Source organism: Oryzias latipes, chromosome 12 (assembly GCF_053564925.1).
Source record: "Oryzias latipes strain Hd-rR chromosome 12, Olatipes_Hd-rR_3.1".
Lineage (NCBI taxonomy): Eukaryota > Metazoa > Chordata > Actinopteri > Beloniformes > Adrianichthyidae > Oryzias > Oryzias latipes.
The window spans coordinates 31063453-31625266 of NC_136248.1; the positions used below are offsets into that span (position 1 = coordinate 31063453).

At 44.0% G+C, this 561814-nt stretch overlaps 33 protein-coding genes and 5 long non-coding RNA genes across 104 annotated transcripts; 12 read left to right on the forward strand and 26 right to left on the reverse strand.

Moving 5' to 3' along the window:
• Positions 1-1230: 1230 nt before the first annotated feature.
• hapln1b (hyaluronan and proteoglycan link protein 1b) lies at positions 1231-22071 on the forward strand. Of its 4 annotated transcripts, none has more exons than XM_023960801.2 (6): positions 1231-1467; positions 13637-13771; positions 17625-17788; positions 17880-18078; positions 19557-19859; positions 20093-22071. In XM_023960801.2, the coding sequence occupies exons 2-6, from the start codon at positions 13666-13668 to the stop codon at positions 20380-20382; spliced, it is 1062 nt and encodes a 353-aa protein (XP_023816569.1). In that variant the 5' UTR covers positions 1231-1467; positions 13637-13665; the 3' UTR covers positions 20383-22071. The 4 variants fall into 4 exon arrangements, with proteins under 4 accessions (XP_023816569.1, XP_023816571.1, XP_078812224.1 ...); XM_023960803.2 differs by having other exon boundaries at positions 1305-1467; positions 17628-17788; XM_078956098.1 differs by lacking the exon at positions 1231-1467 and adding an exon at positions 13293-13317.
• Positions 22072-25610: 3539 nt separating this feature from the next.
• Positions 25611-37318, forward strand: pargl (poly (ADP-ribose) glycohydrolase, like). Of its 2 annotated transcripts, none has more exons than XM_011481412.4 (16): positions 25611-25993; positions 26855-27204; positions 27291-27377; positions 29597-29704; positions 29783-29854; positions 29928-30014; positions 31373-31533; positions 31599-31690; positions 31755-31824; positions 32412-32487; positions 32556-32703; positions 33920-33998; positions 34066-34174; positions 34974-35073; positions 35917-36045; positions 36795-37318. In XM_011481412.4, exons 1-16 carry the CDS (start codon positions 25987-25989, stop codon positions 36893-36895), a joined length of 1776 nt encoding a protein of 591 aa, XP_011479714.1. In that variant the 5' UTR covers positions 25611-25986; the 3' UTR covers positions 36896-37318. The 2 variants fall into 2 exon arrangements, with proteins under 2 accessions (XP_011479714.1, XP_004074659.2); XM_004074611.5 differs by having other exon boundaries at positions 25706-25993; positions 31758-31824.
• On the reverse strand, positions 37211-60080 carry ogdhb (oxoglutarate dehydrogenase b). 3 transcript variants are annotated; one of them, XM_078956090.1, is made up of 23 exons: positions 59832-60080; positions 58300-58677; positions 53627-53815; positions 52013-52106; positions 48028-48134; positions 47665-47819; positions 47446-47592; positions 47280-47370; positions 46347-46526; positions 46142-46270; positions 44987-45166; positions 44673-44825; positions 44267-44369; positions 43958-44086; positions 43736-43886; positions 43481-43608; positions 42374-42552; positions 42182-42253; positions 41883-42008; positions 41730-41802; positions 41487-41650; positions 40084-40238; positions 37211-39825 (listed from the first exon to the last, which is right to left on the reverse strand). In XM_078956090.1, the coding sequence occupies exons 2-23, from the start codon at positions 58522-58524 to the stop codon at positions 39705-39707; spliced, it is 3051 nt and encodes a 1016-aa protein (XP_078812216.1). In that variant the 5' UTR covers positions 58525-58677; positions 59832-60080; the 3' UTR covers positions 37211-39704. The 3 variants fall into 3 exon arrangements, with proteins under 3 accessions (XP_078812216.1, XP_004074658.1, XP_020563072.1); XM_004074610.5 differs by lacking the exon at positions 59832-60080 and adding an exon at positions 59498-59701; XM_020707413.3 differs by lacking the exons at positions 58300-58677; positions 59832-60080 and adding an exon at positions 57307-57539.
• A 2165-nt stretch (positions 60081-62245) lies between these two features.
• camk2b2 (calcium/calmodulin-dependent protein kinase (CaM kinase) II beta 2) lies at positions 62246-98172 on the reverse strand. 8 transcript variants are annotated; one of them, XM_023960480.2, is made up of 21 exons: positions 97923-98172; positions 92263-92357; positions 91185-91244; positions 89120-89174; positions 88757-88822; positions 85493-85565; positions 83079-83181; positions 81507-81590; positions 81336-81430; positions 81134-81256; positions 78912-78995; positions 77981-78023; positions 74605-74676; positions 73856-73890; positions 69404-69472; positions 67899-67943; positions 67497-67545; positions 65462-65537; positions 64967-65061; positions 64650-64886; positions 62246-63847 (listed from the first exon to the last, which is right to left on the reverse strand). In XM_023960480.2, the coding sequence occupies exons 1-20, from the start codon at positions 97982-97984 to the stop codon at positions 64651-64653; spliced, it is 1620 nt and encodes a 539-aa protein (XP_023816248.1). In that variant the 5' UTR covers positions 97985-98172; the 3' UTR covers positions 62246-63847; position 64650. The 8 variants fall into 8 exon arrangements, with proteins under 8 accessions (XP_023816248.1, XP_023816246.1, XP_078812217.1 ...); XM_023960478.2 differs by having other exon boundaries at positions 73856-73893; XM_078956091.1 differs by lacking the exon at positions 85493-85565 and adding an exon at positions 85998-86070.
• Positions 98173-99557: 1385 nt separating this feature from the next.
• On the reverse strand, positions 99558-103568 carry nudcd3 (NudC domain containing 3). The gene is made up of 6 exons (XM_004074464.5): positions 103237-103568; positions 102582-102865; positions 102380-102512; positions 102171-102314; positions 101900-102088; positions 99558-99995 (listed from the first exon to the last, which is right to left on the reverse strand). Exons 1-6 carry the CDS (start codon positions 103432-103434, stop codon positions 99885-99887), a joined length of 1059 nt encoding a protein of 352 aa, XP_004074512.1. The 5' UTR covers positions 103435-103568; the 3' UTR covers positions 99558-99884.
• Positions 103569-103839: 271 nt separating this feature from the next.
• On the forward strand, positions 103840-106464 carry mrps24 (mitochondrial ribosomal protein S24). The gene is made up of 4 exons (XM_004074463.5): positions 103840-104015; positions 105330-105395; positions 105475-105586; positions 105965-106464. The coding sequence occupies exons 1-4, from the start codon at positions 103980-103982 to the stop codon at positions 106246-106248; spliced, it is 498 nt and encodes a 165-aa protein (XP_004074511.1). The 5' UTR covers positions 103840-103979; the 3' UTR covers positions 106249-106464.
• Positions 106465-107016: 552 nt separating this feature from the next.
• gnsb (glucosamine (N-acetyl)-6-sulfatase (Sanfilippo disease IIID), b) lies at positions 107017-117437 on the reverse strand. Of its 3 annotated transcripts, none has more exons than XM_004074462.5 (13): positions 117064-117437; positions 114850-114909; positions 114329-114532; positions 112456-112521; positions 112279-112377; positions 111220-111387; positions 111072-111154; positions 110355-110473; positions 109790-109893; positions 109618-109719; positions 109434-109544; positions 108022-108132; positions 107017-107956 (listed from the first exon to the last, which is right to left on the reverse strand). In XM_004074462.5, exons 1-13 carry the CDS (start codon positions 117226-117228, stop codon positions 107807-107809), a joined length of 1542 nt encoding a protein of 513 aa, XP_004074510.1. In that variant the 5' UTR covers positions 117229-117437; the 3' UTR covers positions 107017-107806. The 3 variants fall into 3 exon arrangements, with proteins under 3 accessions (XP_004074510.1, XP_078812220.1, XP_020563071.1); XM_078956094.1 differs by lacking the exon at positions 117064-117437 and adding an exon at positions 116598-116686; XM_020707412.3 differs by lacking the exon at positions 117064-117437 and adding an exon at positions 116258-116565.
• A 2302-nt stretch (positions 117438-119739) lies between these two features.
• On the forward strand, positions 119740-132232 carry polm (polymerase (DNA directed), mu). Of its 13 annotated transcripts, none has more exons than XR_013659443.1 (13): positions 119740-120125; positions 121371-121542; positions 122771-122869; positions 122941-123111; positions 123183-123254; positions 123318-123438; positions 123927-124059; positions 126167-126269; positions 126406-126633; positions 127017-127100; positions 127818-127947; positions 131913-131957; positions 132093-132231. XR_013659443.1 is itself a non-coding variant. In XM_078956106.1 (12 exons), exons 1-11 carry the CDS (start codon positions 119935-119937, stop codon positions 127902-127904), a joined length of 1461 nt encoding a protein of 486 aa, XP_078812232.1. In that variant the 5' UTR covers positions 119740-119934; the 3' UTR covers positions 127905-127947; positions 132096-132232. The 13 variants fall into 13 exon arrangements, 10 of the variants coding, with proteins under 10 accessions (XP_078812232.1, XP_078812234.1, XP_078812235.1 ...); XR_013659444.1 differs by having other exon boundaries at positions 132096-132231; XR_013659445.1 differs by lacking the exons at positions 131913-131957; positions 132093-132231 and adding an exon at positions 128543-129211 and having other exon boundaries at positions 125249-126269.
• An 81-nt stretch (positions 132233-132313) lies between these two features.
• ved (ventrally expressed dharma/bozozok antagonist) lies at positions 132314-134876 on the forward strand. The gene is made up of 3 exons (XM_023960524.2): positions 132314-132876; positions 133726-133979; positions 134068-134876. Exons 1-3 carry the CDS (start codon positions 132618-132620, stop codon positions 134395-134397), a joined length of 843 nt encoding a protein of 280 aa, XP_023816292.1. The 5' UTR covers positions 132314-132617; the 3' UTR covers positions 134398-134876.
• Positions 134877-135480: 604 nt separating this feature from the next.
• purbb (purine-rich element binding protein Bb) lies at positions 135481-138297 on the forward strand. Its single transcript, XM_004074460.5, has one exon. It carries the CDS (start codon positions 136327-136329, stop codon positions 137410-137412), a length of 1086 nt encoding a protein of 361 aa, XP_004074508.2. The 5' UTR covers positions 135481-136326; the 3' UTR covers positions 137413-138297.
• Positions 138298-144950: 6653 nt separating this feature from the next.
• il1b (interleukin 1, beta) lies at positions 144951-151708 on the reverse strand. The gene is made up of 6 exons (XM_023961088.2): positions 151526-151708; positions 148910-148946; positions 148625-148814; positions 147091-147270; positions 146879-147012; positions 144951-145573 (listed from the first exon to the last, which is right to left on the reverse strand). The coding sequence occupies exons 1-6, from the start codon at positions 151564-151566 to the stop codon at positions 145343-145345; spliced, it is 813 nt and encodes a 270-aa protein (XP_023816856.1). The 5' UTR covers positions 151567-151708; the 3' UTR covers positions 144951-145342.
• A 9305-nt stretch (positions 151709-161013) lies between these two features.
• Positions 161014-178716, reverse strand: cnnm3 (cyclin and CBS domain divalent metal cation transport mediator 3). 2 transcript variants are annotated; one of them, XM_023960525.2, is made up of 11 exons: positions 177407-178716; positions 176999-177333; positions 174925-175101; positions 173721-173878; positions 170412-170555; positions 170184-170342; positions 169935-170104; positions 169513-169609; positions 169061-169191; positions 166393-166519; positions 161014-165036 (listed from the first exon to the last, which is right to left on the reverse strand). In XM_023960525.2, the coding sequence occupies exons 1-11, from the start codon at positions 178064-178066 to the stop codon at positions 164987-164989; spliced, it is 2208 nt and encodes a 735-aa protein (XP_023816293.1). In that variant the 5' UTR covers positions 178067-178716; the 3' UTR covers positions 161014-164986. The 2 variants fall into 2 exon arrangements, with proteins under 2 accessions (XP_023816293.1, XP_078812229.1); XM_078956103.1 differs by having other exon boundaries at positions 161014-166241.
• A 3467-nt stretch (positions 178717-182183) lies between these two features.
• Positions 182184-184626, forward strand: neu3b (sialidase-3-like). 2 transcript variants are annotated; one of them, XM_011481384.4, is made up of 3 exons: positions 182184-182315; positions 183141-183371; positions 183451-184626. In XM_011481384.4, exons 2-3 carry the CDS (start codon positions 183147-183149, stop codon positions 184393-184395), a joined length of 1170 nt encoding a protein of 389 aa, XP_011479686.1. In that variant the 5' UTR covers positions 182184-182315; positions 183141-183146; the 3' UTR covers positions 184396-184626. The 2 variants fall into 2 exon arrangements, with proteins under 2 accessions (XP_011479686.1, NP_001265813.1); NM_001278884.1 differs by lacking the exon at positions 182184-182315 and having other exon boundaries at positions 183147-183371; positions 183451-184395.
• A 6834-nt stretch (positions 184627-191460) lies between these two features.
• On the reverse strand, positions 191461-211991 carry cnnm4a (cyclin and CBS domain divalent metal cation transport mediator 4a). 5 transcript variants are annotated; one of them, XM_023960622.2, is made up of 8 exons: positions 210486-211985; positions 206864-207007; positions 206010-206138; positions 205764-205933; positions 201191-201287; positions 196366-196455; positions 193236-193411; positions 191461-192584 (listed from the first exon to the last, which is right to left on the reverse strand). In XM_023960622.2, exons 1-8 carry the CDS (start codon positions 211924-211926, stop codon positions 192075-192077), a joined length of 2757 nt encoding a protein of 918 aa, XP_023816390.1. In that variant the 5' UTR covers positions 211927-211985; the 3' UTR covers positions 191461-192074. The 5 variants fall into 5 exon arrangements, with proteins under 5 accessions (XP_023816390.1, XP_023816391.1, XP_023816392.1 ...); XM_023960624.2 differs by having other exon boundaries at positions 192246-192584; positions 193246-193411; positions 210486-211991; XM_023960623.2 differs by lacking the exon at positions 196366-196455 and having other exon boundaries at positions 210486-211981.
• A 9073-nt stretch (positions 211992-221064) lies between these two features.
• sec14l7 (SEC14-like lipid binding 7) lies at positions 221065-230100 on the reverse strand. Its single transcript, XM_023960621.2, has 12 exons — positions 229822-230100; positions 228396-228471; positions 225586-225629; positions 224437-224499; positions 224067-224255; positions 223880-223975; positions 223751-223811; positions 223597-223680; positions 223407-223513; positions 223200-223339; positions 222406-222575; positions 221065-222110 (listed from the first exon to the last, which is right to left on the reverse strand). The coding sequence occupies exons 1-12, from the start codon at positions 229873-229875 to the stop codon at positions 221986-221988; spliced, it is 1209 nt and encodes a 402-aa protein (XP_023816389.1). The 5' UTR covers positions 229876-230100; the 3' UTR covers positions 221065-221985.
• Positions 230101-230206: 106 nt separating this feature from the next.
• Positions 230207-254043, reverse strand: zfyve16 (zinc finger, FYVE domain containing 16). Of its 3 annotated transcripts, XM_023960619.2 has the most exons (20): positions 253846-254036; positions 250680-250786; positions 250442-250509; positions 248896-249034; positions 244735-246587; positions 243094-243190; positions 239303-239479; positions 239106-239236; positions 238819-239023; positions 238425-238547; positions 238196-238351; positions 237900-238124; positions 237049-237131; positions 236599-236703; positions 235536-235686; positions 235378-235458; positions 235145-235307; positions 234868-234973; positions 234616-234792; positions 230207-233038 (listed from the first exon to the last, which is right to left on the reverse strand). In XM_023960619.2, the coding sequence occupies exons 4-20, from the start codon at positions 248963-248965 to the stop codon at positions 232880-232882; spliced, it is 4062 nt and encodes a 1353-aa protein (XP_023816387.1). In that variant the 5' UTR covers positions 248966-249034; positions 250442-250509; positions 250680-250786; positions 253846-254036; the 3' UTR covers positions 230207-232879. The 3 variants fall into 3 exon arrangements, with proteins under 3 accessions (XP_023816387.1, XP_023816386.1, XP_023816388.1); XM_023960618.2 differs by lacking the exon at positions 250442-250509 and having other exon boundaries at positions 253846-254043; XM_023960620.2 differs by lacking the exons at positions 250442-250509; positions 250680-250786 and having other exon boundaries at positions 253846-253987.
• On the forward strand, positions 253551-262469 carry ube2l3a (ubiquitin-conjugating enzyme E2L 3a). The gene is made up of 5 exons (XM_023960390.2): positions 253551-253747; positions 256366-256517; positions 260722-260817; positions 261558-261744; positions 261829-262469. Exons 2-5 carry the CDS (start codon positions 256491-256493, stop codon positions 261981-261983), a joined length of 465 nt encoding a protein of 154 aa, XP_023816158.1. The 5' UTR covers positions 253551-253747; positions 256366-256490; the 3' UTR covers positions 261984-262469.
• Positions 262470-263477: 1008 nt separating this feature from the next.
• ckmt2a (creatine kinase, mitochondrial 2a (sarcomeric)) lies at positions 263478-272254 on the reverse strand. The gene is made up of 10 exons (XM_023960389.2): positions 272116-272254; positions 269579-269760; positions 268640-268838; positions 267013-267108; positions 266711-266932; positions 266131-266216; positions 265896-266019; positions 264009-264143; positions 263791-263916; positions 263478-263709 (listed from the first exon to the last, which is right to left on the reverse strand). The coding sequence occupies exons 2-10, from the start codon at positions 269725-269727 to the stop codon at positions 263593-263595; spliced, it is 1254 nt and encodes a 417-aa protein (XP_023816157.1). The 5' UTR covers positions 269728-269760; positions 272116-272254; the 3' UTR covers positions 263478-263592.
• Positions 272255-272267: 13 nt separating this feature from the next.
• Positions 272268-325781, reverse strand: rasgrf2a (Ras protein-specific guanine nucleotide-releasing factor 2a). 10 transcript variants are annotated; one of them, XM_078956111.1, is made up of 31 exons: positions 325639-325780; positions 316850-316889; positions 312539-312610; positions 298526-298632; positions 297120-297267; positions 296841-296930; positions 296512-296765; positions 294683-294762; positions 294266-294459; positions 289450-289559; positions 289159-289277; positions 288925-289088; positions 288112-288178; positions 287905-288041; positions 287733-287815; positions 286693-286941; positions 286513-286605; positions 285937-286445; positions 284532-284657; positions 284372-284455; positions 283584-283690; positions 279843-279955; positions 279690-279750; positions 279580-279609; positions 279339-279442; positions 278366-278450; positions 276175-276372; positions 276018-276097; positions 275828-275945; positions 274935-275003; positions 273431-274865 (listed from the first exon to the last, which is right to left on the reverse strand). In XM_078956111.1, the coding sequence occupies exons 5-31, from the start codon at positions 297231-297233 to the stop codon at positions 274770-274772; spliced, it is 3534 nt and encodes a 1177-aa protein (XP_078812237.1). In that variant the 5' UTR covers positions 297234-297267; positions 298526-298632; positions 312539-312610; positions 316850-316889; positions 325639-325780; the 3' UTR covers positions 273431-274769. The 10 variants fall into 10 exon arrangements, with proteins under 10 accessions (XP_023816153.1, XP_078812237.1, XP_078812238.1 ...); XM_078956112.1 differs by having other exon boundaries at positions 316850-316923; positions 325639-325763; XM_078956113.1 differs by lacking the exon at positions 312539-312610 and having other exon boundaries at positions 288112-288175; positions 325639-325781.
• Positions 284633-285006, forward strand: LOC144996523 (uncharacterized). The gene is made up of 2 exons (XR_013659446.1): positions 284633-284769; positions 284864-285006. It is a non-coding gene; the product is annotated as an uncharacterized LOC144996523 (long non-coding RNA).
• Positions 320129-325098, reverse strand: LOC144996324 (uncharacterized). 2 transcript variants are annotated; one of them, XR_013659321.1, is made up of 7 exons: positions 324696-325098; positions 323630-323712; positions 323250-323326; positions 322793-322904; positions 321231-321258; positions 320995-321114; positions 320129-320565 (listed from the first exon to the last, which is right to left on the reverse strand). It is a non-coding gene; the product is annotated as an uncharacterized LOC144996324 (long non-coding RNA). The 2 variants fall into 2 exon arrangements; XR_013659320.1 differs by lacking the exons at positions 321231-321258; positions 322793-322904; positions 323250-323326; positions 323630-323712; positions 324696-325098 and having other exon boundaries at positions 320995-321224.
• A 5226-nt stretch (positions 325782-331007) lies between the features above and the next one.
• ankrd34ba (ankyrin repeat domain 34Ba) lies at positions 331008-363167 on the forward strand. Of its 4 annotated transcripts, none has more exons than XM_078955709.1 (5): positions 331008-331772; positions 332351-332432; positions 332508-332605; positions 359395-359497; positions 361139-363167. In XM_078955709.1, the coding sequence occupies exon 5, from the start codon at positions 361171-361173 to the stop codon at positions 362701-362703; it is 1533 nt and encodes a 510-aa protein (XP_078811835.1). In that variant the 5' UTR covers positions 331008-331772; positions 332351-332432; positions 332508-332605; positions 359395-359497; positions 361139-361170; the 3' UTR covers positions 362704-363167. The 4 variants fall into 4 exon arrangements, with proteins under 4 accessions (XP_078811835.1, XP_078811837.1, XP_078811836.1 ...); XM_078955711.1 differs by having other exon boundaries at positions 331008-331723; XM_078955710.1 differs by lacking the exon at positions 331008-331772 and having other exon boundaries at positions 332292-332432.
• Positions 342179-344204, reverse strand: LOC144996305 (uncharacterized). Its single transcript, XR_013659303.1, has 4 exons — positions 344088-344204; positions 343927-344015; positions 342691-342836; positions 342179-342311 (listed from the first exon to the last, which is right to left on the reverse strand). It is a non-coding gene; the product is annotated as an uncharacterized LOC144996305 (long non-coding RNA).
• Positions 345970-358419, reverse strand: LOC110014314 (uncharacterized). 3 transcript variants are annotated; one of them, XM_078955713.1, is made up of 10 exons: positions 358328-358419; positions 357705-357810; positions 357492-357563; positions 347621-347708; positions 347009-347505; positions 346844-346926; positions 346634-346718; positions 346440-346556; positions 346272-346358; positions 345970-346129 (listed from the first exon to the last, which is right to left on the reverse strand). In XM_078955713.1, the coding sequence occupies exons 2-5, from the start codon at positions 357752-357754 to the stop codon at positions 347386-347388; spliced, it is 330 nt and encodes a 109-aa protein (XP_078811839.1). In that variant the 5' UTR covers positions 357755-357810; positions 358328-358419; the 3' UTR covers positions 345970-346129; positions 346272-346358; positions 346440-346556; positions 346634-346718; positions 346844-346926; positions 347009-347385. The 3 variants fall into 3 exon arrangements, with proteins under 3 accessions (XP_078811839.1, XP_078811838.1, XP_078811840.1); XM_078955712.1 differs by lacking the exon at positions 346440-346556; XM_078955714.1 differs by lacking the exons at positions 346272-346358; positions 346440-346556.
• LOC144981317 (uncharacterized) lies at positions 348038-348418 on the reverse strand. The gene is made up of 3 exons (XR_013659305.1): positions 348309-348418; positions 348173-348234; positions 348038-348078 (listed from the first exon to the last, which is right to left on the reverse strand). It is a non-coding gene; the product is annotated as an uncharacterized LOC144981317 (long non-coding RNA).
• LOC144996306 (uncharacterized) lies at positions 355254-355636 on the reverse strand. Its single transcript, XR_013659304.1, has 3 exons — positions 355525-355636; positions 355389-355450; positions 355254-355294 (listed from the first exon to the last, which is right to left on the reverse strand). It is a non-coding gene; the product is annotated as an uncharacterized LOC144996306 (long non-coding RNA).
• Positions 363168-365374: 2207 nt separating the features above from the next.
• On the reverse strand, positions 365375-374711 carry oclna (occludin a). Its single transcript, XM_004074457.5, has 9 exons — positions 374519-374711; positions 374208-374283; positions 373008-373647; positions 372759-372926; positions 367851-367978; positions 367151-367333; positions 366889-367060; positions 366093-366134; positions 365375-365914 (listed from the first exon to the last, which is right to left on the reverse strand). The coding sequence occupies exons 2-9, from the start codon at positions 374255-374257 to the stop codon at positions 365816-365818; spliced, it is 1482 nt and encodes a 493-aa protein (XP_004074505.1). The 5' UTR covers positions 374258-374283; positions 374519-374711; the 3' UTR covers positions 365375-365815.
• Positions 374712-375449: 738 nt separating this feature from the next.
• marveld2a (MARVEL domain containing 2a) lies at positions 375450-391287 on the reverse strand. 9 transcript variants are annotated; one of them, XM_011481402.4, is made up of 9 exons: positions 391129-391280; positions 389292-389348; positions 386146-387090; positions 383663-383883; positions 382453-382485; positions 382203-382366; positions 381453-381624; positions 378857-378907; positions 375450-376544 (listed from the first exon to the last, which is right to left on the reverse strand). In XM_011481402.4, the coding sequence occupies exons 3-9, from the start codon at positions 387071-387073 to the stop codon at positions 376425-376427; spliced, it is 1689 nt and encodes a 562-aa protein (XP_011479704.1). In that variant the 5' UTR covers positions 387074-387090; positions 389292-389348; positions 391129-391280; the 3' UTR covers positions 375450-376424. The 9 variants fall into 9 exon arrangements, with proteins under 9 accessions (XP_011479704.1, XP_011479702.1, XP_011479703.1 ...); XM_011481400.4 differs by having other exon boundaries at positions 389259-389348; positions 391129-391268; XM_011481401.4 differs by having other exon boundaries at positions 390746-391137.
• A 630-nt stretch (positions 391288-391917) lies between these two features.
• pi4kaa (phosphatidylinositol 4-kinase, catalytic, alpha a) lies at positions 391918-426543 on the reverse strand. Of its 2 annotated transcripts, none has more exons than XM_011481396.4 (54): positions 426316-426543; positions 424177-424293; positions 424017-424110; positions 423837-423925; positions 423481-423553; positions 423140-423402; positions 422915-422981; positions 421776-421924; positions 421636-421701; positions 421470-421566; positions 421211-421402; positions 419726-419826; positions 418905-419034; positions 418706-418835; positions 414098-414193; positions 413838-414021; positions 413643-413743; positions 410580-410748; positions 410441-410491; positions 410258-410366; positions 409929-410065; positions 409719-409852; positions 409551-409633; positions 409417-409487; positions 408193-408317; positions 408025-408106; positions 407855-407938; positions 407618-407707; positions 407409-407528; positions 406876-406968; positions 406597-406753; positions 406393-406520; positions 406164-406322; positions 405942-406093; positions 405229-405336; positions 405027-405154; positions 404197-404352; positions 403332-403411; positions 403044-403243; positions 401624-401711; positions 401375-401542; positions 400297-400350; positions 400105-400225; positions 398270-398399; positions 398131-398201; positions 397300-397372; positions 397039-397219; positions 396857-396961; positions 396503-396628; positions 394948-395068; positions 394702-394861; positions 394430-394519; positions 393736-393819; positions 391918-393645 (listed from the first exon to the last, which is right to left on the reverse strand). In XM_011481396.4, exons 1-54 carry the CDS (start codon positions 426412-426414, stop codon positions 393594-393596), a joined length of 6288 nt encoding a protein of 2095 aa, XP_011479698.2. In that variant the 5' UTR covers positions 426415-426543; the 3' UTR covers positions 391918-393593. The 2 variants fall into 2 exon arrangements, with proteins under 2 accessions (XP_011479698.2, XP_020563066.2); XM_020707407.3 differs by having other exon boundaries at positions 404934-405154.
• A 769-nt stretch (positions 426544-427312) lies between these two features.
• On the reverse strand, positions 427313-440232 carry slc25a1b (slc25a1 solute carrier family 25 member 1b). The gene is made up of 9 exons (XM_023960855.2): positions 439928-440232; positions 435996-436103; positions 435131-435230; positions 433678-433816; positions 431063-431147; positions 430806-430910; positions 430609-430724; positions 430456-430529; positions 427313-428414 (listed from the first exon to the last, which is right to left on the reverse strand). The coding sequence occupies exons 1-9, from the start codon at positions 440037-440039 to the stop codon at positions 428300-428302; spliced, it is 954 nt and encodes a 317-aa protein (XP_023816623.1). The 5' UTR covers positions 440040-440232; the 3' UTR covers positions 427313-428299.
• Positions 440233-441752: 1520 nt separating this feature from the next.
• zgc:56235 (Voltage-dependent anion-selective channel protein 2-like) lies at positions 441753-450353 on the forward strand. Of its 2 annotated transcripts, XM_004074453.4 has the most exons (9): positions 441753-441886; positions 443296-443366; positions 443970-444019; positions 446494-446646; positions 446723-446775; positions 446856-447077; positions 447450-447600; positions 447679-447736; positions 449656-450353. In XM_004074453.4, exons 2-9 carry the CDS (start codon positions 443300-443302, stop codon positions 449745-449747), a joined length of 846 nt encoding a protein of 281 aa, XP_004074501.1. In that variant the 5' UTR covers positions 441753-441886; positions 443296-443299; the 3' UTR covers positions 449748-450353. The 2 variants fall into 2 exon arrangements, with proteins under 2 accessions (XP_004074501.1, XP_078812245.1); XM_078956119.1 differs by lacking the exons at positions 441753-441886; positions 443296-443366; positions 443970-444019 and adding an exon at positions 444094-444226.
• A 1298-nt stretch (positions 450354-451651) lies between these two features.
• On the reverse strand, positions 451652-457794 carry tor4aa (torsin family 4, member Aa). Its single transcript, XM_004074452.5, has 3 exons — positions 457541-457794; positions 454566-455027; positions 451652-453139 (listed from the first exon to the last, which is right to left on the reverse strand). The coding sequence occupies exons 2-3, from the start codon at positions 455025-455027 to the stop codon at positions 452306-452308; spliced, it is 1296 nt and encodes a 431-aa protein (XP_004074500.1). The 5' UTR covers positions 457541-457794; the 3' UTR covers positions 451652-452305.
• A 3937-nt stretch (positions 457795-461731) lies between these two features.
• Positions 461732-477887, reverse strand: brap (BRCA1 associated protein). 2 transcript variants are annotated; one of them, XM_023960852.2, is made up of 13 exons: positions 477510-477887; positions 477173-477334; positions 475585-475792; positions 474011-474200; positions 473818-473931; positions 472316-472464; positions 472043-472118; positions 471830-471968; positions 468840-468949; positions 468679-468768; positions 468506-468609; positions 468129-468268; positions 461732-462288 (listed from the first exon to the last, which is right to left on the reverse strand). In XM_023960852.2, the coding sequence occupies exons 1-13, from the start codon at positions 477586-477588 to the stop codon at positions 462071-462073; spliced, it is 1779 nt and encodes a 592-aa protein (XP_023816620.1). In that variant the 5' UTR covers positions 477589-477887; the 3' UTR covers positions 461732-462070. The 2 variants fall into 2 exon arrangements, with proteins under 2 accessions (XP_023816620.1, XP_023816621.1); XM_023960853.2 differs by having other exon boundaries at positions 468129-468317.
• Positions 477888-482987: 5100 nt separating this feature from the next.
• On the reverse strand, positions 482988-498663 carry naa25 (N-alpha-acetyltransferase 25, NatB auxiliary subunit). Of its 2 annotated transcripts, none has more exons than XM_011493769.4 (24): positions 498524-498663; positions 496107-496192; positions 494498-494636; positions 494301-494419; positions 494154-494228; positions 493973-494080; positions 492766-492844; positions 492571-492682; positions 492059-492148; positions 491817-491989; positions 491635-491747; positions 491356-491563; positions 491190-491279; positions 490940-491120; positions 487166-487265; positions 486932-487083; positions 486728-486853; positions 486416-486659; positions 486031-486154; positions 485889-485954; positions 485727-485824; positions 485538-485648; positions 485319-485459; positions 482988-484718 (listed from the first exon to the last, which is right to left on the reverse strand). In XM_011493769.4, the coding sequence occupies exons 1-24, from the start codon at positions 498579-498581 to the stop codon at positions 484596-484598; spliced, it is 2916 nt and encodes a 971-aa protein (XP_011492071.1). In that variant the 5' UTR covers positions 498582-498663; the 3' UTR covers positions 482988-484595. The 2 variants fall into 2 exon arrangements, with proteins under 2 accessions (XP_011492071.1, XP_078812240.1); XM_078956114.1 differs by lacking the exon at positions 498524-498663 and adding an exon at positions 497837-497878.
• Positions 498664-505664: 7001 nt separating this feature from the next.
• pitpnb (phosphatidylinositol transfer protein, beta) lies at positions 505665-520384 on the reverse strand. Of its 2 annotated transcripts, XM_004074451.5 has the most exons (12): positions 520255-520384; positions 516084-516114; positions 514750-514895; positions 514034-514125; positions 513903-513910; positions 511859-511933; positions 511458-511541; positions 510133-510210; positions 509954-510058; positions 509747-509869; positions 509330-509415; positions 505665-507461 (listed from the first exon to the last, which is right to left on the reverse strand). In XM_004074451.5, the coding sequence occupies exons 1-11, from the start codon at positions 520272-520274 to the stop codon at positions 509368-509370; spliced, it is 810 nt and encodes a 269-aa protein (XP_004074499.1). In that variant the 5' UTR covers positions 520275-520384; the 3' UTR covers positions 505665-507461; positions 509330-509367. The 2 variants fall into 2 exon arrangements, with proteins under 2 accessions (XP_004074499.1, XP_020563062.1); XM_020707403.3 differs by lacking the exon at positions 509330-509415 and having other exon boundaries at positions 507262-507461.
• A 3968-nt stretch (positions 520385-524352) lies between these two features.
• On the reverse strand, positions 524353-526139 carry LOC111948302 (transmembrane emp24 domain-containing protein 2). Of its 2 annotated transcripts, XM_023960608.2 has the most exons (4): positions 525924-526139; positions 525823-525840; positions 525503-525610; positions 524353-525426 (listed from the first exon to the last, which is right to left on the reverse strand). In XM_023960608.2, exons 1-4 carry the CDS (start codon positions 526111-526113, stop codon positions 525302-525304), a joined length of 441 nt encoding a protein of 146 aa, XP_023816376.1. In that variant the 5' UTR covers positions 526114-526139; the 3' UTR covers positions 524353-525301. The 2 variants fall into 2 exon arrangements, with proteins under 2 accessions (XP_023816376.1, XP_023816377.1); XM_023960609.2 differs by lacking the exon at positions 525823-525840 and having other exon boundaries at positions 525924-526137.
• Positions 526140-530606: 4467 nt separating this feature from the next.
• tmed2 (transmembrane p24 trafficking protein 2) lies at positions 530607-534723 on the reverse strand. 2 transcript variants are annotated; one of them, XM_020707400.3, is made up of 5 exons: positions 534345-534688; positions 532176-532368; positions 532075-532092; positions 531755-531862; positions 530607-531678 (listed from the first exon to the last, which is right to left on the reverse strand). In XM_020707400.3, exons 1-5 carry the CDS (start codon positions 534522-534524, stop codon positions 531554-531556), a joined length of 624 nt encoding a protein of 207 aa, XP_020563059.1. In that variant the 5' UTR covers positions 534525-534688; the 3' UTR covers positions 530607-531553. The 2 variants fall into 2 exon arrangements, with proteins under 2 accessions (XP_020563059.1, XP_020563060.1); XM_020707401.3 differs by lacking the exon at positions 532075-532092 and having other exon boundaries at positions 534345-534723.
• A 1205-nt stretch (positions 534724-535928) lies between these two features.
• ptpn11a (protein tyrosine phosphatase non-receptor type 11a) lies at positions 535929-556514 on the forward strand. Of its 2 annotated transcripts, XM_023960606.2 has the most exons (16): positions 535929-536423; positions 540181-540303; positions 543364-543558; positions 543629-543821; positions 546012-546131; positions 546654-546767; positions 548576-548672; positions 548749-548828; positions 548910-549068; positions 551196-551327; positions 551400-551554; positions 551627-551694; positions 553541-553692; positions 553770-553888; positions 553961-554066; positions 554958-556514. In XM_023960606.2, the coding sequence occupies exons 1-15, from the start codon at positions 536410-536412 to the stop codon at positions 554028-554030; spliced, it is 1791 nt and encodes a 596-aa protein (XP_023816374.1). In that variant the 5' UTR covers positions 535929-536409; the 3' UTR covers positions 554031-554066; positions 554958-556514. The 2 variants fall into 2 exon arrangements, with proteins under 2 accessions (XP_023816374.1, XP_078812246.1); XM_078956120.1 differs by lacking the exon at positions 546012-546131 and having other exon boundaries at positions 536072-536423.
• Positions 556515-561814: the final 5300 nt, after the last annotated feature.

Genomic DNA, 561814 nt, shown 5'->3' on the forward strand with positions numbered 1-561814 from the left:
CACCTTGTGTACAGGAGTATTTCTGTTTACATTAAGCGCCATCTAATGTCAGGGAATGAAATTGCATGTTCACTCGGCTCATCGTCAGCGAAAATCGCCTGGGTGTGAACACAAAAAACGTGGCGAAAAACGCTGGCGAGTAACGCCTGGCGAATATTCGTCCCGGTGTGTACGGGCCTTTAAGGTCCACAGAAGGAACCAGGTGACAGACATTGTTTTCAGTCAGTCTCTAATGTCTTCTTCTTATCAAACCCTCAGGAGCTCCCTCAGGTGTCCCTCCTCCGTCCTTCCTCCTCATGTGTTCCTTTTCCCTCCTCCTCTCTCCTCTTATTCCTCAGGTGTTCCTCCTCCATCCTCCTGCTCCTCAGGTGTTCCTCCTCCCTCCTCCTGCTCCTCAGGTGTTCCTCCTCCCTCCTCCTGCTCCTCAGGTGTTCCTCCTCCCTCCTCCTGCTCCTCAGGTGTTCCTCCTCCCTCCTCCTGCTCATCAGGTGTACCTCCTCCATCCTCCTGCTCCTCAGGTCTTCTTCCTCCCTCCTCCTGCTCCTCAGGTCTTCCTCCTCCCTCCTCCTGCTCCTCAGTTGTACCTCCTCCCTCCTCCTGCTCCTCAGGTGTTCCTCCTCCCTCCTCCTGCTCCTCAGGTGTTCCTCCTCCCTCCTCCTGCTCCTCAGGTGTTCCTCCTCCCTCCTCCTGCTCCTCAGGTGTTCCTCCTCCCTCCTCCTGCTCCTCAGGTCTTCTTCCTCCCTCCTCCTGCTCCTCAGGTGTTCCTCCTCCATCCTCCTGCTCCTCAGGTGTTCCTCCTCCCTCCTCCTGCTCCTCAGGTGTTCCTCCTCCCTCCTCCTCCATCCTCAGGTGTTCCTCCTCCATCCTCCTGCTCCTCAGGTGTTCCTCCTCCCTCCTCCTGCTCATCAGGTGTACCTCCTCCATCCTCCTGCTCCTCAGGTCTTCTTCCTCCCTCCTCCTGCTCCTCAGGTCTTCCTCCTCCCTCCTCCTGCTCATCAGGTGTACCTCCTCCATCCTCCTGCTCCTCAGGTGTACCTCCTCCATCCTCCTGCTCCTCAGGTGTTCCTCCTCCCTCCTCCTGCTCCTCAGGTGTTCCTCCTCCCTCCTCCTGCTCCTCAGTTGTACCTCCTCCCTCCTCCTGCTCCTCAGGTGTTCCTCCTCCCTCCTCCTGCTCCTCAGGTGTTCCTCCTCCCGCTCCTGCGCGCTGAGCTGAGGAGCAGCGTGGTTGTCCTCGTTCCACAGTCGTGAAGGTGCTGCTAATCTGATCCCAAACTCTCCTCCCTCCTCCCCCTCTGTCACCCCTGCGTGTGACATCGCAGCACCCCGGAGCCCCATTGGACCCGGGGAGGGCGCAGGGGCGCGCGCGCGCCGCCCGCCGCCGCTCATTTGCGCGCGCGGACGTTGCTGCGCCTCAGTTGACTTGGAACCGCGCAGAGTTTGACTTCCAGCCGCAAAGTGCAGCTCGAGGTAAGAAGCTTTGCTTTTTCTCTCTGCCTGATGAAGTTTTTTAAAGACTTTACGGAGAAACAGTTTGAAGAAAAGATTCTTTGTCGAGAAAATGGAGAAAAAGATAAATAAAGATTCCCGGGAGTTTTAGGAGGTTTGTGCTGAAACGGAGGAAAACGCAGAAAGTGACACAGATCTGTCAGAACAAAGAGCCTGCATGCTGATAATCAAAAACGACAGTTAACTCAGGACTGAGCCAAGCATCTCGACCTCCTCCTGACGCTCCTTCTGGTTGATGGAGGAGGAGGACTTCAAACGGCCTTTCCGCCTGTTTGAATCTGAAGTTTTTCATAACTTTGGCTGCTGCGTTCGTACTTGGACGGGAAGGGGGGGGGGGGGGGGGGCTGTAGTGCAGAACATAACCCGGGTTAAAGCGTTCCTTTGGGCTGTCCATCATCTTATCACCGCAGGAACTGGAGCTCAGAAACAGGACCTTCTGGAGGAAACTCCAAAGGTGTCCATTTACTACAGAAGACCTTCCTGGGGGGAGAAGGGTTTCCATTACACCAACTTTATTATTATTCCTTTAAAGACAAAATATGCCAGAATTGTTATTAACTACACCGAAATCGCAGAGACTGCTCTTCCAATCATATCAGGTTTGTCCAGTAGGGGGCGATGATGAAAACTATTAAAAAAACGATTTAAAGATAAAATATCTCTATTAACAAGCGTGTCTTCTGCAGAGAAGATTTCTAAAAGTGAACATCTCCAACCACTCCATGCTACTGGATAGACTCTCTTTGGGATCTTCAGTTAAAATGGGCGGGGCTCTGGGAATTGTAGTTCTTAGAGGATTTAAAAAGCAAAACCTTCAAACCAAACTTAACTGAATACATTAAACCAAACAGAAACCAGCAGAAGCTTCAAAGTATTTCTCTGAAAATGATCGTTCCTGCATGACGGTGGGTTAGAAGAACCATAAGAGTAAAAAACACAAAAGAATAAAGTCATCAAAAGTTAAGGAAAAAAAATCCAAAATTTTAAGAAATTAACGTTGTAAAATTGTGAGGGAAAAAAAAGTCAATTTATGAGACTAAAGTCATCGTGCCTCATTTAAAAGTTGTGATTTTATAAGGAAAAAGTCCTACTTTTTCTCAAATAAAGTTGTAAAGCACACCCCCCCCCCCAAATACCCTGATTTCTATATTTTGTCTGCAACAGAAACAAACTGGATTGTCTTTGTTGAAACATTTTAAAAGTTAAACATAATCCTTTGTCTCTCAGAAAATTCCTTTTTTTTGTAAAATTACAACTTTTAAAGCAAAAATGAACAACTACAGTTCTATTCTTGTAAATTGTTTAAAAATTGTTCTTTTTTCCTAAATTTAAACTAAAATTAATTTTTTTGTGATCGTATGTTTTTTTTCCTCATAAAATTCTTTTAACATTTTAAATCTTTTTTCTCATTTATTTCATAACTTTATTCTTGTAAATAATTGCCTTATTTCATCGTTTTATTCTTAAAAAAATCGAAATTCTGTGATTTTAATCATGTAAAATTCTTTGTATTTTCTTATAATTAGAGGTTGTTCTCGTCGTATATTGTTGACTTTATTCTCATTTTCATATTTCCGCTCCTCTTTTGTGAAACATTTGGAGTCAAAGCAGAAAACCAGGACGTTTTGATGCTTTTAGAATCTTCTCAGCCCAATGAAACACACAGACGAACCTCAGCAGACTTAAAGACCTGCTCAGTGTCCCAGTGGGTCAGCGTCCAGCCTTGGCCTTTATAAATTGTCAGTTCCAGTCAGGTTGAACAAGACATTATCTATTGCTGAAAGTGTTCATAATGAGCGGATAAAAAGTGATGAAATAGTTTTAAAGAGGAAGGTGCTGTAAAGGGCAGGTTGTGCAGACTCGGGGATTGTGGGATGGATTTGCGGCGGTGGCGGCAGTGGCGGCGGTGGCGGCAGTGGCGGCAGTGGCGGCGGTGGCGGCGGTGGCCGCTTCGCTCCATTAGGAAATCACAACAAACATGAGTGTTGATCTTTTTCCAGCTCCTGACGTCACAGCCTCTCAGCTCCTGATGGTCACTAATGATGATTACCTCCACGGCAAAACTATGGAGGCTTTCATTCACTCTAAGTTTCTGGGGGTGGGGGGGGTTTAACCTCATCCATCCTTCCTCATTGATTTTTAATTTCTGAACCATGACGTCCCGCCTGGTCGGCTGTTTGAGGAAACATAACGATCGTCATCAGACTCACTTTCACTTAAAGGACTGGGGGAGGGGGAGGGGGGTTCCTCAGGCTGAGGCGTCACAAGCTCGCCGTCATTTTTGTGAGACTTGTCATAGCTGTGGTCGACCACGGCTGTGAAGAAAGAGGCAAAGAGATTTAAGGCTGAGAGCAGAGGGGCTGAGTGCAAAACCCCCCCTCTACAACCCCTCTCTGTGTGCTGGACCCCACCCTCGCCCCTGCACCCACCCATAACTCAAACACTTACAGTGTGTGCAGGCGAATGAAAAGGGGGGTGTAGCTCAGTGGGTGTGTCTGTGGAAACCAGGAAACAACACCTTAAACCAGGTTGAATGTTTGGCTCATTGTTTGCTTTGGAAAACGACTCACCTCTGCCATCTGCTGGACGGAGTCGCCCACAGTCTGTCAGTCACAACACATTAAAGGGGTCTATGTCACGCAAAATCAACGTTTGAGCTTTTAAGTGTATTATAACGTTAATTCCTTACCAGAAAACACCCAAAACTGTATTTTGATCCGTTCATTTCTGAGTATTCCTCTGAGCACCAGCCCCTCCCAACCCAGGAAAACCAGTGGGTCACATTGTGACATCACAAAGTGAGGAACCGCCCCTTCCAGGAAGAGTCTGCACTGCCAGCTCCGCCCCCAGGCTAACAAACCCCCACTTTCTCTGTGGAGCTAGCGGTGATTGGCTAAACGCTTTTATTTTCTATGCACGGTATGAAAATACGTCTTTGCAAAAGTTCAGATGTTGTTTAGTTTGTGGGAGAAACGCTGACTCTAGGATGACGTCGTGAAATGGGCGGCACCCACAAGGAGAGAAAGGCGGAGCCTCAGAGATCGAGTTCTCTTGCTTCCTGGTGGGAAAATGAGCTGTGAAAATAACTCATATTTCATTTAAAAGTTTTCTTTAGTGTACCAAAGGTAATATATTATCATATATGTGGAAATAGTTTACTCTGAAAGGCTAAAAAAAAAGCAGGATAGAGGCCTTTTAAATCGAGACGCCAAATCCGGGATCTCTGACGCTTCCCCGTCTTTGAGCACCGTCCCTTGATGTCCAGATGTTCTCAGCTTCATTGTGAAAAAAGACATTTGATCATCAGCAAACCTGGAGACTTTTCTTCATCTATCATTTGTCTGCCAAACCTAAGCCACAGCATCAACCTCTGTGACCCCAAACCTCTTTGGGAACTAAATCTTCCTGAAGTCCAGTCTGAAAATCCCACTCCGATCATCTTTTGATCTATTTTCAAAGTGCTATCAGAGGTCTTTTCATTATGATGATGCCGTTTTTGGCCAAAACCAAGGACTTAGTTTTTTTGCAGTAGGGCAGGAGTTTATTAAAAAATCACCGAGCGGAACTGTTGGTGCCCCCCTTCCCCTCTCTGTTGCTGAGAGCTCTTTGTTTACAGCCCCTCACACCACCAACCTAACATCAGTGGATCAACAAAAATGGCAGCAACATCATAGCTATCCATCCGTACAGTTCAGATCCAGATTCCAGCTCAGACGAGGAAAACACAGACGTTCGTGGATCTATTTGTCTCTAAAGATGCATCAGAAAGGGGCGGAGCTAACAGCATTTTTTTCATCTGCTCCTTACTCACCATATGAATAGAGAAAAAATCTGTTTTAATCCTAATTCTCCTTATTTATGCCCTCGTCGGAAAAATGCCAGAAGAACATGCTAAAAACACAATTTTTTGTGGGAGTGGGTCTTTACCTGCACTGACTCTCCATCCACCTGTGGGGTCCAGAAGGGCTGAGCTTCCAGCCTTCCTGCAAACAATGAGAAGATTTACAACCTCCCCAGTATTTGTTCTTGCTCCAGAATCTCGGGAAGAACCAACAAGCAGACTCTGTTGTGTCTCTTTCTCGGATCATTGTTTTCCCCGTGGATCCGTCAGCAGATCTCTGCACGTCTAAACCGGTCCATTCATCCAATTTAACTAGAAGGTTTATCCAGGTAAAGGAAAAACGGACACTTCAGAAATGTCAGCATTCCAGCTGTGAGGATCAGGGTTCATGGCATCACACTTTCTGAATGTGAGAAACACAAAACTGTCACGTGTCAGTCTAAAGACCACGCCTTTTCTGTAGCTACCCCTACACACACACACACACACACACACACACACACACACACACACACGCACACACTGCTGCAGGTTGGAGGGAAACTGCCCCTATGTTTGCCTCTGCTGTAAAGTGGGACTGTTTGTTGGGAGTAAATGGAGACGTAATTGTGTTACAACCCAACTAGTGGTCACCCGGCGAACTGATCTGGCTCCAGTTATTTTCATTTTGCAAATGTCCTGGAAAAAGGAAGTGGATGATTGTCCGCAAAAGCTAATGAGGAACCCTGAGTCTCGCCGCTTTGGCGCTTACACCATCATTAGGTCCATCGCGGGCCGTCAAAGATAGATAACCAGAAAAAGAAAGTATTTTTTTAAAATTCCGTCAGCGAATAATCGTGATTGACATGCAGAACGGCCAATTGAACATCCTCCGGTCCATCTGTCACTGCTGCTCGCTGGGTCCCCAGCGGAGGATCACTCCGGCTTCCAGGGGCGGTACTGAGGCCTGGGTCGGAGACGGAGACGCCCCCTCTGACCCCCGCCGCCCTGCCACGGCGCCTGGTTCCCGCCCGGGGGATCAGAGCCCGCTAAGGCAGCAGGGGCTCAGCCGTGGTTAGAATGATGATGACGATGAATTCAAAGTAAGAAACTAGCTGAAAAGTCACTAAGACTTTTCAAAATAAAAGAATTTTCGATTCACGTCTTTTATACAAAGTAAATTAACATTTAGTTGTGTTTTACAGTGATGTTATTGAAAAATGACCGCAAATGTAGAAGTTATTTTAATGAAACTTGTACTGACTGTACGTTTGTTTTTATGGAAGTGGCTGGAAACAGCTTTTGTCTCCACTGTTCAGTTTGCGCTCAAACCAGAAAAGTGGGGGTCAAACCAGCAGGAAGCAGCGCCGACTCAGCGGCATCCCCCCGCTTGAATGCCTCGCAGGTCAGGAAAAAACAAAACCTCTGACAAGCAGCTTCCCAATCCAGCCGCACAGCAGCCGAACATCTCCCAGAGTGCTTTGTGCTCTCAAAGATGGAGACGGCGTCTGCACTGCAGCAGCTGCTGATGGCGGGAGCAAGTCAGCTGTGCTCCCGTGGCATTTTTCTGACGATGGAGGACATTTATAAAGAAAATGAAGATTAAAACAGCATCTCAGAGGATTTCTTCATTCAAATCGTTGTGAATCAGGAGCCGTTTGACAAAAGATCGTATTTGTGACATAGAAAATACGCTTTAGCGGGCAACGAGCTTCTAGCTCCGCCCCATTCCAACCATCTGCAGGGGGTTTGGTCGGCTCTGCGCCAGAGTTTCAGCCAAACAAAGCGATGAGGTGAGGACGGCGTGTGACGTCATCCGTGCGTCCAGATAAGGCCTTTTTTTGGTCCCGCGGTGGTGTGAGCCGCTCTGCAGCATGTCAGACGTCGACGCAGAGACACAGCGATGGAAGCCACATGTGGGTCTCTGGAGCTCCTGGCGTTTCTCCCCGGGCCTGAGGAGCCGCTCCACACGGGGTCGGAGGCCCTCGCGCCTCCCCTCAGATGAGGTCATCTCCAAACCGCTTGTGGGGAAAAGCTCTTCTGCTAGTTCAGCGAGCCGTCTTTGTGACGAGTCCTGCTATCAAAATGCAGACATCCTCGCTGGGACTAAGAAGGAAGCAGGCAGCGCCGAGAGGAGGCAAGACTACCAAAACAAAAGCTTTCATTTGGAAGGCTGAGGTGAGGTGATAAAGTAAAAGAAGAAGAAACAAATCCACAGTTTGGCACGGTTTGCGTTTTTTCCTTAACAAACCAAAATGAGTGAGAAAACTGCTTTCAAAGCTTGTTGAGAGCCGGAAGCTCCTGTGTGACCTGCAGGTCAGGTGGGAGTCACCTCTGACCTGAGCCGAACTCTGACCTTTTGGTGCCTGAGAGCGAGTCCGCCCGTCAGAAGCATCTGACTTCCGCATCCGAGCAAATCGCACAAAATCTCGACACGAAACTCGGAAACTTCAACTTTTAAAAGAAGAACCTCTGCAGGGGTTAAAAAGGCCTCTGAGGCTCTGAGAGTGTTTATCGTCAGTGAAAGGATTGTTTTACGTTTGGCTGGACAGAATAAACTACAGCCCAGATCCTGATGCTCCACTTTAATAGACTCGTTCTTTCCTCGTTAAACCTGAATCCTGGAATCGCTGCTTCTCAGCTGCCAAACACTGACTGACACCAACCTGCCTCAGTTTTCCTCCCGGCGGAGGTAAACAGGAAACAGAAAAGCTGGGCTTTGCGAGGCCGGAGCGCAGCCACAAGCTGCCGTGCAGAAGCCACAGATGTTTGGACAGCAGCAGGAAACCCAAAGACATATTTAGACGTTCAATTAGTTTCACTGCGACTCTGTGGGAAAGGATTCAGTAACACGTTGGTGAACAGAGAAAATCATTTGGCTTTTAAGATAAAGAAAAATACTAAAAGTGGTGAAATTTGTGAGAAGAGGACAAAAAGAGAAACGAGATCCAGCTCCAAGTTTTGCTCTTAATGAGGGGCTCGGTTTTAAATTTCCTTTGGCTAAAAGAAACAGAACTGTAAACTTCCAATATTTGTCTTGTTTTAAATTATTCAGAAGAACCAAAAAGGGCGTTAATTTAATAAACGTGACTGGAAACGTCAGATACAAACCGGTTCCTTCATGTTTCTGCAGACGGGGGCTGCTGATGTTTCAAAATAAGAGCTTACCCAACGAGAGAACCGCTTTACTGTCTACCTGCTCGACCACAGAAACCGATGAAGCTGCCTACAAATGCAAGTGTGGGAAAAGCCCGCGGTATCCCGATAGGGATCACAGCAGGGCTGCTGGAGCCTATCCCCAACTACTGTCGGGTGAAGGTGGAGGTCACAGGTCGCCTGTCCGTCGGAGGACCTTTTTGTCGATTCCTTTACTGCTCAAACAAAAATGGGAACAATTGAATCAATAAAGCGTCAAAATGAAACAAACCTGAAGACCTTCAACTCGGTTTGTCGTCAGCAGACATTTCCTGCATGGATCATTCCATAAAAGGGCGGGAAAAAGTAAATTCAAGTTTGTTTGCTTTTTTGTCGACCCGCCTGATAAACATAACACCACGCGCCTAGACATGTATGTAGTTAAATAAAAACAGCTGGTTTAAAATAGTAGTAATGAATTAAATCTGAAGACACAAAAAGCTGTTTGACTCCATTTTTAAAATAAATCGCTGGGACATTTCTGAAACCAGCCTCCAGTGGTCGACCCGACAAAGGAGCCTGATGTTGGCGAAAAGGCGTTTCATTGGCGGATGTCAGGTCTGATGTTTGCTTTGGTGCCTCACACACACACACACACACACACACACGTGAACACACAGGTCCTTTCAGAGTCTCTTCCACCACGCAGAGGCTGATTGTGTGTAAATGCTTGCATTGGCGCCGGCTCCTTCTCAGAATGGTTACTTAACAAAGTTCCAGCTGTCGGGTCGGGGAGGGGTCCCGCTGCTCGCTGTGGGACAACACATGACTTCACTCCCAGCTCGTTTGACCTGAAGGGTAAACACTTTTCACTGACGTTATAAACGTCTGGAGGCTAAAATTAAGTCTTGAGGTCATTAAGTGACTCTATCTTATGTTGCCTGGACGGAACGGACCGTTAAACCAGAACCCGACCCCGTTTTCCAGCTGGACCTGCTCTGCTTGCACTTAATTACCTGGATCAGGTGGATCAGGTCAATCAGAATCTCTCATCTGAGTCTGACTGAGTCTGAGAGACTGTTCTTCACTTTAACCGTTGTGCTATCTTAGATGACCCCCCCCCTTCCATTGACGTGTTCTCCCTACCATGACAAAGGTGGATAAAGGTGGAAAGATTTCATGTAATCCATGGACACCAGTGAAGATCACAAATCATTGAAGAAAAAAGGTTCAGAGCACTGTCTAGTGGGTCTAGATGACCCAACTCCCAATGTCAAAGTGCCTAGGATAGCACAAGGGTTAAAAATGCACACATTATTAAAAGACATTGGAGTAAATATTGCAATATAATATATTTCACATTTGTTTTCTTTACAGAAATTCAAAATTCCCCAGATTTAAAGAAACAGAAGAGGCAAAAAAGTTGAGAGTTGCACGTCACAAATTCATAAAAAAATGTTTTTAAAAATGGCGCCTTTTCGAACATAAACACTCACCTGAGCACAGGTGTTAGCTCACCTTTGCAATAATAGTTTGCATGATTGAATGAATGAAATATTTCACACTAGTTGGTTTTAAGGCATAAGTATGCGTGTGTGAACACTATCTGTTTTGTGTACATGTCGACAGGTGGACATTTTTGCAGCTAGCAGGTGTGTTGATAACATTTGAGTGTGTGTGTGAACAGGCCCCGCCCTTTTTGTACTACATTTGAACCTTACCATAATGATAAACAACCAGTAAACTTGTTGCTCTATGCTGCTTCATGGTCTTACCCCCCTTCCCCTCCTATTATCACCCTCCTACCCCCCCCCCCCCCCTCTCTCTAACGTCCCTCTCTCTTCTTCCCCTCTTTCCTTTTCCGTCCGGTCCAACACCAAAGATTTTCAAACATGATTGAAATTAATAAAGTTTGGCCTCAATTACAAAAGGGGTTTATTCAGACATACCTTTGGTTTGTCTGAAGATTAATAACCCCTCTTGTTAAAGTAAAATATGTCCAACACAAGAGGCCCTCAGCTCTCATCTGCCTGCCTAGCTGTTGGACAGGACAAGTTAAAAAAAAAAATGGCGCCTTTCTCTGTTTTTTTTTTTCATTTAAATTTGTAGAAGGGACTAAATGCAATTTTTATAAAAACATATATGGATGGGTTATTTTTTTATTAATCCACCTGGAAGCAGGTGAGGAAGGGCTGTAAAACAGTCCTGGAGGAGGAGGAGGAGCAGAACCTTCATTCTATGTGAGGACAGACGAGGAAGACACAGACACACACCTGGCCTTGTTTACCATCCACACAGGTGGAAGCAGAGGAACGTTCCCACCGTTACGGTCTGCTGAACGCAGGAAATGACTCAGTGGATGTTAAAAGACTAATGCGCACTTTAAGTACGGAAGCAATTCTGTAGCATAATTAAAAATAAAAGTCAATACTTCAAAATGATTTTATTTTTTACTTAAAAACGTGTATTCTGTGTCATAATTAAAATGAAAATGCAAAGAGGGGATTTTCATTTTCACATCCACCCTGCGAACATTGTCGCATTATTCAATTTGCATAAGCATTTCTAGAGGGGAGGCGGGGCGATGATGTCAGTGTTATCTCCATCTCCATATCTGGGCTAGAACCAGCCTACAGTGATGAGCCAGAACTCCCAATCAGACGTTTCGTTTTTGCATTTACGCTGTTAGTGGAAGTGTCCCCTTGTTCCATCGTTTGAGCTCAGGTGGTCTAAATAACCTGAACCAATAAAATAAAAAACATACTGTTTTGTTAGCATTTTGTGTGGACAAATTACTATTAGTATTAGACTATTTAGTATCTTCAATTCCTACCACTAATTTGTGCTCACAGAATACTAGTTTTAATCACAGAATACTAATTATTTGCACAGAATGGTAATTTGTGTGCACAAAAGGTTAATTCGTGTCCACTTAATGCTAATTTGTGACCAAAAAATCCTAATTGTGTGCACAAAGCTCATTTGTTTGCACAAAATAATATAGTATTGTAACGACCCAGCTGGTACGTCACTTTTGCGGGGAAGCAAGAGCCAAGCTGCTGATTAACTGGCTAAGTTTTAGATTAGATTAAATTAGATTCAACTTTATTGTCACTGCACATGTAGGTACAAGGCAACGAAATGCAGTTGGAGTTGTCTGTCTGTGGAGAGCTGTCTGTGCTCCATACGCCACACGACCCCGGACAGTCTCAGAGAGGAAGAAACAGGCAACACACCACGAACAGCCTAACAGCATGGGGATCACTTGTGTTCCCAGCCCTCTCACTCATGGTTTTCACATCAAGATTCCCCACTTCCCATTAGTCTTATGGGCTGAAGGCGGGGCTAACCCCCAGGTCGCTACAGTATTTTATAATTTGTTCCCACAATATACTATTTGTGTGCATGAAGTACAAATTTTTCTGCACAAAATGCTAACTTTGTTTGCGCCAAATGCTCATTTTGTGTGCGCCAAATGCTAATTTGTACACACAAAATGCTAATGTGTTCACACAAAATGCAAAAGTGTTTGCACAAAATTACAAGTTATTAGCACAAAATTCTAATTTGCTGATACAAATTTTTAATTTGCGGGAATAATTTAAAAAACCTTTTCTTGTACGTCATGTCCAGGGCTCCGTAAGGCGCTCTGCATCAAATCGGCTGAATCTCAGAACGAGGCTGAAACTCACTAAAGTCACCAACTGCTCATGGAGCTGAAACTTCAGTCCTCTGCATCATTTCTGCTGCTTCTGCCCCCCCCCCCCATCTTCATGTGGTCTCATCACATGTTCCTGTTCCGCCCTGTCATGTACACGGACTAAAGGATGTCACCTTTCTCATAAGGAAAGAGAACCCCCCCCCCCCCCCACACACACACACACAGTGATGCAGTCGCTCTGCCACCCCCCTTGTTGTGTTAATCGTTTTCATGGAGGGAGGGGTAACAAGTGATGCGTGCTGCACTTATTCTGCTGACTCCTCCTGGCAAACGAGGAAGAGCATCAGCAGTTTGGGACGAAGTCGATGAAGACTACGGGGGGGTGCATCAGAAGTAGATGTGTTATAGGAACATTACTTAAAAACAATTCGTTAAGCACTGCTTGATCTAAAAAGTAATCTAGTAAATCAAGTACTTAGTAATTAAAAAGTAACTTAATTACTCTATAAACATCGTTTCATGTCAATACTTGATAGAAAGCCAATGAACTGAAATTAGTTAAAAAATACATTTTTAGTATAACAACAAAAACATTTTCTAAACTTTAACTTTTGTAATAAAAGTAAACAGTTAAAGATTAAAAAGAGAGTTTGACTTTTTTACGAGATAAAACAGAAATTCCAAAAAGTGTGTTTCCATCTCAGTCAGCTGGTTGGTCTACATCTGCATGTATGTTCTTCAGACAGTTAGAATTTAAAATGCTCTCGAAGCTATGAACACTTCCAGCTCTCCGTCTGAACACTGGCCGTCTGCAGGTGTGGGTCCCGGGTGACCCGGACGGAGTTTCAAGGTTGTCCACTGCTGGGCCCGTAGAGGGGCTCTTCTTTTTCCTGTGGTCGTCCTGCGGAGACACGTCAGAGTGAATACGTCTACAACACGTAAGGGTCGAGTTCCAGAGAGGTCAAGCTCAGACATGAAGGTCCCGTGTTCTGCATCCGTATCCACTGATAAGGCCTGCTTTGCTTTGCTGGGATGAAGCCCAGGATGGGGGGGGGCTGTTTCCTTTCTGTCCTCACAGAGACAGAGTGTGTGTGTGTGTGTGTGGGGGGGGGTGACGCTGCAGACCGCCGCTCTGTCTGTAAAGTTGAGAGGTGCTGGAGGGAACGTGACACTGCACAGTACGTACACAATTCTGGTTAGTTTTTTTTTCTTTTTTTGGGGGGGGGAGGGCACATCCTGCCTGTGCATGGGGGTGGGGGTGAGGGGTTCTTCATGTGCTGAGTCAACTTTGGTTTCCCCGTCCTCTGTGTTTGCGTGGAACACGTTCAGAGTGGAAGGCAGGCGGCGCCGTGCACTCCAGTGGTAATGACAGCGTCCTCCGGGGGGGGGGGGGGGGGGGGGGGGGGGGCAGCACTGCAGATGGAAATGCAGCTGCACGGTGCGACTGCAGGGATACTTTCAGCTGCATGTCCCGGACGATAACCCCTCCCTGCATGTGTGGTGTGTCTCTGCAGCGATCGGAGCCCCGCCGTGGTGAGCCGAGATGATTCCTGCGCTCATCTGTGCTTTGGTCTCAGTCAGCGTGGCAGAGAATGCTTTAGACGTTCTGTACCCGGACCTGGAGTTCTCCAGAACCATCTATGTCACAGGTGAGCTGCCCTCTGCGCTCCCGAATCAGCGGAGATCTTGCTGTGTTCTGTTGGTGACCCTGACTCTGGAGGGTTTCTCCTTCCTCATTCATTTCCATCCTGCTGGAAAGATGTCAAACAACTGCTCAGGCGGGAGAACGGCGGTGCGGACCAATCAGAAGCTGCATGGAGGAGCATTAAACATCACTGAGGAAAAGCTTTCCACATTTCCATGAACATGACTGAGCGTTCCTCGGTTCTTCTAGCATGAGGCCGTCGTAATGACTTTAACCCCGGAGAACCCACGGGGTCAAATTATTTTCCTTTGGCTGCTGTTTTGGTTCAAAATGAAGTAAAAAAAAAGTTTAAAGGAACTCTAAAAGCCAAGGAGAAAGATGTTGTTGGATTATCCAGGGTTAAAAGCCTCATTGATAGTCTGGGAGTCTCCTGAAGATGCTTCTGCTCTTTGATTTTTACCTGATCAAAGAAAACAGTCATTTAAAATAACGAGGAAACATTTTCAAATGGATTTTGTTTAATCAAGAATAAAATAAGAAGTAACTCCTACAAATATCAATGAAATGTCCAAAACTGTGTTTTATCTGATTGAAAGATTATAATGTATAAACTAAATGAAATATTTAAGAGCTTAACTTTAATATTTAATATCTGAATACAGTAATAGCTGGATAATTAATCACTTAAATGTTCTTATCCCATGGTCCGGGTGATTGGTTGCCAGGTGCAGATTAAAAAGTAATAATCCACAGGGATAATGCATACATAAAAAAGGAGTTCCGGTCACATAGCCTAAATGTTCTGTATCACTCCGCTGGAATCTTTAAAATAACCTTTATCTTCATATTCTGGACAAAAACAAGCGGTAAGAGCTGAACTTTCTCTCTGAGCTGATGCTTTATTTAACACATCATGATCATCAGCATAGATATATCGCTTTGCCGGATCAGCCGTTACCATGACAACGAGCTGCATCACGCATCAAATAGTCTGCGAGAGCAACGGCCCTCCGCTCCGCGTGGGATGGCTCAGGCTTCCACTTCATCCGTTAATTCGTGACGATGGACACCTGGTCGGGCGCATTATCCCTGACGTAATTATCTTTAAAAGCGGTTTAAAATACTAACCCATGAAAACAAACAACTGCTTTAAACTTGAACTACTTCAGTAATACCTTCAAAAATATGTTAAACTGTGATTTCTACATGAAAGAAGAACAAAACCTCACTTTTCTACTGTTCTTTCAAAAACCATTTCATCTCCAGCAGTCGAAACGAAGTCCAGTAAATTTATTTGAAATATTTTTCATCAGACGTAAATGTAAACACAATAAAATGGTCCAAAAGGAACCGAAACAAAAACAGAATCCAATGGATGTTCTAAGGCTTGGTTTGAATAAAGCTTCTTCAAACGTGTTTTAGACAAGATGCAAAAACCGTTTTGGGGGACTTAACTAAAAGCAGCCATTTTTAACCAAGATAACCAACAGAAGATGGCTTTGCAGGTTTACACGTGAGACCTCGCGGATCAGAGAAAACAAACAGGAAAACCATGACAGCAGCTGCAGACCCTCATCCTCAGGAGAAGAATTAGTTCAAAGAAATTAAAAACTCCCCCCTGAAACGGCCCATCAGCTCCGAACAACGGATCGATGGGCCATTAGCCGCTGGGCTCAACCTGGACGCGTGCTTACACAGCAGCTGGAGGGAAGACGAGCCAAGCCAGCAGAAGAATCGTCTGTGGTACCATCCTCCTGACAGACTGGCCGCTCCACCACGCTCCCCAACTGTGGACCGCTCAAAAGAAGCAGCTTCGTCGGCCACCACAAACTAGACGACAAACTCGACCAGAAAATAACCACAAACCGCAAAGAACTTCCACCGAGACGAGCAAAAAGAGATGAGGGACAGAAAGATAACATTATGTCCTAACATTCCACAATGGAACGTTAGTGCAGCCGTAACAAGAAAGAAATTGAAGCTATGAAGAATAAAGTCCAAATCTTCTAAACAGAAGTCAATGTTTCTGTTACTGAGAATCTCCATTCCGAGCGAGGTCCCAAAAGGTTGTCGTACGAGAGAAGCCGTGTGGTTCTGAAAACAATGAGGCATACTTCCAAACACCCAGAATTCTGTCGGTTCTCACAGAGAACGTGACCCTCAACCAACAAACCTTTTCAAACTCAAACACTAAAAGACTAAACCAAACCTGAGTGAATTCACAAAAACTTCCCACCTCAACCTAAAGTTCCAAAACAGTCTTACCTGAAGTTACACAGACTTATGAGACACGCGTGATGGTATCGCACAGTGTCCGTACGCCACACTCCAGTCCAGGGGTGGCCAAACTACGACCCAGGGGCCATTTGCATTATTAAAATCTGGCCCGCCAAACTGGAATAAATTTTAACAAGAATCCTAACTAAAGGGTATATCCTGCTTTTCTTAAGCCTTTCAGAGTAAACTATATCCATAAATATGATAATATATTACCTTTGGCACACTAAAAAATTATACATTTGATGAAATATTAAGTTATTTTCACAGCTCATTTTCCTACGCGGAAGTAAGATGACTCGATCTCTGAGGCTCCGCCTTTCGCTCCTTGTGGGTGCCGCCCATTTCATGACGTCATCCTAGCGTCGGTCTCGGCCGCGTGTCGGCGTTTCGCCCACGAAAACAAACAATATCCGAACTTTTGCAAAGATGGATGTGCACATTGTGGATAGAAAAGGAAAGTGTTTAGTCGATCACCACTAGCTCCACTGAGAAAGTGTGTGTGTGTATTAGCCTGGGGCAGAACTGGCAGTGCAAACTCTTCCTGGAAGGGGCGGTTCCTCATTTTGTGATGTCATAATGTGAGAACCCAGTTGGGTTTAAGACTTCACTCAGTTGGTGGAGTAGCACTTCTCTAGAAGGATATCTCAGCATCTCATTCAAGCCCTGATGACAACACAAGGAACCTGTGATACCACCGTGGTGTTTCATGGCTGAACCCCCTGGAAGCTTCACACAGTTTTAACGGCGGCTTGCTTGTGGCATCACTGCCTGAGAGGCGCTCCAAGCGTTTTTATCCTACTCCTTAAATCCGTATCCTCTAAAGTTACGTGACTCTTTGGTTTGCTTTCACACCGAACACAAAGGCCAGCAAACACCAGTCTTCCATATTTACAGACAAAATCATTTCTGAAACCTGGACATGAGCAAAAAAAACAAGAAATGCTAAACAAAAACATTTTAGCTAACAGAGCTTTTCCGAGAAGTGGGTTTGAAGGAGGCAAAGTCCCTGACACGGATTCTGGGTTCACGCCGGACCCATAGTCTGTTGGTTTGTCTGTGCTTGAACCTGATTAAGCGTGCTGAGGCTGGGCCAAAGGTGAAAGGTGGTTCAGATATCGGTTCAGAGGACTCTGGCGCCGTAGAGGTGGGAATGATTTTCCAAAATTGAACTTAACCTGTCTTATGAATCCATGAAAGCATCTGGGTGTGGAACCAAATGATGTGCTCTAAAGACAGACCATAGAAAAATTAAGGGATACACTCTGAGCTCTAGAAGATCTTTCCTTCTTTATCTCCTTCTTTTTCATTTCCTTTTCAATCTTTTTTTGGTGGAGGGTAAACAAACAAAAATAAGGTAATACTGCCACCTACTGGATAGAAGGAACATCTGCTCTCAGGTCCAGATTGTTATGGATATTGTGAGTGCTGGGCCAGTAGGACCAGGACAACACGTGTGCTGTAGCGGTGTCAGGTCCAGTTGTCTCGAATCAGCAGGTTCTGACCTGAAGGCGAGACCTGTGGGCTCTAGAAATGTTTGAAGCTGCAGTTCTTTCACAGATTCCATCTTTGTTTTTCAGAAGATGGCCCTCGCCTCACATTGGTGGCAGAACAATCCAAGGTGGTTTCAAGGAGAGGCGGAAACGTGACTCTACCCTGCAAGATCCAGAGGGACCAATCACTGGCACCCAGTCGCAAGATGAGGATTAAATGGACCAAACTAACCTCTGACTACCTAAAAGAAGTATCCAGTTACATCTTTCAGAATCTGAAATGTGCTAAGCTTACGGTAAATATTCTAAAACTGTTCTTTTCCTGCCTTCACCCTCTTGTAGGAGGACGTCTTTGTTGCTATGGATTACAATAAAAAGAGTTTTGGGAGTTACCATGGACGGGTGCACCTTCAAAGCTCCTCTCCGATGGAATGTTCCCTGGTCATCACAGACATTACCCTGGAGGATTATGGGAAATATAAGTGTGAAGTCATTGATGGGCTGGAGGATGGAACGGTGGTGGTTTCCCTGGACCTTGAAGGTAAGACTTGTAAGAACAGACCATAAAACACACGAGGAGGAGTAAAATTGCGGATGTGCAGCATGTCAGTAGTCAGAACTTCCTCTACCCCTCTGGTCACCGGCGGGAACCATTTCCGGAGTACTGAATGAACTACATCTCCCACAACCCCCAGTGCACATGCCACACACCTGACTTTCATTTGCAATCACTCACGGCATACCTTTTTTTTTTTTTATCACAGCATACTTAAGCACTGTACTGAGGCTCACTCAGTGTGAAGTATTGTTTGTGCCACTCTGCCTGCATTACCGAGCGTTTTATCTGTATCTTATCTTCTGATTTCCTGACCCTGTATTGTCTCTGACTCTGTTTGCCTTCCTTCTGTCCCGAATCTCTCCTGGATCCTGACTATTCCTGTTTCTTCTCTGATGCTCCCATGCTCGTTTTTGACCCCTGCCTGCCTGATTCGGATTTAGCTTTGTTGACTTTTAGCTGAGCCAATAAACCTGCTGCAATTGGAACCAGCTGTCTACCCCCTTACGTGTGACACTCTGAATGGCGTAGACCATTTACTGGGGTCAAAAAAATGAAGAATGAAGCCAGTGTCCAGTTAAAGAAATGTCCAGTTAAAGAAAATGTATATTACTGTAATTTGCAAACTAACAAAAAAGTAAAAACGTAATTTTACATGCAATGAAAGCAGAATTACAAAATTAACTTCCATTAAGTTACTCGGATCCTGTCTTTTTCTTCTTCTGTTCCTTTCAGCTTTTTCCTTCAGGGGTCGACACAGCAAATCAGCTTCCTCCATCTAACCCTGTCTTCTGCATCCTATTCTCTAACACCAGCTACCTTCATGTCTTCCTGCACTGCATCCAGAAACCTCCTCTTTGGTCTTCCTCTAGAGTCTAGACCTCTTGCCTTGCAGCTCTAGACTCAGCATTCTTCTACCAATAGATTCACAGTCTCTAGGCCCAACAACATGGATGCTCTCACCACAGTTTTCTATACCTTTCCCTTTCATTTGAGCTGTAACTCTATCACTTTTCTCCGCTCTGCATGCACTCACACTCTCCATTCCTCTGGACTGTTGACTCTAGATCCTTCAAATCCTCAACCTTCTTTCTGCACTCTTCTACCTGTAACCTCAGTCTTTCACTTGGGTTCCTTTCATTCACACACATAAACTCTGTCTTGCTGCTGCTAGTCTTTATTCCTCTTGGGGGGCAAACTTCCAAAAAGAAAAGAAAACGAAAAATCAGTGCAAAACATTTCACTTCCACAACCACACCTTCCTGACTCATTGGGCTAGGTATTGATACACTTGCAGAACCGCTGTCTTACTCTAGCCTCAACCTGTGACATCCAGGACAACGTGGGGTTGCGTGTCTTGCCCGAGGACACTTTGGTCTCAGCTTTGGCTCAGAGGATGGGCTCGTCTCAGGGCAGAAGCTGATTCTTCATAGCTCTTCTCTGCTTCCACCCCCTGCCTGCAGGTGTTATCTTCCCTTACTTTCCACGGTTGGGTCGCTACAACCTCAACTTCTACGACGCAGAGCGGGCGTGCCGAGATCAAGACGCCGTCGTGGCATCCTTCGACCAGCTGTATGACGCATGGCGGGGGGGCATGGACTGGTGTAATGCTGGCTGGCTGAGTGATGGCACTGTGCAGTATCCCATCACCACCCCCAGGGAACCCTGTGGGGGCAAAGACACGACCCCTGGCATCCGTAACTATGGTCTAAGAGACAAGGACAAGGGCCACTACGATGTCTTCTGCTTCACCTCCTACCACAAAGGTAAGGACCAAACCATTTACCCCATTTAAGAAGGGGGCAGGCTTTACACCCTTTGGGTTTGTTGGACCCAAAGGGTGTGGAAATCTTTGCATGTCTAGACCTGATCTTACAGAGTTTCAATTGAGAAACTCGAGTTAGACACACAGGATGACTGTCACGCAATTTCTTAAATCTTCTTGGCTCAAGAAAGCATTTTAGTTCCCATCAGCCTCCTTTCCTTTCCTACTCTTCAGGTCGCTTCTACTACCTGATCCATCCATCCAAGCTGACCTACGATGAAGCAGTGAGAGCTTGTCAAAAAGATGGCGCTCAGATTGCCAAGGTTGGCCAGATGTTTGCTGCCTGGAAGTTGCTGGGTTACGACCGCTGCGACGCAGGCTGGTTGGCAGACGGTAGTGTACGTTATCCGATTTCCCGCCCCCGGAGGCGCTGCAGTCCCACAGAAGCGGCGGTGAGGTTTCACGGCTTCCCTGACAAGAAGCACAAGCTGTACGGAGTCTACTGCTTCAAGGGCAACAACTGAGGGACACAGAGCTTTCTGCAAGCAGCTGCATACAGTTCACAAGCATGCACAACACATCTAAGGAACACACCAGGGGAGCTGAAACAACAGAAAAAAAGAGGAACTGACACGTCCAATCCAACTGTGATGCTTTAGTTCATAGAAAAATGATGCCAGCTGACTCATGTCGTTTTTTAATCTGGGACATGATCCTCTTGAAGGACAGTTTACACCCATATCATTATTTAATCAAAGCCTTGTAGAGGGTTTGTCATAACCACAGCGATCCTGACATCCAGAAATGGACTAGAAAACTGTGAACGGCTCATACCTGACTGTTGGATAAAACTTTGGCCACTTGTTGTGCTTAGAATACACGCCTAAAGTTTGTTTGCTTCGCCATTCCTCGCTGTCCGATCTGAACAAGGTGCTCCAACTGGTACTTTGTACTTCACCTACAGTCCAGTATTTGATGTTTTTGTACAAGTCTTTTGGACCAAACATAAGAGTCACAGCAAAGTGAACTAGAAACAGGAAGTGTACGTCTTTTCTGTAGGAAGTGGTTATCTAGAACATGTATTACTGTTAATGCATTTGTGTTTTCATATGTTTTGGAAAGATGGACTCTTTATTTTGTCTTTTAGATGAAAATATCCAAGATTATTTTAGTTGCATTAAACACAATTAGGCCGAATCCGAATTGCTTCCCAACCTCTACGGCTTCTCCCTATCCCTACATTTTTCCCTCCAAGTGGAGAGACATGGAAAGAAATAGGGTCTTCAATTCCGGATGTTACTACCGCTCAATGACATCATCTCCCGCTGAGTTAGGGTTAGCTGCTAGCGCTCTAAAAATACACAACAACATCATTTTATAACGTTAAAAAGTCATGCTAAAATAAAGACTCAATACTTGCATTTAAATGTAAACTTCTCCACGCCACAGATCACCCTACTGGTGGAGGGTTAGCCAGCCATAAGTCACTAAAGCTCCTCCGTAAAAAAAAAAAACTTTGGGATACCACTACAGCTTCAAATGCCCCTTCGATTGGAGCAAAAGGGAGGAGCCAGAGGGGTAGGGGAGGAATTCAGATTTGGCCTTAGAGTAGCGACAAAGTAACTTACAATCAACATCTAAAAAGTGAGAAAATATACCAAGCGGCAGAAAATAAAAAAGCATGAATAAAAAAAACTCACCAATTCTCTATTAAATCACTTCTACAATGAAATCTGTGGCTGTGTATCTGCTTGGCTTGGGTTTCAGAGCACGTCTAGCTTGGGTAGAATAGATAGAAAAAAATATGAATTATTGTAAAGTAAAAAAAAACTGATTTGTTTTTTTAAATGCAAATAATGTAATCTTAACCGTAGAATAAATTGAGCCAGGTTGCCATAAAGCTACTTTAATGCCTGGCTAACACAAAATGAATGAAAAATGTGTTCATTTTTTCAGTTTTATGATTCTGTAACTCACAATTCATACATTAGAGTGAAAAGTTGGCTTTAAGTTAGAGCAAAAAAATGAAAAGTGTTGTTGTCCTTGTTTAAAATCTACAGGGCTCCATAGAAAATAAAAACAGATTGGAGCTGCAGAAAAAGTTAAATTGTAGGAAGAAAAACTCATTTGGGGTTCTGAACTGGATCCATGTACTTTTTGGCATTTCAAAATTCCCCTTAAATAAATAAAACCAAAAAAACAACAAAACAAAAGTATTTCTTTTCTCTGTTTCATTGTGTTTGTCGATATAAAGAAACCAAAATAGAAAACCAGTATTTACGTTTATACTGTGCTTAGCAGCCGGGTAAATAAATTACCTGTTCAGATGCATCTTTTTCTTCTTTGTCAGTGTTAAAAATCTTTAAGGAGAGTTAATAAAAAAAATTGGTTATGACCTAACCAAAATTACAATTTTTCCAACAGGTGTCATTCTCCAAGAAGATCAGATAAATACGGTCTATAGAGGAAGCGTTAAACCAAATCCCAGAGAAAAACCTTCTTGTGACTGATCTTGAACAGAGGTCAGGTCTGAGGAATGCATGCACACTTCAACACGACTCTGCAGCAGCCGGCTAGACGTGCTGTCCGGCCTTAGAGCTCACTGCTCAAGCACCTCCACATGTTGATCAACCACAGCCTGCTAGAAAAGGACAAAATGCAAAACCTTTTCGTGCCAACGTTCCATGTTCTTCCATGTAAGGAAGTCCGCCGGTGCAGAGTGGACTCACTGAAGCTGGTCTGCCAGGGTTCAAGTGTTCGCCACCTGCTTTTACAGTCCAAAAACACACATGTCAAATGCTTGAAAGTATTTCGATGCATTTCCATGAACAGCATCCTGCAGCTGCAGACTAACAGCTGGGAGGAATCGTGTCCTGCTGTGCAACTACACCTTTTCTTTGTAAAAAAGAAAATGTTAGAAGACAGTTATTGTTTTGACGTAACCATGCAAAGTTTCAATAACTATAGTGAGCTACCTTTACACTGACTATTAAATTGCGCAAATAGGATTGGCAATGATAAATTCGCCTCATGGAAACACAACAGCTTAAAAAAAAAACAACAGCATTTTTTGGAAAAAAAAGTTAGTTGTTGGAGGAAGTGGTTTTTTGAGGCGTTTCGAAAAAGACACGTTTCCCAAAACTGCAACGGAAACACGTTAAATTTTTCAAGTTAAATGAGTCACATGACCAACAACCGGATGACGATGCGCCCCTTGGTCGCTGCACAGTGGGCACCACCAAAGTTGCGTGTGTCGTGTGGAAGCTCCTCTGGAAACCACCATTTCCCAAAATGGCTTCATCCGTAGCCCCTCCCACGTGTACGGAGCTCGCGCTCCACGGCTGACGTCTCCTTTGATCGATGATGATGAGCACAAGCGCCGTGGCGGAAATCTGAACGTATCTGCTGTCAATCAAAGTATTGATCAGATCCGTCACCGTGTTTCTGAATGACTTATCACATCAGCTGGTTTGTGTTTATTCACATAATTATCATTTAATGGAAACTGTCTAATTGTCAAATAGTGTTTTTTTTGGACACTTCCAGAGTTTTGATCAAGTTTTGCACATACGTGAGATGGAAACTATTGTTGGAACTTTTTTTTAATCTCAATTGTTTCTCAAAGACTTTCCCGAATGTTAAATCTTTGAATGTCACTTCAGAGACAAAAAAGTGGTGCAGCATATTTTTATCTGACATTTTCATGAGCCATTAAAAAAGTTAGTTTTTCCCCAAAAAACTTTACCAGATCATTAAAAAAAAGTTTTTTTCAAAAACAACAAAGCAAATATTGTTTATACCAGCAGCAGTAAAACGAATATTAAGCAAGACAAAAGAAACAAAAAACTATCCAGAAACCACGACTCTGCCTCTTCAAATAATAAAAACTTTTAGGAAAACACATGACAGCACATGAACTCGTATCTATGTGCCAAACATAACAAAAGGCAGTGAGGTTGATAGTAGCTGGAGCCAGGCTTCAGTTGACTTTAGGACGTCTGTCTGCAGGAACCGTCATGGCCGCTTGTGGTGGGAAGTACCACAGATGACAGAATGTGATGTCAAACGTTACACGGAACTGCAGAGAAGTACTACTTCTGACAAAGTAGTTTGTGCAGAGAAACAGTTATTGGGGAAAACAAGCGTTTAACTCCAGTGCGTACCACCTCAACTGAAAAAGTACAGCGGCTTCTGGACAGGTAAATGGCGAGAACCGGGGGTGCTCATGAAAAACAGATTTTTAAGTGAATCAGACAATTATTTTGAAGTAAATGGATACATTGAGATGAATATGTGAGATGACAACATGATTAAAAGATTCTCCGTCATTTTGCCTTCACCGACTTGTTGAGTTGGATCCGTGGTCATACTTGTCATGTGCCGACAACCCAAACCGTTGCGTGTCCATTCTGGTCTATGTTCTTTTTTAAGGGACTGATCTTGAGCCAGTCCAGAAAAAAAATCACGTTAGCAGCTAAATCCACCGTGAGGAGTCTGGTACTGAACGCTCACACCTTTCTGAAGATGAGGAGGAAGAAAGACTCCACACCTGGCGCTCAGGTTTTTTTTTCCTTATCTTTATGACAAACATTTATGCTATGGATAGGACCAACCAGGTCTCCCCGGAGCAAGAGAGCATGACAGCCCAGGCCCCTGGTCCGTGGGCAGGGCTGGGGAAGCGGATGCTCGGATCCCACGGGCGGGAACCATGGACCTGGCAGCGGGCGCCGTGGCAGGACTGCTGGGACGCGGGCCAGTTGGTCAGACTGAAGCTCAGAACCCAACCAAAAACACAGAGTGTGGGTTTGAGTCCCGTCCTCCACTTTCTGACTCACAAACCAAGTCAAGAAAAAGGAGGCGGAGTCTAATGAAAGTCCAAACTTTACACGCCTGAAAAATATCCGATGACAAAGTTTTAAACGAGTTTCCATCAGCCGACCCCGGTGGACATGCAGTTCTCAATTCCAGCTTCACAAAATATCGTGAATATGGCAAAAACCAATCAGATTATGGGGATGAAACTTCTGGACAAACAGGATGAAGATCTTTTGTTGTTTTATAAAAAGAAATCGGAACCAAGAAAGTTAGCATTTGCTAACGTGAAACCGAAAATGACTGATCTGAGATTTGTTTGCTAGGAATCGGATAGAATCCCTCTCTCTATATATATTTATATCAATATCTATATATATATACATTCATATACATACAATTTTTAAAACGCCCCTCTCACCCTCCGCAGGTGGTTTCTCCTCCAAGCTCAGGTCTTCTACCAGAGGCCTGGGAGCCTTGGGGTGAAAAGAAATCAAGGAAAATTTGTCGTCTACAACTTGATGAACTGCTTGAAATTGAATTTATAATCTAACCCATAGACACCATAGAGCTAGGTTTGAAGAAAAGTATAATTTATTGACTAATATAAGTCACACATTCAGGCAAAAATAGTTTTATCTCTAGTATCAAAGCTTTATGGATAAATGTAAAGAACTAGTTATGCAGTAACGATGTGTGCCTTTGTTACATTATTAAATAAAATTAGTGCTTCATGAACAAACTCGTATAGAGAGGTTGGAGTGAATCCAGACTCTTCCGTTTGGGTCACAGACAGACAGCAGGACGAACCAACAGTTCGCTGTTAAATGACCGCATTAGTTATAATTATAATAATTATAAAAACTCCAAACATAAAGAAGAAACCGGAAGTGTTCTGATAACAGCAGATCTGGAAAAGCTGGTGCTGAGACGAAAGCACGTTTGCTTGTCAGTCAACAGGTGTGAGGTCACCTGGTGGCTTCCCGCCAGAGGAGCGGCTGCAGAAGCGCGACACCCAGCGGAGCTCAGCAGAACGACGCTCACAGGCTGTGCGCGCTCCCGCGGACGCCCCATTCCTCTCCGACGACAGAATTTGACGCAGTTTCACAAAAACATGAAGGCTCAACGATCCAGGACCTGATGGACTCTGAGCTGAAGATCGGGGCATTTCCTGACAGCGTCCCACGGCTAAGCGGAAGTGCGCAGGCGCAGCAGACTGAAAGAGAAAGTGAAGTTTTCGTCACGGACCTCCGTGTACATCCATTAAAACAGCCCCACGAACACGCGGGATTTAAGCTCAGTCCCGCCGGTCTGTGATGGAAGGTGAGTTTAAAAACATCCACTTGATCCGAAATGAAATGTAATTTCCTCTGACGTCCAGAAACAGCCTTTTAGTCAGAAACGCGCGAGGGGTTTTCCTGATCAAAGACTTTAGTTTTGAGTTTTCTGAAAGCATAAGGCGGGAAAAAAGAGGCTTTTAGATCTATTTTACCTGATTTATTATGAGTGGATTTGATCTTTGAACTAGAACAGAGTAGAATAGAATAGAATAGAAAGTAGTAGAGTAGAATAGAAACAAGTAGAATAACGTAGAACATAATTGTATAGAGTAAAATAGAATATGATGGAATAGAATAGAATTTAAAAGAGTAGAATAGAACGTAGTAGAATAGAATAGTGTGGTGATGGTCAGAGGGGTCGTAGGTGCGTACTGGAAGCCACGCCCCCCTCAGTCTGCCCCACGGCAGCTGTGGCTACATCAGTAGTTACCATCACCAAGAGTGCATGAATAGTGGAGATCCACTGGAGACACTTTGAGCGTCTCTGTTGGGGAGTCTGGAAGTCTGCATGTGTAGCACTTGTGTCAAACTTAATTTCTAAGTGGGTTACACATGGAAATCATGTGGTTGTCAGAGCAACAACAAGCCCCTCCCTCATGATGGATTTGTCTCCATGCCATAGACCTCCTGTTTGCATTATGAAACCAGACACGAGCCTCTCCTTCCCAAAAACGGGCCCAGTGTCTGACACCAGAACCTCAAAGCGGGCCGACACTCGGCTTCTGGAAGGAGAACCGGGGCAGGACACCGCCACGTTAGCCCCCCCCAACACCCCCCAGTCCTGCCTGACTATGATTTCTGAACACTTTGTCTGATGAGCTGCTCTCGTTGTGAATCTCCACAGAGATGCGGAAAGGAAACCGTCGAAATGACAGCCACAACGTGTCTCTCGCCCTCCAACACGACCCCCCTGAAAGCAACAATGTGAAACCCAAGCCAGGTGACCACAGAGGGTCAGACTCCGCCCACAAGGACAAGAAACAAAACGTCCTGGAGCTGGCCGGGTTTGGCGGGGATGAGGGCCGGACAAACTCCGGCGAGCACGCCGGCGGACAGATGGATGACAGATGGAGGATGGAAGAGGAGGAGCGTCCTTCATCGTGCTGTAAGCTGGACGACCTGAAGAGACTCTCAGATTGCGAGGAGAACCTGGGTCTGATCCGATTTGATGGGACGCACGCCGTCCTGGTGGATGTGAGGCGCCTTCACCTGTCCTTACCTGAGCAGCGTCGAGAGGCGCTCCGCCTTCACGTCAGCTCACTGCTCTGCTTGTCTTCCAGGTGGAGCAGTTATATAACTGTCAGCGCATAGTTCCTGCGAAAGGAAAGGTGGCTTGGGACGATAACCACGTGAAGATGCCACACGCTGTAAGGGAAACCGTGACGCCACGTCCACACCGCCCTCGGCAACGCGCGTCTACGCAACCACTTCAGATGAAAAGTCTATGTGAACATGTATACATGCGTGTTTTGGGGTTCCGTATTCATGGGACACTGCACATTTTTAAGAGAGTGGCCTCGTGGTAGAGTGTGCGCCCTGTGACTGGAAGGTCGTGAGTTCAAATCCACGCCGAGTCATACCAAAGACTAAATATGGGACCTGATGCCCCCCTGCTTCACAGTCAGCATTAAGGGGTTTGATTTGGGGGTTAAACCACCAAATGGTTCCCGAGCGCGGCTGTGTCTGCAGCTCACCGCTGCCCCAGGGGATGGTAACTCATCGGAATATTGCACGTCCATGTGTTGAAGTGTCTTTGGGCAAGACACTGAACCCCACCTCGCGCCTGGTGGAAGGTTGGCAGCAGTGTTCAGCAGCGGAGCCGCCATCAGTGTGTGAATGTGTGTGACTGTAAAGGAAGGTAGAAACATGCTTTACAAACATACACTGTTTACCATTGACCTAGGTTTGTGACAGATAATGGGACTTTAACTTTAAGTCCATTTTCTGGCCCTGCGTCCAAACGCACGGCCATGGGACGTTGAAAACGTAACCATTTCAATGCTGACTAATCGGGGATTTGGATTTGGAAGTGAGAAATGGATGGCGCCCTTTTTCATTCACCGAACCTTTTGAATATTGATCATGGAGGTGAAATTAAGACCTGTGGTTTGCGTCCGGCCAGAATTCTCTGATCTGTTTCATTGTTGTGCATTGTCGGACAGATCGACGTTTGGATCGTAGGAATAGAATTCGTGAATCGGTACACCCCTAGTTTCCTTTCAAACTGCTCATTGAAGGTTTTCATTCGTTAGGAATCTGTGAGGGTATTTGAATGACTCCCAAACATTTGGACTCTTCTGGGATCTGTTTTTTTGTTTTTGTTGTCTTCATTGTGACGTCTTTGCTGCATAAAATGATTGATGGTGATGCAGAAACTGAACGCAGTTTGATGAAACCATCAGAGGAAACGTTTTTTTTACTACATCAGCACTTTTTTAGCACTTTTTATTTTGATTTGATTTGAAATGGTTTATGTCAAGCAATCAAATAAGAATATAACACAAAAACATTACAATCATCAGTTATACATTCATACAAACGAGTGTCAAACTTAGGATAACTAGACATAAATTAAATATTGCTTGAAAGGGAGTTGAAGGAAGTGAACTTCTATGACCCACCCCTTTTCTACCATAACCATTTAATTACATGATTTATCATTATCCGGTTCCTAACTTTTATCAGACAGAATTAAGAATCATTAGTTATCAATAAATCACATGACAAAGATGAATTACTTAAATTATTATGTAAAAAATAGTTAGAAATCAACATAAATGCAGATGAGTTTTCCAAAATATATGCAGATTATGTTAAGTATAAAAATCCTTTATATAAATAAAAATTAATACCATATCAGTCAAATAGGCATATCACTGTTTGAAAATCTTCTTAGCATAAATTGATCAAGTATCAAAAGTTAAAAAATGTGCAAATTATGTTTTATTAGGAAAAATCATGAATCCATTTTTGGAGCAAGTGAAGTAATATCATTAGAAATGAATCCATTTAACCATCTTCAATAACTGATTAAGATTTTTTTATTTAAATAATAAGGCAATGCTGTGAAATAAAATCAAAAAGGGTCCATAATCTATCAAATGACGAAGGATGGTCATTCGACCAACTTTTAAAGCCAAAGTTAAAGTACCACTAGCTGTCACACTTACCTAGGTGTGCGACATTTGTTCTCCACATTTGACCCCTCCCCTGGGGGAGCGGTGAGCTGCAGACACAGCTGTGCTCAGGAACCATTTGGTGGTTTAAATCCGCAGTATAACTCAAGTGTGTCGAGCAGGGAGGCATTGAGTCCCATTTTTAGAGTCTTTGGTATGACTCGGCCTGGATTTGAACTTACAACCTTCCAGTCACAGGGCGGACACTCTACCACTGAGCACAGTTTAGTCAAATGATCTCATCTGAGCAGAACAATCTCAAGTCTGACCAGTGAACTTTTTTGAATCGTTTTAATGCCTGATGGGAGCTACGGATGCAAAGAGGCCAATTGTATGCTAAAAACTGTTTGATTGGGATGAAGGTGTTTGTGGTCCTGAAAAAAACACTCTAAAGCTGTGTCCCGTTGTAGACGAGGAATCAAATGGGGCCAAACAAGGGTCCTCCCAAATGGAAGCAGATCTCTGAGTGCCTGTTTGCTCTCGCCAGTCGGACAGAGGCGAGCGCCAAAGACGTGGAGGTATGTTTGTGTCACTTAACCAAAAAAATGCACATTTTTATGAACTACTGACCCCCTCCCTGACAAAACTCTGCCCAGAAAGCCATCCTCCACTTCAACCCCAAGTACCGGAGTGTGTGGACGTTTGATGCGCTCCTCTCCTTTGTTAAGGTCAGAGTTCGCCTGAAAAAACACGATGAAGCTTTTTGTTTTTTATGCTGAAATCTTCATCTTTGCCTTTCAGTCGACACCTTCCTCAGAAAACGACCTTAACAAACTGTTTGCCAAGATCGCCGCTTTGGCCTTGAAGCTACCGGAAGAAGTTCAGAAGGTATGACCAGGAACCACCCGCCATGGTTTTTCCTCTGAGTCTGTCGATTTAGTTTTCCATGGAAACGACCACGGCATGAAACTGCTCCAAAAAAGGACGTCAAGTCAACTGTAAAACTGACTAAAAGCCAACAGCTGGTCACTCGGGTTAATGTCATGTCAAGCCTCAGTCCCACCTGATCTCATGGCTGGATAGGGGATAACTGCAGCAAAATGCTAAGGTTGTAGACAGCTTAGTGAACTCGTAGAGAGAAAATGTTCACAGACATTTTTTTTCTATGGGCGACGGGTCGCACAGAACCCGCCTTCGCCCAACAGTAGCCAGGACGGGCTCCAGCAACCCCGCAGCCTCAGCAGGTCAACAAAATAGATGGAAGTTCAGGACAAAAACAATGTGTCTTCTACCCACTGATCAGTTTACTGAAAACGTCACGTACCCAAAGCCGAGTCCCTGATTGGTAGATGCGATGCGGCGACCTAGCCAAAGTTTCGATATATGACCTCTGGTCGCGCCACTGAAATCGCGCTACAGGACTTCAGATCGCGTCTGTACCATTGATTTAACATTAAAACTGGCCGCCTCTGTCGTGCGAATCACGTTCAGTGTGAATGCAGCTCAAGGACACCGTTTGACAGCATCACCTGTGCGTGTAACTTCCATGATCCTTACGAATACTTCTTGATGAACTTTGCACACGCACAACAATGGTACGTTCCATTTTCATGACACCTTGAGGCGGCCATATGTGCATGTGACTAAGGCCTGACTTTGGAAAGTTTTTTACGTTTTTTTCGTTTACATACTACAGGAAAGTTCCTACAGTGTTTGGGATTTATTGCCATCTAGTGGTCAGATTTCAGAAGTGCAGTCAAACATTTCTGTAGAAACAGAATTATAGTTACTTCGTCAGGAAATGTTCAAGAAAATCTTATGGTTTAACTAGAAAATGTCAATTTTTCTCCAGAATATTTAAAGGGATTTTAACCTTTTGAATTCCTGAACGTTCTCTCTTCTGTTTGTTAAAACTATCAAAACAGAACAGAAAGCGCATCTAAATTTCTGCTTATGCTGCTGAAAACCAAATTTTTTCCTTTTTTTTCTTGTGGAGACATTGAAAACCATTTCAAGCTGAGTTAGAATTTAGAAAAATGACGATTTAATATTTTACCAAAAAGAAACAGGACATCCGCATCAGCCGTCTCACTCCTGTGGCAAACAGTTTGGTTCATTACTGACATCTTGTGGTTGCTGTGGTGCATTACATCCTAAAAAAGATAAAGCTTCTTTTTCATTTGAAAGCCCTGGAGTATTAAAACCCTGTTGCTCACCCCTTTCCGGCGATGTTTTGGTGTCATCAGGCCATCCCACTGCTGCAGCGAGGACGCTCTGCATCCATTACCCTGTCTCATGTTCAGATCTCCTGCCTGCTGGCCAACGCTTTTTTCTGTACCTTTCCTCACCGCAACGCCTCCAAACCCTCCGCAGAGTACCACAGCTACCCCTCCATCAACTTCTCCAGGTGAGGAAATCGCTGTATCACCGTTCCCACGTGCGTCCCACCTGCTCACGCGTTCTCTCGTGCAGTTTGTTCGGAAAGCCGTCACATCGCAAAATCCAGAAGCTGAAGGCCATCATGCATTACTTTAGGGTGGTGACGGATGAGGGGGCAGACAAAGGTAGGCGTGGGCCTTCTGTCTTTGTGACAAAAATCAGAAAAAAATGTGTTTATGTTGAACTCAGCAGGAACCAACGGCCTGGTGACGTTTGAGAGACGATGCCTCAGAGACGAAGATAAGCCCTGCTGGGAAAGGTGATCCTGTCTTTGCTACACGTTCCAAAAGTAAATGCTCAGGATCTGAATGCAGATCGTCGCCCAATCAGCTGCTCCAGACAAGAAAGATGGCGAAAGAAAAAACTGATAGAAAATCTCCCACTCCGACAGAAAATAATAATATTAAGAATTAAAGCTGCCATCGTCGTAGTGTGACTCACAGGGGCTAAAAAGTTGTTTTTATTTTAAATAACGCCTTTTCTGTTGGAATATCTCCATAGCAACCATTTAAGTTTTTGGTTGCCTGGTGGTGACAAACACATCTATGTAACTTTTAGCAGAATTGAGTAAAGTCCATTTTTGGATTTCCTTGGCAACCAAAGTTTTTTGTTAACCTAACATGTTCTTTTCAAATGTTATATCGTTTTGTTCAGCTTGAGCTAACGATTCGTGGATTATATTTTTAAGATATTCCAATCAAAATTGTGCGAGCAACAGGGGAACGTAACTCTTTCCAGCTAACGTTAAAAATCTATTTTTCAAGTCGCCTCCCAATGAACTTCGAGAAGTTAGGAGGCGATATATCAAAATCCTGCTTTCTGTTCTCTGAGTCGTTGGTTCTACAGCTGCAGGGAGCCGCTGAGAAAACTCCACGTCACGTCCGAGGGCAACATCGAGGACCAAGGGGCCGACCTCCTCCAGGTGAGGAGCTCAGATCCCGGGCTCCCGAGTGCCCGGCGAGGCCTGAACCTGTCCATGTGCACCCACAGGTGGACTTTGCCGCTAAGGTGGTCGGTGGGGGGGTTCTGGACTCAGGTCTGGTCCAGGAGGAGATCCTGTTTCTTTTACATCCTGAGCTAATCGTTTCGCGGCTTTTCACGCAGGAGCTCGCAGACAACGAGTGTCTGATCGTCAAAGGTGAGACTCCAAGTTTTTGTTGGTGACTTTCAGAACCGTTTATTCAGATCCGAGACGAGTCCATGATTTGAAGAATTAGGTCAGAAAAAAAAAATGACATCAAATCCAACAGATTGAAGAAACTCTGACAGGATCCAGTCTGAGGATTGGCTTCAGTTCTAGCACCCGGTGGAGAATCTTCCACCTTCTTCAAACCTTCGGTCCAGATTGTGACCCCCTCTGAGATCCTTCAGCGGTTCTCAGACACACCTGACACCTGAGCCGGTTCCTCTGTGGTTCCTCCTCTTTCCTGGTCTCAGTCCTGCAGGTTCTCTTTCACCTAAGTTTCACCCAAGTCCAGCTGGTAGAACCGCCGTTCCCGAGGTCAGAGTGTGTGGAGTTCGTAGGTCAGGTGATGTTCTGGCTTCTGGTGGGAGTCAAACAGGAAGTCCTGGTCAGTGTTAGAGGGGGGGTCCTGTTCTCCTCCAGCTTCCAACCTCTGAGTAGATCAATAAGGTGATCAGCTGTCTTTGGTGTTTTCCGCCTGATGTGTCCGTCCACTGTACTGATGTAGAGAGATCAGGTCTTCCACTTCCTGAGTTTGATTTGATCCCAACGATCCTCCAGAAAAGGACGGCAGGACTCTCCTGAAACGTCCCTGTTGACCTCAAACCCAGAACAGAAAGAACCAGAATCCTCCACAAACAGCTAGAAGATCCTTGGAAGAACAAAAACGATCTCTGGATGAACCTTGAAGCTACTTTGACGCTACATCGTACTGTACGCTCAGGCCACCACTTCCATCGAAAAGTCTTTGCAAGCATTTGGAAATACACACTTGGGGTTTCTGAGCTCTCCTTACGTTGAATGTACGTAAAACGTTTTTAAAAGCAGCAGAACAGGACCTGTGAAAAATCTTTGAAGATTTTAGTAAAATAGAAATAAAAGGCTTCTCAATTATCATTTTGACAAAATTAAAAGTTGATTAGTTTCATTAATAATCCCAAAATCTGAGTTTACATTTAGAAAATATTTTCATCTGCGAAAATAAAAAAAGTTATAACTGAAAATAAAACTAAATCAAATTTAAGGAGGTAAAAATGCTGACTCAGCATTTTCAGTACCAATTTCAGTAAGAATGACTCGTCTGTTTACTGACTCTGCTGACAGAAAATCATCTTTTCTCGGGTTCAGAGTGACTTTGATGAGGATCAGAGGCTTTTTGTTTTGTTCTCAGGTATGCAGCGGTTCAGCTTGTACGAGGGTTACAGTGACGCCTTCCAGTGGGCGGGGCCTTATGACAGCAGGGTGGAACGGTCAGAGCAGTCTGCTTTACTGGTCAGTGGAGGTTTGTGGGGTTCTGACCCGTTCAGGTCTCTGCAGGGATGAGTGGAGACGGCTGAAGAGGCGGATCGTCGCCATCGACGCGCTGCACTTCAGAGACCCCAAGCAGCAGTTCCACATGAACGCCATCGAGCGGGAACTGAACAAGGTGAGGCTGTGGGTGAGAGCTGGAACCGTGCATGTGTGCCGCACATGAAGCTCGTGTGCACATGTGTGACATCTGTGTGAGTATACAAACCCTGTGTACATGTACGACCCCAGTGAACATGCCCCAACCACCTCGTAAGTGTGCAACCTTGATGTAAGTGTGCGACCTTGATGTAAGTGTACAACCTTGATGTAAGTGTGCAACCTCGATGTAAGTGTGCAACCTCGATGTAAGTGTACGACCTTGATGTAAGTGCACAACCTCAAAGTAAGTGTGCAACCTCGATGTAAGTGTGCAACCTCGATGTAAGTCTACAACCTCGATGTAAGTGTGGGACTTCAATGTAAGTGTGCGACCTCGATGTAGGTCTACAACCTCGATGTAAGTCTACAACTTCGATGTAAGTCTACAACCTCGATGTAAGTGTACAGCCTCGATGTAAGTCTACAACCTCGATGTAAGTCTACAACCTCGATGTAAGTCTACAACCTCGATGTAAGTCTACAACCTCGATGTAAGTCTACAACTTCGATGTAAGTCTACAACCTCGATGTAAGTGTACAGCCTCGATGTAAGTCTACAACCTCGATGTAAGTGTGCGACCTTGATGTAAGTGTGTGACCTCGATGTAAGTGTACGACCTTGATGTAAGTGCACAACCTCAAAGTAAGTGTGCGACCTCGATGTAACTGTGCGCATGTGCATGTTTCAGGGCTCTAAGGTCATATGGGGTCTTATGTGAGACCGCATTGTACAAGTGAGACGTTTGGGTTCACTTACTTTTCTATTCTTCCTGTAGGCGTACTGCGGGTTCAAATGCTCCGGTAAGCACCAGGAGCCCGACATCGCTACGGGGAAATGGGGCTGCGGAGCTTTCAATGGGGACCCACAACTCAAAGGTTGGAGAACAACAATCAATATTTACTTTACTCAGAAACAAACAGTCTGGGTTTCTCGAAAACCATTCCAAGTTTTCCCTTTGAGGATCTAATTTGAGTCCAGAAGTGGAAATCTAACTGTTGACATCAATGGGACATTGGTTGTGTCCGAATTCCATTACTATTCAAAACTACCCGTTTTGTTGAGCTGTCCAAAGTCTATTTTCCTGGAAATTTCCCATAAGTCTCTGCGAAAAACCAGAGCGGATCGATGCTCACTAGCAAATATAGACCAATATAGACAATGCATTGCTTTCAAACAATTTTTCTTGTGAAAAAAATGTATTTGAATTTATTTTTGTAAACCATTGAAGTTTCATCATCAGAACTGTTACAAAACAGTGGTTTTCTAAAAAATAATCTCCGTAAAATGTTTGCACTTGATAGATTTTTACTTATGGAAATTGGTGATGTCATCGTTGGTATCAATAAATTTTAAAGTAGTGAGCCTAGTATCCAGATTGCTTTTAACCCTTGTGCTATCTTAGATGACCCCCCCTTCCATTGACGTGTTCCCCCTACCATGACAAAGGTGGATAAAGGTGGAAAGATTTCATGTAATCCATGGACACCAGTGAAGATCACAAATCATTGAAGGAAAAAGGTTCAGAGCACTGTCTAGTGGGTCTAGATGACCCCACTCCCAATGTTAAAGTGCCTAGGATAGCACAAGGGTTAAAATCCTGGACACCGGATAGTTCCACACTATATGTTTTGTTTAGTAGTTATGGAGGAAATGCCACTGGATCAAAGCAGAACCCCGTTCAGGTCCAGTTTGTTCTGTTTGTGTTCTGGCTCGCTCAGCTGTGATCCAGCTGATGGCGGCGGCGAAGGCCGGCAGAGGTTTGGCTTTCTTCACCTTCAAAGACCAAAAGCTGGAAAGTGAGCTGCGGGACGTCTACCACCTGCTGGTCTCTAAGGGGTGCACAGTTGGTGAGAACCTTTTTTTTAAAGCATCGAAGACAAAGATGACGGAGAAAACCTGGATTTAAACACAACCACACCTGCAGAAAAGACTGTTTTCTTTACTAAACAGAAACCAAAATGAAGTCTTTTGATCTCAATCCACCAAAGATTTCAAAAGAAAATCTGTGTTCTGCTGGAAAAAATAAATAAATAAATAAACAAATTCCCTTACTTTTGGAGGCGGAGCTTCTCTGTGATGCAGCGCCGATTACCTTAACCAGCATTGAAGATGAACAAACATCTAATTTGGGATCTACCCAAAAATTGGATTATTGTTCTCGTCTTACTGATGTTATTTTATTTAATTTAATTGTTTCTACCGTTTGTGTTGGACTGTGACATTTTCTCTGAAGGATTTTGTCAAGGTCATCATTAAAAAAAAAAGTTAGTGAGTAAAAAATAAAGAACGTCGTCAGTTTAAAATGAAGTCAAACTTTTGTGGGGGGAGGGGCTTAAGCATGTAAACACAGGGGGTCTAAATCAGAACCCTGGGGTACTCCACAAGTTGTTCCACATTCGTAGTGACAAAATGACAGGAGATTTTTAATATTCAAACTAATTGAACCCACTGATCTGATGCACTTAGTGCAGCGCTCAGCCTGAGGTCAAAGGTCAACTTTAAACCAGAGAGCGTCCTTCAAAATTCTGTCATTTTTCAGCTTAGAACAGGTACAAAAAAGGTCAGTTTTAATTACTAACTTGATTTTTTTCTACAGGTGGCCTGTACAAACTTCTGCAGAGCTACTGTGCAGAGGTGAGACGACACAAACATGAAGATCTGTTTGACTTCATCAGGAAATCCGGGAGCAAACTGTGACGACGGCTGCGCTCACTCATGAAGGAACGCCGTCACGTCAAAGAAGGAAGCTCTGAGCTAAACTTTACGCTCTTTGTTCTGTCTTTTAATTCTCACGCGTTAAGAAGATCCTCTTTGAGGATCCAGGAGCAGATGGAGCTGCTGTTCTGATCTGTTATGAAACACGGACGTTTCTGATTAGAGAATCTGCAGAAGAAACAGGGAAAATTCTGGGAAACATCTGTGATTGATTGATTTGGTCTGAATGTGACCGGAAAGTTCATCGTAATAAACAAACATCTCTGATGTTCTGAAGTCTTCAAAGAAACATTGCACTAAATCCATGAATTTTAATGAAGGTTTTTCCACATTTGAACTGGTCTGATCAGCTGCTTTTCCTGATTCTTTATTAGCTACAAAGAATAAAACAGAACTAAATAAATACATCGTTTCCTGAAAGGCTCTTTTCTGTTCAAATTCAGATCCTAGGAAGATGAAGGAATGTTCAAAATACATTTTCTTAAAAAAAAAAAAAAGATGCAAGGAAACATTTCTGAAGATTGCAAACATAGATTTGAGGCAGTGGTTCCCAAACTGGGGGGCGCGGCGGTGTTGCAGGAGGGGCGCGGTGGAGTTTAGAAACAAAGGATTTGTATGTTTGTGTCAGTGTGGGGGGACTCGAAAATATTCTAATCTTTAGAAAGAGGGGCCCTGCAGAAAATGTTTGGGAACCACTGATTTAAGGAGCCATTCTCCAGCAAGGACCGAGAAAATCACATTTCTGATTTGAAACTGCTGAAGCTCATTTTACAGCCAGAGTTCTGCCTCGTTCTTCACAGCATCAAACATCTTCTGGGATTTTTCTGTCCAACATCCAGTTTTTGGTGACGTTTGGGAAGAGAGACAAATGTTTGAAGCAACTTCAACCCTTCGACAAAAACCAACAGTTTCTCCTCCATCCTTCAATTCCTGATGATTCCAAACCAATGAATCACTAAAGATTCAGCCAGAAATGGAAAAAAGACCAAAAGAATTTAAGAGAAAAAGGTTGAAATTTTAAGAGAATAAAGTAGTAGAATTATAAGAATAAAAGTCTACAATTATAGAAAAAATTTTCTTTACGAGAAAAAAATCGCAAATTTATACTTCTAAAAGTCACAATTTTATAAGGAAAAGGTCATTTTTTTAAAAGACAATCAAACAGGATTTGTTTATTTTATGTTATAGAATGCTTAACAATGTCATTAATTCTGCTTTATTTTTTTGTAAATGTAAAAATTTAACTTAGAAAAAACATCAATTTCCTTATGCTGACTTTTTTTTCTTGTAGATTTGTATGTTTATTTTTCTTTCCTGGCGGCAGAAGCTAAATTGTTATGAGGTCAAGTCAGGATCAGCATAAAGTGTATAAAAAATCAGAATGTAAATTTGAAAAAATCTATTTTTTAAAAAGGAAAAATAGAAATTTCAAATAAAGAAATGAAATAAACCTAAAACTGTTATCAAATAAAAGATGTTTATTAGTAACAGCTGCTGGTTTGTATTTTGGTTTTGTCGTTTCTCTTTCTCTTCTAAGGGTGGGCGGATCGATCTGAGGTGAAGTATTGATACTGGATCAATACTTTCATTGCCGGTTTTCTTAATATGTACAGTAGCTTTAATGTACTTACGGGGTTCATGCCAGCTTAGCCTCCAGCTGTTTCCAGTGTTGCCAGAATGGGCAAAAACCAGCCCAATTTGAGTGAAAAGTGCCCAATCTGGCAACACTGTTGTCTGTGTAAACAGCGCCCCCTGCTGCTGGTCACCTTGCCCCTCCCCTCTCTGCTTTACCAGGCAGCCACATATTTGCACCAATGGCAGGATGTTTGTTGTGTTCTGTGCATTTTTGGATTTAGCAGCATTTAAACCACCAAACGGTTCCTGAGCGGCTTTGTCTGCAGCTCACCGCCCCCCCAGGGGTCAAAGTTCAACTAAAGGCACTTTAACTTTACTTCAGTACACTGTTGCTTTTGTTTACTTTTTTTTATTAGTCACCTTGTTATTTTATTTCTGCACTCAATTTTTTTTCAATATCTCTTTGTGGTGCTGTTTATATTTTTGTTAAATTGTAGCAGCTTTTTTGGATAGTTAAACTTTTTTTTGCTGAAAGTCTCTGTCCGGGTTTTTTATACACTTATTGTACAAAAAAATCAGTGTATTTCCAAACATTTTATATAATCAAACATTTCCAGAAAAAGTATCCATATCGATATTGGCAATACCGGCCCTGTAAATATTTGGTATCGGTTCAAAACCCAAATTTTCTGTATCGCTCAACCCCATCCTCTTCACTTTCAGTTTTCTATTTACAGTTTGAGCTCAGACTGTAACTTCAGGGTTGGTCATAATCATATTTGGGGGCGGGGCTTTGCGTCTCTTGGCTACCAGGACATGATTGACATCAGGTGACAGAGATCATGATGACATCATCATAGGAGGAAAGTAAAAACAAATAAAAATGTGAAAATACAAAATACCATTATTTAAAAACATTTATTTTAAAATTTAGTCACAAATTTAGGTTTATAATTTTTTAATTAAAGGTTTAGTATTTGTTAATTAAAATTTTTGCTTCTTTCCAAAAAAAAGTTCCACTTTTTTTTTTTTAAATGCACAATCTGGTTTTTCATTTACTTTAATCTGATCTTGACTTGACTCCATTAATTAAACATCATTTTTTACTAAAAACCTTTCCTTCATTTAAACTGCAGGAGATCTTGAAGCTAACAAGCTAAAGCTAAAGTTGTGCGTTTTGTCTAAAGATCGAAGATCAGTCGCCGCAGACGTGAGGTCATACTCTCCCAGAAAAGACGTGGAGGTCGAGCGCGGTGTCCAGCAGGCGCTGCAGCTCGCAGACGTGAGCCTGCTTGTTTCCGGTGGCCGGAGCAGCTGCGGGTTCACGACCCGCATACCTGCAGGCAGACGAGCAAGGCATTTCAGAGCACGTCCACCGTTGACTGTAAAAACAGCGGACAGCTAAACCCCTCCCTTCTCTTGTTCCCAAATAGGATGTACCGTCGCTTCCTGATACGGGTCAACATGGCGGCACCCGTATCAGAAGCAATGGTGAGGGATTTGGCCTGATTTCGCAAGAGCTAGAGGTAAGGCATCTGATTTGTCCATTGTTTATACAGTCCACCGCTGCAGCTGCCGGCTGCGTTCAGCCTTACCAGATGGGACGACTGTAGCCGACGGTGGTCTGGAGGCGGGGCTTGACGTAGTCATAGTAACCCTGGTTCTTGTGTTCTTCCTGACACCAGACCAGCTCAGCATTCGGGAAACGATCCGTCTCTGATTTCACCAGATCGAAGGGGAACGGGGAAAGCTGAGAAAAGAAAAAAGTAAAAATGCCTCAGAGACCAAACTGTTGTTCCTTCAGGTACGAAACACAGAAAACCTGAGAAAAATAAATGGCAGACGTCATCAAACATCAATATTTTTGTGATTAATACTCAGGAATTATGACAGAAACAGGAAACTCGTCATCAAATTAACACAGAGAGAACTGGCGCCCCCTTCAGACCCATTGTTGCATTTTTGGAGCTTGAATTCATTTCAGAAACCTAAATGTGTTTCGCAGATGACACCGCCATTAACCACCTTTTCCTGACACACTCTGACACAATATTCCTCACATGTGAAATGTTTAGTTGGTAAGACTTAAGGTAAAATTCAGTTTGAGGAAGAGACACAAAAACCTGCCCACACAATTATTCACCCGCAGACATTAAAGACGATGTATGGTTGATATCGACATCCACCTTTATGAAAACCTAAAAATGTCCGGCCTGTGGAGCCGCACCGTAAAAGTCCTAAATCAAGAAAAATCTATTTAAAAAAAAAAACTTTTAAGTGTTTTGTAATGATATTTCATCAAGGAAAACAACCCCATGGATGATGTCATGAAAAGGGCGACACCCACAAGGAGCAAAAGGCGGAGCCTCAGAGATCGAGTCGAAAATAACTCATATTTCATAAAAAAAGGCTCTTTAGTGTGACAGAGGTAATATATTATCATCTTTATGGATAAAGTTTACTCTGAAAGACTTGAGAAAAGCAAGAAATAGACCCTTTAAGGGGAGCACAGGTGTGTCTTTCAGTTCCCTCGAGGCACCTATAGTCACCTCAAGGGACGTTGTGAAAATGGAACGTACCATTGTGCATGTGGTAAGATTTTCATGAAGTATTTGTAAGGATAATGGAAGTTAAACACAGTTTTGTCGTCCAGCTGATGCTGCATGTGGTGTCCTTATGCCACACTCTAGTCTGTTCTTTCAACATACCCTGCTCTGACATGTTCTGATTGACTAGAATCACTATATCTGGAAATCTCACGTGTTCTATAGGTGTTCACTACGATCCGTCGACCGCAGCATGCCCATAGAAAAAATGTGCATCAAAAAACATTTTATTTAGCAGTTGATATTTTGTGTAGGTCAGCTGCGTGTCACACAGACAGCCCGTATCAACCCGTAAGGACAGTTGGAACGAAGGCTTAAACAGACTTTATGGAATACTGGGGGCTACCTGGAGCCTTACAGCAAGTCCCGCCCACGGTTCATGTTCACCGCACCTGCTCGATTCGTATGACGGCTATGTCGCCGTCCAAGCCTCTGTTCCTGCGTTCCCGAGTCAGTTCGTAGTAAACCTTTCCAGTGCAGAGCACCACTCTCTTCACGCTCTCCGGCCTGGCGCCTGCAGGCCCGTTGTCCACGATGATGCGCTGGAAGTGCGTCCCTGCAGAGCCGGTTCAAACTCCAACGTGAAACCAGACTTTTCCACAGATCAAAGGGGATTTGTCTCTTTCAGTTCTCACCCGGCAGCATGTCGTCAAAGCTGGACTTGGCCTCAGGGTGGCGCAGCAGCGACTTTGGCGTAAAAATCACCAACTGTTGTGTCAGAGATGAAGAACATGGCTGTTGGAGCTGAAGGGGTTCTTCTCGGCTCTCAGTCGCTGCCTTCCACTCACCGGCTTCCTGAAGGACAGCAGCATCTGCCTGCGCAGAACATGGAAGTAGTTCGCAGGAGTCGAGCAGTTCACCACGATCCAGTTACAGTCGTACAGCTGATGCTCCGCAAAGTCTTCCGAAGGTTTCTGGGTAAATTAAACAGAATCAGAACCAACACTGCTGCTGCTTCAGTCAACAGTGATGGGAAGGAGCTGTCGTCATTTATCCAAACTCTTTGGTTTATGAACTAAACCAAAGACCGTTTCAAATCAAAGTCAAGAAAAAATGATGTAAAAAGCTTCAGAAAAGGCAAACTGACAGGGAAAACATCTGGGTCATCATTGCACATCTGCAGAAACCTCTCAGGCCGGCCAGACGAGTGTTCTGGACCCTGAAATGAGGTGGAAATAAACAGTCTTTGAATAACCCCTGCCTTTGTCTCCCCTTTGTCTCCCTCTAGTGGTCGACTGTGAAACACAACAGAACAGAAATAAACAGCCGGAGCGCCTACCATCCCCTCCAAACCATGTGGAAGCAGAAGAACGATCCCGTTCTGCCTGACCCACTTGGCCTGACCCGAGCTGATGAACTGGTCGATGATGCACTGGGCTGTGTTGTTAAAGTCTCCAAACTGGGCCTCCCACAGAACCAGCGCGTTGGGGCTGGCCATGGCAAAGCCGAGTTCAAAACCTGCACAGAACGGGTCGACTCAGAGCTGGGGGCGCAAACCTCCGGACGATGATCGCGACTCTAAAAAATAATCACTCGAGATGTTTTCTTCATTCCGTTCGATTAACGCTGTTGGATACATTAACCCTTGTGCTATCCCACGCACTTTAACGTTGGGAGTGGGGTCATCTAGACCCACTAGACAGAGCTCTGAACCTTCAATGATTTGTGATCTTCACTGGTGTCCATGGATTACATGAAATCTTTCCACCTTCATCCACCTTTGTCATGGTAGGGAGAACACGTCAATTTGAGGATTGGGTCATCTGGACCCTATAGGATATAGAGGTAAGATCTTAAGCCCAAGACAGAACCCGACCCGGCCTGAAATCCGGGTCGGGTCGGGGACTAAAATGACAAGCATTACGTTCTGGTCGGGCTTTTCTCTCGCTGACTTTTTTAATAAATATATTTTAATAAAAATGTATACTAAAACGATGTGTGGATACTAAACTAACGAATACTATATATGCTATATAACTACTACTTAACAGGAAGCGCAGACGCTGGGCTGCAGTATTTCTCCGTGTAATTAAGCGAGTGCGCATCAAGATCTCTCTTTCACTCTCTTTGTCTGGCCTCTTATTCTGTGTTCCAGTGTTATTTCTTTGTGCAAATGTATTTATCATGATCATAAAAATATGTAGATTATTTTAACCTTAAGAAATCTTGCGTTTTTTTTCTGCCAAAAATACTATGGGATTAATTGAAATTTCGGGTTTGCTTCGAGCTCGGGCCTGCAAATCAAGTTAATTGGTCGGGCTGGGTTGGGCTTTAATGCCCGCAGCCCTGGGTCGGGTCGGGTTGGATTTTTTAGGCCCAATCTTACCTCTAACAGGATAGCACAAGGGTTAAAGCTGACATGCACCCCTAAACGCGTGCACCTCACCTAGCACGCTGTACTCGGACAGGGGGCTGTTGCAGACAGTGTAAGAAGCCTGGTCGGGGCTGATAAAGTTCATCGGGATGCAGATCCTCTTGTCCACGTTCTGGTCGTGAAGGACGTGGTGCCGGTGGCTGTGGAGCAAAGACGACCAGGGCTTCAAAGGTAACACAGGTAAACACAGGTGCAGGTGGCGCCTGAGGATGTCACGTGCACGTGCCATAACCTGCACTACCGAGAACAACCAGCAGGGCTGACTACCTGAATGTGCCTCTCTCCACATCCTGCCCACTGAGGCGCACATGGACCCCCTGTTTGAGCAAAGAGCCGAATGCCATGTACTCAGCCAGAGCCCAGTCGCACACCCGCTGGGCCACCATGATGGAACGCCCCTTCAGAATTCGGCTCAGGCCTGCAGCGAGACCACAGCTGGAGTCAGAGGAGCGAGACAGGGTCTCACAAACTGAGGAGAACGGAGAGCACCTCCATGTATGGTGAAATCTTCCATAGGGACGGAGGCGGCGATGCTTCCGATGTGGTTAAGCTCGTCTTCGCTAATACCAGTCGAAGGGCAGCTCATAGTTTTGGGCTGACCATCCAGTGTGAAAAAATCTAAGGACACCGAAATGACACAGAAATAGTACAAACAAGGGACTTTCTTTATCTAAAACCAACCACTTGAAGATGTTTTCAGTCAAAACAAAAGTAATGGTTTTGAAAACCACAAGATTTTCCCTAAAAACTTTTAAAAGTCAACCAAACCTATCATTTTTCCAGGACTAAACGTCTCACCTGGCCATGGAGAGTCAAGCCAGTGCTTGATGTGCAGAATCTTCTCATCTTTGGAGTGAGCGTAGGCGTCCTCACAGATTTTGTCGTACGCTGCAATTTGTTCCTGAAGGCAACAATTCAGGTTAAAGTGAAAAGGAGAAAAAGACCATCTGGACGTCACATTCTGGTCTCACATTCCAGTTCCCTGAAGAAGATAGACCATAGCAACCATTCCATTTTTTTCATGTCAGAAGATGATAAGTATCTGTGGTAAGATGTTCATCTCTAACTCAAAGTACATTTTACAGTTTTCCTAGGCAACCTTTGTTTATCCTTCGCTCTCTGACATTTTTTTTTTGTTTTGTTTTTTTTTTCTCTGACAATTTTAATCAGAAAGACGGACACGAGGTCGTCCAGAGCAGCTCACCTCATACTCTTGTGTCGTCACGACACCTTCAGTAATGAGTTTCTCAGCAAACTTCTGCAGGACTCCTTTCTGCTTCTTGATCTGCTTGTACATGAGCGGCTGGGTGAACATGGGCTCGTCCATCTCGTTATGTCCGTTCCGTCTGTAACACACCTGGAGACAGACGCAGGGATTCGACAGAAATTAGTCAAACCTTTTGTTTTAAATGGGTTTAGTTTTTAAGCAGGAACGAAATATTCTGAGTCACAGCTAAGTTGATGTAAAATTCCTCAGTAAAGAAAACTGAAAGACAAACCAAACCTGCTCGTATTTACCAGATCTACCACCACATCTTTGTGGAAGGTGTTCCTCCAGTCGGCCGCCACGCCGCACACATACATCACAGCTTCTGGGTCGTCCCCGTTGACGTGAAAGATGGGGGCGTTGACCACCCGAGCGATATCTGTGGGGTACGGAGACGAACGAGCCATCCTGGGGTCTGTGGTAAAACCGATCTGAGAGGGCAACAGACACAACGGGATGTGACCAACCAATCGTTACCGACGCTACAACCAGTCCTGCATCGAAGTGCAGACTTTGGTGCTTCGTTTTGGACTTGTCAATCACTTTTACTCTTTTACTTTTGATGGACAATGCTACCCAATCACTTTACCTTTCCAGTGGTTGTGGGTAGGCTCACATAAGAATAGGTGGGCGGAGCTTCAGTCAAAATGTTTGTCTGTACTACACAGCAAAATGTTCTATTGTTTAGGCACTGGAAGCATTTCCAGGCACCAGATATAATCCAAAAGATACCCAACCCAAACTGTCACAAGTGCCTCCATAGTGTTCCAATGTAAAACAGACCAACATAAAGATTTACTGTGGTTCTGACAGCGTTCTACTTCTCGTAATCACCAATTTAATACGGAATTCAAAACCTATTTTAGACTCGAGTCCTTCTTATTATTAAGACAGAAGTCAGAATCTTTGAAACTTGACCAAAGCCATTTAATAGGAGCCTGCAGCTCATCCAAAGCGCCAACATGTGACATGGAGGGGGATCCCGACCATACGTCCGAGTCGGGGTGAGAATGTGTTAGGTGGACAGGTGCTGACCTGGAATGGCCCCCACGGTGTGGCCAAACCTTTGTCGGAGAGGTTTGTTCCACCCATTTACCGTTTAAATGTACAGATTGGGGAGAGTTTGTGTGACAGTTCAATCAAGATAAAGACGGTTCTGAGCAAAAGCAAGTTTTTAGCATTTAGAGAACCCTCCCGGTAGTGAATTCTACAGATCTCTAGAGTAAATGTTGGTTTGATGAAACCTGGTGAGACCTGCCCATCTGAAACAGACTTGTCTTAATTTCCTGAACCTTGTTAACATCATAAGTCAGCACTGTTAGAACAAAGGTAGAACAAGAGCGTGCAGGACAAAGATGGGCTTCTGGGTAATCGGCTTTGGGGGGCTTGTGTTTCAATCAGAGTACCTGGTTGTTGACCACCACATGGACGGTCCCATGGGTGGTGTACGATGGTAGATCCGACAGGTGAAAGGTCTCATACACGACCCCCTGACCTGCAAATGCAGCGTCACCGTGAAGAAGAATCGGCATCACCTGCAGAGTCAGAAAAACATCTCCAGACCACAACCTTCTCTGTATCTGCAGTTCAGAACATGGAGGGTCTCCCAACCTTTTTGCCCTCGGAGTCTCCAGAGTAGAACTGTTCGGCCTTGGTCTTCCCCTGAACCACGGGGTCCACGGCCTCCAGGTGGGACGGGTTTGCCATGAGAGAGATTGTGATCTGCTTGTCGCTGACCCGGTTCATCCGCTTGTGATACATCCCCAGGTGATATTTCACATCGCCAGAACCCTAAAAGGAGACAAAAAACAAAAATGTTACTTTGGAAAAAAGAATTTTTACAAATTCTTTCTGTAGGACATTTTACAGGTTCCTGGAAACATCAGCAACTGAGCCGAGCAGAGTGGGTTCAAGAAATACAGTTTAAAGTCACACTGCAGATGGGTTTGGTCCTTTAGTTCATTCATCTTCAAATCTATTTTGTCCCTTTCAGGGTCACTGGGCTGCTGGAGCCTATCCTGGCCACTTGTGGGCGAAGGCAGGGGACATCCTCTGCCTACTCTGTCGCAGGGCCACAAACACACACCAATTCACAGTACTGTGAGTACTGACTCCTTACTGACAGCACAAATTCTGTAAGTGCCTGTAGGACGTCCAGACGAAACTACACTCTGATTGGCTAAATTCCTCCTTTCTAACATTCAGGCTGCAGCGAGGAGCGTGCACGTGTCACATGAACAGTACTAACAGGCTCCTCGTTCAGTCTGCAGGATTTGAGGCGCTAAAAAAATGACTTACGTGTTGTATAAATGTTCACTACGACATGTCGTCTGCAGTTTGAACGTAGAGAAAAAGGAACATTTTCTCTCTACTGGTTCACTGAGTGGTCTACCACCTTGATATTTCCTGTGCATTACCTGCACGCCCCGTACAGGTTTGTCCCCTTTTCCCCTGCAGACAGCTCGTACCCACCCTTAAGGACAACTGGGACTAAAGCGTTCCTACGATGTTTTCTGTTCACGTGACTTTAGGGGACGTCCAAACCTCGTCTGCAGCCTCCAACTTTGAGTCAAACTGGCAGAAGATTTGGTCCAGATCCTTCCGGACCACATTAGCCAAGACATTCAGTCGACCTCTGAAAGCACAAAAGTTCCTCTTCTTCAGGAATCGGTCTGCGTTCATGCAAAAGTCTTCAGGTGCTCACGCTGACCTGTGGGGCATCCCCATGATCACGCTCTCCACCCCGTTCTGACTGGACCTGTCGATGATGGTCTTCAGAGCCGGGATGAGGGACTCACAGCCCTCCAGGCCGAAGCGTTTCTCTGAAGACCACTTCCTCTGGAGAAACTCCTCAAACCTGTGAGCAGTTGGAGGGGTTAAAACTCCCCAAAACTTGCACCTCTACCTGCCTTCAGGTTCCTGAACCGACCTGGTGGATCGGATCATTCTGGCCAGCAGAGTCCTCTTCTCCTCCACCGTGAACTGCATGATTCCCGGGGTCTCAAACCTCTGCCTGATCCACTGGCACTGCTCCACGTCATTGATGAACATGAACTCCACTCCGATGTGCTGGCAGTACGCCATCTAGAGGACAGACAGAGAGGGCAGTTTGAAGCCTTCCTGCTCCGTTCCATGAAGGTCACTTGCACAAAACGGCTCTTCCTCATGTCTAAGAGCAAAGTCTCAGAACCTGTACACAGATCCATTTCCAAAAACAAGCCACGCTTTTTACATGTTCTCTAACTAACATCAAACTTTTATGAGAAGAACTTTGTCTTTGGAAGCATTTTACCTCGAGACGGCGGATGATCTCTCTGAGAGTCAAAACGCTCTCCTTCCCACCAATGAAAGTGGTTTTGGGAATCCGGAACATTCGGTCCATGCTGCTGGAATCCAGTCCTTTTCAGTGGCAGAGGGCGGGAAAAACCACAGCAAACCACCGACTTTTAACATTCATGACTTTCTTAAAGACCGTGCCACACCGCCACTACGTATATTTTGAGCATTTTCCACGTATGAAATTTTGGTTGTTTGTGAACCATGATTGATCTACGTCATTCATAGGTGCGTCCATCGAGGGTTTAGGCCGATACATGAATTCGGTTTTGAGCTGTTCACATTTTTTTGGTCGGATGAGAATTACGCAGTTTATGCGCCTTTTACGTAGTTTAAACACAATTATTATGTAAAACATACACAACTGTGCGTGATTTGCATACACAAATTTGTGTCTGTCATTGACCGTTCCACGTTTGTCTAACAGACTTTTCATGCATGAACCACCGAAGTATAACTTTTAAATTGAGCATACGCCGCACATTGCGTTAAAATTACGTAATTGACGAACGAATCACTAATGAACTACCGATAAACAGCACATTAATCACATACGTTTCATGTTCTACGTTGGTTTACGTGTTCTTTGCGTGGTTTATTTGTACTTCTTCCGTTGTTTTAACGTGGTTCATTTGTGATTCATCTGTGAAAATTTCAACTAAAAACCACAACTTTACTCACTTTTTCCTTGTGTTACCACATTTCTATCTGTGCAATATGCACAAAACGTAAGTAGCAGCTTTGTGACACGGCCATTAAGGCAAATAAAAAGACAAGAAAACATCCCAGCCACCAGATCAAAGCGTGTTTATTAATCACTTTAGAGTTTCTGATGTTAAAAAATACAAACTAGAGACTCCTAAAACCTGTTGCTGATTAAAAAGAATCTAGTTTAAGTTCAAGTTTTAGTTTATTCTGCATTAAAGAGCATTTAGACGTGACATAACATCAATCTGGCATAGAAAAAAAGACTGAAGGGAAAGAGCATTTAGGGACTATATTCCTGTAATCCCTACTTTCCTTTCACATTCACCCCCAAAGCTCCGTTAGTTTAATCCATGAGATTAAAGCTTCCTCTGAAAAACTGTAGCCACATTCCCGATGAGAAAAGAATTATCTCACGGCAGACTTTTCCGATTTATGATATTCCTACGATTATATAGACATTTTACTACTTACTCAGAAAAATTGTAAAAAGTTGTTTCTTTTTTTCCGGCATATTTTAATCTATACAGAAAATTTGTCACAAAAAATGGCAGGAAATATTTCCCTTAAACCTAATTAATTTTAATCAAACATGTGATCTCTAGGTGGCGCTGTTTGCAAGAAAATCACTTTTTTCTTGTGAAAGCTGGGGGGCAGAGGGTGAAGATAAAATGATTTGGATGCAATCTGCATTTTGGCCACTAGTGGCCACTAAATACCCAGAAATCAGATCATTGCTTTTGAATGTTAATCTGCTTCTCAGTGTCATTTTACTCCTGCATTTGGTTTATTCAGTAAAATTCCCTTCTTCTTTTACTTTTTGAGAAAGTTTTGCTTTTTACCCGTTCTAGCTCTACTCACATTAACTGCTTTCAGGTTCGGTAAGATGAGTCTTTATTTTTCCCTCACAGGACATTTCCCTGGCGCAGCACAACAGTTAACAGCAGCTGCGTTTCCATGTTTTCATTAAGTCTGAAATTATGCAAATTGAATTTGCGACAACAAATTCGCTGAATGGAAACACGGCAATTAAAAAACAACAACTCGCATTTATCGAAAAAAGGTTTTTGCTCTTGGAAGAGGTGGTTTTTGACACGTATCGAAATGGACGCGTTTCCCAAAACTGCAATGGAAACACTTTGAGTTAAATAAGTCACATGACCGACAACCGGATGGCGAAGCGCTCCTTGGTAGGTACTGGCGGCCTTGGTCGCTGCAAACCAGTGGCGTGTTGAGCGTGTCATGTGGAAGTGTTGGATCCACAGCTACTCTGTAAAACCAAAAATGGCTTCATCCGTAGCCCCTACCTACCACATATAAGGAGCTTGCCGGTCTATGGCCTGAAGAAGGCGCCGATGTCTCCTTTTAAAAATGATGATGAGCGCTGGTGCCGTGGAGGAAATGTGAATGTATCTGCTGTCAATCAAAGTAATGTTCACATCCGTCGCCGTGTTTCTGAATAAATGATTGTTGGTTTGTGTTTATTCGCATAATTGTCATTTAATAGAAACAGTATCATTGTGAAATTGTGTTTTTTTTTACATTTCTAGAGTTTTAATAAAGTTCTGAGCCTAATGGAAATGTAGCTAGTGGGAACAAATGAACACAATCTAAAAACGGGTTAACTCTCATATCTACACAATCAGACAGGAAAACGGTGTTCAGTCGTGAATCAAATGTTGCTCAGGAGGCTGCGGTTCAAATCCCAGCTGGGACCTCTCCGTGTGGAGTTTGCATGTTCCTTCTGTGCATGTGTGGCTTTTCTCCGGCCTCCTCCCACCCCCCAAAAACAGGCTTCATTCATTAACTGATTGTGTGTGATTGTGTGACCCTGTGACCCCTAAAGGCACGAAGCAGGTTAAGAAAATGAATGGATGGAATTTAACCAGATTACAGGCCTCAATTGTCGGGTTTTTTCAAATTTGTTGAAGTTTATTTAAAGAGAAAATTTTGTGGCCTTTAATCCAAACACAGACTTTAAGTGAAAAAAAACATTTTAACCAAAAAACAGACTATAAAAAGAAGCAGGTTTCTTTGTGAAATGTATTTAACCTACAGGTCACTAACTTTAAGAGTATCAGAGATTACTGTACGTTAAAATATTAAATGTTTCAAACAAAGATATTTTTTCGCTGTTCGGATCTTTCAGCAGAATGTAGATAAAAGTTTACAGAGCTCCAAGATCCCGATTTCAGAGATCATATGATCCCACACAGGTTTATGTCAGGCACCTGAGCAAACAGCTGGAGGCGTCGCCCCCTCCGCTGTGAAGATGCTCTGCAGTCCGAGAACATCAAACTCTGAGGCTCCAGCAGGAACCCGCCCACCTCAGCAGGAAAACAGGCGATAAAGCCGCCTTATCTCGCCGTCCGTCCGTACAGAACGTTCCCAAAGCTTTAGGCAAATGTTCCTCGAGAGACTTTCACCGCTGAAAAGCAGCCACTTGACTTTTACTCACACCTGACCTCTGACCCTTTATTGACTTCCCAACAAACAACAGAATCTGCTGATAAAGAACTGACTGACGAGGTTTCAGTTCCCTACAAGGAAAGTCCAGCGTTTGGTAACAGGTGAAGCGTGAAATCAGACGCCGAACTTTAGTGTCAGAAAAGAGCACACAAGCCGGAGTGTCACTCTTAGGTAAAACTTCATCATCAGAAACCTCCAAGAATCTATCATGAATCGTTCTTAAAATCCTTTGATTTTCTCATGAACCAACAGTAGGAATTCTGGTCCTGTTTACTGATATGGAGCTGATAGACTGTGGAACAGAGCACTTAAAAGTCTGTTTACATGTTTTAGTACGACATCATACGATAAAGCTGCGTGATGGCTTGTTGGGGCATTCTGGGTAGTGTAGTCAGAAGCCTGGCAGAGTGATACGTACTGGGCTTCAACATAACGACGGGAAAAACTGAGAGTATTGTTGGTATTTTATGTGTTACAACTGAACAAAGTACTGCGTTATTGTCAATAAAGTTTTATCTGCTTTAAACGTCCCAGATCTGAGGCTCTCGACTCTGCTGAATTTTTGCTCCAATCATCAACTTTGATCGCGGTCTTGTTTGGTAGAAATATACATTTTCTCCTAAACTTCACCTCAGGTTTGTAAGTTCATCTTTAGATAAATATCTATTGATTTTTCCTCTTCATCATCAATTCTTCTGTAAAAAAAACTAATAGCAGAGAAGAGAATGCAGAACAAAGAGAAGAAAAAGAAGATTTCTTTTCCTCACCGACGTTCTGGAGGCCAATGGGACACGGCGTGTCGTCAAAATCCACACAGCTGATGCCCAGAGGGTCCAGCTGGGCCATGTGGTGCCCTCGTACCTTCAGACGAGGCAGCGATGTAAACCATGACGGTCTAGATTTCTACATTTTCACTGCCTTCCCTCCAAGAACAAACTGGCAATCAAAACTTTTTGTTCTTGCAGGAGCCGCATAAAACTCCTAAATTCAGTTCCTTTAGATGTTAGAAATAAAACGTGGTGTGAAGAACAGTTTCACCGTAGATGGATCCTCGGGTTGGTCACATGACCCAACGCGCTAACTGCTTAGAGATGTTCCAAGGTGTGGATCCATTGACTGTAAACAGAGTGGCTGTAACATCACCCATAGGAAATGTCTTACCACCGTCTTCAGAGAAATCCGTCGCTGTTTCTCCATTTGGAGCCAGACAACCGTGATTTGTCTGAATCGTCTGAGTCAACGTTTCCAGGGCAACCCCGCTCACCGATCAGGATTAAGTTTGTTGGAAGTCCACACCCCTTCCACCGAAAGCAGCTTGGGAGTATCTGTCAATCAAATGTTCGATGCGATGTTCTCTATTGAAGTCGATGGGATTTTGGCTTCTTGGAGCCACTGGGTACATCCTGTTTGGAACGCCGGGGGGAGGGGTCACTCAGTCCAGTTCCTACGGACAGTCAATGGTTCCATCGAAGAGTCGGCTGGACTCAAGAGTTAAAGATACACCAAGTCCAGTTGGGTTTTGATAAAGTTTCAACACCTTTTAGACTCTGACTCCTCCCACATGACCTGTTACCAGCGACAGTAAAACCGTACTGTACATGAGATCTGGAGGTCCAATCTCATAGACGTCTATAGAGAAACAAACAGCTGTTACTCAGTCGTTCTATTGGTCAGAAGAACCATTCTGGATTTTTTTCATGATATTTTTTCTGTAGTTCAAGTTATTCAAGTCAAAAACTGACCAATCAGTAGCCTCATTAAAAGTGGGTGGAGCCTGCTGGCCCCCAAACTTTAAAATGTTTGATTGACAGATTGAAACTCACTCCTGAATGCCAAGAGTGGTTGCCATAGAAACGCTGACTCAGAATAATTGGACTACTCGCTGCTTACTTTTTTTTTTTTTTTTTTTTTTTTTACAGTTTACATGTTTTGCAGACCGCATGTTTTTTACACTTTTGCAGCTGTATTTATTTAATATTTATTTCTTTATTTAATAAGAATCTCATTTTTGATAATAATTTTTCATAATAATTTTAGTAATATTTTTAATTATCTAATATAAATGTAATTCGTGATGTCCTTTATTGATGTTATATTATATAGATTATATCTGAATGTCGTGTTGCTGCCACAGATAAATGAAATTTCCCCATTGTGGGATTAATAAAGTCATCTATCTATCTAACGTCATCTGAATCCGACATATTGGTGTCAGAATTAAACCTTTCTCTATGGGTGACGTCAGCCAACTCAGTCCAGTCCTCATATACAGTTGATGGACTGAATTAATTTCTTGTTCCGTTCTGTTCACCTTTGGGGGTAAAATACGCCCCAGAAGGGGACGAGTTACGCGAACCTCACACACAGGGCTGCGTTTGTACCTGGTAGGCTCGGATCAGGGACTGCACTGCCAGATGATCCTCCACCAGCTTCTCCACACTGGGCTGAGCCCCCACCAGCGGCTGCACAGCGAACTGCCCCTCAGAGGACCCACTCATGGATGGGGGGCTCTGGTAGGTCACACCCATTGAAGATCCAGCGGTAGCGTTCTGGAAATATACATCCCAGGACTGTGGAAAGAGGAGGACATTGATGAAGAAGACTCACACCAAGGTCCTTCCAACCAGACCCCTACAGGCTCCCAAGGTCCAAGTGGTTCATAATTAGGAGCATGAACTGTTCTCACCTCATGACTTAGCAAAGGATCAGCAGATCTGATTGTTTAAAATCAACCAACAAGTATGGTGTTTGCTTCAATTGGACATCTGAGGCCAACACCCATCCTCAAAACTGTTTCACTTTAAGACTGTCCAGAAATTTCTTTTTTACTTTTTCACCAGATTGAGTTTATTTTGATTTAAAGTCACATTCGAAGTGGAACAGGAACAGGAAGTTCCTTTCGCCTTCAGGGTTATGGCTAAAATCAACGGTAATGGCGTATACAGCTGTTTACCATCAGTGTGAGACTGTGACGCTGCCAAACACTGGCGTCAACCTGCCAACAAAGCAGTGATGTCATCAACTCTCAGGTCAGGCGGGCTTTGGCTTTTCTCCGAAGTTAGAAGGACTTTTTTCCATTTATGACAACTTTAAACTATTTACCAAAAACCAACAAAAAGCCTGGATGAGCAGAACAACTCCCATAATGCACTGCTTACTTTGCAGGGCCGTTACTATTGAGTGTATCTGAGAACTGGAGTGAGTGAGTGAGTGAGTGAGTGTGACGTAATACGTAGGAAATGGTTTGATTCCGGCTCCAACCAAATTAAATAAATTCAGTCGCCGTTTTTTACCAATACAGATGCGGCCGTTTTGGAGCCACACGTCGTCAGTGAGCAGCGATTGGTCCAACTTAATTTGAGTCTCTATGGCACATGTGTCAAACTCAAGGCCCGCGGCCCAAATGTGGCCCGCCATGCGATTTTATGTGGCCCGCAAGAGAATAAGTAAGGGTTAATGGCCGACGAAGTGTGCATTATCACGGTTGCTTCTGCGAAGTGCGTTAAAAAGTGATAATGCACACTTCGAAGGCCATTAACCCGCTTATACCATGGTCACTTACAAAATAAATAAATAGTAACAAGTTTTAGTCCTTAATTCTTGTTTTTTTTCCCGATTTGGATTGCTTTTCTCACAAAAAGCGGACTATTTGTTACGTGGTGCAATAGTCCGTGTCGCGCCGCACCATCGCACCAAGCATCAGTTCAGAGAGAAGGTTCACCCCTTACCGCTTTTGTCCAGATGATGAAGCTAAAGGTTGTTTTAAAGAAGCCAGCGCAGCGATACAAAACATTTAAGCTAGGTGACCGGAACTTCTTTTTTCACCGTGCGGTTATCCTGTGGTATATCACGCTTTAATGCACACTCAACAGCCAATCAGAATCGAGTATTCACCCAGACCGTGGTATAAACGTTTTTAATTTCTTGAAATAAAAATAAAAAATTGGTGTGTATTTATTCATATCTAGAGGGAATCTGACTTGAAATATCGGATTGGGCAACTTTACATTAGGACTTCAACACTGTCCATATAACCTAACCTGATAGAAACAAATGTAAAAGGATTTATGCTAGATTAACAAGCAAACCTATGTTTTCTATGCAACTGTAGTTGTCATTTTAAAAAGTTATAATAAATAATGAGTTAATTAACATTAAGTAGTAGTTACATTTATTTTTCATTACATTTAGTTACATGTATAAGTTATATCTGGCCCTTTGAGGACAACCACTTTGCTGATGTGGCCCTCAGTGAAAATGGGATTGACACCCCTGCTCTATGGCAACCCCTCTCACCAATCAGAAGTGAGCTTGTTGGAAGGCCACGCCCCTACCACGAAATATGTCAAACGTTTAGAACACTCTACGTGGGCCCCAGCAGGCTCCGCCTACTTTTATTGAGGACTCTGATTGGCAGTGTGGCCAGATAGAGCCATGGTTTTCCAGCCCAAGAGTTGTCTAAAAACCACCAGGTCCCACAAAAAAAACAGCCAAAATTTGATGATTAATTAGCTGTAATTATTCATCCTTTATTTGTAACTTCCCATTTTGAAACTACCACTTCGTAACATTTTTTAATGACATTACATCCACAATTTTGGTGCTAGTCAGAGTAAAATGTAAATAGTGGAGCTTCAATAACTCCACAGGAGATCAAATGCGAGCTTGCGTGCCCCCTCCCTCCTTTTTTTGTTAAACATTAAGAACAATAAAAAAAAAAGAAATTGATAGGAGAAAACAAAAACTTATTAGTAACTTATCATGATCAAAACAGTTTACTGATGGGGAATTTAAGTGAATTCAAAGCAAATGTCCTGTGAAACGTAATAAAGAGCGGTTTGTGTGAATGTAATTATTTTAAGTAGTGTTTTGTTAAAACATTCAAAACTAAATCAAATATCACATGAGATTACTCCAGAAACTACAGTAGTTGATGTTTTCCTCATTTTGTGCAACACAACAGTAGAAATCCACCGTTTCTACATTCACGAACAAATGATCGATTGTTTCCTTATCAGAAAAATCTCCGCTGTTTTCTCCCCTTCATGTCTTTTCAGTGCAGCTTTATGTCAGATCTGAACACTAAATTAGCGTCAGACAAACGTGAAATATATTCACTATAAAACGGAAAAGGAGGACATGTCATAACAAATGTCAACAATGTGTTTTAAAAAAAGCATTTCATCATCAGCATACGCCGAGTTAACTAAAGGCACGAATTCTACTCAGTTTACAGGGTTGTGAGGGCGAGTGTGAGGCCGCGCTCCACGTGCTGCTACACCTCGCAGCCCTCGCCATAACTCAACAAAAAATACGCAAAATGCACAGATATCACGTAAAAACGGGGACTAAAAGATACATCTCAATTGCATGTATAGACAGATTAGTGGACCCACATTTATGTTGTTGTGAGTTGCTCATGATGGCAGGGATGATGACGTGTGTGGTGCTGCCTCACGTCCACACCTTCCTGATTGAAAAGTGTTTTGGCGAGGGATAAAACCCGCCCAAATTACCCGCAAATTCAGAACCAAAACCCCCCAATTGGGCGGGAAACTGCCCGATCTGGCAACACTGCTGATTGGTCAGTTTATAACTTGAAAAAATATCAAGAAGATGTTAAAAAAAAAAAAAGGATCAGAGCCAGAATGTTTGTTCTGACCAATAGAATGACTAAGTCTCAGCTGTTTGTTTGGGATTTCCTGTTTGGCTACATCTCATTTACAGTCATTGGTCTTTACAATATTAAAAATGACTGTTTGCATTCATCAACTTGGATCTCCATCAGAGAACCCTCTTACTTCTATCCTCCTTTTTTCTTACAGCTAACGGTTCTGCTTTTCTGCGTTTTCCACGTCCTACACAGATGTTTGAGGCTTGTGCTTCCGTTTTTACGAGTTTAAATGCCAAGAAGCAGCTTGAACAAAAAGCACATCGATGTCTGCTCTGTTGGAGACCGTTCGGACTTTTCCTTTGCTCTCAAGTTCTCATCCGACCACGGAGCGTACATGTTATCCCCCCACGTAAAGCCCCCCTGCCGGCCCCGGTGACCCACACTCACCCTCTGATTGGCTGCTGCAACGGTCCGCCTTTGCCGCTTACAGCCTGGTTTGAGATTTCTATCGGCTCATTTCCTAAAACCTGACAAGCGAGCTGAAACATGATTCCATGATTTCATAACATCAGCTGCGGAACCAAGACAGGAAAGAGAAATGATGGAAGAACGTGTTCAGAAAGAAGGTCGTGACAGCCGCCACTGATGTGACACTGAAAGAGCTCCGTTTGGTTAACGGCAGAGGTCAAAGTTCAACCCTGAACAAACACATCTGCGAATGTAAACACGCACACCAGCTTCCAGAGATACATGCACTGTTACTCCGGTTCAGCTGTGGCCCAGAGAGGGTCAGAGCAACCGTCAGGCGACCTCTGCAGCCAACGAAAGCAACGTTAACCTCTTACAAGCGGCGTCGAATCACGTTCAAGCGGCCTCGTTCAATGAAAGGTCTATGCGAACGGGCGCAGGCTTCTGCGATCGCACATCACTGAGTATGTTTTTCAGTCACTGAGTACGTTTTTCAGTGCGGTCGCGGGTTCTACGTCCGATTCAGGCGTTCACTGAACGCCGCTGAAAGTTGAACTTCTTCACGCTGAATCCCGGCCAGGCGGCACTGCGGCCAATCGGATTTGACAGTGGCATGCTTGTGGCGTCCTTTTCAAAATACGGACGTACCAACAACTGCAAATATGATGACGAAGGAGAAATTAAAAATCACATTTTGACACAAACATTTCAAAGAGAGTACACACAAAAAAAGGAACATTTCCAAAAGCTTTCTGATCCCGTGCAGCACGTGACTGTGAGAACATTTCCCACACCGTCTAAAGAGTTTGTTTGCGTACACTTTAGCCCACAAACGTTTTTCCATAACCGGTGGGTCAAGTCTAGAAGGCCAGGACGAGTGCAGAGGTCACCGAGGTGTAAAGGTGAGTAGCGGATACTGTCATTGTGTCCCTTCTGGTGCCTCTGAAGGGCATCAAACACACCTCACAGTACCTTGTGAACACTCCTGGGGTCTTCCAGCCACGCCGCGTACATTTCCTCCACATAGTTGGAGCCGGTTCCATTAAAGGACGGCTCTGGAGCCGCCGTCGTCTTCAGGAACCTCGCGGATGGAGGCGTTCCTTCCAGTCCCGCCAATCGGCCGGGCGACGCGCTCTGGATCGCCTGCGCCGCCGTCAAAGGCCGAAGCCGTAAAACTGTTGTTCTCAGGTGATGCATGGCTGCAGGGCGGCCTCACAGCTCCAGCCTCCCGTTTGCCCCCCAGGTCCAGGAATGCAGCACCTCCCTGGACCTCCTCCAAGGCCTCAGAGTTCTTCTTGTTCTTGTCAGAAGAGGCGGATCCAGAAATCCTGCGTCTTCTCTCCACGGTTCCTTAAATGTAAACAAAGCTCAATGAAAACAACATTTAGAGGAGATTTCTTTCTGGGCTTTAGTTCCACTTTTTATTTAAACGGTTTGTGATTCACAAAGCAGACAGAAAGACAGCAGGAGGTTCCACGTCCGTTAGTTTCAGCCTGAATGGAACCAGCTCTGATGAGAACATCCTGAAGAAATAGTCTGACAACAGCGACAGGAACCGGCAAAGGTTCCCGTCAGCTGGTCATTCAAAAAAGAGGGGGTGGGGGTCTAAAATAGGTCCGGATTTGGGTGGATGATCCAGAACCGGAGCTGCTGGTTCCAGAATATTCCAGTAATCCAGCAGAAATGAAGATTACGGTCAGTGATTCCGCTTTAGCAGCATAAAACTGGATTGGACCACTGAACCGGTTTGAAGGTCGGGTTCAGATGCGTCCACACTCTCTTCACGACTGGAGCCAAAGGAACAGCATCCATAGGGGGAGGAGTCACAGGAGCTGTTCGGACCACACCCCATCACTTCCGTTTTCTTCTGATTAAAAGCTTGATCGGGTTCTGACGTCACGAAGACATGACAGGTGACATGAAAGTCTTCTTTTGGAAGAAAACATTCAGAACTGCGGATCTAAGTCCAGATGTGTCTTTACTTTAAACTTCTTCACGTTTTTCAAACCCGAACTAAACTTCTGACCTTTGACCTTCATTTGATTCAGCTGTGGTCAAACTCGCTCGAGCGCACGCGCGACTTCAGCGCCGGCAGGAGAGCGCTCACGTGCGCAGGTGATGAAGACCCCCCTCCACCCGTCCCCGCTTGCGCTCTCCTTAGCCCTCTTACCTGTCGCACGCGCCCTCCTCCTCCGCTGCCCGGCGGATAAATGAAGCGTCCTGAGCGCGCGCGCGCGTGCGGCGTTGTTCCGGAAGCGCGCGCCTGCTGCGCGAGACCTGTCAAATCGCAACGCGTGACGCTGCTGTGACGTTTTTCCAATTACTGACAGTTACAGCCGCGACTTTTCATAAAGCTTTAAGTTTTTTTTGTATTGATGTTTAAAGTAAACAAACAGTAAATGGACCGAACGTCACGTGACTGCAGAGGACAAAGAACACAGGAGAGCTAAACCAGAACTTCTGGACTTCAGAAAAAACCGTCTGGAAGTTTTCCAGGTCATTACCTGATGTCCATCACTCTAGGAACCGCCCACAACAGAGCAATAAAGGTGACCTTTGACCGAGTCCAGGTCATCAAGCCTCATTTCTGTTTCCGTTTGAGACATTCAGGAAGCAAAAGTGACTCCATGACGTCAGGAACACTCAAGGCCAAGAAAAGGTCAGTGAGGCTCAGGAGAACTTTGACCAGAGAGCACAAACAGCTCTTCTGTCCATGTCCTGACCTTCTGACCTCCGTCCTCCTCAGAGCCTGCTGTTCTTCTGGAGCAAACGTTTCCACTCTGAAACGTCTTCCAATCCTGTTGGATTAAAAAAGGATTCCAGGGATTAATTACTCGGGGGGGAGAGATCTTCCAGCTGAAGCAGATGCTGGGATTTGCTGCTGTTTGAAGCTTTTCTGATGGTCTTTTGATGGCGGTGGAGGAGAAATGAAGGAACCCTTCCAGGAACAGGAACTGTTCATTTCTGCAGCACACGTGTCAGCAGTGAACATGGACACACAGCAGGACGACACAAAGACTCACAACTGTCAGTTTATTTGTTCACGCCGGGCTTTTGTCTCAATGCTCATCAATGACTGAAGAATAAAAAATAAACCCCAGCCTTCCTCATGAGGAGAAACGGAGAAGCCAGCAGATCCAGCAGTGTCTTCTGATCTGCAGCCTTGACTTTTTTTTGTGCATTAAATTACTTTTTTTTCAAGAGTGTTTCATTTCTCTTTACCCTTTATTTCAATTCTTTGCGTTGCTGAATTTTCAAAAAACAAATCCTTTTTCATAACCAATTTTCATCCTTTATCATTTTTTTCTATTTCTTTTTCAATAGGTGCAGCGTATTTTTTTGTCGGGATTGATCCATTTTGTGGTTTCTCACATGTGGTTCACTTCATTTAGAATATGCAGGGGCGGAGCTAGAGCGTTTTATATGGGGGCCGTGAGGGGGCAGAAGACTTTGGATGGCCATTATTATTGCTGTTTATTTCATTTAAAATGGCTGCTTTTGTTATTTTTGCAGCATAAATAAACTTGTAATGATGAGTTCTTAGTCTTTGTCAATAATGATAAAATTGGGAGGGGCAAGTGTGAGGGAAAGCTGTAGCTCCGCCCCTGATGTAATGACCATTCATCATCGTTTATCCTCATTTGAGTTTTTTTTTACCTCAAATTTACATTTTAAGAATTATATTGGGTTTTTTTCTGCTTTTCCCCCCATAATTCATAACTTTTAAAGGCTAATAATTTAGAAGCACTACGACATGGTGCTTTTATTTTTATAATTATAAACAATATTCCCAATAATGATGCTTGTAAATGATGTTCAAAAGTGACGTTATTTAAACCAAATTGATGACAAAAGAAACAAACTAAGTTGATTAACCAGAAATGTTGACCGGCTGAGCAATAACGGAAAAAAACAAATCAAAGAAGCAAACAGAAAGTTGTTTTTTTGGAAACAAAGTGGAGAATTCCAGCCGCTGGAGCTCCTCGTGTTTATTCTGCTGCAGTTTCATTCCTAGAAGCTCACTGATGTGTGGCGTCTGCAGCGGCCGAGTCGTCCTGGGGGAGAAGGAACCGACTTACCGGGAAATGTGTTGCAGAACTTTGTTTCAGGACGGAAGAACGGAGCCGGGTTCTCAGGAACGCCGCCCTGTACGAGAGGAGGGTCATTGCTCACGGAGGGGAGGGATTTTTGGACGGGATACTGAAACCTAACAGCTGTGGTCCAGCTTTTTGATTCCCAAATCCAACTTGAAGGGATTTTTGACAGTTTGAAGACGTTGATCCACTTCTACATTTGATTGGATTGGTTTATATCTCAAATAAAGATGTTTTTCTGGGAGCATCTTTAAAGTTGTAAAGACCCACTCCAAGGAAAAACTGTTCTTGTGGCATTTTTTTCTGAAAATTAAGGTTAAAATTGCACTTTGGAGTATTTTTTTCTAGATTCAAACTGTCGTGAAATCAGTGGCCGATGAAAGAATTCTGTTTGAATAACCTCCCTGCTGCGCTGAAACAGAGAGCTCTCAGCAACGAGGAGAGGAAAGGGGGGCGGGGTTGCTCTGCGCCAGCAGTCCCGCCCAAAACTCAGAGGTGAATTTCTTGTGAACTTCTGCCGCTCTGCAGAAACTATGACCTAGGAAACGACACAGGTTCTCATCATTTGACTAAAAACGGCATCATCATAAATAAACACTTAGAAAACAGATCTAAAAATGATTGGAGTGGGACTTTGAAGGTTTTTCAAGTTTGATTGGTCATTTCAGGGAAATGTTTATCGTTTGACCCGTCCAGGTTAGAGAAAGAAATGAATGCAATTAGGTTCCACAAAGGTTCCCCAAATGTTACAGAATCTCTTAGGATATTTGAAAGTAGTTTATATGTATTTATGCAACTTTCTAATAAAAAAAAACCCAAAACACTTTGGTGACAGAATGTCTGTTTATTCTTAGTCGATTCTTTCCCGCCTCCAGGTGAACCGTGCACTTCTGCTTCACATTAGATTCTTTTAAAAGGTCACTAAATGTTTCACATGAGTGTTTTCAACTTTCAAAACTGACAAGAACAAAAGGAAACGATCTCAGAACCTGTTGGGGACTATTTTGAGATCCCTTATCTGGATGTGATCAAAACTCCGTCTCAGTTCCAGCCGTGCGCCGTCAAACAGGTTCATCACGGGGCAGACTTGTTTTGGGACGATCAAGCCCCCTTTAAGCCCCACCCCCAAAAATGAATCAAACTAGTATTCCCACGTTTGTAATTATATCAAATCCTTGCCGTTAGACCAAACGGAGACACGCCGGGAACCTTTTTGGAGCTTGTGAACCTTGGTATTACTTTTAGCATGGCTTTGTTTGTCGACAAACTCTGTTTGGGTCAATTAAACACTTTGGACTCAAAGAAATACCTAATTTCATCACAGCAAATGGTTTCTTTTAAGCCCCAACTGTTTGAGGCTCCGCCCCTAAAAGCTTCCAGCTGTTTTGATAAGACTTTATTTATTGAGTAAGCTGATTGGTCTAGAAGAGCTGCAGCCAGTCAGCCGGCGTCCTGAATGATGATGTCATTCTGCAAAGGGACGAAGAGCCACACGGCTGCTTCCACTCTGTATTGTTTCACATCAGCGTTCGCTTTGGAGAAGAGCAGACATCCAGGCAGTTTTCTAGTTTACAGATGAAACATCACAACAGGAGTCTGAAAAGCCACTGATTCACCAAAAGAAAAAGAAAAAAAAAAGTCGGTCATGAAACCGCCCAACTGGTCACTACACCGTAATCGTATAAACACAAGAAGAGCGTCGGCGTGGAAACGACGGAGATCCAACGGCACAAAACATCCAACTCAGCAACACGTTAAACTGGAATGTCATGCAAGTAAATACCAGCAAGGAGGAACTGGGAAAGCACAGAAACCAAACCGCAGCCGCCGTGTCAGCAGGGGGGGGGTCGGCAAAGCTCGCACAGAGAATCAGAACATGCTGCATGGTTGGGGGGTCTGAGGGCGGGAGGGGTAGCTACACTCCAGAGAGAGGGGAAAACAGCCCGCCGGGGTTTTCCTGCGTCCGTCCTCACTCGCAGCAACGTCGTGCAGAGAAACAGGAATATTCACATTCAGAACACAGGGGGGGCTCATGCCCGCCGTTAAGAAAACAACAGCTGAAGGAGCAACCGCAGCCAGAACAACACCGGGACCAGGGAGCTAACACTCTATATCTGACGGGGGGGGGCAGACCCGCGGACGAGCGTCGACCAGGTCTGAAGGAGAGACGCCGCCTGAAAGAGTTCCCTCGCCCTGGCGCCGGCGTCTGCTCCGACCACAGAGAGAGAAGAGCCAGGTGGGTGTCCAGAGTGCTGGGAGGGGGGCGGGGGCAGGCGACAGCAATCCCAAAATCCGTACACCCACCCTCCATCCATCCATCCACCCGCGCCTCTCTCTCAGCGCAAGCTCCGCCTCTTAGATCAGACTTTTCCAAACCTTCACTGCGCCTCCTCCTCCTCCTCCTCCTCCTCCTCCTTATACTGCTCCTGGAAGGTAAGTTACAATGGGGGGGGGGGGGGGGGGGGTCAGACAGGATTCAGATTCATTAAAACACTCAGATTTATTGCATCAATACTTGGGATCTACTGGACCTAGTGGACATTTAGCAAACTGCATCAATTTTTAGACTATTTAATTCTACGGAAGCACTTACATTCACTAAAAATACATTTCAGTTTTTTTAATTGTAAATATTTTAAAACATTTTGTTTATTTAAAATATTTTTTGTGGAGTTTTTTAAAACTATTTTTAACCCTGGAGAACCCACTGGATCACATTTGGGCCTCACTTTTCTTTTGTTTTTGTTTGTTTTTTAAACGTAATTGTTTGTCTTATTTTTTCTTAAATAGTTTTCTTTTTTTTCTGCACATCCCTGAAGAGAATATCTGTTGGTTTCTTCCAGGTTAAAATATTTTTAAACAGGGTTGAGGTTCATTTTTATTTTTTCCAAAACAACTTTTTTCCTGCATTTCATTTCAGAATTTAAGAACTATAAACTCGAGCAAGAAAACTGATCGGACCTCTCAGACAAAAGGCTCCGCCCACTGAGCTCACGTGTTAGTCTGCTTGTGAAGCTGCAGGGACCATCCATGGTCGTTTAAATTACCATGAAAAAACAAAAGGATAATTTAAAAATATTTAAAAATATTCTTCTTATTTAGGACAAAGTTTAAATTTTAGACTTGTATAGTTTTCTGTCTTGAAGTCGGCGTGTGAAAGGACCAGCCTTCACGGTAACGTGTCAGACGTTGCGTGAGCTGATCGGAGCGTTCTGCATGCGGCGGTACCTCAGCCCTGCAGCGGCGCCGCCGGGGCGCCCGAGCAGTGGAAGTGGACGTTCTGCCACCGGCTTTCCCTGCGGTGCCAAACCCTCGTCTCCTCCGATTGGCTGGAGCGCGGGCGGCCCTGACCGTCCACGAACTGCGTCAGGCGGATGTAGGCGATGCAGGCGGCGTCCTCCCCGATCATGTGCACGTGGGGGTTGAGGATGGTGGTGTGGATGGGTTTGCTGTTCTTGGACAGGACTGGCGGCACAGAGAAACGGCCCGTGAGCTCGCAGCCTTTTCACGCAGACGAACGGAGCGAGAGGAAACGGAAACGTTACGGTTGTCGAAGTAGAATCGGTGGAAGTCCATCCCCTCCACCAGGTTCCCCAGACCCTCGGGTTCAAACGAGGTGAGGCCGGGGTCGCAGATCTTCCTGAAAGACAAGCAGGAGAGAGCGGGAAAGCGTCAGCCGCCGCTGCTTTCAGGTCTTCCATCGATCTCCACTTCGGTCTGTCTGGTAATAATTTCCTGAAGTCCGGATTCCTAATCGGATTTGAAGTCTGATTGCTTTTGATCTGCTCATCGCTGTGCAAATGGCTTTCTACCACTTTAACCCCCCCAAGCATTCTTCTTAATTATTTGGAGAGTGGATTGGGGGGGGGCAGCGGATGAAACAATGATGGTGATTACTCTTTAATCTTTTAATGCAACACATTTGTACGTCCATCAGATTGTTTGTTCGGGCGGCGGCGGGCGGCGCCGCTGCCTCCTTGGCCGGCCGGCCGGACGGCTCCAGCCTGCGCCGTGAATGTAGGGAAAGGGGGCGGACTCACGCGTAGGCCTCAAAGTCTCCGTTGTTCACCGCTTCGATCAGCTGCTCCGTGATCTTGATGATCTCCTGCTTGCGAGCTGCGGAGAGGAAACAGGGAGAAGGTCAGAGGTCAGCAGCAGGGAGACACGGAGGAGAGCCCGGCTTTGGACCGCAGCGGGCGGACGTACCCCCCATGGTGCGTTCGGGCGCTGCGTCCATCTCCAGGCGCCCTCCATCACATCCCAGCTGAGCTCATGGCTCTATTCTTGTCGGAGCTCTTCAGATGGGATTTTCTGCCCTCCTCCCGCCGCCGCCTCCCGCCGCGAGTGGAGGGCTTAACTCGCTCAGATCGCTTCTTTCCCTCCCTCCCTCTCTCTCTCTCTCTCTCATTCTGTTTTTTTTTGGTCTCCTCCTCTAAGCTGTGTTTTACGGTGAGTCAGTGAAAGCATCATCACTTCATCTTCCGAGCTGGTTGAAGACGTGGCGAGCTCTGGACAGTCGGTCCAGGTTCTACCGGTTCACAGGAGAACTATCTGAATGACGAGAACGCTAAGCTGCTTAGAGCAAAGGAAAGCATCCCTCTGGGAGGTCTGGATCTGGTCTGATCCAGAAGAGCTTTCCTCTCAGGGTCCTCTTGGTTCTGCAGGAGTGAAAGTCCACCTGAGGTCTGCTCCACCTGAGAACGGGGGTCTCTGTTCTCCTGCAGGTGAACTCTGGTGCGGTTCACGTCGGGGTGAACGCAGAGAGGAGGAAAGCAAAACTAGAGAAGCAGGAACCATGACGATAGGGCCTCTAAATGAGCCGCTGCTGGAACCGTCTGTCCTGATCTTTGGTTCTCCAGAGCGCCGATGTGAATCCAAACCAAACCGGAAAAGGGGCGGGGCCTTTTTTTAAAATTGTTCCTGCCTATTTGAACCAAATTTGTAGAATCGTTTTGTTGTAAAACCAATATAAAGTTGTGGAGATCCAAAACTATTATGGGATATGACCCCACCCACAACAACTCCATCCTATTGTAATTCCCAGCTATGACACCAGGTGGAGCTTTTCATTTAAGCCAAACTGCTTTTGCAGAAAAAAAGGAACATCACGAGATTTAGAGAAAAACCTCACAAATTCATGACTTTTTCTCGTAAAAAATAAAAAAGAAATATTAGGAGATTTAAATATGGAGCCCTTAAAGGGCCATTGAAGTAAAAAAAAAAAAAACTCACCACACTAACATGTGCGCACCAGTTAGTTGTTTTATTTTTCAACTTAAATTTATGACATTTTTCTTGTAAGTTTATGATTTTTTTCTCATTAATTTATTTATTTCTAAACTAAAATATTTTTGAGAAAAATTAATTAATTTACAATTTTAAAACAGGATAATTTACAAGAAAAAAGTCATTAATTAAGCCAAAAAATATTTTTTGGTTCGTTTGTAAACTGGCCGCAATACTCCGTCGTACAGAATGAATTTACACATAGAAAAAACATGAGGTGACTGCAAGTCTGCATCAAAGTGACAGAGCTTGTGGCCCCGCCCATTTCAGTCTTGATTAATCACGATTTAAATGAAGAAATATGTCCTCCATCGCAACAAAAACGCCACAAGAACATGTTAAAACCACCGTTTTCATGGGAGCGACTCGTTAAAGCTCTGCATTCTTTGACATCTGTGATGTTTTCACTGTTTTCACGTCCCCTGAATAAACCGTTCCCCTTAATTTGGAATTCCAGCCTCTGCTAAGCCGAAATATTGTAATGTTTAAAGCTGATTATCAACAGGAAGAGCAGTTTTTCTCTTCTGACCTTCAGTCTGCTGGTTTGCAAACACAGTAAATAACAAGGAAAGCTGGTTCCATATGTCTCGTGTTTCCAAATTAAGGAAACCACAGAGAAAATCCTGCAGGAGTTGAGCTTTTGAAAAGCTGACAGTAATCTGCCGTGATGTCACACTTCTTCTCAATCTGTAATGTCTTATCTCATTTGTTCGTTCAGACGGTTCTGCTCCTGTGGCCCAAACCGCCGACCCTTTGAATGGAAAAATAAGAAAGAGAAGACTGCCGTACCTTTCACGTCTTCGTCCTCAATCGTGGTGTTGCTGCTGTCAGAGGAGCCCTGCAGACCACAGAACAAGAGGATGAAGGCCACAGACGTTACGTCGGCACACAACGGCACGGGAACATGCTCTAGAACGAGACAAAGCTCCAACACCAATCCCACAACACGGCTATGTCTGCGCAAAGGTCAAAATGTTAAAAAATACACGGCTGAACTTCCGGGACCGGTCCACAGGTGGCGCAGTTTCGGTTTTCAGCCCGACTCTGGCTGATTCACGGACGTGAAGACTCACTGACTGTCATGCACACAAACGCCGAGAGCGAAAACCAGGAGAATCCAGGAAACAAGACGACGATGACTGATGAAGAGGAGGACAAAGGATGAAGGTGGAGGAAGACAAGAGGATGTACCTTAATCCCATCTGCTGGATTATGGATAACTGTAGTCTGAGGCTCCTGGAGGAAGAATGAAGAGAAAGAGAGTAGTGTTTACGCTGAAGGGATGAAGGTCAGAGGTCAAAGTAGGGTCAGATGTGAGGAAGAGGAGGAGACAGTTCAACTTGAGTAAACACACACAGGACTTCCAGAAGGATGAAGACTGAAGAAAACATCTGTGAAGATGATCTGCAGAAATTTTCAGAGAATGTTTTACCGCATTAATAACCTTTAAAAAATGAAAAGAAGCTTTTCTAAAAAAACAGACAGATATTTGTTCTATTTTTATGGTTTTCTATCAAACAAAATTCAATTTAAGCTGAAGCTTTTCAGAAAACTGTTGAGTTTCAACTTTCAAACGGATGAGAACAAGAACAAAACAGAGAGGTGAACAAGAGACGCAAAGATAAGAGAGATGGAAAAATGTTAAAGAAAATAAAGAAAAATGATAAAGATTTAAAAGTAAAAAAGACAGTCAATTCAAGGAAATTAAAGATGAGCCAAAAATCACAAACGTAAAAAAAGAAACAACTGTCAAAAGGTTTGGTCAAAATACAAAATTTCTAAAAGAAATAGATTTGAAAAGGAAAAGCAGAAAATAAGAGAAAAGCAAAAAAGGTGAAATGAAATGTTTTTACTAAAAGCCTTTGAAAAGAAGAAAAGACGACTTGAAGAAGACAGCGGTCCAAACACGTCACTAACACCTCCAACACAAACATGTGCACGCAGACGCACACACAGATACAGACATATGGACATGCAGACAGACGGAGATACACGCAGACGCACGCATGCACATGCAGATGTGCAGACACATGTAGACACATACATACGTAGACACACACGCAGACATAAGCAGACACACATACAAAAAGACACGTGCAGACATATGCAAAAACACACATAGAAACATGTGCAGATGCACACGTACATACAGACATATGCACACACGCAGGCGCACAGGCATACGCAGACACATAGACACACGCAGACACAGACATGCGCAGAAACATAGACATACGCAGACACATAGACATGCGCAGACACACAGACATAGGCAGGCGCACAGACATACACAGACATACACAGACATACACAGGCGCACAGACATACGCAGACACACAGACATACACAGGCGCACAGACATACGCAGACACACAGACATACGCAGGCGCACAGACATACGCAGACACACAGACATACGCAGACATACACAGACATACGCAGGCGCACAGACATACACAGGCGCACAGACATACGCAGACACACAGACATACGCAGGCGCACAGACATACGCAGACACACAGACATACGCAGACATACACAGACATGCGCAAACGCATAGACATACGCAGACACATGTAAATACAGACACACGTACGCAGACACAAAGACATACGCAGACATATTCAGACAGACATGTGCAGACACACGTACATACAGTCATATACAGACATGCGCAGACACATACGGCTTCATACCAGTGCAGCCGAGGGGACGTTGCCCTTGGGACTGGTCACTATGCTGTTCCTGGTGCTGTTTGTCTGCGGCTGTGAGGGAAACACAAATACTGCATTAAAGACTGGAGGAAGCAGCGCCATCTGCTGGCCCCAAAGCCAACAAACGGAACCAGAATGTTTAAAATGTTCAGAGAAAAATGTAACATGTTTGTTCTGCGTATGAACCCTAATCACACTAAACTCCCCTAAAGGGAAACGCTTCACTAACATAGAGGCTGAATTTGATTCTAGAGGCGGCTCATCAGCGGGAGTCAGGATGGATCATCATTTAAGAAAACTGTTCGGCTAAAATAAGAGCAGCTTTGATTTGAAACACATAGCTTTTATGTGGAAAAGGTCCAGTTATTCAACACTTTATGAGGCTTTGTGAAGCTCCATAAAGCTCAGAGGAGACTGATCCTGCTGTGATTGTCAGGGGGGGCGGGGTTTATCAGGCAGCAGGTGGAAATAGCTTAAGGGGTGAATATGAAGATGTCAAAGGATCCATTGAGTAAAACATATAAAACTGAAGGCATCCGCTCTAAATGGTAGAAATCCAACAAATAAATTAAACATGAAAGCTGAAAATCTACAACATTGCTGCCACATTGATGGTATTTGTTTTCCGTCACGCCTCCCTTCCTTCTAAAAACAGGAACCATCACTTCTCCTCCGTTTCTCAGGCAGCTTCTCATCGTCACGACCGACCTGTTTAAAGCTTCTGATCATGATTGATTGGCTTTTTTTTTCTTCCCTGACAAGTTCTGCATTCATACCGGACTTGGGACAGGCACATGAAAGCACTGAACTGCGCCCTCCTGTGGTTGCTTTAAAAATAACAACAAACTTATTTTTTTTATTTGGATAAAAAGATGGTCATAAACCTAACAGTGAGACTAGAAATCTGGATTAAACTAAGATTAAAAGAATATTTATGTCTGCGACCGACAGGTTTCTACAAATCTGGAAACGTTCCTTCAAGTCCTGCTTTTTTGCTCTGCTACGATGCCTCCAGCGCCACCATGTGACGTCACGGTGCAGCCGAGGCAAGGCTGTGATTGCGTAATAAGGGATTAATCATCTGGAGGGAAATAATCTGAGATTATCACCACGCCACCCGAGAGGACAGGAGACAGGAAGAAGATGCAGATGTAAAAAGAGGAGGATGGATGGGTTTGACTTAAAGAAAAAAAGTTGTCTAAAGACACAAACTGTAGAGCTTCAATAAAAGTCCTACAATCTCGTTTTTCGTCCTAAATCAAAAGCGTGAGTAGCCATTAAAAAAAGATGCGACGTGTTACGCTCTTTGATATTTGTGTCCATAAAGAGTAGCCTGATGTTTGACGAGAAGGAGCGCAAAAGGAAAACAGGAAGTTGTGGGTTTATTAATGATAACTATTTCACACCTTTTGACCCCCCCCCCCCCCCGCACATTTAACTCTGTTAATCCCAGCAGGTTAGACAGCCCAAGAGGTTTGTGTTACGGTGTTTCCACGTTTATTGCATGAGTTGTGTTCTAAAAAAACACCTGCGAAAGGGGAAATTTTCATAATAAAGTATTCATCTTTATTTTTTACAATTATTCTAGATGTTTTAAGGCAGTACAGCTCCTCACTACACACCGATCTACGTTTCTCCGACAGAAACAAACATTTTCACACTTTTCTCTCTTGTTTAAACTCTCAAAGTTCAAACCTTCATAGAAAAACGTTATTGAATAAAACAAAGATCTGATCACAGTTTATATAGATTTAGGAAACTGTATGTATTCTGTACAGAAGACACAACATGGGGGAGAGGGATGGACAATCAGCCTATGGCCAATCAGGATGCAGAACACAATGCACTGTAAAAAATGTAAAACTAAAAGAGTTGTACTGAAAAAAAGAAGGGCGTTATACAAAGGGAACACCGTATGAAGCTTTTTTTTTTTTTTTTTTTGGTTGTTGTTGGTACAGGATGTGGCATCACCTATTTTACCAAACAGGCGGGACAATTCAGTGGTAACCTGTCACTCAACTGAACACACCCCCTTATTAAGCACTTTGTAAAAAGTAAACATAAAATTGAGAAAAGTTTGACAGAACTTTGTCAGTCGTCAGATGTCAGAATTCAGACTCTAAAGCACATTCGCCTTTTCTTTTTTTTCTAGAGCTTTCTAAATCTACAATTCCAAAATCCAGAGCCCTAGAAACTTCCCAGAAGTCTCTGCATTGGGTTTGCGCTATTTTTGAGAAAAAAAAGTGTTTAAATGTATTTTTTAATAAAACCAACAACGTTTTCATGATCAGAAAACAGCGGATTATTCGTCAAATGTTTGTTTTTTACCCTGTGAAATCTGTGACGTCATATTTGTGTTTAAAAAAAAATGAGTGAGCGTGGTGTCCGAATTGCTTTTAAAATCCCGGGCGCTCGATAGTCTGGCACTAAATAGTTTTTTAGTAGTTAGGGAGGGAATTTGAACACAGCCGTAGAAGTTTAAGCACAGAAGTGCTGGAGCCAAACGTTAAAAATGTTCATTTAACGCTTCAAGTTGGACTATTCTACACTGAAGTAAACGGGGAGTGACTTCTTTAGGTAACCTGCTCCCAGTGGAGGCTTGGGGAATTCATTTGGTTTCACACCGGCTTCACCGCGGAAGCTACAGTGCAGCTTCTTCTTCCTCTACAGTACAGAGCTGTTGGTTTTCCATGTTGGTGCCTCAGAAGATCAGACTACAACTGCATCCACAACAGTTGGTCCATTAATCCACACAAGGTCATAAAGTGTCAGTTTGTGACAGATTTACTTCAGGTAATAAAAACTTCTGTAACAAACAAGTCTGTGAGAAACAGAATCTGATTGTTTTAGGAGCAAAATGCTTAGTTTTTGTTCTATTTATCGTTTCAGACCTAACTCAGCTTCTTTTTTATTTTTTTGGAGAGCTTGCTGTGACTGATAACCATTTTCTCTCCATGCTCTGGTGCATAAATGCGTCCATTTATGCAGCCAACCAGCTCCTGTCATGTGGAATTGTGGTCCAGTCTTTGGGGGAAATGAGAAACCTCCGGATAAGTTGTTGTTTGATTGAGTCTAGAGTCTGTTTTACTGTGGAGTCTGCAGCAGGATGGATGAAACTGTTGGGCGGTTTTAATCAACGCTCCACACCGACATGTGCACAAACGGCGACACACTGCAGAGCAGCAATAAGGCCGCAGATGGAGCCACTGCAGAGACAGCGTCTCTCTGCTGTCTTCCGGAGGGAAGCAGCTAATGAGCTTTGCTCCGACACTATGATTGGAAACTCGGGTGAAAAATGTCTGCATCAGTTTAACACTAGGCGAGAGAAAAAAACTTTACACTGCAAAAACAACCCTCAAAAATAAGTAAAAAATTCTTACAACTTTTCTTTAAAAAAGCACCAAAATAAATGCCATTGGGGTCAGAAATACGGTCCCACTAAGAATTCTCATTTTAATAATTTAATGACATCATTAAGACACGTTTTCTCAAACTAAGATCATTTTGCTGTTGAAAAACTTTCCAGATAAGATAATTTTTCTTGCAAGACAGAAAATAAGACAATGTTTTACTCTATTAAGATTCCATTTTTGCAGTGAGCTGCTGGGAAAAATCCAAGGAATGAAAAGAAACATGAAGCTCTTCAGAATACTTCAGTTTTTAAACGGTCTTTTTGTCCTTTCATGTTTGCTAAAACTGAGCTGAAACAACACTGAACATTTCTGTGAAAAAGAAAAAAATTCTACATTTTGAGAGGAGTACTAAAAAAAGCCCCACCCAGTGACTTCCAGATTGAAGCAGGTTAAACAAGTAAAGCAGTGGCACTAAGTAACCACCAGGAGGCTTGACACACCAGCAGGTCTCCTTCCATTCACTCTAATGACAGTTTATTACTATATTTACTTTAAAATAAAAGATAAATAAAATATATTTTTTATTTTAACTTATTTTTTATCTTAAATAAAAACTATTTCTTCAAAATAAATGTTTTCTATATTCAGGTACCATATTTCTTTAAATGTCACAATCAGCAAAAAATTGAAATTTTTCCTTTTTTCAGTTTTTTTAAATCTACTAGTATAAAATCTAACAAAATAAAGAAAAAAACATAAAATACTTTCTGAATAAACCTCTTTTAAAGCAATTTAATATTTTGATAAGTTTTTAAATAAATATAAGCGTTTGATTTACTTAGAAATACATTTTTCAACATTTATTATTCTAACAAACAGAAAAAAAAGAGTTTGAAATGATGAAAATGTAACAATAATAAACAAAAGTTATGAACATAAAGCCAATAACTATTTAGTAAAGAATCCACCTTTACAGTCAATGAGGTGAAACCGAAGGCGTTTGGTGGATTCCCACCAGCTCTGATGGTCATGATGAAGGTGAAATGGTGGGTGGGGGCGTGTGTGTGCGGGGGGGGCTCACCTTGACGTCGGCCTTCTTGTTGAGGAGACTCTTGGCTGCTGCAGAGAGGCAGAAGGACACCCCCTCAGACGGCAGACTACACATCATACACCTTTGGGAGCGGCTCGGCTCCCAGATCTTCTCACGTGGAACGAGCTCTGCGGTTTCAAAACTAGCCCCGCCCCCTCCCTGCGTACCGCCCCCCGCCCCCCTTCACCTGAATGGAGAGGAAACCTTCTGTTAGCCCCGGCAAGAGTATTTGAAAAGCCCCCCAGGCGCCGACTCACACTTTAAAAAACCTCTGGAGGCTGATCCACAGCGTTAGATAAGCAGAGGGCGTGGGGGGTGGGGGGTGTTAGTAACTCTTGATATAATCCAGACTAACGCACAGATGAGCAGAAGGGCACAGAATGACAGGGATTAGGACTAGGAGCAGGGGGGGCACAGGGATGCAGGTGTGTGATGATGGGTTTGGTTAATCTGGGGAGTCGGCTGGATTATCGGAGCTCATTGACGGCTGGATTGACGAGTTTCATGCAGAGAATAAGAAGACAAACTGCTCCTCCCGTTTAACCCACACACTCCTAAACAGATGTTTGACCCCACGACGACAAACGAGGAGTAAATCTCCCCTCTGCTCCTCAGTGAGGATGCTTACCTTAGCAGACGTTTGAGGAGCATTGAAGGCAGGAAGAGACGGAGGAGGAGAAAGAGTTTAAAGGGAGTGGAGAGGACAGATGAATGGCCTGTGATCAGTGAGGCGGGGTTACCTTGCTCCACGATGCCGCCGGTGGTTCCCGCCACGGCGCTGACAGAGGCGGGGGCTGTGGTCTGCCGGCCGACTGAAACACAGAGCAGCACAGAGCTGGAGACGTCTTCACGTCTACTCTGGAGGATCGGCGGCAGAGCTACGTTTGATCGAACACTGCAGCAGCTAGGAAGGCCAATCAGATCTGCTTTACGTCTGACGCCGATTGAAAACATTTACCACTTTAACGACCTTTAAATGAAGGTCATTTTCCCACCGAAGCATCTAAACCTGCTTGTTTTGACGTGACGTACTACAGTAACTCCACAAAAAACCCTTTCATGCTGCAAAACGCGCCTTAATTTTAGCATTAAGAGGAATACTACGGTCTATAGAATACTATGGTCTATAGAATACCATGGTCTATAGAATACTATGGTCTATGGAATACTATGGTCTATGGAATACTATGGTCTATGGAATACTATGGTTTATGGAACACTATGGTCTATAGAATACTATGGTCTATAGAATACTATGGTCTATGGAATACTGTGGTCTATGGAATACTATGGTCTATAGCAGGGGTCGGGAACCTTTTTGGCCAAGAGAGCCATAAACGCCACATATTTTTAAATGTAATTTCGAAAGAGCCATACAATAATGTAGTGTCCATTTCCTTTTTTTTTTTTTTGTTTTTGTTTTTAAGTTGTTCTGTAGTAGTGTCCATTTCCCACACTGAGGCACGGAGACTTAACCTCTTTTAAGGTTCTTTATTCTGGTTAATGTAGACCGCAACGAACGCCGTACAATTAATTCAGCAGCTCCTGAATCTCTCCCGCTGAGACGAGAGCGCTTCTCCCAACTTTATATTCGCTCCTGCCGCGTCAGCCCTCCCATTTGCCTTATTCGGCCCATAGCTGAACCCCATTGGTCCAAACTACCTAACAACAGCCTGAGCGACAGAACTGAGAGCCAATCAGATCTCTGCTTGATGCGTTTAATGACCTCCAGAACTTTTAACGCGGCCCAACAGCCAAGTTAAACTCAGACCGCAACAATATGTTTAAAACTAAATATACAAATGAATGTGTGCATTTGATTTAATTTCAACATTTTAAAGTACAATAAGTCTGTGGATTCTTTTTAATAACATCGTTATGCTGTTGCTAATAAATGATGAGTATTTCTCGTGGTAGTTTTGCTGATTGTCTAGTCTGGTTGATAGGTGGTGAGTTTCTGCTTCATGCAGGCGTTGAGACTTTAAACGTGATCTTAGGTTAGTATGAATGTTCTGTAGATGTGAGACAGACGGCTCACATGCAGACATGGAGACAAACACACACTCTCACGCTGCAGTGAGTGACGGGCAGCGGGTTTTACGTTTTTACAATCCCTGCGCGGTTCACCTTACTGGCCGTGCCCACACACACACACACACACACCCTCGTCTTTCTTCCTCACACATCCCGTCCCCGCAACTGCACGCTCTTTCTCAGAGACAGGAGCGCGCAGTTTTAGGCACGGCGATTCACAGGATTCCGGCTGGTACAAACTCTGTGAAATAATAAATAATAGTAAAGTGATAGTGCTGGCGCAGAATTTTCTCTCCAAGCACCGCTACTACTGCGCGCCTCTGGCATCGCATCGCGCCAGACAAGGACTGGTCTAATGAAAAAAAAAAAAGTATAATTAAAGATTTGTCTGCGAGCCACATGTGACCATCAAAAGAGCCATATATGGCTCGCGAGCCATAGGTTCCCGACCCCTGGTCTATAGAATACTATGATCTATGGAATACTATGGTCTATGGCAGGGGTGGGCTATTCCAGGACTCGAGGGCCGGTGTATCTGCATGATTTCCAGATAGTCTTGCCCTACTCATGGCTGATTACCTGGTTCAGGTTTGTCCAGCCAATCAGAACATGCCAGAGCAGGGTATGTTGGAAAACAGGAATGCGACCCTCAGTGCCCACCTCTAGTCTATGGAATACTATGGTCTATGGAATACTATGGTTTATGGAATACTATGGTCTATGGAAAACTATGGTCTATGGCAGAAGTGGGCTAGTCCAGGCCTCGAGGGCGGGTGTGTATGCATGAATTCCAGATAGTCTTGCCCTACTCATGGCTGATTACCTGGTTCAGGTTGGTCCAGCCAATCAGAACATGCCAGAGCAGGGTATGTTGGAAAACAGGAATGCGGCCCTCAGTGCCCACCTCTAGTCTATGGAATACTATGGTCTATGGAATACTATGGTCTATGGAATACTATGGTCTATAGAATACTATGGTCTATGGAATACTATGGTCTATGGAATACTATGGTCTATGGAATACTATGGTCTATGGAATACTATGGTTTATGGAACACTATGGTCTATAGAATACTATGGTCTATAGAATACTATGGTCTATAGAATACTATGATCTATGGAATACTATGGTCTATGGAATACTATGGTCTATAGAATACTATGGTCTATGGAATACTATGGTCTATGGAATACTATGGTCTATAGAATACTATGGTCTATAGAATACTATGATCTATGGAATACTATGGTCTATGAAATACTATGGTCTATGGAATACTATGGTCTATGGAATACTATGGTCTATCGCTGTTTCACACTATACCTTTCTTGTTCAGTACATTGTGTTATGTGTCCTGATTGGCTGTAGATTACTGTCAATCAACCGTCTCTGTGCCGTGTCTCCTGAACAGAATCCATTCATTTTGCCAGCGTAACACAAACCTTTTTTCTATGAAGGTTTGAACTTTGAGAGTTTAAAGGTTCAATGTCCTGCTTTTCTTAAGGCTTTCAGACTAAACTATATCCATGAATTTGATCATTTATCCCCTTTGGTACACTATTATTTTCGTTATTTTCGTTATTTCGAAGTTATTTTCACAGCTTGTTTTCCCACCAGGAAGTAAGAGGACTCGATCTCTGAGGCCCCGCCTTTCTCTCCGCGTGGCTACCGCCCATTTGATGACATCATCCTAGAGTCGGCTTCAGCAGCGCGTCTGCATTTCTCCCACGAAAACAAACAACATCTGAACTTTTCCAAAGATGGATGTTCATACTGCGTTTAGCCGATCACCGCTAGCTCCACACAGAAAGTGAGCATGTTTGTTAGCCTGGGGGTGGAGCTGACAGCTCCTCACTTTGTGATGTCACAATGTGAGAACCCACTCGTTTAGGTGGATTGGGAGGGGCTGGTGCTCAGAAATGAGGTTTTTAGAGGAATACCCAAAAATGAATGGATCAGAATACCACTTTGGGGTAGTTTTGGTGAGGAATGAACATTATAACACACTTAAAAGCTCCAAAAGTTGATTTTGCATAATATAGGCCCTTTAATGAGCTTCTTTCTCTTCTTCATCTTCTTACCTGAGAAATTCCTGGAGACGAGCATGGTGGTCAAAATGGCTCCCTGAGGAGGAGTAGGAGAAACATAAACAGGACTTCTGAATACAACACAGCTGTTAGTAAAAAAAAAAACATTAACATCAAACATTACTGTCAATAACTACCAATTTAAACAGAACTAAAATGATCCAAACGACTGATTTTAGAAGTTAAATGATCGTAACACTGTTTGGTGTTCAGACTCTAAAAAGTTATTTTATTCTTTTTTTTCCCGTGAAAACAAAAAGTTGTGTTTGAATTACAAAGAAATCCAGAACACTGCTGGATAGTACTGCACGTTTTAGTCCTTTAGGAAGTTTAGGGGGAAATAAACACATCGAGTTTAATATTAGCGGTAGTCTAGCTTGATTAGCTATTTTAGCTGACAGCAGCGTCATGCTAGTTTGCGTAGCAAATTTTGCTAATTGCCAACCGTGGCTTATATTTTCTTTTTTTCGGGTTTTCCTTTTGTTCCAAAACCAACAATTTGAGCAACAACCCCATATAACATTGTTTGGCAAATTTAGTCATGTTGTTGACTAAATACAAGAAAAACTGGTGAAAATGTAGTTAAACTTTTTTATAGATTAATTAGCGATGCAAAGCCTGTGAGCTAATTTAGCAAATTAAATTGCATTAAGTTATCTTATTTGGCTCATTTTTATGACTCTTAAGAAAATCTAGCAATTAGCCTTTTTTATTAGCATTAGCATATTATGCTAGCATATAATGGAAATGTTGACGTTCCTGCAGTTTAAGCTAATAAGGTTGTGTCTGCATTTAAATGTGTTGGCTCAGACGTGTTAAAACTCGTCTTGAATAACCCTTCATAACACAAGATCATGGCGGGAATGAAAGAACAAGCGGCATGTCAACCAACGATCAGCTGACGGGGAGTGCGGCTGGGCTGTACCTTCAGTTTCCGCCTGGCGTTGAACTTCTTCAGACACTCGACGGTCTCCTGCCTGTGCATCATGGAGGCCACGGTGGAGCGTTGCTGCAAGGCACAAAGGCAGAAGCTGAAAGTCAAAGGTCACAGAGGAGCAGATCGTACAGGTTTCTGTGGGCAGCAGCTGTGGAGGAAACTCAGCTTTACATCCATGTGTCGACGTTTCTGAGGAAATGACATCTCCTGAGAAAAAACGCACTAAGATAGAATAAAACGACTTCTTTGGAGCAAACTTTATAATAATCAACAAAGGAAAAGTAATTAGTCCAATTTACTCTTAATAAAGTCAGATTTAGCTATGAAGCTAAATTTTCTGCTGTTAGTTTGTGATTTGTTGGGTCATTGACAATGTTGTGTTCTTTTGCATTCATTTATAGTTTAAAATTCTTTAAATTAATTGTTTTTTAAGCTTCTTCTTAATCTTATTTCAAACTCATCACTGAGCAGTTTTAACATTTTTAAAACATATTCAGCGTTTAAAACAACCTCCAAACTTATCCATAGGTAATAAAAAATAACATTTTAACATTTGATTTGTGTTTCCGTGAGCGTTTAAAGGATCTTATTAAGCATTTTTAGCATCAATTCAAGTGTTTTTGAAGACAGTTTTTTTCCTTTTATTTTGCACTTGCCTTTCACCTGCTCAGTGACCAAGGGGGTAGAGTGTCCGGCCATATATGATGGACTTGAATCAATGGTCATTTTAGACCAAAACCTCTATAGAATTGTGATTTCGTAGCTCCTTCCTTGACACTAAGCATCACAGGTCAGACTGGAAGGATTTCAACGCGACTAGGACATGTCCAAAGTGTGGCATACAGGCCAAACGCAGCCATTTTAATTCAGTCTTTCAAAAATGCATTAAATGTAAACGGCAGCCCTGATTAGGAACGGGTACCACGGGTACTCTTTGCCAGGTTGGTACCGGTACTGACGCATGTGATACTACTATTCAGTTTTGGCGTCCAACTCTAACCAATCATATTACCTCTTCATCAATAGTGGGCGGGGCCATATAGGAATGGCTGAAGGTGTGAGGGTGGGCGGAGCTGGAGTCAAAATGCCGAAGCGAACTTTAATTCATGGATCCAAAAATATGCATTGACTTTAGTGTTTAGGCATCGGTAGGGTAATATCCATCCCTAGCACTGATGGCAGAATCAGAGAGAACATGCATAAAAAAAAGACTTTTAGATATTTTTAACTAGAAGGTGGTCGCAGCGCTGCAACCAGACTCCTGCTTCACCAAATTTGGTTGGCCGCCGATCGTCGTTGGCAGAGCGGCTCTCGAACGGAGTTGTGATTTTTCAAACGAAGAATTGATTTCCTTTCAAGAAACAAAAGTTGAGTTTACAAACCTTATTTTTAAACTTTGCATTTTCTTTTCATTCCAGAAGCAGGGACATCGCTCCAAACGTTTCCATGGCAACTGATAATCATAACACTCAGCGTCTCGAAAATAGAAACAAGCAACATTTAAGCAGAATCCCAGCCTTTGGGCTGCATCACCCAGCTGCTGCACTGCCAAGCTTTGAAACGAATCTGTGAAATAATGGAAATCCACTTTTCATCCTTCAGCTTTTGCACTTTTTTCATCATTCGGCTTTTTTTTGTTTGGAGAGTCAAATCTGTTTCCGTATTTTTGCCATAACGTTCATGTTCTTAAGCTTTGTTTCGGCTCCTCGGACGTTTCTTTTCTTATTTTTTTACTTTTCAAACGTTTTACTCATTTTCTTTTAGGAATCTCTCTCTTTTTCCATATTCATCCAAACTAAAACTTTATGTAATTGTTTTTGCATCATTTTTGTCGTTTTTTTTCTCTCTTATCTATCACTGGAAATGTGCCGACGGACTCCTCTTTATCCAGAAAAGGATGAAGAGCAGAGCAATGACTCATCATATTCTCTCAATGAGTCATTGTTTAATTGTGGCTCGGTTTTATTACAGCCTTTTAGATTTAATCTGACATATTATAATTTGCATTTTCTAATATAGTTTTCAGCCATAAATCTTTTTTATTTTTTATTTTAGTTTCTTTTGGGTTTTATTTGAACTCCTTTAGACAATTTAATGGTTGATTTTATGCAATGTTTTGCTTTTAAACATTGTATTTTGAGATCCCACCGACTTTCTAGGATTATTTTGCAGAAACGGCCGGTGTTTGATCCGCTGTGTGCTGGACTTACGCAGACCCATGGGTGCTTCAGGGCCTCCTGAGCTGTGATCCTCTTGACTGGGTTGATAGTCAGCATCTGGTTGATCAGATTTTTCGCCTCCGGGGTCACCGTGTCCCACTCTGGGGAGGGAAACTAAAGCGCGCCCACGTTTGCATCACAAACAGAAGACGGTTTGATGTAAAGTGACAGAGAAGCCGAGGCTGAGGCTCACGTCGTACGCTCCGGCTTTGATCTGCTGGTAGAGCTTGTGCTGGTCTTCGTCCCAGAACGGAGGGTACCCAACCAAAAGGATGTAAAGGATCACTCCTACAGGCAAACACACAGTCTGGGTCTGAGCCACAGCCAGCCATGAGGAGGCGGCGGCGGCGGCGCAGAGACGTACCGCATGCCCAGATGTCAACAGGTTTGCCGTACGCCTCCTTCCTCAGCACCTCTGGGGATAAATATCCAGGAGTTCCTGCAAAACCTGTAGGCAAAAATGACACCACCTTCAGCTGCAGTTCAGCATTTTGTTGAGAGGAGCTTCATCTCAAAGTCCCGCTCCGATCATCTACTGATCCATTTTCAGGGCGTTTCCAGTGGTCTTTGAATTAAGATGATGCTGTTTTTAGCCCAAATCTACTAAACCTCGGTCGTTTTCTGGGACCTAGTCTCTGCAGAGCGGCGGAAGTTCATTAGAAATTCACCTCTCTCCCGCTAGCTTGCAGCCCCTCACAATACCAACCTCAAGGCCGTATCATACAGCCGCTACAAACTTTTAGCGCTTATTGCACGGATGAAAATTGGTCGTACGTGAATCTACGTGGAAAAAATGAGAAAAGTTGTGGTTTGTACGTGAAATTTTCCGATGTGTCACGAATGAACCACACTAAAACCATGGAAGAAGTACGAATAAACAACGCAAAGAGCACGGAAACCAACGTAGAACATGAAGCGTGTGATTATTGTGCTGTTCATGTGTAATTTATTAGTGATTCGTGCTTTAATAACGTAATTTTAACCTGACATGTGCGCCTCATACGCAACATAAAAGTTATACATCGGGGATTCATGCGTGAAAAGTCTGTTAGAAATACGTGGAACGGTTGTGGAAAGTCACAAATTGGCATATTTATCTTGCAAAAACATGTACAACATGTAAAAATTAATATATGCGTATAAATTATGTAATATATTCGTAAACTGCGTAATTCTTGACCAAATAACATTTTTTAACAGCTCAAAACCGAATTCACGTCAGCAGAAACCCTCGACGGACATCTGAGCACATCAATGAACCCAAGAAACACTTATAAAGTGCACGTAGTGGCTGCGTGACACAGACTAAATATTAGCAGTGCAACAAAAATGGCAGCAATATTGTAGCTGTACAGTTTAGATCCAGATTCCAGCTCAGCCCAGGAAAACAAAGACGTTCGGGGATCCGGTGGATGATCAGAATGGAGCAGGGAGCTTTTAGCCCCGCCCAAAGTGGGTCTTTACTTTTAACAGAGAAGAACTCATGTGTCTACAGCAAAGAACATGCATTACTATAATGATACATAGTTTTTGATGACAAATTTGTGTTGTGAGACAATGAGCTGCTCACATTAAAGACCCACCAGGAAAATGGTGTTTTTGGACTTTAAGGACTTAAAATAGAGCAACAACTGCTGTGCACAAGTTTACTACAGTAAGATTATAGTAAAAAAAAAAAAGGTTTTTGCCAAATGTAGTCATTTATGATAAAAAAGACGTTTTCTATTTAGTAATGTCAGTTTTAACCACAGCAAGAGAAAGATGAGTATCCATAAGTTCCATTTTAAAGGTAAACTATTAAATCCAGTCTTTTTATTGCAGTAAGTTTCCATTCATGCTTTTGTCTTTGGTTTAGTGGATAAAGATGACAGTTTTTTTTTCCATGTAGATAGACCTGGATGCGGTTCAGAAGAACCATTTTCTTTGTGGGACTCACCAAACCAAGCCTGCTGGTCTCCCTGGACCTCAATGGCGAGTCCAAAGTCGGCCAGTTTTACGGCGGCGTTCTTACACTTGCTGGCCAGCAGCAGGTTCTCCGGCTGCAGGTGGAGAAAAACGCCACAGGACCGTGTCAGGACTGTCCACCAGGGGGCAGCGCTGCCCAGGTTAAGTGAAAGTAACCTCCAGACTGTTCCAACAGCCCAAAATAAACAAAACAACAACAACAACCGGCTAGAAGAACACTTTAGCTCAGAATCTATTTTTACTTTGCGCTGTGGAAAAAAAAAAAGAAAAAAGTTTTCCTGACTCAAGTTTGACTTTTTTTCAAAGTGGAAATTTGGTTTTATTGAAAATGTTTACTGCATCTACTGGGGGGGGGTGTCAAACTCATTTTGGTTGAGGGGCCACATTCAACCCATCTGTCCTTAAGTGGGCCGGACCAGTAACATAAAAACAAAATAACCTGTTTTATTCTCATTTAGAAAAAATTGCCTCGACCATCATGGTAGCCTAATCAATTATATTTACACATTCATTCACAGAGGCCAATGGATCTAAATAAAATGCATTTCACTTTAAAAAAAAAAAAAGTTTATTCAATTTAATACAGACTGAATATTTAGCATCTGACACTAAAACAATCCCGATAATAATGGGGGGAAAAATGATGCAGGCTCCCTAAATGTAAGTAAAGTAAGCACCTTTTGTAAAATCCATCATTTAAATGTTTCTCCTTAAATCTCCCCTTAAACATCAGTTGTGAATCAGTGTTAACTTTTCAAGTCTTGTCAGCGATTCTCAAACGGATGCAGGTGTTTCTCAAATCAGCAGAGGATTGTTCTTGCAGCACATTTGCTTCAACACTGTTGGAGTTCGTCGCCTGACTTACATTGTTGTTGTAATTTGCGATAAACTGTCTGAGCAAACTCTAAACTTTATTCAAATTATAAACCATTCGGTGCATGCACGACACTTTCAGCACATGCATGTTTAAATTCAGGCTCACTGTCGTGCACAGACATGCGGACTCAATGCTTTCTCTGCACTTACCAGCCATCAAACACCTAGAACAAGAAAGTTCACAACTATGGAAAAAAACATCTGCAAAGTTTAGCTGTTGGCTTGTCTAGGTTAGCAACTAGGATGCTAGAGCTAACAAGGAATCTGGTTACACATAAAGTAGGAGGTGATGAGTTCATGCTGGAGTCAAACAGGGAGACAAATGTATTGAAGACCAGGTTTAGATACAGAACTGAGCTAAAAGCTCATTTTCTTCTTGTTAGGATTAAAACTGCACTTTAACAGTTTTAGGTGGAGGGATGAGGCCTCCTCTCTGTGATAGCCCATAGATAGACGGTTAAAAAAAGAAACATATCATCAGCATAAAAGAGACTCTGATTTGACTCCCAGGTTTCCCCCCTGAACATTTGTTTCCAAAACAAAATGAAGAAAAGTTGCTTTTTGCTAAATCACAAAGGTTTTTTTGTTGTTGATTCATTTTGGTTTATGGAAGAATTACTTTTAAAAGGAAAAGAACTCAGTGATGGAATGAAAGGAAAACTTCTGTACACAAACAGAGAAAGAACGAAAGGTTTTAGTGCAAAACTTTACCTAAAACATTCATTTTTTGGTCAAACCGTGGATTTGGAACATTTTTTAATTTAACCCTTTAACATCTGAGTCGTCATCGGCGACGGCAAATAACACAAGCTCTTCACTGCCGTATCGTTAAGCACAATCAACGCCATTCTGATGCTTCTTTGATGTTAAAATGTTACTTATTGGAGCAAAGCCGCTGTTGGAGTTACGTTATTTGCCGAGTTACGGTAACTCAAAGAATGTCAAGACTGGAACTTCAGCTGTTTAAGGGTTATCGCTGTAATGGGAAATGTGTTTGTTTTTTTGCCAGTAGAGGGCACTATAGACACAAACAGCCGACAGGAGGAGGTGAACGAAAGATAATAAAGGACAAAAAAGGGTCTTTGCTTTGTTAAATATAAGCCAAATGTAGTTTGTGTAATAACAAACTGGAAATATATTTAACCTCAATTATTTATCAAGTGTTTTTTAACATATTTAGCCAGATGAAAATAAAAACTTCTAGTCCCAAATCCAATCATCTTTGGATCTATTTTCAAAGCAGTGGTCTTTCAATTACAATGATCCTCTTTTTAGCCAAAATCTGTCGTTTTCTTGGACGTAGTTTCTGCAGAGCGGCAGGAGTTCATCAGAAATGCTGGTTTATTTTCCAGTCAACATGCATTTGTTTGAGCAATGATGCTGACCTTTTCCTTTTTATAGACTTCTTAAAGTTCTCTCCTGACGAATCTGCAGAGTTTTGTGTCGTTGTTTGTGAAGAAAACATTGATAACAAACAAACAAACAGGTGCAGCCCTGCCGGTGACTCACCTTCAGGTCTCTGTGGACCACCCCCATCTGATGGCAGTGGAGCACGGCCTCCAGAATCTGCTGGATGCAATGACTGCATGCGGACAGCAGGGGGAGCAGGTTAGTCCAAACGCATTCAACCCCCAGACGGTCGGTTCATGCAGAGGCAGCAGAAGTGTTTCTCACACCGCCACTCACTCACTCACTCAGAATAGTTTCAGCCTCACAGAAAAAAACTGTCTGTGGAGGGAAGAGGAGGACGAGGAGGAAGAGGAGGAGGCGCCGCTTCTTCTGTTTTCAGGAAAAAGCTGGACATGGGAGGGGGTGACTCTGAGGCAGTGGCCCCCCCTCTAACCGTTCCAGTTTACCAAAACCTCAAACACAAAAGCTGAAGACGAGCGGACTCAGGAGGACGCAGACAGACAGACAGACAGACAGACAGACAGACAGCAGGCACAAGCAGGAGCTCAAAAATCCAGCAGGAGACACAGGCATGTGAATGCAACACGGGGAAACAGAAACACACCTTCAGGTCTCTGTGCACTATCTGATGCTGGTGAGTGTAAGACACACTGTCTAGTATCTGATGGATACAGTGACTGCGGAGACAAAACCACAGCGGGACACAGAAGATCAACACGGCATCATGGGAAGGGGGAGGAAGATGGGGGGGGGGGGGGGGGGTGCTCTTACACAGGTTTGTGCTGCGTTTAAACCCGGCCTGGAAAACACAAATTCCAGCGACCACTTCCGATGTAACGTTAATGTAAACGCGCGTAAAAAACACGTTCAAAACTAGCGATCACGCAAGACTCTTAAAACGGTTGAACTTCGACCAATAAGGGACTCAGATTTGGGAGTGACATATGGACGGCGTCTTTATTAGTCATCATGGAGAAGAAATTAATAATTAATATTCTATGACACCAAGTCTTTTTGTAGCTAGCGCCGGTATTGGGTAGCAGCAGTCCAGTTTGCTAAAAGCGCGTCTCCTTTAGTCATTGAAGGGATCATGGAGGGATTCCCAAAGATCACAGGTGTCCAATGAAGAGAAGCCTCCCGACGCACAGAGATTCCTTCAGTTTTTCTACAATCTGGTCTTTTACAGAACCTCCGTGGTCACATTTTGTTTCTTAAGTATTTTTGTACAAACTACTGGATTTCATTGTTGATTTATATTTAATTGTGAAAAATCCTCATTTTTTTCATGTTTTTTCTTTTTTGTAGTTCAAGTTATTCAAGTAATAAACGGTGGTAGGGGTGTAACCTTCCAAAAAGCTCACTCCTTGGTGGGAGTGGTTTTTATAGAAACGATGGCTCAGACCGGCTTGGACCAATCACTGCTTGCTGAGTTCGTCTGGCTCCAACATGGCGGCGTCCGTATCGCAAAAAAAAAGGCGATTGATTAGACTTCATTTGGTTGAAGCTGTTTTCTATGGACGATGTCATACTCGCTCAGTCCAGTTTCCGTAGATAGTCAATGATTTGAGCATAGTGAACAGGCCACGCCCACCCACACACAAACACACAAAACTGATGCACAACAAAGTCAACACAGAAAAAACACACAGAGTGAAAGCAAGCAGGTAACACAGACAGTTTTTAACAATACATCTGCTAAATAAAGCAGCTAAAATGTTAAAACCGTTCCACCTTTTGTCTCTTTTACTTCAAATTTCTCAAATAGAGTCTTTTTTTCGTTGCTGGAACACAGTATCATTTATTCAGGAGGATTTCAATAACAGGTCGAATTCTGAAGCCGTCTTTCTTTCATGAAGGAAAATGAAGAGGCCTGAAAAGTTCAACCCTCGTGTTTCCAAAAAAGGATCTGGAGCCGCTCGTTCTGTGAATGCCAGAGCGGGAAAAAGGCTTTTCCCGGAGCGCTCCGTGCCCGCATCTGGCCTCAATGTGTTGCAACGGAAACGGAGCGCTGCGTCCTTTTTTACTCGGAACGGTTCCAGACATCCTCTTTGGCAAACGAAGCTTTGCGTAAAAATGGGCTTTGTTGGCAGGAAGACGGCGTCCTTAAACCTTCGCCATCTTCCCGGTAAAAGAGGAGGATCCAGCTTGTTGTGAAGCTGTGAGGGAAGTGAAGGCAATGAAGCGTTAAAAGCGAATGATCGTCAGAATATCGACGATTCCGTCACAGAGCGCCATTTGTTCAGACGTCCTGCTTTACTGCGGTTTTGTCTGGATGCTCCGATTTGACCCTGTTCCCGCCGAAACACGCCTTGACGCTAACGTATCTGAAGACCGTGACGTCCAGAGGAGGAGAAAAAACAAACGGGAAGCTGCTGATTTATAGTGACAGGCCAGGAGAGTAAAATACACACAATTTAAAACTATAGATTCATCCACAAAGACTCCATCAACGCTTTAAAATGAGTCATTTCTGCTGAACTGACGGACGTTCAAAGGAAACTACAGTCATGACTTTCTTTAAGTAAGAGAGGATTATGATGTAAACAATGTCTTGAATAAAAAAACCTAAATTATTCACGATTGGACCTAATTATGGTTGGAAAGCATTAAATAAAAACATTTATATATCGAATCTTAACCGCAGAGAACCCACTGGGTCAAATATGGCCGCTGTTTTGTTTTTTGTTGTTGGTTTTACTCATTTATTTCTAATTTCTCAACATTTTTATACTTCATAAATGTCCTCTGTCATCAGAAAAATGTTACAAAAACACAAAAAAGCAGGATTTTCCTCGGAGTGGGTCTCCAGGTTTTTGATTCTTGATTAACATTTTGTTACTTTGGACCTTCAAGCAGAACCGAACCGAGACAGCTCCTGGAGCAGAAGTCTTGGTCGAGCCTCGTGTTCCCACCTGCGTTCTGAACCTGAAGGCTGAATCTGAGCGCGCTCACCAAACTGCAGAGGATCCAACAGGACGCCGTCTCAACGTTTGGGATTAGAATACAAATCTGTTTGCTCGTTTTCCGCCTCTTTCCTTTTATTTTCCCGTCCCCTGGTTTTTTCTCCTCTCCTGCTTTCACAAACCGCCTCCACCGTCAAATTGATTTAAGTCTACCTCCTGAGGGGCTTACAGCGTGGGTGTGTGGGCATTTTTTTTCCCTCTGTGGGAAAAGCTCCTCAGCCCTGATTTGGCTCTCAGAAGAGCCTGCAGAGGTGTGGTGTGTTGGAGCTGAGGGTCTGCAGGTCCAGGAAGGAGAAAACGTGTCAGATTTGCCCTAATGAGGGGCGGCGAGCTCTGGGCTGCAGATCTGCAGGAACGTGGAAGGGGGGGGGGGGGGGGAGTGTGGGGGGGGTCTTTTTACCTGGCGTCTGCTTCGCTGTAGTATTCTCTTGCCACGATGTCCTCAAAGAGCTCCCCCCCTGTCACTCTGAGGAGAGACGGACGACAGCATTGTGACTGTGCACACACACAAACGCACACAAACGCACACACGGACAGGAGGGGGATGTCCTCATTAGGGGGAAGCCCCGGCTGCAGGATTCTCTCCTACCAGGTTGCTATGGAGACTGGCTCCGTTGCGGGGGAGTGTTGCTGTGGGTGCGCTAATGTAGGAGCTGCAAGCAGGAAGGGGTGGGGGCCATGTTATGCAATAGAGGGGGGGGGGGGCTGCTCGGGAAGAGATGAAGTGAGGATGGAAGAGGGAAGGAAGGAGGAAGAAACTCACAGGTCAAAGATGAGATAGTGGAATCCTTCCTCGGAGATGCTGTCGTGCAGGCGGACTGAAAGAGACATGAGAGGGTTTCAGCAGCGACCCGCCGCCGCCGCCGCCTGAAAAAGCTGATGAGGCTGTTCTGCCCGCACCAGGCCGCAGAGGCCGGCGGCTTTTTCTGACGTCAGGCTGACAGATTTGCTGCTTCTGTGTCACGCAGAGCGGCTGCAACTTGTCACTGAGTGACACCTACCAAGCCCAAATCTGTCAGCGCTGCGAACGCCGAGCGCTCAGGGTTGTCGCAGTCTGCTCCTCTCAGAGGACGGACACGCCAGGCGTCTGCAGCAGCTCTGCTCGCAGCTTCTGAGCTAAAAGTGGAAGACAGTCTTCCCTTAAGGGTCCAATTCCTCTGATACTTCCTTCCTTTGCAGGTTTGGACAACATTAGAGGAACCAACATGGCGTTTTCTAACACAGCACTTTCCAAACTTAATCAAGGCCCAAAGCGCTTTACGGACGCAGTCTCGTTAGCCACGCACGCATTCACGCGCTGATGGTGGCGCCGCTGCCTAAGGCCCGGTTTATATTTTACAGCGATGTAACACCCTTCCGGTCGCTAGAAGGGAATTTCTCCATTCACAAACTGGCTTGCGATTGGTCGCAGTACAATCACGTCCGAATGGCGAGATTTTAAAATAGATAAAAGTGGCACTTTTTTTCAGCATTCCCAAAGATGATGACGTTGACGAGGAAGTCGGCTCCCAAGACGCTGTCGGCATACATCCTGGCAGGGATACAGAACGCTGGAGACGAACGCGCCGGGCTTGAAAAGGACGAACGCCACTTGAGGTGATTGACGATCGCCAATATGAAGTATAAACCGGGCGTCACGCCACCGACCATCGACATGGGGTTCAGTGTCCACCAAAGGACCCTTCGACACATGCAAGCTTCTGATTGGAGGTCGAACGCTCTACCTCTGCACCACGGCTGCCCCACCAATCAATGGGCCAACGGAGGCAGTGTTGATGTAAGCGCTAAACACGTCACTTCCTTTGGATTCTCCACTGCAATGATGTCATCAGTGTGAGCGGCTGCGTGGTTCAACATGACATGTTTAGCTGTGCATGTCAGGGTTAGGGTCAGTTCTTCACATGCGTTCACTTGGAATGTGTCCGAATCAGTTTGGACACATTCCCTATGCACTACATAGTGCACTACAGTGCGTTCGCCATTTTGTATTGCTGTCCGGATCTACAATTGCAAATTCCTAGAAATTTCCCTGATTTCTCTGCGAAAAACCAGTGTCCATCGATGCTCACTAGATCGGCGACCATAGACCACAATGCATTGCGTCGGAACAATTTTTACCAAAAAAAATTATTTAAATGTAATTTTTCAATAAACCATCAACTTTTTCATCTTCAGAAGACAGTGGACTCATAAATAATCATCACAAAAGGCTCATTTTAATTTGAAATCGATGACGTCATATAAACCGTAGAGAGCTTGGTGTCTGAATTGCTTTTCAAATTCATTGCTCTACATGTTAGCACTATGTAGTTTTTTTAGTAGTTAGACGTTAGGGTGGGACTTCGGACACAACCTTGGCCTGAAATGGAACCAGCAGGTTTAACCCTTTAACTGCTCCAGTGTTGACGTTGTTCTTTCGACCACCGTAACTCTTCACCTGTTTAATTATTAACGTAATTCCAAAACTTAGCGAAGCAAAGTGTTTGCACAATCAACGTAAACCAGCTGATTCTGACACAAAGAAAATCCGTTTTGCAGCCCATAACAGTACAAAGCCGCTTTTCTCCAAATTCAATGGAATTACGTAAATTACGTAAACTGCAATAGGATGGAAATATAAATTAAAGTATAAATGAATCAATATTATCAAATATTATGAATAAAGTAGATCTAATCTAATAGATGAAAGTGTAGCGGTCCTCCTGGTGGTGGCGCCATTGTCTTTACACGCTAAGTAGCCTTTAACAGCGAGGGGCTTGAGCTAGCATGTCGGGGCTCCGTTCATGCCATCAGTGGGGTATTTGGGGGGGATTGCAGGTTTTGCTCACCAATGTTGGGGTGTTTGAGGAGCCTGCAGATCCTGGCTTCTCTCTCCAGCTTCTGATGGTCTGCAAGACAAATTGGACAGAAGATTTTCCCGAAGCAGCTTAAGAAATGAAAGCTTTTCTGCCCTGATTTTTCCTCTGGGAAAGAGAAACCGTGAAATTCCGGCTCTGACTTTTAAAGGTTGTGGAAGAGGACGAACAGGACAGATGCAGGAGCTCACACACAACAGCCTGAAGGTTCCAGATGCTCATCATCCCTCCAACCTCAGCAGAACGGTCCTTTTTATTATAAACTAGTGAGGATGTTCTCACCTAAATCCCAAAGCCGGATCCAGAGTGGATTCTTCCATCTTAGTTATTTCACATCCTAACCCAGAGACTTGGAAAATAGTAAAAGAGTTTTTGCTGCTGCAGGGAGGTTTGACCACATCCTCACAGCACAAAAACAGAAAGAACTGATGCTTTCTGCAGTCGGGTTTGAGGAAGGTGAAGGCCTTTTGAATGACTGACAGGGAAAAAGGAAGAATAAACACCAAAGGTTTGAATGCAGGAAAGGCGCGATCGAACAAATATAAAGAAAAGTGAAGCAGAGGAGATGAGTGGAGGAGCAGAGGCTCCTGCTTTCATTAGAGCGACAGCTGGTCCAGCCTGCGGTTCAAACCGACACGTCTGAGTCAGTCGTCAGGAACAAACTTCCTCCTGTCAGAGCAGCTGCTGGGATCCAGAGCTCACCGCCAGGCCGTCCTCGCCTGTGAGCGGCAAAAACGCCGCAGAGATTCTATTCTGAGGCGTTTCCTCAGTATTTGATCAGCCGAAGACCGAGAATCACATCTGGACTGACAGGGTCTTCATTTCTGCACCTCAAGGGGTTTTTAAGGAGACAAACTCGTCATGTTCCTTTCTTTGGGTCGGTTAAAGGACAAAGTGATCGTTTTGATGATCCAGACTGAATCCCCGGCTTTGATGAACAGACGCGAAGCCTTCACACGCTCGCCTCTAGCAGGCGCTAAGATATGCTAACGGCGCTTCAGAGACTTCTGAGAACACGTCAGAACATCCGACGCCGGCTGCGACCCCTCACCTCTGGCCGACAGCTTTTTGGTGTTGATGATTTTGGCGGCGTACTCCTGACCCGTGCAGAGTTTGACACATCGCCGCACCACTGAGAAGGCCCCCCTGAGAGGAGAGAGGAGAAGACGAAGGCAAAGAGTGTCAGTGGCTGGAAAAGCTCGGTCAGCAGGAACACGGACGTCTGAGCGGGGGAGGCGGGACTCCAGCTCTTCCTGAAGTCAAAGCGTCAAACCCAGCAGTCATCGTTAGCCTGAAAACGCCAAACGCTTGGTTAGCAACCACCAACACAACAACAACAGCCAATCAGACAACTCCAAACCTCAAGAGCCAGACGTCCAGACGAGTCTTTTCAGGGCCAAAACCATCGAGTCCATCTGCAAACCTTTACTGAATGGGGTCCAGATGACCCCACCCTTACATTGAAGTGTTCTCCCTACCATGACAAAGGTGGATAAAGGTGGAAAGATTTCATGTAATCCATGGACACCAGTGAAGATCACAAATCATTGAAGAAAAAAGGTTCAGAGCACTGTCTAGTGGGTCTAGATGACCCAACTCCCAATGTTAAAGTGCCTAGGATAGCACAAGGGATAACGGATGGGATTAAATGATCCTCCAGAATCACCTGGATTAGTCATTAAAAACATGAAATTCCACAACCATAAAACCTGCTGCTGAACCGCTGGGAAGGACGTCCGATCGGATGCAAACTTTCCAATTCTCCTGGCAACCTTTTTTTCGTAACCACGCCCACAACGCTAACATAACACACAGAAAACGGATGCACTTTTCTTAATTCCATTTTAATAATTAACTAATTATTGATTGATTTATTGATTTAAAGTCAAGAAGGTAAATATATAAAAGTTACTGACTCATGCTGACTTTGCCCCAATATGCAACGCTTCAGGTTACTAGCGTAAAGCGTTGCATGAAGGTGCAAAGGCGCTTTTATGAACTGACGTTTGCACATTTGCCCGCTCTAGAGTGACGTCAGTGGGCATTTGTTGTAACTGCAGGCAGAGAATTTTTTGTTAGCCCCGCCCATCTCTTTAGGTCATTACAAGGCTTCAGATGAATGCCAAAACAAACCAGAGAGTCTTGTGACCACGTTTGTCTTTACATTTGTCAAACGCGTCACAGAAGGGCGCCATGTTTTAAGAAACCGCAGAAGTTTTTCTTTGTTCTGGAGGTTTGATGAAAGAACATCTGCTTTTCAATGTTTTGTGTGAATGCAGATCATAAAAACAAGAAAAATGGCATTTCTTAACCAGCTGCTTTTTGTTAGATATCTGTCTTACTGGTAAATAGTGAACTTTTATTTATTTATTTTTTACCTTGTTGCACTGAAATATATTTGACTGATGAGTTTTAAAGTTATTCATTACTGTTTTCTTTATGTGGACATTATAAATACATGAAACAGTCCAAAAGTATTTCTACATTAAAAACGACAACAATGATTAGCAAGGTGAAGTTTTCACGTCACTTCCGCTATTAACGGTTTTCCCTTTCCGTTAGCAGCAGCTCGCTTTCGTTCTTCTGCTGTCGTGTTTTGATCTCACCGGCAAGGACTCAGCCGTTTGCTCCGTGATTTGCTGTTGTGTTCCATTGTTTGTTCATTTGTTCTGGGATTTGTTGTTGTTGTATCTTAAATGTAAGCGTGTCTCGCCGCTCTCGGCCACCGTATTTAGCAGTAGAAACCAAACACAAAACCCTGAGAATCACAGTTGTCGTAACTTTGGAATGCGGCGTTCTCATTCAGCGATGGCGCCAGAGGAAGCTCGCCCCTCGGTGACCAAACCCCCGAGCACTGAGCAGAGGAACCACGACTTGAAAGAAGTCCGATCTTACGGGTTAAAGCGGCCTCGTGCTGAACTATCTGTGAACAAATCCTAAACCTGGAATCATCTAGAATCTGACTGAAAGGAAACGTTCAAAGAAGCGTTTTGGTTCTTCGGTTTCACTTCAATGAGCAACATCAAACCGAAACATAAGAGAATGGAGGACTTTAATGGTCTGCTGTGCGGTGGAGTTTTAAACAGCACCGTTGCTCATCACAGCCTGCAGAGACAGACAGAAATAACCGCCTCTGTCATTCCTCACTGCTAATTTTGTCCTACCTCGGTGTTGTTACACAATGAAGCCCTCACACTCCCCTCAGAGCCCCCGCTTTTCACCAGCTCTCCAGCTCGCATGCATCACGAGGATCCCGGCGCTCGCTGAAACCCTACAGCATCACAGCGCCAACGCTGCTGGTTACCTGCAGGGCAGGTGGGAGACGGGAGATTTGGGGCCAAAACCTGGATTAGTTCAGCTCAGGGTCTGATATCTGCTTCCTTCTGCCTCTTTTGAACCCAAACGCAAAGAAGTAAAAGAAGTAGAGTGAATTCTTTATGTCTTTAAATACTTTTAGGATTTTTTTGGGTCAAATTCACGAGATTTTAACAATGGAGATGAAGTTAAAAACGCTCAGTTCCAAGGTATGGTGGTGGAGGCATCATGGTTTAGGATTTCTTAGACGTACATTAACATTAAAAGCTATTTATATTTATTGCAACAGAGTTATGAGGATTCTGGTAAACTAATCACACCAGAACTGTCGCCTCAGTGTTGACGTCCTTTAAATTAGGAAAACTCTTAAAGCATTTTTCCAACAGATTCTGAGAAAAAGCAGCTGTAAAGTTCTTAAAGTTTCTTTCTCCGCTCCAGAATGCGCTGGAATTGCATGAACGGCGAAAAACGGTTGAAGAGTTGCAGTAATTTAAAGAACGTCACTGGGGCTAAAGCTCCCGTGCTGAAGACATAAACAACGATCCGCCTGTCGATCTCACGCTGCGGTCCTCGTGAACAAAACCCCAAGATGTTTAAACTCCTCCCCCTGGGGCAAGGACACGACACGCTTTGTGAGATGGCAAACTACCCCTTTTTTTGAGAGCTTGGCGTTGATTGGCGTCACCGGGGCCCCACTCTGGAGCCGGCCTGGGGTTGGGGCTCGCTGCCGGGCGCCTGGTGACTGTGGCTCTTCCAACGAGCCCCGGTTGGGCTCAGCCTCAAGGGGCAATGTGGGACCACTCTCCCATGACCCCACCACCCGTAGGAGACCTCAAAAGGGGCTTGTTCCATGTGGTTTGGGTGACGGTCAAAGGCGGGGGCCTCTGTGCCCCAAACCCAGTCATGGACGTTGGATTTACCGGTTACAAACACAATAAAATTCAAAGTGTCTGTATTTTTAACTGACTTATTAGGTTATTCTATTATCAGACACGGTTGTGGTTGATGGTTGACGGATGTCTTCCGTCTTCGTCGGTAGTCGTCGTTGGACATCCGTCGAAAGATGTCAGGTATGTGAAAAAAAAACAGGACCGTGTCTGATAACAGAAAAACCTAAAACGTCATGAAAAATGTGTGCTGTAGAAGTGTTCTCTACGAGCTGTCGCCCGCAGGAAAAAATGTGCCCTGAGCGGTCTACGGACCACCCTGCATGACCCGCACAGGTTTGACATATTCCTCCCACAGACAGCCCGTTTTGATCAGGTCACTGATCAATAATTTTCACCCGTTTCTCAATTTTCCTATTGCCCTCAACGGCCGACGACGCTCTCTGTTACACCAAAGTCTGTTTAGAGGCGTGTAACCTTTACGTGTATTCAAAATTAAAGGATCACATTTTAACATTCAGGATGGAAGTGAACATCTTTTCCTCAAAGCTCACATGTATGTGTGACCCATATTCAGCAGTGTGTGGGAGGGGCTGAGTCACCAGCTGGTTGTGAAGAGTAAAAGTAATATGTGATCAAATATCCATAAATATATTTGCATCAACAGTTGCTTCTGGCACAGAGTTTCTCTGGGTCTGAAAGCTCATTTAATTTAGAAAAAAAAAGTAACTTGGTTTGAAATTTTTTCGATGTGCGGGGTTGTCGGTGTGAAACCGGTGCTGAACATTTTCCAGTAAATAAGGGGATTGGGGTTTGGCAAGCGTCAAAGAAACAGCACACATTCAGAAATGTTGTTGACGTGTTCCAAATCAATGATGTGCTTATCTTTAGCTGTCGCAGAGGCAGCGTGCTAACATGCTAACATTAGCTTGCTAATGCCTAATTAGTTAGCTGCCTGTTTCCTTTATTAATACTTTAAGAATCACAGAGCACTCATGTGAACCCTTACAACCAATGAGGAATCACATTTGTTTCAGTCCGGAAACGATAAACGTTACACTTGGAGAGCAGATCAGTCCGTGACGATGCGTTCACCGATTCACATTAGCTTCTTTGACTTTGACCTCAAATCGAAAACGTCTGCGCCCAGATTAAGCTTCAAGATGAAGAAAACGTCTTCTTCAGAAACGTAGAACCTCTCCTTGAACTGAGATTACTGGACCAAAACTAAATTCACAAGAATTTCAAGAAATTTCAAGAAATTCTCAAGAATTTCTCAGGTACGAGTGAAGCATGCTGGGTAAAGTTAGGTTATTGGGTTCTGGAGGAGTTATTGTCTTTAAAATTTGTTTTAGGAATAAAAAAGAAATATCTAAAACTAAACTGAAGATAAACAAACAAACATAACAAATTAACCCAACAAATTATGTTTTTTCTTTAACACTTTCCAATTTTTTTTAATGCCAACTGTTTGTTTTTTTGTCTGTTTATCTTTAAATGCTTGAAAACAAAAAGTTATAATAGAAGAATTTTAATTTTTTATTAGGTTTGGAATTAAAAAACTTTGGTAAATCTGGCATGTGTGACTTAAAAGGTGGTTTGAGAGGCCCAACGTTGGTTTAGCCCCAGGCTCTTAAAATGTTTTGAGCACCCCTGGTAAAGTCCTAATTAGTTGCTTGAGTCTGATAAAGAAAGCAGAAAAGGAAAATCCAAACCTTCCCGGTGTGTTGGAACCACAGAGCTTCACAAATACGTCTATACGGTTCCGTTTGAGCCTTTTTATGTTCCGTCTTTGAAGGGGAACACTAAGAAACGACTTTTAGAGTCAGCTTAAGCAAATCCATTTCTTACAAGTGTGAATTTTTTTCATCTAACTTAAGGAAAAACTGGACATTTGATTCCAAAGTGAGCTGCTGATGTTCTCTGAAATGCCAGACATCCAGTGGGTCTTCGGCAGGAGACCTTCTCCGCTCCGGGAGCAGAGATTTCTCTCCTGACGCCACATTAGTCGGGATTTTGGTGTCTCTGCGTCGGAATTAGAGACCGGCTGCAGCCTCTCAGGCGGATCTTTTGTCTTCAACTTCTCACTTTGCATTTTTGATGTCACAGAGGAACCAAACTGGATTGAGAGGATCTACGCCGCTGCTCCTGCAAAGCTGTGGAATGAATGTTCCTGTGAGGCAGACATTGCAGGGATCCTCTCTTCCCACGCACAACCTGCATGGCAGAGACACTTCCAACCTCACCTCCTCAGCCTGCTCCGTTTGTCTGCATCCTCTGAGGAGGAGGAGGGCAACATGAACCAACTCTATCCCACTTCAATCACGGGACACCTCCTCACTCAGAGCAGCTCCCTCCAGATGAACCCCCAAACAGTCCCTCCGCTCCTCCTCCTCCCCGCGTAAACCCCCACAGAATGCAGTCAGGAGCGCAGTTCCTGCAGGAGCCTCGCGCGCTCACAGAGAGGAGCGCGCGAGGCTCCTGCTCCTCCTGCAGGAGCCTGACTTACTTGCCGAGCTCCTCGTACAGCTGGTACTCGTCCGTGAAGCGGGTGCAGGTGGTGCTGGCCATGGTGCGACGCTGCTCGGGCGGCTGTGCGCGCGTGCCTGTGCTGCTGCGGACCTCGGGCTGTAGTCTCCGCCCACTTCTTCACACCTCCGGAGTGGCTCCGACGCAGCCGCGGCTCAGGTCCCGGCTCGGGAGGCGCACGCGCTCATTAAATAGCGCGAGCGCAGCGATGACGTGATGCTGAGGAGGAGAGAAAAAAGCGACGAAACATTCCGGAGGGAAAAAAGTTTAAAAGGGCAAAAACATTCATTTGACTTTTCACTCATTTGTATTTATTTCTTTATTTTATTATCAATTTCACAGCAGAGAAACACATTTACAGAAAAAATGATTTATTTTAGACATTTCTATAAAAAAACAAAAATTATATTTTTAATGATTGGGCCTGTTTTAGAGCAAACCTGTAATAAAAGTACATTATAATTATTTAAATGGGTTTAAAGCATCAAATTGTCATAAAAAATAATTATTTATAAAAATTCAATGGTGACATTTTACATCACTTACATGTAAAGGGATGGAAAAATGTTTAATTTACTTGGAAATAACAATTTCCACACAGAAAACACAAATAAATACAGAAAAATGTCAAAAGTTCACTGGACTTGAAGTATCATAGCAGCTTTGAGTCAGGAAACTTTAAGATTTTCTGTTTTTGGTTAAAAAAAAAGACTAAATGACATTATTTTACTTTAGTAGATTCTACTAAAAATGCCTTTATGTTGCTGTAGCATCAAACCATTACAGGAGCCCAGAATTGAACCTGATTTTAGGGCTGAGTCTGGAAACGTACAACAACTTCAACAACAAATCTTAAATGAAAATAGTCTTTACAAAAGCCTTCAAAACGGGTTCAAAGTTTACCTCCAATTGGTTTGATGCGCCGACAAACCAACAAATTTATGCTGCAATCATAGACGGTGAATATTTTACGTGCATTAAAAGTCCAGAGATTGTTTTTCTCATTAGCTGCCAAACCACGTGACCCGACGAGATGAAAACGAAATGCCAAAATATTAACTGCAAACCATTTTACTTATAGAAACACAGCAGAATAAAGAAGATCCTGCAAACACAACTTGGGAAAATATTTCATTGTAATTTATTTTCTTTTGCAAGAAAAGATGGAGGTGGACATCTGCAGGGACGTCTTCATCAACGGCTGCAGAGATCCTGCAAACCAACCATCAATAAATAAAACATGAATAAACCGTAAATCAAACTAATGATTCCAAACATTTGGAACGTTATCAATAACCATTCAGCTCACCTGTTCAGCTGCGTTTAGTCGGTCTGCTGCTGCCTTCACTTCCACTTTAATCTTGAAAAGTCGTACATTTAGGAGATTTGAAATTGTAAATGTACAAATTTAAATCTCCTAATGTTACTTTTCTTTTTGGCACCAATCCTCTGCCGTAAACGGAGACGTTTCAAACAGCTCAGTTTTTACTTTCTTTATTTTAAAGTATGGAAGATGGGCGCACTCACTCAGTCCAGTTCTCAGATACAGTCAGTGGTTCCGACCCGTTTGGACATCTGTAAAGCTAACAGCCTCACTGATAAAATATGACAAGTGTTTCAGTTTTGAATTAAGAAACTTTATTTGTCACTTCTCTTCAACAGAGCGTCTCATCTTTTGGACGAAGGAACCTCGTTTGATCCTTTCCTCATGTTGAATTTCACCCAATCGTCTCAGAAACGCAGGACCAGAACCGGTTTGGGTGAAAACTGGACCAGAACCGTAACAAACACACAGGCACTGAAAACGTCTTAAATATAAAGCAAACGATGAAGAACCGCTGAGTCCTCCTCCATCCATAGGCGTTAAGCTGCACCTCCTCGTCACAGCCGGTCGGGTCCGTGGATGGAACCCGTTTTGTCCTGGACAGTCCCGGCGGGCGTCTCAGAACTGCACGGCGCTGGGCGGGATGTCGAACATGGACGGGTCGAACTGCTGGCCTCTGAAAGGTGAGCCCTCCGCATCCCAGCCCTTCTTCAGCATGTCGTGGACTTTCTGTGGACAAACGAGGAGGAATGAAACCAACACGTCTGCAGACGGAAGGGTGGGACCGGTTCTGGATCCGGTCCAAACTCTGGCAGCGGTGTCCTGAAGGAGCTGCAGCAGAACATCACCCCTCTTGGATCCTGCCTTTTGTTTGAATGGAACATTTTTGTTTTATCACTAAAAATTGCTTAAAATCAGATGGATGGACCGAAAACCCCTCCGGACCCAAAGAACACGGAGCCTTTTCTAAAGGTTCATGTCTAGCTGCTACATTTCCTGCTAAAATAATTATAAATACAATTAATCATAATAAATATAATTTCAACTTAATAATAGATCAAATCTTTTTTGTGTTTCATTCCTCCTCAAGTCTTTTCTTAAGATCCGTTTCAGATGTTTTAATCCCTGGATCAGCAGATTAAATGTCTGGATGTTTAAACTTGATCATTTTTGCTCTGAAGGAGACTTCAGCTCAGCGCTGCCCCCGTGTGGAAAACAAGTGAATTACAGTTTTGTTGTGTGCTGAAAAACACAAAACAACTTTCTTTAAATAACTTCTGAAATTCAAATTATTTCTGTTTTTCCCCTCAATTTTCAGAAATGCACAAAGAAGCAGCTTTTACTCTTTGATTGGTGTCTGTGGATTTCACAGAGTGACCACTAGGGGACGTTTTGAACACGAGTCAGTTTTGACACATTTTCACATAAAAACTTTTCAAAGTTTCCAAGAAATAAAACAACAAAATCTTAAAATCCTTAACCTCCATTGTGTTACAGAATGCGTTCACTTTTCCACATTTACAGAAATCTTCAATCCTGATCAGATCTTTGTTTTCTTTCTATAAAACTAAACTTCTTTTTCTACGAATGTTTGAATTTTGTCAGTTTGAAGGAGAGAAAAGTGTGAAAATGTTTGTCTGAGAAAAGTCTAGAAAGTGAGTTTTAAAACATCCGTCCCGTAGTTTTAGAACGTTTACGATAAACGAGGGAACACGATTACAAGTCATAATCGTGTGCTAATGGGGGTGTGGTCTGTTGATTGACAGGCGACTTGCAGCAGAACACCTCTACCGGCATTACAACAGTTGTCGAGCCGTGTGTGTCGCTTATGCATTAATTCTGCTTTTGTTTACTGATGTTGATTGTTGTTGATTTCCTGAGGAACATGGCGCTCTGTCAGAATGTCAATTTTTGTAACAAGTTGAAAAAACGGTTGGGTTTATGGTAAATACGTTACTATAGCATGTCTGTGTTATTACAAAAGTTGGGATTTAGCGTAGTCAGGGTGACGTTTTATTTTACCAGTAACAGTTTTACGTGTCCCAAACATGGTTGGCAGTTTTTAACTATGCTTACGTGGCTAACATGACTAACGCGGCTAATGTGGCTAACGCAGGTAACGCGGCCAATGGGGCTAACGTGGTTAATGTGGTTAACACGGCTGATGTGGCTAACTCAGATAATGTGGCTAATGCGGCTAACATGGCAAACATAGCTTACGTAGCTAACGCGGCATACGTTGCCAATGCGGCTGACATGACTAAGCTGGCTTACGCTGCTAATGTGGCTAACATGGCAAACGTGGCTTATGCGGCTAAAGTGGCTTAAACAGCAATAACACGCGTTGTGTAATACAACTAAGGTCCAGAATGTCTTTCGTCTCACATGATGCACCGGTTGTTTAATGCGTCTTATTTACTACGTAACTTTGGAAATAACGTTTTTAATTTTGTTCCTACGCTCTTATATTTAGCTAGTTTAGCATCTTTCTACCTTAGTGCCCATGAGCCTTTTTTTAAACGATCCTCGCGTTTCTATTCCGTGAGTTCTTCTGTTGGGCTCAGCACCGATTGGCTGTTCCGATGAAAGCGTTGATCTAAAGTCCCGCCCCTCGCGCCCAGCTGCTTCCTCACCATTTCGTGGCTCTGCGGTTTGCCCTGCAGCTTCTGGTGGTAGTCGAACGTCAGCCTGTCCAGGACGGCGTGTTCCTCCTCGTCCACCGTCGCCATGGAGCGCTCGCGGTTGATCCGGTTGATGTCGATCTCCTCCTCCCCCTTCAGCACCGCGTTCCACCAGGTCTCGGAGGTCTTGCTGAGCGACAGCTGCGAGTCACAAACACCCACATGAGCCCGGAGAGAGCGCTCTTTCCTGGTGAACAGGGCCCGGTTCTGTCCCGGTTCTCACCACGACACACTTCCCGGGCTCCAGGCTCCACAGGGAGTTCTCCGTGTTGATCTTGTGCGTGAATTCCCCCTCCATCAGAGTTCTCTCCTCGCCGCCGTCCTTCGTGGACACTCTGATGCCGCTGGGCTGCAGACTGACGCTGACCTGCAGACACGCCCCCGTCAGCGCCGGATTGCCGACCTCCTGGCGGCGCAGCGGCTCGGACTCACCTGTCGGCCTCTCACCACCGTCTTCGGCACGAAGACCCGGACCTCCACGTCCGTGTAGTCCTGAGACCAGCTGTAGTTCTCCCTCTGTGCTCCGTTGTAGCTGTCGGGGTTGGCCTGAAACATGTCCTGGTTCCTGAAAAACAAACCCGTCAGGAGGCGGGCCCGTCCAGGAAGCTCCTCCTCCTCTGCGCCGGATGCTCACCCTTCTCCCGCCGCCGCCGCTTCATCTCCTTGAGACGACGGAGCTCCTCTGCCGCTGGGGGCCGCAGCCTCACCGGCAGCAGCCGCAGCGTCTGGAGCCTCGCTGGCGGCGCTCTCCGGTTGTGGCGCCTCCACGCTGCTCCTCTCCTCTGCCTTTGGGGGCTCAGAGGAGACCTGCAGCTCCTGGACTGCAGGAGGAACGCCGCGGCTCTCCTCCGCGTTCTGCAGCTGGCTCAGCGCCCTCTGCCGGTCCTGATCCGCCATCTGCTCGAACAGCCTAAACGTCTGCGGACAAAAGAAAGTCTGCCGTGGGATCCAGAAACCAGTTGGAGCTCAGAAGGAGTTTGGAGAACCAGAGGCACTGGTTCCACTGAAACCAGCTCAGTAGAAAGAGGCGTCTGGGGTTTTGAGCGGCAGGAGAGATGACGGGGCCCCTGCAGTCAGGTTTGCCCAGGGCCCCTAAACATTTTTTAAACGGTCCTGAAACACGCTGGGGATGTGTTTTTAGAGTGTAGATATTATTATCTGTGGCGCATCTCTACAAGAACCCAAACCAGAACACGAATCTAAACAAGATCTGAAACTTTGGTTCGTTCGCGGCAAACGCTCGGAAGGAAGGCACGCGCCACGCCGCGAGCGCCTTTACAAAACTTCACCTTCAGCACCATCTTCTCTGCGACTCCAGGAGGGAAGCCCATCCTGTCGTCGGGACCGGACAGCAGTCGATAAAAGTCCGTCTTTCTGTACAAAAACCCAAAGTAGACCCTCAGGAAGTCCTGAATGTTTCCGACGTGTTGCAGGATCCCCAGCAGAGCGTTGTCGTACATTTCCGTCATCTCCAGCGGCGACGCCATCGCGGCTGCGAGCGCGAGCCCTTTTCCGAAATGACCCGAGTGACCAAAACCACGAACGACAGTGTATAAATGAGGCCGGTTTGTTTTGTCTCTCTGATTACGGTTGTCTTTTTCCAGAACAATGACGCAGTTTCCGGTACCACCATGTCAAAATAAGAGCACACCAGTCGTTTTGTTTGTTTTTTTAGCTTGCTTTTCGTCGAAATCATCTTGAAGCAAGCTAATTTACAAATTAGAGAGCCCACTTAAATATGCACCAATTTAATTTTATTTATTCATTGAAATCAAGCGCAAAACAACAACAACAAAATACTGTAAAAAATGATTTATTTCCGTTCCAGCTACATAAACGCTCCCTAAGAAACAACATAAAAACAAACGGTCATAAAAACATAAAAAGGGCTGTTTTGATCGACACTTTTAGTTTGGAAGTTGTTTTTAATATAAAGCATGCGTTTTTGTTGTTCTTTTTAAATAAAAACGTTGTTATAAAACAACATAGATTAAGGACAATAGTAGTTCCGCTTCAGACGGTACAAGAAAACATGGCCGCGTCCTTCAGCTGCGGCGGGAGGCTGCTGGTGAGACAACAAAATGAACATTTATTAACATCTAAGACATTTTATTTTATCGAAAACGTCTTTTCTTAAAAATAATGATGACGTCTCAGAAACGATGATATTCTGGTTACGAACGAGAAGCTTTTCTGTGAGAAATGTTGGCCTGCCGAGAACGAAGAGACGATTAACTTCTTTAAAGACTTTTTCCCCCCATAAATCAATGCGTGTCTGTAATCCAAGTGAGCTAAAGCCACGATTTAATCCGGAAAGGTTTTCAGCATTTGAAGAAAACCCATTGGTTTCAGGATCCACCGACAGAGGGCGCTGCATTCAAATGACACTAAATCTATCTAAAGATCTCGTTTCAGTTAATAACCTCTCAGTGTTTCTCAACATTTGGAAGTAGAGCAGACCTGCATGTGAGGATCTGAGGGCTCTAAGAGGTTCAAAAAAGTATTTTGGATCCATTTAGACATTTATAAACGAAGGAACTAGTTTTAAATCAACTCTGAAAGCTGATGGGTTGATTTAAAAATCAGACGTGTTTCTCCTTCTTTCTTGAACAACAAGCTGAAGTTTATTTCTGTCTTAAAGACTCGACAACAGGTAGTTTTAGATGGAACGGAGGCAAAAACTTCTGCACTGATGGCTCAGATTAGGTCCAGATCTGTTCGTCCAGACTTTCATATGAACTTTCATTCATATGTTTGTATCTGAGAGTGAAAAGTCATCATTGGTTCTTCAACTCCCAAACTAAAGACCATTATTCCATTTCTCTGCGAGCTCTAATAGTTCACCTTTCAAATCAGAAATAAAACCAAAGGAAAGTCAAATGGTTAGCATTTTCCAAAATGACAGCTTTCTGATGGTTTTATTTCCATGGCAACCTTTTTGTTTTTTGGTCACCTGAGGACGCTCGCCACAATAACGCAGTCCAAAACCTACACACTTTACTTCCATCATTTTCCTTCCAAGTCGCTTCCCAATGATGCTTGGATCGAAATCCCTCGGAGGAGTTTCAATTTGTTGGCGGCCTCTTCACGGGGTCAAAGGTTAACCAAACATCGGTTGTGTTTTTAGACTTACTGGTGTGTGAAATGTTGTGAAGATCACTCGAACAGTCGTTTTCTTTTCCCATTCGGTGGGAAAAGGTTAAAGAAAAATCCCACTTTGCCACAAAGGTCATAGTTCCTGTGGCCATCCCATAATGATTTCAAAACTTTCACTTTGCCCTCAATTCACTTTCTTGGGTCTGGACTGCTGCCAGACAGAATTATTGGAGTGAAATGTTTCATACAAACCCATTTCCTGGGCTCTTCTTCTCGTCTTTTCCAGACCGCCGTCGCTCGGTCCGGCTCGCCTTTAAGCAGAGGCCTCCATGTGACCGCCGCCTGCTGCAAGGTCCGCCCCCTCCCCTCATCAAGTCTTCACCTGGCTGATGCTCACCTCTAAAACTCTTTCCGCACGTTTCTCTGCGCAGAATCGAGCCGCTCGGATCCGGGTGGGGAAAGGAGACAAGCCGCTGACCTACGAGCAGGCGCATCCGCCGCATCAGATCGGCCACCGCAAAGGATGGCTGTCGCAGCACAGCAGTGAGCTCATCCGTCCTTTCTGAGCAAAGCGGCGTTTGTCAAATGACGGGAGTCATCAAAGTATTACCAACAGTCCAAAAGAAGTCCAAAAGTAGCATTTCTGTCTTGGTTTCATCGGACAGTAAATCCTTTGAAAGTGTTTTATTACAGATACTAAAGATTGAAATTTACAACCAAAAGGAAAGAAAAAATGAAAAAACAATCCTTTTATATATATTCAATAACAAAAACACAAAACATCAATATGAAAGCTGCCTGTGCAAATGTTCAGACATGAAATTCTGGATAATACGCCCCCAATAGAACTGTGAGGTTCCGGTACTTACTGCAGCTCAGCATGAAAAGCTCAGCGACTTTTCCCTCCTTGCTGCTTCCCAGGTAACCTGAAAGGAGAGGAGGGGGCGGCCGACCGCACCGTGGAGGACGTCTTCCTCCGCAGGTTCATGTTCGGGACCTTCCACGGCTGCCTGGCCAACGAGGTCGTCATCAAAAGGCGCGGCAACCTGCTGGTGGTCTGCGCGCTCATGCTGCAGAAGATGCCGCCGCAGAAGTTCTACTTCCTGATCGGCTACTCCGAGTCGCTGCTGTCGCACTTTTACAAATGTCCCGTCAAGTTGGAGCTGCAGACCCTGCAGGAGAAGGCGGTGTACAAGTACCTCTGATGGGACTGCGGGGTACTGGTGTGTACGTAGCAGTACTACCGTTCCTGCCGAGCTTCTGTGAAGTAACCGTTATGTAAAAAGTACGGAAGATGGGCTGGAACGTACCACAAAATGTTCTAACTAAATTTGATGGGGTTTGATGAAAAAAGCCTCAGTTCCTGTTCGTTATTGTTTGTTTTTAAATAAAGATTCAGTTGTTGCAGGTGTCAAACACAATCTGAGCTGTCAGTTATCTCAAATTTAAAGAATCGGAGCTGTCGTAGATGTCAATAGTCTGAGCTGTCGCAGTTCCCTTAAATACAAAGATCCAGAGCTGTCGCAGGTATCAAACACAGTTTGAGCTGTCACAGTCATCTCAAACTTAAAGGTTCAAAAGGGGTCAACACAAGGAGTCAGAGCCGTGTCTCCAACCCAAATACTTTGATTAGTTTCCTAAAGTCAGAAAAGGGAAAATGTGAGTCAGAGGGGGTTGTAATCTATGAAACCCAACTGAGATGAAACTGAGACTCAAACTCTGGGCGAGTTCACAGATTTGACTAAATAAAGCTGTTCGGTACAGAACTAACATTTGGTTTGATTCTGCCCTTTAAAATGCGTTTTTATTCAGTTTGTCTAATAGACCTATTAAAACAAAAACTTGCCTTTATGCATCAGCTTTGACAGCACTGTTACTTTTTATGGACCAAAATAAAATTAAAAAATATTCCTAACTCTTTCCTGCAGTACCAGCTGCGACCACAGGAGGAGCCGTCCCAAACTTTCCACAGATTCACGCTTTAATACACACTTTTATTTGCATTTCGTTTGCATAAAAGTGCAAATTTATTCACATTTAAGGCACATGCACACGTGTCTGTGCAAATCCGAGGCACACTGGATTAAAGTGATCAGTTCACGGTCCTCACATCTTCTGGATGATCTGCCAGGAAAAGCTTCATGTACAACTTTTATAATCAAAGTACAAACCAGGAGCAGAGTCTTTGAAAGTGCATCACAAAAACACTCACAGCTTTTTAAAATAACAACTTCCTCAATGAACCCTTTTTCAAAGATCATTTTTCATTTCCCATATGTTTCTAATAACATTGAGGTGAAAAGCTGCTGATAGACAACCGGCTCCAGAATCAAGAAGTTCTCAGATCTAAATAGATCTAAACAAGCGAAAAATTCAGGACAAAAGAAAAGAAATCAATTTAAAAAATGATCACATTAGGACAGCAGCTTCAGCTTTGGATAAAAATAAGATCTGAAAATGTACATATTTGCACTTTTGTGTATAAAATATGACAACTGATTTGACAAAAAAAAAAAAAAAATCATACCAAGAAAAAAAACAAACTGAAAGGAGGATTCAATCTGAAGCTAAGACAGACTTTGGACACAAAGGGAGCAAAAAGAAGACAAACATCAACTCCAATCCGGTTCTAAACTTTGGAGCGAAGATAGGCGATCTGGACGCCGTTCCCAGGATGGATGCTAAGCTAACTGCTCTCTGAAGCGTTCACTCTTTCCCTTCTGAACCCGTCAGAACATCTGTAGACTCCGCCTCTCCGCCGGGTCACTTCACGTCGCGGCAGCTGTCGCCCACGCAGGACTGAAGCTTGATGAGCCGCTGGTTCATGGTCTGCAGGACTGCCGGGTCCACCTTCTTCACGATGTTCTCCAGCTGGTGCGGGTCCGACGTCAGGTTGTAGAACTCTACGAAGGACTGAGGAGAACCACAGATGCATGACGGAACCTCGGCACAGACAAGCTGCCGGAGCGCGGCGGTACCTCGCTGTCTGCGAACTCGCAGTACTGCATGTTCTGCTTGCCGTCCAGCGTCCGGACGCAGGCGTACGTGTTGTTGCAGGCGTCTTCGCAGACGCAGTCCGGGAAACATTCCTGCACAGAACCGTCATTTCGTCATCTTCAGAAAGTTCAGGGATGAAAACAAAAGAAACCATTTGGTTTCCAAACGCATCTCTTATGATCCATCATTTGAAAGAAAAAAAAAAAAACCTGAGGCCCACCAACATCCATCGCCTCCCAACTCCTCCCCCAAGGCGACCAAAACATTAACTGGTTGCTATGGAGATCAGACCAACAGAAAGCCGACATTTTGAAAAAAGTGTGAATTTGTCCTGTGCAGGTCTGACCAGCAAAGGGGGAGGAGCCTGAAGCAGTCGCTCGGTCAATGAAGTCAGGTCAAGCATGGGGGGCAAAGGTGAGGGCAGGTAGCTCCTGCGGGTGATAAGACGCTGCTCGCTGATTTCATTTTGCTTTATCAATATTTTCTTTTGTACTATTTTTGTTTTAAATGTTTTTAATGTTTGACTGCAGTCGTGTTACGGCTCTGTATACATAAATGGGATTTGATGACAGACTGATCTTAAAAAATATCTGATGTTTAAGTTTAAGGCCGTCTTTGTGGTAAACAAAACGTTAGTTTTTCTTTTACTGTGAGCGTTACCGACCTCTAGAATAACCAGCTATTGTTCAGTTTAAAGTACTTCTTTTGTCAAAGTTCTCTTTTGAAACTTCCTGTAAGTAAAATTATTTTTGGAAGTGTTCATTTAAAAAAAAAATAAAAGTACTGAAATAGATAAAAAAGCCAACAGATGACGGAAATTGTCTAAATTTTTCTAGACATCAACAGTCAAAGTGGATCCAGACTTTGGACTCTGCTGTGATTCAATCATCTCTATTAATCAGATTTTCTTTCATCACTGAGACCAGATGACAGTAAAGTGACTCGTCAGAGAATTCTGGTCTGCAGGTCTTGGCAGGTCTGTGTTCGGTGAACGCGTCAAAGAAGAACTTCACTTCCTGTTCCGTTCAGACCGTCTGCGAGTCTGTTCTTGGTAAACTTGGCACCAGCGGTGTTAGCATTAGCGATGCTAATTCGCCAGTCAAACGGCCGCCGCTCTGTGAGGAGGAAACCTGTTTGGAGCGGCGTGATTTGATCCGCTCCAGGCTGCAGGAGGAGCAACGCTTCTCACTTCATCTGAACCGAGTCAACAGAGTGACAGGTTAGAGTTTTGGACCTGGTCTGCTCCTAAACGTTTCCCTAGAAACAACAACCTTTAAGAAACCCCATAAACCGTCAAAGCTGCAGCCGGGTAACCCTTTTTTTTTTTTTTTTTTTCTTTTTCGGTCCATTGCCTTAACAGTTTTTGTCTAATGTGAGCTGTTGGACTTCTTACAGAAACTCCAGGCCCCATTTTGGGACAGTAAGGATCCGGTGTCGGTTGGCATTCTCCGGTGTATTCCACGAGGAAGAACGGACGCGCCGTTCCGTTGCGCAGAGACGGCGCCTGAACAAACACGTCAGGTTAGGAAAGGCATTCCAGAGGAGAAGATGAATCTGCGTGTGAGGAAGCAGCTGACCATCTGGGACAGGAAGGACTGTCCGTCCATGTTCACGGTGGACAGGTTCACCCCCGCTATGTCCAGAATGGTGGGGCCCAGGTCGATGTGCAGAACCGGAGCCTGAGAAAAACAGAAAAACGTGAAGCTTCAACGAAAAAGAACCTAAAAACATGACGCAACGCCTTCCGACCTGCAGGGTCTGGTTTGGTTTGATGCCCGGACCGCGGACCAGGAGCGGGACCCTGATGTCGAAATCGTACAGCTGTCTTTTATCGATGGGCAGCGAGAACTGACCTGGAATCAGAGGATGACGGATGGGGAGTTTGACTTTAGGCTTTTCTACATCCAGCAAACATAAAGAAGAACAAACCTTCAGATGACTAAACTGGAAAACTAAACGCATCATTTCAGCTCCGACAGAACATTGGACATCATCATCTGCATAATGTCAGACTTTCGATTTTTCTTGGAGAACTGTGTCAGCTTGTTTGTGAAGAAGCTCGAGTGTCTTAGAATCTTGGTCTACATTTAGATTATTAGGAAAATCACATAGTCTAAATAAACTTTAAATGCCCAGAACAAAATTACTGCAAGGCTCTCCAGGGTTCATACATTTTCATCCAAATTTTCTCAAAATTGTAAGAACAAGGGCAGAAGTTCTAGTTTTATTTGAACCAAAAGTTTCATGCTGAAGGGCTTCAGGTTGTGTTTATTTGGTCAAACTGATGAAGAAAAACTCCTGACGTGGGTTGGACCTGTGTGGTAGCCGTTGTCCGAGGTGTAGAAGATGTAAGTGTCGTTCAGCTCTTTGACGCTCTCCAGCTTCTTCACCAGCTTCTCCACCATGTCGTCCACGGACAGCAGCGTCTGCCACCTGCAGGCAGGAAGCTTCCATTACAGCTTCTATTACATAAGAAACTCAAAGTCCCGAGAAAGGAGACTTTTGGAGATGATGTTGTTTAGCGATGGGGCGATATAATAGAATTATATATAATATATATAATAATTTTCCCGCCGATACAGATAACCGCCAGCCGACAGGAGAGCGGGGATTGATCCGCCATCCCTTCGGTTGTTGGACGACCTGCTCTACCGCCTGAGCCCCATTGTTACGGGGCGGCACTATTATTATTATTATTAGAAACAACATGTATATCTATCAAAACTAACATTTACCTGACTATGACTGGAAACATAAGCTTCCCAATCTATTAGGAACATGTATACGACCAATACCGATACTGACACCAATATGTCCCCCATCCCAACCAAAAGCTGTCTAAAGGGAATTCCAAAACTTTTGCATCACCGATTCTAAAGCTTCAGAAAGCACAAGAACCCTGAAAACTTTCAGGGTTTATCCGCATCAAACTTTGTTGTTTTTTTACCCAACTTTTCTTCTAAAAAGATTGAATAATTATCTCCAATCTGATCGAATCCCTGACAGGATGTGCTTGTGCAGCTGTTTTTACCTTCTCCTGTACGCGTCGTCCAGGTACACGAGCGAGCTGTTGCTCATGGGGTTGGGCGGCTGGCGCAGCAGCCAGTGTTTGTCCTGAAACAGGCAGATCCGTCAGAATCACCTGAAGCTGAGGGACGGCGGCCGTTTGACAGACGTACCTTCCCGGGTTTGTCGAAGCTGCCGTCTCGAGGCGCTTTGACGTTGCTGAACTCTTTGCCGTACTGAGGCGCCGCCGTCCAGGGAGAGTGAGGAGCGGGAGGAGACAACATGATGAAGAACGGATGCTGAGGACTCCGGTCGTCCAGGAAGTGAAGGGAGCGGTTCAGCTGCATCCACAGGAAAGCTGAAGGTTAACTCACTGTTCGAGAACAAGTTCCTTCAAGACAGCGCTTTGATCTGTTTTCAAAGCGTTCTCAGTGGTCTTTAATGATGATGACGTCCTAGAAAACTATAGTTTCTGAAGAGAGGCAGGAGGTCGTTAGATATTCACCTCTGAGTTGTGGGCGGGACCACTGGTGCAGATCAACCCCGCCCCTACTTCCAGTCATCCACCTATTTACACTAACGTTAGCTTACGGTGCAACAAAATGGCAGCAACATCAAAGCCATCCATCCGTCCAGTTCTGATCCAGATTCCAGCTCAGACCAGGAAAACAGAGACCTTCATGGATCTGTTGGTCTGCAGGTGGATGACCAGAAAGGGGGCGGAGCAAGGAGCTTTTCGGCGTAGTTTATCACAATCTTTCTTAAACGGCATTTCTTTTGTCTGCTCCTGATTCACAACAATCTGAATACAGAAATACTCAGAAGTGCAATTTTCTTTATAAATGTCCATCATAAGAACATGAGAGTGGGTCTACTGGTGTTTGCAGAGATGAAGCTGTTCTGGTTCCAAGAAAATCAGTGAGTTTCTTCTGCTGCGACACAGCAGTTCAGGTTTCGTAAACTCATTTAAAGCTGATTAAGAGGAAAGCTGGTTCGGCTGGTTTGACTGACAGACTCCTGGGATGAGGAAGGAATGCTTCAGCAGTCATCACATGATGGAAAAACTTTAAAACGCCGTTTCACAGGTTTATGGTTCAATCATCCATCCTGCTGACAGTCAGGAACCTCCCTCAGCTGCTGCTTAGAGGAGAACAGAGTTCCCTCTTCCTATAAATGTTACACAACTGCCCCTTGTGACTTTTGACTGCATGCAATCCTGCAGAGTGACTCACAATGAGGTCAGTCAGGTAGTCTTTCTCGTAGTTGTCCCCGTGCTTCTCCTCTTTCCCGTTGACAGACAGGGTGTAGTTGTAGTATTGAGAGTTCCCGACCTGTACGCCACACAGCAGAGGGTCAGGAGGACAAAGATGCGGGAAAATGTCCGTTTGCATTCGTGACGCGGGGCTCACCAACGCGTTCCACTGATCCCAGCCGGGTGGAATGTGGGCGACGCCTCCTGCATCCTTTCCCCCGTACTGTGGAACCAAAAACACTTGGGTCACGTCCAAACAGCTCTGGAAGAATGCCGTCAGCGCTGGTGAGGAGGAAACGCCATGCGACCAGAACGCAGTCCACCAATTCAACCACGGCCAGAACAAAAACCACAAATGCGCTTTTATTTGGCAGCAAGGTCATTGTAATGTCCTGGGCAATGCACTTTTATTATTTATAGTCGTGAGTTTTTACCATTCGTTGTTTTCTAATCTATTCCATCAAAACTAAATGGAGAAACTTCTCTTCAGCGATTGTTCCAATGCTTCTAATCCACATTAGCAATGATACTGAGTAAATGTTAGCTAGCTAAACTCGACTAGTGGTCCACAACCGAAAACTCTGTTCGTTGCTATGGTAACCTACACTGGTCCCAACAACTGGCTGCATCTGAGAACTGAAGCAACTGAGCATCATCCACATAAAATCAACTGGTATCCGCGATACAGATGTCGCCATGTTGGAGCCAGTCATCAGTAAGCTGGAAATTGTTCAGAGTTGGTCTGAGTCAATGTTTCTACGGCAACCTCTCTGCCAATCAGGACTGATCTTGTTGAAAGGCCACACAAATGGCCTTCAGTTCTGGCTTTTTCCAGCAGCTGCAAAACGATGTCAGAACTCCCTCACTCCCTGCTGTTTACTGCACTATATGGGCCATTTTTTTGGGATATCCGCATTTATAATTCCAAAAGTCCAGTCCCCTGGAAATTTCCCAGTTGTCTCTGCTATAAAAAAAGCAATGTGCACATGTTCGCTAGATTGGCAAACATATAGACCACAATGCACTGTGTTTGAACAGTTAGTCATTTAAAAAAAATTGTTGTTTTTTTTATAAATCATCCAAGATTCCATCATTTGAACACAATGGATTCATGGAGTCTACGAAAATGTTCATATTTTTTAGGCTTTTACTTTGGAAAATGTCATATTTGCTGTTTAAAAAAAATTAATAAATACATTAAAAAAAAATTTGTGTAGCGTGTGTCGTAGCGCTGCGACAAGTGCCGTCCAAATTCAACCACTCCTTCAAATACGGCAAACGAATGCGGCCTTATATTTCCAGATTTCAAGGATTGGTCTGGTGTATCCTTCAATGCTGTCCGTATCCCAAGATGCATTGCAGCCGAACCCGGAGATTTTCAGACGACAATGGCGGACCGTGAAGCGGGAACCCGAGTTGGAGATACTTACACCCATTTATAATGACACCTCCAAGATGAAAGGTGGGATCAGATAAGGCAGGAAAACTTTGAGCTCCATGCCCGGTTCACTACTCCTCTCTGTTCGGGACTCACGGTTGCTAGGCAACAGGATATTCGCCGATGTAACGGCTAGAATTATCTAAAGGCCAGACTCGTCCAAAGTCACAGCCGTTCACATCCTGCCTAACCGCTTGACGAAGGACCCGGCCAACGTCAACCGGGAAGACCGCGGCCATTGAAGGACGCAGCCCTCGAGTTTGGACACACCCACCATCAAAAATAAGAGTGCTAGCATGCTAACATCATCTAACCAGCTCTTAAAGTGAGAAAAACAGCCTCCAGGTGGGCGCTAACATCACCTGTATTACCTCATCTTCACCTGTCAGCTCTCATTCCCTGCATGAATGCTGCAGCCCTTTTCAGGAACTGAAAGTCCCGGTGGTTGAGCTTTCCCTTGTATTGAAGGCTAAACTGGTTTTGGGTGGTTCGTGTTGGGTAGGAGCAGCCGAGTCTTTCAGGAAATGAGTTTCGACATGTTGGCGTCTCCGTGATGCACAAACAGAAAGCAGGAAAAGTCCAAAGCTCCCACCTGGTTCAGATACTTCCCAGCGAAGAACGTCTGGTATCCCAGCTTGTTGAGGTAGACGGGGAAGGCCCCCGATTCGGGGCCCTTCTGCCACAGAAGGCTGGAGCAGTTCCCGGACAGGGAGTTGTTCCGCACCCCGTGGTTGTGGGGGTAACGGCCGCTCAGAATGCTGCTCCTGCTGGGGCAGCACAGCGGCGTGACGGTGAACTGGGGAGGAAACGAGAGGGGGCAGAGGACGAAAGACGAATGTGACAAAGGTCATGTGATCCGCCATGCACGACCTTTTACAAAAAAAATACTTCCCATGTTTTATAGTGCAAAAAAAAAACAAGCAAAGATTGATCTACGAACGAAAAACTTCTGAATAAAACCACACAAAAAACTTCCTGCTCAGACTTATTTGCAGAAAATGTGTTTGTTTTTTTATGAAAGTAAAAGCATCTGTAGGCAGCACTAAAACTTCAAACTATGTCCCCAAATAAAAGTTAACAGTCCTTTTAGTCCAAAGAGGAAAAAATCCTTACAGCATTTACAAAGGTTGCTCCCGTTTCTCCTATCAGGGCTTTGGTTTTCTTCATCGGATTCTGTAGAAATGAAACCAGAAACATCAAAACGTCAAATAATTAACATTCCTGCCTGAGAGATAAAGAGAACAGCAAAAACCACAACGTCAACAGAAAAATAATAGATAAAACCATGCAACCTGAACTTCAGATTCCACAACCCACCAATAAGGATTCACTTTTCCCATTTATAAATGTGTTTTTATTAAATAAAGCCACAAATAATTATTTTTCATCCCCGAATGATCAAAAACTTCACTAAAAGTCGTCTAAATGAGCAGAACCCTTACATTTTTCACAACAAAGACGTTGCAGACGTTTGCAACATTGTCATGGTAACTGTTCAAACTTCCAGGCAATGCAGGCGCCAAAATAAAAGCTTCCATGGAAATAAGAAAATAAAAGAAATCAAAACTAATAGTGAGGCGCCATGTGAGAGGAGGAAGTGTGACACCCACGTTTGTAAACTCGTCTGACAGAATCACATCTGCAGATTGGATCATTCTAAATCTGAAATGAATCCCCACGTTTATAAAAATGGTTTAAGAAGAGCTTCAATTTACATTCTGAGAACAGGAACCCACTTTAGGTTAACGCTGTAGTTTGCCCCCCCCCCCCCCCCCCCCCCCCCCCTGGTTAATGCATTCATCTCTTCTCCGTGACTCCTACAAGACAACAGAGTGTTGGACGAACCAGTGTCCTGGATTTTGGCGTAATTCGGACACATGCTCACTACATTTAATTTTCATTTTACAAAGTAAAAGCCTAAATCAAAAAATAACAGCACGCGTTGGTTAACCTAAAAAACGATCCAATTTACGGCAGCTCTACCTTTATGGAGATTGAATTTCAGAATAAAATGTTTTTGCTTTTTTCTTTTGGTCATTTTGGCTTCATGTGAAGCTGAAAACGTTTAACTCCAGCTGTGAAACTGAACACTAAAACGGGGCTGCTTCACCCTTTTTAGGGACATTTACTGAAGGTCGCACAACTTGTAAATCCATCCATCAGCAGGGGTTTACAATAGAGTCCAACGCCTTGTTTGTTAAATAAATCGTCAACGTTTTCTTCATCAGGACACGGCGAATTCAGAAACGTTTGTAAAACGCTCGCATGCGCTTTAGCCGAATTCCCCCCCTACTAAAAACACATCTAGTGCGGGACGATGCAGCGCCCCGGATTTTAAAAGCGTTCGGACGCCACACTCACCACAACAAACAGAAACATGACGTCATCAACATTGAATCACTGCGTTCATCTTACAACTAATATTCATGAATCCATTCTGTTGTGATGATAAAAATGTTGAAACAAAAAAATAAAATAAAAAGTTTCCAAAAAAACACAATGCATTGTGGTCTATATTCACCAAGATAGTGGTTTTTCGCAGACACTTCTGGATTGTGGAATTGTAGATGTGGACACCACTACGAAATGGAGAATGCACTATATAGCCAGTAGTGAAGGAATTCGCACACAGCCATTGGCTACATTTGCACTTTGACGTCATATTTGCGGTTCAAGAAAACAAAAATAGTAGTGAGCACGGTGCCACTAAACAGTCTGTCAGGATATAGTTCTTCAGTGGTTCTGGGGAGAATCCGGACCTAGCCTTGGATCCATGGATGACCTCCTTTAGAAACTGCTCTTTGGAATCCAGGTTAGACAAACTTCTGCCTGTAAAACCTCAAAAGAATCCTCATAAATACCTAAACAGCAGAAAATGGTCGATGATTTCTTAGCCGTAGAGAAGCAGTAACTTTTACACGGGGCTGTAATCTGTAATCTGTGATCTTCCAGATGGTGTTCTGACGTTCTTAGATTGTTTGGGACATGCAGGAACCATTTCCAAACTGGAGGTCCGGTTCTACATAATGAGGGTTGTCACCATGGCAACCACAGCTGCTGGCTGGAGCCACGTGCTGGAAAGGGATGAAGAAGAGTTTGGTTCTTCCTCCTGAGGTTCTAAAGCCGGAGTAAAGAGCAGAACCAGCTGTTTTTTCAGCCCGCATCCAAACGCATGATCAAATGTACCGCCACCCAAAGGTGTGAGAAGAGAATTTCCAATAAAGTATTTTTGCAGAGAACTAATTCACTGTTTATTCACACTTTGCAGAACCAGTCATTCTATGATTATGTCGTCTGTCTGCGCATTTTCCGGGTTGTTTCACTCACCATTCCCCCCAGCTGGACATCCTGATCGTCGACGAGCACGAGGACGACGTTGCTCGCTCGTGCGCTCCCGGCACACCTGACGCAGCAGGTGAGCAGCACCGCGAGCAGCGCGAGGGCGGAGGGGAGTCCCCCCCGCGCCGGAGCTCCTCTCATCGGTCCCTCCATGTGGAGCCTGACGGTTCCCGGGCTGCCGCTGCCGCCGCCCTTTAAACCCAACCCGGTTTCGATTCGTGCCTCGAGGCGCGTGGGCAGCTGGATGAGCCGCGTGCGCTGCCTGAACCGACGGGACAGCACGAGCCTCAAAGTTTGAGGAAGTGGAGACAGTCGGCGGTCATATGATCAAACCGGGGGCGGATCCGCGACGTCCAACCGGAGCACAAACGACAAAAAGGAAACTATTTCTGCTCCAAAAAACAGAAGTGAACCTTTAAAAAACAAGAGGAAAAGATTTTTAGTCTAAACCTGCAACCAGACAAAGAAAACATTGAAATTATTGCTTTTTATCCTCACGTGTTTTAAGAAAATAACTTTTAGACAAACAATCTGCTTAGAAAGTAAACAGGGAAGCACAATGTTTAATTTAAATCCGTTTTTATAGACTTTGTCTAAAGTGCTGTTTTTCTAAAAAAAAAAAAAAAGAAAAAGTCATACCAACAATTTTTTGCATTAAAAATTGTTATTTTACACAACAGCATCAATAACTGCTTTATATTTCAATATTTTGGCAAAGATTCTTTCTAACATCTGTAAGTTCCTCCAAAGATCACTGCAGGCTTTTTTAAATTCATACAAACCAAGTTAGGGTGAGCAAACATTTGACAAAATAAAATAGAATACAACAAAATAAATTAAAGGTAAGGAAAAGGCAAGACGGCAAGGCAACAATTTAGAATAACAATAATTGGATATATTTTGATAAATTACTAGTTTTCTTGTTTTTGTTTGAAATGCTTTTAAGACAATTTAAATAATCAGAAAAATAAATCAAACAGATACTAAACAAAGGCCATGTGTTTTGTCCATTTCCATAAATAATGAAGAAGAAGAAAATTCCAGGTTCGGGTCAAACTCCCATAAAACTGGAACTGTTTGGAGAAAGATCTTAAATTAGTTAAAATTGTTTAAAAAAAGGAAGTAAATTATTTTATATATATATATACATAATATAAAAACTAGTTTCAAAGAAATTGTTTTTTGATGTTTTAAAGTAGAAAAAAATGAAGTTTTAAAGCAAATAAACGTCATAACATTAATAAGTTAAACCTACAACAAACCTATACGCATGTTCTGGTTTGAAATCCTTTCTCTTTTCTTTTTTAATAGAACCTATATTTATAACAACTATAAAATGATTAATTGCTTTTTTCATGAAAGTTTTGCTCTTGTTGGACAGAAAAAGTTAGAAAAAATAAGAAAATAAAAAGTTTTGCTTTTCTTAAGAAAGTTTCTGATGGGCAGCCGGTTTGTCCAATGGTTGGACCCAATTGAGGTTTAAATTTAGCATTGCCACTCGTCACCAAGGGTGATTGGTCCAAAGTTTCTATGGCAACTATTCTCACCGATCAAGAGTGAGCTTGTTGGAAGGCCACACCCCTACCACTAGAAAGCAGGCTAGGGAGAATCTCTCAATCAAATGCTTGAAACAGTTGATATGAGACCACAGTTGTGTCCGAATTCCCACCCTAACCCCAAACTACTAAAAAACGATATAGTGGCTCTATCCAGTGCCCTAAATTTTTAAAAACAATTCGGACACCACGCTCACTACTTTTTGTTTTTTTCTTTTTAAAAGGTTGATATGACGTCATCGATTTCACAAAGTTAAAATCTAATTAATAGGAGCGTTTTGCAACGATTATTTATGAGTCCACTGAAAATAAAAACGTTGATGGTTTATTTAAAAATTACATTTAAATACATTTTTGGGCAAAAACTGTTCTGACACAATGCATTGTGGTCTATATTCGCCAGTCTAGTGAGCATTGATGCACACTGGTTTTTCCCAGAGACTTCTGGGAAATTTCTAGGGCACTTGATTTGGGAATTGTAGATGCAGACAGTACTAGAAAATGGCGAACACACTATATGGTACACTAGTGAGAAGGGAAGGAATTCGAACACAGCCCACTACTTTTTTTGAGGCATTTGATGTGTTAGTTTATATCTTGAAAATATGAGGATTATCACGTTTTAAAAAGGTATCAGATCCAGAATGGTTCTTCTGACCAATAGAATGACTGAGTAACAGCTTTTTATGTCTCTATCTTAGCTTCTAATAGCCACTTCCTGTTTGGAGTGCCAGGGGGAGGAGTCACTCAGTCCAGATATCATATGCAGTCAATTACAGAACTAATCCAGAGATGATTAGTTCTGTAACCATTTTGTCCGTTCTTACCTTCCATACATACAATCACCAATGTCTCCATACAAACCTACTTTGGTTAAGACACAGTAAAAAAAACAAAAAAAACAGAAGTAAGCTGCTTCAAAACAACTTTTTTAAAGAATTAAATTGTCACCTTCAAGTAAATAAAGCAAACACACAAATATTTATTTTTATTCCAGTCACTAACTGAAGTTGACAGATGTACATAAAAAATTAAAAAGATGGAGTTTTGTCCCTAACGGCCCTCCATACCAACCGCGGTCTTTGTTTCCAGTCGGAACTATTTTGGCGACCCACTTCGGTGCCGGCGCCGCAGCACAGCTGCATCCGGTCGCGCGCCTCTGCAAAAGTTTGCTGACATGTTAAACCCACAAACGGATTCCGGGGCGCCGCGGCGCCGCACGTCGTTGACTTAACAGTTGTGTTTTACGTGCGAAGTAAGTTCTAAGTTGTTTTTGTTTTTTTACGTTGGTCCCCGATGCACCATGGTGCCGTTAAAGCGGAGGAAACTTTCTGACACCGGGAAGTCTGGTACTAACACCAGCGGGGGAACCGAACCGAGCAAGTTCCCGCGGGTGGTTCTGTTCCTGCTGGAGAGGAAGATGGGAGCCAGCAGACGAGCTTTCCTATCGCAGCTCGCGCGAAAGAAAGGGTTCCAGGTGGAAGAGCTGCTCAGGTGATACCGGTTCCGGTCGGGGTGGAGACGCGGAACACTTTACCGAAGAAATTGGGTCCGAATTTGCTGTTTCTGTTCGATGAAAGCAAACTCGCTGGGACGTTCAGAAATGAAGCTATGTACGGAATCTCATTAGGGTCAAAATTCATCATTGACAGCAGAGTAACAGGAAGAAAATCTTAATTTTTTATTTTTAGGCTTAAAATATAGACATTATGTTACGTTTGTAAATTACGACGGGGTTTTAGGGCCAGTTTACAAAAAATGTTTTTTTTTTAATTACGACTGTTAAGTCGTAAATTTACGAGTCTTTTTTTCTTCATAAATTCACGACCTAAAATCTCATAATTCTTTTTTTTTTTTGGTGGCCCTAAAACTCCGTCTTAGTAAATAACACACAGCAAGCTAAATTTCTTTTAAAATTATGGAAATAAAAGCAAATAATAAGTTTTCTTTATTAAATGAGTGTAAACCTGCTCATTCCTGTTGAAACCAGGACAGAAAAAATGTGGTTTTGGAAAACTGAGCTTCAATTCAAGATGTCTGAGTAGATCTCATTTAGCAAAGTTGACCTCCTTTTAGGCGGTGGAGCACATTATTAGAAACTGGTTTAAATGCAAATTAAGTCTGATAGAATCAGAGTTTGGTTCATTTTTCTGATTTCACATTTTTATCAGATAAATATTAAAATCAAAATGCAATTCAATTATGTCATTTAATTATGTTCACTGACTGTTCCATCTATTACAAACAACATGTTAGTCTTGAAAAATGTTATAAAAATATTTTTTAAAAAGTTCCAAAATTCTCCAAAACAATCACCAGAACCAGAATAAACTGAAGACTCTCATTCCTCCGCCTTTGCTGGGATAGGCTCCAGCAACCCAGAGACCCAGACGGAGGTCGAGCAGGTTTGGAGAATGGACGGACGTCTCACGGTTACTTTAGTGAGACGGTAGACGGTTTTTAGGAATATTGTTGCAAAGATTTCAGTATTTTTTTGATATTGTCTGATCACAGCTGTGAACTTGTGGTTTTTGCTTTCGCTCAGCAGTCTGACAGCTGAAGAGATCCAGTCATGTTGGTTTAGTTTATTTTACAAATCAGCCCAATTTAAAACGGATAGATTGAGGTTTCTTTCTCAGACTCAAACGTCTGCTGCACAAACATAGTTTGGTCTCAAATGGAGCGTTGTGAATAAGTAGTTGCTCCGTTTTTTTCTGTTCCGTTTGTTTTACTTCTCAGTGAAAAAGTCACACACGTGGTTTGTGAGAACGTCTCCGGTGAAGACGGCCGGGCGTGGCTGAGGTCGCAGGGCGGAAGCCGACCACCGCCTCACCTGCTGGACGTCAGCTGGTTCACGGACAGCATGCGGGCGGGTCGGCCGGTGGAGGTTCTGGACCGACACCAACTGCAGGTTTTTGATCAGATTCAGGGGATTCTCTGATGATTCCTTAAATAATAAAAACATCTCCCACTTTTATTTGTATCCTGCAAACTCCTTAAACCTTCCTTCTGTAGTATTGAAAATACTTCACTTTAGCATCAGTTCAGCATGAAGGGAGATGGCTTTTTAAATTCAGACGGTTTTTATGAAAAGGCTTTGTCTTTGCTGCAGTTCATTGGTTTTGCCAGCAGAGGGAGCAGTCTGCACTGATGCAGTACCAGAGCCTCAGTAGAAGAAGAAAAATAAAAACTAAAGTCCTAAAATTCTAAAGAAAAAGTCATAATTCTTCCTAGAAAAGTGATAAATAAATATCAGAAAAAAAAGTCAACATTTTCTGGAAATAAAGTCGCACAATTATGAGAAAAAAATTCAAACAATTTGCAAGAATAAAGTTAAATCATTAAAAATGTTGTAAAATTATGATTATAAGAAAAATAAAGATGAAGATGCACAATTATCAGAAAAAATACAACAAAATTAAGAGAAACAGGTCAAAATTTGGTTTAAAAGGTTATTTTATGCGGAAAAAGTCGTCCTCTTTTAGAAATAAAATGTTACGTTTAGCCTTAAAATCAAACATTACATATGTTATATATATTACAAACATTCTAAACGTTTCATTTATGTCACAGAAAATTCAACAAAATGGGACGGACACCAAGCTACTGAAGAATCTCATGGAATCTGATTACACTTTTTGTAAATGAACAATTATTTGTCATAAAATTATTTTTAAAAGCAGCGAAAAAATACATTTGTAAAAATCAAAAATTTTAAATAAATTCTTTTGAATGTTAATTTTTTTTTAAAATGGTTTCTAACTTTATTCTTATTTATTTCTTACTTTTAATGTGACCCTATGATACGTCATCATAGTTCCAGTTTTTGTGGCTTAAAAAATACTTAAGGTGAAATTTATATATTCTTTTATGCAAAAAGAGATATTTGACAGCTTCATTCTGATCATAAAACAAGCCCGCATTCTCATCCCTCCACCTCCGTGCTTGGCAGTGGTGTTTCTGCTAAGGAGGCCGTTTTGTGTTAATAAAGATTGAAAGTTTCAAAGGAGACTTTCTGATGTTCTGACCGCCTGGTCCGGCGGGTAACACGCTGAGGCCTGCAGAGTCTGAGATGAAACAAACCCTCAGAACTTGGTTGGATGACCACGCAGAACCCAAACGTCTCCCTCTGTCCTCAGGAGCTGCAGGCCGGAGAACCGGAGGTGGAGGTGTTCTCTGTGCCGAGTTATGCCTGTCAGAGGAGAACCTCGCTGGAGAATCACAACGCGCCTCTCACGGTACCCCCCAGCACTAAACCAGGTCCGTCCTCTGACTGAAAGCCTCACTGTGACATCACTTCCTGTCAAAGGATGCCTTGTCGCTGTTGGCTGAGAATGCAGAGCTCAATGATGAGGAGGGGCGAGGGGTAGCGTTCCGCCGGGCCGCCGCCTTGCTGAAGACCCTCCCCTCGGCGGTGATGAGTGCGTCGCAGCTCCGCGGGCTGCCCTGCCTGGGGGAGCACTCCCTCAGGGTCATCAAAGTTAGTGGGGGCCCCTCACGCAGCTCTCGGCCCCTCAGACGCCGTCCAACGTTTCCTCTCGGATCTTTCAGGAGATCCTGGAGACGGGAACGTCGACCGAGGTGGAGTCCACCAAAGGGTCGGAGCGCTTCAAAGCCCTGAAGGTACGACCTTTAACCTCCAGCAGGTCGCAGCTTGTCCCGAGGGTCACCTCTGCTGCTCGGCAGGTGCTGACGGGGATTTTTGGAGTCGGAGCCAAAACAGCTGATCGATGGATCCGGGAGGGGATCCATGACCTTCATCAGCTCCGAGCGTCCGGACAAGTCCTCAACCGAGCCCAGAGAGCGGGTCAGTGCTGAGAAGGGAACCGATCCATATGTGGACAAACCTTAAAAAAGAAAATCCGAAAAACAGCTTTTGATTTCTTTAACCATAAAAATGTTTTCTGGTCGTGAATGAAGCCGAGTGTGGCTCTTTTTTTTGCTGCACTGTACTCGTCACTGATCGTAGTCGCTGAATTAGAATCTGTTGAATCTGTGAAGTTCAGACAAACTTTTGCTTTGGCACTTTGCCTGAAGGTCTGCCCACCCATATGGCCACACCCCTTCTTATATGAGTCCGCCCACAATCGCCAGAAAGGTAAAATGATTGGCTCGAATTGCACAGCAATACTGACTAGAATACAAGTGATTGACAAGTCAGAAATGAAGCATCAAAACCCCTGATTTTAAACGGTACCAGTAGAACTGTGTACTTCGGGACTGGTAGTAGTGTTTACGTCGGTACTTGTAGTACTGACAGAATCTGCACTTTTCTCTCCTTCGACGGCGTTCCAGGGCTGCAGCACTACGCAGACATCAACCAGCCGGTCACGCGGGCAGAGGCGGACGCCATCGAGGCGATCGTGGAGAAAGCCGTCTCCTCCGTGTTACGAGGAGCTCAGATCGTTCTGACCGGAGGATTCAGGAGGTGAGGGAGGTGGCATGGCCCCAAACACAGAACGAGCAGGAAGGGCTTGAAACTGGTGGAACCGGAACCATCAGAACCTAAACGGACATCGATGTTGGTCTAAGCCAGTGTTTTTCAACCTTTTCTGAGCCGCGGCACACTTTAAGCTTAAAAAAAATCCCGCGGCACACCAGCATCCAAAAATGGAAAAAAAAGGAGAAACTCATAGTCTGTATTTATCTACAGCCCCTCCCTCCACAATCTCACATGCATTTTTGTGATAATTGTTGCAGAAAAAGCTGGAAACTGCAGCTGTTTTTTTTCTCTAAAAGATTCAATAAAAGTTAAGTTAGAAGATTTAAAAACAGTTTGATGTGTGTTCGTTGGTTTCAAGACGTTTAACGACAGATCTCCTTGTGCCCTGTCACTCTCACAACCCAATGCATCATGGGAGATGTAGTGCATCAAACGGCCGGAGATCGGTTTTCGGAGCTTCATTGTTTTGTTCACTTTTTCCACGGTCTGATACCGGATTCTGTGGAAAGCTACACCGCTAAAGACGAGCTTTAGCTGGTATTTCTGTTAGAACTGAGCGACTTTACGAGCTAAATCGAGACAAGGAAGTGAAGACTTTAACCACTTCTGATTGGGCAGACTGATGACATGTGATTAAGCCTTCAAGAATGATTGGTGGAGACAGTTAAAGGGACCGGACATTTCCCAAACACAGCCGGAGCTGCAGCTGAATCGCGCTGCCGTCATTCTTATCAAAATGTCTTTAATAAAATAAAATAAACGCAAAGAAAAAGTATTTTACGATCTTTTATATTCCTAAATCCTCAGTGTTTTATCAGGGCCTGTTTGGATGAACACAGAGCTGAAATCCTGGAGATGGGAAATGTTTTCAGATCAGTTAATGAGGGCAATTTTCCACGGCACACTTGACCATCTCCCACGGCACACTAGTGTGCCGCGGCACACTGGTTGAAAAACACTGGTCTAAGCAACGTCAACAGATCCAAAAGGAGCAAACTTTGAATTAGACCCTAAGGACTGATGATAAAACACTCTGGTCTCTGAAGAACCTTCAAGCTGATTTAAAAAAAGAACAGAACTTTAGGCAGGCGTTAAAATGTTCCACAGAATTGTTTGAAAAAGAAAGTTCTGGAAAATAATGAAGGAGCCTTCAAACTATGGATGATTTCTGCAGCCGGTCTTCTGCTGCACCCGTCTCCGGTCTGGAGGTGTCCTGTCCAGATGTTTCTGCTCCTTCCACAGATGTTCTTCAGGATCTGGATCAGGACTCACAGAAGAACCCTTCAGAACAGACCAGTGTTTGTGTTCTAGACCGTTCTCCACCTGAGAGGCCCATGAAGACTGAGACCAGATGTTCTGACACCAGGCAGAACATCTGGCTCCAGAATGAGTGAAGCAGCCCAGACCATAAGCGAGCCTCCTCCGTGTTTCACAGCAGAGACAGTCTTCTTCTCTCTGCCTCTGTGACTTTGATTTTTAGGTTCTTTAGAGTCCCACCCCAATCCCACCCTAATCCAAACCCAATCCCACCCTAATCCCACCCTAATCCCACCCCAATCCCACCCTAATCCCCCCCTAATCACACACTAATCCAAACCCAATCCCACCCCAATCGCACCCCAATCGCACCTTAATCCCACCCCAATCCCACCCTAATCCAAACCCAATCCCACCCTAATCCCACCCCAATCGCACCCCAATCACACCTTAATCCCACCCCAATCCCACCTTAATCCCACCCCAATCCCACCCTAATCCCACCCCAATCCCACCTGTCTGATTATTTCCATCTTTCGTTGGAAAATCTACATTTTAGTTCAAACTATTTATCGATTCTGATCAACAACAAACCAAAATCTGCTTCTCGTGTTTATTGTTTGACTTTTAGTTAAGAAAAAAAACTTTATTATTCTAGTTTCCTGATATTTTCATCCAGATGGAGATCTGTCACGTCTGCGTTCTTTGACACTGACACTGACTAGCATGTCGGTGTTTGGTTTCCTCCAGCTCTGCTCTCGTAGCAGCAGCTGCTTCTCCATCTCTTCTGCTCTGGATCCATGTTTGTGTTGGTCAACAGCTGCTGCTGTTGCAGGGGGAAGCCGAGCGGCCACGACGTGGACTTCCTGATAACTCACCCGGAGGAGGGCAGAGAGGAGGGACTCATGCCTAAGGTGGTCTCCTGGTTGGAAGCGGAGGTAAGTCTTCATCCTCTTCGTTGCTGCTTGTTGCTTCTGTGAACCTGATGGGTTCCATGGAAAGTCTTCCTCACTCTGAGTGTCTGCAGAGGCACACAAAATCCATCAGAAGCTATTTCCTCTTTCTTCTCTCCAGGGTTTCATTTTGTATCAGAAAACTACCAGGAATTCCTACCTGGAGTCCAAAGATGGTCCTGGTCGCCCCCCATCCAACATGGACCGCTTTGAGAGATGTCTGTCCATCTTCAAGCTGCCCGGAGCAGCAGAGACCCCCCAGAGAGCGTGGAGAGCCGTGAGGGTGGACCTGGTGGTTTCTCCCATCAGCCAGTTCGCCTTCGCCCTGCTGGGCTGGACGGGATCCAAGGTGAGCTTCAGGCCTGACCTCAGGTGTTACAGATCTTCTGACGGATCTCCTGTGAGGCAAAGCTTGATGTTTGATTTCTGTGGTTCTCAGAACCACGTCATCGGCAAACAGTCGAGCATGAGCCGACTTGATGAGATCTTTCATCCATTACAACCTGAAACACTTTTGTGCCGCAGATTAAAAAGGATTATTTTTTCAGGCGTATTCACTGACAGACTCTAGAGTAGTTCTACGCTGTGTATTTCTATGTTATCAGAGGTTCTTCAAGACAACAGTTTTAGCTTTAAGCCAATTTAATTCATTTGCTTTATTATAATGTATGAAAAAGAAGAAAAAAAACACGCCAGGTTCTCCTCCTTTTCTGATCTTCATGTTTTTTCCAGTTATTTGAGAGGGAACTCCGGCGGTGGGCGGGGCATGAGAGGGGCATGTCCTTGAGCAGCCACGCCCTCTACGACAACAAGCAGGTAAATGAGGGGGGCGGCTAAACAGAGTGTGGAGTTCATTGTCTGTATCTGTGATCTGGACTGAGTGAGTGCGACGTCATCTGCAAGCTGTGATTGGTCCGCGTCGGCCGGAGTTTCTATGGCAACCACCCTCACCATTCAGGAGTGAGCTTGACGGGAGGCCACACCCCTACCACTTGAGGGTACACAATCTGTCAAAGGTTTGGAACGTTGACCATAGGGGCCAGCAGGCTCCGCCTACTTTTAATGAGGCAGCTGATTGGTCAGTTCAGAACTGCAATAACTTGGATCATTAAGATTAACGCCCGTCGCTGTCGCAGAACTAGCAACCGTGTCTAATATCACATTTCATTCAACATGGAGGTTTTTTTTTCCCAGCTTGAAAAATACTTATCAGTTTTTTTAAGTAGCATTTTTTTCTTTTTCCGTTTCCATAGCAACTGTGCATGGATGGAGTTGACCCGACAAAATGTTTGCTTTAAAGGTTTTTCTGAACATTAAAAAACAAAATCTGGGATTAAATCCTTATAATCTTTCCTTTACTTGGATTAAATTTAGAAGGATTTAAAAATAAATGTCTGCGTTGATTATAAACCCACGGTGGAAGCTCCTCAGACGTGGAGTCGGATCATCTGAAAGCGTTTCTCGTCTCGTGTGGTTAAAAAAAGCCCACCTGGGCTCCCTTGGCAGCACGTGTCAGGTGTGCCTCTCCTACAGGGCGCGTACCTGAGAGCCGCATCAGAGGAGGAGATATTCGCCCATCTGGGTCTGGAGTTCGTCCCCCCCTCGGAGAGGAACGCCTGAAGGCCTGCTTGGACCTCCCCGGACCGTAATCTGCCCCTTTCAGGTACCAAATGGAAAGTCCCAGCCGGGAAAGGGGGTGTGGCCTCCTGCTCAGGCGCAGCCTTTGCTGTGCGTTTGAAACCTGGCGGCTTCTCTCTCAGGATGAGGAGCGGCGAGCCAACAGCGGGTTTTTACGGGTTTGAGGTGCAGCTTAGTGAAGCGTTTGATGAAGTCCTGCTTCGTCTGATTGGAGCCGTCAGTCTGCGGCGGCGCGTGGCGAGGAAAAAAACGTTTCAGTCACGGTTTTATCCAGTTCAGATTAAAAAAAAAAAAAGATGCAAATCACATTTTTGTTTTTAAAGCAAAAACGGCTAAAAATCAAGCGTTTATTTCAGTTTTTAGTGGCTTCTGAAGCACAAATACAGACAATCTTATGTCTTAAATGTAAATATTTTTTATTCTGCCTCTGCTGGAATGATGAGATCTGCTTCTGCGACCACAGAGACGATCCAAGGACCACAAACGTGGTTTCACCTGTCAAAATAAAAGCCCCAAAACAGACAGTTTTATGTTGGGCTGCGGTGTCGGCAGAAGCTTGAGAGCGTTTGGCGCCCTGCAGAACAAACCCGGCGCTCTGAAATCCACCCACATTTCTCCAGGAGGAGTGGCAGCGCCTCCCCGTCCAGCAGGCCCGCCCCCGCGGGGCCCCCCATCAAAGCCCCCGGGAGCCTTTGATGAGCTTGATAGGGATCAATGGGACAGGGGAAGAGGCCTTAACTGAGCGTGTTACAGACGGGGCGGGCAACCGCTGGAGACGGCCGGCAGTGGAGATCAATGATGATGAGGCGTCATCAGCGCCTTGATCTGCATGAGGAATCCATTCGGCATCAAAGGGCCACATCCTGAGTCGTTGTGCCGTCTTCACCTCTGCAGATGCTGCTTGTGGAGACGCCGCCGTCCGGCCGGCGCTGCCTCCAACCGTCTAAAGTTCAGGAGGATCTGGACTTCAGGCTCCGTGTGTTAAAACATCCACCAAAACGCTGCAGAAACTTCTGCTGCTAAAATGTCCATTTTCTTCTTTTTGGTCAAACTTTTACTTTATTTGTTCATTAAGTTAAAAGACGCAACAATTTAAAATGTTACATGAAACAAAAATATTTAAATATTTTAAATATTTTGACAGCAGAAGTTAAGAAGGTTTGGATGAGTTCATTTGACTGTTAACAGTTTTAACTTTCACTTTTTTATTTAATGTTAAATGCTTGAAAACTTCAACATTTTCTACGATTTTTTTTTTAAATAAATGTTGCTAAAACTCAATTTAAAAACCATTTCTGTGTTTGTCATCAATGACACAATTTGTTTGTTTCTTATTTATTTATTTTTGCCAGCAGGCCAAAACCCATTAATAGTTGAAATCAGACTAAAGTCGTTAAAAATGCAGAATTTTCAAATAAAAATACCTGATAAATTTAATAAAGCATTAAATGGAATAAAATAAAAACAGACCTTTAATATATGTTTATGGACAAGATTTAAAATAAAAATAAAAATAATTTATTTCTTTAATGATGTAATGTGTTTCAGTTTTTAGTAGATGTTGTAAAAATCTGACAAATGTTTTTTATAATTGTTTCCCAAATGATTTAATTAATTACTGCTTAAATCCAATTCGTTATGACTTTAATGTACAATTATCTGTAAACCTGTAATATTTTTTGGGAAATAGGAATTTTTGGCTCCAATGTAAAAAAAAATCCAAATTAAAGGTCTACTTTTTTTTTTTTTTTTTACCAACGGTAATAATCAGATTTTATAAAATCCAAATAATTTGTAGATTTCTTTGGAATAAACAGAGAGCAGCTTTATTGGGGTTTTCTGCAGAGTTTCTGTCAGATTAACGTGGATTTTCTGAGCTGAGCTGCTGGTCTCTCTGTTGGGACGTGTGTCCCTGTGGTCTCCCTGGGGGGGGGGGGGGGTCTCCATAACAGAGAAGCAAACAGCCTCATTAGAGATGAAAGGGGCTGAATGGAGCCAATCAAAGAGGAGGGGTGGGGTTCTCCTCAGACGGGAGCTGGGGGCCAAGGAGGAGGCGTCACTGCTGATCAGGAGCATCAACACGCTTATGTACACACATTAATACACACACATGCACACACACACACACACACACTCCTCGCATGCTGGAGTCCGTTCCCTTCAAGCTGCTGAGAAAGGATTTTTAGTCAGTTCTGTTCTGTCCGGATCCAGAACCGGGCCGCTAGTTAGTGACCCCTGATGTAGAAGCAGGTGAGGTCACTGACCTGCAGAGGAACCATCACACTAAAGTCTTCAAAGTTGGACATTTTCCTGTGTTGAAGTGTCTTTGAGCCAAGCGCTGAACCCCACACTTCTCCTGGTGGTTCCAGGTTGGCGCCTGGAGGCCGCAGGGCCGCCATCAAGGTGTGAATGTGTCCGTTTACGGCTGGACCCAGAACCTTTGGCCATCATCCATCTGTCCCATTCTAGACTTGATGGGTTCAAATTCTGAGCCCGTTTTCCAGCAGAAGACTTCAACTGATCCGGATCTTAAATCAAATCCACCTTTTGGTTCTAAATTGTTTGGAGAAAACTAAATGAAAAAAGTTAAAACTGGAATCAGTTTGGAGTTGAATGTTTGAAAAATCAGTTTTAAACCAAAAATATGAGAATTGATCTAAAGGTGTTAAAAACATAAAAGCTCTGGACCCGGTTCTGGTGTTCTGGTTGGAATTCCATTTGCTTTCAAACAATAGAGCGTTTGATAAACCGGTTCGGTCTCGGTTCCGGTCTCGTCGTGTTTTTTAAGAAAGTCCGGCGCGCGCACACCGCTCGTGCGAGTGCCCCCCCCCCCCCCCCCCCCCCCCCCCCCCCCCGGTCATTATCTTATCAATGCAGAGCCGTGATTGACGCGATCATCCCGCGCGGTTTGATCCTCGCGGCATTTGCACACAGAACGGCGCCTGCGCGCCGCCTCCTTCCTCCCGGGCCCACGCGGGCTGCGCTCTTCATCTTCATCCTCTTCCTCACGTCTGCCGTCCTCGCGCTGCTTTACTCTCATTGATCAGTTTGGTTCATTAACCAATTCTAAATCAAAGTGCGAAGAAAATCCACCTTAGACGTTTTATTTATTTAAGTTTAAAGTCTTTTCAAAATAAAGGTTCTTGTTGTTTGAACTGCAGTTACAGGGGCGCATCTGTCATTTTTGGGGGCTTGGGCAGCCACCCCCCTTCCCCATTTCTGTCTCCCTTTAAGGGGAAATTTTAATTTTTCATAAAGCTACTTTTTAACACGTTTACAAAATCTAAGATATGCTTTTGATGTTCAGTTGCCTAAGTTTAAGGCCAGCTAATTTTCATAATATCTTAGTATTTTTCTGCTTCTATTTAACCGGTTTTATACTAAGTTACAGCACATCAATAGTCAGCTTTTATTTGATGTGTTTTCATTTGGTTTTTGACTAATTTTCAGTTATTTTGTATACATCCTATGTATTACATTTAGGTTGTTTTTGAATCATTTTTTTATCATATTCTTATTTAAACTATATCTAAAGATAACAAAAATCTCTTCTGAGGTTATTACATCATAGGAAGCTGGTGTTACATTTCTTTACTGTGCTCAGCACCCTGAGGATTCTGTTTATATACGTTTTTTTATTTAAGCTTTGATTGAAACTTTGTTTAGCATGGAGCTTTTTAATAATTAATAAATAAAAAAACAACTTTAACAGATATGTTATCCTATAGTTTTTATTTTTTTCTACATTTTTGACCCTCCAACGTTTCAATTGTATTTTTTCTTTCTGCTTGGTTTTGTATTTTGGAATCTATTGATTGTTTTAAAGCTCTTTGAAGTGTTCTGCAACAGGAAAAGTGCTTTATAAGTAAAATTAAGTTTGAATTGAGTGCAGATTTATAATTGTGTTAATAAATAAATAATCCTAATGATCTTAATTATCATTGTTCAGCATCCGTTCAGCTGGTTGATCATGTTTTTCCTTTTTTTCAGCTAAAATGATCGCAGTCATCAGATCAACAGCAGACCAGGACGAAGGTGTTTTTTACTCTTCATCACTGAGATCAACCATGTTCATCTTCCTGCCGTTTTATTTTCGGTTCCACCTGAAACAGAAACTGGAGTTCAGGTTTCAGTTTGCGGCGTTTAGCTCCTCGTCTTCCTCTTCATCAGCAGAGCCTTTCATTCCTGACGTGTGAAGATGGTCGTCACACTTCACCTTTAATCTGGATGATCCCGGATTAGCCGTCGTCTGCATATGAAGCCGCTCGCTCTGCCGCCTATCAAGCTGGAGGCTCCGCCCCCCCTGGAGCCGCCGTGGATCATCTTTCCTCCCCGTCTGACAGAAGCAGGACCTTCAGCATCAGCTGAACGTGGGGGGTGTCATTCACAGAAACCGCTGAGCATCATGGGAAGGATCCGAGTGGAGATGATGTGGATTTGGAGAGGCGCCCCCGCCCACGTGGACATTCCTGCAGACCTGTTTATGGTGGGGATGGTGCGGTGGAGACGGGTCGGGCTCGGTCTATTATCTGTTTTGGGGGCAGGAAGGGTGGGGGGTGGGGGGCAGACTCTCTGGAGCCTCGTCCTAACAGCCTCATTGAGACTGAATGGGACGTCTTAATTACTCCAGTTGTGAAAACTAAAGGAGGGAGGAAGGATGTGAGCTTTGATCTTCGGGGGGGGGGGCAGGTTTAAATGCAGACAGGCTGGGGGGGGGTCGGCCACATACCTATAGAGTGTCGGTCCGAGCTGAACCAGAGGAGTCCAGCCATGAGGAGACACTTCTCCATTGAGTGGATGGCTCAGAGCAGCCGACCCGCCACGCCGCCGCCGCCGCCCCCCGGGTCCGACCACAGACCAGCGACCTGCGGGACGCACGCAGAGAGTCTGCCGGGTTTCTACCGCAGACTGGAGCCGAGGAGTTCACCTGGACAGGAGCAGAAGAGCCCGCCAGGTAAGACGACAAGCAGAGATCCTGCCAGAAGCTGGTTCTGCTGTGGTTCTGCTGCTGGTTCTGCTGTGGTTCTGCTGCTGGTTCTGCTGTGGTTCTGCTGTGGTTCTGCTGTGGTTCTGCTGTGGTTCTGCTGTGGTTCTGCTGCTCAGTGAGGCTCACGCCTAAAACTGCTTCCAGAATGAGTTCAGGTTCTGCTGGACGTTCCTCGTGGAGCGTCCTGAAGTGACCTGGAGCTTAAACTGAAATAAAGTTGAAGGAACTTTTCTAAACTTTTCTAAAATCAAGATTTTACTGTTTTACTCCTAAACTCTACTGGTTGAAGCTAATTGAGACGGCTATAGTTGGAATATTGAGCAATATAAATAAAGTAAAAGTTAATCAAACTGGAAACACAAGAACGAGTCTCTTTTGGGCTTTTAAAATTAATTTGACTTTTTTAATTGGTTCATTCATTTTTAGTGGCAGCCAAAAAATTATTAAATGGATAAAAATGGATTTTGGTTTGTTTTTAAACTCAAAAAACTAAAGTGGCCTAATTTGACCCTGTGTGTTCTCCAGGGTTAAACAAAAATCCTTTAATGCTTCTCATAATTCCTATTTTTATCCAGTAAATGTTGCTTTTATTTAATTTCTTGTCATTTCTTTCAAAAATGTCTTTTTCTGATTATTTATGTTCTTTTAACTGCCAGAATTTGAAGGTATATTTGTAGATAAAATGTAGAATAACGTTTCTGGTTTTCCTGAAGTCGATGCTCAGATTCTTCTTCCTCTCGTCTGTTTGTTTCCGTCCTGAAGGATCCGTTTGTGTCGCTTTGAGCTGCGGGTTTCACACGTTTCTGCTGCTTTCAGGCCCTGAAGCGGATCTCAGCGCCGAGGAGGAGACGTCCGGCTACGAGAGCGAAGGGAGCCGCTCCCGTTCCCCTTCGGCCCACGCCAAACCTGCCCCCTCCCTGCCGGCGTCGCCGCCCGCTGGCCGGAGGCCCCGCACGGCCTTCACCGCGGAGCAGATCGACGTCCTGGAGCGGGCCTTCAAGAAGAACGCCTACCTGGGAACGCAGGACAAGGCGGAGCTCTGCAGGAAGCTCCGCCTCTCAGACAAACAGGTAAGCTGTGACCTCACAGCTGATGGAGCTGCCATGGTTTCCTGTGGAGATGCTTGGAAGAATTTCTGTCCGTCTTTTCTCCTCTCAGATCAGAAACTGGTTCCAGAACCGGCGGATGAAGCTGAAGCGCTCGGTTCAGGACGCCCTGGCGCACGCCTGCCAGGCCAGCGCCGCCTCGCAGTTCCTGCACCGCCCCGAGCTGCAAGCCTACAGGCCCGGGCCCTACGCCAGACTCCCCCCGGCGGACGCCGCCCCCTACAGCCCCCCTACCAGCCTGCACTACGGCTGCCCGCTGACCAGCACCTCCGCTCTGTCCCTGGACTCCTTCTACCAGCTAAACGGCCTCCCCGGGGTCCTGCTGCCCCCCGCTTCCGCTCCCCTGTGGGGGTCGTATCCCACTTACCCCCCGTACTACTGAGCCGCCTTTGGGCCAAACGGGATGGAGTGCAATACCGCCAAAAATCTGACGTCTGTCATGAAATAAGAAGCTCAGAGGATTACTTTGGTTTACTCGAGTACTCGTCTGCGTGCATTACTCTGAAGTTACCAGCTGAAGCTTTTCTGCTCAGACAGATGTTGCAGTTTTCCTTCATTTCCATCCCCAACAATAAGCAGAAACGATCCGTGACGATGTGATGAAGGTGACATTTAAACGGCTTTGGAGGCAAAAGTCTCCGTTCCGTTTTCCTCAAAGCTCTTTCCAAACATGTTTTTCTTTGTTCTGCAGCATCTTCAGCTGCTTTGGGCCATTTTCCTCTTTTCTATTTGTGTAAAAATTAACTTAAAATGAAAGAAAAAAGATCAGAATTCTGCAGGCTGGGACATTTGTTTATGGTGTATTAAAGATGTCATTTCAAATACTTTTGGGAATAAATAAAAAAATAATAAACATTTAAACTCAGGGCGTCAACATTTTGCTTTTTTTTCTGTCAGAAGGAGCTGCAGTTTTACTTCATCCTAAACTTCCTTATATTTATGTGACTGTTACGCAAAATAGAAACCATTATTTTTTGTTTATTTTTCTATTGTGTTTTCTAAGCATGAAGTTGTTTTTTGTGTAAAACAAGACGCCCTGAAGATCATCCTGCTGCTGCAAACGTTAACACAAAACCAAAAAGGTATTTTCTATCATTGTAACTACTTCCTGTTGCCGTTAGCCAAAATATAAAAAAGGTTTTAAATGCTTAATGATAGAAAAAGTACAGAAAGTATGTTTGGAAATACATCAAACTCTACATCTGCTAGCATTATGAGATAAAATGTGCGTTCCACTTTCCCCAAAGATTATCACAGCTTTGACTGGAGTGGAGCTCCGTGTGCTGAAACCTTTACATTCAACGGTCGATCAGAGTCTCCGGTGGAAAAACTATTATTATACTGACAAAAAAATCCTGTCTTGATATCAATTATGACTCAATCATCAATTACTTAAATTCAAAATGGTATTAAAGTTCTAACAAGATCAGCATTCATAATCTGGAACGAAGAATTAGAGTAAATTTGAATTTATTTCACAAAAACTGAGAATTTTATTTATTTCAAGCACGTAAAAATGATAACAGACAAATTTAAATGATACATGTATCATCTATAGATAAGCACAGACATGTATGTACACATAATGTACTTTATTATAAATGCAGTTATTTTATTGATACACTTTTTTTAAATAAACAACAGTTTAAAAAGGGGAGTGGGAGAAAGAAAAAATTTATTTATTCCCACTCCTAGGTTTTATACAAATGAATCCATGTGTATCACTATTTTCTTTTCTGTCCATTATTCATTCATGTCATTGACCACAAATACACCATAACCTACATCAAAACCTATTACACGAATTACATGTTAGTAGTCTTTATACTTGGATTACTTAACCTTTCCTGTTTAGAGCATTTTCTCTTTATATTTACTTTTAAAACAGTTTATATCCAAACCTGGTCAGATCTGACGCAGCTCTGCTGCCCCCCTGTGGAGCTGAGAGGAACCGAAGAAATCTTGGATTATTCGTCATGGGAGCTAAACTGCCATCTGTCGACTCAGCGAGGTACTGCAACAACAAAGTACATTTAAACGCTCAAAATGTGTTTCGACATTTTTAAAGTATTAATATGTGTGACCAATTTTATTCCATTTTTAATGTTACAAGTTTTTTTTATGTTTTTTTTTACCGAACAATACAAGTTACTTTAAAATGAGTAACTATTGATAAACCACTGTTTGAAACTAAATATTTCAATAAACTACAAATAAAAAATAAAACTATTTAAAATTTTATGTAACAAGAGTAAGGTTAAATAAGAAATTGGATTGAAAATACGCAACGAATCTGGGTGTGAGCCAATGGATGAAGAGAGATTTTATCTATGGGCGTGGCTGGAAAAGCCCGAGGGCCAATGAGAAGGCCGTCACTGTGTGGAGCTGCGGAAAGGCCAACCGCGCTGACCAATCACAGGGCTCCCTGAAGGGCACCCGTCTCCGCGTGAGTGAGAGCTGGTCGGGCGGGCAGGGAGAGGGGGGCACAAGCCGAATGGTGGAGCTGAAGATGGCGGATGGCGACAGCGGGAGTGAGCGCGGAGGAAGCAGCGGCGGCGGCGGCTTCCAGCACCTCCAGCGGGACCAGGAGACGCAGGAACTGGCGTCCAAGCGCCTCGACATCCAGAACAAGCGGTTCTACCTGGACGTGAAGCAGAACAGCAAAGGCAGGTTCATCAAGATCGCCGAGGTCGGGGCCGGGGGCTCCAAAAGTCGCTTGACCCTCTCGCTGTCAGTCGCGGCGGAGTTCCGGGACTACCTCGGGGATTTTATCGAGCACTACGCCCAGTTGGGGCCTAGCAGCCCGGAGCAGATAGCCCAGGCCACCGCGGGGGAGGACGGCGGGCCCCGGCGGGCTCTGAAGAGCGAGTTTCTGGTCCGGGAGAACCGCAAGTACTACCTGGACTTGAAGGAGAACCAGCGGGGGAGGTTCCTGCGGATCCGGCAGACGGCCAACCGCGGACCGGGCTTCGGGGTCGGGGGCCCGATGGGCGGCATGGTCTCCGGCCAGACCATCGCCCTCCCGGCGCAGGGCTTGATAGAGTTCCGGGACGCCCTGGCGAAGCTCATAGACGACTACGGGGGGGACGACGACGAGCTGACGGGGGGCTCCGCGGCGGGGGGGCCCGCGGAGCTGCCGGAGGGCACCTCCATCACGGTGGACTCCAAGCGCTTCTTCTTCGACGTGGGCTCCAACAAATACGGCGTGTTCCTGCGGGTGAGCGAGGTGAAGCCGAGCTACAGGAACTCCATCACCATCCCCCTCAAAGCCTGGAGCAAGTTCGGAGGCGCCTTCTGCAGGTACGCCGAGGAGATGAAGGAGATCCAGGAGCGCCAGCGGGACAAGATGTACGAGAGGAGGGACGAGTCCGAGGGCGACGACCCGGACGACGAATGAGGCGCGCGGGAGGACGGACGGACGGGCGGGCGGGCGCGCGCGCCGCTCCATGACAGAAACCGTGCATGACGATTCGTGCTGTAATAGCCTTCTACAGTATTGTGGCGTAAACAGTAAGTGTGCAGGGAATTATCGGTGTTTTAGGGTTGGAGTGGTTGTGTGAATCCCTGAAAGTGAAACGTGTTAACATGACGTGTGTCAAAAAAAAAGAGTCATGATTTATTTTTCTCAAGAAAAAAAAGTAAAGACGTAAAGGAGGAGAGTTTCGGGGTTTCCGGCTCACTTTGAGCATCCAGGTAGTTTTGCAGGCAGGGTCTCTGCAGCAGCTCAGCGGGAGGAGTGCTGCCCCCTAGTGGACGCTGGGATCAGCAGCCCTGAGCTGTCAGTGCAGCATCTGCAGGCCATTCATCAGAAAAGATTACCCCAAATGTCTGAGGATTAGCTGTAAGCCCAAACAGGAAGACCGGACCCAGTTCAGATCAGCAGAGAGGGATTCTGGCCGGTTTCTGGAGAATCCGGCGCCGCTGCGGTGGGGGACCAGACCCCCGTCTTACCAAGAGGACGGCACATGAGGGACTAAAACAGCTCCAAGGGTCCAAACGGCGGTCAGTCGGCCGAAGAACGCCGCCTCCTGAGTTTTTCCAATCGGCTTCAAAGCGCCGGACAGAACCAGACTAACACACTGTCAGATCTGGGACAGAAACTCGTTCATGGATTTTTTTTTAATTGTTTGTTTGTTTTCCAAAAGAGAACTATATTAAAACAAAGTTCTAATTATAAAAAAAAGTATTATCAGACCAGCAAAAGATATTTTCAAATACTTATAAATTGTTATTGTCTAAAGAAGATCTAAGACTGCAAATAAAACAAAGTTACTTTCTTAAAGGACATTTTCTGCTTCTTTCCTGATCTTCTCCTCTACCTGAAGCTCCAATGGGTCCCTGAGGTCCGGGGTCTCGTCCTCCATGTTGAATCTCTGCTGTTGTTTTTCGGAGAAAGGTCGACGTTTTCTGCTCTCGGTGGTTGGTGACGTGTCAGCTGGACTGAAGGGGTTGTTCTTCGGTTTCGCTGAAGGTTCCTCGGCCTGGATCGTGCGACGTAGCGTAGTGCTTGTATTTTTTCCAAGTTTTGTCGCAGACTTTCGGTGACGTCCTCCAAAGTTAGCCCTTTAACATCAGAGATGTTGCCAGCGACACCGAAATAACACGGTGTAAATAACATGTTTAGGCGATCTATGTTGATCAGCAGATTCTGAATTCCGCTGGAGTTTTGCTAACAGTGTTTTTATGTTAGCATTTTTATGTTTATGCGATAAATGATTAATCTGTTTCAGAGGATCTTTTAGGCCCCGCCTCCGTGTGTCTAAGGAACAAGCAGTAGTTGTATTCTGGGTCGGTTGGATTCCAAAATTGGCTTTTGGAGACAAAAGTGAAGATTTTTTTAATACAAGGATTTTTTTTTTGTGGGAGTTTTGAAGTGTTCGGATGTTGGCGAACGCCTGAAGCCTGTCGAGTAGAGCTGCACGATATGAGGAAAACTCGATATAACTCGCGGTACATTAATAAATAGCAAAACAGTTTAATATAAATAAGAGTCGGCATCACTAAAAATAAACTCCAAATGACCCTAGGAGGTCAACATCTAACATAAAAGGAGTCCATCCGATTGGATTGGATTTATTTGATGCGTTAAATACTTCAAGCTGCCATACGACAGTTTTAGCACATTTAAGGTAACCATGTGTTGCAATTTTCTCCATCCTTTGTGATATGTGTATATTACAGCTTGATACCGCGACATTTGCGTCTCTTAGTTCTGTTGTTTCATCTCATGGTTTAAGGTTAAATTTGCTGAAAATTGGTTTTTTCTTTAAGCTTTGCTGTGTCCGAAACGGGAAATCCTTCCTTATTTTCCTGTAGAGGTGCGTTTGTGACGGAAAAACTGGTCTTAGGAAGAGCGGGTTCTTCCTGAAGGGCCTCAGCTTTCTACGGCGTCTGGTTCGTTCGAGGGGGGAGGGGTGTAATCCGACTCCCGCGTTCTGACTTCTCGGGGTAAATTTGGCACGCAGGGGAGTGCTGATGGGGCACGCCGGCTATTTTAATGCGGGAGGCCTCCGCAGACGCGGCATTCCTGCTGGAAGAGTCAGCTGCGGCACGAGGACGCCTGCGCTGCAGGCGGACAAAGAGCCACTCAGCTGCATGGCTGCTGAGCTGTGCTCCACGCCGCGTCCACCGGATCCTCCCGTGGAAACACGAGCCGCCGCGTGCAGACGGGTATCACCTGTGCACCCGGAGACGGCTTGTGTTTCAGCAGAACTTCTCCAATCTGCCAAAGTGCTCGGTCAGCAGTTTGACCTGAAGATTTCTGAGCATAAATCTAAAACAGATTTAAGATCTGTGGTCAAAAGAGCGGGAAAAATGCCACGCAGGTGAGGAACCAACTGGAATCAGGTGTGAAGGTTCGATGCCGGCCTTTCAGGGTCAAAGGGCATGCGGCCCTAAAGCTCTGAGCAAAACTGTAGAACATGAAAGTTGTGATGGAGCAGCTCATGCAGACTTAAAAACAACAGAAAACAGTTTGGATCGTCCTGTCAGAACCGGATCAGAACATCGACAGAGAACGTCATTGATAAGAGCTTTGATGCTAAAATCCCAATAGAAAAAACAATTTAGGATAAAAGGTTAGTTTTCTGTATGTTTTTGCGACATTCTAGGATTTAATCTTTATTGAATGAACTGTTTTCAACCTAAATTTCTAGATTTTTGATTGTTTTTCTTTCTCAGAAAAATCTTTTCATTATTTTCTGCTGATTGTGTCAAAGTGTAAGGCTTCCATTTGTAGTGTCAAGGAGCCCCAGAAAAGAGGAAAAATAGAAAAATTACTTTCAAATGTCATTAAATGAAAACTCTTTAAAAATTCACAATGACGCCGATCAATAAGCAGACGTGATTGTAAACTGAAAGAAGATTAATAAATGGCAAAACAATGAAAAACAGAACTGCTAAAAAGAAAAGATGAAACACAAAAGCAAGCGGTGAATAAGCTGATTAATGCATGAGACAGAACTGGAAATTTAACACAAATAAAAGTTAAAAAGCTGAAAAATCCTTTGTCAAACCAAAGGAGGCAAATGAGAATTGAATCTAAAGATCATACTTTTCTGTCCAAATACGACGTTTAATCGATGCGACTAAAACACCTGAAAACAATGAAAGGAGCTTAAAAAATGAATTTTAATTATGAAAACAATTTGATGGGCTGAAAGACGCTCTGATGAAAATGTTCTTGTTTTCTGAAGATGGAGGACATTTATGAAGGAAATAAACCATATAACTGCATTTCTGACTGTTTATTCTAACCAATCAGGAGCAGAAGAAAAATGCTGCTTGAAAAAGTTCGTATTTGTGACGTCGAAACTACGCCGGGCGGAGCCACAGTCAACCCCCCCCCCCACACGACTACATCCATGAACGTCTTTGTTCTCGTCTGATCTGGAATCTGGATCTAAACCGTACGGCCAGATAGCTCCAATGTTGCTCACTATTTTTGTTCAACCGCTAATGTTAGCTTGGAGTTGTGAGAGGCTATAAAACCATGTAAACAGAGAGCTCTCAGCAACAGAAAGGAGGAGGGGTGGGGTTGCTCCGCCCCAACAACACATGTTTTTAGATTTTGGCTAAATACGGCGTAAACATAATTAACAGACCTCTGGGAATAAAGTTAATAAATAAAAGATAATAAATACAATAATTCAATTAATAAAAAAAGGCAGAAAAACTAAATAGAAGAATGCAAATCTGTCTTCTTCCAAAACCCACCCCTGTTCCCTGACAGCAATAATGTATGCAAGCATGCATGTCGAAAGTGGCGCTAATGCAGCCTGTGAGTGCAGTAATGCCTCAGCAGCACCAGGACCCCCCCCCAAGTGCCTGACCCTCAGCTCCACGCTGAGTCCTGCAGCGGAGGAGGAGGACTCTGGACGAGCATTTGAAGGGAGTCTCCATCAGAGCTGCAGCAGGAGGTGGAAAGAGCGTCGGAGGGAGCCATGTTTGCAGGGCAGCAGTGGCGTTTGCACGCAATCCCGCTGCAAAGCTGGGCTGCTGGCTCTATATTTAGCTGCTGTTGCCATGTGCTGCCGTGAGCATGCACGGCTGCAGCACGTGCACTAGAGGTTCACTGCTGGTCCTGCACATGTGAGCGACCAGTTCAGTCATTGGTTCCAGCTTCACTTTGGTCATTAGACCCAGAAAAGGCTTGTGCGTTCTCAACGTTAACGCTCAAAGTGCACGCTCACGGTGCAACAAGGATTTTCCATGAAACTTTCTGAGAAATAAACCATTTTAGATTCAATTAAGCAGAAAAAATAATGAAATGTTGGAGCAGAAATGCAGGTATAAAATCAAAAACCTGAATTCTTAACTGAAGGCAGAAAATCAATAGATCAGAGCAGAAAAGAACCCCCCCCCCCCCCCCCCCCCTTCTGTCAAATAATCGGCTTTGCACGTCAGTGCCTGAACGCAGCATCAGAGACAGATGAAAACCAGCCTGATGTGTCGCCATGCAAACCTGTGATGGGGGGTCCAATGAGGGGGGAGTTCGCTTCCAGCCAGCAGCCGCTGATTGGCTGAGATTCTTTAAGTCTTCTTTGGTCAAATGTAAAGACCGGCTGACAGTTACAGATGACGGAAAGTCAGATTTGTGTGTGGATATGTGTTGGTATTAATGACCTTGTAAGGACAATTTGCATTACACACACCATGAACGGAGGACACTCATCTTTGTGGGGACATTTGAATAGCTTTTAAATGAGCTATTTCTTGGTTAGGATTCATTTTGTAATGAAAATAAATGTAATTATAAAAAGGCAATGAAAGATTTCAAAAAGCTGCATAAATGTATGTGGGCCATAAAAACGTTAAAGCTGAACTCTGACTAAATATAGCAGAAAAATTAACAATTATGAAGGTCAAACAGGTGATTAAAAAAACTTAAATTGTTATTCTTATTACATTTTTTTTTACTTGAACAAAAATGAAATAACAAAATTTGGCTTGTGTTAATGTTGTATACAAGCTCATTATGTAAAAAATAACTTTAAGGCCATGTCACACAGCCACTATGTATATTTTGCACTTATCGCACAAATGAAAATCGGTCACTCAGTCACTAATATATGTGGAAAAAGTTGAAAAGTTGTGGTCTTCACGTGAAGTTTTCACAGATGTATCACGAAAAAACCATGATGAAAACTTGTAAGAAGTACGAATAAATTACGCAAAAAACACGTAAATTAACGTAGAACATGAACTTCGCGTGATCATTGCCCTGTTTATATGCAATTCATCAGTGATTTGAGCGTCAATTACATAATTTGAATGTGATATGTGCATATGGGATATAAAGGTTATACATCTGTGGTTCATGCATGAAAGTTCTATTAGACATACTTTCCACAAATTTCCACAAATTTGTGGAAAGACACAAATTTGTGTATGCATCTCATAAAAATCATGCACAATTGTGTAAGATTTATGTAATAACTGTATATTAACTACAGGAAATACACATAAACTGTGTAATTCTAAACTGACCCAAAACTTTGGAACAGCTCAAGACGAAATTCTCGTAATGACCCGTCAGCCAAAACCCTCGACCGACATCTGCGCACATTTACAAATGTCGAATGCAAAAAATATTTATGAATTGCTACTATCATGCATGGATCACAAAAGACGGAAATAACAAATGTTGAATATCCGCAAAATGTACATAGTGGATGTGTGACAGGATGAGATTAATTGTTTTTCTTCTAAATGTTTGAATTTCTGCAAATGTCTCTGTTATTGATCTGTAATTTAGGAAAGTTTTTCAAATTTAGAATAATGTTAATGGTAATAATACAGAAAGAAAGATGTACATACATTAAAACAAGCAAATGTGTACACACAGTCATCTATATAAAATATTTATATGCATGTCAATATGAAGCCCCTATTACCCATTCCATTACTTGCCCGGGAAGTTGAAACTGTTGCAGTTCCCCCACAGGCCACTAGGCGCTGGTTTCAGAAAGGAGCAATTTTCCTAAGACCCTCATTATCCAACCATGTAGCTAAAGTAACACTTTGTATATTCTTGTTCCTGTGTTTTTTTTTTTTGTTTATTGTTTATTTGTTTAAAGAAAACTATATACACTTCAGGACAAAATTATTAGCCCCTGTATGAAACTTTTATTTTTCACATCTATCTCCCATGTGCTGTTAAATAAAGGAAAGGATTTTTAACACTACAACAACTCCAAGCTGGTATCCAGGGAAAAGGAAACACAATTAACTATTAGCATCAGGGGGGTAATAATTTTGATAATTTCTGGTGGTTTTTCATTTTTGTGAAATTATTCTGCCAATGAAAATAGTGCAAGCATCCAAAATAAAGCTAAGATTTTAGAGATAAAAAACTAAGTGAAACATTATTCGAGTGCACTTCACTGTTTCGGTCTTTCTATTATCACAAAAAAGACTTTATTTTTAATGAATTAATTCTCTTATTTCTTTTAGCTAGTTTGTGACACATTTAGTCTTTTGTTATCTGGACATTAAAAAAAGCACTAGGTGAGGCCTGCAGTTCCTCAAGGGAGAGGGCGCTGGTGATCCCAGAGAATGTGACACCGCAGTTTAAGAATAATAGAATTAATGGCAGCAAGTCAAGGACAGCCATTCAGTTATTCTTTAATACTGTTTAGTATCATTTTGTAGATGGAGGATTTCGGGTCGAAACTCAGGAACTCATGGAGACACTTCTCTGGCAGTGTTCTCCATGGAGACAGAGAGATGTTTAAAACGGAAGAAAGAAAACGAAGACATCTACAAACAGGTTCTCCATGTGTTTCTTCCGAAGGAGCGCCGCACAGAGTCAAAGTAAGTCAATAACAACTATTGGTAATTTTTTTTTCAGTGCTACAGTTTTCAAACGGAAGAAAAATGGCTAAATGAAATTTTAAACAACACACTTTAACAACTTTTTTTTCCCGTTACTATAACAGCATGACAAAACATATGTGAGAAAATAGGACCTACAGACTGTAAAATGAAATAAAAGAGTTTGAACCTCACAGAGAAGTGACCAAACACAGGCAGATAATAATAACACTTTAAGACAGTTCTTCATCTCGCTGCTTTAACCCTTGTTCTATCTTAGATGACCCCACCCTTCCATTGAGGTGTTCTCCCTACATGAAAAAGCTGGATAAAGGTGGAAAGATTTCATGTAATCCATGGACACCAGTGAAGATCACAAATCATTGAAGAAAAAAGGTTCAGAGCACTGTCTAGTGGGTCTAGATGACCCCACTCCCAATGTTAAAGTGCCTAGGATAGCACAAGGGTTACATTAGGACATTTTGGATGGGTTTATCTACAAGTTACTGAAAATCTAAAGAATAAATAATTACAACAAGCTGATTCCAATACTAGTAACAACGTAATATTTTTGTTACGTGTTACTCCCAAACCTTATAATGTGCACAAACAGACATCCAGTTTATCGATAGATTATGTTTATTGATATTGTTTCAGTGCACATTTCACACATTTCTTTCTGTAAAAATGTAACAAAAGCAAACACAAAAAAGTTTTCACCCAAAAAAATAAGTAGAATTTTTTAGAAAAACATTTTTTTTGTACATAAAAAAACAAAGATTTTAAAGGAATATCCTATTACACGTTTTTCCAACAAGAAATGCAGGCTTTTGCTCTAAACAGTAAAAAAGTAGTCTCTGACTTTGATGATGATCAAACAAATTGGCCAATCACACGCCAGCAGCTTAAACTTCTAGATACGTAAAGAAGAAAAACTTTCAAAGAGGCCAAAAGTTTTGGTCCAGATGGCTACTGGGTCCATCCGAGAGGTGACTTAATGAATTCAACCAACTCTATAACTTTCTCAGTTGGCATCCTTTAAAGTACGGGTTGCAGCCGTCTCCGTCGTCCTCACACATCTCCACCAAGGGCTCGGTGTCCTCAGGCGAAGTCTTGATGAACCACCCGCAGTACTTTACAGACTCAAAGCTCCACTGGCTCTTTCCTGTGATCTTTTTGAAGAAAAGGAATCGGTCCATGTCCTCATCCTTCTTGATCTCCTTCAGCTTCTCCTCACAGCACTCCTGAAAGGAACACAGTTTGGTCTTTCAGTTTGTCTGGAGAAGATCTTCAGAATATATATATATATATATATATATATATATATATATATATATATATATATATATATATATATATATATATATATATATATATATATATATATATATATATATATATATACATATGCACACACATACATACATACATATATATATACATATGTATATATGTATATATATATATATGTGTGTGTATATATTTATACATATGTATATGTATATATATATGTATTTATGTGCGTATGCATATAAATATGTACATATGTGTGTGTGATGCTGACACATTCAAAACATATATTGATAGTAAGAAAATACTATACAGTAAACCCTTGTTTTTCGCGGTGGTTACGTTCCAAAAAGAACCCGTGATAGGCAAAATCCGTGAAGTAGAATCCTTTTTTTTTTTTTTTACAATTATTATACAATTAAATACTCTATTATACATTGAAAAGAAAGAATAAACCATTTTACAGGCTCAAGCATTTGTTTCACAAATAAAAGTACTTTAGAAACGTTTTTTTTCAACAAATAACTTCTGTACTGTACTGTCAAATAATAATTTTAATCATCAATGTGAACAGAAAGCTTAAAATTGCAGAGATTAACCCCGCCCACCGTGACCCAAGTAATTGGATTAGACGGGAGAAAATTTAAAATGATTATGAAAAAAATACAAAGTACAGTTGGACAAATAGTGACTCAGGTGTATTTCACTGCTCTACAGACTGAGCCGCTGCATCCTGACTCCGCTCTGCAGTGTTTTCTTCTTTTGAAGCCCGCGGTGCAGCTGCGTTTGTTCGGGAGAAGAACATAGTGATAGGCAGTTGTTGTCGCTCTTTTTTCTATGGGTTTTAGAGAAACTCGAAATTGCTAGAGAATTTGCACGTCTGTAATTTAAATTTGGCAAGCTGTTTTACGTACGTGTACATATTAAACTGCAACGTTATTGACGCACAGGTAGAGAAGAAGCGGAGTGACTTTTTAGCCAATCAGAATGCAGAACACAATGCACGATGCAAATCCGTAAAGTAGCGAAACCGTGAAAAGTAAACCGCGTTATATCAAGGGATCACTGTACTATAGTACATAATATATGATAGATATGATTCATTATAAAAGAAATAATTTAGTTTTTAACAAACATTTCTTATTTTGAAATCCATCTAGTTAATTAATTCCATTTTTTCTGATATTAATTCAAATTCTCACAAACAGAAATAAAACGATTGAATTATTATTTTAAATCTGTGTGGACGTTGGTCTCACCTCCAGGTTGAGGATCACCTCCTTGTCTGTCTTTGTGCAGGACAGGTGCAGGTTTTTGGTGATCGACAGCAGGACCGTCATCCCACTGTTGTTGCTGCAGGAGGTGGGGTTGTACCTCGACATGGTGAAGTTTACTGAGGAGACGCAGACACCGTGACGATGTTTACAAAGCCGACATTCTGGTCCAGGTCTGAGGGGGGCCGGTGCCTTACCTTTAAGATGGCAGTATCCCGCCTTTAGAGTGATGGCCTTCAGTTTCATCTCCTCTGAGAAGTGAACAATGTGTCTCTGACTCATGTCCGACAGCTTGAACTCCGTCCTGCTGCCCGTTCTGGTGAAAGAGACCCTCCTCTCGCCAGAGGAGACGTTTTCGTCTTTACAGACAACAGTTTCTGTGAAAAGAAGAAGAAAAAATAGTGAGGAGAAAAGAAAGACGTATCTTCTCTCTTCATTGAAGATGTAACTCCAAACGCTAAGTTTTAACTTCTCCATCATTTCCCAGCAGATTTGACTGGAAAGCTGTCAAAGGTGCTCCTTTCCCAGGATGCACCACAGCATAACCAACTGCCCCCCATCGCTTTGCAATCGTATGATTGATTTTATATAATTGAGCTAAATTTTGCTAGAGTTTAAAAGAATAAAACTATGTGTCTAATGCTGAATTCACATCAAACCCGATTCAAGCGTCAAAGTCGCTGCTCGCTTTTTTTTTAATTCATTCATTTACTTGATGTGTGTGTGAGGAGCTCCTGTCCAAAGCATCAGACACCTTTGTCTGAATGTTTGTTGGAAGACAGACGAGGTTAGGAAATCAAATCTGGGTTCATAAGGTCATTCGGATTCTCCCAGTGCGGTTCACCATCTACTGCAGGAGCTGCATCTGAATGGAGGCCTTTTCAGCGGAACTTCTGTCCCTCTGTGACCCAGTTTGAAGACTTGCTGTCCCACATTGGCCAGAAGAGGGCAGAAATACGAAAAATAAACTCAGACAATCTTTTTATTGTTGTCTCAATGCAAATAATTACAATTATCTTAAAGTTTAGGAGGAAAACAATCAGATTCTTCTCCGAGTTGGCTTTGGACTCCACCCACTGATTACATCATCAACACGTCAAGCTGAGTTCCTGATTGGTTGAAGTCTTTGCCAAAGTTCAGATATATGAACTCTGGAAACATGGTGTTGTGTTCAAAATGCACCGCACAACCTCTGATCACGTCTGTACATTGACATTACATTGAAATTGGACGCTCTCGCCGCATAAATTGCGATGGTTGGGAATGGAAAAATTCCTGCGACTTTTTCTGTTTTTTTTTGTTTTGTATTCGTTCACTTCATTAGAGAAACTCTCGACTGATGCTTAATTAAACGTCTTTGCTTCAGTTTAGACGAACTGTCTGGTTTTGCGCTGAACAGATTCGAGGGTTTGTTTAAATCAAAGGTTGACCTTTCTCTGAGCAGAAAGAGAAAGAGCCAAAACTTTAGTGAAAAAAAAGACATCTGCAAACACCCACCTCTAAGACGGAATCATCTTTATCATGTTGAAATACATAGAAAAATCACAAACAGAAGAGAACGGCTGAACGATCCTTTTTAGTGCGTTCCCTGAAGTCAGCATGAGAAACCTCCCAATGTGCTAAACATGCGTTTCTACATGTTCACAGTTGAAGGGAATAGAGCCGTTGTTGACGTTTTTCTGTTGGAGCTTCTTGTCATTCAATACTTCCCTTTGTGAGGTTCTTCCTCACCTTTCACCACGTGCTCCATGACGGTGCTACAGATCCCGTCACCTTGCAGGTCACTGCTGCCTTCAGATGGAGGCATTTGCATCTTGTTGATGGTCATCACCAGGTTCACCATTTTCTTCAATGTCCTCCTGTTGTAGGAAACTATCAGGTCCAGGTTGTCCTCCAGCTCAAAGACCTTTTCCTTCTCGTCCTGCACATCAAAGCAAACAAATGTAAACGTTCACATTGTGAACAATCTGGTTTTAAACGTCACTAGATTTCAACAAATGTGTTGATAAATCCTACCGCCATGTCAAAGCAGAAAGAGTCGGATTCTGGCTCGCTGGAACAAAAAAGAATAATTAAGAAATTATTCTACGTATTAGTACTGACAAAAAAAGCTAAACTGTTGCTTATTTGTCATTTAGCAGAAAAATAACGCTATCAGACACACATATACAACAGACATCAGACTGATGAAGCCGCTTGGATGAGCGGGGAAATATTTCAAGAAAGATAATGCCACGACTCAACTTCCAGACCCTTATTATCCAAATTGATATCATGTAAAATCATTAAGTGTTTGACATTATTATCACATTTCTTTTACTTTATTTATTTGTACCAGACATAAAAATTGCGAAAGCGTAAAAAGTTCAAGTTCAGAATCAAGGTCTTCCTCCAATTATTTGACTCTAGAAATGACATTTTCCCTTTTAGACACCAGGGGGCGACATTTTGCTGTTTAGGACAAGGACCCTGTTGAAGACAGTAAAGAAAAGGACAAATACTCAAGTTGGCTTCCCGTGACAAATTTAACGGATAATTTAAGAAAAAAAATGTACTAGAATGTTCAGTAATTCAGAAAACAATAATAATTAAAATAAATAAAATATTTTCCCCAAGATTCAGATTCAGTTGGGTTCATAAACAAAATTGAGTGTCATAATATAACTTTAATATTATTAACCTGTCCAGCGTGTCCCCCGCCTTCACCCACGAGTGGCGGGGATAGGCTCCAGCAACCCCGTGACCCCACAAAAGGGATAAAACGGGTTTAGAAGATGAATGAATGGATGAACAAACGAATGAATTATTTTAAGCCAACATAACGTGTTTTTGACGTTTTTAAACATTTTTACTGCATCATTTTTTAAAATCATTTTATTCTTTTAAACCTGGCAGTCAATATTTTATGGATTGTATACACGTGGATCTATGAATGCTGTTGGAATTTGACGACTGCATCCTCCTGGAGCTAACAGGCTTGAACCTAATGATGCACAACGAGCTAACAGGCCGGAGCCTGCGACATCCACCTTTTTCTAAAGCACCTTTTGACTCAAGTAAATTACACTGAATTGCTTATGGCTGGTGATGTAACCCACAATGCATTAAACATGAAGGTCTCAATTTGTTACTGTCTAAATTTGTTACTGTCCACAGGGGGGTGCCACTGGGCTCAGTTCTGGGCCCCCTACTATTTATTTTGTACATTAATGAGTTGGGTGAAAATGTCTCGGATGCTAATCTACATCTTTATGCTGATGACACAGTAATTTACTGTTATGGATCATCTCGTGCTCAGGCCATTAAAACTTTGCAGAAAGCTTTTGTTGTTGTACAGCACTCACTTTTTCAGTTAAAATTGGTTCTCAATGCTGACAAGACAAAACTAATGTTGTTTTCAAACTCAAAGAAGGCCCCTGAAACAATTCTAATGGTGTCTGCCTTGGATGGAAATGTTTTAGAGTTGGTTCATGAGTACAAGTACCTTGGTGTCTGGATTGACGACTCCCTCATCTTTACAACTCCTTTTGCTTTGAATATGCTACAGAAAGACTGGAAACTAACTGAACTGGTATATTTAAATGTTTTTAAGAACAAGCTCAAAGCATCAGAGACTGAAACAATGATGTGCAACTGCTTTTTATGATGTCTGTGGTTTTAATAATGTTTGTTTTTGTGTATTTTTTGTATTGAAATGTGCTGCCTCTTGGCCAGGACTCCCTTGGAAAAGAGGTTTTTAATCTCAATGGGACTTTCCTGGTTAAATAAAGGCTAAATAAAAAATACATTTTTTTAACACATTAAAAAAATACTTAACCTTGGAGAACCCAACAACAATTTTCTTGCTTTTAAAGTTAATTAAACAAACTTTGTCAGGCTAAAAGAAACAAGACATTAAAGTTCAATCGTGAGGTAATCCTAAAGCGTTCACTAAGATACATACAAGTCATGAACACATTCATTATTATTGATCGTGTGTATGTATATTTGTATGTGTGCATATTTGTATACATAAAAAAGGTTTGTACTTAAATCTATTAATCTGTGCATCATTCATTCATTTGTTTTTGGATTAAAAACAAGAAAATAAAAATGGAAAAAACACTCGTGTGGTTTTTAACTGAACTTTCTTGAAATGGCCTATTTCCTTCTCGGGCTGAGGATGACAGCTCGCATTTTCTGATGCACGTGTGACCACAGAGTTCAGGCTGTCGCTCTTGTTTTCCCACAAACATCACCTTCAGTTGTAAAGTTAGTCAAGCATTTTTTCCATCCACTGATTTTTTTGATGAACATCCTTTTTACTAAGAGCTAAATATTATTTTAGCTAATATTACATATTAGTAGTATTCTGAAAAGAAAATAATGTAAACAAATGAGTTTCACAAATTATTTACTACAAAAACATTTTTTATCATCAGTTTGGCTACAATTACTAATTAATGCTGCTGTTTTGATCATGACTATGAAATAAGTATGGAAATATATAGCATGATTTGAGAGTACGGGGTGTGTTACCTATAATCTCTGTTCAAAGTTGGAAAATGTGATTTGATGGTCCAGTTTTTGTGTGGAGATGTTCTCATGCAGCTCTTGTAATGTAAAAAAACAACAACAATAATTTCAACTCACCTGTCCAGCGCTTGAGACAAGTCAAAGTCGTTCAAAGACATTCTTCCTGGAGAAACAGCCAACCGATGCCAGGAGACAGAGGCAGATGTGGTTCTCACTGACAGGCGCTGTAACCTTTAGCATGTGTCACTTCCTGTTTTATGTCACCAGTGGACTTTTTCCCCTCTGACAACAAATCACAACCCCACCTCTAACCAGAGTAAACGGAAAAGAAAGAAGAGCTTTGATAAATCTAATCTCTGAGATTTTATTATCCTGACTTCTTTATGTCAAGTCAATTACATCAACTAACCAGTATAAGGATGTTGATGTAATGACTTAACCCTGGAGAACCCACAGGGTCAAATTTGACCACAGTTTCTTTATATTTCAATTTTTAGTTCTCTATTTTTTTATTTATTTTTTTGCTGCTGTCAATTGCTGCTACCCAAAATGAACAAACAGTTAAAAAGTTGTCAATTTACCAGTAAAAGCCCAGAGAAACATTGTTCTTGGGCTTTCCAGGGTCAAGAGGCTACAGGTGTGGAACCCGGCTGACACGGTGGAAGATTTTTATTGGTTGTTGGAGCAAAACAAATTAGATCACTAGAATTTCATCTAGACAAAGAGTAAAAAACAAAACTCAATCCAGCCATGAATTTATTTTTTCAGAAAAACTTAGTTTAATGTCAAGGTGTACATTTTGGGGGATTCTGTTCCCCAAGGCTCTGTTCCAGGACTTTTATCTTTTTACATATACAGGTGCAAAAATAAAACTTATTTTTTCTTTTTTGCTAATTTTGTTGTAAAAAAAACAAAACAGATCAATTCAATTCATACAACCTAAAAATGTCCTTTGACCCAGAAGAAGTAAAAAGACATTTTCTTCTCCCATTTTGAAGTTAATTTGATTTCTCTTCATTTGGTTGTGTTATTTGTTTATTTTTTGGTAGCAGGGATTAACAGGAGCCAAAAAATTAAAAATAGAAAAATTAAAATTAAAAACAGAAATAAAAAAAAAAAACAGAAACACCGGTCAAATGTGACCCTGTGGGTTCTCAAGAGTTGAAAGTAATGAAAAAAATATACAGCTATTGGAAAACTGGTTTCCCATTACAATAAATCCATGTTCCACTCTCCAGAGTTATTGAAATATGTCTAAATTCTTGCAAAAGCATATTAGGCATTACGTTCAATCAGTCAACAATAAAGGACTAACATAAAAAAGCTCTTTTTTATGGAGGAGTGGGGAGGTGAAGAACAAACAGGAGCCGAAAGTCTATTTTAGAACAAGGTGTAACCCTTGTGCTATCCTAGGCACTTTAACATTGGGAGTGGGGTCATCTAGCCCTTGTGCTATCTTAGATGACCCCCCCCTTCCATTGACGTGTTCTCCCTACCATGACAAAGGTGGATAAAGGTGGAAAGATTTCCTGTAATCCATGGACACCATTAAAGATCACAAATCATTGAAGAAAAAAGGTTCAGAGCACTGTCTAGTGGGTCTAGATGACCCAACTCCCAACGTTAAAGTGCCTAAGATAGAACAAGGGTTACACCCACAAGGGTTAACTATATTTTTTCTGTAGCTCAAGTTACTCAAGTTATAAACTGACCAATCAGATCCCCAGATAAAAGTAGGTGGAGCCTTCAGGCCTCAAAAGATTTGACAGATTTTGGAAATAAGCCGTTTTCTGTGGAGGATGTCACATTCGTTCAGTCCAGTTCCTGACACAGTCCAAAAAAAAAAACATTTATACACAATAAAACAGCCATAAATGCAAGACAATGTCATGGAAAAGTAAATCTATTTAATTTCGAACATTGTCTCTTTTCCTCCCCCTCCGAAAACTGGAAAATGGTTTATTCCAGTTGGCTGGTGTATTTATTGGGCCCGTTTCCTGTGGAGTCTTTAGGATCAGTCAAACCTGCAGACCAGCAGCTCGCTCAGCTTTGAAAACTAAAAAGTGAGTATAATAAAAAGCTGAAATGTACAGAAGCAGCGACTTTTGAGTTTCTTTCAGGAAAAAATGAAAATATGATGAAAAGGTTTAAAGAGGCTGTGTGGAATTCATGAAAGGAAATGGATGAAATGCTTCAACAGCAGCCTGTGCCCTCGCCGCTCCGCTCCTTCCTGTGGTTTTCTGAATAAGAGCGTTTGCAGCTGTTTTCATGCTGCAACACCAAACGTGTTTATTTACCACAAACATTCAGAAACAGCAGCAGAAAATGGCAGATACTGAACACCTGGAGCGCCATGCGTGTGGTCATCATGGCTGCTCGTCCAAATCTAAACAATCAGAACTTTATTGATTAAAAAAAAGTTTTCAGAACAAAGTCGGTCATTTTAAAAGGAATTTCTGGTACCAAAATGAAACTTTTCCAAAAAACTGTCAGAAACTAAACATTTTCTTTGTTTTTATCTCAAATTTTAGAACATTTGGTTTTGTTTACCTGCAGTTTTTTCTCACAGTGTGAAACATGTCTTCCAGGTAACCCTTGTGCTATCCTAGGTACTTTAACATTGGGAGTGGGGTCATCTGGACCCACTAGACAGTGCCTGAACCTTTTTTTCAGAAAACAGCTGAAGCTACGGCTAAATCGCGGTACCGTCATTCTTATCAAAGTGTCTTTAATAGAATCAAATAAACAAAAAGAAAACAGTATTTCATGATCTTTCATATTCCTAACTTCTCAGTGTTTCTTCAGGGCCTGTTTGGATGAACACAGAGCTGAGATCCTGGACCTTCTCAACCTTCTCACTGAAGCGCATAACCCCTCTACACTACAGCCGTACCGGCCCATGCTGTGAAAACCCCACAGAAAACCCCCACCTCCACAGAAGGAGGTTGGGGGGGGGTGCTACTGCTTGCCATCGTCGCTGTGACAAATCTTTAGCTTCAACTCAAAGTAAATCAAATCCAAAGACAGAATAAATGAAAGAACCTTTTCTGAGCCACACTTTCATCTGCTGACTGATCATATCTGAGGATGAACCAACATTTGGGTTTTCGGGCTTTTTCCCTTCCTGACGAAGACCACAGAAGAAAACCAACCTACATGCCTTTTGCCACATCCATCTCTGATTCGCTCACATGAAAACTTCCATCAGATAAACCAACAAAATCATTTTGTGATGATGGTCATCAACAAAACAACAAATATACCACAATTGTAGAATTTGTTCTTAGAGTAAACTTACAGTGTTGCAACTTACATTGACTAATTTTCAAGTGTGAAAGCGGGTCATTTTCGACCCAAACACATAACAAGAGTCAAGTGATAATTGAGTTTAACCCTTGTGCTATCCTAGGCACTTTAACATTGGGAGTTGGGTCATCTAGACCCACTAGACAGTGCTCTGAACCTTTTTTTTCAATGATTTGTGATCTTCACTGGTGTCCATGGATTACATGAAATCTTTCCACTTTTATCCACCTTTGTCATGGTAGGGAGAACACGTCAATGGAAGGGGGGGGGGTCATCTGAGATAGCAAAAGGGTTCAAAATAACAAGACATTTACCACATCTTTTACCCCACTCCCAATGTTAAAGTGCCCAGGATAGCACAAGGGTTAACTATGAATGTCCCCAGATAAAAACAGGGTTGTGTCATGAAGAATCTCTGCCAAACCAGCCGTACGACTCAGTGAAAGCGGATTTGCTGTGGTTATGGGTTGGGTTTTTTTACAGTAACTCTTGGTTTCGTTCTGTTCTTCCTTCACTTTGTTCCTCTGACTTCTGCTCCTATTTTTGTGTTATCCCTACCATTCCTCCCCTTCACCTTGGGGAGTTACCTGCTCTTTTAGGTGATGTCAAACAGCCATTACGTACATTTTGTACATATTTCAGTCAGACAACTCTTGCAGTAAGAAATATTTTTATTTCACATACTTAATCTTCACATTCTTTAATTTGGCATTCACATCTTTTCATTTGGCATAGGGCTCCGTTCTATTCCATGAGATAATTTTTCCACCCTTTACCCTTTCGGGTAACAAAAACCCCCTAACAGAGCCCACAGGTGGAAGCCGGGGAGGAGGGAGGGGCGAAGAATGAGCGCTGAAGTTAAGAAAGAGAATGAACAACTGCGCACCTGGGCTTAAATAGGACGCTGAGCAGGTGAGTTAATTGAGTGAACCGCCCTAGGGGAGTAACCTGTAAAAACACTGCAGAGTGTGCCTGCCTGAAATGTGACGGGTCGCTTATTACACATTATGAAAATCGGTCGTGCACGAGTATATAGCAGCAGTGGCTCAGGTGGTTGAGCAGGTCATCCAAAGATCGAAGGGTCGGCGGTTCGATCCCTGCTCCCCCCAGCCAACTGTCGTTGTGTCCTTGGGCAAGACACTTCACCCTCCTTGCCTCCAGTGTGGCTCCACTGGTGTGTGAATGTGCATGAATGTCCCGGTGATGGTCAGAGGGGCCGTAGGCGCGAACTGGCAGCCACGCCTCTGTCAGTCTGCCCCAGGGCAGCTGTGGCTACAACCGTAGCTCACCATCACCAAGTATGAATGAGGAGTGAATGAATAATGGACACACTGTAAGCGCTATGAGCGTCTGGAAAAGCGCGGATAAATCTAATCCATTATTAACAAAGCTGGATAAAGGTGGAAAGATTTCATGTAATCCATGGACACCAGTGAAGATCACAAATCATTGAAAAAAAAGGTTCAGAGCACTGTCTAGTGGGTCTAGATGACCCAACTCCCAATGTTAAAGTGCCTAGGATAGCACAAGGGTTAAACTCAATTATCACTTGACTCTTGTTATGTGTTTGGGTCGAAAATGACCCGCTTTCACACTTGAAAATTAGTCAATGTAAGTTGCAACACTGTAAGTTTACTCTAAGAACAAATTCTACAATTGTGGTATATTTGTTGTTTTGTTGATGACCATCATCACAAAATGATTTTGTTGGTTTATCTGATGGAAGTTTTCATGTGAGCGAATCAGAGATGGATGTGGCAAAAGGCATGTAGGTTGGTTTTCTTCTGTGGTCTTCGTCAGGAAGGGAAAAAGCCCGAAAACCCAAATGTTGGTTCATCCTCAGATATGATCAGTCAGCAGATGAAAGTGTGGCTCAGAAAAGGTTCTTTCATTTATTCTGTCTTTGGATTTGATTTACTTTGAGTTGAAGCTAAAGATTTGTCACAGCGACGATGGCAAGCAGTAGCACCCCCCCCCCCCACAACCTCCTTCTGTGGAGGTGGGGGTTTTCTGTGGGGTTTCCACAACATGGGCCGGTACGGCTGTAGTGTAGAGGGGTTATGCGCTTCAGTGAGAAGGTTGAATCTGTGGAGGTCAACAGGGTTCCATAATATGAATGTGATCTTTTCCTTATGCATGTAACCCTTGTGCTATCCTAGGCACTTTAACATTGGGAGTTGGGTCATCTAGACCCACTAGACAGTGCTCTGAACCTTTTTTCTTCAATGATTTGTGAACCTCACTGGTGTCCATGGATTACATGAAATCTTTCCACCTTTATCCACCTTTTTCATGGTAGGGAGAACACGTCAATGCAAGGGGGGGGGGGGTCATCTAAGATAGCACAAGGGCTAGAAGAAGTCAAACGTTAAACCAAAGGTATTCATGATATTTTTTCTTATAAAAGTGTATAAGCAAACGTTTCTTTCTGACAGTAATCGGACTCCATAGTCTGAGCAGAAACTTTCTCACTGAACTCATTATCCGCCAAATTCTCCTGAGCACAGAGGAAAACAGTCATCTTTGGTTTCATTGTATAAATAAAAGTGCTTTGATTTATCACATCAGGGTTTGTGTTGCAGCTCAGATAACACAAAGGCAACACGACAAAATACACAAACAACTGAACCAGGGAGAGGCTGTAGTGCTGAAAGGAGGAAGAAGTTTCTAAAAACTTTGTTCTCAATTCCTCCTTGAATTTTTATTTGTTTTTTAACTTTTTATCACATTAACAAGTTTCCTTTCAGTTCCCGGATCTGAAAGAGTGAAAGTCACGTCTAGAACGGAGACGTGGAATTGAAACAGGAACTCTGCAGACTTCATGGAGGTTTGCTGCCATGATCTGGACTCAAACTCCATTCTGGTTTCAAACTGAAATGTTTAGAACTTCCTTCAAGAAAATCTGTTGAGCTGAAAATTTTTTCAATCTGAAGTTGCGACTGAGCGTCATTTCGTTCTCGTCAATTCTTCGTTAGCTGCGTTTCCATCACACAAATGCGCAAAACTTTATCCAAATTCTAGAAATGTTGAAAAAGCACAATTTCACTATCACACTGTTTCCATTGAAGCCTCATTGTGCAAATAAACACAAACCAAATAAACACAAACCGACTGACGCGATAAGTCCTTCAGGAACACGGAGACTGATGTAAGCAATACTTTGATTGACAGCAGATCCATTCACATTTCTGCCATAGTACCAGCGCTCATCCTCATCATCGATCAAACGAGACGTCGGCGTCTTCTTCAGGCCGTGGAGAGGTGAATGACAGCAAAGCCCAACATCATCGTCTCGTGACGATTCCATTGTTTATTTTTTAGCCGTCCCCGTTTGGCTGTTAATGGAAGGGGGGGGTCATCTAAGATAGCACAAGGGCTAAGTTGAAGTTCTTTTCTTGAATTTGCCTTAACCCTTTAACACCTGAGACGACGTTGGTGACCCCTAAGTAGCAAACGCTCTTCGGTGGGTTACACCAGTGTTTTTCAACCAGTGTGCCGCGGCACACTAGTGTGCCGCGGCACACTAGTGTGCCGTGGGAGATGGTCAAGTGTGCCGTGGGAAATTCCCCTCATTCACTGATCTAAAAACATTTCCCATCTCCAGGATTTCAGCTCTCTGTTCATCCAAACAGGCCCTGATAAAACACTGAGGATTTAAGAATATAAAAGATCGTAAAATACTTTTTCTTTGCGTTTATTTTATTAAAGACATTTTGATAAGAATAACGGTACAATACCGCGATTCAGCTGCAGCTCCGGCTGTATTTTGGAAAAGTCCTGTCGCTTTTAACTGTCTCCACCAATCATTGTAGGGGGGCTTAATCACATGTCATCAGTCTGACCAATCAGAAGTGGTTAAAGTCTTCACTTCCTTGTCCCGATTTAGCTCATAAAGTCGCTCAGTTCTAACAAAAATACCAGCTAAAGCTCGTCTTTAGCGGTGTAGCTTTCCACAGAATCCGGTATCAGACCGTGGAAAAAGTGAACAAAACAATGAAGCTCAGAGACACGATCTCCGGCCGTTTTATGCACTACATCTCCCATGAGGCATTGGGTTGTGAGAGGGACAGGGCACAAGGAGATCTGTCGTTAGACGTCTTGAAACCAACGAACACACATCAAACTATTTTTAGATACTCTAACTTAACTTTTATTGCATCTTTTAGAAAAAAAACAGCTGCAGTTTCCAGCTTTTTCTGCAACAATTTTCTCAAAAATGCATGTGAGATTGTGGAGGGGCTGTAGATCAATACAGACTATGAGTTTCTCCTTGTTTTTTTTTACTTGTATTTTACTTGAGCCGCTCTCACAGACCAGTTCTCAGCGCCATGCAGACCCCTCTGGTCTAGGGTCCACCACCAGTTCTAGCCCCGACCCTGGTCCCGGGTCAGTAGGGAGCCGGTGGGGTACTGGTAAGAGCAGGAAACTGAAATCCCTGTGTCCTCCTCATGTTTTCAGCCAGTCAGAACCTGACGGGGGTAGGTATGCAGAGACAAGCCCCCCGCCCAACCCAAATCATCTAGACTGGCACATGGAGGAACCGCCGGTTTCATAGGTCCTGGTTCTGCTTTTAGGTGGGCGTCTTGAGCCAGGCGTGTGGCTGGTCTGTAGCTTGGCGAGGAAACGGCACTTCCTCTTATGGATGCCATCATCGGTGCTTCTGCAGCTCACGTGTGGTTTCCACGCCGAAACAGGTCTCTGCGGTTTGTTTCATCACCGTGGGAATTTCAGTCCTTTTTTCATCCGCTGTGTGAAATCTGGTGTGAGGGTTGGACTAGGGTTGTGCCGATGGACGATATCATCGTCCATCGTGATGGGTGACTGACATCCCGATGGAGAGACCACCATCGTGATGCCACGCCCCCGCCACGTTGCGCGTCGACACCATAAGCCGCGGTTACATGTACAAAATATCCTGATGGGATCAATGGTCGGATTAGAATCCAACCGTGTAGATGGGCCCAGAAAAATGTTTTCAGAATATAAAAACGTTCACTAAGGTCACAATTTCGGTCGGAATAAATCATTCGCACACGCGCAGTATTCGCACATGCGCAGTTTGAAAACCGGAAGAGGATACAACTTCCGCCGAGCGGCTTTTTTTCCAAACTTTATTGAAGGTAACAATTCAATACAAAACGATAACAGCGCCGAGCGACTATATACATTGACATGTCAGCTCGGTAAAATACGAGACGATCTTCTAAACGTGCTTTTAATAATGTTACGGTTATTATGAAACACCTGTTCGCTCATCATTTGAATTTTAATCCGTGTGGTCAGTGCTTTTTCTGAACGAAGCCAGGATTAGCAGTATGCTAACACGGGCTAACAACATTAGCTTTGGAGCTGCGGGACGGATCGCAGTCTTAAATCTCCCACACATACCGCTCATGTACCCCCCCCCCCCCCTTCCCATCAAACATAAAGCTGTAAATCCGCCCTCCGCCGGTCCACTTCGCTAGTTAAGTGCGGGAGCGGACTACTTCTTTTCTATTTTGCTTGTTACTTTTTCTGTTAAAGTCACTTCCCTCAGTTTATACTGGATCATCGCAGATTAACCATTAGTTGGGAAATAAAATGAAAAAAGCAAAATAACGAATAGCAGTTATATAAGAACGAAAAATGTAAAAATACCCCCCCCCCCCCCCCCGACGATGTCATCGTCCATCCCGATGGTTGACAGCAAACATCGTCAACGGCCAAATTAGGGGACATCGCCCAACCCTAGGTTGGACCGAGATAATGAACCAGGAAACAACGTGGCGGCTTTTGCCGTGACCCTGAATGAAGGTCCTGGATCTAAAGTGATTCCATAAGACGAGACGATTAAGCTTTTGAGGAAAAACCATCGCCGTGACGATAGATGGTCGAGACAAAAGCACGTTTAGTTAGTACCTTAGTAACAACTAGGATGTGGCGTAAGGACGCCGTATGACATCATCGACTATATGTCATACGTGCGTGGAACTTCCATTATCCTTACCAATGCTTCACGATAAACTTACCAATCACAACAATGGTAACGAGCTTTATGAGAACGGTGAGACTCACCTGCGCTCCTCGTCAGAAGCAGCCCCTCCCCTCTCCAACCCCCCTACACAACCCAAAAACCTGCAGAATGCTTGTAGAGCAAAAACATTCACGAACATTTTTTACTCTACGGGCTCACCGAGCCGTCTACGACTATTGCAGCCCGTAGCGCCGTCCATTACTGATTCATAGGTGAACGGCAAAATAATCTCCTTTAACGGCTAATTTGGTGGTTAATGTGTGAGGCACAAACACACGACAAAACCTTTACAACAGGATCAAGTTTATTTCCTAAGAAACCTCAGTGTCCCCAAACCCACCAGCATTTGGAAAAACGTCCAGATAAAACAGAGTCTATACAAATGTAACCCGGAAAGTCGGAACGGATGAAACGCTCTCGGTAACAGCGGCAAACAGGAAAGTAGGATCTACACCGCGTCCTCCAACCTAAACATTTCTATATTAGCACACAGTTTAAGTGGAAATGTTGGGATTATCTTTTTACATTCAGATACCAAAGACATTAATGTAGTACGACAATATTCAATAAAATACTTTCTTAAGAATCAGACAAACAAAACTGGAAGATGCATTTCAATATGTGAGCATTCAGACAGATAGGAAATAAATACGAGAGCAGAAATGTGACATCGACACACTTTTGATGGGTTTTATACGTGTACCCACTTCCTCTATGATGAGGAAAAGCTAACAAAGGCCTTTCACTTTGGAGAACTACCATGACCGTGAACGTAAATAAAAGAAAAAAGGAAAACGTGTTTTTAAAGTCCAAAGATGTCAGGTCTGCTCCAGGACAATCCAAGTTCTACTGACACCAAACAGGAGCGGAAACTAAAACCGTTTGGTCGATTTTACAGACATCCACTGGAATGTTATTGAGGACATCATAAGCCTGGAGTCTCAACCAACAAACGCGTGAAAAGTCCACAATTCAAACGGCGTTCTGAGCTGCTGTGAAAGCGCCGGTGTTGCAGATGGACGGCGTGTTGGGAAAACGTCTGAAACATGGGAGCTGTGCACCAGCGGACCACCTTACAGGCTAAAAACTGTTGTAAACTTGAAACAAAACACTATAAATCTGAAAGTGCTACCAAATGAAACACCTTTAAAGGACAGTATTGTTTACCTCGTTTTTTCATTTTAAGCTCAATTTACACTTCCAGTTCAGGCTTCTTGCTTTTGGCGTTGATCCTGAGTTTACATGGGGGCGGGGCTTTGAGGACATTGGCTACCGGAGCGTGATCGGGTGACAGAGGTTACGGTTAACAATTCTGTAATTCTGCAGAGGATATGATGTCACCATAAGCTTTTCATTCCAAACATTTGGAAATATGTTGAATTTATTTGTGAAAATCCCCCAACTGGACACAAACTGGAACCCAGAGGGGCGTGTGGCGTGGAAAAGATGAAAAGGAAAAAACGTCCACTCTCATTCTGGACACAACAGGAAGTGGATTTTTGTCGTCCACCATCGTCATCATCTTCCTCACCCTGCACTAAAATCCCACTGAAGCAGACCTGAAACCCCCGTCTGTCCCGTTACACGACGGCGGGACGTTTTCTGATAGATCCCTCGTTTACACACAGGAGACGTTTGTGCGAACGACGGATGACACGCCAAGACGGACGTGGAGCCAAAAGCGAAGGTCGCCACGATCAGGAACAGGTCACAAAGAAGAGCTGAACCTGAAACATGTCGTCCCGCAGCGCTGTGGCGCCCTCTGCTGGACCGAAATGACCTCTTCCTGTTAAGAAGACTCGGTGGGGGGTGGGGCCATTGTTTGGCCAACACCTGCACTGTTGCTACCGGCAACAGCTTCCAACACCTGCAGGCCAATGATGACGCCGCATTTTAGACTTTGAACTGCTGAAATGGAAATTTCAGTGGAGATTTAAGAAGAAAAAAAAAGACGTTTCACGCATTAACGCAGGAATGACTGAGGAAGAACGATGAAGATGAAGGCAGAAAAAGCCGTCAGGAAGGACGGCTACAACCTCCACTGATGAAGGAATGTAAAGAGATTTGAAAAAAAAGGGAAATAAAAAAATTAAAAAGAAATGTCACAGGATAATATTTTCTTTGAAATCAATCATATTTAGAGCAGCTAAAGAAAGTCCAGATTTGTTGGGATTAATGATAAATAAAGTTACATTAATATTCACTAGAAAAGGTAACATTTGGTAGTTCATTTAATTTCTAAGACCATTAACCCCTCGAAGCGTCAGCATAAGTGTGTTTTTTCTGGAAATAAATTAAGCTAAAAGAGATTCACCTTTAAAAAGACATCTGTGATGATTTCAGGTTTTAGTGAGCTTTAAGGTAATCACGTTTTCTGTCCTGCATGGGAATCAAACCTTTGCTTAACGCAAAACAGACAGGAGCTCATTACACTCATGCCCTTTTTGGTTTGACCTTTGACCCAGTTTGGAAGTCACGTAAGGATTTAAACCCCCAACTTTAGCTACCCCTACAATGTTGAAGCCCCTTTAAGTTTGGATTTAGGTCCATTTGGCTTGAATGACAATTTTAGAGGCATTTCTGACAGACGGCGGAGGACCGCTGTACGCCTGCGACGCAGCTGTAAGCCAGCGAGGGGCGAACCTCCAAGCTTTAAAAACGGCCTAAGGGTGCACAAATTTAATGTGCAAAGTGTTTTCAACCACCTTAGATGTTGGTGTCTGAAGTGGACGGTTGGTTGGAACACACACAAACACACACACACACACACATGACTTTGGCACACAATGAAGAACGACAAAGCAACCTGTTTGGTGCTGAGACGGAAACTGGAATAAAGGCACCAAGAACACAAAACGGATATGAAAGTGAACCTCATGGCAACTTCTGCAAAAACCATCATTGCAACACGTTTCTGTTTCTCTGGGTGGACAAGTAAGTGAACCCCGTCCTCCAATATAAAGGAAAAGGTCACAAAGGAAGTGTTCATAAAAAGTCCTCTGACTCGGAGACAAATATTCCATCAGGAGGCACGGATTAGTGTTCAATCCAGACAGGATCTGGCTTTTCAACCAGAAGAACCGTCGGCTTTAGTTCAGATGGTCTGAAATCTCCATCATTAAAGACCACATAGAAGAAAAACTAGAAGCTTTGAAGACAATAAAAAGGAATTTTTCATATTTGATATGAAAACAACGTAAAAAACAATAAAATGTTGGCCAGTGTAGTTTGGTCAGATTTCTCGGCTCCTTTTTAAAAATCTTATCCTTTACAAACACGTCCAAAAACTCATTCTAGCCTGTTGCATGTGGTTTAAGACTCCGCCCCTCACCTCACGTCCCCATAGCAACCAACCAACTGTAAAGTCTGTGGATTCATATTTTCTTTAACCCTTTAACACCAGAGCCGTCACCACGCTCCTTAAACACGTGCAACTCTTCCAGCGTTTACGCAGTTAACAGATTCTAGTAGTAATGCGTTTATGGTATTGGTGGAAAGTCGACTTTTTTTTTCACATGAAGAACGTCAACACCGGAGCGAAAGCTTTGGTGTTAAAGGTTTAACCCACAAAAACGAGCTCGTTGGTCACGACACGGCGTGGGAATAACGGATCAGCGGATTACCGTGGACCACGTAAACGCTTCACTACCGCTGAGGGACGCATGACGGCACAGAACCGCTTCAGAATCTGCCCGGAAACACGTTAGCCGCACGACACGGAAGTCGAACCAACGGAAACACTGGAGCTAAACCGCCGGTGCTACGGGGTCAACCCAGAGGGGGGTCGTCCAACGGTGATGGCACTTTCATTCGTAGAAACAAAGCGGGTTTCTTTGGACAGAACTCAGAGATCTCGTTAAATAATCAACAAAAATGTAAGTCTCTAAAGGTTATGGACGCTAAATCCAATCTGGTTATTATATTGACAGTTCAGTTACTGTTTCCACCAGAGTTACATCTGTCAGGGAGCTATTGGATGAAGATAAGATCACATTTATTAGCAAATAATATTTTTTTAAAAGATTCACATAGCTCCTCTCCTTCGCTACATTTATACAGACATTTACATAACAGGAATAAACCTAAACACTGCATGGAAATCCATGAAAGGAATGAAAATGGAGATGAAAAGTGAGCAGCGGGTCTAGTAGAGAAAGTCCCTCTCACTCCAGTCTTGTCCTACGTTCCAGCCATGGATGATTGATCAATTCAAAATATACTTTATCTTCTTAAATTAGCAGAGGACAGTTTGGACTGCATTACCCATGAGGCTCCTCTTCTGTGGAGCTCTCCTGGGCTCGGCTGCCACCTGTGGGACCCGACCAATGAGAGGTGAGTGAGGGATGACATCACCACAGGAATGAAACACACAGGCGGACATGGGGTGGGAGTTTAGTGGTTTGGAGGGGGCGGGGTTAAAGGGACCAAACAGACATGAGAAGCGTAAAGCAGGTTTGGTTTTCATCCTGCAGCTTTTCCCGAGCTTCTGTTCATCCTTTCTTCTGCCGTCCTGATTTTCGATCAAACGCACGTTTTATTTGGTTCAAATCTTCAGTAAAGCAGCTTCCCGCCATCTTATGGGAGGTTAATGAGGACGTAGAGCAGCACTTTTCTGACTTTTGTGCTTAAAGTCCAAGTTTTCCAGGACTTAACGACAACAACAGGGGGCGGGGGGGGATTCGAGGCCTGGACTGGGGGACTATAATGGATTCTTCCAATTAAAGCATTTCATTTATTGCTTCTTTCATTTAAACGTTTTTGTAAAAGCTGCTTTACTTTCACTGCAATGAATACATCGTAAAAAAAATGATAGAAAATGTTTTCAAGACGTTTTTTAAGGAACTTCTTTTGCTTTTGTTTGTTTTTGGAAAAGCAGATTTTTATGCTTAGACGCTCTTCTTAATATCCGTTGATTCAACCTTTTATCTGTTATCTCAGCAGTTCTCCATTACGCTGTCTGCAGCGCCACCATGAGGCGCCGTGAGGCAGCGCCACGTGGGGTTTATTGCTTTAAATATTCTTGTTCAAACGGTCAAACTGGAACCCGTTTGTTGAGGTTCTGGTGAATCGGCTGAAGGTCAGGAGGACGTTTCCTGCGCCACAGAAGACCACGTGCTTTTGTTGGGACAGACGGCGTTTGGCGTCCGTCTTTGTTCTCCGAACATTCCTTCCTGTTGTCTGTCGGATTGTCAAGTCATTTTTTTGTATCTGTAAATCTCAAAAGTAGAGCTCCGGTGTGAACGCGGAACGTCTTTAACGCGGCGGCGAACGGATGAGGATGAAAGCGATGAACAGATTGTGGCCTGACGGCGTCTCGGAGGAGGTGGGATGGTTTAAGGAGGGGCAGACACACACCCGCCGGCTCACACGAGCACATAAGGAGCACTGCTTTGGTAAGTGGGAGGAGTCCTGGGGGGGGGGCGTGGGTCCTGTCGGAGCTCATTTACCTCATGCAAAACAAAAGCACTCAACGGTAGTCAATGGTATCAAAAAAAGAAAAGTTTACAGGAAACTCTGGACGGGCCAGAGGCGAGAGGAGGCACGGCGGGAGGTAGAAGAAAGAGAAAGAGAAAATTAAATCAGTTCAGCTGAAGGCAAACAGGAAAGCACATTCCAACAGACACGGCGCCGCTCGGGGGTCACACGGCGCTTCGAGCACGGCTACCTTGTGCGGCGTTCCTGTCGTTCAGCAGCTTCATCTGACTGTTGGGCAGGATCTTGATCTCGGGGGGGTCTGGACTCTGGCCGACTTGGGACGCCCTGAGGGCGTTCAGGTACTGCAGGCGTGTCACCTGCAGCGGGAGGAGGCGCTTTAGAATTTTCACGGAAAAGGGGTGGTACCTGAACGGGCGCCAACGGCGCTTTGGATTCTTCTGAAACTAAAGTTCATCATGGCGGACATGAGAGGAGCGCTAACGGCTGACGTTAAGAGACGTCTTTCTGTGTGGCGTCACATGATCCGCAGCCCCCTAACTGTACACTCTCAGAGATATGTGTGTGTGTGTGTGTGTGTGTGTGGGTGTGTGCGTGTGTGTGTGTGTGTGTGTGTATGTATGTATGTATGTATGTATGTATGTATGTATGTATGTATGTATGTATGTATGTATGTATGTATGTATGTATGTATGTATGTATGTATGTATGTATATATATATATATATATATATATATATATATATACATATACACAGTAAACCCTTGTTTTTCGCGGGGGTTACGTTCCAAAAAGAACCCGTGATAGGCAAAATCCGTGAAGTAGAAACCTCTATTTTCTTTCAATTATTATACAATTAAATACTCTATTATACATTGAAAAGAAAGAATAAACCATTTTACAGGCTCAAGCATTTGTTTCACAAATAAAAGTACTTTAGAGACGTTTTTTTTCAACAAATAACTCTGTACTGTACTGTCAAATAATAATTTTAATCATCAATGTGAACAGTCAGAAGGCTTCAAATCGCGGAGATTAGCCCCGCCCACCGCGACCCGAAGAATTGGATTAAACGAGAGAAAGTTTAAAAAACAATTATGAAAAAAATACAAAGTACAGTTGGACAAATAGTGACTCAGGTGTATTTCACTGCTCTACAGACTGAGCCGCTGCATCCTGACTCCGCTCTGCAGTGTTTTCTTTTTCTGAAGCCCGCGATGCAGCTGTGTTTGTTCGGGAGAAGAACATAGTGATAGGCAGTTGTTGTTGCTCTTTTTTCTATGGGTTTTAGAGAAACTCGAAATTGCAAGAGAATTTGCACGTACGTGCTGTTAATTTGGCAAGCTGTTTTACGTACGTGTACATATTAAACTGCAGCGTTATTGACGCACAGGTAGAGAAGAAGCGGAGTGACTTTTTAGCCAATCAGAATGCAGAACACAATGCACGATGCAAATCCGTGAAGTAGCGAAACCGTGAAAAGTAAAACGCGTTATAGCGAGGGATCACTGTATATATATTTATTTATACCACGGTACGGGTGAATTCTTGATTCTGATTGGCTGCTGGGTGTGCATTGAAAAGTGATAATGCACGTCTAAAAAGTAGTTCTGGTCACATCACCTAAATGTTCTGTCTTCTTTAAAACAAACGTTATCTTCATCGTCTGGACAAAAACAAGCGGTAAGAGGAGAACTTTCTCTCTGATCTGATGCTTTATTTAACACATCGTGATCATCAGCATAGATATAACGCTTTTCTTTGCCGCTGCAGTCCAAGTCCGTACAGGCTTTGCCGGCAAAGGGTGGATGATTATTTATTTCTTTTGTAAGTGACCATGGTATAAGCGGCTTCATGGCCAACGACGTGTGCATTATTAGAAATTAATTTCTAATTTCCAATTTCTAATAATGCACACGTTGTTGGCCATTTAATGCTTACGTAAACCATGTCACTTAGAAACCTCATTGACTCCTCTCCTCTGCCCTTCCAGCCTGGTCACATGACAAGTTCAATAAGAAAAAAAAACACCTTTTCAAAATTTGGCCTATGTGTTTCTTAGAAAGATCGGCTAAAGTTTTTATTTTTTTAACCACGCCCACATTCCAAATAAATTCATTTCATATGTCATAACAGTCCGTTCAAGGATTCATGTGTTACATTTGCTAAAAAGAAATGTGCTAGCAGTGGTGGTTAGCCACTTCTGTGAGCTCGCCAGGCTAGCAGGCTTAAAAATCTACAAACCTTAAATCCAGCAGTTTAGCTTCCCAACGACGCTCCAGGGCTCACAAGGCAAGAGCTCAAAATCGGTCGTTGACGTTCAAATTTGTAGCAGGTACTAATGGTCACTTTTTGGAAAATTCACGATGGCGGCTTCTAGACGCAAGTTAACTTAGGTCAACGTAGACTGGTTGCAGACGTCACCTGGTTGAATGTCTGAAATTCTGAGAAAATCGCCAAAACAAAAGTTTTTCTTGACATTGTATAAAAATGTGAAAATCGCCAAATTTTGCACTTTGCTGGAGAAAAAAAAAAACTCTGCCGAGCCTTAAATCCTTAGGCCATCCCATAATAATTCTAAAAAAATTTCTTTGGATATCCCAAACACGCCTCTTTTGATTATATTCGTGAATTTTGAAATTCTTTTTGAACCCCATAAGAAATTTTGGCCCCGTTCATTTTTTGACGGTTTCTCCTGCTGTGATGTCATCATTTGGGGGCGGAGTTGTTTGCGATCTCCAGAATGAATTGGGTTTTCTTCTGTGAAACAGCCTTTTCAGTGAAACCGTGAACAGGAGCATCAAACATCTGTGGTCCGAAGAAACGCCTTTCACTTCTGGTTGGTTGACTCCCATTAAAGCAGACCTGAAGACGGAAAGGTGAAAGGTCGTTCACTGACCCGGATGAGCTGCAGGTCGGTCAGCGCGCGGACGGTGTAGTCAGGACAGTAGCTGGACGGGCTGGTGGCCTCCCCAGAATCAAAGGGGTCTCTGGGAGAGCTCCGCTGGGTCGATACCGGAGACTGGTGCACTGCAATCAAACGGTCTCCGTTAGTCCTCATGTACAAGGAGAAGCTACAAAGAAAACTTCCAGCTGTGATCGGGGGCGGGCTAAATGCTACTACGACTACCTATGCTTTTATTTTGAAAATATTAAAGGGGGGTTGCTGCTTAAGGATGTCGGCCGCCTTCAGAGCCCAGCTGTTGGACTTCTGCTCCATTTCCTGCTGTAACATGTCAGCATCCGGATTCAGGAAGCAAGTTACAACATTTTAAAAATGATTTTAAAGATCATAGGAGGATTGAAGAAGATGAAAGAAGAAAGAATTTTATGTTTAGTTCCCGCCCTCACCTGAGGATGGCAGCGTCAGGGCAGAGACGCCGTAGTACGTAAATGCCCCGTTTTCAAACTTTAGCCCCTCTTTGCCGATTTCCACTTCAACGCGACCCTGAAAGAAAAGACAGAAAACCCTTTTATTTAATTCTTACAAACATTTTTTTTCTCTTTAGCTCCTAAATCAAAAAAACGTTTTTTTCAATGAAAACAAATCTGTTTTGTTGTATTTGCAATTGTTTTTAGTGTCTTTTCTGTGTTTTTCTATTTTAAAGCAAGTTGCCTCTAAAACGGAACAAAAGACATGAAAATGACATTTAAGACACTCAGCTAAAGTCTGATAAATCGTCTCAACATTTGCCATAAAAACCTTTTTTTTGTGGTTTTTCACCATGTCCGGTTATTTCCAGTGCAGGGCGCCCCCTGCAGGCGGTACGTACCTGCAGCAGCAGGATGAAGTAGTCCACCGGCTGGTTGCGGGTGTACAGGTAGTGGCTGGGGCTCAGCCGGTTGTTGGCTTCGAAGTGCACCTCTTGGTTGACACTGGGGTGGCGCAGGAGGTGGAACAGAACCTTCTCGGACACCCGGGCCGGGCTGAAGTGCTCCACCTCTGTAGGGCCAGAGGTCACTCTCAGCATCTTCATGCAGCTTAAATGTACACACAGAGTCGGGGATGGCGGTCAACACACCTCTGGACAGGAAGCGGTGCGTGGCGAGCAGCAGCTGTGGCGAGGTGTGGATTTTGGATTCTCCCTCTGGGGGCCTGAAGAGAGAAAACTCCTCGCCGGAGCTGCGAGGCTCCAGAGAAATCTCCAGGGGCGGGAGGGGCCGCTTCAGCTTCCTGTCCACTGTGGGACGACACGCAGGTGTGAACAACCGTGGCGGGACACGGACAGAACACGCTCACAAACACTCACGGTAGCCGTCGGACTCGTCCAGGATCTCCGACTTGATGATCTCCTCGATGACGTCCTCCAGCGTGACCAATCCCAGCACCTCGTAGAACGGGTCCCCCTCCCCCTCGTTGTTCACCTTCTGGACGATGGCCATGTGGGAGTTTCCTGAGTGAACAAATGACCCGTACAGAAAACCTTCCTACGTATGGTTTTCATTCGAAACTTCCCACTTTTACAGTTCTCCTCAAAAACGGGATCTAGGAGCCGGACCGAGTCCCTCCACACTCGTTCCACAACCCCCACCCCCCATCTGAAAACGCTGAAGCCCTGGCGTGCAGCTCTACAGGTGAATAAGTCTTTAGTTTAGTTACCACTGGAAGGATTTTAATGGATTCAATATGGCCGCCGTCCTAAAGGGAATGGACCATAGCAACCATCCGACTTATTTCTTGTCCAGAGCTAATAGACGCGGAAATTCATTTTCTATGCTGCAGCAACAAAGTTACATTTGACTGGATCCCTAGCTATGGAAGCAATTCTGTAGCATTAATAAAAAGCAAAGTCAAAACCAGAAATGCTTTTTCATTTTCAAAATGAAGCTGCATTTTTTGACTCAAAAATAAAATGAAAAAGTAATCCACCAAAATGCTTTTTCATTTCCTTCCTCAACACAGCTTATTCTGTCACTTAAATAAAATTAAAATTAAAATGGTATTTGACATTTCATTTTCAAGACGTTCTCTGGTAAATGTGTAGCAAAATTCATTTAGAAATGTCTAATTTGACAATTAAAATGGATTAATAGAAATGCTTTTTAATTTTCAAAATGAAGCTGCATTAAATGACTCAAAATTCAAATGAAAAAGCAATATTTCAAAATGCTTTTTCATTTTATACTTAAAACCGCTTATTCTGTGTCATAATTAAAACGAAAATGCAAAGAGGGGATTGCATTTGCATTTTAACATCCACCCTGGGAAACTTGTAGCAATATTCATTTCTTAAAAGCATTAGCAGAGGGGAGGCGGGGCGATGACGTCACTGCTTTCTCCGTGTGTACGGCCGCTGTCGCTGAGAGACCTGGTGTGTCTGTGTTCGCGTTGAGATCACCTAAAACCGGGTCCTGTTCACAAACCGCTGGACCTGGACTGCTCAAACCTGGATTCCTGGATCTTAATGCGAGAAATGCAGCAGAATGTTCCTTTATCTCCCTCGCGAATCAGAAGCTGTGAATCGCAACCCAACTTCTTCAGCGTCGTCTGACCGCACGGATTTAAAAACATATGATCGAGCAGAGCAGGCCCTTAATAATAATCATGACAGTAATAAAAGCACATTATGAAGATAGTCTCCTGCAGCTTCGCGCTGAGTGATGCTGCTATGTAGTCCTGAGAAGCTGTGGAAACTCATCAGAAGTTCACAACCAACTCAAAGCCGTCTTCTCTGCCACTAACACAGTCTGCTCCTGGTGCGTGTGTGTGTCAGCGGCCGTACACACGGAGAAAGCAGTGACGTCATCGCCCCGCCTCCCCTCTGCTAATGCATTTAAGAAATGAATATTGCTACAAGTTTCCCAGGGTGGATGTTAAAATGCAAATGCAATCCCCTCTTTGCATTTTCGTTTTAATTATGACACAGAATAAGCGGTTTTAAGTATAAAATGAAAAAGCATTTTGAAATATTGCTTTTTCATTTGAATTTTGAGTCATTTAATGCAGCTTCATTTTGAAAATTAAAAAGCATTTCTATTAATCCATTTTAAATGTCAAATTAGACATTTCTAAATGAATTTTGCTACACATTTACCAGAGAACGTCTTGAAAATGAAATGTCAAATACCATTTTAATTTTAATTTTATTTAAGTGACAGAATAAGCTGTGTTGAGGAAGGAAAAGAAAAAGCATTTTGGTGGATTACTTTTTCATTATATTTTTGAGTCAAAAAATGCAGCTTCATTTTGAAAATGAAAAAGCATTTCTGGTTTTGACTTTGCTTTTTATTAATGCTACAGAATCGCTTCCATACCTAGCAACCACCATTCATACATGCGCTTTTAACAATAAAACTGAACTTGAACCATCAACTGTCCATGGGATGGAGTGACCCCTCCCCCTGGCGTTCCTAACAGGAAGTGGCTCCAAGATAGAATTCCATGGAATTCTATAGAGAAATAAACAGCTGTTCCTCAGTCGTTCTATTGGTCAGAAGAAACATTCTGGATCTGATACCTTCTTTTAACATCATATTGATTTTGTCCTTAATTTTAAAATATTTTATCTATAGTTCAAGTTATTCAAGTTATAAACTGACCAATCAGATGCCTCAATAAAAGTAGGCGGAGCCTGCTGCCCCCCACGTCCTATGCCCGTTTTTAAGTAGCGTGTGGCATTCCAACACCCCTGACTGGTGTTAGTGGTTGCCATAGAAACGACGACTCAGATCAACTCGGACCAATCACTGCTCACGGACGCCGTTTGACCTCAACATGGCACCGTTTGTATTGCGGAAAAGCAGTTCTGGTTCTGTGTAAGGCCAACACACAAAAACTGGACTACGGTTTGGGTTTTCAATGTTGCAGGTCTGCAAGTGTTACACTTTTCCACAAGAGGGCGCTCTGCACAAAAGTCAGAGGTCATCTCTGAAACTGAGGGGTTTTATTCCCCACCATTTTTCCCCAAAGGAAAACTTTTCCCCTCTTGCAAGTTCATTTTTGCCCCGTTGCTATGGTGACGCCTCAACTGAAAGGCCAAGACCACTCTTGGCTGATAATTCTAATGTCAACGTATTTTAATCATCAATTCATCACGGAAATTGACAAGAAGAATAAAAAAGGTGAAATGTTGCCATGGAAACCATGGAAAGTTTATGTTTAGACTCTGTGTAAACACATCAAAGTGTTTTCTGGATCAGACGAAGGCGTGGTCGGAAGGAACATCAGTCACGACAAACTGAACTCAATCAACACAAATCTGCTGCCAACTGTAAACATCATCCTTGTGGAGTTAACGATGTGGGCGGGGCTAGTGTATGTCCGATTCCTAAGGAACGCCGCTTGTTAATAAAAATAGGTGATAGATATCTGAATCAGCGCCAGACGTGGAAATGTTTGGTTGCTATGGACTCTTGCGTGGCGCAGAGGCGGCCATTTTGGTCCGACTCATCTGTGGTTCTTGTGTCTACTGTCCAAACCTCTTCACTGGTCTCCACTGAAAGGGAGGCAAGCGGTTCCAGAGGAAACATCTCAACTTTCTTTCAGGAGGATCATCAACCACGAGGCGGACATGGAAGGACCTCCTGCCGGTTCCAGCTTCAGCAGCTCCATCGCTCACCTTTCTTGAACTCCTCCAGCATGGCGTCCAATTTAGTGTCGTTGAAGACGAAGTGCAGCGGGTGATTGTAGAACTTGGTGATGGTTGTCATGGGCGTGCAGTCATCCGGGTCCACCAGCGCCAAGTCTTTAACATACAGAATCTCCACAATGTTGGACCTGCAGGACAGGAGGGTTGGAAAAGAGCCGGTTCTTCAGACGGTCCAGAGTCACGGATGTTCCTTCAACAGAGGTTAGAACAGACAAGCAGCAGAAGCTTCATCTTCTCTGAGGCTCTGGTTCATGATGGAAGTTGAGAAGAAGCTTTTGGGTTTTTCAACCTTTGGATTTTTTAGTTTGATATTGTGACCCGGGTCGACCCGGTTGAAAAGTTACAGAAGAAAAAACATCAGAGTTCAAACAGTAACAGGGTCCAGATTAAAGTTCAACTGAGACTTTTCCATCATGTTCTCCTCAGAGCCGCCAGAACACGAGTCCTTCTCCAGGTCTGATAGACGGCACCGAGTCAAAACCTGCATTCATCCACTGATGTTCCAACGAAATATCAATTATTTGGAGATTTGTGTTGTTAGAAGAGAAAACTTTGACCATAAAAAAAGGGAAGTGGGGTGTTTTAGATAAAAAGGTGGAGGTGTAGAGGAAAAACTAATCTCCACCTAATTTTCAATCCGTTCATCCATCCATCCATCCATCTCCATACCAACTAAACAACCTGAGTTGCTTTTTCTGGAAGAGGAGCAGATCTACTCAAGCTCCTCCAGAAGACTGGAGCTCCACCGCCTGTCTCTAGGGGAGGACCAGGCCTTCTCTGAAGCTCCTTTCTGCCTCCTCCGCCTGTGATCGGAACCGTAACCCACAGCTGGTGGTCATCAGTGAGGGTGGAACCGAGGCTGATGGGTTAAACGGAGCTCTGTCTTAGTGATCTAGAAGTGACAGCGGTTCTTGTTTTGGACTGTTGTCTGAACAACATCTTTAGAAGTTAGCCGGCGCCATCAACACTTCATCACGCCGAGGAGTTCTAACTAAAGACTGAAGAACTGAGAAACCCGGGAATGTGTAATCCAGTAACCCATGAGAAATGGATCAAACAAGGCTCAGACCCGGAGTTTTAAACTCCTTCTGGGTGCCGTGAGAGGTCCTTTCCAACGCCGTTTTAGTCTTCTGACCGTTTAAAACCTGATTTTGGATGAAGGTGAAGCTCCCACCTCTCCTCCTCGTAGATGGGCACCCGGGTGTAGCCGCTCTGCATGATCTCCGACATGGTGGAGAAGTCCAGGACGGCCGAGCTGGGCAGCATGAAGCAGTCCTTCAGCGGCGTCAGGATGTCCTCCACCGTCTTGGTGCGCAGCATCCCGTGGCTGAACTCCTCCTTCACGAACTCGCTGCACACAGAGCATTTCAACCACAGACTCCGTCACGTCAGGAGCCTCAGGGAGACTCCGGCTCCTCTAGATCAGAGTTTTTCAACCTTTTTTGAGCCACGGCACACTTTAACCTGGACAAAAATCCCGCGGAACACCAGCATCCAAAAATTGGAAGAAAAAAAAAGGAGAAACTCATAGTCTGTATTGATCTACAGCCCCTCCATGATCTCACTCACATTTTTGTGATAATTGTGGCAGAAAAAGATAGAAGCTGCAGCTGTTTTTTCTAAAAGATGTAATAAAAGTGAAGTTAAAAGAAAACTGTTGGATGTGTTCGTTGTGGTTACAAGACGTTAAGAGGAGAGACTCATTGTGCGCTGAGACGCTGTCACTTTAACCCAATGCATCATGGGAGATGTAGTAATGGAAGACAGATTCTCGTCTCTGAGCTTCATGGTGTTGTTCACTTGTTCCACGGTCTGACACTGGATTCTGTGGAAAGCTACACCACTAAAGACGAACTTTAGCTGGTATTTTAGTTGGAACTGAGAGACGTTATGAGCAGAATCTGAACAAGGAAGTGAAGACTTTAACCACTTCTGATTGGTCAGACTGATGACGTGTGATTAAGCCTCCAAGAATGATTGGTGGAGACAGTTAAAGGGGCGGGACTTTTCAGAAAACAGCTGACGCTACGGCTAAATCGCAGTACCATCATTCTTATCAAAATGTCTTCAATAGAATCAAATAAGCACAGAGAAAAAAGTATTTTATGATCTTTCGTATTCCTAACTACTCAGTGTTTTATCAGGGTTTTTTGGATGAACACAGAGCTGATATCCTGGAGATGGGAAATGTTTTTAGATCAGCGAATGGGTCATTTCCCATGACACACTAGTGTGCCGCGGCACACCGGTTGAAAAACACTGCTCTAGAGTGTTCCCAGTTTCCTGATCGGATCTGGAGCGCCAAGCATGAAACCGATGGCGTGGAGCACACCTTCAGGCGAGATGCACCCCCAAAGAGGTTCACAGGAATGCCAAAAGATCTCACAATCCTGAAGATGTGAAAAGTCATCAGCAGAGAACTTCTCTGAGGACATCGGTTCCGTTCTGAAGGATCTGGGTTCCATCAGAACCGAAGACACCGTCTGAAGTGGATCCAGATTCTGCTGAAGATCCCAGAGGAGCTGGAATTAAATGTACAGCTCTGTCTTTTCTCTGAAACAGTTCCAGATTTTCCTGCTGCTTCTAGAATGTACTCAACTAAAATGAAGGCGGAGCATCGGTTATTAAGCTCCTCCTCTGTGGAAGCCACTTCTGTCTTCAGGACTAGACCTAAACTATCTTTAAGGCTGCATTCAAACTAGAAACTTTCCCGTTTCGAACCAAAGCTTGTAAAGAAAACCACATGACTAAAGATCTCTTCAGTCATTGGTCAGGAATTTTGAAGGCGGGGCAAAGCAACTACAGACAGAAATGATGGCCGTCCTGTTCTTTGCAGTCTTGTCAGGACAGTTCACCGATTCAAACTTTACAACTTGAACGTCTGTATCAAGGTCAGGTTGAACCCTTTTTGCTGTGGTACGATGGAGGCGTGCTGCACGGTGGTTACTATGGAGACGTCGGGAATGAAGGTTCACTGATTCATGTTCATGACATATAGAAAAACAGCGAGAAGTAATGTGGATCACGTTAAAAGATGTTCTAATCCAAACCGCATTTCAATGAGTTGCTGTGTCTCATCGTCATGGTTACTACGTTCTTATGATGTTTTTTTGGCCTCCAACTCCAGTGCCGATAACGGTTCTGGTTTTGCTGGAGGGTCACCCCTCCTCACGGTCGCCCAGAGCGTCCTGATCAGCGGCCGGGTGACCTGGTCTCAGAATTCGGACCTCAAATGGGATCCGGTTTACCTGTAGGGGTCGTTGACGCTGGTACGGACCATCTCCAAGACCCGCTCGCTGATGCAGTTGGTGCTGATGTCCCTCTGCAGGCCCAGGTCCAGGATCAGCCCCAGGGGGCAGGACAGAGGGCAGGTGAGCACCATGCACACCTGGGCCAGCCAGGTCAGGCCGGGCGCCAGCTGGAAACCGTACCCCGAGCAGAGGATGTGAGGGGCCAGCTCGGCCAGGAGGAAGATGAGGAAGCCCCCGGTGAAGGCGGCGGAGGCGATGCAGCCCAGAGCCCGGTACAGCAGCACCCCCACAACCGAGTGTCCCAGCACGCACAGGAACAGCAGCGAGCACGCCTGCGCAGAAGAGGCGGGTTGAGCGAAGGCCAACAGACCAGCATCTTCCTCACCAACCCCCACACACACTCACCAGGAAGTTCCCCCTCCTCCGGACCGGCTCCAGCCGCTTGGCGGCCCGCTTCTCCTCCTCGGAGCCGCAGCTGTGCAGCACGTACAACTCCACAGGGTCGAGCCCCAGCAGGCTGAGGTGCAGCGTCCTCAGCAGCGCGCAGAGCAGAAGCAGCAGCGCGACGAGCAGCGCCAGACCCCACGGCGGTATGGAACCCGCGGCCGCGCCGGGGATCACCCGCAGTCTGTCCGGGGTCACGGACGCCCACGTCTCCCCGCTGCGCGCGCACAGGTGGTAGAAGGTGTCCCCGCCCGCGGGGATACTCCGGTTCGCCGTGACCGTCAGGACCCCGCTGTGGACCTCGTCCTGGCTGAACTCCTCCGTCACCCTGAAGGCGGACTCCAGCCGGCTGCTGTCGGAACCGCACGGGTCCTCGGCGGTTCCGAACCCCGCCGCGAACGCGACCAACGTCCCGTTTCCATTCAGGTTGGCCCCGAAGAGGCGAAGCTGGAACGAAGCTCCTTCAGGCACCGAGATGATCCGGTCTTTGATGCTCACCGCTCCCGTGGGGTCTTCCACCCGCAGCCCCAGAATGTGGGGGTCCTCGCCGCCGCAGGTGCCGCGCCTGACCCCGCAGAACCACAGCATCAACAGAAACCGTTGAGCCAGGCTGGCCACCATATTGGAATGGGTCAACACGGCCCTGTGCGAATCACGTGACTTCAACTTCAAAGCGGCCCGCCCATCTCAGCAGTGAAACTGAGCGGCGCAGCGGCCATGTTGGCTCCGGTAGCTGTGCTTCGGTGGGGGAACGGCGTCCATTTTGGATCTGGATTCGCAATGTTTTTGTTTTGGAAAGCCCTCCCCCCCGCCCACCCTGTGACGTAGCAGAAGCTCCCATCCATCTGTGTTCGACAAAAACAAGCCTCCGCTGCGGACGCCTCCTCCAGCCAATCAGAGCGCGAAGAAGCCGGACAGGGAAGGGGCGGGAAGTGTGGGCGGGAGAAGAGCCCTCGCGCTTGCTGAGACTCAGCGCTTGCTAAACCGTGAAGAACATTTTTGACACGTCCGAACACGCGGGCCTCTGCTCTCTGTCTACGCAAAGAAGCTCAGCCAAAGTCACCTCACTCTCTGCCTCAGCTTTCTCTACAAGTTATAACCAAAAATGTATCAGAAAGTGTTTTTTCCTCCACTATTCCACGCTTTCTAGTCGAGATTCAAATGTAACTTTATTTATAGGGGCCTTTCAAGTTGTACATCAACTTAAAGTGCTTTACTTAATAATTAATCAACAATCCACCACACATCCACATTAATAAACAAAAACGATAAAAGCAGTCCATGAAATTGATTGAAGTCCCACTCTGGTCAATTTCTGATCTATTGTAAAATGTTCCCAGTGGTCATTTAATTGTGATTATGCTGTATATAGCAAACAAATCTGTGGTTTTCTAGGACATAGTTTCTGCAGAGCGGCAGGAGTTCATTAGAAATTCACTTCTGAGTTGTGGGCGGGGCTGTTGGCAAGAAGGAACCCTGCCTCCTTCCCCTCCCTGTACCTGAGAGCTCTCGGATTACACACTCCTATAACCCATCCTACCAGCAACCCAACAGCTGTGCAACCAAAATGCAGAGCAATATTGGAGCCAGTTTTGATCCAGATGCCAGCAAGAAAAGCCGAGACCCACATAGAATTATTTGTCTGCATCAGAATGGGGCGGAGCAGGGAACTTGTGGCCCCACCCAGCGTATTTTCTATGTCACAGATAGTATCTGTATCTCTATACTATACTATCTACCTACATTTTTCCGCCTGCTCCTGATTTACAATGATTTGAAGAAAGAAATACAGTTTTGAGCTAAATTTTCTTTATCCATGCCCTCCATCATCGGAAAAGAACACGATTAAAACGCCATAAACACAATTTCATCAGAATGGGTCTTTAAAAATCTAAAACAAACTTAAATGGCGTAACTTATATGCCGCATTGCCATCTCCTCAAGGCCCAAGGAGCCTTAAAGTCACATTCCCATTCACCCATTGATAGCAGCTCCGCTGTCGAACAATGGTGCCAACCTACGACCACCAGCAGGAACGTATGGTTTAGTGTCTTCCCCAGGGACACTGATGATGGGCGGTCAGGGTGGGACCTGAACCTGCGATCAGAGGTAGACCGCTCTACATCTGCACCCAGTAGCGGTTTTAAGTATGGGCAATTGCCCGGAGCGCAAATTTAACCCTTGTGCTATCCTAGATAATGCCATTATTTATTAACTATTGGAGACATTTTATTACGTGTCTTTATTTTCCATATAAAATGTATTTTTTACGTCTGCCTGTGGTTTAGTTGGTGTCAGTATTTAATATAAAGACAGAACGTAATGCAGACAGCAAAAAAGCTGCACTTTTTGAGATGATAAAGAAACAACGGATCAGTTGTTTATTATTAGCTTTGAGGTGTTTTGGAGGATTTTTACTGTTGGTGTTGCACAGAATTAGGAAAATATCAAATATTTTTGAAGTAATCCCACTGATGAGTTCTATGATTTAGTTTGTAGTGTTTTATAAGACTTAAAAATGATATTCCCAATTACAGGTTTTTAGAAAAAATCAAATTCCTCTGATCCTTTTCATAAAGACACACAGGACGTCACATCACCCACCAAGCAGAAATGAACTCATTGCTAAAAATGATGCCAGGAGTCCAGCTCTAAAAAAAATGGACAAAAGAGCAAAGAAAACGGAATAAATGGATTTGTTATTTCTTCTTATTAATATTTCCAGGCTTTGTTTGTTTTTTTCTGCAGAATTTTCCTATTTGTATAATTTTGATTGAATATATCTTTATGGGGAGCAAAATATTATACGTTACATAAGTTTTAACTTGATTTATTCTGGATTGATTGATATGCCTGTTTTTATTTATATTCAAAAAGATACATTTTAAATAATATAATAAATAAAAAATAGAATATAATAAATAAACTTGCAGTTCCTCATAAATAGGAGGCGGTGCCCTCCTGTTTATGAGGAACAGCAAGTTTGTTATTTATTCCATGTGTTGATTACACTAAATAAGAAGAGCAGGGGGGTATTCCATAAGGCCCGTTTAAACTACCCTGACTTTAACCCTGAACTCTGGCTGAAATCCGCCTGAACTTGCTTACCCTGGGTATGTCGGTTCCAAAAGACCGGATATGAGTTGGCATAATTACGCTCCACTTGGTAACCCTGGGTTAATGCACGTGCACAGCAGGTACATAAAGACATTCTCAATGGATCGCAGATTTCCAGAGTCACCATGGAAACGCCTGAAGAAAAAAAGAGAGCGCTATACTTCAGTGAGACGGAGTCTGAGATTTAAATGACGGCGTATGAAGATTATACGACCATCAAAAAGTAATACGGCTGCATCATCAGCAAAAGAAAGTAAACACGTACGTTTCCGATCTTATTTTCAATTACATTGTGATGTATGTGTATATATATATATAGATATATATCTGTATAGATATATATCTATATATATATATAGAGAGAGAGAGAGAGAGATACAACTTATAAAACTTCTTGAAGTTTGAGAAGGATGTAGATATTCTCATTTTTAAAACATTAAAATGAATGATTCGATGTGGATTTGCAATATGACACATGTATTCACATTTCATGACTCTGACTTGAACTTAAGATGTTGCAACATTTATTGACACCAAGGCTGCTGAATATCCTCATCCTCCTCTTCCTTCACTCTCACTCATGGTGCAGAAAGAATTATACATAGTAGGACAAAGAACTAGACAAAAAACAGTAAAACAGCTAAACAACTAAACACATTTGGTCAAAAACCCACACTTAAACCCAAATCCGTCCAGACAGGCAAAGGGAATGGTATCCCACAATGCCTTGCGGCGCCGATCTAACAGCAGCACCAAAGTTACACCTACTTAATTGAATTCATTTGAATCAAAGTAAAATAAATGTCTGAGAACTACGTGTTATTTTTAAGCCGACTTAACTAAAAAAAAAAAAAAAAATGATTTATCTTAACTGAAGCAAATAATTAAGTTAGATCAATGTAAATAGTTTATTTTTCCAACATCCATATATGGTCTTATCACCCTCTCCTGGTGGAAAAATTATTATCTGAGCTTCTTCATCCACTAAATCATCTTCAAATGGACACGCCATGCTGCTTCACCTCTCTGAAAACAAACTAACCTTCAACTAAACCTGCTCCAGACCAGGTTATGTTCAGAGCATGAGTTGCTATGGCAACCGAAAGCTGAGTTTATCCGCTTCCTTAGCCTCAAACTTGCCGTGGTAACTCACACACCCTGCTTTCTGGATTACCCCCCTGGAGTCCGTGCAGAGATTTTAGAATTGGTGTATTGTTTCAATTTAGAAGAAGTTAAAGGGATTTGAGCTGTAAAATAAAAAAGAGAGAGACAAAGTAAATGAAAAAATAAAAATGTTTTTTTTTTAGATTCAGCCGAATTTCTTTCATTCCCACAAAAAAAGTTTCCTGATCCTGCAGAAATTCAATAAAAACTGTCAAAACAGGGGATTTTCTATTTAATCAGCTAAATTTACCATTAAAACAAGTTGTTTTTTTTAAAAAAAAAAAAAAAGCTCTAAACATACAAATATGTTGAACAAATGTAACAAAAATGAATTAAAGAAAAAGAAAACTGTGTTGTTTTTTTCCCCATGAACACAAACAGAAAATGGGAGAAAAACAAGATCCTGTGATGCGTTTTGCTCCATTAATATTTATATATCTGGATATGTCATTAGAGCTGCGTCAGACAGCAGGTTAATCAACAGTCGGCTGCAGTAAAGCTGTCAGGCATGACCTCCCACTCCACCCAGTAACCCCACCTGCAGGAGTTTGCTTCTGCCGATCATTTGCTGAGCGGCCGCCATCCGTGGGTGAGTGTGTGTGCAGACTCTCTGTGTTCTGTCTTTCATTTGTCCAAGTGCAGCGATGAAGTCACTTTCAGTCATTCACTTTACAGATTAACAGACTTTCTTCACTAAGAGGATGCGTCAAAGCTTAAAATGTATGAAAATAGCAGGATTGATTCATTTTCTCTCATTTAATAAATAAATTATGTTCATTTAGGAGCTGTTGTAAAATAATTTTTAAAAGTTTTTTTGTATGAACAAACTTCTCTAAAACACAAAACAGGAAATAAAACGTTAAGGTTGAAAGCTTTTTTATTTCGTTACCTTTTTAGTGACATGTGTGAATAGATTAAAAATATCACCCTGAAAATGAATTTTTATTTATTCATTTACTTAATTTATTTATTTTAATAAGTTAATTTTTTGCATTTAGGTCCAGAGAAAGTCCTTAAAATAAATAAATAGAAATATATTTATAGTGGCAATTTTACATTTTGCTACGAAATGTACTTTAAATCATTTTTTGTCATAGTAATCTGTCTGTTTTTTTAACAGAATAACTTCTATCTAGTAGGATAATCGATACTTCAAAATAATATAAACGGCTTTTTAAAAAGACGCAAACGTTTGTCATAAAACAGAGGAGGTTGTGTTTTATGGAGCCACCCTCTTTATCCGACTGATACCGCTCAGACTTTGTGGGTCCTCGCTCTCATTTATCAGTAATTAGGAAACTCGTTAAGGCTGCTGACTTGTCTCCACCTCACCGCCATAAAGCCTCCTCCCTGACTGACGAGCGGTTTGCGCTGATTATCCTCAAACAGGAAGTTCATGTTTTTTGACTTTCAGAGGATCATGGCCAACGCGGCGCATGATAAAGGGCGGACAACCGTCTTTTACTCCAACAAAGAACAGAAGGAGGTGTACAGGATCCCTTCGCTCCTCTACGACGGAGACAGAGGCGTCCTGATGGTTTTCGCTGAGAGGCGCCAAACGTCCAACGACGCCAGCACGGAGGAGCTGGTCATGAAAACCGGACGTCTGCTCCAACAGGAAGCGCCTCCTTTGATGAGCGTGGAGGTGGTTGTCCGTTTCAATGTCTGACTAATCGCACATTTGTGTAAAACTTTTTAACTCTGCCCCGTGTTTGTCCTTTCAGTGGTCAGAGGCTAAAACGGTGGTGGACAAGACGCGTCTGGGTGGTTATCGTCCCATGAACCCCTGTCCCGTCTACGAAAGGAACAGCAAAACGCTTTTTTTGGTTTTCATCAGCGTGGAAGGAACCACGACAGAATCCTGGCAGAGGTTCTGGGGCATCAACAAGGCCCGTCTCTGCTACGTCACCACCAAGGATGGCGGCCAAACCTGGAGCGACGTCACCAATTTGACGGAGAAGCTGCCCCAGATTAAGAAGTGGGCCACGTTCGCCGTTGGGCCGGGCCACGGCGTTCAGGCGGAGAGCGGCAGGTTGATCGTTCCCGCTTACGCCTACGGCTCCTGCTGCCCTTCGTGCTTCTGCATAGCGTGTTTCTGCGCGGTTCCTCGAGCGCTGAGCCTCTACAGCGATGATCAGGGGCGCACCTGGCAGTTCGGTCAGCCGTTAGAAACCATATCCATCGAGTGTGAAATGGCAGAGGTCTCCGATGATGGCGGAAACCGCTACGTCTACTGCAACGCTCGCACTCAGGGCGGCTTTCGGGTGGAGGCCCTCAGCGACGGCGGTGGAGATGACTTTGTCACCCTTCCGACTGCTGACAAGCTGGTGGAGACGGGCGGGGGCTGTCAGGGGAGCGTGGTTTCCTTTCCAGCACAGGTGGATGGGGGGGACCCGGGTCAGGAACCCCGCTGGCTGCTGTACTCCCACCCGAGCAGCAAAGACCGGCGGACCGATCTGGGCATCTACCTGAACAAGTCACCCAAGGACCCGAACAGCTGGAGCAGCCCCTGGATCATCAACCAGGGCCCCAGTGGGTACTCGGACCTGGCCTACATCGACGGGGGCCGGTTTGCCTGTCTGATGGAGCGCGGGACAGAATCGGTGGTTGAGCAGATAGCCTGCGGCATTTTCAGCTACTATCAAATCAAGAAAGGTCTTGAAGAGTAAATACTTTTGTTGCTCAACAAAATAATCTGATGATCGTCTCTGAAGAAGCTCCTGCACCTCCTCACTGCACCTCCTTCACCCAGCTTACTTTTCCAAACGTTTTCCTGAGTCCTGCTTCTTCAGCTTGTTTCTCCTCCAGACACACCAGGTTTATAGCACCTCCTCCCTTTGATAAGTCCACCTGCCTTCCCTCTGAGTGAACCGTACCAGAGTTCACCTGCAGGAGAACACACACCCTTCTTCTCAGAGTCCAGGTGAACTTTCACCCCTCCAGAACCAAATCAGACATGGATCAGACCAGAACCCAACATGGATCAGACCAGAGCCAACATGAATCAGAACCAAACATGGACAAGAACCAAACATGGATCAGAACCAAACATGGATCAGACCAGAACCAAACACATTGGTGTGAATTTTGTTGAGGACTTTTTAATAAAAAGTCAAATTTAGAGCAAATCTAAAGAAGTGGAACTGAAAAAAAGCTCAAAGATTAAAGGTGAAACTTCTGACCAATATAATAAATAAAGAACCAAAAAGCCAAATTTGTCTGTTTTTCCATTATTCTTCCTGGTCAGACATTTTTTTTAACTCAGTTTTCCATTGAACAAAGACTTGTACCGATATTCTTGTGGGACAAAGTCGACTCGGGCGAAGAAACAAATGAAACCAACCAATGATGTGAAGAATGTCATCTGTGTCTGAGAACAGAAGCGTGTGACGTCATCCCTCGATAACGGTTTACGTCCGTCCCTGAACAAAAGAAGTCAATTCAGTCGCCTCGATGGAGCAAGACGTCGTCAGCAAGCAGTGATTGGTCTGGATTTCTACGGCAACCACTCTCACCAATCAGGAGTGAGCTTGTTGGAAGGCAACACTCCTACCCCTTGAAAGTGAGCTGCACAAAATCTGTCAAAAGTGTTGAACGTTGGGGTCAGTAGGCTCCATCTACTTTGAATCAAGGCATCTGATTGGCCAGTTTATAACATGAATAATTTGAAATAAAGAAAATTATAAAATATTGAAGATTATAAAAAACATGTAAAGAACAATGTGTCAGAGCCAGAATGGTTCTTTTGATGAATTAAATGACGGAGTAACAGCTGTTTATTTCTCTGTAGAAGTCTGTGGGATTTTGACTTATTGGAGCCACTTCCTGTTTGGAGGAGTCACTCAGTCCAGTTTCCTATACAGTCAATGATTTCAACTCCGAAAGACCCGTTCTGGTTTGTTATAAACCTGTCTAAAGGGAAACAGACCCGCTCGTTCATTCGTTGAACTCCTTGAAAACAGTCATGCGGTTGAAGCTGGAACCCAGACGAGTTCTAGAGGAGATTTTTAGAAAAAACAGATTTTCTGAACCTTTGGTCGACTCTGTTCTGCTGCTGAAATCACCAAACTTTTCTCCATCAGTTGATGAGCAGGTTTGACAGATTTTCGGCACTGAAATAGATCTCAGGTTTATTCATTTCATGATTTTATCCTTTCAGTAAATGCACAAAAATCAGTACAGTATTCTTTAAATGACATAATTCATGTAAGGAAAGGTTTCTTGAAAGTGTAATGATGCAGGGAGGACAAGTGAAGGAACATCTGGATATTAAAATCTGCAAAACCATCATCAGAAAAACGATTGCGACGGTTCAGATCGGAAATAAATCTGAACATCAACACTGAAACTTCATTGAACCCTGGCTTCTTCAGGAGCAGACTCTTCCTGTTGGTCTACAGAAGCTGAGGGACGTGATTGGCTCTGAAGCTGGAGGAAAACTCCGCCTCCAGCAGAGAAGCTTCAACCTTCGTCCAGCTCCAATCATCCATCGGAACGGCTCTGCAGGGCTTCCTGATAAGCTGAGCTCTGCTTCAAAGCACTCAGCAGATCCAAGTCGGAGGAATTTCAATACTTTCAACCAGCAGGAGGGCAGCTCAGGTGAGGGGAGGCCAAAGAAAATCCAGAAACTTCCACAGAGAGAGAAAATAAAAGCTTCGGTCATCGTGTGAAAACCAAAAAACCTGTGGATCCAAGTCAATGATTAAAAGAGGTCAACTCTGTGAAATGTTTATTGCTATGCAATTCCTTCAATCAAAGGAAATAAAACAAGATCATATCTCTTTATAAATAGATCTACACGTCTTTCATTTACAGAGTATTTACAGTCATAAAAGACAAACAGCAGTCAGGAGCCGAACACCGCGTCTCCTCCGGGCGACAAAACCCCAGAGGAGCTGCAAGTTCCAGCTGGAAGCCCGATTCACAGATCCAATAAATACATCAATAAATACAACGTTTTCAATAAATACACCTCACTATGCAAGGATTCACATTTTCAATCATCAAACTGGTCGCCATGGAGACGACCATCAGAAACCAGCAGCTACATGAGAGCTAAGGACCAGCAGGCAGAGAGTAAGGCTACCAAAGATCTGCCTTTCCAGTGCAGGTTCCACGCTCTGCTCCGAGAACGTGCAGAAAATAAACGGCAGCTGCAGACGGAGCGGACATTTGTGGGTCACGTCAGGATGAGCGGACAAAGAGAAGGAAAAACCAGGCGGTGAATTACAGAAAATATGTCGAATTTTAGAAAACACTTTTGAAACTCTTGAAAGAAAAATTGAGAAAAAACAAAATCTAAATTAAAACTGTAGACAGAGGACTGAAAGTGAAAAGGAACAAACAACAGATGAAAATGTAAAACTGCAGCTGTTACTAATAAACATTTTTACTTGGTAACAGTTTTAATTTTTTGTTTAGTATTTCCTCACATTTATATATCTTTTCAAAACGTATTTTTTCTTTAAAATTTCGATATTTCTTTAAAGTTAATAATCTGTAATTTTGAGTTTTTTTTCAATTGTACAAATTTTTTGTCGTATTTTAATTTTTTGAAGTTTAATATTTTGTTTTTTAGTTTAGGAATTTTTTATATCCACAATTTTTGTTCAATGTCACTTTTTTTTACAGTTTAATTGATTTTTTAAATTAATTTATTTTTTCTAATGTACACTTTTTTTCTAATTGACAATTATTTTTTCTTCAAATTTATATATATTTAATTGATTTTAACTTTGTTTTTCTTGTCAAACTAACATTTTTTCACTCCCAAGTTTTCTGGATTTTCTTTCAGGTTTACAATGTTTGCTTTCAAACTTTCATTTTCTTTCTTTTTTTTTTAATTTACAGCCTGGTTTTTCTTTTCACTTTTTTGCTGATGCTTATTCATCCCCATAGACGTTCTCTATGAATGGATTTTCCATTTCAGCTGTTGTGAACTAAGAAAATACGAGCAGCTTGGGTAGGGGCCCCTAGCCACGTGGCCCCTACCCATGTGGGGCCTCTAGCCATGTGGGGCCCCCAGCCGTGTGGGGCCCCTAGCCGTGTGGGTCTCGATCTCAGTTTCAGTGCTGTTTCAGGTTAAGGACCAATCGAGATTCAAACATGACCGGCTTCATGGATCACTGCTACACATCAGACATGTTTGCTAAAGCTTTAGTAGAAACCTTAGATTCCATAGGAACTGTACTCAGCACAAGTTACTTCTGTATCACACTGATAAATATTTTTTCTCGTCGTTTTAATTTGCTTGCCATATTTGCGCTGTTGACCCGGGACCAGAGTCACAAATGTTGTTTCACCTTTGTGGTGAAATGACAATGAATAACTCTTGAATCTTTGTACAGTTAGCTTCATGCTACCTTTAGCATGCTACCTTTAGCATGGCGGTAAGCGTGTGATTTAGCAACATCCATCTGCAGCTTCCAACTGATTTTGCTGAGTCGCCTAAATAGATTGTTAAATAAAATGTTTTAACTGTGAAAGTTATTTAAAACGTTACGCGCCGTGTGACGAGCTGCTGCATATGCAGGCTTCTGCGGCGCCACCAAGGAGAAACCTGGTCGGACAGGCACACGGAGACGCTTCGTCTTGTAAACAAAGTTTTTCAAAGATCTTTGTAATCATTCTTTTGAAAACTGAACAGGTTCACTGTGCTGCAAAACTTTGTCAAAACTGCTCGGTTAACTTTCAGTTAAACTTTATAAAAGACATGGAAAACTGTCACTGTTTGATCAACTGGACTCACAATATTAAGTCACCAATTAGCAAAGTGCTACTGGGAACTTCCTGGTTAACCAGCACTCTGGAAATCCACTCACAAATGTTAAATAAACTCTGAAAATATCTTTCTTTACAATAACTGGTCATTTGCAGTAGCTTATGTAGCTGTCTCTTAAAATATACATCTGTCACCATCTTCAATAAAATAATTCCCCTTCACATTGCAGCGTATGTGGGAATCAACGAGGTAACATCTTCAGACTCCCACAGAGCCCGAGGAGTCCCGCCACTTTGGGTTGATTTTGATCATTTAAGTCCATTTAACCACAAACAAGTTAATCCTCAAGTTCCAAGAGAAAAGCATATTTACATAAATGTTGAAGACATTTCATTTTTACCAAGAATATTAACAGAACCCTGCTTGGAATTTCATACGTAAACCAGGAGAGGAAATAAACTTTTCATCACTGTATCCATTTAATTTGAGCGTTTTCTCCCTCTCAAAAAATTAATAACTTCTTCAATATTTCTCAAGATTAAATATTAAAAACCTACATTTTGGTCTCCAGAGATTACTTGACTTCTAATGTGAGCATAAGAGGTAAATATTCATCACCAAAAATTCAATGTATGAAATAACGGACAAAAACATTCAAAATGAAACTACTTTTTTTTTGGAATAACAGAAAATAAATTTATATTTTAAAAAAAATCACTAAGAAATATTTATAATAGATAATAGTATGAACCCTCTGACTATATTCTACTTATCCTTTTCTACGGAGGGCTGTTATTTTTATATTCCACGTAAGTTTTTTAACAAAGGATAAAGGCAGATTTTCACTTAGATATTCCCAATATATACTTAAATACAGTACTTAATTAGAAAGTATACAAAAAATATTATATTTATAATTTTTTATATATATGTATAAATAAAATTATGGTGCAGGTTTGTTCTTGGGATGTTAGCTCTAAGGCTAGCATGCTTCCTTCTTAGCTGAAGTAACAAAAATGTTCGCCACAACCCAATTACTGTGTGTGTGTGTATATATATATATATGTGTATATACATGTATATACATACACACATGATTTATGTTCCCTTTCGCTTGCCATAAATTAAGCTAGAAAGGAAGCATGCTAACATTAGCTAGCATCACAACAGTAAATCTGTGCTATTATTTTACACCTCAGCGTGAATTCTATTTATTATTGGATACTTTTTAGGATCAAACTACAATAATCTACTCTAATGTGCTTCTATATTGAAGATTTCCAAATAAAGTTTACTTTATTCTATAATAGCAACCAAGAGACGAAAAAAGTTAGCCGAGGCCATGTCGCCGTGTGGGGAAAAAAAAGTGTCTGTCACATCCAGTTTGTGCACATCGTCAGCTTGACCTTGAACCTTAAATTAACGATTTAAAAACAGGAGCTTTGGCCAAATAACAGCTGATAATTTCCTAGGGATTTCAGGATTCTGCAATTTACCGAGTGGAGCGGACACCCGCAAAACTGCAGTGTCCTCCATAATAATGTTTAACACAAAGAAAAGGTGCGTTACAATTATCCGTTTCAACTCATTATTAAATAAAGGACACAAGAAATGCCTAAGCATAAAAGAACTAGAGGTTACAGAATTTGGCTATTTAAATTGTGTCCCTCATTCCTGAAAAACAAAACAAAAAAAGGTTTTGGTCTGATGTTAAATGCATCCCTCATAGATAAAATAAAAAACATACATCAAAAGCTCCCACTGAAGAGTTTTTCGTTGTTGTTTTGAAGAAAACTCATTTCACATTTCTAATACTCGCTAAACCTGCAGATTCAGTTTGGTATCACTTCTAACCTGTCTCCATGTGTCAGTAGCACAGTGTCGCAGTAATCTAAGGTCCAGTTTGATGGCCTTTCGTCTCTGCTCCACGCTCCTCGCCATGAGAGGAAACGCCGCGTGGAAGACTCGAGAAAGAGCACCCGTGCGTCCTGTCGGACAAACACCGCTTGTTTTTAAGAAATAAAAGAAAACAAATATATATAAAAAAACAACTGCATTCAAAGACACATTACTCAACATAAATGTTCACATTGCACTCTTGAAAAATAAAATATTGGAAAACATATTTCCTTCTGGAGGTAGGTCAGGACAACCAGCACGACTCAAACGTCGATGCAGTTCCCTCATAATGCTGCCTTCAACCCCACATCACCAGTGCTGCAGGTTCTCGTCCCTCCAGTCCAAACTCAACCACTAGCATTAGAAAAAAATGAATACAGGAAATATCTGAATTATTTACATTTTCTGGAATTAATGAAGAACTGAGCTTTTTTTAAAGCCATTGAAACCTTTCATAATCATCCTGTTTGGTCTTCGAGTGTAAAAATGGCTTTGCATGCTGCTTGACATCAACTGTCAGCAACAGGCAGAATTATCCGTTAATCCTGAGTTGTCATATAATCCAGACCGTACCCGGCTGCACCTGTCTCTGCCTTTTTCATTTTTATAAAAGTAAAAATATCAACACAGTCGATTGAATTATAAAACTGTCAGCAGTTTCAATGCATCTATTTCACAAAGCTATTTATTCAGCACCACGGTTTGTTTTGAAATGATCTGATGTGGACCATCGGGCTCCGCCTCCAAACTCTTGTCTCCGCCCATTTTCTGATAACATTCCAAATTCAGGATTAGAACTGAATTGGGTTTCCTGAAATCTAAGAGCAGTCGTTTGGACTGAAGCGGCTTCACAAACCTGCAGCCCCAGTGATGCGTTCGGTTCCACGTGGCATTCCTGAAGCCACAGTGAGTCTGGTCCGTTTGCTGGTTTGTGAATGTGTCCAACTGTGAGGCCTCGGTTCTGAAGAACACACAATCTCTGACAAAAAGAGACCTACCTGAACGCATTCTTACAGTAAATTAAACCATTGTGGTTTACTTTATAACTTTGGAAGTTTCGCTCTTTGGACAAAAGAAGAAAAAAAAAAGAAAAGAAAAAAAAAAAGTCTCAAACTTTTCAACTGCAAAACTGTTTTTCCTGTAAAACTCACATCATTTAAATAATGAATACAGTTTTTTGTTCCTGCTGTGGTTTTGATGCATCGTCTTCCAAAATGCATTGGAGGTGAAAGAAACTGCGCTTGTTGCTTAAAACGTATAAATTGTTTTTCAGCTCAATTCTTTGCGAGCTCCTCGACATATAAACGATTCTTGTTTTCCAAATGCACATGTCTAGCAGGAACAGTTTTACATGTTAATTTCACACGGTGAAAAGTAGATTAATGCTAAACATGCAGGATGCAGTACTGCATATGACCACAGAGGGCAGCGTTTTGGTTGGATTTGAATTTAAAATGTCTATATTCTGGCTTGACGACATAAACTGAATTCCATTCAGCTCTGTGTTTTTTGCAGAGGGAGAAAGAGGAGGGGCCATTTTCAAGAGGAGCTTAGACCTCCACCAGCCCCACCGCCAGTGGGTGGAGTTTCTCGTCTGCACTTTGTCTCAGCTCCTATTATCGTGTTTGTATTTGTGTTGGTTTGGAAGCATGCAGGACAGACTGGGTGATGGTCTCTGGTCCTTCGCGTCCCTCAGAAAAAATTCGGGATTACACAGGAGGCGTTTTGCTAGATGGTACTCTCTGTGTGGGCGTGACCGATGGAGTGGATGTGTTGGTGTGGTTGGGTGTAGCTGGGCTGACGGGGGCCTGCACAGTTGTGCTGCTCACTGAGCAGAGTGGTGGTCTCTCCTGCAGTGTTTTCCGGCCCCTCAGAGGGCGGGGAGAGCTGGGAGACGGTTAGAGTTGGACTTGGAGCAGAAGATGCTGACTTTGCCAAAGAGGGGGAGGTCTGGGAGAGGGGACTGTGGTTGTTGGAAATGGGCGTGGTTTGGGGCTGGCTTGGGGAGCGGCTGGAGGAGCTTTGGGTGGAGCGACTGTTTGGTGGCGTTGGCTGCGAGTTGGATGACTGGTGCTTTACAGGAGGCGTGGCCAGAGGCAGCGGAGTGCTCAACCCGGGCGGCGTGACGGGAGGCAAAGAGAGGGATGTGTCCAGCCTTGTGCGGCTGCCCTCCGGAGACTGAGGCATGCTGTCCAGGCGGGACGCCAGGAGGCCATTCTGATAGTGAGCCCGTATGACCTGAGGAGGGGCGGAGACAAGCAAACAATCCCAACGTCCGTTCAGCACAAGCAGCAAAACAAACTCATAACTTTGTCTCCTTTAAATGTAGAAAACAGAAGTAAAATGATAACAAACAATAGTATGTATGTAAAGTTTTACGCTGATGATACTCTCCTGTTTTTAATAAAGTTATTATGGGGGTCACTTTCTAAAAAAAAAAAAAAGTAGGATTACGGATATTTTAAGGCTGTAAAACTCCTTTTTTAACCACTTTCAAGACTTTTCTCAGACAGAAGTGAATCATTGTAAGAAATAAGGTTTAATACTTTGCAGACTTTGTCTAATTTTTGACTGTAAACAAGGGACAACCATATAAGAAGCCAACAGAGTATTTTCCGATTTTGGAGAACATCTCCCCCTAAGAAGGAGAAACTTCCAGCAGAACATGACGTGAAATAAATCTGAGGGTGACATGAGGATTAATGAGGATTAATCATTTCATGTTACTAATCCTTTACATTGTAGTATTTAAATCTGAAGCAATAATTGACTAAAAGGTTTTGAATAACTATTAACCAAAGCATTTATGAATTTGACTCCAGACTGATCTGACCAGTCAGGGTAAGGTTCTGGAATCTTGTCCAGAATTGGTTTGTTGAACGCAGGTACCTTCACATACTGAAGGTCAGTGAGGGCTCGAACGCTGAAGTCCGGGATGTACTGGAAGGGGGTTCCCGGTATCTGGGGCTGGCTCCCGCTGATGGAGCCGCTCTCCTGAGCACGCTCTGTGCAGCTCAGAGAAGCGGAGCGGTTCAAGTTCCCTCCGTGTGACGGAGAACGAAACTCTGAGGAACGGCAAGAAAGCAAAGTCAGGAAAACACAAACAGGAAAAGAACTGTTCAAATGAAACCAGATGAGGAAAAAAAACAAGGAAAGTGCAGATGTAGAGAGAAAAGTGATGAAGGCCACGGCAACACAAACACAAAAAGCATCAGCGTCACACAACGGCTGATGGTGCAGACATGGTCTGCCATGCGATGAGGCAGTTTGAAACTTCTCTTGGTTGCACCAGATCCACCCATCCTCAGAGGATGGACCTCTCCGGTTGGCTGATGAAAGTCACGGTTTTCCGTCTGGAGGGTTGGGGAGTGTCCATGATTAGGGATCAGGGGACGAGATCATGGGGGCAGATGAAGGAGAAGGCTTTGGCCTGAAGGAATAGTTCACCATTTTTAAGGACATATGCTGGCTCACTTGGTTTTATCATTGCAGGCCACATGTGAACTTTCAAAACTGAACCAGGACTTTTCCTGTTAGGTTCATGCCCAGCTGATCCCCTTGGCTTTTGAGGAAGGTGCACAAACTTATTTAAAAGGGTCAAAAACGGATGACAAAAAACATCCTGCCGCTACACTGAGACAAAAAAGGGTGACCAACATACATGCAGACGGTTTGAAGTCTTAAAGTGATTTTATGTGAATGCAAAATTATTTTGGTTCTTTGAAGCATGTTTATAATCGAAAGTTCCAATAAAATATAAAAAAACTGAAAACATCAGAAAAGAGTCATTTTTCTGATGTGCTAGCATGCTAGCATTAGCATTAGAATGGTGGCATTAGCATGCTTATGATAGGATTAGTCTGCTACTAGCATTAGCACAGTAGTATTAGAATGCTGATCCTAGCATTAGTGCATGATAGCTTCATAAGCGTACTAGCATTAGTTCGCTAATGTTAGCATAGCGTGGTCCTCTGGTACTAATATAATATCTATAGAACATCTGTTCGCTAAAAGCATTAGCGTGTTAATGCTAGCTTTAGAACGCTAATAGCTTTAGCATGCTAATGCTAACATTAGCATATGAAATTGACAAGATAATCTAAATGTTAAATCGCTGACGAGGTCCTGACGGACAGAACTCCATGTGGGTTCTTTCGGGATCAACCTGAGCTGGGACTGTTAGCGGCAGAAAGGGGATTTCTCAAAACCACAGTCAGATCTCACTTGACCTAACTTGGGATTATTCAATTTAAAATTACTTTTAGTTTCTCAAAACCACTAAAGACATTTTTAGATTTCAGATCACCACATGTGTTCAGATCCTTTGAGGTGTCTGAAAGCGACATTCAGAGGAGAACGGACACTGGAAAAGGGGCAACGCGCTCAACCACGTCTGTCTCCACACTCCAATTTACTGATCGTTCTGATCGCGGTCACGATAACTCTGTGCAGGTCACAATGCCTCAACGCTTTGACGTCAACTATGTAACCTCCCCTCCCCTACACGTGTGAGCCGGCCTGGAGCAGCTCCACAGACTTTTTCCATGTTTGGTTGAGTCTACTTTGGATTAGATGTTCTTCCTCTTCTTCTTCTCCTCTACCGATATAACTTGACCCTCACATCCCTTCCTCTGTTCTGTTTCTCAGTTTGCTGCAACGCTCTTCTGTCTGAAGCCGGTTTTCAGCTTTATATTTATTATCAAGTGATCAGCACAAACAGGGTCAATATACAGTCCACAGGATTTGGGGCTTTCAAACCCGCTTTGAACAAACCCTCCTCACAGAAATGATGTGACAAGAAGAGGACGCAGTCACAGATTTTATTATACCACAAGAAAAATAAAAAAAAGATTTCATCAAAGATGTTGGCAGATTCAGTCCCGCCGCCCTGGACACGCCAGATCTAGATAACCAGGGTGGGGACTGGTTACTCCTTGATTGGGAGACCGCTGTTAGTTACTGCAGAACATGGGGGCGCCCTCTGATGTTTCTGTGTGCCAGTCCCAAGTCCAGGTTAATATAGAGGGTCAGGTAAGGAAAAGCCAGGCCAAGTCACATGTGCACATCGTGATGCCTTCAGGGCCCTCATGTCATTCTCACGGAGACCAAAAGAGCACATTCAGTAAAATGTGGAACTATTCAGTTAACCAGAGACCCAGGCTCAGATTCACCACGCCCTTCTCCAGGTAAAGACCGACATGAGGCATCTGTCCTGGGATCAGTGGTTAAATGAGGAGGCAGTTTGTGAGGGTCAGGAAGCACAGGGTGCTGTGTCATCAGCAGAGTCCCATCCAGCAAGTTCTCACTTACACTGCAGTACCTAAAGGAGACAGCGGGGGGCAGCTTTTCTCGTTAGTCAAGTGTGGATCACAATTAAAAAAATGTATTTTTTGTTTTTTAATGAGTTTTTACAAATTTTAAACGTGAAATTAATTATTAATTTTCTTTAACCCTTTAACATCAGAGCTGTCACCGGTGACGGCAAAATAATAAATTCTATTTGACTCACCGTAACTCTTCAACTTTTTACACAATTAACGTAAACCAGCGGGCTTACATTAATTGTGTAATTTGATTTTTTGTCATGAAGACAAACATAATTTTACGTTCCTATTTTTAATTGTAAAATAATGTAACACTTAAATTTTGACTGTGTTTGACTGCTACTGTGCTTAGCGAACAGCCAAGTGTCATGTACTTTAAAATATAGATTTTAAGTGGTTTATAGTTAATTGAATTGTAAAACAAATAATTAAAATGTTTTTTACCAATTGTTTCTAAAGAATGTTTATTTTCTAATAGATATCGTCATTTATGAGGCGGTTTGTATTTGCTCCAAACTGTTTTTTCATTAGTTAAAATCTCAGATTGGATCGGAAATGTGTCTGTTTCTGTGTAAACGTGGGACTCGCTGGAACAGGACTTCAAGATGAAAGAAAAGAAAATGAAGGAGAAAATATTGTGGGGGGAAAATAGACCCTGCCCCCCTGTCCTCTCACCTATGTGAGAGTTTATTTACCTGGAAAACGAGAGAAAAGAGAAAACCTCTTTAGAGAGAGGCGTCGTGGAGGGGGGGACGTCACTGACGGGGACAGGGGGGGGGTGACGGCTGAGAGAGAGGGGGGGGGGGCAAAAAAAAGTCAGCTGATTATTATTGATCGTCTTTTCATTGATTTGTTTTCCTTTTTTTAAAAACCAGAGGCACGAAATCGGTTTCTACTTTCAACATAGACTGTATATGTGAACTGGACTGAGTGGCCCCTCCCCCATGGCGTTCAAACAGGAAGTTACAATAAAATCCCATAGACTCCTATAGAGAAATAAACAGATTCTTCAGTCATTCTATTGGTCAGAATATCTGTTCTGGCTTTGATACCTTTTTTTTAAATACATGTTTCTATTTTTTATGATATTTTCTCAGTAGTTCAAATTATAAACTGACCAATCAGATGCCTCAATAAAAGTAGGTGGAGCCTGCTGGCCCCCACGTCTAGGTGTAACCTGCTTTCAGGTGGTAGGAGCTTAGGCCTTCCAGCAAGATCACTCCTGATTGGTGAAAGTGGTTGGTTGCCATAGAAACGTCGACTCGGACCGATCGCTGCTTATTGATGACGTCCGGCTCCAACATGGCGGCATATGTGTCGCCAAAAGAAAGCAACTGAATTGACTTTATTTGGTTGGAGCTAGAAGTAAAACCATTTTCTATGGGGGGCGAGGGGGTCGCTCAGTCCAGTTCTCGCATACAGTCATTGGTTTTTACCTCAGAGACACCAAGAAAGCAGGACAACTACAGATTTCAATAGCAAGAAACTTTGACTTCTTATCGTCACCAAAGAAGCTGAACGATTCAGATTACAAGAAAAACTGAGGAGTGGATGAGTCAGTTGACGACATAAGAAGCAGAGTTCAATCAAATGTATCATTAGAAAAGGTGACACCAGCCCAGAACCACCTCCACCCACACCTCCACCTCTCACAAACACAAGCTAATCTGTCAGAAAACAACAATCACAACAAGGGAGAAATCCACAGATGACCCAGAGGAACGTCCGTCTGCACGACTCAGATGAGGAAACAGAAATGAAAGTGAACAAGGAGGCAGAAGTTCTCCAGAACAGACTTCAGATATTATTTTAAATATCTAAGCTTTCATCTGCATTTGGTTTATCTTTAGTGAGGAGTGAAAGAGCCTCCTGGAGGAGGTGAAATGTCCTACATGATGAAAGACAAACATCAGGTGAATGAATTGGACCCGCTCCCTTGGTGGAATAAGAATCTGCACAGACTTCAGTACAAATATTTTCTTTTTTTGACTCCCAAACCGTCTGTTAAAAATGAAAGATTTAAAGTGGATTTGCCACCCCCCTAAGTGGCTTTGCCGTCCCTTTTGACCCCACCCCCCCTTATTGGCATAACCCTTCACTCTCCCCCTACTTCACCTAGTCCCCTAGTCAGAGCTGCACGGGATAAATTAATTAAAAAAAAACATTTTGTGTGGTTTTATTTACATAGCAACCATTTGATTTTTTGGTCACCTGGGGGTGACAAACAGGTCGATGTCATTTTTAGGAGAATCTGAAAAAGAACAATTTTGGATTTCCATAGCAACAGAGGTTTTTTAGGCCAATCATGCATTCCTAATATACTCATATTGTACGTCATGTCGTTTGGTTGATATAAAGCCAACGATCCATGTATTACATTTTCACCATATTCCGGTAAAAAATGTGTGAGAAACAGGGGAACGCCACTTTTTGCAAGCTCGCCATGCAAAAGCCGTAAAAAATCTACAGAACATTAAAACCGACACCTTTTCCCCAGTGCTTGCTAAAATTTTTAGAAGGTGAAAGTAAAGCTAAAGGTATTTTCTTTTTTTTTTAATTCAAGAAGGCGGCCTCTCCCTGAGGTCAAAGGTCAACAGAACTCAGGTTGTGGTTGTAGACTTTTTCAAACTAAAGTTTTCTTTTCCTATATTGTTGGAAAATGTTAAAAATCCCTGAATTTTACAATCTTTTCCTTATGGGGGGGAGGGGCTTTAATGCTGTTGCCGAGTCATCACAGCAACAGCAGACAAACTGCTGAGTCGCATTTTTAGATGCTGCTGTGGAGTCAGGACAGCGTTTCTGTCAGCTTTTAATCTGGAAAAAAGAATGATGCAGCTCCAAAATAAAAGCATGTTGCTGAGAATTAATAGCTTTTATATTTTAGACCAGGGGACCCCAATTCCAGGCCTTGAGGGCCGGTGTCCTACATGTTTTCCAACCATCCTGCCATTGAGGCTCCTCATTGGCTGAACACACCTGATCCAGTTAATCAGCAGCAAATCAGGCAGGGTTTCTGAAAAACCAGCAGGACACCGGCCCTCCAGGCCTGGATTTGGTGACCCCTGTCACCAAATCCCTGACCCCTGACCCCTGACAATCAGGTTTGCAAAAGTTACAATATTTTGTTTGTTGTGGAAGTGGCGCCACCTTTTGTGGTAGGCACCTCATTGCAGTACATTTTAAACTTTAAAAAAAATAGGTTTTAAAAAAAATAGCTACATCCAAAAACATTTCTTTATCTAAATTGAGGTCATTTCTTCCTCGATTCTTCTGTCATGTTTCTTTTTATTTGAATTTCAACTGAACCTTTTTCATTTCATGTTTCATGCCACTAAATAAGCCAAAGAGGAGAAGTTTCATAGTGGAAAGATACTTTAAAGTTTGTTTGTTATTTTTAAATTTCAAAATGGCTCAGTTTGACCCAGAAGATAGCAGGAGAGTTAAACCATTTTAGATTTGTTGTTTTTATTCTTCAAGACTTCTTTTTTCAAATGCAATTATTTTTAAAAGGATCTCCAGATTAAGATTAACAATAAAATATTTGATAACGAATTCAAACTGATTCTCTTTTCTCCTGGTTTGAACGTTTCCTTTGATTCGGGAGCAGATCTCAATGGTCGGATTAAGCGGCCATCACACAAATCCACTCAGCGGCCTGCCTGGTCACCGGAGGCGAAACGGTTAACCAATCTGGAAACTCCACCGGAGAATCTGCCAGAGGTCAACTCAAGCCTCCATCTTCCAGCAAACTTTGTTTAAAAAATTCACTTCTTTCTTTGCTCAGAGGAACAAAAGCAAAGATGCAGCACCAAACTCAGAAGTCTGACCATTTCCCAGAGTGCTTCACTCTGACCGGACCTGTAGGAACAGGAAGCTGCGCGGGAATCGAACCCGTTCGGCTGCTTCCTCTCAGTTCACCGGCAGACGTTCCTGAGGACACTAAGAGCTTCCAAATTTGGACTAAGCCTCTTGGCTTTTGTCCTGACGGTTTGACCGGCAGCTGACTGACGCAGCGCTTCGTCGAAGAGCGTCAGCAGCTCGGAGGAAGCCAGGCGCACTAATCCTTTCAGAATAAAAGTACCTCATGAGCTCAAACACAAAAAACAAAACCAAGACTCGTCCAGGAGGTCAAGAAAGAAGCAGAAGAAAGAAGTGCAGGCCTCACAAAAGGTCAAGGGTCATGAAGACGGATACATATGACAAATGGGTGGGGCAAACCAGAAAACAACACACCCCCAAATCCACAGGAAACTGAGGACATTTTCTGAACAACGTTGCCCTCCAACGCTGAGCGGCAACGACTCCGAGAGCGACCAGGAGCCTCAAAGACGCATGGTGCGTGTTTTCACGCTGCCGTCTCCGTCCTGACACGACCTGAGGGACGTTCGATTATCCACGTTCATGAAAAACGACTCTCATAAGCAGCTTTGATCGGCCAATCAGGAGACAGGGACGGAGAAAGAAAACGATGCGGTGGTGATCACGCTCTGCTGGAACCAGGAAGACTTTTCTGACCTGGATCTCATCACGTGTGTGCACGTGCCTCACTCACGGATGTGCAACTCCAGGCCTCCAGGGCCACAGTGTCTGCATGATTTCCAGATATCCGAGCTGATGACCGATTACCTGGTCCAGGTGTGTCCAGCCGAATGGAACATGCCAGGGTGGGGGACGTTGGGCCCTGGAGTTGCCCATTCCTGGGTTAAACGCTAACACACTTTTTTCTGGACTTCCAGAACTCGAGGCTGAAAAACTTTTTCAGATCAGAATTTTTAGACCAACGGTCCTAAATTGGCTCCGGATCCAATCAGGTGCTCGCACATCCTCTTTGAATCTTTCCGTTTTTAAGACCCCCTCATGGCGTGAGGCCAACAGGACCTCCTTCATCGCCTCCTCGGCAGCAGAAGGCGGAGCCTCACAACAGGGGGCGGAGCCTCAGAGCAGCACATTTGTTAGCATGTCTGACCCTGTCAGAGGCTCTTAAACGTCTCTGAAAGGAACAAAGAGGGCGGAGTCACCGCATCCACACCTCCAAAACTAAACAGAGGATCAGTAAGACTCCTGCAGCACCCCGGTGTCATGGCGCACAGCAGGCGTCTGAGGCGCCAGGAAATCCCCCCAAAAGATCCGCATGGAACCAGCGAAGGAACCAAAAGCCGGAGCTTCCCTCCGGCGCCGGTCGGTTTGATCAAAGTGCCGAACAGCTCATGAACACACCTGATACCTGGATGTTCAGCTGCCCCACAAACAAACGCTCGGTTCAGAGAGGAACTGTGGTGTTCTGGTCCATGTGGACCAGAAGTTCTGCTGCACCGCGACATGTTGGAGCCGGTTCCCTTAACCTTCATCCTCACAGTAATCCCTGATGGTCTGCATGGAATTATATCCCATAATATTATTTCCCGGAAGGTTTTCCTGCAGTAACAGGTGAATTTCCAGAACCTCAACGTTCAACCAAGAGTCCAGCAGGAAGAGGAAGCCGGGGGAGCGTGCACGTGGTCGTGTCGTGTGTCTTCTCACCCAGCGACGGCGTGCTCAGCGCCATGACTCCGTAGTAAGAGAACGGACCCGTTTCAAATTTCATGTTCTCGTTTCCAGCCTCCACCTCAACCCGACCCTGAAAAACACAAAACATTTTCTGTCAGGTTCACACGTCCCACAGTGAAGGAGGAAGAGGAGGGAGGAAGAGGATGGAGGAAGAGGAGGGAGGAAGAGGAGGGAGGAAGAGGAGGGAGGAGTCATGCAGCAGTTTCATTTCTAAAGCTCACTTTCTGCTTCAACTACTGTTAGGATGAAAACCTGGAAAACAGTTTGACCCGATTAGCCGTGGAGTTCTGCAGGGCTCCATCACAGGACCCTGTGTTTTTAAACCATCTGGCTGGGAGTTTGGTCATCTCAGTCACTCACCGGTCTTCTGACCTAAACGAATCCCTGAACCTTTTTCCTTAAAGTCCATCACACCTTTCTACGCTGACCTTCAGTTAAAGCCTGAGATTCCAGCCGCGTGTCCTGTGGTCGGTCACACAATCACTTCGCCATCCCATAAATAATACATTCTGAGAGTGGCGCTCCAGAGGAGGGATCAGTGTCTCCTTACCTCCAGCACCGGCGTGTAGTAACCCTCCACCACGCTGTCTGAGGACTGTCATTGACAACGTGAGCTCCGTTTAAGTCTCAGTCCCAGCGGTCAGCAGGGAGCCAGAACTCACACCTCAGCTGGAGCGAGGCGTAAGGACGCTCAGGTTGCGTCTCTGCAGACACTTTATCTACACCTCAGGTGTTATCATCTTCATCATCGTGAACTTCTCTCATTTTTTCCCCCTCCCTATCCCCCCTTTAACCTTTGACCTCCTAGTTGGTCACCCCATCCCCCGCTTTCAGACACCTGCTGCACTCAATCTACAAGAAAATAATGCAGTTTGAGAAAGATTGTATTTCTGACATAGAAATGATGCTGGGCGGGGCCACAAGCTCCGTGCTCCGCCCCCTTCTGATGCAGACAAACAGATCCGTGAACGCCCTCGTTTCCCTGGTCTGATCTGGAATCTGGATCTAGACTGGATAGCTACAATATTACTGCCGTTTTTGGGGTGTGAGGGGCTGTAAGCTAGCAGGAGACTGTGTAAACAAAGAGATGATGGGAAATGAGCACAGGCTCACTACCACCCACAACTCAGAGGAGAATTTCTGACAAAATCCTGCCACTCTGCAGAAACTATGTCCCAGAAAACGACACAGGTTTAGATTTTGGCTAAAAATAGCGTCATCATAATGAAAAGACTTTGAAAATAGATCAAAAGATGATCAAAGTGGATCTTTAAGTAACTTCTGTCTCTGATGTTTTCAGAAGAGACCGCCCCCTGCCCTGATTGGCTGACGCGGACCCTCCCACAAGCACATCTGTAAATGCCCACGAGGGTCTGGGATGTTAAAAACAACGAGTTGGTGTTCAGACAGGAAAGTGACACAAAACCTGTTTTAGTTGGAAAAACACAGAGCTAGCTAGTTTACACCAGAAACAAACGTAAAATGGATTCAATGACAGATGTGGACGATTGATTAGTGATTCCTTCTAGGAGCTACTTTGATTAGTAATTATTCAGAGTGGGTTTGATTGGCTGATGCGTAGACTTTTACTGTACTTCCTGACACCAAGTCGCCCGTTTTTGGAGCGATGTTCTCCGGTCAAAGCCCTCGTCCCATCCAGGCTTCATCTCACCGATCAGAACCCTATAAAGATATTGATCCAGCGTATCTACAGGCAAAAGTTCAGGGTTCAAACTCGTCTTTTGTCTAGAATCGCTACACATGGATTGAATTACTTTGTTTTTATTCTTTTTTTCAGCAAACAATACAATACCAAAAAAAAAAAACCAAAGAAAACTAAACAAACAAACAAAAACCCTGCAGATTTTACAATTAAATGTTTAAGTTGAGGTTGATTTGTCTATATACCGTTGAAATAATCAATAAATGATTGTCATCTTTCATAAGAAAGGTGTTCTTGCTGTCTCAGTGAAACTTTAATATTTTCTAAATTTAAATATTGCATTATGTTTCTTACCAAATGAAGATGTGTTGGGGGAAATTTCTTTTCCAATTAAATAGGATTAGATGCCTAATCAATAGGGTAACTTAAGACATATTTGTGTTTACTGATTAAACATATTCCAGCAGTTGGAACGCCGAATAATCTATTGGGTCCAATGGGAGTTTAACCTTAAATATTAGAGACAATTTTTCAAATATTTCTGTCCAATAGGGAATGATTCTGTTGCAGTCCCAAATGTCCACAACGTTCACATGAAGGGTCCACTCCGGGGAACATTCTGGATCATTTTTTCCTGGACAGGTGCAGCCTGTGAAGCATTTTGAACTGGATGAAGCCACGTCTGCTGCTGAGCCTTTATCCACTGTTGAGTCCAAACTCCAGGCTTCTTTCAGACGATCCAATGTAGCCGTGCATTTAATATTTGAATGATTATGATATATTGTAGAAATAGAGTTCTTTTTCAATGGACCTTTTGAGTAAAATCTTATCCATAACATCTTCCTCTGGTTGACTGGGGAAGGAGGGAAAAATTGCCCTAATAAGGTCGCCAATCTGCAAATATTTGAAAAAGTCTTTGTTATCAATGTTACATTTTTGTTTTAATTGGTCAAATGTAGAGAAGGTCTTATTTATGAACAAATCTGCAGCTAAGTGGATTCCTTTAGAGCCCCATTGTTTAAATGCATCGTGTGACAGTAATTTGTTAGCTTGGTTGTCGGTAAATGGCATTTGTACTGAACAAAAATTCCATTTAAAATATTTTCATATCTGGGACCAAATTTTAAGGGAGTGAGATACTATTTTGTTCTGGCAGTTTAAACGTAGAAAGATCTGATGTAGAATATAGCAGCGACTTTACTGTATTGGGGAAGAAAGCTTGATTTCCCAACCGTTCCCAGTCAGGTCCGGTTCTTCCGTCCCAGACGGACATACATCGAATATTACAGGACCAATAATACAGATTAACTACAAAACTTTTTTAATTCTGGCCGTTTTTTTTGTTCCAAATAAATGATGAAATTATTTTTAAAAACAACTTGTTGTGAATTATGATCGGGATGCTTTGGAAAAGAAATACATATTTTAGCAATACATTCATTCTAACTATCTTTATACGACCAGATGTGTAGATTACTTAGTCGCTTAAATTGTTTGTCTGTTTATTGATAGAGGTTTAAAAAATTGTTTAAAAAGTCCAGATATATTTTTTGTTATGTTAATTCCAAGGTATCTAAAGTTATTTGAAACATCAAAAGGAAAAGATGTCAGTATATTCAAGTTTGTACTGCTGAAATCTATGGGAAACAATATGCTCTTTGACATTTTAATCTTGTATCCTGATATGTCGCCAACTTGAACAAATGATGTTTGTTTGTACTGACGCGTTGGGATCAGCATAAAGTAACTTTATCATAGAGATATACTTAGGGCCAAAGCCAAACAAGACAGGGTTGAAAAGAGGGAATCCCATTCAACCCTGTCAAATGCTTTTTCTGCGTTCGATGAGAGTAACACCTCCAGCCCTTTGTTTTTAGGGCTACAGGTGTAAATTATGTTAAACAACCTTCTGATATTAAAAAAACATTTGTCTATCTTTAATAAATCTAGTTTGGTCTGGAGACACAACAGTTGGAAGAACGGTTTCCAAAAGTCTAGCTAGTATTTTATTGTCTACATTTAAAATCATCATACGTACAATTATACGTGGAAAAAGTGAGAAAAGTTGTGGTTCATTATACGACTTATTCACAGATGAACTAGACGCGTTAAACCACGGAAGAGGGAGGTAGAAATGAACCACACAGAGAACACGTAAGCCTGCGCTTCACTGATCTATTTGGACATTTGGAGCACCGAGCAGAAACGACATGGCATCAGCACCATGGTCAGCTCCCGCCACGGGCCCCGGCAACTCTACTGACCCGCATCAAGGGGGGTCCCCGCCGAGGCACCCGACCCCCTGCCTGGACGAGCCAGATAGGGGGAGCGGGAGACCCCCACTCCCAACAGACAGGTGGGAAGTGAAAGACCGGCTGATTTATATTCCCGTTACAAAATACGGCAATCCTGCATGAACCGCGACTGATTATTGTCCTGTTTATTTGGAGATTCATTGGAGATTCATGTGTCAATGACGTCATTTGAACACGGTATGTGCGCTGTACATGCGATATAAAAGGTATAACATCGGTGGTTTGTGCGTGAAACGCCTGTTAGACACGCGTGGAACGGCCGTAGAAAGACACAAAAGTCACACACAACTATGAAGGACTTACGAAATAATAAAACTACATAAAATACGCCTAAATCGCGTAACCGACTAAAAATTTTAACGGCTGAAAACTGAATTCACGTGAAGACCTGCCGGCTAAAACTCTCCATGGACATCTGACGAACAATGAAGGCGTGAATCACGACAGACTGACATTTCATACGTGTGACACGCCCTCCAGCTGAGGTTCTGCTGTGTTCTGGTGGGCTCACACAGGGAGTCCTGCTGAGCAGTGACATCACGAGCTGAAGGCAGCGGGACGTTCTCACCTGCAGGATGAGGATGAAATAGTCCACCGGTTTGCCTCGCTGGTACAGGAAGTGCTGCGGCGACCGCTTGTCGCTTTCGTTGAACTTCAGCTCCTGGATCACGTCGGGGTGACGGAGGATCCGCAGCAAGACCTTCTCCTTGATCTGGAACGGGCTGAACAGGTTCACCTCTGACGGAGTCACAGGGAGACAGTAATCAGATTACTTTCCTTTGGAATATGAGGTTTGTTGGCGCCAGTCGCCCACCCGTGGCCAGGAAACGATGCGCCGCCAGCATGAGCTGAGGAGAGATCTTCAACTTGATGTCGTGTTTGAAGGCGGAGAAGTCGCGCTTGTTCTTGTTGGAGTCCACCTTCTTGTTGTTTCTGTTGTCCGCTGCAGAAAACACAGGTGGGCGGGGCTTATCAGTCACATGAAATCCGGTTTTCTATAATGAACCAAACTCAGTTCTGCTGCTCATTAAAAGGATTCCTGGAATCAAGACACAGAATTTTCCAAAAAAGGAAGGATTTATTTTCAAGAATAAAATGTAACTAAATCATTTTGTTCCGTCTTTGGTTCCATAGTTATGTTATATATTCATCTAAACATACAGTAAATGTAGCAGTAATTGTAATTAATATTTTTTAAGGATCCTTAATTGATTTACTTTAATGTATTACTACATTTTTCCTGTTTTACCCAATTTTTTAAATTGTGTTTTTTCTATTGTAAAGCTTTTTTGTTTTTCATTTTTAAGTTTTATTTCTTTATATATGATTGAGAACAATGTTTTCACAAAATTGATCAGTTTACTTACAAGAAGCAACATCTGTTTGTTTTTTGTAAAACTGAAGTAAAAGATTTAGTAAAATATTTCACCAAACTCATTTCGTTTTGGAGTTAGACGTCTTAAACTGAACTAATATTTGATGAAATGTTTCCAGAACCACCAATGAAATCAACTCACGACTTGAATTTCCTCAAATCTTTTTGCGACTTTCGGCAGAGACGGTCACCACGAACGCTTCGTTGGTTTTTCGGTTTCGTTTCTACAGATTTTTCTCCAAAATCCCACCAAACCTTCTTGAATGAGAAAACAGACTCCAGCTCCGACTCACTGTACAGGTCGGACTCGTCCAGGATCTCCGACTTGATGATCTCCTCGATGACGTCCTCCAGCGTGACCAATCCCAGCACCTCGTAGAACGGGTCCCCCTCCCCCTCGTTGTTCACCTTCTGGACGATGGCCAGGTGGGATTTACCTGAGGAAGACGAGAGGTCAAATTCAAAACGTCCTGCTGTCTGCGATGGGGGCGGGGCTTTGCCACAGCTCCACCCTTCCCTCACCGCCTTCATCAAATCCCCCCCCCCCCCGTGTGGATATCATTTAACTGTTTTTAAGGGGACTCTAATGCAGCCCAGACGGCGCTAAGAGCTTTGGAATAAGACCAGACGGAGGAGCTGCCAGACGGAGATAAAGAAAGGAGATAATGAGGCGGGGGGCGGGGCTTAAACACATCCCTGCCCTCACAACCTGCGGCGGCCTGAAGAATGTGAAAACCATGCCCACTTTCTTCTGACAGCTGGAACACAAACAAAGGATGAAAAGGTCCCAAAATAGAATGTAGATGCAAAAACAGTTTGGATTCAACCAAAGCAGAAAATGTTTTAGTTCTTTTCACGTCCTTGATGCTCCACAGAGACGGAGAAAACGCATCATCGATCAGATCAGATCAGATCCGTTTGATCAGTTTTAACACCTTCATGATTTAGAGAGAAGCTGCTGGGGTCAGATCAGACCCAGACGGAGGTCTTTGGCATCAACTGGACTCGTCGTGTTTGGAGGAACAGGAATGCAGCCGATGACCCCAAGAACCCCATCCCCACTGTCGAGCATGGAGGTGGAAACATTATGGTTTGGGGAGGGGGGGGTCTGCACAGGGCTACTTCACCATTGGGATGGGAGGATGGGCGCAGCCATGTAACATCACATCCTGAGTGAGAACCTCCGAAAAGCAAACAGATGTGTAGAAATTCAAAGGTGGATTCTGTTGTCAAATGAACCGACCGTGATGGTGACGGACGGACCACCTGTGTTTAAGTGGGAACGCCTACAAAACATTCTCCTGTAACTGGAGTAACATCTCCAAGCAGGTAAACTTCTAAAGTCTTCATATGATTTTACACCAACTATGAAGCACGATGGAGGAAGGTGAGTGATGTGGGCTTTGCTTTACTGCCAGGAATCAACAAAACAGCTGTGAAGAAGGACAGAAGTCCGTCTGTAGGAACCAAAGTCCTCTGCTCCTGACGCCGCCGCTTCTAAACGGTTCCTGCAGCTCCAGATGACTTCAGAGAAGCTGGCCACGCCCACAACGACCAGCTGAGAGTGAAGAACCACGCTGAAACACGTCAAAGTCAGAACCAACATCTGCACGACATTCGTTAGCGTCTCCATGTCTGTTGTGGTGATCCTTCCAACCTGAAGGATGAGATGCCGAGTCAGCAGCTGACGACTGAAACGGCCCACGAGGGTCAGAATGACCCTGTTGCCGGGCAGAATACACAGCTGATCAAACTGTGTGATGTCATCATCTCTAGACCCTTTCATGTGTGGAACCCATTTTAGTCCCAGATTCTGAACTTCATGAAACTCAAACTGTGATTATTAAAAACTTTTTAAAAGTGGAGCATAAGGGAGAGACGTCCAAGTCTGCTGAGTCCTAAACCAACGGATGAATGTTCTAAACCGAAGTTCTTAGATCAGAAAGCAATTTTTGTTTTTAGGTTGTGAAGGTCTTTTCCAATGAGCCAGATGTTAACTAAACCAAGATGTAGGAACCTCATGAGGGTGCAGAACACTTTGATGTTAGACACAGCTGAAAGACTTCAGGAGGTTCTACGTACCAAGAAATGGAGAGAGGAACCAGAGATGAACCCCAGAAGAACCAAACAAGAACCACAGAAGAACCAGAGATGAACCAAAGAAGAACCAAAGAAGACAAATTGCTTTCTTCTTCTGTTTGATGATTCGCCATGGCAGTGATGACATCATCAGGTGAGGAGGTTCCTGCAGTAATCTCCGTCACACAGCAGTTGATTCACAGATTATTCAAATGAGGGGCGGGGGTGGGGGGTGGGGTCATCTGCAGCAGTCGTCAGATTACATCCATCACTGATGCAGCCAATGATGCGCTGACGGTGTCCTGCTGCAACCCGGCGGCACTGAATTCCCGCCGAGTCAGCAGGAATCCACGCTGAGTCATGCTACTGACCTCAATGTCAGGATCTCACATTAAAAAAGAAATAAAATCAGCATTTATTAGTCGATGAAACAAAAGCATCGTAAAATAGCTGAAGCTGAAAAGTAATTTCAACAAAATGATCCATAAGGTTTGGTACCGGAATGCACCGAACCGCAAGAACCAGAACACATCAACTGCATAGATGTTGTCCTGGATACCTGATGGGGGTCTGGTGGTGAATGGTGGTAGTAGTATGGTGGTATGGTGGTGTGGTGGTGGTAGTATGGTGGTGAATGGTGGTGGCAGTATGGTGGTATGGTGGTGGTAGTATGGTGGTGGTAGTATGGTGGTGTGGTGGTGGTAGTATGGTGGTGGTAGTATGGTGGTATGGTGGTGGTAGTATGGTGGTATGGTGGTGGTAGTATGGTGGTGTGGTGGTGGTAGTATGGTGGTATGGTGGTGGTAGTATGGTGGTATGGTGGTGGTAGTATGGTGGTCTGGTGGTGGTAGTATGGTGGTGTGGTGGTGGTAGTATGGTGGTATGGTGGTGGTAGTATGGTGGTGTGGTGGTGGTAGTATGGTGGTATGGTGGTGGTAGTATGGTGGTATGGTGGTGGTAGTATGGTGGTATGGTGGTGGTAGTATGGTGGTGTGGTGGTGGTAGTATGGTGGTATGGTGGTGGTAGTATGGTGGTATGGTGGTGGTAGTATGGTGGTGTGGTGGTGGTAGTATGGTAGTGTGGTGGTGGTAGTATGGTGGTATGGTGGTGGTAGTATGGTGGTATGGTGGTGGTATTATGGTGGTGTGGTGGTGGTAGTATGGTGGTATGGTGGTGGTAGTCTGGTGGTGTGGTGGTGGTAGTATGGTGGTGTGGTGGTGGTAGTATGGTGGTGTGGTGGTGGTAGTATGGTGGTGTGGTGGTGGTAGTATGGTGGTGTGGTGGTGGTAGTATGGTGGTGTGGTGGTGGTAGTATGGTGGTGTGGTGGTGGTAGTATGGTGGTCTGGTGGTGGTAGTATGGTGGTCTGGTGGTGGTAGTATGGTGGTATGGCAGTAATAATAATAATAATAATGGATTGGATTTTTTTGCGCTTTTCCAGACGCTCAAAGCGCTTACATTGTGTCCATTATTCATTCACTCCTCATTCATTCTTGGTGATGGTAGCTATGGTTGTAGCCACAGCTGCCCTGGGGCAAACTGACAGAGGCGTGGGTGCCAGTTCGCGCCTACGGCCCCTCTGACCATCACCGGGATTATTCATACACACACCAGTGGAGCTACACTGGAGGCAAGGAGGGTGAAGTGTCTTGCCCAAGGACACAGCGACATTTTGGCTGGTGGGAGTGGGAATCGAACCGCCGACCCTTCGATCATTGGACGACCCGCTCAACCGCCTGAGCCACTGTGGCAGTATGGTGGTGTGGTGGTAGTAGTATGGTGGTCTGGCAGTGGCAGTATGGTGGTGGTAGTATGGTGGAGTGGTGGCAGACTGACCTTTCTTGAACTCCTCCAGCATGGCGTCCAGCTTGGTGTCGTGGAACACGAAGTGCACCGGGTGGTTGTAGAACTTGGTGATGGTCTTCAGGTTGGTGCAGTCGTCCGGGTCCACGAAGGCCAGGTCCTTGACGTAGAGGATGTCCACGATGTTGGTGCGCTCCTCGTCGTACACGGGGATGCGCGTGTAGCCGCTCTCCATGATCTCGGACATGGTGTTGAAGTCCAGCACGGCGTCCGCCTGGATCATGAAGCAGTTGGCCAGCGGCGTCATGACGTCCTCCACGGTCTTGGAGCGCAGCTCCAGCGCCCCCTGGATCATGTTGAGCTCCTCCTTGTCCAGGTCGTTGTAGGGCTCCGTCACCCTCAGCATCCCCACCAGCTTCTCCCGGTTGTAGACGGTTCCGATCTCCTGGCCCAGCAGAACGTCCAGCAGCTTGCTGACGGGGAAGGACAGCGGGAAGGTGAGCAGCATGAAGAACTTGGTGACCATGATGGTGTTGGCCCCCACGGCCAGCCCGTGGCGGGAGCACAGCGCCTGGGGGACGATCTCCCCAAAGATGACGATGCCGACGGTGGAGGCGACCACGGCGCCCAGCCCGGAGCCGATCAGGTCGTCCAGGAGGATGGTGAGGGTGGTGTTGACCAGCACGTTCCCCAGCAGCAGCGAGCACAGCAGGTAGTTGCCTTTGCTGCGGATGGGCTCGATCTTGCGCGCGTACCGCTTCTCCTTGTCGGTGCCGCAGCTCTGGACGATGCGCAGCTCCATGGGGTCCAGCGCCATCAGGCCCAGGTTCAGCCCGCTGAACATGCCGGACAGCACCAGCAGGCCGCAGATCAGGATGACCTGCAGCCACAGCGGCAGCATCGACTTCTTCTCCTCCAGCACCAGCACCCTGCCGTCGCTGCCCCCCAGCAGCTCCCAGCGGCCGCCGTCCGCGCTGGGGGTGCACAGCGCGTACTCCTTCTGCGCCTCGCTCTTGCGCAGCGCCTTGACGTGCACGCGCAGCACCCCCGTGGTGCCGCGGCCGCTCACGTTCATGAAGCTCCCGACCACGATGTCCTTGGTGAAGTCCGCGCAGGTTCTGTCCTGGGTGTCCGTCATGCCGCTGCCCCCCCGGGCCGCCTCCTCCGCCTCCGCCTCCGCCCCTCCGCCGCTGTCCACGATCTCCGTGAAGCGGATCTGCGTCCACGCGCCCGCGTGGAGCTGCACGCCGTAGAAGCGGAGCTGCACGGAGCTGTGCTCGGTCACCTGGATGACGCCGTCCTCAGTGGTGCTGGCCGGCTTGTCGCTGCGCTCGAACCGCATCCCGAGCACTTGCGTCCCGCCGCCGGAACCGGGCGCGGCCGCCGCGGTCTCCGCGCGCCCGCCGGCCGCGCCCCACAGGCAGACGATGACGGTCAGAGCGTACCCGTGCTGCCCGCTCCATTCTGCCGCCATGTTTGTTTCTCTGCGCCCTGCCAGCTGACGTCACCTTCTCACGTCCGAGCGGCTCCGCCCCCTTCGGCCCCTAGCCGCGCGCACACCCCCTCCCGTTAGCACCGCCCACCTCACAGCCGCAGGTGAAGTGAGGCACGCGGCTCTGCGGCGGCGGGCACGCGCGTGCGCACAACCACCACACCTCTCTGCTGCGAGGTTCTGCGGCACGCGGCGGGATGCACGCGGTCCCTCATCCAGCTGTTATGTAAACAAAGCCTCTGGAGCAGGAAGGGACATGCGTACTGCAGTCAGGAGGATGATAAAGATTGTTTCCATTAAGGTCTTTTTTTTTAACCGCTCCTGAGGTTCGTGACGTCATGAAGCCAATCATGTGCGGGCTGGTCCTGCAGCGGCCCTCGGCGGTCACGCAGGTTCACCCTGATGGTCCGCAGAGGAAAGCGGTGTCCCGCAAAACGGAAAACCCAAAACTCACTGCAAAAAAAAAAAAAAAAAAAAAACTCGAAATGTATCAGAAATATCCAGAACATAAAGATCTTTGAGTTTTGGAACAAATGAATTTCTTCCTGAGCCGCTCAGTGGTGCAGTGGGTAGCGCTCTTGTCTCACAGCGATTCAAGTCCCGGCTGGGGGCCCTGAACCAGAACACCAATGGGGGCCTTTCTTGTGTGGAGTTAGCGTGTTCTCCCTGCGCATGCGTGGGTTTTCTCCGGCTTCCTCCCATCGTCCAAAAACATGCTTCATAGGTTCATAGGTTCCTCTAAATTGCCCCTAAGTGTGATGTGTGTGATGTGAGAGTGCATGGGTGTGTGATTGTGGCCCTGCGACAGACTGGAGACCTGTCCAGGACGTCCCCCCCCTTTGTCGGGATTGGCTCCAGCAGCCCCGTGACCCCGACAGGGACAAGAACGATGAGACATGACTCCTCTGGTGTTCTAACATTCTTGTTCATTTATTCAAAAGTGCATCAAAACCGCAGCAGCTTCATCTGGGTTGCAGAGAGCTCCGCCTCCAGGAGGCTGCAGCCAAACCAAGGCCACAACTCTTCCACTTGAAAGGACTGGAGCCAGGTCAGTTCACCAACGAGCCACTAGGAGGCCTCTAAAATAAGATCCCCATTTTCTAAAACTATTCAGTTGTTATTTTCTTCTCTTTGGTCACAGATAAACCTGGACTTTAGTTTGAAATCAATACCTAAAAGGGGACGGAGTCTTTTGATTGATAGAATATTCCATTAGGATCAAATTTATGGCACGAAACAGTCGTCAGTCAGATACGGTAATAAAAATTAGGAGCTTAACGCTTAACTGGTCTTCACTTGCTGGTTTCCTGACATATTTGTGTTTAGAACATTAAAGCTGTGAGGAAAAAGGACATTTTTTGCCAGAATTCTTTGTATTTTTCTCTGGTTTTCTGTCCTAAATTCTTGTATTAAAAAGGAACATTTTACAGAATATTTCCCACAAAAACTCCCCCCATGAGAAACAGTCAAAGTTTCTGCTTTATTACAGCAATTATAATGAAAGAAATGCAGCCAGATTTTTACCAGATTAAAAGCTCTCAGAGGAAACATTGGAGAACAGCAAAAAACAAGAACAGCAGACATTCCATGAAAGAAAACAACCAAACAAAACTCCACATGACCATTTTAGACGTCAGGTCACTTTTCCCGCTCTCTCACTGCTTTTCTGCTACTGAGCAGCGTCCTGCACCTACAGCAGTGTGATTTTACCAGGAAGAGGGCAGTTCTGCTCCAGTCCAGATGTAATATTTTACCAGTTTGAAGCTCTGACCTTTTCAACTAATGTAGTACTTTCAAGTTTGAGTAAAAGCTGTGAAAAGAGAGAATCCAGCTCTGAAAGGTGTTGTGGGTGGCTCTCAAAAGAGCCGTTGTGGGTCAGTCCTTGGAGGACAGAAACAGGATTGTTGAGCTGCCATGGGTCTGCTCCCTCTGCAGGAAAGTGGATCATGAAGGACTCTCTCAGCTGGAGAGCGTCTCTGCTGGCAGCAACCTTTCTGATCCCGTGCAGCGGCTGGTCTTCAGTTACCACGGCCTCATCACTGCAGGTTCCTGAGGTGCTGAGGTGCTGATGAAGCTGTGCAGAACACCAGAACTTCCCACTCTGGATCTTCAGTCAGGTCCAGCACAGACCCCACTGTGCAGAGAGCATCCATTCTCCACAAGCAGCCGGGCTGGGGACAGGTCGTAGGTAAAGATGCTCCTCTATCGGGGAAGGAGGCGTCCAGGGAATGACGGCATCGGGTTTCTCTGCAGGGGGAAGGCCTCATCTGCCACAAAGACACTGGGGAGGAGTTCTTTGTTTCTCTGGGGATGGGGGGCTCATTGGAGACAGACGATTGAGTGATCCACTGTGGAGCGTCTGACCAAAGGTGGATAAAGCCAGTGTCCCACCGTCGCTCGTCCTGCCCCAACATCTATCACCAACAAGCAACCAAAGCCACAAGAGGACCTACAGAAAAGGTTCTTTTGCTTTGGGGGGGGGCCTTCAGGACAACATGCCCACTGCCCCAGAGCAATTAAAAGCCACCAGACAAGAACTAACTAGTCTGGCTCCAGGGTGGGGGGCTGGTGACTCTTATTGGGGGCAGTAAGTGGATCTAGTCATGAAAAGGTTTCTGGTTGAATCGCCCTTAGTCTGGCCCGTCTCCCAGGACCAGTTGGAGGTGGAACACCACCCGGCTACCGGCTCCTGGGGTCATTCGGACACGCAAACCCCTCCACCACGATAAGGTGGCGATTCAGGGAGGGGGTATTTATCAGTCACTGGCCAATCACTAACAATTACTGTGGGGAAACCGAAGTTCTCGGAGAAAACCCACAGGACTGCCGCTTGAATTTGGTTCAGTATCTATACATTTTGGTGACTGATATTTATTTATTTATTTGATGTTTTGATTTATTTATTATGAATGTATTATTATATAATCAGTTTGTATATTTTAGTATTTCCTTTGGATTATTATCATGGCCCACAGCAGTCACTGACTGCAAGGAACATATTGTTTTCCACTTGTGGCTCATTAAGTGAGGTGGGGTCAAAGGTGGGGGGGAGAGCGGCGGTGGCGCGTAGAGGCGGGCGGGCGGTGAGGGCAGGTAGGGACTGTTAGCCTCTAATTCACTTTTTAAAAGTCTTTTTTTAGACTTCAGGGAAAGCCGGAGCGCCCGGAGAGAACCCAAACATGCACACAAACACACAAACAATTACTACACACTGTGATTTGTGCAGAAAACAACACTTTCAAACAGCTAACTGTCTCTGATTGACTTGGAAAAACGTCTTTTTTGAACTTCAGGGAAAGCCGGAGCGCCCGGAGAGAACCCAAACATGCACTAAAGAACGTAGAACGGTAACACAGGAAGGTCTCGGCTGGGATGGAACAATTGACCTTCGTTCTGGTAAAGTGACTTCCTGATCACAAAAACATTTTCTGCACATTGAGCCATTTGTGCAGAAAGCAACACTTCCAGACAACTAACTAACTGTCTCTGAGCCTGGGGAAGCCATGGGGTCAAAGGTGGCCTTTGGTATTTTTATTTCTTCTCATTTGTTGATTTTATTTTTATTTTTTAGCTGCTGGTAATTGCTGCTTTCCAAAATGAACAACGAAAAACCTTTTTTTTTTTACTTTAAAAGCCCTGAAAACAATTGTTGTTGTGTTCTCCAGGACTAATCCATTTTTAAAAACGTCTTTTTTGAACGCGCAGAGGCGGCGGCGAGGGCAGGTAGCGCCTGTTAGCCTCTAATTCACTTTTTAAAAGTCTTTTTTAGACTTTAGGGAAAGCCGGAGCGCCCGGAGAGAACCCAAACATTAACACAAACATTCAAACAATTTCTGCACACTGTGATTTGTGCAGAAAACAACACTTTCAAACAGTTAACTGTCTCTGATTCACTTGATAAAACGTCTTTTTTGAACTTCAGGGAAAGCCGGAGCGCCCGGAGAGAACCCAAACATGCACTAAAGAACGTAGAACGGTAACTGGAACCTAATAATGAACTATTTCTTCCCTGAACTTTGTACAAACAAACTAAAGAAGTAAGTTTTACTAAATGAAAATGTTCTATTACTTCTGTAGTTTCTAGATTTCTTCTCAAGCAAGTCCAGTAGCTTTTTCCTGTTTGGGCCTTTAAAAAAGGTCTTCATAGTTTATGTTTCCAGAGAGAAAACCATCTATCATGTTGTTGATGTCATCAGCGATGTCACCAGAGCTTTCTGTAGTTTTCTTATCTTTGGTGACCTTTGATGACCCCTGACTTTTAGCGGTTTCTTTCCATAAGCTTTCCCTCCCAGAATCCTCCTCTGGTTTTCTGACTGGGACCTTGATAGGACTGCTGACCGTTGGTGGAGCCTTAGAAGTGCCCTCATTGGAGGAGCTTTTGGCCTTTTGGGCATGGTGTGAGGATGTTTTAGTGGTTTCTGTCTCTTCATCGCTGTCTTCATCCCAGCTGTTGGTGTCTGAGGGATGGTCTTGTGGTGAACCATCAGCAACATCTTCATGTGGCGATCTGCCGTCCACTGATGTGTGGCTGTCATTTTCTGCTGGTTCTTCCTGTTCTGGTTCTTGTTCCAGCGTTACAGGGTCATCAGCTTTCTTTTCTGTTCTTGGCATCTTCTCGTGTTTTTCTTCAACTTTGCTTTCCTTCCCTGGGGGAGGCATCTGCTCTTTTGAAGTGGAATGGTTTTTCTTAAGTGCAGGAAGATTTTCCTGAAGCTTTAAAAGATCCGCATTTTCATGAGCAACCTCAATGTTCTTCATTTTGACAGCAATGGCTTTTGCTTTGGAGGCCTCACAATGTTGCTTCAGCTCCATCAATGTTTCATTTTTTCCTCTGAGCCTCTCCTGTTCTGCCACAAGTAGATCCTGCATTCTCCTGTATTCCTTGGATTTACTATTGAGCCTCTGGATTCTGCTTTGCAGCTTTAAAATTCTCTCCTCGGCAGCGTCTGAAGCAGCTTTTACAGCAGACAGTTGATCTTCAATGTCTTCCTTCTGGTCAACAATTTCCAGCATTTCCCTCTTTTCCTCGGTGAGAGTTTGGATTTTTTGTTGTAAATATTGGAGAAGTTCTTCTTTTTCTTGGATTGTTTCCAGCGTTATGTTTAGTGGAGAAAACAGAGACTGAAGTCTGGAAAGCTCTTTCTCCAACATGATTTGTTTCTCCATCAACAACTTTTCCTCCTTCTTCAAAAGGTTGTAATTCTTCTGCAAAGCTTTCTGGTCCACAAGTTTCTCACAAAGGAATTCAATTTTTATTTGTAGACTCTTATTCCTTTCTGTTATTTGTTGGATTTTCTCCTTTTTCAGGTCACTTTTCTCTCGTAATGTCATTTGGTTTTTCAGTTCCTTTTGGAGCGTTGTGACCTTTTTCTCCAATTTTCTGTTCAATTGACAGACAGCAGTTTTTTCTATCTTTAGGGCCGTATGTATTTCAGCCACTGCACCGCTTTCCAGCAACTTTATGTTGCTTCTCTGTAATTCTTGAAGTAAAGCTTCATTTTTTCCTCTGACATATTCAATATGGCTCTGCATTTCCCCAATAGTGGTGAGGGGTTTACGCCTGAAGAAAGACATTTCTGAATATTCTGAGAACAAAAATCACCAAAGCAGTTACTTCTGTAGGTTCCTTGTAGAAGGTAGTTGGGACAGAAACAACAGAGTATTTGCAGCTAAGCTGTGGAATGTTCCGGAACATTGATTGACATCATCATATGATGATGATTGACATCATCATGACATATTAAAGACATGTCTTTAATATGTCATGATGATGTCATGATGACATCATCATGACATGTTCAGACATGTCATGATGATGTCAGTCATCATATGATTCGATGATGTCATGACATCAGACTTGTCCCTGACCAATGATGTCACACATTCTCTGTAACTTACCCAAACAACCAGGAAGTGGTTTCACCCACATGGGGAGAACACAGAAAGGTCCAAACAGGATTTGAACCAAGACCTTCTCACAGTGAGACTCAGCATTTATGTAGACAACAGAATTTAAACATTGATGCTCATATGATGAGTGTTCATGAATTGCTCATTTCAGTGGAAACATTGATTAGTTTTGGGTTTGTTTGTTTTTTTAGAGAACATTTATGTTTTTAACCTGGCGTCCGCATTTTTGTCTTTTATCATATCAGTAGTTAAATCTCTGAGAAGAGAATAAAAAGAAACATGGGGCCTTAAGGGGTTCAAACCTTTTGTCCTGCAGCCGTCTGTCTGTCAGGAGAGAAACCCAACCGTGACCTTTGGTCTGTTCAAAGGCCTTTGTAGGCGGCTGTTTGCCTTAAGACAAGCCCATAGACACTTGCTGTCAGTTTCAAAGGTTATTGATCCTGGAAGTCTGAATCGGTGAACATCCTGCTAGCTTGGCTGGGCTGAAGTGTTTCTTGTGGCCTCCTGGTGCTGCAGTAAATTGTGGTGTTCTGTTCCTGATGTGCAGACTTCTAGCAGAATATTTGGAATAATACGCTTAAAACACAAAGAACCCATCATGATCAGAATTAATTGATTGCAATCGAGTCATCAACCACGTGATCAGGTCCGATTTCCGATCAGGTGTTCAGATGGGGAATCGTGTCGGCAGAGGAAAATCTTTTGATAATTTATGCAGCGAAACAGTCGTCAGTCAGATACGGTAATAAAAAACTGGTCTTCACTTGCTGGTTTCCTGACATATTTGTGTTTAGAAGATTAAAGCTGTGAGAAAAAAGGATATTTTTTGCCAGAATTCTTTGTATTTTTCTCTGGTTTTCTGTCCTAAATTATTGTATTAAAAAGGAACATTTTACAGAATATTTCCCACAGAAACTCCCCCCACGAGAAAACAGTCCAAGTCTCTGCTTTATTACAGCAATTATAATGAAAGAAATGATTCAGATTTTGACCAGATTGAAAGCTTTCAGAGGAAACATTGGAGAACGGCAGAAAAATGGGAACAACAGACATTCCATGAAACGGGGCCGGATGCTGAAGGAGTCTGGAGCGGAGCTGACTGACATCTTTTCCACCATCTTCAACTTATCGTTCTCCACAGCTTTGGTCCCCCCCAGCTTAAAATCTGCTACAATAATCCCCATTCCTAATCAATCGAAGGTCACTCACTTCCATCCCTGCAAAGTGCCTGGAAAAACTCCTCATCAAACACATCAAAGCTGCAATATAGAGGGCTGCATTGGGTTGGGTCCCGCCGGGTCCCGCGGGACCCAACCCAAATCTCGCGGGATTGGGCGGTTTGAATTGTGCTGCGGGCGGGAGCGGGCGGCAAAAAAAAAACCCCCGCGGGATCAGTGCTGCCATGAATATCTCATGAATATATAATAGTGGACTACGTTAGGCTGTGCGGCTGTTGGATTCTTATGTACTGAAGCTCCGTGAAGGCACCAGGTAGTGACGCCCAATGGCCTCTGTCATCTAACCTGTTGTTGGGGGTGTACAACGCCCCGCCTCTTACTAAGAGCGCGCTTCAGGCCGTCTGTATACGCGCGCACACACGCACACTTTTTACCGAACAGGAATGTGAAAATATATTTAATATTTAAGTTGCACATTACACAAGAGGAATGCATGAAAAGATGAGGCTGGAGGAGGACATGAATCTCTTTAATAATATCAATACAAATACGTGTTTTTTTCCTGCGGGACGGGAGACGATACAAAATCAATGCATCTCTATTACTGTGCGGGACTAAATTCTATGAGTTTTGCAGGTGCGGGCGGGAGTGGACATACATATTGCGGGAGCGGGCGGGAGTGTAACGCATACGTTGCGGGAGCGGGCGGGATTGGTCAGAAATTCAGCGGGCGCGGGCGGGAGCGGGATGAAGAAAATAGTCCCGCGCAGGGCTCTACTGCAATACCACCTTCACTGGACGGGTGATGGTCATATAAGGATATCATTGTGCTCCATAGGTTACTGGAGCATCTGGAGCATAAGGACACCTATGCACGGCGTCTATTTGTCGACTACAGTTCACTTTTCAATGTAATTCGGCCGTTCAAGCTTCGAGCCAAGCGACAGCGCCTTGGACTCAACACCGCACTGTGAACCGGACTACAGATTTCTTAACCGACCGCCAACAGAGTGTTGGAGTGGGAAAGTACACTTCATCCACTGTTTTAATCAATAGGGGCCCCCCAAGGGTGTGTGCTGAGCCGTCTACTCTACTCTCGGTTTACTCATGACTGCTGCTCATCATCTTCATCCAACCTCATCGTTACATTTGCTGACGACACTCCAGTTCTTGGACTCATCGACAATAATGAAACGGACTACAGGAAAGAAGTGCAACACTTGTCGTCATGGTGCAACAATAACGACCTGATCCTAAACATCACAAAGACCAAAGAAATGATTGTTGACTCCCGGAGATGCAGTAAAAACCATCAGCCACTTTCCATTGACAGAGATGGTGGAGAGCGACCAGTTTTAAATTTCGGGGGTCACAATGACGGAGGACCTTTCCTGGGGTCCACACACTGCCTCAGTGGTGGGCAAGGCCCAACGACGCCTGTACCACCTGAGGAAACTAAAGACGGCTAACATCTCCAGGCAGCTGATGGTGAACTTCTACAACTGTGCCATCAGTTTGTTCTGATATTCGGTCTCCTAGTGTGGGGGTGGCTGGACACTCTCCCTCCTTCTTTTCACATTCCACCATCCATTTTAGAAGAACATAAACACTCACCTGAGCACAGGTGTTAGCTCACCTTTGCACTAATAGTTTACGTGATTGAATTAAATATTTCACACTAGTTGGCTTGAAGGCATAAGTATGCATGTGTGAACATTATCTGTATTGTGTACATGTTGACATTTTTGGAGCCAACAGGTGTGTTTGTAACATTTGAGTGTGTGGACAGGCCCCGCCCCTTATAGACCTCTATTACATCTGTACCTCACTGTTATGATTATAAACATTCAGAAGCTTGTTGCTTTATGCTGCTTCATGGTGTTACCCCCCCCCCCCCTTCTATAATCACCCTCCTACCCCCCCCCCCCCCCCCCGCCCGCCAACATCCCTCTCTCTTCTTCCCTTTTTTCATTTTCCGTCCGGTCCAACACAAAAGATTTTCAAATACAATTAAAATGAATAAAGTTTGGCCTCAATTCCAAAAGGGGTTTATTCAGACACACCTTTGTTTTTTTCTGAAGATTAATAACCCCTCTTGTTAAAGTAATATCTGTCCAACACAAGAGGCCCTCAATTCTCATCTGTCTGCCCAGCTGTTGGACCGGTTAAAATAAACAGCTGTTAGTCATTCTATTGGTTTCTATGAGCTTCTATTAGCTAACATCTTCTTGATAATCCTCTTTTCACTATTCAACTTATAAACAGACCAATCAGATGCCTCTCTAGAAGTAGGTGGGCTGCTGGCCCCCACGTTCAACACGTGGCCTTCCAACAAGCTCACTCCTGATTGGCCAGAGTATTTGCCATAGAAACATCGACTTGGACCAATCGCTGCTTACTGACATCGTCTGGCTAAAACATGGCAGCCCCCCGCAAAAAGTGGCGATTGAACTGATTTATATGGTTTGAGCCAGAAGACCATTTTCATTGGATGACGTCACTCACTCCAGTTCGCAGATACAGTCAGTAGTTCAAAAATCCTTTTATGAAAATGATCTTTAAACAAGTAAAACATAAACTTTCCTTGCAGCAGTGTCTTTCATCAAGGGTTTAACTTCCTTATTTAAGTATAAATGTCAAATTAAATTGAATTAACCTGTGAAAAACTGCAATGACTTCATTTGACCCCCAGGTGTCTGAGTTTTTCTGCTGGGCCTCAGAAATGTTTACTGGAAAAAGGATGCAAGAAATTCACAAATTTCATGAAACCGTCAATTTTTTTGCCGTTCGTCAAACACGGTTCCTCGGTCTTTGCTGCGTTTTTTCTGCGATTCTGTCGAGCGAAACATCTTGAAGAGCTCTTCTCGTCGAGCTAAAGTGCTAACGAGCTTAGCTCCCGTAAGAAGGTAACTCAGCTAGTCATGGTTCTGCTGCTCTCCGTGGCTGAGCATGGTCACTGCAGCAGAACGTCTCCTCCGGGCCGTGGACTCGGTTCTTCGGGTGCAGGAACCACCTCCACGCTGTAGCTCACCTTCTTGGACTGGAGGAGGCTGTAGCTGTTGTCAAAACACAACACGTCTGTGAGGAAGGAGGACAGCGTTAGCGTGAAGGAAGGACACCAAAGCACAGAAGATGATCAGAGTGGGACTAGAAACATTTACGTTCCAGTTTTAGAAACGGATTTAAAATCTTTATTTGGAAAGGATCTACTCATTAAAGGAATCAAGGAAGCTGAATATCAAGCTAAGTTCTGACGGTCCAACCTTTATTTACAAATACTTCAGGTAGATAAACTGAAAGAAGGGCTTCCTTTTTCCAGATGCAGACGTTTCCGGTCGGATTTCTCCGTCAGGACGGCGATGCGTTCACTTACACACACCGGGCTCCGAGCAGATGAGGCAGCTGCTTTCAGGGACCATGTGAGCGTTGTAGCGTTGGCCGGGAAGAACCTGCAGCATCTCAGAAACCTTCTGCTGGCCGCCCGCTTTAGTGCGCCGGTACACGCCGAACCCGATGTCGGCCCCTTCGCTGGCGAACTGCCACCTGGGAGGGAACGGAGAGTTTCTGTGAAGGCGTTCTGCGCCGTGGAGCTCAGACGGCGGCTACAAAGAGGAAGGAATGGACGGCTGATGGAGAGACGAGCAGCTGATGGCAGCAGCTTCTACGGTCGTCCACTCCACGCTCAGCAGCGTGCGCTCAAGCAGCCACTTCTGACAAAACGCGCCTCTCAGGTTTTCGTGTTCTAGCGCTTCGCACATTTCTGCGACCTTTTTCCGGCTCTGCATCCAAAACGATCTGCCAGTGAATGCGTGCTGCAAACCAAACCACTGGCCAATCAGGAGCTTGGATTTGGTGACGAATGGATGGCGTCCTTTTCCGTTCATGGAAGCACCAACCGTTTTGTTCCCGGTCGGAATTCTACGACACCAAGTCTTATATGTATCGGAATAGAGCTGATTTACACCGCTTTGACATTTAGCACCAACATGGGGTGGAGGACAAGCGCTAGGAAACAGTAGAAGAAGAGGAAGCCCCTCCCTGCTGGTCCAGTATGAACACCATGGGCTAAAGGCGCGTTCAAGAACCTGCGTCAGAGGAGAGAAAGAAGCCCCTGGTTTTCAGAAACCGAGTTCTGGACCAGGTTCTGGATGGGTGCTGCGGTCGGACCTCAGCAGGGTGCTGGCGGCAGGGATGTGGAAGTCCAGCTGCAGGCTGGATCCGCGGCTGATGGTCACGCTGGTGTCGTACTGGACCTTCAGAGCGTCCTGCACGTAGTAGGACTTGGGAACGGTTCCTCCGTAGTTTATCTGCAAACAAACGGCAGTCTGAGCGGGCCTCCTCCTCGGAGCGAGCGCGTCTGCCTCTGGTTCTTACCATGGTTCTGCAGCGGGGGTCTCCGTCCGGGTCGGTCCGGGTTCCGCCGTACAGCACAGGTAGCTGGTCCGGGTCGATGTGTTTATGCAGATCTTCCTGCCAATCACCTGAGAGCAGAAGGAGTCCGGTAAGCTGTGCGTCCTTCAGCCGTTCCAGCTGCTCCTTCGTCCCATTTCCGGAGTGGCCTTACTTCCCAGAACGAGGATCTTCCGGCGAGTTTCCTCACACATGAAGTGCTTGATGAGGTTGTAGGCCACCGGGAAGAGTTTAGGAGCTGCAGCGACACCAAGAGAAGGTCAGCAGAACCGTCAAGCCGGACTGGGCCGAGCGCCCCGCAGCCTCACCTTTGATGATGAAAACCTTCTTCAGGCCTTCTGGGTAGTTTTCCTCAAACATGGTGAGGATCTATGGGACAGAAGAACGTCAGCCGCCGCCGTACAGCGGTTCTGATGGGCCTGGAGCACGCCACAAACCTCTCCGTACGTCTCGATGGCAGGTTTCCAGATGTGCTTCAGTCCCAGTCCTTCGCAGTCGTAGATCAGAACGATGCCCTCGACGTTCTTCCCCAACTGACGGCGAGACGTTAGGAGGAGAAACGGGAAACGAGGAGGTGAAAGGAGTTCAAGGAGAACTCAAGGAGGGGGAGGGAGGAGAACACACCTTCTCAGACTGGCGCCGGCACTCCTGCTGCAGCATCTCTGCGTGTTGGATCTTCGTCCTCTGGTAGTCCTGTTTGCTCGCCGACATCAACAGACCTTTGGGATCCAGAGGACCAATCACGTCGAACCAGACTGGACTCCCCTCGCGGTCGTAGCCACACATCCCCCCAGAGACGTATTTCTGAATGACCTGAAGCAGCGAAGGTCTGGATTTAGACCCCATCACCCGGCATGAGGGTTCAGAAAGTCCACATCCAGCTCCACTCTTTCACAATAAGAGCCTTCACGTGGAAGATCTTCTGTATTCAAGGATTCCCGGTCGGCTCTGTTGTGTGAATGAATTCACGTGCAGCTGAAGGTCCAAACGTTACCTCAGGAGGCGTCCAGTCAGACACAATGGTGTCCAGTCTCATCTGCTTCCTGAAATCCACGTGCTGCAGAGATGATGATGATGATGAAGAGGAGGAAGTTTATGCAGCAGCAGCCTGAGACGGGATTCAGCCGCCCGTCCTCTCAGACGGATGGAGGGATATCTATGCCGCCATGTTGCACACTAAAGGAAAATATTAAATATTGCTTTCAAATACTTTTGCTTTGCTTTCAATTTTTTCTTCTTTCATAAAATATTTTTGCATATTCGTTTGCAACACAAATGTTTTCGATGCGTTGTGTCTCATCTTACTTTTTTCCTATCTTTGATTTTGCTCACTTATGAATCTGTTTAGTGTGGCATAGCTGCCATACAACAAAACGTTTTTGAAAGCAAATATTTAAGATTTTCATTTGCAACTTAGAACGTTTTGTGTGCAACATGGTGGCATAAAGATCACTCCATAAACTACAAAAATAAAAGCACGCAAAAAAGATTTAAACTCATAAATGTGCAAAATATTTGTAAGAAAACATAAATGCAGCTTTGATCACATTAGATGCAACATTTTTAAAACTTTTTGAATCCTTTTTAGTCTTCAACATTTCAAACTCCAGAGTGTTTTAAAAAATAAAAGCATGTTAAAAACGGTGGTAAAAAAATGGATTTAAAAGTCAAATATGATCAAACATGCGAGTCATTTAAAATTCACACTTCTGACTTAATTTAAACTAAAGGTTTGGTTTCATTTTTTACAATTGTAAACTTTTAAGAATAAACTGAGATTAATAACAAAGACCAGAAACTTTTTTTTTTGGTTTTAAATCAACAAATTGATTTTTGAAAACGTTTTTCTTCCATAAATGTCACTTTCCTGATGTTGATTCCTGAATTGGTGATAGATCAGAGACGTGACCTTGACTCTATCAGAGGTCAATGCAGTCGAGAAAACGCATCAGTGACGTCCGACGTTACATAACCTTATCGGCGTGAGCGGCAGGACTGCAGTTCCACACGCCGAGACATCGATCCCCCCTCTTTCATGTGTGTGTGGGTGTGTGTGTGTGTGTGTGTGTGTGTGGGTGTGTGTGTGTGTGTCTGTGTGTGTGTGTGTGTGTGTGTGTGTGTGTGTCTGTGTGTGTAAAATCACCTTTCTGATCATGGCCTCAGCTTTCTGAATGTTGAAGTTTCGGGCTGAAAAACATAAAGAAAATGATGATGTATTTACATCCTAATGTCAACAACTTTAAACAAGTAAATAATTGTTATGTAAACACAGAAAAATACAAGAAAATAAGTACAAAAAACACAAAATAGAGTAAAAAAACTGGAAAGGCCAAAGTTCAAATGCAAATTACGTAAAAGTAGCAATTAGTAAACCGTAATCTGCTTCTGACCAGCGGACTGTTGACGGTTCCTGGGATGCTATGCTAGCACATCTGCTCACAAATAGACCAAAAGTTATGAGGATCATGCAAATTAAATTTAATATGAACAAATTAATATTCTGTTTTCTTTCTGGTAAAACCAAACACAGACTTGCTAGCTGCTAGCATGCGTATGCTAATGAGTAGCAGACCGTAAAGGGTTAACAGGAAGCTGAGTCTGAATAACTGTATTCACCTAAAACCAAGTTTCTACAATTTGTCTGAATGTCCCAGTGAAGCAAACAAATTCGATTAGTTACATTAGGGAGTAAAAGCCATTGGACCATCGACTGTATCATGAAATTGGACTGAGTGTACCCCCCCCCCCCCCCCCCAAAAAAAAAGGTCTACTTCCAGCTTCAACCAAATGAAGTCAATTCAGGCGCCATTTTTTCATGATATGGATGTCACCGTATTAAAGCCAGACGTCGTCAGTCAGCAGTGATTGGTTCGAGAGTCTGAATCATTGTTTCTATGGCAACCACTCTCGCCAATCAGGAGGGAGCTTGTTAGCAGCCCACACCGCTGCCACTTGAAAGTGTCCATCTGTCAAGCATTTTGGACGTAGGGGCCAGCAGGCTCCACCTACTTTTATGGAGGTATCTGATTGGTCAGTTTATAACTTAATAGAAAGAGGATTATCGTGAAGACGTTAAAAACTGCATATAGTCAAGCACGGTCCTTCTAAGCAACAGAATGACTAACAGCTGTTTATTTCTCTATAGAACTCTGTGGGATTTTGACGTCTTGGAGCCACTTCCTGTTTGGAACGCCAGGGGGGAGGGGCCACTCAGTCCAGTTCCCATGTACCATCAATGATTTGGACATTATACCGGCATTATCTGAGGTTACATAAGAGGTCATTAAACTTTCTGTGTATGAAGCTGCAGTTCAAACTCAGTTGAACTGATAAGAAAAACTTTCTACAAATCTGTTAGAGAAGTCGTCTATTCTTAAAATGAAACACCTTCTAAAAGAAAAAGATGAAAATTCATGTTTCCTTGTTTAGACAATAAAATATGATCTACTTTGCTAATGTTAACAATATTCTATTTTCACCACAAATTCTTGTTTTCCCCCCAAATTTCCATGAAAGACCCCATTTGAACCGTTGGATAATCAAAGTTCAGCTGATTGTGCAGAAAAGGTGAGCACAGACCTGAAGGTTATGTGGAGATTTCACTACACACCGTCCATGATGTGCAATATGTTTTTTTATCTATAATATATAGTATATAGTATAATTCGTGGACAGTGAGGCAAATGCGTTTTTGAATCCCCTCAGAAACCATGGAGGGTCTGACGTTTTCATCGTAGGTGCATGTCCACTGTGAGACAAAAAATCTGGATTCTACTGCTGCAAATACGGATGTGAACCCGAGAGAATCGATGTTAATGTTTGGTAGAGTCGCCTCTGTTTGCCATTCCACCGGTCAAACGCTTCCTGTAGGTTTTCAGCAGGTTGCACACACTGCAGGAGGGATTCTGGCCCATTGCTCCACACAGATCTCCTCTAGATCAGTCCAGTTTCTGGGCTGCCGCTGACAAACACAGGGTTTGAGCTCCTTCCAAAGATTTTCCATCGGGTTAAAGTCTGGAGACTGGCTGGGCCACTCCAGAACCTTGATCCGCTTCTTATGGAGCCACTGGTTCTCCTGGCTTTGTGCTCCGGGTCACGGTCATGTTGGAAGACCCAACTACGATCCACCTTCAATGCTCCGAGGGAATCCATGGCCGCGGTGAGCCTCTCCGTGATACAGTCCTGTCTCATGTGCAGAGAAACACCCCCATATCATGATGCTACCACCCCCATGTTTCACAGTAGGGATGGTGTTCTTAGAATGGTACTCATTATCATTCTTTCTCTGCAAGTGCAAATCAGACCAAAGTCTAGTCTCATCTGACCACATAACTTTCTCCCATGATCCTCTGGATCATCCAAATGGTTTTTGGCTAACTTTAGACGGCCCCGGACATGCGCCTGTTTAAGCAGTAGCCTTCTGTCCCGTGCACGAGTTCAAACCATGACATCTTAGTGGATTACCAACAGTAACAACACTAAAAAACAATAAATCACAACAGAAGCATAAATGCAACGGAGGTTGCTCTGCATTTATTCTGAAAATTCCACTGAGCTAAAGCGTCGGTAATCTCGTCTCCATTCAGGGTTCATGAGATCCGTTCAAAGATTCTCCAGGTACCGGCAGCTTCTCTCCCGGTACCGGCAGTCTCTCCTGCTCCGTCTGTGTGTCAGCTGTTTCTGTGTCTATGTGACCAACTCTGAAGGCTCACTGTCCGCAAGAATAAAAACAAAAATAACATCAAGGGTCCTTTTTTTATTATTGTTGCTATGAACATGTGCAGCCTTCACTGTCACTGTGTGACACATCTGTATTATATAAAATGTCAAGAAGATCCTCAGTGAACAGGGTGTAAACCCCCCACCCCCAATCATACAGCCTATAGTATTTTAGCTAACAAAAAGAAAATGTGTTTGGGATGAAACGTGGATGCAGGAGGTGGCGGGAGTCACCTCTGAGCCAGCGGAGGAGGTAGTGGTCATGCTGAGCTGGGAGGCTGGGCAGGACGTCCCGGATCCGCTCCTGAAACTGGAGGTCGACACAAACATTTGGGTTTTTGGTCAGCAATTCAGTATTATGGTGGGGGGTTAATTCTGTGGCTAATAAACAAGAATTTTTTTTTAATAGGTTAACTTAACATAAATAAGATTTAGCGTGGACAGCCTTAATACTTTCCCATTACAAAAAAAGAAATTGAATATAACCATTCTCTGGAAAAGGCAGCAGTGATGTTAGCGTTATGCTATGCTAACTTTATGCTATGCTAGCTTTGTGCTCTGCTGGCGCGTCCTACTACCTACAAAATATAGTGAATTAAATACAAGCAGTAATACTTAAAAAACAAACAAATATTCATTAGTACCATACAGGAAAAATAAGTTAAGCTACATTTATAAAGCTGTGGTTTAGTGTTTGAGAGACTAAAGGCTAATTAGATTAACTGTTTTTTTTTTTTTTTTCATTTTTTACAATTTTAGCGACTTTACCCAAAGACATTGTAGCTTTATAGAGCTCAGGAGTGTAATCACAGCCAAACAGTGCACCACCGGTTTCCATGGTAACGGGCTCTGGTCTGGGTTACAGGAAAGATGGATGTTGGGGTTGATTTTGGGTGTTTTGTGAGATTTTCTATCAAACTTAGATTGAATGTTGATTTTTCAAATTTCTATTTTTAACCTAATTTGCTCCGTTATGAGAAAGTTTTCACAAACAGATTTAATCTCAACAGAGGTGGACTTTTGACTTAAAAATCAATGACGCAAACATCACCCTGGACACGACGCCAGTTCGTCATCCAAACCTTAAAAACCAAATCGCTCGGCTCCTGCAGAGTGATGAGAGATTTCCTGAAGAATGAAAAATCAATTTGAACTGATCCGATTGGTTTAACCCTCCCCACAATGCTTTGGGGTTTTTCCAGCCCGAGGTGACAGAGCTTTGTTTACACATCCATGGATTCAGCTCCACCTGAAACACCCAGACACGTCTACAGGTGCTGAAATCTTGAGAGGATTTCAGCACCTGTAGACGCCCAAAGGCGTCTACAGGTGCTGAAATCCTCTCAAGATTTCACAGAAACACATTTTAAGGGGAAAAAGACAAAAACAAACACAATACTTCAAAATCTTTTCTTTCCAGATTAGCTTTCTAACCCTATCCTAAGAAAATCCCATTTATATTGTACTGGTGTTTAGACTGGAGCTGCTACTTTGACCTAGAACCGTAGAACCAGACCAACTTCAACAAAGCTAATCTGGAGACAAACATGAATAACACACACAGAGAAATCCACAACGGCTGGAGCACAAACACAACTTCAGAACTTCGCACACACACACACACAGAAGCGAAGAAGGGATTCGCAGCTGGATGTCTGACCTGTGCCAGGCACTCGGCCTGCTTCGGGCTCAGGTCTCCGACTCGTCCGCTCATGACTGACGGCAGCACTGACAGGAGCCCACGCCGTGGGGAGGCCCAGGTAAATGAGCAGCAAGGCCACGCCCCCCCGCCTGCTACACACAGACTCGCACAAATGGAAAGTGGACTTTCACCTCGCTGAAACCCAAAAAGGCAAAGCCTGAAGACCGACAGTGAGACGGTTACGACGGCTTCACCGGGAAACGACGGGAAAACAGTTTTTAGATGTCCTCACAGTTTCAGAGCAAAAATCCTTCATTTCAGCCTCTTTGAAGCATTTTGTCTCTTTTGAAAGGATGATGCAGAACTCAGGTTCTCATGAAGAACAGACGGCAGAACAGGAGGGTTTCATCAAAGCTTTTATTTCCTTAAATACACATTCAGGCCGCCAAAATAAAGCTGGTGTTAAAAATAAATAGAAATAACGCTTTGAAAACAATCACAGAGCATCAAAGAAGTTCTCATTCTGGAGATCGAGAAGAAAGCTGGATCTGAATTTACATCCAAGAAGGGGTTCCGCTGGACCAAAGTGACAAAAAAAAAGGTTCTAACCTGCAGGATTGACATTAAAACCCGACGACTGACCTCCAAGAGCCGCTCTTCAAGTGTCAGGGCCTGAGGAGAACCTTCCCCCGCTAAGTAGAACCTCCATCAGCTGAGGGGAGAACCGCCAACAGCTTCTGTTCAAAGCACTGCATGATGGGGAAAGCTGTTGGTTACTTTGAAGGAATCGAGCTTTGTGGTGGAACGTTTTGTAGGACAGAGTTTCTTCTGAGTTCAACTCAGCTGTTGCTCTGGTGTGACGTGGTCACGTGACCTCAGTCACACTGAACGTTAGTCAATTCCAGAACAGGTTCTCCGCCTCCGTCTTCTGTAGGTTCTCGTATTTTAGTTTTCCTTCAGGACAATTTTGCTGACGTTCCCCTCGGCACAGACTCAAAGGAACGGTTCTTTATTTGAGTCATTCGGGTTGAACCATCGGGTTCCACGATGCACCGGTCCAGCTTCAGCTGTTTTTCCAAAAACAGAAGTTACGGTGAAGACAAGAACCGGACGGAGCTGAACCCAGAGGAAAAGCTGACACCGATGAAAACAGCCTGGAGTCGTTCTGTCGGACCCCCAGCTCCAGTCCACAATAAACAGACGGGTTCCGGTTCTGCCCGTCTGCTGGTCGCCACACAGAACGTAAGACGCCGAGGCTTTGACAAAAATGGCTGCAGAGTTTTGTGAAAAGAAACTAGAAAAGCTGGAAGAATGTTTTCTCTGCTGATGAAGTTGATGGTTTAATTCCCCTCAAAGTGAGAGGCTGCAGCTCAAAGCGGGTCCAACCAGAACCTCAAAGGAACCAGCGGATCTCTGTCATGACCTCACCGACCCCTATCAAAAATATCAGCTTTTATCCACGTCTATAGTTTCAAAAATAACTCTTCAATATATGTATTTATTCAAAAAAAAACACAGAAACTTTGACACAATCACTGGAGCCCCGCCCCCCTCCCTATCGCCCCCCTCCCTATCGCCCTGTTCAGACTCGAACCAGAGTTTATCGACCGCCAGACGCTCCAGAGGGGCCCGCCAAGCGTCAGAGGTTTAGCTCCGCCTTCAAAACCTGGGATTGGTTGGCTACAGTGGCCTGTTCAGGCTCCGCCCACACATCAGCTGGGCCCTGTTTTCACATTTTCACTGGAAACGTCCAGAACGGTCTGTTCTCGTGCTTCCAGAAAACAAGAGCGTTTGATTCCTGATGAAAGGCGGGAAAGCCGGAGGCCTTGACGGGTTTTGAACGTGTAAACTGTCTTTCATTCACAGACTTCACCAAAGTTGGATTTTTGGTTGGAGAAGAAGAAACACTGAAAGACAATTATGGATTTTGTAGTGTTTGCAGCATCACAGCGAAGCTCTGTCTCCCCTGTTTTCATGCTTTTAGGAGCTGACAGGAGGAAGAGGAGGAAGAGGAAGAAGAGGAGGCGCTGGTGTTCTGGACTCTGCTTTGAAGGACGGAAAATGACTTAAAAACGCATAAATACATGAATAAATCACATTTCCATCTGGAACTTCTTAAATACATTTCAGTTCTTTAAATCTTAAAAATCACCTGAATATGTAAATGAGGTGGGTGGAGCCATCCTCTGGATAATTTGCATATAATAAGGAACAGAGATAAGTACTTGAGAGAAAAGGTGTATTTTTCTGTAGTACAATTGTACTGGGATTTTTGAACATCTTTGTGTTTCCAGGTGAATTAAATCATTTAATTCTCTACGTTTGCTGAGTTTTGTGTGGATGGTGCCAAACAGAACCTCTGAACATGTTAAATGACGGATCAACTGGTGTGGATAAAAACTGGGTTTGTGGTTTTAAAACGATCCGTCTGCTCCTGGATTTATGGGTTTTTTATACTCGTCTCCACTTTGCCGCCATTTCTGGACTGGAGCTGCGATTCTCGTTTCCGATTGTTCATGGAACACAGACGGAGCGAACGGCGGCGGTTTTAGGGCCCTGGTTTACAAAAAAGAAAAAACAAACAGTTTTACAGTAAGATGTCTGCGGGAAACCTGAGCAGACACCAGACTGGACCGGACCGGACCATGGACTGAAAGCACTTGGTCTTTTGCAGAGTCAGTTTCAGGAAGCGGCAGTTTCTCTGCTGTCGCTCCATTCAGAATGAATGAATACATCCATGTGGGGAGGACGCTCCTCCTTGTGGGAGGACGCTCCTCCTTGTGGGAGGACGCTCCTCCTTGTGGGAGGTGCTCCTCCTTGTGGGAGGTGCTCCTCCTTGTGGGAGGGGCTCCTCCTTGTGGGAGGGGGCTCCTCTTGGGAGTGTTTGCGGAAACATTCAGCAGCTCCGGCGGAGCCATGAAGGCAGAGGTCGCTACAAGTTGAAGTGTTTTTACTTTGGTCAGCTCCACAAAAACACTTTCATGACTGCAGACATGCAGACCGGAGCCCACAGCAGCTGCCGGGGCTCCACCCGTCTGCGGCCCCACCTTCTTTGTTTCATAACGCTGCAGCTGCCTCAGATGGCGTGAGTCACAAAGAAGACGAACTCCATGTCCATGGCAGTCTGGGGAACGCTGGCTCCGCCTCCATGGATGACGGGGATCAGAGCGCTGTCCATCTCGTTCATGTAGCGCTGGGGGAGGAGCCTGCCTCCGGAACCTGCCTGGTACTCCACCTAAGAGCCAAACCCCACAAAGACAGCATCAGGCTTCACGGATCCTCCAAGACGTTTCCTGCCGCAGGTTTTGATCCAAAGCAGAGTTTGTTTCATCGGCAGGTGGGAAAGTTCACCTGAACTCTGGTTGGGACCAACCAGGAGAACCGGGGTCTGTGTTCTCCTGGTACGGTTCACTTCAGTGTGAATGCAGACGGACCACAGAGAGGACGTAAAGATGTCTCCCAGAGGGAAAACCCAAAACCCGACCACTCCACTGCAACATCATGGTGTCAGCAGCTGTAACGGCTCCACTGGTTTTTGTTAAAGTGATGCTTCAGAGTAACCAAGGAGAGAAAAGAAATCTCCCAGGTTCCCTTGCAGCATCTGCAAACGACACCTTCAACTGTGAGAACTGAAGGTTCTGGAGCCACAATCCGGTTCAAAAGAGGAACTTTCTCGTTTATTATTTGCTTTGTTTGGAACGACAAACAAACAAACATGTTGGATTTGTACATTTAATTTAAACCGGCATCTATGGGGGGCTGGAACAGGGGGCCGGATGTGGTAAAGTGAACCTGTATGTTTGGTCTGACAGTCTTATAGTGACAAAAAATGCACATAAACTATTTAGCAGAAATGTTTTTGCAATGGCACACGTCTCGTTTCTCCAAGTAGAACAGAAAAAAAGCTAAAACGCCGTAATGACGGTGAAATTCAGCGTTCTCTCCCAGTCAGCTTGGCGTAGTTAGCATGGCTCGTCTTGTAGCGCCTCGACATTGAACTCCTGGAAAACGTCCGTGTGTAACGTCGTCTACACCATAGAACCGGCGGTTCTAGCACAGAACGACTTTGTGGTAGAACCGGCGGAACCTGGACCGACTGAGCGAGCGAGTGTGATGTCATCGAACGGTTTAGCTCCGGCTCCAACCACATGACGTCAATTCAGGCACCATTTCTCCGCTGCCATGTTGGAACCAGATATCAGTGGGCACTGATTGGTTCGAGTTAGTCCAAGTTTCTATGGCAACTACTTCCACCAATCAGGAGTGAGTTAATTGGAGGGCCACAAGTGGGCTACACAAAATCTGTCAAATGTTTTAGGTGTTGAACATGGGAGCCAGCAGGCTCCGCCTCCTTTAATTAAGGCATGTGATTGGTCAGTTTATAACTTTTCAAAAATTGAGGATTATCAAAACGATGTTAGAGTCAGAACGGTTCTTCTGACCAATAGAACGGTTGAGTAGCAGCTGTTTATGTCACTATAGAAGTGATTTTGGCTTCTTGGAGCCACTTCCTGTTTGGATCACCAGAGTGGGCGGAGTCACTCAGTCCAGATCTCATTTACAGTCAAACTGGCTGACTTGCTGCAAGTCTGCATGGTTGCCATGGTGATAATATACAGGAGTCTGACTTTGCACTGTCATTTAGATCTATGTTTTTTGGTCAGACTAATGGAGGACGAAGGTCAAGGTGACCATGGCGTGCCGACTGCTGGCCTGCAGTTTTCCTCAGATTCTGCATCAGTCAGCTGACTGTGCGACGCCACAGCAATCGAACCAGCTGAGCTCTCTGAGAAACACCGACATCAGCCGTACCATGTCGGCCTGCGTGGAGATCCGGAGCGAGAAGGAGTTGATGCCGCTGGAGGCCAGGACGGCGAGGTGAGGGGTCAGCGTGCTGCAGGTGGCTAAGGCGATCTCCTTCTGGAAGGCGCTGCAGGCGGACAGCACGGCGGCGAGGCTGCTGTCTGGAGCCTTCAGCTGGTAAAACACCTGCCGAGTTCAGATCAGGTCAGGCCAGGCGGAGCAAGCGGAGGCCCGACCGCCAACGCCGCACGAGAACGTCACCTCTGTGCATCGGATGCTGCGGCCGTTCAGCTCAAACTCTGCGTCCTGCTGCAGCCGCACGCTGTGGACGTCGTCCAGGGCCCGCCCATCCACCCCGCTGCTCTTCCTGCACAGAAAGTTCAACCGCAGCTCAGGCTCTGGTCTCTGCTGAGTCATGGTCGCTGGTTCAAGTCCTGAGACCTGAGAAGCTAGACCTGGATGCCCTGATTGTTACCCTACTGTGGTGCCCTTGAGCAAGGCCCACGGCCTGCTGCTGCACAGGGGAGTGTGTCGTTACCCGGCGTTGACAGCAGGGGTCCGGTCCACCCAGAGGATGGTGACGTTTTCGTGGACTTCGCCGCCGTCGTTCTTCCCGCAGGTGATGTGGAAGTCCGTCTGCTCCCTCAGAGCAGAGCGCAGAGACTCCATGGTCTCCGGGGGGATCTGAACCATCAACCCATCTGAAGTGCAACAGGAGGGTCATCTTCCTTGTTCTGTGAAATCCTCAAACACGAGCTTTCCCTCCGTTACCTTCCACGATGCTGGACTTGGCGATGAATCCGGACGAGGCTTTCAGCGCTCCGTTGAACACCACGAAACTGGCTCCCGTCACTGGAACGGCGGGCAAAGGAAAGCTCTGTGGGATTCCCGTCGACGGCTCCGCCTTTCAGGCCGGAGCAGAAACTCACCTGTGCGCGTCTTCCCCGGCATGCTGTTGGCCTGCGTCTGGTAGGCGCCCTCCTCGTTTTGGACACACACCAGGTGGGAGTCGGCCTCGGGGCTGAAGCCCGCGCCGACGCTGATGACGTGCTCGTTGGACGCGTTCAGCACTTTCTGCATCTGGAGAGAGAAGCGGATGGAATCGAGGCTTTTCCCGGTAAAGTCAGACACGCCTCCTTTGGGAGGGCACCCCACAGGCCCCGCCCCCGTTCTCAGCCGCAGACCGTCTGTTCTGCCGTTTTCACGGCAGGAAGGTCGCTTTCGTTCTGCACGTCGACTACACTGAAACGGGACGCGTTCGCTGCGACTGGAGCCGGCGTTTGGAGCTGCGCCTGCTGCTGCTGGGTGGAGAGTGGGCGGTCCAGCCTTCAGCAGCGCCGTAAACATTCATTTCTGCGGTAAACAAGTACATTTGGGTCACCAGCTGATGCAACAAAGCATATTTGGATCGGCTCGTCCACTTCAGGAAGACGTTTGGGATGTCAACGATTCTTTACAATTCAGTTCCAACCTTCATTTTTGGGCTTTGAAAAACGATTTTGTTCTACAAAAGGCCATTAATGCGGCATCGCGCCGCATCACGTAACAAATAGTCCGCGTCGTGCCGCACCACCGCTGCAGTCAAGATTCAGCGATATAAATCGGTATATATATGCTGATCGTTCCGATGGGTTGAATAAAGCATCAGTTCAGAGAGAAGGTTCATCTCTTCCCGCTTGTTTTTGTCCAGATGATGAAGCTAAAGGTTGTTTTAATGAAGCCGGCGCAGCGATACAGAACATTTAAGCTAGCTGACCGGAACTTCTTTTTTCACCGTGCGGTTATCAGGTTTTAACGCACACCCAGCAGCCAATCAGAATCGAGTATTCACCCGGACTGTGGTATAAAATCGGTTTTCTGGGACCACAGTTCAATTCTAAGCCAAGCTTCGATCGATCAAAGATATCTTGCTGCAGCTACAGAGGGTGTTTGAGGACCACCCGGACCCCCGACCAGACTGAGGACCTCGGCGGAGCCCTGAAGATGTCCCACCTCGTGGAAGCTGCTCTTGGGGATGTGGATGTAGCTGTGGCCCATCTCCATGTGGATCCTCAGACCCTTCACCAGCGGCAGGCTGTACTGGTAATTCCTCAGGTCCTGGAGGAAGACGATGGTGGTTAGACTTTTGTTTGGTTTGCTTTCACACTTTCACCTGCAGATGATGGACGCAGGTTCAATTCCCACCAGGGTTGGTCGGTTCAGATTAGAGGAAGTCTTTGAAAAGGTAAAACAGTTTTTTATCTGATGACCGTAAATTAAATCCAACAATTTCTAAATGCAAACATAGAACAGGGGTTTTGTGCTTTTACCTTGGAAATTACCCGTTAAAAGAGAAATGTTATTTCTTATTAAATAGTTGATAAATATAATAATTTGATAAAGTATTTAGCAACAGATTTATAAAATGATTCACAGAATCTGCTTCAGCGCGGCCGTACTCACAGCCAGCAGGTTCATGATGGTGTGTCCGGTCTCCCGATACAAAGGCTCCCGGAAGCGGACGCTGGCCAAAGGGGTGGGATAAACTAAAAAAATAAACAATTTCAAACAAAGTAAATATTTATATTTGTTTGAAACATAGAAAACAGAAAACAGGACAATTAATGTACATTTTTAACTTGGATGTCCTTTTTGATTAAAAATCCAGAAAATTTAATAATTGAAATTTGATGTAACAAAAGATTTAAATGTTTTTTTCTATCATTTTGGTTCTTAAAAATGAGCTTTTTTCGGTTTGCAACTCACCAATAAATGTGTTAAAATAATAAAATAAGACTTTTGCTCGACATGAACAGCAAATATCTTTCACTGTAAACAACAGTTAGATCCAATTAGATCCAGTTAGATCCTACGCGTTAAAAAAGCTTTTCTTTTCTGGTTCTGAAACTAGATCCTCTAAACAGAAAATAAAACAGCTGAAAATAAACTAAATAAACGTAGAAAGTTTTGAATTATTCGTTAAATGGCAAATAAGGGAAAAAGTCTTTTAAAATGTAAAAAAAAAATAAAAAAGTAAAATGCTGAATGCTAAAAGAATAAAGCTGAACATTTACTGAAAATATTGTCCTACAGTGAAAATAGTTCATTTTGGTAAAAAACAATAAAAAGCTAAAACAGAAAAAGGTGTCAAAGAAAACATTTGCTAAAAGAAACAAACCTGAAACAATAACCTGCCAATTGTTTCCTAAAATTCAAACTTCAAACAAACGTTTGATGATTCTGACCCTGGCAGACGTACAGAACATCCTCCCGGTTACCATGGAAACCACAAAAGGCGCAGAGAAGCCACGCACCGTCGTACTGAGCGCCGAGCCGCAGCAGCAGCCTCAGCGGGAAGACCTTGGCCCAGGGGACCTCCAGCTTGTGGATGAGGAGGCCGAACAGGAAGGGCCGGGGGGGGAGCGTGAGGCCGTCCAGAGGCTGACAGCTGGGCGCGAAGAACAGCATCCCGGCGTGATCCTTGCTGCCCAAGAAGCTGCTGGTGAAGGTCAGGTTATCCAACTCCTCCAAAAACTTCCCTGAAACGGACGACGAGGATTCTGTTGGCGCGTCCTGAGCAGCCGCAGAGCTAAGCTCCTCCTCCTCCTACCTTTCTGGGCATCCTGGTAGACGCTGAGGTAGAGCGAGAAGACGTCTCTGGGAAGAGCCTTCTCCTCGGGGAGACACTCCAGCACAAACACCAGCTCCATCTGCCCCAGAGCCCGCAGTCCGTTGGAGCCGAAGCACCAGCACCGCCTGCTGCCGTCTGCGGGGAACCACAGCCACGTCAGCACCACCCGGACGCGTCACCACGCCAACCGCGGGACACGCCTACTCACAGGGAACCAGTTTGACGTTGACCAGCAGGTTGGCGTTCAGGACAAAGGTGAGCGGCCGGGGGCCTCCCTCCTCCAGTAAATGCAGGATCTGGCAGGGGGCCGGGCTTTCCTCCACCAGAACATCTGAACGGGACAGAAGGAGGCGGGTCAGAGCTCTTAGAACGGCCAGGACTCCCACCCCCAGAGGAACGGTTCTCCACCCCTACTGAGTACCAAACTTAGGACCCTTAATCTGTGTTTGATCAAATGCAACTGGATCAATGACAGCAATTGATTTCCTCGGGGTTCCTCTGCACACACGGGTTCTCCTGTCCAGAACAGGAGAACTGTGTGGTTCTCCTGTTCTGGACAGGAGAGGTGTCCACGGATCCTCAGAATCTAGATGGCGTCAGACCTCCTCCTTCGTCGTCCTCTCCGGTGGTGATGAGCAGTGGCGGCAGCTGGTCTTCGTCGTCCGGCAGCAGACTGGGAACCCTCCTGACCGAGGAGCCGATCCCGGCGAGCAGAGCGTAGTCCCAGGGTCCAGAGAGCGGGGGCCGGACCGGCTCCACTAACCCGGAGGCCTCCAGCTCGGCCGGGCTGCCGACCTCAGACCCGGGCTGAAAGAAAACAGCTGGTTTCTTAATTGGGAAGCGGCTGCAGCCTCCGTGGCGAGCCTGTGGCGAGCCTCTGTGGTCTCACCGCCGTTTCCTCCGGCGTCAACTCCTGCGAGCTCCTGCGCTGGGTCACCGACAGCCGAGTCGTGTCCGCCACCTCGCCGTTGGGCAGAATGCCGTCGGCGAACCACACCCGCTTCTGTTCGCGAGGACAACCTGCCGGAGCACAGCAGACGTCAGAGACCTGCGTCTGCAAACGGAACAAGGCTGGAGCGGCCGTACCGTCGTGGTTTGGGTGCTTGAGGACCGACACGGGCACCATGACGGTGGGCGGCGGCGAGTTGAGGGTGCCGGCGGCTCGGGCCTGCTGCAGAGGGGGGATGGTGCTGCAGTACTCGGAGGGGATGTTGGGGTTTGGGCTGGGACCGGTGGGGCTCATCATCCGCTCCAGGGCCTGACCTTCAACACAGAACGTTCAAAGACGTGAAACATCCTGAACCGTCAGGCTACGGTTCAGCGTGGATCGTTACCACGGCGGCGATGCGATTTCACAATTGGCAGATTAAACCACCATTTTAAATACTTTACATACTGTGCTTGAATTCATGTTTGTCCCTTTACTGGAGGCAGGAAAATTCAAATAACCGCTTTTTATTCCACATCATTTCTAGCTACTCAGCAACAACAAAACAGATCAAAACATAGATTTAGAGAAGAAAAAAATCGTTTACCAATCTCCAGTTTTTCTGTTAACTTCAGCAGGAAACAAATCATAAACATCTGTTGTTTTGGATCATTGAACATCAAATCCTGAAAATGTTTCCACAGTTTTTCCATCTTCCAAGTTTTTCTGACTACAGATCGGTGACAAGAAGAAAGTAAATGACGGCACGGCAACACCTGCACAGAGATAGAACAACTAGAAAACACAGTCCTAAGCTCTAAAACAGTCTTCCAATAGAGAACCGGTTTTACTTCAGAAGAACATTTTCCATATGCGTTCCGGTGTGGAGACTCCACCGTGCTAGAATGCCGTCACATGACGTCACATTTGGGTCATGTTTAATTTCATATTCATCACGTTTTTTGTTCCAATTGTCAATTTAGTTTACAACAAAATCAGTTTTTCAGTACTTTACAACACTTTACTTTGACATTTTTTTACTGCTGGTGACAGCAGCGTTTTCACTTTGAGTTTAAATCCTCAAAATCCAGCATATTCTGCCTTTTAGAGCCATAATTACACCGTCTGCAAAGCTCTATATTATCCCAAATCAACTTTTGGAGCTTTTAGGTGTTTTATCGTGGTAATTCCACACATAACAAACCCAAAGTGGTATTTTGATTCGTTAATTTCTAAGTAGTCTGAGTAAAAACCAGCACCTCCAATCCACGAACACCAGTGGGTCCTCACATTGTGACATCACAAAGTTAAGAACCGCCCCTTTCAGGAAGAGTCTTTGCTGTCAGCCCAGGCTAGAAAGTGGATTTTTGCTCTATTATATCTATAAAGATCACAAATCTGTGATATCGGATGTCACAAAACTTCGTTTTTTCATTAAGAGATCACGAATATCCGAGCATTCGGATACTCCTTCCAGTCCGACCTCGGTCCCACCGACAGCTGCTCCTGGATCGGACTCAACTTTCTGAACACCTTCAAGAAACATTACCGGTTCCGTGTCTTTGCTACAACCAGCTCCAGAGCTCAGGCGAGCTGTCAAACCGGGACAACTTTCCCAGGAAACAAACTTCTGGATTCAAAAGAGGACCAGAAGTGATTCCTGAGTTGATCCCGCTCACCTGGAGGGAATTCTCTGCCTGCTCAGTGAGGATGACTCCTGCTGTTTGGTGCATCTTCCTCCTGCTTTAGGAGGTGGGGTGCAGGTTGGGACTAAAACCTTGAACTCAGGGGGTCAGGAAGACTCTGGGTCTGGAATCTCAACCTCCTGATTCTGGAAACATTTACAGTCCTCAATGTCTTCATCTGTCCAAAGGAATTTCCCAGCATTCCTAGCAAACTCAGGATGTGGAAAAACAAAAGCTGCAGTCATTTCTAGAAGACCAAAGCAAAGCGTCAACTTCAGTTACGCTCGGTTTTCCCTCCACTGAAAGTTGCTGTGACTCGGGTTTTTCCTCAGAGGAAATGCTGAGTCAGCTCGTTCTGTGAATTAACCCACATCAATCCATCCATCCATCCATCCATCCATCCATCCATCCATCCAATCCCTGCTGAGGACCGCGCGGCGAGTAAGCAGAGCGCTGCAGTAGGACGAAGACGAGGACCAGACCATCGAGATACTGAAGGTGTGACTGAAAGCTCTTCACCTGACAAACACAGGTTGTGGGTTTGGATCCTCGGAGCAGCTTTAGGTCCAAATCCAGACGTAAACATCTGCATCCGCCGAGAACAGAAGCTCCACTTCTTCTCTAAACGCTCTCAGCATCCTGAGCTCCTCAGAGCGACCTGACACCAGGCCCCGCCTCCCAAAGCCTCTCCTTCAGTGAGGAGGGGGCAGCAAGGCACCGATTGGCTGTTAGCAGCAGACTGTGCACGTGTGTGTGCACGGAGAGAAAGAGCAGCAGCACCGCACTGAAGCAATAAAAGTGGATCACCTCTTTACCCCTACTGTAGTCAGCATCTGAGGGTCACATGACCACTGCACACACACAAACACACACAAACGCACACGAACACACCATAAGGTACAATAATATTCACAAACACGCGCACCCCCAAGCAAGCACACACATCTGTGCACAAACACACGTGCACAACATCCTGCTGCAGTTCTCCTCCCGTCTACTTCAGGCTACAAGGAGAACTGCCTTAAGGATTGACTGAAACATTTAGCCAGAACCAGAACAAAAATCACAACCAGAACCAGAACTAGAATCACAACCACAACCAGAACTAGAATCACAACCAGAACCAGAGCAACAACCAGAACCTGGATGGAAGCATGAAGGTACAGAGTTCTGCTGATGTTGACATCAATGAATCAATGAGACCGATTGATTGACATCAATCAGAAATCCAAAATCTCAGCAAACTAAAACACGACGTTCCACCAAAGATCCAAACATCAGAACCATAAAAAGTTCTAAAGATTCACAAGAACTTTGGATCAGAACTGGGATTAAGAGTCTGACATGAAAACAGTTTGTCTTCGGTTTTAGTCGCAGTGAAGCTTCGTGATGCTGGAGTGAGGAGGAGGAGGAGCTAAATGCTACGTTAGCACAGCGTGACCCAAAATACGGTCAAATTCAAGTCGCGTAATATAGTCTGCAGATGCTACCCGCCCCCGCCACCCCCTTCTGCCGCTGCCACCCTAATCAGGGCTTCAAATGACAAATTCACCAAAAAAAAAAAAAAAACTTTTTCAAAATGGTGGCTTTCCTGTTATCTCCATAGCAACCACTTTATGCTTTGGTCACCTGGGGGTGACGTACAGATCGGTGTCATTTTTAGAAGAATCGGCAAAAGTAAACCTTTGGATATTTTGTTAGCCACGCCCACATTCTTAATATGGTCATTGGGGATGTCATTTTGCTTAGCTTGGACCAACGATTCATGTATTCAAGTTTCAAAATATATTTAAAAAAATTAAAAACAATGCGCGAGCGCCAAGGAAACGGCACTTTTACGAGAACTTAATTTATTCCCCAGTAGCTTCCCAGCGATGCCCCAGGAGTTCGGAGGCGATCCGTCCAAATCCCTACGAGGAGTCCAAGTTAGTAGAAGGCACTAAAGGGAATTTGTCTGGAACATGACGGCCTCTTCCTGAGGTCAAAGGTCAACGGAACTTCGGTTGTAGACTGGCGGCGCGTGTGCGACATGGTGTGAAGAGCGAACTCTCACCCTAACCCTAAAGACGGAGGAAGAACGCTCAAACCTCAAACAAAGAAGATCTGCTGAGTCATCCTTCCCATTTAAAAATGGAGCTTCTTAGTGGGTCAGAAGACGCTCCGGGTTCTGCAGACAACCCGCCTTCGGTTGTTCCCCGAGCTCTCAAACATTTAGAAAGCGGGAACTGTTCGTGTGTTTGCGGGCGGCGGCGCGGCGGTCTTACCTGTGTTGATGATGTGAAAGCAGATGACGCAGACTCGGGCCTCTTTGTCCAGGTACTTCAGCTTGCACTTCCTGCTGCAGCACAGCGTGCAGTACACCTGCCAGAGGACAGAGGAGGACGTCAGCGAGCGCAGGGATCGCCGTGACGCCTCTGCGGCCCTGCGGCCGACCTCTGAGCCGGGAACAGGGCGCTGCCGGGACGGCGCCTCCTCCTTAACGGGCTTAGCTGCAGCTTTACGCTGCAGACACAAACGCTGACTCATGCTCTCTGCTCCCACTGAGCTATTTTTAGACCTCAGGGTGAAATCCGCCTTTTCATGAGAGGATTCGGACAGAAAAAAGGCAGAAACGTTTGTGACTCACGTGCTACGTTACGTTTATCAGAGCAAAACAAAAACTAGACTCATTTGACAAACTTTAGCAGAAATGCAGACAGAGATTTGAATGTTTCAGCACTTTTATCACTTCTGTGCTTCCAGACTGGGTCAAACTCTCCTTTCTTGGTATTCGTACTTTAAAACCACTTTCACAAAATCAAGTTGGAGAAGAAAAAAAACAGAATTAACATGGAATCAAGACGAAAACCTTCTATACGCAATGAAACAACATGTTGGAGTTTTTCCCCTTCTGTTGTCATTTTAGCGCTCCAATGGGTTGAAAACACAAACCAAGAAAAATGTTGCGTTCAGGTGATGTTGGAATGATGGGAAAAGTGAACGTTCGACTCAGAAAATGCCCCAAAAACGAAAAAAAAAAAAAAACTTCCAACAACACAATAAGTTAGAGCACCATCTATAGGGAAACTGCAGAATTACAGGGAAAATAAAACATGAAGGATCATCAGGATCATCTGTTCTAGTTTGGCAGGCCGGATTGAGCTTAATACCCCCGGGCCGTAGTTAACCCGAATCAGAATCCAGGCCTCAGCGGCTGGAGTCCAACACGTCTTCCAACCATCTTCCCATTGAAGCTCCTTATTGGCTAAACACACCTGATCCAGATCGGCAGGAAAACCAGCAGGAGGCTGCTCCTCCAGGCCTGGTGGGCTGATCAAAACCAGTGACTGTATCTGAGAACTGACCTCAGTGACCCCTCCCCCCCAGGCGTTTCAAACAGGAAGTGCCCGCCGGCTCCAACAAGCCAAAATGCAGCAGGCTGTCTCACTTTGTTGTGCGTTCGCCATTGTGTAGAGCTGTCCGAGTAATTCCAAAATCCAGAGCCCTAAAAATTTCCCAGAAGCCTCCAGTGCGCATCGATGCTCACTAGATTGGCAAATATAGACCACAATGCATTGCGTTTGACCAATTTCTTGTAAAAAAAAATTTTTTATAAACCATCCACGTTTTCATCACCAGAACAATGAATTCATAAATAGTTGTTGGAAAATGTTTGAAGTTTTTACTTCGGGAAAATGGTCGAGGTCATATTTGTCGTCTGAAGTTGAAGAGATTCTGAATTATAGACACTGTTACTTTATGATAAATGAAACTAATTTATATAAAACATTTTCCCAGATTTTTAAGTGATAAAAAGTGACATTTTGGATCAGAATAAGGCTAAAAGCGATGATGTCATCTGCAGAATAAAGCACAGAAACTGAAATGTTGAGCGGCTCAGTGAGCTGGCCGTGGGCGGAGCTTACCCGTCCGCAGGCGCGGCAGTGGTGCCGCCTCCTGGTGAAAGTGAACTTCTGGTTGCAGTTCATGCAGTTGGGGGCGTCTGCGTCTGGGACCCAGGCGGGCTGTCTGCTCCCCAGCTCCTCCCCTCCGTCTCTCCTGCCGTTGGCCGACCCCGCGGCGTCTGGGAGCGGCTCGCCGGGATAGGGCGGGGGCTCGGACAGCTCCTCGTACCCCACGCTGTACTCCTGGTGCTCCTGGGAGGGGTACGGAGGGCTGGGGTGTTCCTCTGCGGGACTGGTGCTTGAACTGTCCTCGTTCTCTGCTGATCCTGGAGGAGCAGCCAGCGCCGGAATGCGCTCCTCCTCGTCCTCTCCTGCTGGTGGGGGTCTTGCAGTCAGGTGGTGTGAGAGTTTGGGTCTGGCACCTCCATAGGAGGTCGGCTGGTCGGGGCTTGTTAGAGAACGGTTTACTCCAGGGGAGCGTTCCTGCCGTAGTGCGTGGGAGTTCTCTGATCCTGCCGGAGCAGCCGGATCAGAACCTCCTTCTGCGGAGGCGCAGGCTCTGTCGCTTTCTGGAGAGGCCCCACCCTGCACGCCCTCCTGCCTCTCCTGGCCGCACATCCGCAGCTCGCTCTTCTCAAGCCAGCACCCCAGGCCCGGATGTGACTCGGGCCCGCCGCAGTAAGGCCCCCCGGCGCCCTGCTCCGCCTCCGCGTGCTCCTTCAGGAAGGCGTCCAGCTCCTCGTCTGTGACCAGCAGCTCCGCCTGGTCGCTCTCCGGCAGATACTCGAAACCAAACTCTGGGGGGTCCAGGGGGCTGGTTTCAGACTGGTCAGGGGACATGTCTGTGGGGGCAACAGCAGGCTCCATGAGGACTTGCTGTCCTTCCGGGGACAGTCTGACCTCAGCGATCTGATCCGCGTCAGCGCTTTCCTGCATGCGGTTCTCCAGGGCGTGGGAGACCAGCAGGGAGTCCGCCTCTGCGCTCTCGCACACGTCCTCTTCCTCCTCTGGCGGCTCTTCCTCACTGCCATCCTCTGAAGTCCTGGACCCCGCGGGGCCTCGGAACGCAGCCAGCGGCGGGCAGGACAAACCGAGCGCTCCACCACCGGAAGACCCGCCTCTGAGGTCCAGAGGACGCGCCGCTTCAGCGTCATGGTCACATTTCACTGAGCTCGTTTCTCCGCTGCCGTCAGCATCATCCCACTCCCGGGGGTCCGCAGAGACCTGCAGGTCCTGGTCTGAGCGGACAGAGCCCGGGACCTGCTCACCATCAGCGGAGGCGGCGGTGGACGGCGAGTCTTCGGAGAGCTCGGAGCCTCGGTCTGCGGCTGCAGACAGGATGACGTCCAGCAGGCTGAGGGAGGCAGAGAACCCGCCGCTTAGCTCCAGCAGCGTCTCCGAGCAGCTCGGACCTTCCTCGCCACCGGTGGCGTCTGCTCCTCTGTGCTCCGTGACAACAGGGCTGTCGAAATCCACCAGCAGCGCCTCCTCTTCCTGCGTCTCCACCGCCTCCAGCTCCCTGAACGCATCGTGGCTGTCGGTCCGGACCAGCATGGCGGAGCTGGTGTCGTTCACCAGGTCGCACACTGGTTTCAGATTGCGGTCCGGGCAGGGAGGGGCGGAGCTTTTGGTTGTGCCGTGATCCACAGAGGAGAGAAGGTCGACTCCTGTGAGGGGACGACCTTCGACCTCACCGTCCTGAGAGCCGGAGATCCGAGCGCCAGGGCCGTCCAGGCAGCTGCTGGCAGAACCATAGTGGATGGAGCTGAGGTCCGGGAGGCTCGGCGGGGCGACGGGGGGCTCCGAGGGAGATCCCAGAGAGGAGAAGGGGTAGGCGGGGGGCTTCAGGAACGTGGGTCTGCACTCCAGTTCATCTGAAAGCAGAAACGTTTCACGTTAAAAACCAAAAGTCTGAACTTAACATGAGCAAAAAGGAGCTTCTTCTAAAAGAAAATGGATTACTCCAACCTCTTTTAGGAGGAGGTCATCGCTTAGCAGGGCTCGACATAGCCATTTGTCCGCTGGCCCGGTCCTGTTTTTCGAGCAGTACGGACCACAAGACTTTATTTTTTACTTGTCCGCTCGGGCCACTAAAATATCTAACAATTAATACATTTTTCACCTTTTACAATAAAGTATATTTTGCGAAAACGTGTAGATTTACCTCGTCTTTATAATTCACTCTGCTAGTCCTGTGTTCAGACTTCAAGGGTTTCTATGGGAAACCTTTTATCACTCTTCTCCTCCTCTCCCGCCTGCGCGCGCGCGGCTGTCACTGCCGAGCACCACGCGGCACGCGCTCACTCAATTTTTTTTTCAAACTTTATTGAATGTAACAATTCAATACTAAACAATGTTAAACGGCAACAACGAAGGAACAAGCCAGTGGGTTATTATTACATTTTAGGCAGATATATTTAAACTGACACACATATCAGCGCGCCCCCTGGTGGTTTTTCACCGCGATGATCATAAATCCAACACCGTCACTGAAGAGAGAATGAAGCATGTCAGAGATGTGGAAGACATGGCAGGAATAGATAGGAATATGTTAGATGGAGTAATGGGTGGAATTAGTGCTATGGACAGCAAGATATTTAATGAATGCATTGAAGATGAAACTGTATGCACTAAGCTTTAAGCTAAATGTCAAAGAATCAAAGGCAACTCCAAATACCTGAATCTCACACTCAAACAGAGTATAAGGTCAAACTACTTAATTTTGTTTTTCTTTACAACACTGTAAGTATTTCTAGTTAGCTGAATGATCTCAGTAATTTAATTGTATTTAATTTTTCAATTATTTAATTTAATTAGGTAACTAAAGTAACTAAAAAGTAAATGTAACTTTGCAACAGTAACAAAAAGCAGAACCTTAAGGCAGTCAGGGCAAAAAAGTCAATAAAACTTCTTAACTATTGATTAGGAACAAATGTGAAATAGCAGTGATTAGAAGCAGCATGAAAACTTCTTAACTAGTGTTACCTACTACACTGCAGTGCTCTCTTCAAAACATCTGAAACAGACTAGAGCAGATTTAAGTTTGATATGCTCTATTTTTAGTCATTGAAAAGTGTATAAATAAGTGCTAGATGTCACCAGAATGCACCAAATTGCACCATATTAAAATTTTCCGGGGGGGCATGCCCCCGGACTCCCCTAAAGTTGCAAGCACCTGCGGAGCGGCGGGTCTCGCTGTGCGCGGTGTCGGGCCAGTAACTTTCAAAAACTACTGGCCCTGTGGGCCAGTGCAAATTTCTGGGCTATGTCAACCCCTGCTTAGGGGGAGAGGGCGGTTCTAACCCATCTGGTACTGTTAGAGGGGGAAGAAGATGCTGCTGATTGAGGCGGAGCTTCGTCTCAGTTTAGGTTTGGAGCATTTTTTCATAGCTTTCACTCAGAATCACTGGGAACCGTACGATCCGATACGATTTGCAATATATTGCTAAAGATAACAATACCATCACGATATGGCGATAATGTGATAATCGATATATATCGTCTCCAACAACTCACGACATATGAAACTTTAAGAAAGAAGAACTTGAAAAACTGCTTTTTGGAAAATATTTCCCCATTTAGTTTTTAAACACGATAATTGAACAATTTGTGTCCTATTTGGTGTATGATTTGGAAATGTCTGTAACATTCGGTTTAAACAATAGTGAACATGAACAGCAGCCATTATTTAGTACAAAATTGCTGTAAATGGGATAAAAAATGAATAAGTCAAGTAGCTGCCAGGCACATTGGTATTAACCTTTGACAAACAAAGCCATAAAATCGCATTATATAAAAAAATAGCTGTAAATCAGATATTAATTTAAAGTCAGCTTTGTATTATAATGTGAAAAAAATCAACGATTCATATGTAAAAATTTCACAATATTCTAGCACAAAATGTTGGAGCAAAAGGGAACGCCACTTTTGCAATTTGCTAACACCGTACAAAATCTACAAACTTGTAATCCGAACATTTTTCCCAAGTTTTATCCCAAATGATGCTGGAGGAGTCAGGAGGCGATGCATCAAAACATCTGGGAAGAATTTAAATTTGTAGATGGCCAAAAGGGGATTTTTTGGAAATTTTCAGATGGCTGCATCTTCCTGAGGTCAAAGGTCAGGCTGTGGTGGTTCTAGACTTAATGTGTGTGACATGCAAGTTTTTCCGAAGGGTCTCACCAGAATTGAGCTCAAAGTCGTCCAGCAGTTTGTCCAGATCACACACGGCGGCTTTGAAGAAGCTGTCCATGCTGCGCCGCGCCAAAGGGGCGGATCTTTCCGGTCCAGGAAACCTCTACAGCCGCTCCATCGTCACGGGCTGTGAAGGAGCAGAAGGCGGGTCAGAAATGATCACGGCTACAGGAAGACTGAAGAGAACAAGATCGACCTTCTAACAAAGTTCTCCTTGACCGATACTACAGATTAGTCTTAAGAAGCTAAAATTAAGTTGTATTTTAAATTTTTTTTTTTATGTTCGCCCCCTGTGAGCATAAAACTAAAGACCCAGAAATATCCAAAATGCTGCAGTTCCTCAAATGACCACTGGAGGCAGTTTTCAGACAAAACCTCATTCTCTTTGACTTCTTTATTAAAAAGTCCAACTTGATCCTCAAAACAAACAAGTCAGACCCGTTGACTGTAGAACAGAACTGGACTGAGTGTTTACTTCCAGCTCCAGCCAAGGGTCTGACCCATCATTTCTCACCAATCAGGAGTGAGCTTGCTGGAAGGCCACACCCCTAGAATAGTGGGCGTGGGGGAAGGGCAGGCTCCGCCAATTTTTATGAGGCAACTGATTGGTCAGTTTTTAACATGAAATACAGAAAAAATATTTTAAAAATGAGGAAAAGGTATCAGAGCAAGAATGATTATTCTGACCAATAGAACGACTGAGTAACAGCTGTTTATTTCTCTATAGAACTCAATAAGATTTTGGGTACTTCCTGTTTGGAACGCCATGGGGGGGGGGGGGGGGGGGGGGGGGCACTCAGTCCAGTTCTCAGATACAGTTGGTTTAGAAATGTCACCGAGTTGGGTGGAGTCAAGTCCAGTGAATAAAAGTGTCCCGCTTTAGGCTTCCCGCCCAAAAGCTGGCGTGACATCACAGATTTTGATGTCGGTGTAACACGTCTATGATCCAAAGACGGAGTGAAAGACACGAGTTGCTCTTCCTGACAGCAGCATCTGTATTTCAAATCAAATGAAAGTGGTTTCTCCTCCAAGCTGGGGTCCTCTACCAGAGGCCTGGGAGCTTGAGGGTCCTGCAGTATCTTAGCTGTTCCTGTTCTTTCCTGGACTGAGAGGTCTGAGGTCTTTCCAGGTATCTGTTGTAGCCACTCCTCCAGCTTGGGGGTTACTGCCCCGAGTGCTCCAATTACCACAGGCACCACTGTCACCTTCACTTTCCAGGCTTTCTCCTGTTCTTCTCTGAGTCCCTGGTATTTCTCCAGTTTCTCATGTTCCTTCTTCCTGATGTTCCCATCGCTTGGCACTGCCACATCCACTACAACGGCTTTCCTCTGTTCTTTATCCACCACTACAATGTCTGGTTGGTTCTCCATTACCATCCTATCAGTCCGGATCTGGAAGTCCCACAGGATCTCTGCCCTCTCATTCTCTACCACCTTCGGAGGTGTTTTTACTTTGGGGTTTCCAGTCCATATTCTGCACACGTTCCTGTATGTTATTCCAACCACTTGGTTGTGTTGCTCCATGTATGCTTTACCTGCCAGACGTTTGTGGAGAGGAACACAGAAACTGGGTTCTCTCACGGTGGTGGAACTGTGATGAAGACTGCAGGATCACAAAACACCTTTTTTAAACCTTCAACCATCAGAGGGACACAAATAGATCCACCCAATAAAAAACAAAAGGTTAAAAATATCTTTTCACAGTTTAGAAACGCAGAAAACATCTCTTCAAGAGTTGTAAAATGAGACCTTCATAGCCAAACCTGAACTCACCTGTAGACACCGGGAGGTCTGTCCGCTTCCTGTGGGTCAGCCTTCACAGAGGAAGCTGGTCTGACTTGACCACAAACTTTAAAGTCGCCCGAAGCCAAAGAATGGATCTGCAGAATGAAGAAATCCATAAAAAGATCCACGGAAACAGAGGAACTAGATCCAGGCTGAACCGGAGTCACACCACCACTTTAAGCTGCAGTCGGACCACTGGAATCTGTTTAGTTCAGACGGTTTCTGTAAAAAGTTTCATTAAACAGGAGACTTAAAGCCTGATGCGGGACATTCTGCTGGTTTCTGCTCTTTAATAGCAGACGGGAACTTTTACAGCTAAGTTCATAAAATCCAATGAAAAATGTTTACAAGTGAAAAAGCAGCGGAGCTGAGAAACTGCACCGAAATATAAAGAAATTCAGGAGTTTAAAATAACTTTCAAGCAGAAACCTGGAAAAACTCAGGGTTCAGATAACTGAGACTTCAGTAAATAGATGACAGGTTAATGTTCAAGCCGGTCTGACTGCGTCTGAACGCTTCATTCACCCGGAGAGCCCTGCTGGAAAGTTCCTCCAAGAAGGACAGGGACGTGTCGCAACACAAAGACGGCGTGAACGCCTCCTTCACCCGGTGACCAAGTGTTTGTTGGGTTAAAAATAGACGTAAAAGAGGAAGTCAGAGCTGCACCGACCCCAGCAAAACAATGCAGTGATTGAGACTCGCATCAACATGAGTCTGCATGGGACTGAAATGGAAGTACAAAGGAGTAAAGGAATCCATAAATGCATCAAAGTCATTTGCTCTGTGACAAGGAAGAGATCAAAATAGACGTGAGGAAGGTTCTGACTAAAAACAGGAGGTCAACTCTGCAGCCATCTTGGTTTTTTTCTGTATAAATGCAGTGTAAAGTGGTCTATACGTTTAGAAAAACATCAACATACAAATGATTTGCTTTTTCCAACTCAGACCTCCCAAATTCCACCAAAACGCAGCAGAACAGGGAGAACTCCTGAGGAAAGCCGACAGGAGAACCGGCTCCATGAATGACGCGAACCGCCAGAACCAATGATGGACACCACAGAAAACACGCCACAGTCGGCAAATGATACACAAAAGCATTTGAAGAAATTAAACGTAAATGTAAAGAAGAAAACCCAAACAAATGTAGAAGAAAAATAAATAAGATACAGTTAAACTGTTTTGGAGTAAATAAGTAAACAATTTGCTAAAGCTACGTGTTAAAAAGTTGGGTAATAGTTTTGAAGTTTATTCTTTTTTTTTCTGTTTGTGTATTTTTTAGGTTTTGAGTTTAACCCTTTGGGGGCTTCCATACAGTCAAAGTCAGAAACTGATGTAGTACGACATCCCAGTGTGACCCAGAGACGTGAGGTGAGGCAAGTCATGATCGTGATAAAATAGAAAAAAGGTAAAGAAAAAGGTTAAGTAAATATTATTTTCCATTGATCTGTGTTAAATATACATTAAATTATATCACACTGTCACACACCTAGGTGTGCGAAATTTGTTCTCCGCATTTGACCCTTCCCAGTGAGCTGCAGACACAGCCGCGCTCGGGTGGATTTAATACTAAGGCTGAGTGTCAAGCATTGGGTCCCATTTTTAAAGTCTTTGGTATGACTCGGCCTGCGACAACCCTCCAGTCACAGGGCGGACACTCTAACCGAAAGGCCACTGAGCTGGGCACAAGTCCACTCAACACATTTTCCACAGTTTCTGGGGTTAAAATCGCAAAATTTGAGTGTTGTGCATCACAGACAAGCTGAATCTCCTGGTGGGCTCTGTGCTTCATGTCTGACGGCAGGACTCAATGTTAACAGAGACGTGCGCTGAAAACGCTGCTGTAGGCCCATAGAAAAGGCTTTAGGCATGCCTCACCAGCAGGGGGCAGACGTGAGCCGACAGCTGCTTTGTAGCTACACTGCTGCCGTAGAAACAGACTAAGGACGTCTTTCTCCATTGAGAGGAAGAAACTCATAAACTAAAGGAAAATAAAGAAGACTTCCAACAGGTCATAGAGCTTTTTGTGGAGAAGGATCGACACATGGACTCAAAATCTAAGGCCAAACATGTTATCAATTTTTTTTTTTTTTTAATAACATGGGAGTAAGTGGAAAAAAATGTAAGTAAAATCATTTATTTTTATGATCATTTTCACAGACAATATTTGATAACACTGATTAAAGCTGCCGAATTTCAAGTTGGAAAAATACCAGAAATAGTTACTGGGGGTCAAATGTGTGCTGAACACATCTGTATACTTTAATTTGTTTACAGTAGATATGAATAATTTATACACAAGAAGAGTGTTCTATCCACGTCTATAAAAGAAATATGGGAATATAGGACAAATATGTTCTTGTATCTACTTTATACGCTCTTAGCTGCTGTTGAATGAACGCTGAAATATTCAGTTCTTTCATTGTAAATCTGACTGAGTCAGTGCCTCACCAGCCATAACCTCACCGCACGCCACTGGTGTGACCTAATCCCAGCCCACAGACTAACTACAAACTTTAACAATCTGCTTTTAGCACAAAGATAAAGGATGAGTTGGAGAAGATTTTCAGTCCAGACGCCATAAGTGACAACCTTTACAGGAAAATACAGGGAAAAGTGGAGCTAAAACGTGTCAACATTGAGTTTTTCTATTAAGAAATCTGAGCTTGTTGAACTGTTTGTTTTCCTTTGATGAATTTGGCCCTTTTGGGCCGCCATAGAGCAGGAAGTTTCACTGATTGACATTGATTTCCACAGGTTGCACACGTCACTGTTAACACCTCGGACACCCAAATCAACCCGTTTGTTTTCGGTTGAACTCTGCGACATTTAACGAGTTCAACAAACAGCTCGTTTGAAGTTAGTTCGTTAGTTGGTCAAACTGAAGACAGACTCCGGTGTTTCCTTCAACACCAAAAACAACAACAAGCGATGAAATAACACAACTAATCCCAGTAAAACCAACCGCCGCTCGACGCCGATGTCTTTAGCCTCCACTAAAGGACGCAGCGGTCGTACTTAAATGACCCCCACCACCCGAACTAACGAGCTTAACGCAGGTGAGGCTAAAGTAAAGTTAGCCTGGTAATATTGCTCCCAGCACCAGCTAGCGGGGGAGCGGTCGGTCGACCGACCCGGGCAGATGGCGGTTTCGTACCTGCGCACTTTTACTCCATGGGCTCGAAGGTTCCGAGTGAAAACGCTTCCGCCAGTCTCCGAGCGCGAGGCAAACGTTTGTTAGTCATCAGTGAGTTAGCCTCACTGGAGCACTCGCGCGGCCATCTTGGACGAGCTGTGACGTCACTTTCTGTCCCGCCCCCCGCGAGGAAACCTCCGCGTGGACCCCTGTGGCGTGGACTGAGATTAGAATAGCCTCATAATTATTTTTATCAAATGATTTAAAAAATATATTATTTCAGTCTACATATTTTTACTATTTTATTCGAAAGATTCTTATTTGAATAACGAACATCATTTATTATTATGTTCTTTATTAGATCAATGGCTTACTGACATCATTATTGATAATTAGGAAAGCCAGGTAAGATATAAAAAAACTAAAAAAATGATTTATAAAATTTTTAACCAGTTAATAGTTTAACAGATTTAAGTGATCATCTGTAAAAATCTCCCGTTTGTCACCTTGAATTGGACAGTTTTAAACTCGAAAGTTGAGACAAAATGTACATTTTAGTTTTCAATTTATTGCTACAGTAAATTCCTAAACGCAGAGAACAAAAACCTGCCAGAAAAAGTTCGGACTCTGATGAGACGGATCATTTTTAGCTTTAAAAAATCTGATTTTTCTTAAGACCAAAATAAACAAATTTAAGAAGTGATTCGATTTTTAAAAATCAAAAAATCTTAATGTGTCCGTCTTCAAACAGCTTCTTTGAATCTGTTAATGTCTCATGGTATCCCTGCTGAACTTTTCCATTTGAGTCGTAAAGCAATCATTACTGAACATGTAATGAATAAACATGACTGAAACCATCCTGTAACCAATTAAGATGGCGACATCCGCCTGTTCTAAACAAGAAGAAGTACATATCTGTTCTCTACACCCACTGGATTCCTGTTCGGGGTCACGGGGTCACTGGAGCCTATCCCAGCAACTGCAGGTGGGGTTCATCCTGGACAGATCGCCACTCTGTCACACAATCACACTTCAGAAACACTAATAAACCGATGCAGCATGTTTTTGGACTGTGGGAGTAAATCAGAGCCCCGGGGAAAACGCCAGAAAGATCCAAGCACGGATTTGAACCAGGTCCAGCAGCTGAGAGTGCTATGCACTACACCACGTGCATTTGGAAAAAAAACATTAAAATAAATTATTTGCATATATGTTATATAAAATACATAAAAAATGATATTATTAGAGAAAAAAGTCTGGACATTCTTTAAGCTGCCACATAGAAAAAGCTAAACTAAAAAGGAAAGATGACTTTTATCAGATCTTTGTATTTCTGATCGTTGATCTGACATCATTAAATGTTTCATTAGCAGTTATAATCTCACTGAAACAAAACTTATTATTTATTATTTTGAATCATGACTGCCTAAAGCATAACTGACAGCAGCAACACTAACAATGTTTAGAGAAAAGTGCTAAAAAAAATTCTACCGATTCATAACTTTATTTAAACAAATATGTCTTTTATTGATGTTAGTATTAAAAATATAAATAAATACTTTGAAAAATAGTTTACAACAGTTATAACTTGAACATGTTTTAACCATATTTTTTATTTATTTATTTTTTACCCGACATTGTTTTCTTGTCTATTATAAAGGAAAACAAAATCCAGAATTCCTCGTGACGAATCGTCTTATTTCCTTCTTCAGGCATTTACACACAGTTTTGTTAAACAAACAGATTCCTGTGAGGTTTTGGCCGTTTATGATAAAATGATTCATTTTGTCTGTGGATTTTATCACATCCAGCAGGTTGTTGGTTTGTGGAGTTTGTGTGTTTTGGTCCCAAAAACAGCTCTGATGTCTGTTTGGTTCCACCTTACGCTCTTTGTCTGATGCTCTCATATTTCCGGCTTGGTGTTTTGTAATCTGGACAGAAGCTCCGTTTCTCCTGCTCCTCCCTAAAACAGCATCACATCATTTTTACTTTACTTTTATTTTTGGTTGATTTAACATTGCAGTTTCAAAAGCATCTCTGCTGAAGCACCAGTGTGTGTTTCACTATAAAACAAGTTAAACTACAACATAAACATAAATGAGAAGTGTATGGCAACATTATAAAGGCGTAAAAATGTAATGTAAATGTAAATTAGCAAAACAAAGACATTACATTATTAACAGGTATAATGTAAACATAAAGTAGGACTATTAATAAACACTCTGAAGGATGTAACTAAGATGTAGTTTTCTAGTGTATTTTTTTATCTACTCAATTTTTTATTTTTCTGTCTTGTTTTTTTGTTTCTATATAAAGCTCTTTTGTTTAGTTTTTTTCTGGGTGTGTACACATTCCCGTTTTCAAAATAAACAAACAGACACTCAAGTCAAACTTTTGGAATGTTTTTTACAGTCGTTTGTTTAGTTTTTTAGTTTTAGATGCTTCGTTGTTTTATTTGAATTTGAAACCAAAAAAAAGGAGTTAAAATGTTTTTGTTGAGATTCCGTTTCGTTTCTGTGAAATCCCCTCCTGCGCCTGCAGTTGGCCTCCTGCCCGGTAGGGGGCGGTACTTCCGCCGGTGCTGTCCGTCAGTCTGAGGTGAAAAGAAGGAGCAGAGGGAGTCACCGCGGAGAGAAACAGGAAGAAGGAGACGAAATCAGCCTACAATGACTTCGACCAGGAGATTGTGTAAGGTAAGAAACGCCACTTTAGCGCTATTTTGTTGTTACCAAAACGGACTTGTAAAACGCCTGTAACGTCTGGGGGCGGATCCGCGCGCGCACGCGGAGTAAACACCGAATGCCGGCGTTGTTGTCCGACGAGATGACGGGATATGATAATGACGGTGACAGGGAGGCCGGGGAGGCAGGAGGGCCGGCCGCCGCTCGGCGCCCCCACGCGGCTCCACGTGGGGACGGGGAGCCGCGTGGGGGCTCCGTGACTCCGCGCCTGCGGGAGGAAATAAAAGAAAAACACCCGAGCAGAAAACACGAAGCCGCGTGACGTCACGGCCCTGCTGATAAGTCAGATACATAATCTGCCAAGGTTCAGGTTTCTGCCGTGTCCACCGCAAAAGCCGCGAAATGACGCAGCCTCGTGCGTCTGTCGCGTTCCGACTGAACTCTGGTTTTGAAGCAAACTTTGAGTTCAAACATTAAAGTCTTTTCTTTAAACGAAAATGACCAGATGGATTGATCCAGGAGACAATTGAAGAGGAGAAACGAAACAGAAAGCGGTGACTGATGGGTAATAAAAAAAACAGATCACTGATTTAACTTTCATTTATGGAGAAAAAAATGTTTGTTTTTAAAGTAAAAATGTGTTTTTAATGCCCAAACAGAACAGTAACAAAAAGGAAGTGTTTAGAAAACCTTCAGAATAAAAGCCTAGTCTTCCTGTCCTTCCAGCAGATCTGCTCTGCTCCTCTGGAACCATCAGACCTTATTTATTTATCATGTTGTTCAGAATGTCTCGTCTTTTTTTTTTTTTATCTTAGCTGATATGTGTCAAACTTTTTAAAAAAACAGCTTCCACAGCCAAACGACTGAACGAGTGTTCATGAAAAGTCATGTTTTTGTGCCTCTTCTGCTGGTTTTCACACCAAATGCAGGAAAAACATCATGGACGTTCAAATGTTTACACATTTTCCAACGGATTAACAAGACTTCAGAACCTGAAGACAATTTAGGAGATGAAACAAAAACGTAAGAATTTGGGGGATAAGACAGAAATTAGGATTGTTTTCCACTGATAAAGAAACATGACTGGTATAAGTTTTACGACAGAGTTTTAGTGCCAGTTTACAAAAAATAAACTTTTTAATTACGACTTTTAAGCCGTAAATTTACTAGAAAGAAAGTCATAAATTTACTACTTAAAATCTTGTAAATTTTCGAGAAAGAAGTCATAGATTAAGGAGGAAAAATCACCAACGTTTTCCGTTTATTGGAGCCTAGCTTAAAGATGAAAGATGTGGAGCCTTTTGTGAAGCTTTATTTACGGATAGGTTTAATAAAACAAAGAGATTCTGAACCTTTTGACGACTCAAACTCAGATTATTATCGGTGTAGCCGTCTTTCCGGGGTTCAGTGTCGGTAAAGCGGAGTGTCATCTGTAAAATAAGGAGCTCAGAGACACGTTTTGGTGTAGAGGACCACTGCAGCCTTTATTCTCCTTTCCATTCACATAACCTGAAGTTCATCTGTCACCTTACGTCATGAACCTGTCATCCCAACACCAATGTGGAAGTAAACAGTGTTCCATACGCCCCCTCCTCCAGATGAAACGTCCTGTTTCAACATAAAACAATAGAGATGAATGAAAATAGTCTGTTATATTAGCATTACAACGTTGAAAATGCCAGAAAGTGCTCCTCCTCCTCAGACGGAAGCCTCACACAGACATAGAGACCAGGGGCCTCATTTCTATAGGTTGCGTACGCACAAAAGAAGGCGTACGCCACTCTCTACGCAATAGTTGAGATTTATAAAAAGCAAACTTGACGGGAAAATGTGCGGTCCTTCAAGCTCTGACCCAGGCGTACGCACAAAAACGGGTGAAATGAGAAATGGCGACACCGTCGGCAGATGGAAGAAACACGTGAAAATGAAAATGACAATACTGCCTCTCAGAAATAACATGAAGACTTCACAAAGCAAGTCTGACAATTAACAGCTACACCAACACCCGTTTGATCGATCAGCAGTGAAACAAACAAAAAAGATCAAACGAAAATTACAACAGAAATTCAAATGAACACTTATTTGCAAAAAGAAAAGTGAAATATGTTCTGCAATATTGGCCTCACAACCTCGAATGGTTGTGAGGCTACAGCATTTACGGCGTCTGCCCCCGTTTGCCACTCACGTGCCTTTTTGGCATTACTAATGCCCACACTGTGCCCTCCAAACAACATTATTCTCCTCTTTTCCACCTCGCCAACGATAACTTCTACTTCACATTGAGTGAAGTTACGTTTTTTGTTTTCCTCTCTGTGTTCGCCATGGTTCCGCAATCAATGAATATTCATTTGTGGGCGTTTCACGGACTATTTATGGACAACTATGGGCGTGTCATGAAGCCGCAAAAGCTGCGCAGCATTTAGAATTGGTTGTGATTTATTAAGGGAAAGATGCGTAGGATGTGCGTGCGCACGGTTTTATAAATCCCAATATTTCTGTGCGTACGCACGTCCTATGTTTCATCCGTACGCCACTTCTGACCAAATCCTACGCAAAGTTTTAGAAATGAGGCCCCTGGTCTTTGGTGGAGGCAGAAAGGATTGAGGTGGACATCTATCTGCAGGGACACCGACGTCTTCATCATTGGGCTGCAGAGATCCTGCTAACCACCCATCAATAAATAAATCATTGATAAATCGTAAATCACACTAATGAGTTTCCAAACATTTGGAATCAATAAACATTCAGCTCACCTGTTCTACTGAGTTTAGTGGGTCTGCTCTGCTGCTGCGCGGCGTTCTCCTGCTGCTCTGATCGCCTCCACTTTCATTTTGTAAAATAACGAGTTTGTTCGCGTAAATCTACGCCGTAAAATCTCGCAATTTTCTTTTTATTTTTTTTGTGGCCCTAAAACTCTGTCGTAAAGTTTAATTTGTGGTGGGGTTTCTAATTGAAATGCCCAAACAAATAAGTGAGAAAAAGGTAAATGTTTACAAATCTTTCAGAATAAAAGCCCAGTGTTCAGATCTGCTCTGATGGGTTTTGGACCCATCAGTTGTTGTTTCGCCTTCATGTTTGCCAGAATGTGTCGTCTGATTTCCTCAGGATTGGGATGCTTCAACCTGCTCAAAAAGTTTCCACGCCCAGTTCTGTAAACCAAGGTGGTATTTTTGTGCCTCATTCTGGTTTTTCACACCAAATGCAGGAAAAATGGAAACGATGACACAAACGTAAATCCATAAAAAGCTAAATGAATAAAAACCATCATTTTTCATGTAAAAAATGCTGATTAGAGCTGCAGAAAAACTGGATTCCTGCAGGCTGAGGGAAACTTTCTGAAGGAAGAACTTTGAGAAAAGGAGAATCACGGCTTCCTTACTCTTTCATTGCTCCTCGTTTCTTCATTTTGAGGATTTTCTCCGCTCAGAAAGCGGATCAGAGCTTCTTTTGGATCAGTTTGGGTTTCATCCGTCACAGATTCCTGAAGGGATCCAGAAGAAGCCGACTGGTTTGGGCGGGACGTTTGTGAGAGTTGGGGGGTTTTTCTGTCCTTCCAGGGGAACTTTGGAGGCTTCACATCTTCCCCTGACGAGAGCCGCTCAAACCGTCTGTGACGTCAGAGAAATTCTTTCACTTTTGAGTCAGGATTCCCCCGACGCTCCTCGCAGCTTCCTGTCTGACAGGGATCAGGTTTTCCAAAACTTTTCAGAACTTTAGGAAAAATCCAAAACGGTTTAAAGTAAAGTATGACTTTTAGGAGTCTGAATATTTTCAACGTTTCATCTGTTTCTCTCATTTCTAAACTAAATGATGAATTTGTTTTTTTCCGCCTCATGCTTTCCTTATTTGACCAGGAGTGACGTCATCAGTTTGTCTAGACTGAAATGTGGCTTCTGAATTGTAATTTCCTTAAATTGTGATTATTTTTACATTTATTCATGTCCAGAAGTTTAACAAAGAAGACTGGCAGGCTGAGAATATTCAAAGTCATTTAGTGGTGGGAGGAGCCACCGCCTCTACAGGAAGTCGTGAACTTATCGGTGCCAGAGAGTCCCTGAAGATCCATGTTTGATTCTGTCAGAAGTTTAGTGGTTACTTCCAGACTTTGAAGTGTTTTTCTCAGCTTCTGGTCGGCTCCACGTCGGGTGGAACCGTCTGTAGGAGAAGCCAACGTTCTCCTGTGGTCAACGTTCTCTCCTCTCTGCCTTTCATGCAGGAACTTGAAGACATCCGGAAGTCTGGAATGAAGCATTTCCGCAACATCCAGGCGGACGAAGCAAACATCTTGACCTGGCAAGGACTCATCGTTCCCGTAAGTTCTGAGATTGGAGGTCGACCTTCAGCTTTTATTCTGAAAGTTCCCCACCGACTCCTGCTTCCTCCGAAGCCAAACGGACTCTTTCCTCTCCCCGTTTCGTGTCAGCTAACGCTCATTTATCCCGTAACCCTCCAACATTTGGTCCCGAACCGCTAAGAAGACTGTTATCACTTCACTTCGGGTGAAGTGGACTCTGTGTTGCCATGACAACCAAGCAGAGTTCAGCCCAACCGAACAAGCCAATGATACATTTTATGTCCAATCCTGAAAAAGGTTTTGTAAAAACCCCGCCAGTGTGCAGGGCGCCGCTTTGAGGCGGAGCGGGACGCTACAGTAGCAGCGCCCATTTAACCCTTTAACCCCAGAGACGTCACCGGCGACACCTAAAAAGCAAACTGTAACTCTTTGACTGTTACCGCCATGAATCTGCGGCTTCAGCTGTGAAGTGAAACGCCTGAAGCTCGCGGCGTTCTTGCAGATTGACCCTGAACACAGCGTCACGTGGAGGTCAAACCGTTTCTCTGGTCACTTCCTGTGGTGACCTCGCGGTTTCCAACAGCAAACGTCCTCCGACATGTTTTCGTCATGCTAGCAGAGCTGCTGGTTGCTATGGAAACCAGGGGGAAAAGTCTGTCGGGTAGAAACGCGACAGACTGCCGGGTTATGATGGACTTCCACCGTCGTGCAGGTGATTTCCCGCCCAAACCGACGCTCTCCTCACGCTTGCCTTTCAGGACTGTCCTCCTTACGACAAAGGAGCGTTCCGGATCGAGATCATCTTCCCCGCAGAGTACCCCTTCAAGCCCCCAAAGATCTCCTTCAAGACCAAGATCTACCACCCCAACATCGACGAGAAGGGCCAGGTGTGCCTGCCCATCATCAGCGTGGAGAACTGGAAGCCCGCCACCAGGACCCTCCAAGGTGAGCGTTTGGGCGTCGGAGGGAGGAGGGCCGGCGTTGCGTGGCGTGCGTGTGGGTGACGCGCGCCTGCCTCTTGTGTTGCAGTGATCCAGTGTCTCATCGCCCTGGTGAACACCCCCCAGCCCGAGCACCCGCTCCGGACCGACCTGGCAGAGGAGTACACCAAAGACCGCGCCAAGTTCATGAAGAACGCCGAGGAATTCACAAAGAAACACAGCGAGAAGCGACCCGTGGACTGACACGCCCCCGTCTCTGTTCTCCCCCCGCGTCCCACAGAGATGCCCCGTTCTGGTGTTCCTGCATCGTTTAGCACTCGCGTCGATAATAGAGGCTTTTGTTTCTGTTTGCCACAAAAAAAAAGCAGGACTTTTTGGTGAGTAGCCGGCTCTGGCCTCTAGGTGTCACCCTTAGTGGTTTTTGACTTCTTTCTACTGATTTGTTTTTAGAAAAAACCCCAGAAAACAGTCCGAGGTGGCATCATAGAAAGTCCATTAAAAGAAAAAACCTTGTTCTGCTTCTGTAAATGTTGAATCTCTTCTGGGAGGAACCGGCCGGTTCCTGTGGAGCCGTGAACGCCGCGCGGCGCCTTGGTTCTGTTCGGTTCCAGCTGGTTTCCGTCAACAGAGAAACGACATGCAAACATATCCAAATGTTACGCTCAGAGTTTTTTTTCTTTTTTTGTATTTTAAAGAAAATATTCCTCTAATTAAAATTCTTCCACCTCCGTTGGCTTCAAACTGCGTGTTTGGGCTCCGGCGCCGCTTTTGTCGGAACCAACGGGTCCGGTTCTGTCGTTCAGCCAACCAACAATGAAGGAACCAGGAGCTGCGATGAGCATCGCTGTTCACACGACAACAGGAAGCAGCTGGTCAAAGCAAACGGCGTTTCAGACACGGAACCCCAAGAACCTGAGCTAATGGACCGCCGCGACTCGTCAGCAGGAAACCATGGAAACGCTCGAAGCGTGTAGCATTTTAGCTAACGAATACAGAAGCTAAACATTTCAGGGCTCTGATGTCCTGCGGGCTGTATCCGTTTCTATGGCAACCACTCTCTCCAATCAGGGGTGAGCTTGTTGAAAGGCCACACCTACTACTTGAAAGCGGGTCCCACAAAATCTGTCGGTCTGTTTTGGGCGCTGGGGCAGCAGGCTCCGCCTACTTTAATAAAGGCGTCTGGTCAGTTTGACTAAAATAATTGGAAACATTAGGGTTATCGAGATGTTAAAGGTATCAGATCCAGGATTGATCTTCTGACCAATAGAATGACGGAGGAACAGCTGGTTATTTCTCTAGAGGTTTGGTTTCTTGGAGCCATTTCCTGTTTGGAACGCCAGGGGGGAGGAGTCACTTAGTCCACTTCTAAGATCCAGTCAATCATTTAGAAATCAGGAAGATTCCAAACTCCTGATTTCATTTAAACTACAATGCAGTGTGGTCCATATTCACCAACCTAGTGAGCATCAATAAACAACTTTCTTGCAGAGGCTTATGGGAAATTTACACCAGATGTTTTAATCCGAAAGTTTGAACACGCAGAAAAAAGGGGTAAGTTTTAAAACATGTGGAATATCGAGTCTTTAATTGAATAAAAAAAATAGTGACTGTTTTTAAATTTCAATAAATGTCACCGTTGGGCTGAAGACGAATGAACGTTCTGCTAAAACAGATCCGGAGCGAGCCGGACTAAAGCCGTTTCCATCTGGACACAAAAGCAGAAAAAATGAGTCCAAATGTTTGTAAATGTTTATTCATGAAGGACAGGGTTACCTGCACCTGCAGGTGGAGCTAAACTCCGCCCACAGACGGGCCCCACGGAGCGGTTAACCCTGAAGCGTGACCTCTGACCTCACTTCTTGAACTGAGAAATGGGATCTGGAACGGTGATGTCTTGGCCCTTCTCCAGCTTCTTCTCGCTCTCGATCAGGAAGTTGACTCCGTCGATCAGCAGCTGGACCAGCTCCACCTGAGGACGACACGTCACCTGTGCGGCAGCCAGCGGGAGGGGAGCGCCCCTCAGGAAAAGGGCGGGCGGGCGGGTCCTCACCTCAGATTTGCCCAGGCGGTCGTTGTTGGAGATGTCAAAGGTGTCTCCGACGGCGGCGGTGTCCACGCCGCCCGTGCCTCGTTTCTGCAGCCGCAGGTTGTCCAGGATTTTGGAGAAGCGAGGATCCTGCAGAGCAGTTGGACTCAGTCACACTTCAGGGAACTATTTGGAACGGCAGATTAGCACGATGTGTCACAGCACCGAGGAGCCGGACTCACCTGGCTGAGGTGGGGCAGGCGCACGTGCACGCCCGCCCTGAGGCCCGTGCCCAGGTTGGAGGGGCAGGTGAGGATGTACCCCAGACGCTCGTTCCACATGAACTCCCAGCCTCTTTCCTGGATCAGCTGCTCCACCTGTGAGACACAAACTTCATCCACCTTTTCCCACCTGTCCGCTCCAAACAATAAACCACTGGTGGCTTTAAAAGTTCACAACAATTTACTAAAATCTTTGCTAATGTTGGGTTAATTCAAACTTCTGCTTGAAAATGGAATAAAACTGTTGATTCCACTAAGAGAACATTACTTTGTTCTCATTGTCCATTTTAAAGCGGCAAATGGGTAATAAATAATCTAATAAATAATCTTTAAGCACTCTGTACATATTTACTGACTGATTCCAAAAACTAAGTAGTTCCTTTTAAAACAAAAGCAAATAGACATAAAAACAATTAAAAATATTCCTCAGAATTCCACTCACTCCCTTTAATGTAACCATTACAAATAGAAACGGGAATATTTTCATTTCTTTCCCAGTAAAAACAAATAAATTGACTGTTTTAGTGTTTTTACAGAACTCTGCCAGCAGAGGGCGACATAGTGAAGAAAAAAAATAATGAAAACGGAGACTGGTGGGAAAAAAATGAACCCCAAACGCAGAAGTTTTGTTTCTGTTTCCTGTTGTGACACAAATGACATGTTGGGATACTTGTATTTGTTATGTAGCCCAAAAAACATTTAAGTATTTTCAGTTTTTTTTTCTTTATTAAGCAGCTAAAATAAACGATTTGAATCACCTTTTTGGACAAAATTCAGCAAAAGGTATGAATAGTACATTTTCTGTAAGCTAACAAATAAGATGAACTCTATGCTGAAACATCCGATGCATTTTCCTGTTTAGTAAAGGGATTTTTTTTAAACTCAACATAATCCTCTCTGCTCAGGTCAAACTCCACCCCCTGGAGTCAAACCTCACCCGCTCGGGTCAAACCCCACCCCCTGGAGTCAAACTCCACCCGCTCGGGTCAAACCTCACCCGCTCGGGTCAAACTCCACCCCCTCGGGTCAAACCCACCCGTTCGGGTCAAACTCCACCCCCTGGAGTCAAACTCCACCCCCTGGAGTCAAACCTCACCCGCTCGGGTCAAACCCCACCCCCTGGAGTCAAACCTCACCCGCTCGGGTCATACCCCACCCCCTGGAGTCAAACCTCACCCGCTAGGGTCAAACTCCACCCCCTCGAGTCAAACCTCACCCGCTCGGGTCAAACCCCACCCCCTGGAGTCAAACCCACCCACTGGAGTCAAACCTCACCTGCTCGGGTCAAACCCCACCCCCTGGAGTCAAACTCCACCCGCTCGGGTCAAACCTCACCCGCTCGGGTCAAACTCCACCCCTTCGGGTCAAACCCACCCGTTCCGGTCAAACTCCATCCCCTGGAGTCAAACTCCACCCCCTCGAGTCAAACCTCACCCGCTCGGGTCAAACCCCACCCCCTGGAGTCAAACTCCACCCGTTCGGGTCAAACTCCACCCGCTCGGGTCAAACTCCACCCCCTCGAGTCAAACCTCACCCGCTCGGGTCAAACTCCACCCCCTCGGGTCAAACCCACCCGTTCGGGTCAAACTCCACCCCCTGGAGTCAAACTCCACCCCCTCGAGTCAAACCTCACCCGCTCGGGTCAAACCTCACCCGCTCAGGTCAAACCTCACCCGCTCAGGTCAAACCTCACCCGCTCAGGTCAAACCTCACCCGCTCGGGTCAAACTCCACCCCCTCGGGTCAAACCCACCCGTTCGGGTCAAACTCCACCCCCTCGAGTCAAACCCACCCCCTCGAGTCAAACCCACCCCCTCGGGTCAAACCCACCCGTTCGGGTCAAACCCACCTGCTTGAGTCCACTGCAGAACCTCTCAAAGACCCTCTTCATGTTGCCCCCCTTCTCCATGGAGATGACCCTGGTGTGGTCTTCCTCGTTCACCCAGATCAAGAACGTCTTCTCGTTGTTGTGCCTCAGAAGAATCAGCAGGAAAATCTCAATTACTCGCCGTTTTCCTCACTACCACCAAACGTTGGCGTTTCACAGAGAACACAGATCCTGGAGCATGCTGACGGGAGCGTACCAGATGCCTCTGGCGTCCGGCCAGTCTCTGGCCATGAAAGCACACGTCAACAGCGGAGACACCGGCTTGTCGAAGAGGAAGTGATCCTGCAGGCGAAGAAGACGAATGGAGAAAACCAAAGAGAACACGGAGGACAGACAGTGAGAAGGTCGCCGTAGAGACCGTGATCCCGAGTTTATCAGAACCTCAGCGGTCAGACTGAACCCGCTGTTCTGTAAAAACTACAAAGACTTTTCGGTCCTAAATGACGGTCAGTTCACCAAATAACCAAATAACTAAAGTCATAGAGAAACTTCTGCTTTAAAGACATTTAACGTTTCTGACGTCGAAACATTGACTTTGATTACAGCCAGGAAAATGCCGTCCGTCCATCTGTCCACCTATCCGACCGTCCTTTTTACTTTGTAGTTGTGTTTACTATGAACCTGCTGCAGTGTTGGGCCATCATGGAGTTAGCTGTTGGTACAAACTGACAAACCTTTAAGGAAAACAAAAGTTTAGTCTATTTCCTCATCACAGCATTTTTGATTAGTTCCAGGAATCGATCACTTGTGGTTGTTGGCGCGTCTCGGCTTCTCACATCAATGAGCTGCTGCTGCTCTTTCTCGGTCATGTCCCCCAAGCTGTAGTAGCGTCCAGCCAGGTCTCCCTTCAGGCCGGCCAGGGCCGTGACCACCACCCGCTCCACCTCCCGGCGCTCGGCCCTGGAGCAGGCCGGCGGAAGGCTGAGCCCGCGGATGCTGCGACCGGTCCGGACGCGGGAGGACAGTACGTACTTCTCATCGAACATGCCGTTGGTTATCTGAGCGTGGGGGGGAGGAAACATCAGTTTAAATGCCGGTTTGCTGTGGCAGACGACAGAGGAGGTGATCGGGGTCGAACCTTAGAGGCGTCCAGGTCGGTGGGGTGTTTCATGGTTCTGGGATCGTAGCCGTTGTGTCTGTCTTTGATGACGGGGTCAAAGAGTTCGGCAAACACCTGGAGGCATCAGCAGAGTCACGACTGAGGGGGGGCGAGTGGATGAACGATGCAAAGAAACAGGCCAATACTAAAGTTTTAGTCCCAGCTGTTCTCACAGGTAGATACACCTGTGCTCCCCCCCTTAAGGTGCAGCCGCTCCTCTCTGTGACCCTCCTGCTGTGGAGAAGTTCAGTACATCTACACAAGGTGGCTGTTATCATAGTTACTTTAAAATAGTCTTTAAAAATTTTGATTTCACAGAAGAAAAAACCTTCAAGTTGTGGTTTTGTTGGCATTAAAACAGTTTCTAACAAGCTGATGTCGCCACAAGATGCAATTCCACATGAAAAGGTTGGAGCTTTATGATCAAAATGTTACACTTTTGTCTCTTCTGTTGGTCTAAACACTTTTAAAGCACATTATAACATCATAATAATCTGAGGTAAAGCTGGTGGGTGAATTATAGAAAGGATGTTTTAGATTAGGTTTCTTACTGTACAACATTTTAAAAGCTCTCTGGTCAGAGCATCATTCATTCGTCTCCCAGAAGAAATAAGAAGCACAAAAGTGAACAAACAAAAGTGCTCTTGATATCCCACCCTGAGGAACACCGTATTCAAGTATGTTGGGATACGTCTAAAAAGGAAAATCTTAAGGATCTGTCGCTTTTGGGAGTTTGTTGCAGACCGAGGAGTGGAGCGAGCGATTGTGATGTCATCGATGGAAAACAGTCAATACCCAGCTCCACCCAAAGGAAGTCGATTCCGTCGTCGTGGCGGAACGAGACAGTCAGCAGTGATTGGCTCGAGTCAGTCCAAGTCTTTGTTTCTATGGTAACCATTCTTGTCATTCAGGAGTGAGGTTGTTGGAAAAGCCACACCCCTATCATTTGGGGCCAGCAGGCTCCACCTACTTTTATTGAGTGACCTGAGTGCTCAGTTTATAACTTGAACTGCAAAAAAAAGAACAGTGTTATCAGGAAGATGTGTCACTATCGGATCCAGAACGGTTCTTCTGACCAATAGAACGATGGACTAACAGCTGTTTATGTCTCTACAGCAGTCCAAGGGATTTTGGCTTCTTGGAGCCACTTCCTGTTTGGAACGCCAGGTGGTGTTCACAGTCGCTGTACTACATCCTGTAGAAATAATCATAATCTGTAAACTTTCCATCTTGACCATCATGTGCTTACAAAAGCAGGACTGTGGTCAGACTGTTGATGTCTGACCACAGAAGCAGCTGTTCTGCTCTCAGGATCCAGCCCAAAGACCGGTTCTGCAACATCTACCGTCTTTTGGACTGAGTTTGATCCGTGGAACTGATGATGGGTGTGGAAAAGCCTTTTGGTTTGTGTTGAGATGAGGAAGATACCGGAGGGATCTTCTTTTGAAACCAAGGAAAGTGTAGAATACCTGACTTCTGAGAACAACAAAGCCCATAATATCATATATGATTCTTTAGTTTTCTGTGTGAAACACTGAACAGAACACAGATCGTTTTTTTGACCATGAGATTGGTGAAGATGTGGTTTGTCGTCGTTTCTTCTCACCTCATAACTCTCCTCATCACCGGCCACACAGCCAACAGTCTTGATGAAGGGATGGCCCGGATTGTCGACCCCGGTTTGGATGCACTGATCCAGGGTCCAGTTGCTCGGCGTGACCTTGTCCCTCAGTTTGGCATAAATGGCCGGAGACAGAGCAGAGGCCATGCAGTTGTTGTGTTTCCTCAGGTCGGGGTAATCGGAGCTTCAGGAGATGGAGATTCACAGAAAATCTCTAAATTCAGCTGTTTTATGTCAGTAAAGTACCATTTAACTCATGATTTCATCCTATGTCTGCTTTTATTTGCCCTCCTGCGGTCAGAAAGCTCCAAGACAAGAAGTCGTCTCAAATTTGATGCTCGTGTAAACCTTGTGCTATCCTAGGGACTTTAACGTTGGGAGTTGGGTCATTTAGACCCACTAGACAGAGCTCTGAACCTTTTTTCTTCAATGATTTGTGATCTTCACTGGTGTCCATGGATTACATGAAATCTTTCCACCTTTATCCACCTTTGTCATGGTAGGGAGAACACGTCAATGGAAGGGGGGGTCATAGGATAGCACAAGGGTTAAGAAGTTGGCCTGGAATAAAAACATGAAGCCTGATGGCTGAGGTCACGCCGAGTGAAATGCTGACGCTGAGGGAGAGCAGCAGCTGCTCTGCTCAAATGTTCCAGCTGGAACTTGGAATCTTTTTTGATCTGACGAACATCAAATGTGGATCCTGGACGCAGATCGGCGTCAAAAGATCCAGAATGAAAAGGAGACGGTGTGTAACAGAGCTGAAACTCGAGAGCGTCACTGATCCTGCAGCGCGTCTGCCGTGACGCTCGGCCAGAATCCTTCGCCGTCCCCGCGGTGACCCTCATGAAGGACTCCATGACCTACCCAGCAGCCCCTTCAGCTCGCGGCTGGCAGACTGTCCTCAGGATCCTCCCTGCTCACCTGGGGGGGTACAGCTTCTTCTTGGCCTCGGCTGCCAGAGCGCCGTTCTCGCTCCCCAAGAAGCCCGTGGCGATGGTTCCTGCGCCGAGGCCGGCCAATAGGACGGCCGCGTTGCGACGGGACATCAGACGGCTGAAGGAGCTCGCCATTGATGGTCGACTCGATTCTCAGTCCAAAAGTTACTAAAACAAAACCGATAAGAAAAAAAAGATTCAGAAAACTGAAAGCATTTAACATCAAAGAAACAAAAGAAAAAAGGTTTTATTTCATAAAAAATGTCAATTTCTGCCTCTTTTCAGAATTATTAAAAAATGAAAAGATTAAAGTAGGAACTGTTTTAAATTCATATTTTATGAAGCTGAATTTTTTTATGTTTTCTAAAAATACATTTTTATAAATTTACTTTCATTCACAGAACCAGCTAAAAGCTTTTTTAAGCTAAACTCAGCATTAATGTTTTTATCTCCACTTTATTTTCATGTAGTTTTTCTTCCAAAATATTTGCATAAAAGCTTCTTTGGTAATAAAGTTTTATCAGACGTTGAAGCATAAACGTAAACCAACAACTATTTCTGAAACAACCTCTTGAAATCACAGACATGTTTAAACTAGAACCAACGTCTCTGACATCAGAGGATCTAGAATAAAGGCGTCCCAAACGGGTTTCATTTATCTAAGCTCACTGTTCAACGACAGCGTAAATGAAAACCTTCAGAGGTTTCAGAAGACCCCGAACTGTTAATGGTCTGACTATCGTCTCATGAATATGTTTTCATCAAAGTAAAAAAATTAAAAATGCAGTTCATTAAATGACCACTAGAGGCTGGTTTTAGAGGGAGCAATTTTACATTGAGTAATTTGTTAAAAATCCACATTTATTGAAATTTAAAAAAAATATATTAATGTTCTTTGAACTAATTGATTCATTGTGGCTTAGTTCGTGCATAACCCGGTTGCGTTGTACTCTGGTTACCAGGTGGGCGGGGCCAGAAAAAACGTTTTTTTGTTTTCATCAATCGGCCATTTTCAGATTACTATTGAACATTGTACGAACAAAACTTTTACAGTTAAGTCCATCAGTTTAGTGTAAAACTATTAACGTGTGCGTCAGGTTTCATTAGCGCTCCGGCGGTTCCGTGGTTTTTATGCGAATTGTTTTTTTTTTAATTGTTTAAAAATCTGTGTTTCTGAAACTGGAAAGTCACAAAAATTGAATTAACTGTGAGCATAAAAGTTGACATTAGTGAGATCGTTATTAAATGAGTTAATGAATTTATTCATCTGAGTTTTACATGCCGAAACTGTTCAAAGTGATGCTAACATTAGCATGCTAACGCAGGTTGATTTCTTTTCATGCTTGGATGAAGTTTCACATCAAAAATTGTCTACAGGCATGTGTGTGGAAGCCTATAAGCAAAGAAAAAGAGACATCAAGTGGATGCAGAATTTTGGATACATGTAAACGTAATTCTCACTAAACTTTTAGATCCAGGAGTTTTAGTTTAAAGAAAGAATCCTCAGTTCTGCTGTTTGTTTCTCAACTCTGCTCAGAATCGCTGAAAACCGTGTTTTTAACATGTTCTTGTGGCATTTTTCCGACAATGGAGGACATTTACACGGAAAATGGAGATTAAAACTACATTTCTGAGAATTTCTTTATTGAAATCGCTGTGAATCAGGTGCAGACGAAAAAATGCTGTTGGAAGAAGATCGCATTTGTGACTAGAAAATGCGGAGGGCGGGGCCTCAAGCTCCCAGCAATGGGGAGTGGAAGGGGGGCGGGGTTGCTCCGTGCCAACAATCCAGCCCACAACTCAGATATGAATTTCTAATGAGCTCCTGCTGCTCTGCAGAAACTATGTCCCAGAACATGACACAGGTTTTTAGATTTTGCCAAAAACGGCATCATCAGAGTGAAGACGACCCTCTGAGAACAGATCAGAAGATGAGCGGAGCGGGACATGAAGGTCATTCTGAAAGTTGTTTTTTGCTTTAAGTTAAATAAAGTCAGAGCGGAACTCTGGAAGTTCAGAGCAGCAGATGGATCTAAGTCCAGGTTTTTATACCGAGAACTGTTCCACGCTTTCATCGGAGCCACAGCAACGTTCACACGCGCCTTAAAATAGAAGCCATCAGTGCTAATCCAGACCAAAGGTGACCAATGCTCTGACGTCCTGCAGTCACATGAGTCCCCCGCTCCTGTGCAGGTTGGACCGGGAAGACCGTCTTATTTATAGACCAGGTTCCAGGACCCGGTGCCAAACCAGAACTCCGTCTGGTTCGCTCACACAATGACATTCAGAATGTGAGCGGACCGGGCAGCCTGTGTTCCTCATGTGGGTCGAACCACCTCATGACCTTCTGACCCCACAGGGCATCAGCACATTCACGCCCCTCAAAGGGGCCAGACTCCCAGGAGTCGACCCAAAATGCCCTCTGAGAGCATCCTGCTTTTGAAAGAGGGTGTTAGTCACAAACATGCTCAAAGCCAAAGGGAAGGACAGGATGCATGATGGGAGAAAAAAGGGAAAGGTTACCTGTTTGAAAGCTGCTGCCTTCTGATCAAAGTCTGCTCCTCCAGAGCTTTTCAGTCTCCTCGCATAGTGGCTCCACCCCCGCCCCCCCCCAAAAAAACAGAGGCCAGTCATCAGTTAGGACAGGAGCAGGTCTAAACCAATCAGAGCTCAGATCACAAATGCAGGGCCATGATTGACCCGGATATCACTGACGGCTTTGACCTTGATCTTTTCCAGAGTTCTCTCAAACCAAAAATGTCCTGAAGATTGAAGAAAAACATGAAGCCAAACATCCATCAAGCTTTATTTCTGCCTAAACAGGAACAGAGAAACAGAAGAGATGCTTCAGAGAAGCAGGGGGGGACATTTTCACCGACGCAGGCGAAGAACTGCAGGAAACGATGAACCAAGCCCTCAAGAACCTCAGCAGGAATTTTATGTACGGAAAGCCAAAGGTGCCAATTATTCATCTCCATTGAAAAGTTCAAAAAATATTTAAACTAAATTCATGGTCAAAATAATGACATCCACTGAGAATCAAATTAACCTTATATTGTGTTTGGGTCAAAACGGACTGGTTTTTAACGGCGAAAATGGGTCAATTTGACCCGGACACAATATGAGGGTTAAACCAAATCTACAGGTTAAAAAAAAAAGTTTAAATGGTTTTGAACTCTTAAGTTCTCTAATGTTCAATGGAAACATTGAACATTAAAAAATAAGGAGAAAAAAAACCTTTAAACCTACAGCTGTTACAGACTAAAACAGTGTATTAGTCTGTAACAGCTGCTGTTTCTAATTTCCCATTTTTGTTTTTGGCAAGTTTCTACATTTCTCCCCCTTGATGACGTCATCACCTCTGTCACCCGATGCCTGTCATATCCCAGTATGGGCAAGCTCCGCCTCCAAATTAAGTTAGGATAAACTCTGAACAACGAAAACTCTGATTTTAAACTGTAGTAGCAACTGTTACTTTTTAAAATCTGATAACAGGTCTATAGTTTTTTTATTCAACTTTTCAGTATTTCTAAAAGATTTTTTTCTACAAATTTTACCCCCAAATTTTTAAAATTCTGAGCCTAAAGCAGTTTTCTAATTTTTGATGACTTATTTTTGCTAGTTTCTAATAACTTGTTTAAAACAGAATTATCTTACAGTGAAGATGTGAGATTTAATGATTGCAGATTAAAAGCAAAGCTGAATTTTGAGCTAAAAGGCTTCCCGTAGATTTATCACTGTAAAACAACAGCACTAAAACCAGCTCCTGGGAGGCTAAGCTAGGCTAAGCTAACATCACATTTAAACATTTCAAATAAAAAGTGCAGTGAAAACAAGAGTGTTTTCAAAGTTTTATTTCCTCCAGGATTGTGAGTACCTGTACAATACACAGAAATGCTCAGGAAAAATGTTAATCTAAAAATAAGCAAAAGTTTTGATAACAAATCCTAGCAAGAAAGAAAAGATTCCCGACATCAGGAATGGAAAAAAAACCAAATTATTCTGTACAAGGGACCCTAAATTGACCCAAACAACTTAGTCTTGCTATAAACTGTAAAATCTATTGACATTTTCCAGAAATTACAGTGACAGAACTTTCTTTTCTTTTAACCACTGAATTAAATAAAGCTTAAAAATATAAACTTACAGAAACACTAAACTGATAAAACCCAAAACCCACTTAGAACAAATGTATTTATCAGTCTGCTCCCTTATAAAATGTGGTTTTTATGTACAAAGTGTTGAATATTAAAAAGTGAAAAGACATGGATCAGTTGTTAAGAGGGATAATAATAAGTTGTATTTACAAAAAAACTCAGTTGAACATGTCTGAAGTGAATAAAATAACATGCAGCCTGATGAAACCACTGAAAATATTACTTTAAAAGAAAAAAGTATCAGTGTTATGTTAGCAGCTAGTTTAGCATTCGTGCTGCCGTCGCTCAGCAGAAAAGTTTTTATACGAAATGTTTTTTTTTTAAATGTTACATTTGTGTTCAGCACTAAGACTCTTAAACTGCACAATATTAGCAATGAGAAGCCAAATCTACGCAAACATTTTAGATTTTGCCAAATTGACGTAAACGTGGGCGCCAAAAAAGAGCGGCAGCACCCCCATGTGGCAAAAGTTTGCAACTGAAATAAAAACAAAAGCCCCTCCAGGATAACGCTGGAACATGGTAGGAATGTGGGCGCGGTTGACAAAAAAGGAAACCTACAAATGAGCTTTGATGATTCTTCTAAAACGTGCGGACATGTTTGTCTGCCGCAAACAGGTGTGGAAATTCAAAGGTCTATTAATCAGTTTATCCTCTGAATTATGTGAGAACTTCATACATAAAGTTTTTGTTGTGGCTTTAATGGGAAACCTTTTGACCCTTTTTCTCTCTTTTTTTCCACATGAAGATAGAAGATGTGATCACATCTTCTATCTTTACATCCCAAACCTCCGGAGGAGCAAAGCGGCTTCTCTGTTTCAGCTGGCGGTTCATGAGGATCTGCCGTTTCTACAGTCACAATCCAGAACCTTCTGTTTGTGGCAGACTTGGGTTCATTCTACGAGTGTTGACTAGATACGAGTCTAATGTCTGCAAGGCACCGTTTCTCCTGAGTTTTCGGAGCGTCAGGGATTCCCGCTCCGTCTCCTGCCACGCCGACAGAACGAACGGACGGACGGATCATCCTGGTGGAACTCGCGGCTCCAGCTTCAATGACACCTCGTACAGGGCGTCTTCGTCCATCACCGCCGCCTTGTCCAGAAGGAACTGGGTCACCTGAGAGAAGAACCTCCATGAGCGGTCGGCCACGCTTAAGGCGTCTGATCAACGACGACTCACGCAAACCTTGGGTTGGTGCTCAATCCGGTACGGCGCCTGCTGGAACTGACGGATCTCTCTGATGATATGGGAAATCTGGCGGGTGGGGGTGGGGGGTGGAGTTCCCAGGAAACAAAATGGAGTTCATTTTCAGTTTTACTGTCTTTCTCAATAAAAGGATTTTAGCCCGTCTGTCGGTGGTCTCCAACCTTTTTTCTGGACATGGATCGGTTTTCGGGGCGAACGATCTTAAACGTTTGAGGGTAAATCTCGTCCCCATTCTCTGTAAAATATCTGCAGCTGCTTTAAACTTTATTTATACACTGGATTTCATGTAGGGACCATTAAAAGGTGATCTAGATCTTCCCTCAACTGTAAAAGTGGAAGCTAGAAAAAAACAAAACCAGACGCCAACTTCTGCCCTCGTCTTGACTGTTAATGGGCAAAAGATTTAAAAAATAAAATAAAATAAAATAAACACCAAATCTGTCACTAAAACTAGGACTTTTCCAAAATGTGAATGTGAATTCAGTGTTTGAATAACTTTATTGGCAGCATCCTCGTAACATTAGACACCCGGTTGTGTCAACTCTTCTTACTTGGAGATGGCGGCTTATTTTGTGTTCGTCCTTCAGATCAGTGGATCCCCGACCCCCCCGAGCTCAGATGTTTGCAGATGACTGATCTCTTTCTGAGAACTTTATACGAAACGACGTTACATTGAAACGGCCCGTTTCTCTCAAGCTTTCATGGGCCGTGGCGCGGTTTTTATCGTTAGAATCGGGTCACAGACGGAACTGAAGCTACAAAGTCTGAGGGATTCGTGAAGAAAACTGCGGATCTGCAGGATAAACCCGGTCTGGAGAAGCCCCAGCTGCTCACGCTTTCAGCGTTCCCGCTCGTTTCTGTGCTCGCCTCACCATTCTCATCTTGGAGAAGTTGACGAGGCCGTCCTCTGTGAAGTTGGGCGTTCCCTCCTCGATGAAGGCCAGGTCGGTGAGGTACATGCCCAGGTACGGGACACACGGGGGGTTACAGCTGCACAGAAACAGGACATTAGCATTAGCCTGCTGCGACGGAGCGCTTTCAATGCCTGCAGCCGCGGTTTACTTCTTCAGAGTCTCTCTGAGGTTTTTGAAGCGTCCCTCTGACGACACGATCTTCTGCAGCCTGTCCATCAGCGCCTTCGTCTGCAAAACACAGAGAGCTGAGTCTTCCCGCACGCCCGGGTCCGTCGGGGCCGCAGCGTCGCCGACACCATCCGAACCTGCTTGCAGACTTTAGCCCAGGTCTTCTTCAGCCTGTAGACGGCGCTGCGGTTGAGGGCTGAGGTGATCTCCAGCACGCCGTTGTAGTTGTTGAGGCAGCGGCAGATGTCGGCCACCGCCAGCCACTTGTCTATGGAGCTGGCGCGGGAGCCCACGTCCGTGTGAGAGATGATGTGAGACGCCACCAGGTTACTCATCTGAGGAGGAGGAGGAGGAGGATCAGGGCCGGATGTTCAAGTTGAAGTCCTGGCTGGACTCCACATGTTTTCCTCTTGGAGTCACATTTCTGCTTTCTAATTTTATGCCACTGCACTGGAATCGCCAAAGGCCACTCAGATTTCAGATTTCTGCAGCAAACGCCGCCACCCGCTGGTCAGACAGGAACACTGGAAGGAGCACAACCTGGAGCCACAACCCCCTAAAATGTTCCCATGGCAACAGTAAACAAACATGGACTGAGTGGCCGTTACTCTGTCGTTCTATTGGTCAGAACAACCATTCTTGCTCCGATACCTTTGTTACATTTTCTTGATTATGTTCAATTTTTTCAGGATACTTTTTCCAGTTATTCAAGTTATAAACTGACCAATCAGAGGCCAACATTCAAAACGTTTGACATATTTTGTGTAGCCCGTTTTCCAGTGGTACGGGTGCGGCCGTCCAACAAGCTCCCTCCTGATGGGAAAGCAAGTGGATGCCACAGAAACCGATCACGGCTTACCGACTACGTCCGGCTCCAGCGTGGCGGTGTCTGTATCACGAAAAAGCGGCGACTGAATTGATTTCATTTGGTTGGAGGTGGACATCAAACATTTTTTAAGGCTGACGTCACACATGTTTGAACCTTTGTAAACACCAGAGATGTGTTTTGGGAGAAATCAACCCAAACCTGAGAGAGTCACTAAAAACATTAGTGTTGCTATGGCGACCTGATCACTATTTCAGTTCTGAAGCTTAAAGGACACAGAACGCAGGTCAGACAAACAGCATCTGAATTACTTCTGGCTACTCCCTATTGCTCCAATTATTGGGTCATTTGGAGCTGTAGTGGTGTCCGAAAGCGTTCTTTAAGGAGGAGCTGTAGGGACTTCTGACTGGATGTCCCTCCGTCAGTAGGGGGATCCACGTCCAAGCACACAAGTCTAGTTGTGTTACATAGTTATGTCTAGTCATAAACCCATGTTATGTACAGTCGGAGAGCTGACACCTACGCACTGACGTAGATGACCGGCGACTGTTGATGACATCATCAAGCGGTAGTAACGTCAATTCAATTCCATTTTATTTCTATAGCCCAATTTTACAACAAGTCGTCTCAATGGGCTTCATACCGTAATTGTAGAGTAAACATAAAATCATTAGGATCATGAAGTCAGAGAAATCAATTGGTAAATGCTAAACTCAACTAACTAAACAAACTAAACTAAACCCTCCTTCTCTGTAAGGAAAAAATAAAAAATAAATAATTAAAAAAACTGATTCTGGAAAAATAAGAAGAAACCTCAGCGGTGTCCTGTGGGATCCTCCCCCAGGACGGACAGGCGATTTACCAGAGCTCTTAGAAAATAATTAACTTATCTAACTCTACAACTACATATTTAAATAGTCCAAATTTGAAGACACTATTTTTCCATACGTCTCTGCTTGGAGGGATGAATGTAGGGGTGGGAAGAAGCCAGAGGGGTAGGGAAATATTCGGCCAAAGTCTTTAATATTGTCGCTGGTGGCACAAAATATCACAGACTCTTGGAAAAACCAAAAAACTCTTCAACTGTGCCAACGGATTCTGCTGCTTAAACACTCCACTACTGTAAAAAGTTGCATATCTGTGTAAAGCTGCTTTGTTCCAGGTAAGCTTTACTTGAATTGCTTAAAGACTCCACTTATGTTAAACGGATGAAGAGTTACGGTAGTTTGAAGACCGTCAACACTGGAGCTAAAGGGTTAATGTTAAGACGTCCAACGTTTGAAGTCACCATCGTGGGAGGGGCAGCCGTGAACTTTGGCTTTTAAGGGTCATTTGGAAATAAACACGGAAATAAAGGTTTGTTTGCTGTGAAACATAAAAATAACAGAGTCCAGATTTGAATCGCGTTAGCTTTTTGTTCAAACTCCAGAGACTTTGATAAGTCTTTGATGAGCAGCAGGTGGCGCCATAACTCTAAGTAATAGAGAGCTCTTTGTTCTCACGTCATTAAAGTGCTGGCTGGTCTTCATGATGAATGGAGTCCTCTCAGACTTGTCGATCTTCATCCAGCCCTGACCCAGGAACTCCCTGCAGGACATAGGACAAGTCTTTGTCATTGGCTTTAGGTCATGTGATGCTTTCATTTGGATCAAACAGACTCAACTTGTCACGAAAGCTCAAGTTCAACACAAACATCGGTTCTGTTTTATGCATGAATCTGCCACCAGTTTAGCTTATCTGTGTAGAGGAGTACCCCAGGGCCCTCTGCTGGAGCCCTCTGAGTTTGCTACATGAAGGCACCTCTCTGAAGAACCGTTAAACAAAAGATCAGCTCTAACTGGATTTTTTCCCAATTACATTGATCAAACCAATCAAAAAAGGGATTCGCTTCAACACTAGAAAGCTCAGGTAAAGTTTCAGGTAGACAAAAGGGTAGGAGGAGGAGTTGGAAGCCGCTGGTCGGACCAAACTCCGGGTCACAATAGGACGTCGCTGTGCTGATGAAGCTGGACAGGTTTATTTTTCCTCATACAGATAACAGAACAAAGTCTGTTCATCAGGAACGGAGCAAAAGGTGAGACTAAAACAGCCGGGCGCCCCAGGAGAAGTTTTCCTGGAAAATGGAACGTACCATTGGGGTGAATGTGGCAAGTGTACCGTGAAGTATTCTTAAAACTAAAGGAAGTTAAACGCACAGATGACGTACGGGTGATGCTGTCATACTTCGCAAAAATGCTGCACACATTACTCCCATTGTTTCTGGAGGACCACGGCTAGAAAGAATTCTTTGTGACATCTCCTCAATAATCAGACAAAAGCATCACTGGAAAGAACTACGTTGGTTCAGCGAGGCCTCAAGTGAATACAACTTTGCAGAGAAAGATCAGCAGCTCTTCCAAAACGATGCCACCATTCTAGGTGAGCTTGGAGCAGCTGCATGGATGACAGAGTTTGGGCTCAAGCCATGATACTCACTCATAAGGAATGCTTCTGAAAACGATGTGGTCCAGCAGAGTGATCTGCTCTGCCAGCTCCATGGCTGACAGGGACTCAATACACTCCACTTTAGGGCTCTCCGCCTGGAAAACAGCGCATCACAGAGTGACCATCGCTGAGATTTACCCAATCATCACTTCATAGGTCGAATGAAGGAGGTGGAGGAGCTGAAACCTTCTAATCCAGGGGGAATTGTATTCAAGCACAAATGAGTTCTTACCGCGATGAAGTGAAGGAGGGGGCAGCTTTTCTGTTCAACAACCACAAAACGAACCACATTAGAGCCTCTTTGGCCTTTTTAAACCCTGTGAAGCGTGCGGTACCACTGACCATTTGCAGGATGTCTTCTATCCTCAGCTGAGAGTCGTCTTGATCCTCCTGGGAAAGAGCACTGCGGAGCCGAGAGGAAACCGGAGCTGTCTGTGCGTTTCTTTACACTCTCATTGCACCCGTGACATCCCAAAACTCATCCAACCACGTTACCTTAAAATGTTGGTGGTTGCTTTTCGCTCCTGAGGCAGCAGATCAGGGTCTCTCAGGACCTCCTCCAGAAGACTCATCACCCCCGTCTTCAGCTCGCTGTTCATATCAAAGTCCTAAAGAAAAGTGAGTAGATGTTTGGTTTCCAAGAGTTCTATACAGAAAAGCATTCCACCAACAGTCAGAGTTTATAAATCGTGGGTATCAATATTTTTATATCCTTTGTTTCTTTACTGGGTTTTGGTTGAATTGCAGAGTTATGTCCTAAAAAAATAAAAGTTAATAGTGACTGTATTATCAACTGAATTCTCAGGTTCTTCTGTTATCGGACACGGTTGTGTTTTGTTCACAAACCTGACATGTTTCGACGTCTGTCGAAACATGTCAGGTTTGTGAACAAAACACAACCGTGTCCGATAACAGAAGAACCTAAGAAGTCAATAAAAAGATGCATTGGTTAATTTGTAAACAAATCAGAACCTTTTAAACTTTCATTACCAGAGTCCCGCCTCTGCCATGGCGACCTCTAGAGGTCGCCTCTGCAAATAAAGCTAAACGTTTCGTATCCTTCGAGCCCCGAACTGTCACTCCCAAATTTGACACGAACCAGGAAAAACCAAATGATGCAATTCCACCTTAAACTATTGGGAGCAGGTCGGCGAATTGAAAAATGTTCCCAAAAAAAACCTTGTTTATTTAAACTTTGCACACTTTTAGGGGTGTGGCCTCTTGCTGGCAGGTGGGTGGACCAAACTTCACTTTGTTCCACCCAATTAGCATTTTTAGCAACGCTGTTGAAACGGGACAGGTGGTACTTTTCAAAGTCTCATTTAAAATAGCAAAACGAGTATAAAATAAAATACAGTTTTTGTGAAATAAAAAAGGTAATTTGAATATTTTTTGCCTTAAGTTACGTTTTTTAAATATAAAGATGAGAAGTTTGAATTTTTGGTGTCTAAATGAAGGGAAATGAAAACTTTGATTTGTATTTTAATACTTTTTTGTGTATTTTTGTTCTTCTATGACTATCTAAAGTAAACCTAGCATGCTAACGCTAACTGTGCTAATTGTGATGTTTCATTATAAAATAAAAGTATTTTTATAACACAGCTTATTGTTTGCGTTTATAGATTTCTGTGTAGAAACGATCAGCTAAATAAACAACTGAATTTTTTTATGCTGACGACAGAATGATGTTTAAGTTTGAAGCAATTATTTTCCATAAAAACGTTTGAATGTCATCAAATCGGCCATCTAAAGTTATGAAATGTTCTCAGCCTGTTTAATTGTATTATTATTACCTAAACACACAATGCATTTGAAGCTTATCTTTGTTGTTAAAGCAGATAGCATCAGAGGTGTGGACTGGAGTCACATGACTCTGACTGGAGTCACATGACTCGGACTGGAGTCACATGACTCGGACTGGAGTCACATGACTCGGACTGGAGTCACATGACTCGGACTGGAGTCACATGACTCGGACTGGAGTCACATGACTCGGACTGGAGTCAGACTCAAGTGATGAATTCGATGACTTCAGACCCGACAAAATGTGAAAAAACTCGCAACTTGACTCAGCCTTTAACCCTTGAACACTGTAGCTTCAGCTTTAATGTTTACATCGTTTACGCATTAAAAACGTAGATTCTGAAACTGAGAAAAAAGCTTGGACTTGGACTTCAGCCTTTTGACTCAAAGACCGCCGTCCCCGTGTCCGTCTGTGTGTGCTGTCGGCGCAACATCCAATCAAAGGTCCACACTGTTTTTGATCTGACACCATCCAACCAATCAAACTGCTGGACGACCAACAAACAAGGCGCTGGTTTCACAAAAATGATTCCCAGAGTTCAGGCACATAAATGATGAGGTATTCAACAATAAAACAATGTGCAGTTTGCTAAACAAAAAAGAATCAACAGAGTTTCAACATCGTCCAACTTCGTCCAACACTCGAGGAAGCACAAAGAACGGTGAGTTCCTGACGCTAGCTCATCGGATAAGAAACTGCTAGTTGCAGTTAAATCAATAAGATAGTAACATCACTGATAAGGTTACATTGCAAACACAGTAAACTGGGTTTAGGAGTTTTTGAACTGGGGGATGAAAAAACTCAAAAGGACTGGAAACATTCAACGGCAGGACTTGGACTTGTGAAACCAAGACTTCTGTTGTAAGCTCTTTTTTTAGGGAATTGAGCTTTTATATCATATCAGGTTTCGTACCCTGGACCAAAGCCAAGTCTTTCTACTCGTGCACACTTGTGAACGCTAGGACACGATGGTATCAAACCTCCAGCTACTCGCCTCTCTCAACAGACACAAACAACAACACTTCCTCTTTCAGGGCATCGTCTTCTGCTACAAAAATAGCAGCTTATATAATCTTAAATGGAAATGATCGTCCTCTGTGCCCCCCCAGGGGAAAAGGACGACCTTTCGGGCGAGAGACACAGAGGAAAAGAGCACCTCTATCAGAGAGAGAGAGAGACGGAGCGATGGCTGAGAAGATGAGATGAGAAAAGAAAAGAGAGTTTTCAGGTGGGCGACCTGAACTGAGAGGGTTTGACCTCTGACCTTTACAGATCTGCATTCTTTAACTGATTAAAGCTCAATGGAGACTTTAACTATCAAAACCAAAGGAAGCATTTGGGTCAGAAGAGTAGAGAAGGATGTCAGACTTCCATCGTTCAGCCTGAGGTGACAGTATGATGATCTGGGCCTTTCCCTGACCCTCAGAAGAAGTCGGGTCATACTCTTTGATTGATTGATCGTTGTTTTCTTTCTTCCATTTGTCATTAGGGACGTGCTGACCCGATCACGTGATCCAAAATCAGGCCATTTCAGACTCCCTTGAAATCGGATGTTGCATTTGGATCAGGTTAATTATTGTGTTATTACTAGGATCAGCGCTACACACTACATATCATGAACAGATGCCGACATTTTCTTGTGGTAAAACGCAGCAGAATTCAGCACTAGTCTGAGGACGCGGCACACAAAAACACTTTGGTCAAGTTGGCAAGAGATTCACAGATTCAGGTGACTCTTAATAAACATTTGAAACTGACAGCAAGTGTCTGTTGTTGTGCTTTTTTATGCAAAGACAGACCTGCAAAGTATTTCAACAGAAAAAAGAACATATTTTAAATGCTTTTTCATGAGAATCACACAGAGAGGGACTGTCTGTGATCTATTCTGGAAAAGAACCAAACTAATGAATGTTTCCATTGATATGAGCCACTTATATATTTATTTAAGAAGAAAGTCATCAACATTTTTTTAAGAATTTTTAATGTAGAAATGAATCAAGATCGATCTAAAATGATCGTAAGGAAAAACAATAGTGTGAAGATCCTGAAGCTTCTGTCACCACATGACTAATTATCACTTTAACTATTTTAATTCTAGCTGATAGTTTCACTATTTCACTTGATTGTTAAAGCTACTTCACATAAGTGCTCTGTTTAAGTGTTCAATCATAAATGAAGGTTAATAAAATAAATATTGGGAAAAAAACTTGGATCTGTTTATTAAACTTGTTCACATTTATGTATTAAAAGTATCGGATCGGGACTCGCTTTCTGCAGATTCTTTAAAAAAGATTGACTCTGCATCCGATCAGGGTAAAAAAATGTGACGTGACGTCCTTTTTTGAAACGAATACCTCTGGATTTTACTGAAGTTCTTTTGGTTTTTAACATTTTTTTGAAATCCCGACCACCGGTTTGCCTCGCGGACCCACCTGGGAGTGTTTGGAGACCCAGTGTCGCAGCACATTCAGGACTCTGTTGGTAGCAGCTCTGCGGATGATGAACTCTTTGTCGCATCCTTTCTCAGAGTTCATAAAACCTAGAAAGAATTACAAAAAAAATTAAGAAAATAAGGATTAATTTAAAAATCTAAAAACAAATCCAAAATATCAGCAATCCTTTTACAGAAAAGGCTGAGGGAGCCCCTTCACTTCGATATCAGATTAAAGAAAAGGTGTAAAAAGTTCAATTTTATGTAGAATAACACAAATGAAAGACTGAATGTGTTAACAAAAATGACTGAATAGCTTTTTTTAAATTAAAAATGTAATAAATATGCATCATCATATCCGCAAAACTGAATTAAAACAGCCAAAAAACTGGATCCATGCTGGGAATGCTCTGAAAATATAGGAATTCTAGTTTACACTGAAACATGTAAAAAGAGAAAAGGCTAAAATGATTTAGGCTGCAAACTCTGCTGGATGACATGAAACAAGAATAAAAAAAAATAAAAAAAACTTCCAGTGAATGGTTAAAAAATCGTAAATGTAACTTGAGAATTTAGACCAAACTAAACAGAAAAAACTTGAAAAAGTTGGAATAGAAGCTAAAATGCTGAATCAGCAGAACAAGCCTCTGGTTCAGTTTCTGCTGCTGCGACATCAAACCTGTGGAAACAAACTGAATTGGTTTCAAAACGGATCTGCGTCGATGCTTCCAGCTTTCCTGCTGAGTGGAGCCAGTGCGTCTCTGCTCCTGGACTGTCATGGCCGCTCACCCTGCGAGCTGCTGTGACCGGCGGCGGCTGTGGCGATGGCGAAGGCCGAGGCCGGCGACATGCGCGAACCCTCGGCCGCCGCGGCTGCAAACAAACGGCCACTTTAAAACCTTCCGACACGTGAGATGCAGCTTTTCTTCTTATGGGTTCTTTCCCGTACCTCCACTCTGCCGGAAGCGGAGATGCCGCGGCGTGGACGGAGAGCGGCAGGGAGACAGGTCTCCCGGCTCGCCGCTGGACGGAGACTCTGGGATGAACTTGTCCAAAGACACCGACTCCAGAACGGCTATTGGAGACACGACTCAAAGCGTTTCAGAAGGAAAGCTCACACAAAGACAGAAACAATTTAGCTAAAGTCATACAGAAAAACGAAAAGCTGCTGAATCGATGCAACTCAGGTTTTTCTAAATTCAGATTTGAGATTTTTACAGATATTTCTGAAAAGTCAATGTTACTTGACAGAAAGCCTTTTGATTTTTTTTTTTGCTGAAGGTTCTGCAACCGGAGGCTCTGGGGCCACATGTGGCTCTGCGACCCCCTCCTTTGTGGTGCAGGTTAAAGGTAAAGGCTCCTGACTACACTACCCATAATGCTCCAATAAGCCATCAAGCAGTTCGGCTTTGTAGTCTACAAAAGTCGTACTAAAACATCTGACTTTTAAGGGCCGTGAATCACAGAGGTATTTCTTAAGGTATTTCTTTTTTTTTTTTAACTAATGATTTTAAGAGCGACTTTTGGTCTAAAAAAAACAGTAAAAGGGACTTTTATTAGCTCTGATGTAATTGGAGTTAAGTGTATGGATTTTGGGCTGAGACGCACCACTAATGATGTTTATTTTAAATCTTTGCTGACGTCAGACTTCCTGCCCCTCCATTCAATGCATTGAGATACGTGGTACAGGGTGTTAATTATTTTGGGTTGTGGTCAATAGGAAATCGGCCTGAAGGACTCTTTGCTTATGATGCGAAGGGCCCAGCCTCTTTAAATGACAAATGTGAAATTTTTATGATATATATTTATATACTTTTTCTGTTATGATCATTCATAGTAAAAGTCCGCCCAGTTTCCAACGTTACTTCATGATTAAAGACCAATCCTGCTACTCTAAGACCAGAAAAAGCTAAATTTTTCATCCTCCTTTTACTTAAAAAAACAACAAAGCTGTTTATGGAATTCAATTATCTATATATACAGATCAAAATATATATACATGTACATACATATGTATATATATGCCCATATAACAGATTCTGACGTGGACAAAACTGGCTTGAAGTTTGAATGGGTGAAAAAGCGGATAAATGGAGTTATTCAAATGAACAGCAGACGTCAGGCGACCTCTATCTGACACATTTAGGGGAAGTTTGGGGGCAGCGTTGACCTCGTGTGGAGCGTCTCTGTCAGACGTCCCGCTGCCGTCCGTCTCTGCAGAATAAAGCCGTCTGCTGCGAGCGGATGATGATCAAAAACCTGTCAGGGTCTGGTGGGACGCTGGCATTGCATGAACTGTTGGAGCAGAGCAGAAGGCTGCCTCTGAAGTTCGGAAAACGCCTGGCGCTCCTCACCTCGGCGAATGCTGCGCCTCAGCTTCCCACAGAAGGCGTCGAGGCGAGGCAGCTCTCCGCTCACGTCCTCTGCTGCAGCCGGGCTCAGCTCCGGAGAGCTGGGACCCCGGCTGAGGTCCAGGGGGGCTTTGGTGGAGCCAGGAGGCGGAGAGGAAACGCCGAAGGCCTGCGGGAGGCTGGGGGAGCGGATGGCGGTGGGCGGAGGGGAGTAGAGGCCCGAGGGCGGTCTGGAGGAACCGGGAGGAGACGAGGAGATGGAGGGGCTGTGGGAGGAGGTGGGGGAATTGGCTGCGGAGGAGGACGGCGAGGTGGACAAATCCAACGCACCCACTTTGATGCTGATCGGGGAGCTGAGGGAGAGTTTGCGGCAGTGGACCGGGGAGGAGGTGCGGGAGGGGATGGAGAGGGGGGGAGGGGAGGAAAACTTGCGACAGAGCCTCGGGGATTTGTTGTTGAGGGGGTCCGCCCCCCAAGCCCCCTGGTTGGTGGCGAAGAAGACCTCCAGAGACCTGAAAGAGAGGGGCGAAGGTGAGCGGCGGCTGGGATGAGTCAGCAGAATCTGTCAGCGGCGTTTACTTGGACTGGTCCAGAGCCAGCTGGGTGATCTTCAGACTGTAGTCGGGACAGAGGGACATGATGGACAGACGGTCGTATGAGTGCTGCATGACCCTGAGGCGGGAACGTGAGGAAGACGGACAGGATGATGGACAGGATGACGGGAGGCGGGGGGAAGAGGGGCTGGGTCTCAACACGTACCTCACGGGGATGGAGGTGAACGGCTTCTTGTAGATGTCGGCCAGCTTGTCGATGACCACGGCGCCGGTGGTGAAGATCCGGTAGGTGTGCAGGAAGGTGTTGAGGAAGTCGATGGAGAGGAAGCGCAGGTCGGTCAGGCGCTCCAGCAGACGCTCCACGCTGGCGTAGCGGATCTGCGGCACCTTGCAGGAGTTCAGCGTCTTGCTGAAGCAAATGTCCACGTCGTCTTTGTGCAGCCGGGCGTCCGACCTTAAAAGACGATGGAACAAACGTGTGACAGGTCGGACCGAAGACGAAGAGCAAACTCGCAGAGCGCTCCAATATGCCTACGAGGCTATACCAGCTCAGGGGGCCTGTGGTAGAGTGTCCACCCTGAGGCTGGAAGGTCATGAGTTCAAATCCATGGCCTAGTCATTTCAAAGAATAAATAATGGGCTCCCTGCTTGACACTCAGCATAAGGGGTAGGACTTGGAGTAAAACTACCAAATGCTTCCCGGGCGCCGCTGTGCCTCGCCACTCCTCCAGGGGAGGGGTCAAATCTGGAGATCTAATTTCACATCTAGGTTTGTGACAGCTAATGGGACTTTAACTTCCTCCTTTCTGACGGTCTGCACAGCAGCGCTGCATTTTCACATTTCATCAATCATTGCCATGACGACGGCCTTTTTTATTCTTTTAGAGCATCATAGACATCAATCTGATCATCAGGTCGCTGGATTACAAACGTGTGCTGTGAGGTCCAGACAAACACTATTACAGAAGCCCCGCCCACCCTCACAGCCACACCCATTCGTGCATACAAGCACTGGAAAGGCAAAATGCTTGTACAGCAAAACTGAATAAAATACCGGTAAGTGATAGAGGAAACAAAGCACCAAAGCCTGCGTTTTTATATGGTAATAGTTATACCCTGTACATACCAGTTCCTTATGTCTGTAGCGCTAGTAACGCATACGTCGGTTCAGGTGGTTCCGTATAAGTCAGTACCGGTACCAACCCAACCTAACATATTTGTTGGTTTGTGCTCAGAAATGCTCACTTGATCATGTGCGGCACAGAAACCTTGGAGTTCTCCTCAAACACGCTGGTCATCAGGCCGTTACAGCGGATGTTGTCGATGCACTGAGACGGCAGAGAAACACAAGAACCAGAGACGTTAGGCCGGCTCCAGGTGAGTCGGTCACGTGTTCCCTGCAGGTGCAGGCCTTCACCTGGCTGATGTCGCTCGTCCAGGCGGCCTTTTCCTGGCGGGAAGGAGCCAAGAGGACGACCGAGAAGCTCTGACCGTCTGCCGGCTCCACCACGATTTTGAACTCCAGGTGGCTGAAGCCTTGTCCCGCCGCGTTGTCTGCGGCGTCGGGACGCGTCAGGTTAATGAGAAACGACAGCGTAAGGAAGAAAAGTGCAGAGACACTCACAGTCTTCATCGCTGGCATCCAGCTCCTCGATAAGCGTGCACTCAATCAGCGACAACGTTCCCCCCTGCTGTCAACACAAACAAGCATTCCCTCTCAGTGTCCATTCGTCTGTTTGGTAGAGACTAACGTTTGAGTCCCCGGGAGCGGCAGGACGCTTCACGAGGGGTCCACAGATGATGCTAAATCCTGACAGCAGGAGTTTTCATGTGTGAGACCGTTTCAACCAACTACAGGAAATCTCACCCGCGAACTGAAAAGTGACCACTCTGGCCAATCAGGAGTGAGCCTGTTGGAAGGCCACGCCCCTATCTATTTAAAACAGGCTACAGGAAATCTGTCGAAAGCATTGGACATGGGCGCCAGCAGACTCTGCCTACTTTTATTAGGACACCTGATTGGTCAGTTTGTAACTACAGAAAAAAAAACAAAGAATGAGGACGTTAAAAAAGGAATGAGAGCGAGAATGGTTATTCTGACAAATGGGGAGGCTGTTTATTTATGTACATCACAATTGACCGGCGGCTAGCAATCGCTATAACCCTTGTGCTGTCTTGTAGGGTCTAGATGACCCCACTAGACAGTGCTCTGAACCTTATTTCTTCAATGATTTGCGATCTTCTGGACAACATGAAATCTTTCCACCTTTATCCACCTTTGTCATTGTAGGAAGAACACGTCAATGCAAGGGTGGGGTCATCTGGACCCCATAAGATAGCACAAGGGTTAATGGGCGCCCCTGTTTTAAGGGAATCCTTGTAGAACAGACGACGTTCGATAAAGAAGAACAGCAGCTTTTTAGGAGGAGGAGTTTACTTTCAGCAGGTGAAGCTTCCCTCCCGACGTTCGTGTGCAGATGAGGAAGTGTTTAGTAAACAGGAAACACTGCCTTTCCCCTTCCTTTCTCAGGGAGAGCGAACCCAACCGGACTTTACTGAGCACGCCCCGTTCACTGCTGGACGGCAGCTGGATCAGAGAACCTGCAAAAAAAACAACAACCATAAGGAGAAGTGATGGACGGACAAACGGAAACACAAAGACGGAGCTCACCTTGCCTGACGAAGGTCTGGCTTGTGTCTAGCAGGATGTCGCAGCCTTCAACGATCATCCTTTCGATTGCCAGGTTTTTCCGGATGTTCTCCGTGTCGCTCACCTCGTCGTGCATCATCCTGACGACGATGACATCATCAGGACGTTAGAAACCCAACACATCTTGAATTTCATACCCAGTGAAGAAACATTCAGCAAACAAAAATAAAAAAAGGATCCACAGGAGCTGCTTTGAGACCTTTTTCATCACCGGCGTAATCATTATGGGATGGATCTAACGTCAACACTCACTTTGACAGCTCCTCCAGTTTGGACTTGGCAAACTCCAGGCTCTTGCGCTCCACGTGCTCGTGAGGCGTGTGCGCCAGCAGTTCATGGAGAGTGATGATGTACCGAGGAATCTGTGGAAAGTTGACACCATAAACCAGGGGTGTCAAACATACGGCCCGCGGGCCGTATCCGGCCCGCCAGGTGGTTTAGTCCGGCCCACACATGTAGAGTAAAAATCATAAGTATGTTTAAAAAAGAAAGCAAGTTTCTAGTCCATTCCTGTGGCGAGGTATGATTTTTTAAAGAAATAACCGAAATGCGCAATTATGCCACTAGGGGGAGCAAAGGAAAAGCTAAACAGGTGAAACAACATAACTCTGCATGTGCCAAAAACGAAATCTATCAGCTCTGTGTCTAGGTAGGCAGTAGTTTGGTTCCCTGTGAGCCTAACCATTGTTTTGTTGCTATTAGAATGATCAGTAGTGATACCCAATGACCAAAATATTGTAAAAAAAAAAAAAGGTTGAAGTGAAGTGCTGAGCTTTCCAGGAAAACGGAAAGTGTTTTATTTGTTCATGGAGCTGAATGCAAACCTGCATGCTTGGTATGTCATAAACAGGTTGCAGTGCTGAAAGAATATAACATTCAGCTCCACTATGAGACTCACCATAAAGAAAAGTTTCACCATTTGCAGTTAAGAAAACAAAAAAGATTTAGCAACTATTAGCTGGACCGATAAATAACCATCTGGATTTACTGCAGCCGTGACGTCAGTGATGGAGCAGTGACACCTAGCTACCTTATTGCAGACAAGTTGGAGCAAACATCCAAACCATTTTCTGATGGTGAACTTATGAAAAAATGCTGAAGGCTGCAGAAGTCTTGTTCCCAAAAAGCAGTCGACCTTAAACATGAGTCTGTCAAGAATTACGACTCCAGATCCAACATCTCTGAGGAAACATGGGCAGCCATATGAAGGAATCCAGTCATTTATTGTATTTTCAGTCACTATCGATGAAAACACCAACATCACATATAACTGTGAATATTTACTGGATGTAATGAAGAGACTTTCACAATTGAGTTTTTTGAGTGGATGGACACAACAACAACTGATGACATAGTTAGCTCTCTAGTTACTGTGCTGGACGATGTTAGAGTGAACTGGTCACATGATGTAATTTTGGTCACGGTTGGCGCCCCATCAAAGGTCAGGAAGAAGGCAGATGTTGCCACATAATTCAGGCAGCAAACCAGGAAAAGATTCTTATAATAATGAATAATAATAATGGACATTTGATTGTGTTTGCACACTTGAATGACAGTAAATATGTTTCTGCACAGGATTTGAATCCTGATATTAACGGTCTGGTGAAGTTTCAGGAGAGAAAGGAGGTTAACTCCAAATTTTGAAGTTCACAAATGTTTGCAAGTTTAATTCAGTGTAATTTTGTCATTGTTTGGATGTTTATATTTTAGGCAGATGTTTCATTTTTTTCTGTAGCCCCTCTTGAATTTATTATCAGGATTGCTTCAGTGTCAGATTTAAAATATTCAGTCTGTATAAAATTGAATAAACCAATATTTTTTAAAGTGAAATTAATTTTATTTAAGATCCATCGGCCTCTGTGAATGAATGTTTAATAAGAAATGATTAGGATACCATGTTGGTTGAGGCATGTTTTCCAATTGAGTAAAAAAAACAAAAATAAAGCTGTTATTTTGCCTTTACGCTACTGGTCCGGCCCACTTGAGATCAGACGGGCTGCATGTGGCCCCCGAACCAAAATGAGTTTGACACCCCTGCCATAAACGGACAGAGAGGTGAAGTGAAGCCCATCAATCATCTTCCAAACCACTTCATCCTGTTCAGGGTCACAGGAGGCCGACCAGCCACTGTCGGACGAAGTCTTGGTAACCCTGGAAGGTCCAGCAGTCCATCCCAGTGCAAACAAAATCTCAATGATTTCGTTAGACTTCAAAGCAGAGGTCGATCGATTATCGACTTCAATATTTGTTATGAATTCTCTGTTCTGATTGGCTGCTCGGTGTGCATTAAAAAGTGATAATGAACACCTAAAAAAGTAGTTCCGGTCAGTAGCCAAAAGCTACGTTCACACTCCAGGCTGAAACGACGCAATTCCGAATTTTTTGCCCCTAAGCGGCCCAATTCCGATCTTTTCATGACAGTCTGAATGACACAGATCGGATCTTTTCAAATGCGACCCAGGCCCCGTGGGTTTGCCGTCCTGATTCCGAATTGTAGCCGTTCTTTTCAATTGCGACCGCCGTCTGACCGGCCAGGCGACTTGATTCCGAACCGTACGTCATCGACACGCAACAAACGTCATCATTTTGCGTTGAAGTAGGCGGGAACGAGAACGTAAACATCAACCATGGTGGACGATGCTGCTGAGACCCGTTAGTGGAAGGGAAGGGAGGTCACTGATTGGATTAATATTTGGGCTGATCGCTCTTTTCAAGCCAAACTCCAGGGCTCTTATCGCAACTGGGCGGTTTTTGAAAAAAATTCCAGCTAAATAGCAGAGCGTGGTGTTGAACCTTTCCCGCGATAACTTTTTTTTCTTTCTCCCCTTTGACCGTGCTCAAGCGCGGGGGACCCGAGGCGATCCTCCTCCTCCTCCCTGTTCTGATCCTTAGATTCTCCAGAACGGGTTGATAAAGAGTCCATAGCATTTATTTTGGGGGAAACCTTCTTTTATTACCGTCCTCCGTAACACACAACATGAATGCGCGCACACACTGCCCCCCCTTCTCTATCGCGGCACGCGCTTGCACACACACACGCGGGGGCGCGGCCCCAACACATACACATTCCTCTTCCACTACAGTGGGTACAGACGATCCCGACTCCATTGCCTTCTTAAAATGAGAAGATTGTAATTGTGCTGCTCCTTCGTGAAAATAAATTTAATATTACAAAAAGAGCTCCGCTTTTGACAACACTGTTGTTGACATCCATTGTTAACGTTTGCTCCGCAAACAACAAGTGACGTCGTTCACCGTTGAGTATTCTTCTGGCTTCTGCGCATGCGGGTCTCGTTTGGGTCGTGTCACGGTCACACTGGAGATCACAAAAGTTCGGATTTACTTGGAAATGTGAACGGTCTAGCAAATAATTCGAATTTTTTCAAAAAATCCGAATTGAGCATTAAGCCCTGCAGTGTGAACGTAGCCTAAATGTTCTGTATCACTGCGCCGGCTTCTTTAAAACAAACGTTAGCTTCATCATCTGGACAAAAACAAGCGGTAAGAGAAGAATTGATGCTTTATTCAACACATCATGATCATCAGCATAGACATCGCTTTCCTTTGCCGCTGCAGTCGAGGACGGCGCCGGCTGAGCCAGCAAAGGGGCGCGTAACAAATAGTCCGCTTTTTGTGAATAAAGTTTTCCAAACCGAGAAAATACCAAGAATAAAAAAAGTGGTTGAATATTTATTTCTTTTGTAAGTGACCATGGTCTAAGCGGGTTCATGGCATTCGAAGTGTGCATTATGGACACTGCGTCAGCCATTAAACCTTACGTATGTCGGTATGGGGACGGTTTTGAAAGGGTTATTTTGGCTTACATGCAGCTGTGCTGCTCGGTCTACTGCACCGTCTGCCCACGGCGCCAACCAGGGTTGTCACTGTTAACGCCTAAATGCAAATGTCTTAACACCGTTATTGAACAAATGAACGATTGTCCTTCCCGTGCTGAGAAGAAAGGTTTTAGAGGAATACTCAGAGATTGATGAATAGATCAGAATACCGTTTTGGGGATATTTTTGTGAAGAATTAACATTAATTTTCAAAGACAAAAATTCAGGAAAAATATACTGATACATAAAAATAAATAATTATATAAATAATGGATCCTCTCCCGTCGTAATTCCGCAGAGACTTTGAGCTCATCACACGCCTCTCAGTTTGCACAGCTGTGTTGCCGGTTTGTCATCCAGTAATTATGAATTTCTGTGTCTTCTGCTGCAGCTACGCATATATCTGCGTTACCTTTTCACCAGAACAGAGTTCCTCGTTTATTGCAGGAGTTACGTTCTAAATATAACAGTGATCAGTGAAATCCACGGAGAATGATTCCAGACGTTTATGGCAGTAAAACTCCTCACTGCATAAAAACACTTTTCTCACACAGACATGAAAATTTTCACACTTTTCTGTTTAAATTCTCAAACCTTCATAGAAATTAGATCCAGGATCTTAGAATGAAAACAAAGATCTGATCGATCAAAGATTTCTGATCTCCACATTTCTGTACAGGAGACACGGGACGGACTGAGGAGATTGATTGACAGGGTCTCCAGCCAATCAGGACAAAGAACAGGTGCGCTGTTTAAAAAAAGCAGCATAATCGCTCTAAAAGAACGAGCTAAACCGGGAAAGATGAACTGTGACGTAGAGAGGAAAGACTGTCTTCTGTTCTGTTTGACAGAGGTTTTAGAGGCTTTCAGGTTGGAGCCCAGACTGTAGGAGGGGGGAAGAAAATGTCACGTCTTGATCGTGTGGCCAGATAAAAACACAAACATGGGTCTCTGATATTGTTCAGTGGGCCGGACCAAACATGGAGGCGGGCCGGATCCAGCCTGCGGGCCGCAGTTTGCCCACCCCTGCTTTAGACGCAGTGATAACGTCTGCCTCCGCTCTAAATGTCATAAGTTCACGTGTGAGGCAGAAACATAAAAACTCCTCACTGCAGGAGAGTTTTTTTGCTCAGCTCGGTTTAATAAATGCTGTTTGGCTTTTGAAGGGAAACATTTGTGCACCTTGCTGTAAAGGTTTCCTGTCCTTTGTCTTGGTGTTGGGAGGGAAGTACCTGGAACATGGGATACGTGAGGAAGGTTTCCAGCATGCGACCCTCACAGGCGGCGTTGGACTCGTACTGCTTCAGCAGCTTGTCAAAGTCCCGGTTCTGCTTGCAGTTTGCCAGAACCTGAAGGCTGTACTGATGGTTCCTCACAAACTCCTGGTAAATGTTCAGCATGGGCAGCAGGATGTCGAAGAGGTCCGCTGAAGGAGAAAAGACAAACTCTGAAGAACAGCTGGTCATCTTCTCAGTCTGCTTTGTGTGAGCAGCAGATTTTATTTATTCTGTTCTATTTATGTTCCTCACAAATACAAAGTATTGAAAAACATGCTGCAGATGTTCTTAGAAACACCAGCATTAACAAAAACAGAGATGTAGATTTACAACGTTTCAAAAGTTGAGTGTAAAAACATCATTCTGCCTCACCCAGAACTAACGTTGGCCAGCTTGCAATCCGAGCCTTCAGCCCCTGGTGGAAGATCTCATGCAGAAACATGATGGTTTCACTGAGGAAGAAGAACGGCCGTCAGTTCAAACGCCGCCTTTGTGGCTCCTCGCTAGCAAGACCCACCTGATCCAGGTGATAGCCTGCAGGTAGGGCTGGAATAAGGAATCTAAATGTGTGTCAGGATAGCCTCACTGGTTAGTGCACTATAGGGCTTTCAGCGTTCTGTGTCCGTACCTAGGACTCCAAAATCCAGTGTTTGTTTGGTGGAAGTGTGTGAACAGTGTAGTGGATGTTCAAAACAAATACTTAAAAAAAAAACCTCAAAATAGAGTCAATAGGATAAACCGTTGCAACCGTTTTTTCGGGAGATGGATTATTGTTACTTCCCACAACAGAGATTTAGGGCCACTAAAAAGAAATCTCCAAAAATGTATGGAAAAAATGTGTAAATTTGGGAGATTCACTGGAAGTGAGCACACAGAGCAGCAAGTGAACGCAGCAGAGCAGACCCACTAAACTCAATGGAACAGCTGAGCTGAATGATTATTGATAACGTTCCAAATGTTTGGATGCTCATTTTTTTGATTTACGGTTTATCAATGTTTCATTTATTGATGGGTGGTTTGCGGGATCTCTTGATGAAGACGTCGGTGTCCCTGCAGACGTCCACTTCAATCCTTTCTTCCTCCATGAAAAACCAGATCTCTACATCTGTGTGACGCTTTCGTCTGAGGAGGAGCACTTTCTGGCATTTTCAACGTTCTAATGCTAATATAACAGACAACTTTAATTCCTCTTTATTGTTTTATGTTGCAACGGGACGTTTCATCTGGAGGAGGGGGCGTATAAACCACTGTTTACTCATTGGTGATCTGTGCATGACAGGTTCATGACGTAATGAGACAAACGGACTTCTGGGCGTGTGAATAAAAAGGAAAATAAAGTATTGGTCCTCTACACCCAACGTGTCTCTGAGCTCCTTATTTTACAGATGAAACTCCGCTTTACCGACACCGAACCCCAGAAAGACGGCTACACTGACAACAATCTGATTTTGAGTCGCCAAAAGGTTCAGAATTTCTTTTTTTAAACCTAGCCTGATATAAAGCTTCACAAATGGCTCCACATGTTTCATCTTCAAGCTAGGCTCCAATAAACAGACAAACAGACTTTGGTGCTTTTTCTCGTTAATTTATGACTTTATTCTGGTAATTTAACAGTTGTGACTTTTTTTCTCGTAAATTACGACTTTAAAAAAACCAACAGTTTGTTAACTGGCCCTAAAACCCCGCCGAAACCCTCCATTGTTATACTAAGGAAAATGTTTTTTTTTGTCTTTTTTTTTTTCTTATGGTAACCTGAGAGTTTAAAATCCCTAAACCACCAAATATTTTTATAAATACTTGGCTTTTTTCTTTCCAGGAATGAGGATGTGATTGACGGGGAACATCTGGACTCAACATCGTCTGTATTTTGTTATGAGAGCTCAAACTTAAGCAATGTAATGGATTTTTGATTGGCAGGTGGAGGGGCTCAACAAAACTTTAAACTTTGCCATTTTTGGAATGTTGTTGAGGTGGGCGGGGTTATTTTTGGTCAATGTGCCCGCCTCACTTCAGGCAACATTTTTGTCCGGCAGACGGTGACCTCGGAGAATTTGGTCCGCTGTATCAATCGTCTACGGACTGAACATGTGGAGATTTCACGGTTGAGATGTTTTACGTCATGTAAAGGCAACACCGTGTCCCGGAGGAAGTCTGGGATCACTTCCTGCTTTGTTTTTTGCAAGCGCATCATCTGTCTGCACCTGTTGAGGAAGATGCTGCTGACGTCGTCGTGGCTGATGGGAGGCTTCTTGGAACTGGCGGCCATGCGGAGCGGCCTGAGGAAGCAGTTGACCAGGATGGAGAGCTGGTGGACGTACTCCGCCTCTGCTTCCACCATGGTGAACACAATCTGGTTCCTCTTCCTCATGCTCTCTGCGTGAGGAGAGCAGATGTAGTCCTGGACGATGATCTTCCACTTCCTCCGGCAGATCCAACCACGCATGAAACTTTGCACCTGCGGGGGGAACAGAGCACTCCATGTCCAATCACACCTCCCCCCACAGAACCCCAAGTGATGAAGACCCCTCACCTTCTTGATCTTTTTGATGTCGGGGTCTTCCTCCTCTTGGTTGTTCTGGTAAGGCAGCATGCGCTCCTTCGTCTTGTTCAACACTACAATCTGCCAGAACAACAGTCTCCATGAAGTATTAATGAGGTTGTCTGGAGGTCACAAATGGCTTTTGGAATCACTGGAGCCCTGCTGTGGTTTCAGGTTTGTAGGTGCTTTCCCGTGCACATGCACGTGCACACAGCTGTATGTGAACTTAAGCATGCAGGCACACGCAGATGTGGGTGCAGTCATGCATACCTCCGCTTTGAGCCTCTCGATCTCCGTGTCCTGGTCCTCCAGCTGAGTGCGAAGCTGATTGGCTGCGATCTTTTCCGTCTCCAGGATCTGGACCAGGTGGATGTACTTCTGCATGAGGATCTCACGCTCGATGATGATGTCGGAGTAACTGATGGGGAGAGGACAGGTGCTCAGCGAAAAGCGAGGTTTCCACTAGCGTGACAGGCTGACCTGACAAACGCAGCTGACACGAGATGGAAAGTGATGTTTTGAGGCATTTTCTGCTCATTTCAAAGGTCAAACAAGTGGCAGAAACGCAGAGAAGAGAAAGAGGTCGCGCTGAGAGATCAAGTCTGTGATGTAACCGGTGTGGAGATTCAGCAGCAGCGTGACCTAAATGTGAACCGCTGCGAAAGGAGAGCGTCCGCACGCGCTCAGACGTGCTCTCTGTGTGAAATGTGCATGAGCACAAAGCGCTGAGATCCTCTTCAGAAACTATTAAAGCTTTCCTTTTTTGATGAGAAAAACACAAAATTGCTGCGTTAATTGAAAGAATTTCTGTTTCAGCCTTAAGTTGAGTTTTTAAAAATTGCTTTTAAATGAATGTGAAGCTATGATGTGCTCTGTATTTGGTCATTAAAATGTGGAAAAATGTTCAAAGTGTGAACGAAGATGTTTGTAGAAAGCCTCTCCTCTAGTTTATTAAACTGAACGTTTATTAAACTTAAACCTGCCTTTAACAGTGTGTGGACAGACAAGGGGGGGGGCTTGGGGATTGATGAAGACAAATCACGGCATCAGCGAGACTAACGATGAAAAGTTGACGGCGTCCGTTTGATCTGCAGCCAAAACTTTCCTGAACTCCTCCAAATATCAGATTACTGTGAGTCCAGCATGAGGAACAACCTGATGGGCTTAATTCCAGCAGTCCAACCATCCCTGAACATTTACACTTAAGGTGTAGCAATGGGAGTCTGACAGACAGGACATCCGTTTGGAAGAACCTTTGAACCTCCTAAAGTCTTCGTCCCAACTGTCTTCACGGCTGCAGCCTGAATGTTAATAAATTAGCCAATCAGGGTGTCGTTTGTGTGGACATCCCAAGGGCACTAACACACGTGGACACAACTGTTGGTACCCTTCAATTGATAAAAGAAAAACTCACAATGGGCAGAAATAACTTCAATCTGACAAAAATAATAAATAAAAAATTCCATGAAATGTAACCAATGGAGATCAGATAACCATGCTTTATGCATATGTGTAACGGAAACGCAGCATGTGAAAAACACTGCCTCTGTATTTCAGTTTAGTTTGCTCGATCATTTTTAATGTGGAAGATGACACAACCAATGCCTTTGTAGGAATCTAAAATAAGTGTTTATTTGAAATAGGTGCATTTGAATGATGCCTTTTTCCTTTGGTACCTGGCCTGTTGGATGCATTCCACCCACTCGTTACAATCCGACTCCTCATCCGTCCGCAGCTCCAGAGGTTTTTGTCCATCGTGGCCAAAAATGACCAGGAAGTAGTGCTGCATTAGAAAAAAAACAAACATTTCCAGTTGAAGTGTGACCGTTGGGTTGTGGACAACATGAACAGATGACATGAGAAAGATTAAAATCAATAGTCGTACAAATCCCTTTGTTTGTAATGCATGAAACGTGACAACATTTAGGCAACACAAGGTGTATTCACCAGAGAAATCCTTTTAAAGGCAATACGATAGCTTAATTGACATCAACATGGTACCAAGAAATTCTCACACCAACAATGTATTTGCAGGGTGGTATCTATTTACTAAACTACCCCCGTGTTGTTGGATTGACATGCAATACACCAGAGGAAGATGGAATCCAGAAACTACAACCAAGAAACACGAATAAAAACCATGAAATTCAACTAAAGCTCAACTAGGAAAACAAAGATTCACCGTGAGAACTTGACAGTGAAAACCAGGAGAACACAGACCCATCTGAGTGATTTCAGTGCAGCAGCATAATGACACGGATGAGTGGAGGTAGAGTTATGATGAGTATACAAATACTTGGATAGTCGCAAGCAAATATCTGTGACGTCCGAGATCGCCGATTCACAATCTTTATAAATATAGGAAAATATAGTGAAAAAAATAACTAAACAAACCAAATGTCCATTACTGGAAGGAATTCAATCTTCAAAGTAAAGTGTCAGTGAAAGGTCTCATTTTCAAAGTAAAAGTATCAAGTGTGTTTTTCGTGAAGGAAAAAAATTCCGACTTCAGTTCAACTTACTAAAATAAGTGATGAAAAACTGATTTTTTTTTTAAAATATAGTCAACAAATATAAAGAATCAATTATGTAAAGTTATATAGCCCAAATTTACAACGATAGTTTTCTCGACTGGCTTCATAACGGTAATTGTATAACAACAGGAAGAATATAAAAGGCAATTATTAAACTAAACTAAACTGGGCATCCGTGCACTGAGAACCTCCTTCTCAGGAAGGAAAAAAACTCTGATAAAAAACAGATTCCAAAAAAAAAAATTAGGAATGTTTTTGTACCAAGTCATGTGACTGTATGCTAGCACGCTGAAGAAGCCGTACCGGAACCCACCTGTACAATGTTCATTTAAAGTATGGGAGTTTTTATTGGTATTTCCACTAGTAGGTTAGGTTGTAATGAGTATCAGAATATTTGGAAATTAAAGATCTCTTCCCGAAAATTCAAGCCCAAATATTGGTATAAATCTAGTACAGTGCAGTAAAAATACACTCTTCAGTCAATGTAGTTAAAATGCAGAATGTTGTTTGAATGCAAGTATATAAACTAAATTCAAAGAATGCGCTACTTTGTCACAAAGTAAATAAAACTTCAGAGTAAAGTTTCGGTGAAGGTTCTTATTTTCAAAGTAAAGCTATTGAGTGCGTTTTGCATTGATGAAAGAAGTTATGAGAAAAAGAATGTTGTTTTAAAAATATTTAAAAAAAATGGATAAATCCATTAGAATAAAAACATTTGAGTAAAAATATGATACGAATTTAAGAATATTAAAAAACTTTTCTGATCAACTTCCTCTAAAATAAAGTTGATAAAACATGTTTTCTGTTAGAAACACTGTTGTCAGTATAGATGAAAGGACTAAGGGTTTTCTAGTTGTTCCATTTCTAATAAGGTGTGTCTTCGTTTACTATCATCTGGAACGGTAGCTCAACTTTGGTGATGTAAACTGCAAAGCATTTTCAGGATTTGTTGTTAAATGATGCAAAACAACAGTGACGTTGAGGTTTTGTTTCCTGCTGAAGTTAACCAGGAAGTTGACAGAAAAACTTTGAATGTGACATTGTTTAAAGTGATAAATACAATTTTTTTTCTTTTTAAATTTTGTGTTTTTATCCATTTTGTGGATTCTGAGCTCTTATTCAAAATAAAGAAAATTGATGGTGAATAAATACAGATTATTTTATTACATTTCATTCATACAACAATCTTTAAAACTGTCTTTGATTGGACAATTGTTGGATTGTCCTATAAATCAGTACGCCACCTAAGGAATGATCCACTGCCATACCTGGAGGGGAGTGTTTTTTGTTTTTTTTTTCCAAATGTGTCTATACCTGTACCTAAAAAATACATTATTATTTTTTTAAAAACTGCTCTGCTTTGAGGCTGCCGCACAGAGACATCGGGCTGTATAGTAATGATGTAATGATAAGCGGGTGAAAAACACTTGCTAGCGTGCGCTTGCTACAAACCAGAGAGGCTTAAGGGCTTGTCTCAGTGTGTTGGTGTGTGTGTGTGTGCATGTGTGTGTGCATGTGTGTTAGGGCAGTGAGGGTTTACATAACATGAAGGCTTGTACAGCTTTGCTAATGCGGCTTCCCCGGTTGCGAGCCCGCTTTAAGCTGGAGGATAACAGTGAGTGAGACGGACAGACAGTGGAGGGAGATTTAAGCGGACCTGGATCCAGCATCACAACGAACCGTCATACAACACTTTGTCACGCTCAGACACAAGCATGGCGGCAAAGAAATGACCTCCAGAAAGACCTGGACAAGTTGGATTGAGTGATAATGTCGGTGATATATACAGTCATGTGAAAAAGTTTGCTTTTTTTTTCATGAAAACATCAGGAAACCATATGGTCTAGAAATACAATTTAAGATGAAACTCAAAACATTTTAATAACAGTCAAAAAAACCTTTGATGGCCTTTTTGACATCTGTCAGCCCCCTTGAATCTTGCTCCAGGCCTCTTCTGTCACAGCTCGATTTCGATATATTATAGACTTGGAGAGTTTCCGTACAAACCGCAATTATTAAATAGAAGGAGCTGCATTGCCAGATGAATATGAAGGGTTGAATGCTACATTACTAAATGAAAATGAAACTTAAAGGATAATTACTGGCGAGAAAGAAAGAAAGAAATGATCAAAGTTGACCATAAATAAGTTGAAAGCAACACAATAACAAAAAATATGTTTGTGAAAAATGCAAGCACCGGGCATCGAACCAGCAAAGTCATGCCATGACACCACCAACCAGGTACAGTAGACGGGTCATATAATCGACATAATCCTGAAGTATCTTCACAAGTTCAAAGATCTAAAGGACCAAAAGTCATAGCTGGAAAAAGCTGAAAGAGCTGAACATTTGAATAGTTGAATGGTTGAATTAGATCAAAAATTGTAGGAGGAGTTAAGCAGCAGAAAATGGAGGAAGATACTAGAATAAAGAGAGAGAAATAGGGAAACAATGGGTTGAATACTTTATAGCATTCAACCAATTTCTCCCTCCGTGTTTTGAAAGGATGCAACCCAAACGTCACTACCAAATGTGAGTCCCTGATTGGCCAAAGTTCAACTGGTTTAACTTTTGACACGAGCACAATCGCCACACGTTTTGTGCGTAGATCCTGAAAATTGACTTTTAAAATTGTGTAGCGGCGCATGCTCGTGAGAGTTCTGAACACTGAAGCCCAAAAGGAGCATATTCGTCCGTTTACATAGACTTTTTATTGAAAGTGGTCACTCGAACCCGCATTTCCTGGCCTGCTGTGAGCAAAGCATCACAAAAACACATCTGATCCAGCTAAACAACAACAGGTAAATCGAAGAAACAGAAGGTAGTTGTTCCTCAACAGACCCTCTGCCCCTTTCTACGGCCCTCCACGGACCCAGACAACCCAAAAACCAGCAGCACCCGTACAGGCAACCCTTTTATGGGTGCATGTGACTAAGGCTTGAGCAGCAGTTCCTAGAGAGTTAACCCTGGCCCGGTTGCTGTGGATTACCTGGATCAGGTGTGTTCAGTCAGTCGTACTCTGGAATCCAGGTAATCAGGTGAAACTGGGGAGGAGGGGACTGCAAGATGAGCAGGGCAGTAGACCCCGAGGACTGCAGGTTAGTTTAGCCAGCAGAAGTCCATAGAAGAGTAGTTCCCAGCAGCAGCAGAGGTTGCAGTGAGGTGCGTTTGTGTTGACTTGGTAATTCAGACTGTGGCTGCAGGCAAACAGGCCCAGCAAAGATGCTATTCTTAGTAGAGAACAGCAGCCTCCCGAAGCAGGGCCGCGTGCGCGACCAGCTCAGGAAAACGCCGGAAGAACAGCGTGTCCAAGTGCAGGATCAAAGGTCAACATAAATTCACATTTGAATGCCACAAAAATCATATCGTTAGTGTTCAGTGAAGACACCAGGCTTTAACGAACCCGCTCTACAGTCACATGCAACTAACTTGAAGCAAACCAATTAAATGGAAGCACCAGCTGATACAAGAATAGGATTCATATTTTTTCCTTCATCTATCGTGGGAGTTATGTTCTAAAAATAACCCACAAAATCAAAAAAAAAAACCTGTGTTGTTTTCTAGGACATAGTTTCTGCAGAGCGGCAGGACATCAATGGCACAGAGCAACCCCGCCCCCTTTCTCCTCCCCGTTACTCAGAGCCATCTGTTTTACACACCCTCCCAGTAGCTTACAGCCCCTCACACCCCCAACCTAACATTGGCAGTGCAACAAAAATGGCAGCAACATCGTTGCTGTCCACTCCTACAGTTCAGATCCAGCTTCCGGCTCAGACCAGGACAACACAGACGTTCATGGATCTATTTGTCTTCAGGTGGATGCATCAGAATGGAGCGGAGTTGGGAGCTTGTGGCTCCGCCCCCTCACAAATATGATCTTTTTCAAACTGAATTTTTCCACAACGATTTCAATAAAGAAATACTCAGAAATGATATTTTTGTCTTAATTTTCTAAATATACGTCCTCTATCATCAAAAAATGCTAGAAGAACACGTTAACACCATGTTGGTTGGAGCGGGTCTTTAATGCCATTAGATGTGTCTAGTAAATTAATCATTTTTAGTTTGTAGAGGGTTTTTTTAAGTTTACTTATATTTATTGACAAACTTCTTAATCCTTTAAACCTGGCTTCTGCAGGACAGACCTGAACTTCTGTTTAAGCTTTAGCTGTCACTGTCATCTATTTCCAATATCATATATAGAAATAGGATTAAGACAGAAACAACAGTTGAAAAAAAAACATTTGTATGGAAAAATGTTTTTTCATTTCCGCATGTTAGAAATATTTAAATTATCTACAAACAAATTAATCCTTAAAAAAGTTAATCATTTTCCAACTATAATAAATTAAAAGAATTTCAACTAAATGTGTTAAAATTAATAAAATTGGAATGATTTCTTTTAGGTAAATTGCATTGACATTTTGAAAATTTTCAGTTAGATTTGCTTAGAGATTTACTGTTTCACCTGTTTTTTGCAGAACCCTCAATTTTAAAGAGTTTTTTTTTTAGCGGAAAATATAATTTTTCATTAAAAAGAGCATTTTTCTGATGTGATCATCCATAAATCAGGGTGCCTTGAGTTTGATGGAGATCCATTTTATCTTTTTTGCAAAACTTTTATTTTTAGGACTTCAGGTTCCAAATGTCAGTTGTTTTAAAAAGCACCGGGAGGATTAAGATGATGTAAATCTCAAGTCTTTGATAAATCTTTAAAACGGCATTAGCATTTAAAAGATAAACACTTTCTCATTAAAAATCTGAAAACACTTTAAAAACATACAACACATCATATTAACCCTTTCCTCTGGTTATAAACACATCATCATTAATGATAGATGTCCATCAATATTCCAAAAGTATTAATTTAGTGGGATTTTTAACTTCCAGTTTAGTATTTTTTAGTATTCTTAGTGGGTACTTTGCTGACATTTGAGCAAAATAATGAAGTTTTTAGAAATATTCTCAGCTCTAAACGTCTTCTAGTTCAGTTATTTTAGATTTTAACCTTTTTCTGATAAAACACCAAATGATAACTTTACCAGGTGTTTCTCACCTGTACACATTTATAATGAACATGCAAAGTATGCAGTGCTTCTGTGTCACAGCAGTGAGCTCATTAAGATTCATTGTCTTGCTCAAGGACACTTTGACATAAGGCAGAGCTGAATAATCCAACCATTAATATTCTGACAGGAAGATGACCTTCGTACCAACTGAGCCACGCCGCAGAGAAATCTGCCACAACGATGTTTCAATCAGAGAGACAAAGGAAGCAGGAAAACAGAAAATATTTTCCCCAAGTTTGTAGCCAAACGAAGGATTATGTGTTTTACAGACAGACGGTAGAAAGGCTAATGTCAGATTAGGTATGACGCAGTATTTTGTTTGAACAATTGATCTGCTTTAGTGACACATTACCATCTGAATCCAACATCGGTCCGTTCAGACACCAGATCTGATTTGGTTCTGCATTATTAACATTTTGGAGTCTTTTAGAGTCAGAATTATCTATCGTGTGGGGCACGTCTTTAAGAGTCTATCAGGAATCTCAACATTTCAAAGAGCGGGTATCTGGAAGAGGAAATCCCACCTTAAGCCTTAGTCACACGCCCCAGTACGGAGGGTTGACCCGTACGACTCCTGCAGGATTTTGGGTTGTCCATGGAGGGTCTGTGGATGACGCTACGTTCAAACAGCCACTGCCAACGAAGTCTATGAAGAAGCACGTCAAGTCTATGTAAACACAAACTACTCTGTCTAATTTCCTAATTTCTAATGCTACATACATACCAGACTTGTGATGCGTGTTTTAGAAATCATTTCAGCATACAGTGTTCACACTGGATTGCTGCTACCCAATACTAGCGCCTGTACTCACAGATGTGAGAGGTTTGGTGTGAAATGTCGAAGGGATGAAAATCTGACAACTGTTGCTCCAGGCTTTTTCTTTTTTTAACAGATTTATTCTGACATCTGAAAGACTTGGTGTCAGAATTCCAGCCAGGTACAAACCAGGATTGTTAATTTGCCCTTTGTGATCACTCCTCAAGCGGTCGGTACTTCAGTGAAGACTTTTTGTTGAAGCGGTCGCTTGAACCCGCGTTTCTGAGCCCGGTGTGAATATAGCGTGTGGACAGCACCAACGGACTCCTCACTCCACACAGAGCTGGAACAGTCTCGCTTACTTCACCCTTATTAGTGTTCACTGTGTCGCCTGCAGCATGCCCATAGAAACATGCATGAACACTTTTGCTCTGCGGTTCACTGAGAGGGTCTAAGATCTTGGCATTTCATGCAGGTCATGTGTGTCACATACAGGTTTGACCAGTTTTTACCCGCAGCAGGGTACCCAAAGCCCAAAAAAAAAGCTATTTTTATTATTTCAGACTACTGTCATAACAAAAAACTGTCTTGGATATAATTGAAACTAAAACTCTGTTTACGTGTTCGTCTCATGTGATAAACACGCTGATCAAAGATGCAGGTTCCTGGATAAAAGAAGCTGCAGCCAGATAGAGAAGAGCGGACTTGAAAAGAGAAGGAGAAAGCTTTGATGTCCTCTGATGATTTATAGGACTTGAATGTTTCATCATCCGAACCTTGGGCATCAGATTCAGCCCGGTGTCAGCGGCACAGAGTGGCTTTCGTTCGGCAAAGATCAGACAATAATGGTTTGTGTCAGAAATCCTCCTCTGGCTTCACTGCAGGGCAGGAGCTCTGCGGCGCTGACCATCACATGTCAAAGCGAGGTCCAGAGGTCAACTGGAGGCTCTACTGAAGACAGGAGCTAGACGCTCTTTAATGCTTACAATGAACAAGAGAACCGCTGAGACCCAAAGGAGTTCATATCACATTCATTTTCTAAAAAAGAATACACAGAATTAAGATCTAGACTCTGTTATGCATTTATTTACATTTAATTCTAATAATACAACTTAAGTAAGGCTTATAAATAAGTACTAGATGAATTCAGAATGATCCAAACCTTAAAACATCTCAGATTAGATTAAAAAAATAATCTATCCTTACTATCTGTTGTGTTCATGAAAACCATAGTTTAAGGAGTTTTACTTCAACATCACTGATAGGTCGTCTTCAGGCCTGCTGTAACACCAACCTACAGTCACCTACAACCAATCTGAGAACATGAATTACCATCATTTATACTTTCCTCTGGATAACAGGCATTTTTGAATTAAATGTCACCTTTCTCTGCTCAAACTTGTCTTAAATATTGATCATAAGCTGCTTCTACCTGAATATGCTGGTGTCCAAATGTGTGTTTTTTAGCTTAAGTGTCAGAAATCTTACAGAGAGCTTAAACTGAAAAGATTACAAACGAGTGAAGAGATACCTTTTAGTACTAATTTGTGTTAAGTTATTGTGTGAAAAAGAACTAAGAACTCTGCAGAATCATAAACCTTTCCTACAAACGTTTGTTGATTTTATTAAAACAGACAAATAAGAGTGCATTTCTGAGACCCTTAGACCTGCTTTTTGATAACTCTGGTAGATGTGGAGCGTGGCAGGGATGTCCCGTCTGGGTTCCTGTTCTACTGTCACTAAAACTCACACAACTGGCGCTTAAAGTCTTAAGCCCCAGCAGGCAGGCGGGCAGGCGGCCCCCTGTAGCTCCGATTCTAGCCTGTCACACTGCAGAGGAGACAATGTGACAGCCTGAACTTTTGTATGTGAGGAAAAACACAGTTTCTCATGTGTGACATGGATTTGTTTTGGATTCTTAGTTAAATATTTGACTTAAGTTTTTATTTTTGAAACATTTTCCCCTTTCGGCCTCATATTTAGTTCCTTGAGAGTTTTCCACTGTGGTTTAATAGGGTTCAACTAAATGAACTGTTTCATGAAAGGACAAACAAAGACATCAACCAACAGATTTTCAACCTAAACTCCCAACAAAATCCTGTTCAGGTTGTGTTCAGAAACAGGTGGCCACATGTAAAATGAAGATTATGGAATTCAGTCTGTTTGAATTATGCTGACAGTTTTTAAAGCCGTATAATGACAATAATACATATTTTAACTTCTGCTTTCCTTTACAGAGTTAAACAAAAAGACAACAGAACATCCCACCTTCATATTTACCAAAAACCAATTTAGCACAAAGCAAAACCAAGATCCCCTTTGGTTCCAAATAAAAAGGAATCTAATCCTGATCAAGGCTTACAGTTTACTTCAGTTCAACTCGAGGGAAAAAGGGGAGTTGAGGGCAAGCAATCCAAGAAGACTTTAAGTGGGTTTTCTTATAGCATCTCAGTTTCGGCGCTCAGTCACTGTTATAAATGATCAGTGAGCAAAACAAACAAGCAGATCAAAAAGAGAGTAAATAATCCAGCCGTAGTTGGTGAGATTTAGGTCCAGGAGAATCAAAGCACAATATTTACATGCTGTCAGTAAGGAGCCAGTACTCACACCGTACTAACGACTGGTGTGACAGAAGGACGTCGTACAACACCCTACAATAGCTCATAAGAGCGTGTAACTTCGATTAGCCTGACGAATACGTCATAATACTCCTACTGACGGTACAACAATGGTACGTTCCATTTTCATGACGACCCTTGCGATGGGCATACGGGCCCTTAAGATGCAGCCCCTCATGTTTATGATGCTCCACGGACAACCCAAAAACCCACAGAACCCATACGGGCCATGTGACTAAGGCTTTAGGTGTGTGGCGTCAGTACCTTAAGGGTTACTGCCTTGTCTATGACAGCAGTTCATGCTGCCTGATGGTTGGAGCAGCAGCTGAGCTTCTAGTTGGATGTAAAGATAGCGACAGAGGCTGCAACTTAAAGATGACACTTTACTGTGAGAAAAGTCAGCTGACCTACTCAAGCTGATGAAGGTGCATTGGTGTATTTAGTGCAAATTCTACAATACATACACTACATTTAAACTTCAAGGGATGCACAAAATTACTTATTTAATGCAGTTACATGCCCTATAAAATCAGATACCAATCAATACCACTATTCTGAAAATATTGTCATGCATTCCTGAATGGAACCTGTTGATTGTTGTCCTTTGTTTTGGATTAAAATCTACAAAAATGATAACACCTTTTCTTTTTCTTCATGCTTTGATCACACATGACACCTGAAACCTTCTGCCACCGGTTCCAACGTCCTTGCACACACTTCTCCACCTCCTCCAAAACTCTCCATTGGTCTATGCTGTTCTCCCCAAGTCCTTAAAGTCCTCCACCTTCTCCACCTCTGCTCCTGTACCTCCCCGTTTCTCTTGAGTTTTTCTCATTTACACACAGATACTTGTATTTCTGCAGCTGACCTTCATTCCCTCTGCTTTTCAGATCAAACCTCCACTTCTCTAGATGTTCCTCCACCTGCTTCTTGTCTTCATACAGATCACGGTGTCATCTGCAAACATCAGAGATTCCTGTCTAACCTCATCTGTCCATCTTTAAATCACCACAGCAAACAAGAAGGAGCTCAAAGCTGACCCTTGGTGCATTCCTACCACCACCTTCAACTCCTCTGTCACACCCACAGAACATCTCAGTACTGTCCTCCAGCTTGTATCCATTTCCTGATCAACTCCAACGTTCTTCTGTCACTCCAGACTTCCTCATCCAAGCCAAAGCTCTTCTCTGGATACTGTCATATGTCCATACAGACACAATGCAGCTTCTTCTGACCTTCTCTGTTCTTCTCCAGCAGCATCCTCATAGCAAATGTTCTATTTGTGGTTCTCTTTCTCTGAATGAAACCATAATGTTAACAAATGTTCTCCTCTGACTTCAGTCTATCTTCCTCTACTCTTTACGATGACTTCATTGTGTGATGCATCAGCTTTTATCTCTGTAGTTTCCATAGCTCTCCATTTCTACCTTCTATATCAAAAAGGGAACCACAACACTTATCCTCCAAAACTACATTTGAACAAGATGTAATCAATTTGTGTGCTCCTCCCTCCACTCTTATGTGTCTCCACGGGCTCCTGTCTTTTCTGGAAAAATGTCTTCCCCACTCTCAATTCTATTCTTTTGACATAGTCCACCATCATCTGTCCTCCTGCATTCCTGTCTTGAGTACCAAACTTATCCACCACGTCCTCATCCTCTCTTTTCCTCACCTGAGTCTGTTGAAGTCTGACCACTTGGGATGCCCGGATTACCTCCAGATTACCCCTGGTTTTTGCATAATCTACAGAAGTCCAGACCAATTGTTTTTTGTTCATTTTGATGTTCAGTTTACAACTTTTTCAAATGTTTCCAGTAGCTGATCAGTTACAATCCTTTTATCTTTAAAGTTTGTTTGGACCAAACTCATTTTTCATATTCAAGCATCTTTACCGGAAAAGGCGAGATTAAAGTCTTGCTCAAGGGCACCAAGGTGAGGTAACTGAAGTGGGGCAAAAACTGCAGGGCATCTACAGGTATATCCACCCAGGTCAACTTTGACCTTAAACCAGCTACCCTTCATTTGGAGGTCAATGTGGTTCCTACTATATGTGGCACTATTGAATCATAAAAGCTCTTTACAATCTTTTAACTAATTTAACATTTATCAGTAACTTAGAAACTTTGTTTACTTTTAGATGTCAAATCCAACTCTGCTACCAATTTGGTAATAACCATGCGATAGGTTTACCAGCATTTAACATTTACTTAACAATCAGAAGTTAATTTTATTTACCATCAGTTTTTAAAAAACACGTTGAAATGAATGGATCTAAACATCTCTGTTTACACGGAAGTAAACAGGCTGCTGTGGAACCAGAACCCTCTGCAGGGCTGAGGTCTGATCATTCAGAGAGAAACCCAGTTCAAACAAACAGCAGATGGCCAAATTTTTCTCTAAATATTAAGGAGAATCACTAAAGACAGGCTGCGACCTCAAAGGAACAATAACATTTCTCACATCCTAAAAAATGAGCCGGACAACCGGCAGAGTAGCAGAGAATTTGTTTTGTGGGAATTTGAGACTCATATAACCCCCTTCATCACATTTATGATGCCGTTTTGTTTGCAGATTAACTAAAAACAAAAACTTTACATTTGAAATCCTTAAGAGACCGAACATCGACCTGGACGCACCTGCTGTTTCTCCGTGGGCTCCTTGCTGATGGCGGAGACCTTAGGTGCAGGTGTGCGCTCGCACGTGCATCCTTCCAGCAGGTATATACCTGAGGGTCTCGTGCTCTGCTCGTTCTCGAAGTAGAAGAGCAGGTTCTGGTGGAGAGCGAAGTACTTCTCGGTCCAGCGGCTGTTCTCCGTTGTCTTCTTGCTCAGGAAGCCGCGCTTGGTGCCCTCTTTACGCGCGATCAGAGACAGGTACAACGCATGGCCCTCATTGTAGCGCACGCTCTTCTGCATTTTACGCGCCTTTGGAAACTTTCTCGTGCAGCAGCAGACCTTCACATCTCAGCGCGCGCGCCGCAGCAGGCGTAATTTCTAGCTAACGGATATCAAAGAGAAGGCGGATAATATATCTGCTGGAAAAGGTAATCCAGGCTTACCATGGTAGAAAAAGTTGGACGAGCGCGCGGGGCTCCTCTGCAGCCGAAAGGGCTTCAAGAGGTGCGCGTGCTGGAAACTTCAGAGCGACGCGTTACCGCGCGACTCTGCGCGCGGGATAACAACGCGAAAAGATCAAAGCGAGGCGCGCGGAGCAGAAACTGACTCCGGGAACAGACGGTGCAAACGGAATCACGGCAGAGATCAACGCTAATCGGCTTTGACACCACCTTAAAGAGACAGGTCGCTCTGGAGGTCTGCGCTCCGAATGCGCAAGCGCAGCTCGTGACCGCTAGAGGTCGCTGTCACCGGGAATCTGGGAAATAACAGCATATGGTTTTCTTGACGTATTTATAATCAACCCACTAGGGAACGATTACTTGCATGCAAAGTCTAATTTAATTATTAAAAAAGTTAGAACTACAGATACAATAAAGTTCCACTCCAATAAAAATTGTGTTTATGGTGTTTTTAACATGTTTTTCTGATGATGGAGGACATAAAGAACATTAATAACCAAATTGCATTTCTGAGTATTTCTTTATTCAAATCGTTGTGAATCAGGAGCAGACGAAAAAATGCTGTTTAAAAAAAGATGGTATCTGTGACGTAGAAAACACGCTGGGCGGGGACAAAAGCGCTTCATTCTGATGCATTCCTCGGCTGAGTGAGAGGGCCTGGATGCAGACAAGATGGCACCAGACATCATTGGCCAGGAACGGAAATTATACAACTAACCATAACCAAAAAAACTCATAAGGATAAAACAGGGAAAAAAACGCCAAGTCCTCTTGGTCTGACATGGCTCAAAACTGTAGGGCAGGAGGGCTCCAGTGTTGCTAGTTATTTTTGTTGCACCGCTAATGTTAGTTTGCACAAACACCCACTTTCTCCGTGGAGCTAACAATGATCGGATGTTTGTTTTTCGTGGGAGAAAGAAGAGAAGTGGTTGCCATGGAAATGTAGACAACCACATGAACCAATCAAGGCTTATTTAGAACGTCTGGTTCCAAGATAGCGAGATAGATGAACATACCGCGGAGAAATGGCGACTGAATTGACTTTATTTGGTTGGAATCGGAAGCAAAGCGTTTTCTATGGATGACGTCTCAATTGCTGTCCAGTTTTGACCAATGGTCAGAACAGAATCAGTGCAACTCATTTTCATATGTGTTAATAATTATAAAGCCGATATAATTATGATTTTTATTTTTTGTGACATTAGTTTCTGACAAATATCTAATCAGGCAAAATATAAATGATCTGTATTCGAGCTCAAAGTTGTTTTTATGAACACAAAATGTAAATTATGAACAATGCTGCAGAAAACAGGAACAAGTTCAACAATAAAATGTTAAATTACTGACTGTAATATGAAAGCATTGTTTTTAATGAAATTTAAAAACATGCTAAAGACTCATTTAGAGCCACTTCTCTCTGCTGTTCAACACAAACACAAAGTTTAGAGGTTAAAAGCAGAAGTTTCTATTTTGGTTCAGCCTGGATATGCATCAGTTGACGGGCGTTCGCTCTGAAAGTGCCAGTCAGGCTGAAAGCACCAACAGATGTCACATTTCAGCAGATAGCGTGCATGAACGTGTGCATGAAGACACGGACACAAATGATGTATGCGTGTGCATGTTTGATAAGCGTACCCAGACTCTGCCTTTGTTTTCCGATGGTATTTTTTCCTGTGATAACAGATGACGTGCAGCACTTCATTCACTCTGTAAAGTAAAAAACAAAATGTGGGAAATGTGTTTACTGTAAACCTGCTCCGTCCTCCTGCAGCCGATCTTTACAGCTGCAGTTAGGACCAAATAGCAGGAGTTGAATGTTTTTTTGGATTCTGACAACTACTAATGTTGTCATTTAAATAGGAAAGAAGGTTTTCCTTTATGAAAGAGTGATTTTTACATCACACAGTAGTTGATTATCAACAGACAGCATACGTCCTAACTACAGATTTTCATGTAAATCATTTTTTTTTTTTTTTTTAACTTGTCCTGTCCAACAACTGGGCAGTCAGATGAGAGCTGAGGGCCTCTTGTGTTGGACATATTTTACTTTAACAAGAGGGGTTATTAATCTTCAGACAAACCAGAGGTATGTCTGAATAAACCCCTTTTGTAATTGAGGCCAAACTTTATTAATTTCAAACATGTCTGAAAATCTTTGGTGTTGGACCGGACGGAAAAGGAAAGAGGGGAAGAAGAGAGAGGGACGTTAGAGAGAGGGGGGGTAGGGGGTGATAATAGGAGGGGAAGGGGGGTAAGACCATGAAGCAGCATAAAGCAACAAGTTTACTGGTTGTTAATCATTACAGTAAGGTTCAAATGTAGTACAAAAAGGGCGGAGCCTGTCCACACACACACTCAAATGTTATAAACACACCTGTTAGTTGCAAAAATGTCCACCTGTCGACATGTACACAAAAAAAGATAGTGTTCACACGCATACTTATGCCTTAAATCCAACTAATGTGAAATATTTCTGTCATGCAAACTGTTAGTACAAAGGTGAGCTAACACCTGTGCCCAGGTGAGTGTTTATGTTCTTCTAAAATGGATGGTGGAACGTGAAAAGAAGGAGGGAGAGTGCCCAGCCATCCCCACCCCAAGACCCCCACCGCACCAGCAGCGGCAGCCGGAATCCCCCCAACGCCACACGGGAACCGGCAGGGAACAACCGCCGCCTGGGCGACCAAGCCCGCCACCCAGGCCAGGGCCAGCAGGACCGCCGCAAGGCCCCCAGAGCCAGAGAGCAGGGAGGCACAGAGGGAAAGAGAGCGCCGCCCCAGCCCGACCAGGAGAGCAGCCCCCCCGCCGCGCCGGGAGAACCCAACGCAGGGCCCCACCGGAGAAGGACGCCCACAGCCCCAGACGAGCACCCCACCACCACCCAGGAGTTCCGGGCATCCCCCCGCCCCAACCCCAGGTACGAGCCAGGACCCCCCGAGGGAGACCCGCTCCGCACTCCAGGCAGCCATCCGCCCGGCCCACGGTTGGTCCAGGGAAGAGCAAGGCAGGGGCCCGCCGCCCCCGCCCAGGAGGGGGGAACCCCGGGGAAAAAAGAGGGCCCACAAGGGGTGTTGTAAATATGGCCCGACCAGGCTCGGCCACAGTTGGAAATTTGGCGGGGCCCAGCACTCAGGAGCAAGGACCAGAACCCACCCCCCAGGGACACGAACACCCCCGGCTCAGATGTAATGTGAACCCCCCCACCGCGCGGAGAGAGCACCGCCGGGCCCAGGAAGCCGGCACCCCGGGGACACGGCCGCCGTTGCAAAGGGGCCCGTACCCCCCACCAGGGAAGAGGCAGGGGACAGATGGTCCTAGGTCCCACCTTCCTTGCAAAATGTGTGTGCGTGTATGTGTGTTTGAGAGGGTGTGTGTGTGCATGTGTGTGTGTTTATGTTGGGATGTATATATTGAGGGGGGAGGGGTGTATGTACTAAGGGGGGTGCAGTTAAAATTGGCTGGTAGGGCACTAAGGGGACATCTCCTGATTACTCACAGTGACGTCCCCTCACCCTCCCCACCAAGGGGCCCTAAATGTCTAAGGTGCGGTTAAAATTGGCGGGTAGGGTGCCAGGAGGACATCTGCTGCTTGCTGGCAGTGATGTCCAAGCACCCCCCCTACCAAGGGCCCTACATGTTTAAGGTGGAAATAAAACCGAAAGAGGGGGGGCCCACTCCATACGGCAACCATAGGAGGGGGGCCACTGCCTAGTAAACCCCCCCCCCCAGGCTCATCGCAGGCTAAGCCCCCCACCCCCTCACCCTGTTATGAGGTTATATGAGGAAGGGGGTAAGTTGGGGACAGCTGATAGACTGTCCCCCGGTGGTCAAACAGCTGTCCCCCCCCCCCCCCCCCAACAAGGGGGCCAGGCCCACCCAGCCCAGGGGCCCCACCCCCGGAGGCGCCGACACCCCAGGCCCAGCACCACTGCGTTGGCCCCCCCCGGAGCAAGCCCAGGCCCCCACCCCCAAACGCCGGCCCTAGAAGAGCTCTGGTCAGGCCTCGACAGGACGGAGGCAGCCAACCGGCCAGGGAAACCGCCGATGGCCTTAATCATTTTTAAACCTCTGACACAGTCAAACTAGATCTGACCAGGTCATGGAAGGAGAACCTGTAAGACTACCTGGAGGGATTTTAATCATTGACTGTATACGAGAACTGGACTGAGTGATTCCTCCCCTTGGAAGTACAGGAAGTACCCGCTGGTTCCAAGAAGCCAAAATGCCATAGACTTCTATTGAGAAATAATAATAATAGTCCGCTTTTTGTGAAAAAAGCGATCCAAACCGAGAAAATAACAAGAATAAAGTACTAAAAACTGATTAAATATTTATTTTGTAATTGACCATGGTATAAGCCATGGCCTTTGAAGTATGCATTATCATAATTAACGCACTTTATGGAAGCCAAGCAACCCCGTGACCCCAAAAGAGATTCGGCAGGTCCCAAAATAAAACTCAAATCAAGGGCTAATGGTTATTTTCTTTTAAAATGCACATCCCTGTTTCAGAGCACGTCTATGTAAAATTTGACTTTTTCCACTTCTGCGGTTTTTGTTTCCATGTCATCACTGAACTCTAATGTGGTTTCCTCAGAAGAAAAACTGATTCACAATTCTAACTAACTTTTTCAATTCTTTACATTTTTTCTGGTAACCATTTAAATATGAAACAGTGACTTAAAAGAACTTTTACTTTTGACCTCCCTGGTGTTTCCATTCATTCATGCCGTTTAACTGAACATCCAATCAATGAGGAGTTTATGTCCACAAAAATCAAAAAGGAAGTCGGCCTCAAACTTTGTCTGCATTGTTTTGCAATCGTATGCATGTGTGTGTGTGTGTGTGTGTGTGTGTGTGTCAGCACAGTATGAAGAAATGAGCCCTGAGACTTCATAACACAAACTGATGGTGAGAGTGGTTGCCATGGAAATGTGGACTCAGACCAATCACAACTTATTAATGGCAGCGTCCATACTGTTAAAAATATGGTGACCGAATTAACTTAATTTAGGTGGAGCCAGAAGTAAACCATTTTCTATGGATGACATCATACTCACTCAGTCCAGTTCTCTCATACGGTCAATGCAACAGACACTGCTATGGAATGAACTACTGCTTGGAAATAATTGAAATATTTAGTCACATTTGTTCCAAAACTGCATTTTCACATTGCAATTTTGTATACAATACTCATTAAATAAATGTACAAGCAAAAAATTGCAATATCGTAATCAGGGGCTTCAAAAGTTGACGGCACCAAGCAAAAATTCGCTGCCCGAGAGTGAAGCAGTCGCGTCTACTTCTTGATGAAGAACAAAAGTTTAATTTAGTACCTCGAAGCAAATAATCAGTGTTTGTAGCGTCAGAAATTTATACTCGCCACTGGCCAACAGCAAGATCTTTTTCTGTTTGGCAAAGAAAAGTTAGGCTAACATTTGCAACAAATTTGCCACGTTTATTAGCTCTATTCTTTAGTGATTTTCTTTAACAACTCCTGTACTGCGTGCACGTGAGGTAGACAAGCGCACGCGATACAAAAACGCAACCCCCCCACACACACACAGAACCCCCCCCCCCCCCCCCCCCCCCTCCCGGTGTAAACCCATTATGCACAGCTACTTTTCCCTGTGACAGAATCAGCTGATTCACGTCGATGGCCTAAATGGTCCGAGTGTTAGGGCACGTCAAAAAAGTGTGTGTGATATAGGTGTAAACCTAAATTCCCTCGGGATTAATAAAGAATCCATCATCTGTTGCCAGCAACATCTCCATTGTTACAGGGTTAGGCGCCTGAACTTTATTCTAATTACCAATTATTTAATGTAACGAAATAGTTACATTAAATACACATAGTTTGTGTTTAAAAAGGGACTGAAAGGTGTGTTCTGTTAATATCTAACACAGCTCATAGATAGAACTTGTTACAGTGTGTATGGATTCTTACCGGTCAACCACTGAAAGACTCACTGGAAAGGTCCGGCAGTCTGCAGGATATCAACGCCATTGTCAAAAATCAGTCTAAATCATCAAAAAGCCAAAAATTAAATTATTTTCTCTGCATTAATGATACCTATTCTCATTGCTTTTAACTAGGACATCTTTTTTGTAGTGGGTTAAAATTGTTAAATTCCACTAAATATCTCTACATTAAAATTGTGTTAAAGTAAGCTAACTGCTAATGCTTGTTAATAAACACGAGCTTTTTTTATTTCAGGTGTAAATCAACAAAGGTCTGAGATAAATATTTGTCATTTTCATAAAAAGAAAAAATCTAATGTCATTAATTATTTTTTAATGTCAGATTCACTTCAAACCTGTACCACGGTGACAGCCAGTTTATGTCCTCCATTCCATTGTTTTCAGAACATGCTAATGATAAAACCTAAAAATTAAATCAGTGATGAAACTTTCAGCAGGTAGCAGAAGATTTAAACATGTTTAGATTGAGGTTATCAAAAATGAAGTTTTCTTTGCAAAAGTGGCTGTATTTTCTTTTTCCACTTAAGGACACAGGTTTATTGGATGTCTAAAACTGATCTTCTCCATTCAATGTAATATTAAAAATATAAAGTTGGGTGTCTTATATGTTTAAAATATGGTACTTTGTAAATTACTTTACTTTTACCTATAAATGGTACCCTCAGTGTATTAAATTTTATTTCTGTGTGCGTGCATTTCTATTAGTCTGTCAAATAGTATCATCTCAGCCAAAACTCAGTGTTTTTCAGGTTGAAACTTTCGAAAAAATCTGTCTTTTACTGATAAGTATTTGGTATGGTTGGCTTTTTTAAACTTTTATGTTTATTTATTCGGCAATAGTTTTAGTCTTTTGTTTGTTTGTTTTAGTTTATGATAAGTGGTAATATTACGCAAATGCTTTTATACTTGTACTATTATGAATGCTTTCAGTTTTATTTTCATTCTTAAGCCTTTTTTTTATTTTGGTAACAAATGGACCTTGAGTCTGTAAAAAAAAACTTCATCGATATCTCTGATATCTCTTTTTTTTCTGTGAAAAAAAATTCACAGAATAATGATGATGTCATCTTGTTTGATTTATTTTTATATTTTTAAAACTTATTTAGCAATTTATTTGACCAGCCTAATTTTCGATCTTTTATTGCTTTGACAATAAATTCTGTTATTTTTTGTATTTATGCCTGTATAAGATAAATGGGTAGCCCCTAAGATAAACCAAATCCTGTTAATTCTGCTTCTAAAGTTTTATTATATTTGTAGATTTGATCCATTGAAGTTGAATATGTATTGGTACCAAATATGATCATGTATAGTTTTAAAATTAGGCAGGTTTGAAGGTCAGGGACATAGTTGGAAGAGTTTTGGGAAAGAAAAATATGTTTGACTTTGTTCCTATATGACATGCTAGTAGTAGAGGCTAAACAATAACTTTTTTCCTCCCTCATTTATTTTCCCTCCATTAGTTTTTTGTTTTGTTATTTGTACATCGTATGCAAAATTGTTTACAAAATATCACACAATACATAGTACATTACTGAAACTACAGTCTAAATCAAAGTTAATCATAAGTACTTTGTCAAAGGAAAGTAAATAATGTACAGTGATCCCTTGCTATATCACGGTTTACTTTTCACGGTTTCGCTACTTCACGGATTTGCATCGTGCATTGTGTTCTGCATTCTGATTGGCTAAAAAAGTCACTCCGCTTCTTCTCTACCTGCGCGTCAATAATGTTGCAGTTTAATATGTACACGTACGTAAATCAGCTTTCCAAATTACGTACATGCAAATCATCTTGCAATTTCAAGTTTCTCTAAAACCCATAGAAAAAGAGCGACAACAACTGTCAATCACTATGTTCTTCTCCCGAACAAACACACACAGCTGCACCGCGGGCTTGAGAAGGAGAAAACACTGCAGCTTCTCAGACTGAAGAGCATTGAAATACACCTGAGCCACTATTTGTCCGTTTGTACTTTGTATTTTTTTCATGATCATTTTAAATTTTCTCCCGTTTAATCCAATTATTCGGGTCGCGGTGGGCGGGGCTAATCTCCGTGATTTGAAGCCTTCTGTTCACATTGATATGGAGTTAATTCAGTCTCAATAATCAGAAATGCACACAACCGGTTTTACAAATGCACACGCTCCGATTCACAAATGTCATTTTATGCAAACGTGAAAAATAAATTCAGAAATACACACCCTGTGTTTCACAAACACACAGATTGTGTTTCACAAATGCACACTAAATGTTTTACAAATGCACAATAAGTGTTTCTCACAAATGTGCACACTGTGTTTCACAAAAAACATTTTAGAAATTCACAATAAATGTATCAGAAATGCACAGTAAGTGCTTCACAAACATGATTTTTAGGTACACATGTGATGTGAACTCACAGATCATTCGAATTGCAGACTGTGCATTCAAAATCCCGTTCTCGTTTGTGAATCTCCCCGTGTGTGTGAGAGATTTTTCTACGGTGAATATTGAGACTCATCTGACGGAGCGGGTCAACTAATGTCACCATTGGCTAGTGAATCTGTCAATCAAACTCATCGGCAAAGCAGGCGGGTTCGCTTTTAGCCAATCGAATGGCCCCTTACACTTTCTCTAAGCTTTCTGCGGGTGGCAAAAGCCCCGCCCTTTTTTGATTCTGGACCAGTCGGTCGTTAGCGTGTTAGCCTTAGCATGGCTTGTCGGTTTATTGCCTTCGGTTGTCAAAAATTACTGGCTTGTGCAACTTTTCAGTGGACCTGGAAGCAAGGCAACAGTGGTTGAATGCAGTTGACATTGAATCCATCGAACTCTGTACTGGTCATGAGATTTAAAATGAATGTTTCACTCGGGATTGTTTGTACGTTATTCTCTTAGCTTTCATGCTAGCGTCATTTCAACACTCAGACACGGTTTTGATCATATGAAGGTGGAGGAGAAAAATCTTCAACTTCCACAGGTTTTGTGGAGAAACTGGCATCACTTTGCTCCGTACCACGCAGTGGGACTACATTACCTCAAGTTCATCTCACTGTCAATCACAGATACCCAATACAGCCCGAAGTCACTTTGCTTGACCTTAATTTTATTTTTTTAATAACTCAAATGTCATTGATTTTATATTGTAACCATATACATATACACCTCTTGGCCAGGTCACCCTTGCAAAAAAGATCCTCATATCTCTGGGTTTTATAGCTGGTTAAATACTACACAACAAAAGATGGTCATAGAACAACAAAGTGCAAACATTCACCCTTTATTGCAGAGTAAAATTCAGTGAAAACATGGACAGATTAAAACATCAAAATTTAAGCAAATGTGGGATCTCTACTGATTTGAATTTTATTTAAACTGGAACTAATTTTCATAACTTCCTTACATACAATGAAGTCCCTTGAACAATACAGCAGTATTGATTTGAACTCTGTCTTACTCCCCTCAGTCTCTCTTCTTCTGTATGAAATTGTGTCGCCTAAATTTAGTTCTAAACACACTGGACAGTAAAGATGTAGGTCCACTCCCAAACGGTCTGAATTCCACAATGGGTTGATGTCGTCTTGCAGTTCCAACATTTGTGGACCCAAAAGGGGACTGTCCAATACCGGGACATTGATCCCAGGATGAGGTTCAGCCATGGATCCACTCTCCTCCCATTCAATCTCTGGAACCAGCATACCCTGACAAAAAAAAAAAAAAAAGATACTGTTTATGAACAGCACTGTTTTTTTGTGTTTTAGATTATGTAGGAACAGTGACCGACTAATAATAACTTATATTGTTGCTTGCAGGCAGACCTCATATCTCCATAACTGTTTATAATTTGCAAATAAGTGAACCTTAACAAAGTAGTGACATTAGTACATCTGATGGCTCATAAGGCCATGCATTGTGATGCATTTTGAACTTGCAGATGTGCTATTCTTCCTACAAACAAACAATTTAGGGAAATTGTTTGCACCACACAACAATAATCCTTTTCATTCATTTTCGATGAAAATTCACTGTAGTCATTATGATTTCATGATACTCTTCTTGATACTTTCCACTTTAGTCAAACTGCACACAAATCAGTTGTCCAGTACAGTGAGATTAAATAAAGCATTTACCCGGGGATCAGAAACAGGGTTCTGGGTCAAGCCCAACTGCCACAGCTGATTTGGTGTCATGCTTTGCTCCGTCCTGATTGGATGGGTGTCCCACGCGTCACTAAAGACATCCAAACTGGCCTGAATGCGTGGTAGAAAAATGTAATGGCAGCAGAATACGTGATGTGACTGATATTGAGCAAGTCTTGGTCCTCAGGAGAGTGCAGGATGTTGTAATATAAACCAATAACACTCACGAAGACATCACACCAGAGGAGCTCAATCCTGTATTTGGAAAAAAGCAAAAAGAAATATTATATTGTCAGATTTATTTTTAATACATCATTCACTTTTATGTATCAGGGCTCCAGACTAACTTTTTTCACTAGGAGCATAGTGGCCCCTAACTGAAAATTTTAGGGGCACAACCAGAAAATTTAGGGGCGCATACCGTAAATCAACATTCTAACCAAATCTACTAATTTCCACTGTATTACAAATAAATACTTTAATAATAGATGCAGAAATTACAATGTGCTGTTTCTAATTCAGTGTCATTTTATTCTGCACTTTTGAAGATGCAATATGAAGGTAAACTGACATCACCATCGCTGTCACGACAGTTCAACTAAGTAAAAATAGTAAAAAAAATACCATACATTTAGAATAAAAAAAGTTTTTAGTAACCAGTGATTACCGTAGTAACCTTTCGTAATTTCACAGTTTCAAACAATACTTAAATGTATGTAAATATTAGAGGATGGAAATTCATGTTGGTGACACCAAATAGGTTTAGCCAAGATGCACAATAAGCGTGTTTGAGATCACCCAGATGGACGCAACACTGCACAGATCACCTGGTGTGTGACGTATATTTTTGTTTTTGCTCCAACATCACCTGTCAATCAAAACAAAAATATCCCGAGAAAGGGGTGAGAGCAAGACACCAATCAGAGCGAATGCAGCTGGAAATTTAGTATTGAACTGACTAAAAGCTGCCCTACAGACTACAAAACAATGCATTATGGGACATGCGTCCTGATGGGTTTTTTGTAGTTCACTGATCAATTAAAATAATTTAAAATACCAACTGATTAAAAAAAGGCTACATCCATTACAAAACATTAAAATAATTATAGAAGATGTAATATCACAGCTCATACTTAGGGGGAGAGGCATATTAAAACGAAATTGAATGTTAAGGACAACTACTAATTCCTGGTCTCTTTCAGTCTCGCTGCAGCTTCGACTTCATGCGAGTTTGAGACCCCTGCTGTACACTCTGTCACTGGTACACTAGCTGCAGGTCGGAAGAACGAATCAATAGTTCGCTTGCTCATAGCTCAGACGCACATATCAGGTTGTGATGATATTTGTCTCCGTTTCCTTCCCACGGATGTTTACGCGCGCTCGATTATCTCTAGGCCCCGCCCCTCCACATATTTTAGCCACTTGCAGTGACTTTCCCTATTCTTCTCAGACGCATTGGCCGCCTCAGGCATCACTCAATGAAACGCGAGTGTGTGCTCGCGTGTGCTCCAGTCTCATGAGTATTCGCGCGAGTGTGTGTGTCTGCCTGCGTGCGTGTGCGCTCGCGTCTCATTGATGATTTCATCTCTCATTTCATCGATCATTGACGTGCTCCTTTCATGTTTAATGTATAAAAAATACGGAGGGTGGGGGAGGCAAATTTACTGGTAGCACATGGGTGTAAAATTCAGTCGCACACTCTCAAAGTTTGGTCGCAAAATGCGACCAAATGGACGCAGTCTGGAGCCCTGTGTATATATTAAAGCTTCTAAAACTAGGTTCAACTCACCGTTGATTGTGTGTACACTTTTCCCACAATGAACCCGTTTGTGTCAGTTGTACGTACTGTGAGCATTAACTCGGCTATGCCCACATTTTCCCCTCCGTGATCTCCTCTCACCCTGACAATAACATGAAAATCATGTCTCAAACACATAATTACAAATGCATCGCCAATACGGTACACATCAGTTTAAAATGTAATGTTCTTATGTATGATGCCAATAAGTAGAATTTCTAGGTTAAAAAAATTGCAGGAGTGGGTTACATGTATCACTGGGGAAAAAATGAGGTGAGAGAGACTGTTGAGGGGGGGTAAATGTTATTCATGAGGGGAAAGAGTTTTAGAGTTGCCTTTGTTTATGGAGAGGAGTCTAAAAAAAGTAATTTTATTTTTGTACAAATAACCAAGTACTTATACTGCCTGATATGTGAATAAAATATTTCTTTATGAATGACATGAATACCTCAGAGGAAAGCCATAAACGTTCACAGCGTCACTGAAGAAGGCCAAGTGGGTGTCTGCACAGTTGTTGTCTGCTATCTTCTCAGGTACAGGATACATGGAATACAAGTACAAATATTTTCAACTGACAGATGTTTACGGCGGCAAAAATGCTAAATTCCCAATTGACAGGTAAAACAGTAATACAATAGGATGATAAAATATGAAATAGAATAGAATAGAAGGCTATTTAATAATCCCTGAGGAAAATGTTTTTAAATGGCCATCTTAAAAAAACACATAAACACACATGCATTACAAATAGAAATATCACAAAATAAAAAGATTGATAAAAAAAGGTAAATAATTGGAAAATCAGTGGGTAAAATTAAAAGAAATTACTTGTAAGATGCCCTGCCAGAGAGTTGTATTGCCTGATGGCACGAGGAACAAAAGATTGTCACGCTGTCACGCTTCAGAAATTCCTAGAGAATAAATAAAAACACAACAAACATGGATTAGATCATTTAGCTGTCTGATCTTAAATTACATAATTTTCAAATATATGAAAGGGGAATTTTTTTAAAACACTCTTGCTATGATTACTTGAGCTTGTAGTAAAGAACACCTTTAAAAAATCAGAGACAAGACACTGATCACAGGAAGCCTGTGTGTAATACTTACAGTAACTTCTACTCAAATCACTGTTGACAGCTGATTTCTCCCATCCACCCTTTCTGTGACTACTTATCGACTACAAAACAGCCTAAAAGCATAATGTTTGGGATTCTTGTCATTACGTCATTGGAAGTAAAGATACGGGGATTTTAGTGGCTGACACTCTGACACAATCTCACAGGGCTGGTCATCACAATTAATACGGGTTCTAACGTTAGAAACTTAATGAGGCTTCTTTCATTCAACAGTGGATTCATGTCTGTTATATTTAAAAAATGCCGTTTTCATGAATGTCATATGAATTAACTTTGTTGCACATATCCACCCCGTCTTAAAGTCTGGGTTGTGAAAATGCTGTGTCTAACTTTAACCCGGATCGCGTTTACATAAGGCAGCACACGGAACAACTAGCTAGTTATCATAGCATAGCATCAGTGTTTAAACAAATCGCCGTCTCCAAATCAATACTTTTTATTAAACTTTCTTTGCTGCTGTAAATCCGGCATGCTTTTCCCCTAAGTTCTATCTGAATCATGTTAAGAACCTACAGATCATTGGCTATAGACGCTAGCTTGAACCGACACCGGCTTGAACTTCACTCACAACTTGCACAGGCTAAGCAAAACAAAGCTAAGCTAATTTGCGGTGGGGGTACTCTGCAAACGACTCGGCTGAAGTGTTCATAAAGCATTCACACATGTCACTTGGCAAAGGAGAACGCTTCAACTTAGTATTCAATAACATTACAGGACGTACAACGAGGGAATGATCAAATAAATGCATTACTTACGGGCTGAGACTGATCCCGTTCAGAAGACCTCTCCGCCATGTTTGCCGCCCGCGTCCTTTCAACTGCTGTGCTGAACAGCTCCCTCCCTCGTCACTTTGAAAGTGAGGAGTGTAAGGGGCCATTCGATTGGTTAAAAGCGAACCCGCCTGCCTTGCCGATGAGTTTGATTGACAGATTCACTAGCCAATGGTGACATTAGTTGACCCGCTCCGTCAGATGAGTCTCAATATTCACCGTAGAAAAATCTCTCACACACACGGGGAGATTCACAAACGAGAACGGGATTTTGAATGCACAGTCTGCAGTTCGAATGATCTGTGAGTTCACATCACATGTGTACCTAAAAATCATGTTTGTGAAGCACTTACTGTGCATTTCTGATACATTTATTGTGAATTTCTAAAATGTTTTGTGAAACACAGTGTGCACATTTGTGAGAAACACTTATTGTGCATTTGTAAAACATTTAGTGTGCATTTGTGAAACACAATCTGTGTGTTTGTGAAACACAGGGTGTGTATTTCCGAATTTATTTTTCACGTTTGCATAAAATGACATTTGTGAATCGGAGCGTGTGCATTTGTAAAACCGGTTGTGTGCATTTCTGATTATTGAGACTGAATTAACTCCATACATTGATGATTAAAATTATTATTTGACAGTACAGTACAGAAGTTATGTGTTGAAAAAAAAAAACGTTTTTAAAGTACTTTGATTTGTGAAACAAATGTTTGAGCCTGTAAAATGGTTTGTTCTTTCTTTTCTATGTATAACAGAGTATTTAATTGTATAATAATTGTTAAAAAAATATAGGTTTCTACTTCACGGATTTTGCCTATCACGGGTTCTTTTTGGAACGTAACCCCCGCGATAAACAAGGGTTTACTGTAGTCTTAACTCAAAGAGCTAGCTACATCTAGCTAGCAATAGCAACATGACTCACTACGTATGTTTCCAGAAAACTTCTGCGCGGGGAATAATATCCTGGTTACGGTCAGCGCTGCAATAGAAACAAAACTTCCACCAAATAAAGAAACTTTGTCTGAAATGTTTTCTGGCGAACTCATCCAGCGCTTTAACAGAGTCAAGTTTAACTCACGAGGAAGTAAATTTAAAGGTCCCGCCCTTTTTCTTTAAGGAACACATTTTACTTACAGCGCCACCACAGGAAGTAGTCTGTAACTGCATCTCTGAGTTGAAAGGAAGGATCCATCCAAAATATAAATATAATTATCAACTCTAAAAACAAAAAAATAAATGAATTTAGAATCTTAATGACGTAAGTAAATGAATAGATCCTAAGATCCCAGCTGATGGCTGAGTTAAGATCAGGGGTATCATAAAACAAGACCTGGGCTCATGTAACTGCCTTTAAAAAAAGTTAGTAATATTAGACAATGTTTTTTTAAAGCACGGAACTGTTTTATACAATTACTGGTTTGAAGCCCATTGAGAGGACTATTGTTGTAATATTGGGCTCTAAAAATAAAATTGAATTGAATTGGACGGTTTCTGTCCTGTTTTTATCAATAAAGGAATTTAGTAACTATGTTTTCTGTTCCTATTTATATCCAAGGAACAGAAAATTAAACGGTATTAATAAATGATCCCCCCAAAAGATTCTGGTAAACTTTTAGTGCCTGGAACCAAAAAGTTGGTGGCGGGTTTTGTTTTATGTTGTTTTCACAATACGATAAATGAGAACCATTTGGTCCAAATGCCTCCTGGATGCCTCCCTGGAGAGGTGCTCAGGGCATGTCCCACTGGGCGGAGTCTCCACGGACTGTGGAGTCTTACACATGTGGAGTTCCCAGAAGAGAATCAAAGCCAGAAACTAACCAAACTTCCAGGAAGTTATTCAGTTCCAACAGCTGCTCCGTTGGGGCCGCTGGGGCAGCAGAAAAGTGGCTCATCTTACTTGTCTTCTAATGCTCCTGCATGGAGGATCTCCTCCCTTTGGTTGTCCTCATCCTCTCTTTGGAAAGTCCGTCTGCATTCACACTGAAGTGAACAGTACCAGAGTTCATCTGCAGGAGAACAGAGGCCCTTGTTTTCAGGAGAACCAGAGTTCTCCTGTTTGGTCCAAGTCAGAGTTCAGGTAAAAAAAAAATAACTTTTTAGCTTCATTTTAGATCATTTACCTAAAAAAGTTTTTATTTCTAGATCTTAGCTGGTCAGGGGTTTCCACAGCAACTCGTCACATTCTGTTTGGGATTTGCTTGCTTTATTTGGCTTTAGTTTTACGTTGGAGGTCCTTCCTGACACAACCACCTACGTTTCCCTGGACACTGGACAGAAAGCTCTGGATTAGTGCCTCCTCATGGTTCAGTTACCCTGTCCTTCATTCAGAGCTGCCCGACCCCGGTCCTCTAGATTTTTTTTAACTTTCGTTCCAGCTCTCCTCAAGCTGCATCCTGCTGCTTACCTGGATCAGGTGTGTTCAGTCAGTTAGAACCTGAGTCAGCGATTCGTGCAGGATTAGGAGGTTCTGGAGATTTAGATGATCGTTACTCTGAAACTGCAGAGATGGAAGTTAGTTTTACAACATTTTTGATTGCAAACTTTACAAAATATGTACAGACAATCTCAAAGCAAGTCAACTCATAAGATTCCAGTTAGATGACCTTTAATGACAAGAAGGAATCACAACAGAAAGCAGTGAATTTATAAAAATATGACGAGAACTGATTTGTTTTTCAGGTTTAAAGAACAGAGGGTGGATAACCCCAGAGCAGATCGGTCTGTTCGGTGGTGGAGAGTGAGCTGTGGGGAGGTGGGGGTGCCGGAGCGTAAAACAGCTTTAGAGCTGCTACAGGGATCTGTAGCCAGCAGAGGATTACTGAGGATTAATATAGCAGTGAATCTACTGCTGTGTCTGCTGCACATAAACCCACAGACATTTCCCATCATGATCTGCATGTCTGTTATGAAACAAACTGTTACGGCTTTCCCTGCGGCTGCACGCTGAGCACCAGCATTTCTGTGGCGTTTCTACGTCTGAACAGCTGCTGCTGCATCTGCTGCCTCCATGGCAACTGCTGCATGCTGGTGGCAGAGTCACGGCAAAGCGGACGAGTTCCTGAACAAACGCAAGGAACCGCTCTCCTCTTTGCCCACCTGGGTTCAGCACAGCCTCCAGTTTTCATTTCAGTCAGGAGAAATGTTAGGAATTCATTTGTGTTACTGACCAATGCAATATGTCTATGATCTTTGGTGGTTAGACGTGTTGCATTATTTGGGAACAAAGACAGAAAAAAGAATGCTAGCCTTTTTTTAGTTCAAATAAAATCGACAGTGCAATAAACGAGCTGGCAGCAGACACCTTGTTTATCCCGTCAACTCAGAAACTAATATCAGTTACATTAAATTCAATGTTTACCATATTTTTCAGAGATGTGAGTGTACGATCTAGATATGAGTGTATGATCTAGATGTAAGTGTACAACCTTGATGTTTGTGTACGACCTAGATATTTATGTACGACCTAGATGTTTGTGTACAATCTAGATGTAAGTGTATAACCTCGATCTTAGTGTACGACCTCGTTCCTTGATACTTCTTTGGCTACTCGTCAACAAGACCACAAGATATTTAACCCACAAGAACCCAGACACATTTTTCCTAAAAATAAAAATGATGGTTATTTGACCAAAAACCAAGTGGACCATCAATCTATCCATCTCCATCCATCCATCCATCCATCCATCCATCCATCCATCCATCTTCCTCCGCTTATCTGGGGCCGGGTCGCGGGGGCAGCAGTCTAATTAGACATGCCCAGACTTCCCTCGCCCCAGCCACTTCCTCCAGCTCCTCTGGGGGGACCTCGAGGCGTTCCCAGGCCAGCCGAGAGATGTAGTCTCTCCAGCGTGTCCTGGGTCTTCCCCGGGGCCTCCGCCCAGTGGGACATGCCCGGAACACCTCTCCAGGGAGGCATCCAGACTAGATGCCCGAGCCACCTCAACTGGCTCCTTTGGATGTGGAGGAGAAGCTTTTTTACTCCGAGCTCTCCGCGGGTGACCGAGCTTCTCACCCTATCTCAAAGGGAGCGCCCAGCCCCCCTACGGAGGAAGCTCATGTCAGCCGCTTGTATTCGGGACCTCGTTCTTTGGGTCATGACCCAGAGCTCATGACCATAGGTGAGTATTGAAACGAAGATCGACCGGTAAATTGAGAGCTTTGCCTTTTGGCTCAGCTCTCTCTTCACCACTACGGACCGATACAGCGACCGCATAACTACGGACGCCCCTCCGATCCACCTGTCAATCTCACGCTCCGGTCTTCCAACACTCGTGAACAAGACCCCAAAGTATTTAAACTCCTCCACCTGGGGCAGGGACACTCCACCCACCGAGAGATGGCAAACTACCTTTCTCCAGTCCAAGTGGACCACCAAATCAATTTCTGATCATTTTCTGTTACACTGATGTCACCCTGAGAGGACAAACTACCTTTCGTTGGTCAAGAACCATGGCCTCAGACTTGAACACATTGTTTGACAAAAATCCAAACCTTCTTGACTTCTTTTTGAAATCTCCCAAGAAACCGTCCTTCAGGCTGCTTCTGAGCCTCATTCTCTGGAGATAAGAGTTCAGTCAAAGTTCAAGTCCATCCCTGCAGCAGCAGTCATCATCTCCATTCACTCTTCTGAGAACAGGAGTCAGCATCCTCCTCGTCTGTAGAGAAAAAAAACACACCTCAAGGAAAAGGCCAGAGGCAGTTATGGCAGAAAAAAAACAGAGGAGGGCGACAGAGCAACACAGTTTATTTGGGATTTTTGAACAGCAAAGTTCAGGACACACTCTGTCCATTTCTCAACTAATATTTTGTCTGATGAGACACTGGCTGGTCCAGCTTCTGCTGCTGAACCATTGACTGCATACGAGAAGAATGACTCCTCCCCCTGGCCTTCCAAACAGGAAGTACCTGCACAGTCCAGGAAGCCAAAATCTCACAGGTTTCTATAGTGACAAAAATAGCTAATACTTAGTCATTAGAAGACAATAAACAACAGACTGGTGGTGGGAGTGTGATGATGTGGGTTTGCTTTTGAATTAAGAACAAAAATTTAAGACCTGATGCTCACATGCTAATGTTGTAGCTATGCTCTTAGCTAAAAACAAAGAACAGAAAAAACGTAAAAAATGTCCTTTGAAAAGTTTAGCTTTTGTCTTTAATAAAAACCCTTTTCTACTAATCAACTAAAAATGTCTGTAATTTTTTGCTTCCTAACAATCTAAAATGTCCCTTATTTCTTTGTAACCCTTGTGCTATCCTAGGCACTTTTACATTGGGAGTTGGGTCATCTAGACCCACTAGACAGTGCTCTGAACCTTTTTTCTTCAATGATTTGTGATCTTCACTGGTGTCCATGGATTACATGAAATCTTTCCACCTTTATCCACCTTTGTCATGGTAGGGAGAACACCTCAATGGAAGGGGGGAGTCATCTAAGATAGCACAAGGGTTAACTACTGACAATCCATAAATGTCTCTAATTTTATGTCTTTGATTTTTCTTTGAAGAGAGAGTTTCCTGCTCCATCCTCTCACTTTGACAGTGACTCTGTCCTCCAAATCCAAATTCTGACTGACTTCATTTTCCAGTCTTTTTATTTCCGTTGAGAGGTCAGAGTTGGTTTGGACCGCCTTCTTGGTTTTTGCTTGGAGTTTCTAACATGCAGATTCCAGCCTTTCCACATCCTGAACAAAGCGTCGGACTCCTTCCCGTCTTCTCTGCAGATCTTCTGTTTCTTTTGTGAGTTCCTTCAGCTCCTGGGTGAGTCTGTGATGCAGGATGTTGAGCTCTTTGGCGTCATTCGACTGCTCTCTCAGCTGGGACAGCTCTGCCTGCAGCTCTTTCTTGAGTTCCTCCAAACGGTATAATTCTTCCACCATTGCGGGGAACTCTTCTCTCATTTGGTCTCACTCCAGGATTTCTGTCTACAGCTTCTGAAGCTCCGTTTTCAGAGCTGTGGTCTCCTCTTCCAGAGCGTGGACATGGTTGAACTCCAGTTTGTAGTCCATTTCCAGGACTGCTTGGTGGGCGACCTTTCTCTGCAGCTCACCTTTCAGAACTGCAGATTTCTTTTCCTTGGTTTCCTCTCCTGTTTCACTCTTTCATGCTCTAATTTCAGCTCTTCAGGGACCCACAGTTCAGACTTTAGAGTGGCCATTTCCTCTTTGTTTTCACTAATGTTTTCAGAGAAGTCAGCAATTTTCTATCTTTCTGCGTCACATTTCTGCTGGACCTCCATCTGCTGTTGAACTTGTGTGTTCAGGGTCTGCAGAGATTTGAGCAGCGATCTGAACTCAAATGTATTGAATTCATTGATGATCTGCGTGAAAGTGCTTTTCTCTTCTGTGCAGAGTCATCCGGGTTCAAGACATTAAGATGCAGGAGAGAAAATCTTTTTCTCTGCTTTATTTTTTGACATGTGAACAGCGGTGCAAGTTCACTGTGTTTCTATGGCGACGACAGCAGGATGAAAACCGGCACCAAGGACAGAACTGTTGCTGCACCTGCTGGGTGCTGAAAGGAAAATATTCTCCAGAAGAAAACTTCTCTTGGTAGTGTTTTAAAGTCTGTGCTGCGTTCAGGGACAGCAGTTGGCAAGAATCTGCGTTTATTGTCAGGAAAATGATAATTTTCTTCCATTTAGTGTTTGGCTTACTGGAATGCACCCTAACAGTGAAATCACACGTGCAACATCTCAAACTATGCTCTCAGTGATGGAAGCAGCCCTTCAGCACGATGCTTCCACCCCCATTAGATCAAGTAATTCCATTCTGGTCTCATCTGACCACATGTCATTCTCCCAGTCCTCCTCTGGATCATCCAGATGGTCTTTGAAGAACTTCAGGCAGGTCTGGACATGTGCCATCGTAAGCAGGGGGATCTATGGAGCTCTGATGATGACGCTGTGTGTTACCATAGTAACCTTTGTTTCTGTGGTCCCAGCTCTCTTCAGGTCATTGACCGGTCTCCCAGCATTTCCTCACCGCTCTCCAGACTACTTGTTCCATGAGGTGAGATATCCTGTGGAGCTGCAGGTGGAGGGAGATCACCACCAGTAAGGTGATCTTCCATTTTCTAATATGTTTGCTCTAATAGTTGATCTCTTCTCATGAGGCAGCTGCTAATTTTAGACTGGTTCAGGTCTGTAATCCTTTCCCTGGTGTCCTTCGACAGCTCTTTGTTCTTGGTCGTGGAGGAAAGGTTGAAGTTAAACCGTTTAGGGGTGTGAACAGGTGTTTTTATACAGATGATTTTTTTAATAGGCAACCAGTGGAAACAGTCATTTACGGCTTTAACCCTTGTGCTATCCTAGGCACTTTACCGTTGGGAGTTGGGTCATCTAGACCCACTTGACAGTACTCTGAACCTTTTTTCCTCAATGATTTGTGAACCTCACTGGTGTCCATGGATTACATGAAATCTTTCCACCTTTATCCACCTTTGTCATGGTAGGGAGAACACGTCAATGTAAGGAGGGGGGGGTCATCTAAGATAGCACAAGGGTTAAATGCTTTCCTCGTGTCATGATATGACGCAGATTCTGAATGACCCAAGTGCTGGAACCCAGAAGGAGACTCGGACAAGAGGTACGTTTTTAGATTTAATTTGGCTGAAGGTGAGTGTTGGCGTCTTCCCAGAAGGTGGAGCGTCAGCTGGCTGGAGGCGTCTTGACGAGGAGATCCAGAAGCGAAGCACGAGTGACCAGAGGACTGCGACCAGGTGAGTATCAGAGTGGATAATTCCTGAGGCAGATCGAGATAAATAATTAAAGGCATGAAACTTGGCAATAAACAGGAGCAAGGATAGGCCAGAGTAAGCACCATGGGAGGAACAACGAACTGGCATTGACTAAAGATCCGCAGGCTCCTTAAAAAGGCTGCAGCAGTGATGAGGTGAGTGAGAACAGCTGGTCGCGTCCAAGGCAGAGAAAGTGGGGGAGGGGAGAGTAACTGACAGGCCACCATGACACCTCGTTTTAAAATGTTGATATTTATTACAAAAAGCACAACGTGTGATTTTTTTTCCCCATACAGTAAAGTACCTAAAAAGGACTTGATGATCATAAGAATTCTTGTTTCTAAATAGAATCCACCTGAATGTAAATAAAATGCTCATTTTCCTCTCCACTTGTTACACATTTGCTGCATTTTTTTTATCAGTCTCTGTGGACAGATCTGATTGTAAAAAATTTTAGATAAAACGTGGGAAATTTTCCTGGAAGACATGTAAGATGCAATGAAATCAGATTTTAAATAAGCTGAGATACGAGGAGACAAGACGAGACGAGATGAGATCATCTTTATTGATCCAATCATGATGGTGCAAGAAAAGTAAAAAAAAATCAAAGGGTAAAAAAATTATTTAAAGAAATGAAAATCTGTAATTATTGAAACTATCCAAACATGGACAAAAATACCAGTAGTGACAGAAATAATTTTGCTTTGCAGTTTAATGAAGGTTAGACGTTCCTCACACCTGACAGCGATCACAGAAGAGGGCTTTTACACTGCAGGAGTGGTGTTTCTTGTTTTTTTTTCTGTCACTGGTGTATTTTTATGATTTCCATCCTCATCCTTCACCTTCACACACACTGAAATGGGCTCTGCTCCTCACACAGGTGAACACTCCAACCCGGTCTCATCCTAAAATGTGTAGTAGCTACATTTGTCCACATGGAAATGCGTGAGAGTTTTACAAAAACGCCCCCTAAACTGTGAGGGGGATACGTTTCATTTTTCTATTCATTTTCTACGAGCCTTCTCAGGATCACGCGACTTTGGAGGTTTGGCCTGCCGTGAGCAAAAAACATGGCGGATGCACGTTCATTTTTCGGTGGAATATCCCATAAAACAAGATATTTTGAGGACTAATTTTTATTTTGACAACATTTCTAGTGAGAAATATACCATTTTCTTTTAAAATATGCTTTCATTTTGGACATACAGTTTGTAGTTTGCTTGTTTCGTTCAACTTTTTCTCCCAAAGGCTCTGTTACGTTGGAGAAACACGTTAACTTTCATTCATATCTGCAGACGTGCGCGTGGGTCACGTGACTAATATGATTCTCTTTTTTTCCCGCAGAAAATGCCATAAAATAAGAGTGATTGTGGACTAATTTATTTTTGAAAACATTTCTAGCAGTATATATCCCCTTTATTTTCATAATATCCATTCATTGCAGACATGCAGTTCGTAGTTTGTTTTTTACGTTCAACTTTTCCTCAAAGGATCTGAAGGCGTTTGATCTTTTCCATAAATATATGCAGCCTGAGGTGGGTCACGTGACCTGAGTTTCTCTTTTTTCATATAGAAGATCTCGTAAAAAGGTACGTTGCTATTTATTAATTATTTTTATTTACATTTACGGACCCGTGTATAGGTTTCATGCTGTGTAGTTGCGACTTTGAAGGACATTTAAACAAACCGGAAGAATGTTGTTCAGGAACGGACTGGAGAGTTCTCTAAATTTACTTAGCGATTTGTTTTATTCAATATTCTTTTACATGTTAAAGTATTCACACTACAAGTCTAAATGCTGTGTACAATGTCTGATCTTTCCCATCATATCTGTGGGCTGACGTGGGGTCATGTGACGCGAGTTTCTTTTTTTTCCCGTGGAAAAAAAATCTCGTAAAATAAGATCGTCTGAGGTTTAATATTTACGTTTAATAACATTTCTAGGGACCGATGTACTCTGTCGTAACGTCCATGCAAGCGTATTTTTTCAACATCAACTAGTTGAGTTAAGAAATACACTGTAAATAATTAAAAAAAAAAGACGTTTGGCTCTAAACTGGTTTTGTGATTACTCCCAGTCCCACGTTTATCGGGAAGATTAAGTTTTAAAAATAAGCCCAGCGACAAACAGGTGTTTATTTTTATTTTTTATAGAAATTAATGTTTCCATTACTAATGCAAACTTTCTGTTTTGCAGGTACTTAAAGAAACAAAACATCAAATGTTTTTCAGAGCGAAGGTACCTTGTCGCGTGGAGGAGGCAAGATGGCGGAATGAACGAACGTACTTTGCGGGCTCCGGTGTAAGAGTTTTTTTTTCTGTCCTTGTTTGTGAGTTTTTTTTGCATTCTATAACCAAGAACACTGAAATTTTTTCTAAGTTTCTATTTAAAGTTTGTGAGAGGAATCGCGGACTACCGTAAACTTGTTTTTTTCTTCCTTTTGAAAATCGAAAGTAAGCTAACCGAAATGCAAATGGACGAGCACGACTATTATTCCCAGTCCGATATTCACGAGATGACTGAGGAAGCTGTTGAAGTCACTACAGGGGATGGAGAAAGGTCCAAAGAAAAGTTAGTGAACCTTGCACACACTCCAGTCAAAGCACCTCATCCTAAAAAGCAAAAGAAAGGGTGCGGGCAGAACTTGCAGGATGAAAGTATGTTCGAAAGAATTATGGAAGCCGTGGCCGCCCTGACGGAGAAGGTCGACATGCAAACGACCATAATGGATGAGCAGACAGCCCTACTGAAAAAGTTTGATGAAAGAATTGATGCCAACTCAGAAGCTATAAAAAGGAATAAAGGAGTTCTAGAACATCTGGAGAAAAGAGTGGCTGAACTTCAAGGAGACAACAAGCGGCTAAGGGAAGCGGTGGCTGAGCATGCTCGCTACAAACGGAGGTGGAATCTGCGGCTGAATGGTTTGGCTGAGAAGGATGGAGAAGACATCAGAGAAACCGTCATCGGCATCTTGACCAGGGTGGTTCCCATCGGCGCGGACCGCCTGCGAGAGGCAGTTGACACGGTCCATCGGTTGAGAAGAAAGGGGAGCGCGGCGACTTCCCACAATCCTCCGCGGTCGATAATCCTGCAGTTTGTGTCCAGAGTGGTCCGGGATGACGTGTGGAAACGGTCAAGAGAGGCGAGAGTCTGCAAGGAAATGCACGTCCACTTCAAAGAAGATTTCTCTAAGGAGGACAGGGAGGCGAGAGCCAAGCTGTGGCCGCTGGTCCAAGAGGCGAGGAAGAGGGGTCAGAGGGCGTTCCTGAAGGAGGGGGACGCGCTGATCGACAGTCGAAGAGTGGACCCTCAATAAGTGCCAGTCAGTGAGAGTTAGTGTTCTGTCAGTTCATGTTCTTGGTGAAGAATGCTCATTGAATTGTCTGGTGAGGACAATATTGTTCATTCCTGCACATCTTCTGCGGTTGCTGTGCTTTTGATAATTCTTAAATGTTTTCTTTCATTTCTTTAAACACTAGGGGGCTTAAAAACAATGTTAAGCGAAAAGCTATTTTTTTATTTTGTAAGGAGCAGAAAGCTAAATGTGTTTTTTTGCAGGAAACCCATTCAGTTGAAGAAGATGTAAACTTCTGGAAATTACAGTGGGGTGATTCTATTTATGTCAGTCATGGGACCTCTCATTCAGCTGGTGTTATGATACTTTTAAACAAATTCCCGGGAAAAGTTATTAACCATTTTGGGGACACTTATGGCCATTGGTTGATATTAATATTTGAGTTTAACGGTGAAATGTTTATTTTGGTTTGTGTATATGGTTATAATGAAAGAGCTAAAAACAAAACACTCCTCTCAGACTTATGTAAACAAATTCTAGACCTTAAACACGCTCATTTAACTGATAATGTCATAGTTGGAGGTGACTTTAACCTGGCGCCAGACCTTTGGTTAGACAGACATCCACCTAGAGCACAACGTCACAAGTTTGATGATCTGGTGGTTGAATTTATGAATGTTGTCAATTTAGTTGATTATTGGAGAATTCTGAACCCAGTGACCAGGCAATATACATGGTTTGATGCTGCAGGAAATGGACAATGTTCAAGGTTAGATTATTGGTTAATATCTTCATCATTAGTAAAATATATTGATAAATGTTCCATTTCTGCTTCACCCTTAACAGACCACTGTGTTGTTTCTTTATCCCTTCAATGTAATCGGTCAGTAACTGATTTAATTCAAATTTGGAAATTCAACAATATGCTTTTGGAAGACTCCTGTTTTTGCAACAAGGTTAGAGAATTAATAACAGAAGTGAATGTCTTGGACATGTCACCTGTGAGTAAATGGGAATGGTTTAAGTTTAAAATTAGAAGTCTTGCAATTGAATTTAGTAAAAGTGCTTTAAGATTGAAACGTCTAAAACAACAAAATATTTTAAGAAATATTAATGACCTATGTAAAAAGATGGATTTGTCGACTGAGGAATTATTAGAATTAAATAAATTACAAAGCGAGTTAGACATTTTGTATATTGAAAAAGCTAGAGGTGCATTTGTAAGATCCCGAGCTCGCTGGATTGAAGAGGGAGAAAAAAATACCACATATTTTTTTAATCTTGAAAAACAAAGGCAATTAAAAAAGCAAATTAACAAACTATCAGTAAATAATTTTGTTTATGAAGACCAAAGGGAAATTAACAAAGAAATACACACATTTTACTCCAATTTATATAAGTCCTATCATTCCGAAGCTGACTGTGAAATTTTATTCGAAAGCATTGAAGGATTGAACCAAAACATTGACTTAGAATTTAAACATTTTATGGAAAACGATTTAGACATTGAGGAAATGGATGCTGCTGTTCTTAAGATGTCCTCTGGGAAATCTCCTGGCTTGGATGGTTTAACAGCAGAATTTTATAAATTCTTTTGGACTGATATAAGACGTTTGTTACATGAAGCTTTTCTGGAATGTATCTCAGCAGGGAGCCTTTCTAACACAATGAGACAGGGGTTAATCACTTTAATCCCCAAACCTAACAAAAACACTTTATATTTGGATAATTGGAGACCAATGACTTAGTTATGCAATGACTATAAACCTTTAGCTCATGTTTTTGCAGAGCGTCTAAACAGAGGACTGAAGGATTTAGTGGATGAGTGTCAGTCAGCATTCATTAAAGGAAGAAATATCCATAATCACATCAGGTTGGTGGTAGATTTATTGGATTATTGTGACTTTGTTGACCCAGATAGTTTAATATTATTTCTAGATTTTTATAAAGCATTTGACACATTGGAGCATTCCTTTTTAATTAAAGCCCTGACATTTTTAGGATTTGGTGATAAATTTTGTAATATTATTAAAATGTTTTATAATGATATTTATAGTTCAGTTTCCTTAAATCCAGGAATTACTCCCCGATTTGTAATTAAAAGGGGAATCCGACAAGGTTGCCCCATCTCACCCAAACTGTTTATATTAGCCACTCAGTTATTAACCATTCTCATAAAACATAGTCATGATATTCAAGGTATTTCTATTTTTGAAAAGCAATACAAAATTAGTCAGTTTGCAGATGATACTGCTTTACTTCTAAAAAACGTTGCAGAGGTTGTTAAAGCTCTAAGCAGGCTTCAGTTATTTTCCAAAGCATCAGGCTTGAAGCTAAATATTCCCAAATGTGAAATCCTCCCCGTTCACTCGTGTCAGCACCAAACTATTGAAGCCATTAGGGTTGTTCATGAAGTGAAATATCTGGGTGTATTATTGTCTACAAACACATTAAGGAGGGAAGAAGTCAACATTACAAATCGATTGTTTGATATAAAGAAAAGTTTAAGTCGCTGGTTGACAAGAGATTTAACTATCTTTGGGAGAAATCTGTTAACCAAAGCAGAAGGCGTCTCTAAGATTATTTATCCCTGCTATTCCTTATACATATCCCCTCCAAACATTAAGAAAGTTAACTCTATTATTTTTCAATTCATATGGAAAAACAAAACACATTATATCAAACGTTCCCAACTGGTCAAAAGTTATGATAATGGTGGCATCAATGCTCTGGATTTTGAAGCTATGGTCGGTACTTTCAGGATTAATTTTTTAAAAGCTCTTCTGGTTGATAATAACTCCATGTGGTTTCATATCCCAAGATCCATTTTTAAACATTTAGGAGGCATAGACTTCCTTTTGAAATGTGATTTTGAAGTCAACAAGATTCCATTCATTTTGTCCAACTTCCATAAACAGGTTCTTCAGTTTTGGAAAATGATATTTAATCCCAATTTTACCTCATGGATCAACATTATGGAATAACAGAACAGTATTAGTTGGTAGGAAATCTATATTTAAACAGGATTGGTTTGACAGAAACATTCTTTTTGTTACAGATTTAACTGACAGTGACGGTAATTTATTGACTTTTTCTTCATTTATAGATAAATACAGTCTCACCTGCAGCCTTAAAGAATTTAAAAAAGTATGTCGAGCTATTCCTGCTGCTTTGATTCATTTAATAAAGAACACTGTTTTTACTCCTCATAGAACAATTATCTCATTACCAAAATTACAGATAAATGGATGTAATTTCTTAGATTTTAAACTAAATAACAATCTTTTGAACAACTGTTTAAAAGAAAGAATTTATCATGTCCATAATCGAGCCTCTTTTAGATCTTTCTCTTATTTCAACAGCCAATCTCTGTTAGTTAAAGCACACTCAAAGTATATTAAATGGCCTGTTCTGCCCAAAGTAAAAGAAACTCATTTCAAAATAATAAATAAATATTATCCTGTCTCCGATTTTCTTCAAAGCAGATTTAAATTTGACGTGGAATCTTGCATTTTTTGTAACTCCAATGAGGAAACACTGGAACATTTGTTTTTTTCATGCGATTACTCCAAAGAGTTCTGGACTCAAATAAGGAATTGGATTAATTTAAAACTGAATATTCCCCCTTTTGGTATTTCTGATGTCATGCTGTTTATGGAAAATATTGATGATTCTTTCTCAAATTTCATTAATATCATCTTACTTTTAGGAAAATACCATATCCACTGTTGCAAGTGGAGAGGTTCCAAGCCCTCCTTCCCAGGTTTTATTAACGATTTTAAATTATATTATTCCTCACTGAAAAGATTACAATCCTCAGTAGGTGTTAAAAAAATATCTAAACAAATTTCTTTGTGGCTTTTATTCTAGTGTCTGTCCTGTGCTATCATTTGGCTCCTGTTATTTTTTATTTGTATTTTTTGTAAGTGTTTCAACACTTAATGTTTATGACTGAGAGTATTTTTTACCCCCATTAGTGTTTTTGTATTTTGTGGTGTATTCATCCTCTGCTGGAGTTTGTATGTTTTGTATTTGAAAAGTTCAATTAAAAAAAAAAAAAAAAAAAAAAAAAAAAAAAAAAAAAAAAAAAAAAAAAAAAAAAAAAGGTACCTTGTCGCGTGACAGATTGCAGTTGTTTTTTATTCAAACTTTATTGACTGTAACAATTCAAAACAACAATTCCAAAAAGCAACAAGAAAGAAACAAACCAGGGGATTATTATGAAATTTTTCACAAAAACATTGAAACTGACGCACAGATTGAATGTTTTAAATGCTTTCTTATTGTCAGAGTTTCTTATTGTGTTCATGTTTTGTTTGAACTCATTGATAAAGTTAGAAAAATGGGGGGTATGATTTATAACTTTGTATTTATGAATGTGCCATATGAATAAAAATAAAAAAAGGTTAATGATGTAGAATTGTTCTTTTTTATGGGATGGACAGTGGGTGAGGCACGACAGATTACAGTAAAACAGTCAAACTGCTACCACAATAGCGTTGAACTTCTGTTGAGAATAATTCATTCATAAATCTGTCTATATATTAGAATATCAGCATCTGGATCATTTACGTCTATTTTAACATAAAAGGGGCTAAAAAGAACTAACATCAACAAACAACAACTACTAATAAATATTATAGGAAATAAGGAAACTAAGTATAAAAAAGTAAAACAAAATAAATGTACATAGTATATTATTTATTATTGTAAATAAAAAAAATAAACATGTCTGACTAAGAGTGGGGGTTGAGGTCGGGGTTTTTTTGTCTCTTTTTTGGAATCCAGCGTAGAGGCCATGACCCCCCCCCTGCAAGAAAAGTAGAGAAGGTTCAATCAAACAGTGATAGACAATGGGCTACAGTTTGTTCACTCAGTGCTCACAGGACGACTGTTTTTAATTTGATTAGTGTCAGTTTTCCTTTGTAGGAAATATTAGTACTATTCAAATATTCATGAATAATTACATTACTACATTGATTTTTAATGCATAGCACAAAAGCATCAAATAATCAATATCTAACAACTTGTAGAACATGAATAATAAAACTTGGACATGCATCCATCATCTACCCCTTTTGTCCTTTTATTGACAAAATTAGAAAAGATTTATATAATTTTAAATAAACAAAAAAACAAATTAGGCTGATTATTATTTGGACTTATTTATTTGCGACCAAGCAAAAAAACTGATGGAAATTCATGTTGAAGAGGCACGTTGCTGGATTGTCCGCACGTATTTTAACCATAACCCCGGCTTCTTTACTTGCAAATAGGCATTTCAAAATAAATAAATAAATTCATTAATAATATATACAACATAAAACATGACTAGCACTCCATTAACTCCATCTGGGTTTCATAAATAAAATAAAAACGTTTACCACTCAAAACAATCATCTGAACTCTAACACAGTAAATATGCCAAACAAATTAATAAAAAAGCATTTATATACATTAGAGTTCTACTTTAAAATAGTAATAATGTAAAATAAAAACTGCTCCTTTTTTCTTTAAATGTCCTCATTGCATATTAATCTTTTCCTCCAATCACACAGCTGCATTCTGAAAGATGAAAAGTGTAAACTTGTTTAAGAGATGTTTAAGAGGACTACTGTAAACTAAGATAAATGTGTTAGTTAAAATAAAGTAATAATGCATAGTTATTTTATAATAAAAGACTAAAAAAGGCAAATTAATAATACAAAATCCAAATCTTTACAAATTCTGCAAGTATTTTGTCGTATTACTTTTTACTGGTGGAAATGCAAAGAAAAGCGACAACTTAGAAGAACTGGTTTGAACATGAATTATTGCACAAAGACGGAAAGGTGGGCGTGTCTCCAGGAAAGAGATCCTCATGACAACCAACATGATTTTTGATACGGAGGCTGATGCCTCAAGCAGAAAAGAAACGTCAACAGCCAGTGCTGATCAGAACACAATCCAATATTGTCATCATTTGAATAAATCCTGAAATGTTCATCTGCTGGTGTTTGTCTACATTTCTTGATGAAGTTTTGCTGCAAAATAAACCCATTAACCATCACTGTTCTGTCTGTGATGGAATAAACGCCAGGGCTACTATGGGAAGATATACGGTAGTCAACATTTTCTTGGAAAGGATTCTTTTTAAATAATATTTTATAGAATCTTTTAATAGTGTGTAAAATGTTTTTAACTACAAAGCATTTTAATTGCATGTTATATGTTTTATATCAACTGTAATGCCCATTAAAAAGAAAAGCTAAAGTAAACTTGAACTGAATTATTTCTTTCTTATTAAAGATTTGAGGAAAAGTGTAAAAATAAACACCAGATGAATAATTCTGTATTGTCACATTTCTTTGGAGAAACATTTGTTGAGGATAAAAAAACACAGGAATATCTTAAAAAACATATTTTTGCTAACTGTGCAGAAAAATAAGATTGTACCAGGATAGTAAAATGTCAGAAGTTGGCACACTGGTGGACGGCTGTGGGGCTGAAGTGGTGGGAGGATGGATGTCTGAAACGGTTGATGGTTGGACGGCTGAAGCACTGGAGGGCTGCTGGTTTTTCCAACCTTAATGGATGAAAATGATAAAATGATTAGTGTGGTTGTTTTGGTGAGACATGAGCAGATCGTTCATGCAGATTGAAGATGTGGTGTCATCAAGCTTCCATGAATAATGAGGAACAACAACAGACTGAGGTGAATGTAAAATTATTATTACCAGTATACCTGATACAAGGCCTTCATCCAGGCAAAGCACGTTTCTGCTTGATCAGGGAACTTAGGGCAACTTAGGGGGCACAACATGTGTGTGGTAAGAGGCGGGACTTTTTGGCAGGTTTGGCAGCAATTTTTGTATCGTCATCGTCAAAATTTAAATTATCATACAACACTGTGAACAGATCGACAATTGGTTAATTACCCTGAGTCACAGATGGTAAATACATACCAATACAGACACTTCATCACATGTGAGGCGTTCTCTTTTGGCCTGAAATCTTTGTAGCCCGCCTTACATTTGGATGTTTTGGCGGCCACAGCGATCACCGCTTTGCAGTTGATGGAAGACGTTGTCGAGCCTCGTGGCAGAGTCAGCTGAAAATAGGAAAAGCAGAATTTTTGTGTCCAGTTCCCCATTCTGATAAGATTTGGGGAAAATATTGCCATATTAATGACAATGGTTGTTAGTTTTACAATTAAATTAAGGTAGCAATTGAAGTCTAACAGTTTTGTAAGAATGTGCAGGTTATTATTTCTGAATTTTAAAAAGAAAAGTTATAAAAAAAAGGTCATGAAGACTTGGTTTTGAGCTGAAGATGTCTTTCCTCTTATCCAAAATGATTTCTGGAATAAAACTGGTAAAAAAGCAGTTTGACTGGATCAGAGAAAAGGTCTGAGCGAGTGTGACGTCACCCATTTCCTTCCAGATCCATCATAACAAATTCAATTCTGTCGTCGTTTCTCTGTGATACAGACGTCACCACGTTGGAGCCAGTTGACAGTGATTGATCTGAGTATCAATTCTATGGCAACTACTGTCGCCAATCAGGAGTAAGCTTGTTGAAAGTCCACACTGCTTCCACTGAAAGTGAGCTTGGTGGAATTTGTCAAACAAACATTCAAGGTGGCACATGCTATTACTGAGGCATCTGTTGGTCAGTCTATAATTTGAATAACTTGTGATAAAGAAACAGTTTTGTAAAACAAATAACTGGAATTAGCAAAAACATGTTGAAAAGGGTATCACAACAAGAATGGTTAATCTGACCCATAGAATGACTAACTAACAGCTGTTGTTTCTCTTTAGAAGTCTATAGGATTTTGGCTCCTTGGAGCCAGCGGGTACTTCCTGTTTGGAACGTGAGGGGGAGGAGTCAATCAGTCCAGGTCTCTGAGACAGAGACTGTTTTAAAATATTTACAAAACCAAGTCCAGATGATCGTTGTTACAACGTTTTTTGTGTAAATTTGGAGAAAAACCCTAAATAGGTCAATCATAACACTTTAATATATCAGTAAATTACTGTTCCTTTTTTTGCCGGGAAACCGGCGGTGGCGCGAGCGCTGCCATAATCATTAGCTAATGTAACCCCGATTCTCACAAACCTCCCTTCCTCTGCTCCACCACAATAACTATACAGTCGAAACAAATAATTAATACATTTTTCTATGATGATCATAGTAACCTGCAGTCGTGTTACGTTCAGTCTCTCGATGGAGGCCGTATTTTTCAGCACCGCTCTGCCGTCACAGTGATAACAACAGCGGCATTCATCTGTCAGATGAAAATACATTCAGATGACCATAAAGTATTTTCATTACTGCCTCTTGTGTTTACATTTCTTACCTTTGAGACTTCTTTAACTCGTGCAGAGATGCAGAACGCGCGACAACCAGATTACCTTTATTGACGCCCAACACCCACCGACCGGCGCGCGGACACGTGGGGGTGGGGTGGCTTAATGTGCACGGCGCGCACGCATGCGTATTTGGACTAAAATTTTCACATGGCCTCTTTGACATATAAACCTAACATTTCTATCATTTGTGTCTAAATTACGAGCATTAAATAACACAACTTGATGTGTGTCTGTCATAAAATATTCCATGTTGGGTCTAAATCAGATAAGCATTGTTCATCACATCAAATATTTACATATTTACTGTATTATACTGTTTTCATATATTTATTACTTTTATCATCTAAATTTTCCTAAGATTTATGAAAAAATGAAAATCACACACTGAAAAATAGGGTTTGCTTTATCAGTTTATTCTGCATAATGGAATGTTTGGCTCAAAACTGAGCTCTTTGGCATCAACTCAACCATTGGGTTTGGAGGAAGAGAATTGCTACCTATGACCCCAAGAACAGCTTCCCCACTGTCAAACATGGAGGTGGAAGCATTATGCTTTGTGGCTATTTTTCTGCACAGAGCTACGTCACCACGTTGATGGAGCCATTAATGGAAAATCCTGAGTGAGAACTTCCTACCCTCCTTAAGCCAGGACCCTTCAAATCAGTCATGGATGGGTCTTCCAACAGGTTAGTGACCTAGAACCTACAGCCAAGGCAACCAAGGAATGGCTGAAGAACAATCATATCAAGGTCATGGAGAGGCCCAGCCCATGTCAATCCTATGGAGAGATCTCACAGTCGCCAAGCAACAGCCACCAAATATTCTTGATGTAGAAGGGTCAAAAGAAGGGCAAATACATTTATATAAATTCTTTCAACTTGATTTCTTTCTAGGTTTGCAATTCTGCACAACAAACAAAGGACAAAAACTTTTTTTCCTCCAAATAAAGGGAAAAACCTTGAAACTTCATGTGAGTTCTTGGCAACTGCCATTTCCCAAATCCTGCTCATACTGGACCCACATCTCCATGTCTTGGATATAAGTAATTAACTTGCCAATAACAAAGACTTATTAAAGGTCACTGAGGTGAACTTTGTAGACAAGTGCGGAAACTGTATAGTGTAAGGCTGATCGGCAAATAAAAGACCATGAAAGTCATCTTGGACTATAGTAGGCACAGAGGAGGGTTCACAGCTTCCCTTTCCTTGGCATCCCCATCTCAGCTGATCTAACTTGGTTTCCTAACATCCAGGACGTTATCAACAAGGCACATCAGCACGTCTGAAGCTGCTGGCAACCTACCGCTCAGCCAGTCCAACTGCATCATGGTCTGGCTCTCAGATCAAACTGTAGAAGAGCAGCAGAAGCTTCAGTGCTGAAGATACTGGAGCAGATCATCGGCTACCCCCTTCCCTACCTGTCATCCTGTCTGAGTAAAGGGACGTGTCAAGGACAGCACCCTTCCTGCAGCTAACATACTGATAAACACACATTTCTCTCCACACTTCTAATATTCTTAATTTCTCATGTCATTTACCCCTAATTTAAGATAACTCATTGTCATTTTGTTACATTTTACTTCAGTCTTGCTACAATTAAAATGTAGTCTGTACCCTGACAAAGGATTTGGAGATGCATAGCACATTTATTATATGAGTTTAATAGGACAGTGTTTCATTCTAAGGTGTTGGACATACAAATCAAAGGCCAAACGTTTGAGTTAAAATGAGAAGTGTCTTCAGCACAGGTGTGAGCACTGAAATGTTTAGCTAGTGTTGTAGAAACTTGAACGGAGGTAAAAAACAATGTAATTGTTGAAATTTAGGTTGAAAAACCCTTCATTGGTGCAGTTCAGAAAAAAATCTCTCATTTCAATTAAAAGTCATTTATTGGTACAAAAATGAAATGAGGTTTTCCTTTATATAAGCCTTTTTTTAGGGGTGGAGCTGGGGCTTGAACTGCAGAAAGTCTCCTCCTCAGCAGACAATTAGTCCCTCATGTTCTCTCTCCATCAATGACTCTGTGCTGCCTAAAAATGAAATGAAGAAGAAAACACATAAATGCCACAAGCCCTGGACATCCATGCAGATCACAAAGAGAAACCTCCTGGCTTTGCGGGGCAGAACCATCCAAAAGCTGGGAGGAGAGCTCTTCAACCACACTTCAAGGACCTGCAGTGCTGCTGGACTTCACCAACCACAGTCTGGTCAGCAGCATGACATCATAGAGCCTTTAGTTCTTTACCATGGCACCATAACCTGCAATCCATCACATCATGCTTGATCAGTTATGCAACAACTTTAGAAAGTGTAACCCTTGTGCTATCCTAGACACTTTACCATTGGGAGTTGGGTCATCTAGACCCACTACACAGTGCTCTGAACCTTTTTTCTTCAATAATTTGTGATCTTCACTGGTGTCCATGGATTACATGAAATCTTTCCACCTTTATCCACCTTTGTCATGGTAGGGAGAACACCTCAATGGAAGGGGGGGGTCACAAGATAGCACAAAGGTTACAAAAGATTTTTACCATATGTTGATGACAGCTGATTCTTGTTTTCCTGATGCTCAGACAAAGCCCTTCAGTGTTTTTCTCTGGGTCATTTTGATTGGTCCTTGTGGGAAGAGATTAATGTATTAATAATACTGAAGAAATCAAGAGATATTCCACATCAACAGCATGAGAGTAACATGAAAGAAACAAGCCAACATTTATCTACAACATTACCACAATCTTTACCTGGAGGTATCATTCTGGTCACGTCTGCTCCAGCTTTTCTGACTTCCGCTTGTTCCAGCCACCGGCCTGAACGGCGAGGATGTCTGTGCAGAATGAAAGGATCAAAATGTATTAAACTGAGAAAACAAACTACACAAAAAGGATGCATCTTCAATGAGTATTTACCAGATTTTGACACATATGTACTCGGAACATGTGTCTGCTGAAGAGAGGAAGCTGTTCAGTTGGTTCAGTCCCTTTCCCTGATGTTGTCCCTTCTTGATTTCATCCTCGGATCCTCATCATTTCAACCAAAATGTATGTTTGCAAACTTTTGAAACATAAGGGGTTAGAAAAAAACTCCAACAGGAATAAGGGCAGAGGCCCTAAGGGAGACCCAGGACACGCTGGGGAGACTACGTCTCTCAGCTGGCCCCGGGGTCCCCCAAGAGGAGCTGGAGGAGAGGGAAGTGTGGGCATCTTTGCTTAGACTGCTGCCCTCACAACCTGGTTCTGGATGAATGGAAGAAGATGGATGCATGGATGGAACATGTTCAGTCCTTTCAGCAAAACTCCACGATGGCAGACTGCGATCCTTCCTCATTTACTTTGCCAGAAGACTTGTTGGAGGACTCTGGTGCTGCCACAAACTTTCCTGCTCCACATCTCCCATCTCCAGGATTCTATCAAAACAAATAAATGTCGTAAATTAACATGATGATATGACACAAAATACAATAAAACATATATGCAGGCATGTTCATTTTCTTAAGGAAGAGGCCATGAAAATAACCTTACATATTCTATTTCCCCATGAATGCAGTTCACAAAGGAGGTCACCACAGTGTTTTTGGTCAAAAACGCATCTTCCAAATAACCACTGAGCCTAAAAGAACAGAAAAGTTTACATAAGAAAAACATTTATACCATCAAAAATGTAGGTGGAAAAGAATTTTACATTTTTTTTTTTTGGCTCTCAAAACAGTACATTTAGCAAGTTCCATCCACTGCTACAGCCAACATGGAGGGAGAGCATGCAGGACCCTGAAACAGATGAACCTGACAGCCTCTCCACCTCAAAGTTAGCAGATCAGTCCAGGAACTATTTGTACATGTTGTCTCCAAATAACTGACCAGTCTGAGAGAGGAAAGGGAAAAAAACATGAGGTTCTTTTATGTATGTAGCACCCTCGAGGAATTAGCATGAGCACGAGGTGTTTAAAACAGGGTTTATTGGTCTTCACAACCCGTGAGAACTGGCAGCAAAATAAAAACACAAATATGCATCAAAAATAATTCTACAGCTTACAAAATATGAATCTTAAATTATACAAATAAAAGCACACAAACCTCGTGGGCTGACATCCACGAGGGGCTAATTACTCATTTGGCTTCAGCTTTCCTTTAACTTTCTAAATAAACACAATAAACAAATTATTACATTGATAATTCTGTTATACATCGATGTGATCTCTACTGATCTTACCGGAGATCTTCACGTGGCTGCAGCAATGCACTGATAGCTGTGTGCGTAGTTAATTGTGTCCGTGTGGAACTTTAATTGAACTTTGTTCCACATGCTCTCACCACTAGATGGCGCAAATTAAAATATAATTTAGAACAACAGAATAAACACATAAATGTTTGGGACTGTTACACTCCCACCAATCACTTGTGATTTATAGAACTAAATATTGCTTTTAAACTTATGAACTAGTTATTCTTAATATGCAATGAATTGTGAACTAATTATGGAATATGACTTGTTACTCTTTTATTTAGAGTATTAAGAGTTCAGTCTCCTTAATTTGCTTCTAACAGGACAACTGTCTTCTGAATGGGCCTTTCCAGATAAACAGGTTTGGAGATACGCTTTCCTTTTTCATCTAGAGTGCGATCACTCATCAGTAGCTTGACCTTTCTCACTCTTTGATCCTTACTAGGGTACACATCAACGATTTTTGCCAACTTCCACTGGTTTCGTGGTGTTATTTCATCTTTCAAAAGCACAATATCATTGATTTGGGCATTTCGGTATTGTTTAGTCCATTTTTGTCTACTTTGAAGATTCAGCAAGTACTCCTTTTTCCATCTTGTCCAGAAGGTATTGGCAAGGAGTTGAACACGACGCCATCTCTTCTGAAGATAAAGATCTTCCTTGACAAACTTGCCTGGTGGTGGAGAGATGATTGTGGACTTCATGGTCAATATGTGGTTTGGCGTCAGAGGTTCTGGGCTTGATGGGTCACATAGTTGATCTGTGGTAAGAGGTCGACTATTTATCACTGCCATGACTTCATAAAGGAAAGTTCTTAGAGAGGAGCTGTCAAGTTGTTTAGCTGATTGTTCAAGGATGGATGACAGAACACTTCTTATGGTGCGGATTTGTCGTTCCCAGACACCACCCATATGACTTGAAGCTGGGGTGTTCATGAGAAACTCGCATTCCAGATTTTCCAGCTTGATTTGGTCCATTTCCTTGAATGCCTCTGCAAACTCATTTCTTGCACCAACAAAGTTTGTTCCCTGATCGCATCTTATCTGACGAACTGAGCCTCTTATGGCGATGAATGCACGCAGTGCATTGATGAAGGCATCGGTGGTTAAATCATCAAGCATTTCTATGTGCACTGCTCTTGAGCACATGCAGGTGATTAACAAGCCGTAACGCTTTAGCTCCTTCCTGCCTTCCTTGACATAAAAAGGACCAAAGCAGTCCATCCCACAGTAGGTGAATGGTGGAGTAGTCTCCATCCGATCTTTCGGGAGGTCTGCCATTTTCTGCTGTTCTGTGCATCTCCTGAACTTTCTGCATTTGACACATCTGTGGATATAAGAGGATACAACCTTGCTGCAGCCAAGGATCCAATATCCACTTGCGCGTAGCTCGTTCATAGTGATCCCTCGTCCTTGATGGTGAGTTTTCTCATGGTAATGCTTGATGAGTAACATTGACACATGGCTGTCTCTTGGTAAGATAACTGGATGCTTGATATTAGAATGTAAAGCAGCATGCTTGAGACGTCCTCCAACTCGAAGTGAGCCTTGGTCATCCAGAAATGCACTCAATTTATGTAACTTTTTGACAATGTCTTTGGTTTGTATTGATGTGGGATTTTGAAGGGACTTTATTTCATGCGAGAAGGCAGCACCTTGAACCATTCTGATAACTGTCAGCTCTGCTTCCCTTCTTTCTTCCACATTACTGACTTCACAAGATCTTCTCTTGCGTTCCTTCACTTCTTTTGCAAGGCGCTTGAGTCTAGCAATGGCTTTGATCATTCTTGACCAGTCTGAGAACTTGTGTATGCGATCCAGAAGAGATCTTTGTTCTTTGGCTTGTGTCTTGAGCACCTGAACCTTCTTGACTTCCGGATCACTGCTTGATATCTCTCCCACCTTGATCTCACCACTGGACATGACCTTCTGCCAGAGAAAATCTGGACCTTGAAACCAGTTTGAGGCTATAAGTTGTTCAGCTGTAAGACCTCTAGAGGCATGGTCTGCTGGGTTCTCTTCGGACGCCACATACCTCCACTGTGCAGGCTCTGTGCTTTGTTTGATACGTTCAACTCTGTTTGCAACAAAAACATGGAACCTCCTGGCTTCATTCGCGATGTATCCTAGAACAACCTTTGAATCGGTCCAGTAGGTTTCTTGCAACATTTCAACTTCCAGTTCCTTTTTCAGCATATCACCAGTGCGAACAGCAACTACAGCAGCTGACAACTCAAGTCGGGGAATGGTTGTAACTTTCGATGGTGGAACTCTTGATCTTCCCATCACCAAGGAACAGTGGACTTCACCAGATGTGCTTACTGCTCTGAGGTAGGTACACATGCCGTATCCAGAAGTACTGGCGTCAGAGAAGTGGTGCAGTTCATAATGCTCTGCCTTGAAGTTATTTGGAGTGTAGCATCTTTGAATCTTTACCTTTGCCAAATTCCTTAGATCAAGCAGCCAAGATTCCCACTGAGGTCGAAGATTTTCAGGTAAGGTGTCATCCCAGCTGAGTTTATCTCGACACATCTGCTGCAGGATCTGCTTTCCTAGCAGGATGAAGGGTGACACAAATCCAAGTGGATCGAACACAGAGGCGACTGTGGATAAAACTCCTCTTCGAGTGAGTGGATTTTCCTTAACAGTCACTCTGAACTGGAACTGGTCTGATTCCACACACCATTGCACGCCTAGTGCTCTCTCTATGTGGATTTCACTCAATGCCATGTCCTTATTTTTGGCAGATACTAAACATTCTTCCTTTGGAAGGGAATACAAGACCTTTGTGCTGTTTGATATGAACTTGTGTAATCGAAGTTTGCCTGTGCTGCAGAGTTCACGTGCCTCTTTGACCAACTGTACTGCTTGGCTTTCCGTATCAACACTTGCTAAGCCATCGTCGACATAGAAGTTTGTTTTTATAAACTTCACTGTTTCCTTACTGAAGCGTCCTTCTCCTTCAGCTGCCAGATGTTTGAGGCCATAGTTAGCGCAGCCTGGAGAAGATGCCGCACCGAACAGATGAACTTTCATTCTGTAGATGGTAAATGGGGTGTCGAGGTCGCCGTTCTCCCACCATAAGAACCGTAGGTAGTCTTGGTCAGCAGCACACACGTGAAACTGGTGAAACATGCGTTCAATATCGCACATTATAGCCACTGGGCTTCTACGGAAACGACACAAGACTCCGAGCAGGGTGTTTGTAAGCTCTGGGCCGGTCAAAAGATGGTCGTTAATGGATGTTCCTTGAAACTTAGCAGAGCCATCAAAGACAATGCGAATCTTTCCTGGTTTCTGTGGGTGGTACACCCCATGGTGGGGAATGTACCATGCTGGAGTATTGTTGATGTCTTGCTCAGGAACTTTTTCAGCGTCGCCGTGAGCGATGATTTCTTCCATGAACTTCTTGTAATCCATGTAGTATTGCTTGTTTCGTCTCAACTTTCTTTCCAAACATCTGAGCCTATGTATGGCACATGATTTGTTGTCAGGTAAGTTAGGTTTGTCACTCTTAAACGGAAGTGGCATCTCAAAATGTCCATCCTCCTTGAGCCTGATGCCTTCCTTCATCTTTGTCAGAAACCTGAGATCTTCTTGGGAGATCTTAACATCTTCTGCAGCTCTTTCCGCAAAGTCAGACTCCAGCAGCTTGATTACATTAGCAGGTGAGACCATTTCCTTTATTTGAGTTCTGCACACGTAATGCACTTCATTGGTGAACCTTGAAGATGGTTGAACACCTGGAACCACTTGCTTCACAATGACTTTGTGGCTTACTCCAAAGGCATCACCATAATCAAGACGTGGATTGCCAAAGCCCACGATACTCCAGCCCAGATCAGTTTTTTGTCCAAAGGGCTGATTTTCCTTGCCAGAAACCACTTGACGGGGTATGAGTGCTTGAGGGCAGTTATAACCAATCAGAAGACCGACATCACAACTTTGGAGTGGAGCAATTTCATCTGCAATGTGTTCAAGATGGGGCCATGCCTTGGCAGTTGCTGGTGTTGGAATGTGATCCCGATTCGCTGGAATGAAGTCTCTGGTGTACGTTACTGGCAGAGGGATGATCTGATTTGAGTAAAATCCTCTTACTTGTAAACCGGAGAGTTTGTGACAAGTAACAACAGTATTTCTTGATGACATTGTAGTAAGCCTTAGCTGAACTACCTCATTTACAGTGTGCAAGGCTCTTGCAGTTTCCTGTAAAATGAAGGTCGTGTCGCTCTGCGTATCAAGAAGTGCATACACTAGAACTTCACGTTCTGGCTCACTTTCAGCTGAAACCCACACAGGAACAATAGAAGATGTGTGAGTATCCTTAACATTCTGCATTACTCTGTTAGAAGTTGCTTCACTTGTTGTTTGTGTGAAATTGGTGTCTTGTAGTGTTGAATCTCGTTTCCTTTGTTTTGTTTTATCAGTGCTCCTTGCTTCATTGTTCTTTGTCTGAGTTCGCTCTTCTTTAGTCCGTGTGTCGTGAAGACATGTTGGATGTTTTTTCTTACATGTGTCACAGGTTTCTCTGTTGTGACAATCCTTGGAGCGATGGCCTACCTTCAAACAGCCAAAACATAACTTCTTCTCTTGTGCAAACTTCAGTCTTTCTCCAATGTTCTCATTCATGAATTTGAAACATTTCTGCAGACTGTGACCTGCTTTCTCACAATAGACACAGCTTAAACTGACAGCCCTTTCATTGGAGTTCAGTGCCATGACCTTTGCGCCATGAGTCCTGGTTGTTTGTAACTTTGTTTTATCATTTTCTCTTGGTTTCAGAGCATAGAGAGAAGTTATGGGATTACATGCAATTTTGGCTTCACATGAGATGAACGCAACAAAATCGCTGAAACTTGGAAACATGTGGCTCTGCTCTTGGACTTCTGTAACCTTTCTGTTCCACCTTGATGTGAGCCAGTCAGGGAGTTTTGTAAGCATTTTTTGGTTTTCATTGCAGTCATTTAGTACTTCGAGACCTTTGATGTGTGGCATAGCTGCATTACAACTGCGAAGAAAGTCAGCGTATTCTTGAAGTTCCACACTGCCCTTGGAACTGATCTTTGGCCATGCGTCAAGTTTGTCTCTAAATGCCTTAGCAATAAGGAATGGATTGCCATACCTGTCTTCAAGAACTGTCCATGCTGCATTGTAGGCAGATTCTGTACCCAGCAAAAAGTAACTTTCTATGGCTTTCCTTGCAGGTCCACTTACATACTTCCGCAAATAGTATGTCTTCTCTTCGGCTGGTAAAGCTTTCCTGTCAACAAGAGTCAGAAATGAAATCTTCCAGTCATTGTATCTGAGTGGGTCACCATTGAATATAGTTGGCTCTGGGACTGGGAGACGACTTGCGTTGAGAGATTCTGCGAAGGCTCTTACCAGCTCTTTTGTGTTCACTTCTGGAGTGGAGAACACATATTGAGATGGGAAAGGAGGTCTGAGGGGTAAGCTACTGGTTTCTGACTTAACCCTTTTTTCCTTACCAGAGGATTGCTGGTGGAGCACATCATACGTGTCTTCCTCTGAACTTTCACTCTGCTCATATACTCTTTGTCTTGCTTTAGCAGCTTGAAGCCTTTTGATTGTTTCCAGTCGATCCACTTCTCTGCGCTTTGCTTCCAGCTCTCGTTGTTTCTGTGCAATTTCTGCTTCTTGTTTTTCAATTTCCCTAATTCGATTTTCTTGTTCCAGTTGAACTTCTAAGGCAGCTTCATTTGCAGCAACTTCCGCTGCTGCCTCTTGTCTTTTGCTGGAGTGTCTGCTTGAACACTTGGAAGAAGTCTTTGGACTGTGATGAGATTTAACACTTAACCTTGCAGAAGCAGCAGACTTGAACACTGACTCTACGACCTTCCAAACTTCTTCATCCTTTTGACCTCTGTTTCTTAATGTTTGGGATCTTTCAGCTGCTTCCATGATGCTCCTTGTTACTGCATCACAGGTATCCATCCTGCGTCTTGTGTCATTGTCAGGAGTGTCAATGCGTCTTAAATCATCATATGCAGCACAAACATTGGTAGCAGCACTGTTTACTTTTGTGATGTTTTCATCCAGGAGATCCATTGAGCATTGTCCATCTATAGCTTTCTTAGTCTCTTTAATGACAGCCTTCCACTTCTCGTAGCACGTACTGAAACGATGTGCGGCCTTCTTTACCTGCTCATCATGCAGCTCTTGCCCCTTTTCCGTTAGCGTACGGACTCTTTGGCTCCTTCGTGCATCTTGTGAGGTAGTGGGGATATCATCTCCAACGCACTCAGCTTCTGATGGTTGCTCATTTAACCTGAATGTCACATCATCTTCACCAACTTCAGATGAAACATCCAATCTTGACATTTTTAAGCTTGCGTTTGATTTTAAAGATTAAAGTACTGATTTAGTTTTATGTACTTTGTAGGGAAAATAGAAAAACTTTGGTTTAAATTACTGCACCTTTAACTTAACAGTATTGCAAAATGTCTTAATTTTCTAATTCAACTTAAAATATTGAACTTAAACCACTGTGTGCAGTAAGCAACAATAACTTGTCTTGAATAGGCAAATATTACATCTAATTCCTGGTAACTATGAATCACTAAATATGAACAATATACAGGTTACTTATAGATAAATTTCACCTTTTAACAATTCACTTAAACTTGAACAGGAAAATAAAATAAAATAATCTCAGTCCCTTCGATTAAACAGAAACGAAAAATATCTTGTTTCTTATTGCAGTCTCTTGTCGACGGTTATACTTTCATATTAACTAATATTAATCTGAGTCCTTGATGCAACATTCATCTTTGGGAACCTGAAGTTAAGTTCTGTGCATTTGGCCGTCGCAGGGTGGCGCTGTTGTCCCTCTCGGCGCTGGCACCGTCTCGTCTACCCATGCGGAGCAGAAGAGTTCTCACTGTAGCACCCTCGAGGAATTAGCATGAGCACGAGGTGTTTAAAACAGGGTTTATTGGTCTTCACAACCCGTGAGAACTGGCAGCAAAATAAAAACACAAATATGCATCAAAAATAATTCTACAGCTTACAAAATATGAATCTTAAATTATACAAATAAAAGCACACAAACCTCGTGGGCTGACATCCACGAGGGGCTAATTACTCATTTGGCTTCAGCTTTCCTTTAACTTTCTAAATAAACACAATAAACAAATTATTACATTGATAATTCTGTTATACATCGATGTGATCTCTACTGATCTTACCGGAGATCTTCACGTGGCTGCAGCAATGCACTGATAGCTGTGTGCGTAGTTAATTGTGTCCGTGTGGAACTTTAATTGAACTTTGTTCCACATGCTCTCACCACTAGATGGCGCAAATTAAAATATAATTTAGAACAACAGAATAAACACATAAATGTTTGGGACTGTTACAATGTATATACATACATACAAGAATCAGGAATCAGACATTCTGTTGGAGTGGGACTTTAAGTCTCACTCCAACAGAATTTTTAGCTATTATGAAATCGTTCCCAGTGTTTTTTTTAATTACGATCATTTTGTTTTTTTAAGACATTTTTCTGCAGCACAGCAGCTCATAAGAATTTCACCTCAGAGCTGTGGTGCAGATGTTTGCCTCTGCTAATTTCCCATAAACCATTTGTTGATTCTCTCTCCCGCTAGCTTATAGCACCTCACAAGCCCTAGCCGACATTAGCATAGCAAAAAAAAAAAAATCAATGAGCAACATTGGAGCTATCCATGTGTACACTTTTGAGCCAGATACCAGCTCAGACAAGGGAACTCAGGACATTAATGGATCTACCGGTATTTGTCTGCAAGTGGATGCATCAGAATTGGAGAGGAGTAGAGACTTTGGCCCATTCATGGCAGTTAGAGCGTCACAACTATAAGCTTTTTGAGACAATCAGTTTCATCTTCTCCTGATCCATTGAGATTTGAATAAATACTCAGAAACAGTTTTAATCTTATATTATTGTGTATGTGTTTATATTTTTGTTAATGTTCTCAATAAAGAGAAAAATGTTTGATCTTAAAAACATGACTTCCATTGGAGCGGCTCTTTAACTTTGTTGACAACGCTAGGATAAATAAATGTGGTCAGCCAAATCAGCCATAATTGTTTAGACCAGTGGTCTGCAGCCTGAGGCTCCACAGCCACATGTGGCTCCTTGACCCCTCCTTTGCGGTTCTCTGACAAAAAATAAAAATGTTTTTAATTCAAACAAATATCCTATTTTTCAGACGACACAGCGCATCACGCAAAACAAAACAGTCAGATAAGTCAAACTTTACTCAACTTGGTGATCTACTCAACAGTTGAAGCAAAGTATTACTGTGCCAGGCTCCTGACTACAGTACCCATAATGCTTCAATAATCTATCAAGCGGTGATGCACAATATTTTAAGAAATTCCAGCATTTATGAAGAATTTTTTTAAACCTGACAACGTACCCTAAAAAAATCAATTTAAGGTCAATACGCACAATTTAGAGGGCCTATCCCATGCTAGCCATTTAGAATAAACTATTTCCTCGATCTCTGAGGCTCCGCCTTTCTCTTCTTGTGGGTGTCGCCTATTTCATGACATCAACCTAGAGTCGGCGTCGGCAGCGTTTCTGCGTTTCTTCCATCGAAACTTTTGCAAAGATGGATGTGAATATTGTGCAATGAAAGCATTTTGCTGATCACCACTAGCTCCATTGAGAAAGTGGGCGTGTCTGTTAGCTGCACAGGCTCTTCCTAGAAGAGGCTGCTCCTCACTTATGATGACGTCACAATGTGAGGACCCTCTTATTGTGATTTGGGAGGGGCTGGTGCTCAGAGGGTTTCAGAGGAATGCTGAGAGATGCGTGAATGGATCAAAATACCGCTGTGGATTAGTTTTTGTGAGGAATTAACATTATAATACACTTTAAAATTTTAAAACGTTGATGTTGCATGATATAGGCCCTTAAAGAAATACTGGCTGAGATGTACTAACAACATAAAATCTACAATGTGTAAAAAAAAAGCCTTTGTAAACCCCAGTAGTTATCCAGTTTCCAAAATAACATAAATGCAAATGAGTGTTTGATTTTCTAAAGGCTGAAGAGAAACCTTGTGTGTCCTACTGAGTTCTGGACAGTGAGACATTTAAATGCTCTTAGCTGTTTAAAGGGCTGCAGACCCCCGTTTCTGGCTAAATGACCCAAAAGGAAACTTACCTCTGCGGAGACCACGTGACGTTTCCGCCCCCGTCCTCTATACAGAAGAGGCCTTCACCGTGATCCTGCGGCCTTTTAAATTTAAGATGGAAAAACGCCTCGTCATTCAACGTTAATCCTAAACAGCCAACACGTTTTTACTAAAAACCCATCTCTGGTTTCCCAAATCTAAACATTACATTTCTACAGAGAAAGGTTCAAATCATCGCCCACCTTCCAGCTGTCCAAGAGTTCTTCAGCCGCGCGCCTTCCTGCGGGTTCATCCGGGGGTTTCCGGGGGAGTGGGGTGGGGGTGCCCGTATGACGCTGCGTTCATTGGCTTTTCGAAATGCGCACTTCATGTCAATTGGGGCAAATTGAAGGCTTAAAAGCCTGTTTACTTTAGATAATATATCCTATTTAATATATCCTATTTAAAACATTATTGAGAATTACTACAGGAAACAGTGATGAAACGTTTTTTAACAGATAAATTAGAGCACTTCATTGTAATACTATAATATATGAGATACGTCAAAAAATTGACAGTTAAAGAAAAAAGAATATAATAGATCCTAATATTTTATAAAATGCATCAAAATAATTGTTTCATCTCATTTATCATAATATTTATAGTTTTTTTTATCACACACCATTAGACTCGTAGTGTAAATAAATTAAAATGCAGAAAAATCAATTTAAAGAACTCTTTGGTCAGTCCCTGAACTCAACATTTTTCCGGTTTGTTGTCACATGTCAATCATAGCCTGATCGCCGCAACAGCAACACGGAAAGAGAAAACCTATACACGGGTCCCTAGAAATGTAAATAAAACAAATTAGTAAATCGCAACGTACCTTTTTACGAGATTTTCCACAGGAAAAAAAGAGAAAGGCACGTCACGTGACCCACGTCAGCCCGCATATATGAATGGAAAAGATCAGACGCTTTCAGATCCCTTGAGGAAAAGTTGAACGTAACAAACAAACAACTTCATGTCTGCAATATTACGAAAATAAAGGGGATATATACTGCTAGAAATGTTTTCAAAAATAAATTAGTCCACAATCACTCTTATTTTATGGCATTTTCTGCGGAAAAAAAGAGAATCATATTAGTCACGTGACCCACGCGCACGTCTGCAGATATGAATGAAAGTTAACGTGTTTCTCCAACGTAACAGAGCCTTTGGGAGAAAAAGTTGAACGAAACAAGCAAACTACAAACTGTATGTCCAAAATGAAAGCATATTTTAAAAGAAAATGGTATATTTCTCACTAGAAATGTTGTCAAAATAAAAATTAGTCCTCAAAATATCTTGTTTTATGGGATATTCCACCGAAAAATGAACGTGCATCCGCCATGTTTTTTGCTCACGGCAGGCCAAACCTCCAAAGTCACGTGATCCTGAGAAGGCTCGTAGAAAATGAATAGAAAAATGAAACGTATCCCCCTCACAGTTTAGGGGGCGTTTTTGTAAAACTCTCACGCATTTCCATGTGGACAAATGTAGCTACTACACATTTTAGGATGAGACCGGGTTGAACACTCACACCCACACACTCACACACAGAAACACTTCCTCCAGCGCTGTTACAACGCGCGCCGTCATTTGGCCTCCTTGATGGTTGCCATGGAGATGTCATTGATAAGGTGGACGAACTGATTTCCCTTTCTGCGTGGAACCAAAAGAAGTGCTGCGTGGTGAGTTGTACAATTAATAAGCTCTTGATGAATCAGAGCAACGTTATTGAAAAGACAAATCCGATGGGCTCCACTGCCGGGTTGCCATAGAGCTTCACCTCCTGCGTTCCTCTGTGGGAACCGTCCCTGAGTGTCTGGAGCTCCTGATGGATTAACCACCTCAGTCCTGCCTGACGACAAGCCCCACAACTCTTTCTCACCACTTTCTTTGTCCGAGCAGCAGACGCAGAGCGGCGCTGAGGCACGCCAGCATCCTCCATCCGTCGCCGGAACAGCAGGTCCATGTCTGCAGCACGCAGCCGAACCTGACGGCCCGCAAGCCGGTGAGTGACAGAACCGTCAGCAAGGTTGAGTCTTGTTTGGTGAGGGTTCTGCTCCTGCAGAGCGGAACCAAGAGGATTTTTGTTTCCATCAGTCAGACTCATTTCATGAAGTTTGAGCCACGTTGTGTAACGGTTTTCATCATTTACCAACAGTACTGACACACACGCACCACACACACACACAGTGTTAGTGGGTTCAGGTGCAGAACATGGGTCCAGTTTGCTGCATTCAGGTGAAGCAGAAAGGAAGGGAAATGTGGACGCTATTGTGAGCTTCAGTATTTGTTTGCCCATTTCATAGAAAGACAAGCAGAGAAGCCAGGGGTCAAAGTTGGCCGCTATTTCTATTTTATTTTATTGTTTTTTTGTCTAATTTTTCTTTTTTTTTTAGCCACTGTTTTAATGGATTGGATTCATCTGCGCTTTTCCAGACGCTCAAAGCGCTTACAGTGTGTCCTTTATTCACTCATACTTGGTGATGGTAACTACTGATGGAGGAACCGTGGTCTTGTCCCTTACAGTGCTCTGGGAATCTGGGGTCCGAGCCCCGCACTAGGCCGGCTGGTCTTTGTAAAACCACAGCAGGACTTTGGTCTGTGCTGAACCTGCTTTTTGCAGATGATGTTCTGTTGACATCAAACCAGGACCTTATGTGGACTCTGGGAGGTTTACAGTCCAGAGTGAAGCAGCTGGAATAAGAAAAGGGAAGGATGGAAGAGATTCACTTTTCCGTCCATGTTTCTTTTCTCCTCACCTGTGGTCATGATCACTGACCGTGTCTGAGACCTGGACTGAGGGGCCCCTACCCTTGGTGTTCCAAACAGGAAGTGGCTCCAAGAAGCCAAAATCCCATTGAGTTCTACAGAGAAATAAACAGCTGATACTCACTCATTCTATTGGTGTCACAAGAACAGGCAGACGGCTGGATCCAAATGCAGCAGGGTTATTAAAACAGCTAAAAGTCTACAGAGCTAAATCAGGGTCAGGCAGACAAGGGTCGATACCAGACATGAGATCATCAGAGAAGAGACAAGGTAGTCAGGATCCAGGTGAGAGTCGGGGCAGGCGGCAGGCAAATAGAATAAGGAGACAGAAGATCAGGTCCAGATAAAACACTTTGTAATGAAGGCAGAGTGGCACACTGAGTGAGGCTTAGTTCGGTGTTTAAGTAGACAGTGAGTGCTTTGCAAATGAAAGTCAGGTATGAGGAATCCAGAAGCTGTGTGCTGGGGTTGCTGGGAGATGAAGTGCATTCAGTACTCTGGAAACAGTTCCTGTCTTTGACCAGAGGGGGAGACATAGCTCTGACTTCTGACAATTGGTCAGAAGAACCATTCTTGCTCTGATGTTCTTGATAATTCTCTTTTATATATATATATATATATATATATATATATATATATATATATATATATATATATATATATATATATATATATATATGTATATATATATATATATATATATATATATAAAGAGTCAATAAACAGGTTATATGTAAAAAATGAACACTTCACACATTATGACAGAAATATTTCCACTCCATAAAGATGATCAGATGAACTGCTTCTGGGATTGTAAATGTATCTGTGGAAAGGCGTGTGGTTCATCCTGTAAAAGTCTTTCCTTCATATTTTACAGACGTCTGAACTCACCATCTGGGACTGGGAGTGATGGAAGGCGAAGCCTACCTTCCAGGTGTCGCCGCAGACTCAGCCAATCCGCTGTTGAGAGCGGTTTTCCTCCGCCGGCTGAGGCTCACTCGCCTGCTCTTGGAGGGAGGAGCTTACATCAATGAGAGCGACGGTCAAGGTCACACACCGCTGATGGTGGCCTGCAGGACCAGATACGCTGATTCCCAGAGCGCCAGCCGGGTCAAGCTCATCCAGTTTCTTCTGGAGAAAGGCGCCGACCCCAACATCCAAGACACTGAGGGGCGGTCTGCGCTCATGCACGCCTGCAGGGAGCAGGCCGGGCCCGAGGTGGTGTCCCTGCTCCTGGACAACGGGGCCGACGTCAGCCTGCAGGACCGGTCGGGATCATCGGCTCTGGTCGACGCGGTCACGGCTGGAGACTGGAAGGTGCTGAAGCTGCTGCTGGACTCGTGCAAAGCCAAAGGGAAAGAGGTGATCATCATCACCACCGACAAAATCCCAAACCAGACTAAATCCCAAACAAAAGCGAAGCAGTACCTCAGCATCCCCCCCACCGATCCGGCAAATCAGAGCCACAGATTCCTGCTGACCGCTCCCACCTCTCCATCGGAAATCCAGCTCCTCACCTCGCCATCGGGCTCATTGTCCACACCCATCTTTACCTTTAAAGACGAGCAGATCTGTCGGGTAAACTCCCACCCGTGTTCCCCGTCCCGCCATCGGGGGCTGGGTCAAGCAGCAGCCAGCGGACAACCGCAGCACCTGCTGAGGCTGAACTCTGAGCCCTGGCTGAAGATCCCAGCATCGATCAGCCAGCAGCCTCACACGGGCCTCAGCCACACTGAGGATGTCTCTGTCCGAGTTCCCAAACTGGACCAGAACTTCAACACAAACTCTGAATGCCAAAAATGGTGGAAAGGTGATGACAAAATGGACTGTACACAAAAGATCGCGGTACCTGGCCTGCTGTCGTCCCACTCTGCCTCTCACCCCAATCTGAATTCTGAAGTCCTCGCTGCATATTCAGTCCACTCTTCCTCCAGTCTTTTGGGCGGTAAAAAGCTGGACACTGCTCCTCACGCCTCATCAAGTCTTTGTAGTGTAGTCCAGAAGCGTCAGCTTGGAGCAGATATCTACAGCTCTGATCCCCAGCTAGCCCGAGATGTTCTGAACCTGCCAGAGGAGCAGAGAACCAGAGATTCACCGAACGGAAAGAAGCTGGCGCCTTTACGCTGCTCCAGCACGCTGGGCTCCAGAGAGGCGCTGTCCACCCACAACAAGAGAGTCCTGTTTGGACACGAGCGCAGAGGCTCTGGGACCTTCTTACTGGACCGAAACCTCCAGGCCAGACCTCGGTCCCTGCCCCCTTTGATCAACACCCCCAGCCTCAATGTTCTCAGTGCCATCCCTGGGTCAAACATCTACGAAAAAGAGTCCATCCAGAGAGGGTTCCTGCCCTCCGCTCCACCGGGACAGCCCAGAGATCTGACCCGGAGGACGCTCCTGAGGAGACACTCCATGCAGACGGAACAGTTCAAAAGCTCCGTCTGACCTGCAGCAGTACCGAGGAACCAAACCCACCACGACTGAGCTGGGAAAGTCCTTTTAATTCCACAAATTGCTGCAAATGGAAGAAATCTGTGGCTTTGCTGTTGCTTTTTTCCATTTTCAGCATCTTTCAGGAATCATTTTTCCTCCAGAAACTCAACAGGAGCCCAGTTTGACTTTAAAAAGCGGCCAGACGTTTCACTTTCGTGTGAACATTGAGATTAGAAAGCAAATTGGGTGTTTGGCAAAGTCACATGATCAGGAGGAGACTTTGACGTGGTGTACCTGTTCACCTGCAGGGTTTTTTGTGACGTATGGAGAGGGTGGGCGGGTCCTGGTATTCACTGTTGAGCGCTTAATTTGTCAGGCTTGCCTGAAATGATTTTGGAAACTTTAGGAAGAGGTTTTGTGGTTGTTACATATTTGTTTGTTCAAAAATAAAAAATAAAGACTTTGGTGGTCACACAGTATTGATGTATTTCTGTGCGCCTCGTCCAGTCTGAAAGTCGCTGCAGCAGCGTTTGACATTCTTGGTGCAGCATCAGAGGAAAATCTAACGCGTCACGGAAAGCATGTGGTAAACGGTAAACGCCATCTGCTTCTATAGCACCGTCCTTTAAGGTCCAAAGTGCTTAACAGCCCCATCCAGACACTGATGGTCTCAACCTACAACCACCAGGAGCAATTTTAGTGTCTTACCCAAGGACCCTTTGGCAAACTATACTTTATACCTGAAGCTAGTTTGTTAAAGGTACTTATTCTTCATCTATTCGAAAAGCCTCATAAAAAACACACACCTTCTGTCCAGAATCAGCCACACATCCGGTCCTCCAGAACCAGTCCGGTCTCTGTAAAGTTTGTTTAAGAACATCAGCGGGGAGAGATGGGTACAAAAAAGAGAGAAGTCCTGAAGTTTTCGACTTTTATACGCAGACGAAACTCAAACAAAACAAAAACCGTGAAAAGCAACAACCAAATACAAACACACAACCCAAAAACTGAAGGGGGGGGGGAGGGGGGGAAGCTAACAATAACAGCAGAATTTGTAACTGTGAGAGTTCAGCTGCATGTTAAAGGCACCAAAAAGAAAAATAAATCTGTATGTCTGAACCATAAGCAACCAGAAAGGTTAATGTTGTTGTATTTGTGTAACTGTCAAAAAGTAAAACTAGCTTTGTGTTATGAAGTAAGAGAACTCTTTGTTCCAGAGAAAATCAGAAATTAAACAGCTGCAAAAAAATACAATATTCAACGTCCTACAAGTAGAGAAATCCATTTTCTTGTTCCACGGTCTGACCCCGGATCCCGCGGAAAGCTGCACCGCTAAAGACGAGCTTTAGCTGGTATTTTTGTTGGAACTGAGACTTTAGAACAGGGAAGTGAAGACTTTAACCACTTCTGATTGGTTAGACTGACAGAGCTGAAGCTGCGGCTAAATCGCGGTACCGTCATTCTAATCAAAGTGTCTTTAATAGAATCAAATAAACACAAAGAAAAAGGTATTTAACCATCTTTCATATTCCTAACTCCTCAGTGTTTTATCAGGACCTGTTTGGATGAACACAGAGCTGAAATCCTGGAGAAGGGAAATGTTTCAGGATCAGTGAAAATGGGTCATTTCTCACGGCACACCTGACTACATCTAACGGCATACCAGTGTGCCTTGGGTGATGCTCATAACTTTTTTAGAAAAAAACACCCCAAAGGTTTCTGGCCTCTTTAATGATTTTTTAAATACTTTTCTAAAACTTTAAAGATACATTTTTAGATCCACAAATAATTTATTGACAATGCTTTTTATGTACCTTCAGCAGGCAGTGGGGCACTGATAAAAGCCCGGGCCCTGAAAAGTGTGAATCTGGCCCTGAAGGTCTTTATACTATAGCAGCAGTGAATTTAGCTCTCATACAGTTTCTTTTTAGTTGGAAGCAAACAGTTCAGCCTGAATCAGAATTGATAGATTTAACAGTTAAATGATTGCTCAGATTCTTGACCATTCGTAAGAAAAACGAACAATTATCCGCTGACTCAGCGTCAATTCTTTAAATTTCACTTGAGCTGCATTTACTTTAATCTGTCAATCATATCTTTTTTTTTTACTAACTCTTAAACGTTTTTTCTTTCAGCTAATTGAGCTTTCTGGCATGACTTTAAAAGCACGAAGAGGTGTCTTCCAAGCCCCTTTTTCCATTAAATTAACACCTCGTTCAGATTTTCAGCCGGTCCAGGAGGAGCAGAAGAAAATATATCCTTTTTTTTGCCCGTTTTGCTTTTGTTGATTCGTTCTTTTGGATATTTTTGTAGATTTGTTTAGAATATTCTTAGGGTGCACAATAAATCATTTTTTTACATTATTACTAAGCTTTTCTGTAATTGTGCTGAAACGACACCTAAAACCTTAAAGACTTTATGCTTTTTTTTTTATTTGTTCAAAGACATTTTTCCCTTAAAATAATAAATGGGTCACAAAAGCCTTTGAAACGGTAAAGATTTGTATTTTTGTCAGGAAAGTCACAGTGGGTTTTTAATGCTCCAGTTTCTGCTGGAGAAAAGTACCGACCCCGAACAATGAAAAAAAAAAAAAGTATTGGAGAAAAATACTTTTTTTTTAGTTTGGAGGTAAATTACATCATTTGACAACAACGTCAAAACTCCAAAGAATGACTCTCAATGATTTTAAAGTCCTTAAATGATTCATTTATTACAAAAAATTCATGAAAAGTCAGTAAAGATCATCACTGCCATTGATTTTCAAAAATGTACCTTTAAGTGTGTATGTTGCATAAAAAAACAAACACTGGTGAAACATCGGCATTACCCTCATGTTTACAGTAAAAACTGCAGATTAAAAAGGAGAATTAAAGAATGATTTCCCTCAGCTAAAACCTTCCACACACTTTATGTTCACGCCGCATCAGCTTCACATTAGACAAATAAATATATGCAACATTCCTGACAGAAGCAGAGCACGCGGCAGGTTGGTTCCTCCGCCTCTGAAACAGCCGTCATGCCTGTTATGTTGATTCCATCCTGCAGAGGGCGCCGTTTCCTCACTTTCCCGGCCATCGGGATCCTTTTTTGTCCTCGGGCGCGCGCAGGTTGATCCAAGGCTCCTTCAGCCTCTGCGGTCATAATCGCTGACCATCTTCTTGATGTGGCTGAGCTTGGCCTTCAGGTATTTACACCTGCGCTTCTTCACCAGGTAATCTGGAGTCTGTGGGAAGGGGGGCGGGGTCAGCCAAGTCAGGGAAGCGAAAACACCTCGAGGTTACTACAACAGCAGAGAATTCTAGGAATTCAGGTGTCACCTTCCTCAGAAAATCGAGGCTTGTAATAAGTCACCATGGTAACTGACAAAGAATGTTTTCAAAGGGACAGATAAAGACACAAACCTTCTTGGAGCTCTTGACGGCGTTATACTCATCCATGGCATCCTGTTAAAAGAAAAAGGTAAATCAGAAGGTGCGACCGCTGATGAACAGACTCCTGTCTGAACCCCCCCCCACGCACAGGCACGCACACACACACACAAACACACACACAGGTATGAGGCGGTGTTTTGTTGTGAAATGAGGCGTAGCTGAACACAGACAGACTGTTTGGGTTCAGCACAGCAGCCTGACCACAAACAGAATCCGTTTGTCCTCGTGTCCAGAGTTTCTGAATCCTGTTACGGCTGCAGTGTCGACATTCTCTCGACTACCGAAACTCTTCAGCCGTTTACGCAATTTGCATAATTCCAACACCGTCTGCAGTGGAGAAAAGCCGCTCTGTGCCGTTTTCGTCTCGGAGCAAAGTCAGGATTCTCTGCGTCAGAATCAGCTGTTTCACCCTGATCACATGACGTTTATGTCAAAGAGCCCGTGTTATTTTGGTGTCGCTGGCCACATGTTAAAGGGTTAATACGAGAAACTCTTAATAGAAATTCTGCATTTTTTAACGCCCTTATCATTGATACTTTTAAAATGACACGGTCAGGTTTTTTCTCAAATGTTCATCTAAAACAAATCAAATCAAACCAGCTGTCCTCACAGGTCTGGAGGTGAAAAATGGTCAAACCCGTACGGGGCACGCAGGAAATATCAACATGGTAGCAAAGTTCCTCCATAATCATTTATAGGAAGCATCTGCTGTTTTATCGTCTCCCACCATCAATGTGTCGTCAACTGAAAAGAGGCTCTTTCTCACCAGGAACTGTGGACTTCCCTCCTCCAGCTGGTCCAGCTCTTCGTCCAGTTCCGACAGCCTCCTGTTGACTTTGTCCAGGTCCGCCTGCAGGTTCTTGTACTCCTGATGGTCTCGGTCAAACTCCCGCTTGTAGTCGTTGCGCTCCTGCTCGTTTTTTATTGGAGGATATTCACTAAAAAAAAAAAAAAAGAGCCAGAGGGAAGAAGACGTCAGTAAATCCCTTTGCTTGGCTCGCGTCAGAACAAACAGGACTTCCGTTTACCTGTCAAAGTCATCGTCGTCCAGCTCGTCTCCAGAGGAGTTGTAATCGGTGTCGTAGTCCTGTCCGTTGTTGCGGCGTGGCCGACCTGCGCGAGGCTTTTTAGGTTGTCCGTATGAGCTTGCCAATTCAGAGGAACTGTTGTACGGAGCTGCTTTCTGCAGGGCTTGCTCTTCCAGGAAAGGTCTGCGACAAAAAGAGAAGAATACTTAGAAAGACTGCAGCTGACAATGTACACACGCAGGCACAGGCAGAAAGGCTCGCGCAGACGCAAGCTCTTGCAAATCCCGGCTCGCGCAGACGCAGGCTCATGCAGGCTCCCGCAGACGCAGGCTCCCGCAGATGCAGGCTCCCGCAGATGCAGGCCTTATGCAGCCTGGTGTAGACGCAAGCTCTTGCAAATTCAGGCTTGCGCAGACCCAGGCTTGTGCAGAAGCAGGCTCACGCAGACGGAGGCTAATACAGGCTTGTGCAGACGTAGGCTAATGCAGGTTTGCGCAGACCCAGGCTTATGCAGGCTTACGCAGAAGCAGGCCCATGTAAGCTCGCACTGAGGCACGCAAACGCATGCAGAAAAAACTTCTGATGAGGTTTCTCCTCATCAGAAGTTTTTCTGCATGCGTTTGCGCAGTCACGTTCGAGTCAAAGTAGGCGGTGGACTTTGCGGCGTCTGTCCAGTGTAGAGGTAGGACGGCATACTCACTGCGGGGTGCCGATGGATGGAGGTTTGTCGTAGATATTTTCTTCATCCAGATAATTGCTGGAACCTCTCCGTTTCTCTGGATAGGCGGAAAAAGCAGCTTCTGACATGGGACCCGACGCACCGTTCACCTTCATGAAAGACAAAAGAAATCTAAGAACCGCTGACATATCAGTGCTTGCAAACACACTTCCATTTATTCATATTTCTACGTCTGTTTATCTATTTGCCATTTAAAAATGACTAAGAATTTGATGACGTTTTAGCTTTTAAAATGTCATAAAACAAGTTTCATCAACAGGCAACTTGCAGCCAAACAGAAAAGCTGTTCCTTGTTGAGTCAATCATTCTAATTCATATTGTGATGCATTTATGACTGGAGTGACAAACATTTAATGCTGGAACTTGAGGTGAATGTAGCAGAGCCATAGGTGTGTGTCTGTGGGAGGGGCCGAGTCACCGGCTGCAGCATCAGATGATTGTTGATTATTGGATCAAGGTCTGAAAATATGAACACGTCTCAACCACGACTATAACATCGCCAGATTAGAGGGAAGAACATTTTTAGCCCAGGTAGAGCGGACACCTCCTTTGTACTTTGTATTTTTTTTCATAATCATTTTAAATTTTCTCCTGTTTATTCCAATTACTTGGGTCGCGGTGGGCGGGGCTAATCTCTGCAACTTGAAGCCTTCTGTTCACATAGATGATTAATTATTATTATTATTTGACAGTAAAGTACAGAAGTTATTTGTTGAAAAAAACGTTTCTAAAGTACCTTTATTTGTGAAACAAATGCTTGAGCCTGTTAAATGGTTTGTTATTTCTTTTCAATGTATAATAGAGTATTTAATTGTATAATAATTGTTTAAAAAAAATAGGTTTCTACTTCAGGGTTTCCTATCACGGGGTCTTTTTGGAACGTAACCCCCGCGAAAAAAGAGGGTTTACTGTATATATTTGGCAGATTCTGGTGTCCTTTAAGGAGTTAAAAATGAAAATGAACTAAAGAAAAAAACATTTCTATAAATTAAGATTAGAGTTTTGTTAAAAAAAAAAAATACATTCGACAAACCAGAATGTTCAGTTCTGAAGAAAAATATGGTAAAAAAAAAAGGAACCATTTCAGAGTTTGATGTGAAAGTTCATAAACTAAATGCCTGGAAAGAAAATCTCTAAAAAGAAATTACAACAAAGATTTACCAGATATTGACCCAAAAGATGGAAACTAAAAGACCCTTTCACCGTATTTGGGAGTGCAAACATATCCAAACGTTCTGGGGAAGAGTTAGACAGATCTCACCGGATCCAAAGTTTTTTTTATTGGGAATATTTCTGAAAAATCCATAACCATAACAAAAGGGAAAAGGCATTTCTAAGGCTCAGCTGTCAGGGATCCTTTAGAAAGGATGACTTATATCTAAAAGAATAAAAAGGAATGCAGCCTTTGGAGGAATTGAAGTTTTTTCCTGGTTCAGTTCATAATCAAGGTTTTTCAATGCCTTCAGAGACACTCTTCTTCTTTTGGGGTGGGGTGGGGGGGTTAATGGATTTGGTAGATTAAGGTGTGAATCAGTGAAAGGATGATGTAAAACAGCAAACAGTTTATGTTTTGAGAAAGTCCAATAAAAAGAGAAGCAGTTCAAAATCTCCCTTCCGTAGAACGGAGTATTGGGATCACCGTAGAAATATTAAATCGATAATTTAAGAGAATGCAGTCGAACAAAAAAACAATGTCGTGTTTCAGTTTGAGACCCGTAGAACACATCGTCTGCGTTTTCTGCTTTGGTTTCACAAAAACTGAAATACTGAGGCTGCATTCAGACTGGAAAAGTCTGCGGGTCCGGATCGAGTCCTGAACCTCACGTCCACCGTCAGGCGGACCACTGTGTTACAGGGCAAAGCTTGTAAACGCAACCACATGACTAAAGATCTCTTCAGTCATTGGTCAGGCATTTTGAAGGCGGGGCAAAGAAACTACTTTGTTCTTTTCGCTGATTCAAACTTGACATTTTTCTGACCAACTTGAACGTCTGTATCAAGGTCTGGTTGAACCCTTTTTGCTGTGGTACGATGGAGGCGTGCTGCACGGTGGTTACTATGGAGACGTCGGGAATGAAGGTTCACTGATTCATGTTCATGACATGTAGAAAAACAGAGAGAAGTAATGTGGATCACGTTAAAAGATGTTCTAATCCAAACCGCATTTCAAATGAGTTGCTGTGTCTCATCGTCATGGTTGCTACGTTCTTACTCTGATTACATCCCATAATGACCTGGTACGGTGGCCTTTTTGGTCGAGTTAACGTTGCTGAGAACAGAGGTCCAAATGCATTCTGGGAACATGGATTCCTATGATAAACCATAGCTTTATGACCGTACCGTTAATGACTGCAGTGATGGATTTAGTGAGAATGAAATGTGGACGGAGGCTGACAACACCAACTTCATTATCAATAATAATACATAATTAAATTATTGTCATAATTGTATGACTTTATTTTCCTCCTTAAAGGCGTCCCCGTCATCGTTTTCTGGTATCGGTGCTGCTGAACGGCCATCCGGCGTCTTTAAAGTCCATCTAAAGGGTTTAGGGTTTGTTTCACAGGTTTGCTGAAAATCTGTCATTAAAAGAAAGATTCTGTTTGCTTCAATTAAACGCATTTTGTGCTTAACTGCAGCTGCATTTGCCCCCTCCTGCCCCCCAGCAATAATCCCATCCCTGCAGTCACGCCGTCGGCAGAAATGGCGCCGCAGCAGAAAACGCCTTCCCCTGCTAGCAGCTGGCTTTCGTGGACTCGTCCAACCGGTTGATGCGGTTCATTTATCTCAGTGTTAAGAACTTCACGAAACTCAATGTCATCCCGACTCCTCGTGACCCCGCCCCCTGCAGCGCGGCGACAACGTCTCAGAGAGCATTTCCTTTCCAACGCCGTCAGGAATGTTCTTTCCTGAAGACGCTGCGGCGTTTCACCTCCAGCCGCTCGGCGGCCTGAAACTGTTATCCAAGAGCCACACCTTGAAACCCAGAGAAGGAAGTAGCTGCACGCCGCCCTTCCCCCGCCGCTCTGAAACCGGTTTCACCACTTTGTGACACGAACTTCCCTGCTGATCCCGAGCAGGTGCCTCTGCAGGAGAAGCCTTCAGGAAGAGCCTCGCCTCTTTAAAGTTGTCTTCTTGTTCAGCGGACAAAATGTTCCTGATCCCACAGAATCAGAACCTTTCACTGTGCAGAAGTGTTTGGGGAACCAAACTGTTGAACCGGTTTGGAGAAGTCAAAACTGGCCGGAAAAAAAGGAACCGATTCAAAGCTCAGGTTTCTGCCAAACACGAACTTTCCCATCAGCACATTTTACCCTCAGTCACCGGAAAATTTCCCCAGTTTCTAGGAATTTGTGGACGAGTCTACCTTTAGGTTTAGGTTTCCAGCTTTGAATCAGCAGGAAGCGCCCGGTTGGACCTCTTATCCTGCTTGGTTTCACACAGAGATGACCAAACAGAGACCGAAGCGGACCGAGGCGGGTCAAACCGGACCAAACCGCCAGGAAATGACAACCAGGAGTGAAGGCAAAACCACAGGAAAGAGAAAGCCGTTAGAAGGAGCTCCTGCTCCTCTCTGCTCCTTTACCCAGAATGCATTTCCAGACTTCTTCAGATTCATTCTGTGCCTGTTTGGTTCTCCTCCAAACAGCACCTCCTCCCTCTGGTTCTCCTCCTCCCCTCAGTTCTCCCCCTTTTTTTGGAATGTCAGACTGCGTCCACACTGAGGTGAACCGGACCAAGGTTCTCATGTTTGGTCCAAACTAGAATTCAGGGGAACCTTCGGACCAACAGAACCATCAGAGGAAACCAAAAGCAAATCCAGACCAAACCAGCACTAAACCCAGACCAAACCGGGACTAAACCCAGACCAAACCAGCACTAAACCCAGACCAAACCGGGACTAAACCCAGACCAAACCAGCACTAAACCCAGACCAAACCAGCACTAAACCCAGACCAAACCAGCACTAAACCCAGACCAAACCAGGACTAAACCCAGACCAAACCAGGACTAAACCCAGACCAAACCAGCACTACACCCTAACCAAACCAGCACTAAACCCAGACCAAACCAGGACTAAACCCAGACCAAACCAGGACTAAACCCAGACCAAACCAGCACTAAACCCAGACCAAATCAGGACTAAACCCAGACCAAACCGGGACTTAACCCAGACCAAACCAGCACTAAACCCAGACCAAACCAGCACTAAACCCAGACCAAACCAGCACTAAACCCAGACCAAACCAGGACTAAACCCAGACCAAACCAGCACTAAACCCAGACCAAACCAGGACTAAACCCAGACCAAACCAGCACTAAACCCAGACCAAACCAGCACTAAACCCAGACCAAACCAGGATCAGGACTAAACCCAGACCAAACCAGGATCAGGACTAAATCCAGACCAAACCAGGACTAAACCCTGACCAAACCTGGACTAAGCTTGCCAGAGTGAATGTCCCTTTACACCCAGATAAACATCATCTTCTGATCGAGTGTAACTCTGTTTCTGAGTCATCGTGTTCCCTGTGAGGTCAGAGGGTCATGTGATCTGTTTTTAAATTCAACAAATCACATTTGAGTACATTTTTCTACCAAATAAAAAATAAAGCAGATTTAAGTTCCAGCTTTAATGTGTCATTTTACGTTTCAACTGTTCCTGGCCCGTTCCAGGAATTCTGATCCGAGGACTCGTCCTGATCCGGTTCAGGACCGAACCGAAGGAACCAAAAGTGCGCTGAGGTGACAGAACCTCCTTATATAACTTCACTGTGCAGATGGTATGGATTACTATCAATCAAAGATCCCTGTAGAGACTCACTACAGCCCAGTACAGACCATACGCTGATGATGGCGGCTTCTTACCCAGGCTTCTACATCCTGACCTGGTGCCACTTCTTCCACATCCTTCACTTTTTTCCAGAAAATGTTGCTCTTTCCAAAGCTGGAGATTTTCTGGCGAGTTTTCACCGCAAAGACGACCATTATGATCAGGGCTGCGGTGGCCAGGAAGCCGAACACGACGGCAACGGCCTGAAACGAGAAGAACCAGAGACGTTCAGAAGGGAACGCAGCAGAAAGGAAGTTGGAGGGAGGTCACGGGACGGCGTTCACCTCATGCGGCTCCACCACGCAGTAGTAGTACAGGTACTGGTTGACCATCGGGCCCATCATCTGCTGCTGTTGATACGGAGCGCACATGCTGGCTATTTGGTTTCCCATAATGGAGCCGGTGGCCTGGGCCGCTGGGTTAACGGCCATCAAGTATACTATGGTGCCGATCAACATCAGCAGCGCTAGAATGGCGCAGATGATCGCCGTGGCCAGGTAGAACTTCCTGCTCTCCGTCAACCTCTGATGGGACACGATGATGATGAAGACAACCAGAGAAAAGATGAAGACCATCACTGCCAGAGCAATGAAGAAGCCTTTGCCCTGTCGGGGATCAGCGTACATCCCGCCGTACGAGCCTCCCCCATAGCCACCGCCGTAGCTGCTGCCGCCGTAGCTGCCGCCGCCATAGCTGCTGCCGTAACCGCCGCTGCCGTATCCCGGCATGTATCCACCCATGCTGGAGAAGGCGCCGGGGCTGTCATGAGCCAACGAGGACGCCACGCAGGCGAATATGGCCACGCACAAGACGATGACGATGATGGCCATGATCTTGATGATGCCCGGCGGAGACGACCAGCGGTAGAAGTGCTGGAACTCGTCATCGGGGTAGTAGGAGTAGGCCGGCTGAGCCGGGCCGATGCTGAAAAACAACACGCAAACGGCGAAAATTCAAAAACTGGGATCCGTCAAAAGAAACCAAACGCTAAAGTGAACGCCGATGATCGAAATTAGCCAATAAATTCACAAAGATCTTTCGGAGATTTAAAGAAAAAACAAGAGTAAAAAGATAAATTATTTTTTTCATTAAAAACCCATCAGTCAATATTCTCAACCAAATGGAGCCGTGAAATATAAAATAAATACGACTAAAGGGATTTTCATGAAGAAAAAGGATGAGATTTTTAAAATGGGACACAGTTACTGTAAATATAACGCAGAATAAAGAATTTCAATCTGTGATAAAAAAAAATACCAAAAGACGGTTTAATTACTTAGAAAATGAAATGAAAATAAAAAAGTACAAGTTCACAAACCAATAAAACAAACTGAAAGCGTTTCTCTGGTTTTCATCAAACTTCCGTTTCGTTCATTCATTGTTGTTTTTTTTTAACATTTTTGCTCGTTGTACCTTCCGTACAAATCCATCCACAGGACATTTTTTTCAAATAAATTTTGAATAGAAAAAAGACAGTAACTTACAAAGAACCACCTGCTTCGTAGGGAGGAGGACTTTCTTTGGGTCTGGACATTTCTGATGGATTTACTGGATAATAATCTGTTTAAAATAATAAAAAAAGAGAAACAAAACTTGGTTTTACGACACAAAAGATTCTATTAAACATTCGACAACAAGACAAAATTGAAAAACAGGAACCTGGAAAATAACTAAAAGAAACACACAAAAAAACTCAAAATAGATTTTTATATTTAATTTTAAATGGACTCTGCCCAACAACCGTGTAAAAAGTACGCAAAATACTTCAGACGCTCGCGCTGAGCTCGGAACTCACCTGTTCCTGTTTTCACCTGAGATCCTTCGACTGAAACTGCTGCTCAAAACAACCTGGACCACACCTTGATGAGCCGCGAAGCCCCGCCCCCTCTCCTGGACAGACAGGAAGCCGTTTGCCTGTTTTTTTTTAAGCCGTTTGTCTGTTGTTTACGACATGGAGGCGAGTAAACATAAACACAGGAAAGTATGGAGGCCCAACGATGCAAAAAAAAAAAAAGGAAAAAAGATTTTTAGATTTTTTATCTTCTAATTGCCAAAAGAAGTAAGCTTTGAGTAAATTAAAACAAAATAAACAATTAATAAAAATTATTCAAAAAAGAATAAAACACAATAGATCTTGAATAAAATAAATAAAATGAGGTGCAAAAAAAACTAAAATAAAATTAAATGAACTACCAGAGTTTCATCTTGCAATTGCTGGCAGAAGTAAGCATTAAGTAAAAAATTAAAACAAAAATAAAATAAACAATAAAAATAAGTACATAATTAAATTAAATAATTCTTAAATAAAATAAATAATGAATACAATGAAGTGCAAAAGAAAACCTTAAAATAAAAAAATTAAATAAACTACCAGATTTTCATTTTGTATTTAAAATACAATAAAACTATAACAGAATATAATAAAGTGCAGATAATGATCCCTAAAGCAGAAATGAAGAACCTTTTCCCCAAATGTCCTCTTTTCTAATGGAATCAGCAAAAACCTGCAGCTGACATTTAACTTTTCACTTCTCCAAAGTTTGGTCTCATTTTGATCTGCCTGAAAAACAGGAACCACTTTCAGAGCAGCGGCACAGATTCCACCGTGTCCTAACTCGCTTTGCAATTTTCTTTCTTTATGGAAGAAATTCTTTATTTTCACTTGAAGAAACCGTTTTCATAGGTTTGCAGTTCGACCGTCTTTAGTGAAGGAACACAAAGTCATCTTGAAAATATAAAATGTTTAATTAGTGAAATGCTGGAACAGATCATTACAAAAGCTTTGACAGGAAGAGTCAGACACGCATGTATTTTCAGTTTCAGTGACAAGACAGCGATGAAGCAGATTCATAATGCTGTAAAATGAGCAGATATTGGAGGTAATCCAGTGTCGTTTTACATCTACATCTGTTTTACATTTCTGCAGCAGCATCTAATTACTCTTTGTATATTTGGACCATTTTGGGGTTTTTACCAGCAAAAAGTTGATTCTTTTTTTTTTTTAGAGGATTTGGTTCAAACCCCAAACTCCTTCAAAATCATAAAGATTTCAGAATCAGAACTCTTTTTTCTTTTAAAGTAGACTCGTCCTGGATTTTTTTCAGAGACACTTTCTGAAAGAAAACCTCAAAGTTTTTATTCCAAAGCAGATGAGCAGTTAGCCAACGTTTCTCCACAGTCTGACCGTCGCCCCCTGCTGGTCAGCAAACAGAATGCCACATTTAAAAGGTTCTGTTCCACATCGGGCAGCAGACGGGTCCGTCACCTGATGGCCGTTAACCCCTCGGTCCCTTCACCGCCTTGAGTTGCCTTTCGAATGAAACTTTACTTTTCTGCATTTAGATGGAAAGAAAAGAGAAAACTGAATGTGCTTTGCTGTTTTTCTGATGGATCCGTCATCAGGTTTCAGATTTCATGTCAAGTGCATTTTGTGATTAGTGTGAAATGAAAGAACCCAGATTCCTGGGGGACACAAAGTCCTTTGAATCTGGAAGTGTGTTTTAGTGTTGGAGGACGTTCAGCCTCTCCGTCTGCCGTTTTTGTCGCAAAGCTGAAAGTTCTTTGGATAAACGAGGAAGGCTTTTTTAACAAACACCAAACTACCGAACAGAGTCCCTACAGACCCGTGGAGATGCGTTCAGACAGAAAGCTGGTGGTTTTTGGTTTTCCCCGCGATCCAAAAGTCGCTTCTGAAGGAGGATCTAAGTGTATCCGTCGTTCCACTCCATGACTTTCTCGTACTCTTGGATCTTCTGTTTTATGTGCGACAGTTTGTTCTTCAGGTACTCGCAGCGCTCCTTCTTCTCCAGGAAAGTCGGGTCCTGGGAAACACAAGTAGAAGTCTCTGTTTTAAAGCGCATTTAAGATTTGATTTCCCGTCTAAAGAGAGAAGAAAGTTCTCTGCAGACAAACGTTCTCCTGAAAGACTCTCCCATGTTCCTCAGGAGCTGCTTCCTCTGCTGCTTTCAGAGGCTCATTAATCCAGGCGAGGATTTCACGTCCCTACCTGGAAGCAGCTCTCCTTAGAAACTGTAGTTTCATTTAGCCACGCCCACTTAAACACAACAACAACATGACATAACTGGGGGGTATTCCAGAAAGCAGGTTATGCTAGCTCCCACGATAAGTTTGAGGCTAAGGAAGTTGATAACCTCAGCTTTCTGTTCCAGAAATGGAGGTATGTTTCAGGGTAGGTCAAGTTGCCATGGCAACTCATGCTCTGAACATAACCTGGTCCGGAGCAGGTTTAGTTGAAGGTTAGTTTGTTTTCAGAGAGGTGAAGCAGCATGGCGTGTCCATTTGAAGATGATTTAGTGGATGAAGAAGCTCAAATAATACTTTTTCCACCATGAGAGGGTGATAAGACCACATATGGATGTTGGAAAGAGAAACTTTTTACTTTGATCTAACTTCATTATTTGCTTCAGTTAAGATAAATCATTTTTTTGTTAAGTCAGTTTAAAAATAACACACAGTTATCAGACAGTTATTTTACTTTCATTCAAATTAATTCAATTAAGTAGGTGTAACTTTGGTGCTGCTGTTAGATCGGCACCGCAAGGGATTGTGGGATACCATTCCCTTTGCCTGTCTGGACGGATTTGGGTTTAAGTGTGGCTTTTTGACCAAATGTGTTTAGTTGTTTAGCTGTTTTACTGTGTTTTGTGTAGTTATTTGTTCTGTTATGTTTCATTCTTTCTGCACCATGAGTGAGAGGGAGGAGGAGGAGGATGAAGATATTCACCATCACTTCTGCTTTGTCATTTTGTAAGAACTGAAGTCAAAGTCAGTCATGATAAATGATTAAATACTTCCGTTTTATTGTTATAAAAATGAGTATATCTGCGGCTCAAACTTAGACATATGAGAGTTCAAGAAGTATAATAAATTAAGATGGAAAAAATATTAATTGAATTGGAGTAAAATGACATTTAGTTAGATAAAAATGTAAATTCGAGTTGTAAAAACAATTATTGAGTTTTATAGATATAAGAAGTTAGGTTGAATAAATTTAACTCAATTACTTGTTACCAATAGAAGTAATTCATTTAAGTTGGATAAGTTATATTTATATATACATCACAATGTAATTGGAAATAAGATCAGAAACTCGTGCGTTTACTTTGTTCTGTTTCTCCAAGCAGAAACTCTTTCTTTTGCTGATGATGCAGCCGTGTTACTTTATTGATGGACGTATAATCTTCATACGCCGTCATTAAAATCTCAGACTCCGTCTCACTGAAGTATAGCGCTCTCTTTTTTTCTCCACGCGTTTCCATGGTGACTCTGGAAATCGTTGATCCATTGAGAATGTCTTTATGTACCTGCTGTGCACGTGCATTAACCCAGGGTTACCAAGTGGAGTGTAATTATGCTAACCCATATCCGGTCTTTAGGAACCGACATACCCAGAGTAAGCAAGTTCAGGCGGATTTCAGCCAGAGTTCAGGGTTAAAGTCAGGGGAGTTTAAACGGGCCTTCTGGAATACCCCCCCCCCCCCGGTGAACTCGGTCTGATCAACAAACCTGCAGCAGTTAGAGACGGAGCCTGAGTAGTCATGAACAGAAAAAAAGTAATCTGTTAATCATTACTTGATCCAAATAGTAACTAGTTACCAGAAAATCTAACTATGTGTTACACTCAAAGAGTTACCATTTAAGTTATTCTATTAAAAGTTACTATTTGGGTTACTCTAGTAAAAGTTACTATTTGGGTTACTCTAGTAAAAGTTACTATTTGGGTTACTCTAGTAAAAGTTACTATTTGGGTTACTCTAGTAAAAGTTACTATTTGGGTTACCCTAACAAACTTCACTGTTCAGTCGCAGGAATTTCTGTCTGAGTCTCACTGGTTGAAGTTCTGGATGAAGATGATCTGGATCCATTTTAGGTCAGAGAATCGGATCCAATCGGATCGATCCAAATGAACCAACATTGACCATGAATCAAATCCTTGTTAAAACTCATTGTTAAAACTCTGGAAAAACAACGTATATTTATATAGAATATATTTATAGATAGATTCTATTGAATTGATTGACTTTTTTATTGTAGATCTGGACTTTTCTCAGAGTTGTAAAGTATTTTTCTGTCGAACCTCCCCAGACTCAAACCTTCACCGCGGCAGACTCACCGTCTTCTTCCTCTGGTAGTCCTGCAGGATCCTCTGGATCCGCTCCAACTCCTGCCAACAGCAAGAAGAGGCGTTACCGTGACGACTGAGACTCAGACGGGCGGAGCAGACCAGGGGCCTGTTTCAGAAAGGAGGTTCAACCAACTCTGAGGATAAACTTGAACTCAGAGTTGGTCAATCGAGAGATTGACAACTCTGAGTTTTCAGTTTCAGAGCAGCTGATCCGAGTTAGATCAATCAACTCTGAGTGGACTGATTCGGAGGTGAGCGTGCGCACCGCGTCTATAAGAAGCCATTATCAATGGAGCGCAGATATCACGAGTCACCATGGCAACCGTGAAAACAAAGAGGTCTGCGTATTTTTCTCCAGCTGAACTTGACGTGCTGCTGCAGAGTTACAGTGAATATGAGCACATATTCCAGAAGAAAAGCAACACCGCTGCATCTGCAAAACAGAGACAGTTAGCGTGGAAAACATAGCTGCTCAAGTTAATGCCTAAGTTTGCATTTAAATCATTGTCATAAAATATTGACTGTAATAACTTTTTAAATAGCGTAAGGTGTGAAATAAAAAATGGCGATATTTAGGTGTACTTTTGAAGTGTTATTCCTGGTGTAAATGCATGAAATGCTGCATAGTGTACAGAACCAATCTGGGGGGGGGATGCATTTAACGTCGGTAATGTTTGGAGGACTTTTTTGTTAACCTTCCCCTCTTGCAAACGTTGGTCAGTTTAATATTAATACATGCAATTGTGTTTTTAAAAGTGAACTTTTGTCTACTGTTGAACCTTTCGCTGCGCGAAGGCTTCTCCTTTCTTTTCTCTCGTCTTTCCGACCGTGGTCAAAAGCGCAGGGGAGATTTCCTTCAGGGCTGAAGGGAATTCTCCTTCGGGGTTCACTTCCCGTTGGAAACCCTCAACCTCCAGAGCGGAATAAGAATGACTCCAAAACAGTTATTCTGGGAATGACACCTTCTCCGTCCTCCTCATCCGTGCTCACCCCCCCCCCCCCCCCATCTGCACCTGCACTCGCCCCTCCCCTTGTCTCTCGTGGATCGCACCCCGCTCAGCACACACACACTGCAACACTACCCTTGTATTGATCAAGTGGTATAGGTTTATATGGGATTAAGAAAGTAAGCAGTGCTAGAAAATTGTGTTTCCAAAAAGTAATTGTTACATTAATCTAATTCAATGTCCCTGATTTCATTTTCATGTAGATGCAATCCTGCAGGAATTAAAAGAACATGGCAGCAGCTAAAAATGAAGTATAAAAACATAATTCAATCAGGTCAAATGTGATCATGTCATGGATGTAGGCTTTGTTGACAATATTTGACATATTAAACATCTACATAGCAAGACCTAATGTTGTTTTCATTTTGTATATGTAATTGACTGCAACGAAAAACGGTAACGCTCAAACAAAAACGTATGGAGCAATGACAAAACATCGAGTCGAGGTCTCAAAATCCTCGTACGACGTAAATATAATTCTCTATGAATTAATGCAGCCTCCTCATCTATTGGGTCCTCCAAAACAGAACAAGCCATTCTTGTCACTTAGATCGTCTCTGTGTGACGGACATGTGGACAATGAAGGTTAAAGCGAAAAATACCGCTTCGTCTTTAAAAAGGGGAGGGGACCGGCAAAAACTTCGAGTTTGGAGAATAAAACCTGCTCCCGACCAGGTTAGGTTCACAGCATAAGTAACCATGGATACGGACTCCGAGTAGAAGTTACCTCTCTTTCAGAAACGGGTTTGACTTACTCTGCTTTCTCTGGTTTGACAAACCTCCGATTCTGAAACGGAAAACCCAGGGTTTCCCTGATTTCCGGGTTTATGAACTCAGAGTTTACACTTAACCTCCTTTGTGAAACAGGCCCCAGGGCTTTGGGGAAAGCAAAACAGGAAGAGGAAATGCAAACAGAGGAAGTCCAAGGCAGGAGCACATTCCAGCCGCGGTCACAGTGAGGCTGCAGGTTCCATCGCCGTTCTGACCGGCGGCACTCAAAGGTTAAACGAGTCAAACTTCTGAAATGTTCTTCCGTTTTCTCAGAGGAAAAAACAGCAAAAATAACCCAGAATGCTTTGATTCTGCTGGGAAACCAAAGAGTTTCTGAAGCATAACATGAATTTAATGGAACTTTACCGAAGTCAGACGATGTCAAAATGAATAAAATAATAGCTCTTCTTCTCTGACAGCATTAATGTTGTTAAAAAGAATTTTTCTGGAACGTTTAGAAATTCATAAACATTCAGAGAATTTGACTAAAGTTACTTCTGGCAGCATTTCATGAATATTGAACATTATTCGTTGACAAATCGCCGCATACGGGAAAACCACGCATGAGTCCCAGATGGAAATTAATGATTGGCATGGCAGCCCCCCCCCCCCCCCCCATCTTAAAATCTACCAACGTAAACCAGAACACAAGGTGGGGATAAACAAAGGAATGGAGGTGGTGGTATGATGGTATGGGAAGGTTTGTTGAGGACTAAAGGAGTTAATGTCTCGTTTTAGCAGAAAAATCAGATGAAGAAATTCTGTTGTCCGTATTTTTGGATCAGATCAGAACCGGGGGTTCTCACCATCTGACTGGTCGGATGCTGAGGAAGCGTCTGGATCATGGCGTCCATCTCCTCAAACTTCTTCAGGGTGGCCTGGACGTCCGAGTGGAGCTCTTTGTACTCGGAGTACTGGTCGTTGAACACGGCCCGGTACCGGTCCTTCTCCTCGCTGGACCGGATCGCTGGATATTTACTGCACAGACGAGGGAGAACGGTTCACATCACAGCATGATGCTGCCGCCGCCATGCTTCACTGTGGAGATGCTGTTTGTCTCTCTTTAGGTTAAACGGAAAATACTTTTATAGCACAGAACATTTAAATGTTAGTTATTGTTGTTTTGGGTCAAATTTGATCAATTTTATTAGTACTTTTTAAAAAATTAGAAAAACTAAAAATGTATTGAAATTTTGAAAACAAACCCGATGTTCTGAACAAAAACTGACGCACTTCAAAAACTAGACACACACGTTTTATCTTTTATTTCTTTAATTTATATTCTTTTTTGATTCAGTTTTTGTGTTTAATTTATTATAAACTTAGATTTTTCAAGATTTTTTCTTTTAGTTCCTTCTTCTTAGACCTTTTAGTCCCCAAATATTTCATTGTATTTATTATTTTTTCCTCTTTAAATCACAATAACTTGATAAAAAGAACAAAGAATCAGATGAAACCGACTGCAGAACAAAACAATAATCTCTCTTTTTGGGGAAAAGCACAGACAGGTGAAGCTTAGCTCCTCCCACACCTGTCCCAACATGAGCAACACTCACGCGATGTAGTCTGGAACGATGACGGGTTTGGGGATGTATCCTGACGGGATGCTTCCCTGAACCACCTGAGCGGGAACCGCCTTCAGAGGCACCTTGATGGGGACGGCCGCCGCGTCCCGGACCACCTCTTGAATTCTGGGAACTGGCTCAGAAACTGGAACTCTCTGATAAAGAAAAAAAAAGGCAAAACGTTTTTTGGGGTCAAAGTGACGACAGAGAAGCGAGTTCTGGTTCTGAGCGGTGGTCTTACCGGCGTCGTCTGGACGGAGCGCATCTCAGACGGCTGCAACGACACAAACACCACGGCGTCAGGACCGTTCTGCCCTCTGCGTGTTTAAACCTGACCGAACAACAGCGGAACCGCAACGGAACCGCAGCGGAACCGCAACCTAACCACAGTGGAACCACAGCTACACCGAAGCGGAACCACAGCGGAACCGCAGCAGAACCACAATGGAACCACAGTGGAACCACAGTGGAACCACAATGGAACCGCAGCAGGACCGTGGAGGACGACGATGATGATGATGAAGCCAGAAACTATGGAAAGAACATCTGATCTCATCAAGATCCCAACAACCAACATGGAGATCAACCAGGACCTCCAGGACAGCCGCTGGAGGCTGTGTCGCCATGGAAACCCCCATCAGGAGGTGGAGGGAGGCTGACAGGACTCGGGTGGGCGGGGCCGTCCCAGCTTCAGCAAATGTTACCTGTTATTAATAAAGTTATTTATGGTTTAGGATTATTTAACCAGATTTGAGTTCCGACCAGAAAATGTTGAGTGTAATGTTTTTTCATCCCTGGGGGGTGAGGGGTTACCCTCCTCCCACCAACACAGTGTGAAGCGTCCATCAGTGGAGATTCTGCTCATGTCCCCAAAGTTTAAGAAAGACATCCAGCCGTTCAGGATGAACCTGCGGGGATCCGGAGAAACCCGTCAGGAGATGAAGATCCACGAGGAAGACGAGGCAGACGCCTGCCAGCATCTGCTGGAACTGCAGGGTCGGGACAAACGTGTGGAACCGCGGCGCTCCGCCGGGTTCTTCTGCACTGACACCTATGAAAAACTCAAACGCTTTATGCCAAACGACCTTTTAGAAAAAGAAATCATTAGCCGGTCTGGAAACCAAAACGTTTTAGTCTCATCGAAAGACAAACAGGAAATGCTGCAAACATAGTTTTACATTTATAAAAAACTTATTAAATCTAAAATTCTTAGAAACAGAAGCTTCACTTCCTGGAGTTCATGGCAGGAGTCAACAGGTGTCAACAGGTTGAGACTCCGCCCACTAACCCTCCACACCCTCAGCTCTGCAAACTTTGTGGTCGGTTGCGACGCCGCGGCAATAAGGTCGATGTTGTTGACAGACATTTCTGAGCCTAACTGGAAGTCTGGAAGGAATTCCAGGAATGTGCAGACAAATCCAAAGGCGGCGGCGGCGAGGGCGAGCTCTCACCTGCAGGCCGTACCGCTCCCGGTACCGGCGGGCGGCTTCGTGCCGCCACAGCTTCAGACACACGATGGCGCCGATCAGGTACACCACCATGGTGGAGAACAAGAAGATGATGGCGGCCGTCTGGCCCGCCTCGATCCTGCAGAACGCCGCGTTGATGCCGGCGTTGAAGACGGGGTAGGAGCAGAGGCCCCCCCGGGTCGCGTCCCGGACGTAGACGATGCCTGCAGAGAACCGCAAACGCCAGTGAGAACGCCGGAGAACCGGAGCCGCTCCTGAACCAAACCCAGGAACCTCCGTCTGACGGCGAAGCTTTGAGAGGCGACGCTCCTCCTGTTCAGGCGCCAAACGTCATTCAGAATTTAAGTTAACATACAAATAAACCTTTTTGGAAGAATATTTCGTTAAATGGTTTGAAAAAAGACACAATAAAACTAATTTCAATCTTTACTGAGAAAAATTATTCAATTCATGTTTAAAATCCATAAAATCTTCTACTTTAAAGTCAATTTAAACCTATTTCTCTGGGGAAAATCAACTTTTAGTTGATTATTTAAACTCAGAATTCATTATTGTACAATAAAAGTTCAGCCTTTGTTGTTTAATGACAGAAAAAGAAAAGGCAGCTCCACAGGCTTCAGACGGTTTCTGTTATTTCAACAGAAAACTAACAATAAAAGTCAAAATGACGTCATTTAAGGAACATAAACCTGCATCTTCCTCATTTATACACCATATAGAAATCATGATGTTCACTCCAACATTTCTGCCTTTTAAGACTAAAAATACAACAACACAAAATCAAATTTATGCAAAAGCATTTCTTTTACTAAAACAAAAGGTTGAAAATTGCTGATAAAATCCTAAACTCTTCCACCTGATCTCAACCTTTGACCTTTTAGGGGTTTTAACGTTTGTATTTATTCGTGAATTTATGATCTAAGCTTCATCCAAACATCATCATTGTCTTGTGCTCCATCTGCACCTGGAGGGCGTGTGCTGCTATGGTTACGAGGTCATGTGACGTTCCCTCCAGAGAGTCAGGTCAGCACATCTTTCATCCGTGCGTTTAGCAAAGTGATGGTTTTATGACTGAACGCTTTGAGTCCTCAAATGCATCTCTGCTGATGAGGGGTGGGGGGTGGGGTGGGGGGCACCGGGACTGTCATCCCCAGAAACTCAGCCTGGCGGGAATGCTGGCGGTGGGGGAGGGGGATTGTCGTCCTAGAACCGGCCTAAATATAGTTTGTCTCTGCAGACACATGGCAGTGATCTAGTCATGCTTTTACCGTGACGTCCCTGAACGCATCAGAGCATCAACGCCTAACATAAGACAACAGGTTGTTTGTCTTGGGACGACCTGTTAGCTTCCACCGTTAGCTTCCACCGCTAGCTTCCACTGCTAGCTCCAACCGTTAGCTTTCATCATCTATGTCACTGTTTCACATGAATCTGTCCTGATGTTCATCTAGAAAATACTAGAAAAAGAAAACCTCAGGAAGTTGATCATCTCTCTGGTTTATGGTCTTCACCTGCTTCTCTTCGTCTGGACTGATGGACCGCGCTGCCAGCAGCTTCGGGACTTAGCGGATCCAGAGAAATCCTGATGCTGTGTTCGGAAACGCCTGTTCAAGTGACCACTTGCAATCAAAGGTCTATGGGAACCTGCGCGTATGCATGCTTCCGGCTTCCCCGCTCAAACAATAACTAACGTTTATGCTCCGCTACGCATGCTTTTACGTCCATTTTTAGACTCTACATACCCAACGGCCAACGAACGCGCGTCAAAAGTGAAACCAGGTGACCTCTGACCAATCAGAGACTCAGATTTGGTAGTGATGTGTGGATAGCATCTTTTTCAAAACACGAAAGTGCTGACCGTTTGACAGTCCAGTGTGAACACCATACACTAAAAGCACATTCAGCTCGTTCTTGAACGCGCATCACAAAAACGGTTGGCACTTCCGTGAATTAAATGGGACGCCATCCCTACGTCACTAACAAATCTGAGTCCCTGATTGGTCAGAGTTCACCTGGTTTAACTTTCACTACATTTTCAATGGCTGCATTTTTTTACGTAGAGCCCAAATTTAGACTTAAAACGTGCGTAGCGACGCATGAACATGAGAGATTTGAAAGTGGAAATGCGTGTATACTTTTCATTGAACGCGCTTTTCCGAGCCCGACCTGAAAGCAGCAGAAGGATTCTGCTTTCCGCCTGAGCTCGACTTTATCTTGGAACTTCATTGCACGTTTTCACCGTTTTTCAATCAACAAACCTTCATGGATTTTAAAGATCAGAAACTCAAAAGTCAGTTTTCCTTGGAAAACCACAGCTTGGTCTACATGGTTCCACTGGTCCACCTGGACCAGCAGGGACTTCTGGAACGCTCAACCCAAAACCACTTTGTGCTTGGATGGTCAAAGCGCTCAATCCGCCAGTGGAGGGTTGCAGCTCTGGAGGATCCAGAAGCTAAAGGACGTACCTGCGGCCAAGTAGAGGAGGGCCAAAGCCAGGTTGATGATGAACTCAGTCAGGGGCCACCAGGACGAGTCCAGCAGGATGGTGCGGTAGTACATGGTCATCCCCAACACCAGAACAATCACAGTCACCACCCAGGCCACCCCCGCCACCACCAACACAAATGGGGTCATGGGGCCGTTGTAGTAGCTCCCGCTTGTTCCGGCGCCGTAATACCCGGCGCCATAAGCTCCGGGGGACGAGGATCCAAACATGCTGGACCATTCGTGGTCTTTGTGGATGTAGGCGCAGACGCAGGCGAACACGGCCGCGCCAAGCAGCAGCTCCACGCAGCCCAGAATCCTCAGCAGCCCCGCCCACGACTTCATGTAGGCGTAGCGCTGGTTGTACTCCTCCACCCGCTCACTGTAGGTCAGACCCGTGTGGTGAGTGCGTCCGGAGAAGGACTCCTGTCCGTTCTGTCCGTCCAGAAGCTCCTTGTGGGAGTTGTAACTGCCGCCGGAGCCGCCATACGGGTCGCGGTACGATCCGGGAAGAGAAGGGGAGTGGGGCGGGGAGCAGCGCACCCCGTTGGTGGTGCTGTTGTTTTTGTCAGTGGAGGAGGCAGGCATGGACCACGCCTTCTTGCTGCTGCGGTTGCTGAGCCTGAAGAAGTTCTTCCAGGAGTCGGGGACGAAGCGGTGGACCGGTTTGATGTCGATGGCGGGATCTAACTCGGCACCGTCCTCGCTGGGGACTGACTCTGGGCCGACAGGCGGCTGCTCCGGCAGCGGCGGGGGAGGAAGGGGGTCGGCGCTCTGACCCAAGTACGGCGCACTCAGCTGGGAGTCGTAGGAGTCTGTTCGGGGTAAAGAACCCAGAGGAACCTGGTCATAGTGCGGCGCCTGGCGGACACGCTCAGTGCGTCCGTAAAAGTCTCCTCCATAGGACATGAGGATGGTGGTGGTCCCTGAGGGGCAGAAACACAAAGATCCATCAAATCCTCTGGAAAATGAAAGCCTGGTGTCATCTGCAAACAGAAGAACCTTCAGATGATCTGCAGGTCCTAAAAGACACAACAAACTTCCTGTTCATGCGTCTCTGTCCGGACTGAAGGTCTGGGTTCTATTACAGGTTCTGTTTGGTCTTTTAGTCTCTGCAGAACCTGTCGGTTCCAGGTTGAGGAAAGTTTGGACAAAAGATGCTGAAACGTTTTGCTTTGTAAACAAAACAGTTACACTGCAAAAATAGAAATAAATCAAAAATTCCTAAAATTTAAACATTTTCTTAAAAAGAAAAAAAAATCTACAGTGTGGTGAGAAAAATGGTTTTACAGCGAATTCATATTTTAAGAAAAAAGTCAAAAAGTCACCAAGACATTTTTTCCTGGAATTAAGATTCATTTTCTGTTGCAAGACGAAAAATAAGACAAATTTTCCTGAAAGTCTTTTTACTTTCACAAGATTCAATTTTTACAGTGTAAGATCCACATTCCAAAGAGAGACGTTTCTGGACCATCGGTTCCGACAATGTTCTGATGACGTTCTGATGATGTTCCAAATACGTTATGACAACGTTCTGCAGACATTCTAACGACGTTCTAAAGATGTTCTGAAAAACGTTCTGATTTTGTTCTGACAATGCTCTGCAGAAGTTCTAGCGACGTTCTAGCGACGTTCTAGCTGTAACTGCTCAGTGAGGAGGCCGTGAGGCCTGAGCAGACCTACAGACACAGATTCTGGTCTGCTTCCTTCCCGCCGCCGGCGCTCTCTTTTGGGACAAAGGCTCGCAGACAGAAGCCTTTCAGCCGCCCTCTGCTCCTCCAGCCTCAGATAAATCTGCGTCCGTCTTCTCCGCCCTCCGAGTTCCCAGCATGAAGGGACAAAACCGACTTTTTGTCCAACAGTGACGGAACATTTACGAGCAGGTGGAATAAATGGAGTTTGGTCTGAAAGCCTCTTTGGTTCAGCGAGGCGTAAACGCCACTTTTGAAAAGCTGAGCGTGGATTGAAACCTAAAAATGTTTTGCATATGCAAACATGTTAAAAACAGAAACTACGGGGGGGGAGGGGGGGTTCTGTCAAAGTCACGGCAAAAACAAAGGAAAAGAGATTTCAATTCACCAAATGCATGAAATGATTTTACTTTTAGTTTTTTTAAATCAAGAATTTATCATTTTATTCATAAAGTGTTTTCTATACATCACTTCTCTTTGATGTGTTTTCAAAGTGTTCAAAGTCGTCTTTTAGTTACTTTTATGCCGTTTTTAAGCAAAATCCAAAAACCTGTGTCGTTTTCTAGGACATAGTTTCTGCAGAGCGGCAGGGGTTCATCAGAAATTCCCCTCTGAGTCGTGGCGCTGATTTAGCCCGTCGCCTTTTCCCATCATCCCTTGTTTACGTTCTTTCCCGCTAGCTTACAGCCCCTCACACCTCCAAGCTAGCATTAGCAGAGCAACAGAAATGGCAGCAACATCAGATCCATCCATCCGTACGGATTAGATCCAGATTCCAGCTCACGGATCTGTTTGGCTGCAGGTGGATGATCGGAAAGGGGCGGAGCCAGGAGCTTGTGGCCCCGCCCAGCGTACTTTCTATGTCACAAATATGATCGTTTTAAAAAAGCATTTTTTCATTTGCTCCTGATTCACAATAATTTGAATAAAAAATGCTCAGAAAATCAATTTTAATCTTGATTTTCTTTATAAATGTCCTCCATCATGAACGTCTTCAGAACACCAAACACACATTTTCATCACAGTGGGTCTTTACAAATGTCATCCACTGGGTGTTTTGTTCCTTTTTGTTGTTCTTTGTGTCCTCCTCTAATTTTTTTATCTTTTTGTCGTCAAGTATTTTCCATTTCTGTCATTTGTGTTTTACATTTTTCTGAAACTTTTGATTTGGATCGGGACAGAAACACAGACGAGGGATCAAACTCGACACGCAGAAAGAAAAGATGAAGTCAAATCCCAGAAGAGAAGCCGAAATCCAACGTCATGCAAACAGGAAGAAGCCGAGAAGCCACCACAGGAAGTAGTTCTGCTGCAGCCCCGTGAAGACGCCGCCATGCAGGCGAGAATCTGTGGTTTCTATGAGGCGACGTGGAGAGGAAAGAGTAGGAACTGTGCTGCAATACCTCCTTCACACGCAGTCACTCAACTGGACTTACATTGGCCCGCGGCTCAAAAAGCAAACCTGGTATGAAGGCAGAGAGTCCAGGAACCGCCTGCAGACACACAAACAGACAGGTGAGGAGGGGGAGGAGCCTCGGAAGCGTCCGCACGCAGGGAGTTTTACCAAAACTCAAACTATCTTCACTATAATTTTAAGATGATCGTTTGTTTCTGACTGAAAGATTCTCCTTCGTACGTCTGACTTCAGCGTCTAGAGTCCAAATGAGGGAAAAAACTGTTGAATTCGTTCAGAAACGTTTTTCTGCAGCTTCGTTGAGGCTTCGTCCACATTTTAGTCTCAGGTGAAAACTAACAATTATGCAGAATAAAAATGTTTAAAAAATGTGATGAAGGTCTAAAAACAACAAACCAATGCTAAATTTGAATTAACCCAATAAAAGTATTGGTTACATTTAGGCTTTTTACCAACATAATTATTGACAGAATTGTATTTTTAAAAATTCACTTTTGACATTTTTTAATCAAACATCTTTATTTGTGTTTCTAGACTTTAACAGTAAAAAAATTAACAGAAAAGGGTTTTTTCATTAAATGTGTACTAAAACATACTGTTTACATTTGATAACAACCCAAGAATAAATGCATAATTTACAAGGACACTTTAAAAAAATGTCACTAAGTCACTAATACATTTGAAAAATGCATAACTATAATTTATGAGCAATTAAATAGAACATATTTTCTCATTTTTTAGATAAAAAAACAACTATTACTTTTGATTTTTTACAGACCAACTGCGTTTTTTAACATCTTGCAGCATTTTGCTGATTATGGAGGACAGATAAAGAAAATTAAGATTAAAACTCCATTTCTGAATGTTTCTTTATTGAGTATTTTCTTTCTAATTAACTGTTACCACTTTGCTGAAACTATTTCCTAAAAGGACAGAGTTTTTTTTTATTTTGGCTAAAAACCTTCATGATTTTGATGAAATATGTTTGAAAATCCATTAAAAGATGATCGGAGTATTTAAGACTCACATTGTTTCATATAAACACTGCAGTGTCAGACTTTGTCCTTTTACCATTTATATTTACTTTTAAGACATCTTAATTTATTGGTAATTAAAGATCAAGAATAAAAAAAAGAAGTTTTTTTTATAGTAAAATAATAATACATTTTAACAGGAAAAAGTAAATCTCAGAAATGTTAAACTCTTCAATGATTTTAATTATTATATATACATATTTATTACTTGTTGTTTTTAACTTATTATCTTTGTTAATATAGAGATAAATAATAAAGTTTAATAGATATATTTCAGAAGACTGAAGGATCTTTGAACACAACACGTCTTTCGTTCGTAACGGTCCGCGAACACACCTCCGCGACGAGTTAACGGACAGCTTTTTTCCGCTAATCGTTGAGTTTTTTTCCCGGTAATTTGGGTAAACCGTAGACGTGAAGAAACGTTCGGCCTCATTTTCACCTTAAAGTCCCGCTGTGGAGGAAATTCTGCTTCCCGAACAATCAAAGTCCGGCGGCGGAGGCCTAAGGGAGGGCGGCGGAGCTGCGGTCACCCCCGGATCTCGATTACAGCCAAAAACATTTGAATAAACTTTATTTAAATCTCAAAGTCCACTTTGTTGCTTTTCTAAAGGCGTAAAGTTCTGAGTTTCGGACAAACTTAACGACTTTTGAAGAGTTTCTTCAACGAGAAAAAGACCTAAACTTCACCAAAAGTGAAGAGTGGTCTTAAACGCAAACGGCCTAAAAGTGAAGTTTTATGCCGCAAAGCAAAGAGAAGAAAAGCTTTCGGTCTCCGTCTCCGCGGACGGAACCTCTGCCGAACCGCACAGCGCCGCTCCTTACCTCGATCACTCCGCTTCCTATTTCTTTCTCCCGTTTCCCATTTCAGAAACATTAGACCGCAGGTTTCCTTCCACCACGTGACCTGCCCATCCCTCTGACGTCACCGAGCGCAGCAGCAGCCTACCTGCAAGAGAGCCACACCTGAGGGGGCGGAGCCTCTCTCACAAATTTGATCGACCGTAAACAGATAGTTGCAAAGCAAACAGGCGAACTAAAAAAAAAACCCACTGAACCTGAACGCAACATGAAAAGCAGAAAGCTAGTACACAAAAAATTAAAAATGATTTAAAAGTTAAAGGAATAAATGGAAAAAAACAGAAATCTAAAGGTGGAAATAATCTAAAGGTACGAAAAAACCACTACACAACATGAACAATTTAGGAAACAGAAAAACAAAATATAAAAAATGTAAAAACAAAAACACTTTTCAAAGATGAACTTTTTTTTGTTCTTACAAAAGACCACGTTTGCAAAAAGTTTAGATCAAATTAATGTTTTTATTTATATTTTATTTATGAAGGATAAAAACAGGAAACTGTATAGACTTTAGTGCAGATATTCCTCCTACAGGTGATCATATTTATAAATAAAGGCAACAAAGGAATTTCTAATATGAACTCTGATGAAAAACCTTTTATGTTTTTGTGGCTAAAAATCAGTTTCAAATTTTGAACTACAAATGTAGTTTTGAGAGATAAATTCAGATCAATAAACATCTGATCTTCTAAAAAACCTAAAACAAAAATTATATAAAGAATAAGAATGAAAGAAGAAACAAAGTAAAACGTCTGGTTGGTGAAATGTTGATATTTATTGAGGAAATCGGATGTTTTTACATGTGAACTGAACACAGGTCAAAGGTCAAACACGACAGGGTGGAAACCTTCGTTACCGATCCGCTCCAAACCATCAGTCTGACCTGAAACCCGAAACGAGGAGGAGCAGAACCGTCCTGATGAAGAGCAGCCGCTCACGCACACAGACACACACACACACACAGACACACACCCACACACACACAGCGACATGTGGAATAACACACACAGAAACAGCATCAATACTTTGCATAAAGTTACGTTTTTGTTGTCAAGTATCACTACGGTTGTGTTTCTACCGGGGGTAGGACAGATGGCTTTAATCTTCATCATCTTCATCAGCAACACTTCACCCGATCTGCGGCGATCAGCGAACCACCGCAGGGGAAAACGCACAAAACCCCCCAGAAGGAAACAACAACAACAACAAACAGACAAAGAAGAACGACAAATGAGGATGAAAACCCAAAAAAAAAACTACATGTATGGAATGAAAACAAAGTCAAGAACAACAGTTAAAAAATTAAAATGTGTTTAAAGCTCAACGACAGAAAGAAAAACAAACCAAAACAACAGCTAAATGTGGAGTGAAGCAGACATGTGACCTCCACGCCATCCAGTCTGAGGGTGAGACGCTGGGAACGCCTTCAGATCCGTCTGCGCCTGAACGCAGCGCGGTGCCTTCCCTGAAGCTCAGGAGCGTCTCAAACTCTGCAGATCCTCAAAGACTCTGGGTGACTTCTGGAACCGTTCAGCTGCAGTTTGATTGTAAACAATAAGACTCGCAAAATCTCAAGGTTTTTAATTTGTCGTCTCTATTAGGTTAAACGTGCGCCGGTTTCCGTGGTAACAATATGTATATATATAAAAAAAAAAGAAGTCTTCTTTTCAGTTTAAAAGCATCACCACTCCTGAGAGATCTTTAGAGACTTCTGGAAACTTCATTTACAACTAAATCCAGGACAGTAAAAACTAAATGTGCTCTAAAAAACATTCAGTCGTCTGCAGAACCTTAGAACAGACAGAACCTTAGAACAGACAGACGGCCATCCTTCAGCTCCGCTTTTATGCTGAAAATACTCCACTAAATCCTTCAGTCAACATTTTTTGGGGGTTTTTTCCGCTAAGAGTCTTTGAGGATCCGTGATATTCTTCAAGAAATTATAATTTCATGACAGGCTTCTTCTAACATGAAAAGCCCAGAAGGTTCTGATTCTTCAAGCTCTTCCTGTGGGCGGAGTAACAGGCCAGAGTCCAGACCGACACGAGGAACAAGAACTCAGGTAAACGTTTGGGATCCGGATGCCCGATGAGCTGCCTGTGACCTGATTCAACGGGGAATATTTTACAGTACGTGAACGCCTGTGGTTCCTTCATGGACGCCAACTTCCTGCTGTGGAGTTCTGCTCTCCACGAGTTCCCCTCAGCGCCGGTGGGCGGGGTCTTTGATGAGAAACAGTAAAGTGCGTCAGACGGTCCGTGTCCCTCAGAGAAGTGTCCGGAAAACGCTTAAAGGGAAACTCGGAAACGCAGTTTCAGTAAAAGCTAAAGGTGGTTCTACTCTAAAACTCTGAAGTCTCACAGGAAGCAGTGGGCGGGGACTAAAGTGCCTTATTGCTGAGGGTCCCGAGCAGCGGCGGGAGGCGCTTCTCAGTACGGGATCTGGTTCTGGTAGTACTGCAGCATGTCGTAGGTTTTGCTCCTGAAACCAAACACAATCCAGCGTCAGAGTCACCCTGTCAGGACGTCTGCTCGCTCCTGATTGGCTGACAGCTGGTGGACGGGGACTCACCTGCTGCTGAGGAAGCAGCTCTGGATGACTTTGATCATGAACGCCGCCGCCTCCTTCTCGCTCATCTGGGGGTTAAAGCGCCCCCTGGAGGAAGAGAAGACAACAACACCTGAGTGTTTGATTCCATCTGGACTGGCTGAACGCTTCCCGCCGGGTTCAAGAACCGCGAGGAGCTCAGACCAACATCTGGTTCTACATCGGTTCTACATCTAACAGCAGGACAGTTCTCCTGGTTCTGGTCACACCCTGAAACTCAGCAGCTCCCAGTCCATCATGACTCCAGGATTTCAGCTTTTATTTCCTATTTTTATGTTTTATTCTGAAAAACCTGGAGTTCAAAGCTTGCTTGAAAACAGATTTCAAAATAAAGTTAAAGCCAAAAAAAAAAAAAGACTGGATCCTTTACGTATAAAAAGTTATGGAAGTCTTGAAGCTGGAAAGCAGCCCAAACCATAATCACACCACCACCATGTTTGACTGATTCCAGCATGTTCTGTGTTGGTTTGAACAGGAAGTACAGCCTTCCTCTTTCCACACAGACGCAGAGAGGAAGAGCGAATGAGGAGGTTCGAACAATCGCCTGGCGAGCAAAACCAGCAAATCCCATTGAGTCAAGAGGAAACCACCGGGCACTTCCTGGTTTAGTCTGCAGGGGGAGCTGCTGTCCTCATGGGGGCGCCGCCGCGCTTCTTACTTGAGGAGTTTGATGGTTTGTCCTCGGAAACATGGAAGTCCGGTGTCCAGCATGAGAGTCACGAGGGAGACCACGGCGTCCATGTAGGGTCTGTTCCAGACAAAACCACAAATCAATCAATCAATCAATCAATCAATCAATCAATCAATCAATCAATCAATTGCCATAAAGGGGGAACAGAAGCTCAGATTCCACATTTTTTCCTCTGGAAGTTTCTCGTTTCTGTAGAAGGAACATCAGAAGTGGGCGGAGTTTTGCAGATCCTCCCTCACCTGACAGCCAGGTAACCCCTGACGCACATCTCCATGAACCATTTGAAGGGCGTGGCCTCCATCTTTCCCCCCATGATCATCACCATCTCGTCCGTCAGCTTGATGTCCGGCTCCCAGCCCAGGTTTCCGCCGGGGGAGCTCTCGAACATGAAGCCGAAATCTGAGCAGACACAAAAAGGAAAACCGCGGCGCTGAGTCTGCGTTTTGGCGGCGGCAGCGGCGGCTGGCAGCGGGAGCGCGGCGCACCGATGTGGATGAGGTGTCCTTTGCTGTCCAGCATGATGTTTCCGTTGTGGCGGTCTTTGATCTGCAGCAGGAACAGCAGCAGGCTGTAGGCCGCCATGCTGCGGATGAAGTTGTAGCGAGCCTGCAGGAGGAAGAGGAGGAGGGCGTGACGAAGGAGCAGAGCGCTCGTTTCCAACCGACGGCAGGAAAAGGTCACGGATGGGGTCAGATTTAGATACTTTGACAAATGTCTCATTTTTGGCCCGCAGCAGGACCTGGACTTAAGGACCGGGCCGTTCCACAATTCTTCTTCCTGCACCTTTAGACCAGGTGAAGTTTGGTTGACCTTTGACCTCAGGAAGAGGCTGCATCCTAGAGCTTTCCGTAAACAAAATCACCTTTAGTATCTTCTGCAAGTTCAAAGTCCTCCGAGGGATTTGAATCTATTGCCTCCAAACTCCTGGAGCTTCATTGGGAAGCTACTTGAGAAAAAACGTTAGCACCAGTTAGACGCCGTTAGCGTGGCGAGCTCGCAAAAGCAGCGTTCCCCTGTTGCTCGCACCTCTTTGACTGCAATATTGTGAAATTTGAATGCATGAATCGTTGGCTCAAGCTCAACAAAATGATATATCACATGAACATATCAGGAATATGGGCGTGGTTTACAAAGAACCTCCGTTGCTAAGGGAATCCAAAAAGTTTACTTTTGCCAATTCTTCTAGAAATGACATAAATCTGTTCGTCACCCCCAGGCGACCCAAAAATGAAGTGGTTGCTATGGAGATAAAACCATCAGAAAGCTGCCAATTTGAAAAATAAAGAGTTTTTTAATGAATTTGTTATTGCAGGTCTGACCCGAGGGGGAGGGGCAGCTGCTCATTCAGTCATGTGGCAGGTCCAAAGGGGGAAATGGGGGGCGATTAGGGCAACGGTGAGGGTAGGTAGCACCTGCGGGGCATTCAATGCTGCTTGCAGCTACGTCTAATCTCACCACATGGAGTTTTATTCATCCACATCTGTTCACACATCTGCTGGTTTTACCAAAAATGTGAAAAATCTGATGTTTTTATACGCAGAACTGGTTATTTAATGGAAAATAATTTAGTTTGAGGGGGTGAACAAACAAAACTCTGATTAAAATGAAAAATATAAGAATTTTAAAATTCTAAATAATGTGAAAATGTCAGCATCTTGGTTTCATTTAAGGCTCTACTTTTAAAAAAACTAAAAACATAATTGAACAATTGCTTTATTCTGTGACCAAGTTTATTCCGCTCTCCTAATCTCAGATTAAAGGTTTTTATTTCAGTTTGATCCTGGTTAAAAGGCAAACAAGCAGCTTTAGAAGACACAAGCTTTGCAGGAAGAAGTGTTTGTGAGGGTTCAAGTCCAGGTTTCAGGTTGGACGCCCTCGCCTCAGAGGACAGGAAGCGGTCAGCTTTAATCTGATGACCTCACAGCTTTCCACTCAAACAGGGAACAAAACAAAATCTTCGAGAAGGTGGGCATTTCCCTGCCACCTCAAACGTAGAAAAAAACGCACAAAGAACAGCAGAAAGGGGGCGGAGCTACAGACCTTCTGGAAGGCCAGCGTGGACTCGTCTCCGTACTGGTTCCTGAAGTAGTCGTACATCCCGAAGTCCGTCTGCCGGCCCAGCTGGTCTCTGGACTTGCAGTCGGGGATGCACTCGATCACGCCGCACTGAGGAGAAGCAGACGTTGGAAAGGTCATGAGGGAACCGGTGCTGAAGCGACAGCGACACTTTGGGTCACATTTTACAAACATTCATTCCTGGGTTTTGGGTTGATTTGGGGAATTTTTGGACGTCCTGCTAAAACAGCCAGAAATGACAATTTTTTTCCAACGAGGTTAAAGGTCAAAGTTCGTCCCCCCTGTTTAGTGTAACAGAGGAGGTGCAGCAGCTCTTACCCCCGGCGCCGTGGCCACCACCCGGTAGGGGAAGACGAACAGATCCAGACCCACCAGCTGGAAAATGTTCTTGAAAAGCCCAATGATCTGCAGAGCCAGCATGTCCTGCGGAGAAGACGCCGACGCTCGTCAGGAGGATCGGAGCGCCGCGCAGACGCCAGAACACCGTCCAGGGGGCTCACCTGTCTGCAGTCATCGCCCACTTTAAAGATGGCCGCCTGCCAGCAGACCCTTTGCGACCCGTCTGGATTCTCCTCGCCGTCCTCCGCAGAGTCGGACAGCGAGCGCAGACCCTCCCTCTCCAGTTCGGTCACGCCGCAGCGCTTCACCTTGAACTTGGCCAGGTACGGCGCCTTGGCGGCACTGCAACACACAAACGCACACCAACCTGCTACAAACCCACACAGGAGACGGCGAGGAACGCCGATGGAGCGGCTCCTGACCTCTGCATGGGGGTTCCGGACTTGTAGTCGATGTCCAGAACGATGGCCTCTGGGTTGCTGGGAAGATAACAGCCTGAAAACACAAAGGAGAACCGTCATCCCACACGTTCCAGACTTTCCCCCTGAGGGAAGAAAACATACCGGTAACTAGAATGACAGGAACTAGAATCCTGAAAAGAATCCCTCAAAAGCTACTAGAGCGCTGCAGAAGGAGCCAACTACATATACTGGCGGATGAAGATGTCATAATGAAGTTATGTTAGGTTCCTCACCTTGTGACATCACAAAGTGAGGAACCGCCCCTTCCAGGAAGAGTCTGCGCTGCCAGCTCCGCCCCCAGGCTAACACACACGCCCACTTTCTCAGTGGAGCTAGCGGCGATCGGCTAAACATTTTCCTTTTTTATCCACAATCTGAACATCCATCTCTGCAAAAGTTCAGATGTTTGTTTTCGTGGGAGAAACACAGAAGCGCTGCTGAGGCCGACTCTAGGATGACGTCATGAAATGGGCGGCGCCCACACGGAGCGAAAGGGGAAAGATATCGATCGTCAAAGTTTGGTCTCATTCCTTATAGACCATAATGAAAAGACAAACACAGAAAACTCATCTCAAACCCTCAAATGAGAAACAGCAGAATGAGAAAGTTTGAAACCCAACAGATCTGAAACAAATGTATACATTAAATAAATATCAACAGAAAAAGTCAAACAGGCTCCAACTGTTTCTCCTCTGAAGCTCTGCTGTTCTGAAAAACCCATTAAACTCCTGGAGGAGGTTCTCAGAGTTCTGCTTGGTTAAAATGGTTCAGAAAGCAGCTCCGCCTCCTTACCTGGCTGCACCTTGATGTCAGACAGCGCTTTGAGACACGCCCGCTTCCTCTCCTCGCCCTTCGGCACCGGCCTGAAACACACAGACGTCTCAGACGGCGGTTGGAGGTCGGTGGGCGGCAGCCGCGCTCGTGCACTCACTTGATGATGGCGGACACGTTGGTGATCTTGTTGAAAAAGTCGAACTCTCGCTGGTAGAAGTCTTTGGCCGGGCCCGACAGCGAGCCGGTGATCTCCTCCACCATCTGCTCCAGCAGCTCCCCGATGTCGGCTGCACAGACCGAGCGTCGCAAAGACAGACTTTTTCACCAGAGACTTGTCTTTTCCACCAGAGTGAAGCTAAAGAATCCTGCTATATGACTGCATTTGAAATGACCAATGTTTTGTACCATTTCTGACCGTGTCACACGGCCGCCTCATACAATTTTTGCATTTTCCGCGTATGAAAATTCGGTCTTTTGCAATACATGCTTTTTATACGTAAATCCTGTGTTTCTTGCGTTTATCCTTTGTGTATTTTTGGTCGGTTGAGAAATGCACAGCTTAGACATATTTTACGAAGTTTAAATGAGGGTTAATTTAAGTCTTTGAAGTGTCATAAACCCGCTTAGACCAATGTCACTTACAAAAGAAATACATTTTCAATCAGTTTTTAGTCCTTTTATTGTTGTTATTCTTTTGGTTTGATCGATTTTTTTAACAAAAAGTGGACTAATTGTTAGGTGGATCGGCGCGTTGTCATGGTAACGCGGTTCCGACCTCCAATCTTAAGTGGAGCGGTGAAGGAAAGCGACATATCTATGCTGATGATCACGATGTGTTAAATAAAGCATCAGATCAGAGAGAGTTCCCCTCTTACTGCTTGTTTTTGTCCAGATGATGAAGCTGAAGTTTGTTTTAAAGAAGCCAGAGCAGTGAAACAGAACATTTATGGTATGTGACCGGAACTACTTTTTTAGGCGTGCATTATCACTGTGGTATCTCACTTCTTATTCCACATCCAGTATGTCTAACAGACTTTTCACACTTGAACCAGTGATGTATAACTTTTATAACGTGTATACGGCGCACATATCACGATCAAATTACGTAATTGATGCACGAATCACTGATGAGCTGCAGAGAAACAGCGCAATAATCAGGCAAAGTTCATGTTCTGCGTTGATTTACGTGATCTTTGCGTGGTTTATTCGTGATACATCTGTGATCGTTTTACGTAAAGACCACAACTTTTTGGCTGCGTCCGAATTCCCGCCCTTACCCTCAACTACGAAAAAACTAGATGTTGCTACAATGTAGAGCCCTGGATTTTAAAAGCAATTCGGACACCACGCTCACTACTTTTTCTTTTTTTTTTTATGCCGGATATGATCTTATCAATTTCACAAAGTTAAGATCTAATTAATATGAGCCTTTTGTGACGATTATTTATGAATCCACTGTCTTCTGAAGATAAAAACGTTGATGTTTTATTAAAAAAATACATATAAATACATTTTTTCAGCTAAAATTGACGATGCACTGTGGTCCATGTTGGTCGATCTAGTGAGCATTGATGGACGCTGGTTTTTCGCAAAGACTTCTGGGAAATTTCTAGGGCAGTGGATTTGGGAATTGTAGATTCAGACAGCACTAGAAAATGGAGAACGCACTATAGAGTGCGTAGTGAAGGAATTTGGACACGAACTTTCCCTTTGTCCACGTATTTTCAGGTCTGACCGCTTTTCAACACGTGGAAAATGTGCATAGCGGCTCTGTGACACGGAGGTTCCTCTACATGAAATGTTCAGTTTGACGTCACACTGACTGAATGTTCTGACCAGAGACCACATCATTTACAGTTTTTCTTGTCTACTTTAAGCCCAGTAAAGCCATCTCTATCTAATGTGTTAAAAACATTTTTTCTGATCAACAGTTTTTGAAAGAGAACGAGCTCAGACAGCATTAAATGAATCCGCTTTAACCGATTCACTCACGGTCCTTCTGGTGTCCTTCTTCGTCTACGAAGATGTTGGTCTTCATGTTCCAGATGAACTGATGGGCGAGAAGCTGAGACTTCTGCGCCGCCCACAGGATGTACTCCCTGACGTAACCCATCTGCGCCGGACGGAGAGCCACAGTTACTGCCGCAGCCCCGGACGCTGCAGAACCTCAGAGTTCGCCATTACCTTATCGTAACGGAGCGCCTGGACAATCTGAGGGATGTAGAACAAGATGGCGTCCTGCGAGGACAAAGAAGGACAACGAATGTGGTTCAGGTCAGATATGTCAGTGAGAACGACAAAAACCAAATCGGACAGAAGAAACGTCATTCATTCGTAAGGTTTCATGACGTTGTTTGTTTGCCCCGCCCACATCGCCAGCATTAAAAAAGGGATAGATTTTCTTTTAAAGTTGACTTGGTTTTGAGTCGCCCGTCACTTAAAGTGAAGCGTTAAACCTGTTAATGGTTGCCAGGCAACAAAACAAGATCAGAGGTGATGACTTTATTAATTGGAGGTCTTTATTCTGGTTTGGGGGGGTCGAACAGACATAAGAAGTTTCTCTTTTGAGGAGTTTTCACGGAAATGACAATGTGAACAAAATGCCAGAAGGAAGATGGATGAACGCTTTTCTAGTACAATTCTGATTGCCCGCCATTTCTATCTTTGGGCGTTTTATTTTGAAAAATCAAGCAGATTCTACCTCTTTAACTGGTTTCTAACGAATTCTGGTTTGGATCAAACAGGAGAAATGTGGTCCTCCTAAGAACAAAGGCCTTTGGTTCAGTTGCAGATGAACCCTGGTACGGTTCACTTCAGTGTGAACACAGACAAGCTTCACACAGGGAAGAGGAGAACCAAAAGGAGACGGAGAACCAAAGAGAGGAAGAGAACCAAAGGGAGGAGAAAAACTAAAGACCGGTGGAGAACCAAGGATAGGAGAAGAACCAAGGACAGGAGGAGAACCAAAGAGAAAGCAACCAATGGGAGCAGGAGAACCAAATAGAGGGGGAGAACCAAAGGGAGGAAGGCCTGTAAGCTCCGTGTGTTTGGAGGAGACAACAGCCACATTGTGAATCTGCAGAAGTCATGAGGTCTGGAAACGTCTGCTGGGTAAAGGAGGTGCAGAGAGGAGCTGCAGGAGCGGCTTTTCTTTAGAAACACTGCAGCTGTTGGAACTGCCGGGTTCTCCAGGTGTTCTGGGTCTCTGCTGAGAACGCCTGAATGAATGGTAGAGAGAAGAAACCTGACGCAGGTGACCTACCGGAGGAAAGGAGCGCAGCACTTTCACCCCGTACTGCGCCGTCAGAGGATGGGGGGGGTACATGCTGCTGAAGTAGGACAGACCGGTGGGGGGGTCGGCCGGCGCCCAGCACAGGATGTGGCTCAGCTCAGGAGAGTCTGCGTCAATGGTGTGCCACGTCACCAGGAACTGAAGAAAGAGCCACAGGAACACATCAGGATTCAGTCCCACGTGGGATGGGCGGGGCTTGGCAGGACAGCGAGGCCGTACCTTCACCGCCTCGGGGACATCGCTGACCGCTCCGGGATCCAGCCTGACCAGTCTGGTAACTTCAGCAACAATGGCGTCGTTCTTAAACCTGGACACCAGAACACGGAGTAGAAGTATGTCAGAGGAGCAACAAAATCTGCTCTGAAAGGAGGACGGAGAAAGGCTGTAGGACTGATTTTGGGGACTGAGAATGTCTCATCGAGCAAACCCAAAGAGGCGCCTCCTTCATTTGGTATCTAGATCACTTCAAGGTTCTTCACTAAAAGACCAGATCAGTTTGTCACAAGCCTGACTTCAGCTGCCTGTCAAACCAAGAAGAACCTCTGAAGATGAGGAAAAAAAGGGTGTGGCTTAGATTCAGACTTTGGTATTAGAACAGACACCACTCAACATGTTTTCCAGTCTCCGTGAGGAGCTGCCTGTGCTTTCAACCATCAGCAGATCTTAAAAACCGCCGTGGTCCTCTTCAATGCCAACGGCTGGAAGACCTTAAGTCTCTTTACGGGTGGATATAGAGAGGTCTGAAAAATGGTCAATCCTGTACGGGTTACCTGTGTGACCCGTGCAGGTCACAGATCAAGGTGGTAGACGGGTCTTAGTGAACGCTTCTACAACACGTAAAGGGAAGTGAGGATGAAGGAGGGAGATGCAGGTCTACAGACCCCACCAAATCCTGCAGACTGTACAAGGAGCCAGTTAGTGCTGGGTACAATGGTATGTTCCATTTTCACAACGTCGTTTGAGGTGGCTGTCCAAGCCTCAAAGGAGCCGCAAGACACACCTGTTCCTCCCCGAAAGATGCAGCCGCTCCTCTCTACGACCCTCCACAGACCCGGACGACCCAAAAACCCACAGAGCCCTTTAAACCCTTTAGCCTTAAATTTCCAAGCGGTGGTCTTGAACCATCAGTCTACAAACTCTCTGAAGAACGTCTAAAGCTTTTTTATATCAGGAGAAAATGTTGGAACCATCCTGGATGGATTCACAGTTATCTACATCTTTTTAGTCAAAACTGGCCAACTTGTCACCCTTTTCCCAGCTCTACAGTAGTTTTCCAAACTTTTGGTCTGTACTGTATGTTGCGGCAACATTTTGATCCACCAAATGAACATAGAAGGAAGGAAGGAAGGAAGGAAGGAAGTACTTTGAGGTAGACGACCATTTGCCGTGTGATCTAGACAGAAACTCAGAGCCTTTAAACGTAGCAGAAACACACAGAGACTCATAGGCTGCTATTCCCTCACCACTCAGGGCTCTCTATGGGGCGCTCGCTTTTCTGGAACCTACAATTCTGAAACCCAGTGCCCTGGAAATCTCCCAGAGGTCCAACAAGTTTAGACTCGCAGAAAACCACAGAGACGTTTCTGATCTCCATGGTTTTAGCCTTTCTGCTGGGGAAAAACAGACGGCGAGCGTCCACCTGGCTGGCAGCTGCATGGCCAGGTAAGGCGCGATGCTCCACGCCAGGTTGACGTTGTCCTTCCACTGTTTCTCCGTCAGACTGATGTACTTGGACCTCCAGTTGGCGATGCTGGTTTCCACTGACTGCTCGGTGGTGATGACCAGCTCCTGGGCGGAGAGCGGGTTGTACCACGTGGTCAGGCGTTCGATCTCACTGGCCTGAAAAAAGGTGGGAGGAGTCGGTAAGAATCTGTGCCGGCGATGAGCGGGCACCCCGACCGAGGCTAGCGTGGTTCTCGGGCCTCACCAGGAGCGCCAACAGCAGAGTCCTGCGTTTCATGTAGTATTTGTGAAGCTGGGTTCCTCGGTTACTCTTCTTAGACGTTCCTGGAACCGAAAAAAACACAGGTCAGTCCGTTTACCGCCATGGCCTCAGTTTAAATTTGTAGCTGGTACAAAAGCTGTTTGTTTTTTGAAAATTCAAGATGGCAGCCTTTCCCAAGGTCAAAGGTCAACAGGACTTGGTGTGCCTGGTGTGTGAAATTTTGTGGAGTTAGCTCAAACACAAGTCTTCTTCTTATCGTGGGAAAACCGCCAAATTTACTATTTTGCCACAAAATGACAGCTAAGTTTTAGGTCCTTCAACCATCCCATAATAATTTCAAGTCTTTGAGTGGTGCTTTGGTGTTTTAGTTATGTTACTTGAAGTCATTCCTTTGAGTCCCTTAAAAGATTTTGGCCTCTGTGTTTTTTTTTCACGGTTTCTTCCGCTGTGATGTCATCACTTTTTTTCTTAGGGGGTTGTTCCCCTCCGTCCAAAATTCATCTTCAACAGGTGATAGATGCGTGCAAATTTTGGTCATTTTTACAGTCTGTAGAGGGGGTTGAATTTTTGCTCAAAGAGAGAAGAAACGTGAAAAAATAATCTGGTCCTTCGGTCCAGGACGGCTCATGAGCTGGTTTCCATCTGCAGCCGTCTGGCAGGTCGAGGAAAGAAACCCGATTTAAGGGGAAGAAACTACTCATAAGAACATAAAGCACAGGTAAAGACTGTATATAAATGGGGATTTCCACAAAGAAATGTGACACTTCAGTCAAATTGTGTTGCTAATCCTAAAACTGTTCTGGTTTAGGGACACATCAAGATGTATGGATCAGTTTTCCAGGACTACCTGACTTCTTGGAGGTGGTGGACATGCCGCTGGACAGCGGGTAGGTGTTGATCCAGCCCTGGCCGCTCTGCTGCGAGCGAGCGCTGGAGTCGGCGCCGCTCCTGAGGTCGGCGGCGTTCATGACCGACAGGCTGTTGAGGGACGCGTCCTGGTTGTCTGTTTACACAGAGAGGCGGTGAGGACCACGGCGAGGGACGTCCCCTCAGAACAAGCAGGCGTCTATCTAAACAGTGAGGGCGTGATGATGGGGGCGGGTCGTTCTCTGCTGCTGCTGTGATGGTCATGCGTTCGGAGCTGCCATGGACATGATGGAGGAAGCTGCCCGGAAGCTCAGGCGCTGTGGTTCCGGGCAGCTTCCTCCTGAAGCATGAGGATGAACCCTGCTGTCTGGGTCACCAGGGATGAAGAGGAGAGGAGCTTCTTTGGTGGTCAATTTGGGTTTCCTGTTGCGATACCAAACCAGTCCCATTGTGGAGGGGGGGAGCAGACGGGTGGGCTGATGGAAAATCATGCGTCTGGATGCAGCTGACAAATTTGAGCTTGTCCTTACAGCTGCACAGGACGCAAACGGAGCGGCTGCACAAACCGGGGGGATGAACCCGAAGCCAAGCGTAAAAAAATAAAAACAAAAGTGTGAGCGGAGAAAATGGAGTGAGACTGTGAGGACAAGCAGCATCAAATTTGACAACGACATGCCCCTGCTCAGAGCAGTCCGAGCTCCACCGCTTCAGGCTTACTTAAGATAGAAATCGGAGTGGTGCTGGACACGATAAGCGATCCGAATATCCCAGCAGAGAGAGTGCTCGGGGCTGGGGCGATGCCAAGCTCACCGGGTGCGACCAGCTGACACGCTGCCAGGTACTTCTTGTCCGACAGGATGCTGGCGTAGAAGCGGATGATGATGCAGATGTCCTCGCGGAGGTGCTTGTCGCCCTGCGTGGGGAACTTAGGAGCCACGCTGCAAAGACCGGATCAAACTCTGATCATCGGCGTCCGGTCGAGCGGCGGCCGTCCCGCATTCCAAACCCGTACCTGAAGTAGTCGAAGGCCGTGGAGTAGATCTTCTCTCGGAGGACGTTCCTCACGGTTGCGTTGGTGACGACATCAGAGTGCAGCAGAGCCAGACCCAGAGTCAGCAGCCTGCAGAAAGCCCTCCGTTAGCGGTGACCCCCCAAGACCAAAAACCAAACGCACCATCATTTTTTTTTCCAAGCCTCCATACGGCAGAATAAGCAAACACTGTAAAACATTTTTATCATTAAGACGACGGTTCTTTCCTAAAAAATTCCTCAAAATCGGACCTTCAGCTCCACGTTCAGACGAAACATGAAGATGAAATGTTTACTTTCATTCAGCTTCAACTATTGTTGGGTGATATGAAACAATTCTTTTATTGTGAAAAATCTCAAAACATTTGTTCACAAAATCGATTCTGAAGCTGTTTGAATAAAACAGTCAAACAGGATAAAGTAGGAAAGTCGTTTTTTATGTTTTGAATGGTTCCATGTTTGTATGGAACACGACTAAAACTCATTTTTTTCCGTGGATTATGTTTACATCATCAGTGAAGAACATTTACAAAACAGGTTTTTGGATTTGGGTTAAAAGCAGCATCAAACATCAGCGTCATGGCGGGTTTCTATCTTTTGAGAGGCTTCTGCATTTTAAAATAAACTCTAAACATGATCTGTAAGTCTGCCTAACATAAAGACGGGTCACACGGACCCATAAACCCTGTTTGGTACCTGAAACGAGGTCCAATGGCAGCAACATGGCGATTGAGGCTGCTCTTTGCTCCGCCCACATCCAGGGACAGAGAGCGCTGCAGCAAACAGCAGAAGATCTCCACCTGATCTGCGTTGGAGTACTTTGCAATCTCAAACCTCTGAACGAGAAACTGCAGAAAACGACAACGTTTTGAGCGGGAAAGCAGACGGCGGAGGAACCTGAGCTGGTTTTCATCAGACCTCAATCCAGATTTGGTGGGGGGTGACATCTGGAGGGCACGGGACGGGCTGGCTTTCTTCGGACGCGGCCAGAGGATCGGCCTCCTGTTGGGCGTCTGAGAACAAGCCCATCTTCAGCTCCATGGTCATCTGCCACGCCCCCGCCATCTCCCGCATGAACTGCGGCGCAGAAGGAGGGCGTCAGCGTTTGAGCGCGGCACAAACAAACCCACCAAGGTCGGCGCCGCACCGGCACTTCCGCTCCGGCGCGGGCGGCCAGCAGCCACTCCCAGCAGGCGATGGCGGTCTCCATGCCGTGCTCCGTGAACATCTTCAGAGGAGACCAGCAGAGGTGGTGCAGGAGCTGAGGGTCACATTCTGGGGGGGAAACCGGGAGTCAGAGAGCAGAACCACAGCATCCCCACCTACACCAGAACCAGCGCCACGGCAGAACCTTTGCTGCTGATGAGCAACGCCGCCAGCTTGAACATGGCTTCCGTGAATGCCTCGGGCTGGGCGGAGTCCAGGGCCTCGCCCATCTGCTTGATCATCAGCCGGTTCAGATCGGACTGTCCCCGGACTGCCTGGGCGAAGTGGATCATACCCGACACCTTCAGAGCAAAGACACGAGCGGCAGAAAGATCCGCTTTTACCTCCGGTTTACTGCGTTTGAGTCCCACCAGCCAGAAACTTTGAGGGAACAACCTGAACTACAGGGAGACTTTGACTGTACCTCGCCGGCATATCTGTTCCTGAGATTAAGGGAGGCCATGAAGTTGGAGTAGTCCTTCTTCACGCAGGTCGGCCTCTCTGTCAGCTGAGTGGACTAACAGAGGAGGCACAAAGTTAGAAGATAAACAAATGTGAGGAGAGAATGTGAGCCAGTGGCTTTCCTCAGTGCGTCATTCTGGAGCTCCCACAAATAACAAAAACATAAAAGTCCAGGAGGAGAAGGATCAGATTGTCCTCCATGTGGGTTTTAGACTCCAACCGCTGATTACTTCCTGACCGAACTCTGGAGACATCTCGCTGCCCGGAACGTGCTGCTGCCAGACCGACACGTAAAACACGTCCTAAGACCTCTGATCGCCTCCGACTTAACATCAAACTGGACGCTAATGTGGTGTAAATTGCGTTCAGTGAGATTTAATATGAAAACAAATGAGTTCCATCAAAACAAATCCACAACTGGGATTCCTCAGGGCATTATTCTGGGGCTCCTGCTTTTCCTGATAAACTTTCAAACTGTTCCAGTTTCTGACTCACCCCAAGTGTGCTGCTCTGTCTGTTGTACCCGGCGAAGTGTAAGATGCTCTCCGTGGCCATGGCCAGGCCCGTGTGCTGCGACAGACCCGACACCCAGTTCTGATGTTTGTTCAGGTACTCCTGGGAAATTTAAGGCGTTTGTGTTAGAGCACAGATCAGAGATGAACATGGGACATATGTATGCGTCATGAAAAACCAAAACAGATCACCTGTAAGTGAGATTTGGTGACGGACGGGGCCCATTTCATGGCTTCTTTGAGGATCTCGCCACAACGCGCAGCAAAGTCCTTCACGATGCTCTGAGGAAACAACAGGGACAACGTGAAGGAACCAAAGATTTGACCGGGACTTTTGAAACTGGAATTTAGAAGTTAAAAAAAAGATGGAATTCCTGTAAAAATCTATGTGAAGGTGGAAAAGTGAAGGACCAGAAAATGACGAGTTACCTCTCTGGCTTCATACGTGTCCGGGACGGTGATTCTGTACGGAGTATCTGGAATGTCGTAGTAAGGCTGGTCTTTGTGAATGTCCTGAGAAAAACAGATTAAAGCCACAATTTAAAAAAAAACCTTGAGGTGTATCTGAAGAAATGCTGTGTGAAAGAGTGGACTCTCACCGCACTGAGGGACAAGGACAGCGTCTGCAGGATGTCCAGCATGGTCTTCAGGACACGGCCGCTCCACAGCAGGTGAGGAAAACTGAGAGCAGAGAGGACGACCGCTCACAAACCTCTCATCACGAAAAACGCTGGACAAAACAGGAACAAAAACTGCTTTGGCCTCACGTTTCAGCGAGGCCAGACAAGTATTTGTCCGCCACTCTGCGGATCCTTTTGTGGATGTGGTTGAAGTTGACCAGCAGGAACTGAGCGTGGCGTTCCAGCTCCTCTTCGTGGGATTTAGTTTTTGCCTGAAAATATATTTTTAAATGTGTAAAATAAGAGAGTTCACAGAGGAATGAGGTAGATGAACTATAGCAGCTTAAACATTGCTAAAATCGTTCAAATTCAAAAGTGCTGCTGCTGAAACGGTAATGTTGGATGTTCTTCTTGACTCGCTGCATTGTGGTCAGGAGGTGTTTTTTTAAGTATATTTACTATTACTACTCCAGTTTAACTATTTTAACACTCTTTACTATTGGATTTTTTTTAATGACTGCAGAAGCAGCCGTCCGTCGCTTTAAGTCAGACATTTGCTTCTGCGAAATCCGTTAATCAGTTAAATCATCTATTATTCATCCAGACCATAATATAAGTTTTAATTCTCGTTTTTAAATGACAAAAGGTTGATGATTTTTTATTGGTTTATTAGCTTTAAATTAACTAACTAAAAAAAATCTTTATTTTAATTAAGATTAGGATCAATTTAATGAATCTCCATAAAGAAATTCAGTCAGGAAATTAATAAACGATGCACTGATCAAAGAGAACTTTTTGAATTTTGTTTATACAACAATGACAAATAAACTACTGTCTGTCTGTTTGTCTATCCATCCATCCATAAAAAAGCAAGAATGTCTTTATGTTCTCAAGCTAAATTTTTTAATTAAAAAATAAAAATTTTAACAGGACTTTCATTGAATCATCAAAATATTACATTTTTACGATGTAAAGTGAATCAAGACTAATAAATAACACAATTATTTTGGGACAAAAGATTTTTTTTTTTTTTGTAAAATCAATCTAGAAAAACATTAACCGGAGTTCCACAAGGCTTCTATCTTGAGCTACTGCATCTTTGGAAAGCAGCTTTTTTAGGGGGTCGTATTTAATTTAGATTTCCCATGAAAATATTTAGTAAATCATTCGGTAAACCAAAGTACATTAGAGAGGAAAAAAAATCTAATTTTGGCTCTGAAGATCAAGTTTTGAAATGAAGTTCAAACAGAAGAAAAAATAAATAAAAACAAACACAAAAGACAATCAATTGTATTCATTTCAGACTTCTGCAGAGTTTAACAAACCTGAAAACAATATTTTAAGAGAAGAAAAAGGAGGTTTGTTTCTTACTTTTTCATCCATCATCTGAAGGAAGACCTCAAAAACCTTGTCGCTAACGGCGATCACACACTGCATCATACCTGTGAAATATCTCAAGAATTAATGAAGAAAATGAAGATTTTCCCAACTTTTCCTCGTCTTACCGGACTTGTCCTTCTGTGTCGCTCTGTCTTCAAAGTATCGGAACATGACCTGGAAGCGGTCCGAGTCCAGAGAGCGCAGCATCCTGACAGACCGGGATACAGGACAGAGGTCAGAACCGGAGGAGGAGCACAGCTGAGCATGCTCCGTAGGCAGCAGGACGGCGGTACCTCATGTACTCCAGTCTGTAAACGGACAGCAAGTATGTGGACATGGCGAAGTCCAGCTTGTTGATGAGACCGGCCACTTCGGGAGGAGGATCCAGCAGGTTGATGATGGTGCTCCGCAGGTCGTTCAGCTCCGCCTGAAACAGAAGAGCGTCTTCAAGAGGAGCCCTGGTGCGTCGGCGTGTCTCTCTGCTGGTGGGAATCCACTCGTACCGGAGTCACCGTGTCGTTCTTCAGAGCCGAGTTGTACTGAAGCTCCGAACGTAGCGGTTCTCCGCTGGGAAACGTCAGCAGCGGCGATTTGGTGGCAATCTCACAAACTCCCTCGTACCACTCCTCTGGCCACAAACCTGAACGTTTCAGCAGCAGGAAAAGAAAAGCCCAGGCATTGTTGGGTGGGAAGTGGATCGCCACAGAGGAAATTACAACCTTTAGGTATTTATTAGACAAGAGTTGGAATGAAAGAGAGTTTAATAGCAGTCCGTGTGACCATAAATTCTAATTCAGGAAGTTAAGGAGACGGCAAAAACATCAAACTGCACCTGAGCCCTCCACTGCGAAGCCCATGACCACAGAGTACAGCCAGAAGTCCCTGAAGAGCTTCTGCAGACGAGGCTTCGCCTCCTTGATTGGCGGCAATCTCTTGGTCAGCTAAAGCAGAAGAAGAGCAGAGAGGATGAGGAGGGAAAGACAACAGCAAGCATCCAAACATCCAGAGAACTCACCACTGCAATCACTGGAATGAGGACCCCCAGGTTTCCAGCACTGCTCGAAGCCTACAGGCCAGGAAACAGAACAATTCCTTACAGACCATCAGTTTATGTGTGGGAAACAACTTGAGAAAGACAAAGGTGCTGTCTTTACCTTCAGGGCGGGGCCTTTGTCTGAGGCCCGCTCGCTGGCTCTCTTCCCCTCCAAGCCCAACTGAACGAAAAGCTCCAGCAGGTTGACCAGCAGCTCGTCCACCATCTGCTCCGCCTGCAGGTTGGCTGCGATGTTCCCCAGGGCGTTGATCACAGCCAGCGAGCAGTGTCTGCGCAGACACGGGGACTGTTAGCTCTGCAGACGTGTGGTAGAGCGTCTGCTCGGAGACTGGGAGAGTGTGAGTCGAATCCAGAGTCCGGTCAAAGCAAAGAAAAGGGGCCAAAGGTCTCCCTGCTCAAATTCCAACTCAATGAAAATTGTGTTTTTGGTGTCTTTGATGGATTGAATTTCTCAGTCACAGCAACTTTAAAAAACACAGTTTCATTCTGATCATCCATCTGCATCATCTGCAGACCAACAGATCCATGAACGTCTCTGTTTTCCTGGTCAGAGCTGGAATCTGGATCAGAACTGGACGGCTGGATGGATCTGATGTTACCCCCCATTTTTGTTGCTACGCTAATTTTAGGTTGGGCGGGTTAGGGGCTGTAAGCTAGTGGCCCAACAGTCCAATCCACAACTCAGAGGGGAATTTCTGATGAACTCCTGCCGCTCTGCAGGAACTATGTCCCAGAAAACGACACAAGTTTTTGGATTTGGGCTAAAAGCTGCATCATCATCATCAAAAAGCCACTGGTAGCGCTTTTTAAAATAGATCAAAAGATGGTCAGAGTGGGACTTTAAGGCTTAGTCTCCCATACAGGGTTGACCCGTTTGGGTTCTGTGGGTTTCTGGGATGTCCGTAGAGAGGAGCAACTGCATCCTCAGGAGAGCGCCGGTGTGTCTCACAGTTCCCGTGACTTTGCTTTAAGGGACGCCATGAAAATGGAATGTACCATTGTCGTGTGTGGTAAGTTTTTAACTGAAGTAATTGGAAGGCTAATGAAAGCTTCACGCACTTATAACGTACAGGTGATGATGTCGTCCTTATGTCGCACTTTAGTCGTTGATAGGGTGTGAGTACTGGCTCCTAACTGACCGCACACAAATGCTGCACGCATGGGGAGTGCACGTGATCCGTAAGTGCCCGTTGGACACGTGTCACGTGCACGCTCTAGGAGCACTAACGGGCTCCTAGAACAGTCTGCAGGATTTGGGGGTTGTAAAAAGAAAAAAAGTGTTTGACATGCCTGCATCTCACCTACTTCCCTCTAGTGGTTCACCGAGCGGTCGATGACCTTGATATATTTCAGGGGTCACCTGCGTGTCCCGTACAGGTTTGACCATTTCCCCCGCAGACAGCCCGTATTCTGTATTGACCTGTCTCTGCTCCGTCGTCTCCAGCTGGTCCAAAATTCAGCGTCCTGCACGTTAACGGGGACCATAAGGGGCGAGCTGGTCACTCCTATATTACGCTCACTTCACTTGTTGCCTGTGACTCTTGGAATTGTTTTTTAAAATGTTCGTTTGGTTTTGAAATGCTTGAATGGTCTCAGTATCTTTCTGAACTTTTAACGGTTTCCAGGAATTGGCCTGTGACTCGGAGAGACATTCGATTCGATGCACGTTGAGTGCATTTTACCCCCCAAAAATGTTGTTTCTTAACATTGCATCAGATTAAGGACTATTTAAACCTCTGAGAAAATGTGTTTCTCCACCGTAGACGTGAAATCCCCCAAATTATTAGAAAAATGTGTCGCCGTAACAGTGCCTTTTGTTACGGGGTTGAATATTTTAGCTAAAAGTTGTCCCTTGTCTACATTTGCTAGGATATGGAGCTACATATGACATTTTTCAAAACAATTGTTTGCTTCTTTCCCAAACAATAAATAGTAAATATCATTTATGAATGAACAGAGCTGAAAGGTTGAGCTTGACAATAGAAACTATGAAAGTAGACTAATACTTAGCTGTCTTCAATGTATGAGCCGGAAAATATTCAGTGATGTCACTTCCTGGTTGCTGTAGAAGTTGGACAGAACTATTATTTTTTTAAAAAGGGGGGATTGATAGGCTGTTAGGGGGTCGAAACAAACTCAAGGACATGATTAAATGGTGAAATTTTATAAAGATTCATGTATTTTTCTCGTATTTCTGTCATTTAAGTGAAACTAAACAGGCAAATGGTCATGTTAGCAGAAACAACATGAGGTTATTGGCTGTTTTCATCAGTTTTGCATTCAGTGGAAAAGTAACTGGTTGATGGGGAAAACCAACATCTGTGGTTTTAAGTTGCTTTTAAAAACTCGTCTTTTTACTCAGGTTTTTAATTCCAGTGAGCGGCCAGCTTGTTAATGTTATTGTTAAATTGCTTTTATTGTTTTGTTTATTGTATTTTATTTTTTGTTTTGTTGTTTATTGATTTTATTTATATTTGATTTTATGTTCAGCGCTTTGGTTGCTGTACAAATCATAAGACTGATTAATTCATCTGATCGTACGGACAGTTGGAACTAAGACTAAGGGACATTTGAGATTCACACGTTAGGAGACGGTAGCGGACGCAACCAGCATCCGTGTTTTCTGGGAACTTTGACGTGTTACTTTGAAAAGTCTGGTCACTGGTTGAAGGAAATCAGATTTTCGTCACTCGAAAAACAAATTTTGGTTTTTGAAAAACGGGAGCAGCAACTGTAGCGTCTCACCTCTACCCGTGGAGCGTCTCTCCTGTACCCGTGGAGCGTCTCACCTCTACCCGTGGAGCGTCTCACCTCTACCCGTGGAGCGTCTCACCTGTACCCGTGGAGCGTCTCACCTGTAGCCGTGGAGCGTCTCACCTGTACCCGTGGAGCGTCTCACCTCTACCCGTGGAGCGTCTCACCTGTACCCGTGGAGCGTCTCACCTGTACCCGTGGGGCGTCTCACCTCTACCCGTGGAGCGTCTCACCTGTACCCGTGGAGCGTCTCACCTGTAGCCGTGGAGCGTCTCACCTGTACCCGTGGAGCGTCTCACCTCTACCCGTGGAGCGTCTCACCTGTACCCGTGGAGCGTCTCACCTGTACCCGTGGAGCGTCTCACCTGTACCCGTGGGGCGTCTCACCTGTAGCCGTGGAGCGTCTCACCTGTAGCCGTGGTCTTTGTAGTCTTTGGTGGAGTAAACCATTGAGCTCGCTCTGACGCTGATCTGCTGGAACAAATTCCACACCTCCTGGTAGATGTATTGCTAAAAGAGCGAGAGGAAACCAGACGTTATTTCTCTGCTGCAAATGTTGTAATGCCAGAACAGCGGAGTCCGTAGGAGTCAGAAGAAACCTCACGTTTCCTGTGATCACCATGCAGCCCAGCTGGTCGATGATGAGGACGTCCAGCTGGGACGGAGGCTGGCAGAACTTCTGCTGCAGGATCTGCAGGATGGGCTCCATCACGCGGGGTGTGTCCCGTAAGGCCACGGCGATGTGACCCAAAGCTCTGATGGTGTGGTCCGTGATCAGGTGAGCGTCCCTGCGATGCAGAGGAGGAGCCAGATAAAAAAACAACACTCGTTTGAACGGGGCGTTCTTCTCTGTGGGTCACCTACTTGTCATTTTCCTGGTGGATGTAGAGACGGTTAGACAGGCTGGCGAGGAACGCTTCAACGATGACGCTATCCATGGTCAGACCAGCTTTCAGGCACCTGAGGAGGCAAAGGTTTACTGGTGACTGCAACGGCTTCAGGATTCAAGGAGCAAAAGCAGCCTATTTGAACTTTTCATGATTGAATCCTAAAACAAACCGTTTGGATGAGCGGCGAAATGTTCCAAGAAAGAAGATTCACAGTCCAGTTGCTACGACTCAACTACATGATAAATAACCAGTCAGAGACAAACAAGATTTTTGTCAGAAGCTGCAAAAGCTAATCAACATCCAACCATTTTCTGAACCCGTTTGGGGTCATGGGGTTGCTGGAGCCTATCCAGGCACTGATTGGACGAAGGCGGGGTTCACCTTAGATATGTCAACATCGACACCTTGTGCTCCTGTGCAACTTCATGAGGCCTCAGGAAAAGGGATGTAAAGGATACGTATATTTAAAAAATGGATCTAGTAGTGAGAAGAGCGACAGTATCAGTTTAAAACCACAATTATTAAAGGGTCTATATCATGCAAAATCCACTTTTTGAGCTTTTAAGTGTACTAAATGTTTATTCCTCACTAAAAACCCAAATCTGACATCACCTGGCCCTCCCAATCCATCAAAACGAGTGGGTTCTGACATTGTGACATCACAAAGTGAGGAACCGCCCCTTCCAGGAAGAGTCTATACTGCCAGCTCCGCCCCCAGGCTAACAGACACGCCCACTTTCTCAGTGGAGCTTGCGGTAATGGGCTAAACCCTTTTATTTCATAAGAACCATATGCACATCCATGTTTCCAAAAGCTCGCATGTTCGCTTTCGTGGAGAAATGCAGACACGCTGATGAGGCTCTAGGACAGGGGTCGGGAACCTATGGCTCGCGAGCCATATTTGGCTCTTTTGATGGTCACATGTGGCTCGCAGACAAATCTTTAATTATACTTTTTTTTTTACATTAGACCATTCCTTCTCGGGCGCGATGCGATGCCAGAGGCGCGCAGTAGTAGCGGTGCTTGGAGAGAGAAATCTGCGCCAGCGCTATCAGTTACTATTATCTATTATTTCACAGAGTTTGTACCACCTGGAAACCTGTGAATTGCCGTGCCTAAAACTGCGCGCTCCCATCTCTGAGAAAGAGCGCGCAGATGCGGGGACGGGATGTTAGAGGAAGAAAGCAGAGGGGAGGGGGGGGTACAGGCAGCAGGTGAATCGCGCGGGGATTATAAAAACGTAAAACCCGCTGCCCGTCACTCACTGCAGCGTGTGAGTGTGTGTTTGTCTCCACGTCTTTATGTGAGCCGTCTGTCTCACATCTAAAGTACATTCAGATCAACCTAAGATCACGTTTAAAGTCTCAACGCCTGCATGAAGCAGAAACTCACCACGTATCAACCAGACTAGACCGTCAGCAAAACTACCACGACGGCCGTGGTGCAGCGGTAGGGCGGTCGACCCATGATCCTAATATTGCAGGTTCGATTCCCGCCTTGCACGCCCATGAGCCGAAGTGTCCTTGGGCAAGACACTGAACCCCACCTTGCCTCTGGTGGTACGCGGGCGCCTGTGTTTGGCAGCGAAGCCGCCACCAGTGTGTGAATGTGTGAGTGACTGTAAAGCGCTTTGTCCTTGTAGGTAGAAAGGCGCTATATAAGTATACGCCATTTACCATTTACCACGAGAAATACTCATCATTTATCAGCAACAGCATAACGATGTTATTAAAAAGAATCCACAGACTTATTGTACTTTAAAAATGTTGAAATTACATCAAATACACACATTCACTTGTATATTTAGTTTTAAACATATTGTTGCGGACTGAGTTGGATGGCTGTTGGGCCGCGTTAAAAGTTCTGGAGTTCATTGAACGCATCGATCAAGTAGAAATCTGATTGGCCCTCAGTTCTGTCGGTCAGCCTGTTGTTAGGTAGTTTGGACCAATGGGGTTCAGCTATGGGCCGAATAAGGGAAATGGGAGGGCTGCAGCGGGAGCAGGTGAATATAAAGTTGGTAGAAGCGCTCTCGTCTCGGCAGGAGAGATTCAGGAGTTGCTGAATTAATTGTGCAGCGTTTGTTGCGGTCTGCAGTAACCAGAATAAAGAACCTTAAAAGAGGTTAAGTCTCCGTGCCTCAGTGTGGGAAAGGTACGCTACATTATTGTATGGCTCTTTGGAAATTACATTTAAAAATATGTGGCGTTTATGGCTCTCTTGGCCAAAAAGGTTCCCGACCCCTGCTCTAGGATGACCTCAGAGCCTCAGTGATTGAGTCGTCTTACTTCCGGGTAGGAAATTGAGCTGTGAAAATAACTAATATTTCATTAAAAAATGGTGCTTTAGTGTGCCAAAGGTCATATCTTATCATCTATATGGATATAGTTTACTCTAAGGCAGGGGTCGGGAACCTATGGCTCGCGAGCCATATATGGCTCTTTTGATGGTCACATGTGCTCGCAGACAAATCTTTAATTATACTTTTTTTTCTTTCTTTAGACCAGTCCTTCTCGGGCGCGATGCGATGCCAGAGGCGCGCAGTAGTAGCGGTGCTTAGAGAGAGAAATCTGCGCCAGCGCTATCAGTTACTATTATCTATTATTTCCCAGAGTTTGTACCAGCCTGAAACCTGTGAATTGCCGTGCCTAAAACTGCGCGCTCCCGTCTCTGAGAAAGAGCGCGCAGATGCGGGGACGGGATGTGTGAAGAAGAAAGCAGAGGGTGGGGGTGAGGGGTTGTGGGGACAGGCAGCAGGTGAATCGCGCAGGGATTGTAAAAACGTAAAACCCGCTGCCCGTCACTCACTGCAGCGTGTGAGTGTGTGTTTGGCTCCGTATCTGCATGTGAGCAGTCTTTGTCACATCTATAGAACATTCAGACCTACGATCACGTTTAAAGTCTCAACGCCTGCATGAAGCAGAAACTCACCACGTATCAACCAGACTAGACCATCAGCAGAACTACCACGAGAAATACTCATTTATTAGCAACAGCATAACGATGTTATTAAAAAGAATCCACAGACTTATTGTACTTTAAAAATGTTGAAATTATATCAAATGCACACATTCATTTGTATATTTAGTTTTAAACATATTGTCGCGGATTGAGTTGGACTGGGTGGCTGTTGGGCCGCGTTAAAAGTTCTGGAGTTCATTAAACGCATCAAGTAGAGATCTGATTGGCTCTCAGTTCTGTCGCTCAGCCCGTTGTTAGGGGGTTTGGACCAATGGGGTTCAGCAAAGGCCGAATAAGGGAAATGGGAGGGCTGGAGCGCGAGCAGGTGAATATAAAATTGGGAGAAGCGCTCTCGTCTCGGCGGGAGAGATTTAGGAGTTGCTGAATTAATTGTTCGGCGTTTGTTGCGGTCTGCAGTAACCAGAATAAAGAACCTTAAAAGAGTTTAAGTCTCCGTGCCTCAGTGTGGTACAGGGACACTACATTAATGTATGGCTCTTTCGAAATTACAATTAAAAATATGTGGCGTTTATGGCTCTCTCGGCCAAAAAAGTTCCCGACCCCTGCTCTAAGGGTTTAAAAAAAGCAGAATATAGACCCTTTAACATGATTTTGTTGGTAAAAAGATATAGAATCAATCAGGAAGTAAATAATCAGTTCTGTCAGTTCCTCTTCCTGCTTTGTTCTCTACTCTGTCCTTTTATTCACATGGGATGCAAACAAAAAGACGTCCAATCACAAGCTAGCTTCTTCCAAGTCGGGTCAATTTCAGTTGCCTGAAGGTGAACCACAGTGATGAATTTGTGTTTGCTCTTCACTAAACATGTAACCTTTGTTTCACAGCACTTCAGCAGCATCTGAGTGAATAAATGTGACTCACTTTTTAACACAGAGAGTCTAGAAAAGAGTCCAGAGGACCCAAAATGTCCCAGAATGTCAGGTTTTAATGTTTGAAGCTGTTATCTCCTTTAGCTTCTGTCAGCTTCTGCTTTTCCATCCCTTCATCTGAATGTTTGATTGTTTGGATACTTCCTGAAGTCACCGCCGCTTTCTAAATGTCATCTGTTCAACTCAGGAGATGAAAACATAAAATATGACAAACTCAACAATTCAGTTCATGTCGTTATAAACCAATAATAAATCCAACTGTTACTAAGATCTCAACTTCCTAAAAAGCTGACAAAAAGCTTTACTAATAAACAAGAACATTTCTAAACACATTATAACTGTCATAAACCAATAATAACATTACCTCTTTCTGTACAGTTATGGCTTTTTATCATTTTTGATAAGATTTGACAAAATAATTACTGAATAGTTTTTTACTTTATTTTTAATAATTACCTCTAACTTACACTTTATTTTTAATCCAACATTGAACAAATTTAGTAAAGCTCTTCTTTAAATGTTTTTTCTCAAATAAAGTGTTTCAAATGTTGTTAAATTTCATCCTAAACTTGTTTCAAGCCTCTTTTATTTGTTGAATTACTTTTTAGAGGCGGAGCTTAGACACGCGTTGGATTCTTTTTCATTAAATTCCAGTTTCCTCTCTGTAAATTTTATCTGCTGCTGTCCATCATAATGCAGCGCGGGGGCAATTATCCGGGTGGGCGGGGCAAACCTGCAGATGTTGTCGATGGAGATGTCCCGCAGCTGCTCATACATGGAGGGCTGGCTCTTCTTACTGGAGTGGGCGCTGAGGGTGGACTGCGAGTGCTCGTTGGTCACATGGATCTTTATCTCGCCGCCTCCTGCCAGAAGAAGCTTCTGTGAGCCCAGAGAGAAGCTGCTGGACGGGTCGCCGCTTTTACTGCCCTCACCTGGGATGCTCTGGCTGTGATATTTGTAGAGCTTCACCAGAACCGGAGACGGAACCACCAGGAAGTCTCTGAGGGACGTGGTGACGGAGTGGGCCACGACGGGGAAGCGCTCGCACAGCCGGCCCAAACCCTGAACGCAGAGAGAGACGGACGACTTCAGGGTTGACCACAGAGGAAACTTCAGCGGCCGTCCTGATGACTAGGCTCCGCCCTCCGGAATAAACAATCTAGATCCGATTCCACATCTGTTTCGTTTTCACATTTCTAATTAAAAGGTTTTTCACAAATAAATAGAAGGACAATCAATAAAACTGGATCAAGGATGTTATGACTTCATACCACATGAAGTGGAAATCCTTTTGAATCCATAAAACCGTTTTTTTAAAGCCAGTCTGGTGCATCGTTTCTGGACCTCCTGTTGAGTTTCCGCTTCGTGAGGAACAAAAGTTTGTTTTTACGAAAACATTCAGGAAACAATTTAAAATTGGGGGTGGGGTTGTTAGATTTGGTCGTTCTGTGGTGATGAGGGGTAGGGATGCCTCAGTGCTACCGATACAGACGTATCTGGAATCTGTTTGCCGTCTACCGTACTACAACTATGGAGGTAAATGGAGATACTGCTACCAACATACAGGGTACCGGCGTATACTAAACTACTGATACTGATGCATCCGGAATATCGGTATTGCATATCCATTGTGTATACCTCTGAACTTTTGGTACAGAGGTATACACTACTACCGGTACTAACAAATCCAAAAGTACCAGTGTGGTGTGTACTGAACTACCGGCACTGACGTCTTCAGTTCTACCATATTCACCTGTAAGCAGCAGATGAGGAGGGGCATGTGGGCGATGATGACTTTACTGGACGTCTTTGACTGCAGCTTCTCGGACAGTTTGGTGCAAAGGTTTTCAGCTCCTGCAAAAACAAAAACAACCCATTTTGATAATGTTACAACAACAGTACCATCTCTGTGAGTTCAGTCTTTCCCTCAGGATGGTTACGTAGCAGAGGTTCATCCAGACTTTGAGGTTACAGATGTTGGTGAAACCTCTTCAATCACAATACTTTTACATGTTTTATTCCAGGTAATTGCTGGAGCAAACTAGGGTTGTGCCGATGGACGATATTATCGTCCATCGTGATGGGTGACTGACATCCCGATGGAGAGACCACCATCGTGATGCCACGCCCCCGCCACGTTGCGCGTCGACACCATAAGCCGCGGTTACATGTACAAAATATCTTGATGGGATCAATGGTCGGATTAGAATCCAACCGTGTAGATGGGCCCAGAAAAATGTTTTCAGAATATAAAAACGTTCACTAAGGTCACACTTTCCGTCGGAATAAATCATTCGCACATGCGCAGTAGGGTTTGAAAACGGAAGGATATAAATTCCGCCAAGCGGCTTTTTTTTTTCAAACTTTATTGAATGTAACAATTCAATACAAAACATTGTTAAACAGCGCCGAGCGGCTATATACATTGACATGTCAGCTCGATAAAACACGAGATGATCTTCTAAACGTGCTTTTAATAATGTTACGGTTATTATGAAACACCTGTTCGCTCATCATTTGAATTTTAATCCGTGTGGTCAGTGCTTTTTCTGAACGAAGCCAGGATTAGCAGTATGCTAACACGGGCTAACAACATTAGCTTTGGGTGGTGCTGCTTGCTGGCTGCACGTAAACATGTAAGAATAACATCAGCCTTTATTTAGTCGGGACACGACTGGAAACACAAATCCGCGTGATTGTTTGAATGTTTTCTAAGGACTGAGCGACATTTCTGCTTTGAAGCTCAAACCGCTGTGTGTGCTGACGATCCGAGCTGTGCTCAGACACACTTTTAGACCCGGTTCTGAGTTCGGTTGCTTGTACCCCTAGAGCTGCGGGACGGATCGCAGTCTTAAATCTCCCTCACATAGCGCTCATGTAACAAAGCCCCCCCCCCCTTCCCCTCAAACACAAAGCTGTAAGTCCGCACTCCCCCGGAAGTGCGGGAGCGGACTACTTCTTTTCTATTTTGTTTGTTACTTTTTTTGTTAAAGTCACTTCCCTCAGTTTATACTGGATCATCGCGGATTAGTCATTAGTTGGGAAATAAAATGAAAAAAGCAAAAAAACGAATAGCAGTTATATAAGAACAGAAAATGTAAAAATACCCCCCCCCCCCCCCGACGATGTCATCGTCCATCCCGATGGTTGACAGCAAACATCGTCAACGGCCAATTTAAGGGACATCGCCCAACCCTAGAGCAAAGAGCATGCTGGGAACCTCCAGGAGACGCCTCACCCTGCTCCTCGGTGACGGCCAGCACCATCAGGTCCACGCAGGCGGCGTTGGCCTGACAGCGCAGCTTGAGCGGGCTCAGCTCGCTCTGCAGATACTCCACGTCGTGCAGGATCCTCTGCAGCTCGGACTGGCTGCTGCTGAACTGCTCCAGGACGAAGTCGTGGACCTCCTTCACGTAGTCGGTCTGGAGGTCTGAAGCACACGGTTGGTGTGAGCCTGCAGCTTCCCTGAAGGACCACCACCGCAGAGGCCGTCTCACCTTTCATGTTGTACAGCGTGTCTCGGAGCATTTTAAATGTGGCGACGTACAGCGGATCGCTGAAGGTTCTGTAGTAGAGGTGAAGACCCGGACTCGTCTGTGAAGCAGAACCAGCAGTGAAGCTCTCAAACACAGAGGAAGACAAACTCCTGCAGGACCATCGTACCTCCAGGAGCTCCGTCAGGACGCCATCCAGAGTCTTCAGGAACGTCTCTGACACCAACTGCTCCACCTGTTCACAGAGAGAGAAGGGTTCAGCTCTGGACCGGCGCGCCTGCTGAGAACCTCTGCCATGTTCCTGCAGACCATGTGGAGGAGCTGTTGGAGCGTATCCAGAGGGAGCTGGAACTCTCCAGAGCTGCTCCCGGTGAAGAGCGGCGACACCGAGAAACTGGAGCTGATGGTGGAGAAGTAGTAGTCGGGGTCGACGGCGCTGCCATCGGGCAGGTAAGAACCTGAAGAACAGGAGGGACGCAGGAGTTCAGGGGAAGAAGGCGCTGAGCCTCAGGACGGAGCAAACTATGTCCTGAGTTCAGAAAAAGGCTTTCCTCCACCACAGGAGTTCCACAGGGCTCACTTCTTAGCCCTCTGTGTTCTTTTGAATATAAATTTTTCGGCACGCTTTCAGGTTTTACCATTTACTGTAAATGAGAACTGGACTGAGTGGCCCCTCCCCCCGGTGTTCTAAACAGGAAGTGGTTTCAAGAAGCAGAAATCCCACAGACTTCAATGGAGAAATAACCAGCTGTTCCTCATTCATTCTATTGGTCAGAAGAACCGTTCTGGATCTGATACCTGTTTTTTCACGTTCTTGATAATCCTCAATCTTTTCCTGATATTTGGCGACTGAATTGACTTCATTTGTTTGGAGCCGGCGGTAAACCGTTTCCTATGGAAGACGTTAAACTCAGTCCAGTTCTCTGATACAGTCAATAGTTTTGACCTTTTCTGGTATTAAATATTTGCCTCCTTCAGAAGATTCCTGCTTTTATTTTGTTTCATTTAATTTTTAAGATCTGGAAACATTAAGCAGCTTTATGTTCATAAAATTGAAGAGAAAACATTTATAATCCATAAAACCATTTTCTGCAGGATAGAACAATTTTGTCATAATTTCAGTTACAAAGTGAATCTTTTTAGTCTTTTTTTATAAAATCTGGTCACATTAGTGTCATTCTTTTACCAACACTCCCATTTTTAGACTCTTTTAAGCTAATTAAGTCCCGACTGTTAGCTTCAGTCTTTTCTTTTTGAATAAAGATCAATTCTGAACGGTTGCCAACCTTCTAGACTCAGCTGGAAAGAAACTGATTATTTTCATGACTTGTTCATGAATCACTCCAGTCTTCCTGCTCTTCGCTTTCACATCAGGGCTTTTTTTTAAGGTGGTTGTGTCTCTGGAGAGGAAAGTGTCTCTCACAGCCAATCAGAGCAACTCTGCTTACCTTCAAAGTACTGCGCAGACGGATCCAAAGGTGAGCTGGGCGTCAGACCCGTTCTTTCTGGACTGGCCTGAAATCAATCATTTTAATTTGTGTTTTATTTACTCCCAGAAGAGAGAAAAATCTCCCTCTAAAAAGTTTTAGACGTTTATCTCTCATCGGCTTCTGCTGCTCTCATCTGGAACATGATGAAGAGCATGCTGGGAAAAGAACCGCGTTTGACTTCACCTGCTGGCACACGCTGGACACGGAGGAGGCCTTCCTCTTCAGCGTGTCCCCCTGACACACGGTGAGCAGCGAGCTCGGCAGGATGGAGCGGAACTCGTTGAAGGAGCGCCGGCGCGCCGCTTCGGCGTCCTCGCTCGTGGACAGAGTTTGGGGGACGGCCCGCGGAAACAGCTTGGTCAGCAGGGGCTCGTCCGTGTTGCTGTAGCGGCCGAACGCTCTGGCCACGCCGAGCAGGGTGGGGACGGTGTACCTGCAAAAGTACTCTGCACAGGAGGACATGTGGGGCTGAAACGACGGAGGAGCTGAGAAAAACAGCAGGACGGGGGTGGGGGGGGGGGTACCTTTGTCATGAGCTTCTGGGTTCCTACAGACGTCCTGCAGAACCTGCATGATGTCCATTAGCGCCTCGAGGATCTGAGAACATGAAGGAGAGCAGAAACGACCTCAGAGGAGACCAACGCTGGTCACACGTAAACGTGAGTCTGACAAGGAAAAGCTTAAAGTCAATGAAAAACCAGACTCAACGTTTGAAATGAATATCAAAGAACATGAATTTATTTTAATGATATGACATTTCTTAAACTAATTTAGCATTCATTAATGTGTTATGAGTCTGCGTAGTTGCATTTGTAGATTAGCCAACCATAAGTTGTTCAGCTTTCAGCGTTCCCAGACTTTCTCCAGCGTGACGGCTCACCTGTGCTCGCAGGTTTTCATCGCGCTGGGCGACGTCTGACAGCAGCGTTACCAGACAGAAGCTGAAGTTCTCTGCGACTGGAAGTGTGTCTGCAGCCAGAACGACACAAAAAAAAATCACCGTAAGCACAGAGACAGATCTAAAAGGCAATGTCCAGGATTTGGGTAAGAGTCCACGCACCGCGTCCTTTGTGCTCGGAGGTTTCTTCAATCCACTGAACTTTAGGAAGGCCTTTGAGCAGCCCCAGCAGGTACGGGACTATGGCATCTTTGTGCTGCAACACAACAGCTTATGGGTGTTGGAAAAACATCAGCAGCCACACACGAGGAGCAGCACTCACCTGCAGGTTGGACTCCACCAGGAAAATGCCGAGTGCGATCACAGCGTCTCTCCTGCGCTCGTCCAGCTGGAAGACTCCTCTGAAGTCCACCGGGCACATGCACTGCAGCTTCTGCACCTGCAGGGGGCGCACATCGCTTTTGGTTTTATGTTTTTGACAATTACAAAGCAGTACTGCTTTCATGATGGGAAATAGTATTTTGAGAAAAACGTCTGAGCTAAACCTAAATGAATTCATTGACACTGAAAGAAAATCTGACATTAAAGCTGTTGTGGCCATCCCATAATAATATCAAAACTTCCTGTAAATGTCTCAGCCGCGTGTGTTTTAGATTTTGAAATATTAGTTTGAGCCCTGTAAAAAATATTGGCCCCATTTGTTTTTTTGATGGTTTCTTCTGCTGTGATGTCATCATCTTTTGGGGGCGGGTCATCTATGCCCGAAATTTTAAAGGGCCTATACCATGCAAAATCCACTATTTGAGCTTTTAAGTGTATTATAGTGTTCATTCCTCACAAAAAACAACCCCAAAGTGGTGTTTTCATCCATTCATCTCAGAGTCTTCCTCTGAAAACCTGCTCTCTGAGCACCAGCCCCTCCCAACTAGAGCTGTGACGGTGTGGGATTTTTGATCACCGCGGTGATGACGCAGTGATGCGGTTATCGTCACACCCCTACTCCCAACCCAGGGAAAACGAGTGGGTTCTCACATTGTGACATCACAAAGTGAGGAACAGCCCCTTCCAAGAAGAGTCTCTTCTCCCAGCTCCACCCCCATGTAAACAGACACGCCCACTTTCTCAGTGGAGCTAGCGGTGATCGACTAAACATTTTCATTTTTTAAGAACAATATGTACATCCATTGTTCCAAAAGTTTGGATGTTGCTTGTTTTTGTGAGCGAAACGCGGACACGCTGCCGAGGCCGACCCTAAGGCTGTGTCCGAATTCCTTCACTACTCACTATGTAGTGAGCTACATAGTGCACTACGTAGTGCGTTGGCTTTTCTGAAGCGCTGTCCGAATCTACATTTCCTAAATCCAGTGCCCTAGAAATTTCCCAGAAGTCTCTACGAAAAACCAGTGTGCATCGATGCTCACTAGATCGGAAAAAATAGACCACAATGCATTGCGTCTGAGCATTTTATACAAAAAAAATGTATTTAAATGTATTATTTTAATAAACATCAACTTTTTATCGTTAGTGGACTCGTAAATAATCGTCGCAAAAAGCTCCTATTAATTTGATTTTGTCTAGTTTTTAGTTTTCTTACTTCCTGGTAGGAAATGAAGTGTAAAAATAACTCAGATTTCGTTTAAAAAAAAGTCGTTCTTTAGGGTGCCAAAGGTCATATATGATGGTATACATGGGTATAGTTGAGCTGTAAAAGGCTCAGAACAGCATGAGGTGAAGTTTTTGCTCAAAGGCGCAGTAAAAAAAGAAGAAGAATGAAACCGTCCAGGACTGTTTCTGCTGCAGAATAAAGTCCATTCTGAGCTTATTTAGACTCAGAAATGACTGAGGAGACAAAACTTTGACGCTCCACAGCATCTGAGAGGATAAAGAGATTAAAAATAGAGTCAAGAACCAAGAAAACAAAGAGATTTCTCACCAAACCAGAATTTCAACCTCTGTCAGGGTGATAAAAACATCAACCCAGTGCAGAAATAACTTGTTTTGATCAAATGATTGCTAAAAGCCTCCAGACTGAACCTGAATTCCCTGCTGCTGCTTTGGAGGAAAGATGACAAACTGCTTTAAAATACAGATTCTAATCCATGTTGATGCTATTGAGGCTCTACATTTCATTCATTTAAATGTGTAAAAATCTGTTTCTGTCCGCTTGACATTTTAGAGGGAAAAAGATCAGAAACGTTTAATTCAAATAACGGACGAACTTCTCTTTTTGTTTTGACCACTGACTAAGATCAACAGAAGGTCACCGATGCTGCTAACCAAATCTAGCTAGCTGTACATCTGTCTTTAGGGTGGCTACACAATAAAACAACATTTCCCATGGGCACAGACTGCAGGACTCCGTCTGTTTGGACCCAAAGACAGCCCGCGACCCGGCGGCGTGAGGAAGCGGGCCTCCTCCGGTTAACGGGATTAGCTGGTTGGCAGCTAGCCCGGGTCTTACCTTCTCTAACGGCGCCTGCCGGTGAGCAGCCAGCGAGCGGGCCAGCGACAGGACGGTGTTGAAGTAGAAACCTCGGCTTTCTGCCGCGCTGACAGACATGTTTGACTCTGCGAGGCTCCCGGCACAACTACACAAACACCAGCATCCTCTGACGCGCCACCAAAGGGCGGCTCGCGGCTCACACTGACAGCTACGGCAAGCGCAGGGTTCCAAAAGCGCGAAGCAAGGTCACGAGCGTTTCCCCCTGCGGTAGATTGTATGGAGCGCCGAAGCTGACTATATTTTTTTTATTTAATTCAATTGTATTTTGTTCATTTTATTTTATTGTATTTTATCATGAAACACATGTGACACATCAAAATAAATACACCTTTTTTAATCATAAAATAACAAATAATTTTAAGTAATGAGTCTTTTAACAGCATAGATTTCACAGGCGACAGCAAAATAGGACAAGTTCTTTCAACTACTTTAGCTCTTTGACCGCTAGTGCAATTAACATAAATCCAACTGATTCTGATGATGAGAAAAAAAAGTTGCCCCATAAACATTTTTCATTAGTAAAGTGCAATACTTTTCAGAAATAACGTGTTGTGTAACGGGGCAAAGCGTCTTTTCTCTGTGTTAATTACATGTGTTAATTGCATTAATTACATAAACAGTTGAAGAGTTACGATAATTGAAAAAAAATTAATACTGGAGCTAAACCGCCGGTGTTTAACTCCTTTATGCCAGATGACATTTTCAGTTATTTGAAATATTCTACCATGTTTTTTCTGTGGGTTAAGTCGAGGCATATATTTGGATGTTTTAGTATCAACATAAAGTAAGGAATAAAAATATATATTTTTATGTTTTAATGTAAATGTATTTTAACTAAAAAAAGGAAATGTGATTATTATATTTTGTCTTATGTGTGGTTATTTTTAATCATGTCCTTTTCAAGCTTCCATACCACTGAGGTGCAGATTAGAGGTGAAATGACCACCACAATATCAACAGTCCTATCCATGTTTATTGATGAGCATTCACATTAGAATTAGTTTCAAGGCACAATACAAGGTTTTTAACTCTTAAGAGTACTTTCCATCTGTTAATATAAAAAGCTGTCGATAAAGCGAACAGCGCACAGTATAAGGTACCGTGTCAAAGGCTGTCTGAGCAGGAAAACATGGAATTGGACTGCATGTAAACGAGCCAGACTCCGTCATGGAGCTCCACCCCTAACCAGGAGCAGCAGAACATCGTGATGTGAAAGCGAAGGAAACATGAGCGGTGAGACCGCCGCGTGGAATGCGATGAAAGGCACCTGTCATCTCAAAAATGGAAAGGTTAAAACTTGCAAACTGAAAAGAACTGCATGGAATGAGAGAGCAGTGTGAGGCGGAGCACAATGTTCCAGTCTGTAGTGACGAGGTTAACATTCACTCACTGGTAATCTTAAAACAAATCATAAAAATACACATAGGCACTTTTTAAGACATCCATCGGGTTGGTTCATTTAGCATAAAACATCTCTGCTAATTAAAAACAAAGCCACCTTCAACTGCGTCCTTAAAGGAAATGTGCGTTTCCGAGCAGAACAAGCTCTCTGCACGTTCTCATCTGAAGATCTGCGATCTAAGGCATTGAGCTGCTGCTGGGCAGCAGATGACATCTGAAAATCACTACATACATCAATCACATTAGAAATTAGAAAAGCTTTGCTCCTGAAACCTTCATGTTCTCGGTTTCTCTATGATTAAGTGCATCCAGCGGTGGTTAGTGCTCACATTTCTCTGCTCTTCAGATCCCTGAGCTCAACAGATTTTTAGGGCAAAGAGGTCAAATGTGAGCAGCACCTCCACCTCCAAGAGCTTTTCTTCTAATGCTTTTAACAACATGACAAATAAAACCAATGTTAGTCTTTTTTTCCTGTTTCATAACACTTGGAGGTAGATGCTAGGAGCCCAGGGCAGCCTGCCAGAGCTCTCCTGTTTCCACCTCAGTCCGTCTTCCAGACCACGTTCAGCACCTTCACCACCTCCTCATAGATGATGAAGACGATGGCGACGTCCAAACAAACCCGACCCAGGCGGGGGACAGTACCTTTGTAGAATCTGAAAGGAAGAGAGAAAGTGAGTGTTTCTCTAATAAAAAAAGAATCACATGAAAAGTACACGAAACTGACAGACGAAAAGGATTTAAGTCCTGAGAGATTAAAGATGCTGACATTTAAACAATATTTAGTTTTTCAAAAAAATACAATAAAAGAAAAAAACACAGCCAAACAATTTTTTAGAATTGAAAAACTAAAACACCTTAACAAGAATTAAAATCTAGAACAATGGCCAAAAGTAATAAAAAAATTAAAAAATTGAAATAAAAATAGACATGAGTTTAAAAAAATGCTTTTTTTTACATTAAAATACATAAAACATTTAAAAAATAAACAAACCAGCAGCCAAAAAATGAACAAACATAAAAACAAACATAAAAAACAATGCCCAAACTATGTTATCATTTTTATAAATATGTATTAATTTAAAAGAGTAAAAAGAAAACAAAAAATTGGCAAAATATTAAGATAAAATATAAATATAAAAAAAAAAAAAATTAACAAAAAATTTCACCAGAGATAAATTCCACAAAATAGACCCAAAAGGGAGGAAACCTGAAACCTCTTTAAAACTCTATTAAACTGACGTGACATGATGAGTGTAACAGAAAAATATCTGAAATAGATTCTGTGGTCCATTTGGTTTGTGGTGAAATAAAAATAATTTTATTTTTAAGAAAAAATGGGTCTGGATTCTTATGAGTTAAAGTAGCATCTAAAAACTGAAGTGGGAGGAGTCACTGAGCTGCATTAGCTCCGCCCCCAAACCCGGAACAAACACCTTTACATAAAAGTCAAACTTCTGCCCAATATTTGCCTGAAACAATGGTTAACCGTCAAAAGTCACAAACTTCCTGTTCCAGGATAGAAAAGCTGCCAACGTTTTAAAGAGGAACATTTCATCTACAGGCGGGACGTTTTTACTGCGGGTTTTGTCTCTAAAACCCATTTTTGTTTCATTTTGTTCATTCGTCGCACGTCTGAAGGATCCAATTCAGCATCAGGCGTTTCGGTTCAGCTGCTAAAAAATAAAGTTTAAACTTTACTAAACTGTAGTAAAGAAAGTTAGTAAAGTTTAAACTACTTTACAGTATCAAAATAAAGTTTAAACTTTACTAAACTGTAGTAAAGAAAGTTAGTAAAGTTTAAACTACTTTACAGTATCAAAATAAAGTGTAAACTTTACTAAATTTTAGTAAAATAAGTTAGTAGAGTTTTAAAAAATTACAGTAGTAGAATAAAGTGTAAACTCCACTAAACCTTAGTAAAGTAAGTTAGTTAGTTTAAACTTTTTTACAGTAGCAAAATAAAGTTTTAACCTTTCAAAACTTAGTAAGGATTACACTACTTTACAGTAGTAAAATAAAGTGTATTGAACGAGCCCCGGGGCCACATTCTTCAAGACCGCAGTATCGTTAAGATCTGACCCCAACGGTTCTGCTATCGGTTCTGGAGAAGTCGCATTTTTTGTGTCCCACAAAATATAAACGTTTTCTGCCATATTTAACTCACCAAGTCAGTCAATTTTCCGTTAATTAATGATGATATTAATTTCGGTATTCTCGCTGAAGAGGAGAGGTCTGTCTGGCTATTTGTGTGCACGGGGGGCGGGGCTGTCCAGACAGTAAGCGGCGTAAAATTATTTTACTTTTCAACTTGGAAAAATGTATCAAGTAAAATGTTTTGTTAAAAAAACAATGTTGCATAATGAGGAAATAAAACACTTTTTGTTCTTTATTTGTTATTTATTTATTTGTTTATTCTTCTTCCTCAAAAAGTATGGATAAGAGTATCGTTAAAATACCGGATAGATACCGTTAAAACCTCAACGGTATCCATCCCTACTCATCAGCACAAAGCTGCTTTTCTATCTTTCAAAATCTTATAATCACGTTAACTCTGTAAACGGTTGAAGAGTTTCTGTCGTTCAAAAAGCAGCTAAAACTCTGAACGGGTGACACGTGTTCACACCAGACACTACCTCAACACCTCAGCACACGTCAATCTTCCTCCCCTCCCATCAACCTTAGGGCGGTACTCACGCCATCGGGCCTTCGTGCCTCATGATCTTCATGGCGCAGTCCGCCGTGCTCTTGTACTTGTGAGCTTCAAGTCCCTGTTGAATAACGGCCACATGTTGGAGATGACAGCCAGAGGCGCAGGTCAGGGAGGATGCGGTGAAAACGACTACGGACCTGCATTCTGGTCTTGATGACGTCCAGAGGAGTGTTTCCGAACACGCTGGCGGCACCGGCGACCGCTCCAAACAGTCCGGTCAGCATGGGGTTGATGGCTTTGTCGGGATCATCTCCTTCAGAGAAACAACAGGCGGGTTTGACAGGCGGTCTGGTGTCCCGAGCCTACGCCCCTAAAGCTCCGTCAGCTCCTCTACCTTTGTACCAGTTCCTCAGAGAGGTCATGACATAAAAGCGGATGGCCTGGTTGGATCCTTGTTTCAGAACCGTAGCCGTCAGCCCCTGATAGGTTCCCTTCAGTCCTGTGGATAAACCAGAACAGAAACTCTGCAGCACCAGAACCCCAAATATTTCATGAATGACTTTAGTTCTTTAAGCACAAAAAGGAAGAACAGCAGTTCAGATAGAAAGTAGAGAGAGGAGCCAGCAGGGGGCAGAGTGAGGCAGCTCTGACCTTCAGTCCTGACGATCTCCCGAACTCCATGGAAAAAGCCTCTGTACTTTGGGTTTGCTGACGTCTGATCATGAATGAATTTGACCTGAGAGGACAAAGACGTGTCAGAAGTTTGGCTCCTCCCCTTTCAAGCTATCAATTGGATTCAATGCGTCAGATTGGTATGAATGAAAATATGTCCAATTGAGGTTAAGAGTCATTATATTATCATTTATTTGTATGTAGTATGTAGCTGTGTATATAACTATATATATATATATATATATAACGTGATATATATATATATATATATATATATAAAACTATATATAATAAAGTCACCCTCCGCGGGTGGTTTCTCCTCCAAGCTGGGGTCCTCTACCAGAGGCCTGGGAGCTTGAGGGTCCTGCAGTATCTTAGCTGTTCCTAGCACTGCGCTTTTCTGGACTGAGAGGTCTGAGGTCTTTCCAGGTATCTGTTGTAGCCACTCCTCCAGCTTGGGGGTTACTGCCCCGAGTGCTCCAATTACCACAGGCACCACTGTCACCTTCACTTTCCAGGCTTTCTCCAGTTCTTCTCTGAGTCCCTGGTATTTCTCCAGTTTCTCATGTTCCTTCTTCCTGATGTTCCCATCGCTTGGCACTGCCACATCCACCACAACGGCTTTCCTCTGTTCTTTATCCACCACTACAATGTCTGGTTGGTTCTCCATCACCATCCTATCAGTCTGGATCTGGAAGTCCCACAGGATCTTTGCCCTCTCATTCTCTACCACCTTCGGAGGTATGTCCCATTTTGACCTTGGGGTTTCCAGTTCATATTCTGCACACATGTTCCTGTATATTATTCCAGCCACTTGATTGTGGCGCTCCATGTATGCTTTCCCTGCCAGCATCTTACACCCTGCAGTTATGTGCTGGATTGTTTCAGGCGCCTCTTTGCACAGCCTACACCTTGGGTCTTGTCTGGTGTGGTAGATCTACACCTTGGGTCTTGTATGGTGTTGTAGATCTACACCTTGGGTCTTGTCTGGTGTGGTAGATCTGAGCCTCTATTGCTCTGGTGCTCAGGGCTTGTTCCTGGGCTGCCAGGATGAGCGCTTCGGTGCTGTCCTGTAGGCCAGCCCTTTCTAGCCATTGGTAGGACTTCTTGATATTAGCCACTTCAGTTATGGTCCGGTGGTACATCCCATGCAGGGGTTTGTCCTCCCATGAGGATCTGTCCTCCAGCACTGTATCCTCTGTTCTCCATTGCCTGAGACATTCACTGAGACAACTTGAAATTGAAGCGATACAATACAAATATATATATATATATAACTATATATATATATATAACTATATAACTATATAACTATATATATATATATATATATATATATATATATATATATATATATATATATATATATGTAGATAGATGGACAGACAGACAAACAAATATACACACATATATGTGTGTATATGTGTGTATATTTGTTTGTGTATTTCTTCTTCTGTCACTTAAAAAACATTTTCCTTGATGAATTCCTGATGAAGTATCCAAACTATGTTTGAAATATATGCAATATAATATTGATATCTTTAAGATGTCTTTATTGATTGATTGAAATAAACCTATTTTGTTTGGTGTGTTCAGAATAGGAGTTCATTAGTGAATAAGTCAGTGTTAGATTTCATTTTTAAATGTGGCGTCTTCTCCGTGTTTGTCTGTCTGTTGGTCTGTAGATTCCTGCTGGTTTTGCTCTTTTTGAATTATTTAGCCGTAAACTGATGAAGGAAAAAGTTCAAATCGCCCTGAAAACGTTCCGCTCCCTGCATTTATTCAATGTTTAACCAGTCAGCAAACCTTTAAAAACTGTTTTGAATCATTTCCACTTTAGGCAATGATTTCTAAACAGGTTTTCACCCTGACAGGTTAACTACCTTTATAGCACATGTGACTTTTTAAAGCTTTTTTTCAAATATTTTGCTAAATTGTTTAAGTAATTTATTCATCTCTTTTGCACATATTTACAGCATATGTATGTTTTTATCAGTTTTTGTGGTATTTGTAGCATCATTATTAATTTTTAGGCCACTTTGGTATTTTTTTTGTCTATAGCCATTTAACCTTTTGCAGTTGTAAATATGGATATTATTTCTTCTGTGAATGAATCCACAATGGATCTGGAAGTACAAAATTAAGGCAATAAAAACAAAACAATTTAATAATTAATATTTCAACTTTACTCCAAATATTAGGCTTGTTTGAAATAATTCTGTCAGTAAAGTTACTATTACTAGCTGGTTGCAGCAGTTGGTTGTCATGGTGATTGTTCTGATGATGTTGGACAATTAAGCTCTGAGTTACTGTGTCGTCTTTTGCTGATGATGAAGTTATTATATTTTTATTTTAACCAAAAACTCACTTTATTTCATTTTCTTATGAGTTGAATTCCCTCATTACTTTCTGCACTATGAGGCTCTTCATGACAGAACATTTATATCTTATACCAGGTATGATTTCAAACAGGTGTGTTTATCAGCTCATGAGAAAAAAAGGTGACTTTTAATGTCTGCTGTGGTCATTTTCACACGTATGACATGCGGTTAAAGTGTGGATCATTGCATGTCGCCACGTTCTGCAGGTCAGACCTTAACGGTCTCCATGGGGCAGACAACGACCACGGCCTCTGCAACTCCGGCGCCGAGCCCGCACAGGAATCCTCGTTTGCTGTCCAGTTTTCCGCTCTCGTCCCGCATTTTATTACTGAGGAACTCGAACATGCCGAATCTGTCGGGGGGGGGGGGGGGGGGGGGGGGGGGACAAACAGGGAGTCATGATCGCAAAGGGGAAAAACCTGAACTTTAGCCTGAATTAAAACAGAACAAATGGCTGTTTTGTTTGTTTGTTTTTCCTTCTTACTTCCTTTTTCCCCCCAAACATTATTTATGAACATTGAGAAAGTTATAAAACAATACATTTAAATTCACTTAGGGCCAATTTGGGATCCATATTCGTCTCTCTATTCACAACATTTCTTTTCTTTTTTCAACAACATATCTAACAAGAAACAAAACAGCAACAACAGCGGATGCTTTATTAGGGAGGACATGTCAGACATGACTTCCATTTGTTGCAAGTGATTAACATAGATTTGTGATTATCTTCCAAAAATGTGGGGAACTGTGTCTGAAGTGAGTATTTTAGTCTTTCCATCTGGCAGATTTCATCTCCAATGTTCATCCAATCGTCCAAGCTGGGAACAGCGGGGAGGAGCCACTGGTTTTAGGATTTTAGTGAACTTTAACTGATCCCACAGAGAGGATATGGATTTGTTACCACAGCTCAAAAACAACAGATAACAAATAACACAATAACACAATAACACAATTTAGTGTCCAGTTTAGAATTCCTACAGAAACAGACCAAAACTGAACTCAGTGAAGTCATCAAGACCAGGCAGAATAATTTTTAATCTCCCAAAAACTGTTTAACAAACTCAGTTTGAGTTTCTGACTAATTCCAGTAAAAAAAAAGGTTTTTCGGACACATGGGTAACGCTTTTATTTTGACAGTTTCACCTTGAACTGCTTCCTTTTCTTTCAGCTTCATTCATGTAAACAAAACAGGTTTGAGAGTTGATGGTTTTGGTTTAAAAATGACAGCAGCCCCTCCATGAGCGCTCTCTCCCCATACCATGTTAGTTCCTCCCCTGTGCTTCACAGTGAGAATTTCACAGCTGGAAAACTTAAAAAAAACCTCGTATCATGTACATCCATTTGAAGTTTAACCAACAAATTCTTTCATGGACAGACTGACAGGTAACACCTCACTCAGGTAAAATGACCTGCTTTTAGACAAAGGTTTCATTATTAATAAGAAATCTGACAGGAAACGTGTCAACTGTAATAAATTCAAATTGAATTGAAGTTCTTTTGTCTCAGTACTTTGTTAAAAAGTATTTTGAGAGCAAATGAGACAAACATTTTTGCTTCTTTTTAGGGTTTTTGCAGTGAACGATGAAAGACTTTTCTGTGGCTGTGCGTCTGCGTGGATTTCTGCGTCTGTTGGGCGTGACGGCGTTTTCTGCAGAGTGGGCGGTACCTGACGGCGGCTTTGGGAATGGAACCGTAGACCAGCGAGCTCAGACCGCGGTAGAGTCCCCGCACGCCGTGACCGCTGACCGTCTGCTTCACACAGTCGGCTGTTGGAGGAAGGAGGAAGAGTCAGAGGAAGTCAGCTGACGGTCAGAAATCCTCTCTGAGCTTCAGCTGACAAACGTCTGCCCCCAAAGGTCTCCTGCTGAAATACGCATTTGTTTGTTTGTTTAGGGAGCCTGTGGCCCCCCCAGCGTAGTCTCTACATCACAAATACGATCTTTTCCTCAAACGGCATCATTTGTCTGCTGCTGATTTACAACCTATTGAATGAAGAAACACTCAGAAATGTCATTTTCCTCATCTATGTTATCAGAAAAATGCTACAAACTGCACTATGGGGCAATTTAGGAATTCAGTTTACATTATGAATTTCTATTTTCTCCATTTTCTGCTCTGTTTTTTAAATTCTCTTTAATAAACTCTACAGTCACACATTTAAACTTCAGTTTGTTTGTAAGACTCTTTCCCTCTAAATGATTGTTTTTCCTTTTCTTTCAGGCATAAATTATTCAGTCACTGATGTTGTAAAAACATTTTTTTAAGGATTTAAATGAATTTAACCTGGCTTATAAATGTTATTATTTCATAAAAAATGTAATTAAAAATTATACATTTCCTAAAACAAACAAGAGCTAATAATAAAAACTAAAAAAAGTAAATTTAACCTAAAAAATAATCCAAAACTAAACCTTTTTTATATTTCAGGCCAGCAGGTTGTATTTTTCCTCTTTTGTAAGTTTCCAGAAAAAGTTGGGAGAGGAGTTAACGGATGAGGCTCAGATTTTCCCCCCGACAGCATCTTTACTCACAGATTCCTCTGTATTTGGGGGGGTTGGCTTTCTCGTCGAGCTGCAGCTGAGTCTTAACGTACTCTGTAGGGAAGGTGATGCAGATCTCTATTCCTCCAGCAATTCCACCTTAAAAAAAGGACAACAGACACAGTTATGAGGGTTTTATCATTCAAGTGAAACAGACTTTTAACACAAAAAAGTCAGTTGTGTCACAAAACAAACCCAACATGCAACACAAGTGAAGGAAAATTCACACAAAGATGAAAATGGAAGTGTAAAAACAATAGATGAGATGAATGGATGAGATTTAAAAAAAATCATCTGCATCTAACAATTGCAGAGCAGTTCCACCTTAACTGAGTTGCTGTAACTTTCTGTCAGTGGAACCCCGCCCCTCAAGCGGAGGGGGCGTGGCCTTCAACACTGTGCTTTATGTCAGAGCAGGCTCACAAGTCCCAGAGGGAGGGAAAAACCTGAGGTGGAGGAGCTACGTTTTCATATCTGGGGGTGCGAGGGGGGGGGAGCTTTTCCTCTGAACATGACAAGGTGACAAACAAAAGCCTCTGAAGTCCAGCGCCCAGGCTTTGGACATGCATCTCCAAAAAACATGCAGAGGAATCCAGCCGTGGTCCAAACTCACAGAGCATTCGCCGCTTAAGACACGCCCACATCTCTCTGTACCTAGTGATCAAGCTAGACCACCGTCTGCAAACCCGTACCTGCAGCCCGCCTCTGCAGGACGCTGAGGCGCCACGGGGAACCAGTTTATCAAGTCCATCATGAAGGAAGACCTGAAACATCACCTGTCAAAAGAAACCCTTCACAAATTAACGGATGTTGTTTTTCAGAGTATTCAGACTTCGTTTAAAAAAAACACGGAAATATTCATTCAATAAAGTCACCAATTGATATTTTATAGCAGTTTGTTGTCAAATCTTTTCTGGGTTTCCAGTTTTTAGAAATGTTACATATTTAAAGTTTATCCTCAAAAACAAAAGAGGTTTATACAAATATACTCCTCGTGTCTCCAAAGACACATAAACCCCGACCGTAACAGTAAAATCTGTCCAACGGCTGGACAGGACAAGTTAAGAAAAAACTCTTTGATCGTCTTGACTGGTTCATAACTTTCTGACATTCGGATAAATTACAACCAGTTTCTGCTGAAGCAGGATTGAAATTGAATCTCAACTTGCGAACCAAACCAGCAGTGAAGGCGGTGACACCTGACCCAGGGAACGACTGTTGGACAGCCATCCGTCACATCGGACCATCGACTGTATCTGAGAACTGGACTGAGTGGCACCATCCCTGAGAAGAAGAGGTTTATTAACCAGAAGGTTCTTCTGACCAATCAAATGAGTGAGGAACAGCTGTTTGTTTCTCTACAGACGTCTACGGGCTTTTGGCTTGGGGGGGCCACTTCCTGTTTGGAACGCCAGAGGGGAGGGGTCACTCCGTCCAGTTCTCATATACAGTCGACTCCTAAATAGCACATGTTCGTTAACCTGCTGTAATTCTTCAATCGTTTTCCAGATCAACATGAATCAGCTGATTTTGATTTCACCAAATGAACTGTCGCGACATGTCGCCAAATCGATGTTTTCCAACCCCCCTGGTTTAAATGGTTAAAACCCACAAAACAAAACAGAGCGGAACCAGAGCAGCCACACAAATGGACTCGGGGGCGGATCGCCTGCTGCAGGGCGACTTAGAAGAAAAGGAAAAAAAAGCCTTGAAAGCGTTTAAACAAAAGAACAGAAATGAAAGGAGCGTCACAGGAACGTTGTGAGAACTGGTCGTACAGCTCGACAGATGCGTTGGAGGGGGGGACAAAGGATGTGGGGGTCTGTGGTCATCTGGAGCATCGGGTTCCTCCACCCTGAAGGCAGAATCCTCCACCGCACCAGAGAGGACTGTGAGAGTCTGCAGTCGTCTTCTCTGTTCAGGTCCAACAGGACTTTCTATTCATCCAGGATTCCAGCGGCGAAGACGACGAAGCCGTCACCGTGACCTCATGAAAGGATGTCAGGATGAAGTTTTAACATGAAAACTTTGAGGGTTTTGGAGAGAAAAGAAGACGCTGTTGACTTCTGTTCACATTTATCTGTTATCTGCCACATGGATGAGTCGGTGTTTCACAGGAACGCCGCAGTTCAAAACCGAACCGCGTCACGCCGTTGGACCCAGTTGAGCGGCGCGTGTTGGGCCAAATTCAGGGGCGGAGCTAGGGGAGCAGCCCCCCTAGCAAAAAGCTGTGCCCCCAAACTTTTAAGTCAATAATAGTATCATTTTTGAAATCAGCAACAGATTTTTTCTTTAGGTATTGCAAAAAATAACAAAATTAAAACAATAAAACTGTTAGAAATGTCTATTTTTAATGGTTTTACTTGTAATAGCTTCCCACTCTGGTGTTTTGCCCCCCAAAGAAAATGTTCTAGCTCCGCCCCTGGCTACATTTAAGAGGGATTTATAATGTATTTATTTATTACATCACACTCAGTAGGTTTATGTTCACTGTTACTCGCTTATTAGCAATTTTATAAAAAGATATTTATGATTTTCTTTTTAATAAACAAATCGAATAAAAACAAAACTGTGACCTAATTTGAACCAAATCATGGAGAAATCGAGTCTTTGCATTCCTAATGCTTAGCAGTCAATAAAGATGCCATTGATTAGTATTTTATCTCACTATTTCACATTACATTAAATCTGCGACGGATCTATTTGTTCATATTCTGGACCTGTTTCCATTCTAGTTTGTTTGTTGTTCAGTTCTTGCTCCATTTCTGGTTAGAAACTGTAATCTATTAACTTCTAAAACGGCGTTTTCTTAATTACATTCTTTTTTACAGCAAAGCATTTGTTGAGAAGCCCCGCCCCCTGGGTTCTAGAGAGTCAGCTCATGCCTTCCAGCCAATGAGGGGGGGAGTCTCCGTCTGGCTGGTTCGTGGCTCCACCGTCATGTGCCGCTGCGGTTCTGGGCTCCAACCGCTGCACTCTGGGAGCGAGCCGCTCAGAGCGGTGGGCGGGTTCTGGTGTGCGCTCAGGCTGACAGAGCAAAGTGCTTTGTCATGGTTTGTCAGCAGCCTCAGAACAACAAACAAACCTGTTCCCCGTTTGCTCCCTGCAGCCCCGTGGGGTCACTCGGCGTGACCTCTCTCCCTAGCTGTGTAAACTTTGACTTCTGGTCACTGATTAACCGCTGCAGAGACGGGACAGGAAACGGGTGGGTGCAAAGGTCAAAGGTCCGAACACGTGTCACACGTTTGATGGTGGAACCGGGCTATGGCTCTTCTTCAGCTTATCTTCCCACCGTTCTCCTGCCTGCTGGATCTTTAGCTGCACTGCAGAAGATAAGCCACACACGTTGCTGGTTCCAGAGCAGATCACGGTCGCTTCAAGGCTCACAAAGCACAAATACGTGCAAAGAAAGGAGGTCAAGTCACAGGAACTCACATTTAAAGAGGTTTTTCTCTCTCAGTGCAGTTAAAGGGACATTTCAGAACTAAACAAACACAAAGTTTCATTCTGATTATTGAGGCGAAATGTTCTTCACTGGATTATGATGATGAGGAGTTTGGGGTGTGATCCTCAGTTCTGAGTGATGAAGATGCAAACGACTCCAAGCAAACCTTTCAAACCATGGAATAAACATGTGAACGGAATAAACACTGAATCTGTTAGTCTGACAAACTGCTAAATCGCTTTGAGGTCCTAAATGAATAAAATAGTCATCGGACGGTTTTAGTGCGTAAACTTTTTGTTCTGAAAGTTTGGAATAAATCCTCCAGAAGTGACTGGATGTTTGTTTACAGATGTGACGTCATGCGCGTTTCCCCGCAGGCTGCTGCAGGGTTTCGGTGCCGGATCTGCTAAGGTTCGGGAGGGGGGGTCTCGGCCCGCAGAGTTGAGCAGAAGTTGGAGGGGTTCGAGCCGCTGCTTACCCGCTAGGATCGCCTTCCCGGGGTGGGTGAGCTTGGCTTTCCCCGCCGGAGCCGCGGCGGCCACCATCCGCGGTCTGTGGAAGGGACTCACGAACCGGGTCGGTTCTGACATCTCTGCACCAGCCGAACTTTCCTTGCTGAGGATGCGTCCGCGCGGGTTCAGGTCCGCCCGCAGTGTGAGGCGGGCAGACGCTGGCGGGGCCGCCTGACCATTGGACCCGCGATTATTGATGTCTGTGTACTTTTGACAGCCCGGAGCCTCCGCGGCTGATAACGGCGAGTCGGTGCTCGTTCAGGGCGGGGCAGGACGTGACACGTCCCCCCACCAACGCGGAAAAGCGCCATGTTTGTCGCTGACTTTTAAGGAGGACCGCGGCAGAGCTGCGGGGCTCCGCCGGCAGAGGGCGCTGTTTCCCACAGGCACATCGGCAGGGGCGTTCTCATGTTATAGGGGGGCTCGGTTTGAATTCCTTTACTACTGACTACATAGCGCACTTTATGGTACGTTTGTCATTTTGTAGAGCTGTCCGAATCTACAACTCCCAAACACAGAGCCCGTGAAATTTCCCAGAAGTCTCTGCAAAAAAAACAAACCTGTGTGCATGGATGATAAGTTGATCTTATCTGCTTATTCTGTTAGTTTTATATATTTTTATTCCATTAATCTTGTTCTCAATTTTACGTTTTAAAAAAAAAACATTTTATTTATTTAATTTTAGCATCTTATTATGATTTTACCCCCAGTGTTTCTTATGGGGATCTTTTCTACCAGGACTTGGTTGGTGGTTGTCGCCCTTGGATGAACAAATACTTTTTTTCTCACAGCAGAGCCAAGCCTCAGGTTTTTTTAGAAGTCACTTTTACCAGTATTCATTGTGTGTGGGGTCATGAGTCTTGTGTGTTAACGGAGGGGCGGGTTGTTGTTTTTTGTAATATTTTGTGTTTTTTGTTTGTTTCAAATGTTAAAGCGCGTCGAGTTGCAAGATGTATGAGATAAAGTTTGATTTGATGCTCACTAGATTGGGGAGTATAGACCACAATGCATTGCGTTTGACCATTTTTTGCAGAAAAAAAGTGCTTTTTTAAAATAAAACCTCAAACTTGAATTGAGAAAACTGAATGTCTCCTTCTGGAGATTAATAAAGTTTATATCTATCTATGTTTTCATCATCAGAACACAGTGGATTCATAAATAGTCGTCTTGAAATGCTCGTCTTTATTAGGTTCCACTTCGGGAAATTAACGCCAAATACGACCAACTGCACTGCTGGAGTAGAATTTGGAGCGACGTTTGCCACACGGCTAATGATGGTTTGCACTTCATTAGACTTGTGTTGTTGATTAGCTTATTGGTGGATTTCCTCTAAGCTTCTCTGCCGTTCTCATATAGTCAATGCTTCAGATGAGCACGATGATCGTATGCATCAGAATGGAGCGGAGCAGGAAGACTTTGGCCCGCCCACCGTAGTTTCTACGTGACAAATACGATCTTTTTCACATGTTTTTCTTTTATTCATAGTTCAATTTGAATAAAGAACTATGCGGATATGTATTTTTTAACCTTATTTTCTTTATAAATGTTTTCAATCATGAGAAAATGCATCAAAGTTGTGTTAAAAACACCTATAAGCACCTTTTTAATTGGAGTGGATTTTTAAGGATACAAAAAAAAAACTTTTGATTATCTTGTATAAGACAAAGGGGGGAAAACTGCATCCTGCCTCTATTTTGTTGGCACTTTTAGACATTTCTCTAAAAAAGCCCAGGGCTTGATGGGATTGACCTTTCCCATCACTTCAGGCTTCCTGACCGCCGCGCATGCTCAGTGGCGGCTCTCCTCGGTCTCCTTCATCGTGCCCTGCGTCCTGCTAAGCTAGCTAGCTGTCAGTCGCAGCAGCATCACGCCCGGGACGCTCGCGGCTCCGCAGACTCCGCCTCGTTTTCACCTCCGCTGCACAGGTGAGCGCCCCTTTCCCGCTTCTAACCCCCCCCCCCCCCCCCCCCCCCACGTGGAGCTGACACACTCCGTTGACATGATTTATCCCACAGGTGTGTTCCTTCCTCACCGACTGTCATCCTCATCTCTCTCCGGGATGAGCGGCGTTCTTTAGCTAGCGCGGCGCGAGGGCTAACGGGTCCCGTTATGTAACGATGCTGAGCCCCGGAGAGCGCGAGCGCGGTGTAATCCCGCAGGAGCGGCTTTCCCGTTTTAGTGCGGACGTTTCAAACCGCAGCATGGCTTCGTGTCTGCGGGGGGGCTCTATAGGATTTAGGCGGGTTTTAGCTGCTGCTTTCTGTTAGCTAGCGCCTAACCCCCCGACCCCCCCCCCCCCCATCTGCTGTCCTTTGTCCCCCATCAGAGATGCTGCAACCACGTGACGAGGAAGACCACCGCTTTAAACCTCACCCTGACCTGCTCTTCATCACCAATCTCCTTCAGAGCACAGAAAACCAGAGCAAACTAAGACTAAAATAATCTGATTTGTTATGAAAACTTTATAAAAAAATAAATGAACCTAATGTCAAATGAAAAAAAACACCTGCAGATGAATAAAAAAGCCCCGCTCTGCTCACCTCAGCGTAGACTGCTGCTTTATTATTTTATAGTATTTATACATTTTCACATTTTTCAATAAGAACAACAAAAACCCTCTAACTATTTAAATCCAGGTTATTTGACATATTTAATCTAGATTAAATGTTCCTTTTTTTGGCAGATCAACAGAAATCCACCGTTTAGGATAATTTTAGGCAGAGTTTGGGGTCATGTGATCTGCCGGTGCCATTCCTGTCCAAGAACTTGAAAAGAATAACAAACATCACCTGTTCAAATGAAAGTGCAGGGATGTTCTGTGCAGCTTCCTGCTTCCTTTGCTGAGGTTTAAACTCTAAAATTCTGGTTTACCCGCTCAAACGTCTACAACATTTTGGGCTTTTCGTTTTGATTGGCAGGTGGGTGGATCCACCAAAAACGATCGCTATACCTTTTTCACGTTACCGCTGAGGTGGGCGGAGTAAACTCCAGCTAGGATGCCCCTCCCAACCCCGTGGGTGTCCTGATTGGTTGAGAGCAAAAAGTACCACAAAGGTTGATCCGTTGCTGTTGGAAACCAGAGCTGCCGTGAGCCTGAAACGCTGCTCACTGGCCACGCCCATTTCCAGCACCTGCTGGGCGAAGCTAATTCCACTAGCCCCTCCCACTGTGGGCTAAACGGGATTGAAATGGTGCATCTGCTGCGCTGGTCTGGTGGAGTCAGTGGAGATTTTTCAGCTTCCTGTTCCACTGATCAACAAATGAAATCCGTTTCTTGATAAAATGTTGGAAATCCGAGCCTCTTCACGGGTTTGATGTGTCCCGTCTCCTGCAGCACGATGGCCGTCCCTCCGTCATACTCAGACCTGGGCAAAGCCGCCAAGGACATCTTCAGCAAAGGTTACGGTGAGTCCAGCCGCAGCATCCGCAGAGAAACCTGTTGGAGTTTGGCGCCGCCGTTCCTCAGACAGCACGCCATTCACCTGCAGATGAGCCGATGTCACCGTTTCTTATAAAATCCTGTTTTTGTCAAACGTTCCACAGAATTTTTCTTCTTTATTGTGGATAAAATGTGGTCTGACCTGCATCATCAGGTCTTTACATTTTCAAACCTGGTTTTTATTTTCCTTTCCTAACGTGGAAGCCATGTTCAGTTACATCTCTAGACAGAGGAATTCTGGGGGGAAAACAGAACGATCCCGACATGATGGCAGCCATGAGGTTTTCAGTCAGAAACAACCTGCCGACGTTAAAGACAAACTGCAGGTTTTCTCATTTCTGTTTGGGGCAATAGCGCCCCCTGGTGAGCAGCTGTTGCAGCTGCATCATTTTTACAGGCTCTTCGATCAGCCTCCGTCTCTGCCTTGATGGGAAATCGATGTCCTGGAGGGGAAATAAAAGTCTTAGAACAGAACAGAGGCCCCTCACGGTGACCTCTGCTGCTAAAGACGTGGATAAGGTCAAACCTCCCGCTGCTTTACAAAGACACGTCTGCTCTCCTTCCTGCAGGGTTCGGTCTGGTGAAGTTGGACCTGAAGACCAAGTCCCAGAGTGGAGTGGTGAGCTCTTTTTCCTTCTTCTGGGTTCTGAGCTGCCGGTCTGCAGATAATCCACCGTTTCTCTTCCAGTATCCCAAAAGTCGAAGCTTAAAGCTCCTCCTGCTGTGTGTGTGTGTGCGTGTGTGTGTGAGCGCGTGCACGTGCCTCTCCTAACCGCTGCTCTGTCTCCACGCTGCCGCCCGGACTGCTCGCGCTCAAACATAGATGGTAAGATCAGAGCTGGCTGCCGCCATGGCGGTTCTGTCGTCGTCTTTGAAATAGTTGTGATTTGTGTGACTCAGGGCGCCGCACGCGGCCCGTCTGGGCGCCGCACGCCGCCCGTCAGTGTCAGCGCCGCTTCTTTTCTTTCCGTTTCCATCCTCATCCTCATCTTTTGTCTCGTTCAAGACTAGATTTGAAACAATAAGAGTCAAAAACAGAACAGAATTGAGCCTCACAAAGAGGAAAATAGTTTGAAACACTAAGAAAGATCAGTGACCGCCTCAGAGAACCGGACTAAGTGACTCCGCCCCCCTGCCGTCCCAAACAGGAAGTACCTGCTCCCCACATTCAAACCGTTTGACAGATTTCATGTAGTCTGCTTTCATGCAGTAGGGCGTGGCCTACCAACAAGCTCACTCCTGATTGGTAAGAGCGGTTGCCATGGAAACAGACAATCACAGTTTCCTGACGACGTCTCACTCGGACGTGGCGGCCGGCGTTTTGTGCTGTGAAAAATGGACGTGAAGCGTTTCCTTGAGTGACGTGACGCCGACCCGCTGGATTTACTCATTTCTCAAACTTTTGATTGGTCATGATCAACGTTGAAGATGTTACTTTCCATCAGTAATAGATTACAGTTATAATATTGCGCTGTTACTCACTGTTATGTTACTTTGTAGTAAAAGCAAAGAAAGTTTTCAAACGTCACCAACTCATTGGCCTGGTGGGACAGTGGCCGGCCTTAAACTTGAAGGTCGTGGGTTTAAATCCTTAGTCAAATAATATCAGTTCCTTTAAGCTCTTGCTGACATCCTCCAGCCTCCTGCACCGCTGGAGGAAGGAGCTGCTGCTCCACATGAACACCTCGTCTGCATGGCTGCTGTCTGCTTGCTTTTTGACCCCCCCCACCCCCACCTTTACGCTAGTTTTCTCTCCCTTTTTGACTTCTTGTGCTCCCATTATGTGACGTCAGCTGTTAGTAAATGCTGCTGATCCCAGAGTTCCTCTGTCCTTCGGCTAAGGGTGGATGTGGTCTAATGACGTCTAACATGTCAGTTTAGTCCATAAAAATCTACATAATAACTAGAAACTCTCATCAAAGTGTTCTTTTGTCACTGCTCTCACTGCTTTGAAGGTTTAGTCTGTAAAGTAATGAACCCGTCAGGAGTCGAATGCGACTGAAAACGTCTTAGTAACGCTCCAAACTACGTAGTTACAGCTTAAAGTACCTCGTTACTGCGGCACACGACGGCAGTGGTTCAATCGCAGACGTCAACAGCAGTTTTAAAGCAGTTCCAGAGCAGCAAGACGCCATCGGCGCTGGAAGCTGCTGCCGCTGACTTTTGACCCAGGAAGGTGCATCAAACGTGCACACGCTTCATGTTTGTGCACGAAGCAAAACACTCAGGAAATCCAAACTCCACCAAACCAGATTTTATCTGAAAACAAGATAAAAAAACAGATTTCTGCAGCAGAAACTACAGACAGCAGCTTCCTGTAATGACAGCATTTGGACACTGGGTGGCAGTATAAACAAAGCTTCTGTTTAATTCGGATTCCACTAAGAGACAATCTTGAAAATAACATCAATGAACCTATGAAGAAACAGGATGTAAGGTGGAGCTCCTAATTATTTTCTATATTCTTTTGTTCATTAAAGCGCACTAAAGTCTTATTCCAAACCAAACTGAGCCCTGCAGCTTTTATTTCTCTATTTGTTTGATGCACATGAAGTGAAAAATATGAAAGAAAACAAGCTTTAAAAAGCTTTTTTGGTCCAAGCCTGACTAAAAATGGGATATTTGTAAATCTTTCCAATATCCTAGTGTGGACTTTCGAGCGGAAACTTCCTGTTTGCCGTCAAACCTCTCAGGTTTCGACTCGCTTCTTACCGTTTTCTCGTCCAGTCGTTGAATGAAATCGCAGCTTTACCTGAAAGTTCTCAATAAAAGATTCAAATGAATGTAAAGTTTCTGAAAATTAACGAGGGATAAAAGTAGAAAGAACAGAAAAATGTTGAGAATGAACGTAGGATTTCTATGTTTAATGTTCAATAACCGTAAATGTTTGTGGTCATAGAAGGAATTTCATCTGAAAACTGTCAATAATCTGTTTCTGCATAAATGTTTTTTTTTTAAATTGTGTTGTTGTCGTCACGCACGAATGTTTTGATCGTCGAACGGATCCGCCTTATCGTCTCATCCGGCGTCGCAGTTTCTCGTTGCTCGGAGTGATGCGACTGACGCGAAGGCGTGGTCTCTGTGCGCCCGCAGGAGTTCAACACGTCCGGCTCCAGCAACACGGACACCGGCAAGGCGTCCGGCAGCCTGGAGACCAAGTACAAGATGAAGGAGGTGGGGCTAAGCGTCACGCAGAAGTGGAACACGGACAACACGCTGGGGACCGAGGTCACCGTGGAGGACCAGGTGCGTTTGCGGCGCCACGCCCCCGTCGGTCTGCAAGGCTGATACATGCTGACTCCACCCCTTTCTCTGCCCGCAGCTCACTCAAGGACTGAAGGTCGGCCTGGACACGTCGTTCGTGCCGAACACGGGGTGCGTCCCACGCCGCCGCCCCGTTGTCCTGCTTGTTCTTACTTCCTGTCCAGATTTAGTTCAACTCTTCCTCCTTTCAGGAAGAAAAGCGGGAAACTGAAGACCGGCTACAAGCGAGACTACGTCAACCTGGGCTGCGACGTGGATTTCGAGGGTCCCATCATCCACGCCGCCGCCGTTCTCGGCTATGAAGGCTGGCTGCTCGGCTACCAGATGGCGTTCGACACGGCCAAATCCAAACTGTCCCAGAACAACTTCGCTCTGGGTTACCGGGCCGGAGACTTCCAGCTGCACACCAACGTGTGAGTGTTTCCTGCAGGTGGCAGCGTCTGCGGCCCCCGGCTGCAGGTGGCAGCATCTGCGGCCCCCGGCTGCAGGTGGCAGCGTCTGCGGCTGAAGGTGGCAGCGTCTGCGGCCCCCGGCTGCAGGTGGCAGCGTCTGCAGGCAGCAATGACCTTAAAACTCTGATGGCAGGTTTAGCCGTTAGCCGAGTAGAGATTTCTTCTGATCCTATTAGAAAATCATCAACAATTAACCCAAAAAAAAGAAAAGTGAAACAAATTTGGTCACAAAAATTCTAAAAACTATTTTAAAAATTGCGGATTTATCGGGTTTTCCACATCTGTGCTGTTCCCGTTCTGAAGCTCCGGTTCTGGTTTGGGTTCTTCTCTCAGGAACGACGGTACCGAGTTCGGCGGCTCCATCTACCAAAAGGTGAACGATGAGCTGGAAACGGCGGTCACTCTGGCGTGGACCGCCGGCAGCAACAACACACGCTTCGGTGTCGCCGGCAAATACAAGCTGGACAAAGACGCTTCTCTGTCTGTGAGTGCTGGCTCCGCCCCCTTTCCTCGGATCCCTCACAAACCTCTGCGTCATGCCGCCTCCTTTCGCCCCCTACAGGTTAAAGTGAACAACGCCAGTCTGATTGGAGTCGGCTACACCCAAAGCCTTCGATCAGGTAAGCTCCACCCACATTGGGGCAGCGGTGTCCACTCCACCTGTAGGATTAGGTTCAAACAGACTTTAGCAGAACTTTACAGAAATGTTTCTCCAGATTTAATTTAAAGTTTCTAAAGTTCTCAGCGTTGCCGTGAGTTTGGAAGACTGCCGATTTGGTTTCACACTGAGCTGTCGAGAGCCGACCAAACCTTTTCAAACTGCTGTTCTTTTTGAGTCATGGGACCTCGGGGGTCATGTGACCTGAGAGGTCATGTGACCTGAGCGTTCATGTGACCTGAGTGGTCATGTGACCTGAGCGGTCATGTGACCTCAGGGGTCATGTGACCTGAGAGGTCATGTGACCTGAGCGGTCATGTGACCTGAGCGGTCATGTGACCTGAGCGGTCATGTGACCTGAGCGGTCATGTGGCCTCAGAGGTCATGTGACCTGAGCGGTCATGTGACCTGAGCGGTCATGTGACCTGAGCGGTCATGTGACCTCAGAGGTCATGTGACCTGAGCGGTCATGTAACCTGAGCGGTCATGTGACCTCAGGGGTCATGTGACCTCAGGGGTCATGTGACCTCAGGGGTCATGTGACCTCAGGGGTCATGTGACCTGAGCGGTCATGTGACCTGAGCGGTCATGTGACCTCAGGGGTCATGTGACCTGAGCGGTCATGTGACCTGAGCGGTCATGTGACCTCAGGGGTCATGTGACCTGAGCGGTCATGTGAGCTCAGGGGTCATGTGACCTGAGCGGTCATGTGACCTGAGCGGTCATGTGACCTCAGGGGTCATGTGACCTCAGGGGTCATGTGACCTGAGCAGTCATGTGACCTCAGGGGTCATGTGACCTCAGGGGTCATGTGACCTGAGCGGTCATGTGACCTCAGGGGTCATGTGACCTCAGGGGTCATGTGACCTGAGCGGTCATGTGACCTCAGGGGTCATGTGACCTCAGGGGTCATGTGACCTCAGGGGTCATGTGACCTGAGCGGTCATGTGACCTGAGCGGTCATGTGACCTGAGCGGTCAAGTGACCTGAGCGTTCATGTGACCTCAGGGGTCATGTGACCTGAGCGGTCATGTGACCTGAGCGGTCATGTGACCTCAGGGGTCATGTGACCTCAGGGGTCATGTGACCTGAGCGGTCATGTGACCTCAGGGGTCATGTGACCTCAGGGGTCATGTGACCTCAGGGGTCATGTGACCTGAGCGGTCATGTGACCTGAGCGGTCATGTGGCCTCAGAGGTCATGTGACCTGAGCGGTCATGTGACCTGAGCGGTCATGTGACCTCAGGGGTCATGTGACCTCAGGGGTCATGTGACCTGAGCGGTCATGTGACCTGAGCGGTCATGTGACCTGAGCGGTCATGTGAGCTCAGGGGTCATGTGACCTCAGGGGTCATGTGACCTGAGCGGTCATGTGACCTGAGCGGTCATGTGAGCTCAGGGGTCATGTGACCTGAGCGGTCATGTGACCTGAGCGGTCATGTGACCTCAGGGGTCATGTGACCTCAGGGGTCATGTGACCTGAGCGGTCATGTGACCTGAGCGGTCATGTGGCCTCAGAGGTCATGTGACCTGAGCGGTCATGTGACCTGAGCGGTCATGTGAGCTCAGGGGTCATGTGACCTCAGGGGTCATGTGACCTGAGCGGTCATGTGACCTGAGCGGTCATGTGAGCTCAGGGGTCATGTGACCTGAGCGGTCATGTGACCTGAGCGGTCATGTGACCTGAGCGTTCATGTGACCTGAGGGGTCATGTGACCTCAGGGGTCATGTGGCCTCAGAGGTCATGTGACCTGAGCGGTCATGTGAGCTCAGGGGTCATGTGACCTGAGCGGTCATGTGACCGGAGGGTTCACCTCCACCCGCTGCAGTGTGACATCATCCGGGTGGAGTCTGACGTTCCCTCCTCTGCTCTGCTTCCAGGTGTGAAGGTGACCCTCTCTGCCCTCATCGACGGGAAGAACTTCAACGCCGGCGGACACAAAGTCGGCATGGGCTTCGAGCTGGAAGCATAAGTGGCCCCGCCCCTTCCCTCCGCCACCTCCTTCAGCCCCCACCCCCCCCTCCGGTTTCTTCTCACACCTGGGACGGGAAGAGCCGAGCCTCGGGCGGTTAGGCCACGGCGGTGCCCAGACGAGAAAAGCGACACTCTTTACGTCCCCGTAGGTTCTGGATGTTGTAGATGTTTGTCTGAACGTGTAGCTCTTTGCAGATGTTGATCCTCAAAGCATGCCAGAGGGAAAAGCAGCCGAACCGCTCGGTCAAGGCCGTGCCGTCCTTTCAATTCCGTTAGTTTCCTGCTGTGATGAAGGCGCCGCGCTCCACCTGCAGCGGCGAGGTGGAGGGCGCTGCTGCTTTCCTGCTGAAAGACGCCGGCTTTGCACCAATGGCGGCGGCTCAGGGCGTTCCCACGCCGGGGTCAGGCGTGTGCTTAGAAACTGGAGGAGGGCCATCAGTGAGAAGAACATCAGCAGGGCGCCGCTCCCACGCCATCATGATTCCTTCAAACCACAGAAATGTTTGTCTTTGAAGCTCACGGTCAGAATGAAGGTTCCCTTTCTTCGCGTTTAGACACACTACCTGGATTTTGGGAATTCTAATAAAAATGATGGAAAAATGTCTCTTGCTGTGATTTTAGTCCCGTTGACGCTTCGGCTTGAATCCTCTGAATTACGAACATTCAACTTTGTCTCAGTTGAACCACAGAAAACAACAACTATGGCAAAACAGGGAGTCTCATTCAAAAATGAAGTGGCTCAGAGGTGCCAAACCCCCCCTTCCACTGGCTCTGCGCCCCCCACCCTGCCCCTGCCACCCCGGTCAGGGCTACCCCTCATACATTTTCTTTGTTTTATAAACCATTTTTTTCCAAATAGCAGTTTTTTTGTAGCAACTATTTCTTCTCTGTCATCTGGGGCTGACGGACAGGTCTGTGTGGTCTGTCATAAGTAAAATGAAGAATTTCTTTGGCAACGGGGTTTTTCTGCAAACCACGCCCACATTCCTGATAAGGTCATATCGTATGTCGTACCAGGAAAAATGCTAAAACACTTCAGGAGAAGAAAACACGAGAGCAGAGCTCCAGAAAGCTGAAGAGGACGTTTTGGACTGAAGTTCTGCGGACGAACCCGTTCCTGGACCTCCTGCTTCCACAAACCGGTCTAAACCCACAGCAGGACCAGAGCCGGAAAAACCAACCCAGGAGTCTAAATGAGGAGGTCCCAGGAAACCACATCCATCAAGCTCCTCTCTGGTCTTCCTCTGGACCCAGCATCCTTCTGCCATCATCATCATCACTGCTCCTCCTCGAAACCTGTCCAGAACATCTGCATGGATCTCCAGAACATCAGCCACGTTCCTCTGATGGATCTTTGCTGTTCCAAGAGAACCTCGGCATCTTCATCTCTGAATGTCACACCGTCACCTGGAGTTCAGACTGTTCCATGTTGATGCAGCTGCAGGTTGACAGGAAGCGGATCGGGTCCGTGTCGGGAAACCAGAGATGGTTTTCCCAGAATTCCCTGTTCTGTCTGCCCATCACCATCACTACCTTCAAGCTCTCCGTCCACCACCAGCATTCTTTCATTGATAAAAGCAGGAAATACAGACAAAGCAAATCCACCACAATGTCAGTAATGAGGTACTCGGGGTGTAGTGGTTTGCACGCTCACCTCACAGCCGGAGGCTCCTGGTGGGACCTTTGCATGTTCTCCTCATTCATGTGTGGCTTTTCTCCGGTTTCCCCCCACAGTCCAAAAACCTGCTGTAGCCCTGCAAGGATAGGCTCCAGCAACCCTGTGACCCTGAAAGGCACTGAGTGGAATCTGAAGATGGATGGATGAGTTCATAGGAAGCCACGAGACAATGAAAGGAGACAGACGTCCAAACGCCGCAGAAGAACCAGAGTCTGAGCTCCAAGTGTTTCAGAGATTTTTTTAATGTTCAGAAACTTGTTCACGACTCCATAAACGTACTTCAGTAATAAATAAACGGATGTTCCTGCAGAGAGAAATGTCTGAAACCTCGCTGAGGACGGGGACGTCCTCTAGACCGTCCTTCAGTCCAGTCTAGCTGCCAGATTCAGTCCTGCAGACCCCCAAAAGCCCGTCACTGACTGCAGCTGAACGCTAACCAGGTTCCGGTGTTTTCTGAAATGTTCCAGAGACGAACACGCCAAGTCACAACATCAAAGCATCGCTTTCAAACCGAGAACCACCGTGAGGACAGATAACATCTGCAGCTCCCAGGTCTACGGCAGAGTCCGCAGATCGGCTGACCTCACCAAACCCAGGGTCCTGAACCTGGCTTTGGGTTCGAGTCCGATCCAGGTTGCCCTGTGCTTGGTACTGGAGCATGTGGGGAACTGCCTTGCCCAAGGACACAGTGCGCTGGGATTTGAACCCTGGGGTTTTATTCTTCCCGACAGACTGGGGCGTTGGGTGGATGGTGGGTGTGGTCACACGGAATTGAACGCGCGCTCTTGTGGTTTTCAGTTCTGGAATCGGTTCTTGGCTCCACTGCCCCCCCACTTCCCCCTCCTTCACAGAGACAGCGGCGGCCCGTTTCCCGCTCCTCACAGCAGGTTGACCTTTGCCACCACCTGCTTGCAGCCCGTCTTGGAAAACTCGTGCCCCCCGACGGCGGGGAAGTACTCGATCTCCCCAGCAAGCCGCTCGATGTTGGCGCGGTCCGGGTAAAACCCCTCGCGGGTGACCTCTTCCAGGAAGCACGCCATCACGTGACTTTTCTCCAGAAGGCCCAGAGGTACGAGGTCAGCCTCCGCCCACAGGGGGTGGAGCTTGGCCAGAGTGTTGCGTAAAACGGGGGTGAGCTCCTCGGCGAGGTCGGCCCCGGAGAGGCTGGAGGAGTTGTGCAGCACGTGCTTGGTGACGTGCGCCTGGCCCAGGTTGCTCAGGAACAGGTAGATGGCGTTCATGTACTCGTTGGCCTGGCGGGACGTCACCAGCGTCCACAGGGCGTCCAGGATCTCCCCGTGCATGTGCTCGGCCTCGTCGAAGATGAAGAGCGGGATCTTCTCCTCCTCCTCCGCGCGGTCCACCATGTCCGAGATGCGAGTGGACAGGTTGCGGGCGCAGTGGGGGGCGTCGGCCTCCTGGGGGCAGTGGTGGAGGACGTAGTACTGCAGCACCAGCGCGTCCCCGATCACCGAGCGGAAGTGCCCCGCCAGCAGGCGGCCCAGGTGGCTCTTGCCCACGCCGGTGGGTCCGTTCACCGAGACCACCAGCGGCTTGTTGTGGACGTAGGTGGACAGGTAGTCCTGCAGGTGGGACAGCAAGCCCCCCACTGCCCCCTGCTGTCCGTACACCTCCCTCCGCAGAGTCTTCTCCAGCCCCTCCAGGTCGTACCGGAGGACGTGGTCGTCCAGGTTCTCGATGGCGTTGTAGACCTGAGGAGAAGAACAGTTTCAGACCTGTCAGCTTTGATCCGTTCCGCTGTTCTCTTCTACAGAAAAACCTGGTTTTTGGGTTCTTGGGTTCTCCGGGTTTCATTCATCTTCTGCATTTCCCAAAGTTCAGCCGTAAACGGCAAAGCATCCTGGATTTTTCCCGTCTATCTCGTTACCACGAAAAACAAGTTCTGTCCTTATTAGGAAGGACCGATCCCTTCATGCTTCATTCTGTAACCATGGAGACAGCCTGACCCCCCCCCCCAATCCGATCACTGTTGAAACTGAGAACCACAGGGTCACTGAGCTGCAGCCGTCTGCGCAGCTGCAGCCGGGCCAACCTTCTCATTGAATGATGACAATTGATTTGAAAAGTTGTTAATGACCGACATTAAAAAGGCCCATATCATGCAAAATTACACTGTTTTTTTTATTTTTAAGTTTATTATAATGTTTGTTCCTCACAAAAACAACCACAAAACGGTATTTTGATTAATTCATCTTGGAGTATTCCTCTAAAAACCTGCTTTCTGAGCACCAGGCCCTCCCAATCCACAAAAAACTAATGACAGCCCCTTCCAGGAAGAGTCTTTACTCCCAGCTCCGCCCCCAGGCTAACAAACACGCCCACTTTCTCTGTGGAGCTAGCGGTGATCGGCTAAACGCTTTCCTTCTATCTGAACAATATGAACGTCCATCTTTGCAAAAGTTTGTTGTCTGTTTTCGTGGGAGAAGCAGACACGCTGCAGAGGCCGGCTCTAGGATGACGTCATAAAAATCCTCACATTGACATGTCATCCCTCCCCCCGGAGACGGGGTCAAAGCTGCACCGATAAATCAAAAATGGACTAAAAAACAACCTTTAGGGAGCGTTTCTGCTGCTGTACGACGTTGGTTACGGCCTACAGAAAACCCCCAATGAAGGGCCTTAACAGAAGCATGAACAGGTGGGTCTCTGGGAGTTGTAGTTTCAGGTGAGGACATGTTTTCTGTGGTGCTCGGGACGAAAACTCCTGCAGTTCTGAACCAGACCGACGCTCCTCTGCTGCTTCACTGAAGCTGTGATGCCTTCAGGGACCTGCACGCCATTAGAACCCCTGCCGGCGGCTGAAGCAGCAGAACAGGTTCCTGCAGACCCTCCTGAGCAGCAGCAAAGGGGAGGACGCCGCGGTGGACACGCCCCCACATCACCTCAGCGTCCATCGCGGTACAGCAGAAGATCCTGTTCTACATGAACTTCAAGGCTTTTGGATCTCATTTGTGGATCATCAACCCTCTGACTCTGCCCCCCACGCTGGGCAGAAGGGCATCCCTCTCCCCCCTAGAGGTCTCCAAGGGGGAGATCTGTGCCAGCAGCTTCCTCACCCTAAACCCAGAGGAGGAGAGACCGGCTGCTGTGGAGGAGCGGCTCTCCACGTGGACCCACCTGCAGGAAGACGATGCCGAAGAGCAGGTACAGGCAGTAGGTGGCGCGGCTGCGCTCCCCCTTCGGCACGGTTCTGCGCGTCCCTCCGTTGGGGAATAGAACCCTCCTCCTCCTCTTCTTCTTCTTCCTCTGAGGATTGGAGTGTGGGGGGAAGGCGGCGTGGGCGTTTGGCGTGGTGCCATCGAAGGTGAAGATTTTGGGGCTGCCGCGCTCTGGCGCCCCGAACAGCGGCGCGGCCGGCGGGGCCAGACACAGCTCCTGGCGGCGCTTCTTCAGGATCTGGTACTTCTGCTTTATGCGCATGACGGCGCGCAGAGACGCCGAGAAGGTCGCCGCCGAGAAGCTTGGCGCCGAGCTCTGCTCCTGGCCCCGCCCCTCTTCACTCTCCACCTCCTCGTCCAGCTCCCCCTCCAAGTCTCCATCCGTCTGGGAGCTGCAGGTGCTGCCGCTGCGCTCGCTCATCTGCAGAGGAAGAGGAGGAGGAGTTCTGTGAGAGAATGATCACATTTCTCCCTGAAATGCAGAATAAAAGCTCATTTTTTTCTCTAAGAAAGATTTGATGAAATCCCTCGTTTTCAACCAAACACAGCAGATGTAAAAAGGCGACCTAAAGACGTGTTTGTGGGTCTCAGAGCTGTAAAAGCAGCTTTAGATCTGCAGTGATGAGAGGGTTGGTGGTTTTTACACATGAAGGAGCTGAAGGGAAGTCAGGATTACGACATCCCAGAACGACGCAGCTCTGGTGGGGGCAGAAACCTGCTGTTGTCTACAATCCGGTCTTGAAATCAACACCGACGGAGGAAAGAAGACACTTCAGGGAGAACCACAGACAGAAAAACCATCAGGACTTCTACAAACTAAACTCATTCATCCACGGTGAGCTGGACCACAGACTCGTTCACCTTTTGACCTCTATGGGAGCAAAAGAGTTTCAAGCAGAACAACAACTTAAAATAAGGCTCTGACTCTGATTTAAAGGTCAGACAGAGGTTGAAATGCTCTTAAAATTAATTTTACATTTTGTTTTCTACGATTTTTGGTGGAGTTTCATGCTTGTCTCCATTTTGGCTACGAGAAAAAGTTCCTTCAGTTTGAGGACTTCTCTAATCCGTTTAACAAAAAACTCTCCATCTTTGTCCAACAAGCTTTTTTAAAAACCCCAAAACGGTGTTATTTGAATTACTGACGACTCAGAAAGAACTTTAACTTCTGGATTGAAGCTCATGTAGAAACAAAGTGCAGCTGGATGCAGTTCACCAACCCGCCACTAGGGGTTTGTCATCCTCCCTCAATATTTCAAACAGACCAACTTCAAAACAGAAAAAAACGTAAACAAACTTTGATTTAGGCATCAGACAAAAAAGGTTTTCCCGACCAACTAAGGAAAAACTAAAAGACCTTACAGTATTTTTTTATTTACTTACTTTTAGTCATGAAGAACTTGATGGAGTCTCCTGCTTGTCTCTATTTTGAGGACTTTTTCAAATCGAATTTTAGTTAATTTAACCAAACCTTAGCAAAAACATTTCCACGTTTGTCAGACAAACTACCTTAGAAACCCCTGAACCGTTAAAAAAACAAACAAACAACTCATGAAGAACTTTAACTTCTGGATTGAAGCTCATGTAGAAACAAACTTAACTATAGCTGGATGCAGTTCACCAACCCGCCACTGGGAGTTAGTTAGTCCTGCTTTCCTCACAGCAAAGATAACAGTTCTGAAATCTATCACATCTGTTCCAGGGAAGAATTTTCACGAAACGCCATTTTTACTTATTATTAACACCCAGATGGGGGCGTGGCCTATTGGCTGTCAAATGCCTGGCTTAAAAAAATGCTTCCTGGGTGTGAATCCAGCCATTCCCAGCTTTGTGTCATTGTTCGTAAAGGTCAGGGATTGGTGACGCCATCCGTGTTTTTGGAGAGCGATGACGAAGGAGCTTCATAAAGATCAACGTGTCATGTGACCTCACCTCCCTCCCTGTCATTGGACGGCTTTGAAGCGTGGGAACCACAAAGGAAAACATTTCCTCTAACTACAGCGTACGAGCTGCCTGGAATTCAGCAGATGAGAGGAGGGCAAAATCAGAAAAGGTGAAAACAAACACAAAAAGTGACGGCGCACTGTGGCAATGTCAGGAATCACACACAAGAATCGCCAGCAGTTGTGCCGCTCATTAACATGAAGTGAGTAGAAGGAGCTGCATTCTGGTTTGGACGGAAAAGCAGCTTCTTTGGGGCCGGTTGCTCAGCCACATGTTGCTCAACCCCCCCTCGGCAGACAGCAGGTCCGTTTACACAAGAGGAACCCTTCAGGAGGGTTGGGGCGTCGACAGCTGAGGGTCAGTTTGCACAAAAGCAGATTGCGGCCTGATTGACGTGCATCAGATAAGGATCCCTCGGTATGCAAATGAGGCTCAGAGAGAGCGGGAAGTGCAAATGCAGGGGCCTTTATGGTCCTGGGGGGTCACGAGGAACACAGGAACCGCTCTGTTGCAGCTTTTGCATGTATTCTAATGCTGAAACTTTCAGAGCCACCTCCTCTGTTTGCAAGCAGACGCCCAAATTCTGCAGAACCTGAAAGGACGGTTCCGCCCAGAACATCGGCGGAAATCGGCTTTGGCATCAGAGCAGCGACACTTCTAGAAACGTTGTGAAACTCCGACAGGTTGGACTTCAGCGGAAAATGTGTGAAAAGCAGAGCAAAAAGCCGCAGAGCTCAGTCTGTTTGCACATGCAGAGATCTGAAAGACCCGGCTGCATACCGGGCATTTCACAGCTTCCTGAACATGTGAATGACATTCTGCGCCTTCTATTTCTAGGCTTTCTCAGTCTTTTAATACAGTTTCAGCTGCAAAAACATGTGAAACAGACAGATGAGCTCCTGGAAGGTCTGTCAGGTTCCAGCCTTCTTGCACAGACCAAACAAAGGAATCCTCTGGTCCAGGTAGAGGAGATCAAAATCAGCTTCTTACCTTCAGTTCGGCTCAGATCTCCTGAAGAAGTCTGCTGTTGGTGGAGTCCATAGTTTTCCCAGACGCTCAGCAGAGGAAGCCCGTCGTTCTGCCTCCAAACCCCGGTCTCTGCCGTCCTCTGACTCCTCCTCGTTCTTCCTCTTTTAGTCTTTCTTCTCTCAGGTTTCGGCTGATCTGACAAATGACGCGGCGCCACGTTCCCTCCCTTCCAGACGACCCCTTCTGACAGAAACACGCAGTTTCATTTCTCTTTCCTGACAAAGAAACGAAAAGTGTTTTTGTGTTTGTGTGACCTCATCCGTTCATGCCTGAAATATTTGCTTTTGAAGGTTTTCAGCCGCAGCAGCTGCTGGATCCCTTCAGCTCCACAGGAAATGACAGCGGAAAAGATCAAAGTGAAGGAAAAGGTGCTGAAAGTATTTTCGGAAGTTCGCCGTCAGATGAGAATATTGACAACAATCTTTGAGGAAATCCAGAAACGGAGTTCTGATCAAAGTGACGGTCATGACTGACTGCACAAAACTACATACCAAATCTACAATGACATGGATGAAGTGGATTCACTGCTAAACGGGATCAAAGCTGGTTTTAATGATCAGGCAAATACATGATCCTTCCTGCCCCCCCCCCCCTTGACCTCAGCCTAACCTGCCTCACTGCTACAAATACCTAACTCTCCCCCTCAGGCTCCCTGGTGCTGCACAGAAAAAACCTAAAAGAAAACTAGTTTTTTGTTTGTTTTTTAAATGGCAGCTTTTCTGTTGGTTTTATCTCCATAGCAACCATTTTATGTTTTGGTCGTCTGGGGTGGGCGAACCGGTCGGTGTCATTTTTAAACGAATGTGCAAAAGTAAATTTTTGGATTTCCTTGGTAACGGAGGTTTTTGGTTAACCACGCCCACATTCCTAATGTAGCCATACTGTCGCTGTGGAGTTTGGAGGTGATGGACAGAAATCCCCAGAATGAGTTTGATTTGGTAGCTGGAACTTAAGGTCAATTAAAAAAAAAATAATCATTCCAAATTATTCCCGAGGTCAAAGGTCAACCAGACATCGGTTGCGGTGGTTGACTCAACCCTGCAGTGTGTGAGAGAAATTTAATGAAGCTCGCTCACCAAGCCATAAGTCCTTTGGCCATCCCATAATAGTGTCAGAACTTCCTTTGGATCCCCCGACACACCGGATTCTGATTTTAAAACGTTTTTGAGACATTTAGACATTCATTCTTTGATGGCTTCTCCTGCTGGGATGTCATCATCGTGTGTGTGTGTGTGTGTGTGTGTGTGTGTGTGTGTGTGTGTGTGTGTGTGTGTTGTTTACGGAGTCCAAACTCCATTTCCACAGGGCACTAGGTGTGTGTACATTTTGAGTGTGAGGCGGGGGTGAAATGTTTGCTCAAAGGCTCAGGAAGAAGGAAGAATTGTGAAAATAATCTGGTCCTTCCGTCCGGGACGGCGGCGGCGGGACAGAAGATAACCTCAGGTACGTTTTGTAAACATTGAAAGTTCCTCATTTCAGAAACTCGTATCCCGTTTCCATTCAGCATCTGTTCGGACTGCGCTCCATGTGCGCCCATTAGGCTCCGCCCCCTCCACTCTGTATCTCATTGTTAACGTTGCTGACTGTTTAGTTTAACCCAGATTTGGTTTGTGGAGCAGAAGTTTGGTTAGAAAAACTGCTTTGTTCTGTATTTGGGTTTCTTGTTCATGGTATTGTTACTAATAACAATGTGTTTTTTCCCACAAATAAAATAGAAAATACAATGAAAGCATCACAATTTATCCAAATATCGTTTTCATCAATGATTGAGGCAGATATGAGTTCTTATTAAAGTGTCACATGGGATCATCAGTGGAAAATGTTTTACAGTGTAAATCCTAAAGAACTTTATTGTTGTTGTATAGAATGTGGCGACCAGCATGAATATGACGTCACTGGTCCATGATTCATTACATTCATAGCCACGTTTCTGAATGAGTTCCTTCATGTTTCAGCAGCAGAACCACAGTAAAGCAATGAAAGAACCACGTGTGGTTCAGGAGCCTCAGGACAACGGCGAGTGACGGTGGTTAAGCAGCAGAACCAGAACCAAAGAGGATTCTGCCACCAGTCTCTGTCAAACCAAAGACTTTTCCAGAAAACATGAGCCACAAAGATCAGAAATCTGCCTCCGTTCTCTGCGTTCTCGTCTTCTGCTCACAGCTGAAGCCAACCAGCATGTGGTTTAGTGCAGAAGCAGAGGCGGCCGTCTCCACGACGACGGCGTGAACGCTGACGTCTTCAAACGTCTGAACCCGACCGCAGATCCTTGACTTCAACCATCAGAGGCCGTTTCTGTTCCGCTGTAGTCTGCGGTTGATTTAGTCAAACGATAGAAAAAGTCATTTTCATCAGAGGGTTGGTGTAAATTCAGAGGAAGTCTCTGCTTCTGTACACAGTTTACTCCTGTGGGGTAAACAGTTAGTCCCATGGCAGAAGCAGAGGGTTAGTCATGAGACATCGACGCCCCCTGCCTTCCTCGTCCGTCACAGGTTCCAATCTGCTCTTTGATGTGCCGCTGAGGCCCCCGCCTCAGAGCCTCACATGCATTCATCTCCATCACTTCGTCCTCCGTTCAGAGCTGCAGAGGCGAACCTCGTGAGCTAAACGTCATCCAGAACAGATCTGCAGATCGATGTTTATCGAGGCCACAAACATCCTGTTTAACCGACACAAACCGGTTGTGCGGCACAAAACAGAAACAAGCAAACGCTTCCTAATTTCTTTATATTCTTTATAAATTATATTTATACCGTTTGCTCCGTTCAGAGCTGCTGCACGTTTCTCCGGACGCCAGATTCAAAAAGGGACCGAAGCTCTTCACGAAAACCCAGAGGGGCCGTGCAAGCAGGCCGCCGGAGGCAGCATGGGGGGTTTAGCGCACACACGGGCACACAGAGGCTGACCGCTCTGCTACTGCGCCACAAAGGTACTGCAGAAGCTCCGCCTACACAGACTACATCAGGAGTTTCCAAACTTTTGAAATGATTTGTTTTTGGTTGAAACTTTCACAAAACTGCAGGAAACTCAAACGTAATGAAAATAACTGTAAAAGACGCCCTAAAAATGAGAAAATGGGATTCAAACTAATTTTTCCTCTGAGGAAAATATTTCTAAACCTGACCGTCTCCCAACCACTGCAGCATACGGTACGAACTCCTTCTGGTATCCACTGGACTGACTGGACTGAGTGACTCCTCCCCCTGGCGTTGCAAACAGGAAGTGGCTCCAACAGCTGTTACTCCGTCATTTTATGGGTCAGAACCGTTCTGGATCTGATACCTTTGTTTAAACATCTTTTTTTCCCCGCATTATTTTTTCTGTTGTTGAAGTTATAAACTGACCAATCAGATGCCTCAATAAAAGTGGGTGGAGCCTGCTGGCCCCCACATTCAAAACATTTGACAGATTTCATGGCCTTTTAAGAAGCTCACTCCTGATTGGCCAGAGCGGTTGCCTTAGAAACAGGGACACAGACCGAGTCGAACCAATCACAGCTTACTCCAACATGGCGGAACGGACTTCATTGGGTTGGAGCTGGAAGTAAAGCATCTTCTGTGGGTGACATCACACCCATAGAAGATGATGCCAAATGTAAAGGGGCGGGGCTCTGGGAACAGTCTTTAGTGGGTTAAAGTTAGAGTTCTGTTTGTGACAGAAGCTGCTTCCGTTTATTAAACATGATGTAAAGTTATAAGCAGTCCTGTTTTGGAGGATTTACATTTGAACTTTTATTTTAAAGCAAATTTGAAGCAGTTCTTTATTAATGACACTTTTTTTTTTAGGAAAACAGCTACAAATGTATTTTTGTTTTTCCTAAAAACCCAGAATCCACCAGAAACGCAAGAAGAACCACATTCTTAGGAGGTTCTAAGTTTCTGGAACTATTTCAGTGGTAACGTTTTGGTAGAGGGTTTACCACCTTCACCTCACAGACGGAGCGGCCTCCTCTTCCTCCTCCTCCTCCTCCTGCTGACCTTCACCTACAGACTCCGCAGCACAGAAACTTCCCGAAAGCTTCCCTGGCTCCTGTCCCTGGACTTTCCCTTTCTCTAACAAACTCCACTGTGGAGACAAAACAAACACCAGGAAATGAGATCTTTCCTCCTCAAACTTCCTGAAAACGTTCCAGCGATGGATTTGAAAGGAAAGTTGGTCTGAAAAGTTTTAATAAAACACCGAAGACGACCGTCTTTCAAAGGAAACTTTCATCCTGTACAAAAGAAAACGTTTAACTTTGAACCAAACGTGGATAAATGTCCAACAGGATGGTGTCAATAAATAACTTTTATTTACATTCCCTGCTGTCTTGAAGATCAAATCACTGCTGGAAGACGCCGCCATGTCCGGTAAAGAGGCTCCGTTGCATCTTGAACGTTTTGTGACAATAATGCAGACGTCTTTCTGCATTATTGACGTGCAATCGGACGTCCACACTAACAGACGGCCACAGTGTCCCGCACGTCCACGCAGGACGGAGCTCCCTCCACGCTACTTCCTCTTCCGGCCCCGGCCTCTGCGGCCCCGGCCGGAGGAGGGGCCTGCGGCGGCCGAGTCCGCGGGGCCGGCGGGGATGTCGATCTGTCCGTCCTGGATCTCGCTGCGAGCCTCGGACGACAGCTGCTCGATCTTCTGCTGCGTCTCCAGATAGAACATGACGTCTCTGAGCTGCTCCTGCAGCTCCGCGATGACGGCGTCTTTACGTTCCCCTGAAAACAGAGCGAAGTCAACGCCGTTCTGCAGAAAACACACAAACTCCCACATTTACCGACAACACAGAGGAAACGGGACTGAATGTTTCTGTGGACCAACAACCTGGAAATGGAAGTTTAATGATTCACATTTTTACAGAAAATTATTTAAAGCTCTGACATTTTAACGTGGGAACGTCTCGACCAATCAACAGAACTAAAGAGAGAACTGTCTAAAAAAAATCTAAACAAATGTAATGGATGCATCTGTGATTAGCATCAATAACAAAAGTGAAAATGGAATCATTTATTCAGAAATAGTTCAGATTTTTTGTTCCTCCAAAGAAGAAGAAACACAGACGTTCTTCAACTCTGGACATCCCAGCAAGAAAGAAATGTCTTCTGGGCTTTAAGCGTAAATTACTTGTTTTTGGTTCATTCAGCACATTTATATTTTGTTTTTATTATATATAATAAAATAAAATAAACAAACTCACTTTCATCACACAGGGAAGCCATACTAAATATTTCACTAGCACTTTGTGTTACAAAGTATGAAAAGTGCTTTTTAAATAAAGATTACACAGAGAAGCCACACCCACTCTGTCCTCACAAGAAAAGGCCACACCCATTCTGTCCTCACAAGCAAAAGGAAAATGTGATCGTTTACAAATAATAAAAAGCAGCTAATTGTTTTTTATTTAACTTTTTATTGTACTGTGTTCTTTTTAGCTCTGTGGTGGTTTCCATCTTGGTAAGATACGAGGAATGTGGGGTCCAGATGACCCCACATTCCTTGCTGGGAGAGCTTCTCGCTTTGACAAAATCTTCTGCTAAGTGACTAAATTCACACCAGCGACATTCAACCCAGGGATCTGACCTGGTTCCAGTTCCTTCCCTTTTGAAAGCAGCTTCAAACAGGAAGTCTAAAATGTGGTGCTCGTGTAAATCCTTAAATCCAGTTTGAAAACGTTCAATTTGTGATGAAGTAGAAATAAACTAAACGTCTTAAAAACTGAATAAAAGTTAGGAACCAGGTTTAAGGAGGGATTTTCTAATGACTGTAGCTGCTGAGGAGAGTTTATGGTGAATAAGATTCATGCAGATTGATCTTTCATGAGGAATTTACCATGACTCAGCACTGGGGGGGGCTTTACGTTCCACTTTTCTTTGGTTGACCTGAATGTGACGGTTTAGACCGTCCTCAGATGAGATTTACCTCACGTCTGAACACAAGTTTCCTTTCTAGCAACTTCATAAAAACTCATTTTTAGGATAATTGAACCAATAATCGACTGTTTCATTTCCTGATTCTGTTCAGTGATGAATTTGGGACACTGTCTGACTTTTATGGCACCAAAAAGCGGTGTGAGAAGAAACCAGGAAAATATGTTTTCTAGTTCTTTTTCCTACAGACTGAAAGTGTTGATAAAGGCTGTGAAAAGCGGTCTAGTGGGTTAACGGGTGACGTGGTTCCTTCCGGTGCCACAGAACCACATCCAAAGCTGTCACGGTTCAGCAGGAAATGCTTTTCAGCACAAAAGGAGAAGAAGCAGATGCAGCTAGCGAACCGCAGCTCACAGTTTACCAGAAAACATATTCTCACCACAAAAAGCCCCAAATGAGAGTAAAAAGAGAGAAATGAGGATTTCAGATTCTCCTATCTTGTAAAACGATATTTGGCAAACATTTTCATTCATTTATAATCTCTGGATGTGTTATAATATCATCTTAAAGTTTGTTTTTCATTTTCCTGATGATGGACGACATATATTAAGACATTTTATCTCAAAATTGTATTTCTGCGTATTTGTCTTACTTGAATATTTGTGAAACAGGACAAAAATCGTATTTGTGACATAGAAAATACGCTGGGCGGAGCCACAAGCTCCCTTGCTCCGCCCCATTCTAACGCCTCCTCCGTCAGACAAACTGATCCGTGAACGTCTTTGTTTTCCTCGTCTCGTAAACGGCGAGCTTTCAGTTATAGGTGACAGGAAATGGGCGTGGACTTGCTCCGTGGCAACAGTCCCAACTCAAGAAGTGAATTTCTACTGAACTTCTGCAGAAACTATGTTCTTGAAAAACGACAGGACTTTTTCTTCTAACTTTTCCTGTCCAACAGCTAAGCAAACGGATGCGAGCTGAAAGCCTTTTGTGTTGGACAGATTTTACTTTTATAAAGGGGTTATTAAACGACAGGATGTTTGATTTATGCTAAAAACGGCATCATCATAGTTAAAGAGACGACTGGGAACGTTTTGGGAGTAGATCTAAAATGAACGGAGCGGGACTTCAAGTCTCAAAATCGCATAAAAAGCGTTAATAAAAGAATATTTCAGTCAAAATCGTAAACAGATCAAGTTCTGAAACAAAAACTCGTTTCAAAGATCTAAACCAGAAAACTCAAGTTTGAGGTCTTGTTTTTTGCTTTTGTAAAACAAAAGAAAGTTCCAGCTTTTTTCTAGATTTGGTTTGTGCAGCTGACCCAAAAAAAGAAAAACCAACTCAGTTTGCACCAAATTCTTTTTCACATCTGCTTGAAATGTTTCTGTTTGTCTACAGATGAAACTCAAAGGAGATTCTGTTGCATTGATTGCACTTATTTGGGGAAAAGCAGCTCAAACCGGCCTGGTTAAGAATAAACAAGTCAACTGAACTCCTCTCACATTCAGCTTCACTTTCACCCCCCCCACACACCCGAAAACCGCCTGTGGCATCAAAAAAGGTTTCTGGAGAAGCCGTCTGACGGGAAAGTGAGGCGGTTTCTGCAGAAATCCCTCCAGCTGTCTGGACTCCACAGGAAGACTCTCCAAACCTGAAGGTGTCAGAACGGATTCTGCAGACTTCATCCAATTTGTTTATGGTTTGCAAATTCCACCGTGAAAAGAGGAAGTTCTCCTGCAAACAGGAAGTACAGCAGCAGCACGCCGCCGTCGGGCCCACAGCAACAACAACAGTCCCTTCTGCAGAGCGGACGTTTGCATGTTCCAACCTTCTTCCCGCTCCTGTCCCTGAGTTCTGCCCCCACCAGAGGAAAATGAAGAAAAACCTGCAGCATGAAGTCAAACAGGTTTGTGGTTTTGGCAGAATTACAGCAGATCAGACATCTGCAGAGCATGCCTCTTTAGTTATTAATAGTTATTACGCAGAATGACAGAAGTGGAGCGCCTCCGGATTTAGGCGATCTTTGGACACGGGAGAAGTGTGTTTGAATAAACCCCATCGTTATAATATGGTCTGGGTAAATACTTGTCTCTGATTGGCTGCAAGGTCTCCATTAAAAGTCATAACAGACTGACTGTAGATGAGAACCGGAGTGAGTGAGCGCGACGTCATTCATGGCTTCCTCCAACCAAATTAAGTCAATTCAGTCGCCATTTTCTCGTAATACGAACTCCGCCATGTTGGAACCAGACCAAATCAGTAAGCAGTGATGTCAGCAGATGATCAGAAATTAACAGATGATGCGTTGCTTCCACGATTATTGACACCTGGTCGAGGATTTTCGCCCACGTTTTTAAGGCTAACCTTTGTTACATTCATGCACCTGCCTTTAACCCTTATGCTATCTTAGATGACCCCCCCCCCCTTCCATTGAGGTGTTCTCCCTACCATTTCAAAGGTGGATAAAGGTGGAAAGATTTCATGTAATCCATGGACACCAGTGAAGATCACAAATCATTGAAGAAAAAAGGTTCAGAGCACTGTCTAGTGGGTCTAGATGACCCCACTCCCAACGTTAAAGTGCCTAGGGTTACGGGTTCTGACCAGATGAAAGACAGAGGGAGGATGAAGGAGAAAAGGAACGTGGAAACTTCCAGAAGAACCAGAACCGTGTGAGAAACATGTGAGGCCCTGATCTGCCAAGAAAACAACTTTTACTGCTGCAAACTCCCCCACAGGATGAACTCTGTCTGCTTTGGCAGAAGAGCTGTTGACTCCAACAGAACTCCTCTGAGGCCCAAACGGTTCGGATCAAAGGCTGCGGTTCCTTTCAGCTTCAGAACCGAGGCTCCTAAAACGCTTCACGACACCCAGAGGACACAGTGAAGAATCTGATGAAAATAAAGAATTGAACCCGATCTCACATGTTCTGTAAATGAGAGAATACAACCCCACCCTTCAATGGGAAATTAATGGGAGGGGGTGTGTGTGTGTGTGTGTGTGTGGGGGGGGGGGGTTATAAATCACCACGTGAGAGAGACAGAAAATAATCTAATTTCTTCAATCATATCAACCTAAAACTACAACAGTCACAGTTTGTTTTGGTTGTATTTTTAACCACAAAAACTGTTACTAAAATTAGGTTTCGTGGTTAAAAAAATACGTAAAGATTCATGAAGCATTTCTGAATTTCCTATTTCGACATTATAAATATCATTATTTAGTACATATGCCTTCATTTCTATAGTTCCTGTAAATATTCTATGCATCAACAACACTTTCAGCCTTAGTCACATGACCCGACCCATTCGGGTCATGTTTTTTTTAAAACGGGTCTCGGTTCTGATGGGTTACGGTCACCAACGGCGTGTCTATAAGTTCCCTTAGGGCTTGAACGGCCACCTCAAGGGCCAACGTGAAAATGGAACGTACCATTGTCGTGTGTGTGGTATTGTGAAGCAGAACACTGGAAGTTACACACGCTTACGGCGTGTCCCGTACAGGCATGACCGTTTCCCACCGCAGATCGCCCGCATCCACCCTTAGGGGCAGGGTGAAACTAACACTTTGGTTTAAAATTCTGCCTGATTGTTACCACGGCAACAGAGGCAGGTTTAGGTCCAAAAGCAGGCTAGAAAAATTAGCGCCTAACAACAAATTAAATAATAAATAGTAATAAATAATTCTGCGGTGTGTGGTAGAGTGTCCATCCTGAGAGTGATGGTTCAAATCCACAGAGACACCCGGAGGGTTAAACCACTAAATGGTTTCTGGGGGTGTTCTGTAGTGACAGCTCACTGCTCCCTGAGGGGAGGGGTCCGATACAGAGGCTGATGGAGGTTTGACAGAAGCAGAGGAAGACGGCGCCGCTTCTGTAAGCCGCAGACGCACACATGGTGTGTTATGCACAAGCAACAAAACCCGACAAAGTTCTTTAACCCGAAGAAATAAAAATCTGTTTTTATGAGCCCAAGATCTGAAAAAAACAAACGTCTGGAGGTCTACAGACCATCACAAAAGCTGCTATTTGACACCAAACTGGGACAGTTAGAAACATGAAACGGCTTCATTGTGCTGTTCTGATGCAGAAAGAAAAAATGAAGATAAAGTCCGGATAAAAAAAAAAATTGACGACATTAAATCATAAACAAAGAAGAAAAAAAACCCCCAAAAAATCCTTTTTGATCCTTAAGAAAAAATAAGTCACAGAAAAAGGTTTGCAGGTCGAATTGTTCTGTGGAAATAAAATAAATAAATACAAATAAAATGTATCTTTGATATGTTCAAATATAGAACTTCCTCTTTTTTTACCTGAAATCGTTGATACTTATGGATTCATCAAACAATCTGCACTTAAAATAAAAACCGCATTATGAAAATTGTGCAAAATAATAAAAAAGTTTACGTTTAATGGATTTGATCTGTCATTTAAAGTATGTATAAGTATAAATATGTCTATTTATGAATAAGGGTAATTATAATGGCATCGTTTACATGTTTATGTGAATATTTGTGTATATATTTCTTTATTTTCCAGTTAATTTACTAATCTTCCCTGGTTTGATGCATCCATCTATAGATTTTTTTGTTCTTTTGTCTTCTTCAGTTTAGTTCTGACATTCTAGCGCTGACGAATAGGAAACGTCACCCGGGCTCGTGTTGTGTCCGGGGCAGGAAGTGACATCACTCACCGCTCTCCTTGGCTTTGCGCTCCTCCTCGGCCAGCTGGGCCTGCAGCTGCGCCTGGTTGGCTCTCAGGCAGCGGTTCATCTCCTGCTCCTCCTTCAGCTCCTGGCTCAGCTTCAGCACCCGGCCGCTCAGCTGAGTGGACCTGGAGGTTCAAACGCCACAGCCGTGAGCGGGTTTCCACAAAACAGCGTCTGTAGGATGAAGCTGCTTTTCAGCTGGTGTTCCCGACTTCATCCGTCTGTTTGGGAGTGAAACCTGCAGGGAATTCTGGGAATCCCTTCAGTTTTGCAGCCGTTCATTTCCTATTTGCACAGATGTTTAATATTCTGCTTCAACGTTTGACCCCAAGCGTCTAAAAAGTCCCGGAGGTGAAACCTACTTCTTCTCCAAACTCTGCCTCTCCTTGGATATTTCTCCCAGTCTCTGCTCCAGGTTGTCGCAGCGCTCCAGCGTCTCCTTGAACTTGGCCTTCATGTTGTTGATCTGCGCTCACAAAGAGAGAGGATGAGCCCGGCCACACGGCGCACGCTTCCACCCCGCCGACCTCCGTACCTCCTCTGCTGTCTCCTTCTCCAGGTGAACGATCTTGTTCTCCCAGTAGATCCTCTGGGACTCCAGCTGGCTGGTCAGCAGGTAGGAGAACTGCAGGCGGCGACGGACCGTTACAAGCTTTTAGGCGACTCGGCGGGGACGAGAGAGCAGAAAGTGCAAACCTCCAGCTGGAGCCCATCGACCTTCTCCTCCTGGCAGGTGTCTCCTTCACATTCAAACTGCACCATCTTCCCGTCGGTCTTGCTCGCCACGAGCCGGTGGACGTAGTTATCTGTTGACAATTTCAGCAGAAATCCTGTTAAAGTCCTTCTGGTTCCCACAAAACGCAGTTTTCAGGTTTTCTGTTAGGTTGTCAAACGTGGAGAGGAGTTAGTTGATTTATAGAGAAAAGAACAACTTCCTGTTGATGGCGCATAGGAGCGACGGCGAACTAAACTGCTGCTTCAGTTTGGTTTGTTCTGAACTACAGAGATGCAGAAATGCTGACCGGAGGACGGATAGGCTCCGCCCCATTCTGAGAGATGTCACTTTTTAAGGCTTTTTCAAGCAGACGCCTCCTTCACTGACCGTCACAAAGATTTGCTGCTATGAAAAAAAGACTTCAGCTTAAAAAACTGAAATCAAACAGACTTGGATAAACGCATCATCCATTCATTTTCCTGTGACGTCACGTTTTTAAAGTCAGAATTCCTGATTTCACTGTTGAAAGTTCAGCATTTGTTCAGTTATGTAAAACCGGATTTTCCTAATGACGTGAATTTCCTAAAAAGTTGTGATTCAGGATTGTGGAGATGATCCCCGGATCTCACAGACCAAAAAGCCAAAATCTCAATCGCCTAAAAGGGAAAAACACAACTGCAGACATGATAGATTTATATTCTAGGGCAGGGGTCGGGAACCTATGGCTCGCGAGCCATATATGGCTCTTTTGATGGTCACATGTGGCTCGCAGACAAATCTTTAATTATAGTTTTTTTTCTTTCTTTAGACCAGTCCTTCTCGGGCGCGATGCGATGCCAGAGGCGCGCAGTAGTAGCAGTGCTTAGAGAGAGAAATCTGCGCCAGCACTATCAGTTTACTATTATCTATTATTTCACAGAGTTTGTAACAGCCTGAAACCTGTGAATTGCCGTGCCTAAAACTGCGCGCTCCCGTCTCTGAGAAAGAGCGCGCAGATGCGGGGACGGGATGTTAGAGGGGGGGGCACGGCCAGTAAGGTGAATCGCGCAGGGATTATAAAAACGTAAAACCCGCTGCCCGTCACTCACTGCAGCGTGTGAGTGTGTGTCTGGCTTCCCGTCTGCATGTGATCAGTCTGTCTCACATCTAAAGAACATTCAGACCTACGATGACGTTTAAAGTCTCAACGCCTGCATGAAGCAGAAACTCACCACGTATCAACCAGACTAGACCATCAGCAGAACTACCACGAGAAATACTCATCATTTATTAGCAACAGCATAACGATGTTATTAAAAAGAATTCACAGACTTATTGTACTTTAAAAGTGTTGAAATTAAATCAAATGCACACATTCACTTGTATATTTAGTTTCAAACAAATTGTCGCGGACTGAGTTGGATGGCTGTTGGGCCGCGTTAAAAGTTCTGGAGTTCATTGAATGCGTCAAGCAGAGATCTGATTGGCCCTCAGTTCTGTCGCTCAGCCCGTTGTTAGGGGGTTTGGACCAATGGGGTTCAGCCATGGGCCGAATAAGGGAAATGGGAGTGATGGAGCGCGAGCAGGTGAATATAAAGTTGGGAGAAGCGCTCTTGTCTCAGCGGGAGAGATTCAGGAGCTGCTGAATTAATTGTACGGCGTTCGTTGTGGTCTGCAGTAACCAGAAAAAAGAACCTTAAAAGAGGTTAAGTCTCCGTGCCTCAGTGTGGGAAAGGGACGCTACATTATTGTATGGCTCTTTCGAAATTACAATTAAAAATATGTGGCATTTATGGCTCTCTTGGCCAAAAAGGTTCCCGACCCCTGATCTAGAAGTAACTTTTCTGTCACCAAACAAGCCTGTCAGTCAGTGAGTTTAAATCAGGAGCAAAAACGTTGCTTCAAACATTAAAATGTGATAAGATTTTGGTTTCATTGAGTTAAACTAAAGAAACTTTCTTCCACTTGGTCTGACGTGGTGTCAGCAGACGTTTTATTTTGAAAATGTGCGCCATGTTCTGCTCTTCGCATAGAAAACCGTTTATCCTGTTTAGTTAGTGTCTTTATGGCCCAAAGAGTCAAGGACCATATTTATTATTACTATTATTATTATTGTTGTTGTTATTTTGGGCTGCAGCAGTTCCAGATCCACTCCAATGAAAATGGTGTTTTGGGTGTTTTTATCGCGTTCTTGTAGCATCTTTCTCATAATGGAGGACTTCCACATAGAATTTAAGATAAAAACAGTGTTCCTGAGTTTTGTTTTATGCAAATCCTGTTGGGTCAGCAGCAAAGGAGAACGGGATGATCCACATGGGCGGGCTAAAGTCTCGTTTCTCTGCTCCCATTCTAAATCCAGACAAATGGAGTCACCAACGTCTTCATTTTCCCCGTCTGAGCTGCCGTCCGGCTCTGAACCGGGCGCCTGCACGGCTCCGATATTGCTCGCCGCTACGCTAATGTTAGGTTGGGGTGAGGTGCTTGTTGCTAGAGGGAGAAAATGTAAACAAAGGCATGCTGGGAAATTTGCTAGGCTAACGTAGGAGCCAATAGTCCCGCCCACAACCCAAAAGCAAGTCCTGCTGCTCTGCACAAAGTATGTCATAATAAATCATTATAATCATTTAAAGACCACTGGGAATAGAAACACAGTGGAACTTTAAGGCCAGTCTTTGTTCATGCATTGTTTATTATTGCTCTGTTTTTCTGTGCACTTGTGTGAGAATGGCGCCCCGCCGCACACACACAAACTCAAAATCGCCTCAGGCTGCGGCTTGAACAGCTGCAGGCCCCGTAACGCCGCTCTCGGCTTTAATTTTATATTTTGTTTTTGTGTCCAAACAGAATTTTCTCTCCTCACAGGGAAGTCCGATCCTTTGGAAACAGAGCATTTTTAATTCTGTGAAGCGCTGCGATTTTTCTGGACTTTCGGTGAGCTTTCTAAGGGTTTTGGTCACCATCTTCCCTTGAGGTTGGTTCGGGGTCGGCGTACCTCCGGCATAGTCCCACACGCGGTGGTTGGTGAGCTGCATGGCGTACGTGTGCTGCGTTTCTTCAAAGTGCTTGTAGGCGTGCCGGCTCACGTAGCGACCGCAGCCGATGTGGCCGCAGATCAAACAGATCCACAGGTTCTGTGAAAGACGCAGAGGCGTATAAAAACCAAACCAAGAGTCGGCGAAGACGCTCCAAAGGTGCGGACGGTCACCTCCTGAACTCCGCACTCGAAGCACTTGTTCTCCTCCACCGGCTCTGGGGTCTGACAGTAGCGGCACACGGGACACCTGAAACACAGCAGAGCTTTGACCATCAGCAGGTGACCTGGAGCCGGGAGGAGCATCCAGAACGCCGAGCTTCCGGTCCGAGCTGGGAGGGAAAACCCCAACAGAGAAGAACGAGAAACCAGCACCACCCGGAGGATGACCAAACCCATGTTTTGGATCAATTCCTGCTAGTTTGAGAGTTTTCCGGTGGGACTTACGAGGCGTCTTCCCACCGCTGCAGGCACTGGCTGTGGAAGCTGTGGTTGCACAGAGTGGTGAGGACGCCGTTCACCGACTCATCCATCCTCTCCAGGCACACGGTGCACTTGGGCAGCTCGGTGAGCTCCATCACCGGCAGACTGGCCCCCTGGGGAGGGAAGTGTGAAGCAAAGCGTGAGGTTGGAGGTTTGAGTCCAGGCTGTCCGACAGGTGATCGTGAAAATGTTGAGTCGAACCACCGCAGACCCCCAGAGGACAGAAGAGGTACTGCAAGGGGTCAGAAGGGAAAATCTGCTTGAAGAACGACATGAATTTGACCAGATGAAAGATAAAAGGAGGTCTGTGGTTCTTCCATGATCTCCTTTAGCAGAGGAAACACCAGACCATCCAAGAGGATTATTTAATCCCACAATTCTTTGCAAAACGATAACTGTTTACGATTACAGCCAGGATAATTCAGAGTTCTCCAGATGAGCAGCGATTAGAGAAGCTTCGAGAGCAAAAAGGTCGGAGAAGAAGAAAAAACAAGTCTGAAATGTTTTCAGAATAAAAAAAAAAACCTCTGACACCGACTCTCAACGTCATGAAAACTATATTTCTTTGTTTTTTCTGATACTCCCTTTAGGAGGCACCACGGCAAATCTAACCCTCTCCTCTACATCCATGAACCTCCTCTTTGTCTTCCTCCTATTTCCCGGTAATTCCTTTCACAAACATCCCCACGTGTCCAAACATCTGCTTCCCAGGATGGATCTCCAGAACATCTGCCATGATCTGTTCCTCTGATGGATTGAGTGATCCATCCTCAGCATCTTCATCTCTGCTGCCTCCCGTAGACCAGCATCATGGCTGCTGTCACCACAGTCTTCTGTCCGTCCATCAGTCTGTCTTTATTCTTCAGAGAAACATCAACTAATCAGGAAAATACTCTGGAGCGAGAGCAAAACCCCGACCTGATCTCCAGAGGAAGGACGCAGACTGTAGGCCAGTAAATACAACAAAAGCTCCTTCAGCCTGAACACCTGCCACATCAGCCCTTCAAAATACAATGCACAGATTGATTCTGCTCGTTTTCTGTCAGGTTAGGCATTTATTGTGAGTGAAAAGCATTTTTGTGTTTCCCCATCAGACCAGGACGTTTTAGAAGTTCTTTATTTAACGCTGACATGCAACACAAGAATGACCGCTGGCGGGAAACAAGCGTGACCTCATTTTTAGTAGTTATTGTTAAGCATTTAAAGCTCTTTAAAGTGTTCAGACGCCTCACAGAAGCTTTAAGTCCTCGTCACCTTCAGGGTAAATGCAGAGAATGTAAAGAGTTCTCCTCAAATGGCTCAGAAACTCACTGGACCAGAGTTTTTACAAACACTTGTCGGATCTGGGCAGCGACGCTGGGGGCGCTGAACCCGAAACGGCAAAGTTTTAACGGTAAGAGGTCAGGGCGGCGTCTCCCAGAGGTGACTGGGGTCATCTGAGGAATCTGCGGAACCGGTTCATTTACCTCCTGAGACTTGATGACCTCGGCTCGCTCCACGTAAACCACCTGGCAGACGGCCTCCTCGATGGAGTTGAACTGCCGCCCGTTACAGGTGGTGTAGAAGCTGTCAGCGTCTGCCTAAAAACACACAACGCCAACAATGACGCCGGCACCAAAAGAACGCCACAGACACAACACGACCCGCCCAGACGCTCACCTGGGAGCAGAACTTGATCAGAACCATGTACTGGTTGGGCGTGGAGTCGCGGATGATCTTCATGTGCTCCATGACCTCGTTGAACGGCGCCATGAGCTGCATGAGGTCGTGGCTGGTCATGGTCGCCGGGACGGTCAGGATGCAAACCATGGCACTGCGGCGGACGTCTTCGGTCAGGGACGTCATTTTACTGCAGCGACACAGAAACGTGCGGACGACAGAGATGAAGAGGTTTGTTGTTACCGAAGCCCGTTTCAGATTTATGACGTCTGCAAGTAAACTGGCGGCAGTTTAGCTCAGGCGGTAGAGCAGTTGGCGGATCGATCCCCGCTCTCCCCAGCCAGCTGTCGTCCAGAAGTCGACTTGTCGGCTCTCATGTTTCCAGAAAAGTGAGATCAAATTGAACGCAGCGTGATTCTAATGTTGCTGAAAGGTGTTTAAAAAAAAAGGATCAAACTAAAGTAAAACTGCCTCTGGGCCTGTGGTTGGACCAGCCAGCTGCATGGCGAGTTTGTTTGCGAGTGTTTGGCTGCCAGAGGCCAGATGATGCTGCCGTTTCCCAGAACGGGGCGAATGTTGGCGTAATATGCAGACACAAGAGGTCAATTTGTTTCTCTTCAGACTCGCCTGAAACAATCTGAAGGAGCGTTTTGCTTTTGCGACTGTGCTGCTGACACGAGCAAAGAAGGTCAGCCTGACGTCAGGGGCGCCGGAAAAGGATCAGCTGATCAAACATCCCAGTCCTTACGGATCTTCTGCTCCAGAAAAGTCTGTTTTGGTTTTGGCTGCTTGTGGTACGTCTGTGTTGGCAGAGCAGGTCGTGGATGAGCCTAAAGGCCACGATTGCTTCAGCCTGAATGAGCCCGTTTTTAATAAAACTGGAAAACCTGGTTTCTGAAAGCAAACAGTGAACGAAGAAATCCTGTTTCTTTTCTGGAAGAGTTCTGCAGAACGATCGGATCAGATTCAGAACAGAATGTTTTCAAGCAGAAAGTTTGTGGATCTGGATCCCAAACCAGATCTGCTGAAGTCCAAAAGGCTTTAAATATAGTTTCAACTAGAAGGAGCTGATGTCCAGAAGAAAAGTCAGGGTTGATGCTGTGTTGCTGAAGAAAATAGAAACTTAAAGGGTCATAAATGGCATTAAAAAAAGAAAAATGATCAAAGTTGTCCATAAATAAAGTGAAAACAGCACAATAACAAAAAAGATCTGTTTGTGAAAAATGCCATCACTGAGATTCCACCGGCGATGTTGTGCACCGCAGCTCACATAACATGTCATGACGCCACCAACCAGGTACAGTGAACGGGACACATAATCCAGATAATCCTCAAGGATTTGAAGGAAAAAGATGAAAGAGCTGAACATTTGAATAGTTGAATGATTAAAATAGATGAAAAATTGGAGGAGGAGTTAATGGACAAAAAATGGAGGAAGATACTAGTAATAAAGACAGAAACAGGAAAACAATGGTTGAATACTTTATAGCATTCAACCAACAAATTACTTCAGATTCCTGACTTGGTTCTTGAGTCAAATCCTAAAACTAAACGGCGATGTCCCGTCTCCTCACTTGGTTTTGTAGAGGTGCATGATCCCGTGGACGATCTCCACCGAGGGGTTTCCGCTGAAGAAGGAGATCTGATCTGGGAGCTGCTTGGAGGGCGAGTCCGGAGCCGTTCCTTTGGCGGCGCTGTCCACAGGCGACGGTTCTGCTCCTCCCAGACTCTCCGGTTCCGTGTGGGCGTCCCGAGCCGAGCCGTCCGCCTCAACATCGCCTCCTTCAGCGAGAGGGGAGAGTGGCGCTCGTCAGGCATTTGAACACATTTGGAAGAAATGATGACGATAACGACGGAAACATGTCAGGAGTTTGAGGGAAACTTTTCTCCAACAACACTGATTTCTGCAGCATTTAAGGTCAATTTTAGCCTAGAATTTATTCCACCAGAACAGAACTTCCAGTTCCAGCTAGAAATGAGGTTTTTTTTATTTTTTTTTACACGAAAAGCAGAAAAATTCACCACCACCTTCAGCTAAATGAGGAAATAAGCAGGAAGACTTTACTGCAGCGGGTTCCCAACCAGGAAGTAAACATCTGCATGAGAAAAGCTGCTGTTCTTCGTATCACGTCGGGTGACGGAAGCGGCTGGAAATGGATCAGTACCAACAGAAACATACAACGCAGGACAAACGAGCTCTGGTGTCCCGTTTGATGACATTTTTTCCTTGACAGTTATTGAAGGTTTCAATAAAACACAGTTGCTTGTTTGAAATGTCTGCTAACGTGGAAATTATTTATGAGTAAATGTTTGAATGCATTTACACTGGGCTGCATGGTGGGGGGGTAGTGGTTAGCACTCTCCTCAGAGCTACTGGTTCAAATCCCGGCTGGGTTCTTTCTCTGTTTGCGTGTTCTCCGGTTTCCCCCCCACAGTGTAAAAACATGCTTCATATTCTCACTGGTTAATCTCATTAATCAAAATTGACACGCTGATATGAGTGTGTGGTCCTGCAACAGACTGGCGGTCTGTTCAGATTGAGCCCCACCTTCACCCAACAGTAGCCAGGATAGGCTCCAGCAACGCCATGACTCTTAAAGGGATTCAGCGGGTTCAGACGATGGACGAATGCTTAAAGCAGACATAGACAATTCCTCATTTTTGTTTTAGAAGTGTTACTGTGAAAGCTCATATGGTCACTTTTCCATTCATCCATCTTCTTCCGCTCATTCCGACTCCGAGGCGTTACCAGGACACACTGGAGATGTTTCTCCGACCTGGGTCTTTCTTCCCCAGGGCCTAAGCCTAGGGGGACAAGCCCGGAGCACCTCCCCAGGGAGGCGTCCAGGAGCCATGAAGACCAGATGCCTCAGCCACCTCAGCTGACTCCTCTGGATGTGGAGGAGAAGCGGTTCTACTCCGAGCCCTCTGCGGGTGACCGAGCTACTCCCCCCATCTCTAAGGGAGCCAGAGCTCATGACCATAGGTGAGCTCCTCCAAAGCCCAACGCGTGAGTGATGTTTGCTCCTGGTGAGACCAAGAGGTTGGAAGGAGGAGAAACAGCTGATGACTGTCATTTTGATTTTCTGTGGAAGCCGCACTTCTGCTGGGATCTCCTCCAGAAGGCGCTCTGCTCTGGACCGGGGGCTGAAGCGTCCTTACCTTGGGCGGCCTCGAAGGTCTCGATGACCATGTCCCCCATGGCTCTGCTGCCGATGTGCTGGTGCAGGACCGCGGCTCTCTCCAGCTCCGACTTCCCATTCAGGCTAAGTTTGGCTAAACCCAGAGCTTTCTCCTGCAGCTGCTCCTCGGACATACCTTCAACTGCACAACAACAACACCTCCTCCGTGAGCTCCAGACAAACAAACAAACAAACAAACGTTCTCCCGCAGTTATGTGGAGCCACAGAACGGCCTCTGTGTCGCCGGGGAGCCCGCCGTTAGCTAACCGGTTAGCTAACGGTTAACCGTTAATGGCTCCCTGGAAGTTCCAGCTCACCGGCGCAGTACTGGAAGCCCCGTGGAGGAGGAGACTGGTCAGCTATTTCCAGACGAACGACGACGAGCGACACACTCATGTGTTCCCGGAGAGGAGGCACTTTAACGGGAAAACACAAGGACAGCAGCGCCAGCTAACGTCAAGCTAACCTGCGCAGTTACAAAAACACCTAGGCGAACCTTTCTTACAATATTTTAGCGCATTTCATATCCCGCCCTCTTTCCTCTTAGCTGATATTTCAATACGTTAAATGCAGAATGTCATGTCAAAAGTTTGTGGCTAATCAAAGTTTCCCCATCAGCGTCAACACTGAAGAGATCGGTCTTCTTCTACGCTACGATCGCGTTAGTGTGACTCTACTGCCCCCGTCGGTGGGGAGTTCTCATTACAGGAGTTTGCTTCATTTACCTTCAATTGCCTTTTGGTACTGATTTACAATTATATATTTATAGGCCTTAATTTGAAACACTCTCTCTAAATATATATACATTTTAATTGCATCTTTTTTTGATTCAAAGGTAAAAAATTTTAACTCATGACGAAACCTTATGATTGATTAACCACGCAGTTTTTACTATACTGAGCAGAGTAATTCAAAATAAATGTATAAAAACATCATTGAGTTGTTGTTTTTTTTTTTTTTTTTTGGGGGGGGGGGTGATAAATACAGTAATCATAGTAACAAACATTAAAATAACAGTTATTTTCTTCATTTCATGCCTTTAATAAAGCTGTGAAAAAATAATAATTCTGTTGTCTACATAAATGCTGAGTCTCACTTTGAGAAGGTCTTGGTTCAAATCCTGTTTGGACCTTTCTGTGTTCTCCCCATGTGGGTGAAACCACTTCCTGGTTGTTTGGGTAAGTTACAGAGAATGTGTGACATCATTGGTCAGGGACAAGTCTGATGTCATGACATCATCGAGTCATATGATGACTGACATCATCATGACATCATTGAACTTTACAGACATGTTTGAACATGTCTGATGATTGACATCATCATATGATGATGTCATCATTGTTCCGGAACATTCCACAGCTTAGCTGCAAATACTCTGTTGTTTCTGTCCCAACTACCTTCTAGAAGGAACCTACAGAAGTAACTGCTTTGGTGATTTTTGTTCTCAGAATATTCAGAAATGTCTTTCTTCAGGCGTAAACCCCTCAACACTATTGGGGAAATGCAGAGCCATATTGAATATGTCAGAGGAAAAAATGAAGCTTTACTTCAAGAATTACAGAGAAGCAACATAAAGTTGCTGGAAAGCGGTGCAGTGGCTGAAATACATACGGCCCTAAAGATAGAAAAAACTGCTGTCTGTCAATTGAACAGAAAATTGGAGAAAAAGGTCACAACGCTCCAAAAGGAACTGAAAAACCAAATGACATTACGAGAGAAAAGTGACCTGAAAAAGGAGAAAATCCAACAAATAACAGAAAGGAATAAGAGTCTACAAATAAAAATTGAATTCCTTTGTGAGAAACTTGTGGACCAGAAAGCTTTGGAGAAGAATTACAACCTTTTGAAGAAGGAGGAAAAGTTGTTGATGGAGAAACAAATCATGTTGGAAAAAGAGCTTTCCAGACTTCAGTCTCTGTTTTCTCCACTAAACATAACGCTGGAAACAATCCAAGAAAAAGAAGAACTTCTCCAATATTTACAACAAAAAATCCAAACTCTCACCGAGGAAAAGAGGGAAATGCTGGAAATTGTTGACCAGAAGGAAGACATTGAAGATCAACTGTCTGCTGTAAAAGCTGCTTCAGACGCTGCCGAGGAGAGAATTTTAAAGCTGCAAAGCAGAATCCAGAGGCTCAATAGTAAATCCAAGGAATACAGGAGAATGCAGGATCTACTTGTGGCAGAACAGGAGAGGCTCAGAGGAAAAAATGAAACATTGATGGAGCTGAAGCAACATTGTGAGGCCTCCAAAGCAAAAGCCATTGCTGTCAAAATGAAGAACATTGAGGTTGCTCATGAAAATGCGGATCTTTTAAAGCTTCAGGAAAATCTTCCTGCACTTAAGAAAAACCATTCCACTTCAAAAAAGCAGATGACTCCCCCAGGGAAGGAAAGCAAAGTTGAAGAAAAACACGAGAAGATGCCAAGAACAGAAAAGAAAGCTGATGACCCTGTAACGCTGGAACAAGAACCAGAACAGGAAGAACCAGCAGAAAATGACAGCCACACATCAGTGGACGGCAGATCGCCACATGAAGATGTTGCTGATGGTTCACCACAAGACCATCCCTCAGACACCAACAGCTGGGATGAAGACAGCGATGAAGAGACAGAAACCACTAAAACATCCTCACACCATGCCCAAAAGGCCAAAAGCTCCTCCAATGAGGGCACTTCTAAGGCTCCACCAACGGTCAGCAGTCCTATCAAGGTCCCAGTCAGAAAACCAGAGGAGGATTCTGGGAGGGAAAGCTTATGGAAAGAAACCGCTAAAAGTCAGGGGTCATCAAAGGTCACCAAAAATAAGAAAACTACAGAAAGCTCTGGTGACATTGCTGATGACATCAACGACATGATAGATGGTTTTCTGTCTGGAAACATAAACTATGAAGACCTTTTTTAAAGGCCGAAACAGGAAAAAGCTACTGGACTTGCTTGAGAAGAAATCTAGAAACTACAGAAGTAATAGAACATTTTCATTTAGTAAAACTTACTTCTTTAGTTTGTTTGTACAAAGTTCAGGGAAGAAATAGTTCATTATTAGGTTCCAGTTACCGTTCTACGTTCTTTAGTGCATGTTTGGGTTCTCTCCGGGCGCTCCGGCTTTCCCTGAAGTTCAAAAAAGACGTTTTTCCAAGTGAATCAGAGACACTTAACTGTTTGAAAGTGTTGTTTTCTGCACAAATCACAGTGTGCAGAAATTGTTTGTGTGTTTGTGTGCATGTTTGGGTTCTCTCCGGGCGCTCCGGCTTTCCCTAAAGTCTAAAAAAGACTTTTAAAAAGTGAATTAGAGGCTAACAGGCGCTACCTGCCCTCGCCGCCGCCTCTGCGCGTTCAAAAAAGACGTTTTTAAAATGGATTAGTCCTGGAGAACACAACAACAATTGTTTTCAGGGCTTCTAAAGTAAAAAAAAAAAAAAGTTTTTTTTTGTTCATTTTGGAAAGCAGCAATTATCAGCAGCTAAAAAATAAAAATAAAATCAACAAATGAGAAGAAATAAAAATACCAAAGGCCACCTTTGACCCCATGGCTTCCCCAGGCTCAGAGACAGTTAGTTAGTTGTCTGGAATTGTTGCTTTCTGCACAAATGGCTCAATGTGCAGAAAATGTTTTTGTGATCAGGAAGTCACTTTACCAGAACGAAGGTCAATTGTTCCATCCCAGCCGAGACCTTCCTGTGTTACCGTTCTACGTTCTTTAGTGCATGTTTGGGTTCTCTCCGGGCGCTCCGGCTTTCCCTGAAGTTCAAAAAAGACGTTTTTCCAAGTCAATCAGAGACAGTTAGCTGTTTGAAAGTGTTGTTTTCTGCACAAATCACAGTGTGCAGAAATTGTTTGTGTGTTTGCGTGCATGTTTGGGTTCTCTCCGGGCGCTCCGGCTTTCCCTGAAGTCTAAAAAAAGACTTTTAAAAAGTGAATTAGAGGCTAACAGTCCCTACCTGCCCTCGCCGCCGCCCGCCTCTACGCGCCACTGCCGCTCTCTCCCCCCACCTTCGACCCCACCTCACTTGCTGAGCCACAAGTGGAAAACAATATGTTCCTTGCAGTCAGTGACTGCCGTGGGCCATGATAATAATCCAAAGGAAATACTAAAATATACAAAGTGATTACATAATAATACATTCATAATAAATAAATCAAAACATCAAATAAATAAATAAATATCAGTCACCAAAATGTATAGATACTGAACCAAATTGAAGCGGCAGTCCTGTGGGTTTTCTCCGAGAACTTCGGTTTCCCCACAGTAATTGTTAGTGATTGGCCAGTGACTGATAAATACCCCCTCCCTGAATCGCCACCTTATCGTGGTGGAGGGGTTTGCGTGTCCGAATGACCCCAGGAGCCGGTAGCCGGGTGGTGTTCCACCTCCAACTGGTCCTGGGAGACGGGCCAGACTAAGGGCGATTCAACCAGAAACCTTTTCATGACTAGATCCACTTACTGCCCCCGATAAGAGTCACCAGCCCCCCACCCTGGAGCCAGACTAGTTAGTTCTTGTCTGGTGGCTTTTAATTGCTCTGGGGCAGTGGGCATGTTGTCCTGAAGGCCCCCCCAAAGCAAAAGAACCTTTTCTGTAGGTCCTCTTGTGGCTTTGGTTGCTTGTTGGTGATAGATGTTGGGTCAGGACGAGCGACGGTGGGACACTGGCTTTATCCACCTTTGGTCAGACGCTCCACAGTGGATCACTCAATCGTCTGTCTCCAATGAGCCCCCCCATCCCCAGAGAAACAAAGAACTCCTCCCCCGTGTCTTTGTGGCAGATGAGGCCTTCCCCCTGCAGAGAAACCCGATGCCGTCATTCCCTGGACGCCTCCTTCCCCGATAGAGGAGCATCTTTACCTACGACCTGTCCCCAGCCCGGCTGCTTGTGGAGAATGCCTGCTCTCTGCACAGTGGGGTCTGTGCTGGACCTGACTGAAGATCCAGAGTGGGAAGTTCTGGTGTTCTGCACAGCTTCATCAGCACCTCAGCACCTCAGGAACCTGCAGTGATGAGGCCGTGGTAACTGAAGACCAGCCGCTGCACGGGATCAGAAAGGTTGCTGCCAGCAGAGACGCTCTCCAGCTGAGAGACTCCTTCATGATCCACTTTCCTGCAGAGGGAGCAGACCCATGGCAGCTCCACAATCCTGTTTCTGTCCTCCAAGGACTGACCCACAACGGCTCTTTTGAGAGCCACCCACAACACCTTTCAGAGCTGGATTCTCTCTTTTTCACAGCTTTTACTCAAACTTGAAAGTACTACATTAGTTGAAAAGGTCAGAGCTTCAAACTGGTAAAATATTACATCTGAACTGGAGCAGAACTGCCCTCTTCCTGGTAAAATCACACTGCTGTAGGTGCAGGACGCTGCTCAGTAGCAGAAAAGCAGAGAGAGAGCGGGAAAAGTGACCTCTGTGGTGTTTGTAGACGCAAGCTGGCAGCATGTGTGTGGAACGTCGTGAAAAATCTCACAAACTACAATGTTTTCAAACAAAAACACAAAAATTTGCCAAATCTCAAACTTTGCCATAAATGGCCACCAAGTTGAAGGTTTTCTGGCCATCCCATAATAATTTAAAAACTTCATGTGGATTTCCCTGATACGTGTGTTTGGGTTTCATTTGGAAATTATTATTTTGGCTCCATAAGCGATTTTCGGCCCCAAGTGATGTCATCGTCTTGGGGTGTGGGGCTAAAACATTTATTTTCGAGGCGTGTGAACATTTTGGTGACTGTTGGCGTATGTGGCGGGGGTCAAACTGAACACATTCCGGTCCCTGCGGGTCGTAATGAACACCAAGCGCTTCCTCACATTTATTCTTTTATTTAAAAAACTCTGACATTCCAGTGTTTCTGTTTTCCATTTTCTAACAAAAGAAGGTGATGGCGTGACGCTCCAGACGCTCAGCTCCAGCTCTGAACCCCAGCGACGCAGACGTCCCCTCACCGATCCCAGTCCACGCGGAAAAGTACACAGCATCTGAGAGTCCACCAGCAACTGGGGGGGGGGGGGGGTCACTAGAATTCCACACTCCATGGCAAATTCCTAAAATGGTAAAAAAAAAAAAAAAAAAAGTCTGCAAATAGGTTGCTGCAGTTCTAGGTGGAACAGTAGTGCTGCAGATGTCTCTGCAGTCAGTTATTCTGCAGCTGCAGACGTCTGATTATTGCAGACAGGGAGATGCAGACATTTGTAGATGGGTTGCAGTGATTGTTTATGTTTGCAGGCAGGATGTTGGGGCTGCAGACGTCTGCGATGTCCGCAGGCGGGATGCTGCTGTGGTCTCTGTTTGCAGTCAGTGTTCTCCGTCTGCGATGTTTGCAGTCAGTGTTCTCCTTCTGCAGACGTCTGCGATGTCTGCAGGCGGGATGCTGCTGTGGTCTCTGTTTGCAGTCAGTGTTCTCCGTCTGCAGACGTCTGCGATGTTTGCAGTCAGTGTTCTCCGTCTGCGATGTCTGCAGGCGGGATGCTGCTGTGGTCTCTGTTTTCAGTCAGTGTTCTCCGTCTGCAGACGTCTGCGATGTTTGCAGTCAGTGTTCTCTGTTTGCAGACGTCTGCGATGTTTGCAGTCAGTGTTCTCCGTCTGCAGACAGGATGCTGCGTCTGCAGATCCGATGTTTTTTTACTGTAGCTGCTCTAAAACGCCGGGACGTTCAGCGTCAGGTCCAAAGTCAGTCAGATGGTTTGGAAGGACAGAGCCGGGCCTGAAGCCGATCCGCGGTCCCACACCGTGAACTTCGCTCACAGCCGTCCATCGGTTGCATAACGACACGTTTGTCTCCACCAGGTTTGGGTGAACATTCAAGATAGTCAAACATGGTTTCTTAAATAATCAGTCCAGTCAAAGATGCCCAGATTTGACCTTAGAATTTCTATAAAAAACAAGAAGCGGGCCAGGAGAGCCTTTATAAAACATCCCATCATTTGAGCTCTTCTCTCAACAACACGACACGCCGGGTCCACAGTGGGAGCGACACACAAGACTCACAGAAAAGAAAGAAAAAAAAAAAACGTCCTGATGGGGAAGCGGCGGCGGAGGCGGCCTGGCCGCTCTCACCCGTCCATCAGGAAGGAGCAGCCGGCTGAAGAAGCACATCTCCTCGGACATGTAGGTTGCTGCGATGGAGACACCAGAAGCTATGAGGACAGTGGTTTGTTCTGCCGTAACCCTCCGTATGCGGAGCTCTATGTACAATTCCCGCCAAAATTCCTTCTTTCTAATTTGATCTAGACAGATTTCTGTGGAGGAACTCGTCTCCTAGAAGAATGTTCAAACTCCAGAGTTCATCTCAAAGCTCGCAGCTGCAGACGGAGGTCATGAACGCAGACGGCAGGAGGGAGTCCAGATGTGGGCGGGGCAGGAAGCAGGTGGTGCTGGAGGGGGGTTTCAGTCACGCTGGAGGGGGTGATGGCCTTCAGATCTTCAGGTTCTTTATAGTCTCCACCCTCTTCCTGAGCAGGTCTCCCACCTCCTGCAGCGAGCGCAGGTAACTGCTCTGCACCTTGTCCACAGCCGCCTTGGAGAACGCCGCCTCCTCCTGCAAACCAACAGCGGCGCCGTCATTCCCCTGCAGTTTGGCAGTTTGGCCTTTCAAATTAGGACTTTAAGTGAATAAAACACAGATTTTAAGTCAGAAATTTTTTCAAAACCGTTTTAAACTCAAAGGTAGAGACTGTAAACTTGAAGAAATTATTGAAAATTTGAATTTATTTTTTAATTTAATGTAGAAAAAAAAACTTTAAACCTTAGTTTCTAAATGAAAAATAATGTTTAGTTGTAACAGCTGATGTTATTCATTTTTTCATCTCACCTCTTTTACTTTGTTTTTTTTAAATTAAATATTTAAAAAACAAAATTAAATTAGTTTAAATTCTAGTTTCAAATTTACATTTAAAACTGTTTTCAAATGTTTAATTTGGCTTTTTTTTATTTACAATCTCAATTTAAGCAGAATCTAATTTGACCCTTCAGGATTTATCTTATTCATAATAGGCTTAATATACATACAGCGCTGATTATACAAATATACGACCCAAAATAAATATATCATCTCATAAAATGTTCTGTTTTTAATCCATTTCTGTCCTCAAACATGTTGAAATTCTAGAACAAATTTCCAAACCGTGGCAAAAACCACCTGCGTGTTTCCTTCCAGGGTCAAGTTGGCCAGTTTCAGGGTCGTCACGGCGACCTCCTGGGCCTTGATGTGCTCCAGCGTCTGGGCGAGCAGGTCCTGCAAGCTCGCCGTCAGCTCCTGGAAGCCGCACAGCACCGGCGGCTGCAACAGAGCAGCGCCGCGGTTACAGAGGACGCTCACACGTGGCACACATGGAGGGTTTGAGGCAGAGAAGCGTACCAGCGCTGTCTGGGTCTCCTTTTTCTTTTTCTTCTTCTTCTGTAAACTGGTTTTGAGCGGTCGGAGGATCTTGGCGCAGTAGCTGCTCACCCACAACACTAAGGTCACTGTCTGAGGAAAGAATGCCAGAGTGCCATTAAATAGGAGACCAGCAGGGGGCGCCTCTGAGCCCAAACAGAGTCGACTCACCTCTACGAAGAAGATGAGGTTTTCTAAAAAGGAGGGCTGGATTTTCAATCTGCTCCCTTTCACTTCCAATAAATCTCCTTTGCATTTATTCAGTATTTCTGTGGAAGACAGAAGCGTCAGAGAGGCGCGGCGCATCAAAGGCGACCGACGGCGGCGGCTCACCCTGAAGCTGAACGATTAAGGATTTAAAGCTGTTACACATTTGGGTTTGGAGCTCGCTCGACTCGTCTGGGGAGGAAAAAGCAGAAGCATCAGGCAAGAATCTCCACATCTCTCCTCAGAGCGGCGCGTGCCGACTCCTCACCGAGTCCCGCCGTCTCCAGCTCCTGCAGATGGACGGCGAGCTGCAGCGCTGCGGCCTGACACTGACAGCTGCCGCCGGACAGGGCCGCGGCCAGGCGGGTGGAAGGGGGGCCCAGGAAGGGGGGCTGCAACACAGAGGTGAGGAGTTTAAGCAAACGCTTTATTTTTATCTTGGAAATCCTTGGAAAGATGTTTTTTATGCAGTGAAAGGTTGCATTTTTATTTATTTCGTAGTTTTTTACGTTTTGGGTCGGTTTAGTTGCTAAAAACGACTGAAATCTAAAATCTTCCTTTTCCCCCAGAATGCATCTCTGTGACTGTTTAGTTCAGCTGCTGTCCTGCTGCTCAGGTCTTTGCAGCCGAACGTCTGCGCCGCAGACCCCTACCTTAATGTGTTTTTCTGCCAGCTGCGCAGCCGTCTGCAGGGTGTGGTTGAGCTGCGTGAGCAGGCCGCTGAGGACCGCCGTCTTGTCCCCGACTCCGTTCTCGTTGTTGATCTCAGAGTTCTGCTGGGACGCCGTGTGACCCAGAGCCGCCAGCGCCGCCACCAGGCGCAGCGTTAGCGACCGTATCCGCAGCCACACGGACTCCTCCTCCAGAGACTGGCGCCGCTGGTCGTCGCTCAGCTGTCTGCGGGAGGACGACGGGAGTTTGGACTCAGCTGCGGGACGCTCCTGCTGCTGAAAAGGCCTCCTTACCTCTCCTTAGGGTCCCAGTTGGTGAAAACAGTGAGGTCTCTGTTGTCCCTCAAAGTGTCCCAGGGGACGTCGTCGTCCTCGGCGCACAGCGACATCGCCTTGACGCTCTCCTCCAGACTCAACACGCTGAAAGCCAAAGACACCCCCCTCTCAGTGCAGCACTGGTGGCTGCAGCACTGCAGCTGCCCCCCCGCCGGTGCTTACATGTCTGCCTCCAGGAGCAGGTCCAGCAGCATCCTCTCGGTCCGGACCTGAGCGAAGTGCAGCGACTGATTCAGCCGGTTCCTGAGAGCTATGAACTCTGGGATCTTCTCAAAGGCGCCGTACTTGTAGGCCTGGATGATGTACTCTGAGGTCTGCGAGGGGAAACAGATGCAGCGGGCGGGTCAGAGACCAGGGGAGGCCTGGAGGCGGAGCGGAGGACAAGGACGGACTCACATCTTTCTGATTGGAGTGGAAAAACCTGAGCGAGAAGTTACAGGACTGAGACGCTGCAGCAAACTGGCCCAGAGGCTCAGCGTAGCGCGTGAGCAGGAACCTGAAAAACACCAGACTCTGCCGTCAGGAAGAATCGACTGAAAACCAAAATGACTTCATTTCCTTGGAGCTCTAGTCGCCTCCATCGTCTCTGAACCTTCGGCCAGATTAATGCATCACAGCCAGACACGGCTTCCTAAATTAGCAATATTTAACTAATTTAAACAAAAAAAAAGGTTAAATGAGGCAGAGATCATTAAAGGAAGAGCCAGATAATAAAAGCTTAATTATTGCTACTTGTTGACTTTAACTGCCATCAATAATGACGACAACAATAAATAAATAAATGTGAGAATAAAGTCATAAAATTATGGGAGGGGAGGGGGAACTATTTACAAGAATAAAGTTATAAATTTCTGCTTCAAGAATTTGTACTTTTACTTTGAAAATAAAAAGTTTAATTTTTAATTGTTTAAACAATAATCATTCACTGTTTATTTATATGATATACATTTAGAGAACTGGGACGGACTCTGATCATTTACAGCTTCATTTTCATGTAAATACAACTTTATTTTGAAAAAACTTGACTGAATTACTTAGTCTTTTTCATATCTTGACCTCTTCTAATAATTACTTGACTTTAATCTCATAAAAGTTGGACTTGGAAAAAAAGAATGAAACATGTTTTATCACCAACATTTTTGAAAAATTTAGACTTTACTAGTAATTTTACAACTTATTTCACATATGTGTTTAATTTTATTGTCATAACTTTTTTACATTTCTCCAAAATGCTCCAATTTTGATTTCAGTCTTTTCCTTAAACTTGTAGTTTTATTCTTCTAAAATTATGTCATTTTTACTTCACGTTATTCTTGCCAAAATTTTACATAATTTCAGCTCTGTTCCATAAATTTACTATTTTCTGTAAAAATCTTGACGTTTTGTTCACTTTTTTTGTCTATTCTTTTAAAAATGTTTTAATTTCCTAAATTTTATGAATTTGTTCCTATAAAATTACAATTTTAATCTTATATTTGTCTTATTTTCTTAAAATTGTATAACTATTCTTGTAAAATTTAGACATTTTTACCATCGTTTTATGACTTAATTCTTTCTGACATATTTTACATTAAATAGATTTTAAATTAAGATTTTTTTTATGTCCGTTTTTTTATAATTGTACGACTTCAGTCTTAAAATTTATATATTATTCTCATAATTTTATGGCTTAATTCTAATATCTATTCTCCGTCATACTAAAAAGAAGCTGCAAACCATTAAAAATCGTATGTTGCGATTTTTTCAGAGCATAAATAAATATTTTTGTTCATTCAGGAATTAAGGGAAAGGCTAAGAAAAAGAAGTCAAAGTATTTTTCAGGTATTTCGTTTAATTTAGTAGAAAAAGTAAAAGACTTTTTTTATCTTAGTTGGAATTTTTCAAGATGTTAAAATTGTCAGATCACTGTCAGAAATAGGAACTTCATTACCCATGATGCACTCTGTTTACAGAATGACTGATTATGGAAATACATTGGGGCAAAAAAAACAGTCAGCCACCAATTGTTCAAGTTCTCCCTCTAGAGGCCTGTAATTTCCATCATAGGTAAACCTCAACTATGAGAGACAAAAAGAGAAGAAAAATCCAGAAAATCACACCGACTGATTTTGAAAGAATTTCTTAGTAAATTATGGTGGAAAATAAGTTTTTGTTCATCTACAAACAAATATTTCTGTCTCTCACAGATAGACGATCCTCTGTCCTCCACTGGTTACCTGTATTAATGTCACCCGTTTGAACTGGTTATCTACAGAAAGACACCTGTCCACAACCTCAGACAGTCACACTCCAAACTCCACTGTGGTAAAACATGGTCTTTCAGCAGGACAACCATCCCAAACACACGTTGCCTGGGTAACGGAGGAGTGGCTTCATAAGAAGCATTTCAAGGTCCTGGAGTGGCCTAGCCAGTCTCCAGATGTCAACCCCACAGAAAATCTTTGGAGGGAGTTGAAAGTCTGTGTTTCCCAGCACGGCCCCACAACATGAAGGCTCTAGAGGAGATCTGCATGGAGGAATGGACCAAACCACCACTGCTCTAGAGGAGATCTGCATGGAGGAATGGACCAAAACATCACAGTTCTAGAGGAGATCTGCATGGAGGAATGGACCAAAACATCACAGTTCTAGAGGAGATCTGCATGGAGGAATGGACCAAAACATCACAGTTCTAGAGGAGATCTGCATGGAGGAATGGACCAAAACACGACTGCTCTAGAGGAGATCTGCATGGAGGAATGGACCAAAACATGACTGCTGTAGAGGAGATCTGCATGGAGGAATGGACCAAAACATGACTGCTGTAGAGGAGATCTGCATGGAGGAATGGACCAAAACATGACTGCTCTAGAGGAGATCTGCATGGAGGAATGGACCAAAACATCACAGTTCTAGAGGAGATCTGCATGGAGGAATGGACCAAAACATCACAGTTCTAGAGGAGATCTGCATGGAGGAATGGACCAAAACATCACAGTTCTAGAGGAGATCTGCATGGAGGAATGGACCAAACCACCACTGCTCTAGAGGAGATCTGCATGGAGGAATGGACCAAAACATCACAGTTCTAGAGGAGATCTGCATGGAGGAATGGACCAAAACATCACAGTTCTAGAGGAGATCTGCATGGAGGAATGGACCAAAACATCACAGTTCTAGAGGAGATCTGCATGGAGGAATGGACCAAAACACGACTGCTCTAGAGGAGATCTGCATGGAGGAATGGACCAAAACATCACTGCTCTAGAGGAGATCTGCATGGAGGAATGGACCAAACCATCACTGCTCTAGAGGAGATCTGCATGGAGGAATGGACCAAAACATCACAGTTCTAGAGGAGATCTGCATGGAGGAATGGACCAAAACATCACAGTTCTAGAGGAGATCTGCATGGAGGAATGGACCAAAACATCACAGTTCTAGAGGAGATCTGCATGGAGGAATGGACCAAAACACGACTGCTCTAGAGGAGATCTGCATGGAGGAATGGACCAAAACATCACAGTTCTAGAGGAGATCTGCATGGAGGAATGGACCAAAACACGACTGCTCTAGAGGAGATCTGCATGGAGGAATGGACCAAAACACCACTGCTCTAGAGGAGATCTGCATGGAGGAATGGACCAAACCATCACTACTCTAGAGGAGATCTGCATGGAGGAATGGACCAAGACATGACTGCTCTAGAGGAGATCTGCATGGAGGAATGGACCAAAACACGACTGCTCTAGAGGAGATCTGCATGGAGGAATGGACCAAAACACGACTGCTCTAGAGGAGATCTGCATGGAGGAATGGACCAAAACACGACTGCTCTAGAGGAGATCTGCATGGAGGAATGGACCAAACCATCACTGCTCTAGAGGAGATCTGCATGGAGGAATGGACCAAACCATTACTGCTCTAGAGGAGATCTGCATTCCATCTGCATTCCTGATACGCATTTTCCACCATAGTTGACAAATAAATTCTTTAAAAATCAGTCAATGTGATTTTCTGCATCTCATTTGTCTCTCGTAGTTGAGGTTAACCTATGATGAAAGTTACAGGCGTCTCTCATCTTTCAAGTGGGAGAACTTGAACAATCAGTGGCTGACTGAATACTTTTTCACCCCACTGTTTCCACAAACTTGGATTCTAGCAACCCGTCCATCACGTGCCGGTACCAACCCGATGGTGTCGTGCTGAACGTGTTTGGCGTCCAGGCTGGAGTAGAGGTCCACCACCGGCTCAAAGGCCCCCAGGCGGCAGTAGAGCAGCAGCAGCAGCAGCTTGAACTGCGCATTGGAGGAGCTGTGCGACAGCCCCTCCTGCAGGAGGCCCAGGCATCGCCACGCCATGCTCTGGTCGTCTGCACAGAAACAGCCGTCAGATTCACCGCAGGAGAGGAGGAGGAGCTGACCTGCAGCGGCGCACTCACTGGTCTCCGCCCACAGGTCGATGTAGACGTGCGCCGCCATCAGACAGTACATGTCAGAGAACTGCAGCTCCGTCTTCAGAGCGTTCTTCCCTGTTTGAAAAAAAACCCTGAATATCAATAAAAGACAACAGAAGCGTCCAGTTACGAGTGAAAGAAAGAGACGAACCAAACTTGAGTCCGTGGCGGTAGTGCGCCTTCAGTTCGGCTATCAGCCGCAGTTTCCCGTCGGGGTCCAGGGCGTGGTGCAGGCCCAGCGCCCGGCTCAGCTGGCAGACGCACAGGTGCCTCTGCAGAGCTTTGGTGTCCTCCGGAAAGGCCGGCACCTCCCCTTCCCGCTGCCCCAGTGGGACGCCGTCACTCAGCCGGTTGATGAACTGCACGGAAACGCAAGGATTTACCGAAGGCGCCGTCTCGGCCGGCGGTGGGGGCTGGCGGGGCCTCGTACCTGAACGTGCTGGTCGGGGGACAGCAGGTGCAGATAGATCTTCAGGTCCGTGATGCAGCACGGTTTGTCCCCAAACCTCTGAAAGAACTGCACCATCAGCTCCAAAGGCTCCCCTGCTCAGAGCCAAAGAGCGTCAGCAGCGGCGCCAACCAGGAGACGGCGGCGTGCAGGTGCAGTCTTACCCAGCATGCTCTCCTCCGGACAGCCTCGCTCCCTCAGCCGCTGGATCAACTCCAGGCGAGCCAAATACGGCCCTCTGAGGGAACGCGACTCCTTGCCCTCCTCGCCCTTAATCCTCTCCTCCACAAACCGCACCACGTCAGCCACCGAGTGATGGACCGGGCCCTCCGGGCAGCTGCAGACGAAAACAATGAACCAGAACCGGAACAATCCAAACCCACAAAGAGCTGGGAGCTGGACTCACTGCTCGCCCTCCTCTGGAGGACTCCACGACCGATCCAGCAGCTGGAAGAGAGAGTCGAAGTAGGCGGGGTAGAACTGCCAATCATCAGGGCTGCGAACAAACACGACATCACGTCAGCTCAGAACCCAAAACAAAGACAGACACCGGTCCTGGTGGTTCTGGAGGATCTGACGACAGACCCAGAACTGTTCCACAGAAACACCAAACGGTACCAGAAGTTCAGCCGTTTCTGCAGCTTCTGTCTTAATAACACGGATAAACATCAAAGGAGAAAACATTTCTACATTTCTAAGATAATAAGGCGGGAAATACAACACAGAAACTGTCAAAGCCAAACGCAGCAGGTCCAAATCCCTCTGCCATCCCATAATAACTCTGGGGTGTGGGTAAGACGCATTCATGCATCAGACTGTCTGCCAATAGAAGGCGAAGACCGTTTGCTCACAGACTGAAGGACGCGGAGCAGCAGGTCACATGACTCGGGGGCTTGTCCGGGTAACGCCTGCACTCACTTTTTGAGGAGCAGCTTGTGGGCGAGGGCGTTGCACTCGGGCCAGCGCTCCAGCCGGCGGTACAGCATCATGCACTTGCTCTCTCTGCTCTGCAGCTCGCTGGTCAGCTTCTCTGAGGGAAGACGCCACAGCACCGGTCTGCACCCGCCTGAACGCCACCCGCCACGCCCCCGTGGACCCGCGCCGTCCACCTACCTCCCAGCGGACCCCGGATCACCTCCAGAGCCTCCACGCATTTCCCCAAACGCTCCAGGATCATGAAGTAGAGCTGCACCTACAGGAAGTGAAGACAAACACGCCGCTCCTTCAAAATAAGGGACGACTCAAAGCAGAGATGAAGCCTTGGTTTCCGGTTTATCTCGACACAAACTAAAGTGTTAAAACACTAAAACCTTTTTGTTATTTATAAAATAACTAAACAAAAACTCCATCAAGTTAAATTTCAAAGTAAAAGCAGGAGGAAGTGTTAGAAAGCAGAATTTGGAGCCGACCATTTTCAAAGTTCAAGTTATTCATTATAATTATGCTGCTTTTAGCCAAGCTCTAAAATGCTAGGACATAGTTTCTGCAGAGCAGCACGAGTTCCTTACCAACACCCCCAACCCAACATCAGCACCGCAGCAAAAACCGCAGCAGCATCAGATCTGTGCAGCCGAACAGTTTAGATCCAGATTCCAGCTCAGAACAGGAAAACAAACACGTTCATGGGTTCTAATCGTCTGCAGGTGGACGCATCAGCATGGGGCGGAGCTTGGAGACTTTGGCCCCGCCCATTTACTTTGCTGCGTCACAAGTAAGAGCTTTTTCAAACCACAGGTTTCCGTTTCTCCTCCATCACAATTTGAATAATACTCAGGAACGCAGTCTTAAACTTCAATTATTTTATATCATGAGAAAAATGCAACAATAACACATTAAAGCCACCATTTTCACTGAAGTGGGGCTTTACTGTCACTGGCAACAGCAAAATAACAAACCGTCTACTGCAAACTATTACTACTGCAGAAGGCTGCTTCAGATATGTGCAAAACAATTACAAAACACATTAAGATCTGTGCAAATCTTTACGGAACAAAGCATATTGGTGCAAAGCAGCATTAAATCTACTCACCACTTTACTTAAAGTGTGAAACATTCTACATTAAAGTGTTGCAACTGCTGTTCTCCAGCTTAGGTTAATTGCGTAAAACGGCTAATCTCAGCTTCAGAATCTGCCGGATTTCTGTCGACTGCATGAACGGCTGAAGAGTAACGGTAACTTAAAGACCGTCAACAGTGGAGCTGAAGCTCTGGTGTTGATGGAGTTAAAGCCCAAACCCATCAACATTGATGAAAGAGAAAAGGCCCGGTTGGAAAGTACATCCAGGTTTTGAGTCAAACTCTATGCAGACGACAGCCTCACCTCTGCTTCTGCTTCAATCTTGTCCTCTCTGACCATCTTCTCCACCATCCGCTCGGCCAGCGGCAGGAACATGGTCTGGGCCAGCTTATCATCTTGTGCGGAGATTGCCTTCGACAACAGGCGACGATGTTTAGTTTTTTCTGGAAAAGCCGTTCAGCAAAGCATGAAGGCGAACTCCTACCTGCATCACCAGACTCATGACGGACCAGAAGTAATAGGGATTCTTGGGGACGATTTTGTACAAGGCCATTCCTGCCTGTGGCGAGAAGACACAGTCATCCTCTTGTGATTCTCATCACACTGCCATCATTCATCACCAGCGGAGCACCTGCTGCATCTTCTTGTACTCCCCCACGCGCGCATACGCCATGAAGAGGTGAGAGTGATACTCTTCGCTGAGAGGAACCTTCTTCACGGCGGCCTCGTACAGCTTGGTGACCAGCTCGGCTGTGAAGGACACGGTCGGCGTTTAACACTCGGTCCCCGCGGGGCAAACGGCGGCGTGCGGGAGCGGTGTGTACTCACGCCGGTGCATCTCTCTGTACAGTATGGTCAGGGCTTGGAGGGAGTTGTCGTCTGTGGGTTCCAGGGTGGTGACCTCCTGAGCTAAGGAGAAGGCCTCGTCCTGCTTCCCCGTCCTCTGGAGGCCGATGGCCTTCAGGACCTGCAGGAGACGGACAGACGGAGACCCAGCATTTCAGGGAGTTTCCAGAACAATGAACAGCTGTGACCAAAGAGAGAACAGGACCGGAGGAACCACAGGAACATCTGCGATAGAGACAGAAACGGGGCGGGTCCATCTGTGGATAACATCGACCTAAAAGCTGAAGCTCTTCGGCGTGACGATCGGAGCGGATTGTTGCAGCCGTCCACCAGACCGGCGGCCTCCGAGACCCCGACAGGAAGTCATTAGGAGCTAAACCGTGACATCCTGTGGTCATGTGAAGCTCTTCAGGAACTTTGAATTCAATATGAAAGGCAAACAAGAAGGTTTTCAAAGGGTTGATTCTGTAAAAGGTTCAGAGAAATGACTTAAAAATCCGGTCATTCACTTATTGATCCATATAAAATTCATCTTTACCAGAAAAAAATGTGATTTTCCTTTAGGACTAAGATCCTAAAAAAACCCACAGTGGGACTTTTGTTTAAAAGCAGCACAAATATACGATTACGTTATCCTTAGGTTAAAACAAATGCTTTTTATTGGTTTTAATGTCTTTTTTTCAACTTTACTCAAAAATTTCCCCTTTTGTTCATTTTAGCTCTTGGGGTCAAAATGGACCCATTTCCACACCTGAATAACAATTTAAAGGTGAAATCACTACTGATGCGAAAAGTCAGCGTAGCCTTGGTTGGAGCCGGATGTAACCCATTTTCTGTGGATGACATCACACTCAGTCCGTCAGTCCAGTTTCCGATCAGTCGGCGGTTCTGATGGACCCGTCTTCTCTCATCTCTGCATTAAACATCTCACATATTTTGGTGCTAAATATTTGCACAAATACACGTTATTTCCGTTTTTTAAGTCATTTGTGAATAAAGGTCTTATTTAAATGAACAAACTTCATTCTAGTGTGTTTTCCAGCTCAAAATCTACACTATAACTACCGACTACTGTCTCGGTTTGACTGCAGTTCAGTGAAGCATAAAAACCATCCGAGTTCCTCGTCTGAGAGAAACGGCTTCCCGAGTCCAACGTTTCCTCTTGGGAGAAGAGAAAACGCGGAAAGATGGGAATCGGCCGGATTTACGGAGAGTCCAGAGAGAACAGAAGGCAGCTCCGTGTTGGACGTGAAGCCGGCCTTTTCCAGCAGAGCTCCCGGGTTTAAAAACAGAAACTCCTCCTTTGAGCTGCTGACCAGGCCTTCAAAAGGTTAACACCCCCTTTACTGTACCAACACAGAAACACACAAATCTACAGAAATGTCCCTAAAAACTCAACGTCTGGATTCAGAACGGCCCTTCCACCAATCAGAGAAGCTCCTGACTGAGTTTGAGTTTGCTTTATGCTGAATGTACTGAAACCATCAACGTGAAAAACTGAAAATGGTCTAAAAATCACCAAATCTGAGAAAGCGTTCCAAAGAAGCGGACGTTGGGCCTTCAGACAAAGTTGAGCCGAGGCTCAGCTCACCTTGGCACAGTGCAGGTCCTTATGTTTCTTCAGCAGCTTGTCTGCCTGCTGGATGGCCATTTTATTGTTGCCATTATCCAGGTAATCTGGGGGAAAAACACTGTTATAAGTAAAAACCTTCATTCAAAGAGAATCTAGACCTTTTATCATCTGATTCGTTCTGATAACAGATACTTTCAAGCCTTTTCTAAAGACTCCCTTCTTTAAAAGGCCTACACCATGCTAGATCTATTATTTGAGCTTTAAAGTGTATTATATTGTTCATTCCTCACACAGAACAACCCCTTCCTCTCTGAGCACCAGCCCCTTCCAATCCATGAAAAGGAAGGGGTCCTCACATTGTGACATCACAACGTGAGGACCCACCCGCCCCCAGGCTAACAGACACGCCCACTTTCTCTGTGATCGGCTAAACTTGTCTAAACCGTCTTTGCAAACGTTTGGATGTCGTTTGTTTATTCCCGGAGAAACACGCTGCCGAGGCCGACCTTTAGGATGACGTCAGGAAATGGGCGGCGCCCACACGGAGAGAAAGGCGGAGCCCCAGAGATCCAGGCGTGAAAATTGTTACTAATTTATAGAAAAAATGTTCTTTAGTGCGCCAAATGTAATATGTTATGGATATATTTCCCTCTGAAAGGCTTAAGAAAAACAGGATAGAGACCCATGGACTAAATTCAAAGGTTCTCAGAAATGAGTCTGTTGACATTTAAGCCAAAGAAAGACTAGAACCTAATTCTTCTGTATGAAAACATGGTTTTATGACATCAAGCAGGGACTTTTTTCACTTTTCTCCATTTTTACAGACAGGAAGTTTAGGTGAACCTGGTTCATTTTAGTGGGTTTTGTTCTGTGTCTCGGTGTTGATCGTCTGGCATTCCGGCCATTTTTCTGTGTTTCAGTGCAGTAAAGATAACGGGAGAATGAACAGAAGGACACACGTGTCCTTGGTCATAATTCTCTGTAAAAATGAGCACATCTTCATTAGTGGAGGTGTTCCCCCACCGCTGAGCGTTTCTCCTCCGGGGCTGCTGTGAAGGTGAAGCTCATCTGCCGAGCGACGGCAGGAATTCACGCCGTAAACACAAAGAGGGGGCCCCCGACCCGCCGTGGACAGCTGGGTGTTAAATTTAACCGTCGGACGGCGGCCTCATGATGTCACGTCTGTTCTCTCAGCTCAAACCATCACCAGGAGGCATGGGGGCCGGCGTGAGACACGCTGAGGAACCGTCCACCTCTGAGCGGGTTGGCGTCTTCCCGTCCTGCACGCCGGACGCCCGTCTGCTCTCATAAAGGCCGGTGGAACAGAGAAGAGCCCCCTCAGCATCACTGTCATGAGGAGCCCCCCACGCTTTTCAGATCCACAAGGCGACCAGATCTCAGAGATCTGCTGTGCCGCACATGGACGGAACCAGCTCCTCCAAGATCTCAAACTTTACATTTAGGTTTGATTTATGGTCCGGTCGTCTTTCCAGCGTTAAACCTCAGCCCACAAACTATTCTGACCAAACTGCAAACACTTCATCCATTCTGGTCCAAATTGCCCTGAAGGATCTGAAGAATCTGGACTTTAACAGATTATCAGAACCGAACCGGGCCTCATTCTGCCTCAAACAGTCCAAACATGTCATTACACAGATATACTAGGGGCAAATTGCAGATTTAACGCATTATATTGATAAAGCGAAAACACTTGAATCCTGAAACTGTTCAGAGTTTTGCTCTTTTACCTGGCATATATTTAAATATCCTTGGAGGAGCAGCTGATCCATCCCGGGGCTCCAAATAGTCCCAAATATTTGCCCCGAGCTCTGACAGCTAGCCTGCCGCTACAGCTAGCTTGCAGCTTTGTCCTTTCTGCTACCATGCTAATGCTAGCGACGCCAATCCGTTAAGCTAACGGGGGGATAAATATAAAGCGGCTCCGGTTTGGGGACGGATCCCGGTCCAGACACAGACGCCCCAAAGCAAAGCCATTGCAGGAGTTGACGTTCCTCTCCCGGCAGCGTCTCCGGACTGACACGCCGGCTCTCCAGCACGTTAGCCGGCTGAGCTAGCTGTCAAACTCAGCGTTAGCTCAACCAGAGCCCGCTTTGACTTTGAGGCGCCGGACCGACACAAAGCTCCGCTCAGAACGGCTCCACAACCCCCACGAACCGACGGACGCTTTCTAATATCACCGGATCGCCATTGACAGAAACCGCCGTTCCCGGGCCTGGCGCCACACCGGGCGAGGTGCTCAGTCATCGGCGAAAGCTGGCAGCACAGTCCGGGGCTGCAGCTGGAGGGGCCGCATCATTGCCCCCAAATCACCCCCCAGCGGTTCCGGTTAAACCAAACCGGCCCGGGGCAGGACGGGCCCGCGCGTAACGAACCCTTCAACACACAACCGATCCACCTTTCCTTTGAAACCTCACCGTATATGGGTCTGAGCCTCCTGTCGTTGGGGTCCTGCACATGGCCTCTCGCCGCCATGGTGGAATTTACCTGCTGAGAAACAGTTCGCGCATGCGCAGTGAAGGCTGCATTAGCAGCGATTAGGAAGGATTGAGCGTGAAGATATGGAAGCCCAGAGTGGCAAAATAAAAAAAGTTAGAGAGATAAAATTACAATCATTTATTATAATTATTAATATTGACCGTAAAGTGCTACCCTTTTTTTTCTTTTTTCTTTTTACAGGTTTGGGGTTCACAGCCCTTTGGTTTTATTCATTCTAAAATAATTAAGAATCATTGAGTCTGTTTTTCCTTTCATTTTTCTAATGAAACGTATTTCTATCAGCTGTTTTCTAACAATCACTTTCATGAATGTAAAATAAGGTGACTGTGTGGAGAAAAGCCTTCCTAAATGGAGAACCCCTCTAGCAGAAGCAGACAATAATTATAACACAAAAACAAGTCGGGTCTTTTTGTGCAACAGAAGCAGGGGGGTATTCCAGAAGGCCCGTTTAAACTCCCCTGACTTTAACCCTGAACTCTGGCTGAAATCCGCCTGAACTTGCTTACTCTGGGTATGTCGGTTCCTAAAGACCGGATATGGGTTAGCATAATTACACTCCACTTGGTAACCCTGGGTTAATGCACGTGCACAGCAGGTACATACAGACATTCTCAATGGATCACAGATTTAAGGAGTCACCATGGAAACGCGTGGAGAAAAAAAGAAAGCGCTATACTTCAGTGAGACGGAGTCTGAGATTTAAATGACGGCGTATGAAGATTATACGTCCATCAATAAAGTAACACGGCTGCATCATCAGCAAAAGAAAGAGTTTCTGCTTGGAGAAACAGAACAAAGTAAACGCACGAGTTTCTGATCCTGTTTCCAATTACATTGTGATGTATATATAAATATAACTTATCCAACTTAAATGAATTACTTTAATTGGTAACAAGTAATTGAATTATATTTTTTCAACCTAATTTCTTATGTCTATCCAATTCAATAGTTGTTTATACAACTCAAATTTACATATTTATGTAACTAAATGTCATTTTACTCCAATTCAATTAATGTTTTCCATCTTAATTCATTGTACTTCTTGAACTCTCATATGTCTAAGTTTGAGCCTGCAGATATTCTCATTTTTATAACAATAGAACGAATGATTTAATCTGGATTTGCAATAGGAAGTATTTTTATGAGTTGCTATGGCAACTGGACATACCCTGAAACATACCTCCATTTTCGGGTATTCCAGAAAGCAGGTTCTGCTAGCTCCCACGGTAAGTTTGAGGCTAAGGAAGTTGATAACCTCAGCTTTCCGTTCCAGAAATGGAGGTATGTTTCAGGGTATGTCAAGTTGCCATAGCAACTCATGCTCTGAACATAACCTGGTCTGGAGCAGGTTTAGTTGAAGGTTAGTTTGTTTACAGAGAGGTGAAGCAGCATGGCGTGTCCATTTGAAGATGATTTAGTGGATGAAGAAGCTCAGATAATACTTTTTCCACCATGAGAGGGTGATAAAACCACATATGGATGTTGGAAAGATAAACTATTTACTTTGATCTAACTTCATTATTTGCTTCAGGTAAGATAATAAAAAATCCTTTTTTTGTCAAGGCAAGGCAAGGCAAGTTTATTTGTATAGCACAATTCGTACACAAAGTAATTCAAGGTGCTTCACAAAACAGAAAAATGCATTAAAATCACAATACATCATAGAATAATCAACATAAAATTTACTTTAAAAGAAAAGAAAGAAAAAAAATATATTGAAAATTGATTTAAAAATAAAGGAAGGAAAGGAAAGAAAAGTGCAGATAGGACCTTTCAGTCATATACACGGCTAAACAGAAATGTTTTAAGTCTAGATTTGAACATGAACACAGAAGAGGCCTGTCTGTCGACTTCAGGGAGGCTGTTCCAGATTTTAGCTGCAGAATATTGAAACGCTGATTCCCCTTGTTTAGTTCTGACTCTGGGAATCAACAGGAGGCCGGCCCCTGAGGTCCTCAGAGTACGAGATGGTTCATATGGCACTAACATATCAGAGATGTACTTTGGTGCTCGGCCATGGAGAGACTTGTACACAAGCAGAGCTGCTTTGAAGTCTATTCTTTCAGGTACAGGGAGCCAGTGCAGAGACCTGAGCACAGGACTAATGTGATCATACTTCCTGGTTCTGGTCAAGACTCGAGCAGCAGCATTCTGGATGTACTGAAGCTGTTTTACAGCTCGTTTGGAGAGGCCGGTGAGCAGGCCGTTACAGTAGTCTAACCTACTGGAGACAAATGCATGGATAAGTATCTCCAGGTCTCGCTTTGAGATTATGTTTTTGATTTTGGCAATGTTTTTCAGATGGTAAAATGCCGCTGATGTTACTGACTTGATATGGCTGTTAAAGTTCAGGTCAGAGTCCATGATTACCCCTAGATTTCTGACTTGATTTGAGGGTTTGAGAGACAGAGAATGAAGGTAGCTGCTGACAATTTCTCTTTGTTTCTGTGGGCCAAAAACAATAACTTCGGTCTTGTTTGAGTTTAGCTGGAGAAAGTTGTTCTGCATCCACGCACTGATCTGTTGGAGGCAGTGGCTGAGTGAATCCACCGGCCCATATTCACCTGTTGTCAGTGACACATAGATCTGAGTATCATCTCTATAGTTGTGATAAGATATGTTATTACTGCGTATTAACTGCCCTAGTGGCAGCATGTAGAGGTTGAACAGAAGGGGTCCCAGGATCGATCCCTGGGGCACACCACAAGTCAAGCCCATGTAGTCTGAGACACAACTCCCAATTTCAACAAAGTATTTCCTGTCTTCTAGATAAGACTTGAGCCAACTTAGGGCAGATCCAGAGATGCCAACCCAGTCTTGGAGTCTGTGCAAAAGGATCCCATGATCAACAGTATCAAAGGCAGCACTCAGGTCTAGCAGGATTAAGACAGAGACTTTACCATCATCAGTGTTCAGGCGGATGTCGTTGGTTACCTTGATAAGAGCAGTTTCTGTGCTATGATGGGGTCTAAAACCTGACTGGAAAACATCAAATGAATTGTTTAATAAGAGAAAGTCAGTGAGCTGTTGGTAGACAACTTTTTCAAGGACTTTTCCTAAAAATGGCAGATTAGAGATAGGTCTGTAATTATTCAGTACAGTGGGATCAAGACCGCTTTTCTTCAGGAGAGGTTTAATGACTGCAGTTTTTAAGGCCTCTGGAAATATTCCAGATTGAAGAGACATGTTAACTATTTGAGTAATTGATGGCAACACACTGTTCAGGACAGACTTTAGAAATCTAGTGGGTAACACATCAAGGCAGCATGTAGACGAGCTCAGACGGGTGATGGTCTCTTGGACAGTTTGGTCAGTGACAGGTACAAAGTGAGTCAGCTTAGAGTGAGTAGGTGGCCGTTCGATAGTTATATGTGTTGTGGAGTTGATGGCTTTTTTAATGCCCTGAACCTTGTCATTAAAAAATACAGCAAACTCATTACATTTGGGTGTGCAAACCAGTTCTATTGGTAGCTGGGTTGGAGGGTTAGTTAATCTGTTTACTGTTGTGAAGAGGACACGAGAGTTGCTGCTGCAACTTCCAATGATTTCAGAGAAGTACCTTTCCCTTGTTCTGCATAAGATCTGGTTGTAAGCGTACAACTCCCCCTTATACATTTCATAATGAACCTGGAGTTTTGACTTGCGCCACTTTCGCTCAGCTCTGCGGCACTGTTGTTTCTGTGCCCTGACTAGATCATCATTCCTCCAGGGAGCTTTCTGTCTATGTTTTCTCAATTTAACCTTCATAGGGGCAATGGCATCCAGAACATTCAAGATGCTAGAAGTAACAGAATTCAGCATTTCATCAACATTGGCACCAGAGACGTTTTCAGGGTTTATCATTTCTACAAACTGTGCCCTAGTGCTCTCATTTATTTGTCTCCCCTGGACAACTGCAGGGCCAGGCGGTGGTTTGGGAGTAACAGACAGGTCAAAGAATACACAGAAATGATCAGAGAGGGCGACATCAACCCCCTTTGTGATGAGCAGGTCCAGAGTGTGCCCTCTGCTGTGGGTGGGGCAACTTACATGCTGAATTAGATCAAAGGTTTCAAAGACAGCATTGAGCTCTTTTGCATTTCTGTCATTGACATTATCAACATGAACATTAAAATCACCTGTAATGACTAGACCATCAAAGTCTGTGCACACAACTGAGAGCATTTCAGTGAAATCATCAATGAAACTTTGGCTGTGCTGAGGAGGTTTGTACATGACTATGCAGAGTAAGGGAGGAGTTTGTTTTAACTCAATCTTAAAGGACACATACTCAAATGATGAAAACACACCAAATGATAGTCTGCGGGTTGCAATATTATCTCTAAACAGTGCAGAAACGCCTCCACCCTTTTTATTTTCTCGTATTTCCGATACATGTTTGTAGTTGGGGGGAGTTGATTCGACTAGAACTATGTTTCCTGTGTTTTTGTCAAGCCATGTTTCAGTTAAAAACATAAAATCAAGATTAAAAGAAGAGATAAGATTATTGATTAAAAATGATTTGTTGCATAAAGATCTGACATTGAGTGCAGCAAGTTTGAGATTAGTTTCCTTGGGACTGGTCAAAACCTTCTTGCTGGGGATATGAACTAGATTTCTTTGATTGGACAGTCTTACTGCCCTTCTTTGCATTCTACGTAGTGCAACTACAGGTATAGCACCAGAAGGAAGCTGTTCATCACAGGGCCCCAGTTTGACATAACCTTTCCTAGGACACTGGGGGCCCGTTTCATCCTAGCTCTGGGGGATAGCACGTCTAGAGGTGCGCAGGAGAGGTTGAGTTGAGGGTAGTTTGGGTGATGGACCAGGAGGAGCGGGAGCTGGACGGGATTTGGGTGAACGACGGAGGGGGCGTGTTGGAGGGGCTTTGGATGAAGGAAAAGGAGGGGGCGCTGGAGGGGTAGGAGAGCTCCTGTGCGGTGTGAGGCTCACAGGTGTTAGGGGAGCCATCTTAATTCCTGACTTAATGAGGCTATCAAAATGGCTAGGTAGGGCCATGGATGAAAGTGGGGGGGACGAAAAGCAAAGTGAGTCTTCACTGGGAGTAGATGTAGCAGGGGGCGCCCAGAGCTGGTCAGATGGTGGTATTTCTGGGGACAAATCTGGTGGTTGTTGTTGTGGTTCTGCAGCTGAGTCCTTAGATGGAGGTGGTTGTGGTGCTGGTGCTGCCGGATCCAAGTCTTTGACCGGTGGTGGTGGTGGAGGTAGTTGTTGTTGCCGTTGTGCTGTGGTTCCTGGGACACTGGCTCGGTCCTTCCTTGCTGCCTTTTCAGGTCAAGTCAGTTCAAAAATAACACGTAGTTATCAGACAGTTATTTTACTTTCATTCAAATTAATTCAATTAAGTAGGTGAAACTTTGGTGCTGCTGTCAGATCGGCACCGCAAGGGATTAATTGTGGGATACCATTCCCTTTGCCTGTCTGGACGGATTTGGGTTTAAGTGTGGCTTTTTGACCAAATGTGTTTAGTTGTTTAGCTGTTTTACTGTGTTTCACTGAGTTATTTTTCCTACTTTGCTCAAGTCTCTGCACCATGAGTGAGGGGGGGGGGGGGGAGAGGATGATGAGTTTATATAGCACCCCTACATCCAAATAATGTACTGACAATGTTGGAAAAGTCTTAAATGGATGTACTCTCCAGGCGAATATCGTTTTGTTCTTTTTATTGTTATAAAAATGGGTATATCTGCGGCTCAAACTTAGACATTTGAGAGTTCAAGAATTATAATTCATTAAGATGGAAAAAATATTAATTGAATTGGAGTAATAAGACATTTAGTTAAATAAATATGTAAATTTTAGTTGAATAAACACTAATTAAGTTTTATAGACGTAAGAAATTAGGTTGAATAAATTTAACTCAATTACGTGTTACCAATTAAAGTAATTCATTTACGTTGGACACGTTATATATATACGTCACAATGTAATTGGAAATAAGATCAGAAACTCGTGCGTTTACTTTTTCCATTCTTTTTCTCCAAGCAAAAACTCTTTCTTTTGCTGATGATGCAGCCGTGTTACTTTATTGATGGACGTATAATCTTCATACGCCGTCATTTAAATCTCAGACTCCGTCTCACTGAAGTATAGCGCTTTCTTTTTTTCTCCACGCGTTTCCATGGTGACTCCTTAAATCTGTGATCCATTGAGAATGTTTGTATGTACCTGCTGTGCACGTGCATTAACCCAGGGTTACCAAGTGGAGTGTAATTATGCTAACCCATATCCGGTCTTTAGGAACCGACATACCCAGAGTAAGCAAGTTCAGGCGGATTTCAGCCAGAGTTCAGGGTTAAAGTCAGGGGAGTTTAAACAGGCCTTCTGGAATACCCCCCTGGTTGTTCAGCATCCAACAATAAAAAGATTAATGAAAGATCACGAAGATGGCGATTCGATTTTTCATCTGCTCACATGCCAAAGAGGACAGTTTTCTGGTTTAAGAACCACAGTGACTCTTTGAAGGCATCAAACTCTTTAATAAACCCCAAAAAACTCAAATCAGCACCAGAGGGGTGCATTTATTTTCATTTGTTCCAATGGTTTTCATGTAGAAGTATTGCATTATATGAAAAAATTTCTTTATTAAAAACATTTTTTCAAGTGTTTTCGGGTTCTTTTGTATTTGGAAATTTTTTCAGAGCCAATTTCTTTTAAGAACTGCAAAAAATACTAATAGAACAGGAATTAGAAGTAATTATAAATGATTGACTGCTCCAAAGGTTTTTGTTATTTAAAATTAAATTTACACTTGAAAAACAGTTGTAAATAATGGATCCATTACGAACTTTATTGCTAAACATAAAGCAACATTTTGAAGTTTCATTATTTTTAGATTCAAATGTACATTTTATAACTATATTTTTACCTACTAAAAAGGAATACCTGTATTTTTTTAGTCATAATTTCCTACTTCAAGAAAACATTGACAAATTAGAAAACTGTCATCCTGACTGGTCATAAATGATCAGCTGCTGGATCAACTGTTCCAAGTTTAATTATTTTGACAAACACTGACGAAAAGAAGTACAAGTAGACACAAATGAGACACACATCGTCTTATTTGTTCAAATTTATTAGATATTCTGTTATGTTCCATTGTCTAAATCTTCGGTCACAGCGTAAAAGCCATGAAAAAGAAAAAATAAGAGAACTAATCTTTACATTCACTACCAATTCCCCTGATTTTGCCTCATTAGAAAGAGAAAATTTTGTACAATGTGAATCTTTGTCTTCCAAAAACAAAAGTGAACACAAAAGAGAAACAGTAGATTCTGCAAGTGCTTCTTCTGGATAACAATAAGAAAAACAGTATTTTGGACTCCGTCTTTTCCCGCCAGTCAAACTGCACCACACGCAGCCTGAATTCCTGCAGGGGGCGGGGCTCCCGTCGCCTTCGCACGCGCTCGGGCCCGTCACTCCTCGCCCGGTGATCAGAGGTCTGGCTGAAGCGAGCGTGAAGGCGAGGCGAGGCCCGTCTGTCAGCCCCTCTCCCCGCAGGCTGAGGCAGTTTCTGAGAAAGCGCCGCTCCAGGGAAGCAAAAAGCAAACATGCACATCTAGCCGTTTTAGTCCCCCCCCCCCCCCCCGCTCCGAGCGTGACAGGGGGCTGCAGGGCGGTCCTGACTCATCCGCCGCTCGCCCGTAAAGCTGCACATTCATAATAAGCATGAGTGAGGTACGGTTTGCGGGGCCGATCCCTCCCACCCTGGAGGCGCGGCGCGGGATCCACTGACGCGCCCGATGGCTCTGGACTCCCACTGCAGCTTGTATGTACAGTTGGAACATGGGTCTAGTATAAAGCACGCGCACGGACAGCTCTGTCTCACATAAAACCATACAAAACCTAAAAAATCTGGACACACCCTGATCAAAGAAAGACTAAAAAAAAACTGCAGCTGACGAGCTGGGAACAAAGACAGCTGATCGGAGCACCTGATCGCCCCGCGCACGTCTAAAACCAAAGGACTTCCGGCTGCACGGGTTCCTGTGGTGGGGGAGCCTTGGTCGTGGCGGATCTGCCGGGACCCTTTTCTGTCCGCGATGGGGAAAACACCCGACATAAAGTCGAGTTTGAGTCATGCAGAGAGCGTCAGGGTCCTCTGAAGCCCTAGAGAGGAAGGCCATGCAGCGAAGGCCCTCCCCAGCCCTAAGAGTGAAGGCAAACGCTGGAACGGGGGTGTCAGAGCACAGACTCTCCTGCAGGGGGCGCACGTCAGCTAATGCTCTGTCTGAGCTGCTCGTTTACATGCTGGGACTGGGGGGGTGTCTGTCGTCCACATGCGCGCACTTCAGGAGGGGAGGGCTAGTTTGTGTGTGTGTGTGGCGGGGGGGGGGGGGGGGGGGGGGGAAACAATGACCATAAAAATGACAGAACCGTGAAAACAGACTCTAGGGGCGGAGCTCCGATGACCCGCCCAACTCCACTCATCCGGGACATCGAGTCACTAAAAACAACATTCTAATTTAAAAGGCTGGACGTCCTCGTCACGGCTTTGACCCCCCCCCCCCCCCCCCCCCCCCCCCCCGAAAAAAACCAAGCCCGCTGGAATAATTCACTAACAAATACGTATCAGGCAATCAAGTTTCTTCTGTTTGCAAAAATTAATTATTTTTGTTTTCTGGGTGAACAGGAGGCCTGTGATCCAGGGGGGGGATCCTGTACAGTACTGTTAACCAATCACATCAAAACCCCCCCACGATGATTCATATAAGACAGGAGAAGAGGTGGGGGGACATCCTCCTCGGTTTGGTGGGTGCCTCTGATGACATCATCATGACGGGGGTGGGGGTTTGTTGATTTGCCTCAATGCTCGTGAGCAGCACTGGTGCCTCGGATCGGACCCGTTTTTCGAAGCTGCAGGGGGGGAGAGGAGAGAGCGGCGTCACTTCGGCTGAAGAACCACTGCATGGGCTCTAACAGAACCCGCAGACGCCTGCAGATGACCACAAAGGCGTGCAGATGCCCGCAGACGCCCAGACACCTGCAGACATCCGCAGATGCCCGTAGACGTCCACAGATGCCTGCAGACACCTGCAGACATCTGCAGATGCTCGTAGACATCCACAGATGCCTTCAGACACCTGCAGACATCTGCAGATGCCCGTAGACGTCCACAGATGCCTTCAGACGCCAGCAGATGCCCAGACACCTGCAGACGGCCGCAGACGTCCACAAACGCCTGCAGACACCTGCAGACGGCTATAGACAACTGCAGACGCCTACAGATCCCTGTAGACGACTACAAATGCCTGCAGATGCCCAAAGGCACCTGCAGACGGCCGCAGATAACTGCAGATGGTCACAGACGCCTGCAGATGCCCGCAGACATCCTGTTCAGTCACACACGGTCAGACTTTGGGAGACTGAAGCCTCCAGAACAGATGAGATGGAGCTGCAGGCGGGAAATGTGAGTGAAGATGATGAAGGTGAGCAGCAGGCAGAAAAAGACAACCAGGAGCTGAAAGCTGTTCTTCTCTGCAGTCAAAGGAGGCACTGATGCTGGTGAAGGTTCCTCTAGCTAACTCTGTGCCAAGTTGGTACTGGTACCAACACATATGGAACTACCGGTATCAACCTATAAGGTGATACCAGCAACGATGCAAACAGAGCTACTAAACGCATACAGTACTACGGTACTTCTGGTACTCATACATGCAGTACTACTGGTACAAATGCATAGGGAAGTACCGGTACCGGCGCATCCAGAACTAATGTTTTTGACGTTTACGGTACTACTGGTAGAAATCAATTTTCTTTTCTGACGCATCGGATGTGAGATTCAGGAGCGAATCAGGATTAAAGTAGGTATCCAGCACATCGAGTATCTGCTCTGGAAAACAAACCTGGACTGTCAGTTGGGCGTTTTTTTTTTTTTTTAGAAAACACAGAGTACTACCAGTATTGTAAAAAAAAAAACAGATTATAATGGTTCATTTCAGACATGTCAGTCACTTATTCAGTTTTCTGTACGATTCCAGCCAATCATTTTGCTTTTCCAGTGATTGTGGGCGGGCTCACATAAAAATAGGTGTGGCCGTGAGGGTGGGTGGAGCTTCAGTCAAAATGTCAAAGTGAAAGTTAGTCTGTACTTCAGAACAGGATTGCCCTGAGGGACCAGAGTGGCGCTCTGAAAAAAGGCCGTTGTCACGGCGACGAGCGTTGAAACACGAGTTTACTGCAGCACGTGTGAAAACAGATGCGGCGCTGCAGCGAGGGAGAAAATAAAGCCTCTTCAGGCGCTCTCCTTCATTCTGTCACGGGGCTTCGTCAGACCTTCATGCTTTTGGGAAAAATTCATTTTAATTTTTGAAGCAGCGGTTTGACCAGTTTAGGCACCAGAACCATTTCAAAAGTGCCGGTTTAATAAAATCCAGACAGTCCCCGTCCCCAGGAAGTGATGGCGTGATGTTTGATCGTCTGCAGGAACCTGACAACACTCCCCCAGCAAGGTCTTTTCTCTGAAAAAGGAAAAACGGGTCAACTTTTGGTCAGAAGGTAAGTCAATATTTGGGCTTAAATGTGAATCCTGGAGGGGAAGAACGACTAGACAGAGGAACATCAGCATCAGGCGACGCTTTGATCTGCAGCAGAAGAACGAGCTCCAGGAGACCAAAGCAGACCAGCGTCAGGATGAAATGGAGATGCAGGAAGGAAGACGCGTGCAGCGGGAAGTTCTCCCAGAGACGGACACGGATCCATGCGGCGGCGGCGCCACCACTTACTCAGCCTGCCTCTAGTGTGTGAGCTACAGCGGCGGGCTCTACTCGTCCGTCGCAGAGGTGCCTCGCACGTCACCTTTCTGACGCATCTGATGTGAGATTCAGGAGCAAATCAGGGTTAAAGGTCACATTCAGCACATCCAGTCTCTGCTCTGGAAAGCAAACCTGGATCGGGAGTTTGGGCGTTTTTTTTTTTTTAAATTAACCAAAACTTGAGTTACAAAGTGTAGTTGAATCAATTTCACAAATTGCTCTTCTTTTCAAATATTTAAATGTTTCGTTCAGGAGGAAAACTGCTTTCTTTCTGGATCTTATTCACTTTACAAGCAAAACTTTAAACAGAATAAAAATGTCAGTTTCCCCACTGAACAGCATGAATTCAGCAGTTCCAATCCAGAAATCAGGAGAAAAGGGCCTCACCTCCTCCAGCTCCTTCTGGGTCTCCTCCTCCATCCGCCGGATGTCCTCCATGGTCAAACCCACCCATTTGTCGATCCAGCAGAACAGCTGACGGTGGAAGTTGGTGAAGATCCGCTTCTCTTGCTGCGCAGACAGAGAACCAACAGTTTCATGTGAGAGAAAGAAAAGCCCCGAGGTGAAGCCCCTGCACAGACGGGCCGGCTTTACCCTGTGGATGAAGTTCTCCACTTTGGTCTGCAGCCCCCACCACCTGAACTTGACCGTCACCAGCTTGTACGCACACATGTACGGACAGTCCGTCTTCAGCTCGTTCTGCGGAGGAAAAGATGCAGCCGTCACGGGGATGAGGACCACAGCGGGGAGCGCCAGGAGGACGTGTGGGGTACCTTCCATTCGGGCCCCAGCGGGCCTCTGCCCGTCTTACTAGACTGGAAAAGAGCCGGATCCTCCTCGGGTTTGTAGTCCTGAAGGCAGAAAAGGTCAAGCAGGTTTGCTTTTTCCACTTTTGACAAAAGACAGAAAAGCAGATCTGATGAAAGAGTTCATTTAAAAATGGATTTACAAACATTTCACACACGCACACAGACGCACGTGCACACACGTGCACACACGTGCACAGCTCTGTGGTGTTTTAATCCGTCAGCAGATGGGCCTTCAGATTTAGCTGTGGCCTCCACTCTGATCCACTTAAGTCATTATTGTGAAGAAGCTCGCGTCAGGCGGGATGACTGTGACCCCCCCCCCAGGTCGGAGACCTCCTAAAAGAGGCTCGGTCGCATCAAGAACCGCATTAGTCCCAGGAGGGAAATTAAAGATAAGAAGAAAACTGGAGGAACTTTTTTATTATTGCCCCCATTAAAGGAAAAAATACCAGAAAGTTCAGGAGGAGAACGATCGACTTCTGCTCCGTGGGGATTCATCTGGTTACATCATCAACGCGTCACGGGCCAAAGCAGAGCTCCTGATTGGTCGACATGACGCAAAAATTCTTCCTAAGTTGGAGCTGTAACGCCCCGAACACGCTGCTGCAGGACTGCGGCGCCCCGCGTTCACAGAAACCATCTGAACATCGACCTCCCATTGAAACTGAACCCTCCATTGTGGGGTTCAATGTCTCGCCCAAAGACACTCTGACATATGGACGGGCAAGGCGGGAACTAAACCGGCACTCTTCTGGTCAGAGGTTGACCGCTGTAGTGACCTACAGATCACGGGTTCTCTTTAGAACATACCTGGCGATAAAGGCAGGAACAGAGTTCCTACCGAGCTTCACATTATAATCATTGATAACTAGTAAAAGTAACTTCCTGTTTACACTTTCCTCAGTTCTTTAGCACAAAAGCATCGAGCGTTTAAGAAATGATCAACAGTTGAGTCAATTATTTTCACTTTGTTAGCATTTCCTTCATTTAACGTCTCCCGTTTCATCCTCTGTCAGCTTCTATTCTGCCGTTAAATGTCTTCTTCAGAATCAGAACAGGAATTACTTTCATCATCCCACACGTGGGAAATTTGCGACATTTCTTCATGTGGCGCTGAATTTGTTTTTTCATCGGTTGGTTTTTGCGTTCGGCGATGTGCGACTCAGAGGTCTGGGGTGGAACCTGTCCGTTTCCGCCCCGTTAGCCTCCGGCTGCACCGCCGTGCGGACGGCGAGCGGCTCTGCTGCCTGGCTTCCGCCCACAGATCCCAAATCCAGTCACAAACTCACTCCAGGAGCCACTTCGTCTCTGCTGGCGATGTCTATAGGCACCACCTCCACAGTCCGCCACGTCTGCTCGTCCAGGTCGTGCACCTGTGAGGAGAACCAGCCTCTTTGGTCAGGAGTTCAAATGCAAAGAACTGAGAATGCTTTTTGTTTTCTCCTGATTCAGACACAGACGGCTTTCATCTCTGTTTACGACTCCACAGAGTCACAAAAGGGTTTCAGAAAACAGAAGAATGAAGCTTTGTGTCTGCAGGGGGGGAGGAGGGCTGGAACCCCCCCCCCTGAATTTGCACTTTGACGCCTCGTATTGTGAAGCCGCTGATGTCAGACCCATGCAGCTGTCCTCATCTGTGTGGCCATAACCTACCTGCAGCAGGTGAAGCCACGCCGCGGGTTGCACTTACGTTTTCTACTGTTCCCATGTCGGGTTTGTGCCACGTCTCAATCTTTATCATGAAGTCGTCTTTCATGTACTCGTTCTGAAACGTTCAAGAGGGAAAGTGTTCAGCAGGAGGAAGAGGAGCCGGCGTCAAGCGGGTGAACGGAGGAGACCGCCGACCGGCGTGAATGGAGGGTCGTGGGAGTCGCCTTAAACTCTGCAGCTAAATCCAATGAGCCAATCAGACTTTTGGACTGAAGCCCCTCCTGCATTGATCAGCCTGGACCTAGTTTTATCACGCTAGCTATTAAGTAACAGGAGCACGCCAGTGAGGAAAGAAACCTCGTTAATACCACAGGAGGCGAGTCGGACCTATTTTTTATATACTGTATTTATACATAGTGTGATATGTACACTCACCAGCCACTTTATTAGGCACACCTGTCCAACTGCTCATTAACACAGATGTCTAATCAGCCAATCACACGGCAGCAACTCAGTACACGTATGTAGACACGGTCCAGACCACCTGCTGCAGCTCAAACCAGCATCAGAATTAGCAAGGAAGGTGATTGAGGTGACTCTGAAGGTGGTTGTTGGTTCCAGACGGGCTGGTCTGAGGAATTCAGAAACTGCTGATCTGCTGGGATTTTCACCCACAACCATCTCTAGGGTTTACAGAGAATGGTCCTAAACAGAGAAAATATCCAGAGAGCTGCACTTCTGTGGGTAGAAATGTCTCGTTGATGCCAGAGGTCAGAGGCCAGACTGGTTCCAGCTGATGGAAAGACAACAGGAACTCAAAGAACCACTGGTTCCAACAGAGGTCTGCAGAAGAGCATCCCTGAAAGAACAACACGTCCAACCTGGAGGCAGACGGACTACAGCAGCAGAAGACCACACCAGGTACCACTGCTGTCAGCTAAGAACAGGAAACTGATGGTAGGGTCAGAATTTGGAAACAACAACATGACAGCATGGGTCCATCCTGCCTTGTCTTAGCGGTTCAGGCTTGTGGTGGTGGTGGTGTCATGGTGTGGGGGATGTTTGTTGCTGACCATGTCCATCCCTTCACGACCACAGTGTTCAATCTTCTGATGCTCCAAGTCATCAAGCTGGAATCATCTCAGACTGGTTTCTAGAACATGACAATGAGTCTCTGGACTCAAACGGCCTCCACAGTCACCAGAACCCAATAGAGAACCTTTGGGATGTGGTGGAACGGGAGACCAGCATCATGGATGTTCAGAAGACAAACCTGCAGCAACTGAGCGGTGCTGTCATGTCAACATGGACCAAAGTCTGAGGAATGTTTCCAGAACCGCGTTGAATCTATGCCACCAAAGATTGAGGCAGTTCTAAAGGCAAAAGGGGGTCCAACCCGGTACTAGTGAAGTGGACCTGATGAAGTAGCTGGTGGGTATACCAGTGTGTACATATCTGAAAATCTGTCACATTTCTTATCAATTTATGACTTGATTTAACCATGTATTAGTAATTTAAACCAAACTTCATGTTACACCATTGAGCTGAATCATGGGGAAAAAGAGCCGCTGCATCCCTGCTGCAAACACTGAAAGTATCAAACTTTTTCATGTTTTCTTTCATCACACCAGGCTTAGTATGAGCCAAGTGATGGTTTTTCTCCATTGTTACTTACTTATCAGCAGCTTGAATAAAACATTTGTCTGAATTTTTGTTTTTTTGTCGTTTTGTACACAAATCATAAATCATACCGAAACCAAACCCTAAAAGTCGACATTTGAACTAATTTGTGGTCCCTACTTTGTGTAGACATAGAATTCTTTTGCTATTTTAGATTTTGCTTGTTTTGATTGCTTGAATAAAACAATTCTTCATTCTAGTAAGGCTTTTATGATACAATGTTTTTAAAGATCTGCATCAAATTAATCTGCAAAACGTCTGCAGAAGTGAAAAGAAACTATTTTCCTTTTTATTTAAAAGAGTTTTTTTTAATCCTTTTTCCACAGAACTACTTGTTAAACTAATCACATTTGAGTTCTAAGGGCTTCAGATGACTAAAATTACTAAAATCTTTGATAACTTACCGTCACGACTGCAGAGGAAGGAGCAAAAAAAAGAGAGAAAGACAAAGATCCTGTTAGCGTCAAGTCTGTCGGGTTTAGAAAACACTTTCAAACCGAACAGGGATGCCTGATGGGAATCTTTGTCAACTTACTGGTGCGACAGTATGGATACGCGTTCCAAGCCTTTTCGTGAAAAACTAAGGCTCCCTCGGGTGCGATCATCTTTACGTAGCCCGGGACTTTGCTGCACAGAGGAAGACAAACCTTCAGGAGAAGATCCAGGCCTCCTTTCCTCTCATCATCTTAGAGCGAATACAAACTTGGCAGCTTCACGTTTGCTGTGAGCTCAGATGAGCAGAGGCTCCGAGTAAAATCTGCAGATTTACCTTTTTACAGAGGACACAAATGACACTAATGACCTAACTGATGCTTTTGTCAAAGGAGGAAGGGCTTCACGTTATAGAAACTTGGAGCCGTGTAAACGTATGCAGATGACTGCATGCCGTTCCTTTAAATATTTGCAAACGTTCTTCACAGCCAGAAAACTTCAAAATAAAAGCTCACTTTAGATTTTGGATTATTATTATTTTTTTCTTAAGATTAGTAGAGAACCGGATGTTTTTGTTTTTCCCTGAAGGTCTGAAGCACCTGGACAGTTTCAGCCTCATGAAAAGATGGAAATACGACCTTGACTTTTTTGATAGCTACAGTTTATAGGACTGTTAAAAAAAGGTTTAAAATTCCACTGTATCATGAATTAAATACCACAAACAGTGATAATGATCATAAATCAGAAAATAACGAAGCTAAAAGAGGAACCAGGAGCGACTCAAACAGGCATGTTCAGCGTACGTGGACCTCCACTTGCCTCTTTAGATGGTATATTTTGTGTGTGTATTGTCCCTTCTCCCCTTCCTTCTCATAGGGCTCATTTTTGAGGACTTCGATGCCTTCGCCTCCTCCGGTCTCATTCTTGCTGGCCTCTGCCACAGAGTAAAGCTGCCCAACTTGATACTGCAAAGCAGAGAAACAGACGGAGTGAGCGGGCAGCCTTAACCACAGCCACAAATCATCAGGTTACCTGGGAAAAAAGGGGTCGATTAAGACAGGACCCGGAGCCGGCGGAGGCATCCAGGATGCAGCCTCTAGAGGCTGCTAAAGTTTAAAACTTACGTCGAGCTCGGTTCACGAGTCAAATTCGCTGCTCAGCGCTCGACCAAAGATTTGATCATAGAGTTGATGCTCATGCCGCATGTGGGAGGAGCTACTGTCAAAAGCTCCATCGCTACATGGAAGCTTTGACTGTACCAGAGTAGCCGTACACCTTGTTCACGGTGATGAAAGACGCAAATGATGTTTAGAGATCAGGTTTATTCCTTTTGAAGATTTCTACAAAGCATCGGTTATCTCCGTGTCTGGGTTCATGACATCATTCAGAGATTCTCCCGGTACGGTGAGCTTCACCGTCTACTGCAGGAGCTGGTCTGAATGACGGCGGTTTCAGCGGTACTTCCTTCATTCTGTGACCCAGTGTGACGACCTGCTGTCCCGCAGTAGGCCAACGAAAAAAAAAAAAAAAACGAATACAGTTAGAGGAACTTTTTTTTTTTATTATCGTCTCCATACCACTAAGAAGAATATCAAGGTCCAGGAGGAGAACGATCAGATTCTGCTCCCTGTTGGTTTTGGACTCCACCCACTGATGCCAAAGGTCAGTCACTGATTGGTTGATCCATCCCAAATACTTTGCTGAACACGGCACCATGGCTCAAAATGCACTGCTGCTAGATCGCCACGCCTGACACCATAAAGGCATCATCGGACCTCTCAACGCAGCTGTAAAACTATTAATACAGCATTTTTATTATATTAAATTCTTGTATTAATAATTGATATTATTATTTATTTATTTTTAACCTTTATTTATCCAGGAAATGTCCCATTGAGATTAAAAATCTCTTTTTGGGGGGAGTCCTGGCTAAATGATTACCTACTATGTAAGAATATGTCATATTTTTAAATGTTAATAATCAGGATTTTTGCTGATGGATGAAACTGTCCTGTTGTTCAGAAGAAGGATGAGCATCAAACTGCGTCTGTGATGGACGTCTGAACTCCACAGCACCACCACAAAAAGCTCCATGAAGCCTTTTCTTTACAAGAACAAATGAACAAAATATCTGTCTTAAAAACTTGACTCACCTCTTCCACAGAGACCGGCAACACAACACGGCTGGGAGGAAAACGCCGGGCGGCGAAGACGGCGAAAGGAGACAGAGAGGAGGAAATGTGAACACAAGGAACCCACAAATAACACAAAGATCTCACACCCTTCTGTCTGGGCCCTGATAGAACCAAGCGCTCATCTTCACATTCAGCACACAGGCTTTCAGATGAGGAAGATATGAGAATTCAGACGCCTGCGGCTCACTCAGAAACAAAACAACAGATTCACATTTAAAGTCAGAAAAACAAAATCAGAGCTGCCCTGGAGCTGAAACAGGAAATAGTTCCTCCTCATCTGAAGCTTGTCTGTAGAGACGCCAAAACTGCCACACAAAGATCAAAAAGTATGGATGTGTTCAACGATGAATCCAGATATCGGGGAGGTGTCCTGCTCTGATTGGAGCCCCGCCCTTAATGCACACATGAAGCGGCTGCTGTTCGCAGACTGAGCCGGCGTCCCGTTAAGAGCAGAAACAGACGCTCGCCGCCACCATGAAGCTGGCAGAAGCCTGGAGGAACCAGGACTTGACAGATTTAGACACCTTCAATGACAACCTGGAAAACACACTGCTAAACAATTACGGTCAATTTAATCAGCTCTGCTGGATCGTTTAAGCTTCAACAGCTGCTGATTTCTTATTCTGAACTTAAAGCTTCAAACACTAGTAGATGTAAACACTTTTTGTGGTATTTTAAATGACCAAACATCCCTGTATACTTTACAGAAAGAGTTGGTGTTGCTGAACCTTCAACCATGTGACATTGCTCAAAGGAACTACCTTTCTGCTGTTTGGATCGACAATAACCAAACTATGCTGCACAGTAAAGTAAAAGCAGGCCTGAACAAAAATTTATTTTAGATTTAAACCTGAAACTTCTCACGTTTAAAATGCCTTTTAGGGAGAACATTTTTATAGCAAATCACCATGGAAACAAGGACAGACGCTTTTGATCAAACCAAACGGTTAAGGAACGAGGAGCAACGAACGCAGTTGAACTTTGAGTAACTGATTTAACAGGAACTGAACCGCCTTCCTTTAAGTTATAACGTTTGGGGAAAAGCTGTGATGTATGTTTATATGTTCATGTTTTTCTGGAGAACCTTTTTGGCGTCAAGACGCCGCTTGTCCACCTTTTGAGGAGAAGGGGGGTCTAAGGGCAGGGATACCCCTCTGTCTGCTGTTTCCATCTCAAACATAGCTCTGGTCTGGGCGTCCAGTGCAGGGATCATTGTTTCAGTATTTCAGAGATGTCAAAGTGTGGCTCTGATGCATTCAAAAAAAACTGAAATCCCTCGTTCTCCATGTCACTGCAGGGACGGAGCCACTTGTACATGTAAACAGCAATCCAGTGTGTTATTGCCTCTGCTCTCACTATTTTCCTTGTTTTTCCCCTCCGCCATTTTTGTTTGTGTATTCTCTTCCTCCGTCCGACAGCCAATCTCGCAACGAGCGCCCCATCTACCCTCCGAAGAATCGTCCTACCAAAGGACGATTAATATAACGTTTTACAGAGTCTTCAGACGTAAATAATAGATGGATACTTTATGAAAACGCATCGAGAATCAATCACGGGACTAAATATCGCGATATATCACCATATCGATATTTTGGCACACCCCTATTCTTTACCCCCATTCAAAGAGGACTCTCGCTCTGAGCCCTTTCCAGACACGGAACAGCCTTTGCAGTGCATTGTGGGAATTACAGAGCATTTGCGGCACATGCTGGCCAGCTCTGGTAGTAACCAGAGATTATCACGTGAGCTAAAGATAATGAAGACAGGGGGTGTTTAGCCCCCTGGCCGACTTGATGGTAATCTGCATCTGTAACGTCTCAAACCAAACATGTAATGTACAAACACGCACACAGGGGGCGGAGCTGCCATGCACGGCGCTAACCAGGCCACCAGAAGCATCAAGGGGTTCAGTGTCTTGCTTAACATCCATGGAGGAGCGGGAGCCACACCTGAAGCGACACTCCCATCAGCTGTCAGTCATTGTGGTGTGTAAAATTCGTTCTCTGCAATTGAACCCTCCCCTGAGGAAGTGGCAAGCTCCAGACAGCTGCGCTCTGGAAGCATTCGGTGGTTTAACCCCCAATCAAACCCCTTAATGCTGAGTTTCAAGCAGGGATGCACTTTTAGAGACTTTGGCATGATGTAAACTCAGATGTAATCATTACGTTTGTTCACTTTGGTCGCAGATTTTTTTCCTCCTGTTTTGGGTCATTTACCTCCCCACCAGTAAAGTACATGGACAGATTAGCTTGGAAACACTCATCGGTGTGAAACTGTGTGGGAGGTGGGTTTTAGCCGACGGGTTATTAGAAGAAGATGGTTAGCTGCCACAAAATTGGATTAACACTCATAGGTTCTGCTCCCTTTCAGCCTGACATAATTGTGGCTTTCTGATAGCGTTATCAGAGGTATTACAGCTCTAAATTGTGGATGAAATTTTTTTTAATTTTGTCTGCTTGAAAGGTGAGAAATGCAGTCACTTCAGCATTGTGTGTGTTGTTGTGAACTTATTTTGCTTTTAGATCTGCACTGTAAAGCAGACAAGTAGAGTCAAGTTATTTAAATAAATAAAAAACTAACAGGTTTACTCGAAACCTTTTTTTTAATTTCAGCTGGACCAATGTGATTATATGTACAAGTACTATTCAAGTCCAAATACACATTTGGTGACCACAACAGATCTACAAACATCAGGCAAAGATCCGGCCTACAAATAAACTCCAGGATTTCATATTTACATGGGAGGTGTTTAGCAGGAAGAAAAAAAGTCTAGCAGGTAGAATGCAGGTATTTTACAAAAAAGAACGTGTACAGAATAACCCAAGCTAATCAAACCCTCAACAACTCAAGCTTTTCATGGTTCCAGCAGCTTCACGAGACAAATAGATAAACAAAATGAAGTGACAACTTTTAAAAGGCAGGTGTTATGTTTGCCAATAACAAAAAAATAATGAAATTAATATTATTTTTAATGCATTGTGTGCCTTAATAACATTTTGGCTCAACTGTGTAAATATATATATATATATATATATATATATATATATATATATATATATATATATATATATATATATATATATATATATATTTCTGCTGAGTAAAGGTAAATCTGAACTAATAAGAATATTATAAACAAAAGAGGTAAGAGGTGCACACCATCTGTGAATAATACTTCAGATGTATGCTTTTGTTGTACAAATATAAAGGGAAGACATTTCTTCCCTTTATATTTGTGTTAAAGTTAAAAAATATTAAAGAAACAATGTAGTTAAATGTGCTTTTTCCACACAGAGAGTGTTGTAGAGAAGAGACTCCTGTTTGTGTTTCATGACCAACTCATTTCGGAGGTTTGTAAAAACTACATGTACCATTGCATTTAGTAAAAAAAACAAGCTTTTCCAAACACAAAAGTGTTTAAAAAGCTCAAAAGCGTCTTTATTTAGACAACTGTAGGTTTACTATGCAGAACAACCAGTGCTAGCTGACCGAAGCTAGCTAGCGCCGACACAGTAACACCCAGAGGCTGCCGTTAGCTCGCAGGGTGCCGCTCTTACATGATCCCGACAGACAGACCAATAATCTGGTCCAGTTCCTTTAAAGGTTCCCCGAACCTCAGCTGCAAACCCGGTTCCAGGAAAATGGCTTAAAACCTCAACTGGGCGAATAGTCATGCTAGCTGCTAGCCGCGTTAGCTGGCAGCTTTAAATCCGACAGCGACGAAACCTTAATCTGTCACTCACGCGACAGCAGCTTAACATTACGACACTTTGCGCGGCTAAACGCTAAACTGCACAGAAGGCGGCAGTTTTTTTCCGCCGTAGAAACATTTAGGGACCGATTTTGAACGACTGGCAACTATACAGCAACCTTTCCACCACTAAAGAGCTAATCCCGAAGCTACCGTTAGCTTGTGCTAGCAACGCCTAAAAAAGACCGGTGTGTCCCGTTATCCACGTCCTGATCCACTCCGCTTTAAGCTGGCTTTTTACCCACTAAAGGGCTAAAAAAAACTCATTGCAAGATTCACGGACGTAAATGAGTGTTCGCTTCTCTTATGCAATAAACAGACTTTGTGAAAAGTAGGAGAAAAAAAGACTGTAAGAGAAAAGAAATACTTGAGACTCACTATTCCTTGATGAGCACCATCTTCGTCACCGGGCCTGCGCATGCGCAGTGATGGTCGACACAACGCAATCAACAAGTTGGTTCCGCCCCCAGCGGCTAATCTGATTGGTCGAAATCTCCACGCCATCATCCTATGTGATGATTGTGGCATTTTTGGGGTCGAGATGACCAATCAGATGATTCCGTGATCTGAGGAGAATTAATCACGAAAAAGAAATGTATTTGAAAACGAGTTAAAAATGTCTACGTAAAATAAAACATACATGCACAGATTTATCAAAAAGAATTTTTCTGGGGTTGACCCCCCCCAGAAAAATCCTGTTGATGACGTGTATCTATCTATCTATCTATCTATCTATCTATCTATCTATCTATCTATCTATCTATCTATCTATCTATCTATCTATCTATCTATCTATCTATCTATCTATCTATCTATCTATCTATCTATCTATCTATCTATCTATCTATCTATCTATCTATCTATCTATCTATCTATCTATCTATCTATCTATCTATCGTTTATGTATTTATTTTTAGCCTCAACATAATTTCTTATTAAACTTTTTTATTGACAGAATGGTTTTTATTCTCCTATTGATTTATTATTATTTTATTTGCAATATACCTGTTTTATCTAATTACCGTATTCAGCACACTTTGTGCTCATAACCTAAATGCTTATATTATGCATATGATGTCTCTCCACCGATATCGTGGCAGCTTCTAACATCCTTGCACATGTGAACAGTGACAACGGTGTGTATTCTATTCTATTCTATTCTATTCTATTCTATTCTATTCTATTCTATTCTATTCTATTCTATTCTATTCTATTCTATTCAATATAATACACAAATAACGTCTATTCACAAAGGAGTGTCAGAACTGTATCTAAAAAATGTTTATTATTAGTCTGAATAAAACATATTTTTGATTTGCTACCAAATACAGGGTGGTGGTGGTATGATGGTGTGAAGCTTTTTTGCTACTGTTGAGATGAATTGATACAATTAATAAAATAAACATTCATTGTGTTCTCCCCCTAAAAATCTTGATGTCCACCATCAAAAAAAAGAAAAATTACATCAAAAAAAGGAAAACAAAGTGAAGGTTTTGACGAGTTCTGTTCAAAGTTTGGACTTTAATCTGAGTTTTTCTTTTGACCTTAAATAAACCTTCAAGCTGGACGACCCTCCAAAACGCCTCCACCATCTTCATCAGGTACGAGCAGGGCTTGATGATGATTACCAAAGGCTTGGGAGGAGTTGATGTTGCAGAGAGTATGAAAAGTATTCATCAGATTTAAGGTGGAATTGCTTTTTATAAAAATTGCAAAGCACATTTTGTAACGTATTCTTCTGTCGATAAAGATTCACCTGCCCCCAGGTGATGCCTTGCAGTTGAGTCGTGGCATCTGGAATCTTCATGAAGTGTTTAACAACTCATCCAAGTAGCTTCATGAATGAGTCACTGAAAGCCCAATACTACAAAAAACTACAAATCCCAGAGCCCCACACCTCCACGTTAGGTACCACTGAGAAGTGCCAAATGTCCTCTGTAGAAACCAAAAGGAGTTCATTCAAAAGCATTCAGTTATTGGGAGATATTCAGGTTCCAAAATGTTCTCTGCACAGAACAAATTTTAGCCATCAAGAGGTTGGAAAATATTTTGAGAACTGCTGGTAACTTAGCAGTTGTCCAAAACCTTTTATTTCTTAATTTCTTCTGGTTCTTTGACATCCCAGGCACTCTAAACCCCTGAAGGGGCTCCTTAGTTTCTCCTTCTCTTAACAAACAGTTGGTATATTTCAATATTTAAAATATCCTTTTTTTTAATCTAATGTTCTCTCTTAATTTTGAATTGCATGTCTATCCATCTGCAATTAAGTTTCCAATAAGTGCTAATTGGTTTTCAAACTGACAGATCAGACACAAAAATTGACCTTTTCTGTTTTTGCAAATAAATGGAGTCCTTTAATAAATATATATTATTGTTATTATGATTATAAAAGGAAGAAAATCTGTTTCTGTTGAAACATTTGGAATGACTTGAATCAAAACTGCTTAATTATTGAAGCTCAGTTTGAGGTTTTTGCCTTTTATGAGTCATTTCTGAACTAATGATTTATTAATGAACCTAACTGAACAGCTTTGATTAAAATCTATCTAAATGTTCCTAAGCATTGGAATCTGAAGAGAGGGTCAGGGTCTGTGTGTGCAGATCATTATAGGAACAGCAGCAGGTCTGGTAGAAACCAGGAGGACGGACGCCTCCAGCTCAGCCAATTAACACAAAGTTAAAACGACTAATAATCAATTATTGGAGCAAACACAAAGATACAGAGGAAAAACGCCCACGGTCAGTTTACCATGATGGGGGAATGACACTGACCTCTCCCATGAGTATAGTTAATTAAAAAAACTAAAGTATTTTGCTTTGAGACTTTTGATTTTAAACAAAGCTGGAATAAATCCTCAGAATGGAGCTTCGTCTGGTGTTTAAGACAATTTCCACATTGTTTAGACTTTGTCTTTTGCTTTGTTGCATTTATACATTTTTAGTTTAGTCTCCAGACATTAGATCTTTGTTATCAAACAGTTTGATCTCACTTTTAGTAACTTTTGCAATAAAAAAATTCAGGTTCCCTGCTCAAAGTTGAGTTTTGTTTTTTGGAGTTTCAGGTTCATTGTGTAACTATTGTGTAATATAATAAAATATCTCTGTATACACAGAAGAGGGGGTTATATTAAAAAGATGGATGCCAAGCATTGCCACAAAAACCTTTTCAAGGAAAGTTGACGGAAGGAAATTGTAAAGTAAAAAATGCACAAAAAGCCCCAAACAGCAAAAGGAGATCCAGATACTGAGAGATTTGGATCTTGTTCTGATTTGACTTAGAATGAACCGTAACTGAGTTCTGCTAACCCGCTCATGAATAGATCCTGAGTTTTCACCTGTTATATGTGGAAAGATGTGGGTGTGGCTGGAATTAAGAATTCCATTAGCCCCGCCTCTTTTACTTCCAGCTTCAACCAAATTAGGTGCATTCAGTCGCCATTTTTCCTCGATGCAGTGCAGATGCCGCCATGTTGGAGCCAGACGTGGTCAGTAAGCAGTGATTGGTCCAAACTGTGTCCAAATCTGAGGGCCGCGTTCTTCCTAGGCTGCATTTGAAGGCCGCTTACGTCGCAGCGCCGCGACAAGTACCGTCCAAATTCAACGACTCCTTCGAACACGGCCTTCTTTTTCCCGATTTCAAGATTGGTCTGGTGTTTCCTTCTCTGCTTCCCATCATGTCCCAAGATGCAAGACGAGCCAGGAAAACCTTCACTACTCCACTCACGGTTGCTAGGCGACAGGACATTCCCAGCTGTGACGGCTGGAATTAACTGAAGACTAGACTCGCCCTCGAATTTGGACACGCCCCAAGTAATGGTTTCTATGGCAACCCCTTTTACATATCAGGAGTGAGCTTGTTGGAAGGCCACACCCCTACCACGTGAAAATGGGCTATGGAACCACCTACTTTTATTGAGGCATCTGATTGGTCAGTTTATAACTTGAAAGAAAGAATGAGGATTATGAAGGTATAAAAAAAATCAGATCCAGAATGGTTCTTCTGCCGGCGTAAGTCATGGGATTTTGGCTTTGGAGCCACTTCCTGTTTGGAACGCCGTGGTCAGTCAGTGGTTCAAATTCCGTCACTAAGCCACTTAAACACTATACAGAGTGGGACTATCTAGCATCCTGGATTTTAACACAATTTGAACCTTTTTTGAACCACGACGTTTCCCATTTGTCAAAGTAAAATCTAATAAATATGGTTTTATGAAGACCATTGATGAATCCATTGTGTTCGGATGAGGAAAACTTGGATCATTAACGTTTCAAATCAATGCCGTTGTTGCCAGTCTTGAGGGCAACAATGCACTCTTTTGCAGACCTCTTTCCAAGTCACTGAATTTTGGATTTGGACCCCCAGACAAGCCCCCCCCCCTGTTTAGTGCACTGAAACCATAAACACGCCATGGACCTGCGGACCGGGACTTATGGCAGTGTCCTGACAGACGGGCCCACAAACACATCAGAGAATCGTACAGAATATCGGCTTTATTATGAAATCTGGGGATTTTCAGTTGAACCAGTCTGTTTGTACAGAGCTACGTCACGGATCTGGTTGATCACATCTTTATTACAAAACCGAAGCCTGATGAGGGACATGCAGCTGGTGAGAAGGCTCCAGCTGGACGGCTGCACGCCACCAGACCTGCTGCAGGAAATCACACGCCCAGAACTGCATTCAAAGTTTTTAATGTTCAACCCCAAACCTGACAGAAATATAGATGCAACAAAAAGCACACAGCAGTGTTGAACACCCCCCCCCCCCCCCCTCGACCCGCCCAGAAGAACCTCGACATGTAACGTGGACTTTCCTCTGCTGCAGAGCCAAACCGTACCGTTCTGACCCGGTTCTGCTCGAGCTGGAGGCGTCAAAGTCGAGGTTTTAAAAACGAAAGAATGAACGTCGAGCCTGACGCAAACATCTGAAGACGGCGGGAGGTGAGAGACGTTCCTCGAAGTCCCGCCTTCAGATAAGGGAGGAGGTGGAGCTTCCCGTCCAGAGAAGAATCCCTCAGACATTTTTACATCAGGAGTGCAATTTGTTGTTCGACAGCATGAACACAACAGATGACAGAAAACACAACCGGGGGCATCTTCTAAGGGGAATAAAACCTTCTCACAGCCATTCCTTCCCTTGGAGTTTCTCATTTTTGACTACAATGACTGAAAATGAAAAGCCCCTTTTCTGCTTCAGCTGGACTAAAACTCTCCAACAGATATGGACAATAAAAATCTGTTAAAAAAAAAAAGACCCACATTTATGGCAGAGTCCTTCAACCATCTGTTTTTTACAAAAGGAAGCAAACAGGAGAAGAAAACTTCCAGCCAGTCTCTTTTCCAGAGAGTAAATTACGGTCTTGGTGTCAAAAACAAAACAAAAAAAAACAGTAGAGGAACACAGGGAGGGATTGTGGAAATCGCTCTACACGACTCGTCGCACTTCAAAAAATCTCTTCAGGTAGTAAATTTGTCCGAGCGTCATGGCGACCAGGACCAGAGCTTCAAAGAAGGACCACAGGACCACCCTGCTGTTCGTGTTGTCATTGACTGAGGAGAAAAAGAACACAACGATTCATTTCAGATGCACTTCCAGCGTTGGAGGCACGTCTTTCTGGGCACGTACTCGCTCTGTGTATCCTCTCGCGGACCTCCATGTACTCCTGCTCATGCTTGACCGCTGTCATGGCAACAGCCAGCTCGTTGATCATCTCCTCCAGCTTGTTCTGATGAGCTGGAACAGGCAGAAAAACAAAAGAAGGTGTCACCACGTCGCCTGCACTCAACTCGTGCACAAAACCCATGCACGGCACTTTCACACGTCTGATGCACGTGCCGGGACGACACGCTGTCTAAAAGGACCAGATGCTTGTTAGTTTAAACTGCAGAACCGGTTAGATTTACAAAAAAAACGCCACAGTGCATCACAGGCTGCCTGATCCCTACCGTCCCAGCTGTTGGCACCTACAGGAGAGCAAAGGCCGTCAGAACGAACGGAGCATAAGAGCAACGCGTGAGGCGCGGATCAGAGAGAACGCTCAGCACACCTTCAGTCTCCATGTTCTGGCCTTTGGGAGCCTCTCCGATGTCGATGGTGAACATGACGATCTTGGGCGTCATGGTGGACATCTTGTTGCTGAAGCAGAACTTGTAGGTTCCGTCCATGTGAGCAGCCACAGAGTACTTCCCGCTGGACTCCCGGTCCCCTTTGTAGATCTGCTTCCCGTCAGGCCCCATTATCTACCAACGGAATAAGGAAACCATTTTTGATAAGATACCAGTGTCCAGTTGATGGCAGCAGGTAAATTCTGCACACGAAGCACAGCATCTTTTCTTGAAAACCTGTTTTTGAAGACCCGGATTAATGATTAGACCACCTACCCAGATACAAACAACGTCAGTTTAGCTCAAAGTAAATATATATATATATATATATATATATATATATATATATATACATATACACACACACATATACATACATATATATAGCTTCATGATGGAAATTGTGTTAATAGTCGATTTATGCATTTATTTAGAAAAACAAAAACTTTTCTTTTAGTGACGGAAAAAGGATAAAGTTAAGATCAACAAATATCAAAACAAGGCTTTTTATATCAACATCTAAAAAAAAAATCCAAAACTTCCTCCTTGACATGTTCTACAATAGAGAAAAGCATTAAAGAGGTGAAATCATTATGGCCTCCTGAGTGTTTACAGAGCTCGTGTCAGATTTTCCATCTGATGTTTAAACACTTTCAGTCACGCTTCACTTCTTCTATTCAGTTGAACCGAGACAATCTGCTGATTTCTATCCTGTCGCTCTACGAAATTAAAAAAAATTGTAAACTGTATCTCTGAAACAGGTAGAACTTTATTTACTTTCCATTTGCTACAGAGGGAGGCAGCGGACATTAAGTTTGAAGGCCCCCTCTGATGAAAATGGCGTTTTTGACGTGGAGGACAAACAGAAAATTCAGCTTAAATCCATGATTGTCTTTGTTTTCCTGGTCTGAGCTGGAATCTGGATCAGAACTGGACGGACGGATGGATCTGATGTTGCTGCCATTTCTTTGCTACGCTAATGTTAGGTTGGGGGTGTGAGGGGCTGTAAGCTAGCAGGGGAGCATGTAAACAAAGTAAGGGAAGGGGTTGCTGGCTTGTTCTGCACCAACAGCTCAAGAAGTGAATTTCTAATGACCTCCTGCCGCTCTGCAGAAAGTATGTCCTAAACAAATTTTTAGGTTTTGGCTAAAAACTGCATCATCATAATCAAAAGGCCTTGAAAATAGATTAAAAGATGATTGGAGCGGAACTTTAAAGACCATATGGCCCTGTTTGAGTTGTTAATTGAAACACAGGTGGTTGAACATGAACACAATCGTTTTAAATAGATCTATTGCAGCATCAGAGAGGTTTCTTATCTGAAAGCCCCAGTTTGGAATTTTTTGTATTTAGACACAATCAACTGAAGCACTCTGGAAATGCCAGAAGATAAACTTTACTGTCACAACATTAGTAAAATCAGTTTAATACATTTAAACACTAAATTGAACTCCACTGAATATGTTTAGATACTGAATATGCAGTTTCTTTAGACCACAGCAGAAAGCGTGTTATCAAAAAAGTGGTGATAAGTGTAAAAGATGACTCATCACAATGCAGACACCTGTGTTTTTGCTTCACCATAATTCACATTTCAAAAAAAGAAAAATTACATCAAAAAAAGGAAAACAAAGTGAAGGTTTTGACGAGTTCTGTTCAAAGTTTGGACTTTAATCTGAGTTTTTCTTTTGACCTTAAATAAACCTTCAAGCTGGACGACCCTCCAAAACGCCTCCACCATCTTCATCAGGTACGAGCAGGGCTTGATGATGATTACCAAAGGCTTGGGAGGAGTTGATGTTGCAGAGAGTATGAAAAGTATTCATCAGATTTAAGGTGGAATTGCTTTTTATAAAAATTGCAAAGCACATTTTGTAACGTATTCTTCTGTCGATAAAGATTCACCTGCCCCCAGGTGATGCCTTGCAGTTGAGTCGTGGCATCTGGAATCTTCATGAAGTGTTTAACAACTCATCCAAGTAGCTTCATGAATGAGTCACTGAAAGCCCAATACTACAAAAAACTACAAATCCCAGAGCCCCACACCTCCACGTTAGGTACCACTGAGAAGTGCCAAATGTCCTCTGTAGAAACCAAAAGGAGTTCATTCAAAAGCATTCAGTTATTGGGAGATATTCAGGTTCCAAAATGTTCTCTGCACAGAACAAATTTTAGCCATCAAGAGGTTGGAAAATATTTTGAGAACTGCTGGTAACTTAGCAGTTGTCCAAAACCTTTTATTTCTTAATTTCTTCTGGTTCTTTGACATCCCAGGCACTCTAAACCCCTGAAGGGGCTCCTTAGTTTCTCCTTCTCTTAACAAACAGTTGGTATATTTCAATATTTAAAATATCCTTTTTTTTAATCTAATGTTCTCTCTTAATTTTGAATTGCATGTCTATCCATCTGCAATTAAGTTTCCAATAAGTGCTAATTGGTTTTCAAACTGAAAGATCAGACACAAAAATTGACCTTTTCTGTTTTTGCAAATAAATGGAGTCCTTTAATAAATATATATTATTGTTATTATGATTATAAAAGGAAGAAAATCTGTTTCTGTTGAAACATTTGGAATGACTTGAATCAAAACTGCTTAATTATTGAAGCTCAGTTTGAGGTTTTTGCCTTTTATGAGTCATTTCTGAACTAATGATTTATTAATGAACCTAACTGAACAGCTTTGATTAAAATCTATCTAAATGTTCCTAAGCATTGGAATCTGAAGAGAGGGTCAGGGTCTGTGTGTGCAGATCATTATAGGAACAGCAGCAGGTCTGGTAGAAACCAGGAGGACGGACGCCTCCAGCTCAGCCAATTAACACAAAGTTAAAACGACTAATAATCAATTATTGGAGCAAACACAAAGATACAGAGGAAAAACGCCCACGGTCAGTTTACCATGATGGGGGAATGACACTGACCTCTCCCATGAGTATAGTTAATTAAAAAAACTAAAGTATTTTGCTTTGAGACTTTTGATTTTAAACAAAGCTGGAATAAATCCTCAGAATGGAGCTTCATCTGGTGTTTAAGACAATTTCCACATTGTTTAGACTTTGTCTTTTGCTTTGTTGCATTTATACATTTTTAGTTTAGTCTCCAGACATTAGATCTTTGTTATCAAACAGTTTGATCTCACTTTTAGTAACTTTTGCAATAAAAAAATTCAGGTTCCCTGCTCAAAGTTGAGTTTTGTTTTTTGGAGTTTCAGGTTCATTGTGTAACTATTGTGTAATATAATAAAATATCTCTGTATACACAGAAGAGGGGGTTATATTAAAAAGATGGATGCCAAGCATTGCCACAAAAACCTTTTCAAGGAAAGTTGACGGAAGGAAATTGTAAAGTAAAAAATGCACAAAAAGCCCCAAACAGCAAAAGGAGATCCAGATACTGAGAGATTTGGATCTTGTTCTGATTTGACTTAGAATGAACCGTAACTGAGTTCTGCTAACCCGCTCATGAATAGATCCTGAGTTTTCACCTGTTATATGTGGAAAGATGTGGGTGTGGCTGGAATTAAGAATTCCATTAGCCCCGCCTCTTTTACTTCCAGCTTCAACCAAATTAGGTGCATTCAGTCGCCATTTTTCCTCGATGCAGTGCAGATGCCGCCATGTTGGAGCCAGACGTGGTCAGTAAGCAGTGATTGGTCCAAACTGTGTCCAAATCTGAGGGCCGCGTTCTTCCTAGGCTGCATTTGAAGGCCGCTTACGTCGCAGCGCCGCGACAAGTACCGTCCAAATTCAACGACTCCTTCGAACACGGCCTTCTTTTTCCCGATTTCAAGATTGGTCTGGTGTTTCCTTCTCTGCTTCCCATCATGTCCCAAGATGCAAGACGAGCCAGGAAAACCTTCACTACTCCACTCACGGTTGCTAGGCGACAGGACATTCCCAGCTGTGACGGCTGGAATTAACTGAAGACTAGACTCGCCCTCGAATTTGGACACGCCCCAAGTAATGGTTTCTATGGCAACCCCTTTTACATATCAGGAGTGAGCTTGTTGGAAGGCCACACCCCTACCACGTGAAAATGGGCTATGGAACCACCTACTTTTATTGAGGCATCTGATTGGTCAGTTTATAACTTGAAAGAAAGAATGAGGATTATGAAGGTATAAAAAAAATCAGATCCAGAATGGTTCTTCTGCCGGCGTAAGTCATGGGATTTTGGCTTTGGAGCCACTTCCTGTTTGGAACGCCGTGGTCAGTCAGTGGTTCAAATTCCGTCACTAAGCCACTTAAACACTATACAGAGTGGGACTATCTAGCATCCTGGATTTTAACACAATTTGAACCTTTTTTGAACCACGACGTTTCCCATTTGTCAAAGTAAAATCTAATAAATATGGTTTTATGAAGACCATTGATGAATCCATTGTGTTCGGATGAGGAAAACTTGGATCATTAACGTTTCAAATCAATGCCGTTGTTGCCAGTCTTGAGGGCAACAATGCACTCTTTTGCAGACCTCTTTCCAAGTCACTGAATTTTGGATTTGGACCCCCAGACAAGCCCCCCCCCCTGTTTAGTGCACTGAAACCATAAACACGCCATGGACCTGCGGACCGGGACTTATGGCAGTGTCCTGACAGACGGGCCCACAAACACATCAGAGAATCGTACAGAATATCGGCTTTATTATGAAATCTGGGGATTTTCAGTTGAACCAGTCTGTTTGTACAGAGCTACGTCACGGATCTGGTTGATCACATCTTTATTACAAAACCGAAGCCTGATGAGGGACATGCAGCTGGTGAGAAGGCTCCAGCTGGACGGCTGCACGCCACCAGACCTGCTGCAGGAAATCACACGCCCAGAACTGCATTCAAAGTTTTTAATGTTCAACCCCAAACCTGACAGAAATATAGATGCAACAAAAAGCACACAGCAGTGTTGAACACCCCCCCCCCCCCCTCGACCCGCCCAGAAGAACCTCGACATGTAACGTGGACTTTCCTCTGCTGCAGAGCCAAACCGTACCGTTCTGACCCGGTTCTGCTCGAGCTGGAGGCGTCAAAGTCGAGGTTTTAAAAACGAAAGAATGAACGTCGAGCCTGACGCAAACATCTGAAGACGGCGGGAGGTGAGAGACGTTCCTCGAAGTCCCGCCTTCAGATAAGGGAGGAGGTGGAGCTTCCCGTCCAGAGAAGAATCCCTCAGACATTTTTACATCAGGAGTGCAATTTGTTGTTCGACAGCATGAACACAACAGATGACAGAAAACACAACCGGGGGCATCTTCTAAGGGGAATAAAACCTTCTCACAGCCATTCCTTCCCTTGGAGTTTCTCATTTTTGACTACAATGACTGAAAATGAAAAGCCCCTTTTCTGCTTCAGCTGGACTAAAACTCTCCAACAGATATGGACAATAAAAATCTGTTAAAAAAAAAAAGACCCACATTTATGGCAGAGTCCTTCAACCATCTGTTTTTTACAAAAGGAAGCAAACAGGAGAAGAAAACTTCCAGCCAGTCTCTTTTCCAGAGAGTAAATTACGGTCTTGGTGTCAAAAACAAAACAAAAAAAAACAGTAGAGGAACACAGGGAGGGATTGTGGAAATCGCTCTACACGACTCGTCGCACTTCAAAAAATCTCTTCAGGTAGTAAATTTGTCCGAGCGTCATGGCGACCAGGACCAGAGCTTCAAAGAAGGACCACAGGACCACCCTGCTGTTCGTGTTGTCATTGACTGAGGAGAAAAAGAACACAACGATTCATTTCAGATGCACTTCCAGCGTTGGAGGCACGTCTTTCTGGGCACGTACTCGCTCTGTGTATCCTCTCGCGGACCTCCATGTACTCCTGCTCATGCTTGACCGCTGTCATGGCAACAGCCAGCTCGTTGATCATCTCCTCCAGCTTGTTCTGATGAGCTGGAACAGGCAGAAAAACAAAAGAAGGTGTCACCACGTCGCCTGCACTCAACTCGTGCACAAAACCCATGCACGGCACTTTCACACGTCTGATGCACGTGCCGGGACGACACGCTGTCTAAAAGGACCAGATGCTTGTTAGTTTAAACTGCAGAACCGGTTAGATTTACAAAAAAAACGCCACAGTGCATCACAGGCTGCCTGATCCCTACCGTCCCAGCTGTTGGCACCTACAGGAGAGCAAAGGCCGTCAGAACGAACGGAGCATAAGAGCAACGCGTGAGGCGCGGATCAGAGAGAACGCTCAGCACACCTTCAGTCTCCATGTTCTGGCCTTTGGGAGCCTCTCCGATGTCGATGGTGAACATGACGATCTTGGGCGTCATGGTGGACATCTTGTTGCTGAAGCAGAACTTGTAGGTTCCGTCCATGTGAGCAGCCACAGAGTACTTCCCGCTGGACTCCCGGTCCCCTTTGTAGATCTGCTTCCCGTCAGGCCCCATTATCTACCAACGGAATAAGGAAACCATTTTTGATAAGATACCAGTGTCCAGTTGATGGCAGCAGGTAAATTCTGCACACGAAGCACAGCATCTTTTCTTGAAAACCTGTTTTTGAAGACCCGGATTAATGATTAGACCACCTACCCAGATACAAACAACGTCAGTTTAGCTCAAAGTAAATATATATATATATATATATATATATATATATACATACATATACACACACACATATACATACATATATATAGCTTCATGATGGAAATTGTGTTAATAGTCGATTTATGCATTTATTTAGAAAAACAAAAACTTTTCTTTTAGTGACGGAAAAAGGATAAAGTTAAGATCAACAAATATCAAAACAAGGCTTTTTATATCAACATCTAAAAAAAAAATCCAAAACTTCCTCCTTGACATGTTCTACAATAGAGAAAAGCATTAAAGAGGTGAAATCATTATGGCCTCCTGAGTGTTTACAGAGCTCGTGTCAGATTTTCCATCTGATGTTTAAACACTTTCAGTCACGCTTCACTTCTTCTATTCAGTTGAACCGAGACAATCTGCTGATTTCTATCCTGTCGCTCTACGAAATTAAAAAAAATTGTAAACTGTATCTCTGAAACAGGTAGAACTTTATTTACTTTCCATTTGCTACAGAGGGAGGCAGCGGACATTAAGTTTGAAGGCCCCCTCTGATGAAAATGGCGTTTTTGACGTGGAGGACAAACAGAAAATTCAGCTTAAATCCATGATTGTCTTTGTTTTCCTGGTCTGAGCTGGAATCTGGATCAGAACTGGACGGACGGATGGATCTGATGTTGCTGCCATTTCTTTGCTACGCTAATGTTAGGTTGGGGGTGTGAGGGGCTGTAAGCTAGCAGGGGAGCATGTAAACAAAGTAAGGGAAGGGGTTGCTGGCTTGTTCTGCACCAACAGCTCAAGAAGTGAATTTCTAATGACCTCCTGCCGCTCTGCAGAAAGTATGTCCTAAACAAATTTTTAGGTTTTGGCTAAAAACTGCATCATCATAATCAAAAGGCCTTGAAAATAGATTAAAAGATGATTGGAGCGGAACTTTAAAGACCATATGGCCCTGTTTGAGTTGTTAATTGAAACACAGGTGGTTGAACATGAACACAATCGTTTTAAATAGATCTATTGCAGCATCAGAGAGGTTTCTTATCTGAAAGCCCCAGTTTGGAATTTTTTGTATTTAGACACAATCAACTGAAGCACTCTGGAAATGCCAGAAGATAAACTTTACTGTCACAACATTAGTAAAATCAGTTTAATACATTTAAACACTAAATTGAACTCCACTGAATATGTTTAGATACTGAATATGCAGTTTCTTTAGACCACAGCAGAAAGCGTGTTATCAAAAAAGTGGTGATAAGTGTAAAAGATGACTCATCACAATGCAGACACCTGTGTTTTTGCTTCACCATAATTCACATTTCAATACCTCTTCTTTACGGTTTTAAAACCTGATAAAATGGTTTTATTTCCTATAGTTTACGGGTTTTACATAAAAAGTTTGTATTTAGACACATTGAATATTTAACAAACCATATGGCAGAAAGTGAGTCAGAACACCAGCTTTGTGTGTCAACTATCTGAACATTAAGTCGACAAATCACAAAATGTTAAATAATGTTGCACAACTTTAATTTGTAACAGTTAGCATCTCTAACGCAATGCTAAAGTTATAAATGCCATAACTTCTGTGTATAAACTGTCTTCAAATGATCCAGGAAAACGTTATTATTGTTAATATTTAGGTCAAACGTTTCTAACATCAAGTTAAAGGCCACAAATCCAGCGCTACCTAGCATCAAGTTGACATTACGTGGACAGACAGCTAAAGGCTAACCGCTAGCATTAGCATAGGCCCCGTTTAACCTCGAAAGATTTACAGGAACAACTCAAAATAAAAAATACATTTTGTGTTGATACATTGCGTCAATTAAATGTTTCACCTCGACGTCGATGTCCAGAAAGCCTCCTTCTGCCACCTCGAACATGAGGCCCATCTTGGTGCCGGAGTTCACCCGCTCATAGAAGCACTCTTCGGCATGGGCGTCTATGCTAACGAAGTAGCCGGACGCGGTGGCCGTCAGGACGGCCAGCAGGACGACCAGCTCCGAGGCGGTAAACATGTTTCAGGCAGAGAAAGACGCGTCCGGACTGTCCGGCCCTCTTTTCCGAGGAGAATCCTGCAGGATGGAGGTACGTGGAGGAAGAGAGGCTCCGCAGGAAAGGAGCTGCACCAGCCTCGGCTGCTGTACACCGCTCTGAGACTGCCACGTAAGGGCTTACAGGACAGCAGCTCGAGAGGGACAAACTTAAGAAAAGCGGTCCGTAAAAAAAAAAAAAAAAAGATTTCTAAAGTCGAACCTGGCTTTCTGCGCATTCTTATAAAAAACAATTAATTAAAGTATATCTTCAGAAAATACATGTAAAGATTCAGTAGTAGTTGTCTGAAGTTTTTCCCTCAATAATCCTTGAAAACCATATGGTGTGAGTTATCTTTGAGGCATTTGAAAGTATAAAAAATATTTTTATGTCTTTTAAATTGTACATCTTTTACATCAGTACATCCACGTGTTTGCTTTGTATTTCTCTAATTCTTCTTAACGGTTTCTATAATTTCGTCTTTTTATAATGACTCAAACTGAAGTCTAAAGTCAATTGTGGTGGATAAATATAATTAATTTATCATAAATCCATTATTGAAAATATTTTGATTTATAATGTAGGCTTTGACTCACTTTAGCATGTCTCCAGAAAAAAAAAAATCTTCAGAGTTTATCCAATTTAATGCATGTGCATGTTTTGTAAATGTATTTTTGTGTTCAAAAGTTCAGTGTCGTGCGACTGTTTTTGTGCACATTCTTGGTTTTCACAGTTGTGTCAAGGAAAATGTATTTATTTGTTGGTCAAACTGCAGGAAAAGCTGGACACACAAAGTGGTGTTTCAATAATTATTTTTGAGGATTCAGTATAAAATTTCATCTTTTAAAGAAAGATACAGTAAGGAAACTGGTTTTAAAACTCTGTACATATAAATATATATATATATATATATATATATATATATATATATATATATATATATATATATATATATATATATATATATATTTTACTAAGACACATTGTTCTGGGATTATTTGCTTCAGGAATAATCCACCTATCAACGTTTTTGGATAAATTATCGTATTGCTGGAATCTTTGTCAGTAAAATCTAAGGATTCACTGAATATATGGAGTTTGTGAAATTGCTGCTTTCTTCACAAAAGGATAAAAATAAACTTTCTGAAGGTTAAGAAGCAAGACAATTCAAATATTTTTGGCACAGCTTCCGTCAAATTATAATTTATTGAGTAAAATAAAATAATTTTATTTCAGAAGTGTACCTTATTGTCTTTGCAAGGATAATAATGGTGTCTGATTTAAATCATGGAAAAATGTTTTAACCTCCCAAAAAAGTATTTTTTTAAATAGAATTGTGACATTTGGACGTTCAAAAGTCGTCATAATATTCCAGATGTTTTTTTTAAAAGATCTGGAAAATAATATATGTATATAAGAAAACAAAAACAAGACACAAACTTTAGCATTACATCCTGCAAGTACTCTCGTAGTAAGACTTTGGGGTTAGCTTAATTTATGTCCCGCTTTATGCCGGTTGAGGGGAGCTCTTCCCGTCAAACCGGTTACTTCCGCCAGGGCGAAGCGCGTCGAGAAACGGGAGCTCCAGGTGTCCAGATCCGCGTTCTCTGTTTTGTCGCATGTTTGGTGACGTCCAATAGTTGCCGTGAAGTCTCCGGACCGAGGCCTACGGACATTTCCCCCCGAAGCGGACGGCCATTCACGTTTCTGCGGATGCTTAAGTAGTTTCTAGTGCCCGTTGTGATCGGGTTTCTCTGTTCACCGATGAAGCACTTTATTGATTGATCAAGGCGGGAACGATCGGAAACCCTAGCTAGCTAGTTGAAGCTAGCGCTAGCTGCCAGCGAGGAAGTGAGGAGGGGGAAAAAAATGACATCTCGGAGGTAAGAGAGGCTTGTTTGGGACACAATTTAAGCGCAGGCAGGGACGTTGGAGTGAACCCAGATTCACGGATCTGCTCGGTAGTCGAACCCAACCGGACCGACGGTTCTGGAACAGCCCGAGGGCAGAGGAGCCGCTGTTGTCCGGGCGTTCAGTGAAGTTCCACACCGGCGTCTGGAGCCGTTACTTAGTGGACGAGTCGACAGCATTTCTGCTGGGGTGGAACTTTAGGTTTTTCACAAAAGTTTATGAAAACGATCGAATAATCAGGGAATAACTTTAAACATAGAGTTACTTTAATCCATAACATGTGATTTATGTCAGTGTTTTGGTTTGTTTCTGCACATTCGGCGTTAGTTCACCACTTTAATGGTCATTTTTCCAAATAAAGAAGTTTCAAATTCAGTCATAAATAGATTTCCTGCCAGCTGTTTTCAGCAGAGACTTGAGTCTCTCATGCAGGGAGACTTGTGATCAATGCTCACTTTTTTTGGTTTTTATTTATACCTCTGGGACAAAAGAACAACAACAACCTTTTAGTGCAGAAAAGCTAAATGTGTTTTCTTGTGCTTGTTTTTCAACGTGCAATTTGCGTCTAAGAAGAGGCTCATTTTAACCACAACTCGCTGGGAAAAAGTGACTTGTGAGCATCTTTGGTTGAGTTTCAGCTGATTTGATGAGAAGCAACAGAAAGGAAAGAGGAAAACCTTCCGTCTGCTTCATCTGACACATTCCACAGAACATCCACAAGACGGAAGCGTCTGGCCGCAGAGGCGCCGTCGCAGCCAGGCCTTTGCTCAAGCAAAAAAAAAAAAGTGTTTTTGATCAGCAAACAGGAAGAAAGTTTGGCTGAAACACCAGCGTGAGGTTTAGCGTTGAAGGCACATGATCTATTTAAAGTTTCATTAGTCAAAAAGGCAAAGACGAGGCGGATCGTGTGCAGAGAGGAGGCCAGAAACGCAGACGGGACCAGACGCAGACGCAGACGGAACCAGACGCAGACAGAGACGGGACCAGACGCAGACAGGACCAGACGCAGACGGGACCAGACGCAGGCGGGACCAGACGCAGACGGGACCAGACGCAGACGGGACCAGACGCAGACGGGACCAGACGCAGACGGGACCAGACGCAGACGGGACCAGACGCAGACGGGACCAGACGCAGACGGGACCAGACGCAGATGGGACCAGACGCAGACGCAGACGGGACCAGACGCAGACACCCAGTCAAACTGTAGAAAACATGAAAAATGAATTGGAGAGGATGCAGAAGCCATCCTTCTCATTCAGACAGGGGCTGCAGGATATGAGGAAAACTCGCAAAATGCAATTTTAGTGATATAACTTGTGATAAATGAACAAATATAAAAAAACCAGAAAAACATTTCCATTTCACTGCATAAGTTTAACTTAAATTAGAGTCAAAATACCTTCAATTATTCTCCAAACGACCCTCGTCTAATTAGGAGGGCAACAACCTACATTAAAGCTCCATCTGATTGGTCAAATGCATAAATGGATTGATTTGATTCGTTAAATACTTCAAGCTGCCATAAGATTGTTTTAGCACATAAAATGTTTACTATTTATTGCGTTTTTCACCGACTTTTGCGATATGGAGATCGCACAGCTTGGAATCGCGATATCGGTAAATTTTTCAGACTGTTTGACTGAATTCTTTGGCTCTGAAATGAGGCCTTTTCCTGCAAAATCCTCCTTGAATTTCTCCAAAGAAAAGGATAACCTGGTCTTCAGGTGACTGTCCAGTATGAGCGTGTTCTGCTCACGGCGGAATGACCATTTATTGAGATTGTTTGCTGCTATTGATGGATCAGTTGGTCGGCGTTGTTCTGGTTTCCTCTTTTTCACGTTTGGTTTTTCTGATCATCAGATCATTTTTGTGCAGTTATTTTATCATGAAGTGGTATTTATGCCATCACGTTGCAAACAAAACTTTCTAAGTTGCAAATGAAAATATTAAATATTTGCTTTTAGATTTTTCAAAAAAAATTCTGCCATAAAATTTTTTTTTGGAATTTTAATTTTTTTTCTTTCAATTTTATTTTGCTTTCAAAAAAATATTTATGCGTTAGCGACACAAATGTTTTGCGTTGTGACTCATCTCGCTTTTTTCCTATCTTTGATTTTGCTCTTATACGTTTCAGTTTAGCGTGACAAAGCTGCCATCAAACATTTGCTGATTGGTCCAGATTCTAACCAATCAAATCACCGTATTTGTCTAACATGGCGTCTGCTACCAGCTCTGTTTACCCTCGATTTTGTCTCTCTGATTTAAGAAAATGTCATTTTTAATCATTTTAAAAATAATTCACTTTCTTTTTCCTCTGATTTTGCATTGATTATTTCCTATTTAGTCAGATTTGTGAATTTATGGCTGATTTCATGAAACTGTCAGATAAACGGTAAAGTTTATCTGCGTCGTGGCATAAATATTACTCCATATTTTATAGGCCCCACAAAATAGATCATCAATTGACGGTCATGACGATCTCAGCCTATGCGACACGCAAATAGGCAAAGATGGTGTAAACTGCTAATGGCGTTTACCATAAATGTTTAAACACGTGCTAAAACAGCCTCATTCATCGCAGATTTGAATATTTCTAGAATCAAACGGAGCATTTTACGCGATGGAGCCCTTTATTGTTAGACGCCTGCCTTATATGGTCGCGTTTGCAGAATAATTGATGTTAACTTTCAGTGAAAGGGAAAGGATGTGTTAGTGTGTTGTGCTTTTGCTATTTGTTCATGTCATCGCAATATTAATCCCTATAGTTTTCCTCACGTCGTTCAGCCCTACTTTTTAAATAAAGCACAGATTTTTTTAAAACAAACTTCCTGTAAGGTGCATGTTTTGAAAGCCAGGCCTTTTTCCTCGTCCGTCAGCGCCGGCGCTGTTGTCCAGCTGATGGGGTTTTCGTGGTATTTTATTTGGTACTTCAAGTTATAACCTGACCAATCAGATGCCTCAACAAAAGTAGGCGGAGCCTGCTGGCCCCAACGTTCCACATGTTTGAATGAATGAAAGATACTTTATTAATCCCTGATGGGGACAGCTTTGACAGACGTCGTGTAGCCCACTTTCAGGTGGTAGGGGTGTGGCCTTCCAACACTCCTGATTGGTGAGAGTGGTCGCCATAGAAACGTTGGCTCAGACCGAGTCGGACCGGTCGCCGTGTACTGACGCCGTCTGGCTCCGACAGTGACAAAATGGCGACTGAATTGGCTTCATTGGGTTGGAAGGGAAGCGTTTCCAGTGGATGATGTCGCTCAGTCCAGTTCTGTGATACAGTCCATGGTTGATCCTTGTCTCCGGTAACATCTGGATCTGTGCGTTCTCTTGTTGAAGAAGCTTCCAGCTGTTTTTGTTGTGAGACGGTGTGAAGATCTCCGGTTCTCCCGGAGGAATCCGGTGACACGGTGATCTTCTCTGACTGAATCGGATCTGTTTTTGTCCTCTGGTTTGTTCTGGGAGAGCGGCTGCTGAAAGTCACCACCGTCCTGTCACACGTGCCGCTTGCTTCTGTACCGCCGTAAAGCTGCAAAATGACTTCCTGTTGTAAAACTCTTCCTCCGTACTCTGATGAAAATCTGCTGGAACTAAATCCTTCCAGGAACGCCGTGGTTCTCCGTGACGCCCGTCACCACCAATGCCTCTGATTCTGTGTGTGCGGTTCAATACAGACGCGAGCGCCGTTTCTTCAGAGAGTCTGACCTGCTTCCCCCCCCTCCTCAGGTGGTTTCATCCCAACATCACGGGCGTGGAGGCCGAAAACCTCCTGCTGACTCGAGGAGTGGACGGCAGCTTCTTGGCCAGGCCCAGCAAAAGTAACCCGGGAGACTTCACGCTGTCGGTGCGGTAGGTGACCGCCAAACGCCGGACGCTCAAAGGAGACGCTCAGCCGCTGCGGTTTGGGGCTGGATTTACCGTTTAAAAGACTGGAATACAAAACCGCAGTAATCGAGGAGTTTTGGGTTTCTTTTTGAATGAAAACTAACCTCAAGCAGAGTTTTTCAAACCTTTTTCTCCGTTTGATCCATAACCTTATGAAAAAGGGAAACCGAACCAAAGCGAAGCTGGTCGGACGCCTCTGATCCGCCAAAGTGAAGGAAAACCTGAAAGTATATTTAAAAACAGTTTTCCACTCAAAGGAACGGCAATAATTCAAAAGAAAGATTCTAAATTTAAAGAAATTCTGAAAACTGGAACAAAAAACCTAAATCTGATAAACAATGTCATTTGATGACATCACCACAACCTTTGCTATCTGATGTCAATCATGTCCCGGTAGCCAATAGGCTCAAAGCTCCGCCTCCCATAGAAAATCAGGGTTAACTGAACTGAAAATGTAAATGAGAGATACGAAAAAATATTAGAAAATAATCTTTCTATTTAGTGACAGTTTTCTTTTTCTTTTTAAATCCAAGTTTTCAAATTTATTTTTCTAATGTTGTTTTTTCAATGTTTCCTGATTTCTTTTTCATTAACGAACACGTAACTCCACAGCGTTCTGGATTTTAACGCTCACTACTATTTCATTTAGTTTTTGTTAGTGTTCTGAAAGAACATTTTACATTTAGGAATCCCCTCTGTTCTGATTTAGGAAAAATACATTCACATACATTTTTTCAAAAGACAAACGCGATGCAATGCGGTCTAAACTCACAATCTACTGAGCATTTATGCGCACTGGTGTTTTGCAAAGACTTCTGGGAAATTTCCACAGCACTTGAATTGGGAATTGTAGTTTGGGTCTTTGCAGTGCACTAAATGGTGAGTTTAAATTCAGACACTGGGTTCTCTTGATCCGGATTTGATTCTTTCCGCTGAAGCTGTTTCAGAATAAAAGCCTCTGTTAAAAGGAAACATTGTCAGATGTTTTACTGGATAAAAAGGAATCAGACAAAACAACTTTAGCAAACTTTCCACTTAAAAATAACACTCAGACTTTTAATGATCCAGCAAACATTTCCTCTTTCTCTTCGACTTTGATTTTATGGGATTTAAAGATTTCAAAATTTCATTTTGGGAGGTTTGATATATATAGCATTTTAGTTAGCTTTTATTATATTAATATGGTTTCTTGTTTCAGTTTAACATTTGGGGATTTTTTTTAATTTATGAAACAAAGTCAAATAAAATTAAATGAATTTTTTGAAGCATTTTTTCTATGTTTTGACCTGTATTTGTGTCCTTTGGCAGCTTTTATCCGTCTTGTATTCTTCTACTTAGCTTTTTAACTCTGATGAACTTCTTTAGATAATTTATCAAGAAGCCTGGAAGTTTATCAGATCATTCCAGCTCATCATTTTCAGCGCTCGCTTCACAGGAAAGGGGATTTGCTCATCATCTAAGACTTTTAGAGAAATGATCCACTTGAAGCTAAACCTGGAGCCTCCTGGTCTTTAGTGTCGGCGGTTTGTTTCCAGGAGCAGCAGGCAGGTAAACAAACCTAAGCTAACACACACGGCCTCCAGCAGATGTTCACGCAGGAGCTGCGGCTAAAAGCAGAGCAAAAAGCAGAGCATGTGCCGCCAGGCTGGACGCCGCGTCCGCAGACGGCAGACACCTTTCAGGGCCGTAAAGCTTCTGGGTTCTGAAAACCTGCAGGTTCCTGGCGTTCAGAGGAAGACGCGTCTGTCTCCTCCAGACCTGCTCAGCTTCTGCTTTCGCACTTCCTGCCGGTCACTCGCAGTGACTCAGATGGCGGCGTCTGCTGTCTGCCGGAGACCTAAAAGAGGAAACCAGGCCGCTCCGGTGACGGTTTGAGGGCACCTGCAGCTGGAGAAGGTTCAAGAACGGTGAAGACAGATGGGAGGTGTCCTCTGCTGTCAGACGGGGGCACTGAACAACTAACACTCAAAAGATTTGAACCATCATTCATCTCTAATAAATCACTACAATGTTTTATAATTATTTATAATTTATTAGTTCACGATTTGTTTTTCACTGAGAAGCAAAAAGGTATAAAAAAACCAAGTTTGTTGTTTATTTATTTGCTAATGTGACGATAAAATGACTCTAATATTTGCGTCCTGGACTTGACCTTTGACCTTGGGAAGAGGCCGTCATGTCACAGTATGATTAGAAAATCCCCTTTAGTGCCAGCTGCAGACCTGCACTCCTTTGGATTAGGGTCCATCTACGTATTGGATCTTAACCTTCTGAGCATCTCTGGGAAGAAAAAATGTTGAATGATTTATAGAACAGCGTTACAGGAATGATGGGAAAATTCAATAGAAGCTAAATGAAACGACGTAACCATATTAGGAATGTGGGCGGGGTTAACAAAAACCCTCTGTTGCCACGGAAAGCCAAATGGTGATTAAAAAAAACGTTTTTATTTTTCCATGAATTTGTCTGATGCCCCTCTGACCAGAGAGGCAGGGGGCAGAATGGGAGAGAGAGGGGCGTGCAGCAGCCACTCAGTCAGTGGGGGGGTCAAAAGTGGGTGACGGAGGCGCCGTTATGCCGCTCGTTTTCGGAGGTTTCATTTATCTTAATATTTTATATGTAAATTTCTACAAATGTGGACTTTTTTAACCTAAAACACGACAAAAACTAAATTGTGCTGATGGAAAAAAGAGCTTTCTAATACTTCAGATCACAGCAATATGACTGAGAGGAAAGGATTTGTTCTCTTGAAATAGAACTGAATCATTTTCTTCTGTCTGACTCGTTTTGTTTATGGCTTCTTTTATTTTGAAAGGTCTTGTATGCGTAGTAGAGTTGGAAAGAAAACTACATTTTAGAGAATTTTCACCTGTAAAGAAGTTGGAAACTTTTCCAGTGGAACAAACAGAAACTCAGCAGAAAGGATCCGTTTAGTTTGATCCCTCCTGAGTCGACGTCCAAGTGTTTGTTACAGGGAGAGTCTGTGTGGAACCGACCTGAAAACAGGAATTCTGCTTTTTCCAGGCGAAATGGCGCCGTCACCCACATCAAGATCCAGAACACGGGAGACTTCTACGACCTGTACGGCGGGGAGAAGTTCGCCACGCTGGCGGAGCTGGTGCAGTACTACATGGAGCACCACGGGCAGCTGAAGGAGAAGAACGGAGACGTCATCGAGCTCAAGTACCCGCTCAACTGTGCCGACCCCACGTCGGAGAGGTGAGCGCCGGGCGGGGGCGGCCCGTCGGGCGTCCGGGTTCAGCTGACGAGCTGCTCGCTGCGCCTGCAGGTGGTTCCACGGTCACCTGTCGGGCAGAGAGGCGGAGAAGCTGCTGACGGAGAAGGGCAAGAACGGCAGCTTCCTGGTGAGGGAGAGCCAGAGCCACCCGGGCGACTTCGTTCTGTCCGTCCGGACCGGCGACGACAAGACGGACAGCAGCGACGGCAAGCCCAAGGTCACCCACGTCATGATCCGCTGCCAGGTGAGCAGGGACGCCTTTACCGCCGCCATCGTGACGTGTAGACGGAAGGATCTGAGAGGGAGATTCGGGATAAACAGGGACGTTTGTTTTCTCAATGCCAGTCATTGAAACCTATAGCCGTTTAATAATTCCAAATGAATAATGAGGAATTGAGCTGAAATCATTTCTCACTTTTTCAAACCGATCAACGGTTTTTCTTCAGAAGCTTTTTCCCCTATTTGATGTTTTGCTTCTAGAAATGATTTTTTCCCCTGAGTGCAGAAGCCGTTTGGACTAAAGGCTGTTTGGAGAGATTCATGACTGAATCGGGTCATTTAGCAGCACGCCATGACGCCATGATGCTCAGTTATCCTAAAGGCCCGAGTTGTGACCGAATTCCTTCACCGGATCTACTATTCTAAAAATCTTAGAAAAGTCCCTCAAATCTCTGCATTGGTGATCACCAGATTGGCGAATATAGACCAGAATGCATTGTGTGTGAAGGATTTTCATGTGAAAATATGGAATTTTATTGTAATTTTGTAAACCATCCAGGTTTCATCATCAGAACACCGAGAATTCATAGAGTAAAATGTTTGTTCTGTTTTTATTTCTGACATCTTTTTTGGCTTTTTTGGCCTCAGAATTGCTTTAAAATCCAGAAAACTAGCAAGTCTTTTAGTAGTTAGGTATTTGGATCTGTGCGCGGTGAAATCTGGGAGAGGTCAAAGGTCAACCTGTGGAAGTCAACGATGGGAGAAGCCAGAGACTGGTTTTGAGGGCATTAGCTGTGTTTCCATCACACAAATGCTCAAAACGTTATCAAAATTCTATCAAAATGTCGAAAACACGAGTTCCCAATCACACTGTTTCCATTAAACCCTAATTATGCGTATAAACACAAAGCAAGTCACACGATAAGTCGTTCAAAAACTCTGCGACGGATGTGAACGATGCTTTGATTGACAGCAGATCCATTCAAATTTCTACCACGGCGCTAGCGCTCATCATCATCGCCCCAGACGCTGCAGAATGTGACACCCGCCGGTGACGACACCCGCTGGTAGACGCAGCACGTGAACGAGCAGGAAGCCGTTGGTGTTATTAAAAACCCGGAGACGATGGCGTTGTGTGAAAAGTAGAAAGGCCCCTCAGAAGTTCAACGCCGTCCTCGCAGATGGTCGTAACCAAATCCAAGCAACAGTGGCGTGAAGCAGACCGCGCGACTGTGGATGCGAGTGGTGGGATGACTGATCGCTTTGAAGTGTCAATCGGCCTGAATGTGGGAGGGGCTACAGATGAAGCCATTTTTGGTTTTCCAGAGGAGCTGTGGATCCAACAATTCCACATGAGACGCTTAACGTTTGATCATCCGTGTGACGCTGTGGGACCTCTGGTGGCGCCCGCTGCGCAGCGCCCCCGCCCGCCAGTTCCTACCAAGAAGAGCATCGCCATCCGGTTGGTGGTCACGGACTCGTTTAATTAGGAGAAAATCTTTCCATTGCAGTTTTGGGAAACATTTGAAATGCCTCAAAAACCACTTTCTCCAAGCGCAAAAACCTTTTTGAGATAAGTGTGAGGTTTTTTTCTTGTTTCTTTTCGGCAAATTTGTTATCGCAAATCCAATTGCGCATTTTCAGAGGCAATGGAAACGCAGCTACTGCTGTGCTTTTTAAACGCTGCCGCTCGATGAACAAATGGAGGAGAAATGCAGGCCTGTAGGTGAAGCTGCAGTGACTTTTTTTTATTTGTAGCAGTCTGGGTGAATTCTGCTGGTGTCTGTAATAGCAAACTACTCCGTATCACATTAATAATCGTGGCGGCGGCCACATTTTCAGACCATTTTGCTCATAAACCAACCATCTTTTGCAGAAAACCTTATTTTCTGTTTTTTCATCCAAACTGAACTCCACTGGAGGATCACAACCGTCATTCTCCGTCTAAAGGATTCCCAGAGCTTGTTCGCTACTTTAAATTTTAAATCGTTCTGATCTAAAGCAGGAATATTTCTTTTTACCGTTTCGTTTCCCTCCAAAAGTCTCTTCATTCATTTGCTCTGGGTCTAAACATCTGCACGTGTTTATCTGCCTGTCAGCAAGCTGGACGGTTGCCATGGAGACCGGCCTCCATCCAGGCTGCCTTTAGGAAGGTGACATGCAGTCAGGCGGGTGTTGCTGCCGCGTGCACGTGTTCACTGTCACGCTCTTCCAGCACGACCTGAAGTACGACGTGGGCGGAGGGGAGAAGTTCGACTCCCTCACGGACCTGGTGGAGCACTACAAGAAGAACCCCATGGTGGAAACGCTGGGCACCGTGCTGCAGCTCAAACAGGTCTGGGAGTCTCACGCCGCCCCCCCCGAGGGGTTTCCGTGGAAACAATAGAATAAACAGCTGGATTGGTTCCACGTGAGAGAAGCTTGGGTTTATGTCTGCGTTAATGCAGAGTGTTTGTCCTTTTCCTGCCTCCGTTTGTTTAAAGAAAAACATTCAAATTCAACAAAAAAAACCTATAAACTTTAGAAAGTAGATGTATTTACATTTAAATGGATGGAAAGAAGGCATTCCTGCACACCTTCCCTGTGGCGGGACATTTGGTTTGCATGTTAACACCGTGTGTCGACATGGATCAGAGGATTCTTTCCTGTCGTTGACACTCGTCTGAAGAAACCAGCCAATTATCTTTCAAATAAATATATAAAAGTCTGTAAACACCAAGTTTCTGTTCACCGTTTGCATGAAACATGTCTATAATCTCTTCCTGTCTGTTCCGTAATGTCTTCATGTTCTAATGTGGCGCCGTCTTGACCTTCAGGAGCGACCTTTGCACTAAATGTTTTCTGCTGTGGTCTGCAGCCGCTCAACACGACGCGCATCAACGCAGCGGAGATCGAAAGCCGCGTCCGTGAGCTCAGCAAGCTGGCCGAGGCCACGGACAAGGTGAAGCAGGGCTTCTGGGAGGAGTTTGAGGTGAGTGGTCTGAGAAAGAGGAGCAACCTGCTTTTACTCTGAAGGCACAGGGAGCGTGCTTTTACTCTGAAATCCCACCGTAACCTCAGCGGCGGCAGCAGCACGTTTAACGGTCAGAATCATGAAGGATCTTTCTGATGTGCTTGATGAGTGTTTGTACTGGAACTCAAAAGACATTCCTCCAACGTTTAGGCTGAATCTGAATTCATCCCCTACCCCGACATTTATCCCTCCAAGACGGTTATGGAAAATCCGGACATGACTACCACTCCATGACATCATCAACGGTCGCCGGTCTCCCCCGCTGGCGTGTAGCTGCCATAATACAGTGGTTTATAACTTTAAAACGTTGTCATGGAAGCCAATACTTACATTTAGTCATGAACCTCTGTGCTTCAGAGCACACCCGCCTAAAGAAAAGCCTTTTTCCTGGCGTGCCAGCGAGACGCGGACCCCCCCCACCGGCAGAGGAATACCCAGCCGTGGGTCACTGCGGCTCCTCCTCAAAGAAACACTTTCAGACACCCCTACAGCTCCAAACGTCCCTGCAATGTCAGCAGTCTGGGGAGCCAGAGGGGAAGTCCTCATCATGTCAGAAGACTTTTATTTTGAAAGCAGATGGAGCCGGTTTCCTGTGTTTTTTTCCAGAAGTTCAGCTTCAATCACCTGAAGAAGAAGAAGTGTAGTTTTGGCTTTAGGGGCAGCAGTCTTTGTGTTATTCTAACAGATCAATAACCATGAGGAGTGATTGCTGTGCAGAAATGTCACTTCATCATTTTCTGAATTTACTTTTAAAAAAAACAAAGTATTTGGGAAAAAACTACACTCAAAAAAGGGATTCAAACCCTCTTTCATGTAACAACACAAGTAAATGCCGTTTGTTTTATTTAAATATATTTATTTTAAAAATATGTATCTATATTTAATTGACCTAACATAAAATGTATTAATAGTTTCACCTATAAACTCCAGTATTGAATAAATAAATTCATAATTAGGGGGCATGCTGTGCACATGTGCAGACTGCACCTTCTGCAAAATCATTTCTTCTGTGATTCTATTCTTTAATTGGTTGGATGCTGTTTTCCTCTTTCTCTTTATTTATTCTTCTTATAGTATCTTCCGCCGTTTTACGGCTACAATTTTTCACCTATTTTAACCATTCAACTATTAAAACGTTCAGCTCTTTCGTCTAATGCCTGCCATGACTTTTGGTCCTTCAAATCCTTTGAACTTTTGTTCGTGTTTTTCCACGTAAAAAAGGTACTGTGGCTTGGAATGGATTCAACTGGGTTTCTCCCAGTAAGATCAAAGACGACAAACCTCATTTATGTAGAAAATGATTCTGTCTTTATAGTGTTGGATGCCTGAGGCCACAGGAGAGTCGGCTCAGTGGATCAGTCTGTCTGCATGTGGAGGTTCTACCTTCCAGAATAGTGTCACACCATGTTTTTTGCTTTGTCTTCTTGATAAAATTGAGTTCGACTAACTCGATTATATTTCATTACATGGAGGAATTTTTTTGATTTGGTGCGACTCATATTTATTGGATGGAAATCCTGCCCACAATTAAATTGAGTTCATCCAATTTTTTTGAGTGTATAGACGTGTACAGATATTTGGAATAACGTCCTCAATAAACTACAGTTGTTGAAAAAGCGGCTATGATGAATAAAATAGAATAATAGAATTTGTGTTTACATGAACGTGCAGCTTCACGTTTGTGTCGGCGTTTTCTGCCAAACGCCGCTAAAGCTGTGTCCAGAAGCAGATCTGAACCTGGAGTTTCCTCTTTTCTCTGCATGCAGACGTTGCAGCAGCAGGAGTGTAAACTGCTGTACAGCCGCAAAGAGGGACAGAGGGCGGAGAACAAGAACAAGAACCGCTACAAGAACATCCTGCCCTGTGAGAGCCCCCGGCGCCGCCGCCACTCCAGGCCGCTCGACCCCGCCCTCTTCTCATCTGCCGTTTGTGTTTGCAGTCGACCACACGCGGGTGGTGCTGAACGACGGGGACCCCAACGAGCCCGGCTCGGACTACATCAACGCCAACATCATCATGGTGAGCCTCCCTCTCGCCGTCCGGCTCTGCGGGTCCGTTTGCGCTCGGGTTTGTGCAGCTTCTGGTTCTGCCGGTTTGCAGCCGGAGCTGGACGCCAAGTGCAACAGCCACAAGCTGAAGAAGAGCTACATCGCCACTCAGGGCTGCCTGCAGAACACCATCAGTGACTTCTGGAGGATGGTGTTTCAGGAGAACTCGCGGGTCATCGTCATGACAACCAAAGAGGTGGAACGAGGAAAGGTGAGGGCCGCCGACAAGTCTTCCATACATTTATCGCTTCTTTTTAGCAAAATCTTTTGGAGGCTTTCAGCTTTTTTTGACCAATGTGATCTGACCGTTTTCCTTTCTTCCCCTTTGAATTCCTTTGTGGAATATATCAATATATATAAGTATAATATCTATATAAAACTGAGCATATACAGTACATTCACAGCTTCTCATTCAGTGTGTCCAAACTTTTGGTCTGTACCGTAAATATGCTTTTTTCATTCTAAAAACTCCTTTTTGTATTAAACTTCTTTCTAATCATTGAAGGGTTTTAGATAATCTGAGTTTGTTTGACTGAATCCAAACAAATGTCTGACTCCAGGGGCCTGTTTCAGAAAGGAGGTTAAGTGTAAACTCTGAGTGCGTTAACCCTGAAATCAGGGAAACCCTGGGTTTTCCGTTTCAGAATGGGAGGTTTGTTAAACCAGAGAAAGCAGAGTAAGTCAAACCCGTTTCTGAAAGAGAGGTAACTTTTACTCGGAGTCAGTATCCATGGTTACTTATGCTGTGAACCTAACCTGGTCGGGAGCAGGTTTTATTCTCTAAACTCAAGGTTTCTGCCGGTCCCCTCCCCTTTTTAAAGACGAAGCGGTATTTTTCGCTTTAACCTTCATTGTCCACATGTCCGTCACACAGAGACGGTCTAAGTGACAAGAATGGCTTGTTCTTTTTTGGAGGACCCAATAGACGAGGAGGCTGCATTAATTCATAGAGAATTACATTTACCTCGTACGAGGATTTTGAGAAGACTCGATTTTTTTTTCATTTTTAGCTGCTGCCATGTTCTTTTAATTCCTGCAGGATTGCATCTACATGAAAATGAAATCAGGGACATTGAATTAGATTAATGTAACAATTACTTTTTGGAAACACAATTTGCTAGCACTGCTTACTTTCTTAATCCCATATAAACCTATACCACTTGATCAATACAAGGGTAGTGTTGCAGTGTGTGTGTGCTGAGCGGGGTGCGATCCACGAGAGACAAGGGGAGGGGCGAGTGCAGGTGCAGATGGGGGGGGGGGGGGGGTGAGCACGGAGCGGAGCGGAGGTGTGTGCGTGGTATATATTGTGTGTTCGGAGGACGGAGCACTTAGTTAAATAAAGAGAAGGTGTCATTCCCAGAATAACTGTTTTGGAGTCATTCTTAATCCGCTCTGGAGGTTGAGGGTTTCCAACGGGAAGTGAACCCCGAAGGAGAATTCCCTTCAGCCCTGAAGGAAATCTCCCCTGCGCTTCTGACCACGGTCGGTCGGAAAGACGAGAGAAAAGAAAATAGAAGTCTTCGCGCAGCGAAAGGTTCAACAGTAGACAAAAGTTCACTTTTAAAAACACACAAAAAAAAAAATTGCATGTATTAATATTAAACTGACCAACGTTTGCAAGAGGGGAAGGTTAACAAAAAAGTCCTCTAAACATTACCGACGTTAAATGCATCCCCCCCCCCCAGATTGGTTCTGTACACTATGCAGCATTTCATGCATTTACACCAGGAATAACACTTCAAAAGTAAACCTAAATATCGCCATTTTTTATTTCACTCCTTACGCTATTTAGAAAGTTATTACAGCCAATATTTTATAACAATGATTTAAATGCAAACTTAGGCATTAACTTGAGCAGCTATGTTTCCCACGCTAACTGTCTCTGTTTTGCAGATGCAGCGGTGTTGCTTTTCTTCTGGAATATGTGCTCATATTCACTGTAACTCTGCAGCAGCACGTCAAGTTCAGCTGGAGAAAAATACGCAAACCTCTTTTTTTCACGGTTGCCATGGTGACTCATGATATCTGCGCTCCATTGATAATGGCTTCTTATAGTCGCGGTGCGCACGCTTAACTCTGAATCAGTCCACTCAGAGGTGATTGACCTAACTCCGATCAGCTTCTCTGAAACAGAAAACTCAGAGTTGTTAATCTCCCGATTGACCAACTCAGAGTTCAAGTTTATCCTCAGAGTTGGTCGAACCTCCTTTCTGAAACAGGCCCCAGGACTGTTTCCTCTCTAATCTGCCTCAATCTGGGTTTGTCTGACGTCCCTCTGCTTCTCTTCCTCGCCGCTCAGAAGCGAGCAGAGAGAATAACTGTGTGTCTCTGACAGAGTAAGTGTGTGAAGTACTGGCCCGACATGTCGGCGCTGAAAGAGTACGGCGCCATGCGGGTCCGCAACGTGAGGGAGACGTCCGCGCACGACTACATCCTTCGAGAGCTCAAACTCTCCAAAGTGGGGCAGGTGAGCGGCTCGGACGGAATTCGCCGCCACCGTCTTCCCAGAAACCCTCATCGGGATTGACGCTTTTTTCAGGGAAACACGGAACGCACGGTGTGGCAGTACCACTTCAGGGCCTGGCCGGACCACGGGGTCCCCACCGACCCGGGCGGAGTCCTGGACTTCCTAGAGGAGGTCAACCTGAAGCAGGAGAGCATCGCGGACGCCGGGCCCATCGTGGTCCACTGCAGGTAACGGCAGCGGCGGCGCCGGACGGCCGACGCACGGCAGCAGCCGCTCAGCCGCTCTGCTTCTGTCCTCAGCGCGGGGATCGGTCGGACCGGAACCTTCATCGTCATCGACATCCTGATAGACGTGATCCGAGAAAAAGGTGAGTCCTGCAGATCCTCCAGAACCCGGACCGGGCTGAAGAACGTTCTGCACGTCTGCAGTAAAACAGTAAAACCAACCAGCACAGGCTGGACTCTGCTCTACTCTACTCTACTCTGCTCTGCTCTGCTCTGCTCTGCTCTGCCCTGCTCTACTCTACTCTACTCTACTCTACTCTACTCTGCTCTACTGTACTCTACTCTACTCTACTCTGCTCTACTTTACTCTACTGTACTGTACTCTATTTTACTCTACTCTGCTCTGCTTTGCTCTACTTTACTCTACTGTACTGTACTCTATTTTACTCTACTCTACTCTGCTCTGCTCTACTTTACTGTACTGTACTCTATTTTACTCTACTCTGCTCTGCTCTACTTTACTCTACTGTACTGTACTGTACTCTATTTTACTGTACTCTACTCTGCTCTGCTCTGCTCTACTTTACTCTACTGTGCTGTACTCTATTTTACTCTACTCTACTCTGCTCTGCTCTACTTTACTTTACTCTACTGTACTGTACTCTATTTTACTCTACTCTACTCTGCTCTGCTCCACTTTACTCTACTGTACTGTACTCTATTTTACTTTACTCTACTCTGCTCTACTCTGTTCTACTCTACTCTACTCTGCTCTGCTCTACTTTACTGTACTGTACTGTACTCTATTTTACTCTACTCTACTCTACTCTGCTCTACTTTACTGTACTGTAATTTACTCTATTTTACTCTATTTTACTCTACTTTACTCTACTCTGCTCTACTCTGCTCTACTCTGCTCTGCTCTATTCTACTCTGCTCTGCTCTACTTTACTCTACTGTACTGTACTCTATTTTACTCTACTCTACTCTACTCTGCTCTACTCTACTCTACTCTGCTCTACTCTACTCTGCTCTACTCTGCTCTGCTCTATTCTACTCTGCTCTGCTCTACTTTACTCTACTGTACTGTACTCTACTCTGCTCTACTCTACTCTACTCTGCTCTACTCTACTCTACTCTACTCTGCTCTGCTCTGCTCTACTTTACTGTACTGTACTGTACTGTACTCTATTTTACTCTACTTTACTCTACTGTACTCTGCTCTACTCTACTCTGCTCTGCTCTGGTCTGGTCTGCTCTACTCTGCTCTACTCTACTCTACTTTAAGTGGGATTCGGCTTTTATTGGATCAAGTTTTACTCTGCTTTTACTTTATATTAACCTTTGCTTTACTTTAACAGAAGTATTACTATACTTTTACTTTGTTTTACTATAATTTAACTTTATTTAACTTACTTCTTTACTTTTCCTTTACATTTACTTTTTTTTCATGTAACTATACTTTGTCATCTTTACATTTACCTTCATGTAACTTTGTTAGCTTTGACTGAACTTAAAGATTACTTTACTTTAGTTTTCCCCTCTTTTTATTTGTATTTATTTCTACTTTACTGGTACTTATTCAAATTGGTTTAAATTTACGGTGACTTTATTTTGATGAAATTGTAACTTTTATATTTACTTTTAATCTTCTTGACTTTGGTTTAACTGTGACTTTACTGTAAATGTAGTTAATTTTTTTTGTCTTGAACTTAGACTTTAACATTTGATTTCACTATTTTTTTATAGTGAGGCAAAAAAGTATTTAGTAACAGATTCTGTAAGTTGAGAGAATTTAGAAAATATACTTTTCAGAGAGTAAATGTAGTTTCTGAAATGGATTTTTATCAAGAGAAAAAAAATCTTTTTAAACCTTTTCTCTGAACTGTCGTGTTTCTGCTAAAGAGACGGTATTGACGGACACATGTGGAGCTCTGGGTGTTGAAGCCTTGAGCATCTCTGAGGCCTTTTTGACCTTTGCCCCTGCAGGCGTGGACTGCGACATGGACGTGCCGAAGACCATCCAGATGGTCCGCTCCAAGCGCTCGGGGATGGTGCAGACGGAGGCGCAGTACCGCTTCATCTACATGGCGGTCAAGCACTACATCGAGACGCTGCAGCGGCGCATCGAGGAGGAGCAGGTGAGCGTCGGGCTGTCGCCGTTCCTTCGCCGTTCCGTCCCGGACGCCGACCCCCCTCCTCCTCCTCCTCTCTGCAGAAAAGCAAGATCAAAGGACGGGAGTACACCAACATCAAGTACTCGCTGTCCGACCTGACCGCTGGAGAGCAGGGCCCCCTGACCCCCTGCACCCCCCTCCCCACCCCCACCTGCACAGAGTGAGTGGCGTCGGCACGAACTCCCGCGTCTTGGGCGTCTCCTCGCCGCTCACGTGTGTTTGGGTTTGTCAGGATGAGGGACGACAGCTCCAGAGTCTACGAGAACGTGGGCCTGATGCAGCAGCAGAAGAGCTTCAGATGAGAGCCGCCCGCGACCCCGGGGCCCCCCCTCATCCAGGTGAACGCCCCTCCCACAGGCTGGAGCAGGCTGGCTCTGTGGGAGGCCAGGAGCGTGGAGACGAGCTCCATCGGCTCCATTTCTGTACCCACCTGGAGGATTCAGTTACTGCCAGGGTTTTCGAGATTCTTAGAGAAAAACAGTTTAAAAATGACATTAGTATTCCTGAACTCCTGAAATGATTCTAGAGCTCTCACATTTATACAAATGAAAAGGAGTTCAACAGAACAAGAACTTCAAAGTAAAACAGGAAAGGTGTGAATCTCCGTTGGCTCCCGCTCAGCCTTTCAGGCGCTAACGGCACAAAGCCAAAGGTTTGAATCCATAAAGCGATCTTTTTGTTCATTATGAACAATTGAGCTTTGTTGTTTCAAACGAAGCATTTTAAATATGATAAAGCTGGATATTTAAAAAAAGGATCCCAGGTCTGTTGAAACAGAAATTAAAAATAAAAAACCGAATAAAGTTGAACAAATCTGAGTCTTTTGGAGTAAAAATGTCCCCAAAAACAAAAAAAGGTTCTTTGTCACGTTTTCTGTGCTGTTTTTGCAGCACATGGCAGCATTCCTGACATTCTAGAAAACAGGATGATTTGAAGTGAAAAACGTTGCAAATCTGCTAACTTCTCCTCCAAACCTGCATCATTTCTATACCTAGCAGGAGGATGATGAATGTCTCTGAAGAGGACAGATGAAGAGCCGGTTGCCTGGCAACCGTTGATTAGCAGGAGACAGAAACCCTCTGCAGGGACGTCTGCCATTATTTAAGGTGGAAATGTTGAAAACAGGAGAAATGTTCGTGCAGGAAGAGTCACTTCCTGTGGTGGAAGGAGGGCGGAGTGGGCGGAGCTCCGGTTTCTCTGCTCTAACCCCGCCTGGTTTCCCCCCCCAGGATCTCCATACTGTTCGCCAACCACACCTTGACAGTGACGACGTGGAACGACGGGGGGGACCCAACCACGGGGGAGGCTGGACTTGAGGAGGACTGGGGGGGGTCGTCATCCTGCTCTCGCTCATTCCCAAACCCCCCCCCCCCCCCCCCCCAGTTGAATTGGAAACCACTGTGATCATCTGAGAATCCTTAACGAACCCAAACCTGAAAGCAGCCGGGGTTTGGTTTTTGGAATCACCGCCGGTGGGGGCCGCCGGCCGGCAACTAACCTCACTAACCCCCCACCCCCCCTTGCTTATTTTTTCCTGCATTAACTGAGTATGGAGAAGGTCCCGTGCCAAACTAACCCCCCCCCCCCTGTCTCTGAGCTCAGCCTTCAGCCTGGAGACGAGATCCAGTTTCTGCTCAAATCCGGTTCTTGACAGAAACCCGACCCGTTCTCAGAGCCCTTAAAGCTGCGCCTTCGGTTCAGAACCGCCTTAAAGCGGGGTGTACCCCCACTTCACTTAGCATTACTGCGGGAGGGGGCTGTTGTGTTTTGTCTTTAGACACAGATTTTTTTAAGTGCACAGTCCCCCCACCCCACCAGGAAACCCTTGCTAGCCCCGCCCCCTCTGAACGCCATGTGCTGGTATTGGCTGCTGCTGGAGCTCACCTGGATCAGGTGGTTTTCCACAAACTCATCCGTCTGCTGCTGTCGGATCGACCTGTCATCACACGGAGCCTGACGAAGAAATGACACTAAAGGAAACCGGTGCAGAACTTCGGAACTAAACTGGAGATGAGCGTGAAGACGGGCCGACGCCGACCCGGAAAAGAAGCAGAGGTTCTTTTTGTTTTAGCCCAAAGTTACGATCCTGTTTCTGCCATTTCAGTCTGGAGCCAAACGGCAGCATCAATGGATCCAGAACTCTGTGGATCCAGAATTTATGAGATCCAGAACTCTGTGGAGCGCTTTTGAACTCAAACTTGGGGTTTTTCTTTGACATTTAGCTTGAAATCAAAGTGTTTTTGTTTTTTTTAAATCTCCAGCTACTCCTTGACCTCCAGCCCCCACCACCTTACGTGGCCTCAGTCTGTGTCCGGCTCGCCGTCTGTGTCCGGCTCGCCGTCTGTGTCCGGCTCGCCGTCTGTGTCCGGCTTGCCGTCTGGTGGTGCTGCAGCTCTCATCCAGGTTCTGTTTTCATGGCCTGCTTCCTGTCGGCGGCCGCTTCACCCCCCCAGTCCCGCCGTGCTCTGTGCCACGCCCCTTAACCATCATGAACGCGGTCTAGACGTGCCTTCGGTGCACACGCCTGCCTGTGTGGAGCGGCGGCACTCCTTAATGTGAACACAAACCCTGAACCGGGATCACGGCGCCGTCTCTATTTTTTAACGTTCAGCAGGGCGGGAGAATGTACTAAAACATATCTATATGCCAATTTATCATGCGGCGCCCCCCCCATGCCACGGGGGGGGGGAGGGGGGGCGCTCTCACAGCTTCAGAGGTGTATTATATGACTTTCAATGCAGTTCACCCTGTTAACATCTGTAAAAATAAAGGATCATGGCTCACCACGCCGCCGTCCGTCCTCCTCTGTGGTTCAAACAGAACAAGTGAGGTTTAACACACACACAACAAATGCACACACACACACTACAGACCAGGAGACGCCACGCCTGCAGCTTTCAGGATGATGACGGCGTCTTTGAGGATCTGCATCTGAAACGGCCTCATGGTTGAAATCAGATTTAGATTCATAAAGTGTCAAAAAAAGATCTGAGCAAAACACAAAGAAGGAGAGTAAGTGAGGGACATGTATGACGCATGGACACCAAAAGCGCTTTAAAACAACTACAGCTGGACATCTTTAAAACCTAAAAACTAACGGGCATCAATGTGACAAAAAATGTAGAATCAGATTCTGTGTCTGAATTCCCCTAAGACTAAAAAACTATGTAGAGCCCTGAACTTTAATTGAAGCAGTTCAGACTCGACGCTCACTAGTTTGTTTTTAAAACTGCTGATGTGACGTCATCGATTCCACAAAGTTAAATTGTAATTAATATGAACATTAATTTGTGAGGATTATTTATAATTCCACTGTCTTCTGGAAATAAAAACATTGATGGTTCATTTAAAAAAAAAAATGTAAATACATTTTTTTGGCAAAAATTGTTCCGATGCAATGCATTGTGGTCTATATTTGGCAATATATATATATATATTTATTGATATAAAATCATTGCAAAACTATCGCAGACACAACCACACAATGATACAGCTCTTCACAAAAACCTGTATACATATATAAAAATATAAAAAAACTTTCAGCATAAATTAAACTTCAAAGCAGTCAACATTCTGGAGCTTAGATCTGTAATCATTCTGTAGCAGTGATGCTCTTGATTCAAATGGAGAAATTCTTCACTTCAAATATGATATTTAATGTTCAACCAAAGAATTTCAGAAAACCTGCAGGGAAAATTCCAATTGCTTTAATACATCTAATGAAAAATACAATGTTGTCTTCAAATGTTCAGATTAAACTGACAAATTTAGTAATAGGAGAATTAAACTTAGTGAAAAAATGTTATAACAAATACCTAAACAAATCATTTAAATGTAAATTAAACCATGACTGTAACAGAAAAGTGAAACATAAATGAACTGAGACACCTGTCAGTCACATCAGGTGCTCAACTATGGACATTCATAAAATGGACAGTGGTCCCCAAAATGAAAGAAATGCAGCTCAAAATAATAAACCATTATTACCCATCAGCAGAGACGAGGTGTAGATTTGGCTTTGAGGTTGATCCGTGTGATTTCTGTCATACAGAAACAACCAGAGATCCAAGGATTCTGGACAGATTTTCATAACTGGCTTAGTCAAAGAATGAACCTCATCCAATTCACAGAAAGAGATGTTTTGTTTTGTATACATGATTCAAAAGAGACAAAATCAGTGAACATCCTCCTGATTTTGGCAAAATATCATATTCATAAAAAAAGTGGAAGAAAGATCGGTGGAATTTCCTGTGTTTTAAAAATGAAGTCAGGCTGTATTTATCCTCATTAAATGTATTCAGAACTCAAATCATTTGATTGACGACATTTGTAAATCTGCTACAGATCAGCTGTATATGTGTCTTGTATCATTGTGTGGTTGTGTTTGTGAGAGTTTTGTAATAATTATATTTCAATACAAAAAAAAACCTGTAGCAGATTTACAAATGTCATCAATCAAATGATTTGAGTTCTGAATACATTTAATGAGGATAAATACAGCCTGACTTCATTTTTAAAACACAGGAAATTCCACTCATATTGTTTCCTCTTTTTCTTATGAATATGATATTTTGCCAAAATCAGGAGGTTATAGTCGCCGATCCGGTGAGCATTGTTACAAACTGGTTTTTTGCAGAGACTTCTGGGAAATTTCAGTGACGCTTTATAATAAGAGTCCTTTATAAACAATTTATAAAATAATAACAAGCACTAGTAATGGAAGCTGCTTATAAGTACATGAATTAGTATTTGTGAATGTCTTACAACTGACTTACAAGTTTAAATAAGCTGTTTATAAATGTATTAACATATTCCTTAATAAACTACTTATAAGACATTAACAAGCATGAGTAATGTGGTATTAAGATGCTTATAAAGACATTTATTAGTATTTGTTAATCCTATTTACAAGCTATTTAGAAACTGCTTTTATGGGATTAATAAATATATTAAAAGTTTATTGAGTGTTTTGCAGCCCCCCCATTGAAAAGCCTGACCAAATAGGGGGGGATCTTTACAAGCTATTTAGAAACTGCTTGTGGAGAGTTGCTGCTCCTTGGAAAGGGCAGATTCTGAGTGCAAACATTTTAAAGTTTATTAAATGTGTTTAGTTCAAAATGTTAGAAGGCACTAAGGCCCAATCTGTAAAGGACAGGAGTGTGTCTCTTCTTTCACATTGTTGTTGTGAAGTGTCGAAGAGTTGTTGTATGTTGGCCAAAATAAGGAAGAGATTTAAAAGTAAACCACAGTCCTTTTGTATATTTTTTGGTATTAGACATCTTTCCAGAATAAAACAAAACAAGAATCAATTTAATCATTAATGAAATTATACATCTTCTGCCAAAACACTTTAACTTGAGGACAAAACCAGAAGAAATAAAGGACTGTTTCAGGGAAATTACAGCAAAAACTACAGATTATCAATGTTTAATCTGAATCTATTTGGATTAAACATTTAGATTGGGGGGGGGGGGGGGGGGGGCTGCAAAACACTCAATAAACTGTTTATATATTTATTAATTCCATGCAAGCAGTTTCTAAATAGCTTGTACATAGGATGAACAAATACTAATAAATGTCTTTATAAGCAGCTTAATACCACATTACTCATGCTTGTTAATGTCTTATAAGTAGTTTATTAAGGAATATGATAATATATTCATAAACAGCTAATTTGAACTTGTGGGTCAGTTGTAAGACATTTACAAATACTAATTCATTTACTTATAAGCAGCTTACATTACTAGTGCTTGTGATTATTTTATAAATAGTTTATTAAGGTCTCTTATTATTAAGCATTACCTTTGTTTTTTATTAAATAAACTTTATTAACAAAGATTGCACATACAAAATACCAAACATTGACACTATGTGCAAAAGACAAAATGCTCACATGTCAAGAAGCCATAATAATAGCAAGAAAAAACAGGTTAAACAAAAATAAAAAGGCAAAGGATTCTGTTAAAGTTTCAAAATTGAAATGCTTGAACTGTTCTATCAGCTTTTTGTTCGTGCAGAATTTAATACTATTTACAAACAGAATCATTTCTTTCTTAAAAACAGAAAAACTGTTTTTTCGGGGGCATATTTACACTTGTGAATGAAATATTTAGCCAAAATTACAAGTACGTTCACAACACTAGATCGGTGAATATAGACCACAATGCATTGCGTCGGAACAAGTTTTGCCAAATAAATGTATTTAAATGCATTTTTTTAATAAATGATCTTCAGAAGACAGTGGAATCATAAATAATCGTTATATTTATTCGATTTTAACTTCGTGAAATTGATGATGTCACATCCAACAACAACAAAAAACAAAAAAGTAGTGAGCCTGGTGTTTCTGAAATACTTTTAAAATTCAGAGCACGGTAAAGTTGTTTAGTAGTTAGGGAGGGAATTCGGACACAGTCTGTAGACAGACGGCACTAAAAAATGGCGAGCGCACTATATAGTGCACTTTGTAGTGAGTAGGGAAGGAATTCAGACACAAACTGAGTCTTGGGGTTAAAAGCCAGAGAATAAAAACGGGTTTTATAGCGGACAGTGAGGGGGCAACAATAACTTTCAGAGGGAGGTAGTTCCACAGAGAAGCCTCCTCCTGGACCTGCAGGAGGCTCAGAGAAGGCCCTGTCACCTCTTAGCCTTCTCCTGGACCTCCAGGACCTGCAGGAGCAGCCGACCGGCTCCTCCTCTTTTTTTGGGAGCAAACGGTTTCCCTGAGCGTCTCCTGACTCGGTTGATGACCTTTCAGTCACGCTGGATTCTGGCTTCCAACCACCCTAATCCTCCACACATCTCCGGCCCGGAGCCCCGCCCCCACAAAAGCACCGCAAGTCAGACTGTCACGACGGATTAGGCCACAGCGCCGTCCCCACTTTGCCCCAGTCCCTGTTTGGTTGGGGCCTCTCATGGCACCACCACCAGATTTGTGGTTCATGTGCCTCATGGACCCGTCCCAGATCAGCTGATCCTGAGTCTGAACCGTCAGGATTAGAAATGAGCAGCCACTGTCCTGAAATGGTTTTACATTTTCTTCTTTTTGTTTTAACGCTCCTTCATGTAGAGCAAATAACGTTTAAAAAAATCCTTACAAATAAAGTTTTTTTTTAGAATAAATTAGGCGTTTTACATATTCAGTTATGTATTCTTTTTAGTTTACATGGTTTTCTTGTCGTTCAGCAAAGTTTAGGTTTGTTTTTTGGTGGAAAGACTTTTCTCCTCATGAGTTTAGAGAAAAACATGTTTGTATGAACTTTTTCTCCAAATTTGACCCAAAGACCTTTCGGTGAAGACGACTGATTAGTTCTGCTTCCTTCCTAAAATATTGACATGAAAGCAAATGAAGACGAAACCCGACACGTCTCCATCTGATGTGAAACTGAAGTCGTTTGAGGCTTCATTTAGTGTTGTATAATCTGATTATTTCAATCCCATCCATGTATGTCCACACCTGCAAATTAAGGGAATAGATAATATTCAGTCTGTTAACTTCTGATAAATAACACAGCCCACTGCTGCACAGCGCATGAATGATAGCTGTCACAGCGCAGCTAAACGTGTGTGGCGCTCTGAGTGCACCTGAAGGAACCGCAGTGATGCAGCAGTGATGCAGCAGTGATGCAATGATGCAGCGGTGATGCAGTGATGCAGCGGTGATGCAGCGGTGATGCAGTGATGCAGCGGTGATGCAGTGATGCAGCGGTGATGCAGCAGTGATGCAGCAGTGATGCAGCAGTGATGCAATGATGCAGCGGTGATGCAGTGATGCAGCAGTGATGCAGCGGTGATGCAGTGATGCAGCGGTGACGCAGCGGTGATGCAGCGGCGATGCAGCAGTAATGCAGCGGTGATGCAGTGATGCAGCGGTGATGCAGCGGTGATGCAGCGGTGATGCAGTGATGCAGCGGTGATGCAGTGATGCAGCGGTGATGCAGCGGTGATGCAGTGGTGACGCAGCGGTGATGCAGCGGCGATGCAGCAGTGATGCAGCGGTGATGCAGCGGTGATGCAGTGATGCAGCGGTGATGCAGGGGTGCTGCATCGGTGATGCAGTGATGCAGCGGTGATGCAGCGGTGATGC

Bases quoted from the DNA above. Each gene is read 5' to 3' on its own strand.
- hapln1b (XM_023960801.2), top strand. From the start codon at position 13,666: ATGATTCCTGCGCTCATCTGTGCTTTGGTCTCAGTCAGCGTGGCAGAG. The intron at 13,772-17,624 runs GTGAGCTGCCCT...TTTGTTTTTCAG, and splicing joins CAGAACCATCTATGTCACAG to AAGATGGCCCTCGCCTCACA. The intron at 19,860-20,092 runs GTAAGGACCAAA...CCTACTCTTCAG, and splicing joins CTTCACCTCCTACCACAAAG to GTCGCTTCTACTACCTGATC.
- pargl (XM_011481412.4), top strand. The intron at 27,378-29,596 runs GTAAGGGAAACC...GTCCCGTTGTAG, and splicing joins ACGTGAAGATGCCACACGCT to ACGAGGAATCAAATGGGGCC. The intron at 31,825-32,411 runs GTGATCCTGTCT...TTGGTTCTACAG, and splicing joins GATAAGCCCTGCTGGGAAAG to CTGCAGGGAGCCGCTGAGAA.
- ogdhb (XM_078956090.1), bottom strand. From the start codon at position 58,524: ATGCATCACCTGAGAACAACAGTTTTACGGCTTCGGCCTTTGACGGCG. The intron at 44,087-44,266 runs GTGAGACGTTTA...CGGTGTCCTTAG, and splicing joins GCTTGACTCTCCATGGCCAG to ATTTTTTCACACTGGATGGT. The intron at 43,887-43,957 runs GTGCTCTCCGTT...GTCTCGCTGCAG, and splicing joins AGATTTCACCATACATGGAG to GCCTGAGCCGAATTCTGAAG.
- camk2b2 (XM_023960478.2), bottom strand. From the start codon at position 97,984: ATGGCCAGCACCACCTGCACCCGCTTCACGGACGAGTACCAGCTGTAC. The intron at 83,182-85,492 runs GTGAGTCACCGG...CTCCACCTGCAG, and splicing joins TGGTCCACAGAGACCTGAAG to CCGGAGAACCTGCTGCTGGC. The intron at 65,538-67,496 runs GTACGGCAGTCT...TCCTCTCCGCAG, and splicing joins TGAGGACGAAGACGTGAAAG to CTCGCAAGCAGGAGATCATC.
- nudcd3 (XM_004074464.5), bottom strand. From the start codon at position 103,434: ATGGCGTCGCCGCTGGAGATGACGGAAATGTACGACAACGCTCTGCTG. The intron at 102,866-103,236 runs GTGAAGTTTTGT...TTTTGTCCGCAG, and splicing joins CAGAGAAGATGGTGCTGAAG to ACGTTTAGGCTGTTCGAGCA. The intron at 102,315-102,379 runs GTGAGTCCGAGC...GCGTGTCTGCAG, and splicing joins CGGTGGTGAGAGGCCGACAG to GTCAGCGTCAGTCTGCAGCC.
- mrps24 (XM_004074463.5), top strand. From the start codon at position 103,980: ATGGCCGCGTCCTTCAGCTGCGGCGGGAGGCTGCTG. The intron at 104,016-105,329 runs GTGAGACAACAA...CGTCTTTTCCAG, and splicing joins GCTGCGGCGGGAGGCTGCTG to ACCGCCGTCGCTCGGTCCGG. The intron at 105,396-105,474 runs GTCCGCCCCCTC...TTCTCTGCGCAG, and splicing joins TGACCGCCGCCTGCTGCAAG to AATCGAGCCGCTCGGATCCG.
- gnsb (XM_004074462.5), bottom strand. From the start codon at position 117,228: ATGGAGGGACCGATGAGAGGAGCTCCGGCGCGGGGGGGACTCCCCTCC. The intron at 114,533-114,849 runs GTAAGGATTTTT...TTTCCTCCCCAG, and splicing joins GAGCAACCTTTGTAAATGCT to TTCACCGTCACGCCGCTGTG. The intron at 107,957-108,021 runs GTACCGCCGCGC...GGTTCTCCTCAG, and splicing joins GCGAGTTCGCAGACAGCGAG to TCCTTCGTAGAGTTCTACAA.
- polm (XM_023960521.2), top strand. From the start codon at position 119,935: ATGGTGCCGTTAAAGCGGAGGAAACTTTCTGACACCGGGAAGTCTGGT. The intron at 120,126-121,370 runs GTGATACCGGTT...TTTACTTCTCAG, and splicing joins CAGGTGGAAGAGCTGCTCAG to TGAAAAAGTCACACACGTGG. The intron at 123,439-123,926 runs GTCAGTGCTGAG...ACGGCGTTCCAG, and splicing joins CAACCGAGCCCAGAGAGCGG to GGCTGCAGCACTACGCAGAC.
- ved (XM_023960524.2), top strand. From the start codon at position 132,618: ATGCAGACAGGCTGGGGGGGGGTCGGCCACATACCTATAGAGTGTCGG. The intron at 132,877-133,725 runs GTAAGACGACAA...TGCTGCTTTCAG, and splicing joins GGAGCAGAAGAGCCCGCCAG to GCCCTGAAGCGGATCTCAGC. The intron at 133,980-134,067 runs GTAAGCTGTGAC...TTCTCCTCTCAG, and splicing joins TCCGCCTCTCAGACAAACAG to ATCAGAAACTGGTTCCAGAA.
- purbb (XM_004074460.5), top strand. From the start codon at position 136,327: ATGAAGAGAGATTTTATCTATGGGCGTGGCTGGAAAAGCCCGAGGGCC.
- il1b (XM_023961088.2), bottom strand. From the start codon at position 151,566: ATGTCTTTGAACGACTTTGACTTGTCTCAAGCGCTGGACAG. The intron at 148,947-151,525 runs GTGAGTTGAAAT...TTTTTGTTCCAG, and splicing joins TTGTCTCAAGCGCTGGACAG to CGAGCCAGAATCCGACTCTT. The intron at 145,574-146,878 runs GTGAGACCAACG...TGTTCCTTTCAG, and splicing joins AGGTGATCCTCAACCTGGAG to GAGTGCTGTGAGGAGAAGCT.
- cnnm3 (XM_023960525.2), bottom strand. From the start codon at position 178,066: ATGGTGGCCAGCCTGGCTCAACGGTTTCTGTTGATGCTGTGGTTCTGC. The intron at 175,102-176,998 runs GTAAACCGGATC...CTCTGTGTGCAG, and splicing joins AGCGTCAACGACCCCTACAG to CGAGTTCGTGAAGGAGGAGT. The intron at 166,520-169,060 runs GTCAGTGAACGA...CTCCCGCTGCAG, and splicing joins CCGACCTGCAGCTCATCCGG to GTGACACGCCTGCAGTACCT.
- neu3b (XM_011481384.4), top strand. From the start codon at position 183,147: ATGGCCAACGCGGCGCATGATAAAGGGCGGACAACCGTCTTTTACTCC. The intron at 183,372-183,450 runs GTGGTTGTCCGT...TTGTCCTTTCAG, and splicing joins CTCCTTTGATGAGCGTGGAG to TGGTCAGAGGCTAAAACGGT.
- cnnm4a (XM_023960622.2), bottom strand. From the start codon at position 211,926: ATGGCGGCAGAATGGAGCGGGCAGCACGGGTACGCTCTGACCGTCATC. The intron at 206,139-206,863 runs GTGAGTCGGAGC...TGTTTTCTGCAG, and splicing joins GGACGAGTCCGACCTGTACA to CGGACAACAGAAACAACAAG. The intron at 201,288-205,763 runs GTGAGAACGTCC...TGTGTTTTTCAG, and splicing joins ATTTCATCCTCATCCTGCAG to GGTCGGGTTGAGGTGGAGGC.
- sec14l7 (XM_023960621.2), bottom strand. From the start codon at position 229,875: ATGAGCGGACGAGTCGGAGACCTGAGCCCGAAGCAGGCCGAGTGCCTG. The intron at 225,630-228,395 runs GTGACTCCCGCC...TATGTTTTTCAG, and splicing joins CCTCCTCCGCTGGCTCAGAG to CCCGAAACTTCAACATTCAG. The intron at 223,681-223,750 runs GTGAGGCTGCGG...GTGTCGCTGCAG, and splicing joins GAAGGTTTTCATCATCAAAG to CTCCTAAACTCTTCCCGGTG.
- zfyve16 (XM_023960618.2), bottom strand. From the start codon at position 248,965: ATGGACAGCTTCTTCAAAGCCGCCGTGTGTGATCTGGACAAACTGCTG. The intron at 239,024-239,105 runs GTGAGACCACAG...GTTTTCTTTCAG, and splicing joins TGACGCCGGAGGAAACGGCG to CCCGGGTCTGAGGTCGGCAG. The intron at 234,974-235,144 runs GTAACGACACAC...CTTTCTGTGCAG, and splicing joins ACCCCTGCTGTCAACGCCGG to GAAGAGCAGCGGGGTGGATG.
- ube2l3a (XM_023960390.2), top strand. From the start codon at position 256,491: ATGACTTCGACCAGGAGATTGTGTAAG. The intron at 256,518-260,721 runs GTAAGAAACGCC...CCTTTCATGCAG, and splicing joins CGACCAGGAGATTGTGTAAG to GAACTTGAAGACATCCGGAA. The intron at 260,818-261,557 runs GTAAGTTCTGAG...CTTGCCTTTCAG, and splicing joins GGCAAGGACTCATCGTTCCC to GACTGTCCTCCTTACGACAA.
- ckmt2a (XM_023960389.2), bottom strand. From the start codon at position 269,727: ATGGCGAGCTCCTTCAGCCGTCTGATGTCCCGTCGCAACGCGGCCGTC. The intron at 266,933-267,012 runs GTTCGACCCCGA...CCCCACGCTCAG, and splicing joins CCGACCTGGACGCCTCTAAG to ATAACCAACGGCATGTTCGA. The intron at 266,217-266,710 runs GTGAGAAGCCGA...CTTCGCCTGCAG, and splicing joins AGCAGCAGCAGCTCATTGAT to GATCACTTCCTCTTCGACAA.
- rasgrf2a (XM_023960381.2), bottom strand. From the start codon at position 310,742: ATGCAGAAGAGCGTGCGCTACAATGAGGGCCATGCGTTGTACCTGTCT. The intron at 289,089-289,158 runs GTGAGCTCCGTC...TTTTTTTTGCAG, and splicing joins CCAGACCTTCGTCAGGCAAG to GTTCTCTGATCCAGCTGCCG. The intron at 286,942-287,732 runs GTGAGCATTTCT...TCGTCTTTTAAG, and splicing joins TCTGTGCCGCACATGATCAA to GTCGGACGCCCGGCTGCACA.
- LOC110014314 (XM_078955714.1), bottom strand. From the start codon at position 357,754: ATGAACCCGCAGGAAGGCGCGCGGCTGAAGAACTCTTGGACAGCTGGA. The intron at 357,564-357,704 runs GTGGGCGATGAT...TAAATTTAAAAG, and splicing joins AACTCTTGGACAGCTGGAAG to GCCGCAGGATCACGGTGAAG. The intron at 347,709-357,491 runs GTAAGTTTCCTT...CTGTTCTTTTAG, and splicing joins GTCACGTGGTCTCCGCAGAG to GCTCAGTGGTTATTTGGAAG.
- ankrd34ba (XM_078955709.1), top strand. From the start codon at position 361,171: ATGGAAGGCGAAGCCTACCTTCCAGGTGTCGCCGCAGACTCAGCCAAT.
- oclna (XM_004074457.5), bottom strand. From the start codon at position 374,257: ATGTCCAGACCCAAAGAAAGTCCTCCTCCCTACGAAGCAGGTGGTTCT. The intron at 373,648-374,207 runs GTAAGTTACTGT...GTTGTTTTTCAG, and splicing joins TACGAAGCAGGTGGTTCTTT to CATCGGCCCGGCTCAGCCGG. The intron at 367,061-367,150 runs GTAAACGGAAGT...TTTTTTTTTTAG, and splicing joins GACGACGATGACTTTGACAG to TGAATATCCTCCAATAAAAA.
- marveld2a (XM_011481398.4), bottom strand. From the start codon at position 391,180: ATGTTTCTGAAATGGGAAACGGGAGAAAGAAATAGGAAGCGGAGTGAT. The intron at 381,625-382,202 runs GTGAGTGTTGCT...TCGTCTGTGCAG, and splicing joins ATCGTTCCAGACTACATCGC to TAAATATCCAGCGATCCGGT. The intron at 378,908-381,452 runs GTGAGAACCCCC...TGCTGTTGGCAG, and splicing joins AGCATCCGACCAGTCAGATG to GAGTTGGAGCGGATCCAGAG.
- pi4kaa (XM_020707407.3), bottom strand. From the start codon at position 426,414: ATGTCTGTCAGCGCGGCAGAAAGCCGAGGTTTCTACTTCAACACCGTC. The intron at 410,749-413,642 runs GTGAGACGCTCC...GTGTCTGCGCAG, and splicing joins TACAAAGACCACGGCTACAG to ACACTGCTCGCTGGCTGTGA. The intron at 403,244-403,331 runs GTGAGGCCCGAG...ACCTTTTTTCAG, and splicing joins CTCTGCTGTTGGCGCTCCTG to GCCAGTGAGATCGAACGCCT.
- slc25a1b (XM_023960855.2), bottom strand. From the start codon at position 440,039: ATGTCAGAACCGACCCGGTTCGTGAGTCCCTTCCACAGACCGCGGATG. The intron at 433,817-435,130 runs GTACCGCCCACT...CCCCCCCGACAG, and splicing joins ATTCCCAAAGCCGCCGTCAG to ATTCGGCATGTTCGAGTTCC. The intron at 430,530-430,608 runs GTCCGTAGTCGT...GTTATTCAACAG, and splicing joins TCATCAAGACCAGAATGCAG to GGACTTGAAGCTCACAAGTA.
- zgc:56235 (XM_004074453.4), top strand. From the start codon at position 443,300: ATGGCCGTCCCTCCGTCATACTCAGACCTGGGCAAAGCCGCCAAGGAC. The intron at 443,367-443,969 runs GTGAGTCCAGCC...TCCTTCCTGCAG, and splicing joins CATCTTCAGCAAAGGTTACG to GGTTCGGTCTGGTGAAGTTG. The intron at 446,776-446,855 runs GTGCGTCCCACG...TCCTCCTTTCAG, and splicing joins TCGTTCGTGCCGAACACGGG to GAAGAAAAGCGGGAAACTGA.
- tor4aa (XM_004074452.5), bottom strand. From the start codon at position 455,027: ATGAGCGAGCGCAGCGGCAGCACCTGCAGCTCCCAGACGGATGGAGAC. The intron at 453,140-454,565 runs GTGGGTCCACGT...TCTTCTCCTCAG, and splicing joins TCGGCATCGTCTTCCTGCAG to GTCTACAACGCCATCGAGAA.
- brap (XM_023960852.2), bottom strand. From the start codon at position 477,588: ATGAGTGTGTCGCTCGTCGTCGTTCGTCTGGAAATAGCTGACCAGTCT. The intron at 475,793-477,172 runs GTAAGGACGCTT...CTCTCGCTGAAG, and splicing joins GACCTTCGAGGCCGCCCAAG to GAGGCGATGTTGAGGCGGAC. The intron at 472,119-472,315 runs GTAAGTCCCACC...GCTGTGTTTCAG, and splicing joins CAGCGGTGGGAAGACGCCTC to GTGTCCCGTGTGCCGCTACT.
- naa25 (XM_011493769.4), bottom strand. From the start codon at position 498,581: ATGGCGGCGAGAGGCCATGTGCAGGACCCCAACGACAGGAGGCTCAGA. The intron at 491,280-491,355 runs GTTCGTCTCTTT...TTTTTCAAACAG, and splicing joins CCGCCACGGACTCAAGTTTG to GGAAGAACGCTCTGAAGACG. The intron at 486,155-486,415 runs GTAGGGGTCTGC...TCTGTGTTGCAG, and splicing joins TGGCAGAAAAACACATTAAG to CCCCCCTTCCTGGGCCCCCC.
- pitpnb (XM_020707403.3), bottom strand. From the start codon at position 520,274: ATGGTGCTCATCAAGGAATA. The intron at 510,211-511,457 runs GTGAGTTTGTGA...TTCTGCCTTCAG, and splicing joins GAGACGAAGTGGCTCCTGGA to GACTACAAACCCGAGGAGGA. The intron at 507,462-509,746 runs GTGAGGCCCTTT...CCCCCCCTGCAG, and splicing joins CCCAGAAGGAGCTGGAGGAG to CTTCGAAAAACGGGTCCGAT.
- LOC111948302 (XM_023960608.2), bottom strand. From the start codon at position 526,113: ATGGGGCCTGACGGGAAGCAGATCTACAAAGGGGACCGGGAGTCCAGC. The intron at 525,427-525,502 runs GTACGTGCCCAG...TTTTCTCCTCAG, and splicing joins CGAGAGGATACACAGAGCGA to TCAATGACAACACGAACAGC.
- tmed2 (XM_020707400.3), bottom strand. From the start codon at position 534,524: ATGTTTACCGCCTCGGAGCTGGTCGTCCTGCTGGCCGTCCTGACGGCC. The intron at 532,369-534,344 runs GTGAAACATTTA...TTCCGTTGGTAG, and splicing joins TTCTGGACATCGACGTCGAG to ATAATGGGGCCTGACGGGAA. The intron at 531,679-531,754 runs GTACGTGCCCAG...TTTTCTCCTCAG, and splicing joins CGAGAGGATACACAGAGCGA to TCAATGACAACACGAACAGC.
- ptpn11a (XM_023960606.2), top strand. The intron at 548,829-548,909 runs GTGAGCCTCCCT...GCCGGTTTGCAG, and splicing joins TCAACGCCAACATCATCATG to CCGGAGCTGGACGCCAAGTG. The intron at 549,069-551,195 runs GTGAGGGCCGCC...TGTCTCTGACAG, and splicing joins AAGAGGTGGAACGAGGAAAG to AGTAAGTGTGTGAAGTACTG.